Below are 547,369 nucleotides of genomic sequence, written 5' to 3'. Positions count from 1 at the left end.
TCCAGTATATTGCTCAAGAAAGAATAAAAAATGCTCTGCTTTTTAACATAATGTGTCTACAACGTACATAAATTTCCCCTAGTTTTCCAACTCCAAGAAGAGCTTTAATTCTAATGGCTTGATTTCCCTTTTATTTAAATAAGAGCTATATAACATCATGGTCAAAATTACCTAACTTTACTGTTTCTTCTAAGCCAAAAAATTGGACCAAATATTCCAAGAAAAACTTGATTCACCTGTTGTCAACATGTGTTTCTGGTAAAATTCAACTTATTTAAAACCTATGAAACATGTCATTAGTATATTAGCTCAATAAGATCAGGCAGGAAACACCCAGAGACACCCTCACATTTGAGAGTCACCTGCCTCCCCCACCCACACCCAGGTCAGGGCTCAACAGTTTTTCATGGGGTCACTTTAGAATGAGGGGCAAGATAATCACCTCAGTGAGAAAACTACCCCTGAGGTATGTGGCCCACGCCTTAAAAAGGAGCCAGTACCCCACCTGGTGGCAAAACTAAGAAAAGGCTAGAACAGTTAGACCTCAGGAAAGGCTACTTTGATGTTAGAAGAAAAACAAAAAGAAAAGAACCAATTATGAGAACACATTAACGTCACACAACGTATAGTAAGGCTTATGAAAACTTTTCTCCCCACAGGAGTGGAACAGTTTTAGGGGATACGAACATACTCCTAAAAAAAAAAGTAATACATTCAAAACCACCTCTTTTATGAGGATCTGGTTTGCAAACATGTATGATGACTTGCATTCAAAGATAACTCTTCTGATAAGTAATATTGATCTCTCCTTTACTCAAAGAACTGCAAAAAAATCCTGTGAGATCAACATAATCTCTGAAATGAAAGAAAAATGGAAATGTCCTCAACTCAACTAGCTAACTACTGGTGCGACGATGTCTCCATCATTCTCTTAAAAGGCTGAATTCCCAGAATTTTTCCTACCTTTCGGTCAAAAAGTGTCTCTTTTGTCACATATAAATTATTTCTGCTAAAATCAATGTCCAATATCAACCTCAATGGAGATGAAGAACAATTAAGTACTGGGTTTCAAATTACACTACGGTGTAAAAACTCCAGGAAAAGTTAAAGTATCTATTAAATGAGCCCAAGCCGCGCTGCTGAAACTAAAACTGATGATAATAGCCAACGTTTAAGCACTTACTGTAAGCTAGCCCTGGTTCTAAAGCGTTTTCCAAGTATTAACTAATTTAAAACTCACCACTCTATTATTATACCGGTTTTACAGATGAGAAAAATGAGGCACCTAAATTAGGGTAAGTACCTTGCCAAGACCAAACAGCCAGTGTGGAGCTGGGATTAGAATGCAAGCAGTTGGGCTCTGAAGTCTGTGCCCCTAACCACATACTTTAATAATTCTGTCCCCCAAGTACGCAGCGCCGGTGAAGGCCAGCAGAGTCCGGTCAAAGCACTGCAGGGGGAGCTGGCTGGACCGAAGCTGCTCTGTAGAGTCCTCGTGATGGCGCAGGCTGGGAAAGGCTGCCAGCGAAGCAGGCGCAGAACTGAGACCTGAAGGTGATACGGCAGGTAAGGGACTCCCAGGCAGGGGCACTCTTTGGGCCTGACAAGGCAAAGGGGACAATGGGGAGTGGGCCATTGGAGGGACTCCAGGGAGCTCAGGGAGGCAGAGGACCTGCAGGAAAAAAACACTATAAGGGAGGCAGGAGTCCTCTGACGACACATCATGGAGGCAAAGAGGCGTCACCACGAGATTTCAAACCAGAAAGTGACCAGATGTGCATGTTGGAAAGAAAAGGAGGAACTAGGTGAGTAGGAATATAGAAGACATTCCAGGCAAAGGGAAAAGCAGACCAGTGCTTTAAAATGTACAAGTTTACACTTTCACAAACTTTATCAAGGAGGCTGGGCAGTAATCCTGGGGACGTGGGTGCTCACTAGCTCCCTTGCTCAAGCGAGGATTGGGGCCTGAGCCATGCGGAGCTGGGGCACGGAAGGAAGAGCAGGCTGGGAAGAGGCAGGTGGGGTGGCCAAGCCGAGGAGCTGGCCTTGGAGGCTGAGTGAGGTCCCCCGGGCCATCCCGGGGGGAGGGGGGTGCAGCAGGCGGCAGGAGATACAGGTGTGGTGCTCCAGTCGCCTGCCTGCACAGCAGGGCCACATCTGGGTGACTGCAGCTGGAGGGCAGGAGCTGGCACCATGGCTTTGATCCTGGAGAGCGCACGGCACAAGAGGAAAGGGTGAGGTTTCCAGACAATGGGTTTCTGGGGATCTCAGGCCATGGGAGGGGAAGCATTTCATTTTAGTCTTTACTAACCTCTCACTAAATTTATCATTTTCTTCAATTACAAATGTAAGCAATGGTCCACAGTAAAACTAGCCATTCCTATGACTTGTCACAAGTAGAAATCAATGAAATCCCATCACGTTACAGTTGTTGCAAATATCTCAAAGCATCATTTCCACTCATGTCCACCTCAAAAGTGCAGTAGTTATTAGACCTACCAGTAGCTCTTGGTATGTAATGTGTTAATAAAAACCGTATATGACAATATTACATTTTTTGGTATAATTGGTTTCACAATCCTACACATTCTAATTTTATGCATTTAAATTTATGTATTTAATTTTATGCATTAAACATTATTCTGCAAAGGGATTCATTAAGCTTCACTAGAATGCCAAAGGGGTTCTGTGGCACACACACAAATGTAAAGAACACCTGATTTAAGATGGTAAAGAAAAACCCACAGGAAGGCATTTTTAAAAATGCATTCAGAGGGGCCTAGGATGAGATGACCCAAGATTCAAACCCAGGACTTCTGATTTATGCTCCTTCCTCCACCAATTACACATCCTAAAATAATAAAAACAGTAATCCCTTCATTTGTGTAAAAAAGTGCTTTCACTTGGATCATCTCATTAGCTCATCACACGAAGTCCCAGAGTAAGAAAAGGCAGACCCTGATCTCCCTGAGACCTCAGAAAAGCCCCAGCCCCAGAAGATACTAGTCCCAGGGGGTGGACTGTGGGACCTTCCACTCCACTCCATGGGGCCATAGTCACGAGCCCAGAGCAGTGCGGCGAAGAGCAGATAGATCCCTTACAGCCTACCAGCTGGACCCTGATCCCGAGAAAAAGGACCAGAGGGAACAGAGCAGTATGAGCAGATCCTGCTTGTCCTCAGCCTGCCATTTGCAGGCAAGGCAACAAGTTGTTTGGATTCTTTGCTCTTTTATTCAGTTCTGATTGGTTATCCAGGGTGAATTACAAGATTTACAGTATTTCAAATGTTTCATTTTCCTTTGCTATAACCAGAACAGAAGGCTGTGCTTAAGCAATTAATTTGAAATTAGATTGACAAGCTGAAACAAGGGCTCTCTGTTTCCCTGCTGTGCCCACCAACTGGCATTCATTATTTAATCTGTGACACGTGTTGCCAGGGCTTCATTAGCAACAATGTCACTTATTGTCTTCACATCCACCCCCTATTCTGCGACATCTGCCATGGTTCATATCTATATTTTATTTTATTTTGTTCTCTTGCTTTTACAGGGCAATTTTCTTAATTACTACACATTGCTCTGAAATTTATTCTAACCCTCCAAGAAGTAACAACATTTTGTAACTTGGTAATAAAAATCTTAAGGTGCACCAGCCGACACCCTTCTAGGTTACTGCAAATTTACACAAAATTATGTCATGGAAGCGAATATTATCTCATGGTTGGCTAGATAACCTACCTTTTTTTTTTTATTTATAACCTGATAAGTTCACAGATTACTTTAGCCCCTTCTTGTGTAATACATGCTTTCCTTTTGTACAATCATGAGCGTGGCTTTATGACTGGCATGATTTTCTGAAAAACAAGTTGAGTATTTCTCAATACAAATGGTAAAATGTAACCTACTATGTTTATTGACTGGCCTTGAATTTCCAAGTTTCTCTATTCTTTTCTTTCTTTTTTTAATAAGGAGACATAGTGAAAATTGTCACTTGCCTCTAGTCACAGCCACCTAAAAACTAGAGTGAGAATTGTGGGTAAAAAAAGAAAGTTCAAAATTGGTTTCTGGGCCCCTGGAACAGCAGAGTGGGGCCCCCCAGCTGCAGCCTGTCTGTGGACACACAGACACGTGGACACATGGACAGAACACGCCCATCCACTGAAAGTGCAGCAGAGGGGACCCACCCAGCCGCCTGCGCTGTGGGGGAGAAGGGACCAACCTGCAGCCACAAGCCGTGATCAGTTGTTACCTTCTAACCGCGCAGAAGCACTTCCTCCCTTGCTTGCCCAATTGAACTAAGGAAGGGCTTCCTGTCGCCCTGGCAGTTCTGCAGCCTGAAGCCACTTGCTTTTCTTCCTACCCTGTTTTCTTTGCACTGCTCTCAAACTGCTTCCTCACAAGACCTCTCCCTCCAGCCAAACTGGTTTTATGCATTTTTTCAACCCTCCGTTTTGGGTCTGGGCCACCGCCCTACCTGCAATGCCCTTCCTTCCCCTCATGGCCAGGAGACAACTAAAATCCTCCCCAGCAATTCAAGGGGCAGCCCAAACCTCCACAAAACCTTCTCAGACCACCCTGGGATTAAAAAAATCAGTTTTATTTTTCACACCTAGAACAATATCCATCAGTAAATACATTAGACAACTAAATGAAAAGACAACCTACTGAATAGGAGAAGATATCCGCCAATGATACGTCCAAAAGGGGGTTAATATCCAAAATTTATAAGAACTCATACAACTCAACAGCAAGAAAAAAAAATCCTATTTAAAAATGGGTAGAGAACCTGAATACACACTTCTCCAAAGAAGATATATAGATGGCCAATGTGAAAAAATGATCAATGACACTAATCATCAGAGAAATGCAAATTAAAACCACGAGATATCACCTCACGCCTGTCAGAATGGCTTTTATCAATAAATCCACAAACAACAAGTGTTGGAAAAGATGCAGAGAAAAGGGAACCTTTGTGCACTGCTGATGGGAATGCAGGTTGGCATAGCTTTTATTTTCTATTTTTTAAATATATTTTTATTGCTTTCAGAGAGAGTAAGGCAGAGGGAGAGGGAGACAGAAACATCACTGATCGGCTGCCTCCTGCACGTCCCCACTGGGGATAGAGCTGCAACCCGGGCATGTGCCATGACCGGGAGTCAAACCTCAACCACCTGGTTCATAGGTCAGCGCTCAACCACTGAGCCATGCCAGCTGGGCAGTGCAGCCTTTATTAAAAACAGTATGGAGGTTCCTCAAAAAATAAAAAATGGAATTACCTTATGACCTAGTGATTCCACTTCTGGGTATATATCCAAAGAAACCCAAAACATTAATATGAAAGATATGTGCACCCCTATGTTCATTGCATTGTATTTATAATAGGCAATATATGGGAGCAACCCAAGTGCCCGTGAATAGACAAGTAGATAAAAAAGCTGTGGTGTATATATCCAATGGAATATTACTCAGCCATAAAAAAAGAATGAAATCTTACCTCTAGCGACAACTTGTTTGGACCCAGAGAGTGTTTTGCTAGGTGAAGTAAGCCAGATAGAGGAACACATGTACCATACAATTTCACTTATATGTGGAACATAAAAAATGAAATAAACAAACAAACAAGAACAGAAACAGACTCAAAGATGCAGAGAACAGACTGATGATTGCCAGAGGGGAGGGGCGTTGGGGGCTGGATGAAAAAAGTGATGGGATTAAGAAATACAAACTGGTAATTACAAAATAGTCATAGGGATGTATAGTACAACACAGGGAATAGAGTCAATAATATTGTAATAGCTACGTATGGTACCAGGTAGGCACTGGAAATATCAGAGGGATCACTTTGTAAAGTATATGATTATCAAACCATTATGCTGTTCACCTGAAAATAATACAAAATAACAATAAATGTCAACTGCAGCTGAAAAATAAAATTTAAAATAAACAAAAAATGTATTCAAAATATAAGATGGGTTGATATGTGTTACTGCAAAAAAACCAAACTTAACTGTAAGTCTAGGTGATGGTTCTATGGATAGTCACCTTAAGGGCAGAGGCTGCTTCTCTCATCCCTACACTCTCCACAGTGATTTATTGACCCGTTCAGTGAGATTAAATGCCATAAGTGTAAAATCAAGTGTATAAAAGCACCAAGACAGCACTCCCCTCACAGATAGTGTTCAACAACTGCCAGCTCTCTTTCCTTTACATGCAGCGGACGCTCAAGAAATGGATCTGGAATTGAACTTCCAAGGTGAAAATTGTGCTTTAGGGTAAGACTACCAGGCTCCCTCTATTCTGCTCTGTACTCTCCAAGGAGCCTTGTGAACTTCCTGTGGTTTCATGGAAGATTTACCCATTAGAAGAATATATGACCTACCAATAAAACTATCCCAGACTACTGTGAAATAATAATTTCTCGGAATAAATAAAATAGTATCCTGGTCTTCATCAGTCCCCAGGAAGTATGATTTCTAGCAAATGTGTAGGATTCATTTGCCCCTGGCTGAATTAATGCAAATGAAGTTCTGAAGCTATAAGAAAAGATTCAGGAAGCTAGAAGCTAGGAGCAGCCACTCCTGACCCCACCTGGATGTGGCTGGTCAGAACAATGCTCCAGTGCAGGGTCCTGTCTCCCAAAGTCCACTCTCCCTACCGTTGGGGTTAACAAAGTAACTGAGTTGCCAAAGCAGTTCCATGGGCCTCCAATTCTCAAGGAATTAGACAAGAATTTTAGAACACTAAAAATATTTTTAACATAATTGAATATTATTTGAGAATTCAAAGGCATGTGAGACTCTTCCATGCCTGAAAAAGCAACATTATAATAATAAATTTGCACTAGATGACACCATAAAAATTGTAATCTGAGTGTCCATGTTGTTTGAGCTTTTATGTTGTCTGATTACATACCAAAAATGCAAATGAACAAGTCTATTCTATATATTATATATGTAAGATATATAACACAATATCTCAACCTAACAAAATTTCAACCAGAATAGGTAGCATTGGAATTTCCCTACCAATTCTCGTCTCTCATGCAAACGTTCCAGTCAAGCAAATATATCTTATAGTACATGCAATGCTTTGTAGTTGTCTCATGCTAACAGGTCTTCATTAATGGGTCATCATTGCTTTAAGCCTTCCAGTTTTGTCCCCCCATTGTTAGTTAGTTCCTTGTACACTCACTCAATTCTCCTATCTATCCATTCATTAAACAAATATTTATTGAGTGCATGTCTCCGGCAGAGAGCTAGGCACCCAGCATACAAATGAGGATGAGAAAACGTGGTTCTTGCTCTGGGGAAGTTTACAGTTGAATTCTCTTGCCAATGTCTTTTCATTCTGCTTTCCCATCGCCAGCCTCCCTCTGAAATCCCCAAGGCCACGTGCCTGTGCAGAAGTGACCACCAATAAACAGGAACCTGTCTGGGGTTTTACTGACTGTACAGTAAATCAGGCTGTCTGGTGAATTTCCTTCCTTAGGATATGGTCATCCGGGTTCAATGCAGACCTACTTTCGGATTAATTATACTGAAATGGTCTATCTGCACGATTTTTCCCCTTTTTTCTTGAGATCAAATTACTCTCCCTTGGTAATTCCTTCCTTTTTTTTTTTTTTCATTAAATAAATACCTGGGTGCCCCCAAGTGGCTGGTGTTTCTCTCACACTGTAAAAGCTGGCTGTGCAAGAAAAACCATAATATTAACCTAAGAGAAAATGTTATGGGTTTATGTATCAGTAAAGGAATCTAAAGTATATTTGCACATATTATAACTCGCTTAGATATCAAAATGCCCAGAAAATAAAATTGGAGACATAGTTTTCCTTTTAAATACTCATGGTGTGGTGTTTGTGTTCATGGCATGGCATGTGGCGGGGGATGGTAGGAGGGGGTATAAACAAGACAGGCTGGTGATGTAAGTTAACACCAGAGCCTCCTATGAAGCAGCACGTACGTTGCGCCTGCATTCTCATGTGGGAAAAGAGAGGATCTTTTCCCTGATAAAATAATAAAATTCAGTTAACATGAGAATGAACTTGTTTTTTTTAAAATGAAAGGGAATATTTTTTTAAAGCATTGTCAGCCTCAAGAACAAAATGAACCTTTGTGTTTGTGAGTGCATCTGCATTTTCTCACTGTAAGGACTGAAAGGAGGTTGTGTGGGCCTGTAAAATTATAAGTTGGGTGATACAGAAAGAGAAAAGGGATTACCAGTTTACCAACTGTTGAGAAAATCAGGCCAGGTTCACAAGCTAACAAAACCAAAGAGGTGGTAGGGATGGATATTTCTGAATGCATAGAATTCCTGGATTGCTCGTACAACGAAATTCATTTAGTACATTAGCAAGCCAAACAGCCTGCCTCTGGTATTCTAACAATCTGTCTCTCATTACCTTCCCAGATAAAAACCAAAACCAAAACCAACAAAGACAATACAGCAACAAATAAAACAAAATACACTTTTATTACACATTTTGTTTTAAAAACTTTCTATGTCTCCTGAGGGGAGGGGAGAGAGGTAGAGAGGATGTGTGTGTGTATACTGGGAAAGCTGGAAAAAGTTGAAAAATCATGTGACAGCCACATTGAGAAGGCTCTTGGTATGATCTGAATGTTTGTGTTTCTCAAAAATTCATACGATGAAATCCGAACCTCCAAAAGTTTTGTCCTAGGGGATGGGGTTTTGGGGAGGAGTTTAAGTCATGAGTGTGGAACCCTCATAAATGACATTAGCGATTTATAAAAGAGGCTCCAGAGAGCTCCTAGCCCCTTTTATCAATGTGAGGACATAGTGAGAAGGAGCTGGTTATGAACCAGGCAGAAGATCCTCACCAGAGGCGGCTATGCTGGTGCCTTAACCTTGGCCTTTCCAGCCTCCAGAAGTGGATCAATAAATTTCTGTTGTTTAGTTGGCAGTATCTTGTTATCGCAGCCTGAACAAACTGAGACAGAGCTTGAATGCCATGCTAAGGAGTTTTAGATCCAGTCTTTGGTGATGAGAAGCATAGAAAGATTTAAGCTATAGAATAATATAACCTGATCTGAATTTTAGAAAAGTCACTCTGAAAGCTGGAGGCAGAGAATCAGCAATATTCCAGTATCCCACGAGCTAAGAGCCTACTTGGGCAGTGGGCACAGTGGAAATGGAAAAACAGCACTGAGGAAGAATTTAGTCCAGCTGAGTTAGGGGACAGGAAGGTAGAGGGTCAAAGGAAGCCACATTCTTATTTAAACAAGGAAGTTGGGCAATGAGAAACCAGCCTCACCCACAAATTGTCATCCACAAATAAATATATACCAAATGATCTAGAGTATGTATTAAGGAAATTAAGTCTTGCTTTTATAAGGAACCATATAAACAAAATTCTATAATTCGCTCCTTTTTTAGAACTTGCATTCATGCACACAATAAGTCTTTATCAGCACGGACTATGGTGCTGGACATGGTACTAGATACAGTACTGGGGAGAGCACAGCAAACAAGACAGAATGTCTGCTCTTATGGGGGTGGTGGCTGAGGGGTGGGAGGGTGCTTTGGTAACAAATAACTATATAGCCCGGCTGGGTGTGGCTCAGCGGTTAAGCATCAACCTAGGATCCAGGCGATCGGGGTTCGATTCCCTGTCAGGGCACATACCTGGGTTGCAGGCTGCAGCTGATCAATGACTCTCTCATCATTGATGTTTCTATCTCTCTCTCTCCCTCTCCTTTCCTCTCTCTGTAATCAATAAAGATCTATTTAAAAATAAATAAATAAATAACTATATAACACGTGGGAGTTCAGAAGCAACAGAAGGCAGAGCAAAGTGATGGAGCAGAACAGGGTTCTATTCTAGAGAGATGGTCAGGGAAGGCCTCTCTGATAGCTGATATTTAAGTAGGGATCTCAAGGAAGTGGGGATCTAAACCACGCTGCAGTGGGACCCCTTCAATTCATATCTCACTAACTGCAGCAGCGTTCACTGTACTCCTCAGAATCTGGTCCATACCTTAGAAGAGACCTGCTGTGAAACCAGCCTTAAAAGACCTCGGTCTCTCATGGAATATTCAGCTGTGTTCTCCAGACCTTCTTTACAGACGTGGTCACTTCCCTCCAGCAAATGCATGGTTATGAGATTCCTGCATACGGTGCATGCTGGCTCTGGGGGCTTCATGCCTCCTGAGCTTACAGTCAAGACGGCATCGTGAAGGCCAACAGAATGACTGTACCATTCTCTCTGCCAACCTGACCACAAGGTTGCTGAGAGAGTCTCATTTGACTTGGGACTGCCAGTGTCTAGTATCAAAAATTAAGTCTTAGCTATCTATCATAAACAGAGAGGGGAAACAAAGCAGAAAAAATAGTTAACATGCACAAATAATACCAGGCCCTCATTTCAGCTACCACTCATAGCATTAGGGCACCATCTGCCAGAATATCAGAAATGATGGCCATCATATACTATTACTTAGTTGTCACCTACAGAAATAGAAAAAGTTTCTTCATTTCTGACTGCTTGCCTTATGGATTGCAAGCATTCGTAGCCAGCCCCACAACTGAGTTAGTTAAGCCAATTCCTTAACAGATTAACCCTTTAATCTATATAACCTACTAGTGCTGCCTCTGCGGTAAACCCTGGCTGATTCATGTTACAGTTATTACTGTTGAGAAGACACAGAGAAAGCCCTTGTGGCATGGAACATCCAGAAAGACACTAAAGAATCTCTCTTATATGAGCTCTCTTCCAGTCTCTTGAAATAATGACTAGGAAAATAGAAGATTGTGGGTTAATCATTTTTTCCAAAACTGAGATTTATAATAATATAGAGATATTGAGTGAATTAAAAATGCCTGCAGGAGGTATAGCTATATACCTAAGCTCTGCCAATGAGATGTAAGTAGAAGTATTAGAATTCTGAGACAGGTCCATTAAAGGGAGCTGGCATGCTCTTCTTCTGTCTTCATTCTCTGCCTGTAATTCAATATGATGTCTGGAGCTCCAGCAGCTGGACGAGGAGATGTCCTGGAGATGGCAGATGAAGAGCTGGTGAGAGCCTGACGACTCCTGCGGCTACCATGCCAGCTCACGACTGCCTCCTTCAGACTGCTCTTCTATGAGAAATAAAGTCATTGTCTGGGGGGCTCTGATTCTGGCAGCTAACACAATGCCTAGCTGATATAAGGACTGTTTTCTCTAGTTTTCCTATTCCCTTAGCAGTAGATTAACACATCTAAGTTGCCACATTATAAGGAATGGCTATATTTAATTTCACCCCTCTGTGCATGGAGACACATTAAGTATTTAAGAGGGTTAGAGCAGACAGTCACAGTAAAAGCCCATCTTTACGTCTCCATGCTTCTATGCTTTGGCAAAAGACTCTTGAGAAAAGTTTTTAGTCTGTGATAAATGCCTTCACAAAGCCACTAACTTTAATTCCCATGGCATAGAATTTCATATGGCAAGGCTGTGGTCACATCCAAATCCACTTATTCGACAGATTTGCGCTGTAGAAAATTCACTCCACTATCTCTTCAGATAGGCTCAGTCTTCTCATGTTGAAGTCATCTAATTCCTCCCAAACCGACAACCCTTGCGCATGTCTGGGGTATATTTTTTGGTGAATGCAAACCACATAGTCATTTCAAAGCCTGTAATTTGGTTCAGTAGTATTGGGCTTTCTGGGTATGTGTGAACATAACAACCAAGAGTGGCACACCCTTGTGCGGCACCCTTGCCAGCTTGAGCTCCATTATGTCACGACGAAAACTGCCCAACGCACCAGGCAGCTGACAACTGTGACAGTAAATTATATCAGGCCTGTGACCAAGGGGGAAAATAAAGTGATTAATATGGAAAACACATCAAGAAACATCAAACAGGAAGAAGCTGACATTTCCTATACCTTTAGCTTAAAGTAAATTTGTTTCACTCCTCATACTAACTATAAAAGGCTGGATCAAATGGTGCAGAAGTGTCAGGGGACTTTCTGACCCTCGGTCATTTATGATACTGCAGTATCTTTGACTCCTGCTTTTCGAGGGAGGAAGGAAGGTGAAGTTAACATAATCACAGCTCTGAGTACATAAACTTGGGAAACTATAAGTGTGAACACAATGAGCCAGACTGTTCCCAGTATGAGCTACAATGTTGTACCTCAGCTCCTTTGTTTGTGCCGTTTCCTTTCTTTCAGAGTTCCCTGGACATTCCTCTCTGTACGGTTCTTGGGATCCTAACCCCAGCACCATCCCTTAAACAATGGTGCTCCTTGGGGTTCTGAGCTCTACCTGTTGACACTCATTCTATGCCCTCATGGGGAGGGGATCTCATAGACATTCATGGTTTCACCAACTTTACGACTCTCAACCCAACCATTCCTTTCCCTGTTTTGTCCTGAATGCCCAGAACCCACTGAACTGTCCCACAGACACCTATCTTGTCAAGTTCAAACTGAGCATGATTAAACTTCTCTGCCTCACATTGTGAGCCCATCCACTTTCCCTTTCCCACAGCCCACCCACACATGCACCACCCTCCATATTCCACACCTTAGTCACTGGCTCCACCATGCCCCCAGAGGTCACCCTTCTATCTACTCCATCCTATTTTTCTACTCAGAGTAACGGGGGTTGGATGAGCCCCAAATGAAATCCGTATACTCTGGAAGTGTGGATGGACCAGGGGCTCCTGGCCTTCAGGTATTCATCTAAACCAGCTGATGTGTAAGGGGAGAAGGGGGCCTCCAGACAAAGGGACCACTGTGATTTCCAGGGGCCAAGCCAGGGGAGAGAAAAAGGGGCTGTTGCCCTGCCCAGCTCTAGACCGGCTGAGGCTGCTGCAGTCCACAGCTGCAGGAAGACATGTCGATGGCTGTCTTCCTCCTTGCCATTGTGAGTCACAGAAAAACAAACTCAGCAACTTCAGGCATCTGGAGACAAATTTCTGTACGACATACAGTAGGTTCCAAGTTCCTTCTGGAGCTCCATCCCCCAGATTTGCAAAGTTGGAAGAGCACGGCCTGGCACATAACTTCCTTGGTGCAAATCCCATTCTCAGGAAGGCACTTGCAGTTATGGCAGGTGCGGCCTCACCTTCAAAACCCTTTGGCCGATGGTCATCAACAAGGAAGCCAAAGCAGAAGACAACAAAGGGGGCGGGACTGTGCAAGCACAGGTAAGATATCTCAGAGACTCCAAGACTACCTACCTGGAGGAGACTTTTAGTAAAGGTCCTACCTACCCACGTTTGAACACAAACCAGTGAAATGTGCATTATCTCTATTAACCTGGCTCCGTTTCAACTCCATACTGTGTGCTACACATCCTTTATATCAGTAAAATTTATAATAGACATATAAGAATATGGTGTCCTCAATGTCATCGGCAGTTTCTTAGAAACTGCAACTTTAGCGGAACAACATATAATGAATCCAATTTTATCAGAAGCTAATTGATATAAACAAGAGTTAAGTTCCTACGGCATATTTCTAGTCACAAAAACACCACCAAACTTCTAAATAAAGAGCCAAACACTCCTACAATTAAACACTGAAATAAATGTGAGTTATACACACATTTAAGAAAGATTCATTCACACAAGTAAGAAGATCCTATTCCACCCGCTTATTCGACTTCAGGGTCAAGGGTGGCCCTGAACCTTTCCTGGCAGCTCAGGGCGCAAGGTGGGGCCCACCCTGGACAGGGCACCCTTCCACCAAAGGAACCCTCGCACGCACCCACACGCACTCAGACGGGAGCAATGTAGACGCGCCAGTTCACCCCACGTACACATCACTGGGATGTGGGAGAAAACCGGAGAACCTGGAGGAAACCCACGCAGCCACGGGGAGAACGTGAAAACTCCACACAGACAGCGGCCTGGCTGGGAATCAATTTCTTTTTCTCATCAACATTATAACAAAACAACGTTAAACGAAATGCTGTTATTTGAGGACTTGCTGTATATCTATGTTTACACATTTATTTGTCTGGAGAGCTGGTTGCTAAACACTTAGCAGCACACCTTTTGATAAATCTGATCAGGCGGTTCTTTGTTGAAAATCCCTCCACAGCTCTGGGTACCGGCGTCCTTTATGCACTACGTCCAGCCCTGCCAAGCTCCCCGTGTGCCTGCCATTGCCATGGTGGCCATGCCACGACGAATGCCGCCGCCTCAGCAGCGCCACCTGCCAGGGCCTCTGGTCCAGGCGCCTCTGACGCTGCCTCGTGGGGCGTCCCCGGGAGCCCGCCCGGCAGGCGGACGTGCACAGTCTAAAAACTGGGGCTGCCTTTATTTAATGGGAGAAAAACATGGATATAAGCTTCTCCCCTTTATTCTCCAGGTAAACTGTGCCGAGATGCGCTTCCGAAGACTTCTCCTGAGAAGATCTTTCAAAACCCAGCCATCAGATGCCTATGGCAATGACCAACTCCATAACGCCTCCTTCCCCAGGTGACTCTCTCGGGTCCTTCACTCCTGCTCCCCAGATGGCCTTCCCTGGCACAGGACCTTCCTACAGGATAGAGCCCAAGCTCCTTATCGGAGTGAGAGTGGCCGTCTGAAGCCAGCCTCCATCCCCTTTCATGCTTCACACTCCTTCCCGTCTCCAGTGCTTTGCTCATGCTGTTCCCTCTGCTTGGAATTCTCTCCAAAGGGGTGGGCACAGAGTTATAAAAATCTGTCCTTTACTACTGCCACAGCTTCACAATCGAGGGAACTGAGACCAGAGCAGAAAGGTCTGACCCCAGGTTTTTAATGGTTAATGTAAGACAGAGCTGAACACACTCTCCTACTTTTTATGGGCTTCTGCTTCTCGTTCCTAACGTGTGTGTGAACATCTCTGTTCTAGTCCTGAAAGTCCACTGAATTAAATGTTTCCTCTTTCTATCTCCCAAGACACATGGATTTCCATTTCCTTTTAAGCTATTACTTTCTACTGCCTGAGCTATTTTGTCTCTCACTATGATTCGATCCAACTCCTCAAACACTTGCTGGCTACTTTATACGAGCACTTAGATGAGTGCAGTGAGGAAGACAGAAATGAGTAAGACATGTTCTTTACTCGAAAGAGGTTTATAATCCAGTGGGAAGCCGGGTTGTATACTAACTAATGACTAATGTCATAAAACATGGAATGATTATTATGATGGAGAGTCAAAGAGGTTTAAAATATCTGCTACAGTTATTTAAAATATATAGAGAGAAAACATAACCAAAACATGCTCATATGCATAAAATGGAAGACCCAGTTGACGTACTAAGAAAACTAAAAGCAAAATGAAGACAAGCTTGAAAAGAAGGCTATATACAGATGTAAATATTTCAGAACTAATGATTAACCAATCAACACACACAGGAATGAATGCCTGGTGTGTGTGTGTGTGTGTGTGTGTGTGGTGTGTGTGTGTATATATATATATATGCCATTTATTTTTTGTACAAACATGTTCTATAATATTTGAGACTAGCAAATGCCCTTGAAACATTGACTGCAATCATACAAAAAGAGACCTTTAAGAGCATCTGGTCCAAGAGAACAAGGCTCCAAAGGTCCGTTTTCTTATCTGACCTACTTCCCCCCAGGGATCCTGCCACCACCATTCTTCCCCAACAACTCAGACTTGACTCCTCAGTCTCCCTTGACTGTTCCCTCTCTCACCCCCAGGAACCAATCAACTACCAAATCGGTGGCTTCTGCGCAGCTCCATCCCACCACTGAATGCTCCCCACCTTCAGGCTCTTCTTCAGGCCACCCCTGCCTGCAGATCGGGCTGCCCCACTAATTCCTAACTAGCTCTCCGGAAAGCACTCCTTCTCCTCCCCAGGCATCCATCACAATGCCAGAACTGCCCTTCTTAAGCATGGCTCTGATCATGCTGTTCCCTTGCTGCCAAAAACCCAAAACCAAGAACATGTTTAGTTTGACTTCCCAACTCTTTCATTCTCAATTCCATCTGTTTCTAGTTGTTCCTTCCTCCACTTTCCACCCCACCTGTGCTAGACCGGCTCCCATGTACATTCTGCAATCTCCCTCTAATCAGGAGATTGAGATGGTGTCATTCCCCCAAATGCCCTGCCTGTCGAGGTATTATCCACTTGTCAAGATCCTGCTTAACCTCTCCCTCTTTCATGATTAGAGCTTCTCAGATCTCCAGCTGTTCATTAATCTTTTGACCCATGTCTCCACACCCTGTTTCCCACTGAACATTACTTGTACTTCTTTCACAGCATTTAATCTTTGAATTGTGGTTACTGATGTGTCAGCTAAACCATTAGATCAGTGGTTCTCAAATCATGGCCCCCAAACCAGCAGCATTAGCATCCTCCGGGAACCTGTTAAATACGCAGATCTTCCACCCAGCCCAGCCCCTCCAGGGTGAGGCTAGCACTCTGGGCTCGGATGAGCCCTCCAGGACATTCTGGTGCAGAGTGGAATGTGAGAACCTCAGCACTACCCCTTAAATCCCCCGAGGACAGTTAATTTAAAAAGGGCTAAAGTTAATTCATCCCAGCTCTAGAGCAGGGCCTGAAACAGAATAGCACTAATGGAATTTCTGGAAATAAACTGCCCAGGGTCACACTAAGTTGGTGGCAGAAACAAAACCAAAACTCAGGGTCGCCTGAGGATCACACTAGAGGTCTTCCCAGCGTGTCCACAGTTTCTAAGAGTGAATTTAGACCATTTAAATTCATGCATAAGCAGCTATGTGGAATAGATAGTGCACTTAAATTACCTAACATGACAGACTATACAGCTAACAGATCAGGTCATTTTCAATCTGTCACTTCAAAAAGGACAAATTAATTTACTGGCCAAGAAGGTGCACTCAGAGAAGCCCTGTCTGTACGAAAAGAGAGACCCTGCAGGGATTGGACAACTGGACACTGAACTCGCATTCTTCAAATGTCTTACTGGGCTCTATGAAAGTAAATTATACTCACAGGATGGTTTATACTCACAGGAACTTATGAGGTTGCCTTTTAAAAAACATTATACCATACTGTAAATGGCTTTCTTTTGAATGCATGTTTTTAAAGCAGCTTTTAACCAGACATATGCAAATATCTTAATAATAATAAGAAAGCTGCAGGTACTGATGGAAATAAGTTTTAAAATGTATCACTCATTTATTTGGGGCCTTCTATTTAAAACTGACTAAAGTCGGTTAAATTTTTTGAGGGTTTATTCTTTTCCTCTTAATCTTCAGAATTTTTAGTCCAATTACTCCTTAAGTGCCTTTCTTCCTTGTAGGTGTAGTGATGGCTGTCACGTGAGATTAATTTTCTAACCCACTTTCCACTTTTTCATAGCCCATTCGTAAATGATAGACAAATGTAAGCATCACAATTGCTTAAAATGTGAAACCTAAGGAAACTTTGAAGGAAGGAAAAAGCACTCAGGCCACTAAATTCAGGTAACACTCACCAGACATAAGTAAATTGTCCTGTTGCTATGTAATCAGCAATTTTTACTGCATAGAAGTAATCAGATTAAGGGTCTATGGCAGGGATTGAGGGGAGGCAGAGTTTGCTACACAAAAATACGACTTTGGGATACTGACGACTTTAAAGTGGTTATTTTTAAGAAGCAAAAGACTCAGAAAGAAACTTTGACCTTCCCTAAAAGAGTTTAGATAGAGGACCTGCTCCAGGAAGGGGACTATCATCATAGATAACTATAGTTTAATATGAACTAGTGTGTGATGGGCAGGGAGGAACCTCAAGGCCCATTGGATTAAAGTCCTCTGATGTCCCATTGTTAAAGATGGCTCAACAAACATTTATTTACCAAACATTTGCTTTTCTATCTCCACATGAATGGCCCTCCTGCCCTTTGAAGTTCCAACCCAGAATCCCTCCCTTCTCCTTAGTTCAAGATGGCATGTAAGCTTTAACTGCCATCTGTCCTCGAGTCTCATGGACTTATGGAACCCCCATATGTACATATGTAATAAACTTTAAGACATTTTCTCCTGTTAATCTGTCTCATTTTAGTTTGATTATAAAATTATTTTTTTCTCCCCCAAAGAATAAACAAATAAATTGAGAACAAAATCCTGGTTGGCATCATCAAACAATGTCCTAATTACACTCAATTAAGTAAAGTACTAATTCTTTATGCTTAATTTGTGCTTAATTACTATGTAATGCAATAATGACTTCTCAGCACGTCCAACATTAATACTGTTATCCTTTATTTAATTGCAACAGTAAACTCTTCAGGCCTGCCTAGCCAGATCTCAAGGCCCAGCTCTGGGCATATCACCCAGTTCTCCTGGGAGCTGACCCATAGGAAGTTTACTTGGCTGCTTACGGAGCCAGCCATGCAGGAATGGGCCTCGCCCTCCTTTTAGGATTGGGTTCTCAATGGGGTATCAAAGCACTAGGGCTGCATGGGTCACCCACCACACACTAAGCAGGTAACCGACACCTGACTGATGAGCATCTTTCTGGCCCAGGTAATCTGGTCTCTGAGTATAATTCTCTGCCCACAATTTCAGCCAAAAAAAGAGGGGGCGAGAGGTGGACTTCCCTGCAACTAAAATCACTCTCTCAAGTATTTCTGTCTGTATGAAATGTCACAGAAACAAGAACACCTAAAAGCACCGGATTTTAGAACAGAATTAATTAGTGAAATACAAAGAAAATCTATAACATTAAGAGACGTATATAAAGGGAATTAAATATTTTTATTATGTTTTCCCTGTATTTTAAGCAAGGTCAATAAGGATCTGCTATATGTTAGACTTGTAGATGCTTTAAATAAGTGAAATATAAGTTTACGTAGTTTATTTAATTATATTCTTTAGTAGACAAAAAACTGCACAGGGAAGATTTGTTTTAGAAAACAGAAAGCATGAAAGACTGATGAGGGGGTTCCTATAACAAGTCTAGCATTCTCCCAGCGGTATGAATAAGAAGAGTACATTGAGCAGCACTTTCAAAGTTTCTACTTAAGTAAAAATCTGAAGAAAAAAAGAAAAGAAGGCCAAAAATTATTCCTAAACTCCTGCATGTCATTATACTTCCTAGGAGTTTGAGGAAGACAGATGACTATAAATCTCACTATAGGTGGTCTCAGCAATAATTGAAAGTATTTAGTGCAAACTCAGTTTACAATAAGAGCAAAATGCCCTTTGATCTCTATTACTCAAAAAAACAACTTAAATAGTTATATTTTTAACTTGACTCCTGCAAAAAAAAAAGAAAGAAAAGCATAATTAAATCCTGAGTGGTAACTTGCTTTTTATTGTCCCGAATAAAGACATAAATAGGATATTTAAAAAAAAAAAAAAAGAGGGAAGGATTTTAAAAAACTATGAACAATAGTTTTCTAACATTTTTAGGCAGCAAAATGTTTGTGTTTGAATAAAATCTTTAAAAATCTAAGTATAATTTAAAAACATAGTATTGGATTATAACACAAAGTATGATAAATATCCATGAGTCCATTCTGATATGTAAATATTGAATAAGTAAATAATAGCAGATAAAAAGCCAAATCCCCCACGCAGAAGAATCCCAATAATTTATGTAACTACGCGTCCCTCTCTAGGAGGTAAAGCATAACTCCATTCTCAATAGCGTGGGCTGCCCACAGTGACTGCCTTCCAAAGAGTACAGTGCTGAGAGGGGGGAAAAGCGTAACTCCAGCCTGGCCGGGTGTGGCTCAGCAGCTGAACACTGACCTAGGATCCAGGAGATGGTGGTTCGAGTCCCGGTCAGGGCACATGGGCTCGATCCCCAGTTGGGGGCGTGCGGGAGGCAGCTGATCAATGACTCTCTCATCATTGATGTTTCTATCTCTCTCTCCCTCTCCCTTCTTCTCTCTGAAATCAATAAAGATTTTTTTTAAAAAACAGTGTAACTCCACAATGAAGAAACCTTAAAAACACTACCCCAGCTAAGTGATCAAAGTCAACCTCAACAGTGATAAGTCATATTCGTAGTAGGTACCCTTGTTATGATGTGATGAGAATGGTATTTTACCTCTGTGGTCTTCCTCTCAAAAGCATAATCCCAGTCTAATCATGAGAAAAACATCACAAAAATTCTAATTGAGGAACATTCCACAAAATATTTAACCAGTGCCCCATTAAATAGTCAAGGTCATCTAAAACATGGAAAGTCCAAGAAACTACCATAGCAAGGAGGAGCCCAAGGAAACACAACTACTAAATGCAATGTGGTATCCTGGATGGAATACTGTAATACAAAAATGACATTCAGGAAATCTGAATAAAGTATGGACTTTGATTAATAATAATGCATCAGTGATTAATTAATTGTAATAATGTACCATACTAATGTAAGATGTTAATAATAGAGGAAACCATAGTTTACCCACAACTTTTCTATAAATCTAAAACAAAAAGCTTATTTTTAAAAAAGGAAATATACAAAATTATGTTTTTTTAATGAGATGCTCCTGTTGAAAGAAGAGTTTAGAGAAGCTTCAGAACTCTGCTCTCTACATCCCTGATCCCAGCTTCTGCTCCAATCCTAGCCTATCCCTTAAAGAGAGCAGTTTGAAAATCACTGTCAAGAAAAACTGGAGCATGTTATCATTATAAAATACAAGCCCACTGCAGGCTACCTGGCAGGACTCAAATGCATGATTCAGTCCTGCCTTTAACTGACTGTGTTAGACCCTGAGCTCTATGCAGGCAAAACCACATCTTAGATGCACTACCACTGTCTGAGCACTGTTGGCACCAAGAGACTCGGCTTGATAAATTCTCCAACACCAGCATGAGCAGAGGCTGTTGCAAACACAGGGTGACAGCTTTCACTGCAACCTTATTGGCCTTCCTTGCAACAGATCTCAAAACTCACTTCACCATTAGTCAAGCCTATTCTAATTTTCCAGTGAGGTCAGACAGGGTAAACATTTCCAACATGCATATCTGGCCTCCTGCTGTCGTACAGAGTGATGCATACCCCCCACCCCACCCCCATCATCCCACCAAAAACCACCCCTGGATAGAACTCACAAAAGCAGTGAAACAGGCGTTTCCTAAAACCAATCAGGTTTATTTCACATTACTTTCATGTTTAATTGATACATCCCATCACAGATTATTCACCCACAAGACAAAGAGGTGCAGCTGAATCAAGTTCTTGTAAGCTCTCTGAAAATGAAAGGTGAGAGATTCACATGAAAAGCTACAGATTTTACTTCCCATCGATTGAGAGTGGGCCTTGTTCCAAATGGCAGTAATATCTCAGCAATGAAATCACTGTCATGAGCATGGTGACATCTGTGAGGTATGGAAAGAATGATTAGAAAAACAGATGAATCACTTGGGAATCCAGGGTTCACACTAATATATACTTATATAGTAATTTGGAGAGGCATTCATTGAACAAGTGATCACCTACTACATTCCAGGTAAGTCCTGCTCTTGTGGAGCTCATGTTCCCATGTAGAAAACTCAATATTCAAGAAAACAAGACATAAAGAAAAATCTGTATAGTGATAAATGCTGTGATGAAAATAACCTACTATGAAAGGCTAGGATGAATGAGGCTGTGTAGACTGAGTGGGGAGGCAGATTTGATGATCGAAGAGAGCCTAAATGTAGTGTTTGCCAATTCCCATGGTGTAAATATTCTCACCATGGCTGTTTTCAAGCTCCTAACATGATGTCACTTAACATGCAGTTTGAGAAAAGATGTACAGTAGCTGTAGTATTTTTACCATATAGAAACAACAGATGTAAATAACTTTAAGAGCATATATACCAGTAAATTTAGTAAAATAAATAGTAAGTGATGACTTGTGGTATTTATTACCTTTGTTTTCAACATAATTTAAGTTAAAATCTAAACTTCAGATCATTTAAATTTTATTAATGGTATGTTTAACAATCTGTTCACAAAATTCTTAAAAATGCAAAATTCAGCTCTCAGTATGAACCAGTTTTAGCACACCACTAGAAAAACATTTGAAAAATAGTCCACTGCCTTTCCTTTCCTTTCTTCAGGTCTTAGTTTTCTCTTCCCTACAATAAGGGTATGGTGAGGCCTTCACATCTGCTCCTAGGAGCCCCACAGTTCCAGCAGCTGAGGGGAAGCTGGTGTCATGAGGTGGGCAGGGGGTAGGATGTGAGGAAAGAGCTGACTCACTGTCCAAATCTAGAAATTATCAAGAAGGACAGATCTGCTTTTGGGTATTTTACATACTGGGATATCACAGATGAGCTCAATCAGAAAAGTGGTTCTTGGGGGTAGGGTAGAGAACAGTAATCACAATTTTTTTTAAGTATGAAAACTGCTGGTCTAGCCCAGCTGGGCATGGCTCAGTGGTTGAGCATCAACCTAGGATCTAGGAGATCAGGGTTCGATTCCTGGTCAGGGCACATGCCTGGGTTGTGGGCTCAATCCCCAGCAGGGGATGTGCAGGAGGCAGCCGATCAATGACTCTCATCATTGATGTTTCTACCTCTCTCTCCCTCTCCTTTCCTCTCTCTGAAATTAATAAAGACATATTTTTAAAAAAAAGAAAGAAGAAAACTGCTGGTCTAGATTATTGACTACTGATGACATCCAGGATCCATGCAGATATGAACTGCCCACACCCCTATCAAGCTGATGATGCCAGCAATGCCCTTCTCCCATTTAATGTAAAGCTAAACAATGTGATGGGAGGGCTGTTTTTCCAACATTACATACACTGGATTACTCTTACCTTAAGAATACACTCTATTTTTTTTTCATTCTGAACACATTTAAAAAATATACCTCTATACAAACACCCGTCAGTAAAAAGCAATAAATCATGCTTCTCCTACTGAAGCACTTCCCCTATTAAATGAATCATGTTTCTCCTGTTAGATGCTATGCCGTGGTTAAACGTTAAGAAAAATCAAATTTTAAAAAAGAACAAAATAATAAATTAATACAGGAAAAAAATCAAAATTTCTAGCTAATGTCAAATCACACACTCTGAAAGTATAGCAATGATCGAAGGTGTGTAGGTAGTTCATTCTCTCTGGCTGTAACCAGCTTTGTTGCCAGAAGTCTTTCTATTGCTTCTCATCACTGAGGTCTCGTGGACTCTCACTGTCACCCAAGAATTCCTCCTGAGCAAAATGCATGCCTCCTTCCTCTGTATTCCCATAGAGCTACATCTCCCTGTCTACTCTAGCACTAATTCCAATTTGCTCTATTTATGGACGTTACTCCTGCTGGATTTGAGGTGGAGAGGGGAGGGTGATGTGTGAAAGAGGGGAACCTAACATTTGTTGTGTGTTTCCTGTGCTCCAAGCTCTATGCTAAATACATTACAGGCATTTTCTTGCAGTCCTCACAATGATCCTGTGAGAGAGGTACTATTTTTATCCCCATTTTACAGATGGGGAAACCAAGACACAGGATTTTTAAGTTAATTGTCACAGACTACATGGTGCTAGAGCCCTCAGTATATGGATCCAAGATTTCCGGCTCCTAGGCTGAGGCCCATAGTCATTATTCCTCCCAGTGAGGATCCGTGGGGCCCAGTGGTACCTTTCAAGCCTCACAGGCCTGCTTTGGTTAGCCGCTGCCCCATTACCCACCCTGCATTTCCAGCCTGGACAGTGGCAGCTTTGGGTTGGGACTGGGGTGAGGTGAGAGTTAGGGTCAGAGTCTTGCTCCCTGTTCCTAGCTCTGAAATATTTACCATCTTACAATATCCTACCAGGTGGGTTTTTCCCTTGGGATAATAAGATTCTGGCTGGATTTCCCCCCTCTTCCCTTTTTTGTTTCTAAATCTTTTTGACATCACAATCATATTAGCACCAAAAATATATTTTATCCCCAAATCCTATACCCTTACCTTAGCTTATACATTTTTATTCCAAAGTAGGAACAAGGGTGAGTTGTTGTTGTTTTAATCTAAACTTCATCTTTAATTTATTTTCTCTTTCACTCTTAGGCCCTTTTATCAAATCTCCCACTTTGGGTTCTGCATATTCATACCACCACTCTGCTCCAAGGCCGGGGACTTCTATCCCAGTCCATTGCTACCTCCCCAATCACTTTATTTCAAAGGACCCGCTGATCAAACTCAGGTAGAGAACACCGCAGAGAAAGAACAATGAAACAGTACAGCTGCTGATCAAAATGCCACAGACTGTCAAGTCCACATCTACAAGTCCATTTGTCAGGATAAACAGCACAGTAGAACAGATAAATAAGTAAAACATTAGCCATAAAAACATTCTTTTCTGGAAATGTCTATATATTTTGAATGAGATGAGTACAGCATCTTTCTTCATCCATCAGTGCACCCTTTCATTCTGCTCACATCTATTGGATACCACAATGGACACAGCAGGGCAGCCACAAAAATCACAAAAACACAGTCTGTGACCTCAAGGACCTTATCCTCTCACAGGGAAGATGGGTGATAAAAAAATAACTGCAAACCCAGTGATTCTAATATCATGCTATATATGAAATCCATTGATATAAAAGTGATGTAAACAAAAAAAGACTAGATTGTTATGAAGATCCCAAGCAGGGTCTAAGGGTTCCCTGGTATCTCCTTGTGTCCAGGCTTTGTTGATTAGCAAAGGTTTTAAGCAACATTAAGATCACTTCTGGATAAACCAAATGAAAGATTATTTTCAACCTCTTTGGTATGTCAAAGTGCACTGTTAGTAAGAAACACACCAAAACTTTAGTGCCAAAAGCTTTAGTGCCCCAACTTTTCCTTCTGTGCCCCCTCTTGGACTCCCCTCCTTTCCACTGTTTTCCCTTTCCTGTGTTTTTCCTTATTCTCGTTCACCCAAAGGTACTGTCTGTAAAAGCCTACTTCAAAAAGATCACTGTTGAATCCTGAACTTCGATTTTCCTGTTCTTAATATAAAGTTTGTCAGTTTATGCCCTTAGAAGTCTCTCTTTCTCTCAACAAAAGAACTGACTAAATGAAATTATTTTTATTTCCATGTTGCTCTTGGCTGATTTTCTTATGTGCGTCAGAGGCTTTTAAAAGGTTCCCAATTCTAGATCCAAAAAGCTCAAAAAATGATTGAAGACAGAATAAAACATTCCCCTCTTCAAGAGGGGAGCCCAGGGTCACAGGCCTCACCAGCTATTGGGGAAGGAATCCGGGATTGTGGAGCCCTAAACAGCAAGACTTCCCATGGTCTGCAATTCGCCACAAGCTTCTGCTCTGTCTGCCCCTGGCATAACCCAGGCCCTTTTCTAGAAAGTCAGCCCCAGGATGGTCATAATGATTGGCCAATACCATCCTGCTCCTAAATACATACCCTGGCCTCCTCAGACCCTCCCAGGATCCCTTCCCCAGCACACTCACAATCAAGAGTTAAGGTCTGGCCCAGCAGACGGTTGCCAGGACCCTGCCCTAGCACTCTCAGCCAGGGACATAACCACAGTCCACCTTAATTTCCTCTCCTGAAACATAAGGGAGTTGAACTGATTGTCTGTGTTACACTCTGACTGCAATTATGTCAAATTATTTATCCCTGGGGAAGAGGAAAAGATAGGAATATAGCAACCTGGAAAAAAAGTTTATTTGTTAGAAGGGTGGAATCTCAGGTTTTATTTTTCTGGGGAGATAGAAGTCACAAAATTCTGGATTCAGGCTGCCTGGAATGGAACCCCAGCTCTGCCTTGTGCTAGTTGTATGAGCTCACTGTGCCTCAATTACTTCATCTATAAAATGGGGCTGAGCACATTTACCTCTCAAAACAACCCTGTGTTAAATGTGCTCATGTTGTAAAATGGTTGGAGTAATGCCTGGCACACAGTAAGCACCATATAAGTGTTGATTAAATAAGCTTTTTTTTTTCCAATAGTGTTTACCAATTCCCATGGCTCTGCACTCAAGCTATTTGTTCCATAAGTTCAAAATTTAAGAAACATTCACAACAGAAGGGGGAAAAAAGAACTGTGACACTATGAAACATTTCTATGACATACACTGTTGTTTAATAAGCTAGCACTAAAACATCTGGGATCCAGACCCTACACTGCGCTGTGAATTTAGGGAAACTAAGGCATCGGAATGTGTTCCCACTGCAACATAAGATAACTATTTGTATGATTCCTTTTCTAATCAGAAATGTCACAGGCACTCATGGGAAATTTAGGTTAGGAGTTTCTCATTCCAACCCTGCGACAACATTAAGCCACACCCAGCAGGAAAATACATTGTATCTTGTGGTGCTAAGACTTAAAGGCTTGTAAACATAAAACCAGGCCTAGCACAGCTATTTCTTTAGTGAAAACAATGACCCAGACTAACTGGGAGTTTAAAGGGCCATATCTTAGTGCTGAGTCCCCTGCATGAATCTTTAGTAAACACCTAAATGGAGAGGAAATTGCTACACCCACTAACTAGTTGGATCAAAACTACTTTTGCTTACTAAATAGGTGCCACAACCTGAGCTCAAGCATAATTTAGGTACATAAAGGAGACAAAGTATTCCATTCTTCCATTAGACATTAAGGAGAGGAAACTATCAACAACTCCCTGACCTGTTTCTCCCTCTTGAGAGCTAAACCTCCCGACACCTTTATACACAAACTTAAATAGCTCATAAACTTATCCTAAAATAGTAATGTATTAGAACTTTCCTGATGGAGATGAGATTCACTAAACACAGGCTGGTGATGCCTTCTCACCTTCCTCTTTAAAGTGCATTTCTCTAAAGCTGTAAGAAATGCAAACCTTGCTTAGTGAGAAAACTAAAGCCTGCAGTGCAATCATTATCATTAAAATGTTATTAAAACCCAGCAAGAAATCTAATGAGAGAATGATCATGGCTGCACAGCCATGTGAAAGTACTTAATGCTGCTGAGCAGTATGCTTAAAAATGGTTAAGATGGCAAATTTTAGGTTATGTGTATTTTACCACAATGAAAATAAAGTAACTTAAAAAAAAACGAAACTGTTAAACTTAAATGGATTTATAACAAACAATGTTTTATTAAGAAACAATGTTTATTAAGAAACAATTATTTATTAAGAAATAATCCATACAATTTTTGTATGGATTATGAATTATACTAGATCCTGAGAGAAGACAAGTTGGGAGCTCCAACAATTAGTTAAAAGGTCCCCAAACAACACTGAAAGACTTCATACAAATTCAAGCTAAAAACCTGCGTACAAATTCACTTGTATGTGACAAAACATTTACTACTTTAAGAGATCCTTATTCAGATAGGCAGTGTGTAAATAAGGTGTCTGTCAACAGTTCACACAGTCCACTCTTCATTCTTTGGGCTTTCACGGCACCACCCTTAACGAGCCCAGTTAACAAAGCGCAGCGGTCTGTGGGGACCCAGGCTCCCAGCGGCCCTCGCCCGGCCCGCGGGGTTATCTAAACTGAACCGGGCAGGCTGGCAGATAAAGTTAACGGAACTCGGCGTTCTGGGGCAGGCGCGGGGTGGGCGCATGCAGAAACCCCGGCCCTTAGAATCCGCTGGCATTCAGTACTTCAGAGAGGAAGTAAAGAGGGCAATAATCCGAGATTAGGACACAGCAAATACAGGCGTGGCGGCAGCTCCGGGCTGCTTCCACAAGGCCAGCTCTCAGGGGCGTCACAGAGCCCTGTCCACACTCGGGGCACCGCGCTTCTCCATCGGAGACCGAGGTCCCAAATAACTTTGAGTTGGGGCGAGAGAAACGAGCCCCTTAACACAGGCCCAGCTCCAGCCCCCCTGCCCCTCGCCCCGCCTCGGCGTCACCACCTCCTGGCGCCACGGCGGGCAGCTGTGTGGCCACGCGCCCGGGGCCGGGTATCTGGCAGGCTGGGCTCTGAGCCTCGGGGCGCAGCCCTTCCCGTCGCGCCCGCCACCCCTGTCACCACCCAGCGCGCGAACCCGGGCGCGCGAGACGACCCGCTGCACGGCGAAGGGGGGGGACGCGGTGGAGGACAGCCCCAACCCCCGCCTGCAGCCCCCGCCCCAGCGAAAGTGCGCGCCCAGGCTGCCGGCGTCCGCCCCGCGGGAACGGGGCTGGGAGGAGCGCGCGCGAGGCCCCCGCGGGCCGATCGGGAGGCGGGTCCCGCGAGGCCGCCGCGGCCGCTGCCAAGGTCCCGTCCAAGTTCAGGTCCCGGGGCGGGCGGGAGGAGGGACAGAGGGCGACGCCAGCGGAAAGCAGGCTCCCCCGGAGCCCCGCGCGCTCCTACCTGAAGGCCCGGGGGGCCGCGGGCACCGGCGCGGCGGCGCGGCTGCGGGGGGCTGGCGCGCAGCTGGCACAGCTGGAGGCGCGGGCGGAGGTTGGGGGGAGGGCCCGAGAGGGACCGCGCGGCGCGGCCGCCGGAACTCGCCGCCCGACTCGCGGGCAAGGGTGGGGCGAGGCGGGTCTCAGCCCCTGTGCTCGCCGCGCGCTGCCACCCCCGCGAGGCCCGAGGGCTCCTGCCGCTGGGCCTGCGCCCTGGTCCCGGGCCCGGAGCCTCTCTTCTCCCAGTGTTTCATTAAGTCCAGCACCAAGCTAGAGAATGGTCACCAGCATTAGTATCCTTGTTATCAGATACGGTTGAGCGGCCATGTGCCAAGGCGCTGTGTTAGGAGATTTCCCTGTATTATCAAATTCTCAGCTGCGGCAGCTGGTAGCCACGATTGGCCCATTTTACAAGCAGGGAAACAGCTGATCACAAAGGTGAACTAACTTGCCTGAGGTGACTCAGTTTTAAAGTAGGAGCTTTGCTGACGTCACCTATAAGCCCCCCAACTTCCTAGAGTAGGTATTATGGCTAATTTACAGATGATAAAACTGAGGCTCGTAAAAGTGAAGTGACCAGCCCAAGGTCACCCAATTTAGAATGCAGGAGACTGGAATCTGTGTCTCGATATCTTTGAAAGCTCAAGCTAGTTACAATTCAGAAATCTTAGCATAAAATGATCAGGAGTAAAACATGGAAAATTCCCATTGCACCCAGGAACTGTCCAAATACAGCAATTTTGATGTTTTTAGTCTACTTAAAGTCTTCAGAAAAGGAGAACCAGTTGTCATGTGGCTTGACTAGCAGTACTTCTGGAATATAGTTTTGAACAGAGGTCAGCTCCAGCCTCATTACACAGTATTTCATTCTGCCAACACCAAAGGAAGCAATTGCGTTCACATACACCAAACGATGTTAATAACGATGGCCACTTTAAAGCACTTAGTGGGTACTGCACAGCCAAGACTGGCCAAGTTACATAATGTCTTACTGCACACATGGAACTGCACAAAATGAAAACTGTAATGCCCCAGTCCAAAGTGGGGGTGGAGGGGTGACCTTAGAGTCTGGAACTCTGTTTTCCTATAACCTATAGTTGCTTAGCATTCCTTGGGCTACATTTTCCTCTCTTGAGCACATCTTTTCCTAATGATAGAAGAGTCACACAGCCATCACTCTTTCCTTGTTGACAGACATGATTGATGTCTTTTAAATCCTATGATACTGACAGACTTTTGCAATTAAACACATGGCCCCTGAGCAGAGAGAGTATTGCCTAAGAGAAGTTTGGCAAGTGTAAGACAAGCATGTTACTGAGAGGCTGAACACCCTTTCTTCCCCTTCTTTTTCAAGCTTTATTAATCACAGATGATTTGGTATTATACACACAAGTAACTGCACTCTTACAAGCTTGTCTTCAGAATTACAGTGCTTTTGATTGAGAGGCAACAACCTATAAAATTGCATCCCAAATTCCTAAGTGACATTAAAAAAAAATTGGCACTAACTTACAACAATAGTTCTTTCTCTTAACTATAATTAGAAATATAATTATTTAAGTGCCCTCATAATAACTGAATTTCTGCTTTCTTTGAGCTAGAGGAATAAAACTTTAAAAAGGTCGCATGTTGCTTAGAGATAAACTTAAGCCACGGGCTGCCACAGATAAGTTTTAGATATATTATTTCATTATTTCTGTTTCCCTGAGAGATTTGCTGATTGTTGGGAGTTGTAATTTTTCCAAATCTTGCATATCTTCAGAGATTTTGTCAACGTAAGAACATCCAAATCTGTAGAGAATTTTGATAAAAATTTATTGGAGCCAAATGGAGGATGTGCCTGGAACCAAGATCGCAACAGACTGAGAAAATGCTTCAGAGAATGGAAGTTTGTGGCTTCTCTTATGCACTTGGAATTAAGGAGAATTTAAGGAAGATTACATACATGAAGGTGGGAAAAGCAAATATAAGTGTTCACTCATTTATACCCGTGAAAGTCCACTATGTTGCAGGCGTTCTTTTAGTAGCTGAAGATAGTGCAGGAACAAAACAGATGAATCCTGTAGTTTTCTGTAGGAGGACAGACCTGAAATATGTCCGGAGATGATGGTACAATGAAGATATATGAGCCAGGGTACAGAAAAGACCAGGACTTCTGGGGTGGGGTGGAAGGAGATTGGCAGAGATGGCTTCTCTGAAAAGGTGGTGTTGGAGCAGAAGAACAGGAACAAGTCGTGCAAATAAATGTCTGGGGAAAGAGCATCCAGGCAGAGGGACTAGGAAGTGTAAAGGCCATGAGATAGAAAAATGGTTGGTGTTTTCAAGGGAGAGTAAGGAGGCAAAGTGAGTAGACTGGGGTGAGCAAGGAGCAAAGTGATAGAAGATGGGTCAGAAGGGTGGCAAGGAACAAGTTCCTAAGAAGAAGGAGTTTGAATTTTTTTAAAAATATGTCTTTATAAAAATGGAGCTCCTTTTAACCCAGTGATCCCACTTCTAGGAATGAATCCTAAGAATCCTGAAACATTAATCAGAAAGAATATACCCACGCCTATGTTCATAGCAGCACAGTTTACAATAGCTAAGATCTGGAAACAGCCCACGTGCCCATCAGTAGATGAGTAGATAAAAAAGCTGTGGGACATTTTCACCATGGAATACTAGGCAGCTGTAAAGAAGAAGAATCTCGTACCCTTTGGGACAGTGTGGATGGACCTGGAGAATATTATGCTAAGTGAAATAAGCCAGGCAGCGAAAGACAAACATCACATGATCTCACTTATATGTGGAACCTAAAGAACTTAATAAACTGATGAACAGAATAGATTCAAAGACATGGAAGCATAGATGAGACTGACAAATGTCAGAGGGATGGAGGAGGGCCGGTGGGTGGAGGGGGAGAGAGTAACTAAAGAATTTATATGCATATATGCACAACCCAAGGACACGGACAATGGTGTGGAGAGGGACTGGGGTGGGGGATGAGACAGGGTGGAATGGGTCATTGGGGAGAAAAAGGGACACCTGTAATATTTTAAACAAAAATAAAATTTAAATAAAAGAAAAAATATGAATTTATTGATATGAGAGAGAAAGGAAGGGAGAGGGAGAGAGAGAGATAGAAGCATCAATGATGAGAGAGCTATTGATCGGCTGCCTCCTGCACGCCAACAAATGGGGATCGAACCCTCAACCCAAGCATGTGCCCTGACTGGGAATCGAACCTCGATCTCCTGTATCATAGATTGATGCTCAACCACTGAGCCACACCGAGCTTGAATTTAACATTAATTGGTATGAAAAGCTTTGGGCCACAGACTGACATAACCTGACTTTCGTTTTAGAAGAACCACTCTGACTGCTATATGGAGAATAAGCGGCATGGGGTGAGGGTAGAGGCATGAAGACAAAGCCACAGTCCAAGCAAGAATGAACTTGAGCGATAGTCATGCAGGTGTTGGAAGTGGTTGGATTCTGCATCTCGGTATAAATAGAAAGAAACCAGTATTCAGGAAAACCAAGGAAAGAACTAAATATTCAGATGAGCCTTTTCTAGCAAGGGCGTTAGTTATCCCGACGATATGAAGTTCACAAAGAGGTGCATTAGTGAACACACGAGTGGGGTCAATCAGTTGCATTACTGTTGCACTTTTTTTTTTACCTTCAGCTCAGCAAATGTTCTATTTGTTGATGAAATATAAGTTTGAGCTTTTGCAATTTTGCCCTGTAGAACTCTGTTCTACCACCTTTAGACCAGTTCCTATACCATAAATATTCTTATTTCATAATTAGAGACAAATTTCTTTCCCATCAAGTTTTAACTCAGCGTTTGCCTAAATAAACATACAACCGACATTGTAGTTCATAACTGTAGTGCTGGTTGAAATCATATATTACACCGTTAGTCTCAACATCATCTAGCTTCAGGCTCCATTACATTATCGTTCTTTGCATTTTCCAAGTAAAATCTTTCTACAAACATTTGTTTGAACTTGCACTTTCCTATTTCAGTTTAGATTTAGAAAGTTGTGTTTGCTATACCAGCAAATGTTTATACTTAGAATAGAAATGGAAGGACTTGTTATAAAAGTTTGCTTTAATGATGGTAAGAATGGTAACACTCCCCAGGGTGAGAGCCACTTGGATCCCTGCCCATGTGCCTTCTAATCTTTTAGAACCTCCAGGGAATTATGGAAGTGTTTCCTTGGCAAACATTTGCTAACAGCTAAAGGGTTTGGAAAACATTTTCATCTCCCTGCATAATTTTTCATTCTCCAGTAGAAATACCATCCTATGGACACTATTGCTAAATTGTTGCTGGCATAGGTTTTCAGACTTGTGCAATCTGGCACATTAAAGGTGCACTTTCAAACTCATGCCTTAGGCTGTTCATAAGGCTAGTCAAGACATCCCTGCCCTCACACCACAGATACAGCAAAAGCATCTCAGAAGCCTCTCAGCTTTCAGCTTCAGTTGAGCTCTGAGTGTTCCCAGAAGTCAAAACTCCCCTGTAAGGACAAAGTGGAAAAAGAAACATATACACACACATGTGTTTTATATTTATATGTATGTTATATATTATAAAATAGAAATGTTTTATATATATATATACATGTTTTATACTTCTGCTGTATATTATAAAATATAAATATGTTTTACATACAATATTTATGTTATATATTATATATTTTTATATAACATATATAGGGTGTCCCCAAAAAGTATACACACACTTTGAATAATTATAAAGGCAGTGTTTATTAAAATACATTTCATTTTCCAAATTGAGCTACCAGCTGTTACAGTGTATATACGTTTTTTTGGGACACCCTGGATATGCTATATATTATTTATGTATGTTTTATGTATGCATATATATATAACTTCTTTGGTGGGACAATCTATTTGACTTCCGTGCTAACTTCGAACTCCAGACCCTCTACCCAAAGATGTAACTTATAACAACAAAAACTCAGGAAACCAGTTTCACTAGCTGATGGGGGAAATGCTAGGGAAGAAGGAAGAGGGAAAAGCAGAGAGAAAAGACTGAGCAGTAGCAATGGTGCATTCAGGAAACTTCCAGTGAATCAAAATAATATTTGGAAAGGATGAGCAGAGGGAAGAAAGTCTGAGTAGAGCCATAACCAAAGAGTCTTGGATATAGGCTACTAATTTGAATTTTACCCTTCAAGACAACAATCTTTAATCTGGGGTCTGTAAACTTGCTGAAGTTTCATTCGCAATTATGCCAATGTCCCGGAGTTCAATACCCTGGGTCTATAAAATATAATGATACCTCATTTCTTAGTTTAATTGCCGTCCATGTTCTTTGCCCCTAGACTTAGCCCCTTATATTTGAGGTTTTGCTGTTTCTCATACTATGACCTTTACCTTCCTTTACCAGCTATGATGGTCACTCTTTTCTATATGCCCCTTCACACTGCTTCAGATTTACAACTGGCCCAGTCTAGTGGGCCACAGATAAATCTGGGCCATGAGAGTGGGTGGCTAAAGCCAACTAGGACTTTAGGCTGATTATAACTGAAGAGATCAAAGAATTGTGAAGCTGGGGTCTTTGATGGGTCATTCACATGGATACTAAAGGCACTAAAGATAATGGCAGTGTTGGCATTATGAGACTTTCAGTCATGTCCTCAAGCCCATACTCAAAGTGAAATATTTATCTGGAGGTCAAGAATTGAAAATGAGAAGGGGCTAGATTATGGTGTGTAGGGGGTTTCAAATAAGATTAAAAGGGTAGTCATTGGGAAACAAGGGTATGAATCCAAGAGTGTCCCCACACTGCCTCTGGACCACTCAGTATTGTTCCAGCACCCTCCTGATTAAGCAGGAGCTCACAATGGGGTCCAGAGAGCCAGGCGGGCCAAGGGCTGGGGTGGGACTGTTCCAAGTACTGCAGAGCTTGGAAGCCCAATCTGATCTTTGAGTTAGCATTGGAGGAGACGCAAAAGCACAAGACTGACAGATAATCCAGAGTTCATTTAAGGGGACTAAGGGGAGGGACAGGATTCAGGTATTAGGATAGCAAGGAATTACATGTTTGAAACAAGGACAGCAGCAGGCCAGAAGGGACAAAGTTAGAAATGGTTGGATGCGTGGTCGTGAATGGTCTAAATTCTAAAATTCTATTGAAGTTTATTTATTGCTTCCTCTTTAACCATCAGTTTCCCAACAAAACTTTAAGAACTAAAAGCAGAGACATAAGACCCCCATCCCCCATCACTTTTTACCCCCAGGACTGAAAGAAGGAGATGGGGAAGGACAAGCAGCTCACTTTATGTGGTGGATGTTAAGGGACCCTTAAGGAAGGAAGAAAAACCTGGACAGCTTTCCTGGGGTTACCAATAGCTGAGCAGACAGCAGGAGAACTCCTCATGGTGTTCCAAGGTGAAAGCCCGGGGTACTTGAAGGGGCCTGCTCAAGGTTCTTAATCCTTCCGTTGGGCCAGAAGCCCAGCTTAAGGCGCCCATTGTCAGAACCTTCTCCACTCTGGAGGTAGAGGGTCTTTCCTCTTTACACATCAACAGACCCTCTCATCTCACCTTCTGCATACCCTGGGCCCTGCCCTGGTCCACTGATTGTACTTGGTATTATAGATCTGGGCCTCATCTAAAGCCACAAGTTATTCTTAACATTTTTAGAATATCTGCAACAAATATTTCTATTAATTCAACAAACATTCATTAAGTGCTGCCCTTCTTTATTGCCTTGTAACTTTTGCATGTAATTCATACTCATAAACAGGAGAGCCACAAACATCTCTAATCTGAAGATAAGATTATTTTAAAGAGTTATTGACAAAAAGAGGGATAAACTTTGATAATCTGAATTCCTTACTTTCCCCAAATCCCACAGTAGCCTTCTTCCAGCAGGTACATGAATGGAGTAGCATCACAGGAGCGCAAGACACACGGTATTGTTCTGTGAGCATTCCAGGATGAGAAGTTTGTTTAGAGAGCAACAGAGCACAGTAAGGAAGCTCCAGAGGTAGATTAGTGCTGGGCCTGCCCACCCTCTAGGTCCCCGAGGGCGTATTAATTCCCCTTAATTCACAATAAAACCTTACCATCACGTTTAAACTCCACGTGTGTGTATTTGGAATCTTTCCTCATGTCTCCACTAAAGGACCTGTTACACACATGGACAACACGGGGAGCTGATGAGACAAAGGAGACGAAACACAGCAGATGAAAGGATGAACGACCTCTGCATTTGCAGGTGGGAAGCTGGCCAACATTAGCAGGGGGATTGGCATTGATGAGGTTGGAGTCACCTGGTTGAAGTATCACTAGCTCACTGGTGTTGAGGTATTTCCATGCAGGTGCAAACTGTGGTTCCTGGTGCTATCAGAGGCCTGTGGGTGCTAGCAGGCTACAGTGGGCTTTGTCAGATGTTCCAAATGTTACAACCTTGAGTTGATGGTACACAGAGGTGTATAGGTATAAGTGTGTAGGTATAGCTATAGGTGTACAGATATATATAACCATATATATATGTTGAAGGGCTTATGTTGGAAGGCAGATGGCAATGGTTTTACTTGGGCCTCAGATTCATTCAAGACAGATAGGGCTTTGAGCTAATGAGAGTTGAGTTATCTGTTTCTCTGGAATTATTTGGGATCATTGAAGAGAAGGTTGTGTCAAGTGGTGACCACAGAAGTATATATCTTGCAAGACAATTGACTGGCCACTGTTGATTGGTGGCTTCCACTGGACATCAACAAGAACACTTGGGTACTGACTTGACCCCGTGTGGCTTCCTGGTGCAGGTAACTGGCTGAAGCTGTGTTCTCTTAATCTTGGGCTGCTCCTGGCTACACCTTAGCCTTCTTTGTTTTCCTCTGACCTATTTCAAGAGTAATTACTCTAAAATATACATGCAGACATTTCTAATTTACAGTTAGTCTTGCAGTTCTTGGTAAATTTTCTCACCCTTTTTTAATGTGTTTTTGTGTGCCCATATCTCCTCAAAGTGCCAGGTGATTATTGTCCAATTATTTCAGCTGGGGAGGGGGAAGGCACAGAGTGAACAGTGGGGGGCATTGAATAAGGTGTATGCATGGGAGAGGAGAGAGAGGAGTGGACATAGAGAGAAAGCAAGATGAAAGGAAATTAACCAAACTGTTTACAGGAGGTGATATTTTTGTGGCTTTTGTTTTCTTCTTTATGCATTTGTTTTGAAAGTTTGTTTTCAAAGTGCCAGTTATTACTTTTATAAACAGAAAACTACTCATGAATATTATTATTTTTCTCAGATGATGAAGAATCACAATGAACCAGCAAGAGTGCCATAGTCATCAGTTGCTATAAATAAGCCTGGGCTGGTAAATGAAAAGGATACATATACATAGTTTTTCTGATTATTTTATTTATTTGGAACCAAAATTGGCTGAATAATCATATTAAAAAAACAGTTAACTATAATGTGATTATCAGCCTGGAGCAATGACTTTAGTGGGTTTCCACAAGAGTCCAGGTAGCTTCATCTATTTACTTAGATGTAAATAACAAGTTATGTTTATTAAATTTGAAGATGGAAACTGAGGGAATATATCAGATCAAGATTGCAATAGAATAGGAGAGTGGGTTTTAACCAAGAAGTTAAGCAATGATAAGTGTACAATTCAATGAATCAACTCTACATTTCCAGATAAGAGATGACTAGAGAGCTGACACAATAAAAGACTTGAGTGCTTTCGTTGCCTGCATGCTCAGTAAAATGCCTGCCCCAAAGCTACTGTGGTGCTAGGCAGCATTAATAAGAATGTGACACCTAAAACAAGGTAAAGAAGATTTCCGCATTCTCTGATTAGATGACAACCTTTATTACTTGTATATTTGTGCCCTTATTGGCCCAATGGCATTGGGTGGGAGAGGGGAGCAAAGGAAGATGTTTCTCATCACAGAGCATTTTGGAGACATTCCTCAACTCCAATAAAATAATACTCTGTCTGCTGGTGTTCTTGAAGTTCACACTCTTCTTTGGACTTAATGCTTAGATGAGCTAAAGAGCAGATACCTTATGCAATTTCCCTAACTTGTAACTTTCTCCCCCTTGAGAGCATTTGTAAAAAATATATTGCATAAAAACTTCCAAAAATGTTTAGAGCTAAGCTTGTTTCTGAAGTCTAGGCCACAATTGAATTTGAGAATGATGGATAGAAGAAGTTTTCTACTTTCATTTGCTAAAACCATGAACTTGGATTTGGTCCTAGGCAGAGAAGGTGTTTTTTGCAATGACATCTCCTGTAAGAGAAGCTTGCTGGCTGGCTCGATTGATGTTAATTGACTGTTTGCCAGAAGTCTTTCTGCTGGCATCCAGATAGGCTCTCTGATTAGTCACCTCATTATAAAGTTTGCAGTCGTTCGTCCTTCCTCCCCTTCTCCCTCCCTCTTTTTTTTTCTCCTCCCTCCCTTTCTTTCTTCCTGTCATCTTTCTATAGAGTCAGATAGCAAAGCACAAAATAGTTGGTGACTGATAGTAATAGCCCCAATCTTTATATAACTGCGGCCCCCAGGCCAGCCTAAACTATTGGAAATTCAGACAAGCTTAAGGAGTTTCCAGGGCCAGCTGTATTTTATGAGGCTCAGGACTCCCCTGGGAAAGAAAACTCCCAAGGAAGGAAAGTCAAGGCCAGAGGCTTGGTCCAAAGATAATATGCTAGACCAGACTGCGACCCTCTGCCAAGGACATGCAGCAGCAGAATTACTTCAGCAGCTGGAAGAAGGCAAGGGGCGCGGGGCCGCCTAGAGGCAGCTGGAGGAAATGAGTTGTGGGAGCCTGAGCTGCAGGAGAAGCTGGCTCCCAGAGGGACACAGGAGGCGTTCTCCTGGAGAACTGGGACAGAGTCCTACAATTCTGCAGGTGGGAGTAAAGCCAAAGGAAAATAGTGTGATCTAGGGAATCAGAGTGTTCTGAACTATTATAAAAAATGTGAAAACTGATGTACTTCAGTAAACATATTTCCTTATTCATTGTGAGGAAATACTGATAAAAGGCATCTCACCTGTGCTATAGCAATTTCTTCTGTTTACAAACACCTTTAGATTAGAGAGAACCTATTGATTGCTCATTCTAACGTTACTAATACGGGTATTCAAAAGGAAGACTTTTACTCACTAAAAGTGCACCCAAAAATGTTACAAATCTCTCCTATAAAGAAATAAGAGCACAAGGTTTGCCTAACTAAAGTAATTATGTTTTTCAGAACATAATTAAATCTGTGGTAAGAACTTCTCATATTCAATAAAAATGTATGTGCTTGTTGAAATGTCTCTCTTATAATTACTATCTTCTCTAATCCAGAATTAACATGAAAAAAGTAAGTAGATTTGAGGGAAGTTTTTATTGCCATCATTATTATTATTATAAATACATAAAATGAATTCTTCACAGTGTGTGCCGGCTTAGCCGGTCATAGGCAAACATTTCTAGTACTTTAATAATGGTAGACTTTTACAAGCCTTTTAGCAGCACCAGTAATAACATGGTTTACCCTCGTCACTGCATCTTCCAGTTTGTGGACGCCCCACTGGTACATCAGTGAACACATCCCAGGCCCCAGCTCAGGCCCTCTCTGCCCCTGCTGTGGGCATTAAAAGCTCATGGTTTATCATTAGACCAAAATGCATATCGTTGAGTTCTATAATGTTTTTCAGTTTTTGTTTTCTTTTTCCCATATCAAGAAAGGAGAAAAAATGTAAATTGTACAAGGCATGAAACAGTTGTCTTAACAATGCACAGCTTCCTCTCTGTACTCGGAGCATGTGCCCATTTCAATATTTACAAAATGTATTATTAGGAAACAGAATAATAAAACATGAAATGAGGCAAAAGGGTAAGAATTTGGTTTTTATTTTGCCTTTGGTAGAGCGATTTTGTCTCAATCTTGGAATGAACTTGAAAAATAGAGGTTGTTAAGCTAGGCTGGAAACCATTTTTAAGCAAGAGCTGGACCTATATTCAACTTTTTGGAACTATGCAAATGAAACCTGCTTGGAGGATAGAAAGTGATGGAAAAGATTAGTGCGTGACCTTAGAGGAGCCATACAGCAGTATTTAACTAACAAACGATTTGGTCAATTTAACATTACGGAAAACAAAGGGTAAGCGCTTCATGATTTGTGTCCTCAGGCCTGTGCGTGTGCGTTTATATAAATGGCAAGTCTATTTTCAAAGCTCTTACTGTGTCTTACTCCCTGCGCACATCCCCATAGATGCACGGAGCCATGGCCCGCATAGAAGTGGGTCTGACTGCCCGGCTGCTGTGGCTTAGTGGTTGAACGTCGACCATGAAGCAAGAGGTCACTGGTTCGATTCCCAGTCAGGGCACATGCCTGGGTTGCAGGCTCCATCCACAGTGCAGGGGCCTGCAGGAGGCAGTCGGTGGATGACACTTCTCTCTCACCCATGTTTCCGTCTCTCTATCCCTCTCTCTTCCTCTTTCTAAAAAAAAAAAAAAAATCAATAAAAACGTATTAAAAATCAAAATTAAAAGATGGCAGAAACTCCATCAAGGCTGCCACATTGTACCTCTCTTTTCTGCCATTTGCTAAACATTGATTTCCAAAATGAAGTTTTTCAAAAATTCTCTCTCTCCCCTTTATAGGAAATAAACAATTCTCTTAACACATAAACACCTCACCCCAAATTAACAAGAACATGGATCAGGAATTTGACCTATAGCTTTTGAACGTTGCCCACTTTACTATGGAGCTTAACAAAAGAAATGCCAAAATAACAGTGAATCCTACTTACACTGTCATTGAGGCTATAAGGGGTGGGGAAAGGAGAACCTCTGTGAAGAGAGAACTGGGAGAAAAAGTAGAGTTCACTCTATGTTTAAATATCCTAAGTGAACATGGTATAAAAACCACAAAGCATAGTTTTATCCTCAAAGGATGTAAAGGAAATAGAATCTTTAGAAAAGAAGGTCTATCTTTGTTCTGGGGAGAGAGCTGAAAAGAACATTTTGTAAGAAAGTCAAACTTTAGCCAAGTAGTTTTTTTCAGCCTGAGACCAAAACTACAAATATTAGAAGAAACCTCTTTAGGACCAGATTGAAGGGTTTATACCAGCGATTTTCAACTGATGTGCCACAAGAATTTTAAAAACCTAACTATTTAGCTCTGCTGGTGTGGTTCAGTGGTTGAGCGCTTACCCATGAACCAAGAGGTCCATGGTTCCATTCCCGGCCAGAGCATGTGCCTGGGTAGCAGGCTCAGTCCCCAGTAGGGGGCGTGCAGGAGCAGCTGATTGATGATGTTTCTCTCTCATTGATGTTTCTATCTCTCTATCCCTCTCTCTTCCTTTCTCTCTAAAAAAATCAATAAAAACATATTTAAAATATAAACAAACACCTGATTATTTAGTCAGGGGCACTGACCCCTTTTCCCTTAGATTGTCAAATAAAAAAATGACAACAGTCAACACAACAAAAGCCATCAGGTGTAAATGAAAAAATTATACTTTTTTTTTTTTGGTCAGGTGGCAAAAAATATAACATAATTTTGGTGTGCTGTAGAATTTCAGTAATTAGTTTATGTGTGTCATGAGATGATAAAGGTTGAGAGTCACTGGTTTATATTATAGCTCCTAGCAGCTAACTACGCATGAACTATTTCTCTCCCTAAGGTCTGCAATGTGGTTACGATGCTCCCACTCTGGGCTTCAGTCTCCACTTCCCTTTCTGCTAAAAGCCTGGGGCTGTTACCCGCATCATTGCCTGATAACTGCTATTACAAATAATTATTGGCAAATAGCCAAAAAGATAGCATATTTAGCAACAATATTCTAGACATTGTTTTGTTACACATATCCAGAAGATTTTAAGCACCATAAAAGACATTTGTAACATATGTGATTTGTAGAACTTGGACATCCATGCTGAGCTTACACCAAATTTTATTCAAGTTGAAAGAAAAAAGTGATGATGCTAAAGATTTACACGTCAGAGCTGAATTTTATACTCTATAAACTTAGAGGTGAATTGAAAATTTGCCCTCCTCCTAAAATACAAACTTCTTGAAGCATGACCTGTTTCTCCCTGTGGTATTGTCATTCAACTTGTGAACCGCTGAACTAATCTAAGTCATGCTCATCTGTCACTAGAGGGGGTTAAAGCTTTTCCATCCTCAGTTGCCATGGGGAAAGAAAGGTTCTAGAAAGTTGTCCTTCCTCCCACTTGGTCTGTGTGGGAGTATTAAACCCCCAGTAGAACAGTGCTAAACTTTTTTTTCATATTTTGTTTTTCTATAAACAAACTTTATCTGTGGCCTTGTAACAGGCAGCCAGTTCCAGGAAACACACAGCTAACAATGTCATTCCCCTTGCACTGTGCCTAATATAAAAACAGAGTTTAAGTAAATATTTGAATTAGGACAATTTGAAAAATTTAACTTTGGAGTAGCCTTTCTCTGGCATGTATCGATCACTTCTTTCCAGAGCAGCTGTTTCAGTGGACTCAGTATGCCATGCCCGCACCACTTAAATGAAGCTAGTTTAGTGGAACATATAATATTCTAATAGACTATAATCTTAAAAAAAAAACACAAAAAACAAAACTCAGGATTTACAGAATAGAACTCAAATTAGGAGGCTCAGCTCTGGTTGCATATCAAAGGAAAGAGGGCCTATAAATAGCAGAAGAGCAGCACCTAGTGCTAAACACAGATATAGCAGAAAGATCTTTGGTCACAATTGGCTTATTAAATTTTAGGTTAATGCTACCTTTAAATGGCTCCCGTCCCCCCCCCGTTTCCCACCCCCCTTGGTATTTTAACCACGGAATTATTCTGTGAAATGACAGGCATGGACTGGCTGATCCCTCAGGTCCTTTCAGCTCTGTAATTCTCCAATTGGGTTATTACTATGTATTTTCATTCTTACTGCCTCACAGTCTTTTTAAGTGAACGTGTCCATTAGATAAAGGAAACTTGCTTAGGCCTAGCTTTTATCTTTTATGTCAATTAGCTTTTTTGTGGATTTCAAGGAAGAAATAGAAAGACTCATGTACACTCTGACAATGTGATGGGAAGTCCCAAGAAAGTCCCTTCTCTCCAATTGTGCCTCTTCAATAAAATAAGTAAATAAAAGCCAGGGTAGGATATCTGTGTATCTGAGTTGTTGAAAAAAGAAGAGTGTGGGCCTCTGTATAAAAATTATACCATTGACCTGCTAACAGTAAGTGTAGTCATACTATGCTACCCCACTCCTTATGTCATAAGGATGCACTCTATTTATCAAGTTGTCTTATCTCAGAAAAGATCACAATATCTGTATAGAAATACACTAGGGGCATAGCCAAGCTGTCCCAAGTAAAAATGTTAATATCTTTATTATTTCATTTTTCTACAAATTAGGGAAAAATACTTATTATCTATGGAAAGTGGTCAGACAAAGAAGTAGATTAAACCTTTGGATATGCAGAGATACATGAAAAAACTACTAAATTAAGTAGATCACCATGAACACAAACTTCTTTAAAAGTTTAGCATTGCCAGTGGATTTAAAAGGTGCACATCAGAGCTTTCTCCCAGAGGCGGAAGTTTTTGCTGGACTCATGCAGTTAGTCTGTGACCTGGTGTCTTCCTCTATTTAACAGAGTCATGTGGCAGTGTGTCACATGCAAGGTCAAAATAATCCCAGAATGGGTGATTTGAGGACACTTCTCCCATATATACATACAATGCACATGCATTTACAGCCCAGTCTCACAGCTTGGTAAGCCAACCTCGAAAGCCTTCCTTGTGTTTCTGTGTGGATTTTTATGGAGAGATTTAAGGTATCAAGATATTAAATGTTTCTATGTGAAGGCCTGAGGAGCTAGCTTTCATATCAAAATGGTCCAGATAAATTAGAGATTATGATAAGCAATGACCTCATAAATTCATTCATTCATTCATTCATTCATTCATTCATTCATTCATTCATCAATAATTCCTAGGCATCTACTATGGGCCAGGCATTGTTCTTGGCTCTGGGATGTAGCTGTGAACAAAACAAAGTCCTTGCCTTCATGAAGCTTTCATTCTAGTTGAGAAGACTCATAGTAAACAAATAGCCAAGAGCTATGCAAAATAAAGTCAGGTAAAAAATTGAGGCTCCTGATATCTTAACCCTTGCTTGTAAAACAGAGTAAGGACTTTGTTTCCTGACCAGTGAGATACTGGTTTAGGAGGTTCACCCTACCTAGTCACTTCTGGACAGTAGATGGGGATTTACTTGTCTGTGAATTCTCTGTCATGTCCAGATCCTCACTGACTCTTCACCCCTCCGTTCATCTACGCCAGGAGCCCCATGCTTGCAAATGCTACCAGTTCCCTCCCAGCTTTCATCCCTTTTCAAGAAGCTGGGGAAGAAGAGCAATTCATTTTTATGTTCCTTCCATTCTTGCCCTCCTTGGCCTCTGCTGTGTTTGTTGACAAGTTTTAATTATTTTATGACACAGTCACCAGAGCTGGACTGAGATCACCAGTTTGTTAATTATCCAGCTGGTAGCTGCTGGCTCCCAGTTACTGCCTATTTGCGTGCCACGAGGGTCCATATGAGGCCTTCTTAGAGGAGCTCTAGGTGAACGCTCTCCAGCAAGGATCCAACTGGCCAATGCACAGTGTGCAGTGCTTATTACGTGCCCATTGCTTGCACCAGATAGGGGGGGATTTAGTTAGCGGTTCCCAGCCCTCAAGGAGATAACATTCTTACTGATAAACAAGGCTTCTTAGGAACAGGCATTTTGGCCACATAGACACGTTTGCTCTTTGGGGATTTATTTTAAGTCATGGAATCATAGATATGGAAGGAGTCTTAGAAATTATCTAGTCTAATCTCCACAAGTTGCTGAGAAGGACAGCAAGATTAGGAGAGGTTTTGATTCACTCAAGGCCACACAGCCCTGACTTCTTTCGGCTGCACCAGGCTGCTCCTGGTCTCACTCATTTTCTTCTAGGCCACACCCCTGAAGCAGCCATTCAGCGGGCGACAACCATCCATCCCAGTCTGTCTCCACATTAAGGACGAGAGCCCACACATGGAGCGCTGAAAAATGGAAAAATAGCCACCACAATGCACTAGTTAGGAACTCTGGGATTTTTTACATCAATACACAGAAATGAAACTTTGGTTTTTGTTCTCCCCTTTGTTCTAATTTTAAAATAGAAATAGCAAGAAATCTCTGTGTTGTTGGTTTTTTTCTTTGTAACTGGGAGTAGAATCAGCAGTTCTAATAATGTCTCCTTTGTACGTGTGCAGCAGCATCTCCGTTCCCGTTATGTCCTTGGCTTGAGTTCAGCCCCATAGGCTTTGGTATACTTTATGGTTCAATTTTCGGACATACATATGTTTTGAAAAACGAAGTACACCTGTATACTGATGTAGTAGAGAGAAAAATTGCAAACTCTGGAGTCAAGCATTCCTAGGTTCAAAATCAGGATTCAACACGAATTAGTTGTGCTGCCTTTGTTATTTAACATCCTAAAACCTCAGTTTTGTCATCTGTAAAATGGGAATGATACTGACAGCTGCGGAGGGCTTCTGAGAATGCATCCTCACCATTCTCCCCTCTCTTTGCCTTTTACACAATTGAATCAAAAGGTGTGTTTAGGTTCTCACTGAACAATGGCAGCCCCCTTGCTCTCGATCATTCTCAAGGATTACGGAGCCAGCATGACCGCATGTCTGAGTAGAAGTTAGGCCTTTCATTTTATGCAGTTAAAGCTAAACCCCTTTTTCCCTTTTGTTCCCCCACTTATTAATCTGACATTTTCAAACCTGCAGAAAAGTTGAAAGAGAACAACTTTTGGTTCTTTTTCTTTCCGAAAATGCCCAGAGAAGGAACTAAATGAATATGCATTTCCTGTCTAAGAGGACTTTCAGGTCTGTCCCTAAAAGGCACTTAAAACAAGAACAATCTGAGAACATTTCATGATACTTAGAGAGAGCTTCTTCTTTTTCATTTTGTGTTTTTGGGTTTTGCCCTTTCCCTCTATTTATTTCTCTTTTGTTCTCCTGACAAACATCATTTATAAAATGTACACGAATAGCCCATCGCTTCCATCACTCCTCTGTCCCAGGATCAACTCAGTCCAGACCCAGGCTTTGGATCTGTGAGCGATGCAAGAAGCTGTTTTTGGCTTCAGACATGTTTTCCTCTGTGCTCTGACTGCTCTCTTGTCCTTTCTCTCTCCCCATCTTTTCCTCACTCGTCTTCCCCAGATACCCCACTGTTTCTCTCTTCCTGTTTTCTTAGTTTCTTCCCCTCTCCTTGGTGGCCAAAGCAGCAATCAATCACAGCCACGGTCACAATCACAGCTCTGTCCGTGGCTCCTCTGTCTCCATGATAACACAAGATAGGAGCGAGTGGCCCTTCCAAAAAAGACAGACAGTAGCCTGTGGGAGGCTGCCTGGCGCAGTCAAGTCTGCCAATAAGAGCGTTTCCTTGCAGCTGCAAGGCTTGGGAGAGGGAGCCGACAGCTAGCTGCACAAGTTTGCCCGTGACACACTTAAGTTGTTTTGCTTTGGAAAAACATGGGAAAATTCTGATAAATTCCAGATGATTTCAAAACACATTTGAGGGTCAGATATACAAAAGGCAGATAATATCTGAATTAGGTAAGCCCAAGCTGATGCACAATTCTCTGCTTAGCCCCAAACATCTTGCAGATTGGAAGGCTTTAAATTTGACAATTCCCAGTTAGGGAAATAAAAATTGAACCTTACTCTCCTTAACCCCAAGCCATTATGAGAAGTTTCAGTCCAAGTTGAAGCCCAACAGCTAGTAAAAAGGTGGGGGAATGTGCCTTACGAATGAGCATTGGAAAGGCTTTTCATGCAGTTAAGAAGCTGGAATATTTGGAAAGAAAAAAATATATCTTTGTGTCTGCATAAGTGGTGTTTCTGCACAGTGTAACCTAACACACCTGTTCCCTCGTTCCTGTTCTGGGACACAATTTCTGTCTGGTGCTGAAGGAGAGCAGAGCAGCTTTTGCCTTAATTCCTTACACTATGGCCCACATTCACCAATACGCTCAAGGATTATGGAGCCACCATGACTGTAAGACTGAGTAAAAGTTAGGCCATTCACTTCACGCAGTTAATAAAGCTAAATCCCGCCCCCCTTTTGTTCTCCCACCTTTTAATTTGAAATTTTCAAACCTACAGAAAAGTTGAAAGAAAGTGTAAAGAACTCTAACTTACCTGGTTTCACCCATAGGGCATTCTCCTGCCTAACTATGATGGCATTCATACCCCCAAGGTCCTTAACGTTCATACACTAGTATGGTCTGATATAAATGCCCTACTTAAATTTTCCCAGTCATTTCAATAACTTTTTTTTTATTATCTTTCAGGAAGTGGACAATTTTGGCTCGTCCAGGCTCATGCTTTGTAAAATGTCCCTATAATCTGAATTTGTCTGATTTGTTTCTTTGGGATTGGACTCAGGCTGAACATTTTTGCCAAAAACACTCCATGGGTGATGGTGTGTGCTCCCATTGAGTCACCTCAGGAGGCAACGGTGTCAGGTCGTCCTGGTATTGCTGATATAAAGTTTGATCACTTGGTTAAGGTGTGACTGCCGTGTTTTCCAATGTGAAGGCACCCTTTTCCATTGTGTTTGAATCACTTACTATGTTGAGGTTAGCAGAGTATTGATTTTCCAATTTTTTCATTTCTTTTTTATGTATCAGATGTACCCCTCAGTATCGAACCCAGGTCTTTCTGATGTCAAAGCTCATGCTTTTTCTGCTACAGGTGCTACCTCTCTGGTGTGCAAATGAGTGAAACGAGCCATCTGAAGCTGCTGGGAAATAAAGCATCTTAGTTTTATCTAAGATGTAGAGCTTTATTTTATTTTATCTTGGAAAAAAAATGGACCCCTTCTGTAGCTTTAAAACCTAATTTCAAAAAACAAAAACAAGCAAAACAAAAACAAAGCAACCCAAGATTATAGCACACCCAGAGCTATTACTTCTAGGGTTCACATGTGAAGGAATGTATCTAAAGAGATAGAGAACATCCAAATCAGCTTCTCTCCTCCAGCATTTCTAACATTATCCCACCTCATTGGGGGACCAGGAGCATTGTTTTGCAGGGGATGGGTGGGTGAGTGTTGACATCAAAATGTCATTTTGTTGGAGTGGGGGGAGCTTTTTGTGTGTGGCAAAGCTGGATTGAAGAGTTTGGTGGAACTTCTACCATTCTTCCCTGAACCAAGGTTGTGGGTGTCCCTGGGTAAAGGGAAAAGTAAGGTCTACAAAGGAGCCTGCAAAGACCTTCACTCCACCTCCTCCACCAGGGTTACAGACCCACCACCTTTCGGTAAACTAGTGCCAAAAGGGAGGGAAGGGCCCTGAAGGGGGACGGGGGGGGGGGGGGGGGGGGGGGGGGGGGGGGGCTGTGAGCCTGGCTGGCTGCTGAACACTGAGGACGCAGAGATGAGAGAGGGAGCCTGGGCCAGGAGCAGAGCTGCGCTTCCTGCTCTTCCCAGTTGCTGCCCTCCCTGAAACTCTCCTTGCTTTAGGGAAATTCATGTGGAAAGATTCCTGCAGAAAGGTATAGCTGGAAACAGAGAAAGAAATCCCTAGTCCTGCCTGTCCCTTCTCTTTGTTATATTAAGTGGCAGTGACTCTTCTAATCACTGATAAATTCAGGTTTACAAGTCACACTGGCAGTGTCAGGGTTAGCCTGTCAATGTTCCAAACACTGAATGAGTCCCCCCCCATCCCCAAATGAAAACAAAAATATTCTTTGTTTGCCATCTTTGTACTGTTTAACATGAGTATTTCAACAGTCTTTATTTTCCAAACATGCAAACAGGAGAGAGTGATCTGACCCACAGTATATTGACATACCATGTAGCTGTAACCTTGAGATAAAAGTAAAGGAAAAAGTTGAAACAGCTCAAACCAAATCCGAACAGATGAGTCTTTCTTTGTCACAGGCCTCTTCCCTCTGTAACAGGGGAACTCACTAACATTAGCACACCCTGGCAACGACGGGCACACAGAGACAGATCCACACTTGGCAGGCCCCCGGGACCCCAAATGCAGAGCTGGGACGTCTGATAGATTAATTAACTAATTTGACAAATGTACTGCTCTGGGCCAGGCACTATTCTAGGTGTTGGAAATGTCTTATACATCTAGGGGAGCGATTTTCATCCAGCAGGCACACTGGGTATGCCACAAGAATTTTTTTTAAATGCAATACCTGACTATTTCGTCAGGGGCACTGACCTCTTTTGCCTTAGACTGTAAAATTTTAAAAAGATAACAGTCAACACAATAGCCATCCGGTGTGAATGAATCAAAATTATACCTTTTTTTGTTGTTGTTGTCAGATTGGCAAAAAATATATTTTTTGGTGTGCCGCAGAATTTTAGTAATTAGTTTATGTGTGCCATGAGAAGAAAAAGGTTGAAAATCGCTGATCTAGGGGATATATGAGACTGGCAAGCATCTGCCCTTGTGGAATTTATCTAGAGGCCTTAGAGAGAAAACCAGAGACTACACTGCCCCGCGTTGAGAGAAGATGGGAAATAGCCACAGCAGAAGCGTGAGCTGGTTTTCTGGTTTCTGTACATCCAGGAATGCAACTGCTTCAAAATCTGGGTCATGCTGCGGCCTGGCTATTACAGACAGAAAAAGAGAAAAAGAGCAGAGAATCAGAAGGAAGCTTCTCTCCTCACAGGACTTGGGAGGGGCCTTCGGGTGCTTTTACTAAATTGATCAGGAATAGCCAAGCCTGATGTTTATCAGATGAGAGCAGCAATTCTCTGCCTCTGTCTTATGGTGAAACAACTCCCCAGATGAAATGTCCCAGCATAAGGACAGGTAAATAACTAACTGAGCACCTTTGCTATGCGGGAGGAGCTTAGTGCTGAGCATTTATAGGTATTGTCGCATTTAACCATCTCAATCACCACCTGATGAGATAAGCACTAATTTACTCCCATTTCTCATACGAAGAAATAGACCTAGAAAGTGAAGTAACTTGACCTTGCCCAAGGACACATACCTGGTTAGATAGCGAACAAGAACAGGATCCTAGCTCTGTCTGATGCCAAAAATCCATGCTCTGAGCCACTGCATTTCCATCCATAGAATTCTTTCTCATCATTTTATGTAAGAAAAAAGATGTTAATATTGAGTAGGAAAATGACTCTGATAGTTTCAGAATGAAGTCTGTGTTTTCAAGATATTATCTTGGAAGAGACAGTCAAACATGTCCCATCGGTCAAAACCACATAAGCTCCACAATCTCAAAGGCAAGAGCTGAAGTTTGCAACTGCTTAAATGTACATAAGCCCGACTGCTAAAATTTGAATTACAATTCAAGAATAAATGGAGATCGGTATTTTATTCAACTAATAAATTACCCCTCAAAGTTTATTTTACAACTGCATGTATTTCTATCTTTGCGCGTTATTTGATAATTGAATTACTAATAAAATAACTAACGTGAAGCCGGTTTAGTGAAAACAATGCAGAACACCAGAATGAAGCATATGCCTATTTAGGAATAAGTTCATACCAAAAATTGGTATTAAAAAAATAAAAAAGAATTGTAATAGGGTTGAACTTCAAAAAGAGGAGAGGTCTTACTTTTGCTTTAAATCATTTAAATTACATGGAATGAAAGGTGATCAGAGTGCTTAGTTTTCTTTGTTTTGTGGGAAATTGTGCTGGGAATGTGGATCTATTGTGCACAAAGGATGTTGGCTTTATGCAGGAACCACTAGGCAGGTTGAGCTGAGAAACAATTAGCTCAGTCAGCAAGGCTCTGAGCCTGATTAAGCCAGGAAGTGGTCACTCCCCACGACGGGCGAAATGAAGGGAATGAAGGCGGTCGCCCCAAACGAGGACTGATTTCTCTCTCTCTCCCTCTCCAAGTAAACTAGTATGAGAATTTATTGTGTCAAATCTATGTCAAGGGTTATTTCATTCCATTTATTATCATAGGTCAAACCATTTGGAATCTTGTTTCCAAGCAGATCAACAGTCCACATGTATCATGGCTACTGTCTCTAAGAAACTTGTGTTTGTTGAGGCCTGACATACCCTCATGTTTTGGTAACAGAACATATTTGAGACCAAGGACCCAAGTCACAGAGGAAAATGCAGGGCCTGTACCAGCCTGCTGGCCGGATTCTCATTACTTTGGGGGCTCTCAGTGTTTTCTCCGGAGTTATTGCTTTCTTCCCAGTCTTTTCTTTCAAGCTTTGGTTCATAGGATGGAGTGTCTGGATTGCTTGTCCCATCTGGAATGGAGCTTTGGTAGGAAAACTTTTTGTTACATATATTGAGAGAATACAGGAAGGAGGGAGGGAAAGAGGAAACAGAATAACATACCTTCTTAAGTTTTCCAACAATATGAAAAAATTAAAATTCTACCAAAAATCAGAATTTACCTTAGAACATTAATTTCTATTAGTTGCATTTTAAATATAGGATTTTTCTGAAAATCACTTTATTATGTGTGCTGTATGTTATGTATACTATAACAGAAATACTGTTCAAGAAATTCTTAAAAAGTTATTTTGTTTTAATCTTCTCACCTTGATATTCTAGGAAATTAAAATATGTTTTGAAATTGGAAGTTTATATATATCAGGGGGTTGGGAGAGGTAGAAGAGGGTAAGGGGGGATAATGGTGATGGGAGGAAACCTGACTTTGGGTGGTGAACACACAATACAATATACAGATGATGCATTACAGTATCGTGCATGTGAAACTTATATAATTTTATTAACCAATGTCACTGCAATAAATCCAATCAAAATATCAACCATAAAAATTATTTTAAAATAGAAAACAAAGTAAAATAACTTTCAGACTATGCTTTCATTAGAAATGCTGACATGTATCTTTACAACCCCAGTTTGCAAGCCTAAAATCTTAGTTCTCTCTCCTTTTTCTCTGCACACAACTATTTGACCTGAAACTAATTCAAGAAGTTGGATGACTAACTTCACAAACTTCCCAGTTCTCTAGGAAGGTATGCATGTGCCAAGTACAAGTTGGCACCAAGTAGGTGCTCACTGTCTGCTCATTGACTGATTGCACAGGTGAAAGATCAAACTGGTATGTGAGACTCATGGGTCAAAGAAGTGGCCCATCTAGCCCTGGCTTTGGGGTGGTATGACTTAGGAGATACAGAGGCTCACAGACACAACAAATCCTTCATTTTTCCCCCCAAGTTACCTGGTGCTCACCACTGAAGACTAGAGAATTCAATTTAGAGCCTTTTGCTCTTAAGAAATTTTCTATTAAAATGTAGTCACTCTTGGGAGGGGCAACATTTTAAGTCTTTAAAAAAAATCAGACTTTAATTGGGATAGTACTTAAATATGAGATCCTAGGAAATATAATTTTAATCTACCTATTTACAAAACATGTAAATGCTTTGAGTTACAATGGAGTGTAAAATAAGGTCTTTATGGTGGCAGAACTCGGTCCAGCGAGGTTTAATGATAGTGTGCAGATGAGAACAAGCCGGAGTGTAGAGCTGAATGAATGAGGAGACCATTCGATGGTGTTTTTCTTTTTTCTTTTCTTTTTAAATACATTATTTTACATCCACCACTCCAGTCTTGGCCCTTTGCTCTTTTCCCTAACACCTACCCAAACTATATATTAATTCAAAGAAAAAGTTATTAAACACCTACCAGAATGCAAAGATGGCAGTTACATTTAGTCAAGTAGCTTCCAAACTTATTGGTGATACAAAGTAAAAAGAGAATTTTACATCTGAAACATATGTAATTCCACTTATATATTTTTCTCTAGGTAAATAGATATTGATACATATAAATAACTAGATCTATATAACAAGTTTCACAAAACCACACCTAACCTTCTCTGTGAAATGAATTCTAATATTTTCTACTCTTTAATTTTTTAAAAATTATGACTTCACATCTGATCCAAAGTTTAACAAAATCATATTATAGCCCAACCCTGTGTTCCTTTCTTACAATTCTTTGCCTATCCCTGCAAAGTCTATTATAATACAATCAACAGATATTCGTGATCTGGTAAGATTTGATATTGGTAATTTGAATATATGCTTGTTATAGAACAAACTTCTGTTTTGCAATTAGATCCGGAGAATCTATATGGCATATCTCCAGCATGGAGCTAGCTGGTGACTATTTTATTCTGAGAGTCACAGCATGGGGAAATGGCGTTGGAGAGGTTGGATTTGAAGAGGCGGGCCTACTTTCAAGTCCTGACTTTGATGTTCTTGGTATGGGGTCAGGAGAAGACCCCTCACCTAACCGGTACCCCATTGCTGTTGCCTATAAAATGGGGTATTTTACCAGTAAAAACAGCTTATGTGAAACTCTCCAACCCTAAGATGCTCTGAGAGAATAAATGCAACCTGAGCAAAGATTGTATAATAAAGATCTTTGCCAATATTAAAGCCCTGTACAGGTGCTGGTTGACACCATGCCTTTCACTGTCCAAACCCTTTGTTCCTAACCCCTTGCCACCCAGTTCACTCTCCCATCCCACTCCCTGATGACTTGCTGAGTTCCCCATTCTGTTACCTCCTGGACTTCATCTCCTTAGCTCATTTCTTTCCCATCACACTGACTTCTTGTTGTTTTCAAATATGCCAAGATGTGTCCGCCTCAGGGCCTTTGTACAGCCTGTTCTCCCCCTGAAGCCTCTTCCCACACACAGCTTGTTTCCTAACCTTTAAGTCTTTGAGCAAATGTCATTTTCTCACTGATGCCTTCCCTTACTACCCTACTTAAAATGGCAAACCTCCCCACAGTTGGCATTCCCTGCTCTATTTTTCCGCATAGCCCTTATCACCATCTAATATCCTGTATAATTTGCTTATTTATTGTTTGTTTGCTCTCCTCCAATGTTTATTGTACAAGGGCAGGGTGGTTGTTGTATTTTCTATTTTGTTTATTACAGTATTTCCAACACTTGGAACAGAGTGAGCCACATACTAGATATATTCAATAAATATTGTTCAATAAACACTGTTGAACAAGTGAATAAATCCCATGCTCTCCATGCTGGTGATAAAGAATTCTTTACACAGTTGAACTCTGATTAGACTGCAAAAACTAAAGGTCAAGCTGGTATTTATACTAAAGCAGGAAAAAATCCTCATGAAAAGGAAAGCAATGAGAGTGTTCACTTTCAATAATGTTTAAATTTGAAATACAATTTCTTTTTCCTAAGTGAGTTTTCTACTGAACCACAGCTCTGTCTGATCAGGGTCAACTTCAAAAGGCCTCTGACTCATTTCGCAACCTTCCTTGCCAGTCATTTCTCAACTTGCCTGCAAAGTGTATCTTCCTCTGGTGAAGAGATAATTTATACGCTTCAATCGTATTGACATTTCCCTTTGCAAATGACTCCCTATCTCTTTGGAGACTTGTAAGAGAGAGATTTTTACGAGTGGCACAGCGCTTTGTATTTGTTCAGTGCCTTTCATTCAAGGCTTTCTGAATTCTTCACAAATATTGGTCCTCAGACTCCTAGGTCTATTCTGCCAGCCACAGGATAAGCAGTTTTTTTAGAATCTCTGAACTAGTTATTGAATCGCATCATCTGCTGGAAAGTATGCAGCAAGGAGATTATAGCATCTTAAGGTCTGAGCTCTACTTTAATCCAGGAAAACTTATCTTATAGATCAAGATCCTATGAAGAAACCAAAGTACAGTGAGTTTCACAAGATCTGAAGCCTGGAGGGCCCACTGACTTGGCCAATGGTGAGCAAAAGTGCTTTACCCAGAACCCTGCTTGGAGATGGGAACTTGGGAGAAAGATAGGGCTAGACCTACCCATGCAGCTCCAGGCTCCTTCTCTGTTACAGGAGGGACTTAATTTCACCACCGCTTAAGTCTCTTACAGCTTCAACAGTTCTGTGATTTCTAACCACCTGATGGTCAATTTTCCCCTTAGATATCCTAAACTTCTTTAAGTTCAGCTTGTCCAAAAAAATTTTCTTACCACCAAAAACAACAATTTCTTCTCCTGGCTTCCTTGTCTTTTTCAAACCTTGGAGCAATGTTTGACTCAATCCTTTCCTCTAAACTAGTGCTTCTCAAACTGTCATGTGCATATGAATCACCAGGGGATCTTGTTAGCATGCAAACTCTGGTGCTGGCTGGCCCGTATGGCTCAGTTGGTTGAGCATCTTCCCAAGCATCGAAAGGTTACTGGGTGGATTCCTTGTCAAGGCACATGCTTCCGTTGCAGACTCAATCCTCAGGAGGGGGCGTGCAGGAGGCAGCCCATCGATGTTTCTCTCATTGATGTTTCTCTCTCCCTCTCCCTTCCTCTCTCTAAAATCAATAAAAACATATTGCAAACTCTGATTCAGTAAATCTGGGGTAAGGCCTGAGATTCTATATCTCTGACAAGTTCCCAAGGACTTGTCCTGCTGGTCCTAGGACTGTGCTTTGGATGGCACTGCCTGAAACCAGCCCATCCTCAGCCCCACTCCTACCCCATCACATCTAATTGTTACTGGAGCCCAATAATTAAGTTCATCCTGCCTGAACCTCTGGACAAAAAATGCACACAAGTGGGGGGTTTGCAGTAAAGAAAGGAATTTGTTCATTAAAATTGGCCAGTCTGGAGATGGGTGAGCTTGTGTCCTGAAAGAGCCTACTCCCCCATGGCATGTAGTTTACAGACTATATAGGGCAAAATCACAAGACACCGTGGGTTAAGAGTCTGGGTCTCTTAGGAGCTGATTGGTCAGAGGTGAGATAAGGGTAATAAATCACTTCTTCAGGTCTAGGGCAATGTATTTTTAAAATTTATTGATTGGTTTTAGAAAGAGAGAGGGAGAGAAACGTCAATTTGTTGTTTCACTTATTTATGCTTTCATTTGTTTATTCTTGTATGTGCCCTGATTGGGGATCGAACCTGCAAGCTGTGTCTATTGAGATGATGCTCTAACCAACTGAGTTACCTGGCCAGTACCTGTTTCTTCAGGTCTTGAGGACAACTCCGGGGTCAGCTCTGGAATCCAGAACTGGTTTCAAGGAGAGGTAGCCAAGAGGGTCATCCTGACTTACTGGCAGAGGAGCTGAAACATAACTTAGATTAAGATGTTATCTTTTTTAGCCTGCTAGGGCCTTAAACCTTGTGACCATTAGTCAGAACCCAGGTACAGTTTTCTGCTGCCTCAGGGGTCAACAATCATCAAGGTGAGAGACTATAATCAGGTCAGTAAAGTGTGCTGAGAGGAGGGGAAAAATGATTGTTTTAAAATTAGTTTAAATCAAATCAGAATTACGAGGACCTTCTTCTTGTTCTCACTGTGCACCCCCACCCCGTTGCAGGGTTGGTCCCTGGCCCTGGTCTGGGTGCAATCAATGTGTTTCTCTCACATCGATATTTCTCTCTCTCCCTCTCTCCCTTCCTTCTACTGTCTCTAAAAATTAATGGGGGGAAATTATCCTCGGGTGAGAATTAATAGCAACAACAAAAAAGTAGATCTACATGATAGGGTCACAATGAGTGAACACGTGTGAAGTGTTTGGATAGTGCCTGGCAGAGAGTAAGTGCTCAATGAATGTTAACTGTTGTCATCATTCTATCTACACAGCATCTGTCACATCCCTTGTCTGTAACAGAGCCATAACAGACGTTCATAAGTGAATAAATTAGCCCATATCAAAATGATTCCTCTAAAAGTTTCTATTTCTGTTGTGACTGCTCCCTGCTTCCTTCACTTCATCTTCTTCTGGGAACTGCATCCTTTACTTGAGCAATTTAAAGATTTAGTGGGAGGGCTCACAATTATCATGCAATCAGAGTATTAGCCCCAACTGTTGCAAAACCCAAGTACTGTCCCTAGAACTGAGCACTTACCAGCCTGTGGAGAGGAACTGAGGAAGGAGGGTGCCCCCTCCCCAAGCACCCCACCCTGTGCTTCCTCACAACCTGACTGCTGGCTCTGCCCAACTTTGTCCCTCTCAGACGCTCCCTCCCTCACCTTTCCTTTTCCCACTTGACCTCTTCCCTACCTCAAATTGCTTCCTTGTTTTTATTCTTTCCCCCTCCCTATCTAAACCCAAACATTTTTTTAAAGAAATAAAAGGGGAAGGCTGTGACTCCTGAGGGCACACTCCCACTCCATCTCCAGTGCACAGTGCTGGGCGGAGGGGTACCAGTAAAGATGAGTGGGCTGGGCTCCTGAGCCCCGTCCTGCAGGGTGGATCTAACAAGTTACTAGTATTCACGCACCAGCCTACTCCATGAAAGATCTTTTTCAAAGTTTTGTGTAAACAAAGTAAAATTCAAGCTGGCAGCTACAACAGCATTTTTCAACTTTTGAAAGGAAAGAAACAGTTCATGCCCAAGTAGTTAAGGCAACCTGGAATCTAAGCATCTGATAATGTCAGCTATCTGCTTGGAGTTAAACCAGCAGAGAGGCGTCTCCCTTGCTTTTATCTCCTTTGCTTTAGTGTTTCTCACAGAGGAGTGACGTGTCATTTGAGCGCCTTGCCTCTGAAAGCGTAGACTGGCCGTGGGCTTAGCCAGCACTGTTACAGTTTTGTTGTACTATTTGTGCTGGCTCAACCTCCGTAGGGTCCCTTGGAAACTTTCCTCCTGCAGAATCAAGCCAACCTCTCTTGACTACAGATGGTTCTGTTTTTATCCATGGGAGTTTTATGGTATGGCGATGCCAAGTCTGGAATTTCAGGCTTAGCTGCATGAGAAGTTTTGTGTGAGTGTATGTGTGTGCTCCCCCCTCTCGAATTCTCTAAATCCAACATTCAAAATAAAATATGCCAGGAAAATGAAATGCTAGGTCTCAAAATAATAAATATGCCAGACCCAGAGCTACAAAAGCAGCATACCACAAAACCACACTGGTAGAAGCTCTGATTTTCTCCCCCTTATATTTGTTGAGACTATATATATACATTCATGTTTATTTCTCTGTCAAAAACCTAAATGGTACTATTTTTAGGCCTGCCCTCATTCTATATCTTATTTCAGGCACATCTCCTCCTGGTTTTCTCTCAGTCTCAAAATATTTCTTGACTAGGAACAAACGATTTCTGGGTTGGAATAAGTGATTTCCAGGCTCAGTGACCACAAAGGTCTCCTTTATCAGACCTGGTGCTGAATCAAAGATGAGCCCAGAATTTTTTTTTTCTTCATTATCTATTGCTCAGTTCTAGTGACACCATTCCCTTCTTTGTGTAACTATTTTTATTCTGTACTTTGGGCCTTTTTCCTTCCACGGAGACTATAAAGAACTCTCTTTGAAAAGCTGGACTCCACTGCACCCAGAACAATAAACACCCCATCATGCATTCATTCTAATGATAATCTTTGTTACTTGAGAAACAGGGATTGCGTATTTGTATCCCACCAACAGGCTTTTCAAGAGAAAGCAAATAGGAAAAGATAGTGCTGCCGCTGAGAGGGTTTTCAGGGTTTTGTGACACATTTCCATTCCGGTTCTTCCCATGTGCAGTTTTAGCAATTTGTAAGAAAGATGAACAATAGACAATTAATCAAAATGGAACATATGGCAAGGGTTATAAAGCCAAGCTTCTATTGCAGTGGCACCTCACTGTAGCAAAGGTTATAACTGTGATAGCAAAGACAACACAGAAAATCAAAAAATGAGCTTGAATGAATCATATCTTTATGACACTAATGGCTTGTTTTCCTCATTGTCATCACGGATGAAGAGGAGATCGGAGCCATAAATCCATTTAGCCATTTGCTGTTTCTTCTAGTTCATGATAAAGTTGTCAAGTTGTGAGACAGATTGAACTCTTTCCCGAGGTACATTCTATCGTGGATGTTATTCTTCCATCTTCCTTTCGCAGGCCGTCACAGCCGGTGCACTCCTACAGTTGGCTCACAAAGAGTGGACCCAGAGACACTTGGTAAACATGTAGACATTGTTGACGTGAAAAATGTCCAAACCTGTAAAGAATTTTTGTAAGATTTTATTTGAGTCAAAACTGACGACAATTGCCAAGAAGCAAGATCTAAACTTCTTCGGAGAATGACAGTTTTGCAGGTTCTTTTACGCATTTGAAATCAAGGAAGGAACATAAGGAAGATTACGTGGAAGTGGGAGAGAGCAAGATGGGGATTGGATGCCGTGTAATTAACAAGCAAGATTGCATGCTCTCTTTAGGGTGGTTGTGCCTTAGAAGGAGGGGTCTGAAAAGGGACATTTCAAAGGTGTGTCAACCTAGATACACAAGGACAATGGGGCAGGATTTGCTTAAGGCGAAGATAAACATTTACTAAAGAAGTTCTAAGCCTGAGACGTGACTTCCCACCACAATCTGCCCAGTTAGGAATTTATGATCAGATTACCCGGTGAGGTTACTTTCTGTCACTGGACTTGTCCGTTTTATTACAGAACCCCTTTTACTTCCACAACATCGAGGAGGATGGTACAGTGGATTCAAAGATCAAATCTCTACTAGCTCAGGATAGAGAACATGGAGAATGTCATTTCCCATTATAATTGAATTCTGTCTAACTGATGCCTTACTAAGATAGATTTTAGTAATAAACTATGTCTTCAATTAAAATTTTTTATCTGATTCCTGCTCCAAACATTTTCTACAAGTTCCTGTGATTATTGTAAGTGTTGTCATTTGGGGAAGACAGAGCCAATGTTAGTGCTCCTGGGTTTCATCTTGAAGGAAGAGATCTATAGGTTCCTCTGCTTTCAATAATGCAATTTCAAGTATCGACTCCTCAATTGGGGATCTCCTCCCAATCTCCCTGTATTCTTTCCCCTTAAAGAAAGAATGAAAAGTCAGAATATCTTGAATTTTAATAATACTGAACCAAGTAATCCCCGCATATAGAAAGACTGCCTTGATCTCATTAGAAATCTTTCTCCTGTGGCCACAGCAGTGCTTCTCAAACTTAAATGTGGGTGTGACTCACCTGGGGATCTGGGTAACATGCAGGTTCTGATTCAGTGGATCTTGGTGAGACCCGAGATTCTGCATTCCTATCAATGGCCCAGGGGGTGTCAGTGGGCCATGGACCACACCCTGATTGGCAAGGTCCTAGGATAAGGCAGGGATTCTGTTTAGTCATCTGTTTTTCCCACCCAGACTGGTTCTCAACACATGGCAGGTGATAAATATTTGTTGAGTGAGATTGATCTCATGATTTCATTTTTTGCCCCAGTTGTTTGATGTTATTCTTCCATGATGTGGACTGAAGAGGAAGATACAAGAGCCTAAGAGAAGGTTGTGGCCCATTTCTCCTTCATTTCCCCGGGGGAGAAATTAAGACCTGGCATCTCTTTCTTCTTATTGCTAAGAAGCTTTTGGGAAATCTGGTTCCCAAAGTAACAATTTGTTTCTGCTTTATTTTCAGTGGGAAGCTAGTTTCACATTTGTGATTCTGAGCCTTATGGGATGTCCACTGCATTTTGCAGTAGCCTTGGAATCGGCTCTCCTCGGCCCATACTGCTTCTACTCATTTTCGGGGGTTGCGGGGACCAATTATCTTGGCTATGCAGTCGCCTTTCCTTTTCCGTATGCAAAATTCACATCGGTGTGCGTGGATCCACCACACTACGAAGAGTACCACCTGACACTTCAAACCCTTGACCTGTGCCTGAGCGTTGCCATGTTTTGTGCGTCCCTGACAGTGTTCCTCAAGCTCTCTGCAAGGCTTATCTGGAATGGACACATCAACGTAAGTTTCAAGAAAGGGGGAGCTGGTTCTTGTTCCACCCTGAATGCTAAAATGGAAGATCTTGTGTATTCATAGTAAATCTGTCCCTTATTCAGCACTGTATCCTATATAACCATGCTTGTCAGTGCTTGGCACATAATAGATGCTCAATAATTGTTTTTGTGGGAATGAATGGAAATATGCAGTTGTGATAACTAAAGGTATGGATGTAGTAGCACCAGCTAATTTTTATCTCAACAGGCAATTTAAAAAATTACTAATTGAGATAAATACTAAGAGCTTCGTGTGGTAATTGAAAGCAGCAGCCTTACTATTTTTAATATTAGTCAAATACAGATATCTTCATTTAGCTTCTATCCCATTCAGAAAGATATACATCCCACTCTTTCTACTCTTACTCCGGCAGAGAGGCTGATACAGGCTAACATCAAATTTTATTTTCTAACTTTTTCCAAAGGAGCTAATAATAATATTAATGATATGATAATAATAGAAACATGAACTATATGTTAACTGTGTATCAGTGTACTTCCCATTTTACAGATAGTAAACTGAGGCTAAAAAGTTTCTGTAACTTGCCCAAGGTCAAGCTAATGTGTCTAGATTCAGAACCCAGAGCCATTTCTCTTAAGCAGCCAGATCTATTCTGTGTCTCCTTGTCACCCAACCTTTCCTCCTCCGCTAGACCATAATAGGCATGGCTCTGGCCCCCAGGAGGTTTAGAGCAGGGTCACTGGGAGAAGAGCACAAGTGGTTTCTGATTCTAAATTTCTACGGGTATTGATACTGGGTCACTGCTTTGTGGGTTGAACAGCTTTCTTCTGGAAAGAGCTATTCCCCAGGGAAAACTCTCATACTGGCTTTATGATTCAAGTCAGTATTATATTAGGATCAGGTGAATTTAAGTAAGGTTAGCCAGTTATTTTTTTCTCCCAATTTGATCCTATGAACACCAACCATTAAAGCTAAAAATACAAGAATTGACACTCTCAAAGCCTTTTGTGGTCAATTGGTCCTCTTGAAGTTCTACATAAGTCTGCAATATCTATTTCTCATGGTTCTGGAGGCTGAGAGATCCAAGATCAAGATGCTGGCAGATTCAGTGTCTGGTGCAAGCCCTTTTCCTAGTTTGTACATTATTCAGAACAGAGTTGATTTTACAAGGACCCTCACCAAGAGTTGAGATGAACAGACAAAAATTGCCTCCCCTATTATATTGCCAGGGCATCTAGAAGTTTAGTATTTGAGATTTCTCCCTCGTGATGAACATCCTGAATTTCTAAAGCCCTTTGTTAAACGGAGCATATGCCTGGGAGAAACACACATTTAAGTGTTGGGATCCATAACTCCTCAGCATGGATAGTCAATTAGACACCTAGGATAGAAGGCAGGGAGAAAAAATTAAAAATTTACAAAGAATTGGGTAAGCGAGCCCCATGAAGACCCAATAGTGACGCCACCTAAAGTACCTGGGGCCAAATTAATTAAAAACAGAGTAAAGCTCTCCAACTTCAGAGTTTTGCCTTGGCCCATCTTGTTCAGGATACAGTTCTTGGTGTGTGATTTCTAAGCTAATAGGACGCAAAACAACTACAGAGTGAGGCAACAGTAGGTTTACAGTCATTTGTATGAAAAATAATACAATAATTAATAAACAGGGATACAAGAATAAACTCTGTTTCTCATACAACTGTAAACTTATTTTTGCCCCACCCTGTACAACATGTTTCTCCTAGTGGACCAGTGGCATCAGTATCTTGTTAAGCCAGATTTCTGGATCTAATCCAAGATCATTCCTACTGGGTCAGAAACTCTGGGGTTGGCAGCAGGGAATGTGCATTTTTAACACATGACCCAAGAGATTCTGATGAAAATTCTCTTCCTAGGACAAGATAATATTAGTGTCACTTCTGGACAGAATCTCAGTTTTCCCATCTGCATAGAATGTAACACTAGTTTGGGTTAGAGTTCCAGATAAATTTAATAAGCAGCATGTCTTTGGTGAGTGGTTTTGGATAACTAGACACCACTTAGTCCACCATCGTGGTAGATCATGTTTCATTAGGGAAGATGAGTAGCTGACATACGGTGAGGTGATGTTAGGTATTAATAACTAGCACTGCCCCGAGCCCACAAGGAACACATACAGCCTTAGTTACTAGGTAGAAACCTTTGTTACCAGGTAGAAATCTCGGCTATGTTCAACTTCCAGCATTGAAATAAATGTAGTATTTATCAAAATTCTAGAAAACACACAACTTCCTTAGAAGGAAAGGTGGGTCACTTGTTGGGATACAGAATTCTATATAGTGATTCTACATTTAATGAACTCTAATATAGTTGTGCTGTTAGAGTCCTGACATGCTAAAAGGAATAAGTAATATTTTAAAATTTTGTTGAAAACTATAATAAATATTGTAAAATATGCCGCTGATTCACACGTCTTTCATATATAAACAAAACACCAAAAATGCCTTTAAAATCTGCACTTTTAAGTGTCTGCCTGAAAATTAAAATTCTCTTATGTAAATATAGTCCATATCTGAAAACTCAAAAAGTATAAAAATTTGTAAAAAAGAAAAAAGTGACGGTGTGAAGGAAGATTTGGGAAAAATTGTAGTTGTACTTTATTTTATCACAGAACAAAGTCAATTTTTTTCAGATCCATATGTACCGGTCAATATTATAGAAAACATTCACTTCTAAGAGTATTTTTCTGTAAGTTCAAAAACATGTTTTCAGAAATGAATTAAACGCTCCTTAGGAATTACCACATTTATTATTTCTTTCTCCTCTCTGCGTCTTTCAGTTTAGTAGAATTGAAGTGATCTTGTGTTCCAGTCAGCTGGAGCTGCTATAACAAAATACCACAGAGGATGGCTTAACCAACACACATTTATTTCTCACAGTTCTGAATGCTGGAAGTCCAAGATCATGACTGGTTCTTGGTGAGGCCTCTCTTCCTGGCCTGTGGATGCCACGTTCTCACTCTGTGCTCACATAGCCTTTCCTGTACCAGCTCCTGGGAAGAGGAAGAGCTCTCTCTTCTTATAGGGGCACTAATTCCATTATAGGGGCTCCATCCTAATGACTTAATCTAAACTTTATTACCTCTCAAATGATATCCCTCCAAATATCACCACAGTGGTGATTAGGGCTTCAACATATGGATTTGAGAGGGAAGACACATAGAATCTTGCTGAAGATCACACAGCAATGGTGTGTGAGGGTGCAGTTAATTTGTACCCAACCAAAACCACAGTGAGAAATGCTTGAGCCACAAAGGGTTTGACGATTTTGCTAAACACTCACAAAGGCATCGTGTGAGTGCTACAGACTAAATGTCTGCCACGCCCCCCCTCCCATATTCATGTTGAAGCCCTAACTCCCACTGCGATGGTATTAGAAGGTGGGGCGTTTGGGAGGTAATTAGGCTTAGATGAGGTCATAAGAGAGCCCCCATGATGAGATTACTGCCTTTATGAGAGGATGAAGAGACCAGAAATATCTCTCTGTTCACCAAGTAAGGATATAGCAGGAAAGTAGTCATCTTCAAGCCAGGAAGAGTGTTGGCACTAGACCCTGAATCTGCCGGCACCTTGACCTTGGACTTTCAGCCTCCAGAACAATGAGAAATAAATGTTGGTTGTTTAAGCCACCTAGTTTATGGGAGTCTGTTCTAGCAGGCAGAGCCGACTAAGACAGTGAGCCCTTCCAAATTTTCAGGGCCTCATGGGAAGGGGTGGAGCTGGGAAAGGAGTAAGCGCTCCCTGCTTGTGCCCCTCCCTGCACGCAGGCTAAAGTGACCCTGTCGGCTTAGGACACAGTGCAGGAAGCAAATGAGCACAACACAGAATTTAAGTCGAGAAACTAAATCATAGCCAGAATTGTCTACATTCTTTCAAGTGATGGGAAAGAAAAGAGTTGGGACGCCAGACGCACTGCAGCTGTCCCCTGCAGCTACTCTGCCCCTCCTCCAGGAATGGAGAGGCTTCCTTTGTTTTCCTTTCATTATTCATTGTTATGTTTGGGTTTTGGGGTTTTGTTTTTTTAATGAAAGGGGGAAAGAAAATATTTTCCCCCTTATCATGTGAGACAATGGTTTTAATTATTTTTTTCAATGAATTGAGCTATTTGCTTCCCATAAAAGATGTAGGTAAACCCTTTAAATGCAGTTCGAAAACATATGGGGACAAAATATTTATCAGTGGAAGACCCTCTTCTTCCAAAATGAAGACAGATTAGCAAGCAGCAATATACTGGCTTCAGATCCTCCAGTGGATCTCCGCTGCATCATTAGCAACATAAATATAACAATGTAAATATGTTTTGAAATAAGTTTACCTGTGACTCTGATCCTCAAGGTCTGAGGCCTCCTGTTGGGCTATAGCAGATTTTTCTGCTGCTTCTAGGAACTAAATCCCCTTGGGTTAATCTGAAGTAAAACTCAAACAGGACCATAGAACAGTAAGACTCCATTGCATTTCTTCCTAACAAATTCCATTATGTGGTTTCTTCAAACTGGTCAGTAGAAAAATCCAAATCTAGAAAAGTAATGATAATTCAGGGCATTACTATTCCTGTGGTCCCATTATTTTCTCTGGAATAATAATAGCAGTTACATAAAACTGGGTAATAGAAGAATAATTGTAGGTGCTATTGGGCAGTTCCTATTTTTCAGGTGCTTTACCTCCTTTATTCCTCACACAACTTCAAAGTTCATTATCCCCATTTCACAGATGAGGCTGTTGAGGTACCCATGTGGAGCCAGGATTTTTTCCCAGGTTTCTCAGGGCGTGGAGCCCAGCCTCCTTGCAGCTGGGCCACGCCTCTTAGGTGGTATATCTTCATTGCTACCTATTCCAAGTGACCTTGAATAGTCTTTGCTTTTCATAAACAATCTTTCTTATGTTTCTCACAGACAAAAAATAGCTCATATTTTAGATATGGAAGTTATTTTTTCCAGAATATTTTTATTTTATTTAATCAGTGGAACCATGCCAAGGATGACAGCAACTTACTAAGAGAGGGGAAGGGGCTAAAGTAATATGTTAAAATAAACTTGATATTTTTTCAAAGAGAGAGCAATAGGCAGGAAGGGGTTAGTAACCTGAGAATAGCTTTTTGTCAATTTTTACTTTATAAATTATTGTCAATGTATTTTTCTTTTGACATAAAGTCAATAAGTCTTTTAATATAAAATATCTTAGTGGGGTTTTTCCTTGCTCCTTACTGTTAATGTAAAATCTTCTCATTAATAATATATTTTAAATGAAATTTTAAGTCTTATAAAACAAGTAAGAAATATATTTAAAATAAAAAGGAAATTTTTGTTTTCTAAAAAGACAGAAATTTGAGTAGAAATCAGAAGCTGCCATTCTCTGTAATCATGTAAGTTCAGTTTTCTTTGTAAATACTAGTGAATATTTCAGAATGATTTAGTGGTGCAAATATGTGAGCACAAAACCATTTAGAAATGTAACAATGCTGGTTGGAGACTTTAAATTTTATTAATTAAAGAGGAGAATACTTGATGGCTATTATTGGATGACTAAGTTAACTCCCCATAGGAAAGAAGGGAGAGAAACAGAGGAAGTAATTAAGGTGAAAAACAATGGGGGTTGTGTAGGGTGGGGAATGACATAATGACACTTCCCGTCCCAGACTGACCCTGGGAGCCAGCGGGGACTGTGGACACCACTGTACACATCAGTAGAGGTGAACTTCAGCTTCCTCATCTCTAAGACCACAGAGCTTGGCCAGCCAGTCTCTTAAGACCTTTCCAGATCTGGCTTAGCCTCTGATTTTGATATACAACTTTATTCCACTGGAGAAGATTAACATTCAGAAGGGAGAAATGTGAGCAGCAATGGCTGGCTCTCTCTTTGCCTGTCCTGTGCCACACTGATGTGTTTGCTGGGGGACACCACATGGCCTTACTATGCGAGCTCAAGAAGTCATGTACACCAGCAATATTATTTGTGAGAGATGGTATGAGAGTTGTCACAGATTCACAGATCACTTTAACCATTTTAGAAAAAAACCTTTCTTTGCTCAATATTCAATTTGTCATATCAAACCAAACAGCATTATCTTGTTGGCTGTCTTTAAAAAACAAAACAAAAACAAACAAACAAAACCCTCACCATTATATTATTGAATAAGTAAGAAACTTATAACTCCAATTTATTTGCAAAAAAGGATTATTTTAAAATGTTTTACTTCTCTTACATCACATAACTAACCTAGATGAAAAGGAAAGTGCTAGTTAAAGCAGTGAATTACTAAGTGCTGGGTGGTAGTTAGTACCTATGTGATAAGAATATCTTCTGTTCACTGTATATGACTTTTCTCTTGTCATGTGTCAAGGAGTATGCACCCAAAGCCCTAAATATAATATTCATTACTTATACTTACTCCTCTACATTTATTGAAAATATATTAAGTGTCAAATATTATGCTAAAGGCTAAAGGGTAGAGACAGAAAGATGAGCAGCATACATTCAGGTCCTCCATTGACTTAGAGGGACTGAGGGGAAACGAGATTTGAGCCAGGAGGACAAGAGGCTAGGTGAGGAATAAGCTCTAAATTAGGGAGTGATGCTGGGCATGCAGAACGGGTGATGCACGTGAGATATTTAGGGGGTAGGATCAACGGGATTTAGTAACAGTTAGCATGTGGGACAAGAGAGGGGCCCAGGAAGATGCAAAAGGGTTCCACGAGGAATAAGACAGGGCAATTGGATTCTATGTGTAAGTCTTACTCTTCTCTCATTTAGGGTAAATATTCAGTTTCATCATTAATTAAAAACCATTGTGAGCCCAGCCCAGCCCGTGTGGCTCAGTGGTTGAGCGTTGACTTATGAACCTGGAGATCATGGTTCAGTTCCTGGTTGAGGCACATGCCTGGGTTTCAGGCTCGATCCCCAGTAGGAGGAGTGCAGGAGGCAGCCAACTGATGATTCTCTCTCATCATTGTTATTTCTCTCTCTCCCTCTCCCCTCCTCTCTCTGAAATCAATAAAAACATATTTTAAAAAAACCAAAACACTGTGAGCACTCAGAAGAAATGAGAGGACTTCAGCCAATGAGGTACTGGAGCTTGCCACTGGACACTCCATGTCTTTCGTTGGTCACATATCAGATGCAAATGATGACTTGCTTTGAGTTTATAATACACTTAGTGCTGAAGGGCATGGTCTATGAGGCAGTCTAAATCTAGGCCATATGTATTATTTAACAACTGTTCTTCTACTGAATCTCCCATGACAAAGATTACCCATGAATGACCTATAGGTAGCCAAGCCCAATGGACTCTTTTCAGTCCACTTTGACCTCTTCACAGCCTTCAAAACTATTGACCACTTTTCTCCATGAAATTCTCTTCCCTTTGACTCACATGCACCTTTTGCTTTGGTTCCTTTCCTTCTTCATGTTATTTCCTCTCAGTCTTCTCAGAAGGCTCCTTTGCCCTGCTCACCCCTTAAAGGCTGGTGGCCTTAGTTACTACCTTTGGGCTAATGCCCCACACATCTGTATCTGTAGCCCAGTTTTCTCTACCACTCTTAATGAGCTCTATATCTGACTATTTTTTGGACACTCTCCTGGGTGTCCTCAAACACATCAAATTCAAGATGTCATAATGAAGCTTATCATCTCCTTGTCCTCAATACCTACTCTTCTTCCTGTATCTCCAGCTCAGTTGCCAGCACTCAGGACACTCAGGACAGGCCTAACACCGGGAGTCATCCTTGACTCCTCACACCTGACTGAGTCAATCACCATATCCTGACAACTGCACCTCTTAAATATTTCTTTATCCCGTCTCCCTTTCTCTGTACTAACCATGATGGTCCCGGTTCAGCCCTTCAACTTCTCTCATTCAGACCTCTTTGACCCCAGTCTTGCAGTCTTGTCTTTCTTAAGAAGTATCGTCCACATGGGCCCTAACATGAGCTCTCTAAAGTTCAGATCTGCTCTTGTTATTCCTCTGCTTTACGTCCTTCTATGGCTCCCCTTCACACTCAGGCTACGGCCAACCTCCTTCCTGTGACAGCCACATGTATTCAGCTCCTTTGCAAGAATGTGAGTTCCTTGAGGACAAGGACTGTGTAAGGTAAGCAGGAAAGGTGGGACTGAGAGCAGAGAGATCAACGGTAGCAGAGTCGCAGATTGCGATGCTAGATGTCATTTTTATGTCTTCCTAGCCAGAGCTAAAATTTTACCTGAACCTAGAGCGGGGGTATTTCAAATTGAAAAACAATTCACATCTCATGAGGGAATTTACTATGGTCACTGGAACCCATGAAGGATCTCCAGGAAGGACTACAAAGGAAAAAGATTTGAATTCTCATACCAAGAAACAGTGGTTTATTGAAGAAAAATTGCTTTCAGCAGTTTTATAACACATGGAAAACCTGATGTGCCATGGTATTACTGAAGCCAGACAGCTGGAGGTGAAATTGTTTCCTCTGTCACCTACTATCTGAGTACCTTCATGCAAGTCAATATTGAACCTCTCTGAACCTAAGGTTCCTCATTTGTAAACTGGAGATAACACCTACCTCGCATGTTGCAAAATGGAATGATGTAATTACTACGGAGAGCCTTACACTGAGCATGGGACTTGATAAGTGCTATCTTCCCCTTCCTTCTAATCAAATTTAAATTCTTGGCTGCCATTCAAAGATTTCAGAAAGTACCCTTTACTCTTTCTGTTAATTTTCGAAAAGCCCCAAACCAATCCAAACCAGACAAAACAAACAGTAAGTGACCAAAAGAGATATTCAACAGAGAGATTCCACACTTCCTTAGATGGCCCTACCCACAAAAGTAACAGTTCTTCCTGACTGTTTTATGCTTATGCCAGATATTTTATTACACTTATATTTCTTTTTTATTTCTTTCTGCCATCTCCATTTACCAGTATCACCAATTTTCTTCTCTCTGGTGTTTTCTCTTAAATTCTTAAGTGGTACCATGATACTGTTACTTGAGTCATCCCTCATTGGGTTCCTGTGACATAAAAAGGGTGAAATTAAATGTCAGAAGTGACACTTTATTCTCTTTGATAAATTGTAGAAATAAACTCTACTTTATTTTTCTTTTCGTCCTAGGGTCAAAAGAACGGACAATAAATTTGAAGCAATGTTCCTCTTAAATTTGTTATATCTGTGGCCATGATTTTGAAATATTTGCCAGTAATTTTGACCTTTAAACACTTTTTCTCTATGTTCTTGTAAAATAAAAATTGAAATAATTGTACATTTTAGTCCTTTTTGATTACTCACCTTGTTTTTTCTGATTTACATGTTATGATTTTTAAAAATTGAAATTTCATCATTGTTGGCTAAAAAAGTTTCATAGAAATTTTGAAATCTTAAATATAAATTTGCAGTGAATAAATGTTTTCTTTAAATTTCTCTTGTTCCTGTGTGATGTTTCGTTAAACTGTAATTCCATATTACCTAAATTAAGGAAATATTTTTCTTAGCATTTCTTCATTGCCATCACCAAAGTGACTTTAGGTCTTCAAACACAATTGAAACATTAAATAGTGGCCATATGAGAAGTACCCCTGCAGGGAGAGTATAACCCTCCCTCTTGGCCTCTCTGTAGCTTGTCTTTGGCACTCATGACAAACAGTTTAATAGTTGGAAGGGATCTTAGAGGCCCTGTAGGCCAACTTCTCATCAAATGTCCCAAGATCTACGTGCCCCTGACAGCTCAACCATTCCCAAGAGGCAACCCCACCCACCTGTTGAGTGACTCCAAATGTAAGAGTCTTTCTTAATTCGGCCAGAGATCTGCTTCTTATCTTCTCTTTGCTTTGGTCCCACCTGTAGCTCCTAACAGCACAGAGGAGTGGTTCTCAAATGTGATCCCCAGACCAGCAGCATTAGCATCACTTGGGAACTTGTAAGATCTGGAAACTCTGGGGCTTGGTCCCAACAATCTGTTTTAGGAAGCTCTCCTCCAGGTGATTCTCATGCACTCTAAAGTTTGAGAAGCACTGGTATAGAGTAGCAGCAAGTGGACAGGACTTTGGAAGAAGAAACCCCTAGGTTCAGATCCTGGTCCTCTGTCATTTTAGGCAATAGCCTCAGTTCATCCCTGGTCAAATGGAGCTGACGGAGGTAGCTGATTCTCAGACTTTCTGAGAGAATTTAGTGATACACTGTAGGTAAAGCAAACAGCAGAAACTCTAACACACCTTAAGCACTCAAAAATAGTGTCTAGTGATATGGATTCATTCAACACACTTATTAGTTGCCTTTGAACACCAGTCTTTATAGAGTCCATTCATTTGACAATGGATGAGTACAGAATAAAAATTTTAGACATAATACTTTAGGCATATTATGAAAAATATGATACTCAGAGAAGTTAAGTGACATGTTCAAGGACACACAACTCAACTATTGATGTTTGGAGGTCCTTTAGGAGCCTCCCAGGCCTCAGCTTTTCAATCAACACATTTATCTGTCACTTAATGCAGCAATATGATATCTAGTCCTGGCCTGGTGATGACACAAGTAGGGGCTTCAAATTTATCAGTATAGTGTCTGAATTAATTTTAATATTATTTGAGCATTCCCACACAATATTGGGCAACCTAGCTATTTATTTACTTATTTACATTTTTGCTTTCTTATTTACATTCCACTCTATTCTGAAAGGATTTAAAGGAACTCTGGAACATTTTATTAAGAGTTGAAATTCCAGCTGCTACAGCACCAACTGTAGGACAAGTGAAGGCCCATAGTTGCTTCCCGGAACGTTAACAAGAGGCAAATGTGCAAAATGCTGAGGATTTCAAATGGATACTAAGGGAAGTAGTCCAATACCAGGTGCTTTAGGTTAAGTGGAATCCTTTGTGTAAACTGTTCAAAAGTATAGTCAGATATCAAGAAATACAGGGGTTTATTTCTTGCCTTTGCATTCACAAAGAAAAGAGCAGACATTTTGCTATGCCCTCGCCTAGAGAGAACTAAATGGTTAACTCTCACCATCCTGTGCCAAGAAGTCTGCTTTACAGACCAGAAGGAATAAGGCACCTTTACTTTAAACAGCCTGTTTCCAGTTTTGTTTGGCTGTTAATATTACTGGACTAGTGACAGAGGCCAAGGCAGGAAAATGGGCTGGGTTACTTACAACTCTTTGAATGTGGACACATCAGCTTGTGGGAAGGAAACTATTTAAAATGGGGCTTAGGGAAAACGGGAAAAAAATCCCCTTTCCCCATATGAGATTCTTCCATGGTGTTGTCATGCAATCTTGAAAACCTCCATAGAACAGTAGATCACTCTTATTGGCTATATGCAAATTATCTGAGACCCAGCGGTTTCCGGCCAGGGAAAACTTATAATAACAGAGCAAGAGTGCAATCTGAGCCCTCCTTCACTGAAATCCCTGAAAGAACAGAGTCGTTCTTGACGGGGCAATTTCAGCCCTTGACATTCCAGGAAATAGCTTAATAATGTCATTTAGGCTGAGGTTGTAACCAATCCTAAGACACAGAGACACAAATGCAGTATTTAAGATTTAAAATATCAGTTTGGGAACCACTATTTATTTTCACAGAGAGATTAACAACAAAAACCACCACAACAGCAAAACGAAGCAAGGCATCCAAATTAAATCGAACATTGTCCCTACTAATTAAACTCAATATAGAAAAGGAAGGGTTTCTGCCAAGAAATTACAGATACATCCTGAATACTATTTCCTTCCCCTTTACTTTCCTAGGTACTGGGCCCATGCCATATCCAGGATGTAACACCCAAACAAAACTGTATTTTAATCATTAATATTTATGCAGAAGTTAACCCCACCCTGGGGCCTCAAAGGCCTTTATGAGACACGCTGGCCTTTACATTTCAATGTGTTTCATTTTCTCTGGGTGCAGTACAGCTGAAAAGGGTTACAAGACTCAGGTTAAAAGTCAGGAAATGGATCAGGGCCCCGCAAGATGACATCATTTTCTTGCAATGAAATGAAGCAATGACATTTCCTGTAGGAAAAATGATTAGAGCAGACAGGCAGCCTCGGTTAGTGCAGGGCTCACAGAAGAAGGTGTCAGGCCTGCCTCCCTCCAGCCCCTTTCTCCCTCCCTCCTGGTCCTTGGCTGGGGCTTCTCAGAGGTCAGATATATTTAAAATAAAGGTATGCCAAAACTTAGTTACAAAAATTGTGGAATTGTTTTATTTGTTAAAGCAATCAATACTTTAAGACAAAAATATATAATTTTGCTGCTTACAAAATAGTTTCCAGATTTATTTTTAAAAGTGATATACAGGCAGAGCCACCATGACTGATTGTGCAGGTCAGCCAAACGGAAGAGCAGGGATTAAAATCTGGCTCACTCTCTGTTGCCACCATGCTTGCTGGTACAGGGCTGCCTTTTTCGGATTCACACAAAGGTCTCATGACCAGAGATAGGTAGTCTTGTACTGGCACACGGTCTAGGTTGAATGATGAACCAGTCTTCTGCCTTCAATCTGGGGAGTCTCTGTAGCTGTAGGTATAACATCTTTTGGAGGTATCTCCAGAAATGTAAATATGAGGACCTGCCTGTGAGTTTTAGGCCAAATGAGCCTCCTGGCATGGTCACCCCAGCACATTGAGAGCCTTTTGGGGGGATTTACAAATAGATGGTGCCAAGGAGCCAACACAGGCTGTGTAAGACATGTGGCTTGGTAAGGAGGGGCTCGGGGCTAGGTTTCAGCCTGGTGAGGTGATTTTGTGCATAAATTGCATAACTGTAGTGGCACTACTGATCCCCCACGTGGTAGACCTGCTCTGGATTCCACATGCAGACAGACCTGCTCCAGACCAGTGGAGAGACCTGAATGAAGGCAAAAAGGAATTAGAGGCTCGGGCCAACACCCTGGGACCCGCATCCAACAGCCCTGCTTCTCCATCTGTGGCCTTGTGGCTCGGTTCAGGTAACTGGGTTTCTGCCTTGTACGTGGGTTCCAGTGACTAGGTGTCAGGTGAGTGCTGCCTGGACTAAAGATCTGTTCCCTTGAGTTACGGTTAGAGACTGGAGAACTGCCTCATTTTTGAACTTTGTCATTTTTCTCCTTCTGGTTGCCCTGCTTGGATTCTCGTGGGAGTTAGTGAATCTGCCAAGCAATGACCGTGGCTGCAGGTGTGACCGAAGAGAACAGCTTCCTGATGTTTCTTCTGTCCACTTCAAATCAAAATTAATACTAAGTCACTTTCAGCCATGAAGGAGAGTGAGCAGGAGTGAGAAGTTTCTACTGAAAAAAAAATCAAGCAGTTATGACTACAGAAAGGTAAAACCCTAGCATCCATGATGGATTTATCCACTAGAAGCAATGTTTCTAAATAGTGTGCTAAGTTTGCCAAACAGATTTAAGCTCTCTTTGGAAGTTGAGTGGGTGGGTGTCGAGGATGTTCCCAGGCACTGTCTACACAGGGCTCACTAATCAGGAGTGTTTCCACCAATCCTTACACAGTAACTGGATGGACCTTGCAGAGACAAATATGCTATCTCTGGAAAAATTAGCAAACAACCGAAGGGCATAACATTTTCCCAGAGTGAGTCAAAACAGAGGCACAGCTGTCACACCTTTCCTTCTGTCCTGTGGTGTTCTCTCAAATGCGTGGGTCTCCATAAATGAGTCACTGTTTCCCAGGTCTGCTAAAAGTCTCAGTGGTTACAAGTCCAGGAAGCACAACAAGCCTTAGAACTCCAGGAAGCACAACAAGCCTAAAATTCTAGAACTACAGAACTTTAAAATATGAGCAAGAATATAAACTGTCTGAAATTACTGGGGTTTAATTCCTCTGCATTCTTAGAATACCGAATCACTCCCTTTTAAGGACTCGTTATTTCCCATAGTTAAACCTATTTTTTAAATTTTTATTTTACATTTGCTATATTTGTACAGTCACAAGATCTGCGGCCTGAATTTTTCGCCATTTGAGTAACCCTTCCACTTGCCAGTACATGTTGAAAGTGTCATTTAACTTAAATACACAGATCAGACTTGTTTAAGACTCTACCCTTTCACCTCGCTCTAGGCAAGTAAAAGATCAAAGCTTCCTGTATTCTTTAGGGATGACCCCTTCTTTGTTCTGAGCACTTCTCACATCTCCTGTTTGTAGAAGCTTCTGCAAAGACCGAATTGTTTTTCTGTTCTATAAATTCACTTCTTGTATACAAGACCCTTGTTAACCAGTTGGCATTCTAGATGAGGGAATTTACCTATTTGGATAGATTCTTTACATTATGATGATTTTTTAAATTCATAATATTAAAAAGGACATTTTAGTAGAAAGAATTGTCAGAGTTAGATTTTTTATCTGTAACTGATATGCTGTAATAAGGCTGAAATAGAACATTGAAAAAACTCATGTTATCAATTCTGCCATAAAATAACATGACTGAAAGTTTTTATGTACTTTATTTTTACTTTAAAGTGACTCTGATTTATTAATTCATTAATTCTTTTTCAGTTGAACTAGAATGTAAAATAAATGATGGTGATATGATTTCACTTAGCTCATTAATTTATTATCAGTTAAAAATATGTAGAGTACCCTCCAGGGTATAAGGTACAATGAATTGGGAAATGAAATCTTCTAGTTCTCAAAACAGAGATGATGCAGAAATGAACACCAGGAAAGAGCTTGAACGGGTTCAATACTCACTAGGTAAGGGCTGCAGAGCAAGTCATTTTACCTTTTTGGGTTTTAGTTTTCTAGTGTAAAACGAAGAAGCCAAAATTAATTGTAAGATCACTTTAGTTCTAAAATTCTGGGACTAAAAGAAATACAGGCCAGTGTGAAGAGTGAATTTAAAGTGCACAGACCCTCACATGCTCTGTTTGGCGAATAGCATGAGGCAGAGAAGCTCAAATCTGAATTCTGAGCGCGGATAAAGCGATGGATACGATTATAGGGAGAGCGAACAAGAGGAAGAAAACAATGGAGCTTGGCCATAAACAGGAGAAAATAGCTCAATGGAATGGACAGACCAGGCAGGGGGTTGCCAGGGCAGAGAGCTGTAAGTGTCTCAGATCAATCACCGAGGATTTTATTCTACTCAGGTTACTTTATTTGTTAAGGGATTCTTAAGGGGGCGCCTGAGATAACTGTGGCCGGGGATTATAAGCCATGCTAAGTATAGCAGACTGCAAAAATATCCTAGCATCTGACTCTATAAGACTAGTGAAGGAAGGGCATTTGTAAGTAGAGAGGACCTAGAAAATATTTTAAGAATGTTCTGAGGCTCAGCTTCAAACAGTGGGTCCTGGCTGAGGACGGTTCAGAAACAACAGTTACAGGCTGACGGGGGGTGGTAACAAAAATGGAGTTACTCTCTTGAAGCAGGGACTTTGGACAGCCAGCACTTGGGAGGGGTATTACCAATCTGTTGCAAACAATCACTTCCGGCTGCAAACCAAGGAAGAACCTTCACATGTCCTCAAGACACAAATGACACTGGTGTAGGAGAAAGATTTCCCACACAATTCATTTCTCTTAGAAATAGGAAAGCATACGACACCCTGGAGTTCTGTGCTCTCTTCCAGTGAGAACTGGGTGAAGCCCATTGCCCTGCCCTTTTTGCCTTTGTTTGCCAGGAAGCTGGAAGCAGAATCTAGACATCAATCTCAGGATTTACATTTAAGTAGCTAACCCCTATTTTTAAATTTTTAACTTCTCACTTGATCTTTTGTTCTTAACAATTTCTCTCTATTTGTATCTCTCATTATGTTCCACCTCATTCATTCATTTCACAGATTATTTATTAAGCATTTACTATGTGCCAGGCATATCAAGTACTTTTGGAGAGCACATGAAATGTGGCCTGGCCTGGTAGTCAGGCGGCTCTGTCTCTGGCATGTTCTGTGTTTAAGTCATAGGAATTGATGTTTATATTTGGGATACAGTTTAAGCATTTTCCAGATGAACAAGGGTTCTGGGGCATATAACTGATATTCCTAACAACTCATCCCATCTTCATCTCACTTAAGTGTGGGTTTTTCCCCTGAGGATCTTTGATCCTATAGCTGCAGACATTCTGGCACCAGGGAGTCTTACAGGTCAAGGTTTTAGGACACACAGAGGTCCATGAAATCAGGGGAATTCTTAGCAATGGCTGAGAACCTGTGAGGGTGAGCACTATGGCTTCCAAGATGAATGGATGATGTTTCTGTGGTATAAATAAGTGTGTGCTTACTAAGCCCTGACTGGGACCCAGAACAGTGCTGTTTGGAAGAGACTCTGAAGAACAACAGTCAATAAACTTTATGCTTCCTTTAATCTGTGATGTCCCCTTTTTCATGTCAGGCTCCCAAAATTTGAGCATCATAAGATACAAAGGCAAATGTGTGAACCTGAACCTCAGTTTCCCCAATTTGTAGAATAAAGGAGCTGGACTGACTAGTCTTCTATCCTCTTCTAGCTCTAATCATTTGATATTTTATGATTATCAATTCTACTTCCAGCCTTTTGGTTCAGTAGTATTTAAAATATGTATATATGAAAGCTACAAGCTTTTTTACAATCAAAAATCAATATTGGGTATGCCAACTAATGGCTGTTGGTACCAACTGAACACCAACAGGAATCCCCAATTTGGGGTACAGTGAAGAAGAAACTTTACGCAAATCAGCTCAATTGTGATACAGCATGGCTGTGAAAACAGCAGGGCTCTGAGGCAGCACCCTCTCCTGCTACATAGCTCTGCTCTGCTCCACTCTGTGCCACACCAGTCTGCTTTGTGCTGCTAGTCTGCTTCGCTCTGCTCTGGAAGGACATCTTTAGTGATTCAGCTCAGCTAGGGAGAGCAGTCTTTAGTCTTAGGCAGAAAGGGAAAGTGGGCTCTCTAAAGTAGAGGGGAGCTGGCTCATACTGACAGAAACCCAGCCCCTGGTCCATAACTGGGCCATCCTCACGCAAAGGAGGAGTCCCAAATCCTCACAGCTTGAATGGCCCCGAAAGCACTGTCCTGATGGGTCAGAATAGAGCCACTCTGGTTGGTCAGAGCTGCACAGCTCCAGTTGGATGAGGGAAGCCTCGGTCCTATTGGTTGAAAGAGGATTCCAGGAGCTCCTTTATAAGGGCTGGCTCAGCTGGCAGAAGCACAGTGCAGGCAGGCAGTTCAGAGCAGGCTTTCCTTTGATGTGCAGTTGGCATCAAAGGCCCCTGTGCAGAAATGGCCGATAGGCTCTGCTGTTTTTTTTGTTTTTGTTTTTGTTTTTTAATTTGAGCCCAGTTAGCCACTAGGAGCCCTTTTTAGTAGGTGTCTTTTTTCCTCAGGGTTCACAAATATTACCCACCATACTGAATGCTGAGTACATAAAAAGGCAGCAAAAGTTCCTACACTTATAACCCTATAATCTGATTAAAATGCTATATTCATTCATTCGTTCATTCATTCTGAAAATAGTTATAACAATTATTGAATGCTTACTATGGGGAAAGCACTGAGACAGGCACTTTTTAGAACAGAGGAAAGGAATTATCAGCAAAAGGCTACTGAGAACCCTTAGAGGACAGGGTCATTATGCCCAGGAATTGGGAAAGGCTTCATAATGGAGGTGGCCCTTGACCATGACCTGGAAAAATAGAAAGTATTTTAAGGGTAGAAACAAAGGGAAAGGTCACCTCAGAAAGATAAAACAGTAAGAACAAAGATCAGGGGCCTGGAAATTAATGCATGCCCTGGGAACAGTAAGTAGACTGGTATGGCTGGAACATGGAGTCCAAAAAGGGTATGGGGTGATGAGGCCAGGAAGTTAGGATGGACCCAGCGCACAAAGGGCCTCCAATGCCATGTTAAACCTGCTGGTTCTATTCATCTAACAGTAGGGAGCCAGTACAGGTTCCTGAGGGCAACAAACAGAAGGCTGGGAACATGTTCAGTATCAAACATGTAACTTCTGAAATGGACACCTGCTAAGGAGCAATCAAGTAAGGTAGAAAAAGGGTCTTCTAAATGAGGAGATTTAGGGGCATTGGGGCAACCAGAGAAAGTCTTGAGTGGGGATGTATTGATACCCTTCACTTAGACAACTCCAACACATTCTGTAGATCTCTAAGTGGGCATTTCTTCGTCAGGGAAGACTCCCTGCACCTTGATTAAGGCATGTCTCTCTGCTGTGGCACAGGATCTATTGAGAGATCCTTGTACCTTTCCTTGGTAGCATGTAGTAGAATTTGTAATTAAATACTTACCTGCATTTGATCAATGTGTGTGTCCTTCACAGTGTTTGTGCTTCTGTTTGTTCTTCAGTTTGACTGTAGGCTACCCTATATGTCTGGTCAGAGTAGGACCTAAAATATTTGATGAAAAAGAAAGAAAGGGGGGGAGGGAGGAAGGAAGGGAAGAAAGAAAGAAAGAAAGAAAGAAAGAAAGAAAGAAAGAAAGAAAGAAAGAAAGAAAGAAAGAAAGAAAGAAAGAAAGAAAGAAAGAGAAAGAAAGAAAGAAAGAGAAAGAAAGAAAGAAAGAAAGAAAGAAAGAAAGAAAGAAAGAAAGAAAGAAAGAAAGAAAGAAAGAAAGAAAGAGAAAGAGGAGGGATGAAGGGAGGGAGGGAGGAAGGAAGAAGGGAATGAACACACTGTTGGAAAATAATGAGAAATAATATTTGGGACCTGATAGATAGGTGTAATGGTTTTAAAATATGGCTGCAAAATTATGACATTGCTCTCATCAAAAGGTGGGATCTATATCCTTTACCCTTGAATGTGGGCAGTCTTGTGACAAACAGAATGTAGTGAGAATGGTGGTGTGTGATTTCCAAGGCTAGGTTGGAACCACTTGGTTCTCTCGGTATGCTCACTCTGGGAGAAGAAGTTTGACTGCCTTGGGACCACCAGGCTGGAAAAGCCACCATGATGAACAAGCCAGGTGCAGGTGTTACACTGACAGACTGAGCTCATCTCTGCCAAGAAATGTGACTAAGGTTGTCTTGAAGCCTCCAAACAATATCTCATCTGCCAGCTGAGCACCTTTGAGTGGCCTCTAGAAGCAAAACAAGTGCCCAGCTGAGCCCTGCCTGGATGTCTAACCCATAGAATCTGTTTGTACAATAAAATGGTTGTTGTTATATGCCAGTAAATTTGGGATGATTTGTTACATAGCAATAGCAACAGACATTAACCAAAGTCTCAATAGAATCTTCCCTAATAACCCCTGTAACAGCTGAGGAAACTGAGATCCAGAGAGATGAGCTAATTTATCCATGGTTCTAAATTGATAGCAGTAAAGCAAGACTTAAGAACCAGTCATCTGACCCCCAGGCCATTGCCTTTTTCTTTCTAACACACAATAATGTATTAAAATTTTTATGTATAATTACCTGCAGGGTCCAAAGAACAACTGTGTCATGCTACAGTTTTATCCTTATTGGTGCTTTATTCCCATTGATAATTAAAGGACTTAGTCAAACTCCTTGACATATAGACAAAAAGTGAACAGTGGCCTTACATGTATGGAGCTTACAAATACTGTAGATGATTTAAACATTTGAATGCCAACTACCTCCCTATTAGAGGAAGAAGCATGCTCAAGTATATAATACAATAACATTTTTTCTTAAGTTGGTGGCATTTGAATTCTTAGCTGACTAGGTTTTCAAGGTTGTCAGTTCCAAATTCACTGAAGGATCTTTGCTGCTGGGGGAAAAAATGCTGCCTCTGTTAATATCAACGTTTTCCCCCTCAGAACACTTGCTTGCTGGTGATTTATTATGGACAAGCTGCTTCCTGCTCCTTTTGAAAGTTAGATTTTTTTTTTTTTAATTCTGCAAGTGGAGGAGGAATTCCTCATCTCTTGCCCCCAGGGCAATTTAGTTAAGAGTGATCTTTAGGGGAGAGTTGGGTCTTTACAACTCACAATTGCTGCCTGATACCACACAAAAGAGAAGAGGGTCAAGCTGCTGATGTCAATTGGGAACAAATCCAAAAACAAATAAGAAGACCAGCTCATGCAATGTGTGTGGGAAAAGATTCTTTTAGGTTGTGGAACTTTGCAATTATATCATAAAAATGGAAAATTTCTCCCTTAAAAAGATCAAAGATATTAGTTATCCTTTGTTAGTGGCAATGCCATTCTTTTTTTGAAAAGACTCCATTTGAGGAAAACAACTAAATAATCTCATGCATATGTTTCCCGTAACTACATCTCAAAGAAAACTGTGTACACTGATGACTCAAAAGTTAATGTTTATCTTATTACATTTTTCCTGTTCCTACAATGAAACTCATCAAAAACCTAAGAAAAAAACAAATGTTTAATTCAATTCTATTCAGAAATTCTCATAATCACAGCTTCACTGATTTTAACATGTTAATTTCTTTAAAATCCCACTTGTGATGTAGAAGGTACTTGCGGAGGGTGTGCGTACGTGGTTTTAGGTGACCCTTGGGTATTAGGACTCTCCCAGTTCCAAATAGTTGAGCACCCAACTCAAACGAATTTAACAAAAAAATGGGATTGATTGGCGTACATAACAGAAATGTACAATTTAGAACTTGCTTAAGGCACAGCTAGAAGAGGGGGCACATTGGGGCTAGGCTTCTACCTTCAGACTCTGTCTCTCTCTGTTTTCCTCAGTGTTGGCACCTTTCTCAGGCAGGCTCAACCCGTGTAATGGAAAATGGCCACTGGCAGCTCTCTGCTTACATTTGGCCAGTTTCCAAAGCCAGTAGAATAATTCTGGGTCATCGAAGACACATTCTGGGGCTGATTCTGTCTTGTCCCTCGAGTCACGCGCCCACCCTTGTGGAATTCTCCTTGGCCACACCTATAAGGTCCTGAGGATGTAGAATTTACCGAGTTGTAGTTAGATTTTAGCACAATTTATTTTTAATTAAAACCTTGCCCTAAAGAAAGTGTATAAGATGGCATGCCAAGTTATACAGCTAAGCTTTCCAGAAACTTCCTCTTAAGCTACTTTCCCACACATATCTCACCTTCTTTTCAATCCCAAACTTAACAAAAGCATAATTTATATTTGCTTAGTCTTTTTTTTGCCATCCTGCTCCTGCTGTCTAATCTCACTTCTCTATTAAAATGGCTTTCCCAAATGTCCCTCATCACCTCCCAACAGCCAAGTCCAATAGCGTCTTTTTGGTGCTCCTGCTTGTCCTCTATGAGGCACTGTGAGCCACGCCCTTTCCTTTTGGATCTCTCTGTTCCTGAAGCTTGCTCTCCTTTGTCTCTGACAGATTCCCCCTGGTTTTCTTTTCTGGCATCTGTTGTGTTCAGCATGCTCCCTAAAGGTAGATATTTTATGTTTTCCAAAGTTCAGTCTTCATTCTTCTTTTCTTCTAACTTTATAGTCTCTTGTTGGGCAACGTTATCAGGTTCCATGTTGACTTTAGGATCTGTAAGTTCAGTCTTCTCTGCTAGACAATGCATTTGAGAGTGCCTCTGCACTTCAATGTCTATCTTAGTTCGTTCAGGCTACTAGAACAGAATACCATAGACTTGGTGGCTTATAAACAACAGTTCTGAAATGCGGGCAGATTTGGTGTCTGGTGAAGACCTGCTTCCTGGTTCATAGACAGCAGTCTTTTTATGTCCTCACATGGCAGAAAAAGGTGAGGAAGCTCCCTGGGGTCTCTTTTATAGGGGTACTAATCCCATTTATGAGGGCTCCATGCTCATGACCTAATCATCTCGCAAAGGCCCTACCTCCTAATTCCATCACCTTGGGCGTTGGAATTTCTACATACGCATTTGGGGGAAGGTACAAACATACACTCAATAGTAATTTACTTTCATCATCTGAAACTCAGCATTTTCAGAAGAAAATTTATTAATCTAACCCATGTTGTCCTCGGTGCCTTCTAAAATGTCACCACCAGAGGAGGAGAAACAAGAAGGCGGCGTAGGTAACAGCTGCACCCGCCGCCTCCCGCAACCACATCAAAATTACAACTAAAATACAGAACCACCCTCACTCAGAGCCTCCTGAGGTCTGGATGAACAGAAGCTCTACAACCAGGGAGCTGAGGAAGCACCGAGACGGTAGGAGGGGCGCAGACGCAGGGGATCGGGGCTGAATCCTGGAGACGCTGTTGAAGGCCCACACGGGGTGCCAAGGCTGAAACTCGGGAGGGAATCTCTGCGGCGGAGTTTTCCAAGAGGAGTGAGGGGTCCCAGCCCCACAGCAGGCCCCCAGCCCAGGGGTCCAGGCCGGGAAGAGACGACCCCACAACTCCGGGCAGTGAAACCAGCGGGGACTGTGGCTGAGGGTGGCGGAGGCTGCGGGAGCCCCAGCAGCTCCTCTAAAGGGCCCGGCACGGACTCACTCGGACGCTCCCTCTGCGCCCAGCGCCGGGCAGCAGCCTGAAAGGACCCGGGACACTCGGGGAGGAACTAACCTGCCTGAGATCCGGGCGAGAGGCGGAGGGCGGCTTCCTCCCAGGCAGAAGGGCTGGCGGAGGCCATGGCTCCTGTGGCGAGTCCTGCCTGCACACAGCCGGCAGGCAGGCGCCATATTTGAGTCGCCAGCACCTGACTCACACCTTTGGCCCCGCCCCGGGATTCCCGGAGGCCCCGCCCCTCCCACCTGCAGCTCATCCAGACCATTTCCAGGGGCTTTTCTGTGCAAGTGGCCTCTCCAGCCTCATGCTTAGGACTTTCCTAAAATCTCTCAAACAAGCAGCAGCGGGCCCCATACGGCTTGATAAGTGGCCCCAGGCCTGGCACTAGCTGCAGCCTGCATTGGCTCATAGCTTGGCCTCCCCTGGACACCTCCAAGCCCAGCACAAGTAGCAGCCAACTACGGTTTGCTGTGTAGCTCATGCTGGGTGGCCCTGGGCAAGGCACTGGCACAGGCTGACTTTGCACCTCCTGGGAGGCCTCAGAGACAGTGCACCTGGTGGTCAGACTTGGCCACGCTGGATTACAACCCTACCACATCCACGAGTGACACACTCAAGGGACACACTTGGTGAACACCAAAGCTCCACTGAAGTAAATCCTGCTCCACAGGGGTGTCTCCAGCATAGCAGCTCTTTGGCTGTAGTTGCAGCTGGTCCTCACAGCTGATTGGCTGGGGGGTCAGTTCCTCCCAGTGATGCCAACAGCAACCAAGGCTCAACTACAGCAGGACAGTGCACACAGCGCATACAGGGGAGCACCTAGAAGGCCCAGCTCAGGCGACTGGGGAGGCTGTGCCACTGGACCCTACAGGACACCTACTACACAAAGCCACGCTACATAATCCAGGAGACATAGCAGCTCTATCTAATACATAGAAACAAACACCTGGAAGCAGCCAAAATGCGGAGGCAAATAAACATGTCACAAAGGAAAGAACAGAAGAAAGCTCTAGAAGAGGAACTAAATGAAATAGATCCAAGCAAGCTAACAGATAGAGAGTTCAGAATAATGGTTATAAGGCTGTTTAAGTGGATGGTTAGGGAAGTAACTGAGAAAATCGATAACATAATAAAGTACCAATTTGAAATGAAGGCTACAGGAACTGAAATGAAGAATAATTTACATGGAATCAACAGCAGAGTAGAGGACACTGAGAATCAAATCAGCCATTTGGAACATGAGGAAACAAAAAACACCCAACCACAAGAGCAAAAAGAAAAAAGAATCCAGAAATATGAAGATAGTATAAGGAGCCTCTGGGACAACTTCAAGAGGCCCAACATTCATATTATTGGGGTGCCAGAAGAGGCAGAAAGAGACCAAGGAATTGAAAACCTATTTCAAAAAATAATTACAGAAAACTTCCCCTACCTGGGGAAAGAAGTCGACTTTCAAGTCCAGGAAGCACAGAGGGTCCCAAACAAGAGGAACTCAAAGAGGCCCACAGCAAGACACATCATAATTAAAATGCCAAAGGTTAAAGACAAAGAGAGAATCTTAAAAGCAGCAAGAGAAAAGCAATTAGTTACCTACAAGGGAGCATCCATACGACTGTCAGCTGATTTCTCAACAGACACTTTGCAGGCCAGAAGGGAGTGGCAAGAAATATTCAAAGTGATGAAAAACATGGAACTACAACCAAGACTGTTCTACCCAGCAAAGCTATCATTTAGAATTGAAGGTCAAATAAAGAGCTTCACAGATAAAAAAAAAGCTAAAGGAGTTCATCACCACCAGAGCAGCACTACAGGAAAAGTTGAAGGGTCTTCTTTAAGAAGAAGCTAATGGACAAAAGAATCTGATGAACTAAATAGATCCAGAGACATTGACACATGCAACAGACGATCATATTTCAGAGGAAAGAGGGAAGGGGGAGTGGAGGGTGGGAAGAGATTAACCAAAGAAGTTATATGCATAACCCATGGACACAGTCAATAACGAGGTGAAGGCCTGGGGAGGGGGTGGGAGTGAAGTGGAGGGGGTCAGTTGCAGGGGGAAATGGTATACCTGTAATACTCTCAACAATAAAGATAAACTAATAAAATAAAATAAAATAAAATAAAATAAAAAATAAAATGTCACCACCATTCTTCCAGTCATCCAGGATAGAATGGAATAACTTTCACTAGTCAGCCTCACCTCCTATCCCACTGGGTCTCCAAAAGATCCAGCCTCCACTTTTCTATCCCCACTGCCACTGTTCTAGCTCAGACCTTCATCTACTCATCTATTATAGTAACTTCCCAACCGTTTATTTATTTTATTTAAATCATCTTACTGAAAACACATGTCCAATACCCTCAAAATATTTCTTTGCATCCCATGTACAAGTCCAAAATGCTTACTTTTCAAGGCTTTCTATTATTAAACTCTATCCTTCTTTCTCATCTCATCTCCCCCATGTTCATTTTAGGCATTCTCTAATTCAGCCACGCCACCCGCCCTTCCACGTCTCGGCTCATGTTATTCCTTCAGCAGTGTTTTTTCTTTACCTATCAATACCCCAGTTATCCGTTAAGATCCATCTGTGGTAGACAACCGTGCAGCTCATCAAGTATTTCTGGCTCTCCTCCTGCTAAACGCGTGCTAGGTTGTACTCTTCTTACCCCTTTGCGTCCAGCAGAGTCATGTGACTCCCTTTGAGGAGTAAGGCTCAAAAAACTCAGCAGTCCAACATCAGAAAGTGAAGTCAGGCTCTTTCATTACATGAAGACAACCTGCGTTTATTTCTTGTTCTTGCTACTTGTCCGTCATGGTTTGAATGGGGGCTCTGATCTCTGGCATCTTTACTTTAGACAGTCAGAGCAACCGCTGACAAAGCCAATCTTACTAACTTGTAACGCTTCTGCCCAGAAGTGGTCACAAAGGAGGCGGCATTTTGGGTAGTGTATCAGTCAGGGCAGGTGAGATTATGCGGCATAACCATTATCTTGATTTCCATCGTCATTGTTATCGGTAAGTCTTGCCTATCTGAACTTCATATTAAAAAAATCTTATGGTACGTATCCTTTTGTGTTTAACTTCTCTCTTTCAACATTATATTTAGGAGAGTCATTCATTTTGCTGCATGTATTGTAGTACATTCCTTTTTATTGTTCCGAAGTATACCATTATACAGATAAACCCACAATTCATGTCTCCATTTTCCTGCTCATGGTCAATTGGGCTGTTCTAAGTTTTTGTCTATTATGAATAATGTTTCTACGAACATGTCTTTTGAAAACATATGAATGCATTTCTATTATGTATATCCCTGGGAGTAAAGTCATAGGATATGCACATGTCCCGCTTTAGGAGATACTGCCGAACTGTCTAAAGTGATTGTACCAACTTACATTCCTACCAGCAATTGGGTGTTACTTTATATCTTTGCCAGCTTTGGGTATTGTCAGTCTTCTCAATTTTAGCCAGTCGTGTAAAGGTGTAGAAGACCCACATTGGTATCTTCTTGATGGCTAATAATATTTACGAGCCATTTGAGTATCTTCTTTTTTGACATCTCTACTCGTTTTTTGCACACACTTTTCTACTGGATTGGCTGTTTCATTTCTTATTGATTTATAGAAGTTCTCTCAATATTCTGGCTATGAGACATTTCTGAGTTCTATGCATTGCAAATAGATTCTTCTATTTTGTGGCTTGTCTTTTTAGTCTCTTACTGGTTCCTTTTGATGGCAGAAGTTCTTAATTTTATCAAAGTCCAATATGCCAGGCTTTGCCTTTATTGTTAGTAATTTTTGTGCCCCGTTTAAGAAATATTTTTTTACTCTAAAGTTACAAAGATGCTTTCCTATGTTAATTCTAGAAGCTCTATTGTTTTTCCTTTCATATTTTGTTCTACAATCCATCCGGAATTACGTTTTTTGAAATGGTGTGAGGTAAGAGGTCAAGATTCGTTTTTCACACATATATAATGTAATTTGACCCATCGTACGGATTAATTATTTCTCAAATCTCAACTTCCTTAAGGTTATTATATCATTTTTGAGGTTCCTAAGCCACTGACTAATAGGTGGCAACCCCTGCTAACAGGTCCTCATGGCTTCCTGAAACCATCTACCAGCAGGTGGGGAGGGACATCATCATGTCTCCTTATTCTCGATGTTGGCAGACTGGCCCTTCCTAGCCAAGAATTACAAGGCTTTGAGGAAATAATCAGTTTTGCCCACCAAAATAAAGAAACTCTGCCCTTCACTTTTGGTCTTTTCAGCCCACCAGCATACATATATTCTTTATCTTAAATTAATTTCATTCTCTTCCATGCTATTTTGTGTGTATATATATATATATATATATATATATATATATATATTTTTTTTTTTTTTTTTTTTTTTTCTTCAAGTTTATGAGCTTCAGTACTCTACATAGACTGAGTGTTCCGCGTATAATGGACTACAGCCTATTAGCTGTGGAAAGATGTTCTCCTACCTCCACAGATGTTGATCCATGAAGAACAGCTTAATGCAGCTCACAGAAGGGCCAAAGACATGCCTCTAGATAAAACTGCCCAGGTTCTGGTTCCAGTTCTACTTCCCATGAGCAGTGTGACCACATGCAATTCCCTTAACCATCCTAAGTTCACTCCCATTCATCTGCTTACTCAAGATAATATTACCCTAGTAGTGTCATGGGCTTTGAATTAGTATTTCATAGGGTTGTTGTGCAGACGATTGTAAAGTCGTCATCTCACTGCCTCTCATATAGACCACACCAAATAAATGTCGCCTATTATTCCACTATTAATGCAGAAGCCCAACTAATCATTATCCTAGGGGCACTCCATAATAGGAAGTTTAAAAACCTGATACAAGGAGGTAAAATTGCTGGTTTTCATTAGTGTACACATAGCCAAATGCCTTACCATAAGTGCTCAGGTTTCTTCCTCACAATCCAAAGACATACTTTGGTAAAAGAAAAAATACCGTTAATGTCAAGCTTTTTCCAGAGATAGACAGAGTGAAATAAATAGGTAATAAACATGCCAGCCATGAAATGAAAAAGGAATGTGTTCTGTGGTTATATTTTCCTTGGGTTATCATAGTGACGTTGCTTTGGAGTGTCACTTCCAAAATAACTTTTTCATTTGACTCTAAATCTCCTGGGGGCAGGAAAGTCCTCACTAATTGGATAGGCCCTTAATGATATGTAGGGGGGAAAAGAATAATTATAGTCATCAAAATTAAGTCAATATTAAGATTATAAAGTCTTTTAGACTTTAATTGATAAAATAACAAGAACTTCAGGCCATATTTCTGAAGACTAGGCTGTATGCAGACATAGATGAATGTAGCTCTCAGAAGGACTAAAGACAACTTTTTCACTTTTTCTTCCACATAAATTCTAGGAATTACTGTGAATTTCTTTAACTAAGATAGCCAAAAAGTCTTTTCTCAGAAAATGGAGATTGGCTACTTCAAATAAGAACACGTCTCTTTCTTAGAAGTAACTTTGAATGACTTCATAGTTTGATTGATATGATCTCGTCTTTTTTCCAAATACATCAGGGATTCCAACACCTACTTTATGGGCAAGGGTTTTTGTTTGTTTTTATTTTAAAATGTTTTTATTGATTTGAGAGAGAGATACATAGATCAGCTGCCTCTTCCAGGCCCCTTACTGGGGATCGAGTTTGCAACCCGGTCATGTGCCCTGACTGAGAATCAAACTGGCAACCCTTTAGTGCATGGAATAGTGCTCAATCAACTGAGCCACACCAGCCAGGGCTTGATGAGCAGTTTGAAAGATGAGACCAAGAATATCCGAGCTATGGAGGGCTTGCTAGGTATGCAAATCTCTCTTCCTTCTATCTAAAACATTTCTTGAAAATCAGAGGAAGGGGAAGAGTAACTCTCCATCCAGCTTTTCCAAAGCCTCACCATAGAGGGGATTTCTTTAAAGCCTGGTGGAGGTGATTTTTGGTTACTGGGCTTGAAAAGGTGTTGGATTCTTTGGTTCTGTTTGGCTTGTGGTACAAGAATTTAAACAGTGACGGGGCTCAATATAAAGCTTATTCAATGATATTTAAGTTAGAGGCATATACCCCTGTTCCACATGCAGGCAAGCAACAAACTGAGAACCAGGTGTATATGAGCAGAAGTAGCAATTACCTTGGGTAAAACTCGGTTTTATTAACAGTTACGCCTCTCCAGTTGCAGGCCAAGAGAGAAACCAATCACAAGAGTCCTACTTAGAGCAAATAGCACCCAAGATAGCTTTCTTTGGTTGTGTGAAAAAAAGCATCTATGATCTACCTAGAACAGTGATTTTCAATCGGTGTGCCAAGACAGGCACACTCGTGTGCCACAAGAATTTTTTAAACATGCAATACCTGACTGTTTAGACAGGGGGCAGGATCCTCTTCTCCCTTAGATTGTCAAATAAAAAACCAACAACAGTCAACACAATAGTCATCTGGTGTGAATGAATCAAAATCATACCTTTCATTTTTTTGTCAGATCGGCGAAAAATATAACATATTTTTTGGTGTGCTGCAGAATTTTAGTAATTAGTTTATGTGTACTATGAGATTAAAAAAAAGGTTGAAAATTGCTGACCTAGATGGATCTAGAGAAGAAAAAAATCTAAGTCTCCAGGTCATTCCAAGTCACTCACTGAGTTCAGCAATGATAAGTCAACAGGATGGAGCTCTAGTGCTGGCTTTTGGACACGGATCAGGTGAGAGCTGGTCACCTTGACCACCACCGTCCACCTCATCCCTGCAGCCTGACACTATCTCCTCACTTTTCTCAATGCACAAAATTATCTCAAAGAACATAGAAAGCGTGCCTAACGAGTGTTCAGCAAAGAAGAGCTCTATTACTAGCTTTTAAATTGGGGTTTTGATGAGTTGGCTACTGTGGTGAAAACCCCTATTGTAGCTTTATATGCACCTCTCTACCACAAAGTGATTTCTTTATTCTAGAACTTCTTTAACTAGTTCTTATTTTGTTCAAGTTCCTTCTAATCTCTCAACAAATAAAAACTGAAAATGAAATACTGCTACCATGCTACAAATCAGTGGCTAACGGGTAGCTCTAGGATTATATTTTCCTTCAAAATGGGAAAGAAAACATGGATAGCATTTTCACTCAGGAATTGTGGAGCATTAATACCGGAGCACTCCTAGCAACATACTATTAAGTTTCAGGCCAGCCACTTAACCTCTCAGCCCTTTCTCCATCTGGAAATTCAGAAGATAAGTAGCCCACATCAACAATGCTGTTTCTAAGGCAATCTGGTAAACGATTGAAAAGCACTTTACAAATATTAAGTGCTCGGTAATTACTGCTTGTTGTGGCAAACTCTATTTTCAGACATGTCCAGGATACCAAAAAATACCCCGACTGTTCACCTAAGCTGAATGGTATGATCTGAACAGAAATACAGCAGGAAGGAAAATTAGTCCTAAGCAGGCCTTTGCTATGGTGAAAAATGGCACTTCTAGAGAGAAATCTGAAGCAGGAAATGTTGATATACTGAAGGGGGATGTGAAAACAGAAAGCTACGACTCCAGCAACTGATTCCTGTGTTTCCTTCTAACCTTCCAACACAGACAGCCTCGAAAATTCTCTTTTGTTAAAATGTATAACTGGAAAAGATACTATAGCAAGGGCGGATAGTTTCTCTATTAAATGTAAGGCACTGCAAGAAGAGCAGAATTGGAATTATTTTCAACCTCAAGTAACACAAAATTAAACCTTGAAAGAGTTCAGTTCTCCATAAAGACTCCTTGCTCACAAAGATTGTTAAACGTTGTTCTTTTCGCCAACAAAGTAATCTTGAAAAACATATTATTTTCTCAACTGTCTAATTAATCAAGCAACAAATAGTTATTGACCACCTACTGTATTTAAAGCACGGTGCTCAGTTCCCATGTAGGATACGATTTAAAAACAAAAACCCAATAACAAAAGATAGGATAACTGTTGCTCTTCAGAGCTTGGAATTTAATTGGACAGATAAGACATATATACATGGGACAAGATAAGTGGCACCACCAGGCCGTCATAGATATGAGCCAAATGGCTAGTTCAAATAGTAAGTGAGAGGCCGAGGGGGCAGGCTGCCCCGGGCTGGCTGTTCAGGGAAGGGCGGCTCCTGAGGACAAGCAGGATGCACCCTGGATCTTGGTGCTGGGGGTTGGGGTGGGGATTAAGGAGAACAAATTTAAAGATGATCGTGTGAAGTAAATGAAATTAAAGTTACAATACAAGCCAATTTATCTCCCCTCCCCTCCCCTCCCCTCCCCTCCCCTCCCCTCCCCTCCCCTCCCCTCCCCTCCCCTCTCCTCTCCTACACACGTGTGAGCACACACACACACACACACACACACACACACACACACACACACCTGCACATAAGACTCAAGGGGAGAAAGTACTCGGAGGTAAGTATGCTGCACTTTTAGGCCCTGAAATATTAAACCCCTTTCTGTTGCCCTTGTTTTGCCTTCCCTCTTCCCCTCCTCCTTCCCCTTTCTCCCTCCCAACTTCTATTCCTTCCTTTTTCTTTTTGTTTTGTTTTTTAACCCTAATCTGTTTAGGAGTCAGAGTACTGGTCACTTTGAACTGTCTTGGGGAACTACGAAAAATGCAGAAACTCTTGTGGCTGCTTCTGAGGAATTCCACGTCTTCCAGTTCTCAGAATCACAGAATCCTATCTACAAGGAGGCTTAAAAAGACACTTAGTTGGTGCTCCTCTGAACCAAGCCTGACGCTGAACCTTGTGACAACTGGCGTAAGTCTCTGGACCGCTCCTAACATGGTTCTGATGCTGTGAGAAGAAAATACCTCTGGGGTCCTTCATCCTACTCTGTTCAGAAATTAGATCTAAGCCTCTCAGATTGTGATAGAGTTTTATTTTTTTTAATTTTTTTGCCATTCGTTGCTTGTATTAAATGAGCTATTACACATCAGTAAAGTATTTTGGTAAAATGCTGGTAGCAGGCATCTGAAGATCTAATTTCAATTCAAGAGCAGGCTGCAGGTCAGCAGAAGCTAACTGCATACATGGTAGTGTCATCCCGATTCTGTCCAGAGGACATCAAAGAAGAACAGGAGAGGAGGGCAAAAGGCAGGAAGGAAGAACCTTTAATTAAGGGCTTCTCTAGAAAATAACCCAAGAAGTAAGTTGAGGTGCCAAAGAGTCCATGTTGGTAATTTTAGATTTACGGTATGTTATGCTTACAAATAACAACAGAGTCAACTTGCTGGGCTTTTAAACTAGGGGAACAGTAATCTGGCTCTTCCATATTTGACTGTCTCTCAAGCTGTAATGTGCTCTTTTTATTTCAAATAAAACAAAACAAACTACTAAGACTTGACTGACCATATCGATAATATTTTGTCTAACCATTTCTCCTGCCCCATAAACACACACACAGAGAGAGAGAGAGAGAGAGAGAGAGAGAGAGAGGCCCCACCATACATACGGGAGATTCTAATTTAGAAAATGAAGAAAATGAGACTTATTCCTAGAATAATAGAAAATTAGAATTCATTAAACAATAGATAAGTCACTTTTTATAATCATTCTGTTATAATAATTGTGTGCTTTAACATAAGAGTTTTTCACAAAAGATATCCTTAAGCAAAGCATTTCAATCCTCAAAGGGGATTTGTGGGCCCTTGTTGCTTTAAGGACAATTTACAAACGGGCATCACCCTGAAGAAAAGTTTGAACAAAACTCAGTGATATACAGAAGCCTTTACAATTTAATTCTAGCCATTTGGACCTGTGACATCTGAAAAAAAATAGTTTATTAAAAGCTATAATTAAGCCTAGCCATTTCTATAACCTTGGGCAAAAACTAAGGACATTATTGTAAATTATTGTTTCTCTCTAACTATTGATTTACTGAATTAGCAGTTTTTATTCTTTTAGAAAAATTCAACATATAAAACTAAAATTAAAAAATCAAGAGATCTCTCTATTAGATCAAGCAGTATTTTTTATTTTAAAAGCCTGTTCAAAATAATTTACCTTGAAGAATTTTTATTGTTATGTTACCACAGAAGGATAAAAATGGTCAACATTTCATTTCTGTGTCAATCTTTTTTTCAATTCCTTTACTTGCGTGAGTATACTCATTATATTACTGAAAAAGACTGAGATTCTCCGTACCGCCCAGAGAGTTTGTAGAATTCTCTCCCCCCCACCTTTTTTCCAGGCAACTCCCCTGAAATGCCTAAAGCTCAAGGGGTTATTGATGTCATCCAGGACTTAACGGCAAGAACAGCTTTATCTCCCAGGCAGACAGACGCTACACAAATGTTTGGTTTGCTCCATATCACGCAGTTAACAAGGTTCTTACAGTTTCAAGGAAAACAGATTGTTTAAGACTTTGCCTGGAGGACTTGGTATTCCAGGAAAAAAAAGAAAGAAAAAAAGAAAAGACCTGACAGATAAGACTGAAGAGGCTGAAATTTAAAACAACTTCAGTTTAGTCTTAATCCTACAGGAAAAGGTAAAGAACAGAGTGGGGATTTCTAGAAAAGATGAAAATAAATGTAAAAGGCAAGGAGAGAGGCTTTGTTTTTTAATTCCTAGCGGTAAGAACAAGTATCCTAAGAAGGTGGCCTGTGCTTGGGACGGCTGTCCTTTCCGACCTCACCATCCCATCGTGTTACTCCGGATTCTTCCAGCTACAGGGTGACCTGATGAACAGCTTCTGCGTCTGCCTGGCACGTTCAGGGGACTGCTGAGGGAACCTTTCAGCCCAGCTTTGGAAACGCGGTTCATCTGCGAGACGTGCAGGCTCGTTTCCCAGCCCCGCCGTCCTGCTGCCACCAGAAAAGAAGGCCACGAAGTGTCCTAACGTGCTCACCAGCACGGGCGTCCTCCTGCTCTGACTTACCAACCGGCTTCGTTTGCGAGGACGTTCTGAGCCTGACATTTGCGGCTCTCCCGGCAAATGGGAGCGAAAAGGAGAGATTCGGAATCTTAACGCTGTTTACCAGCTGCCGGGAAAGGTGGGCCCTGGGCCCCAACAATCCACACAGAACCCAAAGGTGTCCGAAAGGCCCCTTCTTTTCTCGTGTCCAGCCGTAAGGCACCACAGCAGCACAATAGCCGCAGTATATTGCCAAAGTAAATTAAGGCATGAGGAAGAAATTACATGTACTTCTGTGAGAAAACAGTCTTGAAAGACCAGTTCTTTGCTCAGATCCCATGAGTTAAATTGCTTAAAAGCAGACATTGTGGTTCTGGTTCCCTGCCACGTTCTGGCCGCTGCATTCTCACTGCATGTCCTAAACACTTAAGCCTAAAGGCTTTGGGATGTCTTTGGAGGCCATAATTTGGAGAAAACAGCTTTATCTTTGTGGGAGACATGGGATACATACAAATGTTTGCTGGATTGCTTCTCTCTTTTTTGACAAGGATCCTATCAAGCCGTCCTTGAGCAGACTGTTACGAAAGTAAATGATTTCATGGAGGAGAATTCTTGTGGTTTAGAATTCTACAGCTGGAGGCTTTGGTCAGGTGACGCTCTAGGTTTACAGGGAATTGAAGGCAAGTTGGAACACAGCTCATCAAAAGTCAAGAAGGTTCAGGTCATACACCTTGCATGGGACTTGCAGGGAGGTGCCAAGCAGTTCCAGATGTGGGTATGGAACAGAGCAGAGGGGGAAACTTTCCAGCAAATGGGAGAGAGGTGGGAGGAGAGGTTAGAGGGTACCTAGAAAGGGGTTTTCTAATCCAAGGACTTTTCTTCAGATGGGAGATTCTTTTCTATATCAAAGGGATTACATGGACCGTAAGTACTTGAAGGACAGAGTCAAAACAGTAGAATTTCAAACCGACAGGAATTTAGAAATATTTATATACCATACATGGACCATTTCATCTCTGTTTAAGAACCTCCAGGGGCTTCCCAGTGCTCTTCAAATGAGCCCATGGCTTGGTCATGTCTACATGTCTGGTAGCAACGCCCCACAGGGCAGCCTCTCCCACTGCACCTATCTGCTGTCCCCAGCATCCCCCCTGCCATCAGTGCTCATGATCAGCCATCCTACAGCCCCAGGGCCTCTCTCTGTTCATCAAGCGGCTTTGGCCTCAACACTCTTTCTTCACCTATATGTTGGACCCACTATCACTTGAAACTATTTCTCTTGTAATCCGTTTTATCATCAGGATTTACCAATATACCTGGCCAATAGGCACTACATAAAAATTTGTTAAAAGAATATAAAGAAAGGCACTGATGTAATTTCCTCAAGCTCTCTCAAGTCATTAGTAGCAGACCTGTGCTAATCACTCGGGTTTCCTGAGAAATTCTGTTTTCCAAGGGTAGCTGGAATATTCTTGGGTAAGAGTTATCATTGACATTTAACAGGAGTTGCATCTTCCGTTGACATTTAGGTTTTTGGAGGGATCATTAGGCAGAAAAGTTTTGAGGATGAGACAGTGAAGCCAACTGCCCTAGGGTTGTCAGGAGGGTGAGCTGGATTGTATATTCAGTTGTCCTTTTTTCTTGACCATGTCCCACCACCTTCCACACCCCTCTCTTCTCCCAGAGCTACTCCTCAAATGCTCTGGTTGTTGGCCCTCACTCTTTCTCCGGTTTTCCTTCTTTCTTATTTCAGGCACTTGTGCTGCTCTGCACTTTGGAATGTCCTATCTTGTTCCACAGCCATTGCTCTGAGGTGAAATTTCACCTTTTAATTTACGGTGCTTATTTGGGGTGGGGTCAGGGGAGCAAGACAGAAGGAAGGGGCAGATGGTTAAAACAACCTATGTACAAAGCCAGCCATTTATCAGATGTTATCTTATGTTAGGAAGAGAAAGATCCTATCTGTGTTAGGAAGAAGATACTGTATTTATTTACTTTTTTGTTAATATTTTAAAGGAAATCTCAATTCTGGTTTTGTAACTCCCCAGAGAACCTTCAGTAGCACAAAGTCTAAAGTCTCAAGGAGCTAAGTCACTTAAACTAATAAACATGTCACACAATACTTTGTGGGGCCTAGGGAAGGGTAATATCATGAAATCAAGCAATGATCAGCTTTTAAAACTCCCCAAAGGACGTTCATCACAGGCTAAGTGATTTGTTGTTGGTAACTAATTTTTTTTAACCTCTACTTTCTTTCCTAATCATCCTGTTTACTCTCATAGACCCTTTCACAGGCATTAATAATACTGATAATACCTAGCCTTTACTGAATCCCTATTATGTGCCAAGCACTTAACGTTGTCTTTAATCTTTACAACAACCTTAACTGGTGGGTATGGTTATCAATATTTCAAATGAGAAAATAAACATGTAGAGAAGTTAAGTGCATTGTTCAAGATCATGTAGCAAATAAGGTCTGTTAGATATTCCAAACCTGTAGCTAACACCAGTGGTTGTGACCTAGGATGGCTGGGGCTGGGACTCTAGTCCTGCCCCACACACCCAATCTGCACCAGCCCAAATGCACAATCTAAAGGAAAAAAACCTTGTGTTTGCAAACTTTACTTCAGAATAATTTGCTTGATCCCCTCACCCCCCTTCCAACAAGTTTGCCACATGTGAGGTCATTCTATATAGAAATTCTAGAAATGACAGTGTTTTGTATTCTGTCATATTACATGCAAACAGAATCGAGTGTCATGCAAAGTAGAACTTGAACCATTAGATTTTAAGTCTAGTGTACTGGATACTGTGTTCCAGCCAGCCAACTAACAATTTTAAACAGCAAACTGAGCCTTTTCACTTATTATCTCCAGCTTTCTGTGTATCCGAAATTCTTTTATTTAATGTTATCCATCCAATTGTGAATATGGGGAACATATTTGGTCTTTCAGAAAGCATCAGGCTCTTGGAGAAGCACATAACTGTAGAACTTTGTTCAATATAAACAGAATAGAAACCCAAATAAAGCATGTCTAATTTATATTCATATCTCTAAAGTATTATTGCCAGCAGCAATGAGAGGCTGCTGAGGATCCTAAAGCCATCTTGGGTATGGAGCCCCTTTCCCATTGCCCTCCCCTGACCCCAGGCCCATTAAAGCTCACTCAGCTGTCTCTCACTACCAAGAGAACTCAACAAACCCTGCATCCTCATGGAATTTAAGCAACATGTTAGGCAAGTATTGAAAATTATCACTTAAACACTATGTAATAATATTTGGTCTGCTTATGGTCAATAAAAAAAGCAGAAAACAAAATTTTATCTATACTATTGTGTCAGGAGAGTATTTTTGAAATATTAACAATTTTCCCAAGTATTTCTTTTCCTGCCTTGACCCTGCCCTCTGTTCAAATACTAGATTAGACCTTTGTCTCAAGAAAAGGTCAGGATAGCATCAAGCAGAGAAAATTAGTCTTTTTAGATGTGTCCGAGTCTAGTTCCTGCGGAGAAAAGAAAGGACCCAGACTAGAAAAATATTAGGAAAGGAAAGTCGGACAAGCACAGAGAGCAGAGGCACTGCCAGACATCAGAGAGAGGGGCGTGTGCTTCACTCCACAGGCTGAACTCTCAGAGGAGGCGAGCCTCCAGAGAAGGAGTGGAGACGTGGGGAATGGCTGAGAGCCTGCAGAGCTCCCCAGCCCTGTTGCGGTGTGAGAGCTAAGCAATGAGCCCTCCACGCTCAAAACTCGTGCAGAGGGGACCCTGAAGTCAGACAGGGCCACTTGGGTTGTTACAAGGGGGCTGGCGTTTAAACAAGGGACAACCAGGGTGATATACGTCTCAGCCAGGGCCAGTGTGGCTAGATCCAAGCCCCTAGAGCACAGGTGCAACCCAAGGAAAGAGGGAAAGGTATGGAATATTGATGAAACTTCCACCACAGCCAGAAGAATGGGGTTTGAAACAGAAATGAATATAGTGAGCCAGAGAGAAGTAAAGAAAGTTAGGTATCCTGCTCTTCTGAGTTTAAGGACGAAATTTCATACCTTCTACCCTGTGATTAAAATTACAAGTGAGATCTGTGAAGTAACATTTAAAAAATAAGGAAACTTGTCACGATCTCTCTGAACCTTTGACTCTCCTTCAAAGGGGGGATAATAAAAATGTCTGTGACTTAGAATTAGTCACAGACATTTTATTGCATGTAAAGAAATAATTACTATGAAATGATACTAAAGTGTTGAGGTGGTTGGGCTGTGAATTTTTCTTTTCTTTCATTTTTATTTCCCATGTTTATGGGGTTTGTTACTATTTTTACTATTGTTTTAAGAAGTAAAGATGAAAAGGCGAGAATGAGAGGAGAGAGAGAAAAGAAAGAAAAGAGGGACCTATATCATAATCATATTTTCATATTGATTTTTATACTTTTAATCTTATCTTTTTAATGAGTCCTAAAGTCCCATAATTATATTACCATTTCTATATTTGGGACTATTAGATTGCTTCCATTATAAAATAATTTTTAACTCATTTCTTTTCTGATTATATAAATAAACATATTAATTGTAGAAAGTTTGGAATATAAAGACAGTACAAATCACCTAAACATGAAATTGTGATATACTGGTGTACAGATTTGATTTTAACTTTTTCTTTTACTTTAGCCTTATATGGTTATATGGCTTATATGGTTACAAGGCTTCAACCTTAAATGGTTATTCCTCATACAGGAAATGTGTTCTAAAGTTACTGTTAGTCATTTGATCCTGTCGAGGCTCTTGGCTCAGCACAAAGTCCCAGGCTGTCCTCCACTTTGAAGCCAGCTCAAATCTCAGTTTCTAGATAGTACCCTGGCCACTAGCAGCCACCCTGTGGCAGCCCTGTCCTTCCAGTGGCCTGCTCCTCCAAACCACAGCTCTTCCCCCCATACTTCCCATTTCTTGTCTTTCTTTCTTTGGAAGAAACAGGTTCTTGTAGACTTCCGCCCCTCTTGTGAGACCAGCACAATCTCCAAAAACATGTCCTCTCCAGGGCTAAATATTCTGTGTTAAGAACTTGCCTAGGAGCTCCCAGTCTGCAGCAACCATAATACTCAAAGCAGGCACTGACAGATTTCTTAACAGCAAAGGTCTGAAGTGTGGAGAACAGACTGATGAACAAACCTTTGTACATCATTTTTTTGTATTGCTTAAGTGTTTTATAATTGCTTTACTCAGCAAGTCTGGGAAATATGTAAGCAGTCATCAGTTTTGCAGATGTGGGAATTAAGGATCAGCAAGGTTAAATGACTTGCCTTAAATAGTCACAAAATTATATCATTACAGAGTCAAATGAGAGCTCTCTTTTCTATCAGAATTACACTCTTCTTGGAGTAAAGGTATATGATACTATAATAAAGAAAGTGTATGTGTTGGCCTAATGGGAGGGGGCAAAACAGCAGAGAATGAGGTAAAAGGAGAATAACAGAGCACAGAAAGATGCAAAAAAAGCCAAAGTTTGGAGGGAAAAAATCAATTTTGTAGATCTAATGGCTTAAGGATGTTTAGTGTGTGTGTGTGTGTGTGTGTGTGTGTGTGTGTGTGTGTGTGTGTTGGTGTTGGGGGCAGGGGCATTATGGTTCCTGATTTAATCTACACATTTGCCAATTGGCTCACCTCTATTCTTTTTGTGTGTGTGCAACTGATTTTTTTTAGAGAGAGGGGAAGAGAGAGAGAGAGAGAGAGAGAGAAACATCAATGGGAAAGCAAAACATCCATTGGCTGCCTCCTGCATGGCGCCTACCAGGGACTGAGTCCACAACCCAGACATATGCCCTGACTAGGAGTCAAAATGGTAACCTTTTGGTGCACAGAATGAAGCCCAACCCACTGAGCCACGCCAGTCAGGGTTCACCTATGCTCTTGTAAGAGTGGGATGGAGCCTCGCCCTCTGTCCCTCTCTTTCAAGGGTCAGTTTGCAGTTACACATTTGCAGACATGGAGTTCCAGCCTCACACCAGGTTACTGTCGGTGCACAGTGCGGCCTGTGCCTTCGCTTTGCGCTCCGTGGCTCCTCTGAGCCTGCTGTGGTGTTCTGCTTGGTGCCATCTCCAGCTCCTGGACAGCTATCTACCCCACCCCAAATTATTCCGCCACTACCAAACTGGCCTCAGAGGGGGGGATGGTGTGGGAAAGCCACATTGTCCTTCACTGTCTCAACCCTCAGTTCCTCGCAGCACCATTGAACAAGGCTGTGGAGTGTAACATGCTCTGGTCAAGGTTTGCGATTGATTGGAGGAAATGTCTCTGGCTGGCTGAAGGGAAAGCAGGGGAATGCTTCCTTTCCCTGTATACCCTTTGTGTAGCTTTAAAGTTTTGTTCTCAGTGTGTTTATTACCTACTCAAAAATAAAAACTATGATAAAGCCATGAATGCTAGCTATATATAACTTTCCAGAGCACAAGTAAATAAAGGAAACCTCTTATAGGGTTCCACTCATGGGAATGCCTCATTTCTGGGTCTGGCTTTTTTTGTCTTGGGATCATTTCTCTACTCTCTCCCTCCCCTAAGAAGAGTCCATGTCAATTCTTCATAATAAGAATCTTCATTCACTCAAAGAAACACCAGCCTCCTGGCCACAACGGTATGCCTTGCCCTACAATCTGTCTCAACAACCAAAACAACCTATAGGACACAATGATTGACAACAGTCTAGTTCTTTCTGAGTAATTTAATCTAGAATAACCATTGCAGAACAACAATAATGCAAGATGGGCTTTGCTTATCTATATCCCAGTATTTTGGGTGGTCCCCCTGCCAGAGTCAAGTGGAGATGTGACTCCTTATTCTCTTTGTGGGTTTCTGATCTTGACTCTGGATGCCCTGTGAGTAAAACACACACCCACATACTTCTAAAAGACACAAGACCACGCCCGGCTGGGCGTGGCTCAGCGGTTGAGCATCAACCTAGGATCCAGGAGATCGGGGTTCGATTCCCGGTCAGGGCACATGCGGGGTTGCGGGCTTGATCCCCAGTTGGGGGCATGCAAGGGGCAGCCCATCAATGACTCTCTCATCACTGATGTTTCTATCTCTCTCTCTCCCTCTCCTTTCCTCGCTCTGAAATCAATAAAGATATATTAAAAAAAAAAAGATCAGGAACAAGATAAGACTGTGTGCTTTACACTTGCCTCTTCTATTCAACATTGTACTTGAGGTTGTAGCCAGGGCAATCAAGTAAAAAGAAAGAAGTAAATCCATCTCTATTTACAGATGACATAACTTATATGTAGAAAGTCCTACAGAATCTACGAAAACAGACAAAACTCTTAGTGTTAGTGTTGCAGGATAGAAGATCAATATACAAAAATCAATTTATTTCTGACACTGGCAATGGACAATTTGAAAATGAAAGGAAGAAAATAATTCTGACTCCCAGAAGCCCCCATGGCTTGGGCGGTGCAGGCGCTTTTCTTCTGGACATTCAGGATCTGGATTCCTCTTCAGTGGCTCCTGGGGTTTTCTGCTGCTTCCTCTGCCCTCCTCTTAGCCATGTGTGCTGCCATAGAGAAATGGTCATTGGGGAGAAAAAGATTTATTATAAGAAATTGGCTCTCATGATTATGGAGACCGTAGAGTCCAAAATCTGCAGCATGTACCAGCAGGTTCAAGATCCAGGAGAGCTGATGGTGCAATTCCAGAATGAAGGCTGGCCGCCTGGAGACCTGAGAGCACTGACGGTGCAGATAAAGTCTGAAGAAATGTCACAGGCCGGTGATGGTGAGGCAGACATCTGACTTGTCATGGCAGAGAGAGAAATAATTACCATGAACAACTACGGCACATCCAGCAGACCTTCCTGCCAAGCCAGGCACCAGGGTCCTTTGAGACCTTCATTATGAATCTCAGATTCAGCAAAGGGGCAAATGCTTGGATATTCCAGAATAGAGAAATCTGATCACTGGACAGGAACTGAGCAGATAATATAAGAAGGGGAAAAATCCATGGGGCTAGAAAAAAGATGACAGGTGACTCAATGTATACGAGAGGCAATTGCAAGTCAAGGATCATGGTGATTACATTAGACGACCTGATATCAGATTGGTAAAATTTTGAAAGAATGCAAAACCCCAGGCTGGATGCAAGGAAGCAGCCATCATAAGAAACTGATGTGGGCAACATCACTGATGCAGCCTCTTCAATTTGGAATTGCTGTCACTATTAAACTTTTACATACACACATCCTTCCACCAGTAGTCCCATTTCCTGGCGTCTATCTCCAGCAGGGGTTTGGTATGTATTGTAAGCTGAATTGCCTCACCCAAATTCCCATGCTGACTTTTTAACCCCTAGAACTTCAAAACATGTCTATATTTGGATTTTTGGTCCTTAAGGAAGTAATTAAGGTTAAGTGAATTTGTTGGTGTAGGTCTTAACCCATTATGAAAGGCATCCTTAGAAGAGGAAGGGAGGACACTTGGGAGCACAAAGGGAAGTCCATGTGGACACAGAGCTAGACGATAGCCATCTAGAAGCTAAGAGAAACCCCTCAGGAGGAACCAACCTTGCCTATACCCTCATTTCAAACTTCTAGCATCTGGAATTGTGAGATAATAAGAGTCTACAGTTTACACCCACCCAAAGTGGTAATATGTTATGTCAGCCCAAACAAATTAATACAGCCCCTTAGGTCACACTTAAGTGCTCCCGATGGCACTGCTGAAACAGCACCTGAATTGAATTACATCAATGTCCAATAGCATTGAAAAGCTGCATCGCTGTCTCAAAAGGCCTCTCTTCTGGAATATTTTGAATGTAAGTGAAGCCACAGCTCCTGACACAGTGACTGCAGAAAAACATGTTGAATGGCTTAATCCCATCCACCCTCTTTCTGTGTATAAACTATGCTATCAAATGTGATGACATGTAAGGCTCAAAGAAAGCCTTAAGGGCAGTTGAGCTAACTGCTGCACAGGACACTTGGGGCACTTAGTTTAAACAATAACAACAACAAAATGCAAAGATGCTCATGGTCTACTGTGAAGTGAAAAGAACATAATTATTTCTCTAATATTCCTAGAAATATGTGAGGGGTGTCTTTCTACCCTCCCGTGTAGGTCCAGATTCCTTTAGGACATTGGAACAATCTAGTGGAAAAGCCCTAGGAGACCCCCTCAGGGGTCTCCAGATTTAAGTCTGGATTCTGAGCTGGCCTTGGTCATCATGGGTCCTGCGTGTGGAGACCCCTCTGAGCCAGCTCTCACTCAGACCAGCCCTGGTCATTGTTGGCTGCCTTTTGCATCTGCACGATGTCTCAAGACATGCAGCTCCTCCACGATCTCTGGGGTGGAAGCTCTGCAAAGACAGAGGGTTCCCCTTTCTCCACACCCTCTCCAATATTTGTTATTTCTTGTCTGCTGATAATAGCCATCCTAACAGATGTGAAGTAATAAATACTTTATTCTGGTTTTGATTTGTATTTACCTAATAACTAGAGATGCTGAACATATTTTCATATAACTATTGGCCATCTGTATGTCTTTCCTGGAAAAAATGTCTATTCAGGTCCTCTGCCCATTTTTTAATTGAATTGTTTTTTTTCTGTTGTTGAGTTGTATAAGTTCTTTATATATTTTGAATATTCACCCTTGTAGGAAGTATCATTTGCAAATGTCTTCTCCCATTTGGCTGGCAGGTTTTTCTCTTTGTTGATTTCCTTTGCTGTGCAGAAGGTTTTTAGTTTGAATTCTACATAATTTTATTGAATGTCAAATATATGCAAAGCACCCATGTTATATACCATAAGTTTACTCACTCAACACCCATCTCTGACCCCCTGACTTTCTCCTGTAGAGACTGAAAAACTAATAATCTAAATCCCAGCCTCCCTCATTGTTAGGGGTAGCTATGTATTCTGGGTAAGACAAGTAAATGGAAGTCTGATGAGGGGAGGAAAGTACAAAAGCCCCTCGCTCTACCTCCTTTTTTCTTACCTGGAACAAGATTTCTGACGTTAGAGTAGCCAGGTTATGTTCATGAGACAAAAAGCATAAGGACCAAAGCAGATATGCTAAAGATGACAGTATAAAAATCAAAAGAACTGGTCCTTTCAAGCACTGTGGAGCAGCTGAACCTACACAAGTAATGCCTGCTCTGAATTTATATGAGAAAGAAGAAAATCCCATTTGTCTCTTGGCCATTGTCAGTCAGCTTCACACATTCCTAATTGACACAGAATTATATTAAGCAGTACAGTGATGCAAACAGAAATGAGACCCCCCCAAAAATCTACCCTTATGACTTTATGATGCTTACAGTGTAGGGAGATAAATCATCTATATCAAGATCTAAGATGTAAAGAAAAAAGCTCAAGTGCCAGAAGAGCTCCTAGATGGTATGGTCTGGGACTCAGAAGCAGTTCATGTCCAATTCACAGGAAAGAGGCAGTCCTTTCAAAGGAGGTGGCATCTAAACTGACTTGTTAAGCACTGTTGGAAGTAAAAACACACACACACACACACAAAAAAAAACCTTATTACATTTCAGGGAAAATATGGGGAGGCTGAGGACACATATTTGAACCATCTGCTTCCCAGTACCATCCAAAATGACCTAGAAAATCTTAAAATATGTAAAACCCTAAATCAGTACTGGAAGCTAGGGAAGGAAACCATACAAATGCCAGGAACTTCAAAGAATTTCTTCTAAATCCTGTGCTTTGGGGACCAATTTAAAAAGGACAGCAAGGTCCCGTTTGCCACTCACCAAAGGAGTAGCCTGACCCGGAGGCTGGCTGCAAATCCCCATCAGTGATTCTTTTGGCTCTTGAAAATTGTGTGAGTCTGAGGGTAGCGGAGGTGGCAAATATATCAAGCAGAAAGCCCTTACACGGTGGCAACAGTTGTGTTATTAGGTGGTTTCCCCAAGCTCTGGGGACCTTCAGTGCCTCTGTGGAGCTGGGCATAAAGGCAAGGCCCAGGTGGCTCCCCACAGCACCAACGTCCTTTGATGGCGCCGTGGGCACCTGACCTCGGCTTGAGAGCTAGGGTCAGGGCAGCCCTACCACAAAGCAGCAGTGACCTCGGGGTGCCTATGGAAGAAGCCCCAGGTAGGAAGCCCACCACAGAAGCCGTCAAGTAGCACAGCCCTTTCTTCACCAAATGCAAAGAAGGAACTTTACAAGCTGAAGTTTTGATAAGTGTATTTTTAAAAACGTTTGACCTCACCCTCTCACCATACTTAACAATTAATTTGAGGTGGATCATAGACATAAATGTGAAAAGTAAACCAATATAAAGCTTCTAGAGGAAAATGTAATGTCTTCATGATCTCTGTTTGGGCAAAATTTCTTCAATAGGACACCAAAAGCACTAAGCAGAAGATGAAAGATTGAAAAAAAATTAAACTTTATCAAAATGAACAATTTATGTTTATCAATGAACAATATTAAGAGAATGATAAGGCAAGCGACAGATTGAGAGAAGATATTTGTAATAGATGTAACTGACAAAGGACTATATAAAGAGTTTCCACAGAGTATCAGTAATAACACTGACAAAGCAGCTGAAAATGGGTAAAATACTTAACAGTCACTTTAGAAAAGCGGATAAATGACCAATAAGTGTGATCATTATCAGTCACAGGAAAAGGCAAATAGCTAACAATACCAAGTGCTGGTAAAGGTATAGAGCAACTGGGAATCTCATAAGTTATTGGTGGGAGTGTAAACTGATTTTTAAAAATCACTTTAGGGTTCCTGCAAAAATTGGACAATGCCGTTTGTATGGAAATGAGAAATACAATCGCAGAATTACAAACATCATCAAAGGCAAGAGACAGGAGCCTGACTACCGCAGAAAATAGAATTAATGAATAAGTGGACAAGTAAGAAATTCACGGTTTAAGTGATAAAATGAGAGAAAATACGGAAAATGTGAAGGAGAGATCAAGGAAATCAAATCAACGTGTCCTACGAATCTCAGAGAAAATTAACTGGATATGTAGATGCCATATTCAGAGGAATAACTGGGGGAAGTTGCTGAGTTTATAGAGTTAAAGGTCACAGGCGGTAATGGAGAGACATGGGCACCTAGCATATCCTGTTGAGTGACTCAGGATTTCAGAAGAAAAAATACTCTAAAGCATCCAGCCAAGAAACAGCAGCTTATTTCTTAAGCAATGGTTCTCAGCCCCAGCTATGCATTAAAATGACTGGGTGAGCCTTTTAAAAATGCTAGTGCCTGGGCTCCATCTTTAGACATTCTGATTTAACTATTCTTGGGTGGAGCCCAATGATTTGAATGTGCAGCCAGAGTTGAGAAACACTGTCCCAAGGGAAGATAAATCTCCGGAGAACCAAAGAGCAGCCCTAAATGAAGACTGGCTTCCAAGCCGGGGAGAAAAAAACTAATGTACTTACTCAAGAGGTCATTTGTAGAAAAGATCAGTATTCTCCAGAAAGTCCTGCACGCACAGCGTAGGGAAACAGTCCAGCCGGCCTAGCGAGGGAGCAGGAGAAAGAACGCAAAGATGGGGATTCTGCAATCCAAAGAGATGGTAGGAAGCAATGCGAACCATGCAGTTAAACCTCAAGTGACATCTTAAAAACTGTCATTTACATATATGATTACAGGACAAACAAATTTCAAAAATAAGTCTCCAAAGAAAAGTTAATAATAAAAAATAGCAATAATAATTTAGATCTAAATTCCAGATCACATGAATCAAAATTGTGAAGTGGGGAAGGACAGTAAAGACAGTAAAAGTCTGAAATTTTCCTCATTTTACACAGATGATAGTTAATAGGTACAGTTACATTCTCAACCTTGATAAGCAGAGAGAAAAATATTTCAAACTGCTTTTAACAACAAAAAGATAATCACTAATAGGGAAAAAAAAATGTAATTTTATCTTCCAAATGACCAGAGAAATAACGGCTAAGAGAAAATAGTGGGTGAAAATATAACAGGATATAAAAACTATTATGCAATATTTTTATCTTATTTTATTACATGTGTATGTTATATGTATTAAAAAATACAAAAAGAAACACCCCAAAATGATAAAAGTGGTTGTCTCCAACAGGTTGGATTATGGGTTTGTGGTTTGTTTTCTCATTAATATGTTTCAACTTTTTCTAAATATTCTACAATTAGAACACTACTTTTTTGTAATTCAAAAAAATCAATATTAAAACTTTAAATAATAATCATCACTGTTTTATCTTCTATACATTTCCATGCTGCTTATTTACTACAAAGGATAAAAGTTAAGTTCCTTAATGTGCTCACTTTAGCAATTATAGGATTTTTAAAAATTCTATCACATATTTTTAAAGACTAAACACCTTTGACTACTATAAAGGTGTTTCTATTAACATTTCTTACTAAGTCACTTTCTGGAAGTAACATGTTTGTGTAAAATCTTGCCAAAAATAAGAATATTAAAATGTGTTCTGCATTAAGAAGGAATCCACATCATAAGTATTTTAGAAGTTAACAAGATTTGGGAGTAAAAAAAATAAAACCAGAAGAACTCAGGAAAATGTAAATTCTGTAATTAATTTGCTTTACACTTTTTTTGGAGATGCTAGGTCATCACTTAACATCTTGGATTTGCTTTTTATTCCATCAAAACATGCACAAGCACATATTATGTCTGGTCAGATTGAGATCTAAATATATTTTCCATCCAACTCTCCAGTTTTGATAAAAAGAAAAGTACACAAAATCATGTTGTTCTTTAATTTCACTTAAAGCATTTATTTCTGTCCCAATACAGAACTCAGGATTTTACTTAATCCCTGTTTCTGCAGGCTTCTACAGCTTGAGAGTACTAAGAGAGTCACATTAATGACAAGAACCCAAATTCCACGGGCCCTACCCTACCTCCCATGGTACCTTCCGTAGGAAGGTTGCCTATAGTTCCCAAGTACTTCGATATGTCCCTGGAGGTGCGCTGCATGCACTCTTAGGGACGTCTTCCGCTGCCGGTTGCATTTCCTGCTGTGTCATCACCTACGAGGCATGTCACCATGTCCATGGGTCCCACTGTCTTCTGCCATAGTGGGGGCAACAAAGCTCTTTTTATCAAATGCTTAAAGCTTCAGAGTGTTGTGTTGGGAAGTAGGCAAGAATGTTTCATTCCTCTCTTGCATTAGTGCAGTCAGCCAGTTCTGCTCTTGCCTCAGCATCATGTTTTTAAGTAAAGCTGCTCTTGGTTTTTATTTTCTTATTTTTTTAAATAAATATATCTTTATTGATTTCAGAGGAAGGAGGGGAGAGGGAGAGAGAGTGATAGAAGCATCAATGATGAGAGAGTCATCACTGATCGGCTGCCTCCTGCACACCCTTTCTGGGGATCGAGCCCACAACCCGGGCATGTGCCCTGACCAGGAACCAAACTGCCGTCTCCTGGATCCTAGGTCGATGCTCAACAGCTGAGCCATGCCAGGCTGGGCTTGGTTTTTATTTTTGATAACCCTGCTCTCTCTCTATGGGGCTCAGGTTAATTCCAGAAGGGTTTGGGCTTGGAGTTAAATCAAAGTGACAACCACTCAGCTGAACTCAGAATTGTCCCTCCCTCCCAAAGTCTAAACTTCTAACTGCCTAGCTCCCTCCTCCTCCTAAAGTGAGGTCTCTCCCAGGATGCCTCTCAGCCCACAGCTAAGTAGGTTGCTCGTGGGCAGGTTGGCCAGATGTGCCTACTTGGACTCAAGCTGGAACTCCTGCTGCACTCATACTCCAAAGGGGATATATATTCCATATAAAGAAATGTTTAATCATCTTGGTGTTGGCTTAAGTTTATTTTAATGAATTTGTTGTGAATAAAGAGAAATTTGGCCTTTTTAAAATAGTACATTTTTAAACTATTGATTCAGTTGTTATGAGTCTGAAGAGGTTAAGTGGAATCGATGGAGGTGACTGATATCACTGTAGATCTCTTTTATATTAGAATAATTCAGGAGAAATTCTCACTGAGATTCAAGGAGAAAACGTTATTGTTGAAAGAACAAGTCTGAAAACTGTTTTAGAAAGATGCTGAGTGGGAAAATTATTTAAAATGAAAACCACAGGATTTGAGGGAGAAGTTAGTTTCCTCTAGAAAAGTTTTGCTTCAGAAGGAGGGTTCTTCAGGCAGTAAAAACATTGGCTGTCAAGGAGCTTAAGAAATAAACAAGCCACAAATTTTCAAGACGTTGTGGGGCTGGGGAGGGAAACAGCAGATCCTGTGAATCTCTGTACATGAGCGAGTGATGATGTAACATTAGTATCTTAATATTGAAAGATCACGGTGATTTTTATTAATTAGAAGACAGCTGAAAAAGAAGGTGTTTAAGAGAGAATAGAACCAATTGGCTTTTAAAATCCACATGCTTCACAGTACTTTGTTTAGTTAAGGTATTTGAGGGCCCCAATCTTCCCTCACCCTTTCCAGGATTTTTTCTCTCGTTTCTCTGTGTTGGCAATGCATCTATTTACAGTAAAAATAAGAACTACCTAACTATCCAGGTTACTGAAATGCATTTTAACCCCAGTGAGACCTGGCCCCCTACTATACCGCTCTTGGAGTACTAGAGCAGGTAGCAATCTTCTCCAAAATGGAAGCCAATAGAAATTGGAGTCCAGAAAAGAAACTACAAGCAACTCCCAAGAATGGTGAGAGGAGTATTTTGCTATAACCGTAATGAGATATCACCTCACACCTATTAGAATGGCTATTATTAGAAAAAAAACACACAAGAGGTAACAAGTGTTGGCAAGGATGTGAGTAAAGGGAATCCTGACGCACTGTTGATAGGAATGCAAATCGGTGCAGCCACGACGGTAAACAGCATAAAGTTTCCTCAAAATTAAAAATAGAACTTCCATATGATCCCACAACCCCACTCCTGGGTATATATCCGAAGGACAGAAATCATTATCTCAAATTGATATCTGAATCCCCATGTTCATTGCAGCATTATGTACAATAGCTAAGACAGAAAAAACCTAAGTACCCATCAATGGATAAATGGATAAAGAAAAAATATATATGAAATAAATATTATTCAGTCATAAAAAAAGAAGGAAATCCTGCCATGTGCAACAACATGAATAGACCTTGAGGGCATGAGGCTAAGTGAAGTGAGTCAGAGAATGTCTGATCTCACATATGCGGAATCTTAAAAAGTAAAACTCATAGAAACAGGAAGCAGAATGATGGTAGCCAGAGGCTGGGGGTTGGGGGAAATGGCGAGATATTGATCGAGGGGTACAAACTTTCAATTGTAGGGTGAATAAGTTCTGAGGATCTAACGTATATCACCATGACTATAGTTAACAGTATTGTATTGTATACTTGAATTTGCTAAGAGGGTAGATCTTAAATGTTCTCAGGACAAAAAAAAAAAAGAAAGGTAAGTACATGAGTTGATAGATGTGTTAACTAACCTTACTGTGGTTATCACTTCACAATATATAGATATATCGAAACATCACGTTGTACACCTGAAATTTATACAATGCTTTATGACAATTATACCTCAATAAAGCTGGGGGGGAAATAATATTTTACTATAGTTCCTAGGATAAAATTTCTCCAAGTTATAAGACCTTTTTAACTTTCAGAGTGAAATACCAAAGAAAGTATAATTTTAAAATTATGTTTACTCATTCAAATACTCATTAACACCTATTAATTTTCTGGGCATCATTCTAATCCCTGTGCCCAAGATCTCAGGGAGCTCTTAGTCTATTGGGGACTCATGATGTGCTCCAGGGAGAGTGGTCTCTTTCATTTCTCTAGCATGCCAAGCTCTCTCCCTCCTTGGGGACACATGATCCCTCCCCAGTTCTGTGTATAGTTTCCCTCTCATCATGCTTTTGGACTCCATTCAGAATCACCTCCTTTAGAGGGGCCTTCCCCAATTCCCACCCCCTCACATACCCTCAACACTATCTAATCAACATTTCACCCTATTTATTTCCTGCCAAGATTTGTATCACACTTTTACCGGAAAATAAGTTGTTCATGTATTTATTGTTTGTCTCCTTCCACTAGAATGCAAGCTCTATGAAAGCAGAGTCTTTTCCTGGCTTATTAATGAATACATGTGTCTCTGGCATCAAGAAGAGTGCCTGGTAAGCACACTATAACAGCGTCGAGTAAGAGAATGAATAAACAAAAGTTGGATTGAATGAATGCTGCTAATAGCTCATTACAATCCGATACAATTATGATATGGTGGAGGAAAATCTGGGCACTTCCTTGTATCTAACAAATGGGGGAGTAGTGAACCATCCTAGAAGGAAACAAGGATTACTTCCTAGAGGACCTGAAAACATGAACTTGAGAAAAGGACCTGGTCCAAACTTCATGTTGCTCAGTATATATGGAAATAAAAGCAAGTGGGAGTGGGGGGAAGAGCTGGGGAAGGAAAAATGGGCAGAAAGCAGGGACCCACCCTGAAAGGCTTAGCGAGCCCAATTAGGAAATTCAGCCTATATCCAGAGGGCAGTGGGGAGCAGATAAACCCTGAACAATGGCAGTTGGGGGGGGGGGCGCCAGAGCACGGAAACAGATCTGTCTTAGGAGTGCTCTCCCTGGAAGCACTGTGGAGAATGGGATGGAAGAGACCAGTAAGCCTGGCAATTCGGTAATTCAGGCAAGAAATGATGAGGAATTGAACTAAAGCCAAGGTTATGAGAACAGCAGAGGGGAGGGCCTGGGGAGACCATCTGGAAGTAAAATCAATAGCAGAAGGAGGAGTCAAGTTTAATTCTTCGAGTAGCTATAGTTTTTTAGCTGAATTCTTTTTCTATAAAGCCATCCTAAGGGCTGCAGCCATGTCCTTTGGAGGCTATACTGAGGCTGGGGGCTCACCTTCCAGGTCATGTGGTCCAGGAGGACAGCCTTAGGGGTCAACCACTCCTGCTGGAGGCAGAAAATACAGACCAGGCCTCTTTGCTTGGACCCAGAGGTCAGCTTTGTGCTTGGCCACATATATTCTGATATATACGGTAGGACAGACTTTCAGATGCTTCTGCCTCCTCCAGATCAAAATCTTTCAGATAAGGTTATCTACTCACATCTATATTTATCATCTAACAAGTATTTGGTGAAGGCTGACGATATGCTGGGTTCTGGGAAGCAAGCAGGCTGTTAAACAACCTAAAATTTAGTGAAGGAGACAAACAAAAAGACAATTAAATGCACTGTGGTAAGCACTGCAGTAGAAGCACTTACATAAAAAACACAAAGCAGAGAACTCTAAGCCAAAGGTGAGTTTGGGGGGTTGGGGGAGGGTCTTAGATCAGTAAGAGAGAAAAATGGTCCCCAAAATAGAGACAACTTCTAGCTAAAGGAGATAAATACCCATTAAAAATAACTCCAGCTCAGGTATAAATAAGCACAAGCACATCAGAGAAAACATCCATAGTTAATAATAATAAGGGATATGTTTGGATGCCTGAAATGTACCAGGCCCTCTGGGTCTTGTGTATTTTTTTCCCACTTCATCCTCATACCAACCTTATGACGTAGTAACAATTTTCTCATTTTACAGATGAGAGAGCTGAGATTCAGAAAGGTTAAGTACTTGGCCCCAGGTCACACACAACAGGAGCAGAGCTGGGATTCATACCTGGGCGATCTGAAGGCAGTTCTTGTCCTCTGCCGTGAGCGGTACTGGCCTATCCTCAGTCCTCCGTGGCGTTTAAGAGATTTTCCCAAGGTCCTAGGGGCCGGAGGGGAACCGAATCCAATGGCCGAGCTCCTGTGTTTTTGCTCTTTTACAAAGTGAAGTCTTCAGGCTAAATATCTAGTCTCCATTGAGAAAAAAAAATGAGGAAATATACTAGGAGGAAATTCACTTTCCCCTCATTTTCTTCTTTGTTTCAGTTCTCTAAAAGGATAAGCTAAGGCCAGCCTCTTGCCCAAGTGCCTCAGTTCCACAAGGGACTTTGTCAGGGGTTACAAGGCCTGGGGCAGGAGAGGGTGGCCTGGTGGGGCTCACTCACCCTCACACATTACTTACACCACTGGCCGGGGGTTGTTGAGAAAGCTGACACTCCCTAATGGCCAGTCATTCTCAATGGACATTGCTTGTAACTGCTATATTATTTGGACAAATAAATACTATTTTCCAAAAACAATAATTGGAAATATGCAATTGTTACATTGTTTGTGAAAAACTGGGAGGTTAGCCAAAATTTATGTTGAGATGCTTCAATATTTCTACCTCAGCATCCCAAGGGCCAGTTAATCATGGTAATAGGGGTCATAATACCATTGACAGTCGCCCCTCGCCAGATCCCTCCTGTACAACTGTAAGATCTAGGTCTTTTCCCCGCCTAAAGTGAGCTCCCAGTTATATCTGTGGGAGTCTGGGTGTCTCACATAGTTTCCTGCAGCTCCTTCCCTCTCAGGCCTTCAGAATTCATAACCACTACCTCTGGTCCCCTGGGTGACAGCTGCTCTGGTGCCCCTTCCTGCTGCTTCCCTCAAAGGCACAAATGAGCTGGGCTCCCTTTAAAGCTCCCTCTGCAAGAAGGAGATGCCTTTCTCCACACCTCCCCCTCACACCTTTCCAGCTGGGCCCTGAACCGGCATTGGTTGTTATGAGCCTCAGGAAGTCGGTTGTGAAAACAAGGTCTTCGACATCTGCTCCCAGCTTTTCTCCATGGAGCTCAGGCTGAGAAGGTTTCCCAGGATCCCTTCCCCAACCTCCCCCTCCCCACTTCCCTCCCAGCACCTGCACTGAGGAGACTCACTGCGCTCAGGCCTATCAGGGAGCCCAAAGCAGCCTTGCTCTAAATGGGAAGTCAGCCCACCTGTTTACACCGCCGAATCTAAACACTAGCCTTGGCTCAGGTGCTACCTTCTCTAATAAAACAGTCATATAAAAATTATTGAGGAGATGCTGGATTATCTTAATAGAAATAAGGCTGTCATGCAATAAGAAAAAAAAAGTGAGATAACATTAAAATATATATATATGTATATATATAAAATCTTATTTGCAAAATTGCTTAAGAGTTGCTCTTTCTTTCTTCAGAAAATGAAGTCCAGAAAGAAACTTTCTCCTGTCTGTTTGGAGCCTTTGGCCTGCCCTGAAAAGCCTGGGTAGACTTTGGTCTGCCCTGAGAAGCCTGGGTAGACTGATGTAGAGAAGATACCACGGCCCAGGTGGTCCCAGAGCCTGCAGCGCTGATGGTGGGAGCCCGAAGTACAAACAGGGACACGTGAATCCATCTATTACCCTGCAGCCTCAACAGGCCTGATATTTGTTTTTATGTTAAAATGGGGATAATTATACCATTCTGACAGGGTTGTTTGGGTTCCACATAATGATCTGTATTTTACAAACTGTAAGCGCCAAAAAATATTGCTTGCAAGGAAGAACTAGAGCAGAAGTTCAGATGGGAACAAAGGTAGAGAAAGGGGAAGGGGCAGGAGTTGAGATGAGGAGAGTGATCTCTAAAGTTAGGGGTCACATCTGGGGTAGCAGGGCTGGGGGTCATGCAGTACAAGTCAGGGGAGGTGCCACAGGAAAGAGGAAGAAGTCCGGGGGACAGGAGGAGAAGAGTGACCGAGGCAAAAAGGGTCTAAGACACTCTCGTCTAGACTTAGATCTTCTTAAGAGCCCTAAATACTCTTTTGTTTGTTTGTTTGTTTTTGTTAATCTTCACCTGAGGATATTTTTTTCCATTGCTTTTTCAGAGGGGATGGGAGGGGAGAGAGACAGAGAGAGAAACATCGATGTGAGAGAGACACATCTACTGATTGCTTTCCACACTCACAGGACCAGGAGGCCAGGAGCGAACCCACAACCCAGGTAGGTGCCCTTGACTGGAAATCGAACCCATGACCCTTTGGTTTGCGAGTCTTACCATTGAGCCATGGGGACCAGGGTCCTAGATACTCTTTCAAATGTTTCACTGCCATCTCAGGCTTGAGCTGAGAGGTAGCTCCTGCCTAGCACACTACAGAAACCTGAGGTCAGGAGACTTGTGAGCTGAAATACAGGCCAGAAGCATGAGTCAGTGCCACTCAGACTTCCAAGCCTGAGATTCTGTTGGGGGGTGGGAAGGACATGTGTATGCACCTGTCTCATATGTGTAGGCCTCAACCCCGAGCCTGATCTGGACAAAGCGAGGGTTCCCCAATTCATCACTAACTGCTGAGGTTTTTTTTTAGTATTGTTGGGGTAATACTAAAAAATTCCTTCTTAAAGGGCCACTGTGATCCTGGCAAGAGACCAGGTAATAGCCTGAGGAGATGGTCATTAAGCCTGGTAATGAATACAAATTGTTTTGAAGAGATGGTTAGAATTATGTATTGGTAGGAATGGAATATTCAAGGTAACAGATTTAATTAATTATAAGAATGTTTCTTTAAGATAATTCAATAAAGGCTTCTACTGAGGTTCCTGGTTGAAGCACTGAGCTTCACCTCAGGAAGCATTTAAGGGTATAAAGTATTTTAATTGTATAAGTTGCAAGAAAAGGCATATAAAATACTCAGATTGATGGGCGCCCTCTCAAATCCCTGGTGCAACTCTGTCCCTAACTGATAAGGCAACAGTTGATATCTGGAAGCCTCCATACAAGAAGCAGTTTTGCACCAAAAATGGGGAAAACCATTTTGACAGTCTTGAATTTCAGTCATGGTGGTGAAGGTCCAGGGATTCCAGGTGAGCCCATTCTCACAGTCTGAAAGCAGACAACGCAGGGAATAAACTGTCGAATCTCCAGCCTTCCCTTTCTGCCTCACCCGGAGAGTAATTTACTTTGTGTGGGGTAAAAATATTTCACACCCCCTTTAAGAAGAAAAACTAAGAAAAGGTGGGTAGCAGCAATAAATAGTGCACAGGCTTGATGTCATCCTGCCTTGTTCGAAACATTACCTCAGGGGTCCTTGTGTGTAGGAGCCAGGCCTCAGGTTTTCATACAAAAGAGCCTTGCATGAAGCTCTACTACGCCTCCATCCCCCGGAGTTATTTCATGTGTTGGGTTTTTGTTGTTGGTTTTTTTTAAAAAAGAAACTTCATGGTGAGTAAAATTCTGACTATAAAAGAAAGAGCTAATAATGGCAGTGTGAGAAAGTTTGGGAGGATTTCCCCCGCTCCTTTCACAATGCAGCACCAACTGCGGGACACACAGGCCGGCCTCTGTGCATGTATGTGTGTCTAGTGTGCAGCGGGAGGTTTGATTTGGCTGGACTTGGAGGGATCCATCTGTCTAGGGAGGTCTGGACGGCCAGTGAAGGCACTGCCTCCCTTGCCATCTGAATGGCTTTAAGAGGGTGTAGCATTTTTCTCCAAGGCCAAGGCTGGCACAGAGAACTTCCTTACTGAAATTTTCTGCCAGGCTGAGTTGCTTTTCTTGCATAATTCCACCCCCTACTCCAGCCCCACCCCCCTAGGCTTTGGTCAAGTTTCTGGGATTTTGGCACGTGTTCCTGGGGTTGTATCTATTCCTTCCTGATGCGGCGACTGCAGAGATACGCTTTCTCTTGGGTGAAATTTACAAGCACGTTTTCTTCCTTGACAGGAACAAAGAGCCACAAATATTTCCTAAGGGGAGAAAAAAGTTTCCAGATGCATGCCTCCAAATGGGAGGGTTTCTTTTTCCCTTTTCCCTTTGGCATCTTTTTAAGGTTAATAATTACACTGGACATATTTATCCTGAAGAAGGCCCACAATTTTCATCCTAATAGGGAGTCAATTAACTCTCCAAGTCACAAACGCATCTGCATCTCGGTTGCTCTTTCTCTCACCACGGAGATCTTGAGTTTCAACACTGTCTAGAGTCTCAAGAAGATAGGATTTCCTCTCGTTTTCCTTAGCGATGGTGGCACAGACGGCTGAATAATAAAAGAAAAAGAAAACCACTTCCAGCTCTTGAATTGTTAGCGAACTACTTTTAAATTGTTTCTAGTTAAAGGGCTGCAGAGAAGCGTAAATGTCCAGAAGACCTCTCAACAAGCTTTTACAACGCACAGCATATTTTTATATTTTAAAAACTAATTAAAACATTCAAATGGGTATCATTTTCTATCTTAGAAGAGTACTTTTTAGGATTAAAAAACTTTAAGTTTACAAGACCTACAATCTAAAATTTTCTCTCACCATGATCAGAATCATTGTGGGAGGTACTTAGTTCACATGTGGAAAATCACTGTCACCCTCACACAAAAAGAAGTTCATATTTGATTAGAAAAACTTTTCTATTTTAAGTGTTGGCAAAGAATAGACTAAGTCCCAAGAAATCTTTTTGGTCATATATCTTAAGTTTACTTATAAGGAAGCATGGAGGCATTTAATGCAGGTAAATGGCTTCAGACCATTTTTAGTCTACTAGGGATGAAATGAACATGTACATGAGTCAGATTCTGCATCATTGGATCTGGCAAGAGAGATATTCTGCATCTCTAATAAGTTCCCCTGAGACGCAGCTGCTGGTCCATGGAGCACACTGTACAGAGCAAGAACGCCGAGGGAGGGACTGGACCCTGGAGGTTACCTTGGCGTGTTCTTAACAGTGGGGCGAAGCAGTTTAACCAGTGCTATCCAAAAAATAGGTGAGTCTCTCCTCAGTTCACAGACCTGGGGTAGCTACTGTATAATATAACATATTACTGTGTAATATAACAACCACCCGTGCCCAGATGATCACCTCTTTAAGGACTAAAAATTTTTCTATTGCAGTTTCTTTTCCCCCAACTTTATGTTTTGAAATTTTTCAAACCTACAGAGAAGTTGAAAGACCAATAAAATGAACAATTTTAAACCTAAATTTACCAATCCTTAACAGACTGCCATGTCTCTCTTTCCCTCTCTCCCTCTTCTTTCTCTCCTTCACAAAGTGCTACTGCTGAGGCCAGTCATCCTGGCTCTCCAGTGTCCGCAGCTCCAATGAGACCAGGCTGTGATGTTCAGAGAGACCCTGTGGAAGTTTTGGGGTTCATAGAAATGCAATACAAATAAGAAGTACATAACTTACACCACCACTAAGTCTGCTAATGTTCAAACTCAGAGATCCAAACACTACCTCAGAGTGTCTACCTCCCAGCAATTCCTAAGTGGTGCAGAATAACTGAACCTCCATCCATGGAAATCCAGGCTCAGCAGCCCCCGCAATCTTAGAACAGGGTGTCCTTCCTTCTAAGGCCTTCTCCATTCTCTGCCTCAAGACTGACCTCACTCCAGGATGACAGTGAGCATCTGAATTATCCTCAGGAGAATGTATATCCTAATCCTGGGTGTGGACTAGCTTCTTGGCCCAGGTAACTCAATCACAGAGTTATCAGGATATCTCCCCAAATCGACCACATGGATTGGTCTAGGCCCATTTCAGTTCCTTTTCATCTTTTGGTTTCCTCCAGCATGAGATTAGGTCCTCTCAGCTTCCAGGCACGATCCAGTCTTGGTTCCATGTTGACGGTCATTGCTAAAATAAGAAAATAATTTATGAATAACCATTGATTTTTCAGTTGTAGGAGAATCTACACTCAGGTATTGGTTTTCTAAAAATCTCAAATTACAAAGGAAAGAGTCTTACTGATGCACCCAATTTACATTCCAAAGCAGAGCATTAAGTTGCTCCCACTCAAGCACCTGAACCCGGGTTCCTTTCCTGCATTCAGTTCTTACCTAAGGGCAAAAATCAGCTGGGTTAAAGAGGATCACACAATCCAGTTTTCACCCCAGAATGCAGAAACTACGCGCCACCTCCAAAACAGCAGCCTCGCTACCTCGAAAACTCAAGGTCCTGTCCCCTCTGCGTTCCTCACTGAACTTATTTAAAGTTATTCCAGGTGTCTCTAATATTCTGTAGTGGTTGCTTCCTAAATTCCTCTGGCCACAGAGTCCGTATCTCAGAGTGGATTTTAAAGGAACTGCTAGAAAAGAGGCACTTATTTCAAATAAATAAAAGAAAAGTAACAATTTTTTTCTCTTTATTTTTGTTTTTAGAAAAGCACAATGAAGCCAAATAGTTTATTAACACTAACCACCGAAATACAGGAGTTTTTTTTAGTACAGAGACATTTTATGAGTAGAGTAAAAAAACATGTTACACATAAAAAGCTGCCTTGATAATGCAGAATTTGAAACTTCTAAAACTTGAAAAATAAAACGTTTAGCCTTTAATTTGGAATCCCTTTGAGGGATTCCAAAAAGAGATGAGCAAAGTTTGAAGAGAATTAAACTTTAGCGTGTTGGCTGTTTACATATGTAGAGGGATATAACACTGAATTTCTAGCCGCTGTCTTATTTGCAAGACTGTACGTCGAGATAATGTCGTAATGCTACTTTGATGATGCTTTCTTTTCAGCTGACTTGATCAACACAGCGGCACAGTGGTTGATAAATGTGGGATAAGGTAGGACAACAGCTGCTTGACTTAACAAAAGCTAAAGGTTTTATGGAAGCTGTTGAGCTCCACTAAATGGGAAGCGTTGTTTTTGTTTTGTTTATCACGGCCAAACCCATCACCTCCTCGAGCTGCTGAGGCATTCGCCGTGGCCTGCTTGCAGACCGCTGGCCCGTCTGTGAGAGGGCACTAGAGGGATCATTTTCAGCGAACTGGCAGTAAGCAACTGCCCAGGCCGACAAACGAGGATACTTCCAAAGCAATATCTTTAAATTCTGAGTCGTAAACCATGAATGGTCATGAAATCAATTTAGTGGATTGTATCCAGTATTTTGTTAAAACCAAAATAGAATTTTAAAAAATATTAGAACAGTAAAAAGGTAAGCATAACTTGTGAAACTTTCACGTTTTACTTATGTATATACTCACTATAAATCATTACATATGTATCGTGATACATAAATCATTGTATATAAAACATGGTTACTTTTTTTATTGATTTGAGAGAGAGAGGGAGGGAGAGAGATAGAAACATCGATTTGTTGTTTCACTTATGTATGCATTCCTTGGTTGAATGTGCCCTGACCAGAGGTTGAACCCACAACCTCAGCATATCGGGACAAGGCTCTAACCAGCTGAGCTACCCAGCCAGGGCCAAAATCCATGTTTACTTTGAATAATGTATTTCTTACTGTATGTCTCAGTCAAAATAATTTTAAAGTCACTGTTCTAATAGTAGTGGGGGAAACCACAACCATCAAATTGTCTCTAGCCAATGGAAAGCATTTTAAATAAACACCAACTATTCCTTTTGTTCAGCCTTGGATTGCCTTCCCAATATGTTACTTTCTTCAACAGGCCATGAAAATCTCACAAGGAAACTCTCCATCTGCAAAACTGTGATGCCAATATCCCCCAAAGCAGCATGTCTCAACTCGCTTACCTACCGGGACACACAAGACAAATGATATTCACTTGCGTCGGAAACACACCACCTAGAACCTCTTAGCAGTACCTAGAATTCAGGGCTGTGACAGAGATAAGGCCTCGGTTATGAGATTCCTGGAGCAGCCTCTGTACCTTCATCTCTTTATCTCATCCAAGAAAGCACGAGGAGATAGATTAGTACCAACGGTCAGGGTTGTCAACTAAGAAACATCCAAACCCGTGGAGAATTTTTATGTTTATTTGAGCCAAACTGACCACCTCTGCTGGGGCACAAGATCTCAAATGCTCCAGAGAATAACAATTTTGCAGTTTCTCTTGTGCATTTGAAATGAAGAAGGGAACACAAGGAAGATTACCTGGAGGTATTGGGAAGTGACACAGGGACTAGATTACAGGATAGTTAGCAAGATTATGTGCTCTCTCTTTTTTTAAATTTATCTTTAATGTTGAAAGTATTACAGGTGTCCCATGTTTTTCCTCCCAATTGACCCTCTCCACCTCGCTCCCACCCCCTCCCCAGGCCTTCACCCCGTCATTGTCTGTGTCCATGGGTTATGTGCTCTCTTGAGGGTTAATATCCCCTTCGAAGGGTATTACTCCTGCTACTTCAAAGGCGTGTTAACGAGATGCACAGGAACAATGGACAGGGCTTGCTTAAGGCAAAGGTAAGCCTTTTACTAAAGAAGTTCTATGCCTGGGACATGACTACCCACCATGACCTGCCCAGTTAGGAATTTATGATCAGATCACCCTACAAGGTAATTTTCCATAAAACCCCCTTTTTTTCTGTCCATAGGATAAACATGGATCCACTCATTTGCAAATTTCAATTTATTATAACTCATTAATAACAAAGATTTGAGACATACCTGGCAACTATGTAATTGAGACAATGTGTTGAGAATGCTGTAGAGAGCTAAGAGCATATTCATATATCTTTCCTTCTCTACCTTCTATAACTGCACACAGTTTCCCACACAACTGGCTGATTCAGTGTCCTTTGCAGAGGATATCCAGGTACCAATCCAAAGGCAGTGTCCCCAAGCAGTAACTAAGAGCTGCCAGAACAGGGAATGGTCATAATGAAGAAAAGCTCCTAAAATTCATCAGCTTGAATAACTGTTCCTTCTTTTTTGGATTAAGATTAGGTATGGAACATACTGTCTTCCTCCCTGGTTTTTTCCCCTCTTTACGTTTAGGGCTTTGCATAAAGAGCAGGATTGGGGTTTGAAGGTCTGGAGGCGATAGAAATGCAAAGAGCAGATCAGGACAGCTGAAAAATTCCCATATTTCAGAACTCAAACTTCATCTGTCTTTGATGGGAAATGGAAATTCAGGGAGTTGAAGGGACTTGACAAAAGTCACGAGGCTCACCCGTGGCAGAGGCAGAGGAAGCCTCCTGACCCTGAGACCTCCCCACTGTGGTAGCATTTCCCCGGGGATGGATTTGGTTCCAGCCTGTGTGACTTATTAGCATCCCTTCCCACTGATAGTAGTTACGCCTCTCAGAGTGAGGAGCATCAGGGCTGGTGGCTACATTTGGGGAAAAGATAACAAAAGGGAAATGTTGAGACACTAAAGAAGTGCTATTTATTCATTTGATCAAGCATCACTTAGGTTACAGGTACACAGGATGCAAAGTTGGAGGAGACCAAGCCTGCTCTCTTAAAGTGTATACTGTAGCACAGACAAAGATCATTTATACAATTATGATACAGTATTAGGAGGTTACAGTGGTGGAATAAACCAGTGCCATAAAGAGAAACGATGATGAATTTTGCCTGGGGCTTGAGATGCTGCAGGAGTGTGGGGATGTATGTGGGTTGGGGGCTCATCCAAGAACCAAGTCAGCTGTAAAGACGACCACTTATGTCAGCAATCTGTCTGCGAAACCGGGTGGTCTAGTAAAAGATTCTCATATTTTAATGTGGGAGTGCACATTATGATTTAGTAGGCAAAGGGGTGGAGCCTGACATTCTGCATTTCTAATAAGGTCCAGGTGATTCCCTCTCTGCTGACCACACTCTGAGGAGCAGAGGTCTAGTAAAATGAGCTAGGATTTCAAATCAGAGAGAAGTAACTTTTACTCCAAGCTCCATCCTTTGTAACTGGCGGTTTTTGGATAAGTTATTGAGTCTCAGCTTCTTTATCAGTAAAAACGGTCAGAGTGTTATAAATATCTCACAGCTTGAAAAGATTGAATGTGAATGTAATCACAATGCTCAAGACAAAGTTAGTTGCTCAATTAAAATTAATGTTCAACTAAAATTAGTTCCTTTCCTATCTCTTTTGAATAAACAATAAATAATTGCTTTAGAAATAAATTTGGCTCCAAAGAACAAAATTTACTTTAGAAAGCCTCTCATCTGAATCCATTCAAAGTCTCATGACCTCCTTTCAAAGTAAATATCCCTAATATGTATTTGTTTTTACAGAAAATTAAGGCATTAAGATTTTCCCTGAGGCAATAACAAAACAATGGCCAAGTCAGATAAGAATACAGGAAGTATTATGCCCAGTGCCACAACCTAACCACTAACTCACTTACCCTCATCCTTAATTAAGTAATGTAATTGATGGGTAAAACATGGGAAATTTTGGAACTTCCCAGTATAGCCAGGGGAAAAGGACCTGCAATAGGGTGGTTTCATAAATCTAAGCTTTCTTTAATGTACTTGGAAATAGATAATCTAAAATAAACAGTAACCATGTTTGCATAGGGTATTAGTGTTTCTTTTTCACATACATCAAGCCTGTTGAGAAACCTGTCAGGAAGGCCTGATATTTTCACCTGTTTTGCAAAAGAGGAAACTAAGGCCAGTGACTGCCTTAATCAACGGCAAGTTGTTAAGTCCCAAAAGGACGGAGCCCAGATGGCCTGCCTCCAAGTCATCTGTGTACTGTTTTGTCCTGGAAGGGGAGTGTGGGGAGGGAAATGGGAATGAGGGGCTGGAGGTTTGTGTTGGGGAAAGTCAGTGGGCAGCAAGGAGTACTGAGAATAGGATACTTCTTTTGCCTCTTAGTCAACTGTGGCTTCAGAGATTTAGTGCTTGTGTTGTCAGTGACATTTGTTGGGCTAGGGTTAAATAAATCACACCGAAGGGGGAACAAAATCTCACATGAGGTTTTACAATGTTTTGGCAAATTCACAAGTAGTGTTTTTTGGGATTCACCCAATTTTTTCCTTGATTTCAATATGCCTTTCTTTTGGCTTTAGTTTTTTCCTGTTTTCTTTTTTTTTTCTTCCTGATAATATTCCAATTTAAGTAACTTGGCAAATTATTAAAACATTTATATGAGTTTAGATTTCTTTTTTATATATTTTAATATTTATTAATATCTGGGAAGCATAAAGTAATTTTAATGAAGAATATTTAAATAATGGGATCAGCACTTTATATTCTAAGTAGAATTATTATTTTGTACACTATGACAAGTCATTTGGATTATTTTTTTTTTTCCAGATGAAATTTGTGTCCTACTGAATTTGAAAGATGAACTAAATTGAAAAAAGTATAAGCAATAATTTAGAAAACTTAACAGCATATATTACTAGAAGATGGACTAGTTTCTTTGACATCCTACTACCCAGGGACCTTTATTTATTACTTGTAAACTCCATGATCACGGATGTTTATAAAAATGACTCAAAGGTCCTCAAATTCATGATAACCTAATCAAAATTATTTTTAAAATGCTCTGTACTTCAATAATAATAATAATTGTTATTATTATTATTTTCTCCCCACTGATCCCCTCCACCCCTCATCCATCCCACCCCCAGGCTTTCCCCATACCAATGTCTGTGTCCATGGGTTATGCTTATAAACATATTAGTTCTTTGATTAATTGTACTTCAATAATTAAACTTCACTGGTTCCTTTGGTGCATAATTACTAAATGAAAATTATTTAAAAAGGGAAAAGATGACTCAAAGGGACAATTAGATTTATTCAACAAATACTCTTGATAAATGTTCACTGGGCAGGCCTAAAATTTGATAGAGAAGGCCCTGCTCTTAAGAAGCTGGCATTCTAGCCTGGCCAGGGTGGCTCAGTTGCTTGAGTGTCGTCCTATGCACTGAGATGTCATGGCTGTGTGCAGGAGATAGCTGGCTGATCGATGTCCTCTCCCTTCCTCTCTCTCTAAAATCATTAAAAACATTTTTTTTTTTTTTTAAAAGCTAGCATTCCACTTCTTTCTCAAATATTTTTCTTTTCTTGGAATAGTCTGTTCATATCTTTGGAGTTGAATATTTTATTGTATTTGATTTTTTAAAAATTAAATTAGCAGCCGATTCTAACATGGTAAATGTCTATCCTTCACTCTGTATGAAATTCCTTGAAGGCAGGAACTAGATCTCGGCCATCCTTTCATATTTCTTTAATGGCCAGCAGAGTGCTTTGCTTATAGTAGACAATAAACATTTGAGAATTCAGGTTGTGGGTGGAATTATCCAGAGAATTAGGTGAACTGACTGCATTAAGTAGAAGAATTTATTAGATAAACATATTTCTCATCCTAAATTCTGTTGCTTTGCAGGATGAAACATGAGACTGAAATGAATAGCCAATCAATCTCTTTGAAAGCTTATGAATAGTCCTCTCCTAGCTTCAGAGGAAAGAAAAAAATTATTTAAAAAGGTTTTTCATATAACGATAATTCTGACCCTAGTCAATAATTCCTGAAGGTTACAAAGCAATAAAACCTGGTCATGCCCTGGCTGGGTGGCTCAGTTGGTTGGAGCACTGTCTCATACACCAAAAGGCTGCAGGTTTGATTCCTGGTCAGGGCACATACCTAAATTGAGGGTTCAATCCCCAGTTGGGGCATGTACTGGAGGCAAACAAATCAATGTTTCTCTCTCATCTCTCTCCCTCTCTCCCTCTCTCTCTCTCTCAAAGTCAATATATATCCTCAGGTGAGGATTAAAAAATAAATAAACCTGGTCAAAAATATTTAGGTGCCTAACAGATCAGCACATGTCAAAGCTCAAATCCAGAATAGGTTATAAGTGTCATTAGGTTAAATTTACATAAATAATGATATTTCGGAATTCTCTGCAATCGCAAGTGTTACCCACTAATACAGTGAGTGCTTTAAATTTGCCTATCTGAAGACCATCAAACAGTCAGGTAAGGGAAGTGGCTTATACCTTCCCTGATCAAAAAACAACTCTCCGTGGAGGTTTGTGATCTACTTCTATTCTAAATGTGAAGACTGTGCAGTCCAATACTTGCTTCATTTACTTGTCTCTTTCTTCCAGAACTTATAAGGATCTGACGAGTAATGTGATTTCTTAAAGCAAGTGTTGTTAGGATCGTATTTTAGAAAAGTACTGACCCTATAAGCTTTATTTTCTTTTTTATTCAGCGTATTTCTCATCTATTTTGTCACTACTGCCCAGGTAATTTAATAATTAAACTGGATTAGCTGGATCCCAATAAAATGTAACAAAACAAGCATTCTAGCCTCACCAGTTGTGCTGAGCACCCCCTGACCAGCTGTAACAATCCACACTTCTTAGCCGGGAAAGAGCCACAGGTGGTGGCAATTGAATCTGAGACCATTCAATGTATCTAAAGGATCTGTTATGACTAGTGGTGTGCTGGTAAATGTTTAACAACCAAATCTCTGAAAAGAAAAAGAAAAAAAACCCCTGCCCCGGATGTATAGTGTTTGTGGATTTCATGGTATAAGTATTCCCACCAAGGCCATCTTCAAGCTGACAACAGGAAGTCACTGAACGCAGGGCTGGGGAGAGATGCCACAGTTGGCTCTTGAGGCTCAGTAGGAGATGGCTCCACTACACCACTCAGTATAAAATGCACAAAATGGGATCGCCTTTTCACAAAACTACTAAAAAATGTTTCAAGGTCTGATCTGATGTAATGATTGACATTCGGAAGAGAGGCATTCCAAGACACGTCTAAATATATAAAGCCCTTACAGAATAGTAAGGATGGCATTTCACAGACTACTTTTGGAAAATAAAGAGTTCAAGACATCGGCTTTGGTAAATGTTATCATCATTTTTCTTTTTCGAGATGTTATCATCTAATGTATGATTTTGATGGGTCAATCTTCACGAGAAATATAAAGAAGTAAAAAGTTATTATTGTTAGGAAATAAATAAATACAGAAACAATTTTTTTAATAACTAAAGTTTATCCCTGTAATCAAACATGTTTAAATATTGTTTTAATGATATTGCATTAAAATTTTGGGTAAAGAAAGTGAAGGGATTAGCTGAAGAATATATATGCATGTTCTGTGGACACAGGATAGTCTGGAGGAGGCCAAGGGAGGGGGAGGAGGGAGTGGGTGGAGGTAGGCAAAGGGAGGGCAGGGGAAAGGGGACACCTGCAATAATATCAACATTAAAATTTTTTCATAAATAAAAATAAATTCTGGAGAAACTATAGCAATTCTCTGACTTCTCAGAAAATGTATAATGGATGCCATTACATTCCCAGTCCTTCTTTCAGGGCATTAAAAAGACTCGAGGCTGATCTGTAAAACACTGCAGTGCACTCAGGAGTTATTTAAATAAATTGAGCTGTGGGGGTCCCCAGCTTACTGTTGTGTGCTTGAGTATTTAGGTTGGCTTTTTGTATTTCTCCCTTCGTTTCATCCTTTCCGCCCGCTGTGAGCTGTCACTTGCTGTCTGAGTGACGGCCTCTGGCTATTTCACCGCCTCCTCCCCATTTCTAATCCGCTGCTTCTAACCTGCTGAGCACAAGGAAACAAAGCAGTTTAGCCCACCTTCTTTGCCTTATGTACAAAATAGGCTCCCAAAGAAGGCCTGGGGGGAGTTAAAGGGCAACGATTTCAATCCATCATTTTTGACATCTAGTTTTTCTACTAGAACTTAATCTGTACATTTCCTAAAACAAGGGGAACAGGCACCCGTGTGGCCATAATCCTTTACAATTGCAGTTGGGGTTGAGATCTATATTGTCCACAAATTGACTAAGATATTTCCATTGTCTCTCATCTTACAATTCCTTGAAATACTGAGTGACTTTTTCCTCTCTCAGGACATCTCAAAGTATAGATCTGTCCTACTAATCAGAGTTGGATTCCTGACATCGAATCTGTTGCCTTTGCCTCCTACTCAGAATTCTCTGCTGCTTCTAAACTGGCATCTGTGGTCACACAGAGAAAGACAATGCTGTTTACAATTTGAGATTTCTTGCCTAGGCTTTCCCTCCCCCACCTTGTAAAGGTTACATACAGAAATGCACAGATCTTGGGCGTACAATACAGCGAGTTTTGGCCCACATGTATAGCTAAACATCCATCACCCCAATCATGATATAAAACATTCCATCACCCCAGAGTTGTGTCATGCCCCTTCCAATTAATTCCCACCCTTCTCAGGCAATCCCTGTTCTGGTTGCCTGTTCCTGAATCTTGTCTCTGATTTCTTTGGCTCGACATAGAGTTTTGGGGATTTTATCACCTTGTAGCAATCAGTGGTTCATTTCTTTTTATTATTCTTGTGTATAAAGGTGCTGCAATTAGCACATCCATATTCCTGTTGCTGGACACCTGGGTTGTTTCCACTTTGAATCTATTACGAACAATACTGCTGTAAATATTCTTTTATAAGTCTCTGAGTGGAAACACTTTTCATTTCTTTTGGGTAAATACTTAGGAGTGGAGCTGCTGGACCATAGGGTAGATGGATATTTAACTTTGTTTTTTTATTGTCTACATTTCTTCTGAAATTTTCAAACACACACAAAGTGGAAAGAACTATACAATGGACAACCTTTGTCCCAATAACCACCACCTTAACTCTACAAGTAGCATTTTACTAATTTGCTTTTATCACATATCTATTCCTCTATTTGTTTATCAATCCATCATATTTTTAATGCATTTCAAGTAACCTGCAGGCAGCAATACACTTTACTCCTAAACGTTTCAACATGCATATCACTAACTAGAGTTCAGTGTATGTTGACAGATTTTTAGGTACAGTTTACATATATTGACATGCAAAAATCTTAAGTGCATTTTTGATGAATATGAGTGAATGTAACCCAAACTCCTACCAAGATGTAGAACATTCCCATCGTGTCAGAAAGTTCCCTCAAGCTCCTTCCCAGTCAGTCCCCATCCCCTATTCACCATATGTAACCACTGTTATAAATTTTTTTTATCATAAATTACTTTTGTCTGGTCTAGAACTTTATATAAAGGGAAATATATAGGATGTACTCTTTAGTGTAAGTCTCCTTTGAGCATAATATTTCTTACATTAACCCATGTTGTTGCATGTATAACTAGTTTGTTACTTTTTATTGCTGAGAGGTATTTTATCCAACGGATATTACACCATTATTTAGTCATTTTCCTGCTCATGGACACCTGGGCTGTTTTCAGTTTTTGGCTATTATAAATAAAGCTGCTGTAAATATTCTTATACAAATCTTTTTTATTTTGTTTTATTGATTGATTGATTTTAGAGAGAGAGGAAAGAGAGAGAGAGAGATTTGCTGTTCTGCTTATTTATGCATTCATTGATTGATTCTTGTTTGTGCCCCGACTGGGGATTGAACCCACAACCTGGCATATCAGGATGATGCTCCAGCCAGCTGAGCTACCCAGCTATGGCTTATACCAATCTTCTTGTTTTTGTTTTTCCTGGGTAAATATTTATGAATGGAATTGCTAGGTGTCAGGGTAGGTGTATGCTTAGTTTTACAAGAAATTATCAGGCTGTTTTCAGATTGATCAGTTCATTTTATATCCCTACCAGCAATGAATGAGAGTCCCAGTTACTCTGCATTCTCACCAACACTTGATATAGTCAGTCTATTAAGATGTAGTTATTCTGGTGTGTATGAAATGGCACTGCATTGTGGTTTCTGCTTCCATTTTCTTCATGGCTGATGATATTGAGCACCTTTTCATGTCTCTTTTGGCCACCCATCTATCTTCTTTTGGGAAGTATTTGTTCATGTCTTGTGCTCATTTTAAAAATTGAGTTTGTATTTCTATTGTTAGATTGTATGAGTTCTTTATATATTCTCCCAAGCACACATATTTAAATATTTTCCCCCAGTCTGTGGCTTGCTTTTTCTTTTCTTAATGGTGTCTTCTGATGAGCAGAGTTTTCATTTCGATAAAGTCCAATTTATTACTTTTTTATGGTTAATGCTTTCTGTATTGTATTTAAGAAACCTTTTCCATTTCCAAGGTCGCAAAGATACTCTTGTTTTCTTCGGGAAGCATTATAGTTTTAGCTTCTACGTTTAGCACTGTGGTTTTAAAAGCATTTCCTTTTCCCTTTCCTTTTCCTTTTCCCTTTCCCTTTCCTTTTCCCTTTCCCTTTCCCTTCCCCCTTTTCTTTCTTCTTTAAATCCTCACCTGAGGATATTTTTTCCATTGCTTTTCAGAGAGAGTGGAAGGGAGAGACAGAGAGAAAGAGAAACATAAATATGAGAGACACACCGATTGGTTGCCTCTTGCACGTGTCCCAACCGGGGCCGGGGCTGGAGATCGGGATGAGTGCCCTTGACGGGAGTGGAACTCGAGAGCCTTCAGTCCACGGGCCGATGCTCTAACCACTGAGCAAACAGGCCAGGGACATTTTCTGAAGTTCTAAAAACACTGCTGACATATGCATTGTTAATATACAAAAGAGGGAACCAACAGCAACTTCTTTATCTTAATTTTAAATCTTCTCTCTTGAACTATTTGTTTATATTTCTAAACTTCCTCAGACTTTTGTGGTTGTAAATGACAAACAAGAAGGAATTAGCTTCTCCTTATTCCGAACACCAAAAGAATATCCATTTAGTCATGTCCCCGGTCTGTCGAATGAATGTTTACTGGCTGTGAGCTGACGGACAGTAGGAGTCCTCTCTGGCTTGGTCACAGAGCCCAGGCCCATGTGCAGTCCGAGCGGGTACTGGATTGGTTCAGGCACCGTGCTATCAAAAGTATGTGTGACTCATTCTACTATGAGTAGCAGAATCTTGACTAAAACTGTCACTCAAAGGCTCCTGGATCAGCTGTGTATCCTGAACAATATTGTCTTAAAATTCAGAACCTTATGAAGTTTATTAACTGAGAATGATGACAGCACACTATGGAATGTGTTTAGTAAACAGCATGTGTGTGTGTGTGTGTGTGTGCACGTGAGTGTTCACAGTAAAATACACAAAATGTTTCTTCAGCAAGTTCTCTAGCCTTCCTCACTGACAAACTGGGAAAGACCCCGGAGAGTCTCAGGGACTCCTCTGTCCCTCTCAGGCAGGGTTTTTTCCTTTCCCATCACGCAGGATCTGCATTGTCTTTTATCTTTCTCTCAGGACCGTGCACTGTTGGTGCAGGAACAATTGCTTCCTTGTGTTCAGTCATTTAAAACCAACGGCAGAGAGGGTTCTGGCTGTTCCCATGCAGGTGCTCAAAGCTCAGGGTTTTCACTTTTTTTACCCTTCACCAACCTCTTTTCCATCACTCTAGCTAACCTTGTACTAACCTTACAGAGCAAAAAGAGTTTCCCTGTGCATCCAGAACACTCCATACAAGTGCTGACACTGATTGTTTTTTCCGTTCCCAGCACAGCAGCTAGGATCTCGAGCTAATCTGTAGCCTTCTGCTTGTTTCCTTAAAGTCTGGCTTTGGGGAAGGGTTTTGTGTCTCACTACATGATAGAAGACAGTTTCTAGATATTCTGGATTAAATGTGGTTGGAGAGCGTTCTTGGACTTCTGTACGCCTGAGTGTCAATTTTAACACCCCCTTGATTCCAGTGGCTATGCTCTTCATTTATTCCAGTTAATTTCCTGAGTACACAGCCTGCGTAGATCAGCATGATTTGCATAAAATCAGATAAATTTTTAATTAAAAATATATTTCCATAGTTTTAGGAAATAGGACTGACATGATGTAAAATAATCAGCTGAATTTAAATACTCACTTTTAAACAGTTGTTTTGGCTTCTTACCAACACAGCCTTTGTTGAATACTTACCACTTTAATTTATGCAAGTTAGTAATTCTCATTCCACAAACTGGTTTGCTCTGAAACGATGGACTTTTCATTCTGCCAAAGTCAGTAAATACAATAGATTTTTTGCACGAGAATTCCTGGGAAAACATTTTAACCACCTAACATATCATTAATTTAAAAATTAATTAGTCTAAATGAGATTTGGGAAACTCCTACCCTAAGGACAAATCGGTCATATTTTTCTGAATTTGTTCGTGCATGTCACCATGGAGACAGTGGAGTCAAAACACACCAGCTAGTGCATTGTTCAGCTCTCCACTTCCTACTATAGATTTGATTAAGTAATTCTGGCCTACTCATTTTGAGAATTTGAGAATATAGCATTGTTTCTGTAGTAAAAATATGTCCAGCATGCAGACATGATCAATAAGGCAATAAGAACTAGATCTTGTGATCTTTGTTCTTTCTAATGTGATTAAATAAGAACAAGGTAAGTCACTTCCTCCAATTAGTTATTTTTGTGGTAAATGTATTGCCTCTGATTCATTCCTCAGAGCAGCAGGGCTTGATCTTATAAAAAGGCTGAAAATAAATTGCTTATTTGGTGAATGCGGCAGGTGTCCTTTTTGACAAAAGCACCAAATAAGGTGATTTGGAGGCTCATTTCCTTTGCAGATGCCTTGAGTAGTATTCTCCATCTTCCTGCCCTGCAGAATACTCGGAACAATAGCAAATGCACCTCCTTCTCTAGGAGATATATTTGCGGTCTTGCAATTATGCCTCTATAAGACCCATTCATGATATTTTATCTCACAAGAATGTTGCTTCTCTCCCCACTGGGGTTCATCTAGAAAGTCAACATGGTTATTTCTGTATTCTGGGTTTTTTTGCTCTGAAGACTGGCCAAAAACAAACAAACAGAAACCATCCCTAAACGCTTTCATTTTATCTCAAGAAGGACAAATGTTAGCAGTGGCTGGGATAGGTTCTGTATAGGTGAGAGTCCCTTCCTCAGCATTTCAGGAAAGAGAAATGTATTAAATTTGTTTTGTTTTGTTTTGTTTTTTAAAATGAATGGTCAGAATCCAGAGAATAGTCAGAGACCATTCCATTTTGCCCTCTACCCATCGCCAGCAAAATAAAAGTGGTCCTTTTTAGGGAATCTCTGATCTCTTTGTACCCAAACACTCCCGTGGAATTTGAAGCTGACCAATAGTCGCGATTTGGCTTCCTGGCAACAGTTTTATTCAGTATGGTCAAATCACTCAGGCAGCTGAATAATTTCAGTTATTGTATAAAAATGTTCCTGCTGCAGCCAACAATGAAATTATTTCACTGCAAGGACAGAAACGACTAACTCTTGAGGTTTTCCTACTTGACTCTCTATGGAAACTATGTCAATAACTGTTTGCTATGTATTTCTTTCCAACAATTAAAATATGGACATTTAACCATATAATTACATTTCATCTCAGTAGAGAGATTGTGTATAATTTCTACATGATGCTTAGAGTAGGGGACGTGCTTTGCAACCTCAGAGATGATGTCTTGCCCAGCACTTCCTTTGGGGCACATACCAGATGTCTATGGCATACGAGGCCATAATCCATAAATACCACCTCTGTGTGTGAGCTGATGGGAAAAGAACTATCATTTTTATCTGCCCAATAAAATGATCTGTTGGAGAGCACAGAGCTGGAATGGGCCTCCTTCCCCATTTTTGCTGGTTTGGAGGTGAAGGTCGCGGGACCATGGCTCTGCCTTAGGGAAGCCCCGGTCCTTCCCTCCAAGGAGAGCCCGCACAGATGGGCAGTGTATTTGCAAGGAACCCCTGCATCCTTGCACCAACGTCCTTCTACTCTACTTTAAAAGCAGTACTGTATTTGTTAAGTGTTGGAACTGGCAGCTCCACTGGTCACTGGCTACACTGAACAATCCCCCTTTCAAATCAAACAGCCCAAACCCAGATTCAGTGGAAAGTTGTGACGGAGCACACAGAGGAGGCCTCTCTGCCTTCCACCGTGCGGAGGGTGAGGTTATGTCAGGCGCCCCGAAGATTCCAGAGGGGAGAATTCAGCAGACTTCTCATACAGCATCTATTGTACCAGTTTCACAAGAAGGATTTACGAACTGGGGGAGGAAAAAAAGTTTACCTTAGTTGGCTTCCTTTTGCTGGTGCCACCAGGGGCTGAGGCTCCCCAAATCTGCTTCAGGCAGGAGGCCTCGGCCTCTCTCCTTCACTTGGAGGCCTCTCCAACCACGCCAGATTTTGTAGTACTAGCATTTCTAAGTAAACATCAGAATAAAATGTTCCTTTTCAAGGAGCCAATGCAGGGCTGGAGAGAGGAGGTGAGGGAGGGTTTGTGAGTGGCTGCAAGTCAAGTAAAGAAAGAAGAGTGAATAGAGGAGATGAAGTACTGGGTTAGGGAAGTAGGATAAACACAGTAAGCCTGGTCTCTCTAGTTCCCTGAAATGTAGAGATAAAAGCAGCAGGGGGGAATGGAGCTCTCATCTCTTGAGGGCTCACTGTGCACCATCAGGCCTGTGCCAGGCACATTCACAATTGTCTTATGTGTACAAAGCTGGATCACCCAGGACTTTTTCACTGTGTGTTTTCCTCAAACCCCTCCTGAGGATTTTTGCCCCATAGGAGACTATGGGCGTTCCCCCGAAAATAACATCACCTCAGACAAATTCTTAATTTTATAGATGAAGAAACTGAAGGTCAGAGGGGCCAAGTAATGTCTCCAAAGATGCACAACTAGTTAGTATCTCAGCTAGAGCTAGAGTCTAGTTTTATTGACTCCCAGTCCAGCAATTTTTGTTTCAGTGTTGCCTTTTTATTTGACTTGACTCTTTTTGCAGGCTGGAAATAAGTCCAAACTTAGTTAACTCCTAGCCTTTGATAAATTCCACTTAGTTAATTCATAGCTTTGAGGGAGATGAAGTTCCAAGCAGAGCAGATAGGAGGGCTGACAGACCCTGCCTGGACCTCTTCCTAGGCTCATGACACTTTCTAGTTATTTACCCCCAGGATGGGAGCACATTACACATGATCAGAATATAGTATGTAGGTCTTGCACCAAATTAACTCTACTCTTGCAGGGCCTGCGTGGAAGATGGGAATTCAGAGAGAAATCGATACAACCCCTGCCTTCAGGTAGTTCAAAGTCTCCTGGAGATACAGAGGTATAAGAAATTAACCCTACTCTAATGAAATAAACATTGCAATAGAGATTTTTTTTAAAGTTTGGGAGGCAGCTTGGTGATCGCTGGCAGTGGAACAAGTCCCTAGGCTGAATTCACCAGGCATTACCATGGGACAGGTGGGTCCCAGAGGAGAACCTGTGCCAGGCCGTGGCATCCAGTGGACTGAAGAACAGCAAAGGTTGGTGATGGCCACCAAGGAAGAGTCCCTGGGGCAAAGGAGCCCAAGAAAGGAGAAAGAAAAGGTAGGTTGGAGCCAGTTTTTTAAAATTCTTGTATGTTCTGCTAAGTAATTAGACTTTGTCTATGGGTAATAAAGGCCCAAAGTGGGTTTTAAAGCAGGGCAATGATGAAAATCAAGTTTCCCTCTGAGGAGACAGGGAGATGTGACTGGGACCAAGGAACATCTGGAAGCACCAAGCCTCCCGTGCGTCATCAACTCCTAACATCAGCCCAAGGCCTTCAGCCTGAAGTCACGGACATAAGAAGACACCCCAACCCCCCACTGGGTTGCAGATCACACCCTAGGGCTTCCCAGAAAAGCAGGAGACCTAGTGAGTGCCAAATACCCCGTGCACCTGTGGGAAAAATCCAGCGCCAGTATCACAGAGAAAAGCCCCTACTCAGTCAGCAGCAGGAGTCCCCGGCATTTCAGAAATCCCTTCTCCCCTCTCTTTGTCCTTTCCCGTCTGTGTCATTAATTTCCAGGCCGTCTCCATAGCAGAGTCCAAAGAGCACCTCGGTATGTGGGTGGGAGTGTTATCTGGCAGAGCCGGTTAGAGCCATAGGTATGTTTTGAGTTTGCTACCCAAGTAAACTCTGAGTGGTCGATAAAGCTGCTTTCCCCAAAGGTTAAAAGTAATAAGACTTTCTTTGTGCCTTTGTGGTCTGACTTTTTGCAGACTATTATGAAGGGGGAGAGGGGTATCCATATAATTTGCATGTCAATGTTTATTCTAAAAATATTCTCTGAGAAAGGAAAAAACACACTTTAAAATACACTTTGAGGGAACATTTCGATTCTTATATTCCAAGCGCCTTGCAGTGAGGGAAAAGGCATCAACTCATTTCAAAATTAATTTTATTTATTACAGCTTTTAGATTTTGATAGTTATATTTCCAGTTTTGGTAACACAGCATATTTATATGTTTATTAAACTCAGATTCAGGAAGTTCAAGAAGAGAGTCTTTTCAAATTTTCCATTTTTCTCCTTCCTTTTCCAACAAACATACTCAACCACTAGTCATGGGCCCCAGATACCGGGGCTCCTCAACTCACAGCACCCCCAACATCTTACCAGGAACAGAAATAATGTTGGGGCATGCATATTGTCAGTTCTCATAATAAAAGAAAAAATATCATGTTGCATGATCAAATTCAAATTTGAATTTGATGATTGATGTGAATCGAGATATGAAATTTTTCTCCTAACAGGGGAAAAAAAAAATTCACCTTGGGGTAAACAGCATGGGCAACTAGGAATGTGATCTCTCTCCTCTGAAACTTCCCTGAGAAACTGAGCCTCTTGGGCTTTTCTGCAGGGTGGCTGGAGAGAAGCTGCTGTTACCTGCTGAATCACCCTCCCACATCCTGGCCCCCCTGCCTGCTCCCTGGGGGATGTCTGCCCTTTCAGTAATGGCCACACTTGCTCCGAGAAAGATGAGATCATCACCTGTATTCGTTTCATGGATGGCCAGAGCATGGCCTCCTCAGATGAACTGGGTCCACCCTCAGGAGGTAGGAAGACTACCCTTTCCTGTGTACTTAACCTAGCCCTTTGGGCAAGTCATGAATATAGCTTGGAGGTTCTTCATAGGTTTCTTCACAATTTCCATTCCTTTAGTGTCTTGCAAAAAGAAAACTTTTCGTGTCTCTCTCTCTATAAAACTTTGAGGGGGTCAGGAAAGCAGTGTTAACACATGAAGCTTTAACAATAACAATAAAAAATACAGTGAAAGTGAAAACCAGTGGGAGACATTGGTCAGGAGATCTAGATTCTGGGTTTGTTTTTCACCTTTCTGTGTGACCTGAGCAGCATCAGTTGAGCACTTCTTCATGGGGATGGTTCATTCACCCACAGGGACTTGCATAGCTGATACGTATAATGAAAAGAGAAAGGTGGCTTGAACTTTTTCTGGTACCAAATACAGAAATGGAATGAGGAGAAGCAGAGGTTGGGGGAAGAAGGAATCAGGTCATGGGCCAGTGTAAAGAAGACTATGGACAATCGAGGGAACTATTAGCACAGAACCAAAGGTAGGAAGCCCAACACAGTTTTGCCCCAGCTTTAACCAGAACCATCTTCTTCTGCTGTGGGATCAAAGCATGAGAAGATAATAAAATATTTTTGGATAGAAATGAATTAAAAGAGAAAAAAACAGGACCCCGCAAGATGGTTCAATAGCATCTTTTTGAAGCCGTATTGACACACGCTCATTCAAATCAGTTGACTTTTTCATCTGGGCAGATTCATCTGGTGAGAACACTCACCAATCCAGAGTCCACTACTAACCCACAGGGCCCCTTTAACTAAAGCTGTTCATGTATGTTGTTGGGTTTTCATCCCAAGAAGCACTGAGAAGTGATGAGCTTGCTTTTCTTCTTCCCTGTTTCAGAGCAACGTACATTGCAGTTCTTATCTGGAGTTCTGAGTAATGTGCACATGTCAGCTTACAACAGTGACAGATATTCAAATCAACAAATATTCATTGCATACTTGTTAGGCTTTAGGCATCACTCAGAGACACAAAGAAAATTAAGGCCTGGCCCTGCCCTGAGAAAGAGGCAACCGTGTAAACAAATACATTGCTTCACCACGTCTCATGTTTGGAGACACACTACCTCCAGGGCAGGAAGGAGGAGGAAGTGATGATCTCCTTCTGGGAAGGCTTCGAGAGGGTTACAGAAAGTGGGGGGAGGGGAGCTTGTATTGTACAGACTCCTCAGTTATTTATAAAAATGTTGGTTTTTAAAATGTGGGGAGGCCTTCCTGAGCTTGTTCGTGTAAAGCACTTAGCATGGTACCTGACACCCACAAAGGCTTAACATTTTTGCTCTTTTTACAGTGACTGTGCTGTACATTCCCATGAGAGCAAAGAGGAGGGAAGAGTTTATTCTTCTTGGGAGGAGAAAGAAAGATGAATTCACAGAAGAAAAGTATTTATGGTACCCATTATGATAGCTATAATTTTTAAAAACAAAACAAAACAAGATGTTGACAAGGCTGTGGAGAAATTGGAACCCTCATATATTATTAGGAAAAATGTAAAATGGAGTAGTCACTTTGGGAAACAGTTTGGCAGTTCCTCAAAAAGTTAAACATAGAGGTACCATATGACCCAGCAATTCCATTTCAAGCTATATAGCCAGAAGAAATGAAAACATATATCTACAACACAGCTACCATATGTTACTAGCAGTGTTATTCATAACAGCCAAAAAGTGGAAACAACCCAATGTCCATTAGTTGATAAAATTATAAACAAAATGTGGTAGGTATATCCACACAGTAGAATATCATTCAGCCGTAAAAAGGAAAAAAGAACTGACATACGCTACAACATGGATGCCTTTTGAAAAGATTACACTAAGTGAAGCAAGTCAGTCACAAAAGGCTGTGTGTCATATGATTCCACTAATAAAAATGCCCAGAATAGGGAAATCCGTAGAGACAAAAGTCGTGTTTGTCAGGGGCTAGGGTCAAGGAGGCATAAGGAGTGACTGCTAATGGATCTGGGGTTTCTTTTTTTGGGTGACAGGAATGTTCTAGAATTAGGTAGTGGTGATGTTGCACAACATTGTATGTATACTAAAAACCACTGATTTTTACACATAAAAATGGTAAACATTATGTTGTGTGAATTATTCTCTATTTAAAAACGTTTCAGCCCGGCCAGCATGGCTCAGCGGTTGAGCATCGACCTATGATCCAGGAGATTGCTGTTGGATTCCCCGCCTGGGCACATGCTTGGGCTGTGGGCTCGATCCCCAGAGGGGGGGGGTGCAGGAGACAGCCGATCAATGACTCTCATCATTGATGTTTCTATCTCTCTCTCTCCCTCTCCCTTACTCTCTCTGAAATCAATAAAGATATGTTTTTTAGAAAAAATGTTTAAGGCAGGCCTTCAAAGGTAAGTAGAGATAAGCCAGGCAAAGTTAAGGAAACAAAGACACCCAGCTAAGGGAACACCTAGGGTCAAAGTTCAAAGGTTTGTTAAAAAAATGGTAAGAACCTGGTGAGGATAGAGCCCTGTGGCTGGGCTCCTCAAAGTGTGTTCTGTGGACTGTGAATTGTTTGTGACTATGTAAGAAAAGAAATCGAGAGTACACTGTAGAAACATTAGCAACTTGACATTGCATGGTCATTGACCTCTTCTCCTTGGACAGGATATAGACCAGGTGTGATCGAGCTGGTGTGGTAGGTGGCATGTCCCCCAAGCTGCACACTGGTCCTGCACAGTAGGACCACAGATATGACCTTGATAGAAAGGAAATGAAAACAGTTGGTTCTTCATTTAGTATAGTTTGAGAAACACTGTCATATGGGATGCATTATAAGGGTAACAGACTGGAGAAATAGGTTGGAAACAGACTGAAGGGTCTTATAAGTGAAATAGTTTGGGATCACCTCTTTGTCCAGAATTCTTTAACTATTGTGCCTAGTTATGCACCATTATTGTGACATTGTACACTTCTAAGCAAGAATTATCTCAGAAGTAGAGAAAACAGACTAATTGGGCAATTACAGGGGAAAGAAAATCTTTTAAAATGAAACAAAAATTCCTGGGAACAAGTAAGGGCCTATTCAGACCATCTTGGAGGCACCAAAAGAAGATGGAATAATCAAAATGGGTTAAAAGCAGCACACAGCATACTAATCAACATGCAAAGTTTTATTCATATTTATTGGATAAGAGAAACCAGAATAAGCCATCCCAGGAAGAGAAACTGGGTTGAGAGCTAGCTTGGTGGTGGAGAGACAAACGAGGCAGGCAGGGGAACATTAGGAAATCTCACAGCTCACACTCTCCCGCAAAGGGAAAGAGCAAAGCCAGCCAACTCCACGTGTAGGAAAACACTCAACCTCTCAGAAGAAGCGCTCTATATTGATTCCAGACATTGTTATTACTGCAAGCAGGGGGGACAAAGAAAGGAAAGGAATTCAAGGTACTGACAGGAAAACCAGCTTCTACTTTCTCAAATGTCTTGGATGTCACTATGAGGCAACCACGAGACTTCCCCTATTGTCACATATTGATTCGTTCTTCCCAAAGCCAAGGCCATTTATTTAATGTCTAGTTTTTTCATTAAAGTCGATGAGCTTTTGTTTTAGAATCTGGGGCAGTGCTAATGTAAACGCTTGTTTGTCGGGGTTTTGCAGAATGAAGGAAGTTCATGCTCTGCACAAGTAAAGCAATGTGTCATGTCATATTGCCAGAAGGTTGCATCATTTCTAAACTTTCCGGAAGACTAGATGGATGAGAGGTCATCTGTGTTTATTTTGTGAAGTTTGGCCTACCAGGAAATGTGTGGGTACAAGAGATATTTTAGGCCCATGAAACTCTCACTTTAGGCGCTTAATCCAGCAGCATGTGCTATAGCTTCAGTCTCTAACTGGAGCTTTGAAAAGAGTGGCAAGTTGTGAAGTACACAAGGTTTTTTGGCTGCACTTACAGAGCCACGTATAAAATCCTCTTGCCAAACAGAGACTAGAACCAGATGACAAAGGCCGAAAACACACGCCATGTATTGACTTTTTCTATCAAATACTCATTACAACCTAATCCAGTAATATTTCTAAGAAAATTGCACAAGAACTCACCGATCCATACTAATTAAGGTTGTAAATTCATCCTGAAAGAATATTTTTAAACAGAATTTTTTATGTCGGGTTTCTTTAAGAGTATATTGGAATTACTTCAACAAGGAAGAAAAAAATGCTATAAGGAAGTAATTTTTAGTATACAATTGAACAAATGTGATAATTAATGACCCGTCAGCAACCTTACCTAAGCCTGCTTATAGACATTTTATTTGTTTTCGTCACATGCTCCGTAATCCAGAAGATTTCCTTCCAAGAAACTGCTTTTCTCTACTTTTTTATGTGGTGCTGGGAGGGAGGGGGCAGACAAGGAAATTATCACTGACACACACAAAGTATAGGAGAAACCCAGAAATAGGAGATAATGATGCTAACAAGAGAGAAAGAGAGATGGAAACAGAGGCCAACTCTATCCCTGGAATGTACAGGAGTGAGTAATATATCCCCTCTATTGTTGAAGCTATTTGAGTTGAGTTTCTGTTACTTGCAACCAAAAGGATTCTGTCAGAACCCAAGATTTTCATCTCCCTTGTAGACAATACTGCTCATTACAATATTCTGGGGTTAGGGAGGGGGCAGTCTGGAATATTGCAATGGAGAGTACTGTCTAGGTGACTGGAGTAGTGTTTAGGTGACTGTCACCTCCTGAAGCACAAGCCCATTTATATAACTACATGCGAGTGGTGCCCCCTGGAGTTGTGCAATGTAATGTACGGAGATCATAAACTCTCCTAGCTGTACCCATCAGCACCATCAATTTCTCCGCACATGCAGAGCTGCTTAGGCTTGGGTAAACCAGCTTCTTCTAGAACTTCCTGCCTAGCAGTGCTATTGCTGCCACCACCACTCCCATTTTTCATGAAATGCCTATAAGAGAAGGTTGCTCCATTAAGTCCTTTCCGGGAACCTCATAATGCAGATACCACCTTCTCCACAGAGAATCTTCTAGCTCAACCTCCAGGTGGAATAAGGCCACATCTCACAGCAGATGGGGAGCAAATATTTCTACCTAATTCCAGGCTCCATAATCCTTGCCCCTAGAAACACTTGTATTCCCTGTTTTCTCAGAGGCTACAAATTCACTTTTCAAATATCAACCTCAAATCACATGTCTTCCAGTTCTCTGATGTAGTTTTTTATTTCACCTGCCCTCTCCTTCCATATCAGTTTTGAAAATCCATCCTCACTCTCTGATGTTAATGTAGTAGTAACTCAGAAAATGTACCTCCTCTTTTTAAAAAATATTTTAAGTCTTGGAAGCAATATTGAAAAGAAACTAGAGAGTTTCTTTACAGGTAGGAATTTGCAGCCAACCAAGCCCTAGATTATTTCTTACTGGTCACAGATACACCTTTTCAATTCACTGTACGTACCTCCAATGGTCCTGATTGCTTATCAATAGAAGAGGGAAGGAACCTCCTCCTTTGAAAATACTTTTAATAAAAAATGCAAGACAAACTTAATTGCCAAACCTTTGACCAAAAAACGAATAAAATAAAATGAAGCAAAACAACAAATAGACAATGACAACAACAACAAAAAGAATCATCATAAAGAAAGAGTCATCTCTTAAAGATACACAGCTTAAGTGCCAAAGGAAGTAAATTGATATGTGAGAGACCAGTCCATCCGAGTGTTAAACATTCTTCCAGGACCAAGCTGGAAACTCTTCTCATAGCATCTCAGTGCTTCTGCCTCCCACCTGTTCTGCATCAGTGGTTTGTCAAGTCCTATCAGTTCCATTTCCACACTAGCTGTTCGTTCATTCAACACATGTTTATTGAGTCCCTTCTGTGTGTGTCAGGAACCACTGTAGGCACCAGGGTGGGCAGCACAGAAGGGAGAACGAAGGGCCCTGCTCACGTGGAGTTTATAATCTTGTGAGGGAGAAAGACCATAACCACGTGATTACGCAAGCACGGTGATTCAAACTGTGACAGGTGCACAAAGACAGTAAAACAGGATCATCAGATATCTTGATCCAGCCTTTTATAAATTACCCTGCTCGTGACCCTCAGTCCTTCTTAGCTGGCTGATTATAATCACTTCCTAATGGTCCTCCCGTTTCCTGCCTGCTGTCTGATGCACAGTCAAGTCTTGTTATTTCTTACCTCAAAAGTCTCAAAATGTGCCACAGTGCTGGCCACATGAAATACCAACCCTCGCCATGCCATTGAAGACACTTATGTTGTGATGTCAAGTCCCGTTCTAGGGCCATCTCCCACAATGTCCCTTGGGCATTCAGTGTTTTAGTCAAACTCATGGGTCCCAGCCCTTCACAGGATTTCCTGGCTCCCTCCCCTGTCCCACAAACCGTTCAGTTCTGTATGGCTCATTCAGAGGTCATCTATGTCTTGAAGCCCCTCCTGATTCTCTTCCTTTCTCCCTCCAAATCAAGTACAGCTTTTCCTTCTTTGGGTCCCCAAAATACTTTATTTGTATATTTGTCTATTGGACTTTATCTTGCACTACCCGATTTTAGAGGTGCTGCTGCCCAATCTAATCACTCCTGAGAGCAGGGATGGTGGCTTCATAACTTCTGGATTCCGATTGCCTGTCACTGTGCTTGATAAACAGTAGCTTCTTGATAATGTTTATTATGAGAATGATTTAGAATGAATTGAGTGACTAATAGTAACTTTTGATTATATGAATTATTCTATCATGGCTGCACCTAAAGTCCTTCTAGATTGAAGTTAAGGGCTGCATTTTGCTAAAAGTGAACCTTACAACACTTACTCTTGGTGTTCAAAAATACTTTCATTGGCTTTGTAGCTCAAGCTAGGAAAAGAACAGGAACTATTATTGAGCACCTACCACGTGTCAGATATTATGCCAGACACTGTACATACATCGTCTCTCATCCAAGCAAGGAGACCACCTGCATTGCAAAGAGCAAGCATCTCAGTGTATAAATTCACCTTCCAAAATTCAGGACAAATTCATTTAACAAACTGTATACTACTTACTTGTTTATTTGTGTGTGTGTTTTTAATATTGTCCATCTTCCCCTATCTCCTTTCTTAGCTAGAGCATAGATTTGTCTCACTCAAAAAATATTTAATAATCAGGCCTTAATTTTTTTCATGTCCCTGCAAATTCTATCCTAGCAGGTCTTGCAGTTGATCCCCGAGAACAAAATGACCGTTTTGAACATTTGCATGTGAAGATCACATTCTCCTCTGCTGTAAATAAAACTCAAGCATTTCTCCCAAGTGACCCAGCTTCACAGGTGTACATCCTGAGAACCAGAAACATCTGGGTGAAGAGGGAGGGGGGAGACCTGCAATGTTCCAACCCCTCAAAATGCCTTTTGAAAGACAAAATGAGAGAAAGCCTTAGGAACAGCCAAAGCCTTCTGCAAAAAGAACTCCCTTGTGGAATGATGGAAATTTTTGGAACAAAGGTTTCCCTGGGGCTGGAAGTGTTACTGGCCTCAAGGATCATCTGAACCAACAGTACTGCTTGAGTGAGTGTGGGTTCCAAGCTCAGTGCCTGCCAAATCCAGGATTTCTCCTCCCCAGTTCTGAAGACAAACCGAGAGAAATGAAATCTGTTGGAGATCTGAGGTGCAAAGGGAAAGTACATGTGGCTACAACTAAGAGAAGTCATTTCTATTTATTTTTTAATACCAGGCTGTTCTTTAGTTAGTGTTCCTTAGATTCTTGCATAACAGAGTTTCATTTACTTATGTGTGGGTGTTACTAGCAACTGCACAGTCTCTTCAATCAATAAGGCATGTGGGATATTGTCATCAGAAAATATATTGATTTGCCTTTTTTTAACTTGCAGGACAGACAAAAAATCAGCCTGTTTGTTTCAAGATACCCACCTAAATAAACATTAACAATTCTAACCAGTAAATATTTCTTAAAATTCAGGCCAGGAAACTGCTGCATTTTTTAGGGCACTTCCTCCTCTGCCATTTGAGTCTGGACTTCTTTTCCACCTGAACTCTAAAAAGAAAATCAGAAACCAATTACTCCTCTCTTCTTGGACCATCCTTTGCTTCAGCTTTGAAATAGCAACACTGGGCCGGCAGTGGCTTCTCTAAGTGACAGATGCTTTCCCTTTGCCAAAGGAGATAAAGGGTGACGACAAAGGAACATCTGGCTTCCTGGCCCCAACACATGAGGCAAGGAGGAAAGCCTCTTAGATTCGTTAGCCCCTTTAAATTCATCTCTTATCTCCCTAATATTCCCCTCATCTGAAGTTTAAATTAAACTAATATTTGTAAGTGTGCATCATATGCCATCCACGGGATACATGTTAGTAGAAAATTTTATTCCTTTAATCACTATTTCTTGAGCTCCTAATATGCACCATGCACTGTCCAGACATTCGGTTTTAAGCCACAAAGAAGAAAGGTCTCTTCCCTAAAGTCTAGGGTGATGGACAATTAAAGCACGATTGGTGTTATGATAGAGGCAAACACAGGGTAACATGATAAAAAAATGGAAGGAAGAACTCTTTCACAAGAAGGTCATAGAATGCATCATGGAAAAAGTCATGAACAGGAACTAACCCTCAATGAGGGAGAGAACAAGGAAATGCATGTGCAAAAACCCAGAGGCAAAAGACGCAGCAAGCAGCCTTGGAGAACTATGAATAGTTCAGTGTAGCTGAAGGACAAGGTGGAGGTGGCAGTGGTAAGACACAGTGTAGGACAGACCAGTCCATGAAAAGCTTTATATATTGGGGACAAGTGGGAGTCAATGAAGAATTTTAAGCCAGGCCAAGAAAAGGGACATGATTAGACATTCAGAAAAATCACTGTGGGTTCATGTGAAGACTGGAAACCAAGAGACCAGGTGGGAGGCTATGAGGGTAATCCAAAGAGAAAAGGTTACCCAAGCTCAGCTAGTGACAGTGCAAGTGGAGACAAGCCCTGAGAGCTGAGAAATGTTTAGGGGAGGTAGAATATTCGGGACCTGGCTACCAGTTTGGATGTAGGGGTCAGGGAGAGGGAAGAATCAGGACAATGCCCAGAAGATGGAGCAGGTTTTAGAGGAGAAATGAAGAGAAGTGCTCGGTTGTGGCCTGACTGAGTGAAAATGCTTACAGGACATCTGGGTGTCAACATCTAGATGACCTTTTTAAATTGTAGGTCTGAAGCTCAGGTGTACCTTCTGGGACATTGGCTTGGTTTCAAGGGTCATAAGCATGTAAATATACATTGTAGCTATGACAATGGATGAGATCATTTAGCAGGTGAAGGTCAGAGACTTGAGGACACTGAATTATAGAGAATGGCAGAAGAAAATATGTCAAAAAAGAAACTGAGCCTGGCAGTCAGGAATCCAGGAGGGACACTAGGAGAATGTAGTCCAAGAGGACACAGGAAGAGAGCGTTCTAGCAGAGAAGGAAGTGGTGGGGAGTGTCAAGGCTGAGAGGTCAAGCCAGATAAGAAATGAGACTGTTTGGAGATTTAGCAATAGGAGGTGGTTTGGGCCCTGGGTGGGAACAGTTTCCGAGGAGAAATACAGGCAGAAGCGGGCTGCTGTCAGTTGGGAGGGAAGGGCGATGTGGAAGCTAGAGAAAATTAGCAGTTATTTCAAGAACTTGGGCTGCGAAGGGGATAGGAGGGGTAGGAGAAAAGTGAGACAAGGGAAGAAAGGAAGAGTTAGAGAGAGGATTTTGTTTTTTTAAGATGCAAGAGACTTGATATTTAAATGAAAAGGGTTCAGTGAAAATGTTGATGTTGAAGGGAAGGGCCTGAGGAGGGAAGGGCCTGAGGAGGCCCAAGGTGGCGAGAGCTTAGGTTCAGGTGGAAAGGTTAGTCTTAGGGGAAGGTGGGCACAGGTACAGGGACAGGTGAGGTGGTGGGAGGGGTGGAAGGAAATTGCCAGCATTCTCATCTGTGGATCTGCATTTTTCTGAAGGAGCAAACAAGGTCATTTGAGGGTCAAGGTGAGGTAGAAGTATGAAGGGGCAAAGTAGAAGGTTTGAGGTGATGGCGGAAAGGCTTATAACAGATGCTGTGGAGGGGGAAGGAACAAAGTAGACCAGGGAAGCAGCACTTCCAGGGAAGTGCTGTTGGCCCAGGGGTACGGGAGTGAATTGGGGTACACCCATAGAGTTGGGTGATTTTCTCTAGCAACACTCTTCAGCCTAGAGCACAAAGAGGGTAGACAGCTGTCAGTGGGAGAATTTTGCCTGACAGGTTTGATGGGAAGACGATTTTCGAATGCTGGAGGGGAAACACGAAGTTCAGGAGTGAGCCAGGATTCCAGGCAGCGGAGGCAGTTCAGAGAGAAGCGGAGGGTGGGCGTGACCCCTTTCCAAACGGAAAGTGGAAACACTCAGGGCAAGAGGAGCAGTGGGGTTCGGGTCAGGAAAAGGAAACCCAGGACAGAGGAGTGAAATGGGAGAATCTAGTTTTCTTGAGAGTCGCACCTTGGTGGGTCACCAGGGCAGGCAGCAAGATAGCAGAACTAGCGGGCTGAGCTGACAACCGAGGGTCTCCCCAAAATGAAGGCCAGCAGGCATCTTTAGCTAGAAAGAGCTCAGGTCTGTGTGAGGGAGGAGAGCCCAGCTAGCATCGATGCTCCTGGTAAGGGAACCCTGGCCCGTCCCTTGGGCCTGTGGTGATTAGCTTGTCGCTGCGACTCTCCTCTTGGAAACCGCAACAGCCTCTAGGCCTGGGGCCCTTGCGTGTCTCAGGAAGGAGTGAGCCCATGTGTGGTTCAAGGGTACCTTGCTCTCCTTGGCTTATTAGCTCTCACCCTGTGGGGTAGTAGTAGCATTATCTCCTTTCCACGGAGGAGGCTTAGAGAGTTGAATCGTTTGCTCCAGGCCCTCAACTAACAAATGATAGAAGCAGGATTAAGTGTACGTTTTGCTTTCTCCAAGTTCAGGGTCTTTCAAGCTATAGTTCTCAGTGTTACAGGACTATCAATCCCTCAGTCGCTTCCAACCATATGGGGAGATACATCGCCAGGGTAATGGTTATAATATTTTTGAAAATAACAAACTGATATCTTTTTATTCTAATTCACTCCCAAAGCACAGGTCCTCCTGCCTCACGTTCTAGATAGGTTGTCAACCGGGTTGCCCATCTTGGAAATGTTGCGGGGGGGCACTTTTGATTGTCACAGTGAATGTGAAATGCTGCTGGTATTTAGGGATGTTAAATGTTTAACGACGCCTGGGAAAGTCCTGCCCAACCAAGAATTGTCTGACCCACATGGCAAGCCTGCTCCCACTGAGGAACACTAGCAGAACATTAGCCAGCCTCCAAGATGGCCCCGGAGGATTTTATCTCCTGCCACTCACACCCTTGTCTTTTCCCTCCACATTGTACTAGGGTTGGTCTGTTTGACAAATACAATGTGACAGAGCGATAGTATGTCACTCCTGAGATTAGATTTTAAAAGATTGCAGACCCTATTTTGATCTCTCTCTCACTTGGATCACTCATTCCAGGGGAAGCCATGTCATGAGCAGCCTTATTGAAAAGCCCATCAGTGAGGAGCTAATGCCTCCTTCCAGGAGCCACATGAGTAAGCTTAGAACATACCCTCCAGTCCCAGTCAAGCCTTCTGAGACTGTAGTCCTGGGCAACACCTTGGGGGCAAACCCCCTCCCCCCCACTAAGCTACTTGTAGATTCCTGACCCTCAGATACTGTGTGAGATTATAAACAATTGTTATTTTAAGTTGCTAAGTTGGGGGGTGGGGCAGGGGTAATGTAGCTCATAGCAAGACTAGACTTGATAGCCAGACACAGTAGACTCAGTCCACAGGGCTCTAACACCAGCCATGCCAATAGTAACTCAGGATATGCATTAAAAAAGTTCATGCTTATCTAAAGAGAAAGGGGAAGCAGGAGCACTTTGGAGAGGAGATGAGAAGGTAAGAGAAGGAGAAGAAAAAGAATCATTCAGGTATTTGGGTCCCAGCTTCTGCCTCCAGGGACACTGTAAGTGGTTGTGCAGTTTGCTGGCCGCACCCGGTACCTAGCCCAAGGAGCCAAGTAAGGATGAATATCCAGGCCTTGTTCCACTCACCAGGCTTTGCAGTATGGCTCAAGAGTATATCTACCTGAGGGATGTCATTTTCTCACTTCCACAAAAGATTTACATGGACTAGCAGCCTTCCTGTCCAATTTTGGATCAAAATAATGAGAAGTGGGGAGATGAAGACAATTAGACTTGTTTAGAGGTTTTTTCAGAGCAAGGGGCCTTTTCTAACGTCTCTGGATACACGTTATGGCAATTTCAAGCCCCTAGAGCAGGAGTGGGGAATGTCCAGACCGAGGACTGGTCGTATATATAGGGTTGGTGAAGTCATTTGGTCTGGCCCTGCCAAGGCAACTGCAGGCAGGACTCGAAATTCAATAAATCTAGGAGCTTTTTTCATAGCTAATTTTTAAGTTGATAGTTTTGTATGGCCCACGAATGATGTAATAAATATCCAAATGGCCCTTGGCAGAAAAAAAGCTTCCCCACCCCTGCCCTAGAGGAACCCATGGCACTGTCCAAGCTGGTTGGAAATGGCTGTAGAACTAGTCCAGGAAGAGAGAAACAGAGAAACACTCCAAAGGTCTCCCATGGCTTCCATGTTGGAGCAGAGGGATTCTGAAGTTCCCAGATGACCCTTGCTGGGGATGGCTGAGTAGAGAGCCAGGGGGCCTGTCATAGGGTGGCTGAGGCAAGGGGTAAGAATGAACTTTCCCAACCATTTTGGCTCTGGCTGCAACCACAAAATTTGCAGCACCAGCAATAGTCTAGGTCTTGGTTGAATCAAGAGATTCAGTGTGAGTTTCACAAGCACAGTTTCAGCAGCTGATTCAGCAGGGTTTCCTGTAACCAGAAGAGATAAGAGACATCTCCCAGAGGCCATCAAGGACCTTTTTTAGCCCTAAAGCTCAAGGATAGCTCAAGAACCAGCAGCCACTCTCCCAGCCCCACCTCCAGGACCATTAAAAGAATACCTGAGTAGGGGGAGGATACCTAGAAACACTAAATATTTATCCAAAATACATGAATTACCCCAAAAGCCTGTTGTAAACTGAAAGGTATTAAAATATGTTTAACTGACAAGTTTATGTCCGATCCTAGCTGCTCATGGAGTAGACTAGAGAGCTATAAGAAATAGTTTATAGATTTGTTAATGCTTTTGTTTTTGTACTTTCCAATTTGTAATTGATTACATTTTTGCCCCCGCTGAACTGTTATGTAGTAATTAGAGCAATTGCCTGATTCTTTTCCCCCTGAAATAAAAACAAACAACAACAACAACACTAAATGCAAAAACACCATTCATTTTCCCTTAAATCAAATCCCCAATGCATTCAGTCACCTCAAAGCGCACAATCTAATGGTAACACGAGCAATATTGTATATTCCAGACTTCAAATAACTTGACCATTGACTATGGTGGATCTCGAGACAAAATTACTGTTTCTTAATAAAATGTGGCTAAGATCTCAAAGACTGATAAATGTACTTAAGCTGGTGGAAGTCAAATCTCTAAGTACCTGCAAAATTGTCTTCCTTTCCATAGCAGAATGTGAAAAAGAAGGGGGAGGAAAAGGAAAACTGGGGGGAGGGAGGATAATCCCACTTCTTAGCACTTATTCTCATTTTAATTTTGCCTCCATTTCTGTATTATATTCTCCCACTTTATCTTAAAGCCCAGAAATAGGTCTTTTCAAATTGAAGTCAACAGACCGTCAAGATTTTCAAGTTGCTCTTGATGTTAACTCTTTCAAGAAGGGGAATGGTATTGTACAACCACAGAAAAATAAATGGATGCATGGATAGGGACCTAGAGGGACCCCTGAAAGATAAATAGCCTATCTTCCTACTAGACTTAGAGTCCTAGTTGTACCCTTTACTTCCTTTGGGGCCTTGTAGGAGTTCTTGAACTTCTTTGAATCTCAGCTTTCTCATTCATAAGATGAATATTAAAACATTAATACTACCTATATCACTGAATTGCTATGAGAACTCAATGAGACGACATATATGAGACTCACATTATTTGAGGGTAATGTCCCAAACCACCACTGATGTTACACAGAAGGTGTTACAGTGCTCACATATAAAGGAGAAATAATTCTTCTTGCCTCCTCTCCCACCCTCTACCTCCCCAGCAAAACAAAGAAAACTGAAGCTTCAGAGAATTCAGTTGCTGAACCAGCATCCAAATGGTGCACAAATTAGCAACTAGCAGCTGTTCCCAGGGTGAACAAGTCAATACTAAGGGCCCTATATCATCAGAAGCAAATTCCTGCAACAAACACAGACACCTCAGGACAGACCAGATAACAGGAGAGAATACAGGCCAGACTCCCACTAGCTGAGGCTTATCAACAGTTCCTTAATGAGATGAAACTGAAAGGTGACAGCCAAAGTTTTGTTATCAAATCCTATTACCTTTTAGACCCTCGCTGCTCAAAGTGTGATCCCCAGACCAGCCACAGCAGCATCACCTGCGAGCTTACTGAAAAGGCAGCCTCTTGAGCTCTGTCTCACGCACACTGAACCAGGCTACATTTTAACAAGATCCTTGGGCGAATGCTTGCATGTTACAGTTTGAGAAGTGCTATTTTGGAACTCATTGAAAGAAGATAAAGAATTTGTAGTTCTCAACATGTGTTCTGAGTGTTCATAGATTTCTGACTTTAAAAACCCTCCAGGCATTGTTACACATAGAAATCTCATCCAGGTGAACTCTACCTGGCAATTGCTGTCAAGATTTCGATATGCAGATGAGCAAAAACGAGTAAGCAGAACTCTTTGGAGGTTTATGTTTTAATGAATGTCTATCTGTGCCCGGGGGGTGCTGCATGCCACAGGAGCACCTAGTAAGTGCCCTAGTAAGACTTCAGTATATGTACATTGAGCATTCATTCAAATATCACTCATTGGACATGTACGGCATGTGTCGCTCTATTCTTGGAAGAATGACCAAACCTAGATTAAGTTATATTTTTAAATTTTAAACTACAACTCTCCATAAAAGTCAAGGTTCCCATGTAGTTGAAAGCTTTTAAATTAAGAAAATTTAAAGAATTTACTCTTCTGTTTTAAAAAAATATTAACAAGAAATAAAATGTTCCTAGGAAAAATACTGGAAACCAAAACACTATGCACATGAAATACACTTTCCCATAAGTTTACATGAACAACCTGGGATCAAGGAAGGAAGAAAAACATACAAAAGAAGAATCAGGAAGGCTCAAGGAAAGTAGATGGAGAATGAGATTGTGAGACATGAACAGAAGAGAGGCAGAGAGTGAGGCAGATGTGGGTGCAATTTTTATGTAAGTTATAAGGCAAGTTGAAGCTGCTTCTGCCACACCTGACATTTGTTTGAGTTTATGGCAAAATTCTATAGAGCTTCAAATTTTGTCTCTTCACCTATTCTTATCAAATATTGTTGGCTCTAAAATTGAGGAGCTGTAGCTGTCCTTTATTGCTTAGAGGTACTTAACTATCACTTCTAATTATAAGAGGAAAATTAATTATCAACAAAAATAATTTATGCAATTCTAATATTTCTAAATATTCTGACTGCATTTAAATAGCCACAATATTTATTGTGCTCTGAAAAATCTGCTATTTTTAATAAAGGACCTCATCAAGCTGTCTGAAATGAGGAATAGTGGGACCCACTTGTTTTATTACCCCATGAGCATAAACAAACCAAAAAAAAAATCGTGCTTTTTTTCACCTTTTTTTTTTTTTTTTTTACTTTTTAAATTTATCTTTATTGTTGACAGTATTACAGGTATACCATTTTCCCCTGCAACTGACCCCCTCCACTTCGCTCCCACCCCCTCCCCAGGCCTTCACCCTGTTACTGACTGTGTCCATCCATGGGTTATGCATATATGCATATAACTTCTTTGGTTAATCTCTTCCTACCCTCCACCCCCCCTTCCCTCTTTCCTCTGAAATATGATTGTCTGTTACATGTGTCAATGTCTCTGGATCTATTTAGTTCATCAGATTCTTTTGTCCATTAGCTTCTTCTTAAAGAAGACCCTTCAACATTTCCTGTAGTGCTGGTCTGGTGGTGATGAACTCCTTTAACTTTTTCTTATCTGTGAAGCTCTTTATCTGACCTTCAATTCTAAATGATAGCTTTGCTGGGTAGAGCAGTCTTTGTTGTAGTTCCATGTTTTTCATCACTTTGAATATTTCTTGCCACTCCCTTCTGGCCTGCAAGCTTTCCTTTGAGAAATCAGCTGACAGTCGTATGGGTGCTCCCTTGTAGGTAACTAATTGCTTTTCTCTTGCTGCTTTTAAGATTCTCTCTTTGTCTTTAACCTTTGGCATTTTAATTATGATGTGTCTTGCTGTGGGCCTCTTTGGGTTCCTCTTGTTTGGGACCCTCTGTGCTTCCTGGACTTGTAAGTCTATTTCTTTCCCCAGGTAGGGGAAGTTTTCTGTAATTATTTTTTGAAATAGGTTTTCAATTCCTTGGTCTCTTTCTGCCTCTTCTGGCACCCCAATAATACGAATGTTGGGCTTCTGGAAGTTGTCCCAGAGGCTCCTTATACTATCTTCATATTTCTGGATTCTTTTTTCTTTTTGCTCTTGTGGTTGGGTGTTTTTTGTTTCCTCATGTTCCAAATTGCTGATTTGATTCTCAGCATCCTCTACTCTACTGTTGATTCCCTGTAAATTATTCTTCATTTCAGTTCGTGTAGCCTTCATTTCAAATTGGTACTTTATTATGTTATCGATTTTCTCAGTTATTTCCCTAACCATCTGCTTAAACATCCTTATAACCAAAATTCTGAACTCTCTATCTGTTAGCTTGCTTGGATCTATTTCATTTAGTTCCTCTCCTAGAGATTTCTTCTGTTCTTTCTTTTGTGACATGTTTATTTGCCTCCGCATTTTGGCTGCTTCCAGGTGTTTGTTTCTATGTATTAGGTAGAGCTGCTATGTCTCCTGGAATTTGTAGAGTGGCTTTGTCTAGTAGGTGTCCTGTAGGGTCCAGTGGCTCGGCCTCCGCAGTCACCTGAGCTGGGCCTTCTAGGTGCTTCCCTGTGTGCACTGTGTGCACTGTCCTGTTGTAGTTGAGCCTTGGTTGCTGTTGGCGTCACTGGGAGGAATTGACCCCCAGGCCAATCGGCTGTGAGGACCAGCTGCAGCTACAGCCAGAGAGCTGCTGTGCTGGAGACACCCCTGTGGAGCAGGATTTACTTCAGTGGAGCTTTGGTTCACCAAGTGCGCCCCTTGAGTGTGTTACTCGTGGCTGTGGTAGGGTTGTAATCCAGCGTGGCCAAGTCTGACCATCAGGTGCACTGTCTCTGGGGCCTCCCAGGAGGTGCAAAGTCAGCCTCTGCCAGTGCCTTGCCCAGGGCCACTCAGCATGAGCTACACAGCAAACCGTAGTTGGCTGCTACTTGTGCTGGGCTTGGAGGTGTCTAGGAGAGGCCAAGCTATGAGCCAATGCAGCTGCCGCTAGTGCCAGGCCTGGGGCCACTTATCAAGCCGTATGGGGCCTGCTGCTGCTTGTTTGAGAGATTTTAGGAAAGTCCTAAGCATGAGGCTCGAGAGGCTACTTGCACAGAAAAGCCCCTGGAAATGGCCCAGATGAGCTGCAGGTGGGGAGGGGCGTGGCCTCCGGGAATCACGGGGCGGGGCCAAAGGTGTGAGTCAGGTGCTGGCGACTCAAATATGGCGCCTGCCTGGCGGCTGTGTGCGGGGAGGACTCGCCAAAGGAGCCATGGCCTCCGCCAGCCCTTCTGCCTGGGAGGAAGCCGCCCTCCGCCTCTCGCCCGGATCTCAGGCAGGTTAGTTCCCCCCAGAGTGTCCCGGGTCCTTTCAGGCTGCTGCCCGGCGCTGGGCGCAGAGGGAGCGTCCGAGTGAGTCCGTGCCGGGCCCTTTAGAGGAGCTGCTGGGGCTCCCGCAGCCTCCGCCACCCTCAGCCACAGTCCCCGCTGGTTTCGCTGCCCTGAGTTGTGGGGACGTCTCTTCCCAGCCTGGAGCCCTGGGCTGGGGTCCTGCTGTGGGGCTGGGACCCCTCCCTCCTCCGGGAAAACTCGGTCGCCGAGATTCCCTCCTGGGTTTCAACCTCGGCACTGGGTGAGGGCCCGAGGCCGTGTCTCCTCAATTCAGCCCCGATCCACCCGCGTCTCCGCCCCTCCTACCGTCTCGGTGCTCCTTCAGTTCCCTGGTTGGGGGCTTCTGTTCAGCTGGATCTGAGGAGGCTCTGAGTGACTGTGGTTCTGTATTTTAGTTGTAATTTTGATGTGGTTGCGGGAGGCGGCTGGTGCAGCTGTTACCTACGCCCCCATCTTGTTTTTCCTCCTTTTTTTCATTTTGAAGTAGAAATTTTTATGGGCTAGAATCTACTCAAGGCTTCCATTGCACCTAGGATGAAGTATCACACCAAGATAGGTGCATAAACTCACTCAGACCCAGGTTACATTTCATGCATTGTAACAGTAATGTACAAGGAAGCAAAGAGAGCTGCAGATTCATCAATATAGAGCAATCTGTGATTTCCCATACAAGTTATTTTAGAAACGCCAAGTATCTAGCTTATGACAAACCAAGAATTGAAAAGTTGGTTGTCATGTTTACTACCACACAGAAAACACAGACTGAAAGGCTTTCAGGTTTCAAATAAACAGACTGGGGAACGGGATTCATCTTGCTGAAACTCCATGCTGCAAAACTATTTAGTTGGTTGTGAATGGAAATAAAATATGCTATAGAAAGCAGAAAACATAGCTTTTAGAAAGATAGGCTGCTTTTAAAAAGATGAACCTGTAATTCCACAAAAATAACATAAAAGTTGAAGTGTTATTACTAGTCTTAATTACATTTTAGCTGTCACTTAAGCAAAAGTAATGGAAAAGTTACATTTGTATACATAAAGTGACTAAAAATGATCCATTCATTACAAAACATTTTATCCCTTATCTATTTAGATACAATTATAGCCTTGCTGTCCAACATTTTAGAAAACAGGATGTTGGTTAATAAAAATTCCAGTTAAATATTCATTTGTTCTGAGTTTGTCTCTCTTATTTTTGTCCCTTATTTTTTCCTCCTAAACTGGGCAAAAATTATGTGTTCTAGTGATCTAACTTTTATTTCCAAAAATTAGCAGGAACAATAAATAACTCTCAAAGTTTCCACTGTTTTTATAGTCCTCTGACATTACCATTCAGTAAAAGCTTTGTATGCTGGACTATCAGATGTGCTGAATCTAGATAGATTAGAAAAATACTAGATAACAGAGTTTGGCTGTGATGACACTTTAAAAAAACATAGTATATATATATATATATATATATATATATATATATATATATATATATATATATATATGTATGTATTTTGTCCACGTGTACTACACATGTATATCATTCCTACTAGATTATAAGTTCTGTGAGGGTAGAGAGTGAGTCTGTTTTGTTCACTTCTGTATATAGAATATAGCATAGTTTCTAGCATAGAGCAAGCACATGGTACATTTATTTCCTCATTGACTAGTCTTTATGGAGCACCTACTGTGTTTCAGGCCCTGTTTCTAGATGCTGGGGATAGAGAATTAAAGAAGAAAGAAGAAAAAATAAGAGAGTGTCTGCTCTCATGGTGTTTTATTCTAGTAAGAAATAACAAGCAGACAAAAAAAGACACAGGATATACTTTGAAGAAAAAAAAGTAAGCTGGGTAAGAATGGAAAGTGATCCGAATGAGATACTACCAGCTATTGGGTGGTGAAGGGGGAAGCTGTGCTGTCCAGATCCCCCTGCAGGAGGCACTCATCCCTCTGCTGCCAGGAACGCTGGCTGCCGAGGGCTCAGCTGAGTCCTCTCTAGGCTGCTCTTGGTAGGAGGAGGCTGCCTTGCCCAAGGTTATGCCCTCTCTGGGGGAGCCTGCGTCCAACAACTGGTTCACTGAGTACAGATCTCTCTTGCCTCAGCAGGAACAATTCTGAGTGTCCACCCCGCTCCAGGACTCCCTGTAGGATGAGCAGAAGCCACTTGTCCAAGCTGCTTCCTTCATCCTCCCCCATCACAGGTGTTGGTCCCAAATATTCTCCCCAATAAATCTCATGTAAATCTCAGAGTGAGCAAGGGAGAGAGTCACATCTAGACTTTATCTGAAGTAGAGTTATTAAATGGGCACTTGATTCTGGAGTTCGGGAAAAAGTGGAGCTGGGCATAGAAATTTGGGAGTTTTCAAGAGTTATTAAAGCTATAGGACTAGATAAAAAATCACCCAGAGAATAAGTGTAAATAGAGAATTTACAAGGTCCCAGGGTGGATTTTGGAGCCCTTCAACATTTAGAAATCAAGAAAAATGGAAAGAATCAGCAAAGAAAATGGAAGAGAAACAGCCATTGTGGTAGCAGAACCATGGGAGGGTGTCCTGGTAACCTAGAGGGTCAAATGCTTCAAGGGGAAGGGTTTCATCAGCTGGGTCAAATACTGTGAACAGATCAAATTGATGAAACTAAATTGATGATGAGAGTTGGCGACATAGAAGTCATTGTTGACAAGACCAGTTTCAGTGGAATGATGGGAAAAGAGTATAATTTCTGAACGAGTATAGCATGTCTTACGAGTCAAGATTTGGTGAATACATGTTATACTAACAGGATATATCTGTACTTCTCCCATATCTGAGGAGGTAGGCATTCTGTGTTCTCAGTGCCTAGAATACCCAACAGATGGCATGTGCTCAATGTATATTTTTTGAATGAATGAATTGCATGGTACCATTTTTGTAAATACACAAGTATCACTGACCTAATGGTATAGAATATTAAATATGAAGAGATGATACTCTTTCCTTCTAACTCAACTGCCGCTTTTTACAATCCAACAAGCTGTGGCTTAGGGAGATTGTTAGATGGCCAGATGGGACCAGATTTCAAACGTCCTAAGCTGAGTTCTTCATCTTTTTACTACAACATTCTGGCATAAAAATGTTTGCTTTATGTAACCCTGTGACCTTAAAATCACCTTCAGTTCAAAGTAGGAAAAAATCAAAGATTTTTTTTGTAATGATATTAAGATAGTTATTCTCCTGATCCCTCTATGAGATCTCTTAATGCTTCTAAATACATTAAATTGTATGAAAATTTCTTATTAAAATTTTACTTTTTAATTCTATGTTTTCATTGTTAACATACTGAAGAGTCTAGGTTGTACTAAGAGTTGCCATATTACTTAGAAAGTAACTCGGAAATATAATAGCATGGAATTTAGGTTCTTATTCTCTTAACCCCAAGCAAAAAGTTTCCTTGGTTCTTTTCAGTTAAGTCTTTATCGGAGCAATAAAACGTAAGCCTTACCATTTGAACAAACTTTAAAGCTCTTTCATGTACATGGTGATTCTCTTGACAAATGATTTTAAATGATGCAATCTGAACTGAAATAAATTTACATGGCGCTAGTCTTGTACTAAAAAGGGTATAGTTTATTTTCAAAGGATCTGAGTATTTAACATCAAAAACCAGACAGTAAAAAATGCAGTATTGTGAAATTTCCTAACTTATTTTGTAGAGACAGATTTTGAATGTCATACTCAGAAAAACACTACTTGTGAATAATATCACTCTACAAGCCTTTGGCAGAAACTTCAAAAACCAACTGTCAACTGCAAAAAAATACAGACTAGATTTAAAGAAATTTAGTCTGGTAAGTTCTGCTAATCAATACTGCTGATGCAGATGCCAAAATCAAGAGTATATTTTACTTGTCTCATTGGCTAATACGTTATAATTTTTTTTTTCTGGGTCAGAGAGTCTAAGAGAAAACAGAATGTGGGCTATATTCCGTTTGGTCATGGACACAATGAGCAAGCATGAAGTAAGCCTGTTTATTTCGGGTCGACACAGGCCAAGTTAGAGAGAAAGAAAGCCGTTATGCAGATCCCTCAGCCTTCAAAACCTGCTATGAAACAAAAACAGCGTTTTAAAAATGATTTAATATACTCAAATAAAGTTTATTTTAAATAATAAAAAGGTTCATTTGCAACCACCCAATGTAATAATTCATTTGAGCAAGGATGCAAAATCCACTGCAGGAAAGGTAGTTGGTGAACAGGATATTCATCTGGCTTCAAGGGAGCATTTCACATATTACTTATTAATTACAATTAATTATTTATTAATTACTTGTATAATGGAAAGATGCAGTGGACACACGTTTATACACATATCCTTATAAATACAAAATTTTTCAAAATTTTACATACACTTTTGCTACTTGCTTTTCTTTTTTATTGAGGTATAATTGACATATAAAATTATATTAGTTTCAGGTATGCAAAACAATGATTCAGTATTTGTATATATTGCAAAATGATGACCACAGTAAGTCTAGTTAAGGTCATCAGACATAGTTACAAAAAAAATGTTCTCTTGTGATGAGAAATTTTAAGATCTTATCAACTTTCAAATATGCAAAACAGTATTATTAACTGTACTCACCATGCTGTACATTACATTCCCAGGGCTTATTTATTTTACAAATGGAAGTTTGTACCTTTTGACCACCTTCCTTCACTTTGCCCACCCTACACCCCCTTCTGCAACTTGCTTTCCTCAGGCAGTAATACCTGGGAATACTCTTTCTTATAGTAGAAATGTAGAAGAAATTATGGACTTGGAAATTCTCCATTTAACAACCATCATGGCAATAAACAATTTAGGCAAAAGCACTATAAGCAACTAGTGAGTGAAAGTTGGACAGGGAACAACATATTTGCTAGTGACTACGTGTCATCCCAGAAAAATACTTATTACTTACAAAGAGAAAAAGAGAAAGCTTGTAGTGGAGAACCTGGGCAATGCCAGCTTACTCTAGCGAGCAACCTACCAAGCATGGCCCAAATCAACATCCAGTGCCTCCCAAGGGCATGCAACATCTCATATTGACTCTGTGAGGTTACTGTCAAAGGTGCGTAATTTTCAAGTATTTGTGAAGACACATCAAACAAGCCCAAACTGCGAGAGTCCACAAAATAACTGGCCTGTGATCTTTTGAAATGTTAAGGTTATAAGAGTCAAGGACGGACTGAGGACCTGCTCCCGATCAAAAGAGAATGGAGACAAAGCTAGGTAGGTGCAGCACACGATCCTGGATGGATCCTTTTGCCACAAAGGACATTGCTGGGAGAGTTGGCAAAACTTGAATAGCGTCTCTAGATGAACAGTACATGGGAGTTCTTTGTACCATTTTTACACTGTTTTGTGAGTTTGACAGGATTTCAAGTGAAAAAGAATAGAAATTATGCTGTTAGAGTACCTGAGAGCGATTGTACTATTGGAATAAACCCTTACTTGGTCAAACGCTCTTTTTATTGGGTTTTGATATTAAAATTCTCCTAACTTCATCAAATGAATTGGGGTATTTTCTTTTCTAAGATCTGGAACAGTTTAGATAATCCTGCAATTATTTACTTTTAAAGTTTTGCTAGAATTCAGATATGAAAACATTTGATCCCATTGCCTTTTTAAAATGCTAGATCTTAAATCACTATAAAAAAACTGGTCTACAGGTTTCAGGTACACAATTCTACAGCACATCTGTAAACTGCATTGTGTGGTCACCACCCTAAGTCCAGTCTCCATCCATCACCATGTATCCCCCCATACCCTCCCTCACCTCCCTCCCCAGCAATCACCACACTATTATCCATGTCCATGAGTTTTCTCTCTCTCTCTCTCTTTTTTTTCTCTATTGGCGTCACCCCAATAAATTCAATACAAAGGAAAAAATTAAAAGAAAAAATTAAAAATAATGAATGTGCAACTTTTTTCTCTTTGGTATTTGTCTTTATGTGCCTTTTCTCATCCACAATCTTCCATATTTTTGCTTTCCCTATGTTCCTTAATTTCAAATAAAAATGGTTTCTCTTTTTGTACATCATTTGAATAACCAGACTTTGAACTCTTTGTACTACTTTTGTTTCCTATTTCTTTATTTCAGGTTTTATCTTTCTTAATTCCCTCTCCCTAGTTTGTTTTTACTTCTTTTGTTCTTTTGTTAACTTTTGTAAATTATTATAATGTTTCTGTATTTTAACATCTTTACTTGTTAATAATAAAAAATATAAGGTTATAATTTTTTTCTATGAATATGGTTTTTACCAAGTACCAGAAGCTTTGATAAGAAATGTTATTTTCATTGCCTTCTAGATAGTTTAAATTTTTTCATTGCTTTTTGAGAGTTTTTAATATTTCTTTGAATTCAGAGGGTAATCAAAATATGTACTTCTTGATTCCAATGTAGTTAGGTTTTTGTGTTCTTTTCATTTATTTGTAATTTTATTGGATTATGATCAAAAAATCAAATCATAAGGTGTTCTTTAAGGGAAAACACAAAAGTGCTTTTCAGAATCTTCTATGACATACTAAAATATGTATATTCAGTATTGAGGAACTTAAAGTTCTCTCTAAGTCTATATACAGCTGATTTTCATTGTATGCTATAGTTATGGCCTATAAAGTCATTGTGAACACTGAACTATTGCTCTTAGGGGAAATACAGGGTTAGGTTCTTGTGAGCCTCTGGTCACAACACTTTCATCAACCAATCAATATATAACATCAATACATAATATGTGTGTTTCTGTTTCAAGACACCTTACTTAATATATGTCGATGATTCATTAACATTGAATCCACAGCCAACAGTACAACTCATGCTGAATCAAGTTTATCTACCATGTATAATGTCTCCAAAAGGGACATCACAGCCAACTTTAAAAATATATATATTTATTGATATTTAGAGAGAGAAACATGGATGTGAGAGCAAAACATCCATCGGCTGACCCCCTACCAGGGATCAAACCCACAACCTTTTGGATCACAGGATGACAGCCAACCAACTGCGCCACACTGGCCAGGGCTGCTGCTGCTGCTGCTTTTTTTTTTTTTAACACACCTTTTTGTGCTTAGGAATGTTAAACAACACTTCAGCACTGTGCTTGGGAGCCATTTTTAAAAAGAAAATTACCAACACAAAGCACAGAAATGTGAAAAATATGGCACTAAATTGACTGTAAAAAGTACTTATTTATAGTATGAGAGCCAAAACAAGAAGGGGGAGTGTCACCTTGTTTTACCCCGGCTGGGGATGGGCCCATCAGGCAACACAAAATTTTCACTGTTTTGCACATGTCTGTGAATGACTGCAAAAGGGCTGCTCGTATTGATCTGGGGGTTACAAATACATTTTATCGAGTAGCAGCTCACAAATATGGAATCCACGAATAACAAGGATGACCGTATCCATATAAAACAAGCTTCGTGATTATACTATTTAATCCCTTTATGTCTTCATCTGTCTACCTACCTATATTTATTTGTCTATATTTATTTGCCCAATTCTGATGTTCAAGGCTTTCACTACACTGTAATATTTTAGTCAACAGTCGCATTTCTACTAATTTCTTGATTTGCTGGGCTGCTATAGGACCGTCTTTCTTCATAAATTATGCTTTTTGTTATTATTTAGTGTTCCTCCTTTTCTCTGTTCAGAAACTTGAAACTTAAATTCTATGTTCTATCATGTCAATATCACCATACTTGCTTTGAAATTTTACTCTCCTTTTACATTTTATATTTGTTACCCGCCCTTTCACAACTCCATATGTAATAAAAAAGATATTTTCCCAGTATTGCATGAAAAGAAGACACCAAATTTTCCCCCATTGAGTTCTATTACTCCATTGGCCCTCTCTGCCCATGATAAATGTTTGAAGAAGACTCTATCACGACTTCTCCTTGCTCTCCTCCAAGTGATGGAGCCTTCAGAATATTTTTGTTTGCTTCTTTCTCACGCCCCTCCTCACCATGATTCTTTAGTTTTGCTGAGGTGGTTTAGTTTTCTAAATTCCAGATTATTATTAGAAGTTTCCTTTTTGGTATACTTCTCTATTTCTAGGATCTTCATTTAGTACTTGTGTTACACATTCCCAGTCTATCACTGCCCACTTATTTTTAAGTATCTCAAGTTTATTGCTCACAATGGCTTTCTCCTCTCTTCAAGTTTCTGTTCTATTTGTTGTTTATTTTCTGTATTTTATTAATAAAGTCTTTTTCCAGTATTTTTCCCCAGATAAATAATGAGATGTATGACTTGTCATATAAAGATATATAGGTATAGATACAGATATAAATATAGATATATAGATATAGATCTTTCTTCATCATTTCTGCCTGAACCTTTATATACTTTCTTCAATCCACGAAAATCTGTTTTTGTTTGTATGCTTCATTCTGTTTTGTTTAAACATGTCCTCTCCTTCCTGTGCATCATTTTCTCCTTCTGGAACTCCAGTTATTCTCATGTCAGTTTTCTTAACCCTCTCTCTACCCATGACTTACTTTTTTTTTGCTCTGTGTTTTTAAATATTTCTTGCATCCGGTGTCCAAGCTACGAATTGGATTTCAATGGTAACCATTTTCTTCACTAGTGAATTTAAAATTTAAAAATAATATTTTTATTTCATCTTTTTTTTTAAGTCCAGAAAGTCTCTATTGTTTAGCTCCTGTATCTTCTTGGGTACTTCCATTTTCTCTTCTGTCCAAGCTGAAGTCATGTTCTCTGCCCTCCAGCTACTCTAATTCCTAGGGACCCTGTTCTGAATGTTCAGCTTGTTCTCTCTCTCGCTGGCTGCTTGGTCTTGAGTGATCTGCTCATCATGGCTGAGCTCCAGCTGCTGGTATGTGTCAAGCATTGACAGCTCATGAATGGTGGCCTGCCTGCAAGCCTCTGCCCTGAGGACCCACATGGTGATATCTGGCAGCCTGTCAGTGCCCTGTTAGGACAGCAGGAGGAAGTCTATCAGTGCCCATCTTCTCATGCTCCCCCCAAGAGAGGGATGACTCAGTCTTCTCCCCCAGCCCCTCCTGGAGGTCAGAAAGGACATGCACACTCAGAAGGGCTGCAGGCAAGCCCTCATGCCTAACTTCATCCATTTTATGCTTTTGCTTCTGTGTATTTTCTTATTTTTCTACAATTTCATGTGTATATTCCTTGAAAAAATAATTTAATCTGAAATGCAATTGCCCTTTTGTTTCTGCTTCTAAGCACTCTTCTTCCTTCAGATAAGAAAAGACTGTCTAGAAGTCCTCAGTTACAACTTTGCATTTAGTAAAATTAAGGAGGGAAGAAAGGTTCCTGGAAGAGGAGCAGTATCTATTTGATAAGAGAGGATACAACTTAACAATGAAGAAATAATTCATGTAAGGATCTACTTTTAGAGGAAAACATATGAGAATGACCACTGCCATGTTTACAAGTCTTGTTTTTAACATATGAATGAACCTTTTAAGTTAGCTTTTGGGAAAAATAAAGCACAGCCTGATTACTTTGCTAGATTGTGGGCCTACCTGGGATTCTAAGAACATCAAGTTCTGTAGCCTCTAAGAAGTACTGGACCCTTACAGAAAGCATGCTTTATTCTTCCATTGTTTTTGTAACTTGAAATTTCTTTATTGAGGTGAAATTCACACAACATAAAATTATTTCAAAGTGAACAGTTCAGTGGCATTAAGTATATTCGCAATGTTATGTAACCTTTACTTCTATCTAGTTCCAAACATTGTTATTGCCCCAAAATAAAACCCTGTATCCATTAAGCAATCATTCCCTACTCTCTCCTTCCTCAGCCTTTGGCAACTACAAATCTGCTTTCTGTCTCATAAACTTACCTATCCTGGATATTTCATTTAAATAGAATTATGTAATATGTGACTCTGTGTTGGGTTTCTTTCACTTAGTGTTTTTTTAAGATTCACCCACGTTGTAGTATGTGTCAGTACTTCATTCCTTTTTATGGCTGAATAATATCTTATTGTATGCATACATCACAATTTGTTTATTCACTCATCCACTGCTGGACGTTTGGATTGTTTCCACCTTTGGGCTATTGAAAATTGTGCTGCTATGAAAACATGTGTCCAAGTATTGGTCTGAGTACCTGTTTTTAATATTTTTGGGTAAATAGAAGTGATTTGCTGGATCACATGGTAATCCTGTGTTTGACTTTTTGAGGAATCCTATCTGGTTTTAATTTTGCTTAACTAATATATGGCACTCAACTTGAACTTCTGTATATTTCTGTCAAATCCTTGAATTAACAGTTAGTAGTGTAGGGTTATTAGGAAAATAATTGCACATATTCTTCTGTACAGTTCAACTCATGGAGCATTTTCTCTTTCCTCATTTTCACTGAAACTATCTATTAAAGAATTAAAGATCCTAAGAAATGCTGCTGTTCTAAAGTATATGTTAGAAGCCAGGTCTTCCCATACAGACTGAGAAACCTGCTAATATTCAACAAGGCACTGACAAACACTCAAGCTACAAATTCCAGTCTTGTATTAATTATCAAATAACCTCAAGTGGGGGGAGGGTAACAGATAGAATAAGGAAATGTATACAATTTACATGAAATGTTAAAATTGAACTCTTGGAGTCCAGATAGTACCAGTTTATCTTAAACCCACACTCTTTAAAATCAAAACATAAGCAGGAGAACCTTCCAGAGCACAGTTTTTAAGGAGAACATACTTTTAGGAAGTTTTTAACCCTTTAACACACACACACACACACACAAATACATATACATCCTGTGGCTATTTTTCTATTTAAGAGAGGGGCAATAGTCATAAAACAATTTGGTTTATTTTAGAGCCATCACTATTTTAAATTTCAATTTTCCTTTTTCTCTCATCTCTAGTCTCTCTTTCTCTCTCTCTCTCTCTCCCTTTTGGTTGTTTTGATTGACAAGGAAAAGACAGATCGAGAGTTGTAAGGAGTGCTTCAGGGGAAACTCAGGGGATATAACCACCTAATTATGAATTTCCTGAATGTGCAACTTGACCAGCAGCAACTGGACGTGATTAATACAGTGAGCTTCATCACCAGCTGCTCTACGAAAACAAACCATTTCCAAGGCACATTTTCCTTTGGACCAGTTTTAAGTTCTAACAATGCAGACAGTGCAGTGGTGCTCTTTTTTTTTTTTAATAGGTGACAGATTGAAAAGAAACAAGAGTTTCCTACCACAAGAGAACTAGCCTATGGTGCATATACGTCTGCTTGAGGTAAATGTGTTTGAATCTGTGTAAAAAAATAAAAGCTGCGGATCGGTCTCCTTATATGTGGAACCCAAACTGGAAATGTGTGCTCTAGAGGCAACTGTAAAATCTTATTTCATTCTGGCATATGGGCCAATGATTGTGTCGTATGAGTAATGCCTATATGTAATCTGTGTGGTAAGCTTCTTGGACTGAACAAAAAAAGTCAGTGTTATTCACTGAGGCTTGGCAAGCAGGAACCATTTATTTAGAAAAATTTACATGGGCTGAAACAATGTGAAAAATGTACTGACCAGTTTGTCAGCTTGTGAGCCACATCCCTTCCATCAGCATAAAGACTGAGGGGGGGGGGATCTCTTTTTGCTGTTTTCTAGTTTACACTTAAAGAAGAATAATCCCTCTTGTACTATAAGGGAATTAACGCTTAACGCATACTCTCTTTTACCAAATCAAGAATTTGCAGAACTAGAAATCCAAAAAATATTGGCAACATGATATAATAATAGGAAAGTCAAAAATTTTTATAGGTTTTATTGTCATTGTGTTCAGATCAATTTTTAATTGCTTTTAACTAAGGACCCTTGAGCTTCAGTGTAATTAAATATCCTTACTAAGTGCATAGTAGTGTAGGTCCTACAGGAAAAAATGAAGATAAACAAAGTTGGAGAACCCCATTGATCTTTGTGAATAGCAAGATATTGTTCAGACACCAAAATTTTTCAAATCCAAAGAAATAGAACCTTCAGGCCATTAAAGGGCCTCAGGAGTGATCTGGAGTAGGCAGGGGAAGAGAGCCTGGACAATTGGTGAGTGAGGGTGAATGGTACTCAAAAAGGTAGTCTTTTGGCATCAGATTCTAAATGTCTCACTAACAGACTTCTGATGTTTCAGTCTTGCCTTTCACAGTGCTTCCTCCAATATCTTTTCATCAGTCTTATCTGCCATGCCAATTTAATGGCTTTACATTTTTTGAGAGGGGAAATTCCATTTCTGCCTATGAAGGATTAATTGCTATAGGAATTGTCGATATGACTCACGATTATGGTGCTAGTGTAACAGACATAAAGATCAATAGAACACCATAAAGAGTCAAAACATAGACCTACACATAAAGGATCATTTGATTTTTTGATTTAAAAAAATTTTTTTTATTGTTGACAGTATTACAGATGTCCCCAAGGATCATTTGATTTTTGAAAAAGATATACCAACATAATTCAACAATGAAATAATTATATTTTCAATAAATGATAATGGAACAATTATATTTCCAGTTGCAAAAACATAAACCTTGACCCCCATGTTATACCATATTCAAAACTTACCTCTAAATGGATCTAGACCTAGATGTAAGAGCTAAAATAGTAAGACTGCTAAAAGAAAATCTTTGTCACCTTCAGTTAGACAAAGATTTTTTTTTTTTTAGATATGATGCAAACAGAAAAAGAACTTAAAATAGACTTCATCAAGATTAAAAACTTTTTCTCTTAAAATTATGATACTGTTAAGAAAATCAAATTCAAGCCATGGGTTTTCATAAAATATTTGCAAAACATAATCCTGATAAAGGACTTCTACCCAGAAAATGGAATGTTACAAATAATAAACAACTCATGAAAAATAGGCAAAAGATTTGAACAGACACTTCACCAGAGAAGCTATATGAACAACAAATAAGCACATGAAAAAATGCTCACCATCCAAAATCATTAGTCACTAAGGAAGTGTAAGTTAAAACCATGATGATATAATATACAGCTATATACCTATGAGAAGAGCTCCAATTTAAAGATTTACTATACAAAATGTTGGCAAGGGTGGGGAGCCACTGGAAATTTCATGGATTGCTGGTAGAAATATAAAATAGCACACCCATTTTGTCAAAGAGCTTTGCAATTTCTTAAAAAGTTGAATATGCACTGACCACTTAACCTAGCAACTTCATTCCTAAGTCTTTATCTAAGAGAAATGAAAACAGATGTTCCCAACAACATTTGTACATAAATGGTCATAGTAGCTTCAAGATAACAAAAATTGTGGACAAAAAGGCCAAATGTCCATCAACAGATGAATAAACAAGTTTAGTATATCTATTCAATAGACTACTGAGCAGTAAACAGAAATGAACAATTGAAACATGCTATAACAGGGATGAATCTTGAAAACATCATGCTGAGCAAAGAAGCCAGACATAAAATGTATGATTATGTTTATGTGAAATTCTAGAAAAGGCAAGGGTAATCTAGATTTAGTAATCAAAATCAGATTAGTGGTTCCCTGGGTGTGGGGATGGGAGTGGGTGACTGGAATGGAGGAAATTATACTTTGTGGGGTGATAGAAATGTGCTCTATCTTGATTAGAGTAGTTACATGGGTGTACTTATTTGTCAAAATTTATAAAAATGTACACTTAAAATAGATGCATTTCATTGTATGTAAACTATAAGAAAGTTGATTTTTTAAAAAGAATTATAAAAGTAACTGGATAAAGAAGGTGAAAGAATTAGCTAAAGAACAGATATGCATACCCCACTGACACTGACAATAGTTTGGTGAAGGCCAAGGGGGGGGGTAGGTGGAGGTGTACAAAAGGAGGGAAAAGGGGGGGGACACCTGCAATAATGTCAACATTAAAATTTTTTAATTAAAAAAAGGAAAAAAAAAGAACTGTACAGAAGGCAATCATTTTGGAGAATGCATTTGGAGTTGTCCCCCCTCCATCACCCATCCTCCCTCCTCCCAACCTCTTGGCTCTCTCTTTCTGCCTGGATTTCTCCTCCCCCACATCCAACCCTAGCTTCTGCTCTCAAGCCACAGCCTTCTTTCATTTGCTGGCTCTTCAAATATTTGGAGAGGTCTTCATCAATGGTTTCCTTCACCCACCCAACCCCACCAAAGTCTTCTCTCCTCTGGGTTAAACATTGCCAGTTCTTCAGCTATTCACATCGGATGTAGTTTCCACTCTTGATAAAAGTGGGGCTGGAAAAACTGTGTGGCTTGTGCAGGGAGGCAAGATCTGGAAGGGTCGTGAATTCCTCAAACATAGGGAGGGGATTTAGATGACTGGGCAACCAAAACAAAGCAAACAAAAGTGTAAGTCTTTACAGTGGAGAGGTGTACAGGGGCCCAAATCACAGACGGCCACATAAGCCATAGTCAAGATTTTGTTTCTTCCTGGGTAGGTTTTAGGAGGGAAGTATATGATCTAACCCAGGGCACTCTCCCTGCATTGGGCCCAGAAAATTTGTTTCAGTTGGTTTCCTCTGTCGCACACTTCAGGGGTCCACTATCTCAGCAGCTCTATCACCCATGACACCGTTTCTCTTTTCAAATTCCCAGCACTTTGGGAAGCACAGTGGCTTTAAACAGCTCTTACACGTTTCTCTCCTGTGCTCTCTCCTCTTACTCAGCGATTCTGGTTGTTATTTAATTTGAATGCCTTATTTATCTTCTCTCTTTTTTCTCACCTGTAAAATGAGGATAGCAATTGTAATAGTTTCAAAGTGGACTAAGTATATTAATATATGTGAAATGCTTTGAATATTTCCTGGCATGTAGCAAGCCTTCTTTAAGTATTTTCTGTTATTTACCCAAGGATAAAAGGAAAAATCTTACAAGCTTCCAGGCAGAATGAATAAGTTATCTGTAAAGGGGGTGGGGTGGGGGTAAAGAAACAGGCTGGCAGTGAAATTCTGTTTTGCAGCATCAGAAGGTAGAAAGCAGTGGAATGCATTTTCAAACTTAAAGTCCTCTGACCAGTTGCTATATATTTCACTTGTCAGAATAAAAGATATTATTACACATATGTAAAATACATTCCCTGCCACACAGTAAGCACTCTGTAAGGGTTTTCTGTTTTTCTTATTGCACAGGGACATGATCTGAGACATCTAATGTACCATCCTGGACTGTAACTATCTTCCACTTGCGATCCCCACGTGCCATCCACACACCCCTTCTCCTGGCACGTTCTCCTCTCTGTTCTTGCCCACTTACCTGTCAATTATTCCAGCCCCAGGAAGCCAGGAAGGGTCTCACATTCCATCTAAATTATGGATTTTGCCAGGTTTGTGTTAGATAGCCACAGATTTCTATTTAGGAAAGTAGTGGGGGGAAAAATAATATATTTGGCCTACTCAACATTTAAGGAAATGGAAGAGTCCTGGAAAATACCAAAATCAGAAAAGATTTACCTGTTTCATGAGGAAATCTCCTGGCTTCTATTTAATTTTTAAATTCCTAACTGCATCAAAAAGAATCTCATACAGTTGAAAAGTTCATTATTTTGTGATTTGAATTGTTTTTCTAGTAGTTCCCCATCCAGTGATTCGATTGGCTTTATTTCTTTAAAAACCAAATTATCTCATTGCTAAATTGAGATTGTTTATAAAAACAACAATTTAAAATGTTTTAATTTAGACTTTTTTTGAAAAGGAGAAAAGGGTTAAAAATCTATCTTGTCCTGACCAGTATGGCTCAGTGGTTGGAGCGTCGGCCAGTGGACTAAAGTGTCTCGGGTTTGATTCCAGCCAAGGACACCTACCTTGTTCGCAGGCTCGATCCCTGTCCTTGGTTGGGGCTCATGTGGGAAGCAACCAATGGATGTGTCTCTCTCACATCTCTCTCTCCCCTCCTCCCTCTCTCTTTCCCTATCCCTCCCTCCCTCCCTTTCTCTCTCTTTCTCCCACACCCTCCCTCCCTCCCCCTCTCCCTCTTCCTCCTCTCTCTCTCCCTTTCTCTCTCCCTTTCTCTCTCCCTCTCTCTTCCTTTCTCTCTCCCTCTCTCTCGCCCCCTCCCTCACTGCCTCCCTCCCTCTCTCCCTCCCTACCTCTCTCTCTCTCTCTCTCTCTGCCTTCCACTCTCTGAAAAGCAACAGAAAAAATATCCTCGGGTGAGGATTTAAAAATAAAAAAATCTATCTAAAGCACACTTGTCAAAAATTTTATGTCTGAATTTTTTTACATAATAATTTAAGGGTCCAGATATGGCAAGACAATGATCTGGTTTAGAAGGATATACTTGGTAAAAGGTTTGTGGAATTTAATAAGACATGTTTTTAATTATACTTCTAATATGACAAAAGATAAAATTACATAAGAGAAATGGAGATGTGAATATAGAGGGAGAAGGGGTTGAAGTAAAGTGTAGATGTATAAAGAGACCAAAACCAAGACTTCACTGATAAACAATCAAACATTAAATCAATTTTTCAGATACATTAGGCAAACCAGCATCTATTGCATTTTTTAAAACCAATCCTTACATTGCAAACCATTGAGAGAGACAAGGTCAAGTTAGTAACATAAACATCTAAGACACAGGAAAGCCCGGCCAGGTGCGGCTCAGCAGTTGAGCATCGACCTAGGATCCAGGCGATCGGGGTTCGATTCCCGGTCAGGGCACATGCCCAGGTTTCGGGCTCGATCCCCAGTAGGGGGCATACAGGAGGCAGCTGATCAATGACTCTCTCATCATTGATGTTTCTCTCTCTCTCTCCCTCTCCCTTCCTCTCTGAAATCAATAAAGATATATTAAAAAAAAAAAAAAAGACAAAGGAAAAACCAAAGAGGTGCAAATGTCTTAAAAAATAGATTTGGCATTCAGTGTGACAACAGGAAAGAAAATGAGTTGATGGATTTAGTATGAGGAAAAAATTACTTTGGAATTGTTTAACAAATTTGATTAAGTTTAATTCTAAGAATAAACATAATACAATGAAATCCCATTTGTGTAATGAATCAATTATATAGTATATATTTTTGCATACATAGAAAATTTCTGGAAGCTTACACAAAAAAATCTATATGGCTCTTTTTGAGGAAAAGATATGACTGTTTGGGTCAGGCATAGGTAGGGAAAACTTTACATGTTATATGCTTCTATATTGTTTGTATTACAATAACAGGATGTGCTATTATGCAGAAAAAAGTCAACCGTTTTGAAGGTCTATTTAACAAAAGTGTAAAGAAAGATATATGTATAAGTAAATCTTAGTACTACTTCAAATCATACTTAATAATTATGAGTAGTATTTCACCTAGTTATGTAACTTTCAATACTGAATTTAAATTTTATATTTAAATTGAGTACAATATGCACAATGTGAAATGGATAAGTGCTAACAATCCTTAGAATGGTACACAGATTCAATCATTTTCATATCTTTAATGTCTTTAAACCAAGATGGTAAAAAGGCTTTCGTTTTTTTGTTCACGAATGGCAAAAAATTGGAAAACATGTAGCATTAGATACTGAGATTAAGGCAGAAGAGCTCTGAGAAGCAGGTTGTGGATGGGTACAGTGAATGCAGGGGTTTTATACCCCATAATACAGGCATATTTGTGAGTATGAAAAACATTTATTTGTTAAATGGAAATATATATTATATCCCACAATTTTTGCAACCTGTGTTGCTATTCTTTTTTTTTTTTAGTATACCTAGATCCTCAGCAGATGAAAACACTCCCACACTTAGCCAGGTTCCACCATCAGATGGTCAAGTCAGAAGACAAGTCTGAGCTAAGGGTCTGGAGCTACAACACTCACTTGTTGGTGGGGAAATCACTGCATTAAAAGATCCCCTATCCTGATTCCTTTTTCACCATTTGGCTCATAATCTGAGCACTGTTGTAAAAATAATGAACACACTGGCTTTCCTTTTATACTGCTTCTACTGAGAACTTTCATGAAAGGATGTTGCCACTTGGGGAGAAGGTTTTTAGGGGTGACCCGCTGCTCCTGCCTCCCTCTTGGCTAAGGCTGTCATGCTTGAACCCCTCTCAACCTCTGGGAGGCCTTGATTGGGAGTCAGAAACCATTTATTTCTGTGGAGTGCTGAGAGGAGGGTCTGATTGCAGCAAATTGAGGATGAGGAATGATTGTGATCCGAGAGACTGTGGCTCTGAAGCACATTCTTTGGTCTACGAGCAAAATATGTTCTCTTTAGAAAGAAAAAATAATCAGAAAAAAAACTTTAGCTTGGCTCTCCACATGGAAAATGTTCCTGTATTATAACAATAAAAGATTTATTGCATCTCTCTTTTTTTTTAACATTCTCTCTATCATGGTTACTTCACAGTTTTCCTTTGCTAATCTATTACTGGAGCATTCTCCCTATCCTCTCCACTTACCTAATATCCATAGCTACCAAACATCCATTTCTCTGCTTCTGGGACTATTTCATCAAATTTCCTTTGAGAAGCTTCGTCCCCTATTGTTTGTCACTGGTTGGGTGGGATTGACTTCACTCGGAGCTCTGGAAATGGGCAGAGATCAATTCCCCTTTGCCCAGGTCACCAAGATTGGTTTGAGGAATGATACATAACCTAATTAGAGCCAGTGAGGTGCTAGGGTACATTTACTAGGATTAATATCCAAAGAAATACAAGGAGCTCATATGACAAAATAGCAAAAAACCCCCAAACAATCTGATTAAAAAATGGGCAGAGGAACTGAATAGATATTTTTTCAAAGACTACATACAGATAGGCAATAGGCATATAAATAGGTGCTGAACATCACTAATCATCAGGGAAATGCAAATCAAAACCATAATAAGCTCTGGCCAGTGTGGTTCAGTTGTTTGGAGCATCATCACATGCACTGGAAGGTACAGGTTCGATTCCCAGTCAGTGCAGGTACCTAGGTTGTGGGCTTGGTCTCGGTCAGGGTGTGTGTGAGAGGAAACCAATTGATGTATCTCTCTCACGTCAATGTTTCTCTCTTTCTCTCTCTCCCTTCCTCCTTCTCTTAAAAAAAAACAACAAAAAACCCCCACACACAAAAACAAAACAAAACTATTATGAAATATCACCTCACACCTGTTAGAATGGCAATTATCCAAAAAAAGAGATGAGTGCTATTGAGCATACAGAGAAAAGATAACCCTTGGGGAATGTAAATTGGTATAGTTACTATGGAAAAGAGTACTGAGGCTCCTCAAAAAATTAAAAGTAATACTGCCCTATGATCCAGCAATCCCACTTTTGAGTATATATCCAAAAGAAACAAGATGAGGATCTCAAAGAGATAGTTGCACTTTCATTCACAGTAGCCACAATATGGAAACAATCTAAATGGCTGTTTACAGGTGAATGGATACAGAAATGTGTGACACACACAATGCAATATTATTCAGCCATGGAAAAGAAAGAAATTCTGCCATTTTCGACAATGTGGACAGACCTTAAGGGCATTGTGTTATGGTAAGTGAAATAAATCAGATAGAGAAAGACAAATATTGTATGTTATCACTTATATGTGGACTCTAAAAAAGCCAAACCCATGGAAACAGAGTGTATGATTTAAAGACCATGAGATATTGGGAGCCAAGGACCCTCTATTTGGTGATCAATAGAACAGAGTCTGTCCGAGGTGGTGCTGGCCTTCTGAGGTGGCAGGGGTGGGCTCTCTAGGGTTCTACCAGCAGCAGGAGGCTCAGCACAGAGGAAGGTGCCATTTTAGCTGCTCTGCCTGGGTTAACAAGTTACTGAAGTAAGCTGAAAAAAATTGCTCATAAACTATAGAAAGAACTGGGAAGAGTACCAGGGGAATGAGAAGTCCTACAATAATGGTGCTGTCAGAGTCAGAGAAATGTTAATGTGATCAGAATTTAACCCCCTGGCTAGTGATGCTCACATGACCCCTTCCAATGAATTGACCAGACCTGTCATACGCTCCCTAAAGGTACTCTTTTTCTGGAAAAAGTCTCTCTTTTCCTGGGAAAAGTCTCTAACATGTTGAACTCTACATTTACCTACAAGGCTTCCAGATCTACATCATTTTCTTCCACTACCTTTGGGGCCTGCTTGTTCAATAATATTTCAGGCATGATCAGAATACAACCACACAGTAGTACCCTTTCCTGCTCCAATACGGACAAAAAGGCTTGTCTCATTAAAGTGTAATATTGTGCTGATTTTTCAACAGGCTCCTCATCCTATTAATTCATGCATCTTTCATGAAAAGTTTTTACGATGGGCGTACATTAGGAATGCACTTGATTTTATCTTAACCGACTTTACTATTAACTGCTTGAATATTTAATTTTATTAAATTTTATTTATAAGTTTCATTCTCACATTTCTGCTTACTTAGAACTTTCTGGACATTGAGTGTATCATCAAACAACCTTTCCCAGCTTTGTGACATTGATACGTATGACAGGCATGCTTTCCATATTGCCATCCAAGTCACTGATAAAAGCATGAAACAAGACAAGGCCACAGACTGCCAGTAGTAATTTTTCTCCAATTGGAGGCAAATTTGAGGCAAAGTTATTTAGAAATTAATAAACCTCTCCATCACAGTGACTTGCTCTGAACCCACACAACCATAAGGGAGTGGGTTGGGTCTGACTTTCTAAATAGTCATTGTTACCACACCGTTGTTCCTCTATTTGCCTCCAGAGGGCAGAAACAGGACCAGTGGGGTTACCAGGTCAGGAGGCGGATTTCAGAAGACTTGGTTTAGATCTGGTGGTTTTGAGACTAGGTTGCCTTGGCAAGATGAATTTTTGCCTTTTCCTGGTGGTGTTCAGGCTGAGGCTGGGTGTTTAGCTGTCATAGACATGGTAACAAAGATGCTGCTTTGGGAGGGAGAACAGGCTGAAAACCTTTAGTTCCCTATCAACCCCATGATTTTATGAGCCCTGGCAGTCATTCACCTTCTACCTGAGTAGTTCTGATAAATGTGGGACAGATATTCTTGTTTAAAATGACTTAAAAATGTATATATTGAGCTGCAATGTGCCCTTGTCTTGCTTTGAACAACAGAAAACAAGGTGAAACTACGGCTTTGACTGGTTAAATTGTTCTGAAGAAATGTGCTTAACTGAAGTTGCAATGTTGCTCTTAGATTGTATTATTGATGGAGGTGGCTGTCCTTTACTCTAGTTAGTACTCAGGAAGTTCTGAACACTCTTCAAAACAGGATTAATTGGATTTTTGTCAATGTTCATTTTGAAGGCCGTATCAGATCTGGCTCAGGACTTTGGAACAAAAAGTAGATGCAAAGAGTTAATGCCCTCTATCTAAGGTCAAGATTGGGTTTCAAGATTAGAGGCAAGACTGAGCCTGCCTGTGAGAATCCAGCAACTCCAGCTAGAGGCAGAGGAAGGATATTGACACTGAGAACCTAACTGGGTCTTCTACATATTACATAGCACAAGTCACAGTGATCTCTGAGAAACGTTTAAATTTAAAACATTTTAGACTTATATAAGTATTCAGAGGTTTAATGGTTTGAGACCTTTTCAATGCTAGTTTCAAAACTCATGATTTCCAATCTATTAAAGTTGCATTTTGTTCTTATTGTAGTGTAAGTTTGAGATCCAGAAGTATGACTTCAAATCTTTTTTTTTTTTTAATACAACTCAGCCTACACTGCGTGGGTGATGAAAGGGTTTAATGTCTGTATATTTTGTTATAGGCATTAACTTTCAGGCATCTTCATTTGGATGTTAATTTGAGTATTTGAGCAAATCCTAAACTGCTTTTGGAGCAAAGTATATGTTAGGACTATGGTTCCATAATTTGGGACCTAGGGTGGCAGGTGACTTGGGGTGTCAATACTAGTAATAATACTCATTGCCTTGGGTTGATGCCCCTCTTCCCATTTCCAGAACCATCACTCTGGTCTGTCTTAATCTTCTCCCAAGGAGGTTCAGAGAGCATGTCACTCTGACATGCTTTGTTCTACATCTGGCTGCTAGAATAATCAACCTTGAAACCTATTTCAATCACTTGATGCCTCGGTAACACTTCCCCCCTTTAACCCCTCCCCCCACCCCATCCCGTGTTTTCTCATTGTATTATCTGTCCTAATACTACCCTTCAGGAAAAAACATTCATTCACTTAAGAAGGAACCAATATTTATTTGTTGAGACTCAGGTGCTGGAGGTTTTTAATCCTCACAATAACCTTAGTATAAAGGCCATTTGGGCATTTAATAAATAAGAACACCCAGGCTCAGAAAACTTCAATACTTGCCCAACATCACTGGCTTTTGTCTGATTATAATTTCCATGCTCTTTCTATTACACCATACTTCCTCTCATTTTGCAAGCATCTGTATTGGGTTTCTATTCTGTGCCAAAGCTGGTGTTAGGTGTTAGGATAAGAAGACAAATGAAACACTGAGATCATATATATGAACATTTAAAATTAAAAAATTTACAGCATGTTATATACATTGATTCTTCTTAATTAGAACAAATTCAGTCTAGGGGAAAAATAGGCAGACATAATTTTGTCTTCTGAATTTCTCCTGCCTAGTTTTACCTCCTTTGCCTGCCATTCTTTGAAGTTTTCCCCTTTTATCTTGTCATTCAGATACTTCCACATACTTTAGATTTAATTTATTCAACAAACATTTATATCAGGGTACTATGTTCAAAGCACAATGCTAGACTGATGCTAGGATACAAAAATGTACAAGATCCAGTCAAATGGAAGAGAGAAACAGTAACTTCAGAGCATATGAGAACTAAAAAGAATGATGAAATTGTGGGGGAAGAGCTATGAGACTGTGAGGAGGAAAGGAATAATTTTAGTTGGAGCTCAAAGATGAGTAAATGACCTTAAAACAGGGTAGAGGAAGAAATATGCTCCTGACTAACTGAAACCATGTACAAAGGGACAGAGGTGTGCTGGGAAGTCATGCCAGTTCAGCTGGGGGGCGTGGCTCAGGAGTTGGGGAACCACTGCTTTTTGGCACCATGTCTTAGAAAGATGGCTTTAAGAGCCCCTTTGGGTACATTTCAGAAAAGAAGCCATTGAGGAGGGAGAATATCATTACCTGGATTCACCATTATCCCCTACATCTCCAAAAAAGGAATCGCAAATTCCACAAGGAGAACTATTTCTCAATATTCTTTTATGTTCTTTGGGCTTTAATACAGTACTATGTACAATAATTTTATCTGATAAATGGTTATTATTTTTTTAGGTCAATGAAAGTAATACATTGCCTCCGGTCACTACTGAGTACTGCTTTGAAGCCTAATAGTTGAGGTTGAATGCAATGAGTCAGAATACCTGGGGAGGTAAGGAGCAAAGGGGCCTCTTTGGGACTTCTCTCTTGTCTCCTGGAAAATTTGAGGGGTGAATTGCAATGCAACTGGTTAAGCATTCTAAGATTCTACAATAGTATACATTACTTTTGATTTAATTAGTATAAACTCAATAGTTTTCTAATGAGTCCTGTTGTGGCCTCTGCATTGTGTTATGTTTGACAGATACAGAAATACAGGTACGAGTAAGGAACAGTCTCTGCCCTTGTGAGTGCACATTGGTTACTGAAGGGAAATAGACACTTTAACTGATATAATAAAACCGATTCACGCTATGTTAGCCTGTGAACAAAGTGCTGCGGGAAACAGAGAAGGGAGTGACAAAAATAGCTCACAAGATTGTTGCCGGGATTTAAAAAAAGTTAACATGCGTAAATGAAAAAGTCATAGAGTCTTAGCTCTAATTATTGCTCAGCAGACCCTACATTTATATTGGTATTGGGCGACCTTTTGCAGAATTTGCAGCCCTCGCCTTTAAGGGGCTGCTGGTTCCCCTAAGCCTCAGACTTCTTCAGTCTGGCTGAACCCCGGTGAGTTTTTGTACAGATACGCAGGCCTAGGGGTCAGAGGAGGCTCCTGCAGCTCCAGTGGCTCTGAGACTGTGGCGGCGGTTATACTCGGTAGTTTACGGTCGGGGCGGGCCCCCAAGCCCCATGTGGTCCCGACATCATTGACATGGCGGAATCCCCCATCAAACCCTCCTGGTAGCTATTTGAGCGGCGGCGGCGGCCGGAGCAGGAGGCGGAGGCGGAGGAGGCGGAGAAGAGCGGCGGCGGCGGCGGCGGCGGCGGGAGCGGCGGCGGGGGCGGCAGGGAGCCTCGGGCTGCCGGCTGGGGAGGCGTGGGCGACCCGGTGTGCGGCGCGCCCCGAGCCCGCTTTTCAGCCCGAGGGAAGGTAAGGCGTGCAGAAGCGGGAGCGCGGAGGGGACCCGGACCCCGCGCCGCGGCCGCCGGTCCCGGCGCTGGAAAGCCCCGGCCGGACGCCGAGTCCGCCAAAGTGCATTTCTGTCCCGGGGCGCTCCGGGCGCGCCGGGCTTCCTGGGGAAAACTTGGCGCCTCGGCGCTGGGGCGCCCCGCGCTCGCCTGGGGACCCCGGGAACTCGGGGCCCGGGAGAGGGTCGGCCTCCGCTTTGGGGCCGCGTCTCGCAGGGCTCCGGTCCCCCGCCCGTCCCCTGAGCTTGCCAGGGCTTGGAGGAGGGAAAGAAACGGGTAGATTCTTCTTGATGAAAAAAGGAATCTGGGCAGTGGCTCCCCGCTCTCCCTCCCCCCTCGCCCTCCCCGGCCTTCCCAGCAGATTTTGTCCGAGGAATCCGCTCCCCCTCCCGGAATCTCCGCGGCAGGAACGCGGCCCGGGAGGGGGAGGGCGGCGGAGAGGCCGAGGAATCTTCGACGTGTCACTTTCTGAGGCTGTAGATTTCCATATGGTGGAGGGAGGGGGGCGGGCGTGCGAACTGGGCTGAAAGTTGGGGCCCGCCTCTCGGTGCGGGGCGGGGGGGCCCGGGACCTGGGACCCGCGGATGCTCGCGGGGAGGGTCCCGAGCCCTCGCCGGCCCCCCGCCCCCGGCCTCTCCGGGACACTCCCCGCCTCGCCGCTGGCCACCTCCGAGCGCGCCACGTCCTCCCTCCTGTCCTGCCCCCCCGGACTCCCCCGGGCTGGGGGCGGTAACCGGCGGCCGCGGCGGGACTCGGCGAGCCAGGCGGCTGGGAGCTCGCGCTGGGAAGCGGGGCGCGGCGGAAAGCAGCGGGCGACCCGGTGTGTGGGCCAGTGGAGCTCCGGTCAGTCAGTCACCCCGAGGGGCGCCCCGGTCGGGGGTGGGGCGGGCGGGAGGAATCCGCACCCCGAGGCGGCCGGGAGGGGCCGCGCGGACCGTCTGGTGCCCGCGGCGGGGTGGGGGCCGGTCGGCGTGTGAAGGGCCTGTCACTCGGGGCGGAAATTGGGGCCTCGGGCTGCGTCCACGAACTTTAACAAAGGTCAGGTCCCGGCGCCCCGTGGGAGCCGGAGCACCCGCACCCCGCGTCCGGGGAGATGGAGCGGGGCCGCCTGGCGGCGCCGCCGGCGGGGAGGCTCCCAGGAGTGCTCGGTTGGAGTCGGAGCTTTTGGAATCGCCTGCCCTGCCATCCCTGACGGAGGGAAGCAGCCAGTGGCATTTTATCCAAGCCAGTGCTGCTTGCGGACTTCCTTAAAAGTTACTTTTTCTTTTCTCTTCAGCCTAGTATTTTCTTGAAACAAAACTTGGAATTTGGCCAGGACGGGCCGGCCCCCGGGCCCTAAATCCACACGTTTATCTCTCCATCCTTGTTGGTTTCTGTTCTCCCTCCCCTTCTTCCACCCAGGCGCAATCTTGTTTTTGGACTGGGAGACGCCTTTTGTTGGGTCGGCACCCCCTGATTGCTTGTCTGTTTATTTTTTAATGTGCAGCTAATTTGATTCGAATTTTCTCCAGTTTCCAGGCCCTGCTAGGGAAAGCAAGGGGAGAGGGAATAAGCCACTTTTTTTTTTTTTTTTTTAATTTTTAATTTTAAAGTATGGAGAGAGGTGGGGCATTGGGAAAGGGGAGGCACGGTGGTTATGGGCAAAGAGTCAGGGAGCAGACAGACCCGGAAGAAAAGGAATCTGCTCTGGAATAACACTTATTTTTGAGGCCTCAGGCCTTGGGCAAAAATACACCGCTGTGTTCTGATCTCTGCTGCCTGAGTTGCTCTTCTACTCCAGCCTTAAAGTTTGTGACTTGGAGGCCTGGTCAGCGCCAGGGGAAGAGTTCCCCAGCCACAGCGGCCTGTGACCCTGGTTTTGTGCCTTGCGTGGGGTCCTTGGTTTCCTCCTCTTTGGAAGCTGGCTCTGTGGACCTGGTATTCAGTGAATTTCCTGGCTCCCTGGGAGCAGCTGTTAGTAAGGGTAAATCTTTGGGCATGTTTCTGTCCCTGCAAGGGGACTTCACCCATGAGGCTGTTACAGTTCTCACTTTGTTTAGACACTAGAGGGTCACCCACAAGGTGGCTATGAATGAGGCTTAGCTGGTTAAAAAAAAGTCATTAAAACTTGTACTTAAACTTGCATGTGCTTTGAAAAAGTGTTCTGGCTTAAATGCTTTTAAGAGAAAAAATTCATCTGTAAAGATAGTGTTCATTTAAAAGAGATGTTAAAACTGCAAGATATCATCATGGAATAGGGGGTTGTAGCTTCTAATTACAGTATATACAATTTCAGAAAGATATTCCGGTAACCTTTTAAGACAGGCTTTATAAATAGCTCACATCAGAGCATGGCTATATTGCAGAGCCAGTCTTCTGGGGTTTTGGGAAGAATGCTTAGGATCAGTTAGGAAGCTCCAGGAACCTAGGTAGTAGTTTACTCAGTAGGAGTTTATGCCCCTTTTGCTTAACACTTCATTTAACGTGGTGGAATTTGATAGCATCCTTAGAACTTAACCAGAAGACTTTTCCCATAGTTTTCAGTTTTAGGAAAATGAGGCCCAGGGAGGGGGAAGTGACTTGTTCAGGGTTCCCATCATAGATTAAAGTCCAATAGAGGATTATAATAACAGCTACTTTTTCTTGGATACCTAATGTGTACTAAGCACTGTGTGTTGTGCTTCAAATGTTATCTTATTAAACTTCTAATAGTCTTTCAGTATAGATGATGTTGTGGACATTTTACAGAGAAGAGCATTGAGGATCATAGAAATGAAGTAACCTGCATAAGGTCACACAGCTACCAATGGCATAATAGAATTTTCTTCATTGATGGAAATGGTTTTATATTTGTGCTATCCAATATGGCAGCCACCAGGCACATGAAGCTGTTGTGGGTTTGAAATGTGGCTAGTGGGGACTGAAGAACTGCATTTTAAATTATTTACTTTTAATTATTTTAAACTGCTACTTGTGGCTAGTGGTTACCATATTGGAGATCCCAGTGTAGAACTTTTTGACTCCAGGTCTATTCACAATTAACTGGGTCCCATTGCTTTTTAGATCTCCTAGTTCAGTTTTCTTTTTTCCACACCAGCAAGAGATGCTTAGTTTCAGCTCTTAAATGGAATTTCAGTGCTGAATCACCTATAGCTCAATTTTGCTTTCACACTTTGAGTTGATCAAATAAGCACATTATTTGATTTTTTTGGTAAATGCTTGCTTTTCATAGTAAAAACTGATGGGCAAAAACTTTAAATGACTTTTCCTTTGTTTGCTTGAAATAATTGTTTCTAGGAATTGCTGAAAAGGCACTCATCTTGTTGGTTTACTTTAGTGTAATAAAGGAGTATAAATAGGAAGCGATATGAAAAACCACTAATTGGGAATTGAAAAAAAAATGACCCCCTAATACCCATGTTTACCTGTTCATTGGGTGATTCTTTTCAAATGACTTCATAAATGTCAGGTAAATAATATAACCAAACCGTCATTCAATTTTTGTTATGTAGATGCACAATTAATCTGAAAGATTAAAATCATTACTTTCCTATCAAGGACTAAAATTCAAATATAAAACACTAGATTAGTCTATGGATTGGGAAGAATATGCTTAAGATGAAAATAAACAGTAAGAAAGATTGTTTTGATGGCAAGTGCTCAAACAGTTTTCTGTTTAGAGGATTTAATTTAAATCTGACGCATTTCAGAATTCATTTGGTAAGAGGAATTTCAACAACTTTCTAATTTTGTGAGAAATAGTGAAAATTCCAACCACTGTTAAAATAAACATTCATTCATCTAGATTCCATCTATAAATGTCTAATAACCAATACCCTCTCTTTTTTTTTTGCATACTACTTTCAGGAAAACACAAGTGATTAATCTTTTTTATTAGGATTTTTTAAGAGTTAACTTCCAGGTTCAGTATAAATGTATTTGAATCTGCTGTACCTTCCATAGTTATTGTAGTGTCCAGGGATAATTGCATTTCATAAGTCTGACCCTAGAGCATTATGATCCTGAGGACCTACACTAGTAAATCAATTTCAAATGTTCTGTATTTTAGTGTTATGTGAATTGCGTGGCCTCCAGCTCTTTGAAATTTATAAATTCAGTTATAGGTAAGGAAAGCATTAGTCAATGAGACTGTTCATATAGCTGAAACAGCCTGTTCATACCCATTGCTGCCATGGCTGACCATAGGAAGCATAGTTATTTTCGAGGAACAAGGATGAGAGAAACATGTTCTAAATAGGATTATAATATTCCCCTGAGTGTGTGAGATTATAGGAAACTTGGTTTAACTCCTGATGTATTGTTCCTATTGTAGGACATTAAGGTGTTTAATACAAATGAGAGAGAGTAAATCTTAAAAGATAAAGATGTTGAAATGATGGGTACAGATTAGAAATCTTATACCTCTAGTGAGGGTCACATTGGAGCATCAGTTGGAAATCAGACTGTCTAGTCTGTCAAAGCCTTTATTTTTTAGCTGTGTGTCCTTGATAAACTTCTAAACCTATCTTAGTCTAGGTTTCCCCATTTTAATGTCAGGAGAAAACATCTTGCATACAATTTTTCAAACGGTTGTCATAAGGGATTAATGAGCTGGTGCATTGAGAAGTGTTTGGTAAAGCCTTATACAAACTCCATAGTTCATTACATTCCAAAGTTTAAAACTGAGCTGTTCCCAGTATTACTTTGTGTTTTCAGAGACCTCCAAATTGTGTTTGGACAGTTTGAAAACTCATTTATGTTTTTTCTTTGTGATGAGTAAATAAAGTTTCAAGTTAGATTGCTGTGTCTCATTTTCTCCCCACTCCTAATGGAATAGTTGATTTGTGACCTTTCAAAAGTTGTACATAAATTGTCCTAGCTTCATCGTTTTGGGAATTTTTTCCTTGGATGTAGCCTGTAGCTGGCTGGCATCGCTGAAGTGGACAGGACAGTCTGATTGACTCAGGGCTATTTTTGAAGTGAAGGGGAAAAAGTACAGTGTCTTAGAGGAAATGCCAATATTGAATGATAGAGGCATAGGATTTAGTCCTTGTATATTAGCCTGTTATTTGAGCTTTCAATAATTATAGCTGGGAATGTGGGAAAAGAATCATTTCAGTGTAGGGAATCTTTGCAGCCTACCTCTTTCCACTTTAGAAATTACAGTCGCCTTTCTTCGTATTAATGAGGTTAATCCATTAAATGAGAATTTTTGTGGTAAGACATTCTTATCAGGTAAACCTTAATTCTCATCCTTGCAGCTACTGGGAATGTACTTAGGTGGTTGAGGAGAAGTTTTATTTTTTAGTTTACTCGGAATGCCTTTGAATATAGGAACATAGTCATAAGCATATATATGTATATATTACCTTAAACTATACAGTATGGTATTATGTATTTTAAAAAGGCAGAGAATGCTTGAATCATTGTCATTGGATGATAGACCAAGGCAGGCTTCTGTAGAAGCCAAATACAGGCTCATGTGGGAGGGGTGATTTGATGGTTGGTACCTGAGCTCTTTGCAAGGTACAGCCAATGAGAGATCAGTCCCTAGTTATAAGCTTATCCAGATGGGAGCTGTTTAGAGTGCAGGTTTAGGGTTAAGGATCAGCCTTTGGTGACTAAAGGTATTTCGGGTGGGGGTGGGGACCTGGTTGAAAGGTTTTTAAACCACCAGGTATAACAAATCAGGTTAGATTGTGATTAGCCATTGAAAGTAGGGATGCTTCTCAATTTAAAATTGGAAAAAATAAAAATAAATAATAAAATTGGATCTGTCTTGAGTCTTTTTTCTCTTTTTTGCCCCTAGTTCAGGTATGCAGGTTTAGCATTCTGTAACTCTGGGATTGTAATTTTGGTGCCGTTAGGTGATGAGATGCCCTTGGCAATACTCACTTGTCAGTTTAGGCTTGGCTCCTAATATGTTTTGTTTCTATAATATTACAACTGCTGCTTAGTTTTTAAATAACTGGAGGGAGAAGATTTTAGTCATATGGTATTGAGCCAAAGTTAGCATTATTTGAGATTCTGTAAGTATCAGTGTTTAAAATTTCCCTTGTATTAAATGATTATATTTCAGTTTAAAATGTAATTTTACTTTATTCACTTGTTTATTGACTCAGAGGGCATTTATTAAGTTCTAGACTAGGTTCTTTGTTAATGGAATATTCTACTCTGTTCTGACTTTTTTTTTTTTTTTTTTTGGCAAATGCAAGGCATTTTTGTTTACTTACAGGGGTATTTTGCTCATGTTTTTGGAATGTTGTGTAGAGAACTGTCTACCACCAATCTTAGGGCAGGATGGTGGCAACTCTAATTCTTTGCTTCTTGCTGAAATTTGAGAAATGTTCAAATTGAAGCACCTACAGGCTATGTTAAAGAATAAATTTTTATTAGCAGTTCATTCCTGTTTTGACTCTGGGAGATAAAGATGTTTATAAAGGCAACCAATCAGGAAAATTTAAACTAAGTTGATAAAAACTAACTTGTAGTTAGTATTATAAAATTAAAAAAAGCTCTCTATTGAAATAATTGTCCAGAAAATTGTCTTTATAGATGAATAACTGCAGTATGTTTGAGAGATAATTGAAGATTCTAAAATCCCAGGAAATAACATGATTTAATTTATTCTTAAGGCACGAAGATTTTCAGATCACAGCTGGTGAAAGAGGGGTCTCTATTAAAAATAACTCCATTGTTCTGGATATAACTAATTAGGGATTTGCAATTATCCAGGCAAGTCTAGCATAAAGTTTGGCTTCCTATTCTATATGAAAAGGTTTTACTGTAACAGAAGTTTAAATAGATCATAAGGGGGAATACTTACCTAATTAGGAGAACAAACCACTTTTAAGCACCTTGGAAACATCAGTTGACTTAAAAGCCATATAAAACTGCAGTATGGGTTGAAGCTAGCTCTGCTGGGCTTTTTATAGAGATGCAGGCCCCTTGGAAGTCCTTTGACCACCACAAAGTAAATGTTGATTTACTCAGTGTCATCAGGTGAACTAGCTACAGTTTACCAGCAAAAGTTCTATATTTTTGTATGCAAAATACATTACAACAACAAGCAAATACCACCTTTTCCATCCCACCCCATTCCCACCAACAGACTTCATCTATGTCTATGGATTGTTTTGGAGGTGTTCTGTTGACATTTTTTTGCAGTTTGTTACTTTCTTTTGTCACCTGGAAGCACTTGATGGCAGACTGGTGAGAGCAGGTGTTAAAGATTTCAGAACATCTATCTCCTGCAGGGTTTGGGCCAAGTTGTGGAAAATCCTGTGAATAGTATATTTAGATAAGTTCATTACCCTTTTCCTCCTCCACTTTTACTAAAGGAAGACCTTCCTGGGCAGGTTAGTTCCAGGTATTGTGTGAACTGACAGAAGAGTAAATTTCTTTTAAAATATCTCAGGATATTTACATTCATTTACTCAGACATGAACTTTTCCAGCATGTGACTGTTTAGGGGTTAGATTGACCAGGTTTTACAGTGCAAATTATATGTATAGGATACTTAATATATTTTTAGGACATTATGCTCCTTTTTCTCTTATATTTTAAAGTATTTTTTTCAACAAGTTCTATATCTTCTATTGTTTACATTGTTTAAGAATAAAATACTGCCCGGCTGGGCTTGGCTCAGTGGTTGAGCGTCAATCTAGGATCCGGGCGATCGGGGTTCGATTCCTGGTCAGGGCACATGCCCGGGTTGCAGGCTAGCCCATCAGTGACTCTCATCATTGATGTTTCTATCTCTGTCTCTCCCTCTCCTTTCCTCTCTCTGAAATCAATAAAGATATATTAAAAAAAAAAAAAAAAATACTGAACCCTTGGACACAGACAATAGTGTGGTGAAGACCTGGGTGGGTGGGGTACAGTGTAGAGGGGGATCAGTGGGAGGAGAAAAGGGGCACATCTGTAATACTTTCAACAAAAAAGATAAGTTAAAAAAAAAAAAAAGAATAAAATGCTGAAAGCCCTTAGATATTGCTGTTTCTGTTATTTCTGTTGTGGTTTTTCTTAGGAAAAATAACTCCTATTTAGAGTAATGAAAATAAATGTTCTGAATTAGTGAATCAGAAAATACTTAAAAGCATTGAATTGGAACCCTAGTATGTTGGTGTTGGGAATGTAAAAAGGTACAGCTGCTATGAAAAACAGTTTTACTGTTCCTCAAAAAGTTAAACATAGAATTACCTAGCAATTCCATTCCTAGGTATATACCCAAAATAATTGAAAGCAGGTACTCAAATACTTGTACACCAGTGTTTATAGCAGCATTATTTACACTATCCAAGAGGTGGAAACAACCCTTGTTCATTCACAGATGAATGGATAACAAAATGTGGTATATGCATATGATGGAATATTACTCAACTATAAAAGGAATAAAATGCTGACACATACCACAACGTGGATGATCCTTGAAAATATTATCTAAGTGAAATGAGCCAGGCACTAAAGGATAAAGAGTGTAATGTTTCCACTTACATGAGGTACCTGGAATAGGTAAATTCATAAAAACAGAAAGTAGATTAGAGATTTCCAGGGGTAAGGGGAACAGGAATTGTCTAATGGGTACAGAGTGTCTGTGTGGGATGATGAAAGAGTTTTGGAAATGAATAGTGGTGATGGTTACACAACATTGTGAATGTACTTAATGCTGCTGAATTGCACACTTAAAAATCGTTAAAATGGTAAATGTTTTGTTATGTATGTTTTACCACAGTAAAAAAAATGGGGGAAAAAAATCCTCGAAGGAGATTTACACCACAGGACCTGTTTGCCTCTGTTTGCACCCCTGTGGTCTACTCTGTGCGGTGTCTGCGTAGCTTTGGGTTTTTCCTCCCCCTCCCACTGCGGTGTGAAAGGTGATTTCCCCTAGGCCACTTTGAATATCCTAGTTTCCTTATTTTACTGATTTGAATTTAAGAGGAGACTAAAAGAAGTAGATCTCTGGAGGGGAATAAGAGACATTTTAATATTTAGATGAGCCAGGTAGTTTTATCCAGACCATGTAGGCACATACAGATAAAGATAGTTTATCCTGAATTTCACCGAGTTATTTAAAAACCAGGGAGTAGGAAGTACAATTAGACCTGTTATATTTTCTAACCTTTAAACATTCAATTTTGCCATCTTCAGTACTTTAGGAAAAACTTTAATATCCACTTAGAGCAGTAGTCTAAGTCATCTCAGCTAGCACTCATGTTGGAAATGCATTAGGTAGTAATATTCTTCTTCCTAAAAACAAATTGGAAGGGGGTAGAGTGAAAGGAAGCATGCAGTATTCTGTTTTCTTCATCTGAACTTCTCTCTAGCATCTAATAATTTCATAGTACTGCTTTCTGAATGTGTTTTTGTTTTTTATTTTTTTGGTTTTGAGATATTGATGTTGAGTTTGGGTAGATCACTTATAAAAAGATGGGGCAGGATTATTAAGTACTTGAATATAAAGCTTAAACATCAGTTGTAAAGTGCATGTTAGGAATACTGAAAATAGATACAATTTCAAGTGGAAAGATTTAAGTTTACATACAAATAACCAGTTGTGGGGAAAATTACATACCATGTACTATACAGTATTTGCCACCTATAATAGCTTGTTAATTCCTGCATTCCTGGAAAACAGTATGAAGCTGCACAGGTATGATGCTAGTGTGTATGCCTGCTGTGCTCTCCACGTGGGTGTGTTTTCTTTGCTGTATATGTAAATGCTTTTCACACCATAGTGGGCCATTTTTGTGGTCTACTAATTACTCTAGAGGTAGGATCATTGGCAACTGATATCAAAAGTTACTGAGAGTCATGGTCTCTCTATATCTAGTAGAGTTATAACATGTTGACAGAGCAGTCTTCATTGATTTTTGGCCTCCTCAAAAGAAGTGTCACATTCTATTTTGCATATCGTCTTTATGTTCTAGAGCTATCATTTTAGGTAATTTATCTTTTTCTTTAAATTCTTGTACTTTATGTATACTTTTCAGAACACTTATCTTTTCAGTGTTGTCTGGTTGTCTCTTTGACACCTTACTTGAGTGCAGGGATGATTATGGGTTTAACTTAGGGTCTTTCATGGTGAATGCTTAGTAAATGTTCATTGGGTGGATGAATGAATAGATGGATGAGCTCCTACATTCAATGTGCCATTTAAACTTAGTACCTCTCCTCAGGAACTTCTGCTGAAGTTGATCACTTTGAAGCATGGGCCCTGTTGTAGATCTTTTTTGTGTTTCCATAGTTTCTCTGAGGTTTTTTTTCCCCCCTTTCATGGTAGGGATGTAATAAATATTAAATTAAAACAAAAGCATGAGTCACCTTCAATGCAAACCTAGCCTTTCATTTATTGCTCCTTTAAAGAAAGTCCTGCAGAGAATACATGGGCTTTTTTAATGTCTATATCAGATTGCTAATTGATTTTGAAAATTTGAACAAATAGCTTTTATTTCTATCCTGTAAGAATGTGACCCTTTCTTTTGTATATTTTCCTTGTCTATTGGAGTCAGTTGGGAATTATAAATTAAGAAAATTATTTTTTGAAAAGGTAACTTTTCAGAGATTTGTGGTAATTTCAAATGATCCTTTTGTAGGGAAATTCTAGAAGGGAGACATTAAGGGACAGGGGGAAAAAAACAAACAAACAGAAGGCGCCTTGCTGAGATGTTGGGTGTCCAGCTGAGAGAGCTGATTCTGTTAGACCAGTGGCCAGAGTCTTTAGAGCTAAACTAAGCCTTGGAGAAGGGTCAAAGAGCATGTCATGGAAACCTGAGGAGAATGGCCTCAGCTATTTGAGGTGGAGTCAGAGCATGCCTGAGAAGAGAAGCATCTCTTGGAGCGTTATAGGGGTGTATATGTGTATGTGTTTGTGTGTGGGGGGGAGGTGTTCAGAGGACTCCTATTCATTATGTCTGGAGAGAGTCAGGAAATTTTTATCCAGTGTTTAAGGTGAATGAGATGATCAGACAAATTTGGGAAATCGGCCCGTTCGGTAACCTGTCCTTTTAACTTTTTTGACCCAATGGCTGGAAGGAAGTGAGGTAGAAGGAGTACTTAGAAGACTGGAGGACTCCAGTTAGGAACTAGAGCAGAATTGAAGGGCTCTGAAGATTTTATAATCACCTTTGGGGTAAAATGATAACTAGCTCTTGGCAGTTTTATATAGAAAGGAAGACACTTGTCATTTGTGTACTAAAGTTCCACGCACTCAGACCACAAGTCAGATGTAAAAGGTAGTAGTGACCAGCAATTGCCAGGCACTTTCTCTCACACACACACACACACACACACACACACACACACACACGTTCATTAAAGTAACTCTGGAAGGTAGATATTATTCTCTTTTTCTGTGTTTTCCTGTGTGTGTTTCCAGTATTCTCAGCAGAAGCTGGTACCTGTCAAATGCCTTATAAATGTTTGTTGAGTGAACTAAGATTAGAAGACGTGCTCAAAAAGCTCAAAAAGTTTCAAAAGATTTCCTAGACTGACTGCAGAACTTTTTTCAGCTGTATCACACTGCTTCTCAGTAGTTTACATTAAAAATCTTGTTTGTATCTCCAGACATGGGAACTTGTTTGTGTTCCCATGTAGCTGAATGCTAAGTGTTAGTTGAGTGCCTTCTATGTGTTCAACCTGTCTATTGCCTAGAAACCTAAACTTTATTTTTGTAATAATAATATTCTGGACATCTCCCTGGAGGGAGGTTTTCCTAGATTGTTTTCTGTAATAGCAACTTAACCTTGGAATGGGAGAAACCTGGAGAATGAAAGTATACTGCATAGAAAGTAATATATAAGAAACTGTATAGTGAATGGGAAAAATCTAGAGCAGCTGGTTAAGAACTGGTAGTAGTGTTTTACCTTTTTCAGACATTTGAAAGCCTCTATGAAAAATAATCCTTTTCATTCAGTGGCAGTACAGTTTTGTCCATCTTGTATCCCTCTCCTCAATGCCTTTCATTTAAGTTAATTTATATAAAGATCCTGTACATATAATTTGCACCTGGACAAGCAACTCCTCCTATTGCTAATACTAACACTTTCTCTTCTTTTAAGGTTAACAGTTTGTGGTGTTTGGTTTGCACCAAAGGCAGCCCCAGGGATGAACTGACCAGAACTGCCTCATCTTTGTGAGCTCAAAGAGCAGCCCATGTGGTTAATAAAAGGTGACCTCAGGATTCAGAGGAGCCCTGTGCTTTCCCAGATGGCCCAGGCTAAACCTGGGGAGCTGGCAACCCTAAATGCTTCCTTTGTTAGAAATCATGTAGCTCTCTACTCCATCTTTAGAAAGTGAGTTCACTGGAGGTGAGTTAAGGACAAGGCTCTGAAGTGGGACCTGACTTGCTTTCTTTACTTGTGTTTGTGTGGGTCGTGTGGATGAAGAGACTAACAGAGATGCAGCCCCGAGGCTCTATTACCTAAAAACTGGTTTTTGCTACTTCATAGAAATGCTTCTCATGGCCCAGACAGAGCTCTGTGTTTCTCTGGGGATTGTGTTTCCATAGAATGGTGAGGACTGTTAGAACCACCTCCTCTTGTTTCTCGAAACTTCTGTTCAGGGGGGAGGCTATAAATGCTAAAACTACCCAAGGACGGCGACACTCCAGAAAAGGGCTCCTCAGCGCTAGGATGACCATGTCCCAGAGACCTTTGCTTTGTCTTACTTTCAGGGCTTCTTGGTGGTGATCCTCAACATGTAGATTATCATAGGACTGAGCTAATGTTCAGGAGTACTTAATTTTAAAAAATCTCTTTTATACCCTAAGATGTAAAGGAAACAGTTTTAAGCATCTGTAAACAAAAGAATGTTTTAATTTTAGGATTTGGCATTTTATTTGCTTATATTTTAAATTGATTGGATCCTCTTCTATGTAACCTTTGATACAATTTTACCACTATCGCCTAAAAGTGGAGATTTACTTATAATTTTGGATAAGGGACAATAAAACTTGCCCATTTGTGTACATTTATGTTACAGGAAATTATAAAATCAGTAGCTTTGAGCCTCTTAGGAAGGAAGTCCAATTTTAAAAATGCTGTCTTTTTTTTTAAAAAAAAGAATTACTGGAGGAGAGAAAAGGAGTGGATAACACTTTTTAAAAAAAGTTGGTGACACTATTACAGATGTCCCCCACTTCCCCCCCTTCGCCCCCTCCACCAATCCCCTGCCTCCAGCCCCACCTCCCAACCTTCACCACATTGTTTTCTGTGTCCATGGGCTATGCATATATGTATATATGCTCTTTAATCTCTTCTAGTCCCCCTCACACCTCTCTCCTCTGTCAGTCTGTTCCATGTATCCATGTCTCTGGTCCTGTTTTGTCAGTTTATTTTGTTCATTAGATTCCACATATAAATGAGATCATATGGTATTTGTCTTTCTCTGACTGGCTTATTTCACTTAGCATAATAATCTCCAGGTGCACCTAAGCTGTTGCAAAGGGTAAGGTTTCCTTCTTTTTTATACCTAAGTAGTATTTCATTGTGTAAATGTACCACAGCTTTTTTATCCACTCATCTGCTGATGGGTGTTTGGACTGTTTTCAGATCTTGACTATTGTAAATAACACTGCTATGAACATAGGGGTGCATATATTCTTTCTGATTGGTGTTTCAGGATGGCTTTAATTAACAGTAGATAACTTGACCTTAAAATTTATTTATTAATGAAGAAACCTAGTTATTTCTTGGTTTATTTGATTTTGACATATTTTAATTCTGCTATGTGGTTACTGTGCTGTAGCTTTAACTGGATCTTAATGATACCCCTGACAATCTGAATAATTTTAAAACGTAGCTTTTTAGATTTTTTCCATTTGCTGGTTATATTAAATTTAAACGTGGAAACAATGTTACTTCCTATTTATGTTTCACTTTCTGATTCTCTTAAATCATTTCAGTGTTCTCAGGAGTTTGTTCAAACCTATCAGGGCATAGCAGCTGGCTAAAAAGAAAGAATTGAGGATTCAAATAAATTTCTTCACCAAATTACCTAGCTTCAATTTGTTTAGGGTAATTTTGGTTCCCAACTGTTTGCTATTAAATTTTGAGTTTTGCAAGTTTTCCTTCCTTGCTTTTGTGAGGGAGGAATTGTAAGAGTGGGTAGAGGAGACTGGGGCAGGGCCTGGGAAGAGTGCAGCACCCATGAAGGTGAGTGGGTTTGTTCCTATTTTGTTTCATGTGGGATGATAAGTTTTCCAAATTCTAGTTTCCACTGAGTCATTGGTGAGTTCAGTAGAGGGACAATTGTATTCTACTGTCAGATGTTCTGCTTGGCAGATTAATGAAGAGCCAACCTCCCCCCCTTTTTTTAGTGTTAAAAAAACGCTTAAATACAGATCACTGTTTGTATATCTTCAATAACTTTTAATTTTAGCCAAGAAATAACTTGCATAACATTTTTCCTGAAAAAGCATAGAATGATTTTCTAGAAAGTTTAATTGTTGGATTAAAAGGAAACATCTTTTTAGAGAAACCAGTCTTATTGGGAATTCTTTAGTTCTTGTCTGTATAGTAGCAGCTTATCACATACAGTTTTCACATTTGGAGGGTATGGGAAACTACTCACTTAACTTGGAATTAATGTTTTTTGAAAGAAGGTAAATCCTTAATCATCATTTATAATGGTATGATTAAGCCCATGGGTTCTGGAACCTGAGATCTGAATTTGAGACCCCACTAGGCAGATTTCTAACTCTGACTTTGGTTAAGTTTCTTAGTCTTAGTGGCTTTGTCTGTTGAAAGGAATTGTTGTTGGGACTATTTGGCTAGGCAAGTGCTTTGAACAAGCTGTTATTATTTTATTCACCGACTATAGACAGATTTAGTTGTTGGACATACTTCTTAATGGGATAATAGCTATTTAAAACTATTTCCCGGTCACTTTAAAAGTGTATATGAATACTAGCCATCAGTTTCGTCTTGGCCTTGCCACTGACTCCCTGAGTGTCCTTGGTTCAAGTGACAGCTTTGCAGCTCATTGCTAAAGTCTTGATTCAGCTGTTTACCTTAGTAATGTAAGGTAGTGTGGGCATAAAAGGAAAGAATATATGTAAGAAGCACTTTTAGGAAACAGAAAGCATTTCTGAATGTAAGTGCTTCTACCAATATTTTTCTTCTTCCCTGCCCCCTCAAAGAGAGGTTGTCCCTTTTTAAGTAGATATATGACAACTCTGCTTCCTCTCCTAAGTCTAGGATCAAAGGAAAGTTGTAATAAAGGAGAGTCACTCCCTCCCATCCCCTCTCCCTCTTTTGTGGATGTTGTTCTAACTTTTTAAGAGATCAGGCCTTGACATTAGTGGGCGAAACCATGGGGCTCCCAAGACCTGCCTTTCATCTCTGGGTCACCACCACAGACGGAGTTCTTCATCTCTATAATGGCGTAAAGATGACACTGCTGGGGAACAGTGCACTTTGGATTAAGACCTTGCAGTATTTCTAGAAATCTTAGCCACTTTTGCTGCTTATTGTTCGGATGCTCATTTCTTTTGAATGACATGGAATGTTCTGCAGAGGTGTCAATGACTAGTATAGTTTGCTTTGGCAGTGCCCAAATCTCACCAGCTTCTTGTAAATTAGAAGCCCAGCTCCAAAAGAGTAAGAGAAGAAAAATAAAACTGAATTTTAGCTGGTTGTTTACTGGCAGGGTTGTTCCAGACATAAACACAGTTGAATGGAAAGGATAATAGGAATTGGAGCCTGTCTTGCTCCATGAGAGTGAATGAGCCAGTGTTAGACCTTAATGTTGGAGGGGGGAAAAAATAACATTCACCTTTTTAAAAAAACAAAACAAAAAGCAGGCAGTCAGTGCAGGCTTACTGATGAAAATTAAAGGTCAATTTCTTCAGTGCCCCACCTCAGTGCATGCCTTGGGCCATGTTAATAATGACAATCCTATTATTTTCTTGCAGTAGGCAGGAAATGCTGTCTACACCCATTAAGTTTGTTTGCGTGGCCCCTGGCTGGAAATGAAGAAAATTTAATTTTCTAACTTGCAGGGAGGAAAAAAAAATCATACAGTGCTGCACAGAGGTTGGTTCTTGGCCTGGGATAAAAAGTGTCATTTAAAAAAACTTGATGTTCTTAATCGCAATTATAGGGCTATTTGGCCCTTATCCACACTGAAATCATGAATGGACTTATATGCAAATTGGGTGTGTAGAAAACCCGTCTGACTATTGTCAGAACTAGCTCAGTTCTGGACTTTTTACCACATGTTTGCAAGCTGCCCAGTTTCTCACATGGCCCATCGGCGCTGGAAACTTGCTGGAAGGAATGTTTGTCACAGTTTTATCTCAGAAGATAAATTTGCTTATCAAAGGCAACATTCATGATGAAAAAAATCTGCTTATTCATTAGGCCAATCAATTACTTTGTGGTTTCAATAACAAGAGGAAAAAATTATTAGTTAATGTTATGGAGAATATATGTGAGCTTGTTTATCATAATCATTGCTTTTCAGAGTTACATTTCCTAATCTCACAGCTCACTTGGATTCCACTACTTTTGTGTCCTTTGTTTAAGAATGAGATCTTTTTAAAAATGATTGTTTTTAAGGAAGTTGGTATCCCTCCTGTATCTTTACTTTTTCTAATAGGCAAAAGATTTTTATTGCTATTTTGATATTTGATTTATTGGGATATTCTATTACAGATTTTCAGTTGGCATATAATTCATTCTTCTAAGACACTCAGTATCGTTGAAGGGACTTGCTGAGATCATAGAAGGTAGCCAGAGCTAGAAGAAGCAGATGTTTCAGTCTTTGTGTCCAGAGGAGGTAAAAGAGGAAATCATCCTATTTTAACGGACCTTTAGTTCATATCAAACAGAACCATATGGTGTTAGCACCATAACTTCAGGTTATTGTATTCATTTTGCATTGACTAGACACAGAGTTTTTTGCTTCTTGAAATGATATATTGGAAACGAGTTTCTCACAGCTTCATAGGCAAGAACATTAAACTAAGGGAGTTTTTATGAACACTGTCTTTTCTCTTTGTCTTAATTCCTAAAACCTTTAGCAGTTTACCTCTAATGGTCACCATTTAGCGTCTGACATTTTGCTTCTGGTTGTCCTCGGTATGAACGTGGTACATCTTTATTTTCCTCATTTATTTGTTACTTAAGTACTTACAAGAAAAAGCAAAGCATGAGATTCTTGACTGTTGCAGTAACTATAATATGAATATATGTGTGTTTTGTAAAGTACACATGGCAGAGTACACATCTGGGGGAACACTTTTAAAATTCAAATTTATCTTTCCTTTTTAAAAGAAATGGGACTTTTTAGTAGCCTTTCCATAGTAAGCATCTCAGTGTTTTTTTTTGACACTTTTGAGATTAGTTCTCCTCAGGGTTCCTGACACTATTTGCACCCTATGGTGTGGGGAATTTAAAACTTACATATAAAAACAGAGTTAAAGGGCTTTGAAAATTTCATGTCATATTCAGAGTGTTTAGGAGTCAGACGTTTTGATTTGAAAAAATTATTTTCTTGATTAGAAGTTTAGGTTTGAAAAGGTTGTATGGATTATTAACCTAGCTGAAATCTGTTATCTATAGATGGTCTTTCCTATTTACTTGAAATATATTTGGTGTATTTAAATTTGGCAAGAAATCAGGGTAAAGATACAAATTAGGCGTTATTATTTATTTTTCTGTTAGTAAGGCAATTCAGGCTTTGCCATGGAAAAGTAATCATTGACAACATTATACCTGATAGCCTATATAAACTTGCTTAACCTTTAGCATAATAATATTTTTTCCAGGATGCTGACCGGATGATTGCGTACAAGGATGTTTATCTATAGTACACTGAATTGACTCTTTTAGACAAATAGAGGGCCTGTTTCACTTTACTCCTAGGGCTGGTCTTTTGAACGATTTGGTTAGTGAGAGCCTTCATTTTGAAATGTTTCAAACCAATTGGGCATCTTTTGACCTAAATCTTTCAGTTTTAGGTATACATATTGGATTTACAAGAATGTGAAGATTTAGCCAAGTATTCAGTTTCTATTAACTGTGAAAGGTCTTGAGCCTTAACTAACTGATGCTTATAAATACGTTTTTTGCAGAAAGTGCTACCATGATGAAGAGAAGACTCTTATAGCGAACAGTGAACCCTCATATTGAACCAATTGGTACTCTAATGTTCTCTCTCAGGATTTTCGGGACTCAATCTTGTAGTGAACCTCTAAATAAGTACAAGTAATGAAAGATGGTGGATTTTAATTTGAAACGATAGATTCTTCTTTTAGATGTCATTCAGTTCCATTGCTTTGGGGTAGGTGGTGGTAGTGGTGCGATCACAGCTATAGATGGCCTTCAGAAGAAAATTGTGGTGGTGAAGGACAGGCAGAGGATAAGGCACATTTATGAGTTGGGCTCACACTCAGGCTTTTCTCTGTGTCCCCCCAGTCATGAGGCTGATTACTCACTCTGGTGAGAGAAAACCCTAGTGGCCTACTCCACATTTTTTACTTCCCCTTTAGAAGCAGAAGATCGTGGGAATCAATGGGCTACGTGAACCATTACCTGATGCTTAGGGAGCCTAAGCTTAATCAGAAGTAGTGTGTGTTGAGTCTAACTGTAAAGATGCAGCAAGGAAAGGAGCAGGAGGACTTCTAATTGCTCTTTGTCTCCTTCATTAATATAGAAATTCCTTGAGCACAGGGACCATGTCTTCCCCGTTCTCTTTTTATACAGTGTCTGGCAAACCATGTGTTCAGTAAGTTTTTTACTTAATAAAGTCATTGACTTAATTAATAAATGACATAATGATGGAGCAAGACATAATGTTTTGACATTGAGATCCATGTATTTGACCCAGGAGAAAACTTGTTTGATTTTCATTTTAAAGCTATGTTCTAATTCTAATTCTTTGAAGTGTATGAAATTTTTGATTTAAAATAACTGAGATGCCTGAAAACATGTGAAGATTGAAAAAGATTTTTGTTGTTCAGTAAAAGTCAAGAACTGTTTGTCTTGTAATAACAGAAACCTACTCAAACTAGCTTAAGCAATAAAGGCTGGATTCCTTGGACAGGAAGCAAGGGTACTGTCCCTGGACCTTGTGAGGTTTTGGAACCATCCCTGGGAAGTCACTGGGAGCCAAGGTTGCTTTTCTTCCTTTTTCTTTATCTCCTTCTTTTTCTCTTTGATACTTATTTTATAATAATGTTGGATACTTCTTAACTCAAAATTTTATCAGTTTTTATTTTTTCCTTCCAAAATGGCAGAGCCTACAATTAGTAATTGTAGTAATTAATTGAAGGTACGGATTTTTAGATATACTTTCTTAGAGCCATTTTGAAGCAAATTCTTTTCACAGTGTGTCATTTACAGTGTTTGTGGGAGGAAAGTTATATAAAGGAGGAATGTCTGCTATTTAACAAAATAATGATAATCTATATTTTCCTGTCTGTTTCTTTAAAATGAACGGCAGTGAGACATGGTCAGGTTGATTTCTTCCCTTAAATCATCTCAGAAACTGCCTAGTCCATTAATTGCTTTGTTCAGTGGGCAGGAAATGGTTATGTTTGTACAAGTTACACAATCTTCACTAAATTGAAGCAAGGAACCAAAGAAGCCTCAGATCTTTTTTTCCAGCATTAACCATTTGGTTCCACAAACTTACGCATGATGCATGAACCAGGTTACTAGGGGACACTTACCAAAAATCATAATTTATTTTACTTACCAGAATGTTTAGGGATACTGAGAAAAGTGGTTGCATGAGATGATCATGCTGGTACTGAGGTTAAGTTTGTGTAGTTATACTTCCTGAACCTTAACCTTTTCTTACGCATGCAGTAAAGGATGGCATTGCCATGAAGCGCCAATCCCTGCTTGCTCCCTCCCCCACCTTCCTTCCAGGTTGTTTATAAATTTATTCTGTTTCTTTTCTGAGGTTGGCAAGTTGTCTCCTTCTCCCCATCCTACCTCCACTCCCGTGCCCGTTACTTGTCTCTAGTACCCCAGTCATCTGCTACTTTTCCCCTTCCTCAAAGTGGAATTTTTCTGTTTATCACTATTTGATGATTCTTTTAAGCATTGTGATTGGCATTTTGCAATTCCAGCAGAACTGATTTTATATATAGTGTTCTAAGTACTTTTCTAACTCTGCCTGACTGTTCATTCCATTCATCCTTCTCTCATTTCAACTTTTATTCATTATTTCCTGAAGCTCTTGTATCACTGAGTGAAAATATAATCTTAAGTGAATAACTACTAGAGGTCAAAATGCTAGGAGAATGAATGAAGCATTAAGTCAATTTAGGTGGAGTCAGAAAATAGTGTTCGTCTTTAAAACAGTCACTATCAGTGACTCCTTTGAAAGAAGTGGAATTGCTATGAGCTACTGCTGCAGAATCATGTTTTAGATTTCTCTTTTGAATGATGCAGTGCTATTCCTTCCTTGTATATTTTGTTCCCTTTATAACTTATAAATACTTTCAAAGCAAGTCTTGATTTTTTTATATTTCCCCATTTTTCTCCAAGTGTTCCATAGTTCCTTAAAATTACATAGCATTCTTGGCCTTTTCTTGCAGTCTGTTTTTTGCCACTTCTCAGATTCCTACCCGCCCCCCACCAATGTCTTCCGAAAGTCCTGCTTTTCCTTGTATGTCTTCCTTCCTCTTCAGAATCTTGCAGTTCTTGGTGCCTTCTCCTCCTACTCCATTCCTCCCAGCAGTTTCCTTTGATGGTGGTACTTGTCTTGGAATTTCCACTAGAGCCTGTTAAACCCTTTGGGACAGGTAATTCTGTCAGCATTCACTTCTCTTTCTCTTCCATTCCTAAAGACTAAGGACAAAGAATCCTCCGTATGCATTCCTGTGCTGAGGAATCTGCTCTAAGGTTTCTGTTCTCATTTTCTTACCAGGCTCTGAATTCTTTGCAGATGGTGCCTGATAAGATTGCCCATCTCCTCCCCGATTTCAGGGTAGGACACAAGGGTTCCATTTGGAATTGGCTCCGGACACTCAGATACCATTAATTTTGTAATGATTACAGGATGCTTTGAAGGCAAACAAACAAAGTAGCTTCTCTAAGAGGTGAGCTGGGGTAAATCAGGGTCGGATGATCTTTAATGACTGCCAGCTCTCTTATTCTGAATCTGTTCATTTATGTTCAAGGAAGAGTTTGTTCATCAGAAGGGAGAAACCCATTTTTGCCTATTTTATATTTGTAATCTGTCTTCAGTTTAATTTTGCAGTCAGTGGTTAGCTACTTTTTACTCATCTGTAAAATTCCTTACAGCTCACCTTTGTAAGAAACAGTCTGCTACCGGACAAAATTTCAGATTGTTCATTTTTAAAATATTTTACTTGAAAGGATAAGATAGTGGAAAGTGTGCCTTCAGAGATAGCTCTCATGTCTTTGAAATCTGGAAAAAAATACTTGCAAAAAGTCGTTAGCCAATGCTGGTTCACATTTTTCTACTCCATATGCTGAGAGGAAGATTATAAAATTTAAGCCTCCGAGCTTTCAGGTTGCTCTTATTATCATTGGCATATTACATGAAATTGTCTTTGAACTTTTCAGATTGATATTTTTGGCAGAGATGTTGAAAACTTTGATTTTCATTCACCGTCTCTGTATGTAGCTGGTACATAGTAGGCTCTCCATTTGGTTTAGTGGATGAAGAAAGTGATCCTGCTGGTTAGTGGGATTTATAAAGAAGTCTTCTCCAGTTTTGTAGATCACCATTGACCACCCCTTTTGCTCTATATATTATGTGATTCCATGTTTATTGCAACCTTATAGACATCTCAGTCACTGCAGGGAACGAATTCTTAAAATTTCTGGTGGACTCCCATGTGTCATTTCTGGAGAATTAAAATACTAATTTATACACACGCACACGCACACACACACACATATCTATATCTATATGGGCTTCATTCATTTTAGATATGACTGTTTTTAGTGAAACTTGGCAGAAGGTCCTTCTTCCTGTCTGTGAAATAGGTTAATAGGATCACACCCGAAAAAATACTGCCTTGTTCAGAAGTGACATGATCTCTGTTCAATTTTGAGTATTGATAAGTGGGCAGATTTATTTGGAAGCACTTTGCTTTTACTACCTGTGTCAGACTCCAGGGAGCACTGAATAGGATATGAGGTGCTCCCTTTGGGCTGTGCATTAGCAATGTGGCAGTTACTCATCTGTCATTTACTTTGAAAAGGAATTACAAAGTTTTGGCCTTATGCCTGGAGTATCTCCAGATGGTCAGAAAAGGTTTCTGTACTGGAGTTAAAGAGTTTATTGCAGTGATAGAATTGGGCATGTCGTGTTTATATTAGAACATTGACTTCCCACTTTATTCCTCTGCAGAGTTGTTTTTTCTTCCTTTTCCCCCTGAGGGAATAAAGGGAAGAAAATCTCTTTTAGAAAGAATTATGGAATCTAATACTTGGAATTACCTTTGTTCCTGGTGATAATAATGTAGAGGGATGATGTGTGGTCCATAGAGTTGTTTTGTACCCCTGATATGTAGTATTTACAAAGGATTCATGAACAATGCCAAGATCATTCTAGCTGATTTGGAAATGGGGGGTCAGAAGCATGTGCTTATCTGATAAACTGACTGTTAGCCCACAACTGTTATTGAGTGGCTTTCCTTAGTTATTTGGCCCATCTCTAACGGGACCTAGGGATTACTGCATCTCTTCTCATGTTTCCCCATGATTCTGTGGTCAGTAGGTTAACGATGAAGGATAGGTGGGAGGTGAGACCTGGGGAGATGAGCAGTGAGGAGGTCATGATGTTTACCAACAATTCCTAGGCTTTGCTTTTCTGGGCACTGGAGCTTAAGTTCCACATAGGACTTTATGAACCTTCATGTCAACCTGGAAGGGGAATGATGTGGTTCCTAGTTTTCTAGATCAGAAAACAGATTCAGAGTGACAATAATCCGCCCGAGGTAATAACTGGGTAACTTTTGCTGCCTGCTTACATACAATTTTGGAGGAATATATTAAACGTTTCCTGCCCTTTCAGGTTAGAGGTGACCACAGGCTTCAGGAAATACAGCTCATTTTCCCCTAGGAAACTCGGGGCTGGCCAGAGTTGAGCCTTTTAGTGAAGCGAGGCTTGGTCATAGGGTGAAGATTAAGGCCTAACCCTACCACCTGTGGCTTCTCTACTGCTTTCGGTTACTCTTGTGGTTATTAAGTAACTTGGTGAGTTTGAAGAACATTAACAACCTTTTATGTCTTCGAGGAAAATGCTGCCATGAGGAAGTAACATTAAGTTGCATACCACAAAAAGGAATTTTTATCTATTTTGAGATGTTGATATATAAATGAAAAACAATGAGAAAATACATGATTTTTATTATTGTACTCTTGGTGATTGTCCGGGTATTTGACACAGAAGCTTCTGAAACGCTTTTAGTGAAAAGTATAGATTGGTGTTCCTTCAGCTAGCACGCGTACAGTTAAGTATTCTTTTATCGTGGGCTTCGGGGGTTTGTGCCAGCTCGCCCTCTTTCTCAGGTTGTTGCTCCTCCTGAATCCCTGTGTTGCATGGGATAGTTTCTAAGTTGGTGTTTCCTTGTGCAGACCTAAGACTTGCTCAGCAGTCTCCTGCCACCAGAATCCTCCTCTAGGCTGTTACTCTGCTTCCTAGTATTTGTTTTAAATCTACTGTTTAGATATTATTCAGACAGTATTATTTTTCTATGCATAGTATGGCACTGTAATTAGTTGCAGAGTTCTTTTGGGATTGTATCCTAAACTGTAGGAACACCCTATTCTGGTTGGTGTGCTTTTTAAGTCTTGCTACCTTTTTGCTGAAAAGGATCAAAGTGGAGAGGCGGGTGGATTACTTTGGCTAATGTAGATCTTGATCTCTGAGGCCCTTCCACATTCACAAAGGCACCTGAGTGGGACTCTGCTTTTTGTTATTGTTGTTACTTTATTACAATTATGAATGAAACATTAATGCTATTATTTTATAAAAGATCATAAAATAAACTTCCTCAGTGTTTTATATGTTAAAAAAAGACAACCACCATGAGTCATAAAGCTACAATTACATCAAGAGTCTCTTATATGAAAGAGTCTTTTATATGAAAGAGTAGATTTTTGGCATAGTGTCTGCCTCTGTATCAGGGGAGTGAAATGTCATCACCCTGGGAAAAAAATGACATATGAGTCTTTATTAAGAGTCAACAAAAGTTTTTATCTTCTTAGGGACTTGTGGTTCAGGAGTAGTTAGTATTACAGAGCAGGGTCTTTCATAGACCTTGGGATACCAGTAATTTTTCCTACTTCTTACCTTATGACTTATTTAACACATTTTAGAGGTTCTCCTTTCTGTTTGTTTTGAAGAGACTTCCTCTGAGAGTTAGTAGTAGAATACTTGTTTAAAGGTGTCCCTCTGACAGAAGGTGTGGTATTGTCACTGTGTCAGGTTCCATACTGTGTCATCACCCAAAGGCTCCTGAGAGCAGAGAATGTTCAGGGCAAAATCTCCTACTGCCTCTGTGTTCACGTGCTCCAGGAAGACCAGTCAGTTTGTCCCTCAGGCAACTCACCTACTTGTGTTCCCATTGTCTGGAGCCGTGCCCTCCCCTCCCCGCCACTCTTCCTCTGTCCCTTAGTCATAGGGCAGCTGCTGGAATTTTAGCTCTACATTTCCAGACACAGGCCCTTTCTAGTGGAACTCATCCTACAGCTCCCATAGCCCTTTCCAGGTGCTTCTGTTTTCTCTTTTATACTGTAGTCATTAGCGTACTGTTGCTTGCCCCACCAGACTCAGATATTGGGCTCCTCTGGAGGGATTATAGGTTCACCTTTGATATTTACAATGTCAGCTGATGCTGTACAAACTGAATGAGAAAGCACGTGGAAGAAGAAAATAAGAAATTAGGGACCGCTTGGCCTGAACATGGCTCCCACACTCTCAGTACTCATCCTTTCTGTTTCCTTAAACATTTTACTTGAATTAGCATGTGCTTCTCTCCTTCCAAACCACTGATCAAATATTTGGGCCACAGTGTTTTTTGAGGAGGACTCACTTATAAGCGAGACTAAAATTTTGTAAGGAAGTGTAGTAATGATAATAGTAATAACGAAAAAAATTGAGTGCTTGCTTTGTGCCAGACACTGTTTTAATGCTTTATGTGCATTTTTCATTTAATCCTCACAGCTGCATAAGGTAGGTATTTTATCATCTCCATTTTGTAATTGAAGAAACTGAGGCACTTAGAGGGCAAGCCACTTGCCTGAGGTTAAAAACCAGTAGGTTGTAGAGTAGGTGTTTGAACCCAGCCAGTTGTGGTCTTTAGGTAAGTTACGTGGGATAGGAGAGGGCAAAATAATAACACCTTCTCCCCGAAACTGCATATTACTTTGTAAATATTTTCTGTGTTGCACATTGCATTGTTCCTGGTAGAGTTATTTGCATTATCCTCTTGTGTTTTTACTGAGAAACGTCTCTGTCAACTTCCTTGACCTGGTAACTAACTGCTTGTTGAGATTTGCGATACCAGAGGGTAACAACACTGAAGCCTCAGGAGATGCCCTTGCTGTTGGCTACTCTGCCCATGGGAAGTAGACAGTTTTGTATATCTTAAAGAGATCGAATCAGAGTTTCTTTGGTATTTATTTATTCATTTTATTTTGCTAAGCAAAATGTTTTGTGAAAGTTTTGCTGGGTTTTGTTTGGCTAGAGCAAGCAAATATAGGGTTAACACTTTTAAGGTTGATATCTTCAAAGAATTAGTGACTTAAGTCATTGTATGGGCCCCTGATCTGACAGACCTGCCTCAGTGTCTGAAACCTTCAGAGTCCCTTTTGTACTGACTTTGGCTTACTGGAGGCTTCACCCAGTTGCACCTAGGTGCTCTGGCCAGGGTGGGGAAGGCGTGTGGAGTCTGAGGACAGCTCCATTCAGTCCTCTCATTGGCTCTTTCTCCCTTTCTGATTCCAAGCAGGGGAATAGCCTGAAACCATTTGCAGAGGGGCTACTAAAGCAGCTTATGAGCTGATGCCATTTAAAAAATAACACTTTATTTTCCAAAGCAGTTTTCTATATATTAGCTATTGTGACATTTTCATAGGACCCCATGAAATGAACAAAGTGAGTATTTATTATCCCACTTTACAAATAAGAAAACCTAACCTGAGATTGTATGCCTTTCCTCAGCAAATAAAAAGGAAAAATCAGGCAACAATTCCAATCTCCTGATTTCAGATCCTCTTGTCCCTTTTCTATCTAATGCATTAAATTGTCTACTCTCTACTGAAAATATGCAGGTGCACATCATCTGTGCTTTTAACCACATGAACATAAAAATATTTTCATCATGCTAATATTTCCCAGATTGTTATTAGACTACTTTGACATTCATTTTTATAAATGGACAGTGGAGTTAGAAATCACTCAAGTTACCATAATTATGTAATTTTAGGTGTTCTGGTACTAAACGGGGATCCATCAACAGTGCACCCTCCTGATAGCCTAAAAATAGGAGGCACATCTTGGAGTCAAGAATTATGATATTAAAATAAGACCCTTGGCAATTTCTGGAGTGTGTTAATCATCTTTGTGGTTTTCTCTCTGTGGAATTGGTGAAGAAAGAGACAAACAAAATCCAAAACCAAGTCATATGAGAGAATTAACACAGGGCATACAGTTGTTTGGGATAATCATAAATTCTGCCTCTAGTGGGACAGGAGAGGAGTGAATAGCAGAATTGTGGCACTTTTGACAGCCTGTTGGCTGTGAAACTATGCACATTGTTAATGACTTTTCACCTTTACCTTTTATTTTAAGCAAAAAACCAAAACAAAACAAAAACAAAAAACAATCCAAACCTTATATTTTTCTTAGATTAGCTTTTTCTTTAAGATTGTAATTATGAAAAATTGTAAACATATACAAAAGTAGAGGCTAATAGTAGGTTCCCATGTTCTTGCTATCTAGGTTCAATCACCCTCAGATCATGGTCAGTCTTGTTTCACTTTGCCCCTGACCATTCCCCACTTTCTGCTGTAATATTTTAAAGCAAATCCTCCACCTCTTATCATTTACTCTCGAAATGTTTTAGTAGTTTTTCAAGTAAGGTCTTTCAGAAGTATATTTTCTTCTAATTTCAAAAGATTTTCCAAATGAAATATTGGATTTTTTGGGGGGGGGGGGGGGCTACATAAATTGGTAGTTGTGATTATGCAATGTCTAACTAATAAGCACTTTTCAAGTTGACTTTGGTTTCAGCTGACAAACTTTTTTCCCTCTTGAAATGGGATGGGGTGGGGAGTGGGGGGGAAGTTATCCACAGTAACAAACAAATGTGTACTTTGGTAATGCTAAAAATTTGCTTATTTTTCAGACTTAATTTTTTTCAATAAGAAAGAAATAAGATATTTCATCAACTTTCAAACCGTTGTATAAGACTGTAGTGCTCTTCAGTTTTGTTTTAATGTTTTTAACCTTTACATTTTCCAGCTATTTCAAACAAGTTAAACAGAGTGTACCTTAAGTTATACAATCATTAATTCAGACTTGACTGATTTGGAATTTTCAGTAAGTTGGATATATATAGCTTTACTAGTGGGTTTCCATTCAAGGAATGTATTTACTAATTGCATATGGTTATTAGAATTCTCAGGTTTCACAGAATAAGTAAATGGCTTTGTGGGCTTTATTTAAAAATATATTTATATACTATGAACTTACCTGACTTGAAAAAACTAACGTAGTTTATATATTCAATTAACTGATTCATTAAAACTTAAATTTTATGATAGGCAATAAAATAAACAAAATCAGAATTAATCTTTATCTAGGTGAAGAGTTTACCTTGTGAAAGGTGGTGAAATTTAAAAGGAAAATTTTGGCTAATGAATCTTTTTTTTTTTTTTTTTTTCCAAAGTTTATTCATGTTGTAGCATGCATCAGTATTTCATTCCTTTTTATAGTTAAATAATATTGCATTTGCATGTATATACTACAATTTTGGCTAATGAATCTTATCTTTTCTCTTAAATGTCCCAAGATAGCATGGAGACTGGTTGTTCCAGGCAGTCACACATGCTAAAAGAAATAAAATACTCATTAACTATAAAGGCTGTGAACATTTTTAAGGCCCTGAAGCATACTGTAGGGCTTAATAATAATAACAGCAAATATTTGCTTAGTGCTTGCTGTTCTGAGTACTTAACTAACTCATTTAATTCTTACCACAGTCCTATGAGGATAGGTGTTGTAATTATGCTTGTTTTACAGATAGGAAACTCTGAGGCACAGAAATGCTAAGCAACTGGTCCCAGCCCCAGAGCTAGTAAGTGGTTGGTTACAATTCAGCTGTTGGGCTCCAGGGTATTGGCTCTTAACACCCCTGCTTGAGTACTTCCCTTGGTTTATAAGGTGAAATAGTAATAGTTCATATGCTAAAAAATCATCCCTTGCATTTTTATCAGTGAGAATATGGAATTTTAGAGCAGTGCTGTCCAATAGAATTGTCTGAAATGATGGAAATATTCTATCTGCATTATCCAATAGGATAACCTCTAATCACATTGAGCACTTGAAATATGGTTCTGTGACTGAGAAACAGAATTTTAAATTGTTTAATTTTAGTTAATTTAAATTTAAATAGTCATAAGTTGCTATAGTGGCTCCAGTATTGGATATCGAAGTTTAAGAGACCTGGGAAAAGTTATAGTTTGTGTTTTTCTGGGGTAATAACATCTTGACATTTTATGACTGTCAGTATCTTAATTTCTCTATTCGATGGTTATATCATTAAATAGTAATGATTTTAATGAGCAAAAATATTTTTACAAATCAGATAATTGAATGTTTAGAACCATATTGCCTAACAACAAAATCCTGTTTGATTGCCAACGTAAGAGATTGTCAGCCTACCACATCTGGAGGCATCCCCTTGTTAATTCTTCTGTAGCTGAGGAAAAGTTGCTTAAACAATCCCTTAAGCTTTTCAGCCTTTGAGGGGAGTTCTTGCTTTGTGAAGAGTCCAGCTCCTTGGTTGGTCAAGCTTAACATCAAGGGGTGCTGATAGTATAGCAGAGTGGGCTTTGTGGACCAGAAGCAGCCCTTACGAGGCAAGTGTTTCGCTTTTTATCTCCCTCGTACAGCTGCCTCAGGAGGACTGTGTTGACAGAGCTCCCATCTCTGAAGATACAGCAAGAAAACTCAGTGCTAATGAAGCCAAGTTTCATTTCGGATGAGACCACATAAACTATAGTATTGATGCCTCCTATAATGTGCTTTCATCTAAGCCTTTATGAGGCACTTAAATCTAATTATTTTAATCTTTTCTTTATGTTGACGAGAAAGGCCAGAGTGGCTGTTTCCATCCACAGTGGTGGGGATCTGAAATGCAGGCAAGCAAAGCCTCCAGATGGTGGCGGGTTTTGGACCTTAGCCACTCGGCAGACATAATTAAACATGTCTGCAGTCCCCACATTTAGCTGTTCTAAAACAGACATTCTCTTTGTTTATGTGATTGAACTGTTATCATCAGCATTTAAGTGAAGGGCTTGAAGTACTATAGGCAGGTGCTAGAATTCAGCTACTGTGTTCAGTGCTGGGTCTGGAACTCTGCTTTAAAAGGTTTGTGTGAAGAGAAGTTTCCATCAAACACTGAGAATTAGCATAGCTGTGGGGTGTTTTCAACAGGTCCTGTTTGCTCAGTTCCTATTTGTCATTCTCAAATGTAGCAAAGTTAGAATGTAGAGAGCCAGGACTGGATGTGAAAGTAGGCTGGGACTTTAAGGCAAAGAGCATTGAAGAGCAGGTGAAACATACTCTGTTCCTCGCCTCTGTATTAGCTTCTAACTGTTCGAAGTTGGGCAAATCATTTAATTACTGTGGACTTTGACTTTTCCACTTGGTTAAACTTCTTTGGGGATAGGAAACCACATATCACTAGAAAGTGATTTACCTTCTTGAGAATGATGGTAGCTATGAAGAGTGAGTTCCCATGTTTACTCTGACTTCTTCATTGCCAATAAACTCTCCATTTGCACTTTAAAAAAAAATATATTTGTATTGGTTTTTAGGGAGAGAGGAAGGGAGAGGGAGAGAGGAACATCAATGTGAGAGCAGAACATCTATCGACTGCCTCCTGCACACTTCCTACTGAGGATTAAGCCCGCAAGCCGGGCATGTGCCCTTGACCAGGAATTGAACTGGCATGGAACCATCTGAGGCACGTTGGCTAGGGCTCCATTTACACTTTTAATGATGATTTAATTTAGCAGGTGAGCATTATTTAAAGGCATTTGTAATGAACTTTTCTGCAGGTCACTATAGAGTATGTTCTGTAGTTACCTTTTTGCTGAGTTGGCCTTGTGATGGGTCAGTGATTCTATAGCTTGTGTAAGTTTACTGACTGACCTTGCCCTATGTCCTCCTGAGAAACTCTCATTATTTTAGCCAGAGAAATAAATCACCTTTCTTTTGTGGGCCCTCCCCCACACTCTCCATCATCCCAGCCAGTTTTCTTACCACATGGCCCTTAAGAACTGTTCTCTTTTTGGAAGCCCAGCCTTCCATCATGAGTTTAGGACAGTGTTCTGCTGCATCTTTAAGCAAGGTTTGTATCACAGGATGATAACTCTGGAGGAGCACTTTATCTAGTTATGACCTTGCAAAAAGTTTATTGAAATATATTTGCCTACAAATGAGTTAACATATGTTGAACCCCATTTTTCCAGTCACTTATTTGAAGGTATGCCTCTATCCTGAGTCTTTATGCAGTTGATAGCATATTGGTTCTAAACTAGTCTGTGACTTGACTGCAACTGAGGTAGCCCTCTTGCTGTGTAAGTAGTAGCAGCGGTTTCAGAATTCCACTAGGCTAGTATTCAGATCTAGTTCTCTATTTACAAATCTTATGCATTCCATAACTTAGAAACCATACGCATATGTTGTGTGTTCACACACATCAAATCATCTTGCACGCACACACAGAGCAGCATATACCAAGGACTTGGAATGATAACTGAGCCTTGAACTCTTCTTAAAAAGGAAAAATTAGCACAAAGTTAAAACTTTACTAACTTAAAGATATCAGATTAGTTCTGTTTAAGAGCAGCCCTTCTTCATGCTTTTGCATGTGAGTAACTTGTTTTAAAGTCAGTAAAAGTTTGTTGCCTGTCACTACAGAATCTTGCCTTCTGGCTTAGAGGATGATTTCATAGTGGAAGGCCTCAGATATCTTAGGTTTGCTACTTTATAGCATGGGTTATGCTTTAAGGGCTGGAAAAATAAGGTAATTTAAGTCTGTTTTGAGACACACAGAAAGGAAGTTATTTTGTAACTATTGGGCACGTGAAACTTGGCAGGACCCATGTGCATTAGTGGCCACAGTTACATGATTGATTACCAGTTGGGGAGCTAGTTAGTTTATTCCAGACCTACATCTGACATGATCGATGTTGTCATCAGTGTAAAACTACTCACCCTGTTCTGCCAACTTCCTTCCAATAACAGAAGTTTCTTGCCTCTTGTGAATGTTTGACTGTATGCATGTGTATAGAATTAGAGAGTTTTAACCATGATCCAGTCACAATTCTTTGAACTTCTTGATTTTAATAAAACATTAAAAAAATGGGAAATCCCATCATTTCTCCGCTGTCTATATTTGAGAAACCCGTGGATTTCTTCTCACCAAGTTAAGAGGAAGAGGGAGAGATTGCCCTAAACCATGTTATCTTGTGCCTAGGGCCTAAAAGAAACAGAGGGGCAAACAGGCCTCCAAAACTGTGACAGTGACTTAAAAACCTTAAGTAATATAAGTTTAAATGTGTGCTGCTGCTTTTTCATGGAAGTTAGTAGGCTGTTTCCTGAGGAGTTTGCTTTAAGGAGTCATTTTGTTCTCTTATGAAAGGAGGTAGAGTGTCATGAAAATGTGGGTGGGACTGGACTAGTAGGGAATGGTGTGAGCAGGTCTTATTAATGCTTCCTTTCTACTTTGCTACAGATACTTAAAGATTAGGTGTTAACTTCTCTTTATTGGGGGAAGCATGGCACAAGGTGGTCAATTTCAAAGACTTTTAAGTTCTGCAAACTATTTCAAGGTGGAATTTCATTTAAGGGTTATCTAATACTTTTTTGTCAAAAGGATGTTTTTCCTCATCTTTATATCTCCTAAAACTTTGAAAGAAGAGGTCTTTATTTCAATTTTTCCTTAATGGCTTTTATCTTAAGGTCCCAAGCTCTATAAATAATGACATATATGTAAATGAAGTCCCTGTTATCTTTTCATCCTGAAAATTTATATATCTGATTATCAAAAGGTAAGTGCAATACTTTGTTGTAGTTTTGCATCAAAGAATTTTAATCTGTAGACACCAGAGAAGCCATTCCAATTAGTGCCAAGACTCCCTATATGACATCTTGACACATGGTCACCAGCCTGTGCTAGAGTCATTGTGACCCACTAACAAGACTATTGGACTAGGGGTTTGGAGACTAGCTTCCAGCCCTGGTTCTGCCCCTACCAGTTTAGTTTTAGGTAACCTCACCTTTATGATTCGTGAAAGACATGAACCAGTGCTAACTAAGATTTCTTTCAGTCCTTGGTCTGTGTGAATATCCACTGGCAAAGGGCTTCAACGTTAAGAAGTAATCAGCCCTGGCCAGTGTGGCTTAGTTGGTTGAGCATTGTCCTGCTGATTCCTGGTCAAGGCACATGCCCAAGTTGCGGGTTCAGTTCCCGGTCAGTGTGTGTATAGGAAGCAACTGATTGATGTTTCTCTCTCTCTCTCCCTCCCTCCCCCCCCCCTTCTCCTCCCTCCCCTCCCCCTCCCATCCTCTTTTTCAAATTAATTAAAAAAAAAAAGCTGCACTAGGAATCTGTCACACATTTGCCAGCTTTATCCAATACCATATGGAAAAAGGCTAGCCTAATTTGTCTAGCTTAACTATTTTAAAAAAAAGTAATCAGTTAATTTTTTTTGACATCTCTCATTTTTATATTTAACCCAAATTGTCATGGTTAAAGGTAGGCTTTCTGTAGCACTCTTTTTTCATGTATTTTGACTGGGACACACATTGAGACATGTTTTACCTTATATCCCAGTAAATACACATACACAAAAATATTTATATACATAAAACGGAATAAAAAGTTTTATAAGTCAGTACTTTCCTTTATTCTTTGTGATATAGTTCTGTTTTATTTAAAATGCCAGTCCCTGGCCCACTAAATTGATTATATGACCCAAGAATAGGTCTTGACCTGTAGTTCAAAAAACACTACTCCATAGCAACCTAGAGCAAGTTTTTTTTTTCATTCACATGCCAGCTCCTTGATTTCAACTATAGCTGACTTGTTTGCCTTTATACCTTCTGTTCTACAGTATTAGGTCCCTTGTTTTTAAAGCTTTTCCTTGTAGGATTTGATATTTTGACTCACTGTCATTCTGGTCAACTGTCCCTGGATACTTGCAGCTTGTGTCCCTTTTGAAGTAATTGTGACCAGAAGAAATATAATCTTGAAATAAATTCAACTGGTGCCAGGCCTTTCTTCCACCTACTTTCCTACAAATGTCTACTAAGTGTTTTATATTTTTTCTACAAATATTTATTCCACACATATTAACTGAGCACTGCTATGTGTTAGGACTGTTCTTGGTGTTTGGGGATACAGCAGTGAGCAAAGCAAAATCTCTGCTTTCAGAGAGCGTGCGTTGTAGAGAATTGTACTAGCTGCTAGGAGTATGACGATGAATCGTAACCAGGCCCTGATCCATAGAGCTCTCGTTCAGCGCTGAATTGCACATGGTCTTTTATGGCTCTGTGTTGTATGCTTGTTAGGCATTTCCCCTTTTGAATTGTGAGTTCTTCCTGCCTTTCCACTTGAGAGCACATCTCAGCAAAGGTGCAATGTCAACCTTTAGGGAGAGAGTGTATGTACAAAGTTTTCCTTTAATTCTTTAAAAACATTAAGTGGAAATTAGAGTTAAAAAATATTATCAAAGTACAAACATACTGAATTATTTTTCCTGAGTTTCAGTGGTTAAGGGAAGGTTGAAAATTTCCATTATATGTCATGAAAGCCTGTGAATTCTATTCAGTTCACAAAGGCATCAAGGAGGGGTCTTTAACTATTTGGGACAGTGAAGTATACTTGTAAAATTATAACTATTTCTAGAGTGACTTTGGCATGACTCAGTTTGGACCAATGTTCATAGTTTTAGAAATAGAATTAACTTTTTAAAATGTCTGTTGTATATAAAGGGATATATTGGGGGAAGAGGTTTGAGGGAACAAAATAAATAAAGACTTGAGCCCTGTCTTGAAAGTTTGCATTGGAATTAGAAAATAAAATCTACATACATGAAATTACATTAACCTGTGATCAAGCCACATAAGTACAATTTCAATATGATTATAGAAGGTAGAATTAATCAAGAAAGAACAACTGGAGACCTAGCTTTGAAGTAGATGGAATGGATTGGTAAGAAAGATCATGTCTGTTCTAAATTGAGTGTAATTTAAGGAATCTGAAACATTTAAAAATCTGTGCTTAGGTGAAGTTGCAATTCATTTGCTTTTTAAAAAAGTCAGAATTTCTTGTTTTTATTAGAAGAATTAGCAAATTAGGAATTTTTCATAGACGTAAATATTTCTAACATGAGAAATTAATGTTTAGAATTAAAGAGCATGGGAAGCAAGCCTTAAATGTGACATTATTCAGTCAGAATGGGTTTGTATTGATCCAGGGGTGTGAAAATCTTTATGGAGTGGCATTTTCACACAGGCTTCTTCCTTTACTTTATTCTGAACTACATAAACATCAATTAAAGCTTTCTAGTCCAAGTTAACAGATGGCGATTTATGCTGGACTTATAAACAAAGCCCTGGAACATTACTACACTTAATTGATGAATGCTTTCGCCCTTCCCTGAACAAAGATTTTGGCCTTCAGTGTGGTTGTCTGAGAGAGAATTAATGAATTCTTTTCTGTGATCTCATGTAGAAAGGCTCCTACTATAGGAATATTTGACTTTTTTTCCCCCCATAGAAGAAAACTTGAATACTTTTAAGTTGCCTAGTAATTTTAAGTTCACAAAGGTAAACTGGGAAAGTATTCGGGCAAATAGTATTAAAATTACCTTAAAAAAAGTCACATTTTAGAACATGTCTAGTTACATGATTTCAGACAAATAGCCAAATTAGATATCATATTTTAAATTCTTTCTGTGAACTTCCACTTGACCTTCTTTAAAATGAGGTGAAACTTTGTACTAATTCTTAAAATGCACCCCCCCCCATTAAAAAATATGTGAAAACACCTATTTCCTAATACTGTCATGTAACTGAAATAGTTTGAGAGGGCGGGCACAGGTGTCCACGTCCAAAGGAATGCCATTTGACCAATATGACAATGTATGTAGATTGTATTCATTTTCATGTGTTTGGAAATGATAAATTTCATATTGTAAAGAAGTCTACCTTGTCTCCGCATCCCAGCTTCTTTGAAAACGAGCGGTAGGTAGGTCAGGTAAATATTTGAATATACTGAAGCATTTAGATTGTGGAAGATGAAAGCACTGACCTCTTTGGTCGAGGGCAATCTGTACAAAATGCTTTTGACTTTGAAGATAGCTTTCTGCCTGCTGCCACCCAGGTGTCTTTCGTGTGTTCATTGGTTTGAGGGGCATTTCCTTAAAATGAGGGAGACAGATCAGATAAGTTTTGGCGGTTCCACCCAAGGCAACCTTGCACAGGAAATTCTGGTGATCACTGTCACATGATTGCCATGGAATGTGTTTACTTGACTCCCAGTTGACATTTTGATATAGGAGATGGCCCACTGACCTTTTTTTTTTAACTAAGCTCTGACATAGGTATTTTAGCTACCTTTGAGATAATAGAACTCGTACCCTGCAGAAATTGTGTGTTGTAAGGCCTTGGCAGGGATTGACATCTGTATAAATTAGCACCTCCCTAGATTTAGGAACACATGATGTTACATTAAGCAATATAAGTGCCTTTTTGTTAAACTACACAGACACTGAGATGTGAGGCCTCAGTGTCTTTTGCCCTGTGCTGACTGGGGTAAATGAATAAATCTGTATTGAGCTGCAGGAATCTGCAAAGTATTGTGCCTGTTAAATCCAAGAGTGGATCTCTGCATTCCTCCAAAGCATCTGTTTGCCCTTGGTGGGATTTTGTCCTGGAAGCTACAAACAACTACAAGTGCTCCTGTTAGTTTAATAGGAGGGGATACCAGGAAGAACAAACTGACAGGTGCATTGGGCAGATATTCACACAAAAGGTAATGGAAAAGAAATTTTGTCATCAGGACATTTTATCACCAAAGCAGAGGTATTTGGGGATTATTCCTTTGTTGCCATTGTTGGAGTCTTACTTTAGCACTCAATTCTGTACACACTAAAATGTGTGGAGATGGTAAATAATACCTAGGTAGCCACAATTTTGGACATTGTCAATATCCTTTAAGATGATGGACAAAATTCAATTTCCAGTAAGGAAAGATAGGACATTGTTATTTAAAGTGAGGTGTTGGGTGAGGGAAGGGAGCAAGGCTGAGTTGTGATCAGGGCTGCTCCTTGTTTTTTGGGCCTCTGCTTGCCATGGGAGAAGTGTTGTTCCTGGAAATGAAAAGCATGGAAGCAGAAAATCTATTTCTTTAAAAAAAGACAGAGAGTGGGTGAGTGGATTTGTGTGCTGCTTCTGGACTTGCTGTTGATTTAGCAGCCTTGGTAATTGAAATCCTTACTATGTGGCTATGCAAAATTTCAAATCTGAAATCACAGGTTTGGAAAGAATTACTTTAAATAATAGAGAGGGAGAGAGAGAAGCAGATTGATAAATAGGCCAGTTATTATTATTTTTAAAATATGAATTAGGAGTTTGCTTAAACCCCTAAAATAAAACCAAACCATGGGAAAACTCAGAACAGGTAAGTAAGGTTTATCTTATAAAAAGTTCATACTTCACTCAGGCCTTTGCTAATGACATTCAGTTACCTAAAAGAATTATTAAAAAAGGAGGTGGGGGGCTTTACCTATTTTTACTTATTGCCTTATACCTAGGGCTTCGGAAGGAGATTGGATGTTTCATAAATTGGCTAATCAAGTTGAGTAGGGTTCAGCTATTAGATTATTCTGAGAGTTCTCGTCCTCCAGATTGAAGACATCCTTTTGAATGTTAGAATTTTTGGCAGTACCCTTAAAGGGATGGAACCTGCCCTTCTGATGTTTTGCTTTCGCATAAAGCTGGAAAGCCCTTCTTTCACCTGTAATTTGATGGTGGTTCACTGGTATGCCCATCATGAGTTCATAGTTGACATTTACTTACTTAGTGAAAACCTCCCAGGCTCCAAAGAGGGGTTAGACTGTGAGTCTCTTGTTGATTGTATTTACTAAGGACACTCCATGATTACACATAAAATGTATGTATGTATCTATTAGATTCTCTAAATCTAACTTAGGTTTTTTGAACTGCTGATTCATTTTCCATGTAGTAATTTCCTTAGGATTGAGGATCGGTTAAGAACTTCAACTGTGTAAGTTTGTTTCCCAGTGTTTGGAAGTAGTCGATTAATGCTCTTTTTGAAATTTCATTAACTGATTACCAGGGTGTCATTTTAGTTTAAAATTTGATATATAAACATTGAAAGTTGTGATTTATTAATTCTTTTTCCAAAGATTTATCAGTTTAGTCAACTTTGTAATCATGTGTACTCCTTTCAAGATTGGTTGAAAAACATTGTTGCTAGTAGTTTTCAATAAATATTAGAAAATATGAAGTAAGAGTCAGATTGCCTTTTGGATTCTTCCATTCAGTATCATGGAAATTTGCTTCTGTCTTGACCTCTTCAATCAACTCTGTTTTCTCCATCAGTCAGAAATGTAACCCTGGTTTCTGTGGTCCTTCTTTTGTCTCAGAGGCTCTCTGATCTTTGTTCTCTTCGTTTTTTCTTTACATGGCCACAAACATGATTGACTTGAGTCTGGAATTTTGAGATAAGGGTAAACATGCTAATATGTATTGTGAGTTTCCATATTTGTGATTTATATGTAAAGTTACTATTTTAAGTCTTACATTTTGTAGGTTAAAAATCTTAGGATCTTATTCCATACATACATTTCAATGTAGGGGTCATTCACTGGATATAAAAGTTATTTTCTTTCTCTCTCCTAAATTTATAATATATTGAATACATTTTTAAGGCTTTATATTTATTAGATTAGTTTTAGGTTCACAGCAAAATTGAGAGGAAGGTATAGAGATTCCTCATATAGCCAACTGCCCCCATAACATGCATAGCCTCTGCCATTATCAGCATCCCCCACTGGAGTGGTACATTTTTAATAATTGAACTTGCATTGACACCTCATTATCACTCAAAGTCTGAATACATTTTTGAATGCAGAAAATAAAATTGTGAACAGCATTGTAAATGAGAAGATTGAGTGGCTGTGTTAGTAAGGTGACAGATTTTGTATTCATACCTGTTTGCCATTAGTCACGCCTTTTGTCAGTTATTCCTCGGAGCAATTAGATTAGCACATTAAGGATTTGGGTTTAAGAAATGTGCTTCAAAGTGTAAGGTAGTTAATGCTTACCTAATTGGCCAAGAAGAGCTTTTATTTATTTTAAGGAAAATAATTTCCTCTTGTTTCATATTATCCAGCACTGGTTGAGGGAAATTAATTGTTAACTTGAAACACATTTATTTTCTATGGAAGTGAATATTCCCAGAGTACATTTGACACTTTAATTCTTAATTGTGGATTAGGTTCACAGTTCCATGTGACATGTTGACATGCAAATCAGAGGAGCCTATTACATTTACAAAAGTTCAATAACAAGAAACTCATCATTAACTAGGATTGCAGGAAATAAGGAAATAGTGTTTGGTATTTGAGGTTTTTTAAGTGTGGGAATCCTTTTCTGTGCCAGGCTTGTAAATTAATATGGAAGTCTGGCATTTATTTATTTATTTATTATTTATTTATTTATTTATTTATTTATTTATTTATTTATTTATTTATTTTTAATATTTCTCCTGCCCCAAAATAATTTGAATAAAGTCAGCTTTATTCTTGTCTGCCATACTCATTTACTTTCTATGGATAAATAGTATTCCTTGTTATTTGCAAGGCTGATATAAGAGCACAGGCTGTTATACGCTTGGCATTTCTGCTTCTGGTGAAATGCTATTTGTGCAGATTTATCTGATCCAGATGTGTGACCAACTAGCTACATTTCTAATTATAAGGATAGCCAAATTCCATTATAAGCACAGTCATGGTATTATAGGGCCAAGAGGCATCTTGAGAGGACATCTATTTCATCCTCCAGCTTTCCATCAGGACTACACTTCATAAACCACTCCAGCACTGAACAAAGCAGCAGAGTGTCCCACCCATGTATAGGCTGAATGTACAATCTTATCAGCATTATAACCCGAAAAAGAGATGAGTCCCCCTGGTCCACCCCTCATGCTTTATGGGTAAACAGATTCAGGCCCAGAGAAGTCTGACTTAATCTGGACTTTTAGTTAGGATTCTGCCTAGAACTTCTCTGCTTTCTTCTTAAGTGGCCTGGGCTGAGGGACAGAGGATGAAAGACTTAATTGGAAATCCTGGGTTCAGATCCTGATGTGGCACTCTAGTTTCTTCATTTAGAAGTACGGGGTAATCAATTAGTGACAACTGGATTCCATTCAAATTTATTAACTATTTCTGAAGTGTACACAGAATGAGACATTCGATTATAGTATGTGTATATGTTTGTGTACATTAGTGATCAAGTTATCCTGTTATTGTTTTCTCCATGCTGGCACAAGACCAGGGACTCCTGTACTACAGTCAGGGACATACCAAACAGCATGAACGTCGACATGCTTGTATTGGTTTCTTGCTGCCTCCAAGTCCCACAGGGATGATTTGGAGTATCCTGATGGAGCTGCATGCACAGTGGAATTGTGTTGCTGCTGGGGAACACTAAATTTGGGGAACCCACTGTTTTTGTAGCATGCAGTAAATGAACTCCCCTTTGTCCAGGGGGAGAGATATTACTCCATCTGTCAGCGTTGTTCATTGCAAACAGAACTTTGAGAAACAGCCTGGATACAAAATGATCAGGTCCGTGCATACCTAGCGGGACAAGAGACCAATGGAGGGTGTCTCATAGTGATAATGCCTTGTAATAATATATGTCCATTTATGTACTGTAAGAAAGATGATTAAGTAAAACACAGTACTAGCAACTTCACATAGTAAAAGACATGTAGCTGTTAAGAAGCAAATTCATTATAAGAGAAAATGGTAGGTGCTGGATAATTGGGAATGAAAATGAGAGGAAGATATGAAGAACTTAGTTTTATTCCTTCTGTAAATTGGCATCTTATTATGATACTTCAGGGATGTGGTCAGATCATATTAAGAATGGTCACAACCCAAACATCAGGAATTATAATTCTTGTTTCTACACTGTTAAATACGTATATCTTTTGTGAAATAAAAATGGTAGCCATGTAGACTCAGATGTAGGTTTAACTATTTCTCCACTGCATTGTGGCCTTAGGTGTTTTTTGTTTTTTTAAAAAACAATAGTTGTTTGTATTCTTCAAAGAAAAAGAACAATAGGGAGGTATAAAAAAGTATAAGCCTTCTCCTTTTCACCACACTGTCCCACCTACCCTAAAGTTCATATAGGTTGTCGCAGTTCATTGTTTCCCCTTTCTAGAATGTAAACTCAAGGAGAACAAGGGTTTTTGTCTTATTTTGCATTGGTCAATTTCCAGTGTCTGAAACAGCATCTAACCCATAGTAGGTACTCAGTAAATTTGGTGATTAAGTGAATCATGGTGCTAAAAATCGATGAGACTCAGTTCTTCGATTATGTTTCCAGCTTTGGCCAAGTGATCAGACATGTCTAGGCACTACTGATTGCCTCATATGATTTAATGAAATTGAATTTGTTAACTGACTGGGGATGTGGCCTGCAGGTTTTGTTTCTGCTTTGCACAGTGTTCTTTTTCTAAATTGGAAGCAACATTGAAATATTAAGAGATTTCACATAAAACGAGATTCCTGGTTTTTCTTGAAGTCTGGCAGCACATGCCGCATTCTGCATGGGAATGAAGGTCTTGAGCTCACTGAGTTTAGAGGGGCTTTTGCTCTCCAGTTAGCGGCAGTCCCCTCTGCTCACTGTTGACTACTAGATGCTGAAGCTGACCGTCAGTTGTTTTTTGCCAACTTGTACATACTTAAAATTTTGAATGTGAAGGAATATTTCTATGTAGCCATGTTTTCCAAAAGAGAAAAAAAGGAAAGGCAGACCACGTCACTCATTCACATTACAGTATGTCCTTGGCTCTGGTAGGCATTTGAATGTGATGTGATGATTATCTAAGTCCTCTATGTCTTTTAGGTCTATAGTTTTTATAATTGTAGTTATGATTGCTGATGGTGTGCAAAAGGGAAGAGATGGCAGCTCAGACTTACAGGAATGAACTTCAGTGCTTTGATAGGAAGTGGTAGCTTGGGATGTGAGACTGGGAAAAAATGCTTCCTTTGTTGAACTATGAATATATAACTGTTTTAGATGATGAAAGTGCAGGTACAACACTAGAAGGGGCCTTAAGGTGTATATTCTCTATTTGTATTATTTCCTGTCTAATTGAGTGATTCCCCCCCCCCCCCATTTGTAATGATGGCAGGAAATGCAAAAGATTTAGAAAACATTTCATTGTTTGGAAAAAGTGATACTTTATCCAGGAAAAGTGAATGTTTTAGATTTGTTGTTGCCTTAAAGACTTGAAAAATTAAGCTTTGGGTCTCTTTTAACAGAAAGAACAAATGGCATACTATTCCTAGGGGAAATTTGAATAACTAGACAATTTCAGACCATGTTTAATGTGGAAATATGTTTTATATTTTGTTGTTATATGGGTGAATAGGATTGTGCAGCCAGTCCTTTAGAGTCATGAATTGCTTATTTGATTATGGAGTTAACCAATGTAACCAATTTTCTTTGACTCTTTACCTAAAAATTGGGCTAAGTTCTTATGTGAAGAAACTGAGTGAAGTGCTAATAACATTTTATATCATTAGATAATCTCTATGAAATAAAGATTTCACATAATTTTATTAGGAGAGTTGAAAATAATTAAGTAGCTAGAACAGTTTGTGCAAATAGTAGTATTTGGTAAACACTAGCTCTTGAGAAAAGATTGTGTGTTCAAATACAGTTGACTTTGGAGAGATCTCTGTGCATTACTAGCTCTTTGAAGTCCAGCATTAAAGAACTGCTCCTGTTCAACCCAGAGTTTTTAAGCTTATATGATAGTAGAATTTCTTTTTCATATAAGACGTATTAGCACGAAGTAGAATATTTGTTCCATGGCATATACTTTGGAAATTCTTACCTGGATGGATTTAGAAAAAAACAAAGATACCACATAGAGTCATTTCCTGTGTCCGTATGGGTGTGTTTTCCTCAACTTATTTACTTGGGTTTGCAGTTACATTTCTTCCAGGCTGCTCTTAGGGATGTCATACAGTGACATGGTTAAAATTTAGTGTATGTAGAGGTTAATTTAGTGTCTTTTTTTTTTTTTTTTAATCCTCACCTAGGGAGATTGATTTGAGAGAGAGAGGACGAGAGAGAGCGGGAGATAGAAAGGGGGAGAGAGAGAGAAACATCGACCCACACTGGCCCTACTGTGGAGCGCCCTGACTGGGAATCGAAGCCGCAAGCCTTCTGGTGTTAAGGGGAAACCTCCAGTCAACTGAGCCACCCAGCTAGTGCTGTCTTTCTTTTGTTTAGAAACAAATATATCTTTATTGATTTCTTATTTTTAGATAATTATTTAGATAACTCTAGTTAAGGCACATAATTTACCATGCCTCTTGTAAACTATCATCTTAGGTGTGGCCTTTTCCTGGTGCTGTAGCTCTTTTAGAAACTTACTCTTATTAACGTAGATAATACTTGTTTTCTCTGAGAGCCTCAGTAGTTGCCAAGTTTGGGACTTTGCAGATGGAAGCTGATCAACTGGGGGAAGGTCAGTGGGATAATTAACCTTTTGGAAATTGATAAGGGTAGTCGTACGCCTGTGGGTGTTGTAAAGAGCTTATAACCTGGTTAGGTTTCCTTTATATAAACTTAGATGGAAAATATATTCAGAAATCTGAAGAAATTGGAGGCAAGAGACCTTATTCTTCCATTAATCACTGATATGACCTCTCAGAAATAGGGATGAATTAGGTAATCTTCAAAGTGCTTCTCATTTAAGAAAAAAATAAACTTAAAAAATTTTATTGCAGATTTTGAATGGCGAGGTTGTATTTTTGAAATTAATGTAGATTGTAATGCGCTGGAAGGGAACTCAGAACTTCATGGTGGAAAAGTTAATGCTGATGTAAAAATATGATTTGGAATGTTTGCTATTTGCCAGGGGCTATAAGAATTCAGTGGTTTTCCATTTGTGATTTTATACCACATGGCAGCTTGCGTGAGAATTTGAGAGCCCTCATTCAGAGATCTGTAGGACACAGTCCATCTTAGCAAGAAATGACAGTGCAGTATATACTACTTCTGTCTTTGGATCTTGAAGTTTTTGCCATTTATCACCTCAGCCATTCACATTTCAAAGTAATGAGAAGGTTAGAACCAGGGAGGTGCTTGCCACATCTTGTTCCTGGAAAAGCCGGCAGCCTAAAAATGCTTATCATTCAAGGTGTGACCTGAATGATGGTTGTACAGCTATTGTAATTTTTCTTTAAAGATATGTGGCTAAACAAGGTACTTTCTAGGGAAAATTTCTACTAACTTGACCTTTATTTATGATTCTGATCCCAAATTAATGAAACTGCTATATTAGGATCACAGAATTTAGAATTAGAGGGGAATTTGCAGGTAATCTAGTCCAGCCACTTTGTGTTGCAGAGAAATGTAGGCTCTGAGAAACCTAAGTCACACAGCTGGTATATATAATAGAACTTAAATTAAACCCAAACCTTTGGATTCCCACCGAGATTATCTTTCCTCATATCATAGATTTCAGGCCATGTGTCCAGTGCTAGAATTCCTTGTGAAATATTTTTTAATTGAAATATTATTTACATACAGAAAATTACACATTTCTGCATCTTCCCAAGTATATTTTAAGATGTAATTGATCATTTAAAAACTGTTTTTAAAATAAATTCTACAAAAGGTAGCTGCTATGAGAGTATGATCTCATTATTTGTGTTGACAGCATTCTCATAGGAAATATGTGATACTTAAACAATTAGCTTGTACAGAAGGCATTTAAAAAATAGTATCTTTACCTATTTATCCAGCAGTAAGACTTTTAGATGTATAGACAATGACCAAGTAATATTTAGAGTTCTGGTTCAAGTGATAGGGAAATTAGCTTCTTTTTGGACAGAAAAGGCATTGAGAGAGAACTGACTTGCCATGGTGTTGAATTTCACAGAATTAGCTTTGAATAAATAGGATTTTCAGTGTGCGGTGCGCTTTAAAAACTCACAGTAACTAATACCTGTAGAACTTTGCAAAGTAAAAATTAGTTTACAACAAATTATTTCTTTTACTAATAATATTTTACTAAATGTATGAATCAAGAATGTATGAAAACTCTTTCAGAATTTTGTGTTCTAGGAGTACAGTATAAGATTAGGGGCAAATTGCTTTACCATGGGATTTTCTTAAACCCTGGAAAAAAACAGTAAGAATTCATTAGGGGTGAGTAAATTTCCTTAGTGACTGTTGGAAACAGGATGCAATGTGGCACAGCTGTCTGCAGAGGTTTGGAGGATTTCCCTGGGGCAGCCAGTACTGAGTCATCAGTTGATTGAAGGTAGGGAGTAGGTGGCCACACATACCACACACAAGATGAATGTCAGATTTATTAAGCCCTCAGCAGTATGATGATTTTAGATCATAATTTCATTCATAGCAGTATCTTAATGTCTTTGAAAGAAGGATCTTGGAACATTAAAAAAAAGATTCCAGTAAGGCTGTCATGTAAAGATTAAGGACATGGAGGTTTGAAAATCTCATTCTCCATTTACTATTAAAGGTCTGTTGAAATTATGTCTCAATTACAAAGTTAGCTGAATGTGCAAAACTGGATTTCCAGTGTCTGCACAGTGCCAGGTACATAAGATACCCAGTAAATGTTTGAACAACCGACAGAATAGTTTCCAGGTTTGTCAATTCAACTTTTCATGACTTCAATCACACATATGATTTCAACACGTACTATTCATTTGTAGTAGTCCTGTGGTTGTGATATCTATCAGATGTGACGTCTGTTTAATGAGTTGAACAATTGTTAGATGTTGCTTAATACTTTTTTTCACTAGTCAGTTTTGAATTCTTAGACATTAATATTGTCTCTGAAATGCTGAATTAGAGGTGCAGACTTTAGCATTAAATACACCTCTTCTACTGCAGATCTTGATTGAGAACACTTGAGTGGGAGGGTCCTTGGTGTTCTTTCTAACCAATGGATGACAAAAACTGACATGGTTCTCCTCACTCCTTAATTGTAGGGAGCTGGAGACAGATTTGAGCTTAGGAGCACAAAAATAGTTCTTGGTGTGATCAGAATAACTCAGGTTTCTTGGTTCTCCATTGTAGTATTCATTATCAGTTTGCTTTCTCATGCAGCAAGATAGGGTTGTGAAAATGAACTGAAATGTTATCCTCACTTAGAGTCCAGCTCACAAAACTAAAACGAAATCATTGTTTACCTGGTTTGATCGGGCACTGAAGGTAGTATAGCTAATTTAATTTTTCATTCTGTTCATCTCTTCATCGGCTAAGAAGAGTTCGGGAAATAACTTAGCAAAATAAGGCTGGTGTTGGAGAACGGAGAGGGAGTAGAATATAATAAAACTCTTCAGATGTATTGGGAAAAAATATTTTTTTTAAAGTAGGAATTGTTCGAGGTCTAAGTATGTCTTATCTATTAAGTAGAGCAGGTAGGAGTTCCACTTAGCAATGCTGTTGAAAGTTTTAGTACAATTAAATTTGTTGTGGCAGATGCTTCTTTTCATATACTTACACAGGTATTTTCCCAGTTAATTTGAATTACCAAGGTTATTGTGAAAATGAGACAGTACAATCTGAAGAAGTGGGTATTTCCCTTAATTTGCAAACATCTAAAAAACCTTAGAACTTACAGAAGTCAGATATTTTACAGATTTATTAACGGACATTATAGTATCAAGCACCCTGTAATTTCCCAGTATTCTATACAGTATATATGTACACATATATGTATACATGTGTATTTATATTTGTTTTAGAGCATCTTAATTCCAGCCTTAGGAGGTTAAATTTGTCACTACAGTTGCTGGAATTATAAAAATGCATATTTGTACCTGTAAAATGTGACACAAAAGTTATTAGTCTTCAAAAAGTTGGTTTTTATTAATAAGAAATACCTTTCAGCATACATTTTCATGTGGAATTTGTATTATTAATCTTGACAACTGTAGCCACTGAAGAGCAATTTTCAGAATTGTGTTGCTTCCAGTAATATTACCTGGAGAGGCCTGGCATTTTACTGACCTGATGTGTGTGTGTTTTGGGGGAGGGGACCGGCTGTAGAGAATAGCTTGAACCTGCCTCAGAGAGTGGCATTGCAGATTGGTCACAGCATGGGCCGTGGAATGCATCTCTAACCTGAACAACTGTTCTGTCAAATGCTGTCATAAAACTATCATTACTGACGGAAGAACCAGAACAGTACAGATCTTTTGATAGGAGCTGCTAGTGTTTTCTCAGGAAAGAAGCAGCAGTACAGAAATGACAGGTCTCCCCACGTGAAAGATCAGTATTGATGCCTCAACAAACCTAGAAGTCTGTGCGTAGGCTGCAGCCAAAGAAGTGACTTCCCACGTGCCAAGGAATTCATCAGCTCCCCGAGCCTCCAGCACGTGCCAGACCCTGTGCCAATATCCTGAGCCCCTTTAACAGGTACACTTTCTCCAGCCTTTAAAAAAATTTCTTAAGCTATTAAGCAGGGGCGAAGATTGCGCAAGACATTATTTGGATGTAATGAGTAAATCGAGTGGAGGAAATTGCCTCAAGTTTCTTTTGGGTCTTTCTTTGGAGAGGCTCAAGCTCTGAGATGTGGAAGAAAGTCTTGCAGTTCATCACCCTTGTTTCACACTTGAGGATGGGAAGGCCCGGAGGGTTCTTAGTAGAGGCTGTTGTGAACTGGAGTAATGTTGAAGTAGCTTTAGAGCAGCATAGAAGGCCTGGGCAGAATGGGTGGATGTTCTAGGAAAGGAGAGGAGAGAGCAACAGGAGCAAAGGTGAGCATTTGTGGGCTCCTCGGAGAGTCTGACACTGGTTAGAAGGGAGCGCTGTGTGGGCAGAGTAGGAAATGCATTTCTATAGGGAGGGTGGATACGGAGGATCTGTTTGCCCTGAGAAATGCCTTTCAGGTACAGAATATGATAAACAGTTGACCCTTGAACAACAAGAGGGTTAGGGGCACCAACCAGTCAGAAATTTATGTATAACTTTGGACTCCCTAAAAACTTCGGTCGTTACTTGGCGTCCTTGGGAGATTGGTTTCAGGACCCCCACAGATACCAAAATCCGTGAATGCTCAAGTCTCTTATATAAAATGGTGTAAATCAATGCCTACAAGTTGGCCCTCTGCATCTGTCAGTTCCCAACTACAGATGGAAAATACTGTTTTCTAACTGCAGTTAGTTGAATCCATGCATGTGGATCCAAACCCTGGGATACGGAGGGCTGACTGTATATTTATTGAAAAAAATTCATATATAAGCGGAACCACGCAGCTCAAACAAACCAGTGTTATTTAGTGGTCACTGTATAGCCTGTATATAGTGTTGGGAAAGATCTAAGGCAGTGCTAACTAACTTCAGTGTACTTATGACTTTTCTGGGGTACGAAGTGAAAGTGCACATCATCTGCCCTTGTTCAGATGGAAGATATCCAGACTGCCCAGAGATTTTGATTTGGTAACTTTGAGGTTGAATGAAGGGTTTTTTTTGTTGTTTTGTTTTTGCTTTTTTAAAAGATAAAATTCACATACTGTACAATTTACTCATTTAAAATGTAAAATTTAATATATTTCTTAGCATATTCACAGGGTTGTACAACCATAACCACTTTTAAATTCTAGAACATTTTTGTACCTTCTAAAAGAAACCCTGAACTACCTATTAGCAGTCACTTCTTACCCCACACCCACACCCATCGGGTCCCAGGCAACCACCAGTCTACCTCTGTCTCTAAAAATTCAGCTATTCTGGACAAATTAAGGAGTCATATAATGTGTGGCCTTTTGTCACTCAGCATAATATTTTCAGGGTTTATCCATGTTGTAGCATGTGTCAGTACCTCAGTCCTTTTTATTGCTAAATAATACTCCATTGTATGGATAGATATACCACATTTTATTTACTGTAAAGTTGCAGATGCTTGGGTTGTTTCTACTTTTTTGCTTTGTGAATAACGCTGCTGTGAACATTTGTGAGGAACCTACATTTGGAAACAAGCTCCCCACTTGATTCTGTTGCAGTAGTTCCTGCACCATCCCTGGAGAAACAGTAACCAGAGTGGTTAGCTTGTGCAGCTTCTCCCACAGTGTGAAGTCCCTCATTCCACATCTCTTATGAGTTACTTCTCTGGCCTCTGCTGGAAGAATCCCTGGTTTGTGAGTGAGTAGTGGCTTAGTGGAAGTGATGTTCTAGAAAAAGCCTGAATGTGCCTGTTATTGGTGGAAAGAAATGAAATGGTAGACAGGGTAAGTGGGTTCCAGATGTTTCCAGAATCTAGAAGTGATTTGATTTAATTCCTGAACTGAGTGCTGCTGCTGCTGGTGATAGTGGTAATGGAAAGGAAGGGTCAGAGCTAACAGTGTTTATCAGGGAAGAATCCTTTCAATAGCAGTGATTTAAAAATGTTCAACAATTTATATTTTTCACTGACTCAGACACGGTTATGTCTAATTCTGACCATATTTATTCATATCATCCTGTTATTCTAAATAAATATATTTTTACTGACTGGGGGAGGATATCCTGAGATAACTAACTGAAGGATATAGTCTAATAAAATAAAATGCTGGGTTATGATATTTTGAAGCTTCCCTTGTATTAGGGGTGTTTAGATATGGTACAAGTCTGAGTCAAAACCGAACTTTTCAAGGTTCCTTTTTAGATTTAGGATTCCATGACATTATTTTGAAACTGAAAATAGCTTCTAGGAGGTAGAGGTTCCTAGTCTTCACCATCACTGCTGGTGAGCCCAGCCCGCTATGCCTAAATGACGGGAAACAACACCTGTGAGCTGTTGCACAGAGGTGGGGCTGTCACAATCAGGGAGTCGTATCAGGAAGTCATAAAGGTAAGTTTTGTATAATAGGATTGTCATTGACCAGATGTCCATTATTTGTTTCTAATTTTTCCGTTAGATTGACAAATATGATGATTGCCCTTAAGATGCTCTGTGTTCTATGTACCTTTTCTACTCCCAACAAAAGCATCATAAAAAGATCAGTATGTGTTGATAAAAAAATTCTTCATTCTACCTTCCTCATCATAATCACTGTGAACACTTTGGTGTCTATTTGCTCTGTATGAAAATAAACATATTATTAGTTTTGCACAAATAAGACCACAGAGTAGACTTCCTATTTGTCAACTGGTTATTCCCCCCTGTTGTTATTTCCCTATAGACAATGTGTTGTGATAATTTTCCTTTGTTAGCAGATTGATTTCTGCAGCATTTAAAATTGGCTGCATAGTCTATTGAATGAGATAGCTTCTGGCTTTTCACTATTTTATGCTGTGATGTATGTCTTTATACCTTATCCTAAGATATTTAAGTCATATCATACACTTTGCCAGTCTGGTTTTCTGTTAGTAGTTTTACTGCCAGTAATACTCCTAGATGCTCAAGGTTAAGTATTCTGTGGCAAAGTGCCATGATTCTAGTATACATGTTCTGCTGAGAGAATAGGGTGAGTTTGTAGTCCTGAGGGAAGTGTTATGGACAGTTAATAAAAGACATCCTATAGCTCTTTGGAGGTAGAGAATAAAATGTTACTTTTTAGAAACTTATGTACATACAAACAGAAACAAAGAATTGAATTTACAGTACTTTGTAGGGACCACTCATTTCATAATTTTATGTACATACTTATACACAATCTGAAGAGTATTTTGCCATTGTAACCTGCTACAATATAGAAAGGAATCATGCCGCGGGGGGGGGGGGTGGGGGGGTGGGGGGGAGGCGGGGCACATTGGCTGAATGTCTTGTTTTCCCTGGTCCCATATCTTTCTGCTAATGTCAGGGACCCTGGAAGAAGATTTTGCTACCTCTTCTGAAAATATGATTTACTTTTGAAAGTTGTCAGTGTCATTGTTACAAAATATCAGAAATAAAAAATAGACAGATCTGTACTGTGTAAACTCTAGCCCTCTAACTTTATAGACTTCATGTGGATAGAAAAAAATGAAACACCATGTTAAGTGGATGTTTCTGAGTGATTATGAATAATTGAAACGTTCTTCCAGCTTTTCTGTATTTCCAGATTCCTAGAGTGAACATGTATTATATGTTATAATATATGGGGATGTGGGAATAAAAATATAGGACAAATATTTTTAGGTTTCTGTTGAGGGAGGGGGTGGGGTAGAGAGAACCCATGAAGATAGGACTGGGTAGTTACTCTTCGGCTGAAAATGTGGCCTGCCAACCCTGAGGGAACTCTCTGACCCCGCCTTGTACTTTTCTGTAGCGAGCGTTTTTTTTGAAGGCCTTTGTGCTAGTTAGGGACTCGCCTAGTTAGCACAGCTAAGTTAAGTATGGAACAGCTTTCTATTATTAGTTTATCTTTACTGAGTCTCATTTGATTGACAGGGAATTCTCCACCCAGAAAGTTTGATTTATTTTGGCAGTTGGAAGAGGATTTTTTGGAGTGCTTGTTATCTAAAAAAAAAGTAAGGCTGGGGAACCTGCCTTTCCCTTTCTTCTTTTTGAAAAAACTGTTTGGGTTGGTCCTAGTGAGCATGCCTAATCTAGGGATTACTCAGCAAGCATGACCTGAGGGCTGGTTTTTTTTTAATGTTACCAAGTCAATTACTTAACCACAGATGTTCTTCCATTGTTGTGTCCCATAGGCAGGGTTGAATGGTGAAAACTAGTTCTAAGACTTGAATAAATCCATATTCTTTAGGTCTTTATGTTGTATAGTGGTTTGAAAGTATTTCATCACAAAAATTTAAACAATTACATGGTGCAAAGTAAATTAAATTATATGGGTTTTTTAAAAGTTAACTTTTATCATTATAAGAATTATAGATGCTCATTGTATGATACTTTAAAATATACTAAGTATAGAGGAAAAAATATAACTCACTCAGCATTTCATAATTCATAGGTTAACCATTGTTAACATTTTGGCTCTGTTTCATTTTAGTCTTTTAAACAATTATATATGCATATGTACTCTGAGTACATTAAATAAACATTGTGTTGTGAGCCTTTCCTTGTGATATTTCTGGGTAAATTTTTCTATATTGCAGAAGTGACTTCCTGAAGGTAGTAGGTAGTATTATTTATGGTTGGAATGGGTACAGATACCTTTTATTTTATGGTGGCTGCCTTAAACCCTTAAGATGTATGTGTTAATTGTGATATTCTTTGTTGCTATACCCAAATTGATTATTAGAGCTGGCAGGGACTTTGATCGTGAGTCCAGTTCTTTAATTAGAGAAATGAGAAAAAATAAGCCAGAGGAGTTACCCTTTGCCTAATATCATTAAATTATTTAATAGGCTAAAAATATTATCGTAGGTTGCAGCTGTTACTTCTCTTTTTGCAAGTTGAGAATTTAATCACATTTTTGAAAGAACCAGGTTGTGGTTTTTTAACATGCTCAAGTGTGGGGGGTCAAACCAGTTGTTTGGTATTGAATTGACAAAATCTATTTATTTATTGCATTTTTCAACCACTAGTTGATTTGATGGGATGTGTAAGTGGTCACCATTATCCTTATTTCCTCAGGTATTTGTGCAGAAATCATTATTGATACGATGCTGACATGCCTGCTTTTTTATTTGAGGAGTTAAAGTAATTATTTTTCTTTGCTTTGCAGTTAAACAAAATGGTCAGTATTTAAGGAACCAGAGTTTCCCATGGAGTTAATGAAGTGATCTTTGAAGTTCTGATTTTTTTAAGTCGCATATTCAATATTAACATCTTTTATTTGGCTTGAAAAGCAATAGCTTATTCAGAGTATTTTAAATTTATTTGAGAAAACAATGCTATGGCTTTGTAATTTTTTTTTTTTTTTTTTTTTTAACAAAGTGATTCCCTGAGAGATTAGCTAAGAAAATGAAATGGAATTGTTGACAGTTTCCCTTTCACCTTGGGAAGAACTTGGGGGGGAATGGTTGTGGACAACACCAGCTTTGTTGACCCTGAAGTGTAGGCAGTTAGGGCCTGTGAACGGAGCATTTACAGTGGTTCACCATCCTGCTGCCTTGGAAAGTTCTCTGGAATAGCCAGAGGTGCTCTTAGCAAGGCCTGCTTCCTGTGTGAGTACCTATTGTGGAGCCATCCACTGAATGGGAGGTTTGTGAGAAGTGGTTTCCCACCAGCACACAATGCTGCCTCTTGGCAATGTAAATACACATTCCACTCAGGGTCAGGCTAACAGTGACTGGCCAGAACGCCCTTGCAAAGAAAGAGGTTTTGGAGTTCCATTTATTTATAGTGGCCAGTGGAAAATTAATATGCCTGTTAAATCTATTTTTAAAAATAAAAGGGAAGTCTCTAATCTAACAGTGTTTGCTGAATATAAATCAATTAGTTGTGGCATATTTTGATTTTGCTAATTCGTTGCTCTAGGAAATGAATTTCACCATCATACTAATTATTTTGTCTATATTTGATACTTGAGGTTCTCATTTTAAGAGCTCTCCTTATGCCTCAGAAAACTCTTTTGGGTTCTTTGATGAGAGACTAATAGGCTGTGGCAAAAGAAAATAAATTAGTGACCCTAGAAAATACTGGATCAAGTCATCTGTGGATTTAGAATGGGCTCATTGAACAGTAAATGAAGGTCTGGAGATCAGAACAGATAACAGTTCTTACTTGGGAATGGCAACACAAAATTATTTGTTTTTATTTCCTTGGTTGATCATTTGCTTTGAACACAGGGCATAAGTTTGATTGCAGGAGACTGACCAGGATCCCATCTAATGGGCCTGGATTTATTGATGGGCCTGGAGTCAGGTCCCTCCCTGTCCTGAACTGGAGCCTGCTGACAGTTCCAGCAGGGAGTACCTTGCCTTCAACATTCATTTTCTTTTCCCTCTAGCCTGATGCTCTTGCTTCCTCCAAGATTTTACCAAATGAATTTGTTTCACCGAAGTGCTTTATAGAGTGTAACATAAAATCCTGGAGAGAGCAGTCCATGCTAGAATTTGGGTACCTCTTGATTTGGATCTATTTGTTTTTTGTTCAGACTCTGTCAGGTGAATTGTGGATGTACAGAGTATAAAGTAGAGACACTAATCTTTGTCTACTAGAGAGTGAATTTAAAATGTTCTTTTGTTTTTATGTCTAAGCTGTTTGGTGTGTGGTGCTGTGATTCTCACAGTGTAGTGTGTGGGGCCTTTGGGTATTCCTGAGACCCTTTTGTGGGGTTCGTGAGTTCATAACTATTAATAATCCTAAAATGTTAACTGTCTTTTTCATTCTCATGTCTCTGAGTTCTTCAGTAACAGTAACTGAAGGATGTTTTTTGTGTCTTTCCTGCTTTCACATAAGGAGAAATAAGAAAATTGAATTGGAGACCATACATTTTATAGCAGTTGCAATTTAAAATTATTTTTCTGGGAAGATTTTAAAGCCTGTTAATAGAATCCTTAAGTTTAGAATTTGTATGATTTTAGCACAAAAGAGTGGGTCTTGCACAGAGCAGAGCCTGATAAATAAGTATTCATTAAATAAATGAATGCAGCCCCCTTACATTTTCTTAACAAATGATATTAGTGTCATTAATGATGCCATCAGTATTCACAGGGAGTGTTTAGAAAGAATATAGGCAAGCACCATGCTTTCAAACATTTAGATTCATCCATTTACTTATAAACCATGAATACACCAATTATTTTCATCTATTAAAAGTTATTTTGTCCTTGAAAGAAAGAAAAATTTTTTTCTAAAGAATTCTACATTTTTGTGTTTTTAAAAATGTTAATCTGGCCTGGCTGGGCGTGGCTCAGTGGTTGAGCGTGGACCTGGGATCCAGGAGATCGGGGTTCGATTCCCGGTCAGGGCACATTCCCGGGTTGCAGGCTCGATCAGTGCTTCTCTCATCATTGATGTTTCTGTCTCTCTCCCTCTCCTTTCCTCTCTCTGAAATCAATAAAGATATATTAAAAAAATAAAAATAAAAATGTTAATCTGAATTAGTAATGTGTTTTCATACATTTCTCATATGAAAATTTTATTGTAATGGGCTCATATGAAACAGTAAATAGATATCCCCTTACATGATGTGTCTTTGCACCTGCTAATTTGTTTCTTTATAAGTGTTGTCATCTCATGTGCATTTTCTGTTTCAATACCTTAGAAGCTCTAAGGAACACCTGGTATTTGCTTTGCGTTCAGTCACTAAGAAATACAGAGCTGCTTATGAGAATGTCATCAATTGTCATGATTCTTCAAGAAATAACTTGTTTTAAAAAATAAGCTTATAAATTGAATTTCAGTGTATCATATGCTATTTTCATTGACACCCCCCCCCCCCCCATAGGGGTGTAGGGAAGAATCAGATATTTTTTTGGAAAAAACTTTGAACCAACTTCTAAAATTAGTAACTATATGTCAGAAACCTTTGAAATACGTATTTTAGTATAAGTTGGATAAAACATCAGTGATGCTTAATGGTACAGATTGTTTTCCTTATAATGAGTGCTTTATAATGCCTATTCAGTTAAAACTGAGTTTGTAAAATATATGATTGAGTTCTATATGAGCAGATTAAAGAAACAATTCTAGTATCCTCCTGGCTCATCAGAAATAAAGACTGAGGGCAGAGGGTATGCTTGGAAGACAAATTTATCTTCTGGAACACTTAAGACTAGAAAAGAGGCCACAGCTGGGAAACCAAATTTAGACATTGGGGCTTATCTCAGATGTAGGGTTTCGTAGAGCATGCAGGTCTTTTGACTTTGTGTGGTTTTGTCAGAAGTGTCCAGCATGGATTCTGTTTTAGTTATTGAGTATAATATTTTACTTTAGTGCTGCTTAGCCTCATGCCTTTATTTCTGGAATGCTAGCATTTTAGTACAGTGTCTGGCACATAGTGGGTGCTCAATAAATATTTGTTAAAAACAGTGCATGATTACCTTTGCTCAGGTCTTTTTATTTGATGCTATTTTAGAAAGCACCTTTCAGCTAATTCCTTTTTTTGAAATATTGAAAAGAATAGATTCTTGAAACCCTTTGTACCAGAGACCTTGTTCTGACAGTTTCCTTATCAATAACTTGCTACGCTTCCCTCCTTTGCGAAGTGATTTTGCTTTTGTGTTTAATCATGGCACACCTCATAAAAAATCACCATGGAGGGATATGCCTTTAGTCGTTTGTAATTTGTTTTTTGCTGTTTTTTTCTCTCCCTTTTAACCATTTGGACTACATGATAATATATGATAACCTTCCTTAAGCTACTTGAAAAAGTGTTTTAAAAATAATTAATTCTGTATCTTGGTAAGGATACACCAAAAACTCACAGTTGTTGTCTTGGTATAGGGGAACTAGAGACTGGATCATAGGGAAATGTATACTTTCATTGGGTGTCTTTGAAAGTTTTGTTTTGAATTTTGTTCTATGTGCTTGTTTTATCTAATTTTTAAAAACTCAGTGACCTATGCAGTTTTCATCACCTCTTCCACTTCTGTGTTTCGTTGCCACATGTTCAGATGTTACAACTAGCTCACTAAGAACATTGACTTTCTTACCATCACTTTCTGAGACAAGGATCCTTGGCCAAATTCCTTAGCCTCTCTCAGCCTTAGTTGCTACATTTGTGAAGGGGAACGCCACCTACTTCACATGAAGGTTGTGGTGCCCGGTAAGAACGAGTCCAGGTGCTTCACACAGTGCCTTTGTCCACTCTGCTGAAGAAACAGCTTTGGAGCTCTTCCTCCAAACCTTTCGCAGGAAGCAGTCAGTTGTTTGGTGTTTGCAACATACTCTTCCTCCAATAAAAGGTGTTACACGTGGCTGTTAGATATAGTTGCACATATAGGAATTTAATTCATAACACATCTCTAAAAACAGTAATAAAATACATTTCAGATTTCATTAAAGGGGCATCTAGAAGTCGTGTTGAAGCATCCTGTTACAGAAGAAGAAACTAAGACAGAGATCCTGTGCAGGAATACCTTGAACCACAGCCCTGACAAGCAGTGGGGCCTGTACAAAGTGCTGTGCAATCCCAGACAGGTGGGAGTGCCAGAGGGCTGATGCTGGGAAGGAGAACATGTCTCCTGACTCCCTATTCCATCTCTTTTGACCTCCCCATGCAGCTTGGAGGTAGATTGGCAGGGAAGTGGGAAGTCCTAGATCTGGAGGGGGCTTAGAAGTGATTTTTTTTTTTATTCTTAGACTATAGTTGTCTAGGTTTTTTTTTCAACATAATATAGAAAAAGATATAAAGAAACAGCCATACAATTCCAAATTTCACAAAAATACATATTCTCAGTTATGTCACCCTTAGATAAAGCATGTGGCAGTTAGTTTGGATATGTGTGAAAATAAGGATTCATTGCTTTGGAATGTTTCCTTGTAGATGCTAGACTTTCATCATTGGGTGTCAGTGAGGGATGTGAGATTTATTGTGTGCTGAGTGTACCTGGAGTCTAGATGTTGTAATAAAAATGTCTAATCGCATCTGCAAACTTCTTAAATGCTGTTTAAAAACAAAGAACAAACCACATAACTATTAGTTTGTAAACTTTTTTTGTAGATGGGCCCTCTTTCCCTTTTAGTTAATAGTATTTGCAAAACTGAGCCATTATTTATGGGTGGGTATAGCTCTGAGGTCCCAAGATTGTGTATATATAGTGATGTAATTTTTTTCCCTTTAGTTTTTATGTTTCCTTAAAGATATGGGGGATGTTATGGGGCTATGGAAGCAAACTCTACACATTTATGGAGAATTATGAATGCAACCTCAGATTACATATAATGTTTATATGTAGCTCTTAGATATGTAGATTCCCTCCCCACTCAGAAAATAGTGCCTTCCTAATATGGTAGTTTTGAGTTAAAAGATTACATGCTTTCCCATTTAAGCAAAATCAAATTACAGCATAGGGAATATAGTCACTAATATTGTAATAACTACGTAGGATGCCAGATGGGTACTAGACTTATTGGGGCGATCACTTTGTAAGGTACATAAATGTCTATTCTCTATATTGAACACCTGAAAGTAATATAATATTGTATGGCAACTGTAATTGAATAAAAAAAGCATCTGTAGATTCTTGAACACAGGGCTTTATACATTAGACTATGTGGCATTCCTCCTTGCTCTGTGGAGCACAGCGGACAATTCTGTTTTTATTTGTTGCTTGAACCATTTATTATTATTTATTTTAATCCAGAGTTGTGTTGTTGGTGTGTTTTTAATCTAAAAAACTTGATTTCACAGTATTTCTCTGTGGATTTAAACATTGCCACATAAGTCTCATGTGTTTAGAATTGGATGCAAAAAGCAAGAATGTTTTTAAGGTTAAGAACTTTTTCAGACAACTGTGATTTAACTTCACTAATGAACCCATATCAGACAAGAAGACAAATTCCAGACTGTTTGTTCCTCAACCAACCAGCTGCGTGCATACCTCCAGGTACTGCTCATGTCTCAAGAGGTTTTTCTACATGAACAGCTATCACCACTCCGTCTTTCATTCAAGTGGCAAGCCATGGCAAGAGTCTTCCAGCTGTATAGAACACAGCTGTAAAATTAGATTTCATTGGCATGAAAACACGGCGATTACCAGAACTATTTGCTCAATACATTCTTCTTTCACATTTTACTTAGAATCTTCCTCTCTCTTATGCATAAGGCTCAGATTACATTCATACAAGTAAGAGAAAGTAGCAGAGTTTTGTTTTTTTTAATTTATCTTTATTGTTGAAAATATTAGAGGTGTCCCATTTTTTCCCCCCAATTGACCCCCTCCACCTCGCTCCCACCCCCTCCCCAGGCCTTCACCTTGTTATTGACTGTGTCCATGGGTTATGCGTATATGCATATAACTTCTTTGGTTAATCTCTTCCTACCCTCCACCCCCCTTCCCTCTTTCCTCTGAAATATGATTGTCTGTTGCATGTGTCAATGTCTCTGGATCTGTTTAGTTCATCAGATTCTTTTGTTCATAAGCTTCTTCTTAAAGGAGACCCTCAACATTTCCTGTAGTGCTGGTCTGGTGGTGATGAACTCCTTTAGCTTTTTCTTATCTGTGAAGCTCTTTATCTGACCTTCAATTCTAAATGATAGCTTTGCTGGGTAGAGCAGTCATGGTTGTAGTTACATGTTTTTTATCACTTTGAATATTTCTTGCCACTCCCTTCTGGCCTGCAAAGTTTCTGTTGAGAAATCAGCTGACAGTCGTATGGGGGCTCCCTTGTAGGTAACTAACTGCATTTCTCTTGCTGCTTTTAAGATTCTCTCTTTGTCTTTAACCTTTGGCATTTTAATTATGATGTGTCTTGCTGTGGGCCTCTTTGGGTTCCTCTTGTTTGGGACCCTCTGTGCTTCCTGGACTTGTAAGTCTATGTCTTTCCCCAGGTAGGGGAACTTTTCTGTAATTATTTTTTCAAATAGGTTTTCAATTTCTTGCTCTCTTTCTTCCATTTCTGGCACCCCAATAATATGAATGTTAGGCCTCTTGAAGTTGTCCCAGAGGCTCCTATACTATCTTCATATTTCTGGATTCTTTTTTCTCTTCTGGTTGGGTGTTTTTTGTTTCCTCATGTTCCAAATTGGTGATTTGATTCTCAGCATCTTCTACTCTACTGTTGATTCCCTGTAAATTATTCTGCATTTCAGTTCGTGTAGCCTTCATTTCAAATTGGTACTTTATTATGTCATCGATGGTCTCACATGTTTTCGTAATACTCTTACTAATATGGTTGAGCATCCTTATAAACAAAATTCTGAACTCTGTAGCTGTTAGCTTGCTTGGATCTATTTCATTTAGTTCCTCTTCTAGAGCTTTCTTCTGTTTCCTTTGTGACATGTTTCTATGCCTCCACATTTTGGCTGCTTCCTGGTGTTTGTTTCTATGTATTAGATAGAGCTGCTATGTCTCCTGGAATTTGTAGAGTGGCTTTGTGTAGTAGGTGTCCTGTAGGGTCCAGTGGCTCAGCCTCCCCAGTCACCTGAGCTGGGCCTTCTAGGTGCTCCCCTGTGTGGGCTGTGTGCTCTGACCTGTTGTAGTTGAGCCTTGGTTGCTGTTGGCGTCCCTGAGAGGAACTGACTCCCAGGCCAATCGGCTGTGAGGACCAGCTGCAACTACAGCCAAAGGGCTGCTGTGCTGGAGACACCCCTATGGAGCAGGATTTACTTCAGTGGAGCTTTGGTGTTCACCAAGTGTGCCCCTTGAGTGTCACTCGTGGATGTGGTAGGGTTGTAATTCAGAGTGGTCGAGTCTGACCACCAGGTGCACTGTCTCTGGGGCCTCCTGGGAGGTGCAAAGTCAGCCTCTGCCAGTGCCTTGCCCAGGGCCACCCAGCATGAGCTACACAGTAAAACGTAGTTGGCTGCTACTTGTGCTGGGCTTGGAGGTGTCTAGGAGAGGGCAAGCTCTGAGCCAAAGCAGGCTGCAGCTAGTGCCAGGCCTGGGGCCACTTATCAATTGGTATAGGACATGCTGCTGCTTGTTTGAGAGATTTTAGGAAAGTCCTAAGCATGAGGCTGGAGAGGCCACTTGCACAGAAAAGCCCCTGGAAATGGCCTGGATGAGCTGCAGGTGGGAGGGGCGGGGTCTCCGGGAATCACGGGGCGGGGCCAAAGGTGTGAGTCAGGTGCTGGCGATTCAAACATGGCGCCTGCCTGCGGGCTGTGTGCGGGGAGGACTCGCCAAGGGAACCATGGCCTCCGCCAGCCCTTCCGCCTGGGAGGAAGCCGCCCTCCGCCTCTCGCCCGGATCTCAGGCAGGTTAGTTCCTCCCCCAGTGTCCCGGGTCCTTTCAGGCTGCTGCCCGGCGCTGGGCGCAGAGGGAGCGTCCGAGTGAGTCCGTGCCGGGCCCTTTAGAGGAGCTGCTGGGGCTCCCGCAGCCTCCGAGACCCTCAGGGACAGTCCCCGCTGGTTTCACAGCCTGAAGGTGTGGGGACGTCTCTTCCCGGCCATGGAGCCCTGGGCTTAGGGGCCTGCTGTGGGGCTGGGACCCCTCCCTCCTCCGGGAAACCCCCACCACCGAGATTCCCTCCTGGGTTTAACCGGCGGCACCGGGTTAAACCGTCTCCATGATTCAGCCCTATCTGCCCGTGTCTCTGCCCCTCTTACCGGTCTTGATACTTCTTCAGCTCCCTGGTTGTAGGGCTTCTGTTCAGCTAGATCTCAGGAGGCTCTGAGTGGTGGTGGTTCTGTGTTTTAGGTGTGATTTTGATGTGGTTGCGGGAGGCGGCGGGTGCAGCTGTTACTTACACCGCCATCTTGTTTCCTCCCCAATAGCAGGTTTTTAGAGTTTGCGTAAACCTCTCGTTAAAAAGAGCTTAAGCTTTAGTTTAATTTGTGTTAAGTAAGCATGGTAGGCAGTGGTGTTCGAAATAGTCTTTGAACAACAGAAAGGAACCTTAAAGGCTAATCTATAATTGTGATTTTATGAAAGAAATTAATGACTCAAGTTTAGAGCTAATTATTAGCAATCCCCCAATTAGAGCTTAAATTTTCCAATACTCAAGTCCTGGGGTCTGTCTACTATAGTGCTTTTAGAACAAACAAACAAGCAAACATACAGACTGTATCACATTGGTTCTTTGAGCTGTTTTTAGCAGAGGGGCTGTGAAAAATTCTAATAAAAATTCTCACTCCCTCTCTGTATCCTTTTTTTTTGCACACTTCCTTGATTTTCAAAAAAGCAAAAGTGAGTGTTTGTGCCAAGTGCCTTTCTACATGGTTACCCAAAGTGTAGGGGAGCAGTGAGTGGAGGGAAAGCATGAAAACCACCCCCAGCTTTTCCTGTCCAGTGGCAGAGCCTTACATCAGGTTCCTTAGTGGACCACGCTAATTCCACATGGTCAGAGCCAGGACCACAGACACTGGTTTAGTGTTACAGGGAAGGGAAAGCAAAACTCTGCTCCCACAGTAGCAGGAAGTGATAAGACAGTCAGATGTGTGTTGATGGATGAGCACATTCTTCTCAATTTCAGAGGTAAAGAAGATGCACAGAGTTTCTATTTTGTCTTAATCGTTTTTTCCTATTGATGTGGTTGGTGTTTACACAGTTATAAGAAAGCTGTTTTTAGTTTTGCTCAGAAAGCTAGAAATGACAACTGTTGAATTTCTAGATCTTGAACTATCAGTCAAGGGGTTTACCTTTCAAAACCAGCATGAAGCAGGAAGGATATCCTGATGAGGATAATAAAATAGTAAATGATACTTTTGACCTCCTTAGTTGTAGGAATGTGTACAACTAACTTCCCTTTTTGTCCTCTCTCTTTCTCTCTTTCCTTTCCTCTTCCTAAATCTTGCATAATAAAGCTCAGAAATGAAGACAACATGCTTAAAGAAATTGTCAGTCCTTGTGACTGAAGACATAAATGCGTAAAGGCCATGTATATGAGGGAGGTTCATCAAAGCAGTTTCTCTTTTGTTTTTGTGCTCTATGCTTCTCTGTCAAATTTTGACTTTTCTAGATTCTTTTTTGCAACACCCATGACACAATCAGTTGTAAATCAGCTGCACAAATGTTTGTTATAATAAATTAAATTTTATTAGGCTTAATTTTTATATTGGAAGCCATTTAGAAACTTGTAATCACTATAAAGCATTAGCTATCTGGTAATTACATTGTTTTAAAAGAGAATACAGTAATTTCTTAGTAACCTCTCAAATTCCTTTGTGTCAAACACAACACAGCAGAACAAACCTGTTTTCTGTGATTCAATAAGTTTGTCAGATTGTCATTTTGACTATTGGGGTTTTTCTTGCCTAATTGAATCAGGAAAAAAATTTCCTTATTACTGTATACAAATGGTGAGAACATTTCTCTGGTATTTTGTGACAGTTTTCTGTCACATGGCCCACAATAGATATTCACTATTAAAAGTCAATTGGTATTTTTAATAGAGAAATAAATTTTCTTGAAGTATAAATTGGGCTGTGGTTTTACTAATGTGCCCATAACAATATTTTTCTCAGGCTACAGAACTAACATGTAGCAAGCAAAAGTTTAGATGCTGTTTAGGTGAAGGTGATTGGTTAATCTATATTTTATTGGAAAAGATAAAAGCTTTATTTGTTAATATTTATTAGATTTTTAAATTTAGTTAATTGCTTTTAGGGCTCTCTAGTTGATGAGCTTCCATCCATTTCCCATTCGTGAAGGAACCCCTTTGTTTCCTGCAAATGCGTTTCGAATTACAGAATGGAAGCAAAATGTTAAAATTGATCATGTGCATTCTTTTTATTGGTTCCCTTACCACATCTACCTTTTATTTTATTTTTTAAAAAATATTTCTTTATTGGTTTGAGAGAGAGGAAGAGAGAGGTAGAGAGAGAAATAGAAATATCAGTGATGAGAGAGAATTATTGATCGGCTGCCTCCTGCACGACCCTTCCTGGGCATGGAGCCCGAAACCTGGGCATGTGCCCTGACCAGGAATCGAACTGCAATCTCCTGGATCGTAGGTTGATGCTCAGCCATTGTGCCACGCCAGCCGGGCACCACATCTACCTTTTAAACACTTCCCTGGGATAGTCTAGAAGTCAGGAAAAGACACATTAGGGGATAGGTGAAGTGAGCTTGGGAACCAGTGCCTCTGTGCTGACTTGTGATTTAACTAAGGGAGTCGTCATCTCCTTTTCATCCAGCTGGGCCAGCCCATTTGGTTCTGATGGTAATACTTTGTTCCTTTTAGTGTTATCATTTCTTTTCTCTTGTCACCTGAAACTAATTTGTGTACTGTACTTCTAACTCACATCTTAAATTAATGTAAGGAAATTTGGGTCATTGGCCCATGGAGTGAGGATCACCAGGACATTTTGTTACTAATTTGAAGGCCAGGTTCGCAGACTTAAAACCCTCCCAGCAGTGATTAGGCCTTTGGTTTTTTCAAGTTAGAAATTCTTCCTAGTATATAATTGCTTTCTCTGGCCTTTGGAAATGGATCTGTGGTTCTCTCTTGAGAATCAGGTTTTTCATGAACTTGGCCAGTATGTTTCTTAGTATAGGCTGGGGCCAAAATACCATGGAAAACCTTTTCAGACTTGGAGTGGGGGAAGGAAAAGAGGAAAAAGTAATAAGCCACTTGCCTAGAGTAATGTAAAAACTGAAGACCCTTTGTAATATTCTTTTAAAGTAAGGTGTTCTTTAGAAGCTTTGGGGCATATTTGGATGGAATTAAATGTCTTACTAACAGTGAGGATCTGTTCATTTTGTGTTTCAGGATGCCCAGCCCCCACCTGCCATTAGTGCAGGAGTTCATTTAGCAATGCTGGGTCTTGCTCACAGGTAATGAAAGTAACAAATGACTTGCTCTTTCTTAGGAGGGAGGGGAGGTAACCACAGTGCTCACGTGGCATCCTTTCCCTGTCAATCAAAAGAACAGAACTGGCTGGGCATTAAGCAGTTGTGGTTTTAGTGTTAGGTTGTGTGGTTAGAGGGAGAGGTTGTGAGGGCCTGTGGTTGTTACCAAATTCTTTGAAATGGAAGTATGGGTAAGAACAGAAAGAATAGGAGGGAGCCCGGCCAGGCATGGCTCAGCAGTTGAGCATCGACCTATGATCCAGGAGATCGAGGTTCGGTTCCCAATCAGGGCACATGCCCGGGTTGCGGGCTCGATCCCCTGTGGGAGGTGTACAGGAGGTGGCCCATCAGTGACTCATCATTGAAGTTTCTGCCTCTCTCCCTTTCTCTTCCTCTCTCTGAAATCAACAAAGATATATTTAAAAACAATACAAAAAAAATAGGAGGGAAATCTAGGAGCTTTGTGTGATAAAAGAAAAAATTCAGAGGAATGGAAAAAGGCATTGTTTTGGAGATAACCAATTTTATATTTGTCCTGATTAGTTTCATAGCACATTTATTCTTTGTTTGTAAAGTTAAGTGGTTTGAAGAATGGATTCATTCATTATAAGAACTCTGTTGTTTGTGAGGGGGACAGTGTGGATGTGCTACAGCCTAGAATAAAACGCACGAGTTCTGGGGTAGATTTGGCCAGCTCAGATACACATCTGTCCAGGGGAGAAGAAACCCAGACCAGGCAAATGAGTGTCTTGTCAGGGTGGCTTCTCGTGAGACTTTCTGACTGAGTTATTGCTCAGTTATGCAGAGATCACACATCTCCATCCAGTTTCCCTCAGAGCTGATAATCAGCAAGTGGTGAACAACGATGGTGCAAGGCATAGGGGGGGCTTCTGAGACCCCGCAAGAGACCGATCCTCGCTGTGTACGGAACTAACAATTGCTTCCAGGCCCAACAAAGACGGAAGACAGCAAATTTAGGATATGGCTCTCAGATTTGAGGGGGTGTGGTTTGTGGTGCTGCCTAATGAGGAAGAGAGGGAAAAACCATACAAATTAAGCATAACTACTCAAATTAGGGGTGAGTTTCTCTGGATGTGTAAGGTCAGAATGCTTCAGTAACTCCCTAGCACCTCATCTTAGGGCTGGACACACTGTTGGAAACAATGGCCCTACTTCCCTAAGAAAACATAATGAAGTAAGAAATAAGAAATGTGTAATTTCCATCCACAGTCATTACAGACAAAGTAAGTTTGGTCCTTAGAGTTAAGTATTTGGATAGTAGACCTCCCACATTCATTGCTTTACCTTTAAATTTCATTTTGAAGGTATTGCCAGCTTTTTCAGGTATGTTACATACTCTAGATCTCCTCAAAGCAATGGGATTGAGGCACACCCGTTGAAGTTGAGTATGCCTGTAGTTTTTGTCTGGGTTACCAGTCCAAACACAGGAGACTCACTTTTTGGAGGAGCTGTCACCATTGAATGATTGATGCATGGTAAGCCTTCCCAAGTCTCCTGATCCAACCCAAATTTCTTTTACTGTCAATGTGACGGACTAGTGGTTTTCTCAATTTACAACTTGAATATTTGACTTTGTGTTTGTATTTGGAAAACTAATATTACTTTTTCTCCCCTCATCATTAGGGAATAACCAAAAAGATACTGTTAATGTATCTTAAGTTTTATATTTTGTGTCTTTGGTTTTTCTTTTATAATTCTTCCTGCCTTTCCCTTTGTCCTTTCTGTAGTCAGTGGCACTAAGTTGTTTCTGTTCCATGATAATTTAAGGACAGGTAGGCAGGCAGTATCTTGTTAAAAGCTGGGCATTATCTTGCTTAGTGATAATTTATTGCTTTTTCTGTATGTCTCTTGCATTCCAGGCAAATGGAAGTATCCAGTGAATGTGCATGGAATTTAGAAATTGGTATTTAAATATTGTTGGCTGTGTAAACCACCCCATCCATATGAATCTCTTACCTTGTATTCCAGTAGGATAAAGTCTGGTTTACCTATGGTAAAACTCTTAGGGCTTAGAAAACAGGCCTTGGATTTTTGCAATCTGGTGGCCTAGGGGATACAGGATGAACAAATTTGGTTATAAGAAGTGAGACTCCTGTAATGTTCACAGTGGCTCATAATCACTTAACGTATTCTATTTTTCTCCATCATTAAAGGTACAGTCTTTGGGTGGCTGAGTTGAGGCATTAGAAGTGTATGATGTTTATAAGTTCCCACTGTAAGTTGTCTAAGGAGTGATTGTATTTCTGGTTGACTTTTTAAAAAATGTACGGTTCCCTCAGTCTTTTGCTCCCCTGATCCAGTAATCTGTAATAATCTCTGTGCATCTATGAGGTAGATTGTCTAGTAGGAAAAAATAAAGGATTCAGGCATCTTTTTCTTTATGGCACGGCTGCATTACCCAAAGTTGCCTGTATAGTTTTCCCAAAGCAAATATAATTATCTGTTTGTGCCAGTGGACTTGGTTTCTTTGGGGCTTTTTGCAACTTTGGGCAGGTCCCCATACTCTCCTATCCTTTATCTATGAGACACAGGTGGGCCTACAGGCCTTATATCCTATCCTACCCTTGTAGAACCTGGAGTTTAACTTCCCAGCTTGGACTTGACACCTGTGCTTAAGAGTGCTGTCTATGGGGGCTAGATTGCTATATCTTGTTAATAGCAAGTCCCATTGTTTAATAGGATGCGAACCAGAAGGGTTCTTAAATTAAAATTGCCAGTGTTAGACAAAATGTTGGTGTTGAGACACTCTTTGGTATTAGGGACAGGGGACCAGGAATGCCTGAATTTTACATCAGATCAAAATGACCTCTTCCTACCCAGTTCCTGTGGTCCCTGCCCAAGAAACAATGAGTAACAGGAACAAAATAGCACTGTTAATTTAATTTGAATCTCAGTACCCAATATTGAAAACTTCAGTTAGCTGGGTTGGACCATTTGGAGCATAAATATCTTCATCTCAAAGCAGGTTCTGACTAAGGACCTCCATCCCACCCTATGGCCCAACCCCTAAGCTTGTATCATTATTTCCTGTCCTCTGGCCCTAATGTAATGACCTAGAGGCTGAAAGGACCTAGGGGCAGGCCCTGAAGTCAGTTTACTCCTGCTGCTTTATTGGGTGAAAAAAGAGAGAGCAGGTTCCATCCTTATGCTTCTCTGTGAGATGACCAGGACTGTTCCACTTGGGTGAGGGCTTTGGCACTTGCTCCTTTAGCAGAGGAGAAGGGAGAGAAGACAGAGCCATGATCTGCACCATAGCAAATGCCTTGGGACCCTTCCTTGGGGAGGAGTGAAGAAAAGGTAGAAGTGAGCATGAAATGCTTCGTCATACTTTCGTGCTTTATCCCCAGACCACTAATTTAAATTACTGCCCTTTTATCCAACCTGCAGTTTTGAGGAAACATTACCCTTAAGAAATAGGCCTGTGTAATATCATCAATCTGAGGAAAAGCAGCCATTCTTTCCTTACGCGCTAGTAGGATAAAGTTTATGTTAGAAATAAAATTGAAATGAACATTGGTACTCCATCACTTGACCTACTCAGAATCAAACAGTGATATCATGATAGTGTCAGTGGAGTTGTCTTAGTTAACTTTGTTGTGGAAGGATCTGTTTTCTTCATCAGGTTTTGTAATTTTATTTCCTTAGGAACTGAGTAATTGCCTCATAAAACAGCATGATGGTACTATTAACACTGAATTATAAGACCTGTCATTATAGAAGGTGCTTCCCGAGTTGGGACAAGACTTCACTGTTTGGTACTTAAAATAATTCGTATCTCTAAATGGGGTTATAATGAATAGTGTAAAATTTTACCTATTTAAAATAAAAAAGTTTACAATCTATTGGGTGGCTTTTAGGCATCATTTGATATTTTCAGGGAAGGAGTTTCTTTTCAGTGGGATTCAGGGTGGTATAGTTAATGTTCAGAAGGGAGGTTGTTAAAAATGAGGAGAAATATTTTATTTCTATCACACCTAAGACAAACCTGAGACAGTTATTAAAGGAGTTGTCCTACTATTGTGCCTGATTTGGATATTGAGTATTTAAGGGTTAACTGACCATGGACTTCGAAATTTTGTGGACGTTATTGTGAATAATAAAAAAATCTAACTGAACTATATGACAATAGGTGGTTTTTTTTGTTTGTTTTTTTAAAATACATCTTTATTGATTTCAGAGAGAGGAAGGGAGAGGGGGAGAGAGAGAGAGAGATATCAATGATGAGTCAGTCATCATTGATCAACTGCCTCCTGCACACCCCCTGTTGGGGATCAAGCCCGAAACCAGGGCATGTGCCCCGAAGGAGAATTGAATCCTGATCTCCTGGATCCTAGGTTGATGCTCAACTGCTTAGCCATGCCCAGCCAGACTACAATAGGGTTTTGAATTAACTTAAAATAGTGCATGCGTGTTTATTGGTTTATTGTTTTTTGTCCATGCTGTTAAAAGTTTCTGTGCCATAATTATTAGCCATAAGTGAAGGATGTGTAAATACTTTTTAAAGAATATGTTATAATTTTAAATAGGAATTTATTATTTTCCTGCTGTTGTATTGAAAAGCTAGATATTGGTGGTGAGGACTATTATGAAATGAAAGTGGGATTGGTGTTGTTTTGAATACTTGTATGAAAATTGTTTATTCTGTTGAAACAATGGAATCTGCCTTTTGGCTCAGTTCTGCTCAAGGTGCCATGGGTACTCTGAGATACAGGAAAGTTCAAGATGTACACAAGTGATAAAGATGTAAATAGACAACAAGTTAAACTCAATTCAAGGAAATGGTGGGAGAGAGATAATTAGAAGAATGATTAATTACCAAATAATGACAAGGTCAGAAATGCAACAGTTGCCGTATAGGTAGGTAACCTTTGTTGTTTTGCTTGGATTAACTGCTTACGTACAATACTTTGATCCAAATAAAAGGGAAAAACTGCCCTTATAGGTCAGTTGACCTTTTTTTTTCTGTGATTGCCTTATATATAATGATACCACCAGTGTTTGTTTGAGACTTTGCCTTTTCAAAACATTATCTCATTCTGTCCTGAGAAAGATCCCTGGGGTAGAGTAGTTACTATTCTTCATATATTTTACAAATTTATAAATAAATGACAAAGTCAAAGCGTGGGAGTTTGCATTCACATGGCTGCTTGGAGACTGGTCTGTGGTCTCCTTGTTCAGGCACTTCCATGCACTTTAATCCTCTTCAAGCCTGACACAGGAAGACAATGCTCTAGATAGAATAGTCTGAGCTTCAGCTGACGTCAAGACGGAGTACTCAAATTGTTGTTATAGGTGACTTTTTGTGGTCCTGAGTACTTTTTAAAAACTGATGATTCTTTTGCAGGGAGCCAGTTGAGTGAAGTTCTCCATGAATGTACGTCACAATGATGATGACCGACCAAATCCCTCTGGAATTGCCACCATTGCTGAACGGAGAGGTAGCCATGATGCCTCACTTGGTGAATGGAGATGCAGCTCAGCAGGTTGGTGCAGTAAGAGGGAAATTTAAGTCAAACTAAGGGGGAAAACTTATCTAAGGGGAAAACATTAATCCACTAATTGTTTTGAGTTGGAAATATCTGTGATTTTGAACACTAGTAGTTTTAGAGTTATTTTTGTTGTAGAATTGCTATATGATTTTTTTAAATATGAGAAATTGTTGTTTTTGAGGAGAGCACATCTTACCTCATCCAGTTAGTATTCTTGAAGCGTCAAAAAAATGTCTGTTTTTTTTAAATGAATCATTTTGAAAATATGCACAAGTCTTTGTAATAAAATGTTACTCATATATTGTGCTTCACTGGTTTGCCTGTTTGGCTAGAGCAGGACACTCAGAGTGTGGGTCAGGCTTTTACCTCACAGGGGATGACTGACCTTGATAAGATGCACGGGGCCCTGTGAACCCACCCTGGTTCCTGGAGCAGTCCTTCCAAGTGTAGAGCTGGTTGTTATTTGACATTACAGACTAGACAAGTTATTTCTGAACCCATCCATGCAGCATTTGGGAAAAAATTTAAACAGTAAGTAAAACTTTCATAAATTATTAGAGACTGGACTATTCTGCTAACATTAATTTTTTTTATTGACTACAAAAACTGGGTTTGCTTAGTTTTATACTAATTAAGTATCATTTTGTCTTTGTGCAGTTCTTTAGAACAATGAAAGTAGAATTTTTTGTCCTATGAAAAGTAGATTTGGAAACAACTGCTTAAAAATATTTATCCCAGGTATATTAATAATTCAAATAAGTTAGGCCATTTTTGACACCAGATGTGCCAGCCCCCATCTGTCATAGTACAATAACACTCTTTATCTATCATAGTACATTAATACTTTCTATATATCTCTACTGGATCCTATTTTGCTGCTTAATAATTTATTTATGTTCCTTTTTCATTAGACTGTGAACCTCTTAAGAACAAGGAGCATCTAATAGGTGCTCAGTGAACATCTATCAGTTGAATACATTTCGTCCCTTCTTACCAGTGATGCAGATATCTACCTGCCTAACTCCTCAGTCTCTCTCTCTGTCTCTCTCCCCCCCTTCTCTCTCTCTTTCTCTCTCTCTCTCTCTCTGCTGGATCATTTTCACCAACTTACTGTAGTACCTTTTATCTTAAACACATAAACAACTACACCTCTCCCCACCCACAAACAAAATCCCCTCCCTCGACTCCACATCCCCATCCGGTTACCACCTTACATCTTTACTCCTTTTTACAGCAGAACTTGTCCAAATAGAGCCTCTGCGTCCTTACCTCCATTGCTTCCATTGCTTTTCAACTCCAGAGTCCTCACCTTGTCTTCCTACCTTTCTCTACCATTGTGTTGGCTTTATTTCAGGACCATTTCTGAAACCATATTTTGCCATGTCTACTTTATTTCTACTACCACTACTGGATTCCAGGCCAACATCTCTCACCAGGATAGGATGGTCCTTCTCACTGGTCTCTCTGCTTTTATTTTACTGTTGTCCCGCCAGAAAGTATTTGCCACAGAGCAATCTTATGAGTGATCTTCTAAAAGCATACATTGTGTCATGTCACTCCCTGCTTAAAACTGTCCTATTATACCTGGAGTACACTTGGGGGGTGGTACACTGGCCTGCCAGTCTTACACGTTTAGTCCTTGCCTCTCTCTCTTTTTAAAATGGATTTTGAGAGACAGAGAGAAACATTGTTATTGGCTGCTTCCTACAAACACCCCTGACTAGGGATTAAACCCACAACCTGGGCATGTGCCCTGACTGGGAATTGAACTCACCACCCTTTGGTGTACAGGATGACGCTCCAACCAACTGAGCCACACTGGCAGGGCCCTTCCCTCTCTGTCATTCTTCCACTGCTGTTCTCCAGCCACTCATGGGAAGGTCTCACAGTATCATGAATGGTTTGAACATACAGTGTTTCATCTCCCTTCTTTTTGCTAATTAAAAGGATAAAAAAAGACTTGGAAAGGATCTTCTGTCTCTCACATGTAGTCACCTGATTCCTGTTTTTGCATGCGTATTCCTAGAAGACCTGAGGCCCCCCATCCATGTTATTGTGTATCATTTTAGTGTTCTGATGATTTTTTCCTCATTTCTGTAATTCAGTTTGCACAGAACAGCCTTTTATAGATTATGAACCAGCATATAGACCCCTTAGTTACAGAGTTATTCAATTTTCTCTTCAGAAGTAAACTCCTTTGCACCTAGAAGTGACCAAAGACTGGACTTCCTTAGACAGCCATGTGGCATCCCCCTACTCTGTGTATCTACCTCAAGTCTAATTAGAAGCTGCTTAACAATTTTGGTTTATAAAATCATACTTTTAATTCACCTTGGAATTTTTCTGTAAAAACAAGAAAAGGAAAACCTAATTATCTGTTCTATAAACAGTCAAATATCAAGCTTTCTGAAGCTGGAGTTACACTTACTCTAAAAAAATCACATCATTTCATTCTTTCTAATTTGTAAATGTGTTTGTGCTAGAAGCATTAAATTTTATAGATTATGTGGGCCAATCTGTTGATTGCCATTAACCCTAAATTTCCCATAATGGGTCATAATTGTTAATTGGGCAGAGTGTGTTTGGAATATCCGTCTCAGCAGGACCAACCCAAGGGTTATCATGCGTTGATGTTGCCTCTTGCCACTGTGGCTCAGCCTAGGCAGTGGGCTGTGTGCCTGACAGTTTTCTTCCTCCCTCTGCCCCCGAAATCCCCATCTTGTATCTCCCTTATTTCCTCAAGCCTCTTCTTTCTTTTGGGTCCCGACATTAACCTTTGGCCTTGGTAAGTGTGGCAGAGTCCTCTGGGCCTGTGTGTAGAACCTGGGCGAAGGTACTTAGGGAAAACTGACCCAAGGAGCAAGCAAAAGCAATGGTGGAGAAATGTCAGACAGGCGGTAGGGAAAGAGGAGAGGGATGGGGGTCACCAAAAAGGGCCAGGACCACAGGTGAGGACCCAAGAATCCAGGAGTCTCAGACTGCATGAGTGCTGAGTGCTGGCCTGGGCACCTGTTGGTATTTGCTGCCTGCTCTTAATAGCCTTTCGTGGTGTGCTCAGGGCTTCTGTGTTAAAGTATCAGGGCACAGGCTACATCAGAAAGAATGACCTGCACCAGTGTTTTCCAAGGCCTTGACTGTGCTGTGCCTCTGAGGCAACACCTTTTCACCTGAACAAGGGCCTTTGGGAGGCACAGGGTCATTGGACATTGCAGGCATTGTCCAACAGACCCTTGGGGGTGACAGTTTAAGGGAGGCAGCACTTGAGCCACCTCTCAAAGTATACTGTTGTAAAGAGTCACCCACCGGCTAATGGGGCTCTGTCTCTGCATTTCTGTTAGGAGTCTGTATGGAGAAGCTTACCTTGTATGTGTTTACAGCATTCTTAATGCTTTGCAGCTCTGCAGAGGACATTCTAGTTTCTGTGTATGCAAAAGAACCACCACAGGCATGAGAAAGCTCATCAGTCCCCACAGCCACTCTCCTGATCTCTGTCTGTCCTGTTAGTTCAGATTTAATTAGTACAAGTTCTTGGCAGGCTTCGCTGCTCTGCTCTGGCTCTCTAAATAAGAGACTGTTAATTTTCATTATCCAAAGTTATGTTGAGTTTATATCCTTGGTTTGTCATTTTATATAGGTAGCTGGAAAAGGATGATTCTTTGCTTAAATGAAAAGCCAACCGCATTATGAATGAAGATTTTAAAAAATATATATATTATCAACTAAATAATAACCAAGAACAACAATAACAAACACAATATGGACAGAAAGCAACTTAACAGCTTTAGTTATTTAATGGCTTTATTGAGCTATATCCATGTGTCGTGTGATTCGCTTATGTAAAGTATACAGTTCAAAGGAATTTACTATATTCACAGAATTGTGCAACCATGACTACAATTAATTTTAGAACATTTTAATCAACCTAAAAAGAAACCCTGTAGCAGCCACTCTCCATTCCCTTTTCCTAATTCCCAGGCAACCACTAATGTTTACTGTCTCTGTAGATAATTTGCCCACTCTGGACATTTTATAAAAATGAAATCGTGCAATGAAATGAAATCATAGCATGTAGCAATACTTCATTCCTTATTTTTGCCAAATAGCATTCCATTGGATGGATATACCACACACATTTTATTTATCCATTTATCAGTTGATAGACATTTGAGTTGTTGCACTCTTTGGCTATTAATAATGCTGCTGTGAACATTGTGTGCATGTTTTCATTTCTCTTGGAGTGAAATTGAGCAATTTTATTTTGAACTATTGTTTTCTAAATCACCCTTGCTTCTCACAGGAATTTCTTCTACTTTGAATAGATAACATAGCTAAATAAAGTTTGCTTCTCTTAATATGCAAACTGTGTATTATTCTCGAGTTATAAAAATCAGGTTTTGACCTGAATTTTTGTGTGTGGCGATATAAATTACAGTGCATGCCCTTCAGTAGTCAGAATATTGGAGCCTGTGTTGACATTTTCAGTACCTAATGGTATATTAAATCGTCTTTGTTATGGACTTTTAGCACATCTTACAGATTTAAAAAATGCAGCAGCTAATTTTGAACATGAAAGAGTACACATCAATCCAATTTCCAACTCTTTCTACTGGTTTTAATCTCTGAAGAAGAATTGTAGCAGCCACCATTTAAATATGGAAATCATTAGGTTCAGAACAGAAGTGTTAACATAGTTTTCTGGTTTGCTAATTTAATCTATGACACTTATAACCTTCACTAGGGTGGTATGCCACTTTATATTCTTATATTCTTAGTGACTCTTCTCATGTATGTATTTATTAGGGGCTTTGGGGTGGGGATAGAATTAGGTGTCTGTTGCTCCTTACTAGCTAGCGTTCAGCACATCTTAGAGGGCACGTAGCGCATGTTCTGATTGTCGTACTGCTTATGTCTCTATTTTCTTTTAAGCTTGCAGAATATTAATTGCTAATGAGTGTTCCTTATGCTGCTTCTTCAGGAAGTAGCTCTCCTTAAATGTAAACAGAAAGCTTGTCTCTTCTGCTATCTCAGGATAGCATGTTAACAAGCTTGCCCTGGAAGTCAGGAGGTTAAAGTTGCTTCAGCCATGTGCAGTTCTCTTGACTTTGCCTATTCCTGTTGGTCAGCACTTAGCATGTCATTTCATTGAGAGAGAAGTTTTTTTAAAACCGCTTTTTGAAAGCCTTTGTTTCCCCTAGGCAGAATACACAACCAGAGTTTTCCTGGAGTATTCTTTGGACTATGCATTTCCAGACAGCACATTAAACATATTAAAACTTTCCACGTTCAGATGGTGCTCGTCATTGGAGTGTCTTTTACATCAACTGTGCTTCTCCTACTAATCCAGTGACCTTTTTTGTTCTGGTTGATATCTTCTTAATAACGTTTCCCCTGACAGCTTCCTTCTTGCATTCAGTAGTTCAAATCCTCTCACCACACAGGTTTACTCTTTAAACATCCTGATAGCCACTGTGTCAGAAGGACCTAGAAAGAGTTTTAGCTCTCAGTGTGGTGTAGAAAAATGAATAAACAGTTCTTGGGAAGTTTGCCCAGGAAAAAGAAGGATATTCAAATGAGAATGGGACTGGCAGTTAAAATAGAGGCTGCAGCTATTATTGCAGAGTAACATGTAACAGCTCCTTTAATGATAGAATCCTATTTAGAAGCTGGAGCATGGCTAGAAAGTAGAAAGACTTAGGCTGGTCAAATGTTGGGTTTGGAAAACCGAGTATGGGGATCTCAGTCTTGCACCAGATTCTTCAGCATCGAGAGATGTGTAACTTGTGCAAATGTTTAAAGAAAAATATTATTGCAAACTGCCTCCTGCGTTCTCTACCACTCAAACTTATAAAGGCCTCTGGTGTCAAGATATTGTCAGTCTCTTTTCCTTGAGATTTGGGGTAGAAAGGAGGAGGGAGAGGGTACGATTTATGACTGAATTAAGGAGTGACTGAATAATAGATTTGTTTGTTTTAATAAGCATTTATCAAATGTGTTCTTGGCCAGCATTGTATTAGGTGCTAGTGACACAAAGATGAATAAGACACTGTTCTTGCCATAAAGGAATGAGCAATCTGGTTGGGGAGCAGAATGTGGTCTCCCCACTCCCCCAAGGGGCTGTGTTTACACAACGGTGGTGCTTGGATTGGGGAATATAATAGTGTCCTGGAAGCACAGAGGAGGGATGGAGCCAGGAGTGGGATAGGTGGGCAGGAGAACAGACGAGGCTAGAAAAGTGTCTGTGGGGAGGCTGAGCATGGACAGAGGTCTTACTTGAAGTGAAGTCTAGGACTATTATTCAAGCTTTGCATGTAATATAATCAGTTTCTATTTTATAAAATGAGAACACTCTGTAGGGATAGCATATTTCAGTGGCGAGCTAATATTAGTGGCACCCAAAACAACCTGTGTCTGCACATTCTACAATCTATTTTTTGGAACCTTTTCTATTCAGTATTCTTATTAATGAATCTGTCTGTCCTCTGCTGGGTCCAGTCTGGGGCCTGCCCTTGGTCCCTTGATGTCTGTTCCTTGAGAATTACTGAGTCCTCAGAGGTGCAGATTGTGAGCATTGCTCAGCCAGAGTCCCCAGCAGCACCACCAGCCACCTCTGCTTCTAAGGGCCTCCTTTTAACTGTAAAAAGGGTGTGAGTTTATCCAGGTCTGTAGTCTCATTTTACAATCCTTTCTGCCTTAGGTTTGCCAGTTCTGCTCACTACAAAGGCTTCCGAAAAGGCATAGTCTGCATAATCTCAGTCTCATAAAGGAGAATGTTGATGCCATATTATCAGAGGGTGTTGTTATGTGTGGCACCCACAATAATTATGACATATGACATATAATTACGACAGCTCTGAGCTGTCTGGGTTGAGAGACGCTTCAGAATTTAATTAGCCAAAGGCAATAATAATAAGATACAAGATGTAGTCAGTACCTTCAGATGGTAGAAGCGGAGCTGCCTTCAGAGGGAGAGGACCAAGGAAAGCCCCTGGCCCGGCGAGGCTGCGCTACGAAGCAACGGCGACTCCAACTCCGCGGGGCTTCTAACCTTATCATTGTTTTCAACTTGGTGCACTTTTTGTCTGGTTGCACTGTAAACTCTGCGAGACAGGGACTGTGTCTCCCTGCACTTTGCCTGGCATCTGAGGTAGCATTCAGTAAATCCTTTAGAATAAAGAATGAATGAAATGAACAAATTTGACCCTTTGCGGTCGTTTGTCTACTCTCAGCCACCAAAGCTTTTTTACCGTTCCGGTCGTATGTCTGCTCTCAGCCACCACAGCAAGGAACCGTACAAATCTTAACTTTATACATTCATGTATCAGTTCATAATTTCTCTGAAAGCACTTAATTCCGACAAGTACGACACCCATGTCCAAATTTAATACGACCACAAAGGGTTAATTCATCTGGACCAGGGCTTGAAAACTGTCTACATGTTGCATTTGTCATACAGGCATTTTTTTTTTAACCTTTATAGTTAACAAACAAATAAGTGCCAATATTTAAAAATTGGAAGATTTACATACAATTCTAGATCTTTCTGTTTATCTGGAAAACCCAGAAGATCTGATAACACAAGGCTAATCTTCCTACTTGGTAACAATTGACTGGCTAAAAGTAGCAGCTGACCCTTTAGGTGGAGCATGTCATCCTCAGTCCCCACTCTGTGTTCTTCACTGTGTTTCCAAACTTCACTAGGCTCCATGGTCATCTGAGTTTGGAACCTGGAAATTGTTAATTATTTTACCTTTGAACTTGCATCTTGTGATCATGCATGTTTTGTTTTACATATAACAAAAATATTTAAGATTGTTTTCTGGCACACTCATTGTGTGTGTATCACACTGATGAAGTGATTTTAAGCCTCGTAGTTTTCCACTTTCTTTGTGACTTGTAAAATGAACTAGTATGGGCTTTGGTCCACATGGTTTTGTAGAAGGGTGTCAGTTATGTCTTATATATTAGGGCCCATGCGTTGTTTTTTTTGGCCTCTGCTCTTCAGTGAACAGTATTTGAGCTCCTAAATAGTACCACATTGAGCACTCACCAAAGCATAGGAAGGGCAGGAGAAACAACCAGGCGCCTTAGTTTTACTGTTTACAAACTAGTTAGGGGACATTAAACACAGATGCGAGGTATCAGCTTTCCAAGGGCAGAGATGCAAGTACTTGTGTTTATAATCTTTTTTACAGTTTCCAAGAATCAAGTCTTCTAAGTACTTATTGAAATAGAATTTTCTTAAAGTAATTTTTTCCTGGTATTTGCTAGATAAGACTTTTTTTGTTTGAATCACTTCTATATTAACTTTCTCTTTGAATAAAATTAAATTTGATAGGTTCCCAACCTGTAACTTCTGTTAGTTTTTTGAAAATGTGTATTTGTCATGAATGTGTATTTGTCACACACAGAGGAAGAGAAGACGGGACAGTTCTCTATCTAGAATGTGTTAAAACATATGTTTGCACATAATTGTTTTCATGTAGGCAGACTCTGCTCTTTTTTGTCTACGTGAATGACTTAAAAATATGACTTTATATAAATTATATATGTTACACTTCAAACATGACAACAGTGAACAAACTGCATCAGATTAGTAACATTAACCTCTAAGTTCCAGATGCAGTTGCAAAAAATAAACAGCCTGCCAGGGAGCCAGTTGTTGAAGTGCCACAGTATTGTATCTAGTTGGTTTTGCTACCTTCAGATTACATTAGTTTCCTCACATAAATTGGGATTGGCCAGAATTAGGTGCCTCTTAGTAATATTTTGACCAGCTCTACTGTTAAAGTAAATTGAAGCTGCACTGTGGTGGGCCTCCAGAAGAAACAGAATTCATGTGCCATGTCGGGGTTCATGTTTACATCAGTACTGCTTCTCAGCCCTGGGCATTTTTCCTGAACAGGTGACCATCAGAACAGATCATTGCTGAGAGGGAATGTATTTTACGGGCAGCACAATCATTAGGATAATTAATATGACCCTGCCTCCCCTGGATCCACTCTTTATTACCCATTCTTTGCTCCTTGCAGAATAGTAGATGTGCATTTGGATAAAATGGACAATCTACATTTAGAAAATTACTTTGTCAAGGGTTCTGCTTTGCAAATAATTGGGTAGGTAAGTGGAGATAGCAGAGATCTGGAGGTCTAGTTTTGGAGGCAGGTTGACTAGAGAATATTTATACCAGTCAAGCTGTCTTGAGGGTTCCAGTCCTATTATTTTCAAAAAGTGGCAATCAGTTTTTGTGAGTCTGAGGTTAGATTTGGAAAGAAATGGACTTTGGCTGTTATCCAATTATATTGCATGACTTTTAATTTTTAGGACGGGTTGTTAAAATGTTCCAAAATTCATCAGCGAAGCATGTTACTTCCTCAGAAAAAGTTCCTTTGGTCTTCATATTGGAATGTTGAGTTGTCCTTTGATTTCACAGGAGAAACCATGACACACTGAAGCATGTGCTTTGATTAGTGAAGTTGCTTGGTAGCTAAATTGGCTGGAGTTATGCAGCTCATTCACTTTTTCTGACTTGACTAGTTTAATTTTTGTTTTGAGTTGACAGGATGGGTCTATTTAAGACCTTTCTCATCACCTTGGCAAAAAGGCCATATAAAAAGTATCCTTAAAGAATGACTGTTTTATTTATAATTTACTTGGTGATTTTAGTTACGACTGAAAATAAAAGGAATGTAAATATGAATATAATATGAATTAGAAAGGAATGGTAACTATTTTTCTTCTAACCATTGAAATGGGAAATTAGGCTTACGTATACCCTGTCTGTGAATATCCATTTTAAAGACTTAGGAACCAATTGAGGGTGGAATTGGGTGATAGAGGTCATTATCCTTTCATAGATGGGTGTTCACATCCAGTTTCCTTCTGAGAGTCTTCCCTTTTCTCGTTTTTTAAAGTGATTTACTCATGGTCAGGCACTGAGAGTTTTCCCACTTTATTGTCTGCCTCTCCACACGGTGCTACTTCAAGCTGCCTTGAGACTTTAAAGAGCCTCTACCTAGGAGACCTGAAGGTCAGCCTCACACCAGGTGTGCACTCCTTCTTTGGAGGGTGACAGCAGTTCATCTTCTAACAATTATCCTAAAACCAAGCAGGACGTATAGGATGAAAGATTCTGTAAGGTTGACTCTTCTAGAGATTTCAGTACCTTAACAATGTTAAAACACATATTAAAGGTTAGATTTTTGACACCGAAAGAATTCCAAGTGTCTACATAAATTTTTGGTATTCACCTCAAACTTAAATGTTACTCTGTAATCTTGCTGATTATCATCTGACTTTTAGTCTCAGGTTTTAGTTAAGTGCTTATTTGTGGTCAATAAGTTAAATTGTTAGAAAGAATGGCTTTTGTTTGATATTTTGATTTCTTTGTTCCCCCTATGGTAGAGGGAACTAATGGAAGCTATTTGAGGGCATATGAGGTGTTAGTAAAGGTGCTAAGCACTTATATACATCATTTCAGCCAGTAATCACAACTCTATAAGGGGGTGATCATTTTTATGGACAGAATCAGAGGTCAGAAAGGTTAAGTACTTGCAGCTGGCAAGTCACAGCACTGGGCTTTGAATCCACTTATGTCCTACCTTCCAGGAAGGGTGGAATTGCTTGGGTTTGGCATATCTCTCTTGTCCTGTTCAGATACACAGTCTGGAGAGACATGAGACTGGGTTTTGCACAGTAGTAAATGGTAAAGTTCACAAAGAAGAGTACTCCTTACTCCTGTTTGTCACATGACCTTCATATTAACTGGAAAGAGGCAGTGATTCTGACTCTGGAGCTTCTGAGAATTGCAGAGTGAGCAGTCCTGGTAGTAGAGTCTGAGGTCTGGAGGCAGCAGTTGAGTTTGGAGGAGGGGTTGGGAGTGAAGTCATCTGAGGCCCAGGTCTTGGAACTGCTCCCTTTCTTTCCTTGGGGAATGGTTGTCTCCCTGAGATTAGCAGCAGAGGAGCAGTTCCCTTTGGGGTCAGCAGCTGCTGAGATGGTGGTGACCAGAGAAGGGTAGCAGGTGGTCCTCCTCCTTGGGAGACTCACTCTGGGACCTAGAAGGGGCCCTTTTTGTCTGCCTTCTTTTGCTCCCAGACCCCGCCTTTCATTTTCATTCAAAAATTACATCACCCCAGAGGCATAGTTTTTGTGTCTTAAGAAGTCTGAAAACTTGTTGTAAGACTTGAACCTATTAAATTGTTTGTTTTTCATTTTGAATTTATAATTATTTCTCCTCAGTCATGCCAGGATTTTTAAAAAATCTTAAGTTGATCCTCAAAGAGAAAGAAAATGGCCACTTTGCTGTATGAGCATTTCTTAAATCTCTTACCTCTGGGTATTCCTGTTCTTAGGAATACAGAATTGTGTCACCGAGTATTTTTGTACCCTGAACCGTGATACTGTACCCTCTTGCTAGCCAGTTCCTCTTTTTAAATTTTTTTTTATTATTTTAGATTGATGAAGGGCTGCTTGGACTTTGACTCTTCTCAAGATGTTAATTATATGTTTCAAAATCAAGTGTTCTGTTAAAAATCACTTACGCATAGCTTTGGAAAGAGAACTGGAGGCAGGGAGTTGCTTCAGGGGTGCAGAATATTGTTTTGGAGTCCTCGAGAAATCAATCTTAAGAGTTAGTTCATTTACCACCAAGACATATTTAGTCAGTGTATATAAACAAAAGAAGTCACAGTGTGCCTGGACGTTATGTGTCCCAGATGGAGTTTAAATTTGGCTCATTATACTGCACTGATGTCATGGTGCATAAACTGGCCCCGAATTAGAGACGTGCACAGAATCGGCTGTGTGCCTGTGTGTGCTGAGGGCGTGCGTGGAGGGGAGGGGCTGGCTGGAAAATCTTTGTCACGTTTTTCCTGCGTCGTCTGTAGAGACTAGTGTCAGCCCTGAATTTGGACTTGGTGCAGAATGAGGGAAGAATTGGAATAATATGTTCATTTGTACAAGTCGGCATGTGTATGCACTCAGGGATGTCATTATTCCAAGACTGAGTATAAATGTGCTGAGCTTTCCAACAGTTGCTTACAAAGCTCTAGGACTAAAATCTAGAAAGGAAAATCTTAAAGCATTACTTTTTTTTGAAGAGTGTTTTCAGTCTGTTTGCCTTGAAACCCTAAATCTGGACGTTTTCTTTAAACTTTTTAATGGTCTTAAGTATCCAGCTGTATAATTCTGTTTTCCTGGACTGTATGGGGCATAGCCTCTCAAACTAGTTGCTTAAGTGTTTGTAAAGGCCAGTGCCTGGTGCCCCTTAGAGAATCTGGCCAAGTTTAATTCTTCCTGTGTGCTTTGAGAAGGCAGCTTATGGGTCAGAAAAGGCTCCTCTCCTGGAGTTCCGAGCACTTAATAGGAAATTTCCACACACGGTGGTGTTATTTTATTACTTTTTATTGCTGACTTTCATTATGATAATCTTAATTAGAAGCATTTCCAAGTAATTTAAACCATTTTGTAGATGTAAAGGGTTTAGATTTCAGAACTTCTGTGAATGAATTCCAAAGTCACTGTTGTTGCTGGGAAGCTGAACAGACCCTGGAATGTGAATCAGTTGGGAGGTGATCCTTTAAGGAAAGCCAGAATGTTTCCCAGACAGAAAATTTGGTCAGAGGTGAGAATTGGCTAGTTTTAGATCTTAATGAGAACATGAAACATGGCAGATTCAGTAAAATTTTTTCTTTAAATATACTCTTATGAGAAGCCACATTTTTATTAACAGAGATTTGTTAATAAAATAAGCAAGAAGTATAAAGAAATATATTTCTTTAAAGAAATATAAAGAAAAGGAAATACTAATAAGTTATTTATTGAGCATATATTATGTGTAAGGCCTTGCACCAGGACTGTACTAGGGTTGTTGTGTTTCTTAAGCACTCATATAAGGTAGGTATTATCTCTTTTTTCAGATGAGAAAATTCTGAGTTTGAAGGGTTAAGTGTCTTACCTAGCAGAGCTGGGACTCAACTGTAGTCTTCCTTTTTAATTTTATTTTTTAAATTAAATTTATTGAGGTGTGATTTTTCTGATTTACTCTTCCCACTGTGTATCTTGGGTATCTTAGTTGACTTTTAAACAATTAGTTCAAAAATGAATTGAAACTAAAATGAGATTAGTTTGAAATTCTAGCATATCTGAATTCTAACCACATTGTACCTTTCAGGCCTCCCGTGTATTTGCTTATGTAATTGTTCTCTTGTTTATTTAATTAAAGTCTCTTACTCCCCCTTTCGATGTTACTCCCAACTGTAACTTTTTCTGATTTCTTCATAGTTTCTTCAGTTTCCATAGCACTTAATGGCAAATTAATCATACTTTGTTTCAGTTAATTGTATTTTCTAGTCTTGGGTAGAAATCGGGTAGAATTCCATCTTTCTCATCTTAGAATTATCAGTGCTTAATAAAGTGCCTGGAACATAGTAACTACTCAGCAAATCTTCATTGAATAATCAGGGGTTCAATAATTGCATTAAGCATTGATTTAAATAAACTTACTAATCAATGCAAAGTCAAGGCCTGAATAAGTGATAATATACTCTACAGTGGCACAGAAGTGGAAAGCCTCCTCTCTCTTCTGCAAAATCCTTCCAAAACCCCAGAATACTTCATATTTGTATTTATTTCTGATTTTATGTTATTGGGCACAAAATATCAGGCAATAATAGTGTTAATTTTAACTAGTTAATCTAAAGTATAGTAAGTAAAATAGTTAATTCTAGGATATTTAAAGTATCGGGAACTGATTTTCTGTTATAAGGATGAGAACATTCTTCATGGGCACATTACTTCGTGATTATGTCTTAAGGGGTAGAACTGTGTTATATGAATGAGGTAAGGTGACCAACACTGAAATGGGCCTTAAAAATAGTAGAATATTGGGATATAGGCAGTTATATATGTTTCTTCACTGACTTTTGAGATTCTCACAATAGAATTGTTTGCTTGGGTTTAGTGGACATCTTTCCAGAGATGTGTGACATTAATTAAGCCCATTAGAATGGGTCACGTTACTCTCTCAGCCAAACAAAACTGGACATGAGGTAGCTGTATCTAAATCGAGGGAGACTTTCTAGATTCAGTGTGCAAAGCACATTCAGGGGAGGGCTGATTAGCAGAAAAGTGGCCTGAGCTCTTGATTCCTCATCACTGGCCAGAGCCCATCTCGGGACCATGGGATGCATGGATGGAATTGAGGATTAGAAAGGGCTTGTACCTCACTCGATGGACATTTCTGACAAGAATTCACCCTGAAATGGTGATGGCAGGAACCAAATTTTGTTCTCAGTGAAACGTAATTTTTAACTAAAGGAAGAAGAATTGTATTTTTGGTACTCAGCAAATCTGAAAACTGTGCTTAATAAAATGGAGGAAAAAGATTTGAATGTCATGGTGCTTCAAATACACAAGGATATTTGGTAGCTGTAACTCTTAGCCAGGGAAAAGCTACACTTCAGCTTACATGGAATTTTGGTCTTTTATATTCTTGGTTTTATCTTGAAAGTCCTGTAGTTGAAACTTTAGACTCTGGCATTTGTGGTTCTCTTAAAAGAGGCTTTTAACCTAGTTTTGGTCATCTATATTACATTTTGCATTTTTTCCATTTAAGTTAATGCTATATTTTTATTCTTAGCAAACAGCAGCCCTTTTTGTAATAGAAACTCTTTATTCTAGACAGCATACAATTAGAGGGAGTAGAAATGTACAATTTTTACAAGCTGCCATTGTATGTTCTTTATAGCCCTTACCCCTATCTGTAAATATTTTTATTTAAATCATCCTCCCCACCTTAACCCATGCAAGTTCCATTTATCAGCTCCAGGTGGGCAGAGCTTTGTATTATCTAAAGCTCTATTCTCATTGCCTAGAGGAGGGAATGCCTGACCCATTCTGGGCACTCAATATTTGCTGAATTAAGACCGAGATGTAGTAATTCGTCTAAGGACAGCTATTTGATGAAATGCAACTCTTGAATGTATATATTTTCAGCAGGCAGTGGTGTAATTTCAGTGTTTAAAAATGTCCTCTTTGGCTCACCTGATTTCTTTTTCTTTGGTTACCTACTAATCCATTCCTGCATTTTCTGTTAATGGCAGGTGACTTTTGGGAGGAAGAGAAACTTCAGATTCAGTCTTCAAGGAGTCATCTTTGTTTTTCTTATGCCTACTGTTGAGCCATGAGAAATGGCATCTAGTGATTGTGATAATCAAGTGGTTAGCTTGTTGCTGCTTCTGAGGATTCTAAGGGAATTCAAGGACTTGACAAAGACTTTATGAGAATAAATCCTGCCCAATATAAAAACAACTGTTTGCTGTTAGTTGTGGGATTCCTTACCACTTAACTGCCAAAGGGGAGTAAGGGGCTCTGGCTCAGGGAGTGAGCATAAATTTCCTAGCAGAGAATGTCCTCAGTCTTTGGGGACATGCCTCTGACCCAGTTACGTGCTCGCTTTCCTTATAGCTACTTATTGAAGTATCTCCCTAGAGTATTGACTCTGTGAAGCCCGCCCCCATCAGAGGGGGAAGCTGTACGTAGAAGACAAGAGCATGCATTTTGGTCAGATGGTGCTGGAGTTCAGGATTAGCTCAGTAATTTTGTAGTTTTGTGACTTTAGACAAGCTACTTATCCTCTTTAAGCCTCAGTTTCCTTATCTTTAAAGTCTGGTTAGTAATACCTTCCAGGAAGAGCATACAGGTTCAATAATTAATAGCTATTTATGTAATTATTGTAGAAAAACAGCTGTTAAAAGGAGTTGATAACTAGCTTGCATTATGCTGACTTAATTTGAGAGATGAAATGATCTATTGAGGGGGACAGTTTTTGAACCTTCCATCCTTTGAGGAAATCAGAGTATTAAAAATTTTATAGCACTGGAGTATTTATTCTTGCTCCTTACTTTAAATGGAATGGGTCCTATAGCCCAGGAAGAAACAAATCAAGGAAGAGTTTTACATGCTGTACATATCCTTGTGCCTTGACCCAGTGTGTAACTACCCCTGGAGGCTTCCTGGTCTGGTGTGTTCTTTTTCTGCCAGCTTTGGGTTCAGGCTTCAAGTAGGGCAGGTTAGCTGATCAGTATTTTCCTGTCATCTTCCTATTTTACCTGCTCACATTTTAAATCTTGGGACATTTTCTTTGTGTCATGTTATTACCACAAAGATAGTTATTGGTTATCTGTAGCTCATTTTCTTGATTTGGAGAAAAGAGAGAAAACAAATGGTGTGTTGCTTGAGGCCAACTGTGGTCTGTGACATAAAGACAAAGGTCTCAAGTGTGTGTATTGTTGGATGGTTTAGGGCCTGGGTGGAGCTCTCAAGGATTTCTCTGTAGTTTGAGAATATGCAGGGGGGGGGGGGGGGGGGGGCACACAGACAGACCACAAAAGGTGCTACTATTCTCATGTAGTTAAAGGTCAGTTTTTAAAAGTTATTAGATGTTCTTGGATAGAATCCTTCCTTACATGGAATTCTTCTGCAGCTTGTAGGTTGTACCACTTTTTCCACTAAAGGTATCTGTTGGATGATCATAAAGGCTGGCTCAGAGTAAGAAGTGTTCACTTACACATGAAACAGCTGAGAGTAAAACAAGCCTCACAGAGTTTGGCAAGTTGAAAAAAGCTCCAAAAGTGAAATGGGATCTCCTCTCCTATCTCGATTTGTGTCGATATTGGATCTAACTTTTAAGAATGGTGAGATGTAACATTTCATCTTTGGTCAGTCAGTAGTAGTGTCCCAGCAGAAGCGTTTGTGATGGACACATACGTGACAGTGATTATTTAGTCATTGGCTGGTAATTTTTTATTTGAGGCATAAATTAGATATTTGCCTTCAGGAGGGAAATACTATTGATCTTTTGGTTAATCAACCACCCCAAATTTAAATTGCAAAAGTAGTTTTCCTTTTCCTCTTCTATTTAGTAAGAAACAGATTTAGATTTATTTATTTATTTTTTAATCCTCACCTGATGACATGTTTATTGATTTGAGAGAGAGAGAGAGAGAGAGAGAAAGAAACATTGATGTGAGAGAGAAATATTGCTGCCTCCCCTTGTGTGTCTCGACCAGGGATCAAACCTGCAGCCTAGGTATATGCCCTGACTGGGGATTGAATCCACAGCCTTTTGGTGTATGGGACGTTGCTCCAACCACAGAGCCACCTGGCCAGGGCAGATTTAGACTGACTTTTAATGAAAGATCTGTTACACCTGTTTCAGTTATCTTGCTGAGTAAAGCTTTCCCAGGATGTTGTGTTTAGCCTATTACTCAATTATATTAATCCTATCTCTTATTTTATTGTTTCTTTAGACTTTGGAAGAATGGTCACTTATTTTTCATTAAGCCTTGATAAACTGCCTTTGGTTATTTTGGGTTGTTTGGTTCATGTAGCACTACTAACAGATTTGAAACAGATCCGATGAAGCAATAGTGGCCTGAAGTATGCTCTTTTTAAAATTTTATTTAAATATATCTTTATTGATTTCATAGAGAAGAAAGGAGAGGGATAGAAAGATAGAAACATCAATGATGAGAGAGTCACTGATCGGCTGCCTCCTGCATGCCCCTGACTTTGGGATCAAGCCTGCAGCCCAGGCATGTGCCCTGACCGGGAATCGAACCCCGATCGCCTGGATCCTGAGTCGATGCTCAACCACTGAGCCACGCCTGGCTGGGCCTGAAGAATGCTCTTAATAATTTGGTTAACATGGTACTATTTTAACATCTATGATGCAAAAATCTATCAGTGGTTAAAATCTTTGGTTTTTTTTTTCCTTCCTCTGACAAGACACAGAATACAGCATGAATTGTTCTAATGCTGACTTTGGAAAAGCAGGAAATGCTTAGTGAGTGAACAAAAAATGATGAGGTTTGGACAGTGATGTTATGCTTCACATTCTGTATTTAAAAGAACTTATAACAATTATGTCTGCTTTGTGGCTAGAGAAAGGAGGAAGGGGGGAAGAGAAGGGGACAGGAGGAGAGAGACAGACAGACAGACAGACAGACAGAGACTGAGGCTGACTTGTATGATACAGAAGGTTAAGTACCAGAGAGCCTGCCAGGGTGTGACTCATGCTCCTCAAGGCTTCGTGATGCAAGGCCTGCCGCCCTCTCATTCATGTCTGTTGTCAGGGACACATCATTGGGCTGGTGTGTGTCAGATTTTTATTTTTATCTCTTCTTTATTGACAGTGAAAACAGCAAGGAGGTCAGCCTGCCTCAGTAAAGCAGAATGCTTTCATTTAAAATATCTTGGTGCATGATGAATACAGTTTGTTCAAATAATGACTTTGGCTCTTACTAAGAAAAATTGATATTGGGACACAGGAGATTTGCTTGGTTTCTGAGGTAACTTGGTAGATTATAATCTGGTTGCCACAGCAACCCAGCAGCAGGGAAAATTACAGGAACTAAACATTTGAAGGGAGGTATTTTAGTAGGATGCTTAAAAGCCTTTACCTGTCATCTTTCTCCCTGAAGAAGTGGGATGGGTGTCTGGAATTGGCTTCAACAAAAGCATAGAGGGGAAGGCATAAATGACTTTTGGTGGCTGGATGCATCTGGGCCATTCTTTGAATGTGGCCTGGTGTCAGCAACCACTAAGGAATCATTACAGACCCTTTTTATGCAATTTGATAAACAGATAATGTGACAGAACCTGGAACATCATACCCCAGTTCAGCAATCCCTTTTCTGGCCTGGGACTTTCGATAATATTGGTGAGTTCTACTTTTAGAACCAGCATTCGAGACTCATCTGACAATTATGAGGTGAATTTGGTTGTCAAAAAATATCTGGGACACAGTCTTGGTGTCCAGTGATCCCCCCCCCCCAAACTAATTAATTCTACAGCATGTATTATAGGCCTTTCCCTAGAGGTATAAACACAAAGCAGGTGGTTTCTGCTCTGTTACGGTGATGCTAGAATTTTTCTATGGACTGTTAAAAAGGCATGGATAATTTTCTTTATTACAGTATTGTTTCATTCCATTGTAGTCGAGTTATGTTCAATGTTAATATAAAAATAAAGTTAAATCAAAAATGTTTTCATGTTAGAAATGACTTCAAAAGCTCAGTTTCAAGAAAGCAACAGAAATGTTTTAGTTACTCTATAGACACCAAGGGATTTCCTTTTGAGTTCTTAAAATGGTAAATGTGTTTACATTGGTGAGAGTTTTGAATACTTAAGACTGAAAGATTATTGACATAGTTATGGTACAAGAAAAATAGATTGCCTTGAAATAACTTATAAGGTAATGAGAAGCACCAGGGATGAAATTTGGACTACTTTTCGCTGAGTAATCCTGTTTTCTCCTGTTAATGTATTTCCTGATTTAAAAAATCTTAATATGCCAGCAGTGTCTCCCATGGTGAATTATTAGAAGAATCAAAATGCATGGATATTAAAGGTTTAGTTTTTAAAGATGAAATGGTTTTGATCTCAATAAATTTACAAAACAGATGTGGTGGTACATATTGTAAATAAAATTGACTTTTTAAATTGCATGTAAAGAAAGCTTAATTTCTAAGTTAAAGTAATTATTTGCAATGGTTTTCCTTATGTTTTACAACTTTCATTCATTCAGTAAAAATAGTTATAGAGCACTTTATTCTATGCCAGGCATAGCTTTGAGCACTTACTTTCTGCCATATCTTGTGCTTTTTTGAGCCTAGATTAAAGAAGGAAAGAGACACTGACATAATTGCTTAATTAACTGCAATTGTAAATTCTAGGAAGGAGAAATGGAGTTTTGTTTTGTTTTGTTTTGTTTTTGAGAACAAGCATACTGTTGGGGACCTAACCTTTCCTGAGAGTCAAATGCCATTTCTTAGGCTCACAAGGATGAGCAGGTGTTAGCTGGTTGGGGAAAGAGTAAGGTGGGTAGTGAGCAGAGATGGGAGGACAGGAAGAGCATTGCAGACTGGAGAACAGTATGTTGGTGGTTTCAAGGCAGGGAGGAACAAAGCTTCCTCTAGGAACTCTAAGGTGAATGACACATCTTTCCAGTTTCTAGAAACTTATAGTAACATATTTTATTCGTGTCAACCTTGCACATGATAATTTTTAACCACAGTTTTTGAGCTTGGATTATGTCCTTTAATTTGTATTTACATATAAATTAGTGATTTTCCTCTTTTTATCTAGAGGAACTAAATTAGATTAGAACTAAAACTCTGAGGCTCTTGAAAGAACATACTATGCCTTTGCCTTGCATGGTCCAGTCTTTTGGATGTTGTCTTTTAATATTAAATATTTATGTTCATATGACCAAAACACTGACATTTAGGTAATAGATTTAAAAATCTGGGTGTTTGGTGGGGCCTAGTTGTAATATTTTTTTTTAATTTTGTACTGTTCATTATTTCTAGATCCTATACACAGATACTTTTTTCAAACTTTTTTTAATAAGTTGCTTTCTATTGTTACACAATAGAGTCATATAACCCATGTAAGTAATAGACACTTGGGAATAGTTTGCAGCAGTGTTAGGTTAGAACTTCATTTGTCTGTGCAATTTTCCTTTATAAGTATGATTTCTAGCCTTTTTTTTTTTTAAACTGTCATTTTAAACTAGTGAAAGAATGAAAGAAATTGTGTGAAAGAAAAAGTATTGTAAAGTTGAGTCTTTGAGTTACATATCATCATAAGCAACACTGGAGAATTCACTTAGCTAAACTCAAATGCCTGTGCTTACCCCTCACATTTGAACCAGGTCTGAGACATAGCCTGCGTTTTGTTTGTACAAGATTCTGTGCCACATACTTCCTGTCTACTACATAAATTTAGGTAATAAAACTTAGCAAGATCCCAGATGTTCTAGTATTAAATGGAAATTAATGTGTTATTTTGGCAGGTTATTCTCGTTCAAGTTAACCCAGGCGAGACTTTTACGATAAGAGCGGAGGATGGAACACTTCAGTGCATTCAAGGTAAGAGGCTTTTACTCCTTCTAATCAAAGGAGTTTTCCTTTACTATGTTAGGAAAGCAAAGTGTGGTTATCTGTGACTTTTCGAGAAATAAAATTTACCTTGGAATTTTTTTTATTTTTTTTTTGCTTTTTCTGTCAAATAGGAGACTCCTTAATGCTGATGTAGGCCTCTTACACATGAGGGAAGGGATGGGGTTAAATACCTCTGGTATTCTATTGACCTTTAAGTGAATTAATTTAACTTGGGGAAGCTTACAGAGGCTTCATATATTATGGAATTCGGTAGGCCTGAAAAATTCCAATTGAGAACAGGAAGCACTTTTTCAAATTATTTAAAAGTTTTAAATGTATATTGTGATGCTATCCAAATGATTTTTGAGAGGTAAAATTTATATTAACTATCTGTTAGTTATTAACAGATAGATATTAACAGATTACTCCTGAGTTTGGTGGCTTAAAACAACATTTATTGTCTTACAGTTTATGTGGGTCAGGAATTTGGGCATGGCTTAGCTGTGTCCTATGGCTCTGGGCCTCTTAAAATGCTAAAATACAGGTGTGAGCTAGAGCTGCAGTCATTATAAGGCATGTCTGAGGGTCATCCTGTTTTCAGGCTTGCTCAAGTGGTTGTTGGCAGGATTTAGTTTTTTGCCGGCTATTGGCAGGAGGCTTCCCTCAGTGTTTTGCTAAGTGGCCTCTCCATGGGGACACTTACATTATTGCAGCTGGCTTCATCATAGCAGCAGCTAGAGGGCAAGAGGGAGTCCAGCCCACTCAAGAAAGGAGATTCAGGGTGGGAATACCAGCAGGCAGGAATCTTTGGGGGCCATCTTAGAAAGCTGCCCACCACCGTTCCCCCTTTACCCCCAGTATTCATGGGGGTATACAAAATACCCCCTCCCAAGATTTCCAAAGTCTTATTCCATTATAGCCTCAGAGTCCAGGATCTTGTCATCTAAATAAGTTCTAAATGTAGGTGTAGTTCTTTATATGTGTACAGCTCTTTGAGCATTTCAGTTAATTTTTAATTTGTGTAATACCAGTGCTCCGTCTCTGTAGTTCACTTTGGAAAGAAATGTCTTAGGTACTCTGATCCATATGGAATCCTGTTTAGGAAGGTTAATCCAGGTCTGTTTTAGCCTGTAAACATTGCTGTGTTGGAGAGCACTGTTCGTGAGAGCTGTTTTTGGCAGTGATTGGGCTTTTATGGTAAAGTGATATGTAATTGAGTTCAATACTAGGTTATTGATTGGACTGGAATCTGATCATAGGCTTATTTATTTTAAAAAATATTTTTAATTGATTTTTAGAGAGAAAGAAAGGGAGAGAGAGAGAAACATCAATGTGAGAGTTAAACATCGATCTTCTGCCTCCTACATGCTCCCTACTGGGGATTGAGCCTGCATCCTGGGCATGTGCCTTGACTGGGAATAGAACCAGCAACCTTTTGGTGTACAGGATGACACCCAACCAACTGAGCCGCACTGGCGAGGGCCGTAGGGCTTATTTTCAATACCTGGACTTGCTTACCAATATATTAACAGTTGAGGGGAAATGCCCTTTGTTTGGTTTTCTATAATGAACTGAATGGAAAATGTTGCTTTTCTATTGCTTTCCATAATAGAGCATGCTGCTTTGTATGTACGCTACTTGTTTTTATACCTATATGAGTTAAAATTTAGGAATAAACATTTTTTATAAGAAATGAGTGTATTTTCAAGATTCAAGCCTAATGAGTTTTAATTACAGTTAATTTGATATGACTTAACCATTTTGTTAGTAAGTTTTGCTGATTGCATTTCTCTGACCATTTGTATCCCTGAAATTCATCTGTGGTGTATGTACTAAACCATTTAAAACCAAACCTAGTTTTTAGATAAATTATACAAACAAACTTTAGGTCAAAGAAGAGAGGAAATGATATTTTAAAATAGTATGGGATATAGCATCTTCTATCTCCTTGTAGTACTTTAATAGATGGATATTATCACCAAATGATACTCAGAATCTACTCTTTATCTTTAAAAAAGTCACACCAGACGAAAAATCACTTCACCTGTTAGAATGAAACTGGTTTTCAATTTAGTAAGAAGGCAGTTGAGCCTCTGGGTATGGTATCATTGGAGCCTCCTGAATTGGCAGGTAGACTGTGTCCCTCTACAACTGGGTATGTGTAATAGAATCTATAAAAGCAAATTGCTGAATAAATCAACATGTATAAAATCCACACTTTCATGCCACCTTCTTGTACTTTTTAGTGTCTGAGGAATGTGTGTGTATGTGTATGTGTGTGTATTGATCTAGTTAGCCTCTCCCCCACTTTTCATATGAGTCCATGTCAATAACTGGTGCACTCTGCAGGGAATGTTGCAAGTATGTTGCTCTGTTCACAGTGGGAGCTTTGTGTTTATTCATGATGATACTTGAAGATAAGTGACACTAACACCCCTTTCAGTGATTTCAAAAATGCCTTTGACTAAAGCCATTTATCTTTGGCTTCCCCAGCCTTCCTATTCTTTGTTCTCTTCTAAAAACCCCAATACTATGGTTATCTTCATTTGGGGCATGGTGGAACCTGGGCCAATTAATTGAAATGACACAGGGCACTATGAGAGGGACTAGGACCTGGAATCACATGGTTTGCTTGGGTTGGAGAAACACTGAGGAAACAGGATGAACTGCAGAATCTGGAAGGAACTTTGAGTCCAGACCCATTGATTGCTGCTAATGCATAACATGTGATCACTCAGCCCCTGCAGCCTCACTTCTAGTCTTCATTTGACTGACTCTCCTGTGAGTTAGTGAGTGCTTGACTCCAGGTGGGTAGAGCAAGTCAACACAGAATGTGGGAATATACTTGCAAATTGCAACATAAGTTGTTATGTTATTATCCTTTCATTGTGATTTGGGTCCTTATCATTGCTAATATTTATTCAGCTCTTATGCCATGCTATGTATTCACTCATGTTTAATGGGTGTGATATGAACACATGAGGAAGCTGAGGCCTTGTAGAGGTTGATTCACACACCTAAAGTCACATAGCTGGAAAGAGGCAGTCAAGTTTTCATCTCTGCTGTGTCTGACTCCAAAGCTTGAGACCTTTATTGCTCTGTTCATGGAAGCATGAACTCAAATAGTAGGCTCCATTCTCTTGGGGCATGTGACAAGAGCAAGGTGGGTTCCTTTTCCTGGAGTAACAGGATTCTGGGCAGGATACCAGGATGAGTACTGGTGGCCAGGATGAGATGGAGATGGTTTGCAGAGCAAAAGTGGATGGTGGAAACTGAGTCTTTAACAGAGTTAAGAGCAGGCAGTGTGATACAGGGAGTATTGATTTAGAGCTCCTTAAGTTACTTCTGCCCCAAGTCGGGATTGGTCCCAGAGTTGGGGTGGGCTGAGCTTTCTGGTAGGCCTTACAGCTGTTGGAAGAGAAGGGGTGCCATGGGAGAGGACGAGTACAGTGGGAAGCAATCTTTTCCTGCCTGCCTTTTAAAAAAACCTATTAGGAAAACATTTGCAATTCAGTCACACTACAGTGGAAACTCCTGAAAGAAACATTTGCATTTTATTAGAGATTAAAGTTAAGAGAGCAAAACTCTATGCTCTTTCAACACCAGCCAGCAGGTGGGGAAGTGGTTTTTGTTGAGGGTGGGGTGGGGGGTGGGGCAGGGCGGTTGGTGGTGGTGGCCTTCCTGGAAATTTTGAAGTCATACCTATTGCTTATGCCATAGTTGAAACTGTCAGCTTAAGAATTTTGCTATTTCAGCCCTAGGCAGCAGGTTAGGTATTGATGTGGGGGAGTGGACTTGGTTAGGGGTGCCTTTCTGGAAACCTTGAAATTACATTATAAAAGGTTAACTCCCTTTGCTTGTAGTTGAATTTGTTACCTAATACTTTTTTCTACAGAACATTTATGGCATCACTAGAAAGGCCTCAGAAGCTCATTGTGATGCCGTGAAAAAACAGTTTGGAAATTCAAAGCAAATCAATATAAAAAGTATTGTTACTCTGGGGAAAAAACAAGATTTTGTTTTCATGGGAATGTCCTTGGTGATAATGAAGGAAGAAAAACACAGGAAACATACAATATGCTGTGAAAGCAGATTCATTTCTAATGGAATATTCCTCAATATTTTCCATAGAACATGAATCATAGGTCTTGAAGGGGCCACAAAAGGTCATAGTTTATTCTCACTGGGAGGCTGCACTATACCTATGGCATCCTAGACAAAGAGCTAATTGTTAGGGGCAAAAAGAATCTTAGCAATCAATATGAATTCTTGCCTCTGCTTAAAGTCGGGAATTAATAGTGGGCAGCTTCAGGTCTCTCCCATTATTTTCATATCCTTGTCTGGGCTGAGGTGCTGGCAATGCAGCTTTCCTTCCTGCCCACACATGCCATCTTTTTATCTGGGCCATTTCTCTGCTCCCTGTAAAATCCTTCAGCCAAAACAAATACCACACTTCCTTTAAGGCTCTAGCCTGTCTCCTCCTCCAGGAGCCCTCCCGGATCACTGGGTTTCATCCTGACCTTTCTCTGCATTCCTGAGGGAGCAGGTAGAGGTAGCACTGCATATAACAGTCTGAGTGTATGTGCAAACCTTTCCTTAGCCCTTGAATTAGACTGTAAACTCAGTTGTGACAGGGAACAGTGTCCTCCATCCTGTCCCCCAGCACACAGCCTGATAATTACTCACTAGACCCTTGACTGGCTCTGGCATTACATCAAGTGTGATGATTTTTCTTTTAAATATTGTCCTGGGAGCTTAAAGATGTCCAGTTAAGTGCTTTTGATGGTCTTGAAAGTCTATAGAAGAACTTCCTAGTCCAAATACATTGATAATTGAAGCTAATCTGTTTTCTATAGAGAAACATATTTAGAGTCTAAAGAACTTTCATATGGATCCTGTAATAATAGTACAATTTTTATTTGTGTTTTAAGACTGTTACATACACATTGTGAGCCTGAAGAAAATAGGTGAATGTCATGGTGATTTTATAAGATAAAACAAAGTAAGATGTTTGGGAATCGCCATTTTTTTCTAATAAAGAATAAAGATTCTTAATTGCTAATGCTTTTTGCCCACAATAATTTAGACGTCTTTTACTAAGACCATTTACTCTGCTGATGTTTGTTAAGTGGGCTGAGATCTCAGAAGGACAGCAGGATGTATGGTAGGGGAAACTCCAGGAGAGCCCCTTTGAGATAGCTATAGCTTAGATGCCATTAGAGTGTGGAACTTTTCCCTCTCCTGCTTTTTCCCCTTGAGCCTTCTTCAGCTCCGCGTCTCATCCTCCCTCTGCCCAGTGAGTGTGGGAACCATATCACTGATGAACGCCACGCTCTGCTCAGGGGCTCTGAATGACCCCATTGAGAGCAGCTCCACATTTCTGAATCTCCTTGTTTGTCTCCCACCCCCACCCCTCCTTGTATGGTTCAGCATCCAGACTGCCACAGGGACCTTAATGTTGCTTTTTCTTCTCATTTTGTACTTTAAGTACATTTATTAGACTTGTTTGGCACATTGAAACACTGACCTGTCATCCTTTCTTAGAATTTTATGACAGGTCCTAGGGAATGTTCCCTGCCTCTTGCTTTGTTTATTGAGAAATTACATGAGTGGTGTGTCATAGCTAGGGGTTACAAGCTGAGATCGCCTATGACTTCATAAGCAAAGCTTCTATATGGTCTCTTCTTTTAAAGCAGGCTCTGAATATTAATAAGGAATTTCTGTTTTACTGGCTTACAACCAAGAAAGAGGACCTATCGCAAACGAAGTCCGTCTTCTAAGGTTGGTTGAACCCTTGCCTTGGCTAAATTTGCGAACAGTGTTTTCATCAAAAATATTCGGCTGGTTTGAAAGTGAAATTGTTATAGTATAAATACCTTAAATCCTTCCTAATCTTTGCAGACTTTCATTACATTGAACATGTAATTTATTAGTATTTGACTAATTATTTGTAGAATGTCTGTATTATTAATGGAAATATTTCTTCCTATCACAAGATTAGGATTTTGAAGCTTCTTTTTTATATAAGAAAGTGCCTTGAAAACCCATTTCTTTTGCATTTGGAGGGGGTTTGTGGGGGGTTGCTAATCTGAAATGTTATTATGAACAGTTTGGCCTTACTTGAAAAATCATTTAGAATTGAAAATATAAGTTTTTCTGCAGGCTATCCCCCAGTGTCCTTATCACATTTTTCTGATTGATTCAAAGCTGTATTTGATGAGAATTAATTCACGGTCCTCCAGTGAGACTCTAACCTGAGAGAGTCTGAGTTTCTAGGAGAATCTGAAGTACTCTACCAACTTGCCAGCTCATTTTATAACTCTTATATGGTAGTTAGCTTCAGGACAAACCAGTCTTTTACGTGTGTGTGTGTAATATTGATGAAAAATCATTTTCAGCGTTTTGGAGTATCCCTGATATTTGAAAAGTTTGGGGGCCTTATTTTGGACAGTATGTTTTGGCCTTTCTTTTATACATGAATAGGCACAGCCATTTGTTGCAAGCAGGCATTCTGTATGCTGACCTGATAGCCCTCTTTCATACACAGCTTGCTGCTGAGTAACTGGAAGTTTATTAATAGGGTGGTTTCCATAAGAGCTGGTGAACACTGATAGATACAGAGCAGAAAGTCTAGCTTATGGAAGGAGTGGGAGGAAAGTCCGTGATCATAGATGCAGCTGTCATAATGGGATTGAGTAATGTCATGAGACTGGGTTGCATCAGTGCCAAACTGTGTTGCTTCCCAGGAAGTGTGAAGTCCCTCTCTGGGGAGGTGCCCAGTGTGTCTGCTTCTTGCTGCTTTTCTCCTTCTGTCCATCCCAGTTACCTTGATGGTTTATGTCTAGTCTTACATTTACATAATTAGGACAAAAGCTTCACCCAGTATTTTATTGTCATACTCTCTTTGGCTTTTTTCTCTAAGTAAGGTTTTGGTGATTTGATTTTTTAAAAGTTAATAAAGATATTTTGATAGTAAAGTGCTCTGGTTTGCTAGCTAATGCTTAACCTTTTAGCCTGTTTCCTTTCTTAAAATGGGAATAGTTGCTAATATCTACCCCGTAAATTTGTGAGATAATCCATTGTAAGTGTCGTCATCATCATCACCACCATCTTGTAATGTACACAGCTTTTGATGATTATTTTTATTCTAAAGAGATGTCATGATCACTTATGGGCAATGACTTCGTTATGGACTTGTGGAAATGAGTTGACGTTCTAGCCTTCACTTCATTGCCTATTTACAATAGGCTTACTGTCATGGGGTTGATGGTGATGGCAACAGTTCAGACATTTCAGATGAAGGTTTATGGGAGTGTATATATTGTTCAGATATAGCATTGTGGATAAAACAATGGGCCCACTGTTCTATGCATTTAAAGTAAGTTATTTTGTAGTTGAAGCTTTATTTATTGCTTTTCTTTTGGGTAATAAGCAAACTCTCACACTGTGCCTGAGCAGCCATAGTTAGGCCAGAGGAGTGCCTCTGGGTATGCTTTCTCTTCTCTAGGCCTTGCCTTTTACAATTAAATTTCAATTACATTCCATAATTTTAATCTCTATTAAATGCAGCCTGCTCTTAAGCAGTACTGAAGTGGAGGGTGTAAGGCATATTGGTAAGATCGTTGTGCATTTTGGAGTCAGATTGCGTGGTTTAGAAATTCCCTGCATATTAGTTGTGTATTATAAAATTACTTTACTTCTCTACACCTCAGTTTTCTTATCGGTAGAATTGGAATAACAACATAGGTCTTGAAGGACTGCTATGAGGATTAAATGACATTGTATAGAAAGCACTTAGAACAGCGTCTGAGTCATTGAAAGGGTCCAGTAAATAAAAACCATTATTAGACTCCCAGCCCTTATGGCTAGATATTTAACTACTCTTCATTTTTGTTACTTGTCCTTTTAAAGTGTTTCAGGAAAGCCTGTGTGAACTTGAGGTATTGGTTAGGATTTGTCTTCACATTTAGTCATAATACTTGAAAAATAATACATTTAAAAATTATGCAATGGGAATTTAGCTCCTGTAGCCTTTTGCTTCTCAGGTTTGTTAAACAATGATTAAAATGTCATTTCTGAAGGTACCACTGCTTGGAGTTCCTTAAATGTCATAGATCTTTGTTTGCATGCCAGGTAATTCAGAAGAGCTAACAATGTCACGTTACCTCAGTTGCCTGCCACATTTTATTTCACAGCTTGTAGTCTTTTCCTTCTTCCTTTATTCTTTCTGTGTACCTTACCCTTGTTTTTACACTTAGAACTTGAAAATTTTGTGTTAGAAGGGTTTTTAAAGAAGACTGTAAAGGGTCCTTCAAAGGGTAGGGGTCAAATCTTAGTGATCTTTATCCCAATGCCTATCCAGCACTTACTAGGTGTTCAGAATAAGGGAAAGTAATTTCCTAATATACTGCTAAAAATTCATGTCAAAATGATGGGAAATTTTTCTTCCTTAATTCACAGAGGTTTTTTTGTTTGTTTGTAACTGCTTAAGTAGTTAAATTTGGTTATTTTTTACTCTCAGTTCCTCAATTAAGATAATATAACTGTGCTTAAGTAGTTAAATTTGGTTATTTTTACTCTCAGTTCCTCAAATTAAGACAATCCATGCATGAGTCTATTTCTAAAAACATAGTAATTCTGAAGAAGTCCAATATATGCGTTAGCTCCTCTTACCTGTAAAAAGCATGAGAGGATGATGATTATATTCATTCTTTTGTTAACTTTTTCTTTTGTGATGAGTAGTCTGGGAACACCTTGGGAAATATTTTTAAGGCTACTTAACAGTAAAAGACAACCCAGCTTTGTATTTACCTTTTGTATGATTAGCAAATATTTTAACTTTGATTACTCAGTAATATTTTAATGTTTTTGTAAGTGAAAAGTCATAGCATTTTATCTGTAGCAGTAGTTTCAGTGAATTGCCAGACCCAGGAATAGATAGAGTACACTTCAAATTGTAAAGGAGCCTGGTTACTGAGGTAAGTGGAGTTGCTAGAATAAGTTTTCTCTTTCTTCATCAGCAGGGTTGCTCGAAAGGGTGAGGTGGTGAGATAGGCCCTGGGGGGGGGTGGGTGGAGGCGAAGAAGGCATGGTAAGGGCAGTGGTGATGGGACGTGGAAGTGGGAACAGAAATCAGAGAGGTTTAGGAAGATGGCCGAGGCTTGCTGACCATTGGGACACACACTGAAGAGAGAGAGTGAGTGATGGGCACTAGAGAAATTGTTGTATACATCCTTCAAATAAGTGGAATCTGGTCTTTCAGAAATGTATTTGTCCTACAGTGCAAACCATAGTGAATAAACATTTTGTGCTCACTTGGTCCTAATTGGACAAGCATTAAGATTAACAAAAAAGGATAAAAAAGGCAAAGTTTAAAAAAAAGATTTTTTTCCCCCCTGCTCATCAAAGTGAGGATTGCTACTCTAAGGGAGTTTTCAGTGACTTGGGAGGTGTTTTGCCCACTATTTTTTTTTTAATCCTCACCCGAGGACATTTTTCCCATTGTTTTTCAGAGAGAGTGGAAAGAGGGGTAGGGAGGAAGAGAGGGGGATATATTGATGTGAGAGAGACACATTGATTGGTTTTGCCTCCCACATGCTCCCTGACTGAGGCAAGGGATCAGGCCTACAGCCGAGGTATGTGCCCTTGGTCAGAATCGAATCCGGGACTCTTCAGTCTGCGGACCGACAGTCTAACCCCTGAGCAAACCAGCTAGGGCTTGCACACTATTTTTCAGGATTTGAAGACAGTTGGACGAAAGGGGTGTATGTTGTAACACTCCTTCCTCTGGACCTATCTAAATACAGTGAGTCCTCACCTAATGTCAGGGATAGGTTCTAGGAACTGCAGCAAAAGGTCCTGTAACAAAACCACTTTTACCATAAGCTAGTTGATATAAGCATAGTTAAGTTGCAAGAATTAAGTTCCTATGGCATTTCATCAGTGTTATAACAGAACGATGTTAAATGAAATGTCTTTATTTGAGGACCTGCTTTATGGAGAGAATTGGCCTCAGCACTGCCTGCATAAGTGACTTTCTTTTATGACTTTATGGTTTGGGGTCCTTTGAATGTACCTACATTTCTTCTGTGGTTGGATGTAATTCCTTTTTCTAACATCCCCCTCATGCTGCTTTTGCAATTTGGAGAGAAAAGTTGACTTTTTTCAAGTCTTCACGTCTTTTTGTGTCTGGGTTAAAATGGAAGCATTCCATAGTTTAAATGTAACCCCTTTATGGACACTTTATATATTGCAGTGTAGAGCCAGAATTAACACAGTTTTGTATATCTTTCTGGCACAGGAATTTCCACCTAATTTAAAATTTTTCTAATTATTAGCTATAATTTTTATTCTAAACTGACAAAAAGGCATACCATCAGGGAGGAAAAGTCGTTGGTTATAGGAGTGGATACATAAGATAAAAATGTAAGCATTATTCTTAGTGTTTTTTAAGTGAAAATGTTATCCTCTGTTAGAGGAATGATTAGAATATATTTTGTTGCTTTGTTGTACAGTTTCCATGAAAGTGGCTATAAACACGTATACATTTCTCTCGTGGAAATGTCAGATTAAACTCTGTTTGCTTGTTCTTGAAGTGCCAAATCTTAAAAATTGTCCAGGGTAGGATTATTTTGGTAATCCAGGATTGGGTGGATTTTTTTTTTTTTTTTTTTTTTACCTAGAGTTAGCAAGTATTATGCTAGATACAACAGTGTCAATTTTCAGTGCCTGTTGTACCAGGATATTGACAGTGTGGACAAAATGAGCGCTTTGGCACAGCTAGAATCTAATTTGTCTCCTCCTATTGAGGAAAAGCAATCTTTGTGGACAGTATAATCCAACCTTTATACTTACATTGCCTTTGAGTGTAAGCAGGAAATAGTCACAAAATCTTAATAAAATACAGCAAAAGCTTGGTGTGTTATCCTGTAAATTACATGTCAAGATCTGAGATTAATTTAGGTAACTGATCAAGACAGTTCTTATTCTGTGGGTTAAGTATTTGCATTTTGAACAGCATAGTTCTTGCATCATTTGCTTAAGGTAAAGAACATCTCTAACATCTCAGAATTTTAAAGCTGGTTGTAATAACATAGTAGCTTATAACTCGTGCACATCAGAATTATCTGGGGAACTTTAAAAAAAGTGCGCAAGTTGACCTCGAGGCTAATTGCAGGGAATTGTCAGATTTTCTGAACCAAAGGGAATTGTCAGAGTGTAGGGGGTAAGGCAATTAGTTTTGCAAAGCTTCACAGGCAATTCTAATATGCAGTGGAGACTGAGAATCTCTGGTTAACCTAACCCTCAGGTAGCTTCAGAAACTCTCGAGGTATGCTTTCCCCGGTACATCACACGGCACAGGCCGCCTGCATACTCGTGTCTGTTCATCCAGCTTAGTCTTCTTTGGGAAGATTTGCCAAGTGCTTAAGGATCTTTTATCTCCTATTCATAAACTTATTAAGTAAACTCTTTGTGGTGATTGTCTTTATTGAACCTATTAATTAAAATTGCTCTTCAGTTTTTCTTACAAACTTCCATCAGCAATAAATGGGGGTCATCAAACAAATTTGAGTTTACTTCTTTCAGCAAAGTACAGATTTATTTTACCTTTATTTAGATGTCAACACAGTAGCTCACCTATTGTAAACTAATAACATTCAAAGTTGATTAGAACAGGTAAGACTGTGTGAGCAGATGGACTTAAAGAAGTGGGATGAGAAAATAGCCATGTTACAACTTGCTGCTTGCTGAAGCTGCTTTTAGCCCTGTTTTCACTTGACTTTATGAAAGAATTGGGCTGGGACTATTGCTTCCCTCTTTGTTTCCTTCGTAGATCTTGCCTGGTACCTTGAATGGTGTAGGTGCCTAGGAAACACCTTGGTGCTTGCAGGTGGTCCCCACAGAATGCCTGAATCAAGGGTCTGACATCCAGGTGTCAGACGCTGACAGTTACCGATAACTTTAGCATGGATCAGAATCCATCGAGGGCTTGTTAAAACACAGATTGCTGTCCTCACCCTCCCCCCTTTCTAATTCAGATCTGAGGTGCGTGGGGCCTGAGAATTTATAGTTATAAGAAGTTCCCAAGTGTATGGATGTTCTTAGTTCTGGGACCAAGAACAACTGAAGTAGGAGATGGGGTGAGGGGCACTTGTAAGAAAAGGGGACTTATAGAAGTAGTACCCTTAAAAGAAAAAACTCTCAGGATTAAGCGTGGTTACAAAATGGACAAAGGGAAAAAAATCCACGTATCTGCAGAAAATAAAGAATAATGGTTTAAATTATTTAGTTGTAAGCTCAAAGAATTTTTTCTTTATCCCTTTCAAAAGATTTGTTTGTACAGTCTTTTAGTTTGCATCTTCTAATTCAGCTTCCATTTTATCAGGAATTCCTTTTTCTCTTCTGTGCCTCAATTCCCACATAATGAGAAAAAATGTGATTGTCAAGGATATCCTAGGGATATTTTAAAGTTTAATGAATAGTATATGTAGTATTGTGCGGGGGGAGGTTGTCACTAAATTAGAATACATGCAGATATGAGAAATATTCCGAGCAGATAAAAGAATTTCATACTCTGTATTCAAGTTATAAGCAAGTACGTTGCTTCCCCATTCGGCTGGGTGATGGTAAAAGAAAAGCCAAAGGGAAAGGATAAAAAGTAAGTGGGCCCATCTGGAAGTTGGCTTCACAGTGTAAGGTTCCCTAAAGAAACAAGAAAGCTCTGAAGCATAAAACCAGGGGAAAGGAAGTGGCTCGGAATTCAAAATAGATAGGCCTCTACACTAGCAAGGATCTGGAACAGAGGAACATTGCCCACAGAAGAGAGGAGAAGCAGTCCATGACAGGCAGTTGGGGGTAGTGAATGACTCCATAGAAACGTGGGAAACAGGATTATACATATTCTTTTTTTTTCCCCCCTCCCGTGGACAGGGCACCATTGTAGAAATTTAGAACTTTATGCCCTGTCTTAAAAATCTATTTCAAGGGTCAAATTGTCGAATTCCAGACCGATTATTAGTAATTAAAGTTACAGCTCTTGAGTTTTCTCATGGTCTCTAGATGATTTCCTTCACTGTTCTGTGAGTTGAGTTCATTGATCATTTTAATACTCCTCATTGCACCTGTCATGCTGGTATCAGCAATTAACATTCCTCAGAGGTGAATAGAATGTCAGACTCCATCTCAAATGGAACTCAAGAACAACAGGTGCATTCTACCTATTTCTTGGCTATGCCCAGAGTAGTCAGAAGGCAAGTAATTAACCACAAAACAGACTTTGGAGAAAATGAGACTCTTTAGAATTTGAGCCAGAGTGCTGAAAAGTAGCTCTGGGTAATGTATTTAGGAGACATAGGAAATGGCTCAACAAGAAGTGCATAATAGCCAATAGCTTTGCTAGTCTGACCTCTTTAAGTTTATTTCAAACCTGTTCCCCTTTGTCAATACAAATTTTAACTGTACACCTTCCACAGACCCTCTGTTTTTTGCTTTTCAAAAAAATTGACTTAGGTTCACATCAAAGGTCATTGAACTTGCATGCATACAGTAAAAATCAGTTGATTATATTGTTATTTTCCTCTTCCCTTTTAAATGAAGAAGCCTGGCAAAACTTACTGGCTTCATTTAGAAGAGTCTTCTGATAGCAATTTAACTTGCTTTTGATTCATTCAATCCAGTTTCATTGATCAGAGCCTCATTTTTCTCACCTCAGAATAAGAGGGTTGGACCAGATTGTTTCTAAAATTCTTCGTATCTCTCAATTTTTTTTTCTCTTGCACTTTAATTCATGAAAAGACTAGAATTTTACTTAAATAGGTTCAAGTGTGGGCTCATTTCAAGAACTTAATTATCTAGGTTGTCTATTTGAAAGTGAGATGTTAAATTATCATTTAGGACTCTTTAGGTACTAGCTTAACATTAATTACTCTAAAATTTTACTAGCATAAATTAATCTTAAATAGTAACCAAAAAAGCAAATAAAATTACCCAGTATGTATTTTTTTCTTGTTTTAATAATTGCTAGTTTATTTGATGTGTGTGTGTGTGTGTGTGTACATGTTGTATGCCAGGTGCTTTACATTACTTGTTGTCAACCTTCGCTGCACAGCTGAATCACTTGGGGTTAAAAAAAGCAATGCTTGGATCCCTACTTCCAAGAGAGTTAGATGTAATTGGTACCTGGTATATTTTTAAAGATAGACTAGTCATAAGTATTTTGTTTACATAGCATTCAATAAAGCATTTGGTGGGTTTTATTTTTATGGCATCTAATATTTAGGATATTGAGTTATTTGTGAATGGAAAAAGTTCTAAAAAGGTAAAAAGTGATACTTTGTCATCCCAGGTATACTGCCTCAGCTGAAGGATCCTAACTCTCCCCAAGTGCCCACCTCTTACCCGTGAACAAGATGAGATTGCCTTGTTGCTTGTCTCTTGTCTATAAAATAGCACACAGAGTTGTCCTTTTTGCGCTGGCTTCATAGGATTATTTGCTATCATTTTATTGAATTTGGTATGCCATTGATTTTAAGATATGTCATTATTTTACATACCTCTACAAAAGAGAAAACACCATCCATTAAATTGACTTGCCCTGAACTACTGTAATCTGCTTTTCTTTCTCAGATGTTAAAATAAGGTAAAAAGTTATGTGGAATCAATGAAATACTCTAATTTAGTTTTCAGTTTCCCTTTCAGATTTACTTAGGTCTTGACAAATCAATTTGGGTTTTCCTAATTTGTGTTTGCATAATCATTTGTGTGTGTGTGTGTGTGCGTGTATGCGTGTGTGCGCGGGCATGTGTAAAATTTGGAATAGCTTTTCTATATACTCCTCAGTTGTGGAAATATGACAATTGTGGAAATATGACTAATTTGCTTAAACATTATCCTTTCTAAATATCCTCTGGAGGATTTTATATGCAAGTCATAATTTTGTAATGCTCTTTGTTAGTTTTAGTTTCTCACCAAATGTCTCTGTCTCATTATACCAAAAGGCCTATTTTTTGTATATGTATGCATACACACACACACGCACACACACACACACAGTGTGTTTGAGTGTGTTTGCCAGTGTTGCCACTTGTGTCTGTTCTGTTTTGTCTGTTTAAATCTACACTTCAAGGCTATTCTGTTGTTCATCCCGTGTTGGTTGTTGCAGTATTATCTTATTAAAAACAATATAACCCAATTCAGCAAATTTATCATGTGCTTCTAACACTTCTATGGAAAATATTTAGATTTCGTAACATTCTCTCTCACCTGTGTGTGTGTGTGTGTGTGTGTGTGCGCGCGCGCCTACAGTGTTAACCAAGAAATATATTGCCTTTGGATCTAGACCATCTGCCTCTAAATACTTCCCTTGCATAACAACTAATTTAAATGTATTCCAGATGTAAAATCAGTATATGAGATTAGGTAGTTTTAATTTTTAGAGATGCTTTTAAAGATTTATTGTAGTTTATCAGGCATCAGGGTATTTTTCTTCATGGAGTTATGTAAAGCCTGTGGTAGCCAATTAAACTTGGAATATTTGTTTGGTTTTCAGTAAATTAATAGGTAGCTGAATCTAATATTTTCTTTCCCCCCCGTAAGGAGGTGTTGGTGTGAGAATCCACTTAAGGATACTCCATCCCTATCTGAAGACCAGATTTGATGAAGTGACCACTCAGATCACATGTGCTGTTGGTGTTCATTTTTATGAATGGTTGAAAATAGAAAGGTGTACCTTTCACATCACTAAATATCAAGTACCTGTAGCATTTGATTTTGTTTTGGCCTTTAGTTCTTCTTCATGAAAAAATTCATGCTACAGCTACATGTGGTCTCCCAGCTTTACGTGCTCTTCTTCCCTGGTTTGCTCCTAATACCTCCTTGGAGGGCACATTGTCCCTTTTACATATGGGTTTGCATGTGCTTGGGGGCAGTTAATGCCTTCTGCCTACCCAGTCACTCAGTTGCCTCTCAGAACTGTTAGGAGCAGACTGCCTTTGCTGTGGCTGCAGTGTTCATGTTGTGTTACTCTGTCTGTCCTCCATCCTGGGCCTGTCCCTCACTAACACACCCTCCTTCTTGTATGAACCACTCCCTGTCTTCACCTCCTTTCTCTCCTGTTTCTTCTACTCATATTCTCCACGGGAAGAGATGCTTTCTTTAGGAAACCTGGCATTTTGGGAGAGAAAGATTTGACTTTTGGGCTTCCCATTTCAGAAAACCTTCTTCCAAGAATGGAGGGGAAAGTTGTCAACTTAGGAGGTTCCTGAGAAAAATCACATTTCCCCTTTTTACAGGCTCCCCGGTCTGAATGTGCAGCAAATTAAGAAACTCTTCGATATTCCCATGCATTGGACCCCTACTATTTTATTGTAGCATGTTAATCTTAATCACGTTGGTTTACATGACCAGGATTTATTTTGGAACTTACCGAGCCTACTATATTAAATATGGTATTGTTATTATCGAGCCTATCTCTGTGTGTGGGGTGATTCTTGACATGAATCCATCCTGTGAGGTATCATGATGCTATCTGGCATGCCTTATTTGTTTACTGTTTTTACTCTGTGTGTTTAGAAAAGACCCGTAGTGACTGCCTTTGTGTGTCTGCCTCTTAGGTCAGGTTTTCCGCCCTGACTCAACACGGGTTGGGGCTGCTGAGATTGGTCAGTTGGGTGTGCAGAATTTTCTCTCTCGGACCCAGGGGCCAGAAAGCCCCGGCGAAGTTTGATTTGGCTTGTGGCAACCTTTTCCAAATATGAATTTGGATGCAGTACAGTAAGTCCTCTAAGAAAAGGAGAGGGGAAACCAATAACTCTATAGCTGGAAATAGTTGGGAACATTTAGAAATGGGGAAACTCTAACCCATGGTATTTGGAGTCTTCCCTAGGCCTGGGTCGCATTGCTGTGGTGCTGAGAGGCCAGCCTTTTTTCCAGGCTGAGCGCTCCCTTCACTGGGGAGAAGCCATAGAGCAGCCTCTGTCCTGCGGGTGCTGCACGCTGACTTGCTCCAGACAGTCTTGAATGTGACCTGGCAGCCAGTGCTGTTTCCTGCTGACGTGGCCTCCCACAACTGAGCAGAACAGAGCCGCCTCAGTGCACTGAGGAAGGAGCGGGAGGGCATGAATCACCAGCGGGCACGGAACAAATTAAGGGGAAAGCGCCTCGCTGTTCAGGTTTCCTTCTAGATACACTTAAAAGACACCTTTTTTATAGGAAGGGAGGAGGAGAAAGAAAAACAGGAGTGAAGAATGCTGCAGGAATCAGTGATTTGTTTGGCCACAGGAAGGGTTTCTTATCAGCAGGAGTTGCTTCTGGGGTGAGACCCAGTCTGCCGCAGACATCTGAGTGGATGCTTCCGTGGGCTGCACGGGCCACACTCTTGCAGAGGTTGGTGGGAGGAAGAGCTCCCAGTCATCTCCTGCAGGTAGGCATTTAAAAAACAAACGAACAAACAAAACAGAACTGGAGTGTGTGTCTTGGTGGAACAAGATCTCTCGGCTTCATAAGAACTGGAGAAAGAACTGTGAGAAACTATTCAGGAGCAATCATGTTGGATGGGTTTCCCCTCAGTGGTGTCAGCACTGAATTTGATGCTTAATATTGGCTATGTTTCAACCACTGCTTGGTACTTGGAATTTGCTTATTTGAAAAGGCCCAAGTACAACTCCTTGTTACCTCCTAATAGTGCCAAAAAAGTCTAGCTGTCATGGAATTTTAGAGTGAGCTAGGACTTCATTTCTGACTTCAGGGGATTCATCTATCTTTAAAAATTATTGTAGACTTTTTTTCAGTCAGTCTTACATGGAAGTCCACTGTGGCAAGCAGGTGTAGGTGAGGCTGACTGGGAACCTTGGCATACATGCTCACCTTTCTTCTTGTAGTGGCCCTTCAAACTTTCCCCCTGACCACCTTGCACACCTTGGGTACATACGTTGAAAAACCACTGATGTTATCCTCCAGTCTTATTTTATAGGCAAGGAAGTTTTGCCTCTCAGGTAGGTCAGTTTGTTAGGTCATATAATGACTTTTTCAAAGTGCCTTAGAATAAAAGTCCTTTTACTTGTCTTTTGCTTTTGAGCCTTCATAATTTCTCAGTTAGTTATTGAAAAAGCCTCCCCCTGGTCTCTCTGCCTTCAAACAAATTCAAGTGAATTATATAAATAAATGATACACCGAATAATGGTTACACATTTGCCAGAAGCTACCCAGCCATCACTTAGCAATGCTGCAGCAGTAAAGAAAATGAGGGACTAAACTGCTCAGTCATCTCCAAAGCAGAATCCTAAATGAGAGGGACTCACAGGACCTTAAGGGACCAAGAAAATTGAAAACCGAGAAAGTTTTTCCAGTGTCTGTGGCTGCAGGCCTCCACATTCTCTCTATTGCCTTAAATGGGTGTTTGAGGATCATCTTTGACTGAGTTCTCTCGATAATTTTCCATACCCAGTTTCTGTAATTTAAACCAAACTTAAAAATAACCATGCTTAAAAAAGTACTGATGGCTCTTCCTTTCAAGTGTTTATCCTCGATTCTGGAGCAAAACCGAGGCAGATTTAGGTCTAGTTATATGGACCTCATTCCTGGTTCAGTGTTGGCTTTCCTGTATAGCCCTTAAGGTGGACTATAGCCTCATTTGTAGGTGGACTTGAACTTACAGATTTTGGAAATCATTTACATTGGCCTGCAAGCCACTTTCTTCTGTTACTCCCCAAATTACTACCTCAGGCCAGTAAACAGAAGTCTTCGCTCATAGCAAATGATTTCTCAGGGAAAGCAAGCAAGACACAAATGGAATGGAGAAGATGGGATAGTAAATGTGTAATAGGTCCTCTTACATTCTCAGTCAAGTCATCTGATTTCCTTTAAAGAGACTTTGATTTTTATAGGCCATGCCTGGATGAAATTTGAAAGTTACTCAAGTCATTTATGGTGTTTTGTTGCCATTGTTGTAGGCTGGGTTTACACTGTGAAGGATTAAATGGGAAGAAACACTTCTATCTGTTAATTCTGTTTCAGTGGCAGAGGTGCTATATATATATAAAGATATGCCCCCCGCCAAACTCATACTGGAAAAAAAAAAAACCAGAGACTCCTTTTTACCAAATGTTCATAGTAAAACTATTCTTCAAATACAACTGTGAGTAGGAAGCCAAGGCAGTGGGAGGGATCATTCTTTTGTGTGATGGTAATGAGATAATTTCTGCATTACAAATTTTCAGGATACTCTTTGTTTAAATGAAACTTCAGAGTCCTTGCAAAGCCACATTACCAAGTCTTTTTGCTTCTTTAAAAAAAAGTCTTTATTAATTTCATATGTTCTGCCATCAATTGCATAAACTAATACAATTGTTTTGAGTAAAAGAACTTAAGCCATCATTTGTTTGGTGTCTTGACTTTTCTCCTTTTCTTCCTCAAATATAATTTGACCCAGTCTGGTTAAGAGTCTCTATTGTTTCCACCATTAGCCACCCACTCCAAGTGGCAGCTGCCAAGTGGCAGTCCATCCTGGTGTTGGAGGAAGGTAGGAGGAAGTGTTCAGGGTTGAGTGCAAAATCATTGCCTGAAGGCGGAGGCTTATAGCAGGTGGGCCTTAAGAGGCTGCCAACAAGGGACGGGCACAGGAATTTCCGCTATACTGCAAGAGGGAAGGAGGAGGCCTGAGGGTGTCACACTGCTAGCCAAGATCTTGAAGTCTTCTTTGTATTGTTTGCTGATCAAACCTGGAAAGCCTTACTGTGGAAGGGATCTGTAGTGAAAAGTGGACGTTGCTGACATTTGAATTCTTTTTCAGATCTCATTCTCCAAAGCAACTGGAATTTATTTGGTTAAAAAGCAGCTAATTAATGTTTGATCTTGATGTGGAAATGGACCACATCAAATTTCAGGTCAAATGGCTTTCCATTGTAGAATGTTTGTTTAACCTTTTGAGGTATGTTTCATCAGATTATGGACTATAGAAAGTTTATTTGTCTTCAGTATTCTAATCTACATGGTGGCATGGCTGTTGTTCTAAAATGCTCTTAAATGTAAACCTAATTTTGTCTACAAATAATAAAAGTCACATTTACAAATTTATTGTAAAATGTTATAAGTATATAAGTTATATATATAAGTTATAAGTATGTAACTTGGTACAATCCACAGTTTATTGACGTTTCGCCTTTACATGTACTCATTTGTTTGAATGTGTGTAGATTTGTGTGGTCACTAACACAATCAAGAACTGTTCTGTCGCCCAAAGGCGATATCCCATTAAAGCCACCCCTTATTCTCCCACCATTCCTAATCTTTAGCAACCACTAAACTGTTCTCCATCTCTATGATTTTGTTACTTAAACAATATCCTATAAATGAAATCTTATAGTATATAATTTTTGAGATTGGCTTTTTTTTTTATTTATTTGAGATCCAGCCAAGGTATATGTACCAAAAGTTCCTTTTTATTGCTGAGTAATATTCCATGATAAGATGAATCAGAGTTCATCTATTGAAGGACATCTGGTTCTAGTTTTTTTGCAATTACAAATAAAACTGCTATGAACATATATGTACAGGTTTTTGTGTACACATTTTCCTGCGATAAATGCGAAGGGGTACAGTGCTATGTTGTATTATAATTGCATACTTAATTTTATAAGAAACTGCCAAACTTTCCCAGAGCGGCTGTATACCATTTTACATCCCTGCCATCAGGTTGTGAGGGAGCCATACTCTCCTCATCCTTGTTAGAGTTTGAGCTCATCACTAAGCAGCAGCTCCTCCTCCTCTTCTTGTTTGCCTATCAGTGTCTAATTGCTCTAGTATCATTTGTTGAAGGACTATTTTTTTCCATTGTATTGCTTTTGCACCTTTGTTAAAAATCATTTGGGTGTATATATATGTGTGTGTCTATTTCTGAGCCCTCTGTTTCTGTTCCATTGATCTGTGGGCAGCAATGGGTATAACTGCTAGGAAGTACTATACACAGTACACAAAAGGATGCTCCTTTCCAGCTTCTTTGAACGGGGCCCTCTGTTCATAGCCTTTGCCTGGAGTTAGAATGAAGTTTGGCTATGCTCCCTGGACCTTGTCCGTTGTGGATTTGGCTTCCCACTTGCCTGGGCGGATCTGCCCCCCAGGGCTTGACCTTGCATTTCCACAGGTTTCTTCTCCATGGCTTTGTTCTTCTTTATGGCCACCAGCCTATACTTGGTCCTTGTGGTTTATGTTACCATCTTCTGAGGTTTAGACCCCAACTCTAAGAAGTCATATTAAATCTTATGGAAGAGCTGCTAAAAATTAAAGACATTGAAACAGCCTTCTGACTAGTATCAGTCTGCTCCTTTCAGAGTTATCATGGAACAGAGAAATGAAAAGACCAGCTATAAATCAGAAATGTCATTTTGATGGACTAGGGAGGCAATGTCCAATAGTTTAGCAAGATTAATAGAGAAATCTGTATAACTCTGTATTTTAGGTTATGTTCATTGTCTGTAAAGATGAAAATTCAACTTTTACAATGTTGGCTTTGGTGGTGTTTTTTTTTTAATGAGGTTTCTAAAATAAAGAAGCCAAAAATAATAAACTTACTAAACATTTACATTGGCTCTATTATATAAGGTGGCCCCCTGAAAATGTATCCAGAACAATGGAAGAAATTCCTATTTTCACCTTTGGATTTTGGTGTTTATCCCAACTTACTACCTGAAGGATTGCTGGCACCTTACAAATATGCATACTGTATATTAAGATAAATTTTTAAAAAGTACGAAAAGGATGCAAAGAAAATAAGGTCACTAAAATAAAAAGGAGCCAGGAGTGATTTTGATTTTTAGTTTTAGAAAGCCCTTCAGAGAAGTCTTATTCTTATATTTGTCAATGATTATTCTTGGTAAAATATTTCTATAATTGTGTTCATTTTTAACTGTTACGTAGAACTCTCATTAGAAACAGGATCGAAGGACATTGGCAGTGTTTTACTTTCATGTCTGCATTTGGGCAGGCTCTTGGATATTGGTGGGGTGGAATGTGAACTAACTGATTGCTTTTCCAATCCTGTTATTTTCCAGTGAGGTCTGGAAAAAAATCTACACATGTAGTCAAGAAAGCACAAGGAAGCCTTCTGGTTAATGAATTTAGTGAGTTTCAGATTTTCCTCTCATGGAGAGTCCTGGAAAATGGCTTCAGAAAAGAAGTTATGGGTCACTTATAAAAGAAACTGCTTTGCATACATATAGGACTTAGTGCATCCTGCAGGGTGCCATGGATTATTGCCCCAGTACCTGATGTATAAAATCAAAACCTGTTGATCGCTTTACCAAGAATTGGAAACAAAGTCATTCGTGCAGCATTGAGGTTTATGACTAGTCAGATATCTCACAAGCTTGGAAGTTTGCTTGATACGTGCACATGTTTACCCAGGCCTCAGAATTTTAGAGGACTGTTATATATTATTTATGGCAGGGATCACCTATAATGTAATTTTTGTAATAGTTTTATTGATGCTTAATTCGTGAATCTTACAATTCACCTATTTAAACTGCACAATTGTGCAACTGTCACTGCAGCCAGTTTTGGAACACTTTCATCGCTTGAAAAAGTCCTTTACCCATTAACAGTCTGCCCTAAAACCCCCCACATCCCCACCCTTAGGCAACCACGAATCTTTCCAACTCTAGAGTTGCTTATTCTGGACATTTCCTAAAAATGGAATCATATAGTAAGTATGTGCTCTTTTGTGAATGGCTTTTTCATTTAGCATAGCATAATTTTTAAAGTTCGTTTATTTTGTTGCATATATCAGTATTTTATATTTATTGCCGGATAATATTCCATCATATAAATATACCGTATTTTACTAATTCATTCATCAACTGATGGACAGTTGAGTTGTTTCCACTTTTTAGTTACTGTTAATAATGCCCCTAGAAGCATCTGTGTACAAGTTTTTGTGTAGACATACATTTTTATTCCCCTTGGATATATAACTAGGAGTGGAATTGCTGGGTCATATGGTAACTCTCTAACTTTTTGAGGAACTTTCTAAAGTGGTCACACCATTTTACATTCCCACTGACAATGTATGAGCTTTTTCAGTTTCTTCATATCCTTACTGGTGCTTGTTATTACCTGTTTTTTTTGGGTGCAGGGGTCATAATGCAATTTTATGTGTTTTTTTCTTTGCATTGATTGTTAGCATTTGTTCCTTCAGGGGACTGAAATTATATATAAAAGGAAGTAGGATGTGATTAGCTATGGAATGAGCTATAATGAAGCTCTGTGCTAGAACCATCATGCGTCTTGTTTTTTGACCTTGACCCCGAATCACATCATTGAGCAAACCACAATGCACACTTCAGGCTACAAGAAAAGCTTACCTAGAAGCGAATTCTGTGTTTCAGTGAATTTTGTGGAGGAGGAGGATTTCGAGGAAGCAAGCAGGTTCTTTCATTGATACTGGAAATCTAAGTAGGATTGTTGAATTGCTTTACATTTTTGTTTTGTGTTTATAATTGAATATGTTTTAGATCAGATTGCAGTTTGTTATTCTACCTTCACAATTGCAGTATCTTATAAACTTACATTAGATTGAATTTTCATACTGCTTACTCTGCAGAATGGAAATGAGCCTTTGTTTTTCAGTACACTGAACTCCAATTCTAAAGTTTTATAAATTTTTATTGTTTCCTACAAGTAAAATTTCATTTTATAAATTGTCTCATAAAGATGCCCACATTAGAAAACAATGTTTACAAGTGGTGGTGGTAAGTACAAAAAAGAAACTGCCAGAATTTTTTTTTTATATGACGTGGGTGTTCACTGTCCTGAATTTTGCTATAATCTTCATGAATCATATTAAGAAATCTAGGAATATTCCAACATAAATATGTACTAGAACTTGGTTATCAGGGGAGATTGTTCCATTCCGTTCTTTTAAGATGTGCTTGTCTTTATTCTTTTAAGGCTATTTCAGTTTCCTAGGTGAATGGGCACTGTGGGAGTTCGAGACTGGATGCCTGAAGTGCTCTGACTTATAGTAATATATTGACACTTTAGGAAACTATTTAATTCATTTCAGCAAACTAAGATATACTGCATCTTGCTAGGGACAAGGGATTCTAGGCACATTTCAGACTGTTCAAGTTGCATGGAATCAAGGGATTTAAAGTATGTGCATTTCAGAGTAAGCATGTCTGTGAAGTTTTTTTCAGATATTTCATCCTAGATTTATTAATCTAGATCAGAGTCTGTTTGCATCGACTTTGGGGGGAAAGGTCAGCATTTCAAAGCTACCCATTTCATTCTGAATTATGAAGATTATAATCTTGTTGCTGAGCTTGTGAATCTTTGCCTTTTTCCATTGTATTTTGATCACTGCTATATTTCTAGTGCTTCAACTGATGATGTCACAGAGCAGACCCTCTGAAGTTTTGTTGAATGACTTCTTGAAATGAATGAATGAATGAGGGTTAGCTCTTCTTCTATTGTTTGAGAACGTATATAGTATGTTGAATTGTTTGATCTCTCCCCATTGAAATGGTTCTTATGATTACAGTCAGAAGTAATTCACTTGAAGAATGCAATGTGCTCTTGTCATGGTCTGCTTGTTCTAGACATTCTGGAATCCAGATCCATAGGTCTTCTGTGTTTGTTTTTCTTTTAAAAATAATTATGACCACCTAAGGTGATGGCTAAAGAATCAGAACCTGTAAGAACTTTTGGTCGTCCCAGCAGTCATTTTTTTATGTACCCATTCAAACGGTGTGGAATTGGAGTCCATTTATCTCTGTTTCTCTTTAGATCTTTCTCAGAGAAGATAAAAGAATTACAGTCATTGGTGTCATTTACTTTTCAACAAAAGGGAGGAGTACATTTAGATAGTGACAGAAAGGAGAGTGCCCTTTGTGCTGTTTTTGCATTGTCTCATTTTAATTATCCTAATATCCCTGCAAGGTTGGAATAGTGATTAGCCCATTTTATAGGTCAGGAGACCAAGGCTCTCAAATGTTACATTATTTGCACCCTAGAATATACATTCTATGAAGGCTGTGGTTGTGAATGTCTTTTTCACCATTGTGTTTTCATTATGTAGTCTAGTGTCTGGCACATGATGAGTAAATACTGATTGCCTTTACTTTTGCTGAGATCACACGACTAGTTAGTGGAAGCAACTGCATATAGGTTTCACTCATTCCACAGCCTATGAGCTCTTTTCACTGTAGTTCTTTTAAATTTTCAAAGAGATCACTTTGACTTACACTTTTCTGAAAAAGTGGTCATATTCTAGTGGCATGCTTATCTTAAATTTCTCAACATGGGCAGGATTTTGGCCTACTACCTGTTTTAATGCTGTGGCATAGGTCTTTTCTCTTATATGGACTGTATTTATTGGCCACTCATATTGGATTTACTCATAAATCTTACATAATGCACTATTTAACCTTATTTCTCAAGTTATATATTTTTTCAAATTGTATAGTCAGTGGAAATAACTAGAAAAAAGTATAACTGATAAGTGGTCAATATTAGATATATATTGCCACATCCTAGCATGATTTGCTCCTGTGAGCCCAGCAGGCCCCTTCTACTCTCCTACCGATCTTTAAAAAGGACTCTACCAGATTAGTTCTTTTCTTTTACTCTTTGATTGCTGCTATTTTGAAGTTATGGAATCCATGGAAGGTGTTGCTATTTTCCTACCATTCTGCTGCACCTTTGCCCAGTACGATGCAATGGAACTGAGCAGGACCATCCATGTCAGTGGAATGCTGGAGATGACATACCATCTCGTAAGAGCTGATTTTCCAATTTGCAGACAGTTTGTGAGCTGGTTGCTAAACGTAGCCATTTTAAACATTAAAGTATCCAAGCTTGAAATTTAAATTATATTTAATAACAAAGGAGTAAATACTTAAATCGTCTCACTTCCTGGTTATTTTACTCCATGTTGCTATTTATGCTCTTGAGTTTTTTTTTTGTTTTTTTTTAGGTCTGTTTTATCTATATGGCGGAAAAGCCTTATAGCAGTGTTTTGCTGCACATGTCTTTCCAAGTCCATGTTCAGCAATGTTATGTTGGGTTGATATTAGCTATGGTGGGAATATTTATACCAAGGAAATTGGCAAACTCTATAATCCAGAACATAATTACTCCCTTTTCCCCCTTTTTTCCCTGGAGAACCATTTGTTGTTAAATATTTACAACCACACACTCAGTGGGACGCCTAGATACTAGGAAGAGATTGATACTGCCATCTTTTGTGTTTTTTTATGGTTATCTATATAATATTTAGTTACTGAGAGGGAAAGAAATAGCTAGGATATAGGGAGACAGCAGTGAGGAAGAGAGTTGAGGCACAGAGGCATGCCTTGGAATAGAAGCAAACATAGAACAAACTCAGTGTGTATGGTAAAACTGCACTGATTTGTTTACTGGTATTACAGGTTATTTTTAGAAAAAATTCTTTTAAAAGGAGCAACCTTTACAAGACAATGATTAGCCAACATCTTTTTCTTAGCTAAAAGCCTTTTATAATAATCATTTAGTTTGTGCATGTATGTAAATATTATTGCATGTAAACAGTTCTAGAATAATTTCAAAAATTTTTAGAGCTTAGTTAGTTTTGTTTTTGAGACAAACATTTTGTGCCTTCACTCATTTTCAATCACCTGGTGGTACTAGTAGGATGTGTGTGTGTGTATACAACTAATAATTTAACCTTTCATAATTTTGGTCCACTTGTAGATACTTATACGTGGGCCTTGCAGTCAAACAGCTAAGCTAGATTGCTCAAGGTTGTTTTCCCCCTGTCCTACGCTGATGTACAGGTTTTGCTTATGCCAGACATATTTTTTTTGAGTTACACCCCAGAATGCATCACTGATGTTTGAGTTTCTTCACCAGCCAGCCCACGTCAGCACTCATAGTCATTTCTGTTCCAAGGGTATTTTTGAATACTTTAGAGCATGGAAAGTGGCATCGATGCTGCCAGAGGTGCACAGCAGCAACTCAGGGGGTTACCCTGAACAGGGCTCTCTGGAGTATTGTGCAGGCTTCTGCTGAATGTACATTACTGAGAGTGAGCCCTTCTTGTAGAACCAAGCCACTCGTTACATTTGGGGGTGGAGGAGTGGGACCTCCTGCTTGTAACATGCTCACAGAGTAGCTACTAAATATTTAAATAGCTGTAGGGGATAAATGCTTCCGAAAGAGGTGTGTTGTTTGTTTGTTTTTTAACACAGGACAGTTTTGTTTACCACAGGGATTTGGGGACTTTGTTGGAAAACAACACTGAAGAACAGTGGAGGTGAGTCACACATGTTCTGGCTACTTAACCATTGTCAAATAATTAAACGCCATTTCATAGATAGGGCTATGCAGCCAGAAAAAATCTTCTACAGGCACTTGCCTATATGATAACCCACTTTTTGAAAAGAGTGGGCTGATGGTTCTCATTAGGAAGCATGCCATACAACACAGTGATGAAAGCAGCCCACGTGCCAAGCAGATTGCTCCGGTCCAAAACTCTGGACAAGTTACCTGAGCCCCCATTCTGAAAGCTTACTTTATGAAAATTCTCACATAGTATCTTCACATCTTCATATTTTATTCCTACCACAAAGAAGAAAATTCATTGCTTAGACTTAAAAATGGGATTTTTAAAAACTGAAGGAACCTAAAAGCCATTCTGACTTAAATACATTGGTTTAAGCCACAGTAGTCCGTTTCTGCCTTGCCATGCTGTTTTAGAGCTCTGGCTTCATTTCAAGGTTTGCCATTTACCTCCCTTCAAGTAGAATTCCTAACATTCACATCTAAGTTTTTTTGTTTAAGTTTCACTGTCTTTCCTATTTAATTGATGCATTTAAACACATCAGCCTAGTTCTTTTCTCCTCCCCCCTATTGACTTTTATTAAAAATAGAAATGCAAGTCTAGTGGGGACAATTATTTCCTAATTCTGTAGATTCCTGCAGCATTTCCATTCCAAGTTGCTGTCATTACCTTCTCTGTCACTTTTAAGTGTAGAATATGTAGGATTGTGGAAAAATCATATCTTTGTCATCCCACCTGTCCATATCTACTCCCCTCCCCCAACAAACCCACAAATTCCAAATAGAGAGACAGGGCAGATGCCAAAACTTCACCTTAGTTGTTTGTAATAATGGTTGAGGTTGGGGAAGTGAGCAAGGTTATGATTCATGGCTTACAAATGAACCATTTTTTACCTGCCTGTTTTTGTCCCAAATCTCCCGGAGCTGTTGGGGAGAGAGAAAGGAGGGATATAATGATTTGTTCCCCTCCTTCTTGCTTGTTGGAGAACACGAAAGAGGCAAACGATAGATGGTTGGAGATGGTTGGGAATGTTATACAGAAACAGGGCTGTGTATAATTTCTACTCCTTTCACTTGGTCTTCTCCAAGCTTCCCAGATAAACCAGCAGAAGAGCTCAGATGAAACACATTTTGTGAATGTAACTTTCAGGTAATGAAACATGCCCTTCCTTTATTGACCTTTAAAAAAAACAATACTAGTTTTGAGTTCAGTCCAAGACAATAGAATTTAATTATGCAAATCTTTGAGCCACTTTTGTAGCATCACTGCCTTGGTATTGCTCTGATGTTAAGTCTTCTCTGTTTACTGTAAGGTAAAACCTTTGTGTTCAGTTGGAAAAAGAAAGGGACTCCTTGGAGGCCTCTGCCAGTGGCTGTATGAAGATATGTGGCCGAGACTATACACAAAGGCCCTCTGTGCTGGGTCTGTGTGGCCCCACAAAGGTGGTAAGCCGAGCTGACAGGGGAAGTCCACAGAAATGCAAAGTTGAGGTTCCTGTGTCCTTTATTTCAAAATGAAGTTGCTCCTTTATTTAGAAAACAGAGGGACACACCAGACAGGTACATAAACATTTCATATGATCATGTTAAGACAGGCAATGAATGTGCTTTAAAAACACATGGTTCAAAAGCACATAGTAATCTTCTCTGAAATTGTTAACTGCCATTTTATAGGAGTCTGATCTAGCACTCACACTTCTCATTTAGTGGAAAATTCTGCTTGATTTACACTTTTACCTTGTAGATGTGTCACATATTGCTATTGGAAACTGGGATGCCCAGCATTCCCCCACCCCCTCTATTCTTTTTTTTAAAGAATGGGATATCTTTTTTAAACTCTCTTCATATAGTAGGATGAATAGGGAACATAATACTGGTGGAGATGGGCTTGGGGGAGGTTTAGAGGGAGGAATTGCATTCTTTTGGCATTCCTGAGAGGAATGTGGAAAAAACAGTTGTATTAGAGAGAGAGAGAGAGAGAGAGAGAGAGAGAGAGAGAGAGTGTGTGTGTGTGTGTGTGTGTGTAGGGCACAAGGTTGGGGGGGGAGAGAGAGAGAGAGAGAGAGAGAGAGAGAGAGAGTGTGTGCGTGCGTGCGTGCGTGCGTGCGTGTGTGTGTGTGTAGGGCACAAGGTTGGGGGAAGTACAGAAGCCACTCTCCTGACATGTAAAATTCCAGTTCTTTACAGCTGAGTACAAGTAGTTTGGCATAGGATGTCTGGAGTCAGTGTGCATGTGTGTTACAGTTCTGATTATTAGCCAATCGAAAACAGCTGTATACATACATCATAATGAAAGTACTTTGAAAATAAAATATTCAATTGTGGGGTTTCCCCCTATAAACATCAGATGTGTACACTGGTTTTACCGTGTCTCCCCTGTGTTGTAGCACCATTGCTCAGGGATATAAATGGAAGCCAGCATTTGAGAGGTGGACTTGTGAAAGGAGATATGTTTGTAGCAAAATAGGTATGTTGTGGTTGACTAGGAACATTTTAAGGTTTATTATTTTAAGAGCCATTGCTGCATGGCCAGTCATTCCATGCCTCTTTTGCCTCTTATAAAAAGAATACATTGTGTGCCTGCATACACATGCTGTGCTATCAGGATTCAAACACCCAATGGTCTAAAGCATTTAGCAGGTTTCAGGTGCTGGTCATAGGTAAATGGTGGATTAAGGGATTTACAATTTGATGTTTCCAAAAGCATCTCTAGAAATGGACATTTTGTTTCCTGTGGGAATTTAACCCAAAAGTTGCCTAGCTCTCAATTTCTGGATTATTTTTAAAGTGTCCAAGTAAGGAATAGCTAAGTTTAGAAGTAGGAAAATCTAGAATTATCTAGATCACAGTTACTGCATTTTTTGTGTGTGACAAAGTAAGGAATGTCTAATATTACAAATATGAGGGAAAATGCAAAGATCCTATCACTTTTGTTGTTGTTCCAAAGCAGTATGTTCCGTGGGGGAAGTAGCATCACTGACTGGACCTGGAGAAGAAATGAAGTAGAACTGGTATTGAAGAGGTGTATCTCTATGGGAACACAGCAAAAACACATTACCAAAAACTTGCCTGGGGAATTCCCAGATTCTTTTAAACCTTACATGTCAAATAGCTTAATATAAATACAGGTTTAGACATATTGGTTTGATGTTTCAATATCTATTTTTATATGCATTTATATCACCCAGGCCTTCTGTTTTCCACTTGTTCTATCAAGTCATGCTTTTAAAAACTATCACAATTTAAATGTAAGGAGCCTGTTTATTTTCTTTAATGTTTAAAAATTCTTCAATAAAAGATGAAAGGAAAGCCTAGGAATGGGTTCCTAAGGGTTTATTCTATTGTGAGTGATGTCAGTTTTACTACAGCTGTATTTAATCTTACATTTTAATGCCTCTCATCCATATAATGTGGGCATTGAAATGGTTCTTTAATTTGTTGTGAGAAAATTCCAGTAACATCATTTATAGAAAACTTTTAAAGTTAATAACTTTTCCTAAGGGAATTTTCCTTTCCCCTTACTGGAATTAGTGTATAGTGTTAGAAATACAGTAAACCAAAGGAGGAATATTATGAGACTTTTGCTCAGGGGTAAATGACAAGGAATCCTGTAGAATTCCCCTTTCTGCTTATCATAAGGTTATCTGTTTCTTCTTTTAGATATTTCCCTGGTGGTGGTCCCTAGCCTTGTATCACAGATTCTTTTATTACAAGAGTCTTAAACTTCACTATAGCTATTTTAAATGAAAACCCACAGGTTACCAAACACCTTAGTACAGATTTCTCTGTTTAAGATACTAAAGGCAAACAATTCTGATGGGTTCTGCAATTCTGATGGGTTCTTTGAACTCATTGCTTCTAGAAGAAGACATGATGTGTGATTTTTGAGCTACTGTGTGAATCATGTTGAAGATGTTTGAAGCCTCACCATGTCTTAGGAAGAGAAGGCTATTGCTGTGGCAGGAGTGCTGAAAAGGGAGTAGTTAGGAGCTGCCAGTGAGAACCATTCAGTGTTGATATAGCATGACTCAGGAATGTGTTATTTACAGGGAAAACTCCGAGTTCATCTGTGCGAACTGAGAATCCATTCATGGGTGCAGTAAAAGATGCTCATTGGGGGGAATGTGGGCACCTCCTCAGACTGGAGGAATGTGGGCTGCTCGTAGTGGGGCTGTGAAAACTGTGCACTTTCACACCTCTAGGTGCAGAATGACTCCCATTTTCCCTGTCAAAGGGTGAATTCATCATTCAACTTGTTACGACCCAAAGCATTTGAGCATATGTGGGGAAAACTACTCTTGTTCTCTAGTGGGAAAAATCTTAAAGATCAGAAGTTTCCAATACTCAACCTTATTCCATAACTAGTACGGTTTCTGACTGCTTTGTTTTGTACTGCATGGTGAGACCCCTACCTAGTTTAGTCTTACGAATTGAAGCCAGTTATACAACATGAAGTCTAATGTACAATTGTTTTTAGCCTAAATATCTGGAAAATCATCTGTTTAAAACTCCCAAATCTGAATGGCAGTCTCATCTTAATTCCTTCTAGTACATTTAAGACAACGGAAGGGAAAATACAAACAATTTGTTAATTGCAACAGCTGGTCCCTGAGTATCTTTATGCTAATGTTTTGAATGGTTGGATTTGAAAGATTTTTAGGAAGAGCATCTGGGTTAGTGTTCTATTCAAACCTCAGTCTTGAGAAGTGGAATCTGCCTCTTCAAAACAAACAGAAGCCTTATGCACATTGAGAGGATGCCTGGGAAGGCATAGTGAGATTCCTGTAAAGGCATAGTGGAGGGCGAAGACCTGGTCTCAGTTAGGTTGGGACAAACGGCCTCTTACTGGATTTAATATGGTGTTTATCTAGCTGCTGTGGTAAATGAGGTGATGTCTTTTGCGTATACAGTTAATTCCCAATTATTCATACATGCTTTGGCCAAATTGCTGATTATCTATGGACTCTGGAGACCTTTCCTCTTCCTTTCCTCCACCCCATTTGTTGCCCATCTGGTCCCATGGCCTAGTTTCCTCTGTCGCCATGCTTTCTCAGACGGGTTTCCAGCTGCTCTCATTTTCATTTTGTGCTTTGCTTTCTCTGCTGTGTTCTCTCAATTTACCTGACATTCCAAGGTTCTTGCCCCATACTGCTTTTGTTTCTCAGGTATCTCAGATTAGCAATGGAGAAACTAGTTAATTGTCAGGGGAAAACCCTGTGGAGAATGATGGCTGCTGCTTCTTGCATGTCTTCCTGTCATCTTTGGGCCTTTGTTGATCTGAGTGGAGACCAAGTAGAGAAAGGGCTTCCCTGAAACACTTCCAGGCTGTTCTTTTAAATGATTTCTTCAAGATTTTACAGTCCTATGGGGGAAGTATTATAGCTAAGCATTTAAGTAGTCTTTTCATCCTTGGCTTTCTTTTTTGTTCTCAACTTAGATATTTCTCCTTTCCATTGCTGAAAGATAAATCGAAAGGGGCCATTTTGGGTATGTGTATTTGAGGGAAGTTCAACTTTGGGATGGAGCTGCCACAACAGCAGTAAAAACAGTCTTGAAATCTTCTTCATTTAGCAAATATCTAATTTACTGAGTTCTTTTTATATTTTGAATAGTGTGGAAGATATAAAATGAATTTTACCTAGATTATTCCCTTAAAGAGGTTTATATAAATCTAGGAGAGGAATCTACACAGAAAACCATAAATCTAAAGCCAGTACATAAACACGTGATTACCGTGATATGTGAGAAACTTGTAGAATGTACGGGAAGTGCCAGGGCTCTCCAAGGGGTCACTGTTTCTCGTGGGAGGGGCCAGAGTTGGTAGAGCTGTAAAATTCTGCTCTAATATTCTTGTCTGCACTGAGGGGATGGAAATGAAAACTCTTCTAATACCAAATAGTTTTATTTATACAATTTTTATAACCCTGTTTTTTGTTCCTCTTTTGAATATTAAATGTCTGCACAGAATATGAAATTTCCCCCCCATCAATTGAGAGCTTAATATAGGTATTCATGCCCTACCTGGCTGAAATTTTGGTTAAGGGAACACAATCCTGTGTTCAATTCCCAAAGCAATGCCAAGCCAGGTAATTGGTTGAAAGGCCTTTGGTTAGTCAATCATTTCAGACAAATCAACACTAGAACACATGTGCACTGGATTCATGGAAGAGTCCTTCGTTCCCTCACTAACCTGGGTGTTATATAGTTTATTGTGGTTCCACTGAAGCTTTTGGTTTCTCAGACCAGATGAAATTAAAAACAGCAAATTTTAAGGAAGGGGAGCTAGCAGAGAGGTTTAGTAACAAGGCTGAAAAACTACAAGAAGTGGACACAAGAATTCTGAGGATGTGGTGGTTTCTAGTGAGATTTCCATTTGAAGTTTTGGTATTTTAAGAGGCTTAGTCTTCCATGGACTAACTCAACTTATTGTTTGTATTCAAGAGCTTTTTTTTTTTTTTTTTTAGTTGCCTTTAAATAGGAGCCAAATAATAATAATCTGAATTGGGTTAGAAAACTTAGCCTTAACTGTCGATTTTGTGGGGAAGATGAGGGAGGATCCAGTGATGAGAGATGATTTTGGAGTCTCCCTTTAGAATTCTTCCCCTGGATGATCATGGTCAAGTGAGATCACGTGAGAGTGCTTTGAAGTTGGAAAAGGCTGTAGGAACCACACATCCATCTGAAATTCCCTGTTTATTAAAGTGTGGCTGATGTTACTTTTCTGAATGATCTGCATTGCCTGTTAAATATTCAGATTCCTGGGCCTAATCCTTTGTCTCCTAAATCAGAATCTCTGAGGACAAGGATCTGAGAATCTGCATTTTAGCAGACTCCTTGGGCATTTCTTTTGCACTTTATACTTTAAGAGCTACTTGCACTAGAAGTTGCAGCCTTTTGAAGTTTGAATTTGTAGATTGTGAAACTTTGCTTTTGGATAGCAGGGGTGTGTCAATGTGGTAGCTCAGGGAAGGGGTTTCCAAACATCTCTTCTGTCTTGGAAATAGGGGTGAAAAACTGGGGTCTTGAAAGCTAATTATGTGCTATACTTAATTTACTTATACAATACACTTTTCCTAATAGCCCTGAGGAAGGTACAATTTTTATCACTCCCATGTTTTGCACAGGGGCAAATTGAGGTTCAGAAGGGCTAGGTAACTTGCTTAGGACCACACAACTAGTCCTGATGGAGCTGCACTTGAACTCTGATCTTTCTGAATCTGAAGCCCAGGCTCTCAGCCTCTGTCCATTCTGACTTGCCAGTTGTGGATGGTCATAACCAGTAGGGATGGGATTGGGTAGGGGAGGCAGGCAGAAGCTAAGGCAATGGGCTGGTATAGTCAGAATGCTGACCCATGGAAACCAGGCAGACCACCCATGGAAACCAGGCAGACCAAAATCCTAGGCAAAATCGTTTGGCATGATACATACCGCTGTGTGAATGTAAGGCCTAGGAGACATTTGTAGGAAGCTGACTGCATGGTCACCTGAAAGCTGATATATTGACTTTTTAAAGCCATGTGGGAAGAGAGGATCAGAAGTTTTACTTAAAACTGCCCATGAACTTTTCAATAAAACTTTCAAATCAGTGTTCACTTGCTTTTTTGATGGTAAGGCACAGATTGATAAGAGTTAACGAGCTTGTCTAAAGTGTTGCAGGGGTCAAGGCTGTAGCTGTGGAAGAACAGGGAAAATGGGAGAGAAAGAAAAGCAACAAAAGCTTGATGTGTGAAGACACTCTGTGAGCTGGGATGTCCCTGCAATTCCACATTCTTGTCATTTTATTATGTCTTGGAACCAGAGATATCGGGAAAGAGTGATGGTGAAAGGGATTAAAAAATGCAAGTAATAGTAGAAGTTCACAGGTAAAAGAAAATTGGAAGAAGCCTAGGGTGGTTTGTGGATAAAAAGCCTGTGCCACATTCTGAAAACCTTAGGGTCTTTACTTCCACATTGCTCCCTTCGGTTCCTCTCCCTTACACACCCAACAGGTAAGCGCTAGTATTTTTTTATTTTCATATTTCTGCCTTGTGATTAAATAATACTACCATAAATATTAGTGCTTGACCAGAAAATTGGTTTGTCTTTGGAATGTGTAGTTTTGAAGTGGTTTACTCTATATTTTGCTATTCTGTAGTTCCCAGTGGGCCATGGAATCTCATAAAAATAGCGATTGTGATCAAGATAAATAAGGATTAAGGTGCAGAAATTAACTGCCTCAAAGTAAAGCATCCATATTACATTCATATATACAGGGGAGATGGAATGAACTGGGTGGGATACCTGAATTTTGGGCCATACTCTTCCTGGCAGCAACATATATATATTCCCTGACTGTAAGTTTAGACAGGTAGTTTTATCTCCTGTGCCTTAGTTTTCTCAGCTGTCTGGTGAGGGGAGTGACTGAATGACCTCTTGGGTTTAACATTCCACAGTTGCCATCTGTAGTTTTGGGGTGACCCTAACTGGCTCCGTTCTGACCTAGTGACTCATGGAAATACTTCTCTTTCTCCTCCTCTCTTCACATGGGCATATTTTGATTGCACTTGTTCCTTGGACTTAGTGGGATCACAGGCAAAGCAAACGTGTCTTCTCTGAAGCACATGGTAGTGGGTATGGACAGGCAGTGTTGTCTCTTGGCTGTAGTTGTGCTTCTGCTGCCCATCTAGCTGGATGACAATTCCTAAATGTGCATCTCCTGGGTGTTTGGTAAAAATTTAGAATCCTAACCTCTAGCAGACCTATTGAGGATGAATCTCTGGAAGTCAGGCTCTGGAATTGTATTTTAACAAGCCTCCAAAGTGATCTTTGGGCTCACCACAGTTTGAGAGCCTTAATAATTCAACTCTAAGTATGTGCTGTGGTCTTTAGGTACAACACATGGTTCCCTGAAGGCAGAAGCCATGCTGTGTGCGTGTGTGTGTGTGTGTGTGTGTGTGTAAATAAAACTCAGAATAAGTTGTAATCATTTAGTTTATTCATTTATGTAACAAATATTTGCATGCCTCTGTATACAAAGCCTTGTGTTAGTTGCTGTGGGAATGGAGGCAGAACAGACAGATCTCAGCGTCTAACTAATGGGATATGAGGGTGTGGGAGAGGTCAAAGCAGGTTTATAGTTGGTGTGGGAATCTAGTGCTATTAAGAGAAATGGCCACACAGGCAGAACAGGCAACAACTTTGGGAGGGTACATGCACATATAAATAGGAACCTATAGAGTAATGGTAAAATATGCCTGAATTTTTGGAACCAGCTGTACAACTGGTACTACTTACAGATTAATTGTATGTTAAATTTGGGAGGGATCTCCTAGATGCTGTTTCAGTCTCCTCAGAGGCAGGAAAAACTGGGATTATTTGGAGGCTATGGTTTAGGTCAGGGAGAAAAAAATATAATAAGGGAAGCCATTATGAATAAAGATGACCTTTCCACTCAGACTTGAGAGACACTGGTTTTCATAATAAAGATAATCTCTAATTGATTTTGAATCTTTATCAGAATAAGCCCTAAAAATAGGATTTGAAATGGTATAGGCATTGTAAGCAGATCTGTTCATTTGATGTTTAAAGATATGCCTTTGGAATTGACTTTCAGTGGTCAAGTAGAGTGTTGGCGTGCCTTCTTTAAAGATAGAAATACCCCCTCCTTAGGCTAAAAAAGAGGAGAGTACTGAAGCCTCTAAGAGGGGAACAGATTGCTGCTCACCCATTGAGTGGATTTCCTTGGGTAGTTTCATAGTATTTTCCCAGACTGCTTAGTAAGTAAAGGTTGTACATTATTGCCTTTTCCTTACTTTGGCCTGAGAGTGATGCAGGGTCTCCGACAGGTCTTTGGATTCTACACCAGAAGTAGTTCTAAGTGTGTATTCCCTTCATTATTGAGTTGTTTTTTGTATTTGTGGCAGTGACTTCCTTTTGTCTCACCAGAATCAGCAAGGCAGGTTGGGTGAAATCCTTTGACAACAGGACCAGAAAAGCAGCAAGCAGAATCTGGGCTTAGTGGAGGAAAACAACTCAAGGAGCTAGTGTGGTTACAGGAAGGTTAGGGTCAGGAAATGGGATTCAGGCTGGAGACTGACTGTCCATGGTCTTTTTACACCAGCAGCTGGAGAGCTGGCTCAGAAGGTTGAGTCAGAGTCACCTGACCGGAGGTCTGGGCAATGCAGTGGATGTATGTGCCAGACGCTGAGAGACACTTAGGCTCAGAGCTTCCTGGGCTTTCCCTGTTATGTGGGAACCAAGGATGGACACCTTGCAGGTTGTGGCCCCCTCCCTATCCAGTGTGTCAGACCAGGCAGAGGCCTGGCAGTTGTGCTGGATACACTCATGCCTAAGGCACTGACAAGATGAGCAGTCAGTGGCAGGGTGTGATTCGCCTTTGCATCAGTGCTCATCAGCTGCAGCCAAATGTAAGCCCTAAGAACCATTTAATGGCAGGGGATACCAACAGGGAATCTTGAGAAAGTTTTTCTACTTTCAGAATATCATCCATGTTTTTAATGCCAATGGAAGTAAAAATGCAGTGATATTTGGAGTAATTTTTAAGTGTCTTTATAGTAGAATGTTTATTTGTTGACAGGATGTAACAAACTTTAGGTATGTGAATGAGAAATAGAGAGTAAGTATCTCATTAGTTTAAAAAAGGGTTAAAAAAGGAACTCTTGAGTGTTATAATAAGCTTTCTGCTCCAAGACCCCACCCTTTTGCCACACTGACTGCAGAGAAATTGCAGAAAGCTGATTGTGTTGTCTATTTGGCAAGTCAAAGCAAGATATAGCAAGCTAAAAGATGAGTATTCTAGATTGCTCTCAGTTTTTGTGACAGGAAGATTCTAAATATAAGAAATAAGAAGCCCCTGGGCGGTTGCTCTTTGGAATTTGTGTGGACAGATCCAGGTCATCCTTGTGCTGCTTTGTGCTCTTTAAGAAGTGAGACTTTCTGATTAGTGAGGCAGAATTTCTGTCTGATAGCTTTTACATTTGATTATTTTAAAACACATTTTGTTATACAAAATTTAAATTTCTGATAAAATAGGAAATACAAATCGCCCTCTTGCTCTTGATTTCATTTCCAGAGGTTTATAATTACTGTGTACTAAAACCCAGAATTTTTCCTTTACTTTACAAATATATTAAAAGACTCTGATTTTTATTTCTCTTTTGTTCTGTGTCATTAAAGCAGTTTGCTTAATTATATGTCCAGCATGCATCTTAGAGAAAGAACTTTGTTAGAATGTGTGTCACTTTAACCCACTCGTGGCTGTTGTTGAAATACAGTTAAGTTGCTTACAGGTCTCACTGCCTGTTTGCTTTACAAGAAAATGCAATCTATGTTTTATCTTTGGATAACATTACATTTCCTTTAGTCTTCAGTGGCATTTCATGTTTTCATTTATCCAGGTTTTGCTACTCTTAGCAGTTTATCTGCCTGGTCTATTTTATTCTCCTTGACTGATAGCCCTTTGAAGTATTGCTGAATTCAGCTACATTATAAAATTATTAAAAACTGTAGGAGAGATGTATTATCTTCCTTCTTCATTCAGCTTCCCTTCCACTTTAGGAAAGCTCAAGTCCCTTTGTCTGATAGGTCTGATAACTTTCCAGTATTTCAACCAGTCACATTGAGACCAGAGATTTCTTGTCATCGTCCCCTCCTTTCCCCTCCCCTCCCCAAAGTTTTGGCATAGTTACTTGCATTAATATTACTAGCTAATTTTATTCATTATTACTGTGTACTAGGTACATGGCTAGGTGTATAACCATCTGATCCTCCTAATCACTTTATGAGATAGCTGCTGTTACTGCTGTTATATAAAATACAAATGAAGAAATAGAAGTTTAGAAAATATATGTAATTCACCCAAAGTCAAATAGCTATTAATGGATGAAATGGAGATTTGAACGTAGGTCTCAATTCACCTCAAAGCCCTGACTTTTAGCCTCTGTTCTGCTGCCTCTTGCATTATTATTTTATTTTTATTATTCACCTCATATTAATGAGCACTGATGATGTCATGTGTGTTTCTCTGTGTTAAGAAGATGGCAGCAAATGGAGCAAACAGAGTTGGGAGGAAATAGACAGTAAAGAATTAAACAAATAAGCATATAATTTCAGAGGTAGTAATAGTCATGAAGAAAATACTGGCTAAAAGGGATGCAGGGAGTATGCTTTCTGATGCAACTTAAAAATATATGAGATAGTTTTCTAGTTATTGGTTCTGTTTAGTAGCTTAGGACAGTATAAAGAAAGGGCAAGAAAAAAAAAAATCAGACTTAACACACCAAACAACCCAAATCCAAGAGCTATAAAGTTTCAAATCTTAATTGAAATGGTGGTTTTATTGACAAATGGCCTGACTGGAAAGGCTAATTGTTTGTGTACACAGGGGAGTGTGATCAGCCAGAGGTATATGTGAAGGAGGCTAAGGTTTCAATGTTGGGAGGACCTACAAGAATTATTACTGTTACAGTACCAGTCTTTCTGATAACAGTTGTGAGGAGTTTTCTTCTGGAGCTTTCCTTTTCTGCAGGAAATACTGTTTTAAAGGTCTTTTACCACGAAGTGCTAATTAGCAGATGTTTCTCTTTTATCCCTTTGATAATTACCACAAATGAATATTTTAAGATTCAGAAGTAAAGAAACAAAAAAATTCAAAATTTAAATATTAAGAATGAATGTTGTGACTGTTCTGGAAATTGGTGTCCAAATGCTAAAAAATTATCTGTAAAATTTTTTTCAGGAGAGTAGACAAGTCATTACTATTTGCTATTTTGAGGTTGTGCATTTCAGTCAGTGATTACTGTCATGAACCTTGATCTAGCACAGATGACCATCTCAGCTCCATTGTCCACTTGGTTTGGTTCTTCTCTGGTAGGTTCTGTCAAGTTTATAAGGTCTTGCAAATGGCATACAGCCTTTTCATTTATAAAAGGTTGGAGAAAGGATTTCCCATTTTTTCCCTACCAAGTAGACTTAAAAAATATTCTGGCCTCTTTTTGACCCCTTGTCATCTTCTCACCATACCCATTGTTTGGCCTGATAGCCTAGAAATTGATTAGAAACAAGCAATGCAGGTAGATATGGAAGACACCTAATCCTTTGGAAACCCTCACCTTTGAAAGATTATTTGTGCCGTGTAAACCAGAGCATTTCTGTTTTAGTTACTCACATTCTTATTTTGGAAATACCAGAGACATTCAGTTCTTCTACAGAACATATTTACCCCATTTTCAACTGATTAATGATTGTGTTAGTTCTTTCACAGAAATCTGTTTATTGAGATTTTAGAGGAAATGTTTTGATTTTAGAAACTAATGAACAAAACTGAATTCCCCTCTATTTGCAATATGTCATCTTACCTTGTATCATTTTATTTAGAATATGTTTGTCATAGTTACAGGAAAATTTAACTACTGTTGCCAGAAAACAGGCCAATAGATTCTGCAAAATTGGTAATTTAGTTCCTTACTAAGGAAAATAATTAGTCTAAAGTATTTGCTGTGTTTTTTAATTACAAGGAAATACTTCTCCTGTACTAATTTAAGTAGATTGTGTACCTTTTTTGCCTTTTCTCAACTATTCAATACAGTAAGTATGTATTGAAGTCTTACTGAATTGCTAGCTCTTGGAAGCTATCACTCCTTTTGGAGACTAAGATTTAAAAAGACCAGGCAAAATAAAAAGGAGAGCAAATATAATTGACAAAAAGATGATTGTAGATGTTACAAACATCTGAAGTGAGAGAGGCTAGATGAAGATTAGGATGAAAACTGAAGTAAGGCTTTCAGAAGTTGGGAAACTTAAAGAATTTCCATGAATAAGCCTTAAGAGAATTACTTTCATCACTCCCCTCCTCCAACAGTGGAACTTTTTTTCTCTATGATGCTCTGTTTACTATAGTTTTTTAGTTTATGAAAACTGGAAAAAGTAAGTAAGTGAGTTCATACACTATTATCTGTTTCTTTTTGATGTCTAAATAAAATTTGGGATTGCATATGTTTTTTTCCTCACCTCCATGATAATACTTTGTAAAAACTCCAATTTGGGATTTGAGATTTATGGCGAAGTCCTTTTAAAAGCATCTGAAATCCTTGTTTTATTAGTTCAATTGTGAATTTAAAGATTTACAGGTAGGACACAGTTATGGGCGACTCCCCAGAAAACCACCCCAGACTCATTGACAGACCCCCACAGTCTTGGAAAGGCCTGACAAAGTACATAAACTTGATGGAGGGGAAAGATGCACATGCCATATCCCCAGATTCCTGGTTTCTAGTGCCTTATCATTATGCTATTTTTATTCCTAGTTTACAAATCCTGTGTCAATATAAGAAAATGAAGCAAATGGAAGGCGAATAATGGAAATTCTAAGGGTCCTTATTTAGTGCCTCCCCTTTCTTTGCTTTGTCTTTAACAGATGAGGTGGTGAGGAGAGGTTGGGGTTGAAGGTTTTCCATCTCAACCCCCGCCGCCCCCCCACCCCCCCGCTCTGTCTTCTCTCATACCTTCTGTAAGCTATAGTATAAATAATACTTTCTTCATTACAAGCACCTCACTTGGCTTTTCAATGTCATCATCAACAGCCACCATGGATTAAATGGCCCACTGTTTCTGTGACTTGAGTTTCCAAGTCAAAGTTGTCATTGACAACATGATTTAACTTGTTTTTTATAGTAGCTGGAAGTAGGGAACTATTATATATGTTTTATTGTTGTTGTTTTAATTGATTTCAGAGAGAGAAAGGGAGATGGAGAGAGAGTTAAAACATCAATGATGAGAGAGTCATCATTGATTGACTGCTTCCTGCATGCCCCAAACTGGGGATCGAGACCGCACAACCTGGGCATGTGCCCTGACCGGGAATGGAACTGCGATCTCCTGGATTGTAGGTTGATGCTCAACCGCTGAGCCACGCCCAGCTGGGCTAGGGAACTATTATAAAATCTTGTCTTCATTATTGTTTAAGATGAGTGATATACTTATGAGTTCATCTAAATTAGCACTAGTTTTATTGCAAGCTTGGTTGTCGCACAAACAACTTGGCTTGCTTCTGAAAAGTATTTCAAGTATAGTTGCTTCTCCAGATGTATGGTAAAAAAGTAGAAATGCTGGGTTGACTTTTCCCCCCCATATCTTAGTGAAAAGGTTAGGTATGTGTATATTTATCTGCCTAAAACGTTTGTAGAACTTCCTTCTTTTTAAGTGTCTGTATAGTATGTTTTAGAGCAGTACCTTAAAATTCTATTATAAAAAATCCTATTTGTTTTGAAAAATAAATGGAATTGTTTTAGGTGAAAACAGTACCTGAATTCTGCTTATTTGGGTAGTCATGATATGTCACAGAACTACTTTATTAGTTTTTGACAATTTGACCACTCTCACTAGCCCAGCCAACAAGGTGAGCTTCATGGGAGTAGGAATGTTGGGTGTCTTGTTCACCTGCATGTCACTCAAAGCAATTCCTGGCACTTGGGCACTCAGTAAATGTTGGAGGAATGGTTATTCTAATACATGAATTATAGATCTGTTCTAGAGACTGTATAATTGAAAAAGGAAACATTTCAGACATCATTACTTCAGTTATTTCTAAAACTTTTTAACCAACTTCAATGAATTTTTTACCTGAAAGCATATTGCCTCTTTACTTGTATTGTTGTTCATTAGAATTCAGCCACAGGAATATATGTTGAGTTATAATAAAACTCTCATTTTTATTTTTAAGCTAAAAATAAAATTTTTATTTTATTTTGTAAGCATCATTAAGAAGTGGTACTATTGCAACAAAGAAAGTTTCCCCTTGGGTTTTCATATTTAGAGTGGTAGTACTGAATCTAAGTTGGAAAGGTTTCAAGCCTGTGAACTGTGCTGAGCACGTTTTGCCTTCTGGCCTTTCTTTTAGATTTCATACCCTCTCCTTAAAATGTGAAGCTCTTATCACATTCCTTCTTCACACCTCAGGTATCTTAACTCCCTTGCAGCATTTTAGACTGCATTGTACAATTTTGTACTCAATTACATAATTTTATTTTGTTTGCTCTTGTTTTATCACTGCCAAGGTGTTTACCCTACTACTGGAACAAGGGCCCTGGGGATGAACCATATCAGCAGAAAGGGAAGCATTTTAAATTTTCTTTAATGGTCAAGGAACAATGAACTTGTAAATTTTAATCATAATAATGAGATATTTATAATTTTTTTTTTAATATATCTTTATTGATTTCAGGGAGAGGAAAGGAGAGGGAGAGAGAGATAGAAACATCAATGATGAGAGAGAGTCATTGATCGAGCCCGCAACCCGGGCATGTGCCCTGACCGGGAATCGAACCCCAATCGCCTGGATCCTAGGTTGACCGCTGAGCCATGCCCGGCCAGACGAGATATTTATAACTCTTATTTGTAAAACATAATTTGCTTTCTACCATGGTGCTTTTAGAGGGGAAAAATGTAAAAAGTGTTCAAATAAAATATTTTCATTTAAACAATCTTATTTTTCACAATGTGATAAAAAGATTTCTACTTCAGGCAGCTTTGTTAGAAGACACCTTATCGCATCTCCAGCCTTCTTTCTGCTGGTATCTCCTGCATCACCCTTCATTGGGAATTAACTGCTTTCCATTTTAAATTTTCTATGACAGAGGTGTTCCCATCTCAACAGGTGCTCACCATGGCAACGAGGAAATCTGTTCCATTTTTGAAGTACAAATAGCACTTCTTAAATCAAATAAATGATAGGGCCCCCCCTCCCCCATAAAACCAGTGTTTTAAATAAATTTGATTGTTTTGTTTAAAATCACAATATACAGTCATGTTTCTTACATTGTTTGGAATGGGGAAATATCAGGGAACTATTTTGTGATCTTTTATTATTTTCAAACACCAGCAGCTAACATTTACTAGTTGCTTATTGTGTCTTTGCAGTGTACTGTCTTTATTCCTGTTGTACAAATGGGGAAACGGAAGCTCAGTAAAGTTAGGCAATCCTGACCAAGCTCACAGAGCTAGCCCGAGAGGGAATTGGAACTCTGCCACAGCAGCATGGCTTCAGGTCTGCCATGCTAAACCATTTCTCTCTCACACTGGAGCCTTGTGAGAGCAGTTTCTCTCTTGTGAGTCCAGCCTACTCGGGGTGCTTGATAAGGTGTGTGGCCTCAAACGGGACTGAACTGAGCAGAAGGAAGGGCAATGAGCATGAGGTGCGGGGAATGATGGCAAGTCAGAAACGCCTTGGAACTGAGATTGAAGGGTCCTGTTACTGACTTTTAAATACAGTATCAAATGTAACCTTCTTAGTAAAGGCTCTACAAATTGCTCAGAAGCTATGGGAGTTATCAGAGGGTGAGGTGGAAATGCTTACTGATTTTGGCCTGTTTCACACAGCATTTGTCATGAAATTCCTTTCTTTCTGTAGTTAATTTGTAACTTTTATCCTTGTAAATGTTAATAGGCTTTAATGGATAGATTAACTAAACCATAATGGATTAGTTTATTTAGTGTAACATCTGGAGGGGGAAGGTTGATGAATAAATATTTAAAAATAATTTTATTGTGGTTTAATAACCATTGTGTCTCTGGTTAAATAAAACATTGACCTTGAAACTACCTTTACATATCATCTCATTTCACTTATAAGATCATATAGTTGTACCGTAGATGAAAAGACTGAGGCTCAGAGAAACCACGTAATTTGCCCAGGGTCACACAGCTTTGATGATTGGAGCCTGGGTCCTTTCTGCCTCATCTCCCTGAGTTTTCTGCTGTGTGGTGCATGCGTGCATGTGTGTATTGTTTTTAACTAGTCTTTGTCCTCATTCTTAAACTCACAAAGTCACTCTCTCTTGTGTCAGTATTTGGTGTATGTAATGTTGTTGATTTCAACCAGTGTATATTTTTGGGGCAGTGGGAGGGTCTTAGAAGAACTTCATATATATTAAACATTAGCTTTGTGCTGGATATATTTTACTCTTAATCTCAGTCATCAACATTAATGCCACAAGAGCTGATAGTATTGTTGCCATTGTTTTCATCATCCACATTCTAGATGTTGGAAGGCCTGAATTTTCCAGAGTTTAAGCAAACTGTTCAAGTGTTGGATCTAGGTTTCAGATTCTTGTCTAACTTCAAATACTGGCTGTTTTGCAGCAAGGAAAATGAGGTTTCAACTCTCCTGCCAGCTCTCAACCAATCAGTTGTGGCTGACTGGAGCGCCCTGTGCAGGATCCAGAAACAGCCTCTGGACTCAATGGGAAATGTGCGCTGTTTAATGGTGTCTGCCATGGCCTTAGGATGGAGTCAGAGGTGGTACATGTGACATCTCTGTTCCAGCTCTGCTGTTTCTCCCCACAACAATCTGATTCTTTCACAGAATCGGAAACTGATTTTAAGCTTATATGGGAAGATGGAGGTAAGGGTTGGTGATCAAGCTCAGAGGCTGTTTTATAAGTATTAGTAACAATTCAGTAATCTGCCTTTCTGTTGTTGGATATACTCACACGTGTTATTTAGGAAGGATGAATTCTATAGATCACTTATCTCCTTGATAACTGTCATGATCTGCAGTTACAGGGCATGATGATTTCTGACCTCTCATCTTAATTTTGGTGATTTCCTCTAAGAAGAGCCTGTAGCCTCCAGTGTACTTACTTCAGTAACCTGGATTTATCGCAGAGCTCTGGAATTATGAATTATTGTCCATCACGGTTGAGCACGGTTGGGTGTACCAGATGCAATTTATTGCAAATTGGAAACACGAGTTCTGATAGTTACCTGAAAGAGTTCGTTATCTAGAGTCTCAAGATCAAGAAGATAGTTTATCTGCAAATAGCGAATGTCTTTAAGTGTAAGCTTGTGATTGTCTGTTTCTTCCTCATTCTGCCCCCCTCCCCCTCCCAGTCTGCAGCCTTGTTACCGCTTAAGTATCAGGTCCCAGCCTCTCTCCTGTCTGTCCTCTTCCTTTTCTTTAAATCTCACCCTATTTTTCACTTGTACTGCATGTGTTTTTTCATGATGTTTAGGTTGTTAGTCTCAAGTATATTAAAAGGTACTGTAGAATACTTTTCAAATGTAGGGGGGTCATATTACTTGATTTTTAGTAGGCCAGTGATTTTGAATGGCCTTTTGCTTTGGCTCGTAGCTCCCATTCATTTTTCCTCCTTCATGATGTTGTACGTGGTGTTATTCCTGCTCCACATGCTCCATAGCACTTGGTTGCTGGCTGGTGGACGCTCTGCCTTCCTCCACCACTGCTGGGTGTCATCTGGGATTTGGGACACCTGGATTTAGTCTGGGTTTACTTGGCCTGGTGTCTTCTTCCTTCTCATGCTGGCACCCTTTGTTGGAAAGGAAGGTGTTTTTGATGTCTAGAAATGTGCCTTTATGAAGAAGCTAATAAGCCAAGGTGTCGTCATCAAAGGAAGATCAATAAAGTTTATCAAAACTTGAATCATCTTCATAATAACTGAAGTGCCCACACAGAAAGATGAATAGAAAAAAATAAATATGTTAATAATGGGTGAGCAAACAAAATTTGTAAAATTGTATTAACAGTTATGCTGTCGTAGAATAGTACTGATTCATGCATTTGTTCAACCAGCTGCCATTAGTGAGGTTCTGCTGTTTGCCAGGTACCCCAGTAGGTACACTGAGAGCTACAAAAATGTAAATGTGTGATTCTTGTCTTAGATGAGCTTACCTGTCATGTGAAATATGACATGAACCCGTTCTACACAATTATGAATGAGATTACATGTTGCTATTATAGATAGATAATAGTCACATTTGATATTCAGGCTTGTTTCTTTTGGAATATTCTTTCAGTGGGAGGGATGAGACTGAGAAATTCCTAATGTGAAATTTATGAAAAACATCCAGTTTTCATGAATTAGTTTGGGATAACAATGGAAATCACTGGGGTTGTAAGTACTATAAAATTAAATAGCTCATCTAACTCTTGATTATAATTTTAAATACATTTTCCCCAACACAGACACTGCTGTAGATTTTGGCAAGTGGTATTCATGTAAATTCTGAATTTGCTTATTTTTATATATAGAACATTTATTAACTTCTGTAATATGTGAGCAAATGGTTACATAAATATTTGACTTTAAAAGCAAATTATCACTTGTTTAATAGGTGTTTTTAATGAATTGGAAATCATTGTGATTTTTTTGTCATTTGTTTGTTAAATGGAATTTAAGAATTCTTTCATACCTACTCCAAAGGTGTGTTTTTTCTGTCTTTGGATTATAACTTACTGCTTCTATAAAATCATCTTATCATCAAAATTATACAGGGTACTGTTAAGTCTGTTGGTGAAAATACGCTATTGAAAAGAATCTAATTGTGGCACAAGTCATATGTCTAGCTTCAAATTTCTAAAAGTATTAAGAGCATTAAGGATTGATTTAGAATTTGGAATTATGTTTCTATAAATATCTATTCGTCTAGTTTAGCACTGAAGAGTCACATAAGAACTTAGTTTTGTAGGGGAATCACAAGTGGCATTAACAAAATTTGTGCTTTTCTTGTTACCTTGGGCCTATAGATTTAACGAATTTAAATTATTCCTTTGGCCTCAACCCACATGGGTAACCTAATTCTAATACCATGGTGAATGGTTACTGTGACTACCGTGTTGCTAAGAAACTTGCTATGTTATCAAGTTGCCTTGGTGAAGCAGTGGCTCTCAGGCCATCTTAGCACTGCTGGGAGGTGGTTAATCAGAGCTACGAAAGGACCTTTATAGAATTTGTTTCCCAGGTTGTAACTAATTTTTCATCAGGAAGGGAAACCTGGGTTTGTAAAAACTGACATAAAAGAAGGTACAGGTTATTTTAAAATTAAATCATGACCTCTAGTTACTTCTTTTTAAAGTTGTAACCCAAGATACAAAGCTATTTTTTTTACTAGTATTAGGTTAGACCAATTTCTGTCTTGAATGGTATGTATTTCCTTTCCTACTTAATTTTGCATTTCATTTTTATTTTCTTTGAGTGTTTCTTGGCAGTACATTTACAATATATAGAATAAGTGTTTGAATTGAGATTGTGAGAGAAAAAGTGAAATTATTTTAGTCATTTGATATAAAATGTTCTTGCTCTGAAATGGTTCAGTATTCTATTAAAACACACACACAAATGCTGCTACACTATTTAGCATTTTTTTAATGCACCAAGACTTATTATTGGGTTAAGGCCTGGGACCTGCCTTTTGCTAGCTTTGCTCCATGACAAAAGTTTCTGTCTTGATAAGTTTGTCATCGTTGCAGACTCTTAGAGCTCCACACTGCATGTTAATATATTAAAGGATCTGAGATTGTGCTGTAAACTGTTTATCAGTTTGGGTAATTTAGGTTTTTTCATATATTATTTTTTTCTAATAGCCACATTTGGAAGTGCTTGTTTTTAGCAAATCACGTTTTGAGAAACCCTGATCTTGGCTGTTAGTCCAGATGGGGAATGTAGAGGGTCATTCCCATTTGACACCAGTCCCCATAGAGTAGTATCAGTTAAATCACAAGCCGGCCTGTAGAACTGAGGTGAGCAGGTTAGGCGCCCAGGGGTGGGCCCGAGCAGTTAAGAGCCAAGGTTTTGGAAGCAGACCTTTGTGGGTTCAATGCTGGGTCTTCTGTCTGAAACTTTCTGACCTTAAGTGAGTTACATAATGACTCTAATCCTTAATCCTCAACAGTAAAAGAGGGATGATAACAGTTTCTACCTCAAAGAGTCATGAGGATTAAATAAAATTATGTGAAATGCTGAGCATGATTTCGAGCACTAATTGTGAGCCTTTATAGATGTACAATGTTAATTATTATTATAGAGGACATTTTTAGGGTCTGTGAGTTGTTTCCTCAAATCTCAAAGGTTTTAGGTAGTGGCATTTGACAAGTCCTCCCACATGAGATCTTTCAGTTGCTGGGAAGAGTTTTCAGACTTAAAAGTTTTATGTTTTTGCATTTTATAGTTTGTCATTTTTTTTTCTTTTCCCTTGAGTTTAAAGTTGGGCATTGTAGGTGTTGCCTCTAACTCTTGGTCTCTCTGGGGCCTCAGTATCCTCATTTGTACAGTGAAGGGGGGATGGAGGGGGAATTTGGTTGATGTGTCAGGTCAGGTCTAGCTCTGTGATCTGAACTTGGAGCGAGCATGGTGGGAGGTTCCATTCTGAACGAAGAAGCGAGGCTAGAGTTCAAGGACAGCCTCAAAGTCTGCTAAAATTAGAATGGGCCACACAAATGATAAGCTTCTCACGTTTCTCTTTTCCCTATCCTAAAAGAGTAGCACGAGCTCTCAGAACCAGTTAGTAGACACTCTTTATATGTTTGGATTAAATGTATGATTTAAAGCCATCATTCTCCTTTCTAAAGACAAATCTTTAAACATTTGAAACAACCGCAAACTTAAAGAATTGTTGCAAATACAGTATGAAATACAGCACTTGTTGGCTAAAATCAACTTATTTGGGGGGAATAATTTGACTAGTACAAAGAACTTCTGGAGAGTAAATTGGTCCCCTGATGCCCATCAACCCAAAACACTTTAAATGTATTTTCTTACAAATAGGGATATTTTTCTCCATATTTACATATGTATATATTTCTACCGTCTAAGTCTCAGACCCCGTTCAGTTTTAACCAGTGGTCCCCATAAAGTTTTTTATGGCAGAAGAGTTCAGTTCAGACTCACATGTGGCCTTTATTTGGTGCATCTGTTTAATTTTGAGACTGGGACAGTTACACACACTTTCTGTGACTTTGATACTTTTGAAGATTACAGGTTAGTTATTTTGTGGAATGCCCTTTTATTTGGGTTTGTTGATATATCCTCATAACTAGATTGTTATCCATCTTTAACAGAAACATCACAGAAGTGCTGTTGTATTCTGTGTTCTATCAGGTTAGGGTTAGGGTCAGGGTTATTCTGTGTCCTATCATGTGGTTATGACAGGTGGTTATGATTTTGATTTGTCCCATTACTGATAATGATTTCTTTTTGATCAGCCGATTAAGGTGGTCTCTGCCAGTCTTCTCCATTGTAGACTTTCACATTTTCCCTTTGCAATTAATAAGTATTTTGTAGGGAGATACTTTGAAGTGATGTAAATAAATCAGTATGAAAATGTCAGTTTATTTATTCATACTAGTACAGACTCATGGTTTCATTTTAATTCAGTGGGTTATAATCTGTTGTAACATTTATTTTTATGCTTAAAGTCTCCTCAAGCCACCTCACCTGTCATTTTAGCATGTCCCCATCGCTCTTTGAGCATTTCCTTTCTGATACAAAAAGATGTTCTAGGGTCACCTTGAAAATTTCCTGTCCTAGTCTTGAAGAAACCATTTCCTTAGGGTATCTGGTTTCTTTTAGTAGAGAATGATCTTCAGAAGACAAGATCTGTGTCTGTTCCTATTAAGTGGGTACCTCTCCAGGACTCTCAGTGGACAGAGCTGGAGAGTATTTGAATGTATATATGTACGTACTAACACACTAATGTTGATATACACGTGCAAAAAGCCACACACAAAAACACATTTTATATTTATTTCTGCATGTTACTATATATATCCTTGAGTTTACACTGATACTTTCAGTTTCATTCCTACCCTCTAAAGGATTTGTTCACTTCATTTTTCTGTGTTTGTAAAACTGCCTTCAATGACAGTGAGAAATTTCGGTCCCTGTATATGTAGCCAACCTTGCAGTACATCCCTGCTTCATCCCTTGGGCTCTGATACCAAATGCTAGACTGCCTCTTTGCATGGACACCCTCCTTGCCCTGCTCAGGCTCTGATACCCATTGCCACACTGCCACCATGAACTTGAATGGTCTCCAGGTCCCCACTCCACGCTGGGCTGCCTCTACACATGGAGATCTCCTCACCCCACTCCAGCTCTCACGCTCCATATCAGGATGACCCCCTAACTCTGAGATGTTCTCTCAGGGGTAGAGAACAGGAAGAGGAAGAAGTATCTGAAGAGCTATTTTCTTGTTTTTAATATGCCAAGTGAAGGGGTTGTAGCTGTTATGAATATTTTATTTTTGACACAATTGTACTAATCTTTTCAAGGAAAAAGTTATATATACTTTTTTGTCATTTGAATTGGAGTTTAAAGAAATGAATGCAGTGGTGTATGTACCCTCAGCTCAGTGGCTTGTTTTGAAACATATAGCTGTACTTGAAAACTGGATAAAATGATCTTGTAGTTTGGGGTGAGAAAGGAGGAGCATTTGAAGAAGTGAGTATTTTTTCAAAAGTGCACCTAAGTAACTTTGCTTTCATTCAGTTTTTAATGGAAGGGCTAACTTTTGTGGCAGTTGTTGCCAACACAGTTGCTGCCATGTGTGTATGTGGGCGGAAAGTTAGAGTTTGAACAGCACTTGTTAGCTAAGACCAACTTCTTAGTGGATTTATTTGAACAGTTCTTCAGAATTTTTATGCTTATGATCTTATCCTTGTGTGGGTATGCAGGCCAGCCATGTTTTCCGAGCTCTCTGCTCCAATCAGGCTGTCTAAGGGCTCCTACAGTGAAGCTCTGTTAGCGCTTCTATTGGAAACCAGTGGCAGGGGCTGGGTTCTGGCCCAGTGCCCCTCTCAAGAAAGCCCCAGCCCCAGCGGGGAGAGCACAGGGTGGAGTTTTTCCACCCAATTGTGGCTGCTCTCCAGACCCTTTAGCATCTGTGAAGTTTCTTCTCTTTTCTTTTTCTCTTTAAAGAATACTGTAACACTACTATGACTTGGACATATTAGGGATGTGGGCAGCATGTGTGGGGGGGGTGGAGGCGTGAGCCTTTTAGTTAGCTCCTAGTGCTCTTCTTCCTGTGGTTTTCCTGTGAGTGTGACCTCCTGGGAAGTGGTAGTGGTACTGTAAGGTAAGTCCATACTTCCAGAGGATTTCCCTGTCATGGGCGTTTTCTTTCCCTGTGGTTGTCTGAGTAAGGCAAGGGGAATCTCCTGCCGCGTCTTTAACCACTTTTTCTATAGTATTCTTGGCACAAATTGCTGATGAATTGATACTCTAAGTCATCCTGACCAGTTTCTCACCCTCTAGCCTATGGAGTATTACAAGATGGCAGCATTAAGAGAGATCAGGATCCTCTTCATGTCTGCATGGTAGGGTTGCAAGATTTAGCAAACAGTTAAAGTTGAATTTCAGATACACAACAAATATTCTTTAGTGCAAGCATGTCCCATGCAGTATTTGGAACATACATGAAAAATTATTGTTTTTCTCAGATTCAAATTTAACTGAGTGTATGTTTATTTGGCAACCCTACTTCATGAGTTTTTGCATGCTGCAGTAACATGGATACATGTTGTACTTTAGATGGTGTGTATGCATGATCAGTTTCTAAAAAATGGTCAGACTTCACAAGTAAACCCTTGATTGGATAAAACTTTGAGGCTTGATTAACCCTCCTTAAAAGGCAATTGAACTGCAGTTGAGCTGGCAAATCACATTTGCCAGGTTCCCAGACTAAGGTAGGTGAGCTTGAGGTAGGCATCAAGAATTTCCAATTACTCTTTTTCTCCATCCCCTTGTGAAGGACTCTTCAGCTTATAGGTTAGAAATTGTCTACGTATTCCCTTTGTTAAAAGCCTTTTTCCTTTATTTATTGAAAAAGATAGTGATCTGAGGTTATACTTGTGCATGTAGGGGAAAAAACAAGTTTTATAGAGCCTTCTGCTTGCTTTGTCTTTTATTTGGTATTTCCTTTGGCGTATTACTCAAGAAAATCAGAAACTCCCCCGTGACCTAAGTAAAGATCTCCCCCGCCCTCCATGCTTTCTTCCTATCCTTTGACTTATTCCATTCAACTAATACCTTCTTAAAAGGGCAGGTGGTTATTATTTCTAATTTTGTAAGTGAAGGAATTCTCCAAGTTGAACGATTTATTAGGAATCTTCCCAAAGGAAAGAGTTTGTCTTATTATGATACCTTAGGATTGTCTGATTAGCCTTCTGTTGTTGAATGAGTAGAGTCCTGGTGGGGCCACTTTTGTCCTCAGCTCTGTCTTATTCATCTTCCCCAGAATCTCTTGTCCTTGACCCTGGGAAGAGATTATTTGAAAGCACATTTATAAGTTGGCTTCCCATGCATGATTTGGCTTAAATAGAACTAGAAATTATTATTTGAGGATTTTTAATAGTTTAGTGCAGAGTTGACAAACTTTTTCTGTAAAGGGCAAGGTAGTAAATATCTTAGTATGATCTCTGATGCATACTCTTTATTTCTTTTACAGTCTTTAAAAATGTGAAAGCCATTTTTAGCTCCTAGACTGTATAGAACCAGGCCATGGGTTGGTGTTAGTTTCATTAAATAAGCATAGTTTTCCTAAGTAAGAGTGTTTGCTCTTTGAAATATATTACATAGAGATTTCTCTGGGTTCTGAGATTTTTTCCTCCATTTCTGACATATATAGAAGTGATATTGGTGGGGAGGTAACAAATTAATAATAATAAGAATATGTGAGTGTTATAAGCTGTAGGTAGTGTAATATCCTGAGGGACACTGCCCTCTTCTCCCCTGACCTTCCCCGTGACATATTTTAATGTCATACTCATTTTTATTTGATTTCATATTTATGAGCAAATGACATTCTGGCAGAATTCTTTTATCAGGTATATTAGGAACCAAGTGGTTATACAGCCAGTTCATGTCCAAAGTGGAGAGAAAACAAGAAAGGCCACGAGTTTGTCTTCTCGCTCTCTATTTTTTTACTCATGACGTGGAGGATTTAGTGAAAGTTTGGGGATCTTCCCAGTGTTGCTGTTCTTTCAGAACTGGCCATTCTTAAGCTGCATAAGCATATTATTTCAAAACCTTCTGGGGAAGGATATCACATTCATATACCCTCCACAGGAAGTTTGCTGTTTGATTTGGTTCACCTTTTCCCTGACTTCCTCTGAAAGGTTATACTTGGTGTTCTTCCAGATTGCAGTGGTAACAACATCCATACTCCTCCCCAAAGCTCCTTAAGGGGAGAGACAGCCCATTACATTCATCACACACTCAATACTTTTCCTGCTCCTGTTCTTGCTGATTGGTAAAAGCCATTCAGTCACTTCCTTGTCTATTATTATAGATGAAAATTAGGGTTTTTCCCATTACATTTTTCCTCCAGACCTTTACAAATGGATTTTGGGCCCGAATGCGATTGTGAATAGACAGACATAGCTTCTAGGAAAGCCGTTGGGACCCACTGAATTGTGACTGTTGGACAAAAGCATTCTGTGTAGAAGGCTTGTCCCAAAGTGGTGTTGGAGTCTGGAAGCAGGGCCGCCAGTGTCTGGTTCTTTCTGCTGTGAACTAAGAGGAAAGCTGATGTTTGCTGAGTAGATGGCTGTGCTCACTGTCCAAACAGATCTCTGTTTGCCAACTGTGAACATATTGCTGCCTCTGTGAGGCACTCCATCATGCCTTGAATGGATCCGCTTGTGTTCAGAATTTTCTGACTCAAAGAGGAGAGAGAAATATTTCTTTCAGTCTCCAGCATTCACGGTAGTATCCATAGTCTCATCAAACCTTTAGAAACCAAGCATGCACCAGAGACATTTCTTAAGGAAAGTGAGAAAGGGTTAGAGAAAAAGGAAGAAAATAAAAGACAGCCCCATTGAAATGCCTTTATTTTGGCCACTTGTGGCCAAGTTTTCGTAAATAAACCAGGACGCCTTGGTAAATAGAAGATGTGAGAATAAACCTTTCAGCACCGAGTTTCTAATTCCTGCTCATTTCTGTTCACTTTTATACACACACCGCCCAAAGCATATAATACATTCCTAACAAGTTATGAAATGGGTTTTATTCTACCTGAATAATTCCTTAAAAAGATTGATATAAAGGAGTTTTGATTGCTTTGTAAACACTTACTTTTATTCCATATCAAAGGACAAAAATAAAATGGAATTTTTTGTTACCATTTTAATGTAGTCAGTCATTTTTTATACTAAAGTCTACTGTTTGGCAAGATCTAGTATTATTAGGTGCATAGATTGTAGACACAGCTCACAAGACAAGGTCAGGATTGGGAGGGGAGGACTAACAACACTGGTGATGCAACTAAATGAGCACGTGACATGCAGAGGACACAACCATTTTGGCCTTAGTTATTTATCACGTACCTGTTAAGCACCCAGCATACTTTGCTTGGCATTATGAGGGAAATGAAGAAGGTTTCTTATAGTTTATGGGAAAGATAGATGCTTTTATGAATGGAAATGTAGATTCCTACGCAACAATAAATTATATTGTTTTCCCTTAGTCAATGAGAAATCAGTGTTGATTGGCTTAGCTGGAATTAGTGGCTATCTGGAGTACCCTGATTTAAAAGCTTAAAAACCAGAATCACCACCCTGTCTCAAGCTATGGTATTAATCATTTTTGTTGTCTGGATATTTTTATTTGCGACTGTGCGTACTCATAGAAAAATCTGGGTCTTTAACCTTATTGGTTAAAACTGGAATATACCAGGAATACTAGGAATAGTTGGGGCAGGAGAGGAAATGGCAACTGCAGTTGTGGTGTAATAGTGATGACCTCAGCTCACCCATCTGGTGATCTCAGCAGGTTGCCAGGCATTCTTTTAAGCCCTTTGCATCTACTAACTCACTTCTTCCTCAGACAGTCTTGTGAGGTTGGTACCATTACTTTCTTCAGTTTATAGAGGGGGAAACTGGAAACTGAGCCAGAGAGGCTTAGTCATATGCCCAGGATCACAAACTAGCAACTGGTGGAGCTTGGCTTTGAATCTAGAAGAGTATGGCCCCAGTATCTAGGCCTCAGCTACCTCACTATGGTTGGCTTGTAAAGAAACCTGCATTCTCCTTACAGAGTTTTCAGTTTATTTATTTATTTATTTATTTATTTATTTATTTATTTATTTAATTTCCTGCAGTGTATTTTGGAGAATTATTTAAAGTTACTCAGAATCTAAGTACTAGAAATCTGAGCACTTCAGAAAGATAATGTATTTGATAGGTAAAGGAATTTGCCCCTCTGTCCTACACTTGTTTTTATCACAGACAGGAATTCCATTTTTATTCCTTGGTAGTTACTATTATACATTGATTGAATTATAGTGGTTTAGTAGGTAGGGTTGGGTAATACATTTTGTTCAGGGCTTAATTGGCATTTTTATTTTAAACTTGGTGTCAATGAATCATTATGAGGTATCTTAGTATAAAATCAGGATATTTATATATATTTGTATGCTGTATATGAAAAATGAAAAGTAGATATATAAATTCTTCAACCACATATTTCTTTGTGATGTAATGAGAGAGAGTAAGAAGGGGTATAAAGCTAAAAAGCAGTATTTGTAGACTGGTTTTTACTACTGTAAAGTAATATGACTATTGGCAGCATAATTTTTCTCAAGGGACTAGAGGGGCTGATTGATGATTTTTTTAGGAGTTATATTTATTGCAGCCCATTAATGCTATGTTTAGTAGTTACCAGTCATCTGAAATGGTTCACCTAGTGCAGAGGAAAGGAGTTCATAGGGCTCCTAAATGGGAGTCAAAGTAGTTTTGCATGAATAACATAAGGAACGTTTTGTCATTTATTTCTAGAAGCTTATCAAAAAAGCAAGTTTGTTTCGAAGTATATTTTAGGGACTATATTCCAGAAAATTAGTTATAAAAATATAAAAATGGATCAGACTATATTGTGATATTTTATGTAGTCTCTAAACACTAGCAGTTAAATTAAAAATTTTTGCAAATGTGTTGAGCACATGAAACCTATCCAGAAGTTTCACTATTGAGTTTGCTCTAAAAAATTTGTTCATTGTTTTTCTTCTTTTAAGAAAGAAATTATGACAGAAAAAATATAGCTCAGCTTTGTGCCTTTCCTGATTATTTTAGGAATCTTTGTTTTGCCTTCATTGCCTTTGTTAGTTTTGTTTATTTTTATGTCTTGGGTCTGTTTTGCCTGTTTTGATCCTGTTTTTGAGGGGCTCCCAAACTGCCCCACCAAAGAGCTTGTTAGAGGAGTGGTGACTTCACACCCAGAAAATTCCCAGCCCCAGCTTTCTAAATGGCACCTGCTATCACCCCCTTAATATTCTTGAAGCTATCAGCCCTTTCTACTTGGTTTAGGAAGTTCTCTGTAAATTGCAGCTAAGATGTTAATTTGTGGGAAAACCTGGAGAAATTTGAGAACTTGTTTGGTATTATTTTTGCTTGATATCTACTCAAAAGTAGAAGTAGAAATAATATAACATTATTAGTGCTTGCTTCCCAATCATTAAGAATGAGTCACTGAGAGACAATATAAAATAAATAATAGAATTTATGGGAGAGGGGGTTGGTGCGTGACCAAAGCATTCTGTGGATCCCATTTGACCACTTTTTGCTTTTATGTACATATGCTTCAGACTGTTAAGTTTTGCGTGGTAAATTTTGATAGATTGGACTTCTCCGGATGTATTGAATCATTTTGTAAGTCGTGAAGTTAGTAAAATTGGGACATTACAAGATAACAATAAAACGTTAACGTTGGCAGTGATTCTTTTTAGAGTCTTTGAGAGAAGATTTCGTATTTAACTTCCTGGTAAGTCTCATCCTTTACAGCCCAGGTTAAGACCACACATTGGCAGTTAATATCTGAACTTTTATTTCTTCCTTTTGTATGGTTGAACTAACTAATAAGAATATTGTGATCACCTGGGAGCAAGAAAAACTAAGGGAGTGATGAAGCACAAATTAAAGGAATCAGGCATTTTCCCCAGCTGCTTGAGAACAGTGGTGGTTAGAAGTTCAGTTTCCATGTAATTACAGCAGTCAGAGATTAGGCTGGCATTGTCCACTGTCAGACATGGCTTTTTCAAAACATGAGTAATAATATGTGTATTTATTTTACAATGTAGCTTTCTTCCAGATGTTGGGGGGGGGGTGTCTTGTAGATAGGAACCAAATGGAGAAGATGGTATAATTTTCTGTTTTTATCAGAAACATTTAGAATGGTTATTACATTCTAATAACTAATGAAACAAAGAAGAATGTAGAACTCTTTAAAACGTTGGATAAAGCAACATTTTTCATCATGTTGAGACTGAGTTTTAGCAAACATATTTTTGAGACATGGAATTTTAATGTAAATCAGACGTATTGCCAAGTCCATGGGATAACACTCAGTCTATTCAGAGATACCAAACTTTTGAAAGTACATTTTTTTACTTTGTTAAACAATTGTCCTAAGAGATCTGAACCAGTGGTTGAATGCTTGCAGGATCTGAAGAGGCTGGATTCATGGCTGATCTCAGAAATTGTTTCAGTATAGATTTAGTGCATAGTGAGACTGCCAGTTTCTTCAAGGTGACAGTGACCTATCTTTTCATAAATTTTGGATATTTAAAAAAAATGTAAAAACTGCATTAACTGAAGTAGAGCAAATGAGATGGTTATAGAAATACTGAGTCCAATTGAAGTTCAATGGATTTGCATTTGAAATTAGAGGAGAAAGGAGTAGGGTGTATTTATTTAAATGAACTACTTTGTAATTATATCTTGGAAGTTTTGTGAAGGAAATAAATTTTGTTTCTGGGGCATTAGATTTAAAGCTGGATCTTAAAAAAGACCCATATTGGGTTGTTAATGGAAATTTTGAAATTGTGTCCACAAAGCTCTTATGTACCCACTGCGCCATTGGACAGCTCCACAGGTTGGGATTATGAACTTTCTGATTTCTTTCAGTTTTTTTCTCAAATTATATTGTATTTCATGTATCTTATAAAGTACATTTCCACTTTCATTTTCACATATTTTAAATTGGCATGCATCATTGAATGTGATTATTTTTTTAGCAGCCTATAAATTATGTTGCATCGTATTGATGATATTTTAGACTTGGTGAAATATGATATATATATAAAAATATGCCCCTATAATACACATAAAAATAGGAATCTTTTTTCCCCCATGTTACTCTGTTGGTCTACACTAGGGATTCTAGACTTTGGGCTGCTAATACACACAGATGAATTTTATTTTATTCTTTTTAAATAGGTAATGCCTTTGGAAACCTCATTAGTTGAGAGTTCTATAAATCCATAGCAGTATGATTGTACCATGAATGGTCCTTATGAAAAACCAGCAGTGGGGTAAAGTGAAGAAGTAAGTTCAAAAAAGGAAAACCATTGCAGTATATTTCACAAATTATATTGGCACTTTCCAAAAATTAATGAAAGTTAAGTATGGTAGAAGCAGTTACAAACCTTGTTGCTAGGTTACAAGCTGTTATATTCTTTTTCTTGAGGAGGGGAACTGGGTAGGAAGTAGTGGAATAAAGACCATCAAAGTTATTGATGTGTTTCAGTAAAATCAATCAGTATTAGGTTGTTTTAGGTTTTAAGAAGATCTAAGTGCTAAGTTTTCTTAAGATTCTGCATTTCTGTAGCACTTAAAAAAACTTCCTACCCATATTTGCTTGTGAACACCCAGATGGGTGTGAATGTTGAGAAGAGTAAACTAATGTTTTAGGGATGAAAACATCTTTTTTCCTCGTTCAAGTGAGAGAAATGTCAAATAAGAAGTTATTAGCCCAGCCGGGCATGGCTCAGTGGCTGAGCGTCAACCTAGGATCCAGGCGATCAGGTTCGATTCCCGGTCAGGGCACATGCCCGGGTTGCAGGCTCAATCAATGACTCTCTCATCATTGATGTTTCTCTCTCTCTCTCTCCCTCTCCTTTCCTCTCTCTGAAATCAATAAAGATATGTTTTTTTTAAAAAGAAAAGGAAAAAAAAGTTATTAGATTTTTAGATATGTTATGTAGAATCATTAAGCCATTAATTTTATACAAATTGTTAGAGAGTTGAAATTTTGCCACCGACACATTTGCAAAAGTTGGTGCTTAGAACTTTAAAGTATCTTGATAAAATCAAACTTGTTTAATGCCTTACTATTCTGTTAAAAAAAACCTTTAGGTTATTTATAGTTACAGATAAGGAGACTATTTCATATGATGTGAACTTTATGCTGATTTTATATGACAATATACATACACACCTAAAAATATAACTATACTACCTAAATTATTTCATATAATATACATAAAAATTACTCATAGCATATAAATGTGAAAATATAAATATTTAAATAGTGACTCGAGTGCTGATTCAAATACCAATGATCTCAATAACTTAGTACATTTCAGAATGAAAAGAACAACACTGAAATCGTAATCTTCAGGTTTGAACTTGGCAGACCCTATTGTTCAGGCTATGCCTAACTTTGCAGTGGGTTGGGTTCCCAAATGCAAAGGTCACCAGACGCATGGAAAATTCAGTGATTCATCCTCATTGGTCAGTTGGCCATGGTGTGGGGGAGAGTCTCGTTTTTTGCTTGAACTTGACTGTGAATAGACCAGGGCAGTGGTGATTCTCCACACCTTGTGCTTACAGAGTGATAGTGTAATGCTTTTAGAACCAAATTTTTAAAAGGGCCATTGACAGTGACTCATGGGGATGTGGTTGTAAGGCATGTCAGTGGAAGGAGAGGGTGAAGAAATCCCAAGTGGTAGTGTTTGCAGGAGAGGATGCCTGTTAAGATTTAACTCTCCAAGTGTCTGATGGATTGGTTTATGGGATAGAGGGTATGTTTATTTGGCTCTTAGGAACAGAATTTAGATTTCTGTTTGTTAAAAGGGAAAGCCCTCCATCAATTAAGATTACTAAAAAATGGAATTTGCTGCTTTTTGAGAAAGTGAAGTCTACATTACTTGAAGTATCTGGCCACTTGCTAGAGATTTTGTTCAGCAGTTCAAGCCTTAAATGGAGAATTGAACTGGATAACCTTTAAATCCTTCTCACCCCCCAAGAGAATTCTGATTCTGTGGTCCCTGCTGTCAACTAAAAATATTTATGAAGATTTTATCAACTGTTCTACCTGTTTACCTATTCTTAGATGCATAGTGTTTCATACTAAGCTATCACTGGTAGCCAATAATCATATAAATAAATGCAATAACTGCATAGACTGTTTCTTAATGGGGTGCATATTATTCTGTATTGCATAAAATCCTGTGATCATTTTGTTGTTGCCATGGAAATATAATAGTTGCTTTATATTATGACTAAAATTGGAGAACTAGTTTGAGCCAAATTATAGTCATCTTTGTTAGTTGAAATTTTATTAATTAAATACCTATTAATAGAATAAAATTTATGGAACTCAGCGATCTTTTTCCCCTCTTCACTTTTAAACATTGTCCTGAAGTTAAGACTCAGCTAATTTGGCTCAAAGTAAGTATACATGAGATTAGCTTCAGGGATCTTGAATGTGCTTATTTTTTCTCTCTTTTATTTTTTTTGTGCTCTTTCTAGGTTATTATTTTTCTGACAGGTCCATAGAACACCAACATCAAAATCAATGGCGGGTTGCAGGGAGGTGTTGTGACTCTGGGACAAGGAAGGGAGAGGTGGCCATCCTGTGAAAGAAAGCAGATTCTAGAAGCCTGAAAATCTACATTTTCAAAAGGCCTCATACATTCTGGTGTAACTCACTTTGTAGGCTCACAGCTGGGAAGGAATGTAGGGATTGGCAACTAAAAGCTGTTTTCTGGAATCTGCAAGAATAGACCTAAGTACACCAGTGCCATGCAGCATATTGCTCTAGAACAGCAATTTTCTATCTTTTCCATCCCATGGCACACATAAACTAATTATTAAAATTCTGCAGCACACCAAAAAATATATTTTTTGCCAGTCTGACAAAAAAACAAAACAAAACAGGTATAATTTTTATTCACACCAGATGGCTATTGTTGTGTTGGCTTTTGTCATTTTTTATTTGACAATCTAAGGGAAAAGTCAGTGCCCCTGACAAAATAGTCAGGTATTGCATGTTTTAGAAATTCTTGCAGGATATCAATTGAAAATCGCTGCTCTAGAAGGAAGCATAGACATCATTAGGTTCCTTTTCTTTTACTTTACATTTGTGGACGTTAACAGGGACAGTGACTTGCCTTAGGCACCACAGATTGGATCCCATGTCTCCACTGAGCTCCATTTGGTTTTGATGGGATGGGTTGAAGAGAAGAGCCTTAAAAAAATACCATTTCAAAGTTGAAATGGATCAGTGACTATCCTTAGATTCCTATGATGCTTCTTATGAGTTGTCATTTTCCATATCATGGGTGTGCGGTCATCACAGGCCCTTTCATGCATCCCATTAATTGGAAAACAGTTGTAATTCAAAGATTAAATGGGTCCATATTTTTTTTTGAGGGGCGGTTCTGCCTGGTTCATAGTTTCCCTTCCAATCTACCAGATTATTTCCTCCTTCTGTTTTTTGTTTTGGTTTCCTTCCTCCATGTTAGGTAATCTCTCTAGTTCCCCTCCTCTTTTCAAAGAGGTCAACTTTCTGCCTTAGACCCTTCTTTCTCCTTATCTGCTCTTCACTTTGTTCTACAAACACGTTGCCTAATAGACTTGACCTCTCATATCTGTGGGCAGGAAACTTTTAATCAAATATTTGACAATGTTTTACTCATCTGAAAGTGTTCACTTGGTAAGTATGAGGCTGAAGGTGTATTATTGGGCCTCAGAACATGTGCATCTGTTCACATGGGGAATATTTTATATGTGAAATCGGGGCAGAAAAGTCATAAAACACAATGGTTTCTCAAAGACAGTGATGGAAATGATAAGATGAAAAAGACAAACAAAACTCAGGTCTTTGCATGCTCACAGTTTAATTTGAGTGGGATGTCTTGAAAAGGAGGGGTATAATCTGAACATTTTGCCTTGAAGGTCTTTGTGAGTTGCTCATATTTATATATTGTATATGTCCGTTGATGGCTATGCTCCCATCTAACCATTGATAGTACTATATGTGAAATCCCAGTTTTGATATACTTTTGTTGTTTTTATTGAACACGTCGATAATTTTGCCATCTCCCTTTCTTACGTATCCTAATAAGGCCCAGTCTTGGCCATTCCTGATTAGCAGACTGAGGACAGGTGGTTGTTTGGATGAGGTAGCTTTAGAATTTGTCCATTCTCTTGAAGAGCTTGCTATTTTTTTCAGCTCAGGAAAAACAGTAGTGAATCGGCTAGGAGATCTTTCTGGTAACCTGTTTCCCAAGTGTACATCCTCCATTTTCATTTGTCTCAGGCCCCTTTAGTAAATGGACGGTTAATATTTGAAAGTAAAATTGTAGCCTGTTTAGTAGTAAAATTGTTTCTGTGGTACCAGTGTGCCAGGACTAGAAAACATCTATGCCATAAAGCAGTCTGCTGCCTTTAAACAGTAACCTTGTCAGCTCATTTTTATAGCTGCGAAAATAGCGGGCCAGGGTGACCCAACCTTCCCACAGTTACTTGGAGGTGTTTAAGGACAGCCTTTGATCAGACTGCAAATGGGAGAGTCTGCCTATTTGCAGTTGTTGTTTACTGTCAGTTCCCAGCCTGCGTTTTGTTTTTTTCTACATAAGAACAGAAGTGTAGTAAAGGCAACAGGCTATGTCAGCATGGCTGGTCTGCAGGAACTCTTATTTACCTTCCTGGCCTCCTCTATGTGGTTTAGGTAAGGCAGACTAGAACTATAAATTAAACTAGTCATCTCAAAGCCCATCATTATGTCCCAGCCAGTGGACAATTTAGAGAATTTTTATTAGCAATCAAAACACTTTTGTAAAATTAAGATAATTTCAGAAGATCACCAGTCTTTGGTTGAGAGACTACATTCAACCTGACATTGGGTGATGAGTGAGTGAGTACCCTACCAGGTTGGAAAGAAAATGGCATCAGGTATATAAACTGATTTATTTACGGAACATTTGGTTTATTTTTTCCATTTCCATAGTAACTCGGTTTTCTTTAGTAGCTCTAGTCCATGGATCCCAGACATTTCTCTCTTCCCTTTGGATTTGAGGCACATGAGTTAAAAGAACTAAGCTAGTAAATCGTGTTGGGATGTTGTCAATAAAATGCCTTTAGAATGTTGTCAAAGGCTTTCCTTTAGAGCACACACTACTAGCCAACCCTGAAAGCAGTTAAAAGGGATCCTCTGTGGTTTGCTTTGTAAAACCTCATTAGTGCAATGGATAATTGAGCTCCTCTCAATATATATGTTGGTAAAGCTATTTATTATTATTATTATTATTATTCTTTGTAATTCAGCTTTCAGGTGGATGATGTTTTGTTCATTTGTAACAGGTGAATAATGTAAAACAGATCTTGTAAGGAATGTAGTCATATTGTTGTGTGGTTAATGATTTCAGTACTGTTTTCAAACCTGCCCTTCTAGAGCCTAACATTGAAATTGTAAAGTGGAGCACAAATAGCATAGGAAGTGCACATTTGCCTCTGAGTTCTTCATGCAGTTGCTATGAAAATATCTACTTGCTATCTTGTCTGGCTTGCTGTTCTGTCCTGGGAGAAGTGGGCCTTGTGCTCAGCCAAATGGGATGGGAGTGGGGTTAGGGGAGGAAGAGTGAACAGGGTTTTATTCATCTGTTTCCTCTCATAACCTTTTCTGAGAGTAGAGAAAGCTTGTGAGAGAGTAAAGACAACACCTTCAGGACACTCAGGGCAGCAGTGAACAAGTTCTGCCCCATTTTTCTCTCCCCGCCATTGGCTTTCAATGAGCAATCTTTAGTTTTGACTCTTTGTCCTGCAAAATTAATAGTCTTTAATATATTTCTTTAAAAACATCAGTTTGTGTTTTATCTCAAGACATTTAAAATAATTCTGCTCTAATAAGTTTTTACCCTCAAAAAAACACTTTGGAGGGTTCCACTGAAATAATGCTCACCTATTCCTACTCAGTTTTCCCGGTAACTATCTTTTGAATTTGTTATTAGCTGGAATACCAGTAGTCTCTCGAATTGGTTCTCATTATTCTGTATGAGAAAGTGTGAGGAACTTCCGATGCCCTTGATGGGCATAAGAGAAAACCTGCGGGGAAGTTTGCTTTTAAAGGCTTTGAAATGAAGTATTTAATGCTTTTGATGCCTTTTTGTTAATTTCGCTGCTAATATTTGTAGAAAATTCCTTTGTAAAATATCAGAAAGCCTTTCTGAGTATTATTGAGTTGTAGTTATATCATCCCTCAGAGCTTTGAAGTTATAAGGTCCTGGTTTAAGTATAAATAAGTGGATCCATGGATTTTCTGCCTTTAAAACCTGACATTAAAATTAAAACAAAGACTGAATCTTAGTCTTCATTTAGATGAGTTTAACTGGTAGGGTGAACTGAGTGTTTTTCATTGTTAGGTTCTGCATGTGGATAGGGTGATATCCTTTAACTTGAAGAGGAGGGAGACCTTGGGAGGTCCAGCTGCAGTACCAGGCAGGGTGTATGAACCTACACTTTGCTTCTGTTTTGTGTCCGTCCCGTCCCCCCCCCCCCCCCCCAAAGATCAACTTCGTGAATAATTTCTCATAGGCCTTCTACTTAATTCTTGAATCATTTCTGTTGGTAGACCAGACTTTCACCAAATGCCCATGCTGCTTGAGACAGCATGGACATTTGGGTGATGTGCCTGACTCCATGTTGAGATGCACAGTATTGGTCACAGAAACCTCAGGCCAAAACCAGGACCCAAAGCTGAGTTGCTCTCCCACCCCCACACACTTCTGTGCACCTGTGCATTACTCATTCAGCATGCCATTCTCTCTATAATTAAGAACAGAAATGCTTGTTCTCTTCAATGTCATTGTGTCCTTGGCATCCTGCTCAGGGTCTGGCAACTAGATCAGGTTCAGCAAAGCTACCACCCAGAGTTCTAAAGTCAGGAATTGAAGGCTGTATTACTGGCCTCTGTCATAGTGCCTAACATCTTTAACAGTCTTAAAGCTTGTATTCCTGTAGCTCTGAATTTAAATCAAGTTCTTTTTAAAACCATGTTAGGCCATCATACCCATTGGGACTGGATTTACTAACTTCATTTACCATTCATTTTCTGCCACAGAGTTTTAAGTATACTCCTCTACCCACCCCATGGATCATTTTTGATTGTCCAGCTCCAGAGCTCTTGGCTCTAATAAAACAATTGCTGCTTATTTATGTAGTAGTTCGGTAGTAACGTATCTATTGTAAAATCCTCTGTGTGGCTTTAAATTCCTTACAGCATCTTACACAGCAGTGTTTATTGAATTAAATAAAATATTAGCTAATATAAATAAAACACTCTGCAATAACACAGTAGTTCTATGGATTTCACTAACATTTAAGCCTTAAACCAACTCAATAAAGTTGATTGCGTAGATAATCACAATTTTATTGAAACTGAGGAAAATTGGGATTCATGAAGTTTAGTTTTATGTGAAAATTAAACCCGTGTCTCCCTACTCTATTCCTGTTGCCCTTATAACAGCTAAGTGGCAAAACAAGTTCAAACAAATATTTAGAAAGAAAAGGCTTGCATTTAAAACCAGCAAAACAGATTTATTAACTGATGTAGCTCCTTCCTTCTTGTATTTTGAAATGGTTAAGTGAAAAGATGGTGGTGAGCTTAGGAATGCTTAGGAATTCTATCTGTAACTCAGTTTTGGTTCTTGGTAGTGGTGTACCTCAGAAAGATTTCCAAAGGAATGTTTAGTCATTGGGCAATTTGTTGTTCTGGTCACTTGCTACTTTCAGAGACAATGGCTGAGCCAAACTAGAAATTGTTGTAATGAAGCCAGTGTCAGGGAGATGTAGATGATCCGACTTTCAGAAAATAAGGGCTGATCCTTTGATACAGAGTCATCTCAGGACAGTTAGGCACACCAGCTTTCTAAGATTTCCTAGAAATTAGGGAAAGCTAACAGGTAATCTGGGGAAAGGTAAAGAGCTAGGATTAGGGGTGAGGAAGGAAGTAGGTAACTATGAGAAAGCAGCCATCCTTTCCCTTTTTTAAAATTTGGTTTTTATTTTTTAATAATAATTCATATATCTTAAATGCATTATATTTTTTTTAAAGGAGGATATTTTCCCAAGCTACAAGATGGGAACATGTTTTTAGAAGAAAGTATGTGAAAAACCAAACAACTCACTTGCTCATTTGAGACACTCTTAATTCTTCATTTGTCTCTCTGGTAAATGATTACTCTCTATTAACCTCTTTGTTCATACAGTATTTTTCTTCTTGTAAGCACAAGGTTAAAGTTATTTTTTTAAATACCATTATTTGACAAGGCAATGTGCTGGGTACTTATAAGTATTACATCTTCTAGTCTCTGGAACAGCCCTTGGAAGTAGCTCTTTTTGTAGGTCAGAAAAGTGTTGATCAGTCAGAGAGATTTTAAGTAACTTGCCCAAGGCATGCTAGAAAATGGTAGAGCCCATATTCAAATCCAGGCCTCATGAGCCCCAAAGCTTTTGTTTTTTGTAGTGCTCAGGTTCTGCTCTTCCAGCCTGTTTTCTCTCTGGCAAGATCCCTTTGGGAAGAAGTAGCAGTTACAGTTTGGAGAGACTAGTATATCTGAGCCAGTGAAATGTATTACCTAATACCTGGCTCTGTGTGAAAACTACACCTTGAGAGAAAATGACTTTGCAGCAGCATTTTAAGAAACAACAAATCTTACACCAGGTGGAAAGTAAAATGAGAAACAACGCTGAGCTAAAAGCTAGAAGAACTGAGTTCTAGACCCTGTTGTTCCATCACCTGCCTGCTGGTCAGTTTGCTTCTGGGCCTCAGTTTATTTATTTGTAAAGCAGTGAGGCTTCTACTAAATCTTCAGAGCCTTTTAACTGCTCATTTCTGCAGTTACTGATGTGTTTGTTAACAGGATGACAATCTTTTAAAATCTTGCTAAATTTAGACAGTGCCTGAAGTGCCGGCTTGTGTCTATTTGTTTTACATGTCTGTATCTCCATAATTAAACTACCAGTCCTTTGAGGATAGAGAATGCAGCTTACTGGTCTAGAAATAGCATCCTTTCAAATATGAATGTATAGGGAATGAAGATGTGCTCTGTGAGATTTATACTCAGGTGCTTTTTAGTAGTTTATTAGTAACCCCAATTTTACTATCTTACATTTCTTTGGTTATGTGCTCACCATCTTTTTAAAAAAATATTTTTATTGAGGTGACGTGCACATAACATTCTAAAACATTTTCATCACCCCAAAAGGAAACCCTGCGCCCATTAGGCAGTTGCTCCCCAAATCCCTCCCACCCTTAGCCTTTGTAAACGACATGAGTTCTGTCTCTATTGATATATTTATTCTAGATATTTCATATAAATGGAATCACAAAGTATGTGTGACCTTTTGTGTCTGTCTTCATTTACTGGCATAATGTTTTCAAGGTTCATCCACATAGTAACATGTATTGGTACTTTCTTTTTATGGCTGAGTAATAGTCCTTTGCTTTTATTATGTCACATTTTATTTACCCATTCATCCCCTAATGGACATTTTGGCTATTTCTACCTTTTGGCTATTGTGAATAGTGCCCCTATGAACATGTGTGTGCATGTGTTTGTTTGAGTTCCAGTACAGTATTTGATTCATATGGGTGTGTATACCAAGGAGTGGTATTGATGGGTTATATGGTAATTTTATGTTCAACTTTTTGAGGAAGCACCAAACTGGTTTCCACAGCAGCTGCGCCATTTTATATTGCCACCAGCAATTGTACAATGGTTCCAGTTTTTCCACTACTTCACCAATAGTTATTTTTTATTTTTCTGAGAATAGCCATTATATCTAGTGTGAAGTGGTGCCTCATTGTGGTTTTGATTTGGATTTCCCTAATGATTAGTGATGTTGAGCATCTTTTCATGTGCTGTTGGCTATTTAAATATATTCTTTTGTGAAATATCTAGTCAAGTCCTTGCCTATTTTTAAATCGGGTTGTCTTTTTGCTGAGTTGTAAGAATTCTTTATGTATTTGGGGTATAGGTCCCTTATCAGATAGATTTGTAAACAAACATTTTTTCACATTCTGTAGCTTGTCTGTTCATTTTGTTAATAATGTCCTTTGATGCACAAAAGTTTTTAACTTTTACAAAGTTCAGTTTCTTCTTTTGCTTGTGCTTTTGGTGTCATATCTAAGAATCCATTGTCAAATGCAACAATTAAAATATACTCACATTTTCTTCTGAGTTTCATGGTGTTCCCATTATATTTAGTTCTATGATCCATTTTGAGTTAATTTTTGTATAGGATGTCAGATAGGGTACAAAGTTCATTCTTTTTGTCTGTTTGGGGCCTCTTGCAGTTCTTTTCCATATGATTTGCAGGTTGACTTTTCTTTTTCTGCCAAAAGGCCATTGGAATTTTGATAGAAATTACATTGACTCTCTAGATTACTTTGAGTAGCATTGCCATCTTAGCAATATTAAGTCTTTCATTCCATGTCTTTCTTTAGTTATTTCCATTTATTTAGGTCTTTTATTTCCTTTTTTATCTACACCCAAGGATATGTTTATTGATTTTAGAGAGAGAGGAAAGGAGAGGGGGGAGGGAGAGAGAGAGAAGAAAGGAGGGAGGGAGAGAGAAACACATTGAACAGTTGCCTCCCATAGGCACCCCAACCAGGAGATAGAACCTGCAGCCTGGGTATGTGCCCTGACCAGGAGTTGAACCTGCAACCGTTTGGTGTACTGGCTGACACTCCAGCCAACTGAACTACCTGGCCAGGGCAGCAATGTTTTATAGTTTGTGTATAAGTCTTTTCACCTTCTTGATTAAATTTATTCTTGGGTGTTTTATTCTCTTGGATGCTGTTGTAAATGGAATTATTTTCTTAATTCCCTTTCAGATTGTTCATTGCTGGTGTATAGAAACACAATTGATTTGTGTGTTGCTACTGTACCCTGCACATTTACTGAATTCCAAATTAGCTCCAGTAGGTTTTGTTTGTTTGGTTGGTTGGTTGTTTGGTTTGGTTGGTTTTTGTGGAATTGTTGGGATTTTCTTTATATAGGATTGTTATCTGCAAATAGTTTTACTCTTTTTTTATTTGGATATCTTTTCTTTACCCTCCCTATCTCTCCCTCCCCCCTTATTGTTCTGGCTAGAACTTACAGTACAGTGTTGAACAGTGGTGATGAAAGTTATCATCCTTATCTTGTTCCTGATGGTAGGGAAAAGCTTTCAGTCTTTAACCATTGAGTATGATGTTAGCTGTGTTAGCTTATTGTCTTTTAATCATCTAAAGCAGCGATTTTCAACTGGTGTGCCACAAGAGTTTTAAAAACATGCAACAACCTGATTATTTAGTCAGGGGCACTGACCTCTTTTTCCTTAAATTGCCAAATAAAAAAGTGACAATAGCCTTGGCTGGTGTGGCTCAGTTGGTTGGAGTGTCATCCCGTACACCAAAGTGTGGGGGGCACATACCTAGGTTCCTGGTTTGATCCCCTGTCGGGGCATGTACTGGAGGCAACTGATCAGTGTTCCCCTCTCTCTCTATTTCTCTCTCTCCCTCTCCCTCTGCCTCCCCCGTCCCCCCACCCCCTTCCCCCTTTCTCTCTCTAAAAAAAAGACAACAGCCAACACAATAGCCATCTGGTATGAATGAATCAAAATTATACCCTTTTTTTGGCCAGATTGGCAAAAAATATATTTTTCGGTATACTGCAGAATTTTAGTAACTAGTTTATGTGTGCCATGAGATGAAAAAGTTTGAAAATCACTGATCTAAGGGGTTATCAAAGTGTGGTCCCTGGACAGCAGCAGCTATATCACCCAAGAATTTGTTAGAAATGCTAATTCTTGGGATTCACCTGGACCATCTGATCCTGAAGCTGTAGGAAGTGTAGCTCAGCAATCTGGATTTTAGGTGACCCTCTGGGTAAAACTGACACACAGTAGAGTTTATGAACCACTAAGCTAGAGTTTAAGATTCTTTGAAATTAGGTCCTGTACTTTATTATTTTGTATTCCTTTAACTTCTCTTGTGGGATTAGTGTCAGCGTTGAATACGTTTTAAAAAAAAAAGTCCATGTTCCCCAAAGTGCCTACATCATCTCTTAGCTTGACTGTGTGTCTTGAGTCACCATAATTGGAGATTAGACAGTCACAGGATTTATCAGAAGACCTTCTGTTTTGTATTCAGTCTTAGACCCGTGGCAGACAGCAGAAGTGCACTTTTATTTAGACCTTTTGTTCTGATAACTTTCACCATAATTATTTACTTAACCTACTAGCTATGGCCTTATCCGTATAACTACTTCTGCCAGTAAGAATTTCTCTTCTTTGGCTATTTAGACAGACTCAAGGGTCACTTTTATAGGGTTTATTGGCTTTTGTCACATCATTATTTTGCTTCTGCTTTATTTTTCCCATTAGTTTTATCTCGCTATGTGTGATCTCAGTTCCTCTACATCCTTTGTGAACGTGATATTTAAGATAATAGGATAAGAATATGATGTCTTGCTACTGAGGGCTGTTGAAAATAGCCATTGAGACACAAATAACAGTTTATAGACAGGTATAGTAATAAATTTCTAATTATTCACTACTTGTTCACCTGTTGAATACTTAGCTTATAAAAATACCATTTAAATGTGTGAAATTGTGGTATAATTAATTATATATAGCTATTTCTAAGGCTGGTTTAAATGATAATTTATACCCTGGATTCTCAATTACCACCACTTTCAGATTTCTCAACCTCATCTGTACATTCACTATGAGTCAATCTAGTTAACTCTGCTCCCAGAATGGGTGCATATTCTGAAGGTAGCATCAGAGCAAGAGCTGTATAAATGTGTGAGCTCTGGGGGATCCCTGGTAGCAGGGAAGAAGCAGAGAATGAAGCTCAACAACCTCACAGCCTTGGCAGGGGCTCTTCATGTGCATGTGTGGTCCTAAAAATACCATTCGCTGGACTTACCTTCAGTCTCTCTGATGTGGCATTTAACTCATAGGACCATTGTGTGAATTACTGTTGCTTGAATAACTAAGCTATAAGTAAATTAAACGTCAATTCATTAACAAATGTTAGCAGACTTTTAAGATGTTATACCATGTATATTTCAGTTTAATTTTTAATGATTGTAAACCAAACATAGTTCTTGTCTATCTCACGTCTTGTTCAGTGCAAAAAGAATTGTTAACTGTTGAAGCCACAGCCTAAAACCTGAAATTGATCAAAATTCCCAAGGAGTTACTTATCTCAGCAAACACTTTAGTTTCAGTTCGAGAAACTGTGCATGCGACTTTTTTCATCTGTCTGTGGAAGAGGGGAATTCATGTGGTCTGTAGCTGAACTTCTTAATTAGCTTCTCAAAAAAAATCTCACTGACAGGGTTTTGGAGTGTATGTTTGCTTACTTTCGTTTTCAAATTATTTAATGTATGTGTACATATATTAGTGTAGACCTACCTGTATGTAATGAGAGTGTTTAATTAAAGGGGGTTCCAGATACCTTAAGAGATTTTAAAATTATTTTTAAAAAGTTTAATATTCAGTGACTTCCCAGTATAGTCAGAGAAGTTGGTTTGTTTGAAAAGATTGTGTGATGACATCCTCCCTCAAATACTGCCCCCCCCCCCCAATATAGCCACTGTTGGTGGTTTGAACAAGGAGAGAACTATTTTTACCGTATTCTAAGGGCCATATCCTTTTAATAAGTCTTGTGTGTCATGAGTGTATCGATTAAAAAGTCAAAAGAAACCTACTACTCCTAGAAGTTTAGGGAAATAAGTTTGTGTTTTAATTACTTAAGGGTTGTAATAATATCGGGAGGTTCTCAGACACAAGACAGTTGCACAGAGGCAATAAACTCACTGAGAGACAAGTGTTTCGAAAGATGATAGCTTTTCTCATACCACCATTGTCATTCGTTCGTTCGTTCATTCATTCATTGCTTGCTTGCTAGCTAGCTTTTAAACTGCAGAATGCCTGCGAATGCAATGGCTTATTTCAGAAAGGAGAGGAACCTTGGGGTTCCAAGGCACAGTTGAGTTTTGGAAGTCATTACTGTATGTCTGGCAATGCCCTTTGTACGGGTTTCGATGACAGTGACAAGAGGGAGGGGGAACGAGCATGTTTAAGTCATTTGGCTACTTTTGAAATCAAGGCTGGGAAGAAAACATTTTCTGGCAGTAAATCACTTACTTGTCCTACATTCTTTAAAGTATTTTATACAAATGACTTTAACAGTTTTAGGGGTCATGCCTGGGGTTAAGAGACTCCTGGCATACGTTTTGGTGATTAAAAAACAATACTTAACTGAGGTGGTAGCATTTCTCTTCATATCCGTACTGTGAAATATTTGCTATTTATCTGATGAAGAAGGTTAGCCTTTTAAGGCACTATTGTACAAAATGTATGCTTGTTGATTTTATGTGTTTATGAGGATTATTAAAAGAAATTAGTACTTATAATGTAACAAACAAACCAAAAGACAAAAAGCTATAAATAAAAATTTAAAAACATTGTAAAGATTGCTAACATTTTGATGAGTGATTATTGTGCTATGTACTACTCTAAATGTTTTTGCAAGCATTATTGAATTTGATCTTTAAACCCAGCCATATCAGGTAGGAATTCTTCTCATTTGTAACTGTTGAGCAGTAAGGCTCCAAAAGTGAATTGTTCAAGGTCACATAACCAGCGTGACTAGTGAGCTGGGAGTGAAACCAGGCAGAGACCCTTGGATTTCACAGATACTGCTAAGGCTGAAATAGTTGTCCATGATTTTTAAGTGAGGCAATCCAAATAAAACTATTTAGTACATACCAAAATGTTTTGATGACTGTGGCAAAAAATGCTAAAGCTGATGAGAAAGATAGATTTGGAAAGTGCCTCCAGTGCATGTATTAATTGAAATCATACTTAAAGATAGAATAAGCTCATACAGTTTTCCACTTTTGACATTGTCTTTTGCTTTAAATGGTCACCAGTTTGTTAGTAGCCTGTGAGAGACCACTGTGGTTTTGTATGTGTTTAGAGATTATCAGATAAGTTAAGTGCTTCGGAATATTGTCCATGAAGTTACAGTGTGAACTCTGGTCATATGGTATGTTACATGAATATCAGCATCTTTTTTGCCCTGCTCCTATGTTTTCCTCCCTCTGCTTACAGACCTGTGGGTGGGCACCCCAGCATCCCTGTCCCTCTACACCCCCCACTGGCCCTCTTCTGTGAAATAGTTACAACATTGAGTTGTACTGCAAGGTGCAGGGTACATTATGCTTACATGTAAATGCAGCATTGGGTGGCAGGATCTGTCTTCTTTTGCCAAGAAAAGTGTTGTATTTTTCTTGGTTTTTGTTACTGTTCAGCAGTTTTCAATGCCGGCAGCACAACACTCATTGGGAGAAAGCAAATAAACAACACAGGACACTTGGAGCCAGGAAGTCGAATCGCAGACTATAAGCATGTGGCATGGGGTTAGGGGGTGAAGACAAATATATGCTGACGGAGGATGATTTGACTTTGGGTGGTGGGCACACAGTGCAGCGTATAGATCATGCATCATGGAAATATGCACTTGAAATTTATATAATCTTATTAACCAATGTCACCCTAATAAATTTAATTTAAAACCCCCCACAGTTTTGGATTGACATTTGGGAAATGGGTTGCTAAATATAGGGGAGCCAGCTACCAATCTGAAAACCAGTGGTGGTGAGGTTCTTGCACATCTAGGGAAATTAATCAGAGGACTTTTGGAAGAGTATCAGAAGTTGATTTTGATGTTAGGACAAATGTGGTTTCTTTGTAATTAAATATTAACTCAAACTATATTTTAGGTAAGTGTTGCCTTGCTGGTCATTGTTTGCATCAGACATGTGATTAACTTTTGATGAATTTGAAACTAACCTCTTGTTAATTGAGTATTTTGTTTTAAAACAACCCCAAGTGAATTTGTCATAAGTATTTCTAATAGTGCCTAGTTTTAAAATACGATCTTTCCCCTCCTGCCTTATAATGTAAGAGGCATACCAAATTCAGTTGGTTTGGAGTGTTTTATGTTTTTTTCTATTTCAAAATTAATATCATGTTATAGTAACTTACTGAAAATAATAGTTTGAAATGAAAATTACAAACCGAAGTCTATTGGAGTGTTTTAATCCAGAGGACATAAACTCATTTAAAATGGACTTGTTTAAGCACTTATTAATACATTCTTTTAAAGGCAAATATAAAGAAACTTTTTGCCCCACTCTGTTAGAGTACTCTTAACTAAGCAGCCTTGCTTTATGGAACTTGAGGATTTGGGAATGATAAAATATTTATAAAGATGCTCATAGTTTTGGTTTTTTCCCCTTGACTTATACAATCTGGAGAATTCCTTTTCATTCATAATTTCACATCTAAGGCATAATGTACCAGTTAATGAAGAGAAAATAGTGATTAATTCTTTTTAGTTTTGATAATATTTTTTAAATACCAATGTTTATTTTGAATACTATATACATTTCTTCAACTGTTAATATATTGCTCTTGTCTCTTGTAGGACCTGCTGAAGTTCCCATGATGTCACCCAATGGATCCATTCCTCCCATCCACGTGCCTCCAGGCTATATCTCACAGGTAAACCATTTGATGGACTCCTCTGCTCACTATAGGCACTTTCATTGTAACAGGAGAATATATGTGGAGACTTGAAAACTTATTCCAGAATTAATTTAGTTAGGATAATGCTGGAGTTGTCATCATTTTTGTGGTACCATGTGGCCCTTCCTGAGTCTTGCTGCTTAACAGGCCAGAGAGTTAGAGGGAGGGAAACACAGCAGGGCTGCTAGGCTTCCGTTGGCCAAGATGAGTTTCACTCTTGACCATTGATTGTGATTTCTTCATAGAGTCTACAGACTTAGAGATTAATTAGTAAAATATCAAAGGAGACACTATTAACATAAACAGGGCCTGTCCTCTGTTATGGGAGTCTCATTTCTCCATAATGTGGCACATCCTGGACTTGGTGAATTACTGAGTATGATGTAAGAACTTGGCTGTTTGTACTTAAATTTCTCTAAAATTTGCTTTTCTTTTAAGTAAAATAACCAATAGCAATTTAAAAAGTAACAGGCATATTGGAAGATTAAAAAAAAAAAGTTGATAAAGGAAAAAGTTATACTCCTGTACCCAGATAAGGTTTAAAATGTCCTGGGTTCCTGGAGTGTGATATCTGTATATACTTTAGTTTTTGTCCTAGACTCAGCACAATGTGAATGTCTTCCTGTTTCTCCCAGCACATCTTCCTTCCCAAATTCCTAACCAACCATTTTCCCCCTCTTTGCCTTTTTATTTTCTCAGTGTAAGAGCATCCTATACTCACTGGGAAAAAAAATCATGAAAGCATAAAAAAATATTTATAATTTTACTACCCACAGAAGATAATCATTGTGTTAACATTTTGGGGGTTATATTCTTCCAATTTTTTTCTTTCTATTCCTTCTCTGTTTCTACAAGTGGTGTAAAAAAGTCTGAAATTTTAAGTTTTTAATTATTTGCTAGGATAAAAAAGTTGGTACCTACATAGGAAAATTGCTGAAGTGCAAGCAGGGATCAGAGAAGTTTTACCCTTCTCTGATGTAAAACTTATTCATTTCTTTACCATCTAAGTCATAGTGTAGCCACTGTAATTTCATTTTTTTCATCTTTACTTTCACGTGAACCAATTTGGCATCTTTGTTTTGTTTTGTTTTGAGTATCCAGAATGTTAGGCAGTCTTCCCCCTGTTTTAAATAAATTACTTGTTTTACACAAGTCTTTGTAAATAAGAGTCATTGAAGGGAATAAATGGTGCAGAGCAGCCCCTTCCAGCCAGGACATGTGATGATGGATCACATCCACGTTGCCAGTCAATTAACAGAAAAGAACAAGGAATGCAGAATGCCATTATGTCCCCTGCTCATTTATTTTGAGGAAGTGTTTCATTCCATTGAACAGAGTACAGTTCTCACCATTGTCATGGCAGAAATAACACCTCCTTTTTTGCTAAAGGTCCATTTAAGGAATACCAGTTAAAAGTTGAGCATTCTGGTGGAGAGAAGCTGCAGTGTACTTTTTCTTGCCAGTGGTGTTACTGTGATTTACAAATAAGAAAGCTAAAGCTCAGAGTAGAACCAGAATTGCAACCCATGCTTTTTGGTTTTACCGACCTATTTCCCACTATGATATAATCTTGAAGTCAGCGTCAGTGCCTGCTCTGATGGATGGATGTGCTTTACGTTACATTACTTTCTGACAGTGTGAGTGTGGGTGTGTGGTGTGCCTACTCATACATCTGTCTCCAGTACTAAAGCGTAAGCTTCCCACATATGAGATGGTCCATTATTGTAAGAAAATTGAAGAGGGAGGCAAATGAATGATTAAAAATGTTACATTAGTAACTCTGAACTGAGTCAATGGAGAAAATCTTGATTATAGCAGATTCATTACGTAATTAAGTGGCTGAAAGTGCTTTAAAGATAAATTGGTAAATTTGATTAAATAAGTTTAACAAAAGACAAATGTCGGTAATGTGCAGAGATCATCTTATAGTAAGAGAAACGCCCGGAGTTGATGGGACAGACAGCTGTGTTCTGCTCAGAGGTTCAGTTAACATAACAATCTTTGTTTTCTTAGGTTGAGGACTGATTCCATGGACCTTAAAGATAATGTGGACTTAGGGTCAGAGAACAGTGGAATCTTGTCATTTTGCCTCAGTAGCCTCTGATATAGTAGGCTTTTGTGTATTGTAGTATATGTGTGTTTTGCTCTTTCCTTTTTGGTGGGAGGCTGGGAAGGTTTGAGGAGAGGAAAAAATCTGACCTATAGGCTTAAGTTTTCTTTTAACTATGAGAAAGTGGATTTAGGTAAGAAGGCATTTAGTCTTCTCACACTCATCATCATTTCCATTATGTAAAAACACTTGTGAGTGTGATTAGGGTTGAAACCATGGGAGAAAACAGGACGAGTGCTATAGCTGAGAGGGACATGGGCATTAATTGAAGAGGCCTGCCTTCAAATTCCACTGTGGCTACTTCCCATGTAACTTCTACAAATTCTTTCACCACATACACGAATACCTGCCTGATCTGGTAGAGGTTAAGAATGAAGAGAAAATGTAGTCCACACCTCACATAACAGTGGGCATTCTGTACGTGGTAGCTGTTATAATGAAGACTGTTAAAACAATTTCAATGAAACTGGCAGTTTGCCTTTCTAAATACACATTGAGATCACACAGAATGAAGCAGTTTTTTCCTTTCATTGTATACTGGCCATGGTTCTTCTCCATTTTTAACCTCATTATTAACTTTCTGAATAATTTATATATAAAAATTTCTTAAGCAGATGCCTTGAGTTTTATTTTCCATCCTTTCATAGTAATTTATGAAACATTTTTCAAATGTTACAGGAAAAACTTCATGGAGACCAAAAGATTAAAAAAGCATATGAAAAGAAAAAGTGAATTATTCAAGTTAATGTGCTGTCATTTGGAACACCTCCCCCCCCCCCCCAATTAATTGATCTAACCTAAAAACTGAATAGTAGTTGATATAAGTTTTTTTGTTGTTATTGTAGAGAACATACTCTGTACCTCATTCCTTTGTTTTGGGGATTAGTTAATGGGTAAACACCTGTGGAAATTATATATATTCTATTTCCCATGGAGAGTCATGAAGTTTATTTAAAGAAGTATTTAAATTTTGGTATGGTTGGTCATTCTCCAATGAGGATTTTTTAAACAGTTCGCCAGAAATTGGAGACCCTGTGGTGGAAACAATGGGGCTTATTTGGTGGGAGCCTGGCATGCTTTTCCCAGTTTTTCTCAGCTGAGCCAGCTGAGCTATACATATTAACTTCAGCTCCTTCCCTGTAGTAATTACAACCTGGAATTAAACCAATGCTGTGTTTCTTCTTTAATGCTGTGAAAATGATGAGCAGAAAGGAGCATGGGGGATTGTCCTGTGCCCTGTCAGACTGAGACTCAGACACATTCAGCACCCAAGAATAAAGAGAATTGGAATCTCTTGCATGTCCTTTGGAGGAATTGATTTTTCTATAGGAAGTTAGGGAAGATTTCCAGAATGAACAGAGTGTATTAATGGAGGTCAGGAGCTGTGGAAAGAGCAGAGGACTTACATTTCTATTCTGTTCCAGTTTCCATTACCAGTAGATATTCAGCAACTTTATTTTTTATTAGATGGCTTATTTTGCCCAAGTTATAATTACAGACACGGTTGGAACTGCTAAATTAAAGAATGTACCCAGGATGTAACCCCCTCAAAGCATTGTGCACGTTTCTTCTTTCTGAGCCTTCTCTCTGTCTCCTTGTTCTGCATTTTCTCTTGGGCTTCTTCTTTTTGTTTCTGAGATCCTGGCATTGAGGTTTAATTGAACACACGATTAGTAGGAGGAAACATGAGCCCAGTTTGGGCTCTGCGTCCAACTTTCTGTGTGATTTTTAGCAATATTTTTAAGCTATTTACTTGGATGTTTGCCTTGTTTACTTGATCATTTTTGGTCTTCCTCCCTTTTAGCATCTTAAGTTCCACAAGGTCAGGGACACTATGTGCCTTGTTCATCACTGGATCTCTAGTTTCTTGAAAGGTGCTCAGCACATAATAGGTAATTATCAAAATGTCACTGACTGACGAGTCACTATTGTCTTATGGAGGGAGAAGCAGAAAGGAAAGGGCTGGAGGATGTCTGAGGTTCTTTTCTAATCTAAAATTAGGTGATTCTGCTCTACTGTTCCTTAAAAAGGAGACCAAGTAAGAATGTAAGTTTCTGTAAGCAATCATTACTAAAACAGTGTGGCATATCACATTCCTTTGGTATGTGGCATTCTATTGACTAGAATGCTATTCTTCAGTTCTGTGGAAAAATGATAGTTGATTTTCATATTAACAGTATTGAGACAGTATCACATCTAGAAATGACTTCTGAATCAGTAAGGATTAAATTATGCACATTATATTTTATTGCACAGTTAGTATAGTCTGCCTTTCTAAATTAGTAACATATTTGTTATATGTAACAACTTAGGAAAAAACCTTGCCCAACCTATTGAGTTCAAAACTTTATGAAGATTAGGTGGATTTTATATTTCTACACACTCTTTGGAACCCATCACGCTTACAAAGTTACTTTGCTATGTGATAAATATGATCTGAGCATCATCAGCATGGATTGTTAATCCTTTCTTGGGCTATGGAACCCATTGGAAGACTAGTGAATCATGTTTAAATGTAAAATTTAAAAACCATAGGTACGATCAAGAACAATCTGCCTGTGTTTCTATGTGAGTGTGTGAGTGTGCTTCAGAAGCTGGACTGAAGTCATATCTGATTGGCCATCTCTTCTGTGCTAATCAGTGGTGAGGTGCTAGAGTATAGGAACAGTTACTATCCACAGAGTCCTTGTAGTGATAGCTTTATTAATATCTTAATAAATTAAACCATCAGATCTCTACTTACTGTTTGTCTTCTGACAAATAGTGTGTTCCTTTAAAACAGCATTTCCACTTAGTCTGGAATAATTGGCCCATTTTATTGCATAAAACTGTGTGGATGTAACGTCTCACCTGTCCTGTGTTCTTATGTGCCACACAGATATTGAGGAAGATTAGATTTTTGATCTTCAAATGTGCTTCTTTTTGATATTTAGGCTGGTGAGATACAATAAAATATGATACTTAGCTTACCTTAGATTATTAAGTTACTCAATTGATCCTGAAATTCTTCATCTAGAATTTAGGACTGTGATGTTACCTATGTTAGAGGATCTTCTGAGTATTACCCGTTAAGTTCTGTGCCAAGCATTTTATAAACTGTTAGGTGATATATAAGTCACAGGAGTAGTTATTGTTACAACTTTGTTACACCAAATTTATCAGTTTGCCATTTGCCTTCAGCATCTGCTTGTAGAAGGGGCTGCTTGATTCTCAGCAGTGTCTTGAGAAGCCCAGCTCTTGTAATCAGGGCTCTCTCCCTTCCCATGGGTTCCTCGAGTTGGGGCAGCTGGGGCGTGGTATGACAGCTGGAGCCAGCTGAGGACCCAACCTTGGTTCTGCAGTTTGTAAGCTGTTTCTCTTAACCTTGCCTGGCATCCTTCTTAATTTGGAAAGCCTTGATAAATTACTGCCAGTGTTCCCTCAACTAGGGCATCACCTGCTTTACTGAAGTAGTTGGATTAGAGATACCACAGAAGATATACTTGTTTTCGTCAAACTCTCCAAACGTCAGTGGTTTTAGTTATGAGTAATTGGGTAGTCACCTGGAAAGAGCCAAGTGTGTCCAGCAAAGTACTAAAAGTTTTTTAATTTATATATGCCCCAGTTGCGCCCCTTTTTATAGATTATAGATTTATGTCAGTGTGAGAAGCTTGGCTTGTTTCTGTGTATGTAAAAGTGTTGGCACATATAAAAGCAAACAGAGTGGGATTGCCATTTATGAGTTATCTTCTTATACTGGTCACCTCCCAAATGAGCCTATCAGTAAGGATCATGAATCATGCCAGAAGTCCGGAAGACAATTGCCATATAAATACCTTCAGCTTATGATCCCCTATACAGCAACCTGGCTTAGATCTAACCATTCCCCCCTCAGTTTATACCTTAGCCATTGCCTGGAGTTAGCATGTGGGTTAAAAATGAAGCTTCAATAGAAAATTTAAGATTTTTAAATATAAACGAGTGTGTAGGTAAAATGTTTGGGGAATTTTTGTTTAGTCATGAATCACCTTAGGTTTGGTGATTATTATTATTATTTAAAACCTTAGGTTTGGTTACCTATACAGCAGATGAATTGGTTGATTACTTAACAATTGACAAGAACTGTTTGAGGAAAGTTATTAGAATTTTCAAAGAACTTTTTTTTTAATTCTGGAGATGGTATTATCAGTCTGTAACTGCTCTGCAAGCTGATCCCTTGGATCATATAAAGGGCTTTCAGAAACCTAGAAACATCACCAATAATATATTTTTCCATTTGGCTACAAAAATACCATGCTGTATGGCAAAAGGAGTTGGTCTTAAACCTAGAGGGTTTATTATCTTAGGACATTAATGATAATAAAGCATTGGGAAGAACAAATATTATTTCATCAATGTTAGCCATTACTGATATGAAGAGAAATGACATTAAGAACTATGTTTGGTATTTTAAACCACAGATACGATCATGAAATTTGAAAGGGCAGAAAAGTCAGATGTGGAAAAGACATTCAATTCTACCACCATTTTTAAGTTAATTGACCTCATCAGTAAAATAGAAGGGCCATTTGCTTCAATATAATTCTGGTTGCTCTTTTTTTTAAAAAAATATATCTTTATTGATTTCAGAGAGAGGAAGGGAGAGAGACAGAACATCAGTGATGAGAGTAATTGATCGGCTGCCCCCTGCATGCCCCCCACTTCGGATCGAGCCCGCAACCTGGGCAAGTGCCCTGACCAGGAATCGAACCCCGATCTCCTGGATCCTGAGTTGATGCTCAGCCGCCGAACCATGTCTGGCCACGCTCTGGTTGCTCTTTGAATGGTCCTTTATTCCAATTTTGCTTTCTTCTAATGGTAGCTAGGTGATGGTGGTAAGAGTTTTATCCATAGTAGCAAAACGGGTGGACTAGGGAAAGGCCATTCCTTGTTTCAAATCTCTACTCTCCATGACCAGCAAACTTGCTTTTCCTCTATTATACTGTTCACTGTACAGGGTGAGGCAAAAGTAGGTTTATAGTTGTGAGTATGCGAAGCACAGTGTATTTTCTTGTATTATTATTTATTGTATTCTCCGTATGAATAACTGTAAACCTGCTTTTGCCGCACCTTGGATTAGAAAATGCACAGTGAGGGGTTAGTAAAAAAAAGGAAAAGTGAGAGCTAGCGCCTTGGTCCTCCAGGTTTTCAGTGTCTTTCTTGTGAAATAAAATACTAAGTTAATTTAATAGTAATATTAAATAATATTTCATTAAAACATTTAAAATACAAGTCAGACATGACATATCTGCAGTTAACTGGGTTTAGGTTAACCTGAGATTTTAGAGAAGAATGTCAGATATTTACCTGAGTTATAGGAGGGAATTTCAATAATGAATGTGTTAATAGTTCTTGTTAGACATCTAATCTAAGCAGGTAAACTTTTTTGGGGTTGTGCTTTTTCATTCATTTGTTTACTTAGCCAACATTTATTGAAAGCCTTGTGTGTGCCCAGGGGCCCTTGAGGGACTTGCAGTGGGGAGAGAGAGATCTGTAATTCACACTGTAGGAGCCTTTCACAAACCCATTTGGTCCCAGTTTTCTGTGTGCAGGTAGCTCATTCAGTATTCCTTGCCCCCTCAGAAAGCTGGCTGCCAGGCCTTGCACACTGCCTACCTGCATGCAGGTTCACATGTGTCCTGGTACAGTCTGCTCTCCCCACTTCCTGGCTCATCCCTGGTCCTCTAGGGCAGCCTTTAAAACTTTTTCTGTTGCCTCCTGTCTTTTAAGTTCTTCTTTTGATTCTTGTCACTTGCAGCCGAGAAGTAGGACAGAACTCTCTGACCTTGGGTGAGTTAGCTTAACTTCTCTGAACTTTATTCCTCTTATCTCTAAAACGGGGATAGCTGTATATGCTTCACAGGACTGCTTTAATAAGGTGCTAATATTAATAATAGTAATTATTAGGTAAGATTTTTCTGTTATGTATCAGTTACTGTTCCAGGACTTTGACATATTAATGTGTTGCCTTGCTTGAGAATGTATTAGAATTAATATCTAATTCTCCAGTAGATCATTGAGATAACCCATGTCCAGCAGTTGGCAGACCACAGGCACTGGCTGTGAGTGTCTTTCTCATCTGTCTCCCCATGCTGCCCCGTCTTGCTGTTGCTTCCAAGTTTTTTCATTTTGTTTTAATAGTTCTCTTGGTCATACCTCTAAAAACACCCATGCAAATAAGATAAACAGTCTTTCTGTTTAACCTTTTGTGCCTTATTCCCTAGCCTTTCCTCCTGTGTCTAGGCCACTGGAGGAAAGAATACTAGGCACATAGACGTTTCTCATTAAAGGAGTGAACTACCTTCCATCAGGCTGACTTTCTTCCTTAGCCTGAGGAAGGTGGCTGGGAGTTCGTTCATAAGGGATAAATGCATTACTTTTTATAGAGGGTTTTTTAAAGCAGACAAGGCTGGTGGTAGAACGTAAGATAGAGGAGACTTGGGAGGTTCAGATAGGTGATGTATTAGTTTGTAGGGCTACCATAACAAAGTGCCCACAGACTGGGTGGCTTAAACAGCAGAAATTATTTCCTCACAGTTCTGGAAGCTGCAAGTTTGGTTTCTTTTAAGACCTCTCTCCTTGGCGTATACATGGTCATCTTCCTTTGGTATCTTTACACGGTCCTGTTTCTGTATGCTGTGTCCTAATTTACACAGCATTTAAGGACGCCAGTCATATTGGATTAGGGCCCACCCATATGACCTCATTTTATCATAATTACATAACTTTAAAGGCCCTATCTCCAAATATAGTCATATGCTGAGATACTGGGGCTTAGGATTTCAGTACATAAATCAGTTGGGGGAATGGTGGACATAATTCAGCCCATAACAGGTGGCATTGATTTTTTCCAAGGGTTTGTTCTCTGGAGAATTTATGTGAATGGCCATTCTGTTGAGTCACAAAGCTAGAAAAAAAGTCTAGATGAAAAATAATAATAATAGCAGTACTTTGTTCTGATTTCTGAACGGTACTTACTTAGTCTAGTTTTTCTCTTTCTATTATTCTTAGGCAATGTAGATAAATCTTACTGTTTAGCACCTATTTTTTCCTCCTCACCTTTGAATATACAATGCTTAGCTCATAGTATGTGTCAGGAAATAGTTGTTGAATTGAATATAGGCGATTTGTCTGCCTCTGGACATTGTCACAATTTCATTCATCCCAAAAGGAAATGAATGTCTTTCCTTTGGCTGTTTGTGAAGACTGAAGACACATTTTATTGTCTGAGAAGTTTGAGGCTTGAACTCTTTCTGATTTCTAAATTCCGCTACAGTAATGTATTTCTTTCTGAACCATAAATTTGTTTTTAAACAGAGAGTGTTATTGCCACCATTTCCTGGGTTGCTTATTACTTTGTGCATTATCATTGCTCCTCAGACTTCTTTATTCTTTGGGGAACATAGGCATAATTTCCTTAGACATAATTCAGATCTGAATTTGGAAGTAGACGGCACTGTAGAATGATGTATGTTTATATTCGATGGTAAGAAAAATCTGTATTTATGCTAAAATTGTACAAAGTGTGCTACTAAATATATTCATAAAAGATGTGTTTTGATGATAATTATTAGCACATGCATTAGGATTTCCAATATCATGGTTTATTAAAGCACCATTTCACATATACCTGTAAATTGGCAGTCATTCATATATGAGGTTAATGCGATTAGCTTGCCAAGGCCCAGAAGAAGTTACATTTATTAACAAATACATAAAAAGCTATGTTTTCAGCTTTATTAGGGAGTATGACTCAGAATCTTAATTTTAAGGATTTAATATTGCCTTATTAACAAAATATTAACAGTAGTTAATTCTGACAGTTATGTTAATTGGTTTGTTAATAAACGTAAAAGATTTTTGTTTTCTTAATATAAAGATTAATGGCTATTAATTCAAACCTATCTTGTACACCAAAGTACAGACTAACATTGCTAAACTTGCCATTTTGTATCAGGCAATATATTAAAAACAAAGCTCAGTATAAATTTTATTAGAATGTTTTAGGTACCATTAAGTCATTTTATTTTGGCCTATAATCAGCCTTCTGAAGTGTAATGAGGTATGAATTACAAGTTTAATTTTCAATGTTGGGTTTTTGTTTGTTTCTAAAAACAAAACTTCCTACCTTGTGTGTGCCTGATTGTCTTAAATACTTGATTAGACTTGTTAGTCTCTTTGGCAGCCTGGTCCTGGCTTCCATGTTTACTCTTACGCCCTCATTGTCCCCTTCCTTCTAGGGCCCTGACTCAGGGGCCATTGTCTCAGCTGTTCCAGTCTTACCAATTCTTGGAGGTTCCGAAAGCCTTCCAGATTCTGTCATTCAATGCTCTTCTCTGTATTGCACAGCTTTCCCTTTTGATTATGGTATCTGTTATATTAGCTTTTTCTTATCTTGTATCTCAACAGAATTGTTTGCTCTTAGAGCAGGTAGCATGAAATTGGCCACAGAGACAATAAATATTGGTATTGTGCTGCTTTAGTAAATTATATTCCTTGGGTAAATTTAAAGAAAGTATGGATCTAATGTTGATTGGCACTCACTCTGCTCACAGCAGGTGCTGCCTTGTTGTGTCTATCTTCACAGCACTCATTACATCACCAGGATATGTGAGCAAAAGTGTCCAACTTGATTTGGGATTGCTCAGGGTTTTCATTGGTTGGAATCCCCTCATTTTACTTACATCCTTGGTCCCAGATTAAATGACTTTTGGTACTCTTATGGCTTCTGAAGTTGATGTTCCCCTTTTTTCTCCTAAAGCCTTTATGATGATGGAAGTGTACATGCTAAAGTAGGAATGGGGTCAAGTGTTCTCAGGAAGCTCAGCCCTGTGAAGCACACTGTGTGCCCCAGAAAGTCTCTTCTTTCTGGTGAAACCACTAGCCTGATGGTTATATTTGAAGTCATCCCTAAAATCAACTTAAGCTCATATTAAATTCATTTGTCTTGAATGCAATCTTCAGAAGCCTTCCTCCAAGTCTTTTTGAATTCTTAGAAGACTTCATCTGTGACAATTTTGGGAAATAAACAAGATTGATTATCACACCCTTGATCATTCCAAAAGGTTTTGTGTAATCAGAATTAGGTGGTTGATGAAAATTTCATAACTTATAATGGTTAAATGTAATTACTTCTGAAACTCATTTAACTGGTTGAATTACAGAACCAGAATTTAACATGTACTGATTTTTTTTTCCTATAAAGGACAGAAAATTAAAACTAAGGGGAAAGTAATTAAATACTGTATATATTCACAAGATATTGGCTAATAATCCATACTACTCTTTCTGCTATTTTCTTTAGGTGATTGAAGACAATACTGGAGTGCGTCGGGTGGTGGTCACACCCCAGTCTCCTGAATGTTACCCCCCAAGTTACCCCTCAGCCATGTCTCCAACCCATCACCTACCCCCCTACTTGACTCACCACCCGCATTTTATTCATAACTCACACACGGCTTACTACCCACCTGTTACTGGACCTGGAGATATGCCACCTCAGTTTTTTCCTCAGCATCATCTTCCTCCTACATTATATGAGCAAGGTGAGTAGGTCATTGCTGGCATCAGCAGCTGTTGAAACTGATTACAACACTTAAGTAGCTTAAGAGAGCCAGAGAGGCCTTTGTTTCTTCTGTAATAAGCATGGCAGAAGAGGGTCTATCTGATGTATAAAGCTTATGGGAAGTTCCTAGCTTTCTTTATCCTGAATTGTGTCTTGCAAAAATTACTTTGTGGGTTGTAACTCTTTCTTTCTTTATATTTTCCAAATCCCTATCCCACCCCACAAAGAGCAGGGACTGGGATAGCCAGTTGTTATTTTAGAAAAAAGGCAGTGAGTGATGTATCATGTGTTCCCATGTCCTGGTAACATATTTTTATATGAGAGTGCCTTGAGGCCATCGCAGCACATCATTTCTTAGACATCTATATAGTCTGACAGTAGAAGGGAAATTATTAAGGGTTTTGTGTCCCATTCCCAGTGATAGAAGACTGTGAGGTCTCAGTAACCTTTGAGTTTCCTGGATGCTGTATGGTGTAATCTTGACAGAACTCAGAAAATCCCCTCACTGTTGATGTGGTCCTCCTGAGCCCTGTTTTAGTTTAAGAATAGCCATTAGTGCAGCCACAGTTTCACTGATTGTTAGGCAGATACTTACCTTGAAATGAAAAAGAGTCTCAGAGATACCAACATTATGTCTCTTTAATTTTAGCCTTGGTGTTAGTTTAGTCTAAAGCCCTTTTCTATCAAAGTGGATACTAAAAATCCAGATAAGTGAGGGTAAAAATTAGACTTTAACCTTTAGGACTTTGCAAACTGATTTTCTTGAGTCAGAATATGAATTGAAGCATTTTATTACTTTAAACATTTATTATGTTGGTTCAGATAAATTTAATGAAAAATACCTGTTACACCAAAGAGTTTCGGAGCAAATTACCACCTCACTTTCTCTTGCCAATTATACATATATATTTCCTCCTATATGTTTATCTCACAAGGTGATTTTTTTCTTATTAACAAAAGAAAAATTTGAGATGGGTATTTTAAGTGAAATTTTCTGTTGTAATTTAGCGATAGAATTCGATTGGTAATTTTTTTTAGTAGTTAGAAAGAAATTTAGTATTCAGAAGAATAAGGTGCTGTCATGACGATGTATATATGATAGCAAAAGATGAAATGAATACTCTGATTTCATAGAGGCGTCAATAACTTCCTATTAATAGTGACAGAAAACCCCAGAATATTAGATGAGTGTGCATATTCCATGAAAACATTTGGATAAAAACTGAAAAAAATTCAGTTAATTAACTGTAATCTTAAAAAAGTATTCAGTACTTTGACACAATATACATTAAATATTTGAGCATTTGTCAGAGTTTTATGGTTAGGTCTGAGCTTAATGACATTGTGAAAAGCCTTGACTACTGACTATTGCAACAACTGAAAAAAAACATTTTGACAGGCAAAATCAAAAATTCAGTTTGACAGGCAAAAACTTAAAAATTCAATCAGAATATAAACTCTTTTTGTACAGTAATTTTGTCTTTTTTAGTGTATTAATTTCTGGAACATTCCTAACACACAGTATAGTTTTTAAAGGTTAATTATTCCTTGATTGATTAGAAACAAATGAGAATATTGTTAGGAGTCAGGTTATTTAACCACTTAATAATTTATTATTTAAAATGTAGACTGAGCTTGCATTTGTCATAATCTTCCATTTTAGAAATTATACCACTCTATGGAATGTCAAGCTACATTACCCGAGAGGACCAGTACAGCAAGCCTCCACACAAAAAACTGAAAGACCGCCAGATTGACCGCCAGAATCGCCTCAACAGCCCGCCCTCTTCTATCTACAAAAGCAATTGTACAACCGTCTACAATGGCTATGGGAAAGGCCACAGTGGTGGAGGCGGTGGAGGTGGAGGAGGCGGCAGTGGTGGCGGGCCAGGAATTAAGAAAACTGAGCGTCGAGCAAGAAGTAGTCCAAAGTCAAATGATTCAGACTTGCAAGGTAAGATGCAAAGACATTTGCCCTGAGGAGTGAATTATTGAGAAGGGGTCATTCTAAAAGAAACATCTTCTACGTAAGAGCATTATTTCATGGTGGCTGGTCTTTCTACTAGGAATGGGTAGACGTTTGATCTTTTAGTAAGGAGAGAATATAGCATTAACTCTCTTTTATTAACACTTCATAGCAGAAATACTATTTTTTGGTTACATGTGCCAGGTAACATTCTACATAATCTCAGTAACAAGTATCTGAGTGTCTTTACATTATCCTATTTCAGTTGTTTCACTCTAAGTAGATAGATGTGGAAGAGATCCAAAATAAAACAATCTTTCTAAGACATATAGGGCTAGTTTAGATCTCAAAATAATTATACGTCATAAAACCAGATGTTATTCTATGCTGCACTGAAATTTATCATTGTGTAATAGGAATGTATTTCTGTTTAGTTTCAGGCATCAGTTATTGTTTAATGCCACCTTTGGCATCCTGAATGAACTATTCTTAGACTGAGAATGAGATGCAAGAATTAGGGTCACCACATATTACAGGCAGACATCCACTCAAAGGGGCACGTGTTTTTCGGTGTCTGCAGATTAATCTTGCAGTTATAGATCAGTTAATTTGAGAAAGAAGGTATATGTGTTTTTAAAATGAAGTTTTTAGGTAAGATTTAGAGAAAATCGATTTTGATGCCACAGGAGTTAAAAAGAGACTTTTTGAAGAAAGTAGCTTTTTTTTTTTGGCCCTCACCTGAGGATACGTTTATTGATTTGAGAGAGAGATGGGAAGAGGGAAGGAGAGAGAGAGAGAGAGAGATTGATGTGAGAGAGAAACATCGATCAGTTGCCTCTAAACAGGGATCAAACACTCAACCTAGGTATGTGCTCTCACCGGGAATCAAACCCACAACATTTTTGTTGCATGGGATCATGTTCCAGCCACCTGAGGCCCCTGGCTGGAGAGCCAGGTGAATTTACAGATGTAAATAAAAGCACGGACAACTGTAAAAGACTTGATAAGAACTGGTTATAAAACTTGCTAAGTATACCGCTTCCTAATTGGACCATAACCAGGTAGAAACTGGACTGTGTATGTGAGAATCTGTGTGTGAATGAAAAAAACGGAGGTTATGTATGTTTGGTTTTATAGGGAAGACAGGCCTCTGTCAGAGCAGAGGAAAACTGGGTGAAACCAGACATTGTCATCAATATTTGCCCCCATATTGTTTATATGAGCGAATTGTAGCATGAAAAAGAGGACTAGTGAGATAACAGCGAAAAGGGAACGGTAATTTCTCTGAATGAAATGTACTATAGGTTCTTTTAATTTTGTCTCTTTTCTTAATTTTCCAAGTTTTATGAATTATTCTTATAATTATTATCAAGTATTATTCTTATATTTATTAAACAAAACATAAACAAGTATATAAAAGAGACCCAAGGTTCAAGAGTCCTTGAAACAGCTCGTAAGGCAAAATGCTATGTTTGCCATATAGAATAATTTTTAGTCAAATGAGACAGTCATTTCTAAGTTTGAAATTATATACTAGTGATATTACAATTTTTAACCTTGGACACATAATAAAATTCACACACAAAAAAAATAGAAATATTTTCCTAAGGAGAAGTTCAGTCCGGAAGGAAGGAAGGAAGGAAGGAAGGGAGGGAGGGAGGGAGGGAGGGAGGAAGGAAGGAAGGAAGGAAGGAAGGAAGGAAGGAAGGAAGGAAGGCTGTATAAGCTATCTTCAGAAAGCATCTGAGGTTTGAACTACCTTGATTACTTGATTTAGTCTCTAATAATTTTTGCCCTGCCTTACGCCAAAAAAGATTTAAGGACGATGACATGGATACATACAGAGGCTCATTTCAATAAGGATCTGAGGGGTTTATGTGTTGGGTAAAAAAATATGTCTCCATTTATCCAAATCCATTGAAAACTTATGTCCTGACAGAAATCTGCACACACAAATGTTTATAGCAGCTTTATTTGTATTTACTAAAACTTGGAAGCAACCAAGATGTCCTTCAGTAAGTGAATGGATAAATAAGTTGTGGTACATCCAGACAGTGGAATATTACTTAGTGCTAAAAAGAAATGAGCTATCAAGCCATGAAAAGACATGGAGGCACCTTAAATGCATATTACTAAGTGAAAGAAGCCAAACTGAGAAGTCTGTATCCTATATGATTGCAACTATATGATAGGAAAAGGCAAAACTATGGAAACAGTTTTTAGATTCCACGTATAAGTGAAGTTATATGGTATTTATTTTTCTCTGCCTGGCTTATTTCACTTAGCATAATATCCTCTAGATCTACTCACATGGCAAGATTTCATTCTTTTTAATGGCTGGGTAATATTCCATTCTGTATATGTACCACATCTTCTTTATCCATTCATCTATCAGTGGACACTTTTGTTGCTTCTATAGCAATAAAAAGTCACAGGGATGTAAAGTACAGCATAGGGAATATAGTAAATAATATTGTAATAACCATGTGTGGTGTCAGATGGGTACTAGACTTATTGGGGTGATTACTTTGTAAGTTATATAAATGTCTAATCACTGTGTTACACACCTGAAACTAATATAATATTGTACGTCAATTATAATTGAAAAATCAGAACATTATTTTAAAAAAAACAACTATGGAGACAGTAAACAGATTCATAGTTGCTAGGGGTTGGGAAGAAGGGAGGAATGACAAGGTGGAGCACCAAGGGTTTTTAGGGCAATGAACTACTCTGTATACTGTAATGGTGGATGCATGTCATTATACATTTGTTGAAACCCATAGAATGTACAGCACCAAGAGCTCCGTATACCCTAATGTAAACAAACTATGGACTTTGGGTGACGGGATGTGTCAGTGTAGGTTCATCAGTTGTAACAAAGGTACCACTCTGGTGTGGGGTTTTGATAGGTGGGACAGGCTATGTGTATGTGGGGACATGGTATATATGGGCACACTCTGTACCTTGTGCTCAGTTTTGCTGTGAACCTAAAACTACTCTGAAAAACAGTCTATTAAATATTTTAAGAAACTGAGGACAGATAAATTGAAGACATTGGTAAGTTTGTACATAAAAGAATCCTATAGACTTCTATACCCAGGAAATAAGTCTTTTACGTAATTCTCAAGTATGTGATGCCATCTGATTAATATTAAACTATAGTTAATACTAGAGTGATCTGTTTCCATTCATATGTGGTTTGCACAACAATAGAATATATACTTAACCATGACACGTGGCTTGTGGTATTTTCTACATTAGGTTAAGATGTTCATATTTCCAGAGGAGGCCAACCTTTTTACTTCAGAATTCTCTAGGTTTTTGAGGGAATCTAATTGAGTTAATTACCTTTTTACCACTTACAAAAGACAAACGTTAACAAAAAAGGGGCAAACTTTAAATTTGTATTTGGTCCTGTGATAAAACTACACGTAAGGAAGCAGACAATTTATGTTAATCTGAACAAATAAATACATTAAAAAGGTAGAGATAGATTAAGTACTCTCTTGCATCCTGCTTCTCTCAGTTAACTATATTTTGGAAACATGATGGGACTTCAAGAAAATACAGATTCCTAAACCTCATTTCAGACCTCCTAAAATCAGAATCTCTGCCTGATCTGGCTTCATTGTTTTGTTTTTGTGTGTTTTTTTGTTACTGTTGTTTGCTTTTGTTTTGTTTTTATCTGATCTCCACTGGGAGTGATGGTCAGCCAAGAGAACTACTGTCTGATACTAAGGATGGTTACAGAAGGCATGGCTCATGACATAGCACACAATACAATGTAGGAACTTTAGCTTAACTAACCATTTCTACCTACCTCCTAGAACTATGCCTGGCAGATAGTAGGTACTCAGTAAATATTCGTGGAATGAATCCTTTATCTTAATTGCTTTGTTTTCCAGAACAGGCCTTCTGTTTGAACACGTAGTTATTACACCATTTCCTCTTCTAGAACAAATTGCTGTATTGCTCAAGGGTAGAGCTCTGCAGCCAGCCCCTCCTTTCATTTATGATTACCTTCAGGGAAACAGCCTAGGCAGGACAAACTCCCACAGCGCCCCCAGAGAAGTGGAGAATTCCTGTTTCCTTGCACTAACTCCCTGGAGTTCATGGTGCCAATGGAGAACAGTTGGGGCTGTGGTATCAGACATCAGGCTTTGTCACTTGGTATTTGCTTTTAGTATTCCGTGCATCTCTATTCCTCCATCTATAAAGTGGGTATTTTAATTCCCGTTATTAAATGTTAAAAATAGTCTAGCTTAGTTCTTAACACTTTGGTATAATGGTCACCCTTGTTACTTAATCATTTTTATCGTCTCCCTCCGTACTCTTAGGATTACCCCTCATCATCCCAGTGATCCCCTTTGCAGAACAGGTATATCTCTACCCTCCCACTGATGGCTTTCCCTCTGCCCTTCATGCCTTCCCCTGCACCTTCTTCCGCTGTAAGCCAGACGTGGCTTCCTTCTGCTTAAACCCATCTTACGTCTTGAAAGCTAAACCTGGATCACTCCTTCTGAAAGTGGCATTCAGGCTCTCTGGAAGGGGTTGCTACTGGGCAGAAATCTGGCACCTCAAGCCAGGTGCCAGGTTTCTCCTATCTTCTGCCTCTTTATGGGACACTCTGGATACCCTCTTGGGGCATCCTTCATCATGGGCCCTGTCTTTGGTTTCTTCTCATATATTTCTTACAAGTTCAAGCTATGATTCACTTTGCTCAGTGTGATCTTGACTAGACCTTCCAGAACCACTTTATGTTTTAAGATGTGTGTTTACTTGTTTTCCTCTCCGTCCATCCTCTGTATTATGAGTGGCTGCAGTTCCCTTAGAATCTGAACATGCGATTCCCCTCCATGGGGTGCTCTCCAGAGTCCAGGGAATAAAGTCTAAACTGCTTGCTATGGCACCTGCTGGCCTCCTAAAGTACAGCCGCGCACCCCCCCACCATGCCCAGAGTTTTGTTCCATTTCATGAATATGCCTCATTCTCTCCTTGGCCTGCCCTTCATGTCTGTCTGCCTAGCAAACTCTCAGTTTTTCAAGAACCAGCTCAGATACCACCTCCTCTGTGAAGCCTGCTTGTCTTCCCAGGGTATAATAATGCAGATTAGTTAGGAAAAAATACTTCAAGAATTTTTCTCTTTCCTTTTCCAGCATTTGATTTTAGATCAGTGCTTGGGCACCAAGTTCATAGTTGTTAGGACAGGAATGGAAAATGTCCTGTGTACAGATTGTTGCACAAGAGCTGGGCCTTGGTCCTGTTCTGTGGCCAAAACCCAGTTAAAATTGCCCTGTTGCCTTTCATCACAGAGGCTAAAGAAGTTTTTGTTGCCCCTTATTGAGAGGGAAGTCTTAATTCTTATATTTTATCCTTGGTCAAAACCAAAGCATATGATGTTAAGGATGTTATCCAGTGGGATACAGGGTTTGTAACTGAAATTTCCCAATTTTCAACCAGAGTTGTAGTCTCTTTGTCATGTATCCTCAGAAAGGAGAGTAAGATTATCTGCTAGGAAGGATTATGTGAAGTCAGAGTGAAATTCAAAGCTTTGGTGAGGATCCACTGGTGGGGGGAGAGTTCCTAACATATAGGTAGTAGCTTATGTGCAGACCTCAAGAACTTACAATGCCATGGTGGGGAAAATTGAGACAAAATGGTAAGAATTCCAAATATAGAAGAAATGAGGATACAGCATACTTTTGGCATTTGACCTTTGGAATTGTTGAGAATCCAAAGATTCAGTTTACACTTCAGATGAAATTCCACCACATAGAGTCATAATTTCTGATTGTAACACTGAAAGCCGGTGACAAAAGCATTCTTCTTGTGCTTTTCTCCTTCAGAGATCACAAATTGCCTTCTGACCCGAGCTGTATTTATTATCAGGTTTTTGTGTTCTAATTCCTTCTCAGAAAGTCCTCTCTGACATTTTTTTCTCTATATTTTGCTATCCTTGCTCAGAAACCAGAATCTGCCCCCAGTATCTGTTTACTGAAAATTAGCAGGAAAGTTTATTCATTCTGCAGATAAGAATTACTGTAGTAAGGCCTGAGATTGTGGACAGTCATAGGTCCCTGGAGCCTGTCCTCAGTTGGATAGGTTAGATGGTGGGGGCTGTGGACAGGGGTGGCTGCATCCACCTGTGCAGGGCTGACAGTGTTTCCTTTGTTTGAAAGGACGAGCCTACTGTTAATAAGGTCTGGAATGTTGGGAGTCAAGGCAGATTTTCTTCTGGAATCTCTTTTGGTCTTGGCTCCCTGTAAGAGAGAACACTGGGGCTTTTCTGCTTAACATAAGATATTTAGTGGGGCTTTTGCACTACTCGAGGGGCTGCTCTCTTCTTGCACTCTTTTCTGTTGTGAGCGCATATCCCCCCCTATATGCTCAGATAGGATGTTTTAGAAGAGTTTGTGGAGGGGGCATGGCTCTTTTTTTCTCCTGGGGTGTGTGCTTTTCCTCACTGCATTTGAAAATGTACAGTATCTAGGTGGATTTTTATTATTGCTTCACCTCTCAAGTCTTTGGGGATGATAAATCCTGTGTGTTTCCACCTGTCTGCAGCTGTGAATGACTACTAAGCATGGCAAAAATATCAAGAAAACATGAAAAAAATTAGAAGTGAGCTCAGGTCAGTGGAATTCACCCATCTTTCTTGCCAAGTATAGTCTGAAAAGTGAAAATAGTCCAAACAAGCCCAAATAACTTCTTTTTAAAAAGGATAACGTAGACCCCTGGATCAAAATGCAGGAGACATTCTTTTTGGCAAGAAACTGGGCATTTAACACCCTCACTTCCATTTTAAATATGAGCTGCCAGATCCGTCCTTCCCCAGTTGTGGAGGCCTCTGAGCGACTTCCAGCCTTGTCACAGCTGCCTACCTATGGGATGGGAAAGGAGAAAGGTTTGAGGACAGAAGGCTGTTTTCAGAAGAAGTGTGCTTCTCATTGACATGTGACTTCCAATCCAGTCATTCCCTCTGAAGGCCAGAGCAGAAGTCAAGCTATGAATAGCTTTTTTTGTAAGACCCCAGTATGCTGATTGTTTTTTTCCTTAGAGAGGTGTTGACTTTAGTGGTGCACAGGTAAATCTGCAGCTCAGCAACAAGGGAACTCTGGTTTCCCAAATTGTTGCAATGAGTAGAGTGTGTAGTTATCTTTATCAAGTTGTATCACTTATCCTATCTTTTTGCCTTTTGCCCTTTTCCCTGTCTTTATGTTGCAGTCCAGAATGTTTTAAAGATGTTAACTACGTGATTTTTTCAACAGGCAGGATGAGACATTTTTGTCATGTCGATTTAAGAAGTCTTAACTCATTAGATCATGCTTGAAGCTTCACATTTTTCATTTATGTGTAAAAGGATAAACAACGTGTGAAAAAATTCTTTGCATTTCCTTTTGAAATGAATGTTCACCAGAAGATTGAGGGCAGAATTTTGATTAGTTTCTACCATATGTAGTACTTAACTCTGTGAACCCATATTATTTCCTCTGCCTTTTTACTTTCTTGGGAACTGATCATAGAGGCATTTAGATGACATCAGAACCCATGTTGGTAAAATACATATCATTCCAAAGAATTCTTTAAACAGCAGATGTAAGTGATGACATGGTTCGTTCATTTCTGGTACCTTCAATTTTGTTAAATTGAAACTTTTATATGTCATTCTCTCATTTAGCTAAGTTGATTTCTGAGTTTAACTGGGTCATAGGTCAGCATAACAAATGTGCCATGCTTAGAAGCAAAATAACTATAGTGGGGACCTTGCATTTAGTTCTAGCTCTGTCACTTGTGAGCTGTGTGCCTTTGGGGAAGATAGTCAGTTTTCCAAAGCTTCAGTTTCTTCATAGAGGTAATTAATAACCCGTATTTCAGAGGACTGTCATGAGCTCTTAATACAGCTTCAGACTCTTACTAAGACTAAGTACTTTAGAAACCAACGTTACAGAGTGTGGGTGAAGACCATAACATTTTTCGGCTTATGCGAACTGCCTCCTGTGGATTATGTTAGCAGAACACCCAGCCTCTGAGCACACCCCACAGAGTGCCGAGAGGCAAGGCATCCTGCAGTCTGGGTCAGTGTTGAGGAACCTTGAGTGCCAAGGACTTGAGATATGAAGGGATTACAAGGGGCGTCTAGACCAAAAAATTCTTTTGGCTATGGCTACCCACAAACAATCTGATGAATTCTGAGCAAGAATAAAGTTCAGCCCTCTTTCCTCATCGTTTCTCTGCCTCCTCTCTCAGCTGGATTCTCTTGTGAGCTTGAGGAGTGGAGCATGACAGGCCAGCTTGATTCTGTGTTTGAATCTGCCCCACATTGACTGCTTTAAATTACTTTGCTAGACATTAAAAATGTTGGGGAAAAGGTGTGTGTGGTGGGGCTGGTTGGCTAGAGATGACTTGGGTGAATGATATTTATTTTGCTAACACTCATATTGCTTGCTGTAGGGACAACTTAATCCAGGTAGATAAACTAACTAGGACATTCACTAAATTTAAAGTTTAACACTGTTTCTTATACCTTGGAAATCATACACCATCACTTTCATATTGGTCATATTTCATTAGTCACATACTGTGTCTGTTGATACATTGTGGAAGACGTCTATACAGAAGTGTGAGTACCAGGAGAGGATGTTCTAGGGTTGCGGTGGGGAAGGGAGGGTGGCATCACAGAGGCTGCCTGCCACAGTATATAGTCAGAAACCATTTCTGTGAATAGTCCATCTGAATTAGTCTCAGCATTTGTGATGGAATTTTGCCGACTTTCCAGCTGTATGTCAACACTGACTTGTCACTAGATCTCCTTCTGTGGAATGTTCCTTTAGGATCCCTACATATAGCTGCTGTATGTAAAGGCAGGCTGTTGAATCTTTGGTTTTGTAGGATCAGTGTATTGTAGTGTGACAATTATAGTCAGTATTGCACAGGTGCTAATTACAGGTCATCCTTCCTGCCATGACTAGCCTTGGCTTTATTTTAAATTCATTTTGCCCAACTAAACACACCACAGTGTAGCAGACTATATTACCCTGTTCCAGTTTTTGGTGCTGTAATAAGACCTTGAAATTCTATTAAGAATTGAGCAGAGAACACAAGCGTGAAATGGGACAGGTCCTCGGAAACAGTAGTGATACTAGCTCATTACTTGTGATCTACTCTTTACAGAGTAAAGTATAAATGTCCTTGTATTTGGCTATAAAATTTCCTCTTTTTTCTCTGGTGTTAGATTTACATTTTGAAAAATGTAAGATCATAACTGCATCCAAAGAATGGGCCTTCCATGTAGGTGTTGTGCTCAAAAAGGGGCAGGAAGGACTAGGTGATAGTGGTGGGGATGATTTGCTCCAAGCACAAAAGGGAATTGTGGCGGTTCAGGAAGGCTGGAAAATAAGGAGGCAGGAGAAAATGAGAAGGGCTTCAGAGGAATGGCACATTGAAATTAGAGGAAATGGCAAAATCGGAAAACAAGTAGAATGAAAGGAACAAGCACAGTGGGCAGGGAAGATAAGATGGACTGTGGAATAGAGATAATTTGGGAAAAACAAGAGGCAGAAAATAAGAAAGGTTTCAAGTTCCATTTTTATATATTCCATTCCTCCCACTAGTTAACACTTTCCAGAGGAGTGGGGCGCAGAGAGGAAAGCCTTTTGGCCCTGTTGTGGTCCATGAGTTCTTTTGTTCGCTGCTCCGCTTTGAGCAAATCTCCATGTGAATAAGCTGCTTACTCTTCCTATTTGGACTTTCCCAGCACTTTGTCTTCCTCCTGGGCTGGCTTAGAGCTTCCACTGCCAGTGTATACTGATTTGATAAGCAAATTAAAAATGCAGTCATGTGAACAACTTTTAAAGGAGTTAGCAGGGCGCGATATTGAGGTTTTGGGTTTTTGAATAATGATCTGTAGTTGCTAAAGTGATGTTTTAGAGTTTTGATATGCTTAAAAGCTGGAAATTTAGAAAATTTTCCTCATTTTTAGTTTTAACTTAAAAATTAAGAACAAGAAAAGGGTTTACCTTTTACCCTTGGGTCATTGTGCCTTTGATAAAAGTAGCCTGCTTTAATTGAAGGTGCCATGATTATTTTTAGGTCCTCTCACAAACTGAAGTTACTTTAAAATGCAGTCTGTTATTTCCAGAGAGAAAAAAAGAGGCTCACTTTTACTTTATATATAATAAAAAGGAATATTGATGGCATTTCAATATGTGGCCAAGTCTTGCTTTGTTTACTTACTAGAACTAGCTCATCAGAGCAGCATGAGGAAGTGAGAGGGAAGAACTAGAGCTACCAACAATTTTTTTAAATGTCATAAATGCATTTATTGTTGCTACTCTTAAGTCACATGGTGAACTTCCACTGACCTCTTTTTCTCTATTATTTGAAAAGACACAAATTATTTTATGGAACAGTAAGATCCTTAAAACCAAGAGGGATGAAGAAACTGCCATATTTTAAGTTCACTGAGTTCCTCAAAACTATTTCAGTATCTTGCCAAGCACATTAAAAAAATATTTAGTTTTTCAGGAAGATTTATCTGTTGGTGGAATGTTGCTTCAAGGAACTCCATAAGATATCAGCATCTCTTGAAAACTGGTTAAAAATCATGTGTTACTAAAGTGAAAAATGGTTATTGGTGCCATAATTCTTTAGCTATCAGGTTTTTGTGGGGGTTTTTTAAACTTTAAAACACACTGATACCATTAATAATATTTACTACTCACACAATCATCTATGAGGGAGAGGATGGCTCAAATTCTGTTGTAGGCAGTTTTTTATTTGAAACTGTATTTTGATGTCATTGAAGATTTCCATGTTTATGAACTATACTTCTCCATAGATTTCACTATGAATTTAGTGGACTCAGCACCATCTAAAATGTCATTCACGAGGGCAAAACTGTCTTAAGTTTGATAGTCAAAACACTTTCCTTTTACAAAGGAAAGTCTATCTTTTAGGTAGTGTAGATACATGCATTATAGAATCTATAGGATTTCCTACTGATCTGCCTGATCCTGCAGCGCTTACATACCTGTTTTCTCCACCATTTTTAAAAAATAATTTCAGGGCAGTAGATTATCATTCGTGGTCATGCTACCCGTGGGTGAAATGGGAAATACAGTAATCCTTTATATATTAGCCTCTGTACTTAAGCTTTCAGAACTTGATAATCTGTGGGATGTTTTGTACCCAGAAATTAGAATTCTCACCCATTTCCCTTTGATTTTATACTTTTCTTTCTTCCTTGCATTTTTAAATTCTGTGTTTTCTCTTTTTCTCCCCCACCGTGTATACCTGGCTAATGCTATGAATGGATTTTTAAAATCCAGAACTTTTTATTTGTTCATTCATTTGTTCTTTACTACTGGGGCATTTTTATTTTGTTTTGCTTTTTGGATTGGGAAGGGAAGTAGGAAATGATAGATGAGAGGAATGTTTTTAGTACTAGATTTTTATCACAGCTCTCAAACCATTTACTTTTGAAGAAGAAAGGTTCAGGACTTACTCTTACTTTAACACTATGTTCCAAGCTCATTGAGTGCCTCTGAGGAGAAAGGTAGCACGTTAGATAAGTTCATGGTCCTTCTGTAAAGGAGTATAATCCACTTGGTAGATCATCTGTGTCTTCTTATTTCCACTTCCTTCCTTCTCACTCCTTTTGTCCTTGTTTACCTTCAGTAATCTCACTAGCAGGTATCCAGCCCTGGATAAGAGCATAAGGAGGACCTGTTCAGAGTACTACTGTTAATAGCTCTGCTAAAGATTTGGTGTATGAGAACCTGAAACTTAAATTGATGCTCAGAAATTATCTGTACAGTTGATTCATAATATCGGTAGGTCCATAGGAAACTGCTGATTTTTTTAAAGATCAAAAATAGTTGAATATTAGAAATTTTATGATTCACTTAATATTCCAGACCCCCAAAGTGACTGATAATTGAAAAGTGTCTTTATGATGTATATCTCTGTTCTGTTTTTTACCTGTTGATTTTTTCCCCTTTTCCAATGTCAAGAAAGAGAAAATAATGAATACCAAGGAATGCAGATGATTCATCCACTGATAGGTTATTTTTGAAGGCAGCATATCAAAAGTGATGTTTTTGGGGAGCAGCAGATCAGTTAGTTATGCGTGTAAGGCAGGATATACTGGATTTTATAAAGTTACCAAGAAATAAAATGGAATAAGGTTACAGTGTCCAAGACGTTTACTTGAAGGGGTGGCTAGAGTCACATTGATTAATGCTGGCGAACGAGACACCAAAATGGAAAATGAACCATTCCTAGGCAAGTGGTAATCTTAGGTGACAATTATGTTCATTATACTTTATTTAGGTGGCGGTTTTCTTCTTGGAAAATTACTTTTTTTTTTTCTTCAAGAGAAACTTGAGGTATTTAAGAATTCGATGTTTTGTGGAAACGTGTGTAATCTTTCAGTTTTGTCCAGTTTTGTGTCTTCAGGGAATATTTTCAGGCCTAGATTTATGGAGACTACATAATACCTGTTACCAAAAGAACATTCTCCCATTAAGCTTATTGGAAAGCATATTATCTGTCTCTCTGCTACACTGTCATGAGCAGGTGTTTTCTCAGCATCTTCGAACCATTTTAATGCACAAGATGAGAAAAACAGGACATCAAAAGAAAAAGATTGGCATTAATTTCTGTGACTGGGAAACTTGAGCAGGGGTCATTGTCCATTTTCCAGTCTTTATCATCCTTGTGCTAAATTTGGGATAATACAGTGTGCTGACTTAGTCACTGTCACACCCCCAAAATTCAGTAGCACATTTAGGTTCTGTGTTCGTAGGAGAATGGATTAAAAGTAAAAGTTTATGGAAAACTCTAGCACGGTCCTGGCACATAGTAGGAACTCCGTTCATCTAATTTGGCTGGATTTTCTGTGCTCTGTATTCGTAGTGAAATTATTGCTGTTCATGAAGAGCGCCTCTGCTGGGCTGTGTATTGGTTTCCCATGACCAACAAATTACCACACAGTGACTTAAACAACAGAAAGTTGTTCTTTAAATAGTTCTCATAGTTCTGGAGGGAATCTGGAGAATACAAATTTGGAGGCCAAATTTTCAAAGTACTTGTCTCTGGGCTGAAATCAAGGTGTTGGCAGGGTCCGGCTCCCTTCAGAAGCTCCAGGGAAGAATCTGTTCCTCACCTCTTCCCACCTTTGCTGTGGCTGTATCATTTCCACCTTTAAGACCAGCATCTTCACACCTCTCTGGGCTCCATCTTCACATTGCCTTCACCTCTGCATGTCAAATATGCCTTAAAAAAATACATGTGATTTCACATAAGGCCACTTAGACCATCCAGGGTAATTTTCCCATCAACATTCTTCATCACATGCCCAGAGACTTTGCGTGTTAGATCAAATTCACAGGTTCCAGGGGTTGGGGGCCATTTTCGGCCTACCACAGACTACTTCCTGTCTCCCCAATCTAGAAACCTGGCCAGAGCCAGCCCACTGTCCTGCATAGGGGTTAGGTCTGATCCATGTGTTACCTCACCTTCCTCAGCATCCACCACAGGCTTTTCAGTGAGTTAGAGTTAATATAAACATACGCTAGCTGCACTAAGTCCCTGTTCCTAGTAGTAACATAGGCCAAGAATCATTAAGCAGAACCACCTTCTCTCTTTTATGTTAGCAGTTTGCATCAGGGAAATCTCTGAAGTCAGTTAAGCTAATTGAGGCAAGTCAATTGAATCCTGTAACAATTGTTCACTTTAACTCTGGAAATAAAAGCTCGCTGTGTCGTGGACTTGTATAGTATACACATGTAAAATGGTGGGTATGTATTTGCAGGGCATATTTAATGGAAGTTAAGTATCAGGATCTGTGTAATTTTAAGAGATGAATAGTGGAGTTAATGGCATTTCCCAAAAAGAAGTGAAAGGAGCCTGTCTGATTTGCAATATGTATTATCTTCAAAGAGGAAACTAAGTTTTCACCTAGCATGAGATAGGACTCACAAAGCTTTCAAAATAACTCATTCTTAATGAATCTAGTGATTCTGTAATAATTAATAGTTAATTGTTATAGAATTACTCCAAGAAAATGCCATAAAAGCTGATGTTTGTTAGCCATCGACTGGATAGCTAATGCTATATGTTGATTCCATGTGTCCTTTCCTTGATAGCTGTCATCAAGGTGGGGCCTAATAATTGGTTTAATTTTGGAGGTGAGTTTTATGGACCCCAAGGTGTCATAAGGTGATAAATTCTAAAGCCCTGTTATTTGCCATACTGTTTTTAATAATTATTGCCTGATGTAATGAAATTATGTCTTATAGATTACCTTTTTTACCCTTGGGTGGGTGTTTTGCCTAAAATAGAAAGATAGAAGATTTTAACAGTATGCATGATAGTGTTTGAAATCAGTTAAGATTCTTTCCTCCTCCAGAATTCTATGATTCTATAAAATTGGTAGGAAATCTATATCAAAGTTAAGTATATGTAACTTTATAGTTGAAATTTCAGCTGATCATTGCTTGGATGAACAAAATAGTCAGAACTCTGTGTCTGCTGTGGATTTCAAAAGTTTCCCTGGACTGTGATTACAAGGAGTCCTAAAACAAGAGGTTGATGAAAGTAGTGAAGTTGAGGTACAAAGCCCAGATTGCGTACATAAAGAAATATGAAAATAAAAGGAAAAAAGTTTTGACCAAACATGATAACTCAGCTGGATTATATAGTATCAACCAAGGTGGTACAGATTATCCATGACAGAAGGCAGAGGTACTGATGCCATAATGGTCTGTAAATGGGAACTCGAGAGATTTAGGATGACATTCTAGTCCAGTAGCATGAGTCTTCCCTGTAGTGGGTTCAAGCTGGAGCAGATGTGCTAGTTTAGTGGTATTGCTAGGACCATAATAAGGGGGAAAGGAAGCTGAGGGGATCACATCGTGTTACCTCTCTAGAATAGCTTCTCCAATCTTATTTTCAATAAATTTGAAACATCAAGTCTGTCTATTTAGGCCATTTAACTTTGCGCATAGTTATAAGCCTTTCGTTTTAGCTCCTTACATGTTTTTTCCATAAGAATATCAATCACTTACAGCATATACTATGCCCTGCCAGTTCCTTTTGGAACCAATTTAAATGAGAAAAATAAAGGACTTTGGGAAAAACTATTTAAATATGTCTGGTAAATTGTTTTACTATTTGAGGACAGCTCTGGAGACTGAAATACGTTTTCCACTTAGTAGAATTTGACTTTTTTTGTGAGCCACCACATTCATGGAAATATGTTGAAATCTTAAATGTAGAGAATATGACTTACTGCTTTTGGTATTACTTGCTGTCTGGAGTGATGTACCATCTACACTGCAATATATCTCTGATCAGTATTCAAAACAAGGATGACTTCAGACTGCAGTGAAGCATGCATATCAACCGATTCACAATTCCTTTCCTGTTCTGTATTCTTCAGGTTGTAGAGCAGCTATGCTACAAACCCGGGCTTTTCTACAGGTCTAGAAAATCACATTGAGTATTGTGAAACAAGTAGTACTTTCCTGTATATCTAAAACACATTTCGTTAAATGTGACTTTCTTCCTAAATTTCGAGTATTGTTGTGCTTTTTTTTTTTTAAATCTTTATTTTTTTTAGAGCAGTTTTAGGTTCACAGCAAAATTAAGAAGGTACCAAGCTTTTCCTTACACAGTGATTTTTAATCTCTATGTGTGCATGTGCACTTGCATAAGAGATTTTCTTCCCTGAGCTAGTCTCTCTGCTTTAACTTTGGTTCCCTTACATTTCATTTTCCACACAGTAACAATGGGGTCTTGTTAAAACCCTCTGTGTTTTTGAACTTAGCATAAGGTGCAGACTTTACCCCACTTTCAACACTCTGCATCAGGTGACTGCTGTGCTTCCTCGGCTCCTTCCAGACCTGCTCCAGCTCTCTGGGCTTGTAGACACAGTACCTCTAGCATGCTGGCCCTCCTGCCCCAGGGCCTTTGCTCTCTCCTTCCTCTGCCTTGAAAGTTCTCTTGCTCCTCAGCCTTCCTGGAATAGCCCCAATGCTTCAGAATCAGAAAGGCCTTCCCTGACTGCCCTATTGCATCACCCTTGAAAACATATTCTTCGCGGCACCCGCCACTCGCTGACCTCATCATGTTTGTTTCATGTATGTGTATATTGTCTGTATTCTCCCACCAGAGCTCACCCCTTGAATGTATAGGAAACAGATTGGAGTCAGAAGTTCAAGTGCAGAGCTCATTCAAAGGGGCTTCCAAACATCTTTTATAGATAATAAGAAATGCTAGATTTTGTTTTTTATTTAAAATTTTTCCTTTTATAAGGCTTGAGTTAAAATACAGAATTCCAGTTACAGTTGGAACAAGTTACCAGATAGTTTATTATGCGGTTTGTGTGCCAGAATTGCACAGCATGCAGCACAAAATGCTTTTTTGAGAAACTGAACAGCCAGGTAAGAATTTTATGCTAAGCCTATTTCATCCCCACAGAGGAAGGCCTTTCCCTATAAATGAAGTCTTATGTTTCCTTTCTGCCAAATAAATGTAATAAACTGTCATCACTACTCCCCCTTTTTTGTTCAGTGAGAACGAGCCTCGTCTGGTGGTTCAGAGTCACTGGGCAATCCATTATTCTTTCTGCTGCCATTAGCTCTTACCTTCGGTAGAGCCTGTGCTGTGTGCTTTCTCCTATTCAGTTTACATTGAGCCTCAGGTAACTTACAGGAATTAAAACTTCACTCAGATACTCTGGACTGCATGGCAGTAAAAACATTTTGGAAAATTAAAGCATGTTTTTAATATGAAGACTGATTCAACCTTTTTTTTAAACTATTGATTTCTCCCATCGTTTGGGAATGTTTTTCAGACAACAGCTCTTAGTAGTCTAATTCTATTAGCACTTTTATTAAAGCATTTTTTTTAATATGTCTTTATTGATTTCAGAGAGAGGAAAGGAGAGGGAGAGAGAGAGAGAGATAGAAACATCAATGATGAGAGAGTCATTGATCAAGCCCACAACCCGGGCATGTGCCCTGACCGGGAATCGAACCCCAATTGCCTGGATCCTAGGTCGATGCTCAACCACTGAGCCATGCCCGGCCGGGCATTAAAGCATCTTTTAAAAATGGTATAGTAACTTTTGTATTACTCACCACCTTTAGCACTCAGAATGGTTTTGTGTGTTCTTATTCTGTTGAAAGATAAGATGAAAATATTCTTTTCTGATTGTAGGGAAATGTCGTGAACCCCGACTTTCTGGGCACTTTGTACTAGCACCGGAGATGTTTGCTCACTTGCTCCCACGTTGCTCTTCCAGCCAGGACCACCTCCACTGGTCACTGTGTTCTTAGCAGGGAGTTCTTAAGGAAACTTCAAGTCTGTGCCAGAAATAAAAGTGGAGATCCATCACCTTCCAAATGTTAATAAAATGAGAGACAGAACAACAGGTTCTACTTGGAGAATTATTAATGGAGACTCCATCCACTTATGAAAGCATTCTCTCCCAGAGAGTGCACTGACATTCTGAAACAAGATAGACTCTCGCATCTTAGTTCAGAGAGCCCTCTAATGAAAGCGTTCTAGGAAAGGAAGCCTCTGTGACCTGTAGCCTAGGAGATAAGCCTGTTCTGTAGAAGACATCTGAATAGGAAGCAAGTCCTCCCCCTTACGACATTGTCGCTCGGGTCCAGATCCACCAGTGGGTTTAAACAGAGACCTCTAATTCCAGCTTTTTCTCAAAAGATTTCAGCAGTCTGAACTAAAGGTATTGTAAACTATAATACAGGAGATATCATAAGCCTGTGTTTTCCTGGAAACCAGGTTGTTGCCAAGCTCAAAAGTCATAAAGGAATCATTTCTTCTCTTCTACTCTACAATGACTGGGGGGGGCATGGATAGTTAGAAGCTGCTTTAAGTACCTTAAGGAAAAGCTAGCTGAGCTTTGTGACAGTGGGAAACAGTTCACAGCGCCAGGACCTTGTCTCTGGTTGGTGACCAAAAGGCAGAGGTTAAGGATTGCAGTGGAGGAAAGGATTGGCTGCTACAGAATTCATAACCACATTCTAGACACAACTGGACATAATTTTTTTAGATGTTGCCTTTTACAAGTTTTAGGGAATTTTTAATTTTACGTTTTAGGCACATAGTCTTTATTTGAGCTTTTGGGCTTTACTGGAGAGTGTAGAACCCTAAAAGCTCAATGTGATGATCTTGGAACCTCCTTAATTTCTTTCTTCCCATCCTTAGTCTCTTCCCACTTCCTTTCACTCTTCTGAAAATTTAACACCTGCCAGTGAATCAACTTTATGCTGCTTTCACTGGAGACTGGTGTCTAAATATCAATCCTGGCAACTAATGTAAAGTGAAATTTGGAAGACGCCTGGATTCTCATGGAGTCGTGCAGGCTGAAGTTATTAAAGAGGATTAGGGACCACAGCTGGTGAGCAGATGGAATGCTTATAATTTCACAATCTTAGGTGGCTATAAACCCAAATCTGCACAGAGGCTATTTGCTTTTCCTCTAGTTCATTTCACTTCATCCTGCTGGAATATAACCCTGGTCAAATGTGATATTTTAATTGTTGTACCTGATGAGTGGTCACTCACTTGGATGGCATCATTTATAATTCCGGTCATGCAATTTCTTACTCAACTGCATTTTAGTAACCACTATTTAATAAGGTACTTAAGGGAAGCATAGACAAGGAAGAGAGAATAAGACTTTCACATTTCATTCAAAATGTAGAAATGAAAACTAGTTCACGACAATACTAATGACGTAGTGTAATTACATTATGATGAAGACTAGTTCACAGTAATTACAGATAAACAGTTCCAACTACTTGCTGCATAAAGAAACTCTTGAATCCATTTCCTCAGCTCTTTTTCTGTGTGTCCATTCCCTTAGAAAGTCCTTTGTTACGCATGTGGTCAGACAAGTCACCTGGACCAGCTGCCTTCACCTGCTCTGCATTCTAATCACAGCCTCTCACCCAGTGTTCTCTTCTCTGTTTGTTCCTGCTTATTATAATAATATGGGGGCCTTATACGGGCACAGAACAACTGTTAGCCTCCTCAGCAGCACAGGCCTGGGCTACACTCTTTGGTAGATTGGTGTTTCTTCCACAAAACAAAATGTTTGTGAGACTTTTGCTCAGTGACTGTAACAGAAGGTCAAATTAGGAACTTTTTTCTACTAATACAAAGATATTAATTTATACTTTAATGGTCATTACTTTGTCTAAGGACAGAATTGGTGTCCCCTTCTTTATCCCTACTGAAAGACTTCAGAAAAATGGCTGCTCTACATTTGAGCTAATGCTGAGTGTCTGAAAATTTAGAAAAACAGCTGAAGCTGTAAATGAGTTTAGTCTGGATACACTCTGTACTAGCTGATGGGGAAGAAAACAACATGCAGATATTTCAGGTGGCGTCACACAGCAAACAGCTGTAGTTTATGGTCCACCGTAGTCTCTGTTCTTTTGGAGTCTGTATGTGCTTCTTCTCTAAAGCCACAGTCAGCTGCAAAAATATCGTAACATGTGTTTTGGAAGCAATTACTGACTGCATAATAGTGTTCTAGCCTCAAAAACATCCTGAGTGATATATTTCTATGGGGAGGGGGGCTGTGTTACTGAGGCATTGTCATGAAGTAGTCTGTAGAATTATCATAGGAAATGGTCTTTATTTGGATCAGCTGTTCAAATGATTTTCAGTAGCTTCTTTTTGGACTTCTAAATTGGCCCTCTGTAATTGAATATGACCTCTTATGGAAGCAGTAGTATAAACACATTTCGACTTCCAGTGTAATTATTTTGTACTGAACCAAGTGGTCTGGCTGTCCCTTCAAGCTAGTAGATTTGTTCATCTCACATAAGTAAAATTGTTCTCCTCAGCCTTCCCTCATGGCAGGATGAGAGGAGGTTTTAGAGCCTGCTAAGAAGAAATAGAGTTAGACTGAGAATCAGAAGGTCTTGGATTGATACTGGGTTCTTGTAGATTTGCCTATGTGATGATGACCAAATTCTTAAAAGCTCTAGTTTGTAGGATCTGTATCTAGTAAATGGGAAAAATAATGCCAAATATATATTTGCATATGGATGATACATGTGTTAGATTACTAGAGCTGCCATAACAAAGTACCACAAACTAGATGGCTTAAACAGACATTTATTGTCTCAGGACTGGAGACTAGAAGTCCCAGATCAAAGCATCTGCACGTTTGGTTTCTTTGAGGGCTCTGAGGGAGGGAACCATTCCAGGCCTTTCTCCTTGGCTTGCAGATGGCCACCTTGTCTCTGTGGCTTCACATCATCTTCCCTCTGTATGTGTTTGTGTCCAGATTTTCTCCTTTTACAAAATACATTAGTCATATTGGGTTAGGTCCCACACTAATGACCTCATTTTTAACTTAATTACCTCTGAAAAGACTATCTTAGAGACAGTCACATGCTGAGGTACCTAGGGCTAGGACTTCAACACATGGATTTTTAGAGGAACACAATGTAGCCAATAACAAAGCATTACAGAGGGCTATCTAATTATAAATGATACTCTTATACTATAGTTTATAATTCTTTGAATTGCTCTGGGTATTCAAAATAATCTAATAAAATTTTATTCCAGTGCACACATTGATAGGAAAAAAAAGTCATACTTTCTTTTTTAAAACCTGAAATTTAATATTCACGTGTGTTTTCATTCCTTAGGTGAATTTCCTTCTGAAAATATAACATCCTTTACTGTGTAGGAATAAGATGAAACTGTTGTGTATACACCATTCTGATTCCTATCTCTTAGGACATCTTTTTGACTGACTATTAGTTGTGGAGGGTGGTTTGGGAGTTTACTGGAGAAGTTTTAGTAGGAATGGATGAGTTAAGTTACTTATTACCAGCATGATTAAAGAAATATTCATTACTATTTTGCTCAAGCGCCAGTAAACTTGCTCGGAAATTAAAGTTTGAGTAAGTGGCAGTGTTGTACTCCAAAGTGTCAAACTGCTAGATGCTTGCTACAGGTGGAAAGCTGTAGGCTGAGTCCACAGTGGAGCCAAGTAGGACTTTGTAGGTCTGAGATAGAGAGCAATGCAAAGAATGAAATCCCTCAATGGAAAATGCTGAGCTTTTTATTCGCTGGGCTTGCAATTGGAAGACTGTTAATTATGGGAAGAAAGGCAACCAGACGGTCACATACTCCTAGGCAGAAAGGAGAAAGGGTAGTCAGGGCAGTTGGAGGCATGCATTAAGACTGCAAAAAGGGAGACTTGCAAATACTTTTGCAGGTCAGACTTCTCTATTTGGCTGAGTAACTAATTGCTAAATAGGCATAATAGAGTCATCTCAAATGGTTCTTTAGAGACGCATGATTTGTACACACAAAAAAAACTATTGTGGGACAGGAAAGCTGGAAAACAGCTAGCTTGGCTAAACAAAACTAAGGCATTTTAGCCTCTAAAAACAACTTTGTGCATTCCGATTTAATTTTCTGAAATTAAATTATTGTGTCTCAGATGAAAAAGTTACCACTAGTAGATAAAATGCTCCATTCTTCTCCAGGATCCAAGTGAGATCCAAGAATTTTCAATTGCTTAATTAGTAATGTGCTTAGTTGCACTTTTATCATCACAGCAATTGTGATGGCTTTATTGAGGTTTTTGCTAGGAAGACTGTTAGCTTTGGCTGTAGAAATATTTCTGGTCCACACAAAATTTAGGGCTCTTATGAATTACTTAGTAGGTGCATACTAGTTTCCTGTGCAAAAATATAGATCTGCGGATTTTGGACACAGTTTTGTCACAGTGTGTTTTTAATATAATACTGTGATCTATCAATGTGTCTTCTCTTAACAACTCTCTGTACCATGATGTCTGTCATTTGCTTGTTTCTAAATACTTAGAGACTGAAAGTATAGTGTGTGCATTTGTGGGTAGTGTTTCTCTGAGCATTTATTCAGTCACACACTCAATAGATATTCTTGTGCCAGGCATTGAACTAGGCACCGGGGAATCAATGACACCCAGCACAGACATGAATTCTGTGCTCATGAAGCTTACCTTTACCCTTTTGAACAGGAACATGCCATTGGATATACACTTAAATATGGAGAGGAGATGGAATGTTAGGGGAGACTCAGTCTCTCAGCAGAGGCATAAAGGATGAGGAAACTCAGCCAGACCCGCAGGGGAGGGATAGAATATGTGCCTATTCTGTACTGCCCTCTACCCTCTGGTCACTTACGGTTTGTCTGTCCCAAATTAACCTCTTACATTTTGGTGTTTTATAATAGAAATTTTATCATTATAATCCCCAGGAAATTATTTTAAAGTTAATTACTTACCAGAGAAATTGCCAATTTTAATGCAATTGCGAGAGCTGTATTTTGGATGTTTTTATGTCTCTCATTCCTTTTTCATACCACACCCCCAACACTGGGGTTGGGGCATCTCTTCTATTACTTTCTTTACTATCTTTTATATTTTCTTCTTGTGCATTTTTATTTCTTGTCCAGTTTGGTCTATGACCCAAATGGCTGATTTTCCTTATGGGTTCTCAGCTGGGCCTGATGCGCTATATTCCAGGGGCTGTATACCTCAGCTGTTAGGAGATGGAGACCAGGTGAGAATGATTTGTCATCTGCAAACTTTGAAATGGCTGGTATGGTTGGTAAGGTGTGTCATTTATAGAGCTGGTTTGGGGTATAAATGTAATATTCCAGTTCTTGGACCTTTTAACTGCATTTTAAACATACATGCAAATGACATTATTCAGGCCTATGACTATCATATTTTGAACAACAAAGGCAGCCCATTTAGATAACAGATGCCAGCTGTGTGGCTGAAAAGAGTCCTTTATTTTATATAGAAAACTAAATAACTTAAATTCAAAATAATTTAATTTTATAAAAGACTTAGAATGAGATAGCAAGATCAGTGCATATGACTTTGGTGTAATTTGCTTGAAAATAACTCATGACTTCTTTCATGTTGCCCTTGGATTTGTGGGATATGGTCCTCAGACAGTGGTCCTAGTTCTGGAGAAAAATCTCTCAATAGCATCTCCACTAGGCATTTCCTGCTTGGTGACCCAATCTAACTTCATATTTCTCAAGTTTGATGCATTTAGCACACAGTCCATTTTCCTTGTTGGATTAGAGCAGATGGTGCTGTCTCTTTTGATTATCTGTTTTTAAAGGGAGATGTTGGTTAGGAGGAATAAGAAATGAAACATGGCCAGGTTAAATTGAGAGCAGAAATTACACAATCCAAGAAGAGCCAAATGTGTTCTATATTTTTTTTACTTAAAGTTTACAATAGTTCATTTTTAAGTTTATAGAGTTCAAGTTTGCTGTATATTAAAGTGTCATTTAAGATGGCCCTTAATCTATTGGTTTGCTTTGTTTTAACTTTAATTTCTAAAAGATAGAGAAACCAGAAATATTTAGACTTTTTTTCCTTCTAGTTACATTTAAATAAGAGAATCTTTGGATACCTTTGGCTAAATTCTACTTTATGCTACTAAAATCTCTCACCTGTGGTCTGCACATTTTCTCACTGTTGGCCAAGTGACCTTAAACCAAAATATTTAATAGGTGTTCAAAACAGAAGTCTCAAGGAAATGGACAAAGAGGCACAGAAAACACCTTAAAGGGCTTCCCACTAGCTACATTTGGGACAGTTTTAGCATCCAAAAGAATGATGGCACTGGAGTATTACAGGTTTATTGAACTTAAAAGAAGAATCTATGAGTTAATAGATAAAGTGGGAAAAAGACAGAGAAGGTGCTTTGACAACAGAGAACTATGCTATGCCACACTGGAGCCAAGTAATTAAATCCAAGTGCTGAGTATCACCAGAAGGTTCAAACTGACACTGCATGCTTCCTCAAGTGTGATGGGCTGGGAAGTGCATCTATAGAGAATTCTTTCCAAAAATTTTTAGCCTGATTTTAATTATAAGGAAATAGTTATACAATCCTGATAGTGGTATATGCTATAAGAAAACTGGGCTAGACTCTTCAGAAATATCAGCCTTAGGAAGATAACTAATAATACAAGGGATTTCTGTCTAGATTAAAGGAGACTAATGAAACCTGACAACTAATGCAACATGTCTTCTTAATTGGACCCTGTATGGCGGGGGTGGGGTGGGGTGTTAAAGACATTATTAGAACAGTTGGGGAAATTTGAGTATGGAATGTAGATTAGATTTTATTCATCAGTGTCAGATCCTTTGGTTGTGATGTTACTGTGATTATGAATGAGAAGGTCCTTGTTCTTAGGAACGACATGCTGAAGTTTGGGGAGTGAAATGTCATGATATCAACAACTTTTAAATATGTTGGTATATGTAGAGATAAAATGCAAATATAGCAACACTAACAATTAGTCAATCTAGGTGAAGGGCATATGGGTGTTCATAGTACTACTTCACTTTTCTATAGATATAAAAATAATCACAAAGTAGGCAATTTCATGAAAAACTTTTCATTTCCAAATTCTCTGGAAAAAAAGGGCAATATTTGTCAACCTTAGACCCATGATCCTTCCTGGCAATAACATTAAATAGGATGAGGGCTTTTTCAGTTTTCCACAGTCCTTCCCTTTAGCCTGATACGTCCATGTTCTTTTACTCATTGACATTACCTGCCTGGTAGGTTGTATCATGGATAGTAATGACTTTTCTGATGACTTACATGGAACTCTAGCACATGAAGTTAGCTCTGGATTTGATCCCCATATCAGCTGATGAACTTTACTGGGTTCTTTCACCATAGACTGAATGTCTCTCATCATCTTCAAATCCATGTAACTGAGTCATATGAGATATGAATTAAGAAAACAGTATAAAAACTGTTTGAAACTTGTTGCATAGGTGGTATAAATATTAAAATTCTCTTTCAGATTTAATGTATTACAAAATTGTGCTCCCTAGATTCTGCCTGTCAGTTGACACAGTCTTGCATAAGCATTGAATGTGCTACTTGAAAAGTTTTCATTGTGACATGCCAAGCCTTAATGAAAAAACATTTTGCGGAAACATTTATAGATGCCAGTGCAGAAAGTAGTATATAAACTTTAATTACCTTTGTAAGTCATTCTATCCTGTGTTTAAGCAATCGCCTTCCTGTTACACACCCAGGGAGGGTACCAGCTTTTGCTGGATAATCATGGAGTTGAGCCTTCCCCCAAAATAAAAGAGCTATATCTGGCACAGGTTAGGGCACAGCCTGCAAGTGAAATAGTTCAAACATGCAGAAAGAAGGAAAGGAAGAGACTGTACTTAAGTCAAACTTGCCAGGCAGGCACATCTACCTAATATTTTATTCATTTTTTGTGGGGTTTTCACCTGGTTTAATTTAATGTTCTTAAAAATACTAGCTGCTTTTTGTCGAGTTCCACGCACATATATGATTTTTGCCTTGTGAAGTAAACACAAGAATTTTTCTTAATTTGACAGAAATTAATATAGACTTGCCTAGTATTTCAGGGAGAACCCAATTTAGTTGACATCACAGAAGGTGGCTAAGAGATAAACTTTGAGTTGAGCTGGGACACAGCAAGGGTCTCACAGCTGGTGCTTTCCCTTTTAATTGAGGACCCAGGCCTAGCACTTAGGTATTAAAATATTTATACCCAAACTATTATACAGCTTTTGCATCAAGTGACCCATTTTGCCTATGGGTTGATTAATGTGAATGTTACCAAATCTTGGGCCAGTAAAGAAAAGAATCCTTTCTACTGAATTCCAGAAAAAACAACAAAAGCTCAGAGGAAATCAGCCCGCATTCTCCCATTTACATTCTCTGGCCATCCCGTCTGTGCAGCCGTGCACTCCACCTGCAGAAGGAATTCATCTCTCCTTTCCTTAAGGTTCCAGAATCTGTTTGAAACCCAAGTTACTCTTGAAAATATTTTCCTAGATTGGAAAGAAACTTCCCACCATGTATGTTCACCTGCCTCCTGCGTTCTTTTTAGTGTTAAGAGTACGGAATTCCCTTGGCTATCTTTCAGAATTTCAAATAGAGTGACCACTTAACTAGCTAAATGGCCAGAGATGTTTGTCTTGGCATTTTTAGCATCAGAATGATTGACATCTGAAGCTATTCCTGGACTAGGTGTCTTTGGGAATAATTGCATTGTCCTTATATTTTGCAAATTTATTCCTTGTGATTTTACACATTTTTAATATTTGTATTTAACACCATTAAATGTGGGTCATAATCACTAAATGTGGGTTCTTTGGTAATTAATCTGACTTTTGAATGTATTTATTGATTCCCCTTTTCCCCAGCATAAGTAATCAGAAATAAAGATAGTGGATTTATTTTTCTGATTGGAAAAGCAATTCACTGAGCATTTTTAAGCTGTTTTCCTTCATCCCCATTCATTCTCATCAGCATTTGTAGACATTAACTGGATATCCACCTTATTATCAAGTCATTTTTTTTCCTTCTAAAAGTGGTTATTTCTGTTCATATAGTTTTTATATTGAGTGCTGTTGCCTTAAAGCCTCTTTTCCCCGAAATGGGCATGACCAAAAGTTGCATATTTTCCACGCCCCTAGTTTATTACACGTAATTTGTTAAAGAGATTAGCAAAGTCAGCTCCTTGGCAAATCTGAGGAAGCATATCATGTTATGCCGGGCACATCTGTAATGAGCCTGTGGATGAGAACTGGACAGAAAGTTACAGGAAGTAATGCTGATGTCATCCCACTGGAATGAAGGGGCTGCTCCAGCCCTGGATGCATTCTATAGCTAGCAGCTAAGTGTCTAGCTGCAGCTCTTTTCTAAGAAGGAAAAAATGTGAAACAAACCAAAGAACTAAATTGTGTTTATAAAAGGGGCTATTTTAATTAGTTTAGGCCTTACAGTTATTCAAACAGTCTGAACTTACTGTTCTTTTTTGGAGCAAACATAAAAACCATTATTTGTGGAAAGTTTAAATTTCACATGACACATATTCCCTCTATGTGTGTGGGTTTTTTCTTTCTTTTAAATGTATTTTCCTTGCTTGTGTATTTTTATTTTAACTTTTCCTTTGCTAAAAATGTTTTATTTCTTCGGAGATCTGCTTTTAGGGGGAAGAAAGGCATAAGTCACCAAGCTGCGTTTCCCCTTGCCCCTTTTTTAGCATTCCTAATAGGGTGGTTCTCAACTCAGTGCACTTGTTTGAACTAGCGGCTTCCATCTTACCTCCTTTTCAGGAAATTATCCACCCCCACATGTGTTTATATCTGCAAAACAAAATGCCTCTGCTCTGCTTGGAGCACCATCCTCAGAGTGTCCTATATCCCTTTTTCACTGACCAGCACCATCCTCACTGTGAGGAAAAGGCTTTCACATAGTGAGAAGGTAGTGATATAAAAGGTGGGTTGTCGTGTCTGTCCACTTCCGCTGGGGTCACAAACCTAATTGAAGCAGGTAGAAAAATGGTTTTAATCTGTTTGAACCTCATGGCAGCTTCCATGCCAGGAGAAATACAAAGTTGGCTTGTAAGATTTGCCTCTGGATTAATATGCTTGCTGCAAACCAGAGGGAAGAAGGCAGGCCCGATAATGGAGAAAGAGAACCTGACCCCACAACCTTGCGCCCGAACCTTGCATTTCAGCCTCTTTTAGGACAATCTCTTGTCCATTTGCCACATACCAGTTTCTTAAGGGGAGGGAAAACAAAAACAAACATAGCTTTCTTCTTAACTTGATATAAAGGCTCTCCAGAAGGCAAAGGATCAGAACTGTTCCTTTTTTTTGTTTTTGTGAGGGGATTGCTATTATTTTTCCCCTCTCTCACAATATTGGGGGGGGGGGGGGGGTTGTCAGAGAGACAGAAACAGAGAGAGAGAAAAAAACAATTGAGCAAGCAGAAATGTACCCTGAAATATACTTAGTACAGTTGGGCTCTGAAATTGCTTTATGAAAAGGGTGATAATAATTCAGAGATGACTCCAGGGCAAAGCTAAATCTTGGCGTAGGAGAGCTAGGCTGAGGTCTGAGTTAACTCAGTTATTTAGGTAGCAGAGTTGAGAATTTTGGCATTTTCATACCAGAGTGTTAGCTTTCATATAAGAGTTTATTTTTTATGTGGTAACTGTCGCTTTAGCTCAGTTAAACAGATTTTATTTTCACTCTTTTCTGTGCAAATTGTGTGCCTGGCATTTATTTACTTTTTTCTCTTAGCATGTGGCAGGACAAATGGAAAAGCATTAAATAAGTGTGGTAGGAATGCATTTTTCTTTTCTCTCTCCACATCCACCATTTAGAACCTTAAAGAATGAACCCTGTCTGGCTCTGATGCAGGGTTTTGGCTGATCTAATAGGGGAGTGAGTGGCTTGTGATTTTGGGGAAGCACGCCTGCTTTTGGGCCTCAGTCTCCTTATTTGTTGCTCGCCCTCATTCCTCTGCCAGCAAAGGCACCTGCAGGCATCGTGCTCAGCACCTGCGGTGAAGACTTGGATGCGCAGGTAGACTTCCGCCCTGAACTGGAGCAGAGCACGCCGCCTTGCCAGGTGTTGTACATGTGAGCAGGATGGTGGCGCGTTGGCGTGCACATGCCTAGTCCTCAGAAACGCCGGCTTTCACTACTACAGTGAGACAGACAGGTCATGACCTCGCTCTGGAAGGTGTTTTCGTCTCAGTCAGGACCTTTCTCGTGTAGTACTGGCTCTTATCTGAAACCCATTCTTTTCAGTTTTACACAGATTTTTTCCTCTTCTAACCCAATCATCTCTCCCGTTTTCTCTTTTTCTATCAAAAACATGACTATTTCTTCTGTCATCTGTGTTTGAAAGCTGACTCGGGCAAGGGGTCTTGGACTTTTCTTTTTCTCCTTTCTTTCATGCCCTATACCTAGTACCTACATAGTCCTGAGGCTTCTTCTTTTGCAGAGCTCTTTAATTATTTTCATCTTTCTTTATTGAATAGGTGGTCATCTCTGTTCTAGGCTAAACCTTTATTACCTCAAGGATGGGGTCTGGCTTCTTGTTCTTCTCAGACACTTTTGCACTGTCAGTCACGACAGAAGCAATGTCCTCCTTCAGCTAGCTCTTTGGATGTATCTAGCTATGTGTGGATTTCAGACCATAGGCTCTTTCAAATTCTAGAATAACCAGTGATTGAGAAAGTTTTGTCTTGAACAACTGAACCAGTTCTTTTATTGCAACTGTGCTTATGTGTTTTTTTCCTGACAATGAACTTCTAAGATACACAGTATTTATGGTTTACTTAGTAGGAGCTTCCAGAAGATGTGCAGGTTATTTATACTTTTGACTTTTGGGTATGATCCATTATTATCTATATGTTAACATAAATACATGATTATAAATGAGCTTGTGACCTATCCGTGGCCAGCAAAGTTTAAAATATTTACTATCCAGGCAAAAAGGTGAAGGGGGTTAAGAGGTACAAATTTTGAGTTATAAAATAAGTCACGGGGATGTAAGGTACAGTCAGGGAATGCAGTCAATATTACAATAATAATTTCATACAGTGACAGAGATGGCTACTAGATTTATTGTGGTGGTCACTTCATGAGGTGTATATACTGTCAAATCGCTGTATTATACATCCGAAACTAATATAATATGATATGTCAACTATTGTTTAATAAAAAAAACTAATTAGTTAAAATTTTACTACCTGGTTATTTACAGAAAAAAAATTGTCTTTTCTGGACCTATAGTATCTCTGCCTTCCAGAAGCTTATATTTTGGTAGGAGAGACAAGTAATAAACAAGGGAACAAACAAGAGAATTAGTTTTCAGGTTTTGATAACTGATAGGAAGGCAATAAGGAGGATGTGTGAATGACTGCAGTGAGGCTGGGGTAAGGGGTAGGAGTTGAGGCGGGAGTCTTTGAAAAGATGACGCTGAGGTTAGATGTGAACGATGAGAATGAACAGCCCTCAGAAGAGCTGGGTTTACTGACCTCTCACCCCCTTGTTCAACTTTCCTGGTGACCTCCAAATGCCTGCTTGTCCGTAGAGCTCAGCTAGATGTTGGTCCCTAAGAAGCTTGTAGAGTCTCTTTTGAATGGCCGTTACCATAGCACCTATCACACTGTAATTGGCTTTTTGCTTTCATTCTACCTCCCAACCCCCACGCCCACTAGACTGGAAATATCTCCAAGGCAAGGACATATGTTCTGGTAATCATATATCTCAAGCATTTAGCTTATAAACTAGGTTTAACAGTTAAGTCAATCTATAAACTCAGAATTAGAATCCATCAAGAAGGTTTTGAAACTCAGAAGGTTTCTCTAGCAAAATCTTGCAAAGATTCTAAGTTTAAATTCCATCATCTGTCTTTTTTATACATATATCTCTTCTTCCTACTCTACCCTCCCTACTCCCAGCCCTTTCCCCTTCCATTTCTAAAACGGTTCTTGCCCCTCCCCCAAACTTTCCCTTTTCCCCATCTTATACCATCATCCATCTAGCTGATTAAGCCAAAAACTAGGGATTATTCTTGATCCCTGATTCTTCTCATTCTCTCACCCTTGCCTGTCCTATCCAATCAGGACCTGTGCCTCCAAAACCAGTCCTGTTCTCACCAACCTTACTACTGTCCCTACCCTAGGCCAGCTCTATCGTTCACCTCAACCAGTTCAACAAAGTTCTGCCTGGTCTTTCTGCTTTCACCCTTCCCTTCATATGTCCATTATCCATGCAAAAGCCAGACAGCTTTTCAAACTCAAAAGGAGAGCATGTCAGTCTCTCTACTTAAACACTCCAGTGGCTGGCTGCCCATCATACTTAGACTAAAAATTGAACTCAAAAGCCTGAACTCACAGCCCTGCATGAACTGGCACCTGCCTCTTCAAACTCATCTCCTTGTCCTTAGCTTCTAGCTACACTGATATCCTCCTTCACCTTCTTAGGGCCTTTTATTCCTTGTTGCCTGTTGAATTGTTAGATGGAACTCAGTGTTAATCTAGTCAACTTTGTGAATATGTAAGCCAATGTAGTGGCTGGTTAGCACAACCACAGCGAAATCCCTACCCCAAAAAATCCCTGTTTCTGACTCTCATGATGTTTGTGATACCAAAAGTTCATGGTAACAGGCAGGCAACTGACTGAATGATAACCCTTGGTAAAGGCCTTGGGAAAGGAACTTGACAGCCTTATTGCCTTCTAATGATATTAACTGTGATTCTTTTTTCCCCTCTTTTTCCATGCAGAGTATGAGTTGGAAGTAAAGAGGGTGCAAGACATTCTTTCGGGAATAGAGAAACCACAGGTATGCCTTCTGGACTTCTCAGCATAAATGACACTTTCTTAAGTATTTCAAGTGTGCTTTTCTTTCACCACATAGTAGGTAAGCAAAAGGGCCCCTTTCCATTGCAGATTATTCATAAACTATGAAATAGTGCTGCTATTAATGGAGCATGAAAATATAGAACAGAGGTCTTCTGTTTAGTCGTAATCCACTGAAACATCCCCTGTATTTAGCTACTCTGAATGCAATTAGGTATTCTTCACAACTTCCAAGGATACATCCCCACCCCACCTCCCCCCATCCCTAAAGTCTACAGAACTGTTTCCTTTTAGTAATGTCCTTTTACATGTGTAAATGTAGTAATAATTTTTGAAAACCTCAGTAATTCCAAGTATTTTTCCAGGTGAGTTTCAAAAAGATACTTAAATATTAGCGGAGAAAAATAAGTCCAAAATATTGAGTGTAATGGCAAGAAAAAAAAATTGGTGGGAGTGGTGATATTAGAGGTTTTGAACTTGATTTTGCTAGGCGCTTTGAAATTGAAATGAAACATTCAAAATGTTGATTCAGCCTTTCATCTGAGATTGGAGAGCCAAGTTCTTGGGAATGTTTTCTAGCTGAACGGGAAAACCTTGATTCTTCATGTGTTTGAAATACTGAGGCTTTTTCACAGAAGAATCCAAACACGCTTCAGGCTACTTAGCTGAGTTTGACTAAACTGAAAAGCATGAGGTGTGTTGGACAAGGGGCACAATGGTATATTTGTAGAGGAGTGGGGTGTTGATGTTGGGTTGGGGAGTCAGAACTTAATCTGGGAAGGAGCAGGTTGCCATGTAGAGTTTCTGAGCAAAGAAGTATGTAGTCAGGGCTGTGCTCTCAGGATGATCACACAGTTGGCTGATGCACTGGAGTGAGAGGAGGTTGGACCAGGGAGACATGTCAGGAATCTGTTACTATAGTGGTGGCGAGAGGCTGTGGGAGTCAATTAGGGTGTGGCGTCCACCGGCAAAGAGAGGGCGGATACTAGAGCCACTCTAGAGAGAAATCAGTAAGGTGCTATAACCTATCAGAAATTGAGTGTCATGATAACTGGGCTTTCTGGCTTGGATGCCTCATTTTAGAAGTCACTTCCTCTAATGTGACTCCTTGGTTTCATACTCCACTTAGTGCGCAGTACCACTAGTACTGCCCCAGCTTCACTGTGCTCTGTATGTATTTAATACATTGTACTCCATTTACTTGTTTCCTGGTCTTTCCCAGTAATATGTGAGTTCTCTAGAGTAGGTTCATGTCTTTGTGCTTTTTGTATATTCGCTGCAATTCTCAGACATGTAGGGCTTGTTTCACTAGCAGGGCATCCAGGAGAGTAAACACAGTGGGCAGTTACAGGTGTCTGGTAGGTCCATGCTGTGGGGCGAGGGGAGCAAGGTACTGATGGGGAGACCACGTTCATGGGAATGGTCAAGTTGTAGGAGTGGATGATAGCTTTGGTGGTGAGTGGGGGCCGGAGTACAGAGAGATTTGAAAACACTTGAGGACAGAATCATAGGAAAAGCTTACATTTATAGTGCAGCAGAAAGAAGAAAACTCCATGGGGAAAACTGAAGTCATAATTGGAGACAGAAGGCAGAGCAACAGGTTAGTTGACTGTCCCACAAACTGCATTGCCTTGTCTCTACACACACACACACTGTTTTTCTTGAATTAGTCCTAGTTATTTCTTTACTGCAGAAGGGACAGAGTCCATGTTTCTGAGGACCCTATGTCTCTAGCAAGATAAAAGCAATATTGAAATGCATTGGTCTTTTCCTTGACTCAGCATTTATTAAGCACTTATTGTATATAGTTTTTAGATCAGAGTAGGCAGACAGGCTTCTTTGTAAATAGTTATGGTGTTAGGCAAAATATGGCAAGATTGTCCTCTAAGAGGTCAGATAGGTCTCCCTAGGCTAAAATCAAGGTGTCCGCAGGACTGCATTCCATACCGGAGGCTCTGGGGGTCAACCTGACTCCTTGCCTTTTCCAGCTTCTCTTTGAAGCTGCTGCATTCTTTGGCTTGTGGCCCCTTTCATCCTCATGTCTCCTTCTGTGACTCTGACTCTCCTGCCTCCCTCTTTCACTTACAAAGTTGGACCCACCGAGATAATCCAGATTAGTCTCTGCTTCACAGATTCTTAATTTAATGCAAACTCCCATTTACCTTGCAGAACAATATATTCACAGGCTTCAGGGATTATGATGTGGGCATCTTTAGTTGGGGGTGAGAGGGGTCATTATTCTGCCCACTGCACCATCCCCTGGCCCCCATATACACCTTTTCAGCCTGGTGACCATTCTTCCTGCGCAGCCCAGTTGATTGTTTACACAGTTTTCCTCCCTTCCCTCCTCTTCCTCCCTCTCTTCGCCTTTCTCTATCTGAAGTTCTTATTCATGATGGTATCTTATTTATCTTTGTGCCCCTCACACCTAGCACTGTCCTTGGCACATCGTAAACCATTAACAAACATTGCTAAGTAAATGTGTGGCAGACTGCAGTGGCTGCAGCTGGGTTCTGGCAGGTGAGAAAAATGCCTGAAGACTGGCCAGCATCAGATGAGGCTCAGCCAGCATGCTGGAATGTGGGGACAGCCCAGTGCCAAAGCACGAGGCAGAAGTCTGGAGAGGAAGGGCCTGTGCTTTGCAATCTGGTTCTCTGGGTTGGGGTCCAGCATGGCCATTAACTGTCTCTGTGACCTTGGGTAAGTTATATAACCTCCCTGAGCCTAGGTCTCCTCACCTTTGAAAGGTAGGATAATAAATACCACATGGGACTGAGAAGTAAATTATGTACTATTTATAGAGTACTGGGAATGGAGTATGGAGTATTTCTCTGTAGTTTATAGCATATCATTAGGCAAAAGTCAAGCTCCCAGCTACACTCTGAAATACAAAGGAGGGGTATCCGACCACCTTGCAGGAAAAGAAGCAGAACTGCAGAAAGTTCAGCACACAATTGTATGAAGGATTGTTGTTCTTTTTTTTTTTCTTTCAGCCACATCTGGTAACACCTTAAATAAAAGGCATATATTTTTCTTTGAGATTTTGCAGGTGATTTGTTTAATGTGTAGAAACAGTATTGAGAACTTGTGGATTTCAGTCCTCTTTTTAGAATGTTGGGCATCCTGACTTAAGCAAGTCATTTACTTTTTGGAAACTTAGATGCTGTAAAGATCCAAATATTTAGTCATTGAGTAAAGCAGGGTACAAGTATACTAGGTATTTGTCCTGAGAGTCTAACAATTAGATGCTTTGGGGACTGTACAAACAGCCACAGCTATACCAGAGAAATAAGCTTGATATTATTCTAAGTGGTATAGGAATTAACCTCTGTTGGTACTAGCCATCTCCAATCCAGTGTGGCTTCATCTACTCACATGGTGACGCTAAATGAAGTCTTCCACATACTATTTATTTTTAGGGTGTAAATAAATGTAACCTGAAATTGTGGTTCCCGCATTGTTTCCATGTGCTAATGTTTAGCTTATGGAAACAATTGATTAGTTGGCTCCAGAAGTGAGGAAACTGACCTACAGGAACAACTGTCCCTGCAAGAAGCAATTCCTTGAGAGATAAAGAGATTTGAGGTTCTTAGCATTTAAGGAATTACAGAAACACATGATTGTGAAGCCCCTAGATTTGAGTATCCTTTTTTCCTTTGAATAACGATCTCTTTGACCTTTTCCTTTTTAATTTTCCTTTGTGTTATTTTTCATGATGGTACGTTAGAAGTGAAGCCAATTTTTTTTGTGGTAATATTTCCTTAACATACTTCCTAATTGGATCAGCAGGCCACCCACATAGTTAAATCCAAAGACCAGACCAAATTTAGAAGCTACTAACTTACATAGAAATATTTTTAAACATGACAGTCACAGTTTAACTTTATGAGAGTAAGTGGTGTTTTTGATCCAAATAATGTCATTTGCATATCATATCACGTGGGATGAACAGGAGAGAAGGGACAGGAGAAAGAGAGTTAAGGATGTGTGCTATCGCTTCTGAATTGTGTGCATATAGATGCTTTTAACGAATAACAGCTCTCAAGTTGGAATCTCTGTTTAATAAATACGCAGATGAGAATGCTTTCTAATCAGTATGTAATCATTTAGAAGTAGATGGTGGTTCTGTGAGTCCTTCAAGATACTTTAAAGCAGTTTAATAACTTCTATGCAGACTTATACTGGTAACCCACACAACAGACCTTTTCTATCAATAGGACCCAGACAAATGTCAAATTGGCACTTATCCAATAATTTTGTAAGTGGAAATCACCACTTTAATTGCCATTACAAAGGAGATTGACTTCTATTTATGGAAGAATAATTAAACATCAGAAAGTTATTTAGTTTTGTAGCTTCTGACTTCTATTTCTGGATAACAGCCATGACGATCATTGTGATGATCAGATTAGCTGTGCCCCAGTTCAGCTCAGTGGTCACTGCCACTGAGAAAGTTTCACCCCTGAGGGAGAGCAGTGTGAGCGTGCTGTTGCTCTGAGAGAGGTGTGAACCCAGCTAGAATTCCTAGAGTTCTGAATCTCTCATTAAGGTTATCACCTCCCCGCACACTTGTAAGAAATGCAGTTCTAATGCCGAGGATTCCCTTTTACGTGATATTCTCTTGAAAGGCACCATGTAATTTCCTGGCATCAGCCTTGAATTGGAAGTGAGTTCCAAGTTCTAGCAGAGACAAAGCCCTCTTTCTCTCAGTTTCCACTGCCTGAAGAAAGGAAACCTGAGGCCCAGGGATCAGTGAAAGGGAGGCAGAGAGGGCTCACAGGAGGGGTTTGGCCCTATAACTGTGGTAGTGATCTAGGTGGCCGGCTGGCTGCTTAGCTCGAGGAAAAAATTCCCCGAAGCCACTGTCCTTTAAAAGTGATGCTGAGTTCTCAAAGTGCAGTTCTGATAGACTGTCCTATCGGAAGACTGCATTTGCACAGGGATCTGTGTTCAGGTGACAGTTTTCCTCTTTGAAGTTTACTCAGGGAATGTAGGAAAAAGGAAAACGGAACTTCAGTTGATGCTTCAAGGATATATCACTGTTTGGTTAAGTAATAATATAACTAAGTCCGAAAGGAAAAAATAAATTCTTAGAAGCTGATGAAAAGATAGGTTAAAGGACTGTGAGCTCATGGGTACTTGCTCAGCACCTGAAGTGCTTGCTTTTGACAGAGCTGTTTTGAGACATGATGTTATTGCATGCCACCATTTATGGACGTGGTGTCACTACTCACTGTGCTCTTGGAATTGTGCAAAGCAGCATTCATCACCTGAATTGAATGTTTCCCAGTAGTACCTAATCAGCCACCTTTATATTATAAAGTGAACTTTTCATAGCAAAATATCTCTTTTTAAGTTAAAAATCAAATATAATACTTAGTACCTAAAGATTACTCGTTGATGGTATATGAAGGAATTCAGCAAATACTCTGGTGTATGTGGTAGAAATGTTGCCTTAAAATGTATCAGGGAACTACATACAAATAACCAAGCAAAGCACAGTATAGTGCAAATACAGGTACCAGCAAAATGTAGCCAGAGCACAAAGAAAACTCTGATTGATTCTGAGCAGGGTACCAGGCAGGACAGTACAGAAACCTTTTCTGAATCCAGATCAAGTGCTGTGGATCCCTGTGTGCTCCATGTATCTGCCACAACTTCCCTTACACATCTGTTTCTCTCCACCAGGCTGGTGCTCCTTGAGGTAAAGATCATATATAAATCATCTCTGTGTCCATAGCCCCTCACAGGGTGAGGCATGATGATTAAAAGAATAAGCAAAGGCAACATTTGTACTCGGTCTAAAAGAAGTTTGCTAAAGCCAAGAAAGCAAGACAGTTAAAAGCTAAGTCACAGGGATTTGCAAGGAGACGGCGTCCTGAAGGGGTATCACCGCCCCATGGCATAGGAGGGGGACAGCGGGACAGGGACTGCTAGTCTCTGCTAAAAGTAGAATGAGTGACAGACTGAAAAGGAAGACTCAATGTTTATATTTACTATTCATGCTTTTAAATAATTTTATGTTATATCTCAGTACTCTTTATCTAGATCAGATAGTGACAAAAAGATGGTGATTGAATAGTTTACATATCTCCATCCACAGCCTAATACTCTACAGCTGTAAAATTTGAACATGAAACTCTAGAGTCTATATTAACTCAGTTATTTTTTAATATGTTATCCAGAGAGCAACAATATATCCTTTATAAAATTAGAACATTAAAGTTCTGTTCATAGAGTAATTTTATATAATTAGACCATGCATTAGATTGGATTTCTCCAGAAACATACTCTGAAACAAAGATTCAAGAGCAAATAGTGTATGTGGGGAGGTGTCCCAGGAAGCACCATCAGAGCGAGGACTTGAGATGGAAGGGAAGGAAGCCCGTGCAGTCTGTGAATGAGTGGGCTGCAGCTGGGCGGAGTCCTGCTGAAGATGGCTGGCAGACAGTACAGAACATGCCTCAGAGAAGCCCTAAGTAAGGGGAGGAAGTTGGGGTGTTTAGAGTCAGACTGCTGTGTTCAGATGAAGTTTTAAGCAGAGGTTAAACCAAAAAGATAAAAGAGGAGCTTGGAGAGGTGAACTGTTCACCTCCACAAAGATTTCTACCTCGTCATCCTGGGCCTTGGGTCCACTCCCCCATCACTGGGTTATCCTGCGAGCCTTCAGGACTTAAAAGGAGCATGATATGTAAGGTACAGGGGGTCCTCAAATAACCTCGCTTTGTTCAACATCTCTCCTTTATAATATTGATGAGATGCCACAGAAACTTAATTCTTGTTTATATCAATTAGCCTATGGTAAAATTGGTTTTGTTATATGTCGTTTCACTTAAAGTTGCAGAACTAATTGACAGTGTTAAGTGAGGACTTACTATATTAGCTTTGCAGGATAATTCTGCACCGAGCGAGGCTTTGGAGGCTACTGGATAGTACATGTGGATATGACTCCTTCCACATAATGTAATGGGCATCTCGATCGTTGAGATCTTTCACGCAACTTTTTACCTTTAAAAAAATTTCCAAACATCACAGATTGTTTTACTTTCTGGAGAACTGGATATGAATTACATAGGACTTAGATGAAAGTTTGTGTAAGAGGACAGATGTCACAGGAGCTATATGTTGGACATTAGGACTTGACAAGAGAGTACCATACATGATGCTTTTGTTTGCTGTCATTCAAATAAAATTGTTTACCTTGAATTAAATCTGAGTGAGTTTGATGCCACTACTAATAATCACAAAAATGTTATTGAAAGTAGTGTTTGATTTCTGTGAAATGGATATGAATACTTTTGTCCATGTTTTTCTTCCTCAGGTTTCTAATATTCAGGCAAGAACAGTTGTGTTGTCCTGGGCTCCCCCTGTTGGACTCTCATGCGGACCCCACAGTGGCCTTTCCTTCCCCTACAGTTATGAGGTTGCCTTATCAGACAAAGGACGAGATGGAAAATACAAGATAATTTACAGGTGGTGTATATTTTCATGTACTTCTCTGCTGCTAAATAGTGAAACTGTAGTCATTAAGGAAAATAGAAAACAAAGGAAAATTTAAAGGCTTTGCAGTTAGTTTTCCCTTTAAATTGCCCATTTTAAGAATTAGTGATAATTAGAATGTCAAGAGTTAATTTTGTCTAGAGTAATTAATCAGAAATGACTATTATAGAGCCATTTGGTGTTGGTGAACTATATTGTTTCATTTTGTTAGTTTGTCATAATAGAATTAATGAAAATTTTCCATTAATGTCTATCAAGGAAAAACATGAGCATGACTTTTAGTTTTTATATACATTATGCACTCATACAATTACCCCTTTTTAGACATAGATCTTTCAGTAGTCTTATTTTTTAAAATTCTACAATGTATGGGTCCTGGCTGGTTTTACTCAGTGGTTAGAGCATCAGCCCGCGGACTGAAGGGTCCTGGGTTCGATTTTGGACAAGGGCACATACCTCAGTTGCGGGCTCGATCCCCAGCCCCAGTTGGGGTGTGTTCAGGAGGCAACCAATCGATGTCTCTCTCTCTCTCTTTCTCCCCTTTCTACTCTCTGAAAAGCAATGGAAAAAATATCCTCAGGTGAGGATTTTTTTTTAAATTCTACAATATGATTTCATGGTCATATGAAACAAGAACTTTACTATAATTCTTATCCTCCTCAATAGTTTTCCAAACTGTAGTAAAAATTACTTTAAAGCATTTTATGCCAAGGCTTTCTTAAATGCTTAAACATTTAGCACACAGAATAAGGGATTATTTTCTGTCCTATGGACTGCGCGGTATTAACCATTCAAATGGTTTATAGCCATGTTCTAAATGCGATAAAAATAGTTTTTAGGGTCAAGTCTTTTCTCCTTTGTAATTGCGGGGACTGGTCACGTTTGCAGAGCAGGAAATCAGAGTCCATCTTATTTTAACTACTTGTCTGAGTGCCCTCCCTGCGTGTCCCCTGGAATGACTGGATGCCAGGGTAACATGGCCACACAAACTCCACTTGCTGGGGTCTCTCCAGTTCCACTGCAGCATCAGTGCTGCAGACTTTGTGTCTCCAGGCCCTGTTCCTAATTCTTAACTTACTCCAGAGGCATGTCTTCTTCTGGACCAAGAAAAGGGGAGGGGATAGGGAAGGAAGCCCTGTAGCCACTCACTCCTCTAGCTGCCCTGCTCCTGTTGTCTCTTCCTGGAACTCCTACAGGAATTTCCTTGGAACGCCCAGCATCCACTCTTGCTCCCCTACAACCTAGCCTCCAAAGTGCAGAAAATATAAGTCAGACCGTATCCTTGCCCTGTGGAGAACACGTCAGTGATTCCTCACTGTACTGAAAATTAAATCCTAACTCTTTCTCTGGCTCACAACAGTTTGGTTCTGTTTTGAAAAGTCAGAATTGGTAGAGACCTTAAAGAAATACAGAGCCACGTTTCCCCAGACCCACCAAGAAACAAGTAGATATTGTCTATCAATGCCAGATAACTGTTGCCAGCAGGAGCTAGAGCCTCAGGCACCCAGAAGAACGAGGCAGGTAATGTGAGAGAAGCAGAGGTTGGGAATGAGGTGAACAGGAGAGCTCCTGTCCCCACCTAAAATAGGTTGTTGCCAGAAGGGAATGCAGGCCTAGATTTGCTGGTTCTTTAAATTTTTTTCCCCAAGAAATACTGAAAATCTGAATTGTTATGTAAACTTTCCTAATGTTAAACTAATTCAGCAAATTAAAAAAAAAAAAAAAAAACTTTAAAAATACTGTACAGGTCAAACAATATTGCTTAAGCAAGGTGTGGAGATTGGCCTCCAGTTTACAACGTTAAAAAAGTATTCTTATTGGAATAATTTAAAACTTAGCAAACATAAAGAGATCAAGAAATATATGTATGTCCTTTACGCAGATTCTCCTGCTATTATATAGCCACAGTGCAGTTAACAACTTCGTAAATTTACACTGATACAATTCTTTTGTCAATTGATCATGCATACTCTAGTTTTATCAGTTGATCTAAATAATGTCTGATTTTGCATTTGTGTCCCCTGTAGGACAGGATCCTGTCTAGGGTCCAATACTGCGTATATCTTTAGCCTTCTTTAAGTTGGAACAGTTCCACAGTATGTCTTTTGTTTTATGACAGACATTTTTAAAGAATACAGTTGTGCCTTCCACATCCCCCTCACCTTTCAAAAAATTTTAATGGAACATCCCTTATTTTATGTTGTTTCCTCATGATTGAGTTTCCGTTGCAACTTCTGATAATACAGGGTGTCTCCTAAAAACATGTATACACACTTCAGATAATTATAAACGCAGTAGTTGTACTTCAATTGCATTTTCAAACTTCCAGTAGCATATTAGGATGTGTCCCCCCCCCCCCCCCCCAAAATGTATACACACCTTACTAGCAGATAACTTTCTTAATTTTCACTCGTTTTCAGGTTTAACTGATTTAAAATAATGGGTGAAACCAGACTAAGCTTTGAACAAAGAAAATTTATCCACTAGACTTTTTTATGGGAATACATAAAAGATAAAGTTTGAGGTACAAAACCGGCAACAGTCGACAAATTGAGGGCACACAAATACCAAACGAAATGATTCTTGATGTTTGCGATTCCATTGTTTCTCATTATCAGCAGTGCCTGGAGCAGGATGGTCATCAGTTTAAAAACAGGCGTTAACAAAAAAATTATTCTTTTAAATTTTGACAGTGAACTATATGTTAATAAACACTGACTTTATAATCACTCAAAGTGTGTATACATTTTGAGAGGCACCCTATATTAATGGTTTTATTTTATCTAAGAGCTATTTAGTGGTATTGATCTGTGAGGGAAGCAGATTGAGATTTCTTCAGGATAGCTGAGAAGTTGTGAGGTAGTTGGGGTTCCTGCTAAGGTGAATCTGGGAGCTGCCTTAGGTTGACAGATGGTACAGTTATTTACATTTGCATTCATCTTGTCTGTCTTAATTTGCTTGCTTACTTCTCTACTTATTTTTATGTATTTACTTTGAAGAAGTGATAAGACCTTTTGGAATTTTATTAGTAAGTTTAACTTGCCATTTTCCATGTTTCAGATGACATCATTAAAAGGAATCTCGTTTTCTAGTTCAGAAAGATAGTAATACCAAATAGGAAAGTTTATTTCTGGTTTATGGCAGAATCAGACATACTAGTTCTTGAATCATTATTGGCACATGACAATGAAACCCAAATCCAAAACCTGTTTTACTTTTGAAGCTAATATCATTGACTAATGAATGATTTTTCTTTGCAGTGGAGAAGAATTAGAATGTAACCTGAAAGATCTTAGACCAGCAACCGATTATCATGTGAGGTGAGTTGGGATATGAGAGCTGAACTGTATTAGAGAATTCAAATTGCTAAAATCAATCATGTGCCCCTATTTAAAAGTTTGTGGTTAGGGGTACCCGCCTAACTGTAAGTTGCAACATCTTGGCTCAGTATCTGTCTTCCATTCATTCTCGAGTACACTTCTGTTCTGCCATCGAGCATCGTGGCTGGGAGTACACAGAAGTGCTTTTGGCAACAAAAAGTAGGTGATACATTGAACACAATTTTCAAAATTATTTTATAAAAGTATATTTTATATAGTCTTCTAAAACCCATTGGACTGTGTGGTTTAATGTATAATATTTTCTTTCTATCAAACAAATGAATCTTTTACTATTATAGACTATAAGTATAAACCATATGTTTAACCCATGTGACTAAATAAGTCCTTCCCAGGTTACAAAAACACCTTTAGATCTTTGGTTTTTAAATAAGACAAGTAATGCAAATATCAAATTATCTCTATCAAGAATTAACCTGATTTAGCAAAACAGTGAACCTGTGTAGTCTGATATATAGCCTGTAATCTTACTGTGATGTTTCTGGAATCTCTACTGTGACTACTCTGGAAGGTGGGGCTATCTAATCTTACGAAGAAACCCAGCCAACTATAGACATGGAAAGTGTTTTCTGGATTTTGACTGAGTTCATCTGATTATTTAAACATATATCCATACACCCATTTGCAAATAAGCAGACTTCTGAATATGATCCATAAACATTTTTAAAAATTTAATTTTAATTAAAAATTTTATTCTGCTTATTTTTTAAGGTGACTGGAAATTGTAATTTTATCTAATAGAATACACAACATTCTCTTTTCTTCACTTATATACATATATATAATGATTGTGTAATTAAATTGCAAGCATTAAGCACACATCCTTTATTATACTTTCCAAAGGTTAATTCATACCACATGTTCCTTGGTGGTGGAGTGGAGGCAGGGTAGCCTAACGGGAAAAACATATATTAATTATTAGGAGGCTTGAGTTCCAATGTGGTTTTGTCATGAATTGACTGTTTTAACTTTGGTCAACCACAGAATTTCTATATCACAATTTTCTCAATAAGAAAGATACAGAAGTAGGGCTACACTCCGGTTATAATATCTTATTAGCTGCACAAGTGTTTAAAACTAAGTTTAAAGGAATAGCAAGGTGTTTTAAATTCAGTCATAAAGTGTACTTCTGCTTAGCTGTTGTAGTATTTAGATGAACTCCTTTGCAACCATCTCTTCCTGTTTAAATCAAAACTTTTGGGTTTTGAATCAGTTAGCGGTAGCCCAAACATATTGAACTTTTCACTTAGTCTGTACAAACAAAAAGATCTGTGTAACTTGTGAATGTGGAATAATAAAAGAAATAGTTGAATCATTCTGTCAAATGGTCGACTTAACAATGGACCAGAAAATGGAACACGGATAGGGAGCCATGTAAATGTGCTCCATTAGTCATTGTGGGTAACATATGTTTCCTACTTCTCCATCTTTTAACAGTTTATTGTTATTGCTTTACTAAAGGTTTACTTTATTAATTTCCTGCTCATTCATGAGCTGACAGTATCTTTTTAAACAAATTTAAATGTCATAAAGAGTTGGCCCTTTATTTACTATCCTGTCTGTTTCCCTTCATTTCTATTTAACCACTTTTATTGAAGCTAAGCCTTGAACAATTGCTCATCATTTTTATTTTTTTTATTTTTACTGCCATGTCTTTTGAATACCTTGAACTTCTGGGCAAATAAAAGGAATAATTAATGGATCCCCTGAAAGGAATAGAAGCATGAGGTGGTTACTATCTAGAGGCCTTGGATCTAGATTCTCTCCTGACACATCTGGGCCTCCCGCACTGTGACATATATGACACCTGCATGATACCACACAGGCAGCCTGAGGCACCACCAACTATTATTTGGTCTAGCGCTCTGCCTGCCAGAGACAGAAAATCTGTGACCTCTTTTAGTATTTCAAAAAATTATCTCCTAAGAAAAATGTCTGCAGTCCAAATTCTCTTGTCTTGCCTAATCCACAGTCCATATAGATCATTCATTCTCTTTCCTTAAACAGTCTTTCATTTTTCAAGCTAGAGGAGAGTCTTAACACGTCCAACTCAGATTTAGCTTCCTCTGCCTTGAATTGCTTTGGCAAGGCAGCATGATAAGAGAATGGGCAGAGCTTGGAATTTGGTGTTAATGGCTTGGTCACTTAGTAAAGGTGTGTGCTTAGCAAGCCATTTACATATCTGTGGCCTTGTTTTCTCATTCATAAAGTGAAGATGATACCAGCCTCAGAAAGATGGTATGAGAGCAAATGACATGTATGCAAATCTATCATAAACCTGTAAAGTGTATAAATGTGGTTTTTGTTTGTTGTGTTTTTCCAACCTTGCAGGTTTCCTATACTGAAAAGAAAAGGGACTTCATGATGCAGGTTCTTTGAACCTGTGTATAGTTTGACTGTATCACCCACTATTTCATTGGGATAAAGATATGCCATACATGGTACTGACAAAAAGAAGCAAAATGTCTTTTTATGGTGCAGTTCAGTTAACATTCTCAAAGTTTTAGTTCCAAGAGTATAAACTTTTATCAAACACAGTAGCTTCAAATACAGTTTTAAATTTCATTGTCTCCTGTAAGGTCTCAAAAGGCTATGTAGAAATAAATTCCTTACTAAATATCCATAACAGAAGCTACAAAAGAATTCCATTCCATTACTGTTCAGCTGCAAAAATGAGCAATTATATTCGTTGCTATTTTTATTTGTTTATACATTACCAATTTAGAAAGTATTTCCCTGGTGGATGTCTGTGAAGCCAGTGATGGAAATGGACACATTTATTTTAGCAGCACCAAACCTCCTACATTTTCTTCCAGTTTTTAATATTGCACGTTTTGATGAAGGCATGCAGAAGTCTTCATTCGCATCACTCTTATGTAGAATGAAAGGTTGCTCTCTCCCATCATCCACTGAAGTCTCCCACGGGGCTCTGTTCTGATACCTCCTGTTGCCTTGGGTGTTGATAGCCTGATTGCGTCCCCTTCACACCGGCTCCTCGGTATCTTTATGTAATGCTCTCTCTCATCTTCACCTTTCCCTCCCACATGTTAGCGTTGTCTGAGTTTACTAATCACATATGTAAACGTTTTATAAGCAGCAGTCTCAGTCGTGGCGTCCTGTCAGGTGCTGGACATCAGTTTCTAGGCAAGAACGGCTCTTCACTTCTTCCTGCCATCTCACTGTTACTGCGAATAAGTTTTTAAGAGACCAGTGGCATCCTTGAGACAGTGCTGCAAGTCAGGTGGCTGTGGCTGTTTAGATTCGCACTTGCCATACCATTTAGGCCAAATCTCACATGGAAAATTATATCCTGAGACATTTCAGGTTTTAAAGATTTTTTCTTTCTCTTTTGCTCTGAATTTTTGTGCATCATTGCTTACACCCCTGTTCAGCCATTATTTGTTTTGTTGTTTTCTCCTGGTGATTGAGCACAATTTTAGGTGTTGGGTCTTGGATTAGATTTTTATTAAATTCACCACTTTTATATTTGTTACCCAGTTCTTACACAGATTGCTCTTTTTTGGTTTAATGTTTGAATGTTTAAAAGGAATCAATTTTTAATAGTCAAAGTTTATTTATTCAGTGCTTTCATATAGGGCATTGCATTATGTATTATATAAAACCACCAATTTGAAATCTCATGTGAGTGCACGAGATAGATTATGTGTTGAGGAGGAGTGAGAAAAAGCCAGTGCATATGTACATACATATATACACAAATAAACTTTATTTTTATAAGACTTACACAGGAATATGTAAGTTTCTATACAGAAACATTTATATATTCACTTATTTATACAAATAAATATTTATATATATAAAAGGAAAAGCATATTTCCCTTTTAATCAGTAGTTTTATAGTTAATACTGGCATTGAAATAACCATTTTACTGTGGGAGTCAAGAATTTATGTTTTTATCAATGATAGGATAATCAGGAATTTGAGTGATGGAGTGGATAGCAATTTCATGATGAAATTTAAAGCAGTTTTCCAGTCATTGGCATAAACAATTTGGCAAAGAAGTTGCCCAGAGATGATATCATGTAATAACATTTCCCAGAAAAATTATGTGAGGAAACACTTCCAAAAATATGGTTGAGCAGCTCAGTGCAGAGTTATGCAATACATGTTATTGACCAGCAACTGTGGCTCCTAGTATGTTACAGATGTTCTGGCAGATGCTGGAAGGAAATTTCGGAAATTCTTGCAGCACCTGTTTCATAAACATTTAGTCAGTATTTAAACTGAAACCAATGTAAAAAACCTAACACAAGACCAATTATATTGTTAGAAAAATGTGTTTTTCTTTGCTGGGATAAACTCAAAAGGAACTGAACTGTTGGCTGACTTATTGTGCCTCACGGACTTTCCTTTCACATGATGCTGTTTAGAGAGAATACATCACCATCATGTGAAAACGTGATTGCAACATTCTTGAAAATATAGCAATATTTCCAGAGAATTTTCTTTCATGTAAAAGTTTTTGGTAAAACTCATTAGTTGCTATCTATTTACTGAACAGGTTTTTTTTTTTGTTTTTGGGTTTTTTTTATATCTTTATTGATTTCAGAGAGAGGAAAGGAGAGGGAGAGAGATAGAAACATCAATGATGAGTCATTGATCGAGCCCGAAACTGGGCATGTGCCCTGACCAGGAATCGAACCCCGATCACCTGGATTCTAGGTCCACGCTCAACAGCTGAGCCACGCCCGGCCGGGCTGAACAGTTTTAAATGACCAATATAATCATGATACTTAAATATTATGTCAAATTTTAGGTACCGTATGCAGCACATTTATATGGCCATATACAGTGGATTTTGTTTCCTTTGTGGGCAAATATTGGCTGCTAAATTAAACTAACTATAACATACTTTGAGTTTAAAGATAAGGGAAATAACTCCATGTTGCCCATAGGGCTGTCCGTCTTCACCTACCTCAGATTTTTACTTCTGCCAACAGGTTCTTCTGTCTTGGTTCATCCCACCCTGGCTGTCAGGAGCTCCCATCACTCATGTTTCTCTGGCCTAATAAGTATGGATTTCTGCCTCCAAGAATCCCATTAAAAGGAAAGGACAAATTTGACTGAGGCCACCTCTCCCCAGATAACTGTGTACAGTTGGGTAGTACTTTGCAGGTCTTTCCCCACCTCCTTTTCCTCTGCTCTATTATCTGGATGGATCTTTGGTGCCAGCTGTTTTTGTGAACATTTTGGAACTGTCCTACAATAGTACGATTCCCAAATGCCTAGTGATTGCAAACTGAAATTCCTACTGGGAACCTAAGTGAGTAAAGTAGACTGGGTAAAAGGCAGCTAAAAAGCTGTGTTAGTGCTGAGGAGACAGTAGGGAGTGGTGAGTTCTCTGAACTGGACAGCATCTGCCCATCTTAATGAAGTGGGGCTCTCAGCTTTATTTAATTACTACCATGCAGATATGCAGCTCAGTGTTGCTAGAACCTCTAGCTTTTAAGAGAAGCCAGAGTATTTTTTTCTCAAATGGGAGATCTCCAAGATTTTTTTCAGTGTTGGCTCAATTTTTAACTTTTTATTCCAGAAAATTTTAGATACAGTAAAACTATAATAAATTGTCATATACCCATCACCCAACTTCTTATTTTCTTGGTATCCTCATTTCCCCCTTTCTGCCCACACAGTTATTTTGGAATATAGTCTAGACATCATATTATTTCACCTGTAAAACCATATTACTTTTTTCACACACCTATTCAAAACAAAAATGATGAATTTCTTAATGTCTTTAAAATCCAGAAACTGTTCTCATTTCTTCAGCTGTCTTAAAAATGAAGATTTTGGTTTTTTAGTTTGTTGTGATTGGAATTTAAACATGATGTATATATTCCGTTTGGCTGATGTCTTGCAAATTTCTTTTACTCTATAGGTTTTCCCTCCATTTCTCTTTTTTTTTTTCCTTTCCTTCCTTTGCAATTTTTTTGTTGGAATAAATTTTTTTCTTGGTCCTATAGAATTTTCTGCAGTGTGCAGTAGGCTGATTGTATCCCTGTAGTGTTGCTGCATATGTTCTCTCTGTGTTTCCTATAAGTGGTGACGAGGCTTCATCAGATACAGGTTTGGTTTTTCTGGCAAGGATTTCATAGATGGTGGCATGATCTTTCATTAGGAATGCATAATGTCTACTTGTCTCTTTTGTGATGATCATCACCTATATCCTTTCATTCATAGGTGGCTCTAATACTTAAAAACACTATTTTGCATCACCCATCCCTATATCTTGGGTCAAATGTAACCTATAAGCCATTCTGATCTATTAAAGTTCAGGCTGGAACCCCTCCCTTGTCTGGAACATTCTATGATTCTCTTTAAGTAATTCCCTGTGAGCCTGACCTGGTACTTGGAAATGATCCTGCCAATTCTACCATTCAGTTTTATATTATCCTGTGTCTACTTATAGTGAGTGCAGAAGAAGAGCATTTCTTTCATTGAGTTAGGTGGAGAGCATCCTAATGATAAGCATTCTTTGTTTGGATCAATGTTGTGGTGTCTATTCTCCCATAAGGCAATTAAGTCAAATATCTAGTAAATATGTATTTTACCTTTTAGGATTTTACTACAGGGTGGGGCAAAGTAGGTTTACCGTTGTGAGTATGCAAGACACAGAGTTTATTCTAGTATTATTATTTATTATTATATTATTTTCCATACAAACAACGGTAAACCTACGTTTGCCCCACCCTCTATATCTTTTAGTACTTTTGACTTGGATGGTCTCTATAAATCTTTTGTGATGGACTTTGAGTAAAAAGGACTTTGCAAATCACACACCTAATTAGGACCCATTTTCCATAATGTTGTTATCTTTAGCTGTTGTTCATTGGGTAGAGTGACGGAAAATGGATTTTGGGTGTTTAGAGAAACATTGATTGCAGGATGAGTGAGCACAGCAGGCAATACAATGTAGCAGTTGCTCTTCCACAACTGAGTATAGTTGATCCAACTTTCTAGTTGCATAGCGTTGGGAAATTTACTTTACCTTTCTAGTCTGAGATTTCTTGTCTTTCGTGGGAACTCATAAAAGGTTGTTATAAGAATTAAGAGCTTGATAAGTATTTTTCAACTTCCAATGGTTAATCTTTTCATCTTTTATAGGCAGCAAAGAGTTATTTGTTGTCTTTTTCAAAGAATATGTTTTCAAATTTTTTAAATGCTCAATTTGAAAAAATGGAGCCCTGGCTGCAGCTCAGTTGTTTGGAGCATGTCCTGTACACCAAAAGATTGTGGGTTCAATCCCCTGTCGGGGTGCCTACGGAGGGCAACCTATCAGTGTTTCTTTTACTTTGATGTTTCTCTCTCCCCCCCTTCCTCTTTTTCCAAAAATCAATAAAAACATATCCTCTGGTGAAGATTTTAAAAAATGGAAAAGTAGAAAGGAGGATGGTAAAAATCAACGTAATCCCATTTTATGCTGTTTGAAAGGAGTACATTATGTGTTTTTTCAGAAGATGCCGGGCACAGACATTCAGTGTTGAGCCAGGTGTTTTAATGTGCAGGTGTACATCTTAATCTTCTGGCCAGGTGCAGGAGTTAAATCTTCACATGGGTAAACTGCACCTCAACATTGTTTTTGTTGAATTAGAGAGAGATGCAGTCATCACCAGGAACCATGTTTCTGTGTATGAAATGTCCTTATTTCTATCTAAATATGTGCAGTTATTCAAAGATGTCCCTGTTGTTTGTACTTATGCGCTGCCTCTCCAACCTCTAGACTCTCATCACTGCTTCTTGTCTTTTTCACCAACTCTTTACTTTTAGCTTTTTCCAGACAAAGTCAACTGGAGATTGACTTGTTGGTTTTTAAAATGTATATTTGGAGACCTTTCTGGCGATTAAGGATATTTTCTTATTTAGTATAGTCTTTTTCAGTCAGTAGACTTTGCACTCTTAAATGGGAGTGGTTGGTTCTTTCCATTAGCAGAAGGAGAGAACACACTGAAGCATGTTCTCTGCTGGGGTGATTATCCTCTGGAAATGCTGACCCTGGTTAGGGCAGGACAAGACCACCAGATAAGAATAAGGTCATGGTGTGTACCACATACGAAATTGTTTCTCTGTGGAAAGGCCTGGAAGAAAGCTTAGATAACAACTCTGGTCTTCTGTGATGGGCCAGTGCCACTGACTGTACTTGTCTGTTTTGTTTTCAGGGTATATGCCATGTACAATTCGGTAAAGGGATCCTGCTCTGAGCCAGTTAGCTTCACCACCCACAGCTGCGCACCCGAGTGCCCCTTCCCACCAAAGCTGGCACACAGGAGCAAGAGTTCGCTAACCTTGCAGTGGAAGGTGGGTAGCTCAAAGTGTCAGGAAAAGTCTGAAGTCTGTAGCCATTTGAAACATTTCTTTAGCACTGTTCCAGTTTGGTGATGGTGTTTGGTTTTCTCCATAGAAACTACATGAAATAAATTATTATGATATCAAAAGTTGCCAAGTCTATAAAACGGGGTGGGTGAGGGGACTGCAAAACCCAGCTTTATCTCTATTTGCAAGGGAATTTGGTAAACTTCTTAGGATCATGAACAATACATTATAAGTGATATAAAACACGATACTTAAATTTCATCATTTTCTAGTGGTTTTCCTCACTTTCTGATTCATTTCAACAGACATTTGAAGACTTTAGTAAAAAGTTTTTGTAAAGATTTATAGAGAATGTGGGTTCACGGCTCTGTTGGCTTCTTTTAGTGGTGATTCTGAAATGTTTACTGTTTAAAACTACCTAGGATGTTTAGGATTCTAAACTACATTCATGAAGATTTCATTAATTTTTACTTATTGGGCCTTAAATCCATCAGTATTACTAATTATTTTTAAAAATCCGAATTGTCAGTTCTCATGAAATACAATTTACTGGCTACAAATAATTCTTGCCAAAGAGAGGTCCTTAACCAGTTTCATGAGCTTATTAGTCAGTCATACTTTTGTGTTTCCAAGAAAATAGTAGATTATGTTATTAATCTCTATAGTAATTATTTCTGTATATGGATATTTTAAAATATAATTTAAATGTAAAATTTGTAGAAGTAGAGATAATACAGATTTACAGTGTTTGGGGAGAACACTAACACTGAAAGAAATGAAATGGATAGTGAGATCCATTATTGGTGAAGAAATATTTTGTCTTTTTGTTGCTATACCAGAGGGTAACATTTATCTAGGAAGCTGATAAAAGCAATTGAGAGCAGTGGTCAGCAACAAAGCACGGGCTTCTCTAAACCCTTCTCCTGTGGGCAGCTGCATTCTCATTGCCAGTGACCAACACTGAGTGTGTTATTTGGACAGAGGCAAAGTTTAAACTGGCTCAGAATCTGAACTATTGTATTTTCCTTCCTGGCTTCCAGGGATAATCCAGGTCAGTGATTCCCCACCTTTTCAGAGTCTTAACACCCAATCGGTCATCTTTATTTAATTTCTTGGAGCATATACATCCATTTTTAAATGTGCTCTACATTTACACATATACATATATAAATATATCTTTAAGGAAAGAATTAAAATTCATTTTTGGGGAAAAGATAAGAAATCTTAAAGAATACCAGAGGGATCCCAGGGTCTCACCTAAAGTTGGGAATCACTGATACATACTCTGCTTAAAACCTGGATGCAGTTCAGGTAGACTAGCAACGTGAGGAAAAAGCTTTCCTATTAGGAAGAGAGTGTTTCACCTTTTTTTTGTCCCTTTATTTAATTGTGTCAGAAACAACCTCCTGTTCCTTTCAGTCATGTGCAAACATGAAAGTTCTGAAGTTAGTTCAGTTTTTACTTAAATGTTCTTAAAACAGATTTCCTGATCACGATGTTTGGCTGGGGGCCCAAGGACAGGGGACAGTGCTCTGGCTGCCTACCTGCCCTTAAATCCACAGACACTGGGAGGGCTCAGGATCTTCTGATGTCTTCTTGTCAGTCAGCCACAGGAGACAGGGTGGAACAAAACCCAAGTCAGGGTTCCCACCCTCAAGGATTTAGGGGCTCCAGTGGGGGAGGCTATCATAAAAGAAACTACTAAAAACACTACTTCCCCAAAGGCTTATGAGCCATTATAAATGCAATTCTTTAAAACTTTAATTTCATCAGTTATTTCGAACTTTAAATGTAATCCTTTCCACAAAAGCCTCAAACTGCAGTTCAATAGAACATACAGCCCTCACGTGAAATCTGGGTTTGGGGACTCAGAGATTATGACTCAAAAGGAGGAAGGATAGAAAGGTGAGGGAGAAGTGTTTCTTTATCAGTTTAACTAATGTTTACTGAGCCCCTGATGATGTTTTATTAACAATAATAAAGCAACAGCTGCTATTTACTGAGTGCTTCCTATAAGACCAAGTAGTTTACTAGTTGATTTACATATATTCCCCCAACTACTTATCACACACATCCATTCTTGGAACAAGAAATTAAACATTGATATTAAGCAGCTAACATAAGACCACAGGTGACAAACAGCAGAGCTGGGCTTCAAATAAGCTCTGGTGGCCAGGCTGCCTTTTGCTAGAGGCAGGACACTGCAGTTTATGGGGCTCCTGTTCTTTCCTGGGGAGGAGCCAGGCCTAGATGCATTTTTACAATGGGGACATGGTCCTTTTCAGTTGTCTCCCCCACTACTTAGTTTCTCTCTCTCTCTCTGCCCTCTCCCTCCCATCTCTCATCTCTCTTACTCTCTCATTTCTTTCCACCTCTCCTCTCTTCTCTCTCTCCTCTCTCCTCCCTCTCCCTCCTTCCCTCCATCTCTTGCATCTCTCTTATCCCTCCTCCCTCCCTCCCCCCCCCCCGCCTCCCTCCCCTACTATCCTCCTCTACTACCCTGGTGCTGTGAAGGGACCCCAAAGCTGCACTCTCCTCTGACAGGTCTAATCCTGCACAATACTCTTTTCTCCAAAGTTCTTTGCTCCCCTTCCCATTGTCCAAAGCCTGTTTTCTCAGTGAAGCAGACCTCAGCATGCTTTTAAGAGGAAAGCAAATGACCAAACTTCTTTTTGCTAACTTATAAAGGTCTAATAGTCTCTGGTAATCTAGTCAGAGGATCCCATTTTTGTTTAAGAAGGGGGCAAATTTTAATACCACAGAATGGCTTTCTAATTTTAAGCACTTAAAAAAAAAACACCTGTGTGGGAGAAGTTAGGAAAATATAGATTCCGACTCTGAACCCAGCTGGGTCAGCTCTGTCCCGCCAGGCCCTAAGCAGTGCCTGTTTCTTAGCTGCCGTATTTCTCCTCTACTCTTGAACTTAAAGTTGCCTCCTCAAAGTTGTATCCTCAGAGGAAACAGAGTACCACGTGGGTGTAAAAGGTAGAGGTGGTAGGGAAGGCAGCTTTGGCTATTCGTGGAAATGACTTATTAATAGTGGGGAGACTTTCTCTCCAGTTGAATTACATTAAAATTGGTTTGTGATCATGTTTGACCAAGGAAATACAGGAGCTATCCAGGGTTATAGAATAGCACTAGCATAAACATTGTATTTGAACCAGGTGGGTAGCTCATTACTTATGTCTGTGAACTTATGTCTGTGAACTTTCTCTAATCTCTTATTATTGTTATTTTTTAGGCACCAATTGACAATGGTTCAAAAATCACCAACTACCTTTTGGAATGGGATGAGGTAAGCATATTTTCATCTTCATCTAAAGCACCGTTTAAAAAATAAAATTCCTGGACAAATACCATTTTATTTTTTTATTCTTTTTTAAGATTTGCTAAACACAGAAAAAAGAATGTAAGTCGAGAAAAATTAAAGACAATGGTTATTGACTGAAAAATGAAGGATTGAAGTAGTGTAAAGAATTGTGCATTAAAACACATTTTCTTGCTTATTTGCAAGAAATGCTAATGAAAGAAAAGACAGATTCCCCAGTGTCTAGCCATTCATTAATTAGTATTAAAAATTGATTGCTTTGTCATCTTGACTGAATTTGAATGCCCTTTGTGCACTTTGGTGTTTGTTGCACAGTTGGGTGCTCTCTGTGGGAGAGTGGAGCAGTACCTGGAGGTCTCACTACCCGTGTGTGATACCCTGTGGGGCAGAACATCCTGTAGCAAGTACACCCCCTTTGCTGTTTCTGTCACCAGAGGCCCTTGGAATGGTATTCATGGTGGAGTCTCCTTACGTTGAGGCCACTCCAGACTGAATGGTGACCAAGTGCATTTCTGATCTTGCTAAGCTATAAACAGAATCTCAGGCAGGAAACACTTAATGTAGCAGACTTTCATTTCTGAAAAGCAGCTGTACTTTTTGTAGCTGTAGATCTTAATTCTATTCAGTCATTTACCCTTGCTTTAGTCTATTTTTCTGTGGTTGAGCAAACAGACTAAGGATTTTAAGAATAGAAAGTCAAGTTACTTAGTCTTTGTGACTTAAATTCAGGGGGATTGAAAGATTTAGAACACAGGCTTAGGCTTAGGCAAAAGTAATTTGTCAAGTATGGAAAAAATATTTTAACCAGATATAAAATGAAAATCAGATGACATTCTCATGGTGAAATTTTGATGTGAAAAGGGGGCCCTTCATCACTCTCTGCAGAAGCATATTTTCCCATCTGGGTTGCATCTGAGCAGCTAGAGTCGCAAGTTACCAAAGACAAGGATCTTTTGTTCTTAGGATCTTCGTGAATAGTTCCTGTGTACAGATTGGTGAAATCTCAGACGTAACTGTTACGTTTTACAGATTGGGTGGATTTCACTTTAAGGGGGTTTGATTGGAAGGTGAAACCACCTCTATGGCCCTTGTGGAAAGAGGTTTTTATAGGCAGTCAGGAAAGTTGGAAAGGAACCTGGCTGACCTGTGAGTATGTAGTTAACACCTCCCCATCTTCCCTTCCTCCTGAGGATGAGTGGGAGTGGAATCGATGTCTGTTATAAGTGTGTTGCTGTGCTGCACTGACCTGATGCTTTTTCTCATATTTTGAGGTTTTATATTGTTAGAGTTTACCAGTAAAGAGGAGGCGTGCGTGCGTGCGTGCGTGCGTGTGTGTGTCCCTCCTCTGTGTGTCAGAGGAGTTGAGTACTTAAATGGGAAACCTCCAAGGAAACCCCTGGTGCTGCAGGAAACAGTAATGGTGACTCAGTTGTCGGCTTCCTCCCTTTTGAATCTGGATTGGAAGTGCCCTGGCATGATGCTGGGAGGATAAGCTGCAGCCTCAGATGAAGTGGAGAAACTATTTCTGATGACCGTTTATAATCGATAGGACCCACTATGGACTAGTGACCACAAAATACTAAGTGGTTTGTTTTCAGCCTTCCCCGTGTCTTTCCCGCACTGTTCTCCTTCCCTCTTTTTCTTATTTCCACCTTAATTCTTCTGCCTTTCCTCTTTTTCCTCTCCCACCATGTAATGCCTGCCAGTGAGCTTCATTGGAGATTCAGGTTAATTGACTCTCACTTTACATAGGCCTTTTGCCAACACAGGAATCCTTTACATTCTATGGCATAATCACCTTCTAGAAAAATTCTGGACCCCAAACTCTGTAAAGTACCTCTAGGAAACAGAATAATTGAAAGAACACCGTGATGAGGAGATGTGGATTCTGTTCCAAGTTTTAATCCAGTCACTAGACTTCTCTGGTCCCCAGTGAGCCCATCAGTTTATGTACACTTATATCATTTATGCTGTCTCAAACCTGGTTAGTAGAATTGCCCCTCTTGACAGAATATTTTGGGGTCCCTTTCACTGTTGCTTGGCCTATTTATTAACCTTTTCAGCATTTATGGAGCATATCTCTTGGTTCATATACATGACATATGAATACTGTTCACTGTTGTATTAGGGATCTATGATGTTGGAAAGATAATGTCCCTATTCTGATAGCTGGGAAAGCTAATGCCATGCTATCTTCCTATATTTTTGAATAGCTATAAAGAAACAAACTTAGCCTTGTGCTTCTCAAATTGTTTCATCCATTAGCTTCTTTGCTTTATGTTATATCTCCTCCTTTCCAGTCTCCCTGAAACAATTAAAAAGTGGTACCATTGGGTTTCCTGGCAATGAGAATATAAGCTATGGTAACCAGTCTATTCCTGCCCATCCTGTCATTTCAAAAGTCAAGTTTCTGACAAGGCAGATTGACAGTCTGTGTTTCTAAAATTCTCAGCTAAGTTGGGAATCAGCAGGTCTCTGAAGGCAGGTGTGGCCCTAATGAGGAACAGAAACAGAAACGTTATAGCCCAGGAGACAGCTGATACACCACCTCCCCTAAATCCATTGCCATTAATGTCACGTCACTGTTCTGTAGAATTCACTTGAAATCACTCACTGAGAGTTCTTCAAGAGGGTTAGCTGCCTACTTTTCTCTATTAATAATTGTAACTAGGCAATCCTGTAGTTTTTAAGCCAATGTGGGAAGTAACTGTGAGTGTGAGATGGTAATGAGCAACTAAAAATGGAATGCACAGGTGTCCTTAGCTTTTCAGCCATGGCATCAGTTTCAGTTTCCCCCTGAAACAGATCAGTTTTCATAACTTGGAAAGGTGTGGCCTTTGGGTTGGCCACGTCCCACGTAGTGCTGACTCGGATGAGTTGTGGTGTTGAGCCTTGGAGCCTGCTGTCTAGCCTTAAAGTTTTGTAGATCTTAGCCACTGTTTGCTGCTCCGGGAGACTCCCTGTTATGAGCAGCAAAGCAGGCCATTTTCAAGGTAGTTTTCTACTTGACTATTGGAAGAGTCATCGTTGTGTTTCTGTTTCTTTCTGCTCAAAATATGCCTCTGCCCCATGCTTAATCTACACGTCATCCTTGCTCTGAAGGCTGGCCGGAAGCAGGTATGAAACCTTGTGATGGTTTCTTCCTTCTCCTAGATTGGAATGTTACACCTAGTGCTGATTTAAAAGACAAACAACAGAAACTCTTATGAACTGTTTTAATTTAATCCAGAATTGTGAATAGGAGAAAAGCTTCTTACTGTTTTAGCAGCAGAACAATGCTTAGATGCTAGATTTCTCATGGAAATTGTGCTTACAGCTCACCATCTATGGGCCACCCTGAGCTAATCCCGTTGACCTGCCCCATCCCCTCCTTCCAAGAGAACTTTGCCCCTCTGTTGCTTCTCTGCTGGATGACACAGTAGAGGTGGGGGTTTTTCCCTAGAAGGAGCTAAGAGGGAAGGATTGAGGATATAGATGCCTCTGGTGTAGGGATGGGCTTTTATGAAAAAGAATTATCAACCTCTGCATAAATTTACACATAAATGCCTGCCTAGTCAGTCTGTTTTAAGGGATGGTGATCTGGCTTTTTCCTTAAAAACTTGAGTAAAGGGGCAAACTTCATGGTCAAAAGGGAACGTTTTTTCCATTTTAGAAAACATAAATTCCTTAAAGGAAGTATTTATGGAAACTTGTGAGTTCTACTCTTAGACATTGTATTAAATTGTGCCATGCAGAAATACTAACTGGTGCTATTGCAGCTGTTTACTCAGCAAATGCTGGTCTCCTACGATCTTGCTGTGAATCTGTGGCATGGATTCACATCAGTGAGATGCATCAATGACATGGTGTTCACCTAAAGAGACATGGATTAGTAGTCTCTGTTTTGTCTCTTACTAGTCAAGCAAGTAACTTAAACCCCCAAGCCTCAGTTTCTCCACTTCAAAAATTATGTCATTAATCTCAGAGGTGGGTTAAGATTAAATGAAATCCAGTGTAATGATTTTTTCATGTCACCTAAGCACAAGTTAAGACCTGGGGTAAAAAAAAGTCAACGATTAGGACTGAATGAAAGGAATGTGACATTCTTCTGTTGGGAACTTAAACAGGAACCCTGAGATTAGTGTCTCTGGTTTGCACTAAACAAAAACGGACGTCAGTGCTATATATAGATATTCATTGGCCATTAGCATAGTTTCTGGGCATGACACACAGGGAACATACAAAAGAATCAGAAAAATAGCTTTGTGGGAATGTGCTACTGGAGTTCCCAAGAATCCTCCTCACATGTGTCTCAGCTAGCCCAAAAAGGAATTTCACATCTGGCTCTCCTGGTGACTTAATAAGCCAACACAGCTATAAAACACAGCAGACTAAGAATAAAATAAATACTAAGGAAATCAAGGATGTATAATCTGAAATAGAGCAGAAAAGGCCAGCAGCAGGTAGAGCCCATTCGCTCACGGGGGACCACCAGCAAGCCAGGTGGTGCTCAGCAATCCTGCTGCAGGCAGGCCCCAGACTGTCACTTCTTGGGCATCTAGTTCAGAAGGAACCAACTTAGCTCATTTTAGCAATTGAGCTGGCCCCATAGGAGGTACTTGATAACTAGTTTATTAATCAGATAACTTTAATGTAGGTATTGACTGTTAGTACTGATAATCTTTCAGAACATTTTTCGCCCACGTGAATTGGCACATGGCTTTTCAGGTTAGACAACAGCTGTCCTTGGAAGAGACAGAGTGACACTGATCTCACAAAGGGGTTGAGAAGAGAGTGCCTGAGGGGACCATGCATTGACACTGTCTGAAGCACCACACTGCCTTAGGTTGAATATCATGTTGGTCCCGTGGAGAAAACTGGGAAGGCCTGTGCCCATTCCTCACCCCATTTCCAGTGTCTGGCTGAAATGTTGAGAAGGTGCTACTTGCCCAGGCCCATGGTCATTCTCAGGAAATGCCCTTGTGGAGGTTGGAGGGTAGGGGTCTCAGGTTGTTTGGCTCTCTGTCCATCAGAAACCATCTTTCGCACAAGTGCCTGAAGCCGAATCAGTGACTGGCAGAGTGACGGTATCTTGCCACATTACAGACCTTCACTGCCATGACCAGGAGTGCTTTCGGAGAGCCAGGAGAATGGCTTCCTCCCCTGGAGCTCTGTTGAAGGAAACGAGGCCAGGGCAGATTGAATAACTCAGAGAGGACCATAGGTACCAAAGGCGGAGGTGAGCCTAAAGGAGCCTTCTCTCTTAGGGACCTCAGCCCCAGCCACCTGCACACCTAAAGCAGATACTCTCCCTGCTCTTTACCATTTGTCACATGTGTGCGAGATGAAGTTATGTGTTTGGGCAGCAGAATACGTGGGGAGCTTCCGGCTGAGGCTACGTTACGAATACCCATCTTGGTCCTTGTGTTTGTCGTGCTTGTTCGTTGCTAGCTGGGAGACAGCGGCCTTGGGCTTTGGTCTGGTGGATGGACTGAGCCCATTCAGTTCTCAGTTCACGTGTGACTAGTACAGGATGCCTGTCCCAAACCACCACCTTGCTCCTCTCCTTTCCCTTCACTGGGGCAGTCTCAACATGTTGATCTTAAAGCAGTGACCTCGATGGACCACCATATACGGAGAGATATATAGGGAAATTATGTTTGTTTGTTTTAAGTTAGAGGATCTGGTCATCCTTGCCTATTTCAGGTAGCCAAGCCTCTCTCACTAATAGAAAAGCTAGTGTGCTAGGGGATAAAATGAATGCAGTATTTATTTAGAAGCCTGCAACCACAAACTATCCCACCCCCTACTCTTACCTTTGAAAGTTCCTCTGTGCCAGAGTACTCAGTAAAATGAAAGAGGCATCACTGAGGGGAGAGTGAGGTTTGGCACAGGGAACTTTTGAATCCACCCAGATGGGGAGTGTCTCCGCCTCCCTCTTATGAACCCCTTCTTATATATGGTTATGCTGCACATACATGCTCTTTTATTTCCCAAGCCAACATTTATCTTTGATGTTGCCTAGGGTTGGCCAGTGCTAGAACAACTTCTAAATATAGACGTACTAGCAGACTAAATCTCCGAGCCTGGCAGTTGTTCAGTTGGCTAGTAAACCTTATTTTTTATTTGATTTATCTTTGCCATTTCTGACAGGTTGAACTATGCCTGTTACAAAGAGTGCCCCGCCCAGAATCACTCAGCCCATGTCTGGATCCAGCAGCCATAGACCACAGCACAAAACAACTGATAATCAAATTCATGTAACTTACTTAGCAGACAGTTATCAAACCTGGTTAAGAGCAGATTGAGAAGGCAGCAGGCGTGGCTGTGAAAGAACCTGTAAGAGAAGGAGGTCAATGGAAAGAAAACATCAGGAAGAGTAGAAGTGACGTGACCAGAGGGAGCCTGTTCACCATCGATTCTGGCACCCTTGTGTTGGCCACTCTCATTTTCTTGTGACAGAAAGAGGAACAGGAAGGATCATTTCCACACTGTTAATTTGAAGTAAATTGAAAATATCAGCCAACTTCATCTATTAGTGCCAGTTTTGGAAATACCAGCTTCCAGGGTCACTAGTGCCAGGGTAATTGGAAATGTTAGCCAGAGCAACCACATTCCCCACAGTCTAGAGAATTACTCCTGGCAGGAAAACACTAGCCTGAATTAATTGGAGCATATGTGAGTTATATGTTAGAACTGGCCATGGATGTGTTAATTCCTTAACAGGAAGACAACCCATTCAGTTGATTCGTTTTCCTAAGTATTGAGGACAGCTTTATAAAGATACATAAGTTAATAAAAAAGAAAACTGACTTGAAAAAAATTGTTTTCAGTTTTTTGGTTACATAGTTTCACAAATTAACAGTTACTTTTAAACATTTTTAACTTTAAAAATTAGTTGCAAATGAATCAAGTTCTTTTTATATATTTAGGTACCAGTTTTCAAATAGACATATACCCACTTATAACTTGATTTCTCCCCTGGAACTTTTTTCCATTATGTGTTTATAAATAGATACCAAAGAGAGGTTACAGGTAGAAGCCCTTTGAAAAGTTTTTTAATTTGTTCACTCCTGTAGCTTTGAGTTAGGCCATATCTAAACCATCCTCAAAGGACTGTTGCATGTCTGTATTTTAAAATGTCTCCACAGTTCTCTATAACTTTTGGCGATAACATTACGAAAAATCTTAATTCAGTCTAAAATGTAACTCTGTAAGGTAAAGTAACCTGATTGCCTTTGATTAATGGTACTGGTTTACCTTTATCATTGAAGAATATGCTTACATTTTTACCTTCTACAAAAATAATTTTTAAAATCTCTTCAGAGAGGCCTTACTTTTTGTGGGATGTTTTTTGGGGGAAAGGCATGTACTAAGTTGCATGTGGAAAATAGCAGCCTTTATTCAGGCACACGTTAAACACGTGTATACTTGCATGAACACCTCCGCTCCCTTGCCTCCTCGGTATTTGTAGTGCAGGAGGAAATTATAAAAGTTTACTGAAAAACTTCATACTGTAAACATATATAGACATCAAAATAGAAGAGTGTAATTAATATTGCATAACAAATTACCCCAAACTTACTGGCTTAATGCAGCCACTTTCTTATGTTCCTAAGGGGGTGGGGGGATTTGGACAGGACACTGGGGGAATGTCCTGTCTGGGTTCCACAATTGCTGGAGCTTCAGCTGGGAGGGCTCACTGGGGGTTCATATCTTCTGGTGGGGTTTTCATTCACGAGTCTAGTGGTCACTGGTGGCTTTGGTAGGACCTCATCTGGGGCTCCCTCACAGCATGGCAGCCAGTAGGGAGTCAGAATGGCAAAGTTAATGAGCCCAGGGAAAAGATGAGCTTCGTCGTCACCTTTTCAGACCCAGCCTGGGAAGTTACACAACTTCATGTTCTCTCAGTTACAAGTGAGTCATGGACACATCCCCATTCAAGGGAAAGGCCCATAGATTTTGCTCCTTGGTGGTAGAGTATCAAAGAATTTTTGGACATGTTTAAAATCACTACCATGTGACATAAGGCTTCTCTTGACTCTCTTAGTCATGAGAAACCATTAATAAATATTTTTTCCTTTATCTTTGTATAGCACAGATGGTGTGTTTGAGTACGTATGCTATAAGATATGAGGTCATGAACTCTGAAAGTACAACGTAACTTTTTTTCCTGCCCCTGTTTCCCTTCTGAGTCTTCTGGGTAGAAGGAGAAGGAAGGTAAATATGTCCCCAGAAATGTGTGGTCAGACAGGACTCAGACCCTGTACCCAGTGCAGCTCCTCCAGCCACAGGGCCTGCTTGTTCAGGGCACTCTCTGTTCAGTTAGCAGATGGAAGAGATCACTTCCTGCTCCCTAGTGATAAGGAGAGGGAACCCCTGAGGTAAACAGTACTCCTGCCAGTTAATGCCTCTGCCTGTCATTGCACTGGGTCCAACATACTCCTTTGGGTGACTCACAGGAGATCAGGAAAGTATTTACATTTTTCGGGGGAGGGAGATAATTAAGAAATATGTTATAATTTTATTTAATAGCTAATTTTAATTAAACTCTAAATTAGAGAGTAATGGAGTAATATTCAAGTAGATACTTAAAGGACAGAAGATAAAATAGGAAAGTAGAGTCTATGTTCCTCAAAATATTTAAAACTTTTTATATTTATATTTCATTCCAAATATCATTTTAAACAATGAAGTAATGTTTGATATGTAATATCTTTGTCCCTATAGTTATTAACACATCTTGAAAAATGTTACCAAGGGTGAGTCATTCTCTGCTGTGTAGCCGCATAAGTATATTTCACATGCTCCTCCACACTTCCTTCTCTCACCCCTGCTCTCCAAGATTGGGCCCTTTCACAGTCTGACAAAAAGTTAGAGGTTATTGACAGTCTTCAGAACTTAGCAGGAACCTTATTGGATCCAGAAGAACATCTGGATACATTGTTATTAGACTTGTAACCAAATTCATGACCCTTCTCGGAAGTGAGTGAGGATGAGGAGGGAGCAGTAGAGGCAGATGCTGCAGGAGTGTGTGGTTTTCTGTTATGAGGCCGGGGCTTCCCCCAAAGATGGTGACTTCCTTTGTGAATCTAGAACTGAAAGGAGGCCCTCGCTCACCAAGGATCGGATAAATGAGACGTCCAGCATAGGTCAGGAGAGTTGCAGTACATAGGGACCGGGCTGCCTGCGACATGCTAGTAGGAGTGGAGAATAGGCCGATCCAGTGGGGTCTAGAATGTAGATGACGTGCGACGTGTTTTTGTTCCGAGTAAGAAAGAGGAGATGGAAGCAAAACTAGGAGCTCTGGACTGGGGAAGGACTGATCTGATACATTGTGTGTACGTGAGCCAGTTTGATGGCAAATCCAGTGCTTTCCTGGAGAGCAGTTTTGACCAGAAGTAGAGAGCCCTGGGCCTTGGGTGCTGAATTGGTGCTCTCAGGTCAGGCCCGGGTGTGGAATGACAGTAGATTAGCAAGAACCATAAATTCAGTCGAGTGAGAAGAGGAATGCTCAACTGAAAAAGAAAGCAACCCAGGCCCGTAACGCCTCGCCTCACGCCAAATTGAGTGCTGAAAAGTTTATGGGCCCACAGTTGATTTGTTCTTTAAGATTTCTTCACATTCTAGTAAAGATTAGCTGTGTCCTTGAGTGAACTTAATGTGGGCTTGGGCATGCCCAACACGGTGCAATGGAAACAAGCCAGGGAACCCTGAAATCTGCCCTTTTCAGCTTGTAGACGCCGGCAGGAGGAGGTGAGGGCTGCGCAAGGCGGGGTGTGGTGCTTCATGTCAGAGAGCCCAGTGCCTGGTCCACTCCAGTACCGTCCAGGGTGTCGGCTCGAGGCCTCCTCTCCCCTTTTACTCAGTTGGGGTGAAGTTTTTCCTTCCCAGGAGAGCAGGAATTCAGCTGCTCTTCCTAGGGAGGCTCTGCTCCTGATGCTACATGCTGCAAACCTGATCTCCCAATATACAGAGAATCGGGTGCTCCTGGGCATCCGTGCCCCGTCTCTTCCCTGTGGACCAGCCAAGGCCTGGGCCTTCTAAGACCCCCACTCTTCACTCTCCTCTGTGGGACACACCCCAAGTGGCCTAGCACAGTGGTTGGCCAGGACAAGACCTGGGCCACAGTTGGACCTGCTTCCTGTGTTTGACCAGGTTATGGATGACAGCAGGCCCAATAATTGTCAGATTACCCATTTCTATTAGGATCATGTTTTAGTGGGAAACTTTGCACAAGGATGACTTTAAATTATTAAAAAGTAAGTTTCCTTTCCAAGTAAAGCTAATATACCTCAGTAATCCTGTGTAGTTTAAATTAGATTTTACTAGAACAGGGAATGTGGCGGTTTGTCATCTCTCAGAGTCATCTGGAGCCATGCTGCTATTAAAATCGGGAGTTAAGATTTGCCATCTGTAAAACTTCACTGACATTAGTGGCTTGGATATATTTAATTTTGATAAACAATGATTAAATTATTCATGTAATTATTCCTGCCAGTTTGTCTGAATCTTTCAATCTTCTAAAGCAATATCTTTTTTCAAAAAAATCCTATCTGTTTCTGTCACAGGAACTGGATAATATTTTATTTATGAATGCTGTTTGCAACCTGGACTTCCTCTTGGTTCACAGGCAGATTCTCAACATCACCTGTACCTTTGAGTTTGTACTTTAACACCTAAGCCCCAGAGCCATTCCAGAGGCTGCACGTCCCGTCTTAGGAGACCAGGGTGATCCTGAGCCATCGGGTCGCTGGATCCCAGGGCATCCTCCATCCTCATTTTCTTACTTCTCAGCTGTAGATCACTGCCCTGCAATGACTTTTATGAATTTTTTTTTTTTCTCCCCAAGTAGCCCTTTTAAAAATAATCTCCTTGGCATACGTGATTTTCTTTTACTCAGAAGCTTCTCTAATGTCTGAATTATTTTAACCTACTTTCCATTGTGTTTGCTCTATCCTTAGTGACTTCTAAAAATTCACCATTAAACCTTTCTTCTAAGTTTTTGAACTATTTGTACCCTTCCCCCTTCTGATGCTACAGGTATTGTTTCTAAAACCTGATGCTAAGATTTCTGCAAATCTGGGTCTTTTTTCGTGTTCTTAAGGACCATGCATGTAGTACATCTTGGAAGCAGTAAGATGGAAAATTTGGCAAGCTTTGTCTAAACAAGTTGGAGTTTATTTAGCAATTGTTCCTGATACTGAAGTAGAAATTAAAAATAAAAATGTTAGCAACATAGGAAATGTCTTAAAGGTCACAGAATGCCTCCCCCACCCCATTCTTTAGTGAGCCCCTTGCAAAGAAAAGTCTAGTTCTCATCATTGATGCCTCCCCACTCTTTTTTTCTCATTTAAATCACAGACCGTCTGGCTTTCACCATGCTAAAGCAAATCAACCTAGTAAGGCACAGACTGACTTTTATTTACTGGCTGTAGTTCTAAGCACCAGAAATGGGCAAAGGAGACCAAACAAAGAAATAGGAAAAATGAGGCATTGAAGGGGAGCCAACGTCGGGTTTGGAAGGAATGAGGCTTCCGTGGCGGCAGGATGTACCTTTCTTGCTCTGTTTACTCTGAGCCCAGAAATAGAGGAAAAAGAAGGTAGATCACGCTACAGCCTGAAAGGGATACAGAACATACCAGGGCACAGAGTAATCAGACTCTGGGTGTAATTATGCAAATGTATGTAAAATAAATCGTCTGCAGCAGCCTTAATACTCAAGGTTAAAGTAAGCAGAAGGACACAGTGACTTCACTCAAGTAGCGGTAGAAAAAACGTTATGCTCTACGGTTTGCACCTGAATGTACTTTGAACCCTTGATAAATTGAACTTTGGATCTTAAAGTCTATTAGGACTTTCCCTCCCTTCCCGGAGAGGCACCACCTGGCTCAGGGTGGGGAGAGTGGGGAAGGGTTAGTTTGAGGATGAATGTGGCATGGTTGTTTTTAATCTATTCACCCTAGTGACACTTTAAGCTAGTTGTGTGTTTATTTTATTTTTAATTAAACTTCACCTGGAATGTGTTTTAGTAGTGGTAAGCATTTGGAAGCCTGCTTAAGGAAGGAAATGTTTAAATTTTCTTAGGAGAAAAATGTGCTTCTTTTTTTATAAAGTAAGTTGAGAATTTCAAACCTATTTCTGAAAGCCCTGGGCACGACCATCTGATTAGAATGCTAAGGTACATTCAGTGTTAGCAGGTGGTTTTCTTTGCATGAACATAGGTAAAATACTGTGGATTATAGCTTTGAAGTATTTGTTCTAGCAACCTGCTGATATATTTCATGCCTCAGAGCATGGCACAGTGCAATTAAGGGTTTTTTTTTCATACTCATTGCTCTATTAAGAGAACCCACTGGAGTGTTTTCATTTCACTTCAAGGAATTTGAAGCAGCATGTAAGGCTAGGAAGGCATTAGAAATATATTTCCAGTCTCATAAGACACTTAAGAGTAGCTATAATACATATAAATGAACTCAGCCAATGTTCCAAGTGCTAATCAGACATTCATTTCACCTCTGTAAGCATTGATTGAGCTCCCAAATTGTCTGTCCAGAGCACTGTTATGAGAAAAGCAGATGTGGATGAGATTGTTCAAAGGCATGTGGCCAGTATTTAGGGATCAGTGAGCAAGTAGCTCCCCATCGCTGGAATGTGCATGTATGGAGATTGGTGGCTGCTGCAAGGCAGGAGAGGAGAGAGAAGGCCAGGGAGGGCTTTCTATGGCAGGCTGAGCTGTATAGCCCGGTCGTCAGGTGCTGGGCAGTTGCTGGAAGGACTGGGCATTTCCAGAGCCAGCGATCCCTCCGGGGCTGCAGACTCACTCTTAGTTTGTCAGATTGGGCAGTTTGGCCATCATGAGTGAGCAAGATCTAGAAATTGTGCATTGCATTGTCATGCGCCTGAGAAGACCTTTTCATTTTGTTAACCAAAAGCCACTTTAGAAATAACACAAGTACAGTGTTACTCATCTCAGTTACAGAATTTTCTGTAGTGCCTTCATGCTAAGGAGGACATTTCGTTGTAGAGCACTTTGATGTGTAACCCAGACACTTCTCCAGAAGCTTTCCTTCTCTTGGTTTTGTTCATCCAAACTAGGAAGTTAAATGAGTATTCAAAATGTTCCTTCATTTTCTTGCAGTAAATTTTTTTTTTAATTTATGTGCATTTTTCTTAGGGAAAAAGAAACAGTGGTTTCAGGCAGTGCTTCTTTGGGAGCCAGAAGCACTGCAAGTTGACAAAGCTCTGTCCAGCGATGGGATACACATTCAGGCTGGCTGCTCGGAATGACATTGGCACCAGGTATGGCGTTTTCTTATCTGTGTAATGATTCTGAGTCTCCTTCTCATGCCACTGGAAGGCATGGGGACGCCTGCTGCCTCCACACTGAACCACTTTGAGCCTTTTCGAGAGGGAATCTTAATCAGAGGGTAGAAGGCCCCTCCCAAGGTGATAATTCCCCTGTGCAGCCTGCTTGCAATCTTACAAACTGTATGCAAAGGCCCCGCGAGAGGTCTCTGAGAACTAGAATGAAGGTAGTAGTGCAGATATTAAAAGGAATTCCTCTTGGAGCTTTATTTTTCTTCAGGTCATGTGCCCTTTTTCTTTCATCACTTTAGCAAACTACTCATTCTCTTGCCTTTTTCAATTGTGTGTGAGTATTCCCTGATAGAGAGGGGTGCTATGCCAGCCAGTCGTCAAGCTGAGGGTAGATGCAGGATTGGAGAGAATCTGGACTGCCAGGACTCTGCAGCTCGGAAGCCGCAGAAGACAGACAAGAGCAGTGGACAGTGAAGCGTCAGCGGATTAAAGATGCTTTGAAAGGAATGTATTTCAGTTGCATTTCCTGGGTAACTTGATTAAGGGGAAAGTCTTTTTCTTTTATCACTCCTTGTTGAAAACCCTAAAGGTTCTGCACATCATTGGCCCCCAACCTCTTTTCTAGCCTAAAAATCTTTTTAGCATCAGCAGGTTGTACAGCCCTCCCTCCCCACCCTTGATCGCCACTGAATTTTTAGAGTTCACTGGTTGAAAAGTCATAATAAAGGCTTCCATGGTTCAAGAGTCTGTAAATGACTAGAAGCACCCACAAGCTTTTGAAAAATAGCACTGTATGTGTTTGTAAAATATTTGTTTCATCAACAGATGTCATTTGTGCTCACACTGATTGGAAGTCTCCTTGGTAGTGTGGCTCATAGCTTGGTAAACACTGCACTATGTTGTGCTTTCTGCAGAGTGCTTTTGGAGAGAAATAAATTCCTACATATATTGTCCTGAACGTGGTGTGCTTTTTCAGCAGCAGACCAAAGGGGCACACTGGCAACTAAAATAAAAGTCGTGGTAGGAAATATCTCAACGCCTTCCTTTGCTTGCTGAACCCGTCAGGCCCCAGACTGGGCAACCCAAGCAGCTTGGGCAGGAGGCAGACTTATCCTTCCTCATGTAAAATTCTGGGGCTCTTCACATGCTCTAAGCCTGTGTGTCCCCGGGCTTCTTTCTCTGCAGTGGTTATAGCCAAGAGGTGGTGTGCTACACATTAGGAAACATTCCCCAGATGCCCTCTGCGCCAAGACTTGTTCGAGCTGGTGTCACATGGGTCACGTTGCAGTGGAATAAACCAGAAGGCTGTTCACCCGAGGAAGCGGTCACCTACACCTTGGAGATCCAGGAGGATGAGAATGTGAGTTTCATTTCATTCATACGTGTACCCTTGTGCGTGTCCTGTGGAACTCAGTATTGCCATAACTTCCGGACACCGTGCCATTCGATTAGCTACATAAATTCAAAGCCAAGCCCTTCATTTCTACCACGACGACTGCCACCACCCCTAGCACCTGTCCTTTCCACAGTCTTTCCCATCTCAGTGAGTGGCGTCTCCCCTCTCACGTGGGGAACTAAAATCCCAAGCAGTCATCCTGGACTCCATATGTAAAAAGTCAGCAAATGCTTTTAAATCCTCCTTCAGAAATTATTCTAGACTCTCACTATTTCTCAGCATCTCCCCAGCTGCTACTCTTTTACAAGCCACCATCAACTCACTCTGGATTATTGTGGTGGCTTCTAAGTATTTTCCCTACCTTCACCCTTACTATACTAGACTCTGTTCTCCACAGGAAGCCTGAGGGATCCTATCCGATAAAATACAGTCCTGCCCATGCTGTGCTCAGAACCCTTCCCGTCTCAGTGCCATCCTGTATCTTCCAGAGTAAAAGCCTGAGCTCTTACAGTGCCTAAAGGTCCTACGCTATTGGAGGGAGCCTTTGTTCCTGCCACCTTAGTCTCTGAACACACCAGGCGTGCCCCGGCCTCAGGGCCTTTGCACTTCCTAAGCCTTGCAGCAAGAATGCCCTTCCAGATATCTTTGACTCACCTCCCTCATTTCCTTCAGGTCTCTTCTCACATGGCACCTCTTTCAAGACCCCTTCTTGTAAAACAGTATTGTCTAATCCAACTTTCTGTGATGATAAAAATGGTCTATGGTTTATGCTGTCCAGTAAGGTAATGCCTAATCCCACATGACTCTTAAGCACTTGAAATATGGCTGGAGGCCCAAGGAACTAAATTTTTAATTGTATTTAATTTAAAGAGCCGCACTGTGGCTGCCTTATTTAACCTGCAGTGCCTTGCTAGGTCCATATTCTGTCCTTTTACCAAGCTTAACTTCTTGTCATAGCACTTAACACTGTATGGCATGCTTCATATTTATATATAGGTTTTGTTTGTTTAGTCACTTTCTTCAACTGGCATGTAAGCTTCTTTGGGCAAGGCTTTGTCTGTTCTTGGGCAGTGCTGACCCCCTAGAGCATAGGAAAGAGATCCTGATGCATAGAAGGTGCTCAGGAATATTGGATGGATGGATGGATGGATGGATGGATGGATGGATGGATGGATGGATGGATGGATGATTGAAAATACTATTAAATGAATTCTGTACATTCAGCTATGAGTGGGATATTTATCCTCTTAAAGGATCACACTTTCCCCATCCAAGCTGTCCTTTCTCCCTTGGCCAGAAGAGGACACTGTGTGGTCAGAAATCTCAGCCATGGTTCATTGCAGAGCACACTGCAGTTTAGCAGTGAAGACCTCAGTACAAGAGGCTTTTCTCATGACAACATTGAATTAAATAATTTTTTAAAGTACGGACTGCTTTGTAACAAGTACTGTTTGGTTGTTAAATTCTTTGTTTAAAATGCTTATTGAGTAACAGGGAAAAGTTAGCTCTTAAGGAACGCATATGGTAACATCTATTCCACAGCAAGTTTACATTCTCTCAGAGAGCATTGTTGTCATTTAAATTAGTATTAGCCTCACAATTAAGTGGGACAGACCCAGGAGAAATTACAGTGGGATAGTGTTAAATTTTTGCCTAAAGCTAGAGTGCTCTCCACTGCACCAAGGGCTCCTGATACTTGTTTATAGCAGCTGCCACACCTCTGGCCTGCTGGTGATGAGGAAAGAGGCAATATAAAAATCCTACATACACAGGTATTTCATGCCCAGATTTTATGGTACTGATGGTTTTTTGTTTTGTTTTTTTGTGTTTTTTTTTTGGCTTTGCCTTTTCAGGATAACCTTTTCCACCCAAAATACACTGGAGAGGATTTAACCTGTACTGTGAAAAATCTCAAAAGAAGCACACAGTATAAATTCAGGGTGAGTCAGTCATTTTGGTACCTGACGTGCTTTAAAAAGAAGCTGTTTTATGTTTCACCCACTTACTGTTTCAAATTGACTCTATAGGTTAAAAGTTTTGTGTGTTTTTTTTAGTTCAATGCATTTAGATTTTTAAAGTAACATTTATAAAATGCACACCATACTTTAATTTTAAAATCTGCTTTTCAGAGAGAAAACTCGTAATGTGCTGTAATAAATTGTATTACAGCATGGCCAGATGGCCTCGCCCAGGAAGACCCAAACCTATGCTCAGTGCCCCTGTCTCACCTGCACAACATCGCGCCTTTCTCTGCTGTTTCTCCTTTTCATCAGATTTCTCTTTCATTCTCCATTTTCTTTTGCTCTTCTGTCCATTTTTTCCCCTCAGGCGTCTTTATTTTTCTTTACACGCTCCAACTTAGGCTTTTGCTTTGGTTATTAAAAACCAGCATTAATGTCACAGTAGGACTTTATGTTGTGGCCACAAGCAGTGCTTTGCCATGGTTGAGAGAGAAAACCTGATGCTATAGCACTGCTTATTGACCCTGCCACAGCACTGTTTTCTAATATAACAGTGCATTTTGGGGAGAGGAGGTTCCACCCTCCCTTCTCTAATTTGGGGGTCAAATGGTGTTACTTGGCATGTAGTAGTCACTCAATAAACAGCTGTCAAATCCTCAAGTGAAAGTTGTTACTGTTTGAGGAAAAAGATCGTTTCTGATATTTTAAGGAAGCCTTGCTATTTTTTATTTGATGCTATGAGAACACAGCTACACTGCCAGCATTTCTCCACAAGGTGGCATTGCCCTACTCTAAACAAGTGAGGTTATATTTGTCTGCTTTCTGCCCTCTCCGTGTTTTCCTTCCACAAAACAATAAGAAAAGGTGGTGATATGCTGGCTTCGTTTTACGTCTTCTTGAAAGAGTAAAAACGCCCTTAGCTAAAACCCACAGTATTTTATTTTTAATTGTTAATAGCCAACTATACAGAAAACAAATACTTCATAAAGAAATACTTACAAATCAGTGGTTTGAGATTGAGAGAGAAAGAGTGTGTGTGTGCGCGCGCGCGCGTATGAGAGAGAGAGAGAGAGTGTTTATGTATGCCTTGATCTTGCCATGTTAAAAAAATCACCATTGATTTAATAGCTGATGTCTAGAGCATGTTACTGTTTTCTTGTGGTACAGCTGACTGCTTCTAACATGGAAGGGAAAAGTTGTCCGAGTGAAGTTTTGGTGTGTACGACAAGTCCCGACAGGCCTGGGCCGCCTACCAGACCCCTCATTAAAGGACCAGTGACATCACATGGCTTCAGTGTCAAGTGGGGTATGTTTTGCTGCCATTGCTGCTTTTTGGACAGATTTTTTAATTGTATTAATTTCAGTTGTGACAAACCAAAATAAAAATAAAAGGGCAGTATTAGTTGAGGGAGGTTTACACATTTGGAATGTACATCTGAGAAATAACCCAGAGAACTCTATAAGTAGGTAAAATGCACAATTTTAAGAGCATCTCTCTCACTTTCTGATTTTCCTTAATTACATGGTTTTCCTCCTATATTTTTAATGTATTATTGACTTGAGTGTAGTAATCCCTGAATATACATTTCATTTAATAGCTTGCCCTTAAGAATGTAATCATATTTAATGTAAAAAAATTGATTTATAAAGTTTAATATTGAGGATAAATTTCAAAATTTAGGTATGTCATCATGAGTAAATTTTGACATACAGAATGTTCAAGTTAAAATGAATTAGGAAAACTTTAGTTTTTGTTGGCATTTGTATGTAACCAGAGGTCTTGAACTTCAGGAATTTTTCCTATTGAAGTTCATTATATAGTGTTTGTGGGCATCAGGTAGAAGGATATTGTGGCTCACCTCTGCTGCTCATATTATTTCAATGAAATGAATGTCATTAGAATGTTGGTAAACATTTGCAATTATATGTAAAACTTACGATACATATAATTATCACTAATGTCATATAATAATACTAGTTACTGAAAAGTTTAAAGAAAAAGTAGAAATTTAAAATAAGATTTTACCTGGCAGCCAAGTAATGTAAAGGGAATGTAAAGGGAATTTAAAACATTATTAAATCATTATTGGAGACCAACCACTGAGACATATAATTGTTTCAAGTTACCTAGTAACTTTGAGACAGAATTATTAAGGTATGTATTTCCCTGGAAGATGGATATGATTAAGAGAAACTATAAAAATCTAGATGTGCCTTTTGCCAGACTGTAAAGCTTTTTTTCTCAGAAAATCCTAGAAAGTTTTGTTAACACCGAATATTTACTTTTATTAGCCATATGCTATAATATTTAACTTCATGATTATTGTTTTAAATACCTATTATAAAAGTCTGTATACATTAATGGAAATAGCAGGTGAAAGGAGAAGGGAAGCCAAGTTCCTAAATCTGTATATGAGTAATCTGAGGGTACATGTGAAATACAAAGGTGGCCGACTGATAACAGAGGTAAATTCTGCATAGTCTTGTGAAATTACAATGCAAGATATGTTTCCGCTCAGGAAAGAAAACTCTTGCAGGCAGCTGGGAGTGGACTAAAGACCCGAAGTGCCACAGGGCTCTGGTAATAAGCCAGGGCCTCTTCCTCATTCCACCTCTGAAGTGCATGTCCTCATTGATCCACAACTATGGTTTCATATCAGTTTCAGTCGGGATACAAAGTTTGCTCAGTAGCAATCTGTGGTAGAACAGCTTTATTATATTCTGACATTTAATTGATTTTGTCAATAAATTCTGCACTTCTCTTTCCTTCATCCCCCATCTCTCAAAAGAATCTGGTCAGTGATAATATCAGTGAAATAAAAAGAAATATATAAATATTTCATCTTATATAAAAATCATCAGATATTAAAGAGCAGGTTTCAGAATTCTCAAAATAAATGTATTAACATAACTCTTAGAAAAATCAATTCATATTTTGAGTTTTGCTCATGTTTCACTAAATAAACGCTCTACCATTTCTAGCTCTAAGAACTTTGAATAATTAGATAGTAGTCAAGGTTTCTTGATGTTTTTGTTTGTTTCTTTTGTTTTTTTATGAAAGGGGTTGCATGAAATAATGTTAATTGTGCCTTTTGGTTAAATGCAGAATTAAGGCTGTATAATATATGACTTTATGTCACATTTGCTTACTTTCCAGATCCTCCAAAGGACAATGGTGGATCAGAAATACTCAAGTACTTGCTGGAGATTACTGATGGAAATTCTGAAGGTGAAGTTTTGGGAAATTGTTTTATTCAAATCCAATTGCAAGCTCTATTTTCTAATATGATAAACACCTGAATAGTAATAGTGAACAAACATTCTAATGATAGAGCTGTGATAATAAAGAAATCTTAATCACATATTGACAGTGTTTCTCCTTCAAACACAGCATCAGGAAGCAGAGTCTGCTTGAAATGTACATTTTTTTTCATGTTTTAAAATTTTTTATGTTTTTCCTTTAAGCCAGAGGTCCTAATTAATAGACTAATTCAATTTAGTTTTTCCTTCCCTCTCTGGGCGCACTTTCTCTGGAAGTTCTTATAAGCAGAGAGAGTGTCAGAAGCAACCAGGAAGGATAAGGTGGAGACGGCAGATGAGTGTGGTAATCTACAAATTGCCATGTATAGTGATGACAAAATATAGTATTACTGTGGGCTGGTGACAAGTGTCACACTTTTATAACAAGTGTAGAAAATGTTCTTTTCATCTTTGTTATGGTTTCTGAGTCAGATTATTTATTCATTACTTGTCATACTATGTGGATTAAAGTGGGACAATGTTGGATATCAAATTCCTTAAATAATGCCTTTTTAAAAATTCGTAGATCTTTCTAATAAAATTCATTAGGCTTTAATAGAAAAAAATTACAGTCATTAGAACTTTAAAAATGATTTATCTCGCCATTCTAATAATCCTTGTAATCATTATCTTAATAAAAAGTGATTCATATATATGGCAAAAAAAAAGTTAACAGTAACTGTTATAAACAAGAATCCAGGTGTGTGGGGTGCCCTTTATTCTGCACCACAATAACCACCTGAAGTACTTTAGTTTTCATGTTCACTGGGTCCTATTTTAAACTAAAAATATGAGAATGTTCTGAGATGGGTACAGCTGTTGTTAATGTAAAATCATATGCTTTACATTAGAAAACCCACGTAGGAGACAAGGCCTGTGTGTATAATCAGTGGTTCATTGTGAAAACCTAAGTATATTTTGAATTTTCCTGGCACTCTTGACAACAGCTGACAAATCAAAAGTAGATGCCATTCTCTATTTAAAGTCCACAACTTTGCCAGTGCATGAAGTGGGTAATTAATTGAATCTTTTTAGTGGTCCTTGTTCCCATTTACCTTTTCAGTACAGGTTTTATAATCAGCAGTGTCAAGGTAACTGTCTTTAATATTCTCCTTTCTCCTGGGGCCCTCGTGTATGTAACTTAATTGCAAATCTAACTGAATAAGCAACTGTGGGAATTTGTGGAATTTACTTTAGTAAAATGTTACAGAATAGGGTAAAAATATTTTCCCTACAACAACTTCATGGAGTAAAAGGCTTTTGTAAAATAGTCAACTGGAAACAAAGCATTAGTGAGAGCAAAACAGAAGGAAAAAACATCCCAGCAGCCAGATTGGTGAGGCAAGCAGTTGGTGAAGCAACTGGACTGCTTCAGTGGCCCTGCTCCCTTTCTGTAATCCCAAGAAGTGGTCAGATAACTGGGTCACACGCTGAATGTTTCCTCTTTAATTTGTTACACTCTAACGTACTTTCATCTTTTAAGTGGGGCTCCCTGAAGGCAGTAGTCCTTTACCCAAAGGACTCAGTCTATAATGGGAGGATTTCCCTCACTGCAACCTCCAAGCAGATAAGAGCAAGAGAAACTCTTCACAGACCTACCAGAAACCTCAAGGCTGAGCAGCCCAGCGGGCTCTGGAGGGTCTTACACCAGAACCATTGCATAGCTTTCCCGCCACTGTCCTGTCTCCCTTCACCATCCTCTGTGCCAGCTACAGATTTTGTGTGGTTTCCAGCATCTAAACCCCTCATGATCGGGAAATGTAATAATGGTGATTTAAGGAGTCTAGCCAGCAGTACTAAGTATTAAAAATGACTCCATGATATTTTAATATTTAACTTTGTAAAGGAAATGCAAAGAGGATACTTTAGCTATTAACTAGCGTCGCCTTTTTTTTTTTTTTTTTTTTTTTCATGGAAACCACTTAAAGCTTTTTTTAATTAGTCAGTGGTTGATACTGTTTACCTTTTTACCAAAGGCATAAACTCACAAGTCTTGTCTACAGCAGGTCAGTGGGAGGTAGCATACAGTGGATCGGCTACAGAATACACGCTCAGCCACTTGAAGCCAGGCACTTTGTACAAACTCCGAGCATGCTGCATCAGTACTGGTGGACACAGTCAGGTTGGTTTTGTTACGGTATAAATTTAAATAAACACCTTTGGTCAACTTCAGACAACTTTTCAGTAACATCAGAATAAACTTGCTATTTAAAAATGTATTGTGGTAATGTAGCCTGTCATGGTATCCCGTCAGGAAATGAAAACTAGAGGTTTTTTAATTATGCTTTAGAGGACATAAAAGATAGGCCCATAAATATCACTAATCATCAGAGAAATGCAAATTAAAACCACAGTGAGATATCACCTCACACCTGTCGGAATGACTATCATCAATGCATCAACAAACAGCAAGTGCTGGCGAGGGTGTGGAGAAAAGGGAACCCTAGTACACTGTTGGTGGGATTGCAGCCACTGTGGAAAGCAGTATGGAGTGTCCTCAAAAAATTAAAAATGAAACTACCTTTTGACCCAGCAATTCCACTTCTGGGAATATATTTAAAGAAACCCAAAACACTGATTTGAAAGAATATATGCACCCCTGTGTTCATTGAAGCATTATTTACAATAACCAAAATTGGGAAGCAACCCAAGTGCCCATCAGTAGATGAGTGGATAGAAAAAGTTGTGTTATGTTTTCACCATGGTATACTACTTGGCAGTAAAAAAAGATGGAAATCTTACCTTTTGCAATAGTATAGACGGACCTGGAGAGTGTTATGCTAAGTGAAATAAGCCAGTCAGAGAAAGACAAGTACCATGTGATTTCACTTTTATGTGGAATCTAATGAACAAAATAAACTAACAGACAAAATAGAAACAGACTCATAGATACAGAGAACAGGCTGACAGCTGTTAGAGGGGCCAGGAGTTGAGGGGCTGGGTGGAAAAGGTGAAGGGATTAAGCAAAACAAAAAACAGCGAAAAACCTCATAGACACAGACATATAGAATGGTGATTACCAGAGGGAAAGGGGAGATAAATGGTGATGAAGGAGACTTGACTTGGGGTGGTGAACACACAATACAATGTACAGGTGATGTGTTAAAGAATTGTACATCTGAAACCTATATAACTTCATTAACCATCACCCCAATAAATTCAATTTAAAAAAGAAAAAAGATAGGCCCAGGTAATTCTCAACTGAATCATGATATTTTCAGGTACATTTGTCAATTATTTCTTACAAGGCATTGGTGTGGTCACATGTGACAGGTGAAAGTACTGTTGTCTGGAATTTGTATTAGCTAAATAAGGGGAACCTCAGTTATTGCAATGATTGAAAAGGAGAGAATTTAGAGTCAAAAGTGAAGATGTCCTGCACAGTCCCACTGTTAACCACAGCTGGCAATTTTGTGAGAATGACACCTTCCTTCCTCAAGGAACTTGACTGTCATCTGCTGGAAGTTACTATAAAAACCATGTACATCTGTGGTGACTGAGCTTAATGGCACCTCCTGCAGCTGTGCACCACCCAGCTTACACATCTGCAGGCAACAGCTGATTTCTTGTTTCCTACTATTTATATGACTCCAGACCATCCTTGGTTTCAACCACATGGTGTTCTCAGAGGCTCAAAATAATTTGATACACAAGAAGTGCTCTAGAAGTGAGTGAGTTGTCTAATGGCTTTAAGTTACATTCAGAAAGTGAGTGAGGGACAAGATGGTAAAAAGACATTTTTTTGGTAGAGATATTTAATATTATAGTTTAAAACCATTAATATTGAGAGAGAGAGACACATTGAGAGATGGTGGCTTGTAGCCCTGTGCTGGGTTGACTTCAAGAGAATACCTGCCATCTGGAGCTTAATGTTGCCAGTCAACCCATCTCTTATGTTGTGTCCTCTCCCCACCTCCCCAAAGACAGCAGGACTGTAATGTTTAAACTGCCCAGGCAGACAGACTCCTTGGGAAAAGGAGGTCCAGTTGGACCATGCTTATGCAGAACTCTCTGGAGTGTCTCCCAGGATGGGGCATACCCACACCATGGCCACAGATGATCAGCGCATGGCCGCTCAGCATAAGTACCTCCTGCCCCTCTTCTCAGGATGAAGGAGGAGCTGGGTCAAGCTGCACAGCTCTGCCCTGTCCTCTCCTGTCCAAAAAGGGGTTCCGTTTCCACGCCACCAGCCTTACCTAGCCAGCTCCTGCAGAAAGAAGGCCTACTCATTTTAGCATTAATAGGACCTGCTGGCTAGTGTCAGACTCAGCTGATTAATATGGACTTTATTTGCTTTTCTGCTCTGTATGCGGGTGGTTGGCCCTTCGTGGCACCATTTAAATGTTTCATCCAGCTGCTGTTTTGTGTCCTCATCTGTCCTCAGGAAGGGTCTCTCTAATTTTGGTCTAAAGGAAAATAAGTGTATGCTTAGGATACAAAACACTCCTGTCTGCAAATCTGACTTCAGAAATAATCATTTTTACCAGTGCTTTATGAGGTGTATGTCCACACTTAAAACACACACACACACACACACACACGGATCTCATTGCATAAAAAAGCATGTGTTATACATGCGATTGTAGCCCCCTTTGATAGCGTGGACAGTTACGGGGGGAATTGGCTGGAGTGTGGCGGTCCAGTCAGTGCACAGTAACTAACGGACGGTTCTCTCTGGCGTTTCTCCCACAGTGTTCTGAAAGTCTCCCCGTCCGCACACTAAGCATTGCACCAGGTCAGTGCCGGCCACCGAGGGTTCTGGGTAGACCAAAGCACAAAGAAGTCCACTTAGAGTGGGGTGAGTGACAACCTTCACATCGATGTGGCCAGTTTGGACAGTTGGAGATCGAGTTTCAGGCTTAATGCTTTGTCATTAAGTTGGAAGCCTTTCTTCTGAAAACCGTGTGTGTTTTTCTTCTGAAAATGTCCATATTCTGTTTGATGCATGTTGGCTTGGGTTTGTGTTCTGTTCACTGTTGCTCATCCCCCTGTTCCCGACGGCACCACACAGTGTCCATCCTCTGCCTTCAGAGGGCACTTCCCTAGAAAATGTTTCAGAGCAGCCAGTCTTATTCAGGGATTTTCAACTTCATTCATAATAGAGAACTTGTGCTCAACCTAGAGATTAAACCGAGAAATGAGGTAACCTGTAATTCCTCCTCATCTTTGCTGCTTTGTCATGTGTGGGTCCTGTTTGGATTCACGCTATATTAGCGTTTCTGTATCAGCAGTTTACAGCACATAAAATTACCCATATAAACCTGCAGAGCCCTTATCAGATTATTTTCCCCCACTACTTGTGCCTAAAATAAAATAGCATGCCAACTTTGGGTCAGCTGTCTTGAGTTAATGTGACCTTTGGTTTGAGGTTAAAAGATATTTTCTTCTCTGTTTCTTCCCTTCCCTTAGAGCGTAAATTTGCCTAATGGTTCTACTGTTTTCAAGTTATTTTATTAACGTAATTAAATGTGCTTAAATGCACTTGCTTTGGAAAGTATCAACAGCATCATTCAGAAACTTTTGTTTCTCTTTCCTTTTGGGGGCAGGGGGTTTTTTGTAAGAAAGGTACTGAGGAATGCCCACCTCCATGATGTTTTGTAAACCTTGTGGAGAATCCGATATGATTTTTGTCAACTGGAAGCACATAAATGATGTGATACAAACCATTCTTCCTTCCTAGATGTCCCTGCCTCTGAAAGTGGCTGTGAGGTCTCAGAGTACAGTGTGGAGATGACAGAACCCGAGGATGTAGCATCAGAGGTGTACCACGGGCCAGAGCTCGAGTGCACGGTGGGCAACCTGCTTCCTGGAACCATGTATCGTTTCAGAGTGAGGGCTTTGAATGATGGAGGGGTGAGTAAAAGGTTCTAACACTTTAGTGTCTGCCCTCTTGAAATTACTCAGCAGCATCTAGCCAACCTTGACCACCATTAAAGAAATACATATAGCCCTGGCTGGATGCCTCAGTTGGTCGGAGCATTGTCCTGTACAACAAAAGGTTGTGGGTTTGATTTCTGGTCAGGGCATATACCTAGGTTGCAGGTTTGATCCTGGTAGCCAATTTGTGTTTCTTTCTCTCTCTCTCTCTCTCTCTCTTACTCACTCACTCTCACTCTCTCACTCCCCCTTTCTCTCTAAAAGCAATAAAAAACAACATATTGATGATTAAAGATTAAAAAACTAAAAATTTTAAAATGCATATGAAATGGTTTTTCTGATTTGATATATTGTGATTTCATCTTCTCAGCAGAATTATATAACAATTTCAAGTAGATCTTTATACATGAAACGTTAAACTGCAGTGTACATCTGACATAGTATTCTTTGAGAGAAATGTTAAAACAATGCCTGTTAAGAATCAGCATGTCTTTCTTTCTCATGTCACAGTAAGGGGAAAATGTTTGGTAAACCAACTTTCTAATCCTTTTGAATAAAAAGAATATACATACGTAATAGACATTTACCACTCAGGGACTATATAGGGAATATATGTAGGAAAAAACTTACCTACACATTCAATTGAAAGTGAAAACCCCTTTAGGTAATTTTTTTAAATGAATTGTATTGTCTACAGTGTTAGCCTACCCCTTATTTGGTTATAAGCTTGTATATGCACATGTATGCATGAACATGTACACGTGTGTGCGCACAAATACATACAAGCGCGTGGGTGTTCTTCTCTTTCAGTATGGCCCCTATTCTGATGTCTCAGAAATTACCACTGCTGCAGGGCCCCCTGGACAGTGCAAAGCACCTTGTATTTCCTTTACACCTGATGGATGTGTCCTCGTGGGTTGGGAGGTAAGTCAGGCACATGTCCTGCATCAATTTCTGTTTCTCGACTTTATCTGCCAACAAATGCAAGTTAAGAGGAACCTCTTCACAGCTGAAATTCACTATAGGTGATTTTTATACATCAATCTTCCTTGGCACTTGCCTATACCATTTAGAATTGTGGGGTTTCACCCCTGGTCAGAATTGAGAGGAAGTTGAGTATCTCTTTCATGCCTTTCTTTTGTGCGTATTGGAAATATTCTGGGGTATGTCACCCTCTCTCTCAGTTTGGTTGGTCAGACACAATATCATAGAATTCTCTTCTCAGTGAAACTGAGTTAAACACGTGCATCTCTGCTCCCCAGAGTCCTGAGAGCTCTGGTGCCGACATCTCGGAGTACAGGCTGGAGTGGGGCGAGGATGAAGAGTCCCTGGAGCTCATCTACCGTGGGGCGGGCACCGGCTTCGCGATCCGGGGCCTGCTGCCTGCCGCCCAGTACTGCTGCAGACTGCAGGTAGGCGGAGGCGCTCGGCGTTGCTCGTACACTTTGTGTTCCGTGGAGGATGCTTCGGGAAACTCACTCAGAGACTCGTGATGGAGGCTACCAGGAAGGATATTGTGGGAGAAAAGAGTCCTTTTAAATAAAAATAAATGTTAGAATTTCTGCTACTCTAGGAGGTCCTGAAATGTAAGAACAAAACCAGATTCTTCTCTGCTCCTCACCTCCCTTGTGTCTTGCTGTTTATCAATTCCCTGGATAAATGACTGAGACCAAGCTAAGGGTGGCACAGCTCCTTAGGAAAGATTCCTTCTGTCTGCATTTCTCTGAGATGCACATTTCAGTGGGAAAGCCACTTAGAATTGCCAAAAGATGGTAATTTTATATGCCAGCTGTTAAATGAAGCCAAAAACAAACATTAAAGTAACATGGACTAGTCTGCATTAGATACAGGACCCACCTCCCACTTCTCAGTGGCCATTAACAGGGCTGGTTAGACACTTGGGGGTCCACATAAAATAATAACAAGAACAGTTGGCTCCTAGCATAACTCCTAAGAGTAACAATAGTCATGAGTTTACTTTTACTTTAGTAACTTGGATAATTTTTTTTTATTGTCCTGAAAAAATAGGCTTTTTTGTCCATTTGTTCAGTAATTTCTTGAGCACTACTTGTGCCAAAATCAAAGGATGGTCAGGGTGATCGAGAGGAGAGATACAAACATTAGTCAGATGTGCTTCTTGACCTTCAAGAATTCTGTCTTCACACACATTTAGATTTAAATAGATAAAGAAGTAAAGATGCCAGATTTAGTTTTCCACCTGATTTAAGTCATAGATCAAATTGCGTATTGCAAACCCATCAACATCAGTGTGTCTGGCCTCTTTGGAGAAAACATTCCCTTCACAAGTTAATTTTCCACATCAATTGAGGCTTTTTTGTTAAATTCTGAATCCTATTTTTATCATAAACATTTCAGAATAAACCTTTATTCTGCACCTTCCTTCTCAAATGGAGCACCTGGGACATAATTAACCCTTTGTCAATGAGTCAGGGTCATAGTACGTTATCTGAGCTTCGTAATAGCGATGCTGAGTCACTGGAAAAAGGTTAAATTATGTGCCACACTCCTGTTTTTGGAACCAGGCAGGAGATAAATAAAGAACTCTCTGTCACTGCAGGAAAGAACTTCACTATGCTTTTTGAGTTTTGGCCTCTCTTTAAAATGTTCTTCTACTTCGTTTTCTCCTTTCAGGGTATATGTTGTCACTTAGCATTGACTTCCCCAAACTGCATTTTAAGAGACATAGTGGATGGGGCTATGAAAGGAAGAAAGATTCCAGTGATGACTCGGGAAGGATGGAGACAACTACAGGAGCTGCAGTGGGGTAGAAATGAGCTGTGTGGACACTTGAGTCTGAGATGCTTACTTAACATTCAAGTGGAGATACCCAAAAGGCAGCTGGATACATTAGGGTGGCATTTAAGGCAGAGGTCCAAGCTACACAAGTAAATTTGGAAGTAGGATATCAATGGTATTTATCCCCTGAGACAAGATGAGCTCTCCAGGAGTTTGAGCAGAGTTAGAAAAAAAGGTATCCAAAGCCTGAGCCTTGGTGCCCTCCAGTGTTGAGAGATCTGGGTGATGAGTAGCAACCCACATAGGTGATTGAGAAGCTGCTCCAGGCGCCCAGCTGGGCGTGGCTCAGGGGTTGAGCATCAACCTAGGATCCAGGCGATCAGGGTTCGATTCCCGGTCAGGGCACATGCCCGGGTTGCAGGCTTGATCCCCAGTTGGGGGCGTGCAGGAGGCAGCCGATCAATGACTCTCTCATCATTGATGTTTCTATGTCTCTCTCTCCTTCTCCTTTCCTCTCTGAAATCAGTAAAGATATATTTTTTAAAAAAAGAGAGAGAGAAGCAGCGGCAGGTAAATAAAAATGAGCATGGGTTCTGGAGACCAGGTGAATAAGTATTTGAAGGAGCAGTGAGTGAGGAAGGGGTCAGCTATTGCTCTCAGGTAGAGGCAGAAAGGGCTGAGAATTGACCTCAGGTGTGAGTTTATCATTCACGTGGAAAAACATAGAGACCTTTTCTAAAATTCCAATTGCTCTTCCAGGGCAGCACTGGGGTTGAAAGTCAGATTATTAGATTCCAGTCCCAGCTCTGCCCTTAAATCTCTGAAAAGCAGGTAAAGATACTTGCCATGTACTGTGTTCCTCAAGTGGTTACTGTGAAGATCGCATAAGACAGTGTATAACCTGCAGTGGGCCATACAAATATAAAGGATTATTTTAAAATTATTTTTTTGTAAAAGGTGATGATAGTGATGTTACTATCTTTTGCTTAACAGAAAAGATGTGATTGGCTTTTTTTGGTAAGTGTTCATTAGGTTGAAGTGAACATTTTCTAGGATTTATTTCTACCTATATTTCTAGAAGTAAATCATATATTATTTATTTAGCAGCACCTAACGTGGAGGCATTAGAATGTACAATGGGGTAATATGGACTTTCCTTGCTGTTGTCTTTTAGGCCGTCAATCAAGCTGGAGCAGGACCATACAGTGAGCTTGTTCTTTGTCAGACACCAGCATCTGCCCCTGACCCTGTCTCCACCCTCTGTGTCTCGGAGGAGGAGCCCCTCAATGCCTACCCTGATTCACCTTCTGTGTGCCTTGTACTGAACTGGGAAGAGCCGTGCAATAATGGATCTGAAATCCTTGCTTATAATATTGATCTTGGAGACACTAGTATCACCGTGGGCAATACCACCACCCACATTCTCAAAGAGCTTCTTCCAGAAACAACATACCGGTGAGTGCAGGGAAGAGAAATAAAGCTGTATGGACACATCAGTACTGGGGCTACACACCCTCAGTTTCTAAAGGCCAAACAAGTGAATTCTAGTCATTCTTAATATATTTAAGAATACTAAATACAAATACAGCTTTAAAACTTGTATTACTTTATACTTTATGAGTCGGTTACAAATTTACACAATTTCACCCATCACTTTAGATCAGTTGTTCCCTCTTGGTCTCTTGGTAACCACTTTTCTTTGTATTTTTACTGTGACTCGTATCATTCTATGGACACCCCCTGTCCTCACCATATACTCACCATCCTCTGAAGCAGGGCTCCACTCTTTTTCTGATTCCCCAACAGCAGACACAGTGTTACAAAGAATTTGTGATGTAGCTTTTACTTAGGATCTCACTGGGGGCCAGAGATAGAAATGATATCATACACCAGGAGTAAAACTCATGTAAGAACCTGCATGCTTTCTTTCCCCCCGTGTTCCTGTCTGGGAACCAGGCACCTGCCTTCCTCTTCTCACATGCCTCCTTCTGTAACATGGCCTCTCAAAAATTCAGATGATTTAGCCCTGTCTTCACGTTGCCATAACTCACGCAAAACAAAAAGTTTATGACTAGTGTTAGAGGAGTGGTCCATCTGTGGTTGTACAGGTGTGCCTATCAGGGCATCCCTTTATCAGAATGAATGGTTTCTTAAGGAGGTGGAGGAGAGCATAGATTCAGGTCATCAGCTGTGTGCTTCAGCCAGTTATAGAACCTCTGTCTCTCAGGTTCTTCCATAAATGAGAATAAGATTACTGACCTCATAAGCATGCGTAAGGAGTAAATAAATTAATATTGAAAGCAAGTGCACAGTGAACATGCATTATAATTTTCATCACCATCAAACAAAACTGATTCTTCTTCGAGTGGGGCAGGGGAATGAACAGCAGGTAGATAAACTTGTTGCTAGAAAAGGATCTGTCATTTCACTTACTTTATTTTGGCAGTGTTCTCTAGTTCAGTAGTCTGTATACTACCATTTCTATCCCCAGAGGCTGAAGAATCAGCTAATCAGTTTAAAATACACAAGTTCCATCCTGCCATATTATGTTATCTCTACTCTTTTTTTCTCTTACCAAAATTTTTGTGAATAATTCATATAAATATATTCATTTTGCTTTTCAAAACAATGACAGGGTGTTTGGGGGGGGGCTTCCTGCTCTTTTATTTTTTTAAGAAATCTCTTTTGAGCACGGTACTATATACTGTGGGTGTATAAAATAGTGATAAACAATTCTTTCCCTCAAAGCACTCAGAGTTGGGGACACATAAATAGCGACCTAAGATGGTAGGTTACTGTGACATCACAGCTGAAAATAACACTGTGTACACAGTCCTGTTGACATTTCAGAGAGGAAGTCTCAGGGTTCAGAATGGTCAGGATGGGTCACAGTGGGATTTGAAATAGAAACAGAGTAAAGGGGGACATGACTTACGTAGGTGAAGAGGCAGGCCAAGGGTATTCCTTCAGTTTAACCTTTTAAGTCAATCTCAGAAAAGCAGTCTTCAGTCTTGTATGCTGATCAGATATAAGTGCCTTTATGTCCAGAGCAGTCTAACCAGGTGCTGAGGAAATGATTAATCCCAGACCTTGACAACAAGGAATTTCCCCGATGATGCTCTAAGGAAACTTGACCTTGAGGTGTACCTCTGGGGGGGAAATGACCGGGTCATTGTCATCCCCCAGCTGTTTTTAAGAGATCAGATATCCAGAATATTGCTTGACCTGATCCTTCAGGCCAGAAAACCTATGAAGAAACCACACTGGTTTAGGAACTCACTGAAAGGTTTTGTGATTACTCTGATGCGCACTCATGTCTACCCTATACGGATGCAAATTCTTAGGCCAGTGCTCTGAGCATTTGGATCAGAAACCATAGAAGGGCTTTTACGGCAAGTATTAGCCCAGGAATTTCACCTCTTCCTGACACTGTGCCTACCTTAAAGGTGGCATGAATGATTACAAACCTTAAGGTTTATAGAAGGATAATGTTGGAGGAATGTTGGCTTTTAATAGTCAACATACAGTTAGATGACTTCTAGAAAGACACCTAGAGCTCCAGTGAAGAAACTAAAGTAGGAAATCATTGCTTCATGACGAAATGCCAGTTACAGTGGAAATTATGAAAAATATCTTCTTTTTCTTCAAAAGCACAATTGCAACAATTATAGTGAAATACAAAGTGAGTATTTCAAGGAACTAAGGTGGTAATTTTGGTCCAATCAACTTTCACCTCTCCTTTTTCTGATGCATAAATTTGTTAAAATATAAAACAGATCATGATGTTCTAGATAAAAATGTGGAATGAAACATCGTAAGCAGACCATGGGGCTTCAGTAAAGGACTTGTTTCTTTGGTTTGATTTTTTTTTTTTTTTCTTTTTTTAATTTTCAGTAGTTACAAATTGTTCTCATACTGAGTTTTTTTCTTTCTCTGTCTTGTGGGGACAGAAACATGCACCTCTCTAGCAAACCTACTAACGCAAAAAGGGTATTTTAATTGATCCATTGCTTCTCCATTGGTTCTTGCACAAATACCCATTGACTGACTGACACCCTGTTTGGAATTACATGCCATTTTTAAGGGCATTACTTTTAAGTTTAGAACTGAGTTTGAAATTGAGGTTGTGTTTTTGTTTGAGTGGGGGGAAAAATGTTATTGATAACAGAGATGTAGCTTTCCTTTACATGCATCCAGCCACAGAGTCATAGTCTCTGTGAGCTGAGACAAGGTCACCCATTCCTGGTGCCCTTGCTCCAGCATCTCCAGTCCAGGCAGTGGATCCAGCTCCTGGTCTCCAGGCAGCCCATTCCGCTTGTGACTAACTCTGTTTCATTAAAACCTCTCTCTGTCTGAAATCTACACAATTGATCCTGGGCCTTCCTCTAGAGCACTGGTTCTCAAACTGTGGTTCCTAAAGCAGCAACACCAGCATCATCTAGAAACTTGCTGAAATGCAGGTTATCAGGCCCTACGCTAGACCTACTGAATCAGAAACTAGAGGTGCAGCCAGACACTCTGCTTTACATAGTGCTGCAGGAGATTTTGGCTCATGTTAAAGTTTGGGAACCTCTGCCTAGAATATTGATTCTTGAATGTTAATTATATAAAAATCACCTGGAGTACTTTTGCAAACTACAGAAGGCTGAGCCCCACTCCTGTAGACTGGTTTAGCGGTCCCAGGGGGCACCTCGCCGTCATCATCTTATCATGTCAGCTGTCTCCTACCTCCCCATCCGCACTGCATTCCCTTCTGTCTTGACTTGTGTGGGTTTTCTGTGACCTCCTCCACCCTCTTCATTGAGCGAGTCCTGTTTCTTTGGGGCCTCTTTAGTGAGTAGTATGCCCAGGCCTCTAGGAACGGGGCTGGCTCAGAGGAAAGCAAGACTGTCACCTTACTTTTTTTCCAAATGGAACAGTTAGTAAGGTTGCTTAACATTACTTTTTTTGGCAACCTCATTATATGTCTGACTCATACTGAGCTGGCAAACAACAAAAGGTAGAGTTGTTTGTTAGGCTCATTTCTGCTCTTTTTGCTGGGTAAAATGGGGATGAAAATAACACTTATTGAATCCCTACTCTATGTCAAGCGCTACGTTAGCCTTTCCAGAAGTGAATCATAAATCGTTTCATCTTAACAAGATGAGATGGGCTAGAAGACAAATTCTGAATAGTTTGGAAGTAGCACACTGGAGTCAGACAGCCTGCCTTGACTTCAGACCTGGTCTCTCACTATTGTCTCTGTGACCTCAGGCAAGTCATTAAACTCTCTGTGCCTCAGTTTTCTGATCTATAAAACAGGGATAATAACTTTAACTATCTAATAGGGTAGTTGCGTGTTTTAGATAAGATTTCAGACACTTTGTATGGGACTTGACACAGTGTAAGTAAGCTCTCAATAGATTGTGTTGCTGATGTTTGGGAAGGAAGCAGTGAGCTGGAAAGTGGGCTATGACTAGATTACAGGTAGAAGTGTCTGGAAATCTGGCATTTGCCTTTAAACAATGGGAGATATTTAAGGTCGTGCAACCCCCGCCCCCCCCCCCCCCCAGTCAAGGCAGGGCACAGGGGGGAAAAAGGCAAGTCTAAGTGCCTGGAGACAGAATGGTGGCCTGGTATCCAAAGAGCTTTCTGGAGAAGGAGCTTGGTTGGAGCAGGGGCTGAATCTGCCCCAGCTCAGGTTGCCCTTCCAGAAGCCTTCTCTGAATAACTGCATCCTGAACACGCTTTTCTCGGCAAGAGATTCCTATGTTAAGGCTATTTTACTTTTTCAGAAGTTATCTGATGATTATTCTCTTTCATATTTTTTCTCTTCTTTAATTAGGTGATTAGATGTTAGATTGGGTGGCATGGGGGGTGTTGTAAAAAGCCCATGTTTTGCTTCTTAGGCCTCTCCTACCCCAACCCTTCATGGGAGATGGGGGGCTATCCTCCCTGCCCACCCACTCTGCACTCCAGACATCCTGAGCACTAGGATGATTGACCGTGGCTGAGAAGTCACCTTCCTCAGGTGAGGAAGATTTGTTTTGAAAGCCATTCATCTTTTAATACAGGTGGTGTCAGAAATTTGATTTTGTGTGTGTGTGTGTGTGTGTAAAGTGAATTATTGAAGGCTGTTGAGGCTGTGATCGGGAGCGGGAATGCATCTGGCATCTAGAATTAGTAGCTATTTTAATAGTAGATTTTTGCCTGCAACCCTGGCAGGTGCCCCGACCAACAACTTTTTGGTGCACAGGAGGACACCCAGCCAACTGAGCCACACCAGCCAGGGCAAGAATATTCTTAATTTTATTTATTTAATCAATATTATCAGTTTATTGATGGATATTGCTTGAAGAGATTTTTCACATCAGTCTGGCCAAGATGTAGTTTCTCAGAGTTACATCACTTCTCTAAATTGGAAAACAAAATTCCATTTCCCTTATACTTAATTTGTAGAACTTAACATTTCAAAAACTGATATGCAAGGCATGTTTTAAAAACAAACAAAAATGCCCTGCAGCTCCTATCTGAATTTCAAGATGAGCAGTAACTGCTCAAGTTTGGGTTTGGGATAGACTTTAATTAATTTAATAAAACCTAAAAGTCAGTTTTTTCTGAGGTGAATTCTTGGACTTGTTCCTCAGGTTAGTGTTTGTTTTGCTTGTTAGTCCCAGGTGAGCTCTCACTGGAATTGGGAGATTATTTTCACCCCGAAACAAGACGAACAGTAACTCTCTTAGTCTTGTTCTGCTTTCTCAGCCTTCTAGACTCAGAGTTCTTAACATGTTCACATGCCTTCAAGAAGATCCTGCCTCATTTCACTGTATCAGCTCCTTAGTTCTACATCAGTTTTGAGTGTGACTTTGTCATTGGAACTAATTAACGTTGGTTCAGTGCATCAGCTATATGGAAAAAATGTTTTCCATGCATTTTTACTGAAGCAAAATGTGTTTTTGTAAAAACAAAGGAAAGTTAAAGTATTTTGAAATCTTGGTAGCTGATTTCAAGGCAAAAGTTATTTAAATAACGTAAAGATACATTCGTTGGCTGTTATAAATGTCTGTTTCATTGTCAGAAAGCAGGGAATTATTGTTGAACTGAAAGTGTGGTTTGAATTAAAATTCTTTGATTGGATTAGAAGCCATGTGTGGTCCAGGTTATGTGAGGAGAGTATGGTATGCCAGAATGCACAAAGACTTTGGGCCTAAAAAAAAAAAAGGTTCTCACCCAGACCTGACCCTGACCTGCATCCACTGTGTAGATCAGGGCAAGTGACTGACTTGGCCTATGCAATTAATTCACTTGTAAAATAAACAAGTAATTCCAGCCTCATGGGGTCCGGTAGAAATTAGAGATAATGTACATATCAAATCTAGACGTCAATACCTGATATCCACTATGTCATTTAGGTCAAGTTATTTAACCGCTCTGAGTTTAACTGCAGTTATCTCTAAAGGCAAGACAAATGGGCAGAGCAAGTGTTCAGCGTTGTTTATTGTGGTCATTGTTAACATTTTCATCTCTTCCGGAGCTCTTTGTCTCACCCTCATGTTCTGAGGATGGTTTAAAAAGCCAGTCCTTTTCAGTTTTGCTGCGTCCTGGGCCATAATTTAGAGCAAAGAAGAACATAGATGATATCAGCAAATTACTCACGTTATAAAGTGAGGTAGTGTAATAATGCAACTAAAATGAGGACATGTACTTATATGCCCACTGCGGTGCCACTCCTCGTGGTGTTCAACACGTTTTTCTCACTGTTAGGATTTGTGGCCTCCCAAGAAGTCATAAGAAAAACAACTCATAACAACTCCATAAATTAGCCCTTTGAATTCTTTTCTGGTTGTGTGATAGAGTATAATATATTAAAAAACATATAAATTGCTTTCCATATCCCTTATCTTAAGCAATCCTGTTTATAAATGCAGCAAAGATATTACTGTCCCATTTTTTACTTAGGAAAGCTGTGAATTAAAGGTGTTAGATAATTGCCCCAAGGTCACAAAAGTGATGACATGATTCCCAAAGCTCAAGAGAGTTAAAATGCTACCGTAGTATTCTTGTTGTTGTTGTATATTTAAGGCAAAGACTATATGCCTACCAAATACTTCTCAGTAAAAAATCAGAGAGCCATAGGTCTACAGTGTAAGGAACCCAATACCTATCAAAACACTATGGAGGCTTTGGGGAAATAAGTGAAATTGCAAAAAAAAAAAAAATTTTTTTAATCAAATATTAAATCTACATTTATCTCGATACTTGTATTTTATGAGATATTTTTAATTCTTACAAATGATTCAGATCTCTTAGTATTTTTTTCCTTGAGCAGAACAACAGTCTTCAGTAACCCATTAGCTCACTCTCTTTCATTAATTAAAGTAGCTAAGGGCTGTTTGGGCAGCACAGAGCAAAACCTGGACACAAGGTGAACTCTGGAGGACTGTAGGTAAGCAGATGGGAGAAAGTATCCTGACTTCTGGGCTCTAAGAATACTTGCCTAGAATAAAGGGAAGGAATGGCAGTCTGGAACACTAGAAAGACATTAATATAAACCTCGTAGGTGAGGAAGTATATTACACCTTTGAAGAAGGACTGAGACTTAATTCCCTTTTCCTGAGAAGAGGAAAAGGGTAGTAATTTCTATCACCATGATTGCCACCTTTTAAAAAAGATTTTTCTTCTCCAGGTGCAGAAAAATTTCTTATTTTCCAATCATAGAAAAATACTCTTGTATTAGTACCATAAAGCTATTTCATAGGACTCATGTTGGGAGGCAGGGGAAAGCTGATTTTAGTCTTTCAGTGTTATATTGAGAAACTAGCATTGTCTACAAGAGACCTGATATTGCCTCTGGTGTAATAGAATTTGGGAACAGTAAGGCTCTCTTAATGGAATTTTTGCTATAATTTATCAGAGATGAGTATTTGCTAAATTCTCAATTATGAGGCAGATATTCCTCCAGTTTTAGGTGATTATGAATAGAGCTGTTATCATTTGTGTTTAGGTTTTTATGTTTACATAAATTTTAATTTCTCTAGAGTAAAGACCAAGAAGTCGGATTGCTGGGTCATATGATACGTGTATATTAAACTTCATAGGAAAACTTTTTTATTGTGGCTATCATTTTGTATTCTCACCAGGAAAATATGAGCGTTTCAGTTGCCCCTTATCTTTGCCAGCATTGTATTGAGTATTTTTTTAGCCATTTTAATGGGGATATAGTATCTCCTTGTCATTTTAATTTACATTTTTCTGATGGCTAATGATGTTGAATGTCTTTTCATGTGCTTGTTTGCCACGTGTACATCCTCTTTAATGCAATGTTTGTTCCAGTATTTTGCCATTTTTTTTATTGGGTTGTTTCCCTACTGTTGAGTTTTAGAGGTCTTTATACATTCTGGATATAATTTCTTTGTCAGATATATAATTTGCACATATTTTCTCCCAGTCTGTAGCTTGTTTTCATTCTCCTAAGAGTGCAAAAGTTTTGAATTTTTATGAAGCCCAGTTTTCAATTTTTTTCTTTTATGAATCATGTTTTTCACATCCTATCTAAAAATTCTTTACCTAATTTTAGGTAACAAGTATTTTCTCCTGTCCTTAAAAGTTTTATATTTAGATCTATGATCCATTCTGAGTTAAGTTTAGAATAAAGTGAGCTTTAGGTTAAGATTTATTTTTTCCCTATTGAAATCCAATTGTTTCTACACCATTTGTTTAAAAGACTATTCTTTTTCCATTGAATTACTGTTGCACATTTGTCAGAAATCAATTGGCCATATTTGTGTGGATCTATTTCTGGAGCCTCTGTTCTGTTATATTGATCTATGAGTCTGTCCCTTTACCACTACCACACTGTCTTGATTACTGTAGCTTTATAGTGAGTCCTAAGTCAGGTAGTGTGATTGTTCAGATTTTATTCTTATTTTTCAAATTTGTATCAGCAACTTTAGTTTTTTTGCCTTTCCACGTAACCTTTAGAATTAACTTATCTATATCTACTTAAAAGAATCCTGCTGGAATTTTATTAGATTTGCATTATATCTATAGCCCAATTAGGGGAGAATTAACATTTTTTTCTGTGTAGAGTTTTATAATTCATGAGCACAGTATGTCTCTCTCTACTTAGGTCTTCTTTAATATTTTCGGCAGTGTCTCGTAGTTTAAATTTTGTTTTGTTTTTTTCCATATCTCTATGCCACACACACGCGCGCGCACACACACACACACGCACACGCACACACACACTCACTTTGTAGGGCTTCTAGTACATGATATTGAATGGGAATGGTAAGCGTAGACATCCTTGCCTTGTTCCCAATCTTAAAGAGAAATCACTTAGTCTTTTACCATTAATTATAATGTTAGCTATAGGTATTTCTATAGATGCCCGTGTCACTTTGAGAAAGTTCCCTTCTTGCCCTCATTTGCTGAGAATTTTTATTATGAGTAGACGTTAGATTTCATCAGGTGCTTTTTTTAAATCAATCAATATGATTATGTGATTTTTTTTTTTCTTTAGGCTTCTAATATGATGAATTGGCTAAGGGCTAGGGAATGAAAGAATGTAAAAAAGGAAAAAGAAGAATGGGGGATTTTGCCCACTTACTGTGAGCATTCAGACAGCTTTCTCTCTCTATGAGCCAGGCTTCTCTTAGAACTCTGTCTATGCAGATGTCTGCTCCTGGATTTCAGGTGGCATTGAGTCCAGTCCAAGGACAATGGAGAGGAAAATGGTAAACTCACTGCTGGTGTGGTGATAGTTCAAATTCTTCCCCAAACTCTCCAGCTGCCATTTACTTTTCAGAGTTCTTAAGTAGCTGCTCATTTATTTTCTAGGTTTAATAGCTTCATTCAGTGGAGAGAATTGATCTGTTTCGTTTTTCTTTTTCTTCTTAACAATCTACAGGCATATTATTATATTGACTTGCTGAATTATGTAATCTTTAAATTTGAAAAATTAATGATAATTTGAGGTCATGTGATGCATTTAGTTATAGTAATGTTAAATGATATTTTCTATTTAATATATATAAGCAATAATTGTTATAAATGAGAAATGCATAAGCCTAAGTTATAGGAATATTTTATACTAACCTGTTTCCTAAAAATTTATCTCTTTGACTATATTTTTTTATCATGTGTTTTAAAACACTGTTTCAAATTCAACTCAAGTTTAAATGTGACACCACACTGTCCAGTACCTAGTTAGCAAGGGGTCTGCATGGAGGTTTCCACTGGAGGCCCTGGAAATAGTCTTGAAGTGGTTGGAGCTGTGGAAACGTCGGAGGCTTCGGGAGAACTGCCCATATTGTGCGGAAGAAGAGAGGGAGAGCAGAGGGAGGGTTGGGGCTGTGTGTGAGCCCTTTGGTCCCAGAGTAGAGAAGAAAGGCCACCGAACGCCAGGAGGAAATGGAAACAAGCTTCAAGAACATACTGTCACTGTGGGAAGAGGTGTTGAGGCTGAGGATGGAGCGGTGCCATCAGTGTGTTGTGTGACGATCCTGAAGAACTGTTTCAGCCAACAAAAGAGGAATAAGAGTAGGATGTTCATTTACATATGCATTTTAGCTCTATTGGTTTTAAATTCCTGGCCCAGGATCTCAGTGTTATCTCTTTGTTACCCATAACATGGCCCAGAGTAAACATCCAGTTGAGATTTTTGTACATCTGCATGACACCCTGTTACCACCTCTTGTTTTTGCACCTCGCTCTGGGGAAGGGCTAGCAGCGGTTGCTGGGTGAGGCTGAAGGAAGAGAAATGCCCTGTGGAAGAGCAGTTGTCCTTTGTTTCTGAACTCTGAAGGAGACTGATTTGTTCTCTATTTCATTTATTCTTTATAGCCCACTTCCTTCCAAAACTGACTTTGAAGCAGCAAAAGGATGGCTGAACAAAATATAAAAGCATGGTTTTTGGAGAGTATAATCTGTCTTCCTAGCTGCCTGGTTCTCTATTTGTCTTGAATTACTTTAATTTGTTTTTTAATTCCATGATATTGCTCTAGTGACAAGTAATAAATACTCCAGAATGTTTATTTCAGACGAGGAATTGCTGCTTCTTAAACCTGCAATGTTTTTATTTTTCTTTCTCCAGGATCAGGATTCAGGCCATAAATGAAATTGGAGCTGGACCCTTTAGTCAGTTCATTAAAGCAAAAACTCGGCCATTACCACCCTTGCCGCCTAGACTCGAGTGTGCTGCGGCTGGGCCTCAGAGCCTGAAGCTGAAGTGGGGAGACAGTAATGCCAAGACACATGCTGCTGATGACATGGTGTACACGCTACAGCTGGAGGACAGGAACAAGAGGTAGGGCAGGAGGGCATGCGAGCAGTGCTGGGGCTTTGGCTTTGAGATGAAGTCTAGTTGTTCATTTGTCCTCCAAAACACTCTTCCTCTTTGTTGAAAGATTTCCTATGTCTTTAGGTCCTGCATTTTTATACTCAGTTTTACCCTCTAGTCTTCATTTGGAATTTCTGAACTAGCATTCTAAAGATCCTGATTTCCCTACATGTGATAATATATGTGTTTGTTTTTTCTTTCACAAAGTCAGATAGTGGAGAGAAATAATCTAAGAAGAAAATTGTCAAATTCACATTTACACGATGTAATAGCATTAAATTAGTCACGAGTGCAGAAGGAAATAAGATTCAGAAAGAGACATTACCTCTTTAAATATTCAGTAACCATCAGGACAAACATGTTTACCAATCTGAAATAGCTGTGGTGATTTACAGATGGGGATTATACAGTGTTACTGTGGGCAATACAATATCGAATTAACCAGAATAAATAGGAGATTCTTCATATAACTCCATGCCCAGGAAACACTCTTAGCCACAGAAATCAAATCCAGCCCTTCATGTAGTATTTATTTAACCTGACTTCATTTCCTCTGAAAATGGCTGATCATAAGATGGGCAGGTGACCTGTATTTAAGAATAATTCAGATGTAGAACAAAAGTTAATGATGACAGGATGCCCTATTACCAAAATTCCAAATCAAAGAAGTCAAGGGAAGAGGTAGGCGAGACACATGCTGCTGCTTCCCTGTGGCACACCTGCTGAGGCACAAAACCAGTGTCAGCATGGAGTGCCTCTGTCATTTCCCCTTATGCATGATAGTGTCCTGTTCCTTTATGTGGGGAGCTGGTTTTAGGTAGCACAGAAGCCCTTTTCCAGTCTCCACCCTCCATTCTGTACTCCGGTGCTTTGACTCCTTTCAGCGCAGTGGAATCCTGCTGTTTGAGGTGGGCCTTCAGTGGATCAAGGAAAAAACAAGCCCCTGCCTCCAGGAGCATAATATCAACCCACAAATGGTCATAGAACATTTGTGTCATTGGAAAAAAACAGCTCTGGGAGATGGAGGAGGCAGGTGTAGGAGAAAAGTGCTTTGGGAGTTTGAAGGAAGATCAGGAGTGGCTTTTTGAAACAGGTGACATTTGAACTTGATTCTGAAAGACCTGTCAAACCCAGTAGTCTGACTACAGAAAAACAAAAAGTGATTGTCCTGTTGGAAACTAGTCCCCGTCTAGCAAGTGCAGAGGGTGAGGCTTCTTTTGGTAGCTCATTAGAGATCAGTACATACTCACTCAAAGACACGATCATTCACCTTAATATTGTGCTGCATGCCTTTGGATGCATTTTCATGGGCTTATTATTTTCCCGGCAGGGTACTCCTCCAACTGGAGAGGGCTGGCAGGAATGGGAATTATGAACTAACAGAAAGCATGATAATATGTAAAGCTAGCATTTGAGAAAATTGATAAATGAGCCCTTATGTTTTTCCCTGGGCTTTTGGCTTCCATTGGTGGTAGAGAGAACCTTCCTTAGTGAAGGTCTTTTACTTGCACTAGTGACGGCTCTGCGCCAGATCAACCATCTCCATCCTGCTGCGATCCTGCCCTGTGCGGGCAGCCATCGTAGGTGCCTCATGCAGACACCTGTAGAGACACTCAGAACAAAAGCTCCATGAGCACTGGCCCAAATGAGTATGCTGTTGGGGGACATTTAAACATGCCAGACAGAAAAGAATGCAGAATCTAATAATCAATACATGCCTCTTTCCTCCAAAAACAGCACTCAAGACTGGCCTTTTAATCAAATAAATGACTTGCCTAAATTTAAGTGGTAATTTAAGAAAACTTACCGCTAGAAACAGTATTTTTCTTAATTTTATGAGCTAGAGTCCAAACTTATCTTTTTTAAATTAGATTTGTCAATGCTCTCAGAAAGTTATTAAACTGATGGGAATACAGAACATAATAAATTCTCATTCTATTTGTGGAATAATATTCCTGGGATTTAATAGGATGAAACTTGGCCTAATTTGACCTTGAGGATGACCTTCCTTTCTATCTTGAAACAACTCTTGCAGTGAATGACACCTTGAATCCAAGCCTTTAACTTTGGATCTTGACTCATGAGGATGAAGGAGAAATCATTTGAGTTGGATACATCATAATACTTATCAGCATAGTCTTTGTCACTTCTAGTTCTCTGGAGGTTCTTTAAGGTTTGCACCTGGCCTGTTCAGTTGAAAGGAACAATGTCGTCTTCCACAGTGGCAGCTGCCCTTTTCATTGAACTGATTGTTGCTTGAGTGGTTTCTAGTTGTGGGTTTTGGAACAAGTGTGCATATCTGTAGCATATGCATTGATTTCATTAACTACTAATCAGTCTTTATGGATGTAGCAAAAATGTGATATATCTTGCTTATGGCTGACGTGAGAACCAGAGATTGATTTAATTGTTTTAATTGACTTTACTCACCAGTCACTGTGGACATTTGAAAGTAGAGCTGTTGATATCCAAGTTGTACAGCTGTCTTAGCCAGCTATGCAAGTAATAATAATCTTAAGACATATTTTGCAACAGAAGCACAATAAAAATAACTGCATGCTTAGTATTTGTCAGATTAAAGAGTTGAGTCGATTTTGGCTACTAAACTATTGGTCTTACCTTTCCCTCATCCATAAAGTAGAGGTTGAACCAGAAGATGAACTCTGAGGCTCTTCTCACCATTTTTATCTTAAAACAATGATATTGTAGATCATTTGTGAGCTAAATTCTTTACTGAAAAAATGTTTGTTAAAAATGGCATGTTACCTCTTTTTTCTTATTTTAGCTTCTCCTTTTTACAAGTAAGAAAATAATAAGAAAGATACTAACTTTCCACCCTGGCCAGTTTGGCTCAGTGGTGAGAGCATCAGCCTGCACACCGAAAGGTTGTGGGTTTGAGTCCCAGCCAAGGCACGTACCCTGGGTTGCAGGTTCGATCCCCAGCCCCAGTAAGGGTGGGAGGCAACCAGTCGATGTCTTTCTCACATAGATGTCTCTTTCTGTCTCCCCCTCTTTCCCCCTCTCCCTCCCTTCCACTCTCTCTAAAAATCAATGGGAAAAAATATCCTCGGGTGAGGATCAGCAAAAAGAAAAAAAAGATACTTTCCTTAAGAGTCCAAAACACCTAAGGTTCTGCATCTATGATATCCTGGTTTATTATGTTCATTTATATACCTCTCAACCAGAAAATCTGAAATGATCCAGAGTGTTCTAAATATAATGTTGGGCCAAAAATATATTTTCAAACTTTCTATTTATTGAGCAATTACAAAGTGCCAAGCATTGAGAGCTTTTTGTCTACATTATTTAGTTCTCGAGTAAAAAGTGAAATGTTTTTTATGATGATAGCATATCTACCAAATCCTTCCACCATCGAGGTGAAAAAATGTATTGTTTTTGATAGATTGACTTAATTTCAACTTATGATTATTGGGAGTTTTATACATGCAAAGAAGGAAACTATGCTTAAGTATTGGATAGACAAAGATGACCAAAGTAGAGCCCTACCCTTAAGGAGCTCACCTGGTTGGGGATAGGTAGAAGGGACAGACACGGTCATGCAAATCACGATGTAGAAGGCTTAAAGGTTGACATATGCACAGCGTATTGAGGGAGGAAAGAAGAATGGCAACTATTATATGCTTAAAATTAAATGAACAGAGAGGGCTTTTTATAGAAGGTAACAGGTTACATGGTCTTAAAAGGGTCCAAATCTTATAATCTCATGCAAGAGAGCCTTAGGAAGGATGGGCACTAATGAGGGCTCAGGACTGGATGAAAACGAAGGAGGTGGACTCCAAAGCACAGAAGTGGGCCCTGGGTCTTTCTCAAGTAATTGATGCCTCTTTCTATTCTGCTACTTTACACATGGCTTTATTTAAATGTGGGGCTATTTCATGTCTGTAGTAGAGAATCCCTAAAGGGCATCTTGCCCAAATCCCTGCCTCAAACTACATCAACCTAGAATTCATCCAGATCCCCGGGACTTGCTATGTTGAGCATTCTTCCCCTTAAACAGGCATTTGTTTCCCATGTATTGAGGCTCTTGACCCACAGGGCTCCCAGTCTAAGGTCTCTGGCTACATATTTATGTTGCAGCCTCAAAGCAGTGCTCTGTTTGTACAAGACTAAGCTTATCCCTAGAAATTAGATTATGATCAGTCAATCATAAATTTGTTCTTGAATTACTACAGTGTGCTAGGTCTTCTGAGGTATGCAGCCTACCTATAAGGAGCTTATCTTTCTGAGAAAATAATGTGAAACAATAAACAGCACAAAAGAATTTAACTCCAATAGAAAAATAAAATTATATTTTAGTTTGTCCGTAGAGTGATTAAGTGTGTTATTCTTAGCAGATCAAGCACAGAGGTTGGAATGTCTTTGATTCCGGTATATGCAAGAAAATTACAAACCCCAAGTAAACATTTTCATAATTCTGCGCTAACCTAATACAGAGATTAGAATAACAAGGTCAGCTCGTGCATTTTCAGGCTGTAACACTGTACTGATGATTCTGAAGATGCGTTTCTCTGGGTTGTTGACATAAAATGTTATGCTGCCCTAACAGAATCTGACTAGATGCTGATTCTTGTCCTGACCCTCATGGCTCCGTGTTCCCGGTAATTGCACGCAGCACTGCGGCAAGAGGAACTTAAATTCCAGGAATGCATTTATGGTTAATCTGTTGTTCAGGTTTAGTCAGAGAGTTAGTGTATTTTAAAGTAAGGCTCCAGCAAAATGGGGGTGGGCAGAGGGCTCTCTCTAAAAGAGTAGATAGTTGCCACTTGCTCTCTGTTTAACTCAGCCCTTGAGCTCATGACACTTTTTCCTTCAGCCGGCAGGATCAGAGGGGCCTTGTAATGTGAACAGTATTACTGCAGGCTCCCTGTTGGAGAGGTACAGAAAACAATCTGCATAAAGTAACCCTGAAAAATACATACTAGACAACTAATAAAAGTGGGCAGGGTGCATGAGCACTATGGGAGGAAGTATGTCTATTACACAACAAACGCCTGCTTGTATTTCTCAGAGCATATCACTGAATTAAATGAGATAGATGTAAGGCAACTAGCTCAGGGCCCACAGGAGACCCTAGGGATTAGTTGCCTTCGTTTCTCTGGAATCAGTTGCCCTGATTCACATGATCACCCACCCTTGTGAGATAAAGGGCATTTTTACATCACCTTCAGTTACCAGAAGGCAGTTGTCTTCCTCAGCCAGGGTGTTAAGTCTCTGTGTAATCCCAGACCTATTCCTGAGTTTCTAGATGCCTAGCATGTCCCTTAACTTCTTTTTTGTCTTAGTGTCTCCCTGTCTACAGAATAGAGCTAACGATGCCTGTCTCCAGTCCCTGATTAATGAGAAAAAAACATTTCTATTTCTTAGAAAAGGAGCATAAAAATTCAGCTACAAAATAAAGAGTATTGCCAGCCTAGTCGGTTTCAGGATAAAATGTCTAGGCACAGGCAGAGGTGAGGGGTGGTAAATGAACTGTGCGATATATTAAACCAGAAGTAGATTTCAAATTACAGTGTTTTTCTTCTATTTGAAAATAGGATTTCTATCTATTTAAAAATAATCAAATGGAATTGGGTAGCATTTTCCTCACCATTTTTCCTAAACCAGGTAAGATGAGGCAAGGCCAGTAAAATAAAGGTAGGCAAGCAGAAATGTGGAAGACTGGGCAGAGTCTCGCAGAGGGATTCACTGTATATATTTGAGAGCAGAGTAGGAGAATGGGAGATTTCAGGTTTCTCAGGTGGCCTTCAGAGATTCTAGTTATCCTTCCTTTGAATATAAATAAATCTCTTTTTAACATATCAATAACTAAGTCAGTTTGAACCAAAAAAAACCCTGAAAGATATTTTTTGGGTTTTTTTCCTACGTAAAGAGTTTCATTGTTATCTATACTGACATTTCATTTCCTAGAAAAGGAGCCTAACCATAAAGTATTGCATCCTGATCATTCACAAGCCATAAGGTCCATGTACAGCTGGGGACGTGGGGTAGGAATTTAACTGCTTTTCTCACTGGTGTTTTGGAAGTCACTCTTGGTGCTTTTCGTGCTCAGTCTGCAAATGGGAACTCTTATTAACAAGAAAGCCAGTTTAGGAAATGCACCTTCCCTGCCTCAGGTGTCTGTGCATGATGCCATCTGCTTCCATCTACTTCTGCATAGACATGACGGGACTCGGTGTTCTTGGTGGAGTGAGGGGACATGCTATTCATTCCTGTTTTTGAACATCCTCTATTCCCAGACGTCACTCAGTAACATAGGAAATTCACACACACATACGCACGCACACATGCACCATGACGCCCAGGGAAACTGAGAAAAAAGAAAGGCAGTGACTTGTCACTGTTAAGGAATATAGCTGCACTGACATCTGTTGATTTGTAATATTGTGAAACATGTTTTGAAACATGCCCCTTTGCAGCCTTTAGTAGATTGCAGGCCATTTTAGGTCAGCAGGTTGGATCATTTTGGCAAGTTGATATTAATGGGCTGCTGTTAGCCTCTAATAGCCTGGAAATTATAAGATAGCAACAAAGGAGTAAACACAAAAACCTTAGCATTACCTCGTATGTTCTCCTGCAAATTGAAATTCTAAGCTATCCAAGAGCATTCTTGGATGTATCTTTTGAACAAAGCTGTTTTTAAAAAAGCACATTTTAAAATTAAATTCTTTATATATTATTTTCCTCTAATATTATTTAACATAAAGACACATTCAAAGATGTAACATATCTGGGTTTCTTCCTTCGGTTGCAGTTCAGTGCAAAAAGTCATCTTTCAGAATATTAAAGTTTAAAATACTGAGGTTAAAAGAATAACCATCCCCTAGAATTTCTTGAAAATGTCAAGAATCTGTTGTTTTGCCTTCCTCGTGTATTTTTAATATGGATTGTAGAATTTACTGGGCCCTTTGATTTGGATCTCATAAAAATTTCTGCCAGATGAACAAGACAGTTCGTATTATTCCCAAGGGTGTGGAAACTCAGCCTTGGGAGTTACCAGTTTGTTCAACTTCACAGTGAAGGCAACAGACTCTGCACTGTGGCCAAGGTCATTGTACACCCCGCAGAGTGCTCTGACAGGCCGGCAGAATTAGCAGTCTTTTCGTATTCACGGATACGTAGAACATGGTTTTAATCACTGATAAATTGCCAGCATTAAAACCCATGTGTGCTTATTACTATCCAAGTGTTTAGTTTCAAGAAGACATTCAGTCATACTGAAGCCAGTTGGAGGCAGAGCCATAAAGAATTTATTTAGACCATAAACTTTCAGTGACCCACCCAACCTTCTGCCTTGTTTATGTTTTTCCTCACTAGTAAATATTTTTTGTAGGAGAGCATTTCTCTCCATTTTTTCCTTTCCCTAAGTGAAAATGCCCAGATTTCCATGAATAGGCAGCACTTATGTAGGCCCCCTGCTCCTTCACCATCTGTTTTCAGCTGCAGTTCCTGGCCTCCTTGGCCCGGGCTCATGGGTGGATGGTATTCACATGCACAGCATTCTCTCCAGCTCAGGAAAGCCCCAGGGAATGTAAGAGGGCTGCACCTTGGGGGCATTCTTCAGGCTTCTCCAACATTGGGAAAGGAGGTAAATCATTCAGGAACCTTGGTGCTTTATTATTAATAACAAGTGCTAGGCATTTTATAATGGGTTCTCCCTGCATTATCCCATTTGATTCTCACAACAGCCCCCTGAAGGGTAGGCACTAGAGCCCAAGATCACCAGGCAGTTGAACTCAAACTCAAGTCTGTTGATGCTTGGCTCTCTTGGAATGTGAGTCCCAGATTCTCAGGATCCCCTGTGTCTCCCCTCCCCACCTCCTTGCCCCTGCACTCAGGAGAGAGCCTGTGTTGTGCCTATCACTGTTCTGCACTTGCCAAGGGCTCTCTACCTGGTTAATTCCATGACGGAGGAATTATCCACCATCTGTTTCAGCTTTATCCATACACACTTGGAGAACAAAGCAAGAAAACTCCTCTCCTCCCTGCACCCATGCCTTTTCTGGGGGGAGGGAGCTCAGATAAGTCCTATGGCTTCTGTCGGAGCAGCAAACAGGTTATGCTTCCCAGAACAGATAGCGGCTAATTAAAGGACCAGTCAGAGACATGCTGCTTCTACTGCTTATATAGTCATACTGAACTTATTTTCAAAAGGAAATACTCTCCTTTGAGCAGGGGAGGGGAGGGAACCAGTGCTGTTGATAGTACTGTACTCCTCTCCTAACTCCTTTAAAAACCAGGCTTTATCATAAGTTTGTAATGAAGATGTAACACTTTTACTTCTTAAACCGTGACTTCCATTCTGTGGTATGATTAAGGGCAATTTACTCAGGTTAGAGATTCTGGCCCAGGTGAGGCTGAGTTAATAAATAGCTGTTTGCCTCCAGCATTAGCAAGAGTATCTTCATTAAGGTGGAGATGTGTCAAGAACACTGAATTGGTTGCCATGGTATTTTTGAGTTTCAGCCTGGACTCTGGCTTTCCCTGAAATTAAAATGTTCAGCCTTCAGTTAACGGTACTTCCTTACAGAGCAAAGCAGAAAGAACACTTAATAGGTGAAACGACTGTGGCCCAGGGACTCGATTGCAAAGGCTGGTGAATGTGTGGATGTTTTAGAATTAGTATTGATTCTGACAGGTTTTATTTAAAAAGTCATTTAATCTCCATCCATCCCAACACCTATCCAGAGGGACTGTTCTCTAGCACGTGGAGAAGCTGCTGCTCTCCTTCAGAAAACTCTGCCCACACCCAGGACCAACTGACCCACAGGGATTAGGCCTTATTCAGCTTCAGATCCCTAGAGCCTGGCACTCAGGAGACAGTCAAGTGTTTGCTAAATGAATGCATGATTTTGCTACCCTTAGGCCAACTCGACTTGAGTCACATTTTGAATTACGATTCTATCACTGACTGACTTCCAGCGGTATCTGAACACAGCGATTGTCCCCAGGTGTTGGAAGCTCTGGATACTGGAGAACCAGTGGCCTGTGTAGGAACAGGCGGTGTGGAGAGAGTAATTCATGTAGTGTTTGTTCCCAAAGTGTCCCTGGACAAAAGGATCCAGATCCTGAATCTACTAAAGGTCCTGGATAACTTAAGGAAGTTATGTTATTTCCAAAATTTTACAGTTACCTGTAAAAAGATAAATGACTATATGTTGTAGTTCTAAGTAATGCAGTTTCATTGTGAAAATAGCAATTTTTCAAGACCCTGGGGGAAAGAGTTGAAATTTAAGGCCTTATTTTTTTTTAATCTCATGCCTTCTATTCTTATGTCTCATGGAAATATTAATTAGCAGAGAGGTACAAATATTTCATCCTGGTTCAGATGCGAGAAGGATCTGAAGCTCCCAGTCTAAACTGGTTAGCCTACCTGTGCTGTTTTTCTGTTATTTTGATTAACTATGATGGATGTTTCTGAGGAAAGATTTTTTTTCTTTTACATATTTTCTCAAAAAATGATAATCCTAAATGTCTTCTTACTAGTTTGGGAAAGGGGCTTTGAAAGCTCTTGGGAAGGTAAAGGTTAAATGTTTAGGTATTTTCTAGCTAAACCTCATTTATTTGGAAAATTCAGGTAAACAGGACATTGTATTTCTCAGGGCACCAGCTAACATTGACTTCATTGCCTAGTATATAGCAGAAGGTAGGTTAATAGTATCAGATTACATAGATATTACCATTAGGAAATTTTTGAAATTTTATTAATAAATAAAAGCAGAAATAAATGATGTTTCTAGAATCTGTCACATAATTAAAGGGATCTCATTCTAAGCCTTATATGTACTTAAACTTGTGTTTTTCTTTTATGTAAAGATAAAGTAGACCTTAAACTTAACTATAACATAGCAACTGGGTTGTTATTATAATTCAGACTATGTGAAAAGCATTTACCAAGTTCGCCTAATCTGCTCTAGTTTGTATTGTGATTAATTTCTCGTCAGTAATAAAAGTTCCTGTGGCCAATGGATTCTGCTCCTCCCCCTAGGTTTATTTCAATCTACAGAGGACCCAGCCACACCTACAAGGTCCAGAGACTGACGGAATTCACATGCTACTCCTTCCGAATCCAGGCAGCAAGTGAGGCTGGGGAAGGGCCCTTCTCGGAAACCTACACCTTCAGCACAACCAAGAGTGTCCCCCCTACCCTCAAAGGTTCGTAGACAGTGTATCCTGGCATGCTTTTCTGTGAGAGTGAGGAAATGTCAGAACTTTAGAGTAGGGGGTGCAATTCCAACTTTAAGCATACTCTTCATATTTCCAGTAGCAGCAAGATAGAACCAAAAGAACTTTCTGAAAGAAAAGATAGGGAAATAGGATTTGGGGGGAAATGAGAGGCCTTAAAGGAGATGGCCTACCAACAGACTCTCAAGTATGTATAAATGATTGTTACAAATAATTTAACAGTCTCATCCCCACAGAGGACAGATGGACAAAGAAAAGGAACAGACTCGAGTGGCAGGCTTTGGTTAGAAATGAGAGTAAATTCCTGGTGTAGCCCTTAGGACAATTTAGCATGGAAGGTTTGAAAATCTCCCTTCCCAAAGACATTAGGAGGAGCAGAGGTTGGCATTCATCTTTGAAAGGCCTTGGTGCCTAGAGACTGGAGATTGATGTAGGCAACTTCAGCACCCATTCCCAGTCCAGAGCTCTCACTGTGGAAAGATGCCTCTGGCAGGCTGCAGCAGTGGGCTGTTCTCACCTCCTTGAGTATTAACCTTGAGGTTTGTGAGTGGTTAGTTTACTCTCTGCCCCCTTCATGGGGTCAGGGAGGGAGCAAAAACCACTCCCCCCAGGGGCTCCCTCCACCATCTCCCATTTCCAGCGCAGCGCTATGCCTTCTGCACGATGACTCACAAAAATTCAATCCAGTCCAAGCAGTTATCAATAGGATACTGAGCCAAGGATGTTTCGCCAATGGCTTGCTAGTCACAGAGCATCTTCTCTGTGGAAAGGGCGCCCTGCCGATTCTGTAGGAGGCTGGGCAAGTGAACTCCCCTGGGGCCGGCACAAGCACTCTCTCACTCTTAATATTGCTAAAATAGCCACGGTTAATGTGAGACTTTTAATTCTGATCTTGAATGTGTGAATCTGTATTTCAGCACCTCGAGTAACACAGTTAGAAGGAAATTCATGTGAAATTTTATGGGAGACGGTACCACCCATGAAAGGCGACCCTGTCAACTACGTTCTGCAGGTATTGGTCGGAAGAGAATCTGAGTACAAACAGGTGAGAACCAGTGTGCCTGGGACGTGTACGGCTCCCAGAGTCAGGCTGGCTCCCTGCCTTTCTCTGTTGCCATGAGTGATTCAGTGCCCAGTGAGCTACATTTTTCTTAAAATCAATTGTAGAAACTCCCTACATGTACCCATTACCTAGTTCTTTAGTTATAAGCCCTAGTTTACATTTTATTTTGTACATAGTCGATTCATCTCAAACGTTCAGTTTTCAAGCATAATCTTGTCTTGTAAAGAGTTTTAAGTTCTGTATTTGTATTTTATATTGGCAGTGATGTTTGCGAATATCAAAATCTGTGTATGATTGAAAACTAAATGCTGGTGGTTTTGCTGTAGAGAGGAGGTGGTCTCTACCGTACTGACGCCTCTGTCCCATCTGCCTCCTGAACAGAAGTTACAGCAGAAGGATAGGAGGAGACCTATTGACTGCTGCAGCCCCTGCTGCAGGAGCCCTAGGCCACTGCTTGTCACCCTCTAACATGCACGGAAATCTATTAAAATGCACACTCTGATTCAGTGGGTCTGGGGTGAGGGTTCAAGCACCCAGGTGATGCTCGTGTTGCTGGTTCATGGACATAATTTGAGGATCCCATGATAAACCCATGCAAGAGAAAATATAATTGAAATCTAGCCAGATAAAGAATTTGGTTTTATGGTTTTTCATACCCCTTCTTGATCCCTAATTCTTCCAAAACCACTTATTTTAAGTCCCTGACGAGTAAAGATTCTGATACTCTGTAGTTTCTAGAATGTTCACAGGAACTTATGTGAAATCAGGATATCACACCATTACTACATTAGGAAAGCTGAGGCCCATTCTCTAATGGCACTTTTAATAGAGTCATGCATTTATGTCAAACTCAGAAAATTGAAGGTAAATTGCCACCTACCTTCTTAAATTAGCATAATTAGTGAAGACTTCTTTATTCAGCTCTTGAGGCTGCAGATGTACAAAACAGGTTGAAAATAATTTGATTCAGAGCTTTCGTTTAATTGCTAGCTGATGTTCCTTGTATAGTGATAATACTTGCAAATAAAATTTTATAAAATGACTCAACAAAATAAATTTTAAAAATAGCTGTTAAAAATGTATAAAATGAATGAAAGAAATTTTGGTACATTTCACTGTACTTTCTTAATATGAAGTGTCAGATAAAAGAATGAACTGCTTCCAGCACATTTTGCAAACACTGTATTTTAACTATGACGTCCACTGGTATTGATTAACATCATTGGGTCATGTCACCAGAGTTTCCATCATTCCTCTTAAAAAGAACAAAAACACTACTGTTCCCTTTCACTTTCCAATCTCGTCCTATACAGTATATCCCATTTCAGAGTAAATAACTTATATGTGTAATTGTTTCAGGTTACCAGGAAGATATGATTGGTTTCAGGATCTCAGCTCAGGTAGAAAGCAGAGGATTTCCCACTAGATTTATTCATCTTTAACACCAGGAGCATTTTCCTGTTCCGTAGCAGTGTAAAAATGGTTAAAAGATGAAATGTTACAAAATTTCACAACATATTACTCGACACTTAAAAATTCATTTTGCAATAGTACCTTCATTGCATATTCGTCATTGTATTTTCCTTTTGTCCCACACCCCATGCTTTTTCACCTGTCTTTGGAAAGAAACCTTCCCCTTAAAGGACAGTGATTACTGTTTTATGTTTAAAAAGCAGCATCTGTACATGTCAGGCATTTCCAAAATATAGGTAAATCCATTTTATGGACAGATCAGCTATTTTGAGTCTGCTGTTTATTTAATGTTATATATTTAGACCCATGGACATATAAATACTAATATAATATGCAATCCCATATACACCTTAGAATACATTTCTTATTGTAAACAGTTACAAACAAGAGCCTCTTGTTAAAAATAGGTAAAAACACAGTAGCACAGAGCAGGCTCAGTAGATAGGGGTTAGCAGTCTTCACATAACCGTTCTTCCCACACTTACCAAGAAATGATTAAGGTCGGCAGTAGTACATGAAAAGCCGCAGCTGAGCCAGGGACAGTTTGTACTGAGTTTTCTGCTTCTCCCTGTTCAAACAGCATGAAGTTAAACATGGTGTTTTGAGTACTTCATTCACTTGTTCTGGACACGAGATAGGGAAAGCTATTTATATTATCTGTGCAGAGTAATGGTTAAAATAATTATAGTCCAGAGATAACAGGCTTTGAATTCATAGAGGCAAAGCAAAAGAAAATGAGAGATAATCACTGCTGAGCTCAGCCCAGCACAGGCCCTTAGGGAGCACTGTGTATGCCTCCGTCACAGCACTAATCAGACAGGATGCACTAATGTATGGGCTCTTCACCCATTTTTATTTTCCCAGGACTGGCACATAGCTGGGCACTCAATAAATGATTCTTGTAAGCACGGAAGAGGCAGTTTCAAAGGAACGGGGTTATTTATACTTACAGTGGTGAAAAGAGTCAGCTTCAGCATCGGTTGGGTTTAGAAGTGGTGTTTGTAACTTAGGTGGAAAACCACTTGTAATAGGAGGGTATCCTTCTGCTCCCCAAGCTTAATTTTACAGCAATATATGGCAGTGCTTGAAACACTGGCTTTACCTTTGCCTTGGTTCTAGATGATTAGTTTCATGATGTGGGTGGGCAGCTGGTTTTAATTATGAAGCAACAATTAACTTAAAGTATTAGATCCTCACCTAAAATTTTACTCTGCATTACGATACGTGCTTATCTTGATTTGGCTTTTCTGCCACTTAATAAACACTCCAAGCACATGGTTTTTTCAAGAAGCTTAAAACTTCTTTTCAATCAACATTAATTGTAAAGCATTCTTGAATGAAAATTGTATGCATATTTAGGTATGCATTTGCACAAGATATAACAAACACTTTAATATATACATAAGAATGTAGTGAAATGATTCATATTCACATCCCTGTTCAGCAAGCAATAATTTTTATAAAAAATATTTAAATATAAACATTGAAGAAAAGAAAAAGTAAATTGTAAGACATTTCTTACCTATTAGGAGTCAGAATTTGTGACAAATTATTAATATTCTTGGTGCTCATATTTTGTGCATTAAGAAGAGCTTTGAAGCATCTGAAAATGTATAGAGGTCCATCTTTAATTTGATGACATCTGTATCAATGTATTTTTATTTAGTATTATTTGAGAATGTAGTACTGGGCGTGTGTTGCGTCTTCATGGCATCACGTGAGTAAGACCTCTTGACAGAACTTAGTCTTGGGGCCTACATGTTTATTATTTTTGTTTTGTTTTAGTAATGTTTTTAATTTTTTAATTAAAGGGACTGGGGTGACATTGATTAGTAGGATTACATATTTTTAATGGCTTTCAGGTTCCCTAACAGAAATTAAACCATGAGGCTATGACTGTCTCAGGCATCAAATCCAAAGCAAATAAGGATAGATCAAGAGGGAGATATTTTAAAACCATCATTTATTTTACTAATTCTTAGGGTGGGTTTTTTTTAGTTTTACAGGTTTAAGTATCTGACAAAGGTCATGACCCCTAACACCTAAAAAATCCTCATACATACATTTATTTAAAATTTCACATGAAATAAATTTATATTCAATTTCCTGGAGTCGAGGTATAGGACCCTGGGTTTGTGGAGAAACTGAGGTGCTTTGTGCACACTGTGGGGGTGCCTGGCATATCACAGGACAGCATGGACATGTTCTCAGTGCAGTGACTACCCTTGCCTGTCCTCTTCACTCAGATGCACGATGCTGCCCAGCCTTTCACCCTCTGCAGAGGAGGCGAGGTGTCAAGTCTGCCTCCCATAGTCATGTGATACTGGATGAGTTAATTCATCTCACTGAGCCTCGTTGTCTTGTAAAAGGGGGGTCACTGACCCTCTGAGTCAGGGTTCCTGTGCACCTCAGATCCACTCAGCCTGGAGACGGCACTGTGTGAGGATGCTCTGCAGCTGTGTCCCCCTTGCCAGCCCTTGGAAGAGGGGTGATGTCAGTAAAGAGACGCAGGAACTGGTCCAGATACAAGCTCCAGCTCTCTGCCCAAAAAGGCCGTTTAAGGGATTTCAGCTACACAGTGTGTTATTCTGAATTAAGGGTCACAGATTCTTCGTTTTGGTTTTCTGGGTATTATTTTAAAGCCTCCCATTTGGAATAAACATGTCAATTACTTTAAAATATATTGTACATCAAATCAGGAACAGAAATCATCTTTGTAAAAATAATATTGCTTGTATACTTACTGCGCTATTATGATTGGTTACTTCAATAAAGAAAGTCAAGTGGATAGGAGGCAGGCCCACCGCCTGGCTGTGGAGGGCTGCACGTCCGTCTGGAAGCGAGGCACAGCTGTGCTCCAGGCCTGATGACCTTGTGATTTTGTGATCTCCTGGCTGTGATTATTTACACAAAAACAAATCCATTAACTCAGACCCCAGGAATCAGAAGCCTCAGGAAATGGGGTTTGGGGGTTTTAATTTTTCCTTAGCTAAGAATCCTAAAGGCTTAATAAGCAGTGTTGACTATTTCTACAGTAGATTAGTAAATACTCCATATTTTCTATTAATACACTGAAAAAACTTAATCATTAATGATTCCTTTTTTCCCTCCATTAATTTCAGAGAGAGGGAGAGGGAAAGAGAGATAGAAACATCAATGATGAGAGAGCATGATTGCATTTTTTATAGTGATAGCTGCGCCTGTACTAAAGTCCTGTTGCCTCTGTGGTTTGCATGTGTCTTCTAACAGATGTTCCTCTTTCAAACAGTGTACAAGAATATCTATTATTGAGTATTGAGGTTCTAATTAGAGAATTTTCACTGAGCATCCACTTTGTTCAAGGCATTGTGCTGGTTGCTGTGGAGACTACAACACAGTCCCACACAATATATTTATCATAAATATTTGTTTCTGAAAGATAATGTTAACATTGTATTGCCAATGCTTGTGAAAAGGGGGAGCTGTTCTAATAAAAAATAAAATAATAAAATAATAAGATAAAATATAAAAAGAATGGCTAAAGAAAGCATTTACAAATTAAAGCCTAACTTTGATTGGACTTGTCATTAAGGAAGTTCCCTTCAATTAGATATTCATTTTCCTTCACTAATCGTTTTGCCTAATGGTACAAGAAAGTAGCATTCCTTTGTTTTCTAAATACATTTTCAGAGGTCTTCACTCTAAGGAGTCCACTTAATTTTACTTTCCTGTCTAATTAGTCATCAGCCAACCTCTTAATGATTTCATTAAATTCCAGCTAGTTTTTTTCCTTCTCTGTTCACTGACTCTCATATAAGCCATAAATTTTTACGTAATTTTGATCAACGTCTTATCATAGAGCCCTTAATAAGAATTAAGTCATCTGATTTATAGCCTAAATAATTATTGAAATTTAGCTAGATGCATCTTTATTACTATGTCAGCTACAATTCTAGTCAGTGCCTTGGCTCCTTCTGTCCATGTCAGTCACTGAGTTTTGTAGTGTTTTATTCAGAGTGGGTGGGAATACCTCTTTTATGGATGAAATACCTTTCTTTATAATTCTTGATGTTGTTACAGAGTTCGTTTAAACCAAGCCAGGTCCACGGGTCTCCTGACTTTATATGATTATTACTTTAGATACCACAGTACTACTGTAAGTTAATTGACCAGGACTTTTCCTTTTCTTGCAGGTGTACAAGGGAGAAGAAGCCACATTCCAAATCTCAGGCCTCCAGACCAACACAGACTACAGGTTCCGCGTGTGTGCGTGTCGTCGCTGTTTAGACACCTCTCAGGAGCTATGCGGAGCTTTCAGCCCCTCTGCAGCTTTTGTATTACAACGAAGTGAGGTCATGCTTACAGGGGACATGGGGAGCTTAGATGATCCCAGAATGAAGAGCATGATGCCTACTGATGAACAGTTTGCAGCCCTCATTGTGGTTGGCTTTGCAACTTTGTCCATTTTATTTGCCTTTATATTACAGTACTTCTTAATGAAGTAAACAAACCCAACGAAACTAGAGGTATGAATTTAATTAATGCTACACATTTTAATACACACATTTATTCAGATAATCCCCTTTTTAAACCCTTTTGTTCTTTGATTTATATACTTCTCTTGTTTTACAGATTTAGCTAGGAAAAAAATATCAGTGTTTTGGTGCACCTTTTTGAAATGCAAAACTAGGAAGAGATTAAACTGGATTTTTTTGTTTTAAAGAAGAAAAGCAAACCAGATACCAAAAGCTAGCTTTCTTGTCTTTATTTTACATTTTCAGATCTGCCTTGATTCTGTTTTCACTGATGTCTTTTGCAAGCCTGTGATATTTTTTTTCCATGTTACAGTTTAGTAATTTATATTTACCAGTCACTTCTCATGTCTTGACCATCTATAGCTGTCAACGTGAATCACAGTGTGTGTAGTTGCCGGGCTAGGATTTCAGTGTTGTTCAGAGTATTACCACACAACAGTAACAACATAGAGAAGATATGTTCACTCGGATAAGGCTGCCCTAAAGAACCATATTCTCACTCAGTTATTTAACTGTTGAGCTCATTTAAATCAAAATGTGTACTTTAATCTAAAATGTTTAAATAATCCGTATCTCTCATGATTTTAACACTATGAGCTGCCTGTCTAAGAAATCAAGTAACCAAAATGCACCTATAAATTATGGAGCATTGTAGATTTTACCACGTCGATTCATAGCAGTAACTTTAAGAGGGCATTGTGCAATAGTTAGTTGTTTCCTTGTTCAGCTATTTTAAAAGCTGCTTTAACTTGTTTGTTTGTCTTTGTATATAACTACTTCTAATCACTAGAGTTATTATATTCTGTTATGTTTGACCAGAGTTATATGACGAGAACTGGTGACAGTTTAGTGCCTCTGCCCATTGTCCATGATTTACACTAATTGTGAGCAATCTTCTTATACGTCAGCTCATCATTTTTGAAAGATTTGCCTTTAGGCTGTTCTTTGAGGTATCAATGAAGTGATGGAATTTCAATACCTTAATTCAGTGCACATAATACTAACCTAACAGCAGATGAAAATTGGTAAAACCCAAAAGAGAGTCATCTAAATTTGTAGTTCCTATTTTTGTGGGGTTGCCCTGGCTGTGTGTGGAGAGGGAATGGTATTTGGTGGTAAGCACAGGGTGTTTGGGGTCAGGGAGCCTAGATTCTTTCCCTGGATCTGTCACTAACTTGCTGCATGACCTGAACACGTCACTTTACCTCTCTGTGCCTCAGTTTCCCATGCATTAAAAATAAAAATAAAACAAAATGGGGATTCTAATGTTTGTAAGTGCTTTGAGATCCTTGATTAACAGGTGCTATTGGAGTGCAAAGTGTTACTCTTGCATGTTTATTTTGAGTCATGAGATAATCAATTTTAACCCAAAGTCATTGGATTATTTATATGAAGTCCATAATGTTCGCGTACCTCAGGGACATTTAAGAGTTGGAGGTGCAAATATATTCCAAAAGGGTGCAACAGACACAGTGTATCCCCCTGCCTTCTGTTTTTGTATATTTTTGCTACTTGGTTTTTCTTGATCATAGCTATTTTGTGCTTGGTCTGTGTTGTCTTAAGATGCAGTATCCTGTACTAGCTTATAATATTCCCATACCAAAGTCATGGGGAAACCAACATTATTTTGTTTTTGGTTTATTTATACTATATTCTGCATACAGTACTTTAAATGCCAATTACAGTGCAATCTTTATTTATTGTAAAATTTTTTAAATGTACTTATGTACTAATTTTCCCTTGTAGCATGTTATTTTTTTGTGTGTTTTATACTTTTGTAATTTTAGGTCAGTCTTGTTCCTTGGCAACATCTGTAGTATTATCAATCTTCTGACGTTTTCTTGTGTTTTTAAAGATAAGAGCATCTAGTGCATTAAATGCCAAAAAATTTTTAAAAATTTAAAAATCCATTATCAGTGATTGAAACGTTTACATGTACCCAAAAAACCATAATCATCTCTTAAAGTGCTAAGATTAATGACTTATTCTGTGTGCCTATATTGATGTAGTAAGTACTAGAGAGTTCTGTATTTTGTTATTGACTATAATAATTAGTTTCATTAGCCTTGCAAACTGATGATATCAAGGTAAATATATTTTTGCCAAAGTTCTGGCCTTCCAAAACATATCCCTCTATTTAAATGTGTATCATAACCCACTGTACATTGTTGCATCTGCAGTTTCTGAGACAATTTTATGCAGGTGTTTTGGGGAGAAGTCATTTTTTAAGCAACAAAGATTCAACTGAGTATAAGAACCTTGTTTGCAGAAAGAAAAAATGTCCCGTTTTGGAAACACTTTAGAACTGCTGCTATAAAGAACAACTGCTCTCAATCGGTTGAGATTTTTTAAAATGAAATAATACTTTAGGCCAAACTTGCTATGACTATTGGATCTTTCTGAGATGTTCGTATTACCAGACTTAACCATCAGAAAGCAGAAGTGTGCGAACACTAGCTGACAGCACTTTATTTTATTGCTCTCCTTTATTTGGTGTTCATGTAATCCCTTCAGTCAAAATTATTCCTCTCTCCGGCACTGTTTTCTATCACAGATATGTATATGTGATATTGACATATAACTATATATATTGCCATACACGTGAACAATAAAATAAAGTGTTACATTAACTTTTTCTCTGCCCTTCTGCAGTATGTAGGAATGAGTGAGTGGCTTTTGGATGCTCTGTATGTCAAACTCATCCCTGGCACAAGAAATTCCAGTCATGTGAAGCAAACTGCCCTTTGTCCTCAAAGAAATTGTTTAAAAGGAAAACTTTTGTAAAAGATTTTTTTTCATATTACCTGCCGTGTTATCAACTTGAAATGTTGGCATTTTCTAACTGTGTTTTGTTGGCTACAGTAATTCAGTATTCCTGTCAAAATTGAAAAGTGCCCTAATGGAATGTGTTTGAATGTTATCCTTGCACAATTCTTTAAATTTAAAGACAAAATGTTTTACCTCACTGTTGGACATACATTCCAAGCTTTCAACTTTAGGAGAAAAAAAAAAATCATATGTTTTCCTGTATTGTAAATTTTAGACTATTTCATATACATTGTATTAAAACTGCCATATCAATTTTAATGTATAGATTTTGCAAATACTATGCTATATGTAATACCTAACTGTATCTGTAGTGTATATGTAATATATTTATGCCCAATAAATGTTTTAATTCTTTCTGACTTAAGTAGGGTTCTTCTGCCATGAAAAGGATTGCTTTTGTTGTTGTTGTTGTTGTTACCTTTAAAACACTTAAAGCACATCCCAGAAATTGCAGATTTAAATGCCTTTAGCGGCCAGCGGGATGGTTGCTGTGCCACCTACAGGGGCAGCTGCAGCCCAGCTCCTGGGGTTGAGGCCCCGCATCAGTTTTTCAAGTGATTCCCTCCTGCTTCCCTCTTCCTGGCCTCATCCAACAACAGCAGCATCAAAAAAGCATAGTGTTTTTACCATGGCCGTGGTTTCATTGTTGTGTTTAGATTGTTTTGCTAGGAATCCCTGATTTCTTCATTTTTTTATTTCTGGAGGAAATGTATGGAGAAACTAACTATTTCTAACTAACTCAGAGCTCATTTTCTTATATAAAGAATAATGGCCATTCTTATGTGTAAGAACGACAAATCGAAGACATCAAGTTGTACATGCTCTTGACACTCCGCTGAAAAAAAATAATTTTTTTTAAGTCATAACTCCCCTCAATTCTGGGAAGAATGGGGGAGAAGTTATTAGCACCAGAAGTTTGGAAATTTAACCGGAGAAAGCTGAATTCTGATTTGAGGGGAAACGAACACCAACCCAATTTACATGCAGAATGTCCCGAGGGCCCTAAAATGGACAGAAGTATGTCCTGAAGTGATGGTTAAGGGGGAGAGGAGCCTAAAGTAGTAGTGGTTGAAAACTTCAAAATTCCATTAGATCCATAAAATCCCTCCCCGTTTTTTTAAGCTGGGCAGCTGCCCCCCAACCCCTGCAGAGGCTGCCCACGTGTTCATCCTCAGAAGGTCAAATAGACCATCTCTGGACTAGGAGACACTCCACAGTTGAGAGCGAAGGGACCATATCAAAAGCAGAATTAAGTGAACATAGACACACGAGAGAATTAGAAATAGTCTCACCTGAGAAGAAGCCTCATGGGCCAAAAAGAGATCTAAAGAACTGGTTCGGGCAGCACACATGATGGTACCGCTCAGCCTTGGCTGCACAGTGATACCACCTGGGGGCTTTTCAGAATCTCTATTCCCAGATCATGCCCCACAGCAACAAAATGAGTATCTCTGGAGCATCAGTGTTTTTAATTTTTATTTATTTTTCCTTTTTGCTGAATTTATTGGGGTGACATTAGTTAACTATTATACAGGCTTCAGGCGCACAGTTCTACACCACCTGTACAATACCCCAACATCGGTGTTTTTTAAAGTTCCCCAGGCGATTCCATCGGACAGCCAAGATTGAGAGCCACACCCTAAGGCAAAACTCAGTCACAAGCCTCTGTCAGCTCCTTAATCCTGGCTTTACCAAGGGCAGCCTGACAGCTGAGGAAAGCTGCCAACATGAATGAAATGCCCAAAGCCAACAACTTTAAAGAATCAGAGGCTATGGGAGAAGACGCTTCAGAAAACCTCTCTCCAGAGAGGCGAGGAAAGTAAGTCATCAGCGGACTACGGCTAGACTGGATACGCCGTGAAAAGGAGTGATCGAAGAACACGGAGACGTTCTGGGGAGCTAAAAATTCAGTAGAAGGGCTGGACGCTGGAATTAGAATAACCCAACAGAACAAAATAAAAAGATAAGAGAGGAGATTAGGATCAGACCAGGACATTCAATATCCAAGGAATAGAATCTCCAGAGAGAACCAAAAATGCAGGGGAGGGAATTATCAAACACCTGAGTTTCCAGAATGGAAGGGCACAGGGTGCTCAGCACAGCGCATGGAATTGGGACCTCTACCAAGGCACGCCGCCTGGAAACCAAACACTCATACCTAGAAAGCTCCCAAAGCCTAGAAAGGCCGGTCACGTGGAAGGATTAGAAATCAGAGTAGCTTTCTACTGGTCAGTACAACACTGGAAGCTAGAAATCAGTGAGGCAAGTATGTCAAGATTTTGAAAGATTTCCCACCTGCTTACTCTGTTGTGTGTGAAGTATCATGAAGACATTTTTAGAAATGCAAGATCTCCCAAATTTGCCTCCCATTCACCCATTCTCAGGAGGCAACTCCAGGATATGCTCATCCAGATGAGTGAATAAACCAAGAAAGAAGCTTCCACAGGACTCTGCACTCAGTGCTTTTCATGCTGCTCAGAAGTTGGCTTTCTAGCCCGTAAGGATTTATGATGCAACTTTCACTGTATCCCTTCCCTACCCCTAGTCGCCGTGTGCTCACTCACACACACACACACACACACACACACACACACAACCATCCTTTTAGCACCTCTAAGGATGTCTTGCCTTGGGCTAATTAAAACTAATAAATCTGTACGTTACCCTTTATTCAGATGGTGGCTAAAAAAAGTTTCCTCTTCCACTGCTAGGCTCTTTAAGTGCCTCCAAAGCTGGGGGGAAGCAAGTCTCATTCAACTCCACAGCATAGAGCACATTCTCAGGCGCATAGAGAAGCTAAAGAAAAGGTCTGTTGCATTGAACTCAGTTAACTCATTTGGTAGGAAAAGTTCACGTAGCAGTGATGTGATTGATCCATAAAACTTGGTGTTCCAAACCATGGTATTTGTCATGGGTGTTACTTTTGGTGGTTTGATTTTTTAAAAATTGAAGTAGACAATTTAAAAGGTGGAAATTTCACACAAAATCCTGGGATTCCAGATTACTGAAATTTGAAAGAGCTGACAACTTTGTAGGTCTAGTTCTGGAATGGTGGTTTTCAACAGGTGTGGATAGCGGCTGTCCTTGGTGGTTGGGGCATTTGCTCCCCAGTTGACCACGTTTCCCATCACATCTGAGGCATGGGTGAGGATGACGATGGCTCTTCTAACAGAAGAGCATCTCCTTGTACTCATTTCCATCAAAAGTGAGTAAACGGGACAGAACTTCTAAGAATGATGGAGTGAGGACATCTGTTCACCTGTTTCTCCATAAAAGCAACAAAAATACTGGCAAGAAAGTTCTGGAAGCTTCTTCAGAACTCTAGAAACTAACCAAAGGTTTGTAGCAATTGACCCTTGGTAAGGACAGCAGGTTTTTGCAGTAGTTTATCTCAGTCTGCCCCTCTCCCCAGCTCCACAGTAGCTTTGAAAACCAGCAGCACTGCAGTCACAGGAGAGAGCATACTGGGTTCAGAGCACCTCAAAATGTCTCATCCCCAGAGCATGGTCACTGTTTAACCTGTCTTAGCTCCCAGGCAAATTTATTTAACCTGCCTCAGAGCTTACTCTATAAGAAAAGCCTTATACCAAGTGCAATTGTTTAAGGCCCCTCCTGCTGAAGACTGCAATACCAATTGGAGTAAACGACAGCCTGGCCAAAAACTTCAAGATCTAGGAAATGAATTTTCCATAGGGAGCTTTTAAAAGTTAGTAGCATAGTTGTCAGGGTCAAGAAGGCCACATGCACATGCTCGGCTGTATGCATGTTCAGGAGAGACCTGAGAAGGCCCCAGTCTCTTCACTTCCGACTGATCTTGAGGCCTTGTGCAAGCAGGGAGTATTGTAAACTCCTGTGCATTGAAGGCGTGCTCCGGCAGACAGAGCCCCTTGGCAGAGCGTGGGGAACTGGCAGGTCCAAGCATGTAAGAAAATCTGTGACCAGTCATTAACTCTGTTAAACAGAGCAGAGATTCCAGTAGCCAGATGCAAAGAAGTCTGGAAGGATGCAATCTGAATTTGTAGCTTGGATTTATTCTAATAGGAATTGGGAGGTGATCAAAGAGGATTTTAGTCTTAAGTCTAATATTTTAGCCTTTTAGAAGAAAAATGCATTTATGTATTGTGTAATAAAAAGTAGTTTTATTGTAAACAAAACCATATTGAAGAAATAAGATTTCATCCCCTTTTCTGAGCCAAAGGATAGGTAAATAAGGGGTGCTGCTTAATTTTCTTCCCCTAGGACTTAAAGATACACATTTTTTGTTTTCTATACAAACAAGTCATAAATGTGTTCCATTCAGATAAACAAAATTTACTGCAGACTTTAGCCAGTGAATGCTTATGATTTTTCCACCGTAGTAAGGAGGTATGCAAGATAACTGGAAGTGGTTCGAGTCACCTTCTTTTAAATTGTGTAGTTCTTGTCATCTGTGCTAGGGAAAATTGTAACTGGCATATCAAATAAAACAGATAAGATTAAAGTGGTATTTAGGTTTACATCAGAAATAGAAGGTAAATAATAGGGAGCCGCTCAGATGTGGCAGATGGGACTGATAAACAAATGACTGAAGTTTGAGAACAAGGGACCCTGCTGCCTTCTAAAATACAAATCCATCTATGCAGAGCAACACATTTCAAGTTTGCATCTGCAAATATGGTCTGTTTTTCTTTAGGTGGAAAGAGTTTTGTTTTAGAGAAAGAGAAGGAGTGGGAATAAAAATCGCGACCCACACAGAACTGGTAATTGCACTGAAGGAGAGACCTCGTACAGTGGATCCCCACCAGCCTCAGGGAGCCGGCTCGCACTTTCCTGTCTTACTGTGCATATTTTCATGCTCGGTACTTAGGACTATTTACTTGAGTGAGAATTGGCTTTGCTAAAGTTAAGGTGCTTTTGCCCAAACCCTGAAGGCTGTATAATGTTACTTTTGCAGAACTCAGGGTGAAATAAAACAGATTTTGGTTTTGCGGGAGGCCTGCAGGGAGAAAATGAAAGTAGGATGAACCTCTGTTGTTTCGTCTGCCCCACCCTCTTCCGGCAGTGAGCTCCCGGTTCCCCTCTCCCACCTCCAACTCCATCCACTCGGTTCTCCAAACTGCTGTGTCTTCCAAGGCCTGTTTACTGGATTTAAGCACGTTATTCCAGGGATGAGTCTGTAGCCATTTGAGATTAAGACTCTAGTTAGTCTTGCTCTAAAGTCAGGAAAATTTTGAGCAGCTGGTTTCCTCAGTGTAGAGAAAGCCAGTGGTCAGTGAGAGAAAACAATGAAGTTGGCAGAAAAAGCAGCAGAAAGAGGGCAAAGGTGCTACAAAAGGTCCCTTGTTGAGGCCGAGCTTATGCAGTTCTTAGGCTCTCTGAGACCCCTCCCTGGTTTCCTTATGCCTCTTTGTGTTTAAAATACTTGCGCTTGGGTTTCTGACCAGTGACAAGCAGGTTCCCAAGTAGGACAGAAAGCACTCAAGACCTATTTTATGTTGCAAAGGGGACTGACTTAAAGTAGGATGTACAGTGTGCAAAATGCAAAACCTCAAAGGTTTGTGTGATGGGAATTCATTCAGATTTGGCCTCTTTGTTTTGTTTTGTTTCACCTTCTAAGCAATATACACTGAGCTTAGGAGAACTCTAGTTTATTATTATTATTATAATTTAAAAATGGTGCTGAATTACTTCTTAGTGAGCACTTGAAGAATGTCAAATACTAGACATGCAGTATCTCATTTATGACTCCTAACAACCCTTTGAGGTGAGTATAGCTCTCCCTTTGAAGTCAATCGGTGACCCTGAAAGGACACACCTGGGAAGCTGCTGAATATTCTATTAAGATCTTCCCCTGGGACCTCCCCTAAGATCTCCACCCTCGTATGAGGGAGGACCCCAGTGCTCTCCGGCTTGCTCTGGCCCTCCCTCCTGGGAGCATGCCTTTGTCTTCCCCCTCTCCCTCCCCCTCCCCCTTCCCCCATCTGTCTAACGCCTGATGCCTCCCACAACAAACTCTTTAATGCCCCCCCCCCCCAGTATTACCACCTCTTTATTTTTGAATCATCTATTCATCCTGAAAACACCTATCAACGGGCAGCACAGCATTCTAGGCATCATGCAGTAAACTAAATGTCAAGCAGAAATGAGTCAACGTGCCCTGTGTTCCATTAGCACCATCCAGTGAACTCACAAATCCTGTCCAAATGGAAATCCAAGCCACACTTACATCTGTTTTCCTCTTGAATTCTGAAGGGCTGAGCTGTTACTACTGAGCAAGGAAAGGCAGGCAGCTCCCATCGCCACATTTCCAAATCTACTGTTTATTTCCTTCTCCAACGTGTCCCCTGCTTTCCTGTGCCTCCTAAAATAACAGATTAACAGGCAGCCTGTTAGTGTAGTGAGACCCTGTGAAGTAGCAAACATGCCTCGTTTAATAACCATAAGCAGCGTTGGTCCTGGGGAACATAGTCACACACTATTGCAAGTCTCATATTTCACTATTGGTAATGACTCCACCAGCTGACCATTCGGGGACAGAAAGTCACAAATAATGTGAATTCTGGAAGTGCATTCTGATTTATCTATTTTATTTATGACAAATAAAGTCAATCTTGCTTTGCTTCCAATTCTGGAAAGAAGGCCTTGGGTCCCAGATACCCTTTTTTCTAGTTCGAGAATTTTAGGTTTTAGGTAGACTAGGACAGTGGCTAAGAGCCAGGGTCTGGAATCGGGCTGCAGAGGTTTGAATCCTGCTCTGCAGTCCCTGGCTGTTCCTTGGGCAAATTCCTTAAGGCAGATAAATGCTTATCTATCCAGCTTCTGCTTCAACCAAGTGGAAGTACCACAAGAGCACACGCTTTGTGTTTTCACCACTGTATCCCTAGGACCAACCTTCGCCAGAAAAGAGTGAGCACTTAGTAAATCTTTACTGAATAAGTAGATTTGCATATGAATGTATCAACTGCTGGAGGCCTGAACTCTTTTTGTTCAGGGAATTACCCATGGCCTTGCCCTGAGGTATCCATCACCATTTACAAATGGGGCTGCTTCTGAACTGCACCACAGCACTGCCTACTAGCAGCTCGTTCCCTGCCTCCCCAATGGACAGCAGAGGAGTTCACGGGGAATCGAGTAAAGGTGACCTGGCTGAGTGACAGCCACCCTCTCTCCTTGCCTCTGGTTCTTTTCTCCTTGGGTTTTCCTCCCGTGGGGTAGCACTAGACATATTTTTCCTGAGCGCCCTCCTTACCTCTCAATGCCAATAAAACTGACCCCTCGGCAGTGAGAATCTTTCATAACAATCAGGCACCAATTCCAGATTCTAATCCCGATTCCTCTGTAGCCAACCTGTATAACCCTCAGCACGTCACCTGATAGAGCAGTGTCCGCTCCACTCTCGCTGCAAGGGGGAATCCTGCTTGCGCGGGGGGGGGGGGGGGGGGTTGAAGGCATGGTGAAAGGCATGGCGCAGACAGCAAGAGACTTGTTGCTTTATGAGATTTAGGATATTACAGTCATGAGGAGCCATTACAAGTCAGTCTGTCTTTTGTAAGAGTGTCACACAGGCCTTCACAGAGAGACTTCTTGCACTGTATCTCCTAAGGAAAGTATTGAGTCAGTGAGCATTTTTTTGATTTAGGTGAAATTCACATAACATAAAATTATTTCATGTGTACAGTTCAATGGCAATTAGCACATCCAATGTTGTATGGTGAGCTTTTTGTAACCATGTAGCACGCAGATAATCCATGTCTTGAGTTTTCTTTTTTCCTTACAAATTAAGTAATCAATACATTTTCAGAATATACATAACCGATCAATCAATCCGACTGTGTAAGTGGCTTCTTATGCAGGAATTCTTGCCATGAAAATTGTTGCAAATATAGCAGCAAACAGGAGTAATTTACTTTTTTTTTTTTTTGAAATGAAAGGAACACTTCTTTATTCTTTGAAAGCATCTTTCCTGACAGAAAGAATACAGGCCCCACAGCCTCTGTTGTTCTCAGAATGACAGCTCAGAATGATGCTCCCTGCCAGAGAGGGAGCCCCTTTCTCCTGAAGGAGCCCCCTGCGTCAGGTGTGTGCTCACCTCTGCTCTGCACTGTCTCCCGAGGTGGTGGCCGTTGGTAGGTTGCCTGGGAGATATTTTACCTCTGATGACTGGAGGGAATGGAGCCGAGGGGTAAAGATAGGAACTCATGGCCACAGAGATGGCTTCTGTCAATATAGGGATGGATGATGCCGTAAGGGCCTTTGGTCTCTCCAGGAAAGACTAGAAAACACAGGAGGCCAAGCCTTATTGTCTTTAGCACACATGAAAAGTACCTCCCAAAGAAAAGAGTGGCTCTGCTGAGCTTTGTCAGGCACCCAGTGAATTCCTCTCACACTACAAAGGTAGCCTAAGAACACAAATTGTCTTGCAAACTTTGGCTCTGGATTTGCACAGATCGATCAATCGATCATTCACAAACTTGACCACTTACCAGGTGTTTGATTTGAGGCCTATTACTTAATGCCTTTGAGCCCCAGTTTTCTCCTCAATATCTCTCTCGGTCTCACATTCCACTTCTAAGACCAACAATGCCAAGTTAGGACTCTAGTACGTTGCAGGTGGGAATATAAAATATTGCAACTACTTTAGAAAATAGCTTGGCAGTTGCTTAAAAAGATAAACATATACCTAACATACAATCCAGTCATTTCACTTCTAGATATTTATCCAAGAGAAATGAAAACATATGTCCATAAAGGACTTGTACATGAATCCTCATAGCAGTTTTATTTGAAATAACACCAAATTGCAAATAACCCAAATATTCATAAACAGATGAATGGATAAATAAATTGAATTATATACATCCAATGGAACACAACACAGCAATAACAAGAAATGGACTATAGATAATGCACAACAAAACAGATGAATCTCAAAGTAATTATGCTGACTGAAAGGAGGCAGAACAAAAAGTAGATACTGTATGATTCCACCTATAGAAAATTTTAATTCCTATAAATTTTATTTATAGAATATTCTGGAAAGGTTAGTGACAAAAAGTAGAGCAATGGCCACCTAGGGCCAGGCATGGGAGAAAAGGAGGAAGGGGATAACAAAAGTCCATGGTGAAACTTTTGGGAATGGCACTTATTCATTGTCTTTGTGATAAAGATTTCATGGACATATATATACGTCAATACTCCTCAAACTTGAGAAGTATGCAACTTATTGTGTATTTATCACTCCTCAATAATGCTATTTTTAAAAAAAGTTCATGTGAGGAGCTCAGGTAAGACACCTCAGCTACTGATGATGTTTGTAATCTATCTAGAATTTAGTGGTTCTCAATCCTGGCTGCATATTAGAAACACTGGGGAAAGTTAAAAATATTTATACTTGGGCTCTCCCCATAGAAACTTTTATTCGGTTGGTTTGGTATGTGACTCTGGCATTAGTGTTTGTTACAATCTCCCAAGTTACTCTAATATGAACGCAGGATTTGAGACTCATGGCTATAGGTAAAAATATTGCTGTCAATGAGCACATTTGGGGAGGACCCAAAAGGGCAACAACCTGATCCAGGGAGACAGGCCAAGAGAATCATTTAAATAGGGAGAGAGCAGGCTTGGATATAGAACAGATGAAGCAGTCCAAGAACCAAAGGGGAAGGTAGAAAGAAAGGAAGAAAATAGAGCTTGGCATCACATGTGTGCAAGGCTGGCCTTGGCTCTGAAGATGGGAAGATGATAGAAACTGGAGGGAATTTTTATTGGTAGAATTTTGATGGTAGAACAGGTAATCGGCCCAGGGCAGGCAATGCTATTATAGTTTGGAGTATCTTTCTAACACTTTAGCCATCTAGGAACTTCTCAATTCTTGCTGCTCCAAAAGTGATCCATGACCCGACAGCGTTGGCAACATCTGGAATCCTGTTAGAAATGCAGCATCTCTGACTTCACCCAGACCCCCTGAATGAGAGTCTGCAGTTTAACAAGATCCTCAAGTGATTCAGATGCACATTAAAGTTTGATAAACACTGTCTAGATCTTAATAGAAAGACAGCAAAGTATTCATTGATGGAGATAATTTTTTCCCTTTTCGTAAGAGGATGTTATGGCAGAAGAAACCCTGGACTAAGAATCGGAGCTTGACTGTCTTGTCTCAGATCCTCCACAACCAGCTCTGTGGTCTTTCATAGTTTCCTTTGTATTTTTCTACTCTGAAGTGGCCTTTCAATCATTAATAGAGAGACGTATGACTTGAACCCTCAGCTCCTTCAGGTCTGTGCTTTGAAGGGAAAAAAATCAGGGTATGGGGAATAGGTGCTATTTGCATAGGCTACTCAGGGAAGATTTTCTGATATTTGAGCAGATGGCTGAAGCAACTGAGGGTTCCAGTCATGTAAATAAATATCTGCTAATGAATAAAAGGGCATTTCGGGTTGGAAAACAAGGAAAGAAAATAGCAAAAAGGCCATTAAAAGGGTTAAGTAAGTTATAATCAATACATTTAATAGTATACTATGCAGACATTAAGAAAGGTGATCTCTATTAGTACTCTGTAGCATGAAAAATTTCCATAATAATTTCTTAAATGTATAGTTTATCTTATTGATATAAAAGTGTGTGTATTTGCTTGCCTGTGTGCATGGGGGCGGGGGTGCGATATATGTATAGAGAAATATCTAGAAAATTGGTCACAAAATGTTCATAGTGCTGGTTTTTCAAATGGTTCAATTTACATGAATTTAACATTTTTTTCAGACATACACAAAAATAAAGATGATCGAATGGTATTTATTACCTGTCTCCTCAAAATGTAAATTCTATGAAAGCAGGAATATTGCTTTGTTCATTACTTTATCCCTGTTATCTGGGTATATAGTATGTGTTTAATAAATATTTATTGAATGAATGAATGAATGAATGAATGAGAAAAAAAAAAGAAAATGCAGAGCCTATACAGGGACCAAGTAATAGTTCATAAGCATGCAGGAGAGCAATGAAGATACTGTAGACATCTGAGCGCTTCTGACTGTGCAGGGTCTTAAATCACAGCATAAAACTTTGGGCTTTATTCTTCAAGGAATGGGTAACACTTCCTCACTGAGATGATGGGGTGGCGGATGGGTATTGTGTGATTTGGCATCAACCGTAACCTGAAGGATGTCTTTCTCCATCTCTTGCTGGGAGGGAGGGAGGGAGGGAGGGAAAGGAAAGAAGTAAAAGAAATAGTCTCCATGAATAAACAAGACATTCAGACGTCTCCTTTGGGGCTGCTAAGGTGATGGAGAATTTGGAGCCGGCTAAGGCTCTAGGGCTTGACAGTCACTTGCTGGTTGACAGAGGCCCTGAAAACAAAGTGAAAATGCTTTCATTTCCCTGTTTCAATCTGCACACCACCATCTGCTGCGCTGATTCCCAGAGAGGCTGCCATGGTGGGGACGGAATATAAATGGCCCAGGAAGCCAGAAACTCGTCGACGACAACACAAGATAGACCGCAGCCCCGAGGTCAAGAGGAATCTTCCTTCTGACAGATTGTCCTCAGGACTTTGCACTTTTTATACCAGGGCCTTATGTGGGCAAGCACAGGCCACTGAATTGAGTCCATTGACCAACATGTTGATCTCAACATGTGTGGAAAAATACTGCACATTGTCTTAAAGATGTTTCTCCCTTTGAGAAGTGCTTAATTACTATTGAAGATACGCTTCCTGGTATTTACCCCATCTTTTTCAACCCAACTCCACCGGCAGAGAGTGGTCTTCTTCAAATGTAAATGCTACCCCAGGGCTCTCCCACTTTAAACCCTTCACTGGCTCTTCCTCTTCGTTGCTCTTAGGATAATGCTCAGAGTCCCTGGCATGGCTTTTGAGGCCCTGCCTATCCCTCAGGCAGTGTCCACCTTGGGCCACTCTTTCCCTTGCCCACTGTACGCCAGCCCTGTGATCTTCTTTCCCCTCAAAGATATCATGCTCCTTCCTAGCCCAGACCTTTTCTACACTATTCTTTTGTCTTGGAATTGTACTCCCCTCTTCAGCAACCTGGTCAGCTCCCACACATCCTTCATATTATGGTATAAATGTCACCACCCAGGGACACCATCATCAGTCTTGTGCCCCACACCAGGCTGGGTAATGTAAGGGGTTCTCACAGCACCCACCTGGCACTTCTCTACCATATTCCATAATTCAATTAGAGTTGTAATTATTGGGCAGCTATTTGTTGAACATTTGTTTTCCCCACTGGACAGACCAATTTGGTTCCAGCACAGTGCCGGCCTGTTACCTTACTTAAACTTTCTTTTCCAGTGCTATTATCACCCTGTGATGTCAGTAGATTATAAATGAGTTGAATGAGAGAAAGCTGAGACTGTATACTTCAAGACATTTAGCTGTAAATGAAAGGAGAGAGCTAGGGCGATACCTGGAGGACACTGTGAGGTTGTTAGCTCACACTGCCACACAAAACATATTAGATTGGGTGACGTAAGCCACAGGAATTTATTTCTCGTAGCTCTGGAAGCTGGAAGTTCAAGGTCAGGGTACCAAGATGGTTGGTTTCTGGTGAGAACTCTCTCCCTGCCTTGTAGAGGATTGCCTTCTCTCTGTGCCCCACATGGTGGGGCAGTGACAGGGGTGAGGGAGAACACTCTGTCGTCTCTTCTTATTCGGGTGCTGATCCCATCAGAAGGGCCCTATCTCCAAATACCATCACTTTGAGGGTTAGAGATTCAATGTAGAAATTTGGGGGGAATACAAGTCAGTCCATAGCAGGAGTTAAGCAGAGACTTTTGTGGTGGGAAGTCCTGGGCAGGCTTAAACGCTGATGGTAGATGCCAGCAAAACAGAGAAGGGCGAAGCTTCAGGAGAGAGGGCACAAGAGGTAGAGAGAAGCAGAGCACCGGTGGAGAACGTGGCCTGATTACAAGCACAGACCCAGCTCCCACTCTGACCCAAGAAAAGGGTCAAGGGGCTAAGACAGTTCTCAACCAGCGGCTGCTTATATCCATTTTGAAGCGATACGCAAGGGTATCTGCATGGTCTGAGGACAACGGAAGAGGTTCTGTGGAGAACAGGAGAGCCGAGTCAGGACACGCTGCCCAGAGAGTGATGGATCGGGACAGTGCGCTCACCCTGAACGCTGGAGCCCCCATCGCCTGGTGCTACCAGATGGTTCTCCGTCATCTTTCAGCACCTGCAGGGGGAAGCGGAGAAGGGGGATAGTGGTCTCGATCCACAGCCGGGGACATGGCGGAAAGCAGGCCCGGGGCCTGAGAACATTCACTAGAAAGTGCTGATTGGATTAGGGTCATAGAGGTGGGGGGACTGGTTGACAGGGAGAAAGCAAAGAGGCTGAAGAGCTTCTATATGAAGGGAGTCAGGGCTGAGAGGCCAGAGTGGTAGAAGCTCTGGTCACAGAACAGGGCATTTAAATGCAGCACATGAGGGGAGGAGCAGTTCTCAGCCAAGACACCGCCCAGCATGTAGCTTAGGATTGAGTAATGGAAGGGACACATTTCCCGGGTAGTCAGAACGCCAAGATGAACCCATCAGAGTCGACAGTCTAAGGCTCAGAGGAGGCCAAGCCCCGTAAACAGCCTCCCCGGAAAAATTCCATCTTCACAGGCGTGTTTCCTTGCAGGTGCCACAGTGCTGATGCCTCATGACTGCCAGCCCCTCCCTTTCTCCCCCCCCCCCCCCGCCCCCTTTGCCTATCAACGCTTCACATCTTGAAGCTCTTTGGGACTGATACAGAGACAGAAAATATAGAGGAAGCAAGAGACTGAGAAAGAGGGGGTCACACAAGCCATTTCCATCACAATTCTGGTGACGTTGACTTTTATCTGATATGCAGCGCCTGCCCCTGGCCCCCAAGACTAAATGAAAACTTTTGCCCTCTAACAACTGTGTCGTGGGAGACCTTTGGGAAAATACTCCTTTAGGGTCTTCTTTAGGGCCAGCACTGCCACAGAAGCATTTTCCTTTTTACAGGAAACGTTGGGACTAACAGTTATGATAACTACTGTTCTCCAGCTAGAATCACCAAGATCAGAAAATGCCCCAAGACCATCTCACTCACTCATGGCAGACATCACTAATAGATCGTGACACTTTCTATTGCAGATGTCAGATAAAATTCATTGTCCAAACTGGGGCACTTTGGAGAGTAGAAGGGAATACTAAGAATAATTTAATGTAAAGTTATTGAAGTTTTTATGTATTGACTAAGGTAGTTTATTTTATTGGTGGAACTTTAAAATAGCTCTACTCACAAACTATTTTCAAAGTTCTTTCTAAAAGTAAAGTCTGGTTTAGCAAACAAAAATAAAAATAATTTATACTGATTTTCTGAATGTTTTAAAAAATAAAAAGGAAAATTATTTGCATATATTTATGTAATTTAATTGGGCTTTTTTGGTCCATATATATCTTCAATATTATATCACTGATATTTTTATAAAGAATGAGCTTTTTCAATATAATCTAGTCTTTATTTTTAATAGAATTACCCACAGTCTCCTTCTATGTTGCATCTGTGGTTAATAAATTTGAAAATTTTGACATTTTTTTATTGCTGCTTGTAGTGAAGTCAGAACAAATTCTAAGAAAGGGATGTTCTTTTTGTTGTTGTTACTTTTTTTCTTATTGAAATGTTTAACTTCAGCCCAAATATTTTTACAGATTCTGTTGTTTTGTTCCTATTCTGTGACAAGTATTTTTATGACAAAAATTATCAAATAAGCTGACCCTCTGATTCTTTTAAATGCTTTGCTATATTTAGAGCTTAGAAAATAGTAGAGCCTCTCAATTTTATTCCATCAAAAGATTCAACCCAAACTGTGAGATATCCCAAAGATAAATCATAGAACTTCAAAATTAAATCTATACATTTTCAAGCCCTCATTATGTAATTTGTTTAGTTTCTTCCCATTTTTGCAAGGATATGTTTCATTTCCCCACCACAAGCTTTGTTTTCAGTAGATTTTCACAGCCCTTCAAACACTGGTTTTCAGGGGCTTTGGTATTCCATTGGCTGACTGCTCTGATTTTTTAAAAAATATGTTTTTATTGATTTTAGAGAGAGGCAGGAAGTGGGATAGAGAGATAGAAACATCCATCAGCTAGCTGCCTCCTACAGGCCCCCTACTGGGGATCAAGCCCAAAAATCTGGGCATGTGCCCTGACCAGGAATTGCACTGGTGACCTCGCTGTTCCTGGGTTGATGCTCAACCGCTGAGCCACACCAGCCAGGCTCAACTGATTTTAAACAAAAGACAACCAAATGCAGAGGGCCTGTTTATAGTCCCATTTTACATTTTAGAGTACTAGGGCAATTTGCAAAGTAGTTCTTCAAAAGCACAAGCATTTCTGAAATCCAACTGACGATGGCAGCAAAGAGAAAAAATGAACATTACCATTTTGAGATATTTTATTTGTGTATGTGTGTGAATAATGTGTATTTGGGCAATATATTTTCTACTTTAATTGACAGACTATCACAGTTTCTTTGGATGAATTATGAATTATTCAAAATCAGTATATACCAAAATCAATTCCAAGTTCTGCTATCTATTCCATAGGATCAAAATTTAGTCAGAACATTGTTTTTATCATGACATTTTGCTTCACTGAAATTGCACTTGTATTACATCACCCCAAAATGGATAATTTAACTTAATGGGGAACATTTTAACCAAAATTACAAGTACCCATTCTCAGTAATGTAAGATTTTTCACTTTGACAAAATAACTTCTAAAAGCTTTAATTCAGTTCCATCAATTGAATGAAAAAACCTCAGCCCATTAGTGAGATTAACTGATCATTTCTTAAAAAGTATCTGACAGCACTGATATAAAAGTGGCCTCATTCACCTGTGTGCCAAGAGTTTCTTCTGACAGTGAAGCCAACAGAAACAGCTTTCATGAAGTTCTGGTACATGTGTGAAAAACCACAGAATCCAAAATGAGTAAAACTCATTTAGGAGGACAATTGAAAATCTCACTTCACATACTGAAATGTAAATGCACCTTCGGCAGTGCTACGTGTTATTAGCTTGGGCACAGTCTTCTTAAAATAATTACTGGCCTGAGTAGATTTAAAGCAAAATTGAAAGCTTGTTACCATTGTAACAGGAGTGTTTAGATTATGCTCCATGGGAGGAAGGCTCAGCCTCTCATTCCTGTACATATTGCAGGTATTGCTAATCTCTCATTTTCCCCATTTCCCACTGACCTGCTGCCTGGCAGCCTGGTGGCTTCATGCATCTTGAAGACTGCAGTGAGAGCCACGGCACAACTGGAGGGGAAAAACTTTAGTTTCCCCACCAAATATTTTTCCCACCTGAGATGGGAAGGAGTCGACTTTCCCTAATAGCACGTGTCCAAGCCCACTTTGTTTTTGTTTTTTCCAGCAAGTGCTTTGCATACTTTATTGGGAATAGAGATGGGTTACAGCTGGTCGTCTTTCAGGTTTGCCTTGTGTTAAGGAGAGAACTCTGTGCTGAACATGCATCTCATGCACTATTAGACCAGACTCTGGTAGAAGTTAGAAATACCAAGTGCAGGTCTGACAACTCCACCTCAGTTTCCTTTAATACAACTGTTAAATGACACGTCCTTACAAAATAAAATATCCAGGACAAGTGCAAAAGTAGCAGGTGCAACCGGTGCTGTGGCAGGCAAAGGGGACATGTTGTCACCCAAATGACCTTTCTCAGCCCAATGTTTCTGGGAGCCGGTGCCACATGATGGGAGTTGACACACAGGATGAAACGCCCTGAGCTTTCTGGGACTCTGGACAGTCCCTGAGAGTTATCTCCTTGGATTTATTCTGTTCAGAGGGAACCAACAAGTCTCTATATTCTCAGTGCTTTTACATAGGGATTAGGAGTGTTTTGGTTTTATTTTATTCTCACCTGAGGATAATTTTATTGATTTTAGACAGAGAGATGGGAGAGAGAAACATTATTCAGTTGCCTTTCACATGTGCCCTGACCAGAGATCAAACCTGAAACCAAGGTATGTGCCCTGACCTGAAACTCAACCCGAAACCCTGTGGTGAATGGGATGACGCTCCAACCCACTGAGCCACCGGCCAGGGCTAGAAGTGTTCCTAATTCGGTTGCCCAGAGCCAATGGCCCCTATTCCCTGTCACAGATCCTGACCGTGCCACGTGCGAGGAGGCCATGCGCCTGCACACCTGGCAATTCGGGTCCACCAACTGGGTCATTTGCTCCCAAGTCTTTCTCTGCCAAAGTGTTATTGTAACTACTTAAACATCACATAAGTTGATGAAATGTGATTGAGAAAAGAGAATCGCTATTTCTTGGAAAACGACACTGAATTCTTTGGAAAGACTCAATAAAGGAAAGTCACTAAAAAACTAATTAAATTAGAGGAGGGTACAACCAATGTCAAAATTGGTGAAAGAAACCTGCCCAGAGCCACACAGTCCCAGCAGCAGACCAGGAAAGTGAGCCCACCCATGGAGCCCATTTATGGAGAAATAAATCCACACTGACAGCTAGTTTAAACACAGCGAGGAACAAGATGGCGGCGGGGGACAGCTGTGCCCGCCGCCTTCCGCAACCACATCAGAATTACAACGAAAACACAGAACCACCATCACCCAGAGCCTCCTGAGATCTGGCTGCACAGAAGCCCCACAACCAGGGACCTGAAGAAGCACCGAGACGGTAGGAGGGGCGGAGACGCGAGGGATGGGGACTGAATCCTGGAGACGCTGCCGCGGGCCCACACCCGGTGCCACGGGGTAAACCAGGGAGGGAATCTCGGCGGTGGGGGTTTCTCGGAGGAGGGAGGGGTCCCAGCCCCACAGCAGGCCCCCGCCCAGGGGTCCAGGGCTGGGAAGAGACGTCCCCACACCTTCGAGCTGTGACACCAGTGGGGACTGTGGCTGAGGGTCCTGGAGGCTGCGGGAGCCCCAGCAGCTCCTCTAAAGGGCCCGGCACGGACTCACTCGGACGCTCCCTCTGAGCCCAGCGCCGGGCAGCAGCCTGAAAGGACCCGGGACACTCGGGGGGAACTAACCTGCCTGGAATCCGGGCGAGAGGCGGAGGGCGGCTTCCTCCCAGGCGGAAGGGCTGGCGGAGGCCATGGCTCCTTTGGCGAGTCCTCCCCGCACACAGCCGGCAGGCAGGTGCCATGTTTGAGTCGCCAGCACCTGACTCACACCTTTGGCCCCGCCCCGTGACTCCCGGAGGCCCCGCCCCTCCCCACCTGCAGCTCATCCAGGCCATTTCCAGGGGCTTTTCTGTGCAAGTGGCCTCTCGAGCCTCATGCTTAGGACTTTCCTAAATTCTCTCAAACAAGCAGCAGCAGGCCCCATATGGCTGGCACTAGCGGCAGCCTGCCTGGGCTCATAGCTTGCCCTTTCCTGGGCACCTCCAAGCCCAGCACAAGTAGCAGCCAACTACGGTTTGCTGTGTAGCTCATGCTGGGTGGCCCTGGGCAAGGCACTGGCAGAGGCTGACTTGGCACCTCACGGGAGGCCCCAGAGATAGTGCACCCAGTGGTCAGACTCGACCACACTGGATTACAACCCTACCACATCCACGAGTGACACTCAAGGGACGCAGCTGGCGAACACCAAAGCTCCACTGAAGTAAATCCTGCTCCATAGGGGTGTCTCCAGCACAGCAGCTCTCTGGCTGTAGTTGCAGCTGGTCCTCACGGCTGATTGGCTGGGGGGTCAATTCCTCCCAGGGACGCCAACAGCAACCAAGGCTCAACTACAACAGGTCAGAGCACACAGCCCACACAGGGGAGCACCTAGAAGGCCCAGCTCAGGTGACTGGGGAGGCTGAGCCACTGGACCCTACAGGACACCTACTACACAAAGCCACTCTACAAATTCCAGGAGACATAGCAGCTCTACCTAATACATAGAAACAAACACCTGGAAGCAGCCAAAATGTGGAGGCAAAGAAACATGTCACAAAGGAAACAACAGAAGAAAGCTCTAGAAGAACTAAATGAAATAGATCCAAGCAAGCTAACAGATACAGAGTTTAGAATCTTGTTTATAAGGATGCTCAAGCATATTAGTAAGAGCTTTACGAAAATAACTGAGAAAATCGATGACATAATAAAGTACCAATTTGAAATGAAGGCTACGCAAACTGAAATGAAGAATAATTTACAGGGAATCAACAGTAGAGGACGCTGAGAATCAAATCAGCAATTTGGAACATGAGGAAACAAAAAAACACCCAACCAGAAGAGCAAAAACAAAAAAGAATTCAGAAATATGAAGATAGTATAAGGAGCCTCTGGGACAACTTCAAGAGGCTCAACATTCATATTATTGGGGCACCAGAAGGAGAGGAAAGAGATCAAGAAATTGAAAACCTATTTGAAATAGAATTACAGAAAACTTCTCCTACCTGCCTGGGGAAAGACATAGACTTACAAGTCCAGGAAGCACAGAGGGTCCCAAACAAGAGGAACCCAAAGAGGCCCACAGCAAGACACATCATAATTAAAATGCCAAAGGTTAAAGACAAAGAGAGAATCTTAAAAGCAGCAAGAGAAAAGCGGTTAGTTACCTACAAGGGAGCACTCATACGACTGTCAGCTGATTTCTCAACAGAAACTTTGCAGGCCGGAAGGGAGTGGCAAGAAATAGTCAAAATGATGAAAAACATGGAACTACAACCAAGATTGCTCTACCCAGCAAAGCTATCATTTAGAATTGAAGGTCAGATAAAGAGCTTCAAAGATAAGAAAAAGCTAAAGGAGTTCATCACCACCAGACCAGCACTACAGGAAATGATGAAGGGTCTTTAACAAGAAGCTAATGAACAAAAGAATCTGACGAACTAAATAGATTCAGAGACATTGACATATGCAACAGATGATCATATTTCTGAGGAAAGAAGGAAGGAGGGTGGAGGGTGGGAAGAGATTAACCTAAGAAGTTATATGCATATAAGCATAACCCGTAGACACAGTCAATAACAGGGTAAAGGCCTGGGGAGGGGACAGGAGCGAAGTGGAGGGGGTCAATAGGGAAAAAATGGGACACCTGTAATACTTTCAACAATAAAGATAAATTAAAAAAAACAACACAGTGGCCTGGCCGGGCGTGACTCTGGCTGGGTGTGGCTCAGTGGTTGAGCGTCGACCTAGGATCCAGGCGATCGGGATTTGGTTCCCGGTCAGGGCACATGCCCGGGTTGCAGGCTCAAGGCGGCCGATCAATGACTCTCTCATCATTGGTGTTTCTATCTCTCTTTCCCTCTCCTTTCCTCTCTCTGAAATCAATAAAGATTTATTAAAAAACAAACAAACAAACAAAAAAAACCACAGTAAGTCTGCCAGTGTAAGCCAACCATCAACCAGTTATCTTTTTTTTTTTTTTAAATATATCTTTATTGATTTCAGAGAGAGGAAAGGAGAGGGAGAGAGAGATAGAAACATCAATGATGAGAGAGTCATCGATCAAGCCCGTAACCGGGCATGTGCCCTGACTGGGAATCGAACTCTGATCTCCTGGATCCCAGGTCGACGCTCAACCGCTGAGCCATGCCTGGCTGGGCTCAACCAGTTATCTTTTATGGTGAAATTGCCTTAGGGCCAAGTAGTAGCTATGTGGTGGAAATGGTGGTGGTGAGACTGCCAGCAACAAAGATGTTTACAAAAAGATGCTTAAGGCAGAAATACCTAGAACTAAAAGGAGGAACAAACTATGAGCCAGGAAGTAAAGCATTTTCACACTGACTTCAGACTGGGAGACCCACCAAGTCCCAGGCAGACTTGCTGGCCTCTGCTCTTTTGACCTTAAATCAGACCCATGGTCTGCCACAGGGATGGGCCTGAAAGAATGGGATGGGCCCTGAATTGAAAGAGAAGTGGTTGGAAGGGGTCAGAAGACACTGGAAAGGGCCTCCGCAGATTAATAAGAGCAAATTTCATGATTTGCTTCTTTGGATTACTTTAGTGTATTACTAATTATTACCAAGTTCACATTTTTAGGTACTACTTCCAAATTGTAACAACTCACATTAGCTGCACACAGCTATGGTTTTGTGGTGTGTAGACCGTGGTGAACTTGCATACTGTGAGGGCCTTTTATTCTGAGATTATGTCCTTTCTACTTTTAAGTTTCATGTTCTTTTAAGTTGAAATGATGGTGATGGGTAGTAGGGTAATTTGAAGTCCATTCATTAGAAAATAAAAGTTGGCCACCTTAGTGGTCCTCCAATTTTAGCTTTAATTTTATTGGCCCCCACGGTCCACACATCTGGAAGCTGATGCCCAGGTGACACATAATCCAGTCTCTAAACTTTCATCCGTCCCACAGACATCCAGTGGGTGGCTGCTGAACACAAGGTGAACGGGAAGCCTTCCTTGGACTCAGAGAGCTTGTGGCCTTTGAGTCACACATTAGTAGTGTATTACCACGGAGGCTGCGATGCCATTGACTCGGATGGTGACAGGTGGTAAGAGAGAGAGGTGGAGAGAACATGGGGGTCCCAGCCCACCACAGGGTCCCTGACTCTTCTTACTACTTACAGAAATGGCCTAACTCATGATTAAATATTGGAGCCCTTGGGGAAATAAAATCCACTACAACAAACACCTCATTGCTGCAAAATCTGTATGTCAGAAAGTAAAATGAAAAAAGAGAACTGAGTTTAGAACAGGAGTAGAGGTAAAATATTCCCAGATACCAAGATTTATAACTGTATGTGGAAGGAAGTAGATGTAGACTTTAAAAAGACATTTATTAAGCAATTGCTGGGTTAAGGACACACACAGTAAAGAAAACTGGTGCCTGATTTCATAAGACAGGTACATGAGAGCTATAGTAAACTCTTTAATATTCACAAAGACCTTAAACAAAGAATCACAAATGAAAATATTATTAGAGACATGACACATTGTAACAACACAAACTGACCAAGCAGTAAATTCTATACATACTTAGAATACAGGGGGTATCAGTGGTGGTCAGGATATATTTATATGAACAAATACTCTCTGGTATGCTAAACCTATAGTGCTAAAAGTGAAAAGTATAAATAGTTGTGTTGTTTGAGCTAGAGAAATGTTTGTATTTAACATATTAAAATCACAAAACATCTTCCAAACTGTCTTCCCAAATACTATCTCTGGGCCTGGAGGGGGGACAGGAGAGAGGAGTTCTGGGAAGGACATTTGTAAACATTTTGGTGAATTTACGTGAGGCATGTTTTTTGAGGGCTTTAATGGTTTGCCAGTCTTGAGAGTAGTTGACAGTCCCTTGAGCAAAGTCTGCACTCTGTCACAGCATAAAGTGCTCATTGGAATTCCTGCAGATATCCAGGTAATTGGGAGGGACATCAGCATGACATTTTTTTTTTTTTTTTTTTTTAAACAAAATGGCTAGCCTCCAACACCGTGCAAGGATTTGTGTTCAAAAGAAAAAGCACAAAACAAGGCTCATCCAAACTCTCTCCCTCACTTGCTTCAAACTTAGAATATTGCCAAGAATGAACATGACCGAGCTTATTTAATGTGAATAAATGGAAGATGTATGCTTAAAGCAGTTAATGTTTGCCACCAGCACAGTGCTTCCTGTTGATTTTGACTTGCAGTTCATTCTCTGGATAAAAAAGATATTTGTGTTATAAATTCACTGAATTAATGCGGGGCACTGGCTAGTGTTGCAATCTAAATTGCAAGGAAATCATAGGAGGATCATTAGATAATGCAATAAAACGTTGACTGCAAAGAAATGGCTTCCAAAGTCTGGCCAGACACTAGAAGTGTTTCTAAATCTCATTGTCACAAAACTGCCAATTTTAAATAATTCATGGCAAAGAATGTTTTCTTTAATGCAATTATTAAAAAGTTCTTGTATAACAGTCCCTTCCAATAATGAAAAGAATGCAAGCCTTGATTTTGTGACAGTGTAAGGTGTGGTGAGAGGAGCCTCATTGCTGAGGACCAGGGAAATGGAAATACAGATTAAAAAAGAAGCCAGTCCTTTACTTTCCATACATTAATAAAGCATGCTGTGAATGTAATTACCACTAGCAGACACACTGGCTGCATCTACAAGTTTGACTGGTTTGTGTAGGAAAGGCCCATTTTAAATTTATTCTGAACCAAATACACAACAAAACAGGGATATGAACAACCCCTTGAGATACTGGAGAACAGTTTGATCCAGTGTCAACTGGAGATGTTTACTTCAAAACTTAATATATTTATCAGTTACCTCTTGCAACATAACACACAAGTGAATAGCTCATTAAAGAGCTTAGAACATATCAGGCACATACTAAGGTCCGTGAAATGACTTTTACAAACAGTTTTCCTCAGTGTAAATTCCTTTTTTCCCTGAGTCTTAAACAATTTATGGACTACAAGGACACAAAGAAGTTACAAACAGTAAAAATGCAGTGATGTAAAAGCACAAATTAAAAACTCCTTTCTCTAACTGCATCCTCTGAGTCCCAGATTAATGTCAGTGAAGGACAACAGTGGTCCTTGCTGTGTAAACTATTCCCTGTGAACCCACAAGAAAAGGGGGCCCATTGAATAGGTAAGCGACTAATTCACAGTTTTTCTCCAAGGCAATCAACTGAGTGATGGAAATCAAACCTTTTTTGCGTGTTTTCTCTCAAGTAGAATGTATTTGTAGACGAAAATGTTACGTTTTCAGGAGGCTGAATTACCTCTTTGGGATTTGCTGGACTCTGTTTAGGAGAATAATGCTGAATGACCTAATTAGTATCGTATGGGCTTGAATAAATCAGTGTACTTAAAAAAATATTGATGCACCCCCAGAATTAACTGAATAATTAATTTGCTAAAGCTCTGCATTTAGACTAAATCGACTGAGCAGTTTTAGTGTCAGAATAGATTTCGGAAATATTTCTCTAGAGAAACCATTCTAATTATGATTATGTTTTCATGTTTCTAAAATAAAGTGAATCAATTACTTCAGAAAAATAATTGTTGCTTTTGGTGGGGGGGGATCAATCATGGCAGTAATTTCCCTAAGTGGTTCAATCAGTTTCATAGTTGAACCAATAATTTCGAGTAGGAATTGCATATATAACTTAGTATTGCACAGGACGATGAAGAAATCATTTTTGGAATAATATATTTAATATGCTTCTCAGTTATATGTGGAATCTAATAAACAAAATAGACTGAGGAACAAAACAGATCCAGAGACATAGAAGCATGGAACAGACTGAGGAATCTCAGTGGGAAGGCAGGGGTGGGTGGGTAGGTGGGTGGGGAGAGATTAACCAAAGAATTTATATGCATATGTGCATAACCCACGGACACAGGCAATAGTGTAGTGAAGGCCTGGGGGGAGGGAGTGGGTGCGGGAAGGGAGGGGCTAGTGGGGGAAGAAGGGTGCGGGAAGGGAGGGGCTAGTGGGGGAAGAAGGGGATATCTGTAAATTTTCAACAATAAAGATAAATTTTTAAAAGTATGCAAAGAGTTGACTATACAAGGAATTTTAGATTTATAACCAACATGTACAGTATTCAGTTGAAGGTATGTAATAATTCATCATTATGATTAAGAAGGAGACTGGAAAAGCAAGTAAACATATCTATCAGACAAGCAGTGGGATGTAAACAGCAAAAGTAATTTCGAGACAGAACATGGCATAGGCATTTTGAAATGAATAGCTATAAGATTAAAGAAGTTTTGAACATTGCTAAGCAGTAGCATTTAAGGGATTCTGAATTTTTCACCACTGGAAAAAATTTTATGTTCGTGAAGTTCCTGTACGCTTTCCAGAGTAAGTTATAAATTACTCCTTTATTCACAAAGCCTTATGGTTGGTTTAAATAGTTTTGTTAAGCCAAATAAGGCAGTTTGTGATTTTCTATAATTTTTATAAAGTCTCATTTCCTGAATATTAACACACATAATTGCACCTAATTTAAAAATGCATCTTATATTTCACATCCATTTCCTTCCAAGCATGACTAGGACATTTAGGTGTGATTTGGGGGATTCATCATGCTAAAACTCTGTGATGCTTATTTTGCAATAAAAACATTTCAGGAAATGAGTATTAATTGTTAAACATTTTATAAGATTAACAACATTGGTATTAATTGTTAAACATTTTATAAAAGTAACAACAATTTTACATATACTCTAGAGATGAACTATCCAATATAGTAACAACTAGCCACATTTGGCCACTGAATATTTGAAGAACTGAATTTTTAATTTCGATCAATTTTAAATTAAAAAACTTATAGTAGTTTTAGTTATTGGAAAACTTCTACATATGTTCGAACAACTGAGGTTTATGAATCTACTTTCTCACCTGCAAATTTTATGAAATCTAAATACAGCAAGTATTACTGATGAAAACTTAATGTCCAAATTAAGATTCACTGTAAATGTAAAAAACAAAGCAGATTTCAAAGACTCTGGATTAAAAAAAGAATGCAAAATTCTCCTGAATAATTTTTATATTGATTACTTCAGTACCTTGCATTATATTTATCTTGGACAGTGCTGATCTAGAGCTATATGAAAACTGCTAGTTTTAAAAAGTCACTTTAAAATTTTAAATTTTAATGTCATTCTCTTGATCAAATTTTTTTTATCATTATGAAAAAGTAAATCAGATTACGTATTTATCCGGTAGGAAGTGCCCTAATTTCCCTCTCTGCAGCTTCTCCCTTCTCCAGGTTGCAAAGCCCTTGCTAGCACCAGCAGCTGAATGCAAAATCACAGGCAGCGAATATGCAGAAATCCTGTATGAGAGCCTTGGTGACCCTGCCATCAAATTAAACCTCTCACACACCACAACTTCTACCTTCTCTTTCCCCTCGACTGTTTCCAGACCTATCTGTCCCCAGTTCCAAAGTCACCCTTCAGCTTCCTCCCAAGTCCTGCTGTGCTGTGGCTTCCAGGGTGGAATAATAAGCGATGACCTTGCTCAGCGAGGTGCTTGCCCTTGTGTTAATACTGGATTCTGTCCAGGCCCGAGAGCTCTCCTCCTTCAGGGTGGACAGCTTCCTCTGGGAGAAAGCTTCAAACCCCAGGAGTCTGAACACGGCCACGCGGTACTTCTTGGACATGATGTTGTAGAGAATGGGGTTGATGGCGGCGCTGAGGTAGAAGAGCACAAAGGACACCAGGTTGCAGTACTGGCTGATCTGGGCGATCTCCAGGGAGCCGGGCTCGAAGGACTTGGAGAAGAGGTACCGCCCCACGTGGAAGGGCAGCCAGCAGAGGATGAACGCCAACACCACCACAGCTAAACAGCAAGGGAGAGGGAGCGTCAGTTCAGCAACCGCAGAGGACAGCGCGCTGCGTTTGGAAGACCTGGTTTTGTCTGGGGTACGCGGGGGGCGACCGGCGACTTCAGAGACACACTGCGCTCTGCCCTTTTCCCATCCCTGCACCTGCGCCACGACCGAGTCTGCCTGGATCAACGGGGTAACCGGTTTTACGGAGCTTCCCAGTCATTTCTCTTTAAAAACTTTCTGAGCGACTTTGGGGTTGGACGGACACATTGACTCAACTGACTAGACCGTTTGTTCACAGCAGTCCACCGTTTACGTGTGTTAGACACAGCCAGGCACACGTGTGTTAGACACAGCCAGGCACACGTGAGGTGGAGGGGTTGAACTCAGCTGGAGCTATGGGTCAGCGTCCCCTGGGGCACAGATTCCTTGGATGCAGTAGAGACTCATTAAATTAAAATCTCTAGTTAGGAGACCCAGACACCTGCTTTTTTTCTTTTTGAGGTTTCACAGAGGACCGAATTTGCAGTCAGGATTGAGAACTGCTGGGGTGGACGATTCTTTGACATAAGTAAGGCATAAAAGCCCATAAAACCAACTAACATTAATTAGCATCCATCCAGGTCTTCATATTGCCCATTTTTTTCAAGACCTCTGCATTTCTAGATTATGTTTTTTAAAATTCAGAAATCAGAGGAAAACTAACAGAAGATATTGACTATAGTCTCCAAGTCATAAAGAGTGCAGATCATAGTTCTACAAAAGCAAGTAGAATTAATATTTTGCTTGGAGGCGAAGACATTCTGTATTTCTTCACTTGTACCAAACACATATACTGAAAGAGCTGAGTTCACACAGTACATATTCAGCAGGCTCCGCTGTGACTCTGCACACAAATGTCCTCTGAAGGACCGTTTGGGGAGGGGCAGTAAGGCCTCTCAGCTTCCACAAAGTCTCCTTTCTCATGCTGGAAGCCTGCCTGTCCTAGCTTAGCCTTGATTATCGCAGCTTTTCTACCTGGAAAGACAGGTAATCATGAAAAGAAATGGAGACACCGGCATTGATTTGTCACTGACTTCCTCACAACGCTGTACAAACAGAAGCAGGGTAAACAGAATTGATTCAATTATTTGATTGGAAAAAATGCAGAGCGCCAAGCAAATCACAACATTGAAAGAAAAATGAGTCATCTGGGACAGAACTATCCGAATTGATCATATGTTTGGTTAAATTTACCGCTGAATATTTCCTAGGCTTAATGCCTGTTCCTCTTAGCGAAACCTAGATATCCACAAATTCTATGTGAGGAGGGGGCTTAAGCTCACCTTTAACATTTAAAGGCCACAATTGATTTTTAGAAATATCTCAGTTTTGATGCAAAGTTTCTGGACTGATATAAAAGGCATTTTAGGGAAATATAGGAGTGGGGCATTTTTCCGTGGAAGAGAGAAAGGAAAGCCAGGAAGAAAGACACAAAAAGATAGAGACCTAAAGAGAGTCAAGACTGTGACAAAGTTGGGAGGGGGGCGGAGATGGCAGGAGAGAGGACGAAGGAAGGAAGGAAGGAAGGAAGGAAGGAAGGAAGGAAGGAAGGAAGGAAGGAAGGAAGGAAGGAAGGAAGGAAGGAAGGAAGGAAGGAAGGAAGGAAGGAAGGAAGGAAGGAAGGAAAGAGGGAGGGAGGGAGGGAAGAAAGGAGGGAGGGAAGAAAGGAGGGAGGGAGAGAGAAACAAATATTGAAAACAAGAGCAAAGAAGTTTTCCAAAAAATCCTAGAGAGACACACGGACGCACACACACGACAGAAAATCTAGGAGACCAAAGGGAGAGTTCAAGGCAGAAACAAGAGAGGAGGAATAACTGAGAGACTCACAGACAGACAGACCGGGAGAAACAGGGAGAGAGGCAGACGCGCGCGGGAAGGTGGAAAGGCTCGGGGGAGCGCGCGCGGGGACAGAGCCCTAGGGCGCGGGGACCCACCCAGCATCTTCACGGTTTGCTTGTGGTTCTGGTCCCTGAGCGAGGCGGCCACGGCCTCGCCGCGCCCCCGGCGCCACAGCTTCCTGCCGATGAGGCTGTAGAGCACCGTGAGGCAGAAGACGGGCAGGAAGAAGAAGACGCTGGACACCCACACCATGACGGTCAGCAGCCCCGAGCTCACGGCGAACTCGGTGGCGCGGCACTCGTTGGTGTCCCGGGGGTCGGTGCCGTTCTCGTGCTCCACGCCCACCAGCACGAAGATGGGCCCGGCGCTGCAGAAGGCCACGGCCCAGATGACCAGGATGACCAGCTTCACCCGGCCTTTGGTGACCACCACCTTGGCCCGCAGCGGGAAGCAGATGGCGAAGTAGCGCTCGACGCTGAGCGCCGTGATGGTGAGCACCGTGGCGTAGGTGCAGCTCTCGCTGACGAACTGGAAGAGTTTGCAGAGCAGGTCGCCGAAGTTCCAGGGCCGGTACTGCCAGAGGCGCACGAGGTCCAGGGGCATGCAGAGGAAGATGAGCAGGTCGGAGAAGGCCATGCTGGACAGGTAGAGGTTGGTGGTGGTGCGAAGCTCGCGGAAGCGGGACACCACCAGCATGGTGAGCAGGTTGCCCGCGATGCCCACCACGAAGAGCGCCACGCAGGCGGCCGTGACGCCGGCCAGCAGCGGCGCGGGGAACAGCGGCGGCAGCTCGTCGGCCAGCGAGGCGTTGTCCGGCGGGGCGTCCCAGCCCCGGGCGGGCAGCGTGAGGTTGGGCCCCGGCCCCTCCGCCGGGGTCGCGTTCCACATGCTGCCGGCGCCCCGAGCCGGCTCCGGGGGGAGGCTGCGCTGAGGAGCTGGTCCCGGGGAGGTGGCCTTGGGCGCGCGGGGCCGGGCGCGCGGGGAGGAAGCTAGTCGAGGAAAGAGAGAAAAGTGACGAGCCGAAGCCGAGGTGGAAGGGGACATTGAGCGCTCGGGGCGGGGAGGAGTGGGGAGAGGGAGGCCGGGGCGCACGCACACACTCACACACGCACACACACGCACACACACACTCACACACGCACACACACACGCACGCACACGCACACACGTGGCGAGAAGAACAGAGTGGCCCTCCGCTCCTTCTGGAGTCTCCCCTTTCCTCCACCCTCGCCCCTCAAAGCCTCTCTCCCCACCCAGCAGCTGGCCGGCCTCCACGCACGTACCTGTCACCGGCGCAGCCCCGCCAGCCCTGCCTGGCCTTCGCGTCGTCGCTCCAGCTGCATCTCGCACTTCCCCAAGGGGCCCGGAGCGCGGGGACCTCGGGGCCCCCGCACCGCGAAGCGGGAGCGCGAGGAGCCGTCTCCCCGGGACTGGGCGCTGCCTGGCTCGTGTGGCCCAGGGGCTGGTGACACGCGGGGAGGGGCGGGGACGGCGGCGGCGGGGAGGACGCCAACCGCAGCGGAGACCCGAGCTGTCCCTCAACAGGGGGTAGAGTTGGCCGTGGACCTGGTGGGCAGACGAATCGAGCGTACCCAACTGAGCTCGGGAAGTGGGGGCAGGGAGTAAAAAAAAGGGGGAGGGAACCTAGTGTTAGTGTTCCCGCGGGGAGGAGACCTGTGCGCACCTGGGAAGCGCCTCACGCAGCCCTAGAACCGAAGGGGGCTCAGAGGCGTGCGGCCGCGCGTTCAAGGTCACACAGCGAGCTGCGCGCTCAGGCGAGCCGCGGCTCTCCCGGCCCCGCCGCGTTTCTGAGCGCGCGGCCGCGAGGTGTGCCTGACGGTTCCGAACCCCAGCCTCTCGTGCGGCCCCCGACTCGGCCTGGTGGGGGGAGGCTGTGCAGAGGACTGTTCCCTGATGCGAACCTCGTGTTTGCGGGTGGGGTGGGGGCAAAAGGAAAGGACCGTGGTGGGAGGAGGGTGGAGCCGGCGGAGGAGCAGCGCGGGCTGACACGTCGAGGGTACGCAGTAAACATTTTCTGAGGCGTGACAGAGGGAGATCAGCCATCCGGTATCTGTGTTCACTTGGGCAAAACCTTAAAAACGTTATCGACCTTTTTAAGTTTTGAGGATGTTGTGACGATAAATGTACGCTGCGTTGCTGTTATCCGGGTTGCTGCGAGGGGCAGGAGCCGCGCCCGGTGGGAATGGGTCGGAGGCGCCCCTAGTCGCGCGGTGACTCCCCCGCGTGCCGCCTGTGCGCCCCTGCCCGGAACCAAGAATCCACATTTGAAGACGTGGAGCTGGCGGCCGCTGGCGAACTCGCCAGCTCACCGGGCGCGTTCCGGCGCCCAGCCTGCGGGCGGCCCCGGAGAGCGATCAGCACCGCGGCCAGCGACCGGCGGGGCGCAGCGCAGCGCAGCTCGGCGGAGCGGCGGCCCCGCGCCTCGCGTCTCTCTCCACCTGGGCTTCAGCGCCCGCGCTCTGCTCCGCCCGGAAGCCCCGGAGGCTCCTCCCAAACACAGACCCGCGTTAAGCGGCTTCGCTGACCTCAGCTATCCGCACTCACCTGCCCCTGACCTGAATGAGAATCCATTCACTGTATGACCGAGGGCTTTCCAGAAGCATTTTAATGCAATTGCACATGCCTTTGACAGACAGATGGTTTACATCATCTCTACCACCTAAACTGCTAAAGCTGAAAAATCAAAGACCTAAGGCTGGAAACACGCATATGTACATGGAAGATTCCACACCTCGTGGGAGACTGTCCGAGGGAGGTGTGATACAGGCATCCTGCATGCACATACTACGTCAGCTGCTCGGACGTGTTACAGATGTTGGGCCAAAATGACTTAAAGAGAATATTTATTTCAAACTAGTATTTTAAAAAGAGATTACAACTAAGTCAAGTCACCAGTTACTAACAAATTTTAAAAATCAGTACCGTACTTTGATTTCAACACTTTCCCCTACATTAGCGGTAGATGTCTGTGTGCAGACGGATCTTTAGGGGGAGAAAACAGACTGAGAAAAATAAAAATACTGTAGGAAGCTATTGGCTAAGAATAAGAATCAGGAAAAGATAGTGGAGAATACTTTTAGTGTCCTCAGAGCCAAAACAATTGCTAATAGAAGGGAAATATTAAAAAATATGTATTTTGTGATAAAAATGTGGCATGTTGTCTAAAATAACCAGCTATTTACTACATTCAGTAATTGTCTAAAATATAGACAAATTTGTATTGTGTGATGAAGAAGAAACAGGGGATACTATTGAAATTGATCTACTCATTCACAACAATAGTATACAGTATATGAAACTGTCTAAAAGTATATGCTAGGTACTTAAAATAACAAATATAAAACCCAGATAGGTCCTATGTTTATAAACTTACAGTTCAGAGAGAAAAACACAGTTAAATAAGCAATTCCAGTACAGTATGAGGCATGCACAATGAACTCTGTTGAAATATGGAGAAACAATGAACTACACAGAGGTTTTAGGGAAGACTTCTTAGGGAGTGTCATCTGAGCTGGATCTTGAAAGCTGAGTTCTGTAAGATGAAGCAAAACATACTAACTGTTCAGACAAGGTGCACAAAATCACTTTGGAGTAAAAGAATCCAGCATGCCTTGTCGTTTGAATGGTGTAGGGAGTATTATTATGGATTCTTTTTTTTTTTAATGTAGTCAATGCATACCAACCACTTATGGTTATTTATTTATTTTTTTGATGCTCAAATTGTCCTATCTTTGGCCAATGGGATCACCTTCAAGCTGGATCCACAATCTTTTGACATGACTCGCTTAAACTTTGAGAATTTATTTGCTTTATGTCACAATAAGATGGCTCTAGCTCATCTCGTATATTCTCCACTCTAGATCCAAGAGGAGTCATTTCTCCAAGAATTCTTAGTATCTTACAGTGGGGAATGGCATTCAGAGACCTAAATTTGGGCAGAAGGAGTGAGCATTTGTATTAGGTGTTTCCGTGGGACCAGTAAGATGACAATCGACCATTGTATTTAACAACATGGAAACAATTGTAAATTAATGATCCTGGTGGCATGTTGAGGGTGAGCCTATTTGGTTCAAGTGAGCATGGGAGAAAATAATTTGGAGACAGGGAGTATAGACAAATGTTTCAAGGAGTTTTATTATAACAAAAAGGAGACCACTGTGGTGGTAGCTAGAAGAGGGTATGAGGTCCAAAGAGTTTATCTTTTTCTTTTTTAAATTTATCTTTATTGTTGAAAGTATTACAGGTGTCCCATTTTCCCCCCCAATTGACCCCCTCCACCGTGCTCCCACCCCCTCCCCAGGCCTTCACCCCGTTGTTGACTGTGTCCATGGGTTATGCTTGTATGCATCTAACTTCTTTGGTTAATCTCATCCCACCCTCCATCCTCCTTTCCTCTTTCCTCTGAAATATGATTGTCTGTTACATGGGTCAATGTCTCTGGATCTATTTAGTTTGTCAGATTCTTTTGTTCATTAGCTTCTTCTTAAAGAAGACCCTTCAACATTTCCTATAGTGCTGGTCTGGTGGTGATGAACTCCTTTAGCTTTTTCTTATCTGTGAAGCTCTTTATTTGACCTTCAATTCTAAATGATAGCTTTGCTGGGTAGAGCAATCTTGGTTGTAGTTCCATGTTTTTCATCACTTTGACTATTTCTTGCCACTCCTTTCTGGCCTGCAAAGTTTCTGTCGAGAAATCAGCTGACAGTCGTATGGGTGCTCCCTTGTAGGTAACTAACTGCATTTCTCTTGCTGCTTTTAAGGTTCTCTCTTTGTCTTTAACCTTTGGCATTTTAATTATGATGTGTGTTGCTGTGGACCTCTTTGGGTTCCTCTTGTTTGGGACCCTCTGTGCTTCCTGGACTTGTAAGTCTATGTCTTTCCCCAGGTAGGGGAAGTTTTCTGTAATTCTATTTCAAATAGGTTTTCAATTTCTTGGTCTCTTTCCTCTCCTTCTGGCACCCAAATAATACAAATGTTGGGCCTCTTGAAGTTGTCCCAGAGGCTCCTTATACTATCTTCATATTTCTGGATTTTTTTTTTTAATATATCTTTATTGACTTCAGAGAGAGAAAAGGAGAGGAAGAGAGAGAGAGATACATCAGTGATGAGAGAGTCATTGATTGGCTGCCTCTTGCACACCCCCAACTGGGGATCGAGCCCCCAACCTGAGCATGTGCCCTGGCCGGAAATCGAACCCCGATCGCCTGGATCCTAGGTCGACGTTCACCTGCTGAACCACGCCTGGCTGGGCTGGATTCTTTTTTCTTTTTGCTCTTCTGGTTGGGTGGTTTTTGTTTTCTCATGTTCCAAATTGCTGATTTGATTCTCAGCGTCATCTACTGTTGATTCCCTGTAAATTATTCTTCATTTCAGTTTGCGTAGCCTTCATTTCAAATTGGTACTATATTATGTCATCGATTTTCTCAGTTATTTTTGTAAAGCTCTTGCTAATATGGTTGAGCATCCTTATAAACAAAATTCTGAACTCTGTAGCTGTTAGCTTGCTTGGATCTATTTCATTTAGTTCCTCTTCTAGAGCTTTCTTCTGTTCTTTCCTTTGTGATATGTTCCTTTGCCTCCACATTTTGGCTGCTTCCAGGTGTTTGTTTCTATGTATTAGGTAGAGCTGCTATGTCTCCTGGAATTTGTAGAGTGGCTTTGTGTAGTAGGTGTCCTGTAGGGTCCAGTGGCTCAGCCTCCCCAGTCACCTGAGCTGGGCCTTCTAGGCGCTCCCCTGTGTGGGCTGTGTGCTCTGACCTGTTGTAGCTGAGCCTTGGTTGGCGTCCCTGGGAGGAATTGACCCCCCAGCCAATCAGCCGTGAGGACCAGCTGCAACTACAGCCAGAGAGCTGCTGTGCTGGAGACACCCCTATGGAGCAGGATTTACTTCAGTGGAGCTTTGGTGTTCACCAAGTGCGCCCCTTGAGTGTCACTCGTGGATGTGGTAGGGTTGTAATCCAGTGTGGTCGAGTCTGACCACTGGGTGCACTATCTCTGGGGCCTCCCGTGAGGTGCCAAGTCAGCCTCTGCCAGTGCCTTGCCCAGGGCCACCCAGCATGAGCTACACAGCAAACCGTAGTTGGCTGCTACTTGTGCTGGGCTTGGAGGTGCCCAGGAAAGGGCAAGCTGTGAACCAATGCAGCTGCCGCTAGTGCCAGGCCTGGGGCCACTTATCAAGCCATATGGGGCCTGCTGCTGCTTGTTTGAGAGAATTTAGGAAAGTCCTAAGCATGAGGCTCGAGAGGCCACTTGCACAGAAAAGCCCCTGGAAATGACCTGGATGAGCTGCAGGTGGGGAGGGGCGGGGCCTCCGGGAATCATGGGGCGGGGCCAAAGGTGAGAGTCAGGTGCTGGCGACTCAAATATGGTGCCTGCCTGCCGGCCGTGTGCGGGGAGGACTCGCCAAAGGAGCCATGGCCTCTGCCAGCCCTTCTGCCCGGGAGGAAGCCGCCCTCCAGCTCTCGCCCGGATCTCAGGCAGGTTAGTTCCCCCCGAGTGTCCCGGGTCCCTTCAAGCTGCTGCCCGGCGCTGGGCTCAGAGGGAGCGTCCGAGTGAGTCCGTGCCTGGCCCTTTGAGAGGAGCTGCTGGGGCTCCCGCCGCCTCCGCGACCCTCAGGGACAGTCCCCGCTGGTTTCACAGCCCGAAGGTGTGGGGACGTCTCTTCCCGGCCCTGGAGCCGTGGGCGGGGCGCCCGCTGTGGGGCTGGGACCCCTCGCTCCTCTGGGAAACCTCCGCCGCCGAGATTCCCTCCCGGCTTTACCCTGCGGCACTGGGTGAGGGCCCGCGGCCGTGTCTCCACAATTCAGCCCTGCCCCGCCCGTGTCCCCGCCCCTCCTCCCATCTCGGTGCTTCTTCAGGTCCCTGGTTGTGGGGCTTCTGTGCAGCCGGATCTCAGGAGGCTCTGAGTGAGGGTGGTTCTGTGTTTCAGTTGTGATTTTGATGTGGTTGCGGGAGGCGGCGGGCACAGCTGCTCCCTACGCCGCCAGCTTGTTTTCTCTCTGACCGAGGGCGTGAAGCGTTTATCTCTGAAGGTGTGAGAACAGCAGGCTGTGTGCTGTTGGGAATACCGCGGCCTGGAGGGGAACTGGGACCTGCGGTAGAGAGTGGCGGGCGTGGAGCAGTGTTGCTAAGAGCGGCTGGATCTCCTGCGCAAGCCAAAGGGATGGCCTCAGGGGAGCTCGGCTGGCTTATCCCCAGGGACGGGGAGAACGCAGAGCTGGGGCGGAGGGTGAGGAATTCTTTCACTTTCCTCAGCGAGATGGAAAGCAAGCGCAGCAGCTGAGAGTGGGTGAGGGGGGCGGCGTTGGCAGAGGGGGGAGAAAGATGCAAGTGTGAAGAAGCTGCCCAGGGAAGCGGAAAGTGCGTGAAGGTTCCGTCGTCCGATTGCCGGGCAGCAGCCAGGACCCACTTGAGGTTAATGACCGTGAGTGTGAGATGACACCAGTCAACAGCACTGTTTGTTTTCCCGTTTTTATTTTCAGCTGCACTGCTGCACAAATGAAGTGGAAGGAAAATTTAATTTAACCAAGGTTATTATTTTGTTCAGGACAGACGAGAATACGTAAGAGGGAGAGAGCTGTGTAGGTCCTACCAAGGAATTAATTAGCATGATTGCCCCTCGAGTTTAAGCTGAGAGGAGAGAGGACACAGTGAAGGTAAGGGACTGAGAAAAAGGTGGTTGGATCAATGGATCTTCTCCGTGTTTCCAGGATATCAAAATTCCCCAAGATGTGCCTTGGTGGGGATCTTCATTCCTGCTTTTCATGACCCTTTGGCTTTTTAATTTATGTGCAGAAATTTCACCGAATTATTTCTTTGTCGTTCCCCCCCCCCCACTTTCTCTGCTCTCATCTTTGAAACTCCTGTAATTCACCTGTTGGACCTCTTAACAGTGCTTTTGTCTTTTTTTCATTTTGGTTCCCATTCTTATTTCATGAAGGTAGCATCATCTGATAGTGACCTGGAAATATTAACTGTAATGTTCTTGGAAATTTTCTTTTGCTCCTTCCACTGTCTCTGTTTTTTCTTAATTCTTTACCAATATAATAAATACCTATGCACCCATCCTCCAGTTTCAACTCTTATTATTATTTAAATATATCTTTATTGATTTCAGAGAGAGGAAGGGAGATGGAGAGAGAGAGAAACATCGGTGATGAGAGTCATTGATCGGCTGCCTCCCGCATGCCCCCTGCTGGGGAACAGCCTGCAACCTGGGCCTGTGCCCTCAGTGGGAATCAAACCTCGATCTCCTGGATCCCAGGTCGATGCTCAACCGCTGAGGCACGCCCTGCCGGGCGTATATATCTTTTAATACATCATTTTATATTTCACTTTCAATCACAGTATTTTGACATACATGTTCTCTAACTTTTGAAGGTTAACTTGGTACTTCCATTCCATTTGCCTCTTTCTCCTAATCCCCCATGCTTTTTCATTTTTCTGCTCTTGCAGCTTAAATTTTATGCTTTATTATTTTAGCATTGGAAATCGGACACCTTCAGAGTTGTCTGGCCTAACATGCTGGTGTCAGCTACGCTTTATTATTTAATAACACTCACATCAATATCTTAAACTCACTGGTCCTTTATCTTTTCTTCCCATCCATCTGGTAAAATGCCAACCCTGAATGAACTCAGAAATCCCATCTCCTTTGTTTACATACAAGCAGCCTAGGGTCATTGGAGAACCCCAAGAGAGGAAAGATTGGTTCCTCCCTAAATTTATAATCACTGATTTTATGCAGACCTTCAACACTGTGTAAAAATCCTACTACATTTTCCTGGCCAATGTCCTCTCTATTATTCTCAGCAACCACTTTTTTGAATTTCACATTTTTCAAACTTCCAACCATACTTACTACCTTCCTCTTCATAATAGACACAAATATTAGCCTGGTATTCTTGGATAGTAGAAGTCACAAGACATGAATTCTCTCAGCTCCCCAAAGTCAAAGTTGTTACCCTCTATGGCCTCTTATGCTATCTTCTCCCTCTCACTACACTAGAGGTGAACTTTTCCCCTTCTGAGGCCAATTTATTTACCTTTGTTTGAAACCCATCCTCTCTTACTTTTCAGAACACTCACATTGTCTAGTATGCCTGTTCTTTCACACCTAAAATCTCTCTCAACTGGATCCTTCCCATCTGCTTTTAAGTATACTCAATATTCTCCAATTAGAAAATAAACAAAAAATTATGTTCCCTTATTAAATCTACATCCACTCCTCTTTGTCTCTTTCCTTTCATTGCAAAATCTACTGAAATTTTAGCCCATTCTAATCTTACATCTCCAGCCCTTGACCCAAACAACCCTTGTTCAAGTCACCCATTTTTGAGTGTCCAATGCAGTGGCATTAAGTACATTCTCACTGTTGTGCAAGCATCACAGCCATCCAGCTCCAGAACTTCTTTCATCTTCCTAAACTAAAACTCTATACCCATTAAATTACAACTTCCCATTCCCCCCCTCTTCAGTTCCTGACAACCACTATCTATTTTCTGTCTGTATAAATCTGAGTATTCTAGGTAACTTGTATCAGTGTAATAATTCATGCAGACTTGTTCTTTTATGACTAGGTTGCTTCATTTAGCATAATAACCTCAAGGCTCATCTGTGTTTAAGCATATACCAGAATTTCCTTCCTTTTTAAGGTTGAATAATATTCCATTGTATGTATATACTGCATTTTGCTTATTTGTTCATTCATCAACGGACACTTGAGTTGCTTCCACCTTTTTGACCACTGTGAATAATGCTGCCATGAACATCAGCACACAAACACCTGGTGGAGTCCCTGCTTTCAATTCTCTTAGGTATATACCCAGAAGTGGAATGGCTGGATCATATCATAATTCTATTTTTAATTTATTGAGGAATTGCCACATGGTTTTCCATAGCAGCTGCACTATTTTACATTCCCATTAGTAGTGCCCAGGTTTCTAGTCTCTCTACATCCTTGCCAACACTTACTCTCTTGTTTTGGTTGTTTGTTTTTCTGCTTTGTAATAGCCATCCTAATGAGTGTGAAGTGCTATATCATTGTGGTTGTGATTTACGCGTCTCTAAAAAATAACTGTTGAACATCTTTTCATGTGTTTATTGGTTATTTGTACGTCTTTGGAATACAAATGTCTCTTCAAGTCCCTTTTTCCATTTTTTAATGAGGTTGGGTTTTTTATTGTCATTGTTGTCCTTTTGACTCTTGAGATTGTGTTTTTTCTTGCCTGAATTCATCTTTTCTGAAAGCACTGGGAAATAAATGGAAAAGTAAAAGTTAGTAAAAAGTAGGACATTTTGACCGACATAATAAATACATCTGATTCTCCATAAGCAAGACAGTTTCTAAGTTCAGCAGATAGTGTACAGCAATTGTACTTTACTGATAGGATTGCAACAAATTCCATTAAGTTAAAAATTCCACTTAGCAGATGCCTTTGTGGTCTTCTCTGAAGCTAATTTCTGTAGCAAAGACACTGTTTTGTTTTATTGGTGCTTGTCACTTCTAGTGTGTTTGAATCATTGAAGTTTGAGATTTTCTACAAAATATTATATTGGTATTTTGGTGGCGGTTTTTTTCAGGAGAGCTGAGGGGCCTGAGGATGGAGGAATGAAGAGTACTCTCACGAGAGGGCACAGTGGAGGGTGGGGCACTAAGAAACCAGAGAACATTTGTAAATGAGATATGAGTGCATGAATTTCTCTATAGAAATGAACAATATACCCTGAGGCCGTTTTGCTGTAGCATGCAATATGTATGAATTTTAATGGAAGCTAAATACTACAAATTATTTTTATCTCACCAAGTTCACTAAAATAGAATTCTACTTATAATTCAAATTTTCTAAAAATCAGTAATTAGTTACCAAAACTGGTAAAGAATGCAAACAAATCTGACTGTTTGGGCAATTCAGTTTTGTTATGTCAAAATATTACTTAACATGAACTTAAGGTAATGTATCAAAATACATCATTCTATAGTCTTGCCAAGTGCTTTAGAAAGCAGAAGTTTTCCTTTGCACAAATCATGCACATTTCTTTAGGGAACACTAATGAGGAGAGACAACATGGGATTGTAAGCAATGCAGAGGAACACAAATAAAAACATCCAGCCTGTAAATAAAACCATCCAGTCTATATTGCCTTTGAACATGTATTATTAGAAAACCATCATCATTTCAAACTCATGGTCCATCTAAAGAAAATTTGTCGCCCGGCCGGGTGTGGCTCAGCGGTTGAGCATCGACCTAGGATCCAGGCGATCAAGGTTCGATTCCCGGTCAGGGCACATGCCAGGGTTGCGGGCTCCATCCCCAGTAGGGGGCGTGCAGGAGGCAGCCGATCAATGACTCTCTCATCATTGATGTTTCTCTTCTCTCTCACTCTCCTTTCCTCTCTCTGAAATCAATAAAGATATATTTAAAAAGAAAAGAAAAAGAAAAAATTTGTCATCTCCGGCTGTTGGATGTTCCTAATATCCACCCCCTATCCTCATTACTAATTGCCATCAAGTCCTGTCCCCAATCAACAACTACACAGGCAGCAAGCTCTTCTTAGTCTGATTAAGCACAAGAGTTTGGTAAAACTAAACTTCTTTAAATATTGCTTTTATTTTGTATCCTTCCTGTGTAAAACATTTTTAATGGCTCATTCTTTTTTTATTTTACTGATTTTTTTTTTAGAGGAGAAGAGAGAGAGAGAGAGATCAATCGGCTGCCTCCCACATGTGCCCTGACCGGGGATCAAACCTGCAACCGTTTGGTGTACAGGACAATGTTCCAACCAACCAAGCTACCCAGCCATGGCTTAATGGGTCATTCTTTAATCTCACATCAAGTCTTTTAAACTCTGTCTTCTTAAGTTCTCATAATGTGCCCTTACCTTGCATATTCAGTGAGATTTGTTCTTCCCCCCAATGTTCATCTCTGCTGTATAGGGCCCTCCCCTTATTGTCCTGCCTTTTGCTACCTCTGGCCTCTGGCCTTTCTCTCCAAATCCTAACCGTTGGAGTTCTGACCCATTTCTTGCTCTTAAGTGCTATGTCCCTCAGCGTATGAACTTTTCAGTTTACTTTCTAAGTATACACTGTTTCTGTGACTTCATGCCTGGGAGTTGCCTCTTCAATTACATTATAAGCTCCTTGAAGGAAATTTAAATGTTTCATGGGAAAACCACTCCATTCAGATGTGGTTCTAGCTACTTCTGACCATTTCCTCTGCGAATGCCCTAGTCCACACCCCCATAACCTCCCACCAGTACTGTTGCAATAGTCATAGGACTGGTATCCTGTTTCTTCTTCCCATTCCACAATCCATGTGTAGTCTGCAGTCAGTGAGCCTTGGGAAATGCAAATCTAACCTGACACATCCCTGCTTAAAACCCTTCCAATGCTCTCCCATTGTTTTTAGACCCACACTAGCTGGCATGTTTTTCTAGGACCTCTTGGAATGCCCTGATCACACATAGACTTCTCTGTTATGTGGTTATATAACAGAAATAGGTATGTTATATGCACTAATAATTGCTGGAGCCATGATTTGCTAGTAAATGTTTAATATCCAGATCTTCAGGGAAAAACAAAACAAAAACCTTGATTTGTAATGTTTGCCCATTTCTGTGGTGTAACTACTCCCACCATGGTCAATTTCACACTATCAAGGTCACTGAAGGCAGAGTTTGAAAACAATGCTGGCAATTAGCTCTTATAAGTCAGTACAAACTGGGTCCATCACAGCAGTGGCTGGAATACTGTATAAATAGCAGGAATCTGCTGGGAAAGTAAATGATTCAACTTTACATAGATATCTTACATAGATTAGGTTTCTGCACATTGGAAAAATCACAAGGGAAATGGGTAAAATGTATCTAATCATACAACTATGGAAAAGATGTACATAAGTTTCATTTTATAATACGGTTCTCCAGAGAACCAATAGGAACACACACACACACACACACACTCTCACACACACACTCTTGAGAACCAGGGGAGCCAATGATAAGCCCGTCTGGGGAAGGAGATGAGATGTTCTAGTTCAACAGTAAGGCAGGAAGAAAGGGGTGAGTTTCTCTTTCCTCTGCCCTTTGTTCTATTCAGACTCTCAGTGGATTGAATGATGCCCACCTACACTGGGCAGGGCAATCTGCTTTATGGAGCCCACCGATGCAATGGCTGATCTCATCTGGAAACACCCACACAGACACAACTCGGACATAATGTTTAATCTGGGCACTCTGTGGCCGGTCAAGTTGACACATGAAATTCCTAGAATAATGAAATTAAAAGCAGCCATTTGCACAATGTAGTTTAAATCAAATAAAACAAAGCCCTGCACATCAGAGTGGGCAAACTTTTTCTGTAAAGAATCAGATAGAAAATATTTTAGGCTTTGCACACCATAAGGTCTCTGTCACAGCTACTCAGATCTGTTATTGTAACATGCAAGCAGCCATTAACAATGCATGAAGAAGTGAAAGGGACTGCGTTCCAATAAAGCTTTATTTACAAAAACCTGTGGTGGGCCAGATTAGTTTGCTGACCTCTGGTCTAGATTAAGTAGAGTTGCAGAGGAAAGGGATAGTGATTATTCCAGTTGCAATTAAAACAAAATTGCAGTTCGTTTTCATCTCACAGCCTAGATGTTTATTAAGCCAATCCTCCAGGCAGTGATGGGCTCGGGAATGGACATAGGACTGAACTCTGGCCAGTGAAACAGAGGAGCAAACACGCTGAGAGGCACCTGGGGAAAATCTCCCCATACACAATGGGCAGCTGCTGTTCTGCCCCTTTTGGACCTTGCCTGGACTAGCTGTGACACCTGGAATCACTGCAGCTACCAACCTGAGGGTGAAGCTCGCACTGAGGAAGGCAAGGCCAAGAGCTGGGAAAACGCCAAATCAATCCTGGCACCTGCTCTACCTCTGGACTTCCTGTGATGAATGAAGAATTTTGCTATTGTGGAAGCCTGTTACAGGCAGGGCTTCTGTAAATTGAGCTGAAAGTATCCTGATTCAATTATGTTTCCCCCCAAATTTCTTTCAGTTATAAATGTAACACTGAACCACTGGCTCCTCCATGTAGGGAATTTCTTGTCTCTTGAAAGAGACATAACCACAGTATTTTACCTTTTCCTGAAAAGGGATTGAGACTGCCATACCAAATCAGAAAAAAAAGAATAGTATTGCCCAGTTATTCTGTAACACTTAATCTCCTACCACCAGGCAAATATCCTGAAAGCACCAGCCCAGCTTTGGGGGCTGATTCCTTTCAGGCTCTCCCTCTGACTCAACAGAGCAGACACTGTTGATCATTCAGTGTCTGCTCTTTCACCCACTCACCTTTCTGTGATCAACACCTTGATTATGTTCAACCATCAGGAGATTGTATTCTTTGGAAAGGCTGGATCTTTCCCCAGTCCTAGGGAGGATAACCTTAATTAATTAACCTACACTAATCAGAGAAATTCCACTTTCCTTGCCAGTAAATGATTTAGGAATGGGCACGTCTATAATTCTGAGCAGCATGTGTGGAAGAGTTTTTCTCAGTCTAAAACAGGGAGCAGAGGGAGCCTTTAGTGTTGCCACGCACTTGAAGCTATTGCAGCCATCCTGCAAGCCTGAGGTTAAAGCCAACACTTGAGCAAAGAGAGGAGAAGAATGAAGAGAGCCTGTGTCCTCAGCGATGATAATAAGCCACTTACTTAACCAAGTCTGGAATCACTCCACCTGAGGCCTTTTATGTTGTTGGTGCCAAATGAGTTTGTATTCTGTTAAACACTGCTGACACCATACCAACTGGAAGGCTCACTAATAAGTTGCCTTGGGCAGATTGCATCTGGGTTCCTCCGCTTGTCTAAACAGGTTAAGAAGAAAGAGCATGATGTCTCTACTGCATTGATCTCTCTCAGAGATAGTACATATACTCTGCATTGGTAAATGATATTATGGAATCTATGAAGACTGTATGGTTGCAGGCTTATTTTAAAATATTAGACAGCCCTAGCCAGTTTGCTCAGTGGTTGGAGCGTTGGTCCGAGGACTGAAGGGTCTGGGGTTCAATTCCCACCAAGGGCACGTACCTCAGTTGCAGGCTTGATCCCCAGCCCAGGTCGGGACACATGTGGGAGGCAACCAATGGATGTGTCTCTCTGACATCATGTTTCTCTCTCCCTCTCTCCCTCCCTTCCACTCTCTCTGAAGAGCAATGGAAAAAATATCCTTGGGTGAGGATTTAAAATATATATATATATATATATATATATATATATATATATATATATATATATATATATATAAATAAAATAAAATATTAGACAAGCCTAATGAATAAGCCATGGTGTTTCATACATCTAGGACACATTAGAATTTGTGTATACTTTAGATCATAGGCGGTTAAGTCAATCACTTTAAAATTTGCACCAAAGATTATATTAAAATAATCAGGTCTCTTAATAAATTTAGAAAAGTTATTATGAGATATTTGAGTTTTGTCATTGTTTTACTCAAGTTTTTAGGCAATTTACTGTTATTTAACTCAGCATTCTTTAATTATCAAAGCAAAACAAGGGAACTGATTTTAGGTAAAGTTTTGCTCTTTATATTTTGCTTGTTTGTTTGTTTGAAGACCACTTATCTATCTAATGCTATGTGGGAAACTCTCATTTTTATTCTGTTTTATTTGAACACATTTTACAGTCTCCAAAATGTGGTGATTATGATTTTATATTGCATTGTCAGAAAGAGTAATAAAAATAATTATCTCATTAGTATAAAGAATACAGAAAATCGCTATGCTGTATATTACCCCAAGGAATGGTAAAGTTCCTATATTTCTTTTAGTGGTAATTCCTGGAAAAATTAAGAGACTATAGCATGTTCTTTTATTTATTTGGTTTAATTCTTTGGTGAAATATTCTGCAGAATGGAACAAATATAATCATATACTTTTAAATAGAATAATTCATTATTACCAAGAAAATACAAATGTACCACCTTCTTGCCCTATATTTTTAGCTTTAAGGAAAACCTCTTCTAGGAAAGACCAGCATGATAATGACAGGAAGGACTTAGCTAACATCTTCCTAATGGCATCAATATTCATCTTTAAGTATAAATAATATCTCTGATAATTTTTTCCTTGAAGTTTATTGTCAATGCAACAGGAGAGAGAAAAATGAACTTACGTGGACTTTGGGTCCTTTCACTTCTCCCCTTCCCTTCAGGCATCATATCCTTTAGCCCATTGTGTTTGAAAAAGTCAAATCAGAATTTTAAATAGAAAAGGAAAGAAGGAAGTAAACAGGATTTTTCTCATATTCCAGCAATGAATATGCCACTCTCAAAGTCTGCCAGCTGAAAATAGTGCAAAATTGCCATAATGAGCTAGTTACCTTTTTTATTCTTTCCAAGTCCTTTGTCTATTCAAAACTCTAGAGGAAAAAAAATACCCCATAATACCACATAGTACACATTTATGTAACACAGTTTTGGAGAACTTCCCTGTGAGGAACATAAAACAAATTTAAAGTTTCTAGTTTTAGATAAGATGGCAACTAGCACAGGCCATTAGACCCTTTCTTCTGACTCAGTTGCTATGCCAACACTGGTGATGTCACAGGGTGACAAATTGATGGATAGATATCAGCCTTGTTCAGAAATCAACATAAGAATGTGAAAAACTCTTACAGTGATAGAAGGTTGTTAGGTCTAAGGTGAGGGAATAGCATCAGAGAATGTGACTTGAAGCAGGAGATGGCCGGGGATCAGAGATGAGGGATAGATTGGAAGACAGCTTCTCCCAGGCCCATTTTCTTTCCCCCACAATTGCAGGGCAAGAAATCAGCAGTGCTAGCCCAAGGCAGTGGTGTAGGATTTGAGCAGGAATCTTGCTGGAGAAATCCATTGCTCAGGCTGGCAAAAATAAATAATTTATTAAAGTTATTAAAGTCTAATATAAATATCTCATTGCTATGTTGTACAGCTGAAACTAATATAACATTGTATGTCAACTATAATTAAAAATCAATTAAAAAATTTAAAGTCCAAATAAGTAATGGCCCCACAACAACAACAAAATCAAAGTATAATCTAGTACTAAAACTCATATCAACATCAATATGAAGATGATGCAATGGAAAACAAGAAACCCTTGCTAAAATTCTTAAGTTATTGGGGATGGGGAGGTAAGATTTAGAAATTAATTACATTTAAATTTAGATGGAGAGATAAACATGACTATTGGTTTATAAGTTAGAGCTAACCACAAGACATAAAAAAGTAGAATTTATAGCTCTAACACTATTAGAAAAGAATTTTAATATCCAATAGAAGTTAGAAGAATTTAAAAAAAAAAAAAAAAAAGGAACATAACAAAGCATGGTAAAAAGAAATCAAGAATTAAATATACATAAATGTCTCAATATTACAGTGGTTATAATAAATATAAATGGGTTAAACTAATTAAAAGCAGAGATTCTCAGACTGATAGCAAAACAAGTTTCAGCAATATGCAATTTATAAGACATATTAAAAATAAGCATGTAAAGAAAAGTTGAAAATAAGGGAATAAAACAATGTAACAGGAAAATATGAAACAAAAGAAATCTGAGGCATCAAACTGACCAAACAAAAAAGAATGCAAAGGACAAACAGCGCTGTTATATCCTGGTTAAAGGAATGCGAGATCAAGAAAGTATAATGAATACACAGGCCTTCTAAAAACTGAGGTGAAATTCATATACATACTTTTTAAGCATTCACAAAATTTAATCCTATACCATCCCACAGAAGAAGGATCAATAAACATGAAATAATCAAAATAATAGGAAATATGTTATTTTCATTCAGTGAAATCAATTTGCAAATCAATAGAAAAAGAATCACTTAAAATTTTCATGTATCTCATAAATAAAAAAATCTCTGACATAAACCATAGTTTTAAGAGTAAATTGTAGGTGGGTTATATAAAATTTAGGACTCATTGATTTTAAAAAAATATATGTCAAAATGTATGATAAACAGTTAAAATAATACTTAGAGGAAAGTTACAGAAAAAGTAATAAAAAACTGTAAATAAAAATAAAAAACTCATCTCCATAAAAAGTAATACTGAAAACTGTAAAAAAGAGCAGTTTCTAAAATCACAAATATCCCAGAGTAACAGCTTTTGTATAGAAAAAAGTCCTTAAATTACTAAGCCAAGAGAACTGTGATGGACAAAGGCCCACTCTTAGTGGGAGTAAGCAATTGTGACAGGCACACAGTGCCTGAAGGCTGGGAATGCCAAACATCTTGCAAGAAGTTGGGTGGTACCACATGACCAAGAATTGTCAATATTGGCCCAATATGCCAATAGGTCGGCAACAAATTATTGACTTGCCCAGGACTTCATCTGTTTGGTTTCTAGTCCACTTTTTTTTTTTTTTCCATTGCATCACTGTTATGAAGAAATATAATTTTATAGAAAATAACTCCTAATAGAATCTTTTTTTTGCCATAGTTATAATTTTATTATTGTTTAAAATATTACAGATGTCCCTTTTTCTCCCCAATGACCCGTTCCACCCAGTCCCTTCCCCCTTCCCAGTCCCTCTCCCCACCATTGTCCGTGTCCTTGGGTTGTGCATATATGCACATAAATTCTTTGGTTACTCTCTCCCCCTCCACCCACCCGCCCGCCCTCCTCCATCCCTCTGACATTCATCAGTCTCATCTATGCTTCCATGTCATTGAATCTATTCTGCTCATCAGTTTATTAAGTTCTTTAGATTCCACGTATAAGCGAGATCATGTGATCCTAATAGAATCTTACGGGAAACAAACACTTGTATAGGTACCTCGCTGAGAGAAGAAGATCTAAAATTTACAAATCAGTAATATAACAGGAAAGAAAGCATAATTATTTGCATGTGCTTGCTCTTAATGTACAAGTAGCTGTCCTATGCATGACAGTTATTTTAAAATGGTAGTAACTTTTAAGAAAATTCTGTTGGCCATTAAGCCTCTCTCCTTCCCCACCCCTTTGCTGGCTTTTGTGATGCAGAATCAGGGCAAAGGGTGAAACACATAGAATGGGAAATGGATCTGCAGTAAAAACGTTACATTTTCCTCAGGAGAGAAGGACCAGAAAAAGGAGGACAAGAGAATACAAGGGAAGAAATGAGCTCAAGTTTCCAGGGAAAATTTGTTTTGGGAATGGGATTGGTGCTTTAAGAGAGCTGTGGGCTGGGAGAAATAGCAAAGGAAAGGATTATAAACAGAGAGGTTGCCATGGATTTGGGGTGAGTTCCCACACAGCATTCTGTGAGAGATGAGTATAAAGATTGGAATCATTTTCCTTGGCTTTCAAAAGGCTGTTGGACTCTACTCATTTGAGTATGACTTCGTGGCTGAGACCTGGTCACAGAGCCCTTGATACAAATTTGGGTAAAAAATGTCAACTCATTTCATTCTTATAAAAATTCTAAGTGGTTAATTATCATCCTCATTTTATAAGTGAAGAAATTAAGGCTCAACGATGCAGTGTTTTCCCCAAATCACTCTGATTACAAATGGTGAAACGAATTTTTAACACAAGTCTATCTAATGCCAATGTATATGCTTAGACATTGCACTAACTGCCTATTTTATAAGAGATAATATTAAAGTGCTTTGTGTTTGATTAAGAAGACAGGTGTCATAGAAGTAGGTTCTGTCTGTAGTTGAGCCAGTAGAGTTTATGATAATACACCCCCCTCCCAGAATTACACTGAAATGCTCGTCTGCGCCTGATGCCCTGCTTCTGTTCTGCTTCATGTTCCATCCCAGTATTGGTTCAACACTTGAGCTGTGGACGCAGACAAGACTAAGGTCAAGACCTGGCTCTCACCTACTAGCTCTGTGACCTCGGTTTCTTCATATGTAAATAGATGGTCATCCCCTGTCTTACTCATAAGGTTTTTGTAGGGATTAAGTGAACACACAAATAAGAGCACCCAGAATAGAGAAAATGTTCAATAGATGGTTCCTCTTCCCCTTCCTTGTAAGTATCGCCCTATAGTGAAAGGTGTTCCCAACCAGAAGGCTGTCCAAGTGCAAACAGCACCAAATCCAGGTCACTTCTCACTTCCTAGTCATCTTTGTCCATTGTCTGTATCCTTCCTGGAGGGGACTGGGACGCACACACACACACACACACACACACACACACACACACGTGGACTGCTGGCAGATAGTACCAGGAGCTTGTGGGGAAGGGGGATATCTACAAAAAGGGAAAGCAAATGATGCAGAAACCAAATCAGCATCACAATTTATCCTGAAGATACCAAGATATCGTCATTTCACTTCACCAGAGCAGTGAGGAGAAAATTGAATTTAATAAGTTGAATCAAATTTTTTAAAAAATCTTTATTGACTTCAGAGAGAGGAAAGGAGAGAGAGAGAGAGAGATAGAAACATTAATGATGAGAGTCATTGATCAGCTGCCTCCTGCAGGCCCTTGACTGGGGATCGAGCCTGGAACCTGAGCATGTGCCCTGACCGGGAATCGAACCCCAGTCACCTGGATCCTAGGTCGACGCTCAACCACTGAGCCATGCCCGGCTGGGGAAGTTGAATCAAATTCTTAAGGCAGAAGGGAAACTTACTTTTTAAGACAGTGTGATGGATCTCTTTTTAAAACAAAGACTCTTTTACAATCTCTTGAATTTATGTTTCATAAATTTGGGGTTTTGTACATTGATTTTTCTCAAAACAGGAAGTTCTTGAACCCTGTTTTCTACTTATGTATCCATTTTAACTAGTCATTTCCAGTTTTGACATAGAAAAGACTTTGTAGGGGATTTTAAGAATAAATAAGAATCAAAAATGGAACTCGGCTTAAAGGTAGTTAAAATGAGGTTGTAATACCAGAGGTTTTCTTGAGTTTAACTTTTCATTTTAAAAAATAAGCTTATTGAGTGCTTAGAACTTTCCAGGCAGTGTCTCAACACTTCACGTATATTAAGCATTTTTTTTTTTACGTCCGCTGCAAGGTGAGTGTTATTGTCTGAGACACAGAGAGGCTATAGCATAGCTACTGAAGTTTTATTCCTGTCTCTTATACCCTGTGGTGGAGCTCCTAAGCACTCAATGAGGACACATATCTGATACAAGGCCCTGACTATCTTCTGTCTGAAGGCCTGGTTACTATGGTCCAGATGTAAACCACTCCCCTTCACTTTTGCTTTATCCAAATGGAGAATTTGAAGCCATTTACTCTCTCCCACTTTTAAAGTGCTTTGGGCTTTGAGGAAAATAAAGGAACCCTGCCACCTGGTGGAAGCTCAGGGTATGTGACGCTAAGGTGGCCCGCCCCCTTCTGGTCTCAAGGAGAAGAAAGTAAGTATTGCCTTTCACCTTGCTACTCAAGCCTGCCAAGGCACCTCTCAAACTGCTGAGCTGGCCTCTCCTTAAGGGTCATTGTCTTCAAAAATCCCTTACTCTGCCCAGATCTGTCCTAATAAAACTGAATCCGCAGTTTTTCCCTCTATTCTTCAATCGAGGTTTCATGGGACAGACAGAGTCTGACAGCAGTGGACCAGGACTCCTCAGATCTTATTTAACTTTCAAAAAGATCCAATATTCAGTACTCATGCCCTTTAGGAAGGAATTAACAGTTGGCCATAAAACTGTCATTCTAAGATAGCCAGTTCATAGTTGCCTCCTGTATCTTGAGTTTCATCTCTAAAGCAGAGAAAGAAACACATAGGTACCCCTAGTTTTAAACAAATGCAATTAAAATGTTGTATGTGAATTGTAATTTTTAATTTCTAACCGTAATGGTGACCTGGTACATTGTTTTCTCAAGGGCTTAATTTATAGATCACAGTTTTTGAAATTTAGTTTTCTCAACTCTAGATAGGCTTTATTTGTGATTTTCAATGGCCTGTCAGTGGATTGCCTGTCATGTGCCCAGCCAGCTGTATCAGAATCACTTGGGGAAATTACAAAATGATCACAAAAGGATTCCTGGGTGTATCTCCAAAGATTCTGATTCAGTAGGTCTGTGGTGAAGCCTAAGCGTCAGCATTTCTAAGTGCTCCCCAGGAGATACAGATAAGCAGTGAGCTTAGGAAACCACTGTGCCTACATCGCCTTTGCTGACCATAATAAAGAATGTTGATGGTTTACATGCAAATTAGATACGGTTTCCACTCATCAGGTCGGCAAACAAGAAGAAAAGCAGTAAATATCCGCATCTAGTGATGATATGGGGGACAGGGTATTCTCATTCCTTGCTGCTGAGAGTGCAAGCTGCTGTAAAGGGTGAAGAAATTAACTCTACAGTTATTTTTAGCATCTAAAATGTTAAATTGGCCAAGCAATCCCAATTTGGGACCTGGAATTTTTAGATTAAAGACAAAGAAGTTCATTGTAGTATTATTTGTAGGGACAAACAAGAGGGAACAAACCAATAGCAGAATAAATTAGCATATAGACAATAAGGTGTTTTGCAGTATGTAAAAAGAATCAATCAGATCTGAGTGTTTTCACCTGGAAAGGGTCTATATACTGTTAAATCAATGAATTGCTCAGTTTTATATACAAATACACATACAGATGTGTGTGTGTGCTTATATATGTAATCTATAATATGTGTAAGCATGATTATAATATATTGTGGAGGGGACTGCTCCATCCAAGCAGGATGGTATCTGTGGTGTGGGAGAGGGACTCAGCACAGGTATCCTGGCAGCTGTCCCTTCAGCTCTCTCCCCAGAGCCACAAACCCATCTCTCCTCACGTGACTCTAGTCTGCTCTGCCCTCCCTCCTCCAGAGCCCAGGGTGAGTGGCTGAAAATGAGATTTTGTGCATTGGCTCTTTAAGCAGGTGCCTGTGTCTCTAGCAGACCATGTCTCTCCCTGGCAGATAGAATCCCTGTTGATTTTCATAGCCATGTATTATGTGGGCGCCTCTTCCCAGCTCTGGTGCTCTGGGCTGGGGAGCCCTGCTGGGGGTTGAGACCTCACACTTCTCAGGGGGACTTTTTGCAGCTGAGATATCCCCCTGGAATCTCAGCTGCCACCCGTGGGAGGAGGGTCAGCCCTTTGTGTGTCTCTGCCCTTCCTACCAGTCTCAGTGTGGCTTCTTCCATAAATCCTTGGTTATAAGACTTCTCTTCAGCTAGTTTTCAGTTGGTTATTCAGGTTGATTGCTCTATCTTTTAGGTGTAATTCCAGTTTCGTCCTGGGAGGAGGTGAGTGTAACATTCACCTACTCTGCCGCCACCTTGTATCTCTGGCCATCAATCCTGGGTGTTCCTAAGCTTGCAACTGCATCACTCCAACCTGCCTCTGTTATCACATGGAGTTCTTCCTGTGTGTCTGTTTCCCAATTCCTTCTCTTTATAAAAACATGTCATATTGTATTAAGGCCCCCCCCCTCATTTCATTATTACCTCACCTAATCACATCTGCAACAACCCTATTTCCAAATAAGCTCACATTCTGAGGTATTGGGGAGTAGGACTTCAACACATTATTTTGGAGGACAAATCCAATCCATAACGAAAGCATTAACTGTAAGGAAAAGGACTGGTATATTTTATTTATTTTTTATGGTGATTTTTTTTATTGATTTCAGAGAGAGGAAGTGAGAGGAAGAGAGAGAGAAAAACATCAATGATGAGAGAATCATTGATCAGCGGCTTGCAAGCCTTATTTTATTATATTAAATAAAAAGTGAGCAATTTCTTTTTTTTCTGTAAGTATCAGATAAAAGAGATGAAAAAGAGGTTACCGCCCTCCCCCATACATAACCCTGTGTCCTGTGTTTCCCTACATCCCATCCCCTCTGTCTGGAGCACAGGTCTTCTTCCCCCTCAATGCTCACACTTACTATGGATCAAATCTGTCTATTCATGGGTCTCAGAGCATAATGTATCTTTCTTTGGCAGCGCTGCTGAAAGTTATTTTGTTTGTTGGCCTAATTGTTTGGCTAATGTCTGTCTCTTACACTAGAATGCAAGCTTCACGAAGGTAGGATTCTCATGTGATTTTGCTCACCATTTACTAGCTGATACAGGTTGGGTATACAGGAGATGATCAATAAATAGATGTTGAAGGGAGGTAGGGGAGTGAACATGTATTAGTGGCTCTGAGGTAGCAGTGAATGCATTAGAGCAAACGATTAGAAACGGAGTATTAGAAACCACTGCCCTAAAGTCCTTTAGCAAGTCCTTGCCACAGGTAATGTTTTTCGTTGTCAGTTTCACTCTCAGACCCCAGGTTGCTGCAAGCTTATTTACCCTCTTTCCACTGCAATTAGTTCTAGGTTTCGTCTACCAAATCCTATTATTTTCCCTTGTAGAGTGGATAATTGATATTTGTTTTGCATTTTTGGTTTATTTTTTGCTTTTGGATCTCCTTATTGTGACCTGGTGGTTAGGTGAGGAGTGTTTCCCATTCATACTCACGGATATCACCAAGCTGTTATCTACTTAAGTTCCATATTCCATGATAAAAAACAAATGTTGACAAAATGTAAAATCAAAGCAATCAACATTTTTCTAAATAGAATTTTCCACACACATGTATTTCTTATATCTGTATTTATAAGTTACATAAAAACATAATACACGTGTTTGAAATTAAGTTCGGTTAGCTCTGAAGGGCATTTTGTTATAAATATCTATAGTTTCTAAAATTCTTACAATGTGATATGTAATAAAGTTGCATTTAAAGGGTTTTTAGAAAACTAAATTTTGATGGTTATTTTTTTTCTTATTATTTGTTATTTTTTCAACAAATCAATACAAGTGTATCTGGCTTGATACAGATTTCTGAACATGGCCTCAAATTATATCAGTTTTGAAATCTTAAGAACTCGGCGTATCCTGAAAACGAACTCATACTGTTAAATTAAACAGGATAAAACACAGTAAGCCTTACATTTTGCTGCTATTTTCCAATCTAGTTTTAATTTACTATCCTGCCACTTGTTTTTTAGAAAAAACAGGGCACTTATATTTCCATGCATATGTAATTTTTCTTTTTTTTCTCTTTCTTTTTTCAAATATATCTTTATTGATTTCAAAGAGAGGACAGGAGAGGAAGAGAGAGATAGAAACATCAACAATGAAAGAGTCATTGATTGAGCCCACAACCTGGGCATGTGCCCTGACCGGGAATTGAACCCCGATCGCCTGGATCCTAGGTCGACGCTCAACCGCTGAGCTATGCCCGGTTGGGCTGTAATTTTTCTAATGACAAAATAAAGAACTGAAAGAGGGAGGGGGGAAAATGAGGTTAGAAGTCCTTTTTCAAATGTGCTAAGATAAACAAAAACTACATTCTTTTAGCAGTTCTATTTTTATTTAAAAAGTAACATTTTAAAAATTTAGTACAAAAATAATTTGTTGTCTTATTTTTGTTAGTTATCAAACATTTTATTCTTTTTCTATGGGTTATAAATCTTGGTTTAGAAGGTCATCTCTACATTGAGATTACTTCTGGAATTCTGCAGTGCCTTCTGTATCACGAGAGATTCATTCACTCTTTCTTGCATGCATTCACTCAGCCAGTCGCTTATTTACAAATATGTAAAGAGGGCTAATTGTTCTCACTATCACAGAACTTATATTTAGTGAGAGGAGGCAGGCTTTAAAAAAAACAGAATAACAGATAAGTCAGTGTGTTCATATGTAAGAACTTGATTAGTGTTATGGAAGAAGTAGAGTGAAGAGGGTCAGAAGTGCCAGGTGTCTGCAGCATGTTGTAAATTTATTTATATTTATTTTTAAAATATATCTTTATTGATTTCAGAGAGAGGAAGGGAGAGAGAGAGGGAGAAGGAGAGAGAGAGAGAGAGAGAAACATCAATGATGAGAGTCATTGATCTGCTGCCTCCTGCACGCCCCCTGCTGGGGATCGAGCCTGCGCCCTGACTGGGAATTGAACCATGATCTCCTGGATCCTAGGTAGATGCTCAACTGCTGAGCCACGCCCTCCCAGGCTGTTGTAAATTTAAATCTCAATGAGCCTTTTTGAAAAAGGCCTATTTGATCAGGACACATTTGAATGAAAATTTGAGCATACACTCAAAGAGTATACATTATGCTGTGTTTAGGAATAATAATGATAAGAGGTTAGACAAATACTACAACTAATTTTTTATCCAACCGCTTAGGTTAAATGGTCAAGTGAAATGTTTTAGGTCATGATTTTAGATGATGAAAGTAATAGCTGTTTTTCTGGAAGGGGCAAATGAGTAATACAACCTTAATCAGATATATACTAGATATTGATATTTGGCAGTGGAGGAGTGGGCGGGGTGGATCTTCATTTGGCTATTTTTTGCTGACTTACCTTAGTTTGTGATTTCCACTTTCCCATTTCTCCTCCTCGCATGAAACCAAATTCCCTGACTTCTGATCAGTTCATTGCTCGTTATAGAGGCCTTTATCAAAGATATCTTCAGCATTTGGGGCAGGCTGACTTTTAATAGTAAAAGCCATTCAAGAACATAACTTCAGTTTTTTAAAAAACAATACAATACTCTTTCTAAAGGAAGTTTCTTATTTCCACCAAATCCAGGTGTATGAGACAACTCCTGCAAAGTCCTGCACAGGGCAAACTCCTTTTGCACATTGCATATGTTGACGGAGGGCTGCCTCCCAAGACCATGACCGTTTAGTGGCACCCCTTTCTCTTCCAATGCGGCAAATGCTGTCCCTTACAGCAGCCTGGAAGCTATCAATGTGATATGCTATTTATGATCATTACTCTTTCTTTTTTTTTTTTCATTTAAGACAGGGAATACTTTACTCAAACCCATCAGAGAACAGGTTGGACCTGTAACAAAGTGCCGTGTTTTAAAGCATAGACCAGTAATTGTATATAAGTGTATATGCTGGTGCATACATATTAACTGATAAGACCACAACTTTTTGATGTTTGAAACAGAGTAAGCTTCGCTGTAAAAGCAGCACTGTGTGACATTTTAGCTTTAGTATTCCCCTCCTCCTTCCTCACCCTCTCCTTCAGCAGAATCCACACCAACCTTCTCATCATTCTTTTCAAGGGCATCCATGTCCCCATGGCCTCAGAAAACTCTCCTTCCTCCATGCCCTCACCCATGTACTCGTGGACAAAGGCACACTTGGCATACATCAGATTATACTTGTGGTCCAGGGGAGCCCAGACCTCAGCAACAGCTGTAGTGTTGCTCAGCAGGTACACAGCTCACTGTACTTTGGCCAGGTGTCCGCCAGGTATCACAATGGAAGTCTGGTAATTAGTGCCAACTTTGGGGCACCAGTCCACACACTGATGGTACACTTGGTCTTGATGGTGGCAGTGGCAGCATTGCCATCTGTGGGAACCACATCCCCACAGTGCAACAGGCAGCAAACAGTGTATTTACTGTGGTGAGGGTCACATTTCAGCATCAGGTTGGCTGGCTCAAAGAGCATGTATTGGTGATCTCTGCTACAGTAAGCTCTTCATGGTAGACTTTCTCCACAGGGATGACAAGGGCATATGTGGCCAGAAGGAAGTAGATGGAGGATAGAATACCAGGTTGGGCTGGAACTTGGTCAGATCAACATTCAGGGCTCTGTTAACTCAGAGGGAAACAAAGATGGAGAACACAATTTTACCTATCAACCTATTCAAGCTGGTATCGGTAGCTCACTCAATCCCAAGGTTTCTGTGATGGATGTCATAGGTGGCCTCATTGTCAACCATGAAGGCACAATCAGGGTGCTCAAGGGCGGCGTGGGTGAAGATGGAGTTGTAGGGTCCAACTACAGCTGTGGAAACCTAGGGGGCTGGATAAAAGGAGAACTCCAGCTTGGACTTCTTGCCATAATCAACAGAGAAACGTTCCATTAGCAGAGAAGTGAACAAAGAACCAGTTCCCATGCCAAAACTGGAAAACCAAGAAGCCCTGAAGACCTGTGCTCTGGTCAGTTTCTGAATTCGGTCCAAGACGAGGTTGATGGTTTCATTACCAATGGTGTAGTGCCAGCAGGCATAGTTATTGGCAGCATCTTCCTTACCTGTGATGAGCTGCTCAGGTTGGAAGAGCTGGCAGTAGGTACCAGTGCAAACTTCATCAATGACTGTGGGTTCCAGGTCTACAAACACTGTCCTGGGCTCATGGTTGCCAGAGCCTCTCACTGAAGAAGGTGTTGAAGGAGTTGTCTCCTCCCCCACCCCAGTGGTCTTGTAACTTGCATCTGGTCTTCAGGCTGGATGCTATGTTTCAGGCAGTAGAACTCCCAGCAGGCATTGCTGATTGGGCACCAGCCTGGCCAACGTGGGTGGAAATTCGCTCACGCATGGTTGCTGCTTTGTGGGGAGCAGATGGCGGGAAGGTTGTTGCTTCTTACAGTGAAACCTCAGTTCTTGAACTTAATTCATTCTGGAAGGCTGTTCGGGAAGTGATCTGTTTGAAAACTGAGTCATTTTTCCCATTAGAAATAATGTAAATTGGATTAACCTACTCCAGACCTGTAAATGATTCCCTGTTTTAACCTTTCTTATATCAGGGTGCAGCATCTTTGGTTTTTCACATATCATTGCCTCTGAAATGCTGTCACTGACTGACTGCTCTTCTTTATCCAAATCAGCAACAGTTTTTCTATCTCTTCAGTTGCCAGTGATGATTGTTTTGTGAGCACTTTAACACTCTTAGCAACATCAGCACACTTGGTGGCCTCCTTATATTTTTAAAATTGTGTTAATTGTCTACTTCACTAGCAACAAAAACAAAAGAAAACAAAAAGCCAAATCAAAACAAAAATATTCACAGCACAATATCCTGAGATGTTAGCAACTGGAGGTTTAGGGGTAAACTGATTCGAACTCTCTTCTTTGCTTGTAGCCTGAGAGACTTTTTGTCATGCTGATGTATCAGCATGAATGGGTTGTCAGATCAAGAGCTGAAGTTTGTTTGAAAACAGACATTTTTCTGTGAGCAATTTGGTCGAGAACCAAATTGTTCGAGATGGGAGACACTCAGGAACCAAGGTTCCTGACTGCACAGCACAACACTTAGACGGTGGATGAGAGAACCTTTTAGCGATTTCTTTTTTTTTTTGGTAATAAGTTGGGACCCTTTTCAGATATATTAAAAAAGCATGTGTTGCCTGGCCAGTGTTGCTCAATGGTTGAGCCTCAACCCATGCACCAAGAGGTCACTGGTTTGATTCCTGGTCAGGGCACAAGCCTGGGTTTGGGGCTCAGTCCTCAGTAGGGGGCATGAAGGAAACAACCAAATGATGTTTCTCTGTCATCGATGTTTCTGTCTCTCTCTCCCTTCCTCTCTTTCTAAAAATCAGTTAAAAAATAATAATAAAGCATGTGTGCCCCGGCTGGATGGCTCAGTTGGTTGCAGCGATTCCCGGTCAGGGCACAGAACTAGGTTTCAGGTTTGATCCCTGGCAGGGGCACGTATGGGAGGCAGCCAATTGATGTTTCTCACTCACATCAATGTTTCTCTCTCTCACCCTCTCTCTAAAAATCAATAAATGTATCCTTGGGTGAGAATTTTAAAAAAGCATGTGTTGCAGATCATCTAGCCAATTAAAAAGGCCCCAAAAAAACTGGCTTGTTGGTCCATGTCAACCAATTGCACATTAGTTACAGATACAAAAATTCTGTCATTTTCTTGAAGCTCAAATACTCCACCTTGATAGATGGAATAGAGTCCATATTGTTCATCTTCAGACCAACAACTATTTCTAGCACTTTTCATCAGCAGTATAGGGTCAGGATAGGCTGTGACTTTGTAAATATATTGCACCATTTGTTTGTTTTTCCTTCTGTTCTTTACTTTTGAAACATCCTCAGGTTCCAGAAATCGAAAGTATGTCTGGGAATAGATATAATAGAACCCTGTTTGATGGATAACTAACTCTCCTTTCCTCAGGTGCAAATTATTCAAAAATGAATATCCTTTTCTTGATGACTCCCAGGAGGTTATTTTATGGCCCCAAATGTTTTCATTCTTGGAGTCTGGAGGAAGGTTAGAGAGAAAGAAAGTTAACAAAAGGGAGTTTGTAGCAAAGCAAGGTGTTTCCAACAGCTGTTGCTAGCCTATTTTTTGGTTGGTATTGCAAAGGATTTCAATACATAAGTTATTTCAAACATAAATCTTCTTACTCCTCTCATCTTACAAGGATTCTAAATTCTGTACATAGAGAAATCTGAAGGCTTCTGCATTATTGGGACCTGTTGGGAGGGCCTTATTTTTCTGTATTTTGTCTGTATTTTTCTGTATTATGCCACATCTGCCACACTTATCTCTGAATGGTAGCACAGGGGATGGTTCACTCAGATGGCAATCTTTACTCCTGGGCAGAACTCCTGTCCTGAATCCCTGTCCTGTGCTGGTGAACTCATATGAACAGCATGTAGGGAAACCAAAGGGAACATATCTAGTTCCTTAAGCCTAGAACTCAGAACTTCTTGCAGTTCCTTTGGATCTGTTTGGATTCCCTCCTTGGTCTTTTCAGCAGTCAAAGGCGCCATCCAAACAGAAGGCATCTCTAGTCCACAATAAGACAGAGCTCAGGTTTGGCAATGAGATCCCAGATTTAAAGATCTTCAGATCCTTGATCTTTAAGTCCCAGAGACTGAATTTAAAAAGGGTTCTACAAAATACGACAGTCCTTTAAACTTTGGGCTCATCTCCATGATTTAAATAAAATTTAGTTTTTCAAGAGTTTAAAATAACTACCATGTTGGTTGATGAGTAGCGAATAGTAATATTATAATCTCACTCATAAGCATAACATGTTAATCACTTATAAAACATGAGCTCAGGAATATGACGAAGGCAACTGCCTAGAACAAACCCAAACAGGAAACAAACACTCAAAATACCCCAATAATGCTTTCATCCATTAACTTCCTAAAATTTCTTTAACTTGGGACAGAACCTTTCACAACAATAAAAGTGACTACTTAGTGAGTACTTACAGTACACCAGGCATTTTGCATGTGTTAATCTTTACCGTTTTATGAGTTAAAGATTATCTCTACTTTGCATAAAGATGATCTCTATTTTGTATAAGAAACTGAAACTTGATTTGGTTAAGCAATTTACTCAAAACGTGTGTCCAGGTAAAGAGGAGCTGGGATCCCAGCATGGGTATTTAGACTAGAAGACCCATGCACTTAACTACAGCACTCTGGGCACCTGCTCTACAGTTAAAAATTGGGTTTGACCCATGTGAAACTGACACATCTGTGAGTTAAAAATGGTCCAATATTCGTCACTTTCTGTGGTTCAGCCTAATGTAAAGGTCACAAGAATGCTCAGTAACTCATGGTGAAAGTAAATGACTGATTCAGAACTTTGAGGAGGAAGATTTGATAAAAGTGAGTAAAAGAAATTACTTTAAAGAAGGAAAAAAAGCAAAACTGGGGGCATGGGAAACTCAAAGTTCTCCCACCACTTTATCATTTTCCCGAGGCCCATCATGCCAAGGCAGTGACTGAGCTATTTGTCTCAGAACCTTGCTTCTGAAAAGAGTCAGTCTGAGGCCTGATTAGTGCTGAGCATTTTGTAGATCGCTATATACACATTTCAGGTACAAGTTAAAAGAATAAATTATTTGGACGAAATTCCTCCATTGCCCTCCTTTAAACCGTATATTTGGTGTTTCTCTTACTTGGAACTGGGAATGTGGATGCGCTCCGAGTGGTCCCGGTTATGTGAGCTGCTACTCTCTGAAGCCCCTTTCCTGCTACTAGTGGAGGACCGCTTTGTTGCTTTTCTAAAACAGAAGGGAAAAAATGATCAGCACTTGTCCAACTGCCTCTCAGAGACATTGCTATTCACAGCTGTTGTCAATCGGGCACTGTGAGCGCACTGGGCTTCCAATGTTGACCATGTGGATTTTCATAAAAGCAGCCTACATTTTAGTACAATAATCAGTCTACTTCAATTTATGTTTAATTTAAAAAGTACTTTAGATGGGAAGAATAAGCAGTAACTCGGGTTATAATTTATCAGCATCTCAGTAGCAACTAGGGAGAATATAGCCTTTTCCCAAAAGATCCAAACAAACAAACAAAAACTGAACCTTCAGTAATCTTGCTAAGTCATTTAAAGTGCACCGATAACCAGGTATTGGCAAATTCCCATTTTCAGTTATATATAGAATGATACCAATTTCATAATCTCTGTTTTTTCCTCTCTGCTAGCTACTAGTGATTCTAAAGGAGTAGGCAGTGATAACAATTGTCCATAGATGCTACAAGCCGGCATCCAAGTCATTCCCCACCACCTCCCAAAAGGAACATGAACTGACATACTGATCACGAGAATCAGCACAGGGGCATATAAGTCACCAATTCACTACATCATAACAAACAAATAACTTACTGACCACCATCCAAGTACTTTGGAGCAGTGTTAAAAAATACAGATTCTGCCCAGCTGGGCATGGCTCAGCGGTTGAGCGTCGACCTGGGATCCAGGCGATCGGGGTTCAATTCCCGGTCAGGGCACATGCCTGGTTGCGGGCTTGATCAATGACTCTCTCATCATTGATGTTTCTATCTCTCTCTCCCTCTCCTTTCCTCTCTCTGAAATCAATAAAGATATATTATAAAAAAAAAAAAATACAGATTCAACAAACTACTCTTTTAAAAAATCAGTTCAAACTTCCCAAGTGCCCTTACATTGGTTTTTAAAAATATTACTATTTCCAACTGGCTCCCAGGAATGAAACTTGCAAATATGTATATTTCAGTGTCATGGATACATCTTGGTATTCTGAGAAGTACATGATTTCTGCACCTTATTGGGATGAGTATAAAAGAACATTTTTCTTCCAACACTGAACATAGTACATGCATCTACTGTGGACTGTGGACTGAGGCACCAGCCTGCCTCATCAGAAGAGGTGGGGAAATGATCAGATGCTTGGACCCGGGACAGGTCTTGTCTTCTCTGCCAGGTTGTGTGCCCCAAGACTGTAAGGCTCCAGTATATGTACTCAAGCCTGCATGGCCATTAGTATGGGAAAATGGGGCTATAGTGAGCCAAATGCAAAAAAGTAGTTAATTTAATTCAGTAATTTTATTTATGTATTTATTCAATTAAAAAAAAATCTGGATCAGGAACCTTCTAAGTGTTGTGGTGTGTTGGCACAACATTGTAAATGCACTCACTACCACTGAATTGTGCTCTTTAAATGGTTAATTGTTTGTTATGTGACTTTCATGTCAATCAAAATACACACACACACACACGCACTGAAGATGGTATAGGAAAGGGTGGGGGATCAACTAGGTTTGAGGCACAGGTTTAGGTGCTAGGTATAGGGAGAAACAGACATGTTTTCTGTCTTTGTGGATCTCTGGCCTACTAAGGAATCAGACAGCACACAGATAAAAATATATAAAAACGAAAGGAAATGAACAAAGTATGTGTGATAGAAATAACAGGATGTGGGGGAACTTATGTAGGAGGGTGGCCAAGGAAGTTCTGACAGTTAGGTGGTGAGGATGGAGGAGGAGACGGGGCCAGTTACGGCAAAGGCCAGACACAAAAGAAGCCAGATGGAAGACCAAAGAAGCCAGCCTCGGCAACGGCACTGAAGGGGGCGTGGGTCAAGAGCAGGCTGCTGGTAATAAACAGGAAGATGCTCTGGCATGGGGACCATAGGATGAAAATTGTGGGTGGGTATAAGGCTTGTTGGGAAAGGGATGATGGAGAGAGGGGTTTCTGCATAAAGAAAGGATAGAGCCTGTGGTGGTCAGAGGCAGAGGAGACAGGTAACTCAGGGACCCTGATTTACCTTACTTTCAGCCATCCTCTAGAAAGGATTTAGATGGCTTATTTACAAACATTAGAAGGTAAAAAAATAAATAACAAAATTGAGGTGAAAGGAAAATCTATGTTAGAAAAATAAGACTCAACTGAAAAAAGGTCGGGCCACAGATTTGGTTCTTAGCTTTCTAGCGACCAATGCAAAAAGGGAAACAGAATCAAGTAGCTTGAAACTCTGAGCCACAGGTCAGAGGCAAGATGTGTGAAGGAGCAGAAAGAAAGGGGATGGGGAGTCCTTCACCCTGCCATGAAGTGGAGACTAGAAAGTTAAAATAACAAAAAAACAAAAAAATATACCTGGATCTGGAGAAATGGTTTCCTCATAGGTTCTCAAACTTATCTGCAAACAGTATTGAATAAAGCTTGTTAATTTTCCTAAAAATTTTAAACGGACTATGGAATGTCTATGGCCCTTTTTGCTGATGTCTAACAGGAAGTTTCTATGTAAGAGATCAACCTCGGAAGTTGGGGTGAACACTGAAGCAGCCACCCCCAGGCGGTGATCACAGAATGGTCCCCTGTGTGGGAAAGTTCTGTTTCTGGATAAAGTCTTTGAAGGTCCACTCCTGGAGCAGCATAGAAGGAAGGAGCTATGGGCCACGTGAGGCCAGACTAATCCTCCCCAGACCTCCTTGTGGCTGATGGATGTGGCAGATATGTCACCTCATTTCTTCTGTGGTGTGTGTGTAAGTGCTCTGTGTAATAGAGTCCAGGGCTTTAAATTACTGGACAGACCCATATGTGAGGCGCGCTTCCTTTCTCTCAATGCCCCAGACATACACAAACATGGCCACACCATGTCATTCTCTCATTTCTGAGAATGTGGTTGAAACATTCTTAACATAAAGATATTTTACCAAGTTCTCATATCTTTACTAAAAATCTAGCATCTCCTCTTTCTACTAACCAGTAGAAAAAAACAGAAAGAATAAAAACTGAGCCTTTCTGTTAACTAAACAGACCTTGTCTTGGCTCATTCACAGCTTCTAAATTCCCCTCCATTCCATGCCGTCAGCCCCTGGCAGGGTATTGCCTCTCACTGCCCCCCCCTCCCCCCTCCCCCCCCCCTCGTTTTCTGCAGCTCCTGTTTATTTTGCATCGAACAGAAACTCCCTTCCTTAGGGCCACACCTATCTGGCCCAGGCCCTGTCCCCAGGCAATCGGGGGAATGCCTGTAGTTCACACATTGTTTGGGGTAGTTTTTAATCCCACGCTCTATTACCAGTCAACGTAAAACATATAAATACGTTTCCCGCGTACAGTGTGTTCAGTGGGCACTGGAAGGAAGAAGAGCGGCAGGAGAGAAGGGTAATTCCTAGTGTGGGAGGCAACCCACAGGAATGGCTACAGTACGACCAGGTGGCCTGGATTCAAATCTGTCACTGATCAGCTCTGGGAAACTTTTCTCACGTCACTTAACTGATGTAAACTTTAACTTCATCTATTTAAAAAAAAAAAAGATAATGATTTCTTCCTCATAGAGCTGTTGTGAGAATTAAAGGAGCTAATATGTGTAATGGGTATAGGGTGTTTACTGGAAAGAGCCTGTTCAATGAATGGTGCCAGGAAAAAAAATGGGAAATCTTTTTCTTGCACTCTTACCTACCCCTGTGTCCTCTCCCAGCTTCTCTCTGATCTAGTTAATGGCAGGATATGAGGGTGGGAAAAAGAGGGACAATAACAGGAAAGAGAACATAAATCCATCCCCACTACTTATCTCCCCACTCCCACTCCCAGTCCCAGCATCCAGCCCCCAAACCTGTGGGTTTGCCCTCCCGTTAACCCCAGGATCTATGGAGTCCCATTCCTAGGTTCCTCGGGACCCTCCCCCAACCCTGGACCTTTCCTGGTCTTTGTCACTCGGGGTGATGGAGTCACAGCTGCTTCAGTGCAGCATGAATGCAGTGGGAGCCCTGCCCAGGTCACACTTCCTGGGTGGCTGTGCCCACTGCCAGCTGGAAGTCCAATTTCATTTTTCATAGAAACAGCATCATGGGTGACATCTGAGCTCTACAGTGAGGACTGTTTAGGTTTATAAGTAGGATCTGTAACTGCAATAAAACACTGATTCTATGAAAAGCCAGCCTGAGCACCAAACCATGGGCTCACGATCATGCCAGCAAAACACTTCCTCCTCCTTATACTGGGAATGTCCCGAGTATTTAAACAATCCTGGTACTTCCTCCTTTACAGAGCATTTTCATATTTGTGTTCTCCTCTGACTTTTCTAAGTAGGCAGAAGGTAAATATTACCAAATGCTTTCTTACCAGGAAGGAAGAGCCTGAGAGAAGAAACTTCATTTGACATGTCACATGACTGAAAGTAAAATTATTTCATTGTATTTTGTGAAATAAACAGTTAACATAATGTTTATGCCAGAGATCCTGTTTAAGCAACTTCCATAAAAAGATAATACTATGCCCTAGCCGGTTTGGCTCAGTGGTTAGAACATCGGCCCACAGACTGAAGGGTCCCCGGTTCAATTCTGGGCAAAGGCATGTATCTCAGTTGCAGGCTCGGTCCCTGCCAGGGCCGGTGCAGGAGGCAACCAATCGATATGCCTCACTCACATCAATGTTTCTCTCTCTTTCTCTCTCTCCCTTCCACTCTCTCTCAAAAGCAATGGAGAAAAAAATCCTCGGGGGACGATTAAAAAAAAAAAGATAATGCTATAGTTTGTCATTTACTAACTATAAATTGAGATGTCATCACCTTCAACTTCTCAAATATCTCTTCCTTCCCTCTTTGAGATCAACATGTGGGAAGAATATGAAACACCATTTCTTGGCCCCTTTTGTCTCCTGAATAAAAAAATCACATACATCCTTCATTGTTGTCTGACCTTGAGCATATTTGCTGTCTGTGCCTCAGTTCCCACAATGTAAGATAAAAAGGTTAGACCAGGTGGGGAGGCTGTCTTAGAGTAGAGGCATGAATTCTAGACCAGGAGTTGACCAGGACCCACTGCTCGGTGCTGTTCCACCTTTTTCTAGTTCTATGAATTTAAGGGAAATTACTTAAACCCTCTGGGCCTCAGTTTCCCCTTTTGCAAAATAAGGAGTCTAGAAGTGATGATCTTAAATATTCCTTCTCCTCCAACCTTCTATGCCAGCTGGTGAAGTCACCCAATAGCCCACCTACCTTCCTAACAAACTGGCGTAGTTGCCACATCATTTGCCAGCAGGGGTCGTTCATATTCTCCACATCACTGGGGTCCCAAGAGCTGTTAGCTTCCTTTAAGATGCAGGCGATGCCGCTTTTGGAGTACTTGTCCTGCATCTAGGACAAGATTGCATATAACACAATATTATCCACAACAGCTTTTGATTCTGTTCATTTAGAAGTTAAAGCTACAGAAACTGATGAAAGATTCAGGGAAGTCTTGGCACCTTGGATAAGCTCATGGCTTGAAATTAAAGTAGGCCTGCTGTCCTCTGTCCTTTGAATAAAAGTAAGCAGTTGGATATGGTGGAAGTGTCACAGGTGTGGGCCAGGCATCCTGAGTCACAATGCCTTCAGTTGCTCCAGCCATCAAGTAGTTGTGTGTCCCTCAGCAAATTTCCACTTCTCTTCTGTGTCTGTTCTTCGTTTGAGACTTGAGCTGGTTCACTGGTGCTCTTTGAGGTTTCGCTCAGTTCTGACATAGTGTGGATCCCATTCTAAAGGTGGAAACCCACTGAGATACAAACTAGGCAGTAGAGTCTGTTTAAATTTAAGGATTCTAAATAAAAAATTAGCCAAACCATTTGGGGTTCAGGTCATGTTCTGTTTCTTGATCTGAGCTTTGGCTGTCTGAGTGGATTCTAGTTATTGCTGTGATTTCTACTTCTCTTGGATGGTAAAGTTTGATCACTTTGCCGCTAAAAATCTGAATGCTGCCTCATTAAATATACACACTAGCTAGGGGTCTGTTTACCTGCAGAGATTTGAAACACCATGTGAAGCTACATCTTCCTGATTGAGAATAAACATTTATAATCTTTGTTGTCAACAGTCCCTGCTGGATGGGAAACACACAAGCCCATAAGCACACGCTGGCATGCACTCACACACGCAACCCTAACCAAACAGCACTTCAGGGAGTGCACACAGGTCTTGTTTTGTTTTTTACTTCTTGCTTTTATTTTTAACTATTGAGATGTTATTTCCCTGTACAAATCTACTTAACTGCCTTTCTCTGGAGGAAAAAATGCAAAAATGGCCATTTTTCTTTCTGCTACTTGAACTTAGGAGACTCCAAAGCATGAAGGGAGGCTCACACTTAAAGATGACCTGCTCGTTCCAAATCAAAACAACTTTAACTGTGTATGAGAGGCCCAAGCCAGAGTCATGTGGCACTGTACTCAGCCAAGTGCCCTGTGGACATTTGATCAAGGTTCCTCAAGTGCAAAAACATAAACCTGAGTTAATTAATGCCTTCCACACACTCTGGCAAAGAACATGCATTTACTTTTAAATGTTTTCATTCTTCCTTAATTTAATTACAAGGGCAAAATATTCTCCTGGTCAATGTAGTAGAGGTGACAGCTGGGGCCACCTGAGCTGAGATATGACTGGCAACGGAATTAGACAGCATTTCTCTGCCCCTGCCCACCCTTCACTCTTCTATTGTAGACATCTATTATTTGCAGTTTACATAGGAACTGAAAAGCCTTTCCCAAGAAGAAATTCAATTGCATGTGGTTTAGAAATATGAGAACTTGCCTAGCAGAGAGGAAGATCTGGTTTCAAATGAAAGGCCTGAAGGCAGTTTCAGGAAGAACAACTTTACCTGAGACTATCCCAACCCAGCCAACATGGGCGTGCTTTGGCCAGGCACCGGTCTGATGAAACTAAAAATGCAGGCTCAGGAACTTCTATTGACTCCTTGAGACAGAAAGATGTGACACAGAAGGGACTGAACAATTTGAACTTGTTTCACAGCAGTTGGAAGCTGTAAAGCATGGGAGGTGAGGGTCGAGGTCAGGGAGAGGCAGAGCTGAGAGCTGCTTGGGATCAGGAACTCTGGTTAGCTGTGAAAGGAAGTATAGTTTGAGAGGGGCCAACTGCTGGTTAGTGCCTCTGGATAGCCTCTGCATTTTTCAGAAAAACTTCCTGTTTGGGAGAGAGAACCTTGAAAATTGAGTAAGGTCCTGGGTATACATGGGAGGGAGGTTGACAAGCTAATGTGACATTATTGTTACTTCAAATGAAGCCTAGAAACACTGAGGACACACAGGCAACCTAGAAAATATAGAAAGGTAAAGAACATTTTTCCAAAAGCAAAAACAACCAACAAAAACCCCACCAGACCCACCTAACCCCACCTCCTAGCTACCCTTTGCATGATCTCTCTTGTTTGCAGGGTTGAGATCAGACTGGGGGGGGGGGACAATTTTGTGTATGGTTGTTTTCTCTTAAGACTATGTAAAAATGTCACATTCTTTAAATCTGCATGAAAGTCATATATGGATAGCATAGATATTTTTATGATATTCATTGCAGAAAATTTATAAAATGTAGAAAAACAAAAAGGAAAAAAGCACCTTACCATCTAGAGATCACAGTTGTGAACATTTTGGTGTTTTTCTTTTAGACATTTTTATGCATAATTATTGATTTCTGAGAACAGAAACCGAGAGAGAAAGCCCCATCACCCTCCAGATTCTCACATATTCCTCGCATGATGATATCTGGTAGTTAGTTTCTTCTATGGACCTTGCCCAATGCGGGTAACTAGACAGATGGGAAAAGGGCGCGCTGTGGGTTTTTTAAAAATGAGTAACGATTACTAATGTGATGTGCCTCTCTGCCCTCTTTTCTTTTCACATCCATCCTTTCTACCACATGAGTTTAATCTCTACATCTCGGGCTGGGGCTTTTGTCTCGCTGACATCTGTGTGTTGAGGGCAGGAGGATGTGAGTGCTCTCTTCAAGTGTGTGGCTCTGGAAGGAGAGAAAGCTTTTGCACTGAGAGCTGCTCCTCTGTTCCAGGAGCCCTAAGTTCTGTGGAGAGGATTTCCGCTGTCCATTGTCCAGGCCAGGACCAATCAGTATCCTCCACAGGGCTGAGCTTAGCAGGGTGGACTCCTTTTCCGGCTGGCTCAGAGACAAAGGTGGCAGTGCTGACCCACTCTGCGGCACTGACAATTTTCTCTAATCCACAAATAGCATAAAGGATCTAAAGGATCATTTATGGAGATTGGTGGAGAAGGGTTCTTTTCTCTTGTTTCCCTCCCCATCTATGATGCCACAGTGATAGACAGTCCCCTTGTCATAAAACGTTCTCAGAGATTCAGAAACTTCAGAGGCTGAATCATTTCTCTAGGGATCTCTAGTCTCATCTATAAAATGGGGGGTGTTCAAAGTTCCTTCCAACTCACAGTTTTTTATAATATACAATTAGTCAAAATATATAAAAGAAGACAAAAAGTTGAGTTGGTTTCTTTTCAGCGGTTTTGCATTCATAGTACCAAATGTTTTATATAATTGAGAAATATACAAATTAAAATGGCACTGTTTTATTTTATGTTTTTTTTTTTTCTGTCAGATGTACCTGGATTTATACCTGGACTATCCACAGGCATTGAATGGCAGTTTTATTTTCAATTATTTTATAATGAGCAGTGAAAGGTGAGTTCACCTGATAATCACTTTATTACTGACTTTCCCCATTACATGCCTGTGGTCAAGGAATAGGCAGAATGCTAGTCCTTTATATTCTCACTATTGTCAACACACAAATGCAAGAGAACCTAAAACCAAAACATATTTCAAAGATCAGATCTGTCTCCATCCCATGTCCTGGAGGGAAAAAGAAAAACCTAATGGTGTTCCAAGGCTTGGCTCTGATTTTAATTCATATGTGCATTATTCTACCTGCTAACTTTTGAAAGTATGTCTACCTAATAATTTAAAACATTGAAAAGAAAGGTGGGAGGAAGAGTCTGGTTTATAGCCCTAAAGCCAGAGGATATGCAAACAGTGTGTAAAGAGAGCATTTCTGTCTGTGCCAAGTCCTGTAAATAACTGAAAAATCACTGGAATTAACCACATCCAAAAACATAAAGCAATAATATTATTCTTACCTGGCTTTGGGCTGAGCTCTGACTCTGTTTTCTTCCCGTGCACTAGTGGTATCACCACATATGTGGGATCCATGTGCCATGTGTGTGCAAAAGCACATAGAGTCCTGCCCTGGTGCAGCTACTCTGACACCTAAGAATTAGAGTCAAGATCTAGAAAGCATTTAGCAAAAAGCACTCAATGAATGGTAGCAACTGCTAATACGAAATACGTATTCTGTTGAAGACAGAAAAAAAACCTCAAGAGTTTGCTGCCTGCAGCAGTGACTGGTGGGACCAGTTGCTAAATCAGCGTTGCTTTGAGTAGTGGAGTGTGGATGGATGAGCAGAGGAGTCCAAACACATATCCAATCTTATACCCCATATGTTATGAAGGAAGAGGAATACATGATTTGAGGAATACGGAAAACTTTGTTGACACAATGCCTTGCACTTACACGTTTGCACAGTGCTCAGTAACTATGTGCATTAGCAGTTAGGGTCCACAGGCAGAGAAAGCAAACATTTTCTTCACTATGAAGTTTTCAAAGAGGAGTGAATAGAGAGGCAAAGGAGAGGCAGTTAATCTGAGAGTGCTGACAGCTCCCATCCCCCGTCTGCATTGTACTGACCTGCTTCATCTCGTGGGTGAAGTACATGTATGCCACAGTCACACAGAAGCATTGCAGGAGAACTGTGGTGATCAGGATCAGCATATATCTCAGGCACAGACTGGACCTCTCTGGGACCTGTAGAGCAGTCATGGTCTGTCATGAGCAGCCTTCTGCAGTCAAAATGAGGGAACTGCCAGAAAAACAAGTGATAAGTTTCACTTTCTGTTTCTGTGTTCTCGGAAACAACCACTACCCTTGTCTGAAACAGAAAGAAGAAGCTCTTGCTACTGCGAGTGTCCTATGAAAATCTGTAAAGATTTTTTAAAAATGTCTGTTACATAAGGATTTTATTATAAGAGCTGTGATTTACAAAATATTTGTAAATAGGGGACAGATACATTGTATTCCTTCGGAGGTCTCACCTGGTAGCAGTTTGCCACCTTCATTCTGGGTCCTCAGTTGTCCTGATAACTATTAGATTTCAAGCCTAAATCAGCATTGCTTTGAGTAGTGGAGTGTGGATGGATGAGCAGAGGAGTCCAAACACATATCCAATCTTATACCCCGTATGTTATGAAGGAAGAGGAATACATGATTTGAGGAATACAGAAAACTTTCTGCCTCATTAAAATGGGGTTGAAATAGCAAAGAGAGTCCATAGATGTTCATTCTATTATATTGACATATATCTATAATATATTGATGTTTATTTGTTCTTCTGCCATTTTCTAGGGGTACAACCTTGTCCAAGATATTCACATTTTGTTGCTTTAGTTTTCATATTAACCAAGCAGTAGGATTTACTAAGAGGTCTTTAAGATCCCGAGCAGCCCGATCATTTTATGATTCTATCATCACCTGGTCATGCAGAGGTAATAAAAATTCCTTTCTTTACCTGAAGGCAGTGTGTCCAAGATGTCATCTGACAAGACATCAGTAGCTATTATTCCATCATTACCAGCTCTTAGCTAACACTTTGGGTTGGGAATAAGGGTGAGACGTGGGTGGATGCAGTAGATTTCATGATTGTTTCCAATTTTCCATCTTCTCTCTGTTCATGTCCTTTGCCATGTGCTTTGCAGTTCATCTCACTAGAAAGTGTGTTTCCCTGCTTCACTGATGGTGGACTTGGTCGTGTACCTTGACCACTGGGACATTAGTGGATCTATCACCAGAAGGCTTGAATTATAACTGTACAGTTGGTCTTGTCCTCTTGGCTGCCATCATTTTTATAAGAAGACAAGCTCTGGGTAGTCCAAGGAGGATGAGAGCTGCTTGGAGCTGAGCTAGATCCAATCTGTATTTTAGAGCCAGGGTCATCTGAACATAGCCTACATCAGCTGATTCTGGAACAGATGTGCAAGAATAAATAATTGTTTTAATCGACTGAATTGTTGGTTGGAGGGCATTACTGTGGTAATAGATAGCTGATAGAGCCTAGGATCGTTTAGGATGCTTTCAGCTGCAAGTAACAGAGAACGCTTCTTAAAGAACAAAATTTCAATTGGGTCTTTAGTGTCCAGCAACTAACGCAAATTCAGACAAACCAAAACAGAAAAAGCAATTTATTCAAAGGATATTGGGTAGTTAGAATCTTGGTGGGGGTTGATGGAAACAGATTTGGAGCTAGCAAACACCAAGAACACTACCAAAATTTATCCATATAGTCATTCTGGTAACAATGTAACTGCTGTCACCATAGGCTACATAACCACAAGTGTCATCTACATCAAATGGAGAGATGTCGGATGCTATTACTAGAACCAGTGACGCTACTGTTTCTGAAAACTGAACACAGTGGTCACTGGCCAAAACCCGAAGAACAGAAATGCTCTACCTCTGTTTCTACTTCATGACACTTTGTGATTCATCTTTAGATCCTGTTTCATGAGGTTTATGCATCTGCTTGGTGAGCCTAGATCATGCCCCATCCTGACTTCAATGGAGAATGGAAAGGTGAGTACCTGATATTTTCAGCTTCTCTGGTGAGAACTGGGCTGTTCATAAAGTATGAACTCCTAACATAGGAAAGAGGTTGCATGTTGGTCAGCCAACCAAAAGGTAAACGTCCACTTCAAACAACAAGGAAGTTATCAGCTCATATATCAGTACATCTAGACAAGATATTGGAATGGCATCCTTAGTGCTTGATCCTGGAACTTCACAGTGCCATCTCCTCAGGTTCTTTTCTTCTCAACACTCTTCCACAAGTTGGCTTTACCCTAAGGCTACTCCCTTCCAAGTTATTTCTGAGGTCTAAATGTTTATGTCCTCACCTCAATTCATAAGTTAAAATCCTAACCCCCATAGATGATGGTATTTGAAGGTAGGGTCGTTAGAAGGTGATTCACTCATGAAGGTGGAGCACTCATGATTAGTGCTCTAATAAAAGAGATCCCACAAAGTTCCTTAGCCCCTTCGACCATGTGAGGACACAGCGAGAAGGTGCCAGCTATGAACCAGGAAGAGGGCTTTCACCAAAACTCAAGTTAACAAAAGGAAGACAAACAATCCAATTAAAAAATGGGCAAAGGACCTAAATAGACATTTCTCCAAAGAGGACATATAGATGGCTAAGAGACATATGAAAAAATGCTAAACATCACTAATCATTAGAGAGATGCAAATTAAGACCACAATGAAGTATCATTCATACCTGTCAGAATGGCTGCCATCAACAAATCAATGAATTACAAGTGCTGGCGAGGGTGTGTTGAAAAGGGAACCCTAGTACACTGCTGGTAGAAATGCAGACTGGTGCAGCCACTATGGAAAACAGTACAGGGTTTCCTCAAAAAATTAAAAATTGACCTGCCATTTGACCCAGTGATTCTACATCTAGGAATATATCCTAAGAATACTGAAATACCAATCACAAAGAACGTATGCACCCCTATGTTCATAGCAGCACAATTTATAATAGCTAAGATCTGGAAGCAGCCCAAGTGCCTATCAGTAGATGAGTGGATAAAAAAGCTGTGGCACATTTACACCATGGAATACTATGCAGCTGTGAAAAAGAAGGATCTTTTATCCTTTGGGACAGCATGGAGGGAACTAGAAAGTATTATGCTAAGTGAAATAAGCCAGTCAGAGAAAGACAAGTACCACATGACATCACTTATACGTGGAATATAATAAAAAAATAAACTGATGAACAAAGCGGATCCAGAGACACAGAAGCATGGACACAGACTGAGGAATCTCAGAGGGGAGGTGGGAATGGGGAAGTGGGCAGGGAGAGAATAATCAAAGAATTTATATGTTTATAAATATAATCCATGGAGGGCATTTATTTTTAAGAGAAAATAATGACTGCAAATATCTGAAGATACCACCAACTGACATTTCATACAGGACAGGAAGAGATGCCTCCAAAGTGAGAAAGATAATGGCATTGAGGGTTGTGGCTTGTGTGACCACAGTGCAAAATAACACAGCAGGGTTACTAGAGCACTCATTTGGTGAGTGTAGCTGCAAAAGGAACACAGTGTTTCCTTTTTTCTTTTTTTTTAAATTCATCTTTATTGTTGAAAGTATTATAGGTGTCCCATTTTTCCCCCCAATTGACCCCCTCCACTTCGCTTCCACCCCCTCCCCAGGCCTTTACCCCGTTATTGACTGTGTCCATGGGTTATGCATATATGCATATAACTTCTTTGGTTAATCTCTTCCCACCCTCCACCCTCCTTCCCTCTTTCCTCTGAAATATGATTATCTGTTGCATGTGTCAGTGTCTCTGGATCTATTTAGTTTGTCAGATTCTTTTGTTCATTAGCTTCTTCTTAAAGAAGACCCTTCATCATTTCCTGTAGTGCTGGTTTGGTGGTGATGAACCCCTTTAGCTTTTTCTTATCTCTGAAGCTCTTTATCTGACCTTCAATTCTAAATGATAGCTTTGCTGGGTAGAGCAATCTTGGTTGTAGTTCCATGGGTGCTCCCTTGTAGGTAACTAATTGCTTTTTTCTTGCTGCTTTTAAGATTCTCTCTTTGTTTTTAACCTTTGGCATTTTAATTATGATGTGTCTTGCTGTGGGCCTCTTTGGGTTCCTCTTGTTTGGGACCCTCTGTGCTTCCTGGACTTGTAAGTCTATGTCTTTCCCCAGGTAGGAAAAGTTTTCTGTAATTCTTTTTTCAAATAGATTTTCAATTTCTTGCTCTCTTTCCTCTCCTTCTGGCACCCCAATAATATGAGTGTTGGGCCTCTTGAAGTTGTCCCAGAGGCTCCTTATACTATCTTCATATATTTGGATTCTTTCTTCTTTTTGCTCTTCTGGTTGGGTGTTTTTTGTTTCCTCATGTTCCAAATTGCTGAGTGGATTCTCAGCGTCTTCTACTCTACTGTTGATTCTCTGTAAATTATTCTTCATTTCAGTTCGTGTGGCCTTCATTTCAAATTGGTACTTTATTATGTCATCGATTTTCTCAGTTATTTTTGTCATACTCTTAATAATATCCTTGAGCATACCTATAACCATTAGTCTGAACTCTGTATCTGTTAGCTTGCTTGGATCTATTTCATTTAGTTCCTCTTCCAGAAATTTCTTCTGTTGTTTCCTTTGTGACATGTTTCTTTGCCTCCACATTTTGGCTGCTTCCTGGTGTTTGTTTCTAGGTATTAGGTAGAGCTGCTAAGTCTCCTGGAATTTGTAGAGTGGCTTTGTGTAGTAGATGTCCTGTGGCTCAGCCTCCCCAGTCACCTGAGCTGGGCCTTGTAGGTGCTCCCCTGTGTGGGCTGTGTGCACTGTCCTGTTGTAGTTGAGCCTTGGTTGCTGTTGGTGTCACTGGGAGGAATTGACACCCCCCCCCCCAGCCAGTCAGCTGTGAGGACCAGCTGCAGCTACAGTCAGAGAGCTGCTGTGCTGGAGACACCCCTATGGAGCAGGACTTACTTCAGTGGAGCTTTGGTGTTCACCAAGTGCCCCCTTGAGTGTGTCACTCGTGGATGTGGAAGGGTTGTAATCCAGCGTGGTCGAGTCTGACCACCAAGTGCACTATCTCTGGGGCCTCCCGGGAGGTGCCAAGTCAGCCTCTGCCAGTGCCTTGCCCAGGGCCACCCAGCATGAGCTACACAGCAAACCGTAGTTGGCTACTCCTTGTACTGGGCTTGGAGGTGCCCAGGAAAGGCCAAGCTATGAGCCAATGCAGGCTGCCGCTAGCTCCTGGGGCCACTTATCAAGCCATGTGGGGCCAGCTGCTGCTTGTTTGAGAGATTTTAGGAAAGTCCTGAGCATGAGGCTCAGGATGCCCCTTGCACAGAAAAGCCCCTGGAAATGGCCTGGATGAGCCTGCAGGTGGGGAGGGAGGGGCCTCCGGGAATCACGGGGCGGGGCCAAAGGTGTGAGTCAGGTGCTGGCGACTCAAACATGGCGCCTGCCTGCCGGCTGTGTGCGGGGAGGACTCGCCAAAGGAGCCAAGGCTTCCGCTAGCCCTTCTGCCTGGGAGGAAGCCGCCCCTCCACCTTGTGCCCGGATCTCAGGCAGGTTAGTTCCTCCCTGAGTGTCCCAGGTCCTTTCAGGCTGCTGCCCGGTGCTGGGCGCAGAGGGAGCGGGTCCGAGTGAGTCCGTGCTGGGCCCTTTGAGAGGAGCTGCTGGGGCTCCCGCAGCCTCCGTGACCCTCAGCCACAGTCCCCGCTGGTTTCACTGCCCGAAGGTGTGGGGACGTCTCTTCCCGGCCCTGGAGCCCTGGGCTGGGGGCCTGCTGTGGGGCTGGGACCCCTCCCTCTGGGAAACCCCCACTGCCGGGATTCCCTCTCAGGTTTAACCTGTGGCACCAGGTGAGGGCCCGCGGCCGCGTGTCCCAGAATCAGCCCCGATCCGCCCGCCACTCCGTCCCTCCTATCGCTCTCGATGCTTCTTCAGTTCCCTGGTTGTAGGGCTTCTGTTCAGCCAGATTTCGGGAGGTTCTGAGTGATGGTGGTTCTGTATTTTAGTTGTAATTTTGATGTGGTTGCGGGAGGCGGCGGGTGCAGCTGGTACCTACGCCGCCTTCT

The 547,369-nt window shown here is 40.1% G+C and overlaps 4 protein-coding genes and 1 pseudogene across 8 annotated transcripts; 2 read left to right on the top strand and 3 right to left on the bottom strand.

The window, feature by feature from the left end:
* Positions 1-50,295: 50,295 nt before the first annotated feature.
* TMEM212 (transmembrane protein 212) lies at positions 50,296-100,839 on the top strand. Its single transcript, XM_087817819.1, is given in 6 exon segments — positions 50,296-50,454; positions 56,753-56,791; positions 56,794-56,838; positions 58,012-58,071; positions 59,540-59,863; positions 100,531-100,839. Coding segments are annotated over 6 exon segments (936 nt in total).
* Positions 100,840-177,269: 76,430 nt separating this feature from the next.
* FNDC3B (fibronectin type III domain containing 3B) lies at positions 177,270-472,144 on the top strand. Of its 5 annotated transcripts, none has more exons than XM_087818324.1 (26): positions 177,270-177,357; positions 246,498-246,636; positions 267,500-267,575; positions 343,232-343,308; positions 354,765-355,005; positions 356,689-356,979; positions 388,161-388,219; positions 395,558-395,709; positions 398,997-399,056; positions 407,313-407,451; positions 410,708-410,761; positions 423,951-424,075; positions 425,279-425,453; positions 427,343-427,429; positions 428,618-428,756; positions 430,608-430,679; positions 432,757-432,872; positions 435,443-435,548; positions 436,431-436,603; positions 437,438-437,551; positions 437,890-438,039; positions 440,559-440,839; positions 451,458-451,670; positions 461,710-461,876; positions 462,824-462,951; positions 468,615-472,144. In XM_087818324.1, exons 2-26 carry the CDS (start codon positions 246,526-246,528, stop codon positions 468,924-468,926), a joined length of 3,618 nt encoding a protein of 1,205 aa, XP_087674450.1. In that variant the 5' UTR covers positions 177,270-177,357; positions 246,498-246,525; the 3' UTR covers positions 468,927-472,144. The 5 variants fall into 5 exon arrangements, with proteins under 5 accessions (XP_087674450.1, XP_087674448.1, XP_087674451.1 ...); XM_087818322.1 differs by having other exon boundaries at positions 432,754-432,872; XM_087818323.1 differs by lacking the exon at positions 177,270-177,357 and adding an exon at positions 178,192-178,238 and having other exon boundaries at positions 432,754-432,872.
* A 25,490-nt stretch (positions 472,145-497,634) lies between these two features.
* Positions 497,635-500,778, bottom strand: GHSR (growth hormone secretagogue receptor). Its single transcript, XM_016208239.2, has 2 exons — positions 499,986-500,778; positions 497,635-498,020 (listed from the first exon to the last, which is right to left on the bottom strand). Exons 1-2 carry the CDS (start codon positions 500,776-500,778, stop codon positions 497,635-497,637), a joined length of 1,179 nt encoding a protein of 392 aa, XP_016063725.2.
* Positions 500,779-526,577: 25,799 nt separating this feature from the next.
* On the bottom strand, positions 526,578-528,313 carry LOC107533521 (tubulin alpha-1A chain-like; annotated as a pseudogene).
* Positions 528,314-529,195: 882 nt separating this feature from the next.
* On the bottom strand, positions 529,196-541,553 carry TNFSF10 (TNF superfamily member 10). Its single transcript, XM_016208241.2, has 5 exons — positions 541,396-541,553; positions 536,862-536,999; positions 534,017-534,059; positions 531,552-531,656; positions 529,196-529,890 (listed from the first exon to the last, which is right to left on the bottom strand). The coding sequence occupies exons 1-5, from the start codon at positions 541,525-541,527 to the stop codon at positions 529,451-529,453; spliced, it is 858 nt and encodes a 285-aa protein (XP_016063727.1). The 5' UTR covers positions 541,528-541,553; the 3' UTR covers positions 529,196-529,450.
* Between the last annotated feature and the right edge of the window lie 5,816 nt (positions 541,554-547,369).

The sequence above is a fragment of the Miniopterus natalensis genome, chromosome 6 (genome assembly GCF_054644295.1).
Source record: "Miniopterus natalensis isolate mMinNat1 chromosome 6, mMinNat1.hap1, whole genome shotgun sequence".
Taxonomy (NCBI): domain Eukaryota; kingdom Metazoa; phylum Chordata; class Mammalia; order Chiroptera; family Miniopteridae; genus Miniopterus; species Miniopterus natalensis.
Note: the sequence above shows the minus strand (reverse complement) of the source record. Positions and strands in the feature narration are given on the sequence as shown.

Bases quoted from the DNA above. Each gene is read 5' to 3' on its own strand.
- FNDC3B (XM_087818322.1), top strand. From the start codon at position 246,526: ATGTACGTCACAATGATGATGACCGACCAAATCCCTCTGGAATTGCCA. The intron at 355,006-356,688 runs GTGAGTAGGTCA...CTTCCATTTTAG, and splicing joins TCCTACATTATATGAGCAAG to AAATTATACCACTCTATGGA. The intron at 427,430-428,617 runs GTGAGTCAGTCA...CTTGTGGTACAG, and splicing joins GCACACAGTATAAATTCAGG to CTGACTGCTTCTAACATGGA.
- GHSR (XM_016208239.2), bottom strand. From the start codon at position 500,778: ATGTGGAACGCGACCCCGGCGGAGGGGCCGGGGCCCAACCTCACGCTG. The intron at 498,021-499,985 runs GTGGGTCCCCGC...CTTGCTGTTTAG, and splicing joins GCAAACCGTGAAGATGCTGG to CTGTGGTGGTGTTGGCGTTC.
- TNFSF10 (XM_016208241.2), bottom strand. From the start codon at position 541,527: ATGACTGCTCTACAGGTCCCAGAGAGGTCCAGTCTGTGCCTGAGATAT. The intron at 534,060-536,861 runs GTAGGTGGGCTA...TACTGTTTGCAG, and splicing joins TACGCCAGTTTGTTAGGAAG to ATAAGTTTGAGAACCTATGA. The intron at 529,891-531,551 runs GTAAGAGAAACA...ACCTTCCTCCAG, and splicing joins ATCCACATTCCCAGTTCCAA to ACTCCAAGAATGAAAACATT.